The following is a 576716-nucleotide window of genomic DNA, read 5'->3' as shown; positions in this document are numbered from 1 at the left end:
TAAAGCACTTTAAGAGCTTCTGGTAAACTGATTTATATGCAGCAGCTGTGGGGTAAACTGCAACAGTAATTGACCCCATTGCCCTTTTCTGGTGCTTCAAGGTGGAGTAATCTCAGGGGAACCTGTTCATCTCTGCCCCACAGTGCCAGATGACTGCAGTCATTGCGAAGAATTCGGGTTTAGGCTTATAAAGATTTGTCACTAGCCACTGGATATCATTGGGCTCAATAAAATCAACAAGCTTATCATTCCTCTGAGCCATCTGACAGTAACCTAATTTAAAAATGCAAATAATAAAAACATCTACCATAACATTAAAAATGTCTTAAAATATTACAGATTCAAGTCACAGGAAAGAGTGCTGATCTTGGAAAGCTTGATGCCAATTATGTGCTTCACTGAATTAAAATGAACTCATATTATTAATAAAGACTCAAATGATCTAGTCTGCTAGTCCAACCTTTCATCACCTCATATTTTCATTAGAAACGAACTTTTCAATTATGAACTGTCTTCCAAAACTTAGCACTGAGTTCCAAAATTAAGTTTTCCAGACTATGATTCAGTCACGTGAACTTAAGTAATACAGAACAATCTTGCAGAATTTGACACTGTTACATGTCCTGCTCTCTTGCTGCTTCAAGGGTCTTTTCACATTAAGTGATCATCTTGTTCAGGCCACTGACAGTGAAAACTAAATCCAACTGCGTGGGGACTTTTAGAAGAATTAGGCTCAAAAATAATCCAGATATATTCAAAGAATAATGTCTATCAAAAGCAATACTGAAATCTGAAAATTGAAATGCAGCTGTCAGCTCTTCTGATGACTGCCAGAAGCAATGAATGGAATGAAAAATATTTGAGAAAGCTTTGTGCCTTTTATTTTTTTTTTTTAATATTTTGAAGAACATTTCCTTATTGGAATATTTTATTCTAATAATCCTAAAGGGAATCCTGTTGATTAAATTGAGAACATTTGACATGTGAGCCATTCTTGGACTTAGAGATATTCTTTTGCTGGGAATTGGTAGATGAGGGTTCTACAGCTAATTTTGCACTGGAATTTTTGTTCAGTTTGAACAAAGTCTCAGAAAATTTATAATGATATTCAAACTACTTGCAACACTCCTCATTATTTTAATGTCTTTTTTTTATCAGAGTACTTTAATACTCCACACCAAACCTGGTGGAATTTGTCTTAGGTGGGTCAGATACTATTAATCTGGAAATTGTTTTAGTTATAACCAAACTATAGAAAAAAAATTTCAGTCAACTAGTTATCACATGCATTACTCCATACCTGCTATGATGCTTAAGGAATCATAAAAGAGGAATGGAAATGTTGGAGTGTTTTGCAAAGAACTACTCTGTAACAAATGGCTCTGTAGAAGCAGTTGAGTTTTCTCTCCCAAAGCAGTTCAAACACTTCATTTGAGCTAAATAGATTTACTGTTAAATTAATGGTGGTCTATAAAGGAGAAAACAAAAAAAGCTTAATTTGATGTGTTCCTGGAAGTTCCTTTGAGCTGAGTTCATGTACACTCATGGAAGTCAAAATTTTTATTGAAAGCCTATTTTTTAATTTCAATGTTGTATTTGCATTTTAAAAAATAGTAAAAAAAAATTGTAAGAAAACTGTAAAAGACTTTGGAAAATATTCAAATACCTATATCCTTAAAAGGCAAGCCAAAAATACAAATGCAGTTTGCCTCAGAGGAAAGTAGTAGGACTATATAAATAATAAATATGATCAGAAGTTGGAGAAAAGAAGAAAAAAACCACCTTAGAACAAAAGCTTTAGCTTTACATAGTGATATTAAGTTGCTGGATGTTTAGGTGGGAGGTGGAGGGGGTACTGTAGGAGACTCAGCTTCTGTCTCTTACTCCTCCAGCCTCATTCCTAGAGATCTCTTCTAGCTGGGAGTTGTTCTTCATCAGAATTTTGTCTTCCTTCTCCTGGATTTTACTCAAGCCTCTCTGCCCAGCAGCCTACTTGCTCACCATTTGTTCTCCGTCTTTCTTCTGGTCCAAGATTTTTTGGGTCTCAATCTGTCTTTTCCCTACATTTACCCAGTTCTTTTTCATTCCTCCAGCTTCTCTTCTGCCCAGTCTGTTCCCTGAAGGATTGGTGCTCTCCCTGCATATTTGAGTTTGAGAGCTGCCTCTTGCATGTTGCTTGGACTTAGTAAGGAAAGTATTGAAATACAGCAAAGACCTCTTGCCTTAGTTCAGATTGTTCAACTCAGATTTGGCACTGAGCTGTAATTCTCAGTGCCTTCTCAGGCCCCTGGAGCACGTCCAGTACAGACAGAAAGGTTGGGAAACAGAAGTCCAGGAAGTACTGGCTGTGCACAGACCACAGGGCTTGAAGTTGGACTTTTTTGAGTGGCTTTTCATTGAGAGAGCAAAAGGCACAAGATCTCTGCCAACTTGGCAAGTTCTTATTCTAAAGCATGGGACTTTTTAAAGAAAGGTCTTTGGACTCTTTTAACTTTCTAAGCAAATGCTATTTCCCATTGCCTTTTTCTCAGGAATGGCTGCAGTATTCTGACTGAAATTTTCCAGGAAATTCAGGCTAGGGGAGACACATCACCCAGGTGATTACAGCTTTCTCAATGGTAAAAGTGATTAAGAACAGGGTCCTTACTTGGGACACTGTGTCAGCCTTAACTGAATTCTCTTCTGCCAGGAAATTTTTTTTTTTGTCTTTGTCTGCAGGTGTTTATTTCTTAATTCTTCTACTTTTAGTACCTGTTCCTTAAATCTTGTTTTTCTTTTCATCTTTCAGTAAGCAATCAGTGACATGAAAACACTTGACTGTGTCTGACTTTCAAAGTTCCATTTGAAACTCAGCAGAGGAAACTTTGTTATCAGAGTCTTTTCAAGTAAAAATCATTATTATCTGGGAGGAGCTCAGCTTGATTATTAGGTTGCCAAGCTTTGTGCAAAACTGTTTACATTTGCAAGCCAGCAAAATTGATGTGGAATGCTGTCTATATAACCAAGAACTGTATTTTTCCCAGTCTCTTTCAAGATAGAATTTTTCCAGTTGTCTGTATTTCATTAAAAGCCAAATGACTGCCATTATTTATCAGTTACTTGAGAAAATTTTCAAGGTTATATTGGTGAAGATTTTTTAATCTGAATTTTAGGTTCATTTATAGCATCTTTGTTCAGAATTTCTGCTTTCATGCTGGGAACACTTGAAATCACTCCTAGATAGAGTTGCATTGAAGATATGTATGTATACATGTTTAAATGAGCATGTTTATTTCTACTGTAATGAACACAATTGAGTACAGCAAGCTGGTGTGGCAGGTGCTGTTCCATGTGTGGCTGTGCAAAACAGTCAGTGCTCCACTACCTGTCTGAAATATCTGAAACACTTTTTGGAAAGATATTAAATACAATAAGTTTCTAATTCCCAATTATAAAATTTTGATTTTTTTTCTGTATAACCTTATTTGTCTTTACCTGGACTTGAATTAGCAAGAAAGCCAGAGTAAGCACAAAGAATTTGGAGGCACAAGAAGGACTGAAAAATCCTTCATGCAAAAAGTACAGATTGAAGATTTGGCAATGGGGGTACATGGGCATCTGTTGCTAGACACAGCCTTGTGTTTAGGCATGGCTGACAGTGAGTGAGTTTGGTTTATACTCCTGGTCTGCAGTTTGGGTGGAGCCACCTAATGGGCACCAGATCACCTGGCACTGAGTGACACAAAGTTTCACTGAGACAGAGGAGTGAGAGGATGTGGAGGCTGGCTCACTTCCCCACAAGGTCCATATCCTTGAGCTTTTTGGTGGGTTTATATATTGAAGACAATGCACAAACTTTGTCTGTTCTATACTCCCTGTGTACCTAAATGAAGTGCTCTGTCCTCCAGAATTATTACTAAAAGTTTGTTCCTCTTCTTATTATTTGTTACCACATGAGAGTATCTGCTTTGTTCTGTCTGCCTACTGGGTTTTCCTATTATCAAAATGTACCCTAACACCATGATAAATGGAAGAAAGAGACTGAAAATGTAGTTTTTTCTGTTATATTTTTTTTCAACTTTATAGTGTGGTTTTCTAAAAGGATGAAGGTATTTGGTGACATTTACTGTAAGTGGAAGAAATTGGAACTGGTAAAAGATGTTAACAGAGGATGGGGAGTTTATGCATCATAAACTTTTTCATAATTTAAAGCTTGTCATTTTGGGGCAGTCCATCATATAATTTAATGTCATGATGGCACCAACAGTTAAAGTGCGTCAGCTCTCATTATGAAATTGTTTGTGCTTTAATAGCAAGTGGCTGTGATGAAAATTTCCGGATCTGCTGGGGAAATGTGGTATGATTCAGGAATGTCTGTCACCCAGTGCTGTCTTACTTATGCTGTGGAAATTTTTTTCTGAGTAGTAACACTTGTCTGGGATGGCTATGTGAATTACCCCTTAAGAAAAGACATAAAATATTTCTATCATTTATTTGCGATTACTCGTACTAAAACATTTATTGCAGCCTTTGCTATTTCAAAGGTACTAAATGAAAATATCTGGGAAAAAGTCCATTATTCACAAAAACTATTTTTGGAGATGTTTATGGTCAATCAATATTTTTTTCTATATCATTTACATTAGAAATGAATACATGCCTGGAAGCTCAAATGTTTTGTAACTTCACGAATTCCCATAGGTGGCAGTGGAAAAAGGAGCATGTAAAGTTTGTAGCACCCCTCCTGCCTTCATTGAGAACTGCTTCTACACACTGAGATTTTCATTCTGGACTCATAACTCTGAACTTCCAGACTGATTCTTTGGCTTGGAACTGCCAGCTGACGGGCAGGGGGAAGGGAGTTTATCCATCCATATGCAATGTCAAATAACATCCCAAGATGTCACCTCCTAACATTTTGCTTAAATGCCATGATATTCTAAACAGAGGCCTGAAAAGCGAGCTGAAATGGAGCCATCTGCAAGTTTGCAGACATCTATTAATGGTTACTGCTAATAAATGACAGTGAAAAAATTACTTGATGAATTCCAACTTTTTCTTCGTGTAATATATTCTAAGAACTGCTACTTCCTCTGATAAAGGTTTCTTTTCTGTAAGTGTTTGTGTGCTCTGAGCTGAATACAGGCACTCCCTTACTGCTCTGAAGTGGGTGTTTGAGTTTACAAATTGCCACAGAGGTTTGAGCTGCTGGTTTGTGCAGGACAGGAAGGCCTTTTATCCTGGGGTATGAGCTCGTGGGCAAGGCCCTCTGAGGAAATTGTCAGTTTGTTTGTGACATGAGAAACTTTCCTGTGTGTGTATATTCCCTGGTATACCCAACAGGATAAATTGCCTTTTTTTTTTTTTTTTTCTGAGAGATAAGCACCCTCACCTGTTTATGAGCTGAAAACATGCACAATTACCATAGAATAAGTGATGCAAATTCGTTTTCTCTTTAGCAAAGTGTGTATGTGTCTATTGTCTCTCTGATAAAATTGCTTCAGAATGTAGTACTATCAGGCAATTATGGAACTAATATGGGAAAGAAAAGTTTCTCTTTAATCTCCATCAAATGCTATTCATAGAGCAAAGGGATATCAGTTCTAGATTTATTTTTGTAATGCTTTGAAGCATGAGGATGCATGCTTTTTATTCAGGTCTTACTAATAAACTTGTGTTTCTCCTCATTATGCGTAGATGTCTAACCTGTCTAGTGGCTGGTATGAATACCTGAAAGAAGAAAATTAAGAATTCCCTTTCTCTGTTCTTTCATGCTGATGAAACTCAATGAAATGAACACTCATTTAAGCAAAACACAAAATATCAAGTAAATTTTTGAAAGTTCAAATGTATTCAAAATTTAAAATCCTTTCTTCTGCTTTTTTTTCCTTTTGCAGTATTTGCCATCTCTCTTAGAAATCAAAAAAGAACATATTGGTTATCAGGGAATGGATGAATCAGTATCCTCCAGAGGCATAGTTCAGCTGGGGAAAAATTTCAAGATATGGAGAACAGATATCCATGAACATAAACAATACTGCTGTGAGAAGAGAGAGCTGGGACTACTCAAGGCTCACATGAATTCCTCCAGTAAGTACAGCTTGAAGGTTAAAGAGGCTCCTTTGGGCAGAAAAATTCTTTGAATAGTGTATTTTTAAACAAAGTCATTTTCATAAGTATTCAATCTGAATCTCAAAGCCAACTTGATCTGTGTAAAATTCAGCCAGAGGATATCCTAGAAAGTTCAAAGTGAGGCTTAATGGACTTGCACCTTGATGCAGAAACCGTTGGCATTTTTGTGGCTATCAGTATTTTAGGAGCAATATGGCATTTAAATGAAATCATTAGGGAGGAAATGAACAGTGTGAATTGTGAAATTCTTTGTTATTTGGCAATACTGAAAAGCAGATGTGAAACAGACAGGTATTATGCAGGGTTTTGGAGGGATTTTAAAATTTAAATAAAAACAAATTCAACTTCTTTGTGAAGATCAAATCTTTAAAAAAATACAAATATGATATGTTTTCTTTGGAACAAACAATACATTTAAAAATAAAATTTCTACTTAGAAATGTTAGAAATTAGTTCAGCATGTTCTGATATTTCCTTCTTTTTGGTTTGGCTAGGCCACACTTTTTAAGTCAAATCACTGTCCAGTGAGTGGGGCTTTTTTCCAAATTGGTTAAAGTCTGAATGAGACTAATTTTTACAGCTAGACCTATGAATCTTTAGCTGCTGGAACTTGAGCTCATATCATAAACATTATTTCAGTTTTTGTTGATTGGCATATGAGGCGCAGGTATACTGCTTATAATAAAAGTTACCAAAAAAATTTCCTGCTTTTCTAGGGCTATTATCCATCCTCATAGTACAGATCTCTGCATTTCAGTTTGATAAGCAGTGGCCTGTGACCTTTTACGCAGGAAGTGATTTAACCCAACTTTGTGGTGTATGTTCTTTTAAACTTCTATTTATTTTAAAACTCCAGAGGGACAAAACATCTGTTTTCAGCCACTTGAACACAGTGAATTCTGTGTTCACTTTAGCCATTTTTCATCAGGGCTGCTGTGATATCAAATCAGTGGGAGTTCAATAAGGTGTGATAATTTGTGAGAAAGTCACTGAGAGTAGAAAGTGCCAGATTAGTTGATTTATTGCAGTATTTTCTATCACAACTGTGATTTGAAGGTCTAAAGGAATATTGGTTTTCCATTAGGTGCTCGTGTTTTATTTGTTTCCTATGGGATATCTGTTTGGTTTTTTATAATCTATTTGCATCTGTTATGAAGTGATTATGTATTTAGGGCCTCAGGATAAACCAGTAATTATCCTAAAGGTGTCATTGACACTGCACTGTTACAGGTACCAAAAGACCTGTTCTGGTAGGCACAGTGAATAATCTGCTGCCCTTTTTATTAAAGAACCTCAGGCTTTTGTATTTGCTTTTAACAGTCATATATGTTTGGAAAGCCCTTTTTGCCTCATGGTTAGTATTATGTTCTGCGTTGTTATCTCTATCTTTTAATTATGTCTCCTATGTGTGCTCTCCCGTGCAACTGCAGCCCTGCTCCTGCTTTAGATCCCCCTAGTGTACAAACATAGGAAAACGCTTTTGGAAGGCAGTTACACCTTAGGATGTCCATTAGCATTTCCCAGAGCAATTTGTGTCCTTTCTTGTGTGACAGAGATATCGATCAAATGCCTGGTGAGTTAAATGGTCGCAGCTTAATCATGTAAACTTGTGGATTGAGGATTCTACTGCTGGGAGTCAGTGCTGTAATATTTCTCTACCCCTGACACAGAAATCAGAGTCCTGATTTCTGCCTATCTGCCAGCTGATTTTTCCAAGCTCTGTGCCATAGAACAATATACAATTATGGAATTAGAACAATATATAATTATGGAATTCTTAAGAGATTTTGTTGCTGTATTTTTTCTGGCTATTGTAGCCTGTGCAGACTTGCCTTTCCCATCTTTTCTGTTAGGTGTTCTGAGAAGGGTGAAAACCTTCCTGCTGCTAAGCATATTATCTGCAGAGATGATCTATCTGTAGTTCTGAGGAAAAGTCAAATGACAATATGTCAGCTTTGCAGTTCTGGAGAAATTATCCCACATTACCTTGGCAGTGGTAATAGTTTACAACGTTCATGGGCTGTAATGGGCTGTTTGCCTTAAAGGGCTTTGACAGTTTTGCTGAACTTAACATGTACTCAGCTAAGGGATGATCTTTCTTCACTACATCACTTGCAGTTTGAATAGGTCACATTTTGATAAGATGTGTTTGATTTACTGTGAAACTGCTGTATAAAACCTCCTTTTTGCTTACATATTTCTCAAAAGGTTCACTGTATTATTCTGAGAGCAAATACCTAATTATTTGCTGCTGAAAGCCATGTAAGAACAGCTCTCTATTTCTGAAATCCTTTGGTGATATCTGCCACAGTAAGTTTACATGCAAAATGAATAATGCAGTGGAAAGTGATTTTATTTTGTGGATTTGTTGAGCTGGAGTTTAGCTTCGTCATAAGACAAAAAAAAAAGTCAGAGCCTGGCGGGAGAGGTGTGTGTTGGGGGGCTGTTGTCAGAGGCTTGTTTGATTCCATTATATCCAGGTGTGGAACTGAGCATTTGCTGATGCTATTGATATCAGGCCAAGCTGTACAGTAACGTCTAAACTTTTCAAACACAGGCCTCCTGAGAGAGTGCTTCTGAAATAGTTCCTTCTTACAATGATATTTCTTCCAATTACCTATTGCAGAAGATAATATTTAAAAGAAAAAACGCTGCTGCCATGATGGATGGAGCTTGCCTGTGCTCTTCTAACCAGTATCACCAGAGATGATTTGTAGAACTGCCAGGAAGAGGTGGTTTTGGTTAAGAGTTGCACTGCAGAATGGTCTGGGCTTTTCTGCAGGATCTGGATGTCTCTTACAGTTGTGTTCAGGGAGGAAGTGTTGGTTATGACAGGGCAGGCCAGCAAAATGAGGTGATGAAACATCAGCACCATAATGTCTGTGATTTTAACACCTCTGCTGGGATCCTTGTATAGAATTTAAGGTCTATAAAAGTTTGTGTAAAGAGAAAAAAAGGCAGAATTAGGAAAATATGTTTAAGTACATCTACTGTCATGTAAAATTTCTCTGATGGTGGATATAAGGTTAATATAAGACTCTTCACAGATAAGCATTTATGAAGCAAAGTTGTCTGAAGCTGTCTGACAACCCTAAGCTCCAGAATGGCTCACTTTGCCATTTTGAAGATGATCTTAACTGGGTGCCACTGTACTGGGAACATGAATGACGAAAAATAATGCTGTGTGAACATGCTGCTCAAGAGAAGGTAATAGGTATTGCAATGCTTAAGGAAAGGTTAATGAAGAAGGTAATGAAAAAGATTTACAACAGAGAGTAAACTGTTTCCCTGAGTTGGTATCTAAAACCCACGCATAGCTCTTTGGCTGTGTCTTTGGCTATCCACCAGTTGGCAAAGCTACTTGTGAATCATAGTTCTATGTTTTTAAATGTATATAAAGTCCATATCCCAACTCCTTAGTCTGCAAGCAGAGCAGCTGAGCAGATCAGCCCCGTTGTCTGAGCATCTGACAATGCCCATAAAGTACTGTAAGAAAATTATGATAATTCTGTTCCACCTGTTGTTTGGCTCTAAAAGGGGAATTTCCTTCAATTGGGCCTTCAGCCATCCATGCTTATGTTTGAGAAATGGTAACAGACATTCTGTTTATCACTTGTGATAGTTGCCCATATGCCATGTGTGAGGTGTCAGGTGGAAGCATCCTTACTTCTCTGTATCATAGCAAGAAACACCGTGGATTTCAACCTGGCTGAATTCAGAACCCACAGGGTATGTTCATTTGGCCAGAGGGCATCCCATTAAGTGGCATAAGGAAAGTCTCTTTCAATCGTTAAAGACCTTTCTTGCTGTAATCCCTGCTGCTCCTGGGAATTGGATTTGGGAAGTTAAACCAAACCTTTTTCTGGCAGCTCTGTGACAATGCCTCCGGGGCTGCTAATGTATTAGGGAAAAATTCTGCCAAGCTTTCTACAATGTAACATTTTTGTTCATAAATATACCAGCTGGTTTTAATGACACTTGTGAGATATTGATGCAGAAAGCCAGGGTGGCAGAATCTTTATTCATGGGTGGCAGCTCATGAACCGCTTTAATTCCAGCTGCTTAGAAAGGAACAAGAAACATCTGAAGTTAGACACGAATCAGAAAGTTTTTGCAGTTAAATGAAACACCTGACTTTCCCTTTCACTTCCATGACATCCCTAGTGATCTGATATGTGCTATACCAGGCAGATCATCCCTGTGAACTGATGGGTGAATTCTTTATCTATGTCCATTCACAGTTCTGCACCTGTTTCAGTTTTGGACCTAACTAGTGTCGATATTTCCTCTTGATGGGCAGTTTTCCTCCATATTAGTTTAGCACTTCCATAGTCATCAGGAGTCTCTACCCTTGTAAGAGATGACTTAGCTGTCATGAATAACAAGCTGTCATGTTTATCAAGCTGTACTTGATAAACAATTAATAAAAAACACATCAGCTGCTGGCATCTTGCTTTATCCTCTTGAATCATATAGGGAAAATTTAAATGTAGCAAACATTAATTAATGCCTGTCTTTGCTGGTTTATTATCCATTTCAATTTTCATAATAGGGCTGCATCTGAGTGAACAGAATATTTCCATTCTGAAATTGACTAGTGAGATTCATGTGTTTGCTTTCATTCCCTCTGTGTGTGTGCTTCTGCTCACCGTTTTTTCATAACAAAGCTGTCCTCAGCTTGCTTTTTAGTGTTTCAGATCACATAAAGGTGCTGACATTCAACACAGAGATAGTAAATTTGTTTATTTTTCAGTTTACTGGGTGCATCTCCCAACATAAATTTCAGTAGGTGAAAAAGATAACAGAGAATACTGAGCATAAGAGAAACAGCGTTACAGCAAGTGAGTTCACACAATCACTTGTACCATAGCTAATGGGATGCCCTTGCAGATATGCTGACAAAAGGGCTGTTTTAAGTCCTGCCCTAGCTGTGCTACCACAAGCCATGCTGACTGCAGGGTGACAGCCTCCAAACTCTGCAGGCAAATGCTCAAAGGGCAAGGGCAAACCACAGTTACCTACTGCAGTGACTTGCAGCTGCAGCCATTGATTTCCTGGTGCAAATGAGAAATGACATCAGATGAGCTTTGTGCTAGAGACTTGATTAAATTGAATGCTGCACCAGACAGAAAGGTTTACAGTGATGTTAGTTTTCTAAGAAAATGTAGCACGAAAGTCTAGGCTGTACCTCTGTCAGTTGAATCTGACAGCACTGATCTGCCAGAAAAACTTCTGAAGGTAAAGACTCCAGTTTGATGTACTTTGTTTACATTGAGCTTATGGTTGTTTAAAATCTGGGTTTGGTGGTGCATATGTTTGGATGGAGCAATCTAACTGAGTTCTGGTATTTCAGATCTTAACACTGATTTAGCTTCTTATTACATATGCACAATCCACCAAGTGCACATTCCTGTCTAGGTGCTGTAAATTAGCTACAGTATATGAATCTCAGCATGTAATGTGATAGCATTTTACTCATGTTGGAAGTAATGAGTGCATTATGTATTTCATGCCCAAAGAGAAATAGCGTGACTTCAGGCAACAGAAATTAACAGTATGAAGCATTATTGTTTGTGATGTTGTTGATGTTTTAATTGCTGATCATTAATCTGTGTTCTTCAACTCCAGTGTTGGTGAAATTATAATTAGTCCAGTGTGTTTTGCTGAAATGTAGAAAACAATCAGTCTGCCACTAATGATAGGGCACGTGGGACTCTGAAACTGAGTATTAAGTCAGTACTTCTGTTCCACAGTGCATAATTTTTTTTTAATATTTATATTTCTGGAGCAAAATGCACTTATTGGGAGAATAACTTGCACTAAAGAAAACTTACAGAATTGAAGAAAATTCAAACAAAATCTTGGACATTTTATTTATTTCCATCTAATGACATAATGATGTAATTCCTGTGCTACAGTACAGTGGAAAAAACTTTGGACATACATTTTTCTGGAAATGTAAATAATGTCTTAGTTGATCCTAAATGTGGCCTTTACTCTCTCATATGCATGCTTGCCTACTCAATTAGGAGCACATATGCTCCACTTATTGTACTACTTTTTTATTCAGGCAAAGATGAATTTAATCACAAGTTGACTCTCATCATGATGCATGTGCACATGAGCATTCCTGAATTTTAAAACTGTGCACATGTTCCAGGATTATTTATACTGTCAATCCAAATGTAGCTCTGCTCTAACACCATATCACATTCACTTACATCAATGGAAAAGGAGTTAAAAACCAGCAAATTCGTTGTATGCCTGTACAACTTGGTCAATATGAAAGATGTTCTCAGAGGAATATCTAAGGGCTATAAAGCAGCATTTATGATTTTGCATTGTCTGTAGTGGCTGGGCTTACCCTCTGTGGGAAAGATGCTCCAGCAAACCAAGGTATGGCTGTAAACTTCCAAAACTGAGCTGATAGAAATCCAAGTATGGAAGATCCTTATTTTATTCAGCTCACCTGAAATCAACTGGAAACAGGTTTTAATTCAAGAAAACAAAAGAGCCCTTCAGAGGTGACTGATGAGTGTTCAGCTGAGGGCTTTTCACACTGTAAATACAATACTTCAAGTGCACTGAGCTCACACTGCTAAATTTTACCTTTAAAGCATCTAAAACCTGGTCTGGGTTGAGATGAGGTCAGTGAGATATTGCCACCTGCTACAAGAGGCTTGAATAATTCTTTTAATGAAGCAGGGGCCAGCTCTCATTTGACATAAATCTGGTTCTAAATAATTTATCCTGACTAGGAATCAATCCCCTTTTGTTTAAAGAATAAACTTATTTCTTATTTAATACTAACTCTAAAATTCCACTAAGCTACTTTCTCCAGGGGAAAAAAAAAATCATGTTCTGGTTTAGCACAGAAGCAAACAAGTGTTTATTGAGAAACTATTTTGTATAATTCTAAATCCAGAGATTTCCACACTAATCTCTATAATCAGTGATGACATCCCTATTGCCACAAGACACATGAGTGTCAAGCCCTTAATGACTGATGTATTCCAATTACAAGTGTGAAGAGAGGGGGAAAAAATAGCCTTGGCTATTGTGTGACTTAGGAATTGTTGAAAGGTGCCCACTGTTGGTGTTAATCCATGCCAGCTGCAAAAAAGATTGAGATTAGGTACCTCTTCAAATGAAAATTGTTGTTGTAGCAAACCTTGACAGACATATGTCTTTTGCTGGTGTTATTAAGACAACACTCATTTCATTGATTCATTCAGTATTATCATGCTGCTATAGGTCCTGCAGAACATCTACATAACCTAATCAGTTCTTTCCTTCCTTGGCAAGTCCATTTTTTGTGTTTCTGTGAGATTACCCAGCTCCCTGAGTGCTGAACGTTGCCATTTCTCGGCAGGATGTGACATTGCTTTTAATAAGATACACTTCAAAGCATTGTGCCACACCACACCAAATATCACTTGAAAACAGCATAAAACCTTTCACTTTCATTTCTTTGCTTTTCATTTTTTTACACCTTATCTTGGAAGCATTAAAGGCAACCAGCTTTTTGGCTTTCATGCCTGTCTGAAGATGTAAGTGCAACAATGCTAATGCCAAAATGACTAAAGAATCAGAATGAAAAGGTCCCTGAATGGAGAAAGGGTGGGAGGGAAGCAGGAAAATGAGCAAAGAAGAAGATGAAAAGGGAGCACTGAGGAGAAAAACTATTTCTTAATTACACTATGAACTTTCTCTTGTGAATCTTGGATCTCACCCTAATTAAAGTAATTGGCATGTAGCAGTGTGATACAGGTGGAATTCAGACACATTCTGTACTGGGCAAAGAGGCTTTACATTTGCATTTACTAGCTAGCTTGCAAAAAAGCTCTTTTTTTCCTCTTCCGTTATGTGCAAAAGGAAGACAGGGATTACATGGCTGTTAAGAAAGAGAAGGCACGTGAATGCAAATATCTGGATTTTTCTTTAGGCTCAGTATGTTCACCTTGCATTCAGAAGGAGTTAGAACTCCTGCAGGGAAGTTCCTTTGGTAAATCCTCAAAATATCTTAGAGTATTTCATTGTCGAGGGGAGCCTATTCTGGAAGTGTTGAAATAAAGTACCATGAAAAGGTTAAAAATTGACTGAAGTAATGTGCAGAGAACTTATTAATAACTAAACCTGCAGGAAACAAGAGCCATGACCCAAGAAGTAAGAATAGGAAAACATAATAAATCAAACTACAAATCCAAAGAACAACTTTGCTTGAAATTTGTGCTCGTTAACATAAGATCCCTTCATACTCAGCTTGTTCTGTGATTCTGTGAAAATATTCACCCACAGGTTGCCCTTACTCACATAAACCTCTTCCTCATTGAGTGAGAGTGGCAAAATAAGTGTGCATTGTATTTTTAAACAGATGAGGCTGCAAAGGCAATGACCAAAGCTTTAGGTTGTTACACACATGGGAAACACCAAATTTGTATTGCTCCAAGTGTGTAAAAATGAGCACCCGGAATAATGGAGGTGTGCTAGCTTTGTGGATCCTCCACTTAACACCCATCTCTGCAGATGTGAAATGAAGTCAAGTACCTCAGCTTGGTGTGGGGACCAGCTTATTGCACAGGGTGAAAGAACCCTTATTTGGGGTCAACAGAAGTAGACAGGAATAGCTGGGGACTAACGTACTTAGGTCACCTCTGTCCATGAGTTAAACACAGAAACTGTGACCAAAACCACAGGACAGTTTCTTGGTGAAAGAGGATCATTCTCACAAGTGACAGTACCCTTTTTCTTCCCCTTTTAACAACATTTAGGAGAACATGGTGAATCCTTTGAAAGGTAAGGAATTTGAATATGGGTTTGCTCCTTTAATTTCATCTTGTCACCTGTGCAGGGCAGAAATGCCAGAAAGTGCACTCTTGTCTCCTGTCCTTGTCAGCTCTTCTGTCTTTGCAAGCAAAGAAAACCTTAGTTTTTTCTTCTTCCACTGAGCCATTGTCAGTTTTTAATTTCCCTGAACCTGTTGTGAGATCAAAGGAAGGGGTCACTGGATGGGAGATCTGCTGCAGTGCAAGCTCAGCAATGGCAAACCAGCAGAGTAGCACAGGTTCCCTGTGCTCAGTGACCCTTCTTCTTTGAGGTGAGGTCAACCACTTGACCCTGCCATAGATGTACAAAGCTGAAAGGAGAGCTTGCACCGGAGTGCCTTGAAGGAGGCTCAGCTCTCCACCTTTCTCACTAGGAGCTCTGCTGAAGCCTAGTGCAGCTAACCCCTAACCAGGGGTTTAATTAAGATTACACTCATCTAACTACAAATTCTGATTAAGAGGTAAAAAACTGTGTGTAAGTCATTATTAAAATTATTCTCTCAGACACTATTCCTTATTAAATGTTTCTAGATTTTGTTTTTGATGAAGCAGAGCCCATGGTGATTAGTGGTAGAGATCACACAAGCTCTGTGTAAGTTTAGAGTATTTCCTAGGTCTAACTATTTGTTAGAGCTGCAGATAGATTTAAACTCAGTTGGAGCCAGGGAGAGACAGACTCAGGTTACTTTTATTTGTGTTTTTCTGACTTGAAACTGTATATACAGGTGAGATTTTGCTTGTGGCTGGGCTGCACAGATTCCACGGTTGGCACCAAAAGTTGTTTTATTTAAAGAAGTTTGAAGTGAGTTGAATAGTTGCTACTAGGATGCTCCATGCTACTTTCAGGAATTAGTTACTGATTGATTTGTGATCTGTTGTTGCAGTTGCCTTGGCTTGGGCATCTACATGGGTAAGCAAATCATGCTTGTTATGTGCAAAGTGAGTGTGTAACATTTCATAGGCTGGGTCAGGTAGGTGTTGGAACATTTGGATTTTTTGTTTTGTTGCTTTTTAAAGATTCTGTTTTTATGGCACTCAGAGTTCTGAATCGAAGCACAAAGCTGTGAGGTGAACAGATGGTGCTCTTGGTGCTTAGAGCACCATTTCCTGTTGTCCTTTTGTGTGTCTGACAGGTCTGGTATTTTATGAGGGGAAAAGTTATAATTTTTTTTTTAAGTTAGGAAAATAAGTCCAATGAATCCTGCCAAAAGGCAGCCTCATACTGTTGTCATTAATGGCTTCCCCTGAGAAACTGGCAAATTGATAAATTAAGCTTTCCCTCTGTGACAGCCTTTCACACACTCAAGATGTAGCCCTACTTTAGTCTTCAGCAGCAGTAAATCAATCTACTATAGAAATACTTTGCTTTTCCTACCCAGGTACAAAATATATCAAGAGACTTGGTGCGTCAGTTCTCTGTGTTTAGCTCTAAGTCATTTTGGCAATCACAGGAGGCATAAATTTTGTATTTATGTTGAAATGCATCCCTAATTGAGATGTCTATATTGCTTCAAGCCTCTCTTGAAAACCAATTAATAAATTTCACACTAGAACACAGTCTTTTTATTAAGACTCAATTAAGGAAGATATAATGAGGCCAAACTAGGTGAAACTTTTAGTGTGTATTATACACAGCAGATCTTGAAAGATAGATACAAAGTCAAATCTCACTTTGAACCTGCTTTCATCTAGCAGCAGTAAAAAGTCCTATTTGGTGCCTGTACCAACAAGAAGTTCATAAATAAAAAACTAAGCAAACTCAAATTACCATCCACAAGTAAGAGATGAATTTTAGTTATTTCCCCTGTGAACATGGGAAACTGATCCTTTTGTTTCAAACTTTTTTAATAAAAATGGATGTCTTATTTCATTAACTATTACCAGTTGCTACTAGATAATTATAATTTGCCTGCCTGCTTTGCCTTTTTGGGGTTTTTTAATCTCCTCCATTTGCAAAGTCTGTTTTAACCGAGTTGTTTAGCCAAATTATCTTGATATAAATATCAAGATGTAGTATAGTTTCTCAACCTTGCTCTTGCTCTAAAGGGATTAATTCCTCCCTAAAATGTGGTCTTTTGAAGACATGACATTAAACATTAGCCTAAACACAAAAAAGGGGTGACATTGTCAGAAGCATCAAGAACCTGAGCCTACAGGACACTAGGTGCCAGAATAACTTGAAATTTTCAAAGGACTCATGGCTATGTGTTAGTTTATTGATCTTAGCATCATGGATGCAGTGATAATTATCATTGATTATAGTTCTTTGATAATTAATGGGAGACTTGAGGTGCAAAAGTTTGTCTTGTGTATATCAGTGGAGGTGTTGCCTTACAAGTATCTGAAGACATGGTTCTTAATTTCTCTTATTTGAGGAAAAAGTAAAATCACATGCATTAAAAAAATTCTTTTGAAAATATGTAATGTATATGGACATTGCTAATGAGGATCACTGGAGTGAAACTAGGATGGGTGTAAGTCCATTTTCAAGTATATAACTTAAGAGAATTTACTTTTAGGATACTATTAAAAGCAATTAAAAATAAATAAAAATATTAAGGAAATTTCCAGAAAGTCTCAGTCAGTATAGCTAAATGAGTTTTGGTGATAAATACTTAAAGGGCTGTAGAAGGGGTAGAAAAAAAATTCATCACAGCTTTCTGACAATATCTAATCATCTATTTAGGAAGATTTGAAAGAAAGCACTTTGGCCGGATTCCTGAGGTACAGTTGTTTTGTCCTGTTTCATTATACATTTTAGAAAGTTTAATTATTTTACCCAAGCCCTAATTTGATATTGACTTATTGTTAGAACTCTTGATGTCGTATACTGGGAACAGTATCACAACATTTTGGGCCATTTTTCGATAAGTGAACCCAGACTGAAGCAGTTCTTTCAAATACCATTATGGAAGAAGGACACTTTCCAAGACAATGTGTGTGGCTGCAAAGAAAGAGGAAACCAGGATTTTGGAGTTTATCATTAAATAAACTTTGAATTTTCAAGTGCATGTTCATTTAATTGTTGGATTTAGCTAGAGTTTAGTCCAAAAAACCAGGTCATTAGTCCTTCACCCAGTGAGGCACTTGCACACATTCATAACTTCAAATACATGAGTAACTGGATTCAAATCATGGTCTTAAGTGTTTTGTTTGAGTGGGAATCCATTGATTGCTTTTTGGCACCAATCTCATTCTTTCTTTAAATGAAGTTAGCCAAGAAATTAGAAGCCTTAGTTCACTTCCTTGTTCAGAGAACAATGCCACATGTAGAGCTTTGCTGACAGAGCTTTGGGAGGCTGAGCAAGACCTTTTTTTTTGAAGAAAACAGTATTGTGCATGACTTCTATTAATTAGTGCTTGGGCTGAAAATCCTTATGGCTTGCTCAGCTTGAACTGGTCCCAAACATCACCCCCTCACAAGAAAAGTACAGCCATTAGAGATTCTGATTTCCAAATTCAGTAGAGCAGTTACTCCTTATCTTTTGAGATTTCTTAAGGCTGTGGATGGCAAACAGTCCTTATAAGTGTTCCTGGCTGCAAGTTTCAATAGTTTGTTTCATAACTGGGGCCAGGAAATCATTTTGAGGCAGTAAGTGGCTTTTTACAGTGGAAAAAATAATAGAAAAAATGGACTGCTGTGGACAAGGGTTCATCCCGCCTTATCCAACTTCCAGATTGTCTGGAGGGGGGCTGTGGTGACAAGCTACCTCAGCTCCTCTACAGCAGAGGCAAGGAGAAATGTGTCTCGTTCCAGGGAAGGTCATGCAGCCCTTCCTCTGTTCCAGAGATTTCCATCCTGGTGAGACAGCCAGATTCCTTCAGCCCCTGAGCTCCTCCCAGCTTCTACCCTGATCATCATTACCATAATGTCTCCTTTGGTGATTGCAGGATGTAGCTGCTATATCTGTGAGCTGCTTGTGATATTCCCTCTTCACCTTTCTTTAAACAGCTTAAGTTAATTACCTAAATAGCCCATGTGAATCAGATTAGAGAATTTGAGAATCTTTCCATATGGCAGAATGTCTGGGTTTGTTTTCTGGTATGATTAGGCAGTTTTTCTCTAAATACTTCATTTTCTGCAAACAGTATTAAAAACAATATTCCTGGCCCACCTCATGATACTCATTTTCAAGAATCCAGCTGCATACAGGAAATCAACCTGAGTTTACACTATTATTTTGCTTCACTTTCCTTCCTTTTAGGACAGTGTTAGGGTTCCCCAGGTGCTGTGAGCATGGATTGGTTGTGTTCCTCAGCAGCCCAGCAGTGCCTCCTGCACATGTGCACAGGGAGCTGCTGGTAGTGACAGCTAAACCACACAGGATTCAAGACCCTTGGGAGACAGGCAAAGCCAAGGAGCCATTTTTCATTGTAGTACACATTGTGGAAGAAGAAAGTAGAAGAGTTTTTCAATCTTTTTTCTATTATGAGGTAGATATAGAAAAAGCAATATTGGACAAGTGAAAAGAATGTTTTGTATTGGAAGAACATTAGATTTCTTTGTGTGTGACTTAAAATGTCTTTGCTGGTTTTACCACTTCTGTTTCTGAAGCTGAGAATCCAAAAGGCAGTTTTCTCAAGTTTCATTACAGGAAACTGTTTTAATGATTGTATATATTGTCTGTGATTATTCTCCTTTTTTCCCTTAGTAGTGCATCACTTGACAGAATCTGCTCCTGTCTGTCTTGAGAATAAGCAGAAAATGGAGTGAAGATACAGTCTTTGATCTGAAACACTAAGTTATCAGTTAAAAGACAGAAGCCATTGTGGGTAAAATTTCCTCTGGGATCCATTTCTCACAAGGTTTCTTGCCCTTGTTGTAAAAATATCCCAGAGGACACTTGGAAATGCTTTAATAGCCAATTTCTGCTGCAGATTTCCTGATGAGGATCATTTCTATTTAGATAGATGGTTTCACTAGATCACTGAAGAATGATTGTAAAGAAAGTTTCCCATGAGAAGGTCACATTTATGTCTTTAAACACATCATTAAAAGGTCTTGGCTGAATCAAGGCTAGGGAAACATAGGTGAGTGACTTTACATTCACACCTGAATACTTATGAAGCAGAATGTGGGAGGCTTCTGAAGCCTTATTCCTAATTTTTCCATTCAGTGGACTGGTTGGCAGATAACTAACTCCTCTTTCAAGATCATTGTCTTTTTTAAACGTGGCAGCAACCTAGCTAAACAAACTCCCCATGCTTACTAAGCTATTTCTCTTTTTTTTGTGTGTTTTATTTATTTTTTTATAGATACAGAAGTTTTTGCCAAAAATGTGTTCTTGAGCAGACAAATGAGAATACTGGGGCTAAAAAAGCTGTGCTCACTGAATGTATTTGCCAAATGAGTCAGAATAACATATTTGGAAGATAGGGATCAGTGCATTGTTGGCCTGACTGGGGACTTATGCAGACATAATTACAGACTGTAAAGAATGGGAGCTAGTGGGCATTGGAGCTCTATAAGAGTTCAGTAATTGTGTAAAATCATGGCTATAACCCTTTATATTTCAGTCAGTGGCTCAGTCACTCTGGACGAGCCGGACACTTACCTGCCTTCTCTGGCTGTTTTTGGGTGAACTATATACATCTGCCTAAGCTGGAAGTTGAAACAGGTTGATTTTGACTGGATAGAAAAAAACGCTTCTCATTTTGAGGGCAGTCAAACTTTGGGACAGGCTTCCCGGAAAATTGTGTAGTCCCAGATTGTGTGGATTCCTTGTGGTTTTCAAAACCTGGCTGGGAAAAAGCCTGGTTTTAGCTTTTAGTTAACCCTACTTTCAGCAGGAGATTGGATTTGGGCCCTTCAGTGAGCTCCGTGCCAGTTAGAAAAAACCTGTGATCTCTATATTTTGCATGTGCTCATGGTGAAGCAGATTCTTAGCCATGAGTACTTGGCATGAAAACAATTAGGGTCAAAGAAGAAACTCCAAAATCTTGACAGGTAAGATGCCATCATTTATCTCCCTCTGTAAAAAGCTTAACAAGGGCTTTTTCTTGAATTGTTGTGCTCTGCCACACCATTTGATTTGTTGCAATGTTGTCTATGAAATATTTGCTGAAACTACCCCAGTACTAAGTCAGAGGACACAAGTTTGGTTCTGATACTTGTTCAAAGATGGAAAACATTAAGACTGAAGAGATTACTGGAGCTAAGATAATTATCTTTGGGTAATGAGATCTTAAGATACTCACAGAGGACTCTGCTAAGTTAAATTTGTCTGCAATTTCTTTCTTCCTTTTGAACATAGACAGAATCCCTGCTCAGTATGTAAAACTGACTTGGGGGAAAGAAAAAGAAATAAAAAAAGAAAAAAAATCTAAAAAAATATCTTTGTCTAAGTTTGATAGTTATGAAAGATTTACTTTCATTTATTTTCTGATTGGTTGTGGGGGTGGAAAGTAATTGCAGGTATTTCAACAATAACTTGCCATTTAGATTCTGGACACTAGACCAGCTGTTCAGTCCCACATCAAAATTGTGTTGGAAGGGGACAGTCAATGTTATAAGTCACTTAGGGCTCTTATGTAGAAGAAACAACAAAAGAAAATATTTTTCCTTTTACCCCCTACTTCTCTTCCTTTCATGCTGCCTGCTGAGAGGTTTTTAAAAGCCTATCTCCATCATAGGCACATGGTTGGGTTTTACCTTTATCAGGCACAGAGGAGGCAGGCCAGCCTTTTGAAATTTCTCAGCAGTCAGCAAGAATAAAGTGGGCATCCTAGTGGTAGGAGTAATTTTCAGCTTCCTGACAACAATTGGCAGAATGCTGGGAAAAGCTATTAAAAATGAGGTTCGATCACCAAAGTCTATTTTGGCCTATATTTAATGAGATGTGTCAGCTAGAATTTACAGTAAGTGGCTAATTGTTAATAATGTGCCTGTCTAAGACCCTCTTTGACTTCAGCAGATCTGCACAATACGACCACATGTGCTTGCTATGTTTGTCTTTATTGGGCATCACAGGTCAACTTATCACTATAGTGAAGGAACAGGATGTGACAGGGAAAAAAGCATTGTTAACTGTCTAAAAGTTTATTTATTATATATTACTGAAGGTACTATGTGGGTAAATTACAGCAAATAAGTTAAAAATAAAGATGTGACCTCAATAAAGCAGTGGCATTTCATTTTCCTTCTTAATTATGCTCAGGATCAAGAGGATATTTGTATTTAAGGCATGTTTGCATGAATGGCTTGGTTGCAAAGGTTTCTTACTGCTCTGGGCAAGTTACCACATATTTTTGTGCTTTGTTTTCTTATCAGTATAAAACTTCTTTCCCTAGCAAAAGTGAAATGTATATGCACACTGAAATGGCTGAGGGATGGTCATAGAAGCCTATAAAAAGCATTTATGACAAAATGATTCCATATGAACAAACCTAAGCCTCGCTTTCTTAATCTTTTGAAAAATATGGTTTGGAAGACGGTTACATCTCTTAAATTAAATAATGCCCAAACTCCCCAAAAAGAAAACCATTTTGTGCCACCATGGCAGTCTGGGTGCCTTAGGCCAGCACTCAGTGGCTCCCACTGGAATGTGTGTGTGTAGAGCCAGTCAGGGCTGCTGTGCTAAGGCTGCCTCCTGACTGTGCTGTGTTCACAGGGAACGTGCTGCCTGAGATATTCCATGCTTCCAGTTTGCTTCTAGAAGGATTCCAGAGCTTTCCTTTCCTTTCCTTTTGCTCTTGTTTGGTTCATGAAGGTTTTCAGTCATGATATCTTTCATTAAAATAACTGATGTAGTTGAAGAAAGCAGAAAAACTTGTAAGTTATAAAAGTCTTTTTCTTTGGATTTGAAAAAAGTCAAGCCTTGTTTAAATCCCTTCACCATCATATATAAATTGGCTACTGTTTCGGCTGTGCTTCTTGACAAACATCTTCCTCTGGTGAAAACAGAAACTGGATGTAAAGATTATTTATTTCCCAATTTTCTTTATCAGGGTTTTGCAGTTTCTGATAATGAACACAACCTGGAAGACTATTTTCCTCATGTTTCCAAAATGAATTCTGAGGGTCTAGTGTAGCTTTTATAATCCCATATATTGTAGGTAATGTCAGAATACAGAGTGTAAATGGTCTAACACAAGTAATAGGAATTGAGACGATAAATACACTATTTTTCATCTTTTAAAGAAATCAAAACTGTGTGTTTAAGGGGTTGGAAATAGGAACTTTTGTAATGGTACCTCATGGAAACACTGGTGGGCACTGGTCTAGCACTGCATTTGTCCAATAGGTACCCAGGCATTAAGGATGCTGGAAAATCACCAACTGTGTGAAAGGGTTTATGGGGGCTCTGCAGGCCAAATAAAGTGCTTGGATTAAACATTGAGCTTGGCAGATAAATGGCACATCTTTATAGAGAGCTGCACATGGAAATGGATCTTGTTAGTAGAACATGAGGTCCAGCACTTCAGTAATTTTTTTTGGATATATGAGATTTTTCTTGCTAGATTAGGTAATTTCTGAACAATAAGCTTTTACCCCTCTTTCCACCTTCTCCAGCTACCAGCTTCCTCTTGAATATGATGAGTTTATAAACCTAAGAAAGGAAAAGAGTAAAATATAAAAATAGAAACTGAAGGAAGGTGGCCAGTCTTGGAGCCTTTCTCCTGAGTGTCACTTGGCAGCTGCTCTCATGGTCTGTCCCTTTCTGTTGATTTCTCAGCCCATAACATGAGAGGGCACAGGGGCCTTACAGTGCTCTGTAGAATAAGCAAGAGACACAATGGCATGGCTGCTTCTCTACCTGTTACTCTTCTTGCAAGTGATACATTCTGAGCACTTTTAGTACTTTATTTATTTCATTAATTTTATTCATTTTCTTTTGGAGACATCCATTTGATTTTTTTTAAACAGCTGACTAAAATAATCAACCATCCTCCAGATTTAAAACCATAAAATTAAATTTGATTTCTTGGACTATCATATTGGGCTTGTGTATTGAGTATTTAATTTCCTATTGCAGAAACAGATGTTCAGTTGTTTATTCAGTCAGCACCTGTCTTTACAAAATATTTTGTTAGTTTATGAATGTCATTAGAGGGAATATCTAGGAATACTTTACCATCCTTCTAAAGCATCTTTCTCAGCTTCACAAATAATACATTTTTGTAAAGCAGTCTAATAGCATCCAAGAGATCTCCTTTCTTTTGAGCTAAAAAATGTCTTTGTATGTTTATTGTGTGAGAGAGGTCCCCATGAAGGTTCTGGTCAATTTAATGCCTTCTCATCATAAATGTCTTCCTGGGAATATAATGAACCTGTCAGCTCCAAGAGTAGTCAAATGAAAGAATTCTAGCAAAGATACTGGTAGCCTAAAGTGTTTTGATTTTGTAACCTAGCAGCTGCTGCAGATAGGTGGATGTTCCACAGGGATTGCAAGAGTTTTAGACCCCAATAAATAGATCTATTTTTCAGAAGATCTTCTGTTGTAGTAGGCAAGGTTGTTTGCTGTCTTAGCAGTCAGTACATCACATCTCATGGTGGTCAACTAAGCAATTGCATTTGAAATGCAATTTAATGATATTGCTGGGACAAAAATCACATTGCCAGTATTTTCATATGTTGACATTTCTGTGGTGAATTTTTTTTCAAGTTTCTTTCCAGATAGCTAGTGTTGCAGCATGCTCCTGTGATGGTGGCTAAACTCAGACTGTTTTTTAATTAATTGGAAAAATTTCTAATGATGCATATTGAAGCAGTAACCATGGTGTCAGTATGTCAGAGGGATGTCAGGAACAATTAGTGGAAGCTGATGATAGTCTTTCAGTTTTCCTTGTCAATTTCTTTCTTGAAGAAATCAATAACAGGTATTACTCATATATAAAAATATTAAATAGAGAGTATAGATGAGCTTTCTTTTGAGCCAAGACCATTTTAGTGTGAAGGATAACGTAAATGTCATCTGCTTAAAGGAGAAGACAGTGATTCTCCTTAATAGTGATTTCAAAATGTCTAATCCCTGTATTGCTGTCCTGTCATGTGAAACTGGGGCACACTTTTATTCTAAACTCCTCTGAATTTGTGGTGAATATCTGGCTAATTTCCAAGTCAAGCATGATTACAATACTGTGCCTTCAATAAATTTCACAGAACTAATTTAGTCTTCAAAGGTATGAGAGGTTAAAGCTAGGTCAACTGACATCCTTCTTGCACAACAGCGTGTCTTCAGTTAATTATGTTGCATCTATATGTGTGTTCTGTCTTGTCATACTGACTAAACTAAGCCCAAAAATACTATCAAAGAAAAAATGTAATTGATGAAGATGAATGCCCAGACTGCCAGCATGGCTTATTTAATAGCTTCTTGAAATGTATTAGTCAGGAGTTTCAGCTCAGAGCCCATTGCCCAGTGCTGCAGCAGATCTGTCCTGCACACAAAATCTTACCAAGTGTTAATAAAGATAATGATGTTTTTTTCAGGCTAAGCTGTACTGACACATGCATGAAACCATTAGAATGTATCAATTCAGCTGAGTTAGACTTCTAACAGTAACAAGTGTCTACAGAATTACATATTCATTATTTTACCACATCAAATAGATTATAGCAGGAATCACAGAGCTTTTTGTTAGCAATTAATCCAGTACGTAGACAGTTCTAAAATGCAACAATGCTGCATCATTTAAACGACACTGTTGAGGCCTCTAGAAGTAGAAGGTAGTGTAATAAATTGTCTTGGTGATGATGTAGGAATGTAACAATATAGGTAATACTATATAGATGTATACATAGTAAAAATAAAGGCTTGCACTCCAGGCAAACCTGTGACACTGTTGGTTTCTTGTTCATGCTCATACTGGTTTGAATGTGTACAAACACAGCAGTGTCTGCTCAAGAGCATCAGATTAACTGATCTGTCTACCCCTGTTTGTACCTTAGATAATATGCTCACAGCAATCATTAAGTGCTTGTTCAGGTATGAACAGGATCTCCTTTCACACCAGTGAACTCAGTTGTAGCCCTGAACATGTTCTATTTATGTATTCATGTCACTTATCATCTGCTTTTCTGCCTGATCAGTTCACAACCTCATTTCAGCATAGCTGCACATTGTGGGACAGGACTTCAGAACTTCTGCACAGCTAATCCCATCATTTCACCTCTCTGTGTTTGCCATCCTGGCTGTGGCTCTGTCCTGTGCACTTCATTGCCAGTAGTGGTCCTGCTGACATTGTTATCCATCTTTGCTTTTCAGTCCTGCAGGATCATCCCAATGACAGCCAGGTGAGCACAGCCCTGGAGCAAGGACTGCAGGGCAAATGATTCAGCAGTTGCAGTTTCCTCACCTGCAGAAAAGCTGGACTATATTGCAGTGTTAAGATGAGAGTAATATGATCCAAAAAATTTTAGCTGTATTTTTCTTCTGTGATGACCTGGACATTTCTTGTCAGGGCTTCAGATATTCCTGATTAGAGCCCCAAAGACAGAGCTGCCTGCCTGCCACAACTCTATTTACAAAGAATGTGAATTTTAAACACAAGAAATGGAAAAAAATACTGCACTAGGGACGTCCAAGAATATTAAAATAAATAAGACAAATAATAAAACCTGTGTTGTCAGATGATGCTGCATGGGATATTGTTTCTCTTAGTATTCTGGGAATTAAATTCAAAAGGCCTGTTTTCCAGTGGATCCAGGGTTGCCCTCACAACAGAGGACTTTGAATAGCTACAACATCAGTCCAGTAAATACTGCTTGATATTTCTAGTTTTGGGGGACATTTCTGTGTTAAGAACTCTTCTGGTGTAATGCAATGAGAAATTCTGGCCTTTTGGGGAAGGATTAGCTGATTCAGGGCAAAAGCCATATGAGGGGCTTGTCCAGGGGCTGTGCCCCTACTCTGTGCTTGTCAGGCTGGATTGCAGCCATGGGGCTTGGGGCAAAGCACTGCATTTGGCAGCACTGTATTTCTGGTTCTGATTGTATTGCATGGCCTAAAGGATCCATCTAAAGCACTGAGTAGTGTCTCAGTATATTAGTACTAAGTTTCTTATGCTAATTTAATTATTTACTTGTAAGTAGATATTGTTTGAAATTCCATAGATCCAATTCATTAGCAGCCACAAACAGATTATCACAGTGCATTAGCACATAATGAGCTATTTATTATTTAACAAAAATTCAGAACTATAAAATAGCCTATTAAAATATTTGTGCACATCTCTGTTTAGATATTGATTAATGAAAAATTCTCATAGACTAATAGAAATGAAAGACTACTTGCTCATCCAGAGGTGCTTCCAGCACTCAGTAGCACTAATAGGAATGATCTGTAGACAGAGATCTGGATGAGCCCATGTCCATGACATGAGCAGAGAGTACAGCAGTGCTCCTGTTCCTTCTCTCCAGAAATGGAGTCTGTGCCTAAATTTTGTTTTGAGATTGCACTCAGAAGAACAGAAGGAGGTGCTTGTTGAAACCAAGTTAATGTTTAACATTATTTCAATATTATAGATGATGTGTGAAGCCAGTCAGTCTATTTTTATGTTATGAGATAAATGCTCTGCATCACAGAAATGAATATGCATGTATTTTTGGTGTATCTTTTTACTGCAAATTCAGATTAATGCTTTTGGTGCTTCAGTCCAAAATAATAAAAAAAAAATCCTAATAGCGTAACTTTTTTTGACATTTTCTTAACAAAGCTCTCATTTTGTTCATTCATTGGTTTTTATCCTCAAAATTTATTTTAAAATTTATTACGTTATTTATTTCCTGTCCGTTGATATTCTTCCTGAATAATTGGCTTGAGCCAACAACGGAATGAGTGAGAAAGTTAAAATCCTGGATAATTTGGAACAGGAACTTGCTTTGCTGTTATAAGAGGAGCTGTGTCAATAAGCTACAGATGCTGAGTTAATGAGGATGTTTTTGCTAAGCAGGTGGGTGGTGGGAGTGGTTCTGTATATGAAACAGAGAGGACTAGGAAAGGCAGGGAGTAGGAGGGCTGTGGTTGGTGCTGATTGTGATGTTGGTACTTGCTATTACTTTGGATTGAGTAATTTACCATTATGGGAGGTGTTTTTGATTGTTTCATTAAGAATCCTATTCTTCTTTGGTTTTCATGTTGTAATGAGTGTGCTTTGGGGATGTATTTAGGAGACTATGATAAAGTAATTTGAAAATTCCAAAATGACTCTCAGTGGAAAGACTGGGGATTGAATGGAGCCTTGAGACTGAGTGATCCTTAAAATTGAAACAAACATTGAATCTTAATTGAACTTTGTTATCCAGAGAGCTTTGGTAGACCAGATTTTAGGAGGAAATCCTCCTGAAGAGAATAGGGATGGTGAAGTTTCATTTGCTGCTTCAAGAAAGATGGTGACAAAGTTCTTGGTGCGATACCTTATAAAAACTCTCCTGCTAATCTCCAGGAGGTTTTTAGTTGATGATGAGCCTGAGGATGACTACCTGCCTGAGCCCAAAATGTAGGATTTGGTAACTGTAAGAAAGTAAAATGCAATCTCTGCAATTAGTGTAATTATTTAAACTAAGAAGGAAGAAATAAATTACCTTAAGAGACAGGGAATTTCTAACAAAGCATTCATATTTTGTAAGCTCTTTGGATTTATGTCATTTTGTAATTTATTTGGCTACCACAAGTGATGAGTGAGGCATGTAATATTTAGTCTGTATTTCCTGATAAAAGTAATTCCAAGCAGGGAAAGGGCTTTCATCCATCCAAGAGAAGGGATGCAATTTTAAAAACCAACAAAAATGTAAATGTTGGAACTCCAAGTGTTGGCTTCGATTTGTACATTGTAGTTCCAAATAAAAGACAAAGATGGGCTTTTTTTTTTTTTTTTTAATACTGCTGCCTTGTCTCTTCATAAAGCAAATAGATTTGTAGAAGAGGAATATTTGTACTAACAGCATACATTAAATAACCTTAAAACAAGAATGTATTTTGTGCTTTGAGCAAGGAAACAGGTTGGATTCCTTGACTGTGCTTTTAACTCTGCTATTGAAGGGGAAAAATGTGCAGTTAGTTACCTCTTTGCCAGTTTCTTCTTAATCTATAATTAGACAATACTGTTACTAAATTTATGCTGTTGCAAAGATCAAATATTTTTGGATGCTACTTGTTAGATTCATGAGGTTTACTTGGCTAAATCAAAGGTAGTAGAACAGTATGTGGCTCTGATGGACTGCAACTAGCTGAGCCTCCCATAGAGTGTCATCTACTCTGAGAATATGACTTTTAAAGGAAAATAGTTCTCTTTTTTTCTTCAAGAATTACAGACTATATAAAAGCAGTTTTGCAAAATTCATGCTCTGCTGTAGGGGACAAGTCACATGAATGGATGCTTAGAAAGAAGCACAGATTAAAACATTCAGGATACCATTTCTGTAAACTATAATTTGGAAAGCTGCAAGCTGTGTTCTGTAATCAGTGAAATTATAAGCATGCAATTACTGTTTTCTTTATTAAGCTTATATTTCAAAATAGTGTTGCAAATCATCTTGTCTCCAAATAATATCAACAACTCCTCCAACTCATCAGGACGGTGTTCAAATTCATTTCTGCCAAGGTCCTCTGGCAGGTTTGTCTAGGGGAGTAGTCTCAGAAAAAGTGGGACAGTGCAGAAATTGTATTTCAATGTCCAGTGGTTATGAATTTGACCCATCATGGCAGATGTGCAGATAAAATTATTCTTCAATTAGACTGAAGTTATGCACCTTACCCTGGGTCTGCCTGCAGTGGTTGAATATATTTATTTTCAGAGCACAGACTGGGAAAGTGCCTGAATCTGCCATAATCAGTGCCAGTTGCTGTAGCTCAGATCATCTTCAGTGGTGCACTTGGCTGATCATCACTGCTTTCTGCTGCCTCTTCAAACCTGCCTGCAAATCTTTGTGCTTGTGCTCCATAACGAGTTTCCACAAAAGTGATTTAGCAGATGCAGGGACTTTAATCTATTTGATAAATTGGTTGACCTAACCTGAAGTAAATTAGAAAGTTGTTCTGCTTGCAAATTGAAAGCAAGTTTGAAATAACACTTCTGTTCACAACCTGAGGAGTTGCATTCCTAAGACAGATTTTTGTCCTCCGAGTTACGTAGATCAAATCCTAATACCCAGCACAAAATCTTCTTCAGATTCCCAGAAAAGGTGGCAATGAATAGTACCTTTGTGGGAATTCAGAGCAGATCAGAGGTTTTGTAATCACTGTCATGAGCAATTCTTTATTATCAGTCAAGAGATAAGGTTGAAGGCACTTCTGGAGATTAGTTATAAGATGTCCTGGGTTGAGCAACTAATAAATGAGACTCTTTAGGTTAATGAATGCTTTTAAATACTCAGGGGTTTGTATCCTCCGGAAAGACTGCAAGGCCTGCCAAGGCTGAGGCTGCTCCAGGATGCCTGGCATACACAGCACATGTAGTATTTCCTAATTATGCACACCAGAACTTGGACTAATGCTGCTTTTACCAAATGCCTATGTGGTTCGATTTTGTTAGCTGAAGTCTTTTAAGAATGCTATTGAAATCCTGATCTACAGGAGTCAGTGCTTTCAATTTCCTCCGCATACATTAGTCACTAGACTGTTGCTGCAAATTTCCAAAGGACGACTCTTATTCATATGCAAACTAAGTTAGGGGTTGAGGCATGAGAACATACCACTTCTTTTTGCATTGAACTTTCAGGCCTGAGAAATCCTAATGTGCACAAGAATATCTCGGAAGTGTTCCGAGCTGCACCCGCTGGGAGAATTGGTACTCGGAGATTCATCTGCAATAAACCCTTCTGACATCACCATTTGCTTTAGAAGACTCATTTTAACAGAATAGTGGCAGAGTTCCAAGTGTAGTTAAAATCTAAAGTAAAGTCCCATATGTGTAATAGTACAGGATTAAGGAAACCTAGAAAAGATTCCAATAGGTTTACTAATTTTATTGTCATTCTGCCCTTCCACCCCAAATTATCATTTTCTCTTTAGATAAATGTGCTGCTGTTGTGAAGCAAATGAATATAGGTGTTTGCAGCCCTCGATAAGATTTATCAGTTGGTGTACAGTAGGGAGCTTCTGGCTTTGAATGGCAGCAGTAACAATACTTGGTATTGCATCAAACTATTCACTGAAGAACTGTGATGATATAAATGCAGACTTTGAAATAAAGGGAACAAGGAAATGCTGATGTGAATTTAAAAAGTGGATAGCTTTGCTGTCCTTCCAAGGTTTGTATTGCTGAGTAGGAATGACTTGTTTTAGTGTAATATTCACTAGAAAATATGTGTTTAGGCAAGTTTTGAAATTTTGAATGTACTGAGCAAGTACTAGGCTCTGTTATCTTGTTCTCAGTTTTGTAAGGATATTTTTATTTCTTTGGAAGCTCTGCTTATGTTTAGATGTTGCATTGTCGTGTTCTATCTAGCACCTGCTGTTACTCTTTTTTACTTAACTTCCCTTGCAGTTTCTGGGTTGGTGGTCATGATTCTAAATGGGTGGGAGGATGGTCAAAATAGGGCTCCCACAATCATTTAATTCAAATTGTTGGCTGTAGCTGTGACAACAACCCAATCCCAGCAGTCCTGTATCCTAGAATTTAGATATATTTTCAAGAATGCTACATGGCTTTCTAAGACTTTCTAAGCTGTTGTTGATGTTTCATTTCATAAGAACATGTTTCAAAGTTCTGATTCTCTCCTTTGAAATAAGCTTCCATTGTTTATCATCTTTCATGAAAAAATTCAGATTATAATATTTGCAAATTTTACAAACTGGACTCAATAAATTATATCTTTGATAGGTGTCAGAGACATTTCAAAATATTAGTATGTCACTCAGGGTTGTTGCTTTGTGGTCAAGGCAAACATCTGTGCTTTGATTGTGTGCCTGCAAAATCCTGCTTGTTCTTGAGTCTTGAGGACATTCACAAGAGCGACCAGAAGTTTTGAATGCTAATGAGATTGTGGCCTTAATTTAATGTCCTTCTCCAGCTCTGTCCTTAAAAATGGTTCTCTGACTTTTTTCCTTTTGTTCCTTGGTTTGGTTGTTTCTCTCTTGTGTGTGTGTAATCTTTGTCTGCTTTTTTTAGAATGGAAATAATTCAAGATTGTTTCATTGTGACCAGTTTTAGGTAGGAGGCAAAAAGAAGAATTTTTTTTTTCTAAACAGGATTAGAAAATGTGCTCAGGTTTGCTGGTAACCAATTGTTATTTTAATATGTCTTTTTTTAAACTTAGTTAAAATCCTTTGAGGAATGGAGAAAACACTCTCCCATAACAGATTTAGTCCTGAGATACCTTAGTTATATTACACAATTTCTTTGTGAGTAAAAGTTTATTTTAATTCAGCAGAAAATGGTGACACCACGAGTGCTTGAAAGCTGAAACTGGACAGGTTGAGGTTGGATGTTAAATATGAATTATATATGGGAGAGGGGGCTACTGGAACATACAACTGAAGCTCTGGGGTGTGGTGGATTCTCCACTGGTGCTTGCCAAGTTAAGATTGAAAATAATGCTTTAATCACATACAAGTTATTTGGCCCAGTGCAGGAATAACTGGGTGAGATGTAATGGTCTGTGAAACACACAAGGTCAATATGATCTTATGGATTTTTCTGGCTTTATATCCTGGAAATGAGAGTTGTAAAAATGTATTACTCCAAGTTCCCCTGTATCAAAATAAGGTAGCATTTATTCTATGTTTGGTTCAAAGTTGGAGTGGCTTTGCTTTTTTTCATCCCTCCCCTTCAGGGCCAGTACTGCTCTTAGATTCATATATCTGTAAGATGTGTATTGAACACAAAAGTAGCCCCAGGCCAGTAGCTTTTGTAATTTCTTCTGGGCCCTAGTGGTCCATACAGGAGGCAACTGAGACCTTAATAGACTTAACAGGCTTGACCCAAGCATGAAATGTAACTTCTGGCACCAAAGGCTTTATTAACCAGTGGATCATATAGTTAGAAACCTATACAAGCTACCATAAAATACCTGCTGGGATTTATTTCTGTGATTATGTTAGGTGTTGGTTTGAACCAGCAACCTGGAGAGAAAATTCTTCCTCCATGCTTATTAAATCTTTGAGCAATGAAGTGACCCCTAGTAAAATAGTCTTCAGCCACTTCAAGGTTTTATATATTGTTTACTGCTGCTAACTTTCTCACTTTGAATGGAATAGACACTGACAAAATAATTGGTAGTAATTGTTGTACTGGTGTCACTTTTAATAAACCATTCAAGTAGAAAATATTTTACAAATCCAGCCATTTCCTATGTGTCACCAGATAAAAGTTTCATATCCTTCAGCACCTGGATCTTAGAGCTAGTACTTCTATTTTTCTTTCATGCTGTATTTTTTTCTTGTTAATAATGGAGCTGTCATTTCTAATAAAATATGAAACAGCCATCCAGGGAAATAACCCTGGTGAGAGATAGAGCAGGCTGAAACACTAGACTGAATGAACACAAATGCTCAATAGCTTGGAATATAATTCTGTCATTAAATGGAACCTGTAGAAGGAGTAGGACTGAATGCACTGGGGTGAAAATGCTTTGCACTTGGGAGGCTCATTCAGCTCCTTTTGGAACTGTTCTGGTCACTGGCATCAAAACAGCCTTCTGAGATTTGAAGGAAGAAGTGCTGTCAAAAACTAGACACTGTTTGACTGACCAAAGGGAGAGCCATAGAAATATGCACCAAAAATGGAGCTTCTTTGTCAGCCTCTCTGCCAAAAGATTCACTTTGTCACCCACCTTTTTGAAGAGAAGGATCTCAAGTCCAATTGGAATGTTTGCACACAAAGGGATCGCAGGGAGGTCCATAGATTCTGTGTATTCTTTGGAGTTTGTCATTGGGATGCAAGGCAGAGGGAACAGTGCATTGGAGAGACCCCCATCTCCCTGTTCTGCTTTAAATGAATGTGATCTATGTAGGAAAAATCTTTTCCATGTGGATCCGAGAACTGTGTTCTCTATTTCAGCTCTGTGCTGTAAGGTTTGCTCACTAACTCAAGATATACTCTGTCAGCCACATGGTGAATTGTTTCTCCTCTGTGTGTTTGTTTTCTCCTTTCCAAAAATGGAAATGAATATATTTCTTTTTTATCTTTGCAAAACACTGTGATGGTTCTGGATGGACAGAGCATTAGCAGATTTCAGTATCACTGTTATTGTAAACAATGCTGTTTCTTTGTCCCCAAATATTGAACACAACTATTTTTTGGGGGGGGTTGAGTAGAAAAGAAAAGTAAAACTGCCTATTTAAATGATAATTATGCTCTTCTCATCCTCCAAATAACAGCTAAAATGTCCATGTTTTTCTCATTGAGCAGTCTGGTTGGCTAATGGACAATGTCTATTTGCAGTTAAAGCTATTTCAATGTTGACAATTAAGCATATATGTGGAGCAGGGTAATCAGTAGAATGCAGTTTTATCACCAATGTTAATTATCTAATATTTTCCAGCTTACAATTATGTGAAAATTCCTTAGGCATAAATGGAAATGAACCCATCAGTTACAATTTTTCTCAAGATAATGGCTGATAGAACATTTGCTGCCCCACAAAAAATGGAAGCAAGAGCAAAATTAACAAACCAGTTGTTCAGGGTCTATAATATATAAATGTAGTCATATGTTACATGATGTGCATTCTTATCTTCATGGCAGGAAACTTCCAAGTTGGTGACTGGAATTGCTCATAGATATTTTTCTTTTCAAGAGGTTTCTATATGCATCTATTTCTAAAATTTCTAAAGAAAGTGCTTTTAAAAGGAGCAGAACAAACCCTGATCTTGAATGTAGATCATGAATGAGAACAAAATTGATCTAAAAGCTATTGTTTGCTGTAATAATTATTAGATATTCACTACATCAGTGCCTAGGAGAGTTTGTGCTGCCTTATACAGAAACAAGGCAAGTACTCTCTGGCACGTCTCCTTTATATTCCTAAATAACTTGGCCTTTTCATTTTATTTCTCATCAGCTGAAGACTAATCTCAGTTACAATCATTCCAATCAGACACTCTCAAGTGACCTTTAAATACTTAGGAGAGCCAATGAAGATTATTTGTTAACCTCCATCTTCCAAACTTGAATAAGCATCCTAAGTTAACAGGGAGTGAGACAAAATAGGAATAAGCAACATTTTTCAAGAAAATGTATTTTGGCAGTTTTACAAGCCCTGCTATCAATTTTTGTTTGGAAGTTTATCTTCAAATGAAAATGGAAGAAACTAAATTACTCTCTTAAAAAAAATAAATGAGCTAGGATTAGCAAAGACTTTTAAAAAGCATTTGAGAAACTGAGGGACAAAAAGCTGAGCTCCAAAGGGAGGTGTAGGAATATAGACACTATATTGCATGATATAAATATTTGGATTTTAATTTGACCCTAGCTAAGCTAATTTGACCCTCCCTATGTATTTAGGTTTCTTGAGCAAACTGCAGGAAATGGGCTTACTCTCAACACAAGTCCCAGCCAGTGAGGTCTTTCTGCTCCTGAAACTGATTTTAGGTACCACAAGTACAGGTCTTGTCCTCACTGTGCAATGATGCAAGTTGAAATATAAATATCTGAACTATGTTCCTCCAGTTTCAGAAGAGGAGATTGAGATTACACAAAACTTGTGGCAGAAGAAATTAAGGCTGCATTCTCTGATACTCCACAGGTCAGGCTTAGCTCCATTTATGACTGATGTAGAAATTCCAGGACTTTTCTGTCTATGGAACAGAGATATTACATTTGATAGCAGTAACAAAGCAGGTTAAAGCTGCTACCAGCTATTCACTGGCAATGCCAACTCTTGATGGAGGTCATTGTGCCTCTCTGCCTGTGATCAAGGCAAGGAATTATATTTGCTCTGTTCACTAGAGGCACTTAATGATTCTGACCAATCCTAGCTGACAGAGCAGGCTGAACAGACAGTGGTTCTCCAGTAGCTATCAGGTATTGTTTTGTTTTTCTGGCAACTGTGAGAATCTGTTTATTATGTGGAAACTCTGAACAAGAGTTGGACAGAAGCAAAATACCCATTCAGAGATGGTTTGGTTTTTTACCCTCTCCATCCTCACAGAAAGCACATTAGCAATCCTGGTCTCTGGAAGATAATGTATTATCTTCACTAGAGGAATACTCATGTGCAAAGCTCACCAAAGAAATCTCTCTGCCTTAACATGGAAATGGAGCTGATTCTTGCAGAGTTTGAAGATCCTAATTTTGGTGGAGTTGCTGTCAGTGTGATACAGAACAGCAGGGCCTTGACAGAGCTCTGGTGCAAAGTAAGGTTGCTGACATATGAAATGGAGCTTTGATGGAAGCATTCCTTGCACTATCTCAGTGTAAAATTTGATTGTTTTAATTCCTTTAATCAAACTTTTAATCAAGTTAACATGTGGCCACACTGTGACTGTAATTGCATATATGGATTTATATGCAACACATTAAAAGCCTTGCAACAAAACCAAGAATTTAAAATCTTTCTTTTCGTAGAGCAGTAGTCTTCCAGCTCTTTGCTATCACACAATTGGATGTAATTGCTTGTCAGTAGGTGACTGCTTAGGAGATGTTTTGCTCTAATTCTAAGGAAAGAAAAAGGAAAAAATTACAGCTTGCATTAAGCATAGAAAATGAGCAAGCCAGGCAGAACTCTGCCTTAAAAATATTACCAGCTTCCAAGTAAGTGTGCTGGCTGATGGCTACATGGGGCATGTTGAAGATTTAATTATATTGTGTAGTAAAAATATATTGTATTTATGTTTTGCTTATCCTCACAACAAACAGGAATTCTTTCACATAAGTTCTAGATCTTATTAGGCAGGTATTTCTGTAATGTGTCATCATTATGCCTGTGTGTTTCACAAGATCCTGTTCCATTCTCTCTCCTGTTGAATGAAGTTGTATTTTATATATGTGCTAAATAGATTTGTTAGATGCTTTTCAGTGTCTGCCAAAACTTAATTGACTTCCAAGAAGGGGATCTTTGGCCTTTCTTTTACTGCATCCCATGTAATAGAAAAAAAATTTGGTGTAATTTTTCCAATTTTTTCCCCATTTTTGCATTTAAAAAACAAAATCCCTCATAATCTTATTTCTGCTGTAAAGAAGTATTAATAGTTCAGCAGAAACTGAAAACACTTTGAGTAACTTCTCACTTTTAACTTTAATGTAAATTAACTCATCTTCTGGACATTAAACAGCCCTAATAGATAATGTAGTTGATGTTCCTGTAAGCATAGGCTTATCCCCATGGAATATTTTCTTGTGTTTTATGCATCTTCCCTTTAAATAAATCAAACGGTGGACACATTTCCTTCAGAGACTAATTTGCAGGCCTAAATATTTAGTAAACAAATCAGTTGTGGCTTATTAATGACTCTGAGTACTATTTGCACTGTGATGGTTGATAGGGCTTGTTGTGCTAGCCAGTCTGAAGCCATGTGACAGAGCTGTCCTTTGTTTCCCTGAGCCAGGTGAAGCATCAGCTCTGTCCCTGCTGTGAGTGCTGCCCCGGGGGACGAGGCTGGTGGCCACAGGTCTGTCCTGCCATGGTGCAGAGGGAGTTCTGCCTCCTCTGAACTGCCATGGTCTGTCCTGCCATGGTGCAGAGGGAGTTCTGCCATGGTGCAGAGGGAGTTCTGCCTCCTCTGAACTGCCATGGTCTGTCCTGCCTTGGTGCAGAGGGAGCTCTGCCTCCTCTGAACTGCCATGGTCTGTCCTGCCATGGTGCAGAGGGAGCTCTGCCTCCTCTGAACTGCCATGGTCTGTCCTGCCATGGTGCAGAGGGAGCTCTGCCTCCTCTGAACTGCCATGGTCTGTCCTGCCATGGTTTGTCCTGCCATGGTGCAGAGGGAGCTCTGCCATGGTGCAGAGGGAGCTCTGCCTCCTCTGAACTGGTGCTTTCTGCAGGGATGGCTCTGCTGGCCACACCACCTTGGCAAACAATGGAATAATGCTCGGGTAGCTCTGCCAATACTGAGCAGCATTTCCAGTCTCAGCCACTCTTTTGGATTGTTTCCCCTTCCAGTATATTGAATTATCTTTTTCTAGTCTCTCAGGTTTTTTTCTGAAATATTGCTAGGTAACATGCCCATGACTACTAAGTAAAAAAATCTTCAAACTTTTAAATAATTCAGAGATATATTTCCAGCTAATTTATTGCCTCTTTTGCTTTGGAACCTACTTGAGTAATGCAACAGAAAGTAGCAATCAAAAAGACTTAAGGAATCTTTTAAAACCAAAAATAAAAAGAGCCATATATTTCACTGCATTTGAGCAGCAGCAGATACCTTATAGCACCATTTCTAGTATCATATTATATAAATTTAATTATCTTAATACTGAAAGAAACTTATTAAGCTTGGAGAGGCTCTGATTTCCATCAGTGTCAGTTATAGGACATGGTGGTCAAATGAAGGTAAATAAATAGGATTTTTACTAATAGGTTAGTGTGATTTTTATGAAGAAAAATACTAAACCATTAGTGCTATAAAGCGAACCACAAATTTCAATACAAATATCAAAGTTCAAAGGAATTTAATGCATATTGACTTGTTTGTAGACAGGTTGATGTTTCTTCTACACAGAGATCTGTCCCTTGAAGTACAAAATTTTTCAATACATCAGAATAAAAAGGCAGTGAACAAAAGTAGTTTGGGCTGTCTTCTTTGAAAAACAGTTCCTTAATCCCTTTTTGAGTTTTCAGCTCATGTTTTAGTCCGCAAAACAAACACACTGCTCAATGTTGTAGGCAATGATAACACCAGGGTAAACAGAGGAAATGCTTTTATTAATGTGATCTAAGCATTTAATTGCCTTCCTTGTAGTTTAATCTTATCTTTACACATTGAAGCAGTGCATATTGTACATTTCTGATCCTCAAAGGACAGCTATTCATATGGCATTGTAGAATAAGACATTATCACCAGAAACCTGACAGGCCTGTAATGTTGCTTGTCAGCTGAGGGGTTAGGAAGTTTGTTATAATTATGAAGGAGATGTACAAAAGATCATGGTTTGCAAAAGGCAATGCTGAATAGCATTTTATAATTAAAGAGAAGGGGTAAAGTCAAGATGTGCCATGAGTGCTGGGTTCTGATGAGAAATGTGTCAGAATTCAGTAAGCCCCAAAGCAGACAGTTCAGCCTCCAAATGATACATTTACAATTAGCTTAAAATGAAAGAAACAGAGCTTTAAATTATGAGTTATAAAAGGACTCTAAGCTTAATCCATAACTTAGAAGCCATGTTTATGATAAGCCAATTATCAAAAGCAATGGTTCTCATGTTCAATTTAAATTTTTTCAGATTACAGTTTTCAGTCTCTGTACTTGCATATGTTGAAGAACATCCATCAAACTAAGAAAAGAAGCTTCTTTGTTTTTTTAACCAGCTATTTTAGTTTCCTGTCTTAAGGCAAGCAATATAACACCAGGATTCCCATCTCTGTTCCAGACCTAGATTATATTTTGCTTGCTTAAATGTGGGTAGGTAGAATCCAGTAGGCAGGCTGAATTACAGATCTCATTTTTCTGGTGTTTAGTATATTAATATTTTTCTCTTTATAGAGGCTTATATCTCCTACTATGTTTTAGATTTGTTTGTTTGTTTGGGTTTTGTTATGTTTTGGGGTTTTTTTCCTTTTTGTTGGTATCACCATAGTAGTGCCTGAATTTAAAGGTCTCTCACAGCCTGGAGTTGAGAGTCTGCCATAATTACAGAATCCATTCCCTTACCAGAATCTGTTAGGACTTCCTGTCACTCATATGGTCTCTTTCCATAAATGTGGCCAGCATTTTATTCCATTTTTCCTTTATTTATTTTTACTATTCCCATTTCTTGTTTTAAAATGTGCAATAAAGCACTGGATGTTGTACAGAATTCAGGAAAAAAAGACACAGAAATGTGTAGGCTTAAATTTTCACTCTGCCATTAGGCTGTACAGCTTCCCTTGGGATGTGCTGCAATTTAGGGCTGCTAAAGCCAAGGAGCTGCTGCACTGCTGCACCCCAAAACTCTCCCAAAATGTCCTGTCTCAATATGCATGGCACTTGCTAATGTATTAGGTAACATGAATGCAGTTATATGCATAGGTCCTAAATTCATATGCCAATATGCAGAAAAATAGTTACATAACTAAATAAAATTTCTCTCTCCTCTTCAAAATTTGAAATAAACTATAAGTATTCATTTCAAATATTGTAAGCATATTTGTTTCAGAGCACAATATCTTTGCCAATCCTCTAAGCACCATTTTTCAGTCTGTCTTAGAAATACTATTCTCGGCAGCTAAAAAAAAAATCTAAGGGAATTTGAATTATGTATGTCCTGGCCTCTTTATCCCTAATTTTCATTCAGAGGCAAAATTGTGTAGCACATTTATTTTAACTTAAATCTGCTACAGGCCAATATCCTAAATTTAGACCACTGACAAAGCCTGTTTTAACTGAGTGTAACTAATTCATTTGACGTAACAGTAAACTTATATTGTCTAAGAACAGGAGCATGTCAGAGAAATTTCTGCAAAGCTTCTGATGTGTGACACTAAAGTTCAGAGGGAATCTTGTTTTATCCTTTTGCTATTTTTAACAAATAATTAAGAACTGGGATCTCCTTCTCCATCTTGAATTTTCCAGGGTTTATTGCCTTTAAAAATAAATGTAATCAAGTACAGAAATATCCTTAAATATTACTCTGTTTCCTCACGGCTGCTGAAGCTGACAATCAGTTTGCTTGTGCCATTTGTAACACCAACAATTTATCATTGTATTTTGGACTGTTGCCTAAATTGTGTTCTGCATGATTTTTTTCCAGCAGATCTGCAGCTGAACTCTCATTAGCTTTGATAAAAGCAAATAATATAAAAGAACGTGACTTTAGAACCATTAGGCAGGTACCTCTTGAACTTTCTCAAGGCCAGGAACCTGCCCTGCTTTTTACTTTTTCAGATTTATGTGAGCATGGCACCCATTGCTTTTAGTGGAATCACTTGTGATTTACAGTAGTTGAAACCAGGCTTTAGGGTAGAATAATTGACTTGGTAACAATGTAAAACAATAAGCATCTGCTCTGATCCCTTCTGTGTAGATTTCTATATGATAAGAGTGAGCGCTTGGGAAAGGTGAAGATGGTATTAATATTATTGTGTGTGTTTTTCTGTATGCTTTCTGCTTGGTTTTTGAACTTGAGGGGTCTATTGGGAAATTTAAGAACTCTTATCATTTACTCTAATAATAAATTCGTCAAGACACAGCTCTTGTAATACTTCCTTCTTGGTTTTGATTCAATTATTTTGACATTACTGAAATGAACCTAGAAATGTCTCTCCACTGGGGAATAGAAAGGCAAAAAGAACAATGTAATAAAGACACCATGAAGAAAGCTGTGTGAAGAGCCAAGTGATTCAAGAAACAGACAGGTAGAATGTTTCTCATTTCCTGCTGGCCCATCTCAATATACTCCAGCAAGTGAACCGTATTTTACCATCAGTGTCTTTCACACAGCTACAGCAGTTTTGCTCTGATCGGTGATCCTTTGCCTTTTACTGAGCTGAGAATAAAGGATTTTGAAAACAGGTTGGGGGAAAGGAAAGCTGTGTATTTCTTCAGGGAAAAATCATCTTAAGAACCACTCTATCTTAGAGGATTACTCAAAAGGCCTGTCTGCTTTGCCATTCGATGCAATGTAAAGAAATTATAGTGGAATGAGATAGGGATAACAGAAGAGTTGAGAGGAGGTGAGGATGTTTGGTCCCTTCTGAATGTGGGACTGAAAAGCTTTGTATAACCTTTCACATAATTAATAGAATTAAGTTGTAATAATGCCATTATTAAGTACCAGATCCTTGTAGTCTGTCTTCTATTTTACATCACAGCCTTAGTTCAAATCCTAAAAAGTTAATTTAACAGACAGATGACACTTTGGGGAGTTAGTTTGCATAACAAAATAATTATCAGTGCTTGTTGCATCTTAGCAGAGAACTTGGAAGCTTTTGCTAATGATCTGAACAACTGACTCCATATTTAGATATTTAGATTGTGCTCTAATTTTATTGTGCATGGTCCATTGCAGCTTGGCTTCTTGGAGGAAGGAAAGTTTGCTCTAGCTCATCTGCATTTCCTATCTTTAGATTGTTGCATGATAATGAAAAGCTGATAGTCAGTTATGATATGGCACTGTAAATACATCATGGGCTTTTCTTATGTTAGTGGCAGAATTGCTTGCAGCAGGTTTGGTTTAGATTATTTGTCCTATGTTTTCAATTGTCTTGTATTGGCTTTATTAGTTAGTTGTGCCAACAGGCCTGTACTGCCAGCATTCCTGGGCATGTTGTCTCTCTTGATGAGAAATTCTGCTGCCATGGGATTTTCCATTTGACAGTATTAGACCAGCATTTCTGAGACTCTTGCAGCGTGGTCCATGTACCTGTGGCCATAGTTTAGGTGCAATCTGGAAGTCTTGGAGTTGTCTAGTTTGTGCTCAGGTGCCTTCTGCTGTCTGTGGAGCACAGCTTGAGCAGGGCTGTGAGTGCACAGAGCAGCTGCTGGGCTGTGCTGGGGGCTTGTCCCAGCTGTACCTACCTGAGCTCGGTGTGCAGGGCAGCTCTGCCACAGCCCAGACTCTGCCTTCACTGAAATGTAGCCCACAGGGCATGAGAATGGATTTCCCATGGGCATCTTGAATTATTTTATAAACCACAGTTTTAGGTTCTAATGTGTTTTGAAGTGCACATCTCACTTATGAAAGCTAGTGACTTCCTGGATCCTATGAATTGTTAATCTCTATGGGAGAAAATACACCTCTTCTCAGGTTTGCTGTAACACTTAAATTAGGGTATCTAATATAATTATTTTTGCCTACAGATAAATGATTGTTTTTAAAAAATCAGCATACTTATAATTTTTCAAATGAATTAAGAATATGTTAACAAAAACTTAAGATTTCCTACTAGCCTGGCTGTACTTCTGCAGGTAGGTTGGCCAGGGAAAAGAATGTGTTTGAAAAACAACTGTAATTGAAAAGGCAGTGCTGTCAGGAGTCTATATCATGGTGAAAATTACAAAATTAGGAAAAAAAATCTATGTCCATGGAGAAAAATTCTTCCAATTGCAAACCTGTTATGTATAACTCAGTATATCTTGGCACTGTTGTCAAGCTGTTTAGTGGTGGTTTTATGGTTGCATTTTTTTTAGCAGTGTTCAAGCTCTGAGCTCTCAAATAGATAAAATTCTTTCTCTCTTCTATTCATGTCATCTTTGTGTCAGGTTGAGGTCACTTCAAAGACAGCCCCAGGGACCTTGCATTGTGGCTCTGTGCTCACAGAGCTGACCTGTTGATAAACAGGGGAGTTTGGTGCTTGGATGTGCCAGTCTGTAGTTCCATAAATATTTACTCAGAACTGAGAATCAAAACAATACATGAAAACTGAGCTTTCATTTCTTTTGGGATTTGCTTCTTGTCCTATTTTGGAAAACTCCATTAAAAGCTTTTCTTCCACAGGATATACTGATGATACAGTTGGATAAGTCAGAACTGAGTGCATCTAAAAACTGGAAAAAATTATTCTGGCTGGCAGCTGAGAATTGTAAGAGTGATAGTGAGAGATGGTTGGTGTCTCAGCAAACCTACAGATGATGTACAGCAAATGTAAATGAACCCATGGAGGGAGCTGCTGTTTCATCACATGCCTGTGGTGAGAGGTGCCCTTCCCTGTGCAGCACTGTGTGGGGTGTGGAGACAACAGGAATCCCTGTCTGGAGAGGAGTGATCTCAGATGATTCCAGATGGGACAAGACCTTTGCATTTCTTACCCATTAATGGGTAGGTCCCCATGGCCCTGCAGCTGGGAACATGAACACTGCTAGGAATGTCCTGTGCTACATCAGTGTCTGACTGAGTGCAGTTATGTATTTTAGGCTTGGCCAGTTTCTGGCAATGCAGCTTAATTCCATATAACTTTCTATTCCTATTACTAATTTAACAATGGTTCTTATTATTTTTCAAATTAAATACAAATAAAGAAGTTTAACTTGGTGAAGCTGGTTTGTGTGAACCATCTATCAAGGTGGTTCTATCAATTCTGTGTAATTTCATAGATAATGTCTGACCCAAAGATGTGCAAATATAACAAAACTAGAGCCCTTTTTTGTATTCTTCTTTGCACTCTCAATCACTTTCTTCCTCCCTATTATACTTGAAAAAAATAGGATGTATAGAATCAGAAAGATTAAGTGTATTCCCTGACAGGTGCACAATTATTTTATCTGGGGTAGTTGTGTGTCTGTGCATGTGTGGTGTAACTTTTTTCTCACTGGAGTAATTGCAGACAACACTGAAGTCTATAAATTATTCCAAAGCCAAATCCTGTTGTAAACAAGCTCATAAGAAGTCAGGAGCTTCTTAGAGTATTTCTATCCTTAGATGTTTAGCATAATGACTTGTTTCCAATGAACCATTACTTGTGCCTCTGGAGTTCCCATAGAGGAAATTAAGCATTAAATTTTAAGTGTTATTTTTTTTATATTTTCCACCTGCCATCCTAATTGCAATTTTCAAGGTTTGCTTCCAGTGACAATGGAAATGTAGATTAAAATAGAAAAATAGTTACATTAGTAAAACTAAGGGTCATAACAGCAAGCAGGAGTGGTTGGAACTGAAGCAGTTATGACTGGAAACCAGTGCCTGTGGCAGGGCAGGGCTGTGGTTTGAGCCAGTTGCTTGAGTGTGCTTTATGTTTTCCCTGCTATATAGGTCAGTTAGGATTTGACTTATCTTTTTCACTTACCTGGTTTTTCTTCAGGTAACACAATTCTGTATAAATTATTTGAGTTTTTCTTTGTTAATTGTAACACTTTGGAGCCCTAACTGGTATATCAATAGCATGTTTTACTTTCCAAGCCCTGTGTACTATTGCAGAGCTATAATTGGTAATGGTTGAGTTTGTCAGTTCTCATGATCTTTTACAAAAAGAATCCCTTTGTTCCTTGAAATGAAGGATAAATCTGTTCCTGCTTCACCATAGTGTGGTGTCATGGTGAAACGTTGTGCTGGATATTTTAAGTAAGACACAGATTTATTAGTGTATTTTGGGTCTAGAGGATGGGCAAGATGAAGCAGAGATTAGCAGTTCCAAGTTCTGCTGTCTGCTGTTGGATTCTGTCCTGTAATAATGTATTTTGGTGGAAGGAACACTCCTTATCAGTCATTCCATGTGCAACAGTGAGCAGAACACCAGCAATCCTCCTGCTCATCTCACTTCAGATCCATGGGGTTCTTTTATATGATGGGTGATCCTCAGAACAGCTCTGTAAAAGAGGAAATCACAGCTACCATTGGTCAGGTGGAAACTGGGGCCCTGAGGCATCTGGTGCTGCAGTAGGGAGTTCCATTTAAAGCAGGTTGTGCCTGTGGAGTTTTCCTTTCTATGAAGTTAGGTGGGCCTTTTCCTCTTTAAGGAACTAGTGGTTTTCCATGGATTTTGATTGGTCTCTTGAGACCTGGAGACACTGGAAAAAAGAAAAACCTGAAAAGTTCAATAAAATAATGGGAAACAAATAATCAAAATTATCTCCTGTAAATTCTGAGGATGGAATATGTTTGAGGCCACTCAGGGGTGTATAGAAAAGACGTGTCCTTTAAAATCCAATTCTAAATTAATCACTTTTCCCCCCCTTTTTAATAAGTCAGCATTATTCCAGCAATCTCTGTGCTCCAGGCAGTGGGATGTAATCTGCCTTTCCAGATACATCTCTCAGTTCCCATCCAAGCTTGCTCTGGTGGGGCTGCAGGCCCTGCTGGAGGCTGGGCCATGTGGCTTTAGTGACTGGAGAAATGCTCCAGGGAAAGGCACAGGGACCCACCCTGTGTGCCCTTGAGATGCTCTTAAACCTTAAAAGAGCCTGGGCTCTCTTCTGAGGCTTTCTTTGTTTGTTCCTCTATTAGGTACTGCAGAGGTAATTGAATAGCAGTAAATTCATCTGAATATATTCTGGAATCAGTTGGCCTGTTTATAAAATGATTTTGCCCATTCTGTGTTCTGTTGCCCAAATTTCTGGGGGATTTGGCAAACTTGCAATTGAAGTGAACTATGTTCACACTGTAGGTGTTAATTTTAATATGCATGTCATGTTTGAAAGTGTCAGCAGAAAAGCCTGAATGATACTTGTTGCATTTAAATCTGAAGTACATAATTGCTCCAGCTGACATGTATGAATGCACTTTCATTATCGTGTCAAGAGGACACTTTGTGCTTGCAAATGAACAATGTTTGGGGTTGGCAATAAAATGGGAAGCACTTGCTTAAATAAAGTTTATTACAGCTTTTAAGAAAAATGTAATTATGAAGTGTTCATACTGAATTAGAAAACTGGTTTTGAAGTGTTAACTTTAATATGAAATGGAGTTACGGTTTAAAGGGGAAGAGTGCACAGTGCTGAGGGTTTACTAAAGTGAGCCCAATATAAATGTGAAATGATGCTATTTGATTTGCATGGCCACACAGTATTCAGTGGATATGTGAGCTGGTTTCACAAAATAGTGAGTGACTGAAAACCTCCTGCACTTTCTTAAATCAGTTTGCTTAATTTAGTGACCACAGGTGGAAAATATGTGTGTAAATGTAGAGATTGAATCTGAGAATTCAAGGTAAAGGGTCTAGTGTTTCATTAAAACTAACCAGTACCACTGACCTTTACCTGCAGAAAAGATTCTCTGTTTAGGAACTAAAACAACCCAACAACAAGCACAGAACCAGCCAAAAAAAAAAATCACAAATCACCAAAACCATGTTTATTGGATAAGGATTACAATCAGTAAGTTTAAAAGTTTCATTCAGTATCCAACCACCACCTTATCTTGCAGGGACAGTGAGGCAAGGACTGTTGTTATGCTGGGATGCTCATTAGAAGTTATTTGGAAACTTCTTATGTTCACTAGTACTGTTGGACCTCTGGCCTGTTGTGTGGCTCTGTAGATATGATACATTGCTAAATACAGATTTCTACATCTAGTATAATGAAAAAAATAGAATTATTTGGCTTCTAAGCACAGTCTTCCAACTTGCATACAGAAAACTCATCCAAAACTGCTGTAAATTGCAAGGCAGCAGAGGTGGTACTCAAATTTATGAGCTGCTGGCTACTAGCCACATGCCTGGTGTGTTTATTATGCAGAACATGTGAGTTAGGTATGATTCTGACCTGTGTGTTGCTCTGGCTTTAAATCAAGGACTGTTGAATTATGGGTTGTAATCTCTGGAGAGGCACTGGATGAGTCCCCTGTGCAATCTGAAATGTCGCCCTGCTGTGATCTGGGCAGTGCAGGGAAATGTAGGATATGCAGCAAGCAGGAGGGTGTAGTCTCAGATGATGGTGAACATGAGCAGCAGCAGCTGGCAGGAGTTGGAGATGCATCCACCCAGGGGCTGCAGGCTGTTTAGCCTGAGAAGCTGCAAAATTTATTGATTCCTCACCTGCACAAGACAGTGTCTGCCAGCAAGGTTGTGATGGAGCCTCTGCTGTCCACTGAAAGCTGAAGCCCTGAGGAGTGTGATGGAAGTGGTGTTGTTCACTGTGGTAATTCCTCCTTGTGTGTACTTTTACACACCCCTGTGCTGCAGGAGTGAATCTGACTCACATGGTATTCAGGAGTTCATTGGAACTTGTTAATGCCTTTTCTGATTATTTAGTATTTCTAGTGGTCTGTAAAGATAAGCTATTACTCTTAAGAGAATGTTTTCTACATCAGTTTCCCAATTCCATGTTTTCCTTTGAGATCTTTCAGAAACTCCATCTGTGCTGCTGTATTTAACAGAACATTGATTGTCCCAGCAGTGAGGGAGATTTTGTAGAAAGGAAGTAATAATTGAAGTAATATGAAAGCTTTGTTGTCCATCAACAGAGAGTCCAGATGTGTTTCCCTGCAGCTCCTGTTTTGTTTGCATTTAAAAATAGTGTGACTTTAGATGCATTTCTGCTGTTTATTTTTTCTCTCTCTCTTTATCTCTTAGGAAATAAAAATAAAGCCACTTTAAGTCTTTCCTCCTTTTGGACAGGAACTTCTCAATGAAATCTTGTGTGCTCCCCAGCCTCCCTCTAATGTTCTTTCTCTAAAGGTTTTAATAACCTCTCGGAGGGCTAGAGATGCTCATATAAGTCTGTTCTGGCAAACCTTATGCCTGCAAAGTGGCACTTGTAGCATAAGTGCTGCCATTCAGTGAGGATTCTCATAAGAGAAGATTACTTGTGATGTCTCTGAAACTGCATATCTTCCAATAGCTTCCAACTTGTTGGGCTCTGAGGGGTTGTAGAAAGGTGAGACACTGCTTGTAGCTGTCTGGGATCACCCTCCAGTTTTCAAAATGTTAGACTAACAATGAAAAATTCTGATTCCTGTCTATTTGTCTGCTGTTTATTTCTGGAATGCCAAAGCATTATTCTCTAGTGAGAACAGATTGTTGGATATCAGGAAAAAATTGTCGAAAATGACTTAAAAATTATTATGCTTTTTTTTTCTTTTGTATTTAATTATGTGTGCAACCAAAGAAAGGCAATCCTCTCATACAGCTAGTTTTATTTCCCTGGCTGAATCAAGCAGTAGCTGCAGAGATGGAAAATACAATAATCCCCTTAATGGAATTTGGTGTTTATTGCTAAACATGTAATATTTTCCAAGATTGTGTACTAGATATTTAACTTAGACTAGTTGAAGCACAGTTGTGTAGCACTGGAGCTCTTTCTCCATCCTTAACTTGCAGGGTTTATGGGCAGTGTCTTGTCCCTGACATCTGAGATGCTATTTAAACTCTGGGGTTCAAGCATAGTAATGAGAAGTAAAGATGGAGCTGCACTTAGTTCTCAGTACTATTGGTATTCTTAGATTAGATAGCACTTCTGTAAACTACTGGGATTTGTGTGCATTGCCAACTATTCTATGTTAATTTAAATCAAAATAAGAGACAGTAGAATGGGCCTCTATTGATGCAACCATGCCAGGTGTGCTATTGTAAGACCAAGGAACTGGTGAAAAAAAATCTATTGACCTTCTAATGTTCCTCCAGTCTGAAAGAAAAGCTGTCCCCACCAAGATATTGCACTGCTGTTTACAGGGGAGATTGAAGACTACTTGGAAATATAATAGTCATGGAGAAGGAGTGGCTGCAACACTAGGTATTAGCTTAATGCTTGTTTGTGTGCTTAATTATTTCATTATTAGCCCCTACTGTGCACTTGAAAGAGTGAGAAGGTTCATGGATAGAAGCTTTCACTTCCCTCTAATGAGGAAAGATTATTTGTTCACAAAATTTAGTCAGTTTTCTGCACATAGATTTGTACAGAAAAGGAAAGATCTCACATTGGCAGAAAAGGGAGAGGGGAAATGAGTATTTTGCTTTGGGAGAAGAAACTGGGAGGACAAAATCTCTACAGATGCGTAAAGAATCTGTTTTAGTTGCAAGAACACAATAGGAAAGCCTGACTAAATTGTGAGTACAACTAAATTTTAGCTGGTATGCTGCATAGATTTATTTACAAATTGATCCAGAGTGGCTCAATTCTTTATTATTATAAAGGGTTATTTAGCTTTTTAAAATAAGTTCTGTCCTGGCAAAAGCAGATCTGAAAATATCAGTCATAACACAGCTTTTTGCAAAATCACATATGTATTGAGGTCTTTTAAGCACATCCCTATGGAAAAGATGATTTAAAATGATTAAAATTAAAATGGAACAAGTGATCTCCAAACAAGATTGTTTTGAGCAGGGAACCAGGTAGTTGCTACAGTTTCTTCCAAATTCCAGACAGGATGAGAGCACCTTCATTTCATAGCTGTAGTGTCAGTCCTGGTCATTTTATCCTCAGTAGCATGTGTCCAGTACCAATGCACAGTTTGTGCAAAAGAGGATCTCTTGCTTTCTAAAATGGGTAGCAGGTATGGAATCATTATTTGAATATAAAACCATATAGATATCAGTTTAGCTTTTCACTACCACCTCCTCCCTCTTCCCCATTCAGGAAGCTTCTGATTTTAAAAGTGTCAAATATTAAGAGATGATGATGATGAGAAATTCTGAACTCACCAAACAAACTGAAGAAATAATTTTCATTCCATATATTGGTTCTAATGTTCTTCTGTTCAGCTTTTTCATAGTTTATCCATAACCCCAGTTAGCCTTGACCATCAATTCTGATATTGCACCACTGGAGGATGTCAGCATCAATGAAACATGATAATAGTGGTCAGTGAAATTGATCTTGTGAATCTGGACAGAGCAAATGAACAATGTGGGATGTACTATGGTTATTGAGGTGGTTAGAGAAAAAGAAGTTAAGAGGCATTAGAGTGTGCTTCAGTAACTGAGCCAAAGGAGAAAAAAAAAAAAAAAAAAGAGAAAAAGAGGAAAGGAATAGTTTCCAGATGTCAGCACTGCAGGAAAAGGGAAGCCAAAAGAAAGCAGCTCTGCATGTTTGGGGGATGGAGGTAAACAGGGAATTTTCAATATTGATTTTGGTGTATAAGAAGTTACCATCCATGAGGCTGATGTGGCAAGCAGATGCTATTAGAGACTGATAGAAAAAAGTGTGTTATTAACTTAAAACTGAAGGATATTGAATTACTCAGGTTGACTCCCGGAGTGTATTCCTGCATTTCTGCATAATGATTTTGGCCATTATAATGAAATAGTATATTAAGGGAATAAAGCTTCCACTAGTGAATATAAAATACTTACATTTTACCATTTAATACCAACTAGGATGCTTCACTTTATCAAACTGCAATAGGTTAGGAGAAAAACCCTTCCTTCAGTGTTGCATATCAGCCCTAGGGTGAAGGTAGGGTTAAATTTCACTGTCTAATGCACATTTGTTCTCATCGTAAAGCTAATCTTGTAATTTCTCACAAGACTGGCAATCTTGGGAGAAATGAGCTAGTACTGAGGTTAAATTACCTCTTACCCTAAAGGAGGCAAAGGATATTCTTGGATGAATGGCTCAGCATGATACACATTATAGATAACTAAGGTGTTGCATAATGCAAGTCTTGGATTTTGGCTGTGGAAAGAGCTTTAGGCCTGTTTCTAGTAGCATATCTGTCTGGGAAATAATTCAAGGCTTTTTGGAATAATTCAGTTTTACTGAAAGTCTTTAAAATTGTACTATCTCATTTTGTATTGTCTGTTGACTACTGATCTCAGAGTTTTCAGAGTATTGGCTGGAGCTATTAATGGCTAGCAGAAAAATGTACAGTGCTGACTTTTTTGATGAAGTGTGCAGGATACTGGAATTTAAGTAGTGTGGGTTTTTTAAATGTACATGACTATAAGCAGTAAAACACCTTTTTCTCAGCATAGCTGTGGAGCTAAAATTTTAAAAGATTTTATGTCAAAGCTTACAGATTTAAAGACAAGAAAATGTAATGCTTTCAGCACTTTAATATTAATTATTGAAATGAATGAATCTAAGAAGAGGTAGATAGAACTCACATTTGATCAAAACAGATTTTGCAATCTGTTTTTGATTGTTTTCTGGCAGCACTGATTCTTCTTTTCTGAAACAGACTAAATTATAATAAAATATACAGCCATAGAAGGAGTTGAAAAATAATCCTGGAATAAATTATTTAATGCTGGTTACACAATTAGTTTTATCTCATAATAAATTATTTTTCATAGTTTTCACCCATTCCACGTGAGAGTAACAAGAAATGGCAAGCTCAGCAGAAAGTAGGGACATTATAATTAATGAATGGGTATTAAAAGCATCAAGAAAGGGAAGTATTTAGAGGAAAAATCTGGATTGAAAGAAATTAAAGTGCCTATAAAGATTATTAATATAACATAACTGTGGCTCATAGTTCAAATAGTCAAGTGTTTCTTGAGTATGCAATATCCCTTCATTTGCCAGTAGTGCAGAGTTAAGGGAGAGATTCACTTTACCCAGTGCTCTTTGATATATCTGTGAAAAAGATGAAGAAATTTAGAACATTTTTTGGGCATGTTTTGATTGAAGCTTGAAGACATGGCACTCAAAATGGCAGAGAAGTTAATAGAGAGGCAAGACAAATGGCATAGGTAACCAGTGAAATTATAACTTTATAAAGTGGGCTGTAACTGATAACAAGGTCTTACATTGTTGGTGGTCACAGATATGAAAAACTTCTGTAGAAATGTGTAGAAGTTTGTGGGATCAGGTAAATAAAGGAGATGGGATATATTAATAAAATATTATTAATTGGAAGGGACCCACAAGGTTCATCAAAGCTCAACTCTTTAAAACTCAGTTGAGTTTGATTTTAATCTCTTGGTTATTAATCTATTGGTTATCTCTGAATCTCTTTTGGATTATCCCTAAATGCAGATATATATTAACATTGATGCTGATCTATGGTTTTATGTTGATGTGAGACTTTGATTCTTCCTGAGAAGTCATAGAAAAAACAAATCCGTTTCAGTATGTAGTATTGAGATGAATTTTGGGACTAGTAACAGCCCATATAAAATTCAGGACTGAATTTTTTTTTTTGTTAAGAAAAAAATAATTATAATATTTCTGGAATGGCAGCAAATTCAGTGAAGAATATAAATAGGTATTTGTGTGTGTACAGTTACTCAGAAAAGAAGACAGAATAACTTATTTTAGACAAGAGAAAAGCTGTCAGTATGCATCTTCAGCAGTAGGAAAAAATGCCTTTAACAGAAGAGTAGCCATTAAGCATATGAGGAAAGTGGCAAAATCCAAAGAGAGAGGAAGGGGAAGAAAGCAGAAGGTTTCTGCCCTAAATCCCTCAGTGATCCCCATTCCCACTCAAGAGGAGGGAAGGAGGGGGTGAAAGGAAGGTGAGGTTCAACCCCAAGAGCATGATTTCCTTCTTTGTACCTAGTGAATGAAAGTGAAAGGCTTTCCTCTGTGATTTATTTTGTAATCATCTGCTTCTTAAGAGTAACTACTAACAACAGTAAATATTAGCACAAAATATCATTTACATTCTGAGATGGAATCATTAGCATCTGATTTTGTACTAGTGTTCTGAGGCTGGAATAGACTGAGATTTGGGCTTACACTCCTTCTTGATTGTATTTTTTTAATATTTTATTTTAATCAGTGCTCTTTCTTCCTGTATAGGGAGAGGTTGGCTTGTGTCATCTGTTACATGAATGAAACTATGAATTTCAAACAACACTTCCAGCATCTGGGCTTCGTGCAGATGTGTGACATCTGAGCTAGGTAAAGAATACATTGAAATTACTTTCTTAATTGCTTTATTTAGTTGCTCAAAGCTATTAAGAAAAATGGCTGAAGGATGAATTTTTTATAATATTTGGACAAAGAAAAATAGATATGGTTGGATGTTGATAAAAGGTAATAATAACAATGATCAATGATAAATCTGGAAAGTTCAAGAAATTATTGTCCTCAAGAAGAATAGGTTTTATGGCGATGCCGGCATCATTATTCTTATTCTGAGAGTTGTTTGTGTCATTATGTGCTGTTAATATGAGTAAGTGAAAACTGCTTCAGTAGCCTCTCCCCCTGTGCTGTGTCTGTTACATGGAGGAATGGTATGTGAACAAACCACATTATCAAACTAGGAGTCAATTTCCTACTCTTCCCACTTTTTCTCGTGCAGTTTTTGATAACTTGAGGGATGTTTCTGATTTCTACCACCTGCAGCAGCAGCACTGGCAGCACAGGGAAATGCCAGAGAGCCCTCAGCACAATGTTCACGTCTTCAGACATGAGAAGGACCATTAAAGTTAAAACTCCTCCACACCCGCTTTAGATGTGTCACCTCCTGAACTGCCTGATATGGTGATTGCATGGGCAATTCAAAAACAGCTGCCCTACCCTGCAACCTCTTTTCCAGAGGAGCCATGTTTTCAGAACAGTTTCTCTCACTCTCTGCAAATCTCTGCCTTGCTCTCTAATTTAAAAAGATATTCTTTGTGTCTGCCACCTCCCTGCTAAATGTAGATTGTGTGTCAGGGGGCTGACACACAAAAGGCCTCAATCTCTTAAGAAGCTGCCACCAGAACACCTAATAGACTGTCAGTTTGAATGTTTAAATGAGACACAGCAAGGGAAGGAATAATGCTTTTAACAAAAGAGTGGTGGGTAGACTAGGAAAAAAAGCTCAACTCCACTGACAAGGTGACTGGAAATGTAGTACTTGCAGTGGAAGGGAGATATTGATGAAAGCATCAGTAACAGGTGAAAAATGGTGCTCAGACTTGGGCTGCTAATGGGAAATAGAGCAAGCATTTATGGCTGTAGAGGGAAGCAGGTAAGGAGTCAGGTTGGGACTAGAAGATTGGCTCCTTTGTAGGATGCAGTGCTGTCACCTCCCTCTGTGATGAGCAGTACTTTTAAGCTACATCTCTGGATGTAATACAGATTTGGGCATGACTGAGCCCTGAAAATTAGTGTTTGTACATCCTGTTTATGTTTTAAACCATTGCAGGCTGCTACATCTTTGAAACTATCCGTGACATTATTTGGGTTAGGGATTCAGCACTGAATTCCTGCATGGCAGCAGCATCTCAAATTGCCTTGCTCACAAATGGAATGTAGAAGGATAGAAATTGCAGGAGTTTTGCTCTGTGTTATGCAAGTGATTCATTTGAACACTGCCACTATGAAAACACATTTATTTTGGCACACACTCTAACCAAAGGCTCTTCTGCTTTCTTCAAGAAAGGTGGAAAGAAAAGCTCTGTTCTTTCCTGTGGCAGTAAAAAACTTCCTGGTGTTTGGATTTGTTCTTTGATTGGTGGTCTTCCATAAAAATGTGTATGTCTTTGTAAAATTGAATGATACAAAAAAGAAGCCATTACAAGTCAGGCACAGTCTCTTTCTTTCTCTCTAGTCCTGACTAGGATCCACTCATGCCTTTGGCTACCTGTTTTGCCAATAATTTTCCAGTTAACAGGTGGCAAGCCCCACATTCCTGGATGTTATTAAATAAATGTTTTTCCAGATGGCTATAATATTGTATCTTTAAATAAAAATACACAAGCTTAGTGTCAGCACCTTATTTATGGAATGCTTTTGGCTCCTGAACTGCTTGTTAAAACTGTTGTGAGCCATTTGGTCACTGAGAAGTAATTGTGTATTACTGTAGACAACAAGCTGTTTGCATTAATTAGCAATCCAAGCATATTGCCAAATGTGGAATAACATGTCTTTGACATCTCTGCAGATCCTGGTAACTGAAGCAATGCAAACTCATGGATTGTCCTTTGCTGCATGTTTATTGTGTGAACTTCCAGTCTGCCCATCTGCAAAACCACCAGGAACACAGCTGGGAGGAATAAGAGCTAAGGTAGGAGAATCAGCATGTGAAGGTACAAGGAGTTTGTAAAATGTCATTGGTTTTTGCAGCAAAAGTAACTTCTGTGATCATTTCATGTGGCTTCCAAACATAATAGTAAATGGGAAATAGTAAATGTCTTGCTCATGTGTGCTATTTTCACCAGCTAAAGAAGAGCTGTAGTAAATTGATCAGAGGTACCCTGAACCTCAGGGAAGCACAGTACAGCATGATAGAGACACAACCTCCTGAACACAGCACAGTAATCCACCTTGGATGAGGCCATGGACAGGCCAGATCTCGTGGAGTTAACCTCAGAAAGGATTCCAGCCATTCTCTGTCTCTGCCATTGCACTTTTGAAGGCATACAACTTAGACAGCAGTGCCTCCACACTACATTTGGATGTAGAAGGTGCCCTTGGCTGAACAGCTAGATAGGATATGCTTTTATCCTGTTTTGTTGGGTTTTGGGAGGTTTTTGTTAAAGCTACTTGAAAGATCATGAAAAGGTGGGAAAAACTGCAAGAGAGCAGAAACTTTGTTCCATGTGGAAAAAGAAGGGTGAAGATAAAAAAGATATCTCTATTGAATTGACACTAAAAGTAATGCTGGGGGAGGGGGGGTTGTTTCCCCTTTGGCCAGTTAACTTGCACCTTCTTTCGAAAAATAATGTTATACAACATCAACTGCATCCTAAACAGCAACTGTTGTGATAGGCACTATGAAAACTTTGAGATTCATAGTATTTCCTGTGTAGCACTGTTTTTCTTCCTTAAGGCTTTTTGAAAATGTTCTCCTCAGTGGGAAAGTTTCATGTGAAAAATTAGGAGTAAAGAACCCAGAGTAGTCTGGACCCAGGGGCAGAAACATTCATAGGGAGAGTGGGAACTGTGGGTTTAAAATTTTAGAACTCTAGCTCCTCACATTCCTCCTTGCTTGGGAATCCCAGCTTGGTTTTTGATGACCTCTGAAGTCTTTGTTGACAAAGGTGGTCAGGAAAAATTAATTTTTGAGGAAAAAAAGAAATTTTTTTTTTGCCAAAAAAAATAACTGCCTCCTACATTCATTTGTCTTTTAAAATGAAATTAATTGTGTAGGCATAAGGTGGTTTTAAGAATTACCTTTCTGGACCTAAGCTAATAAGCGCAGGTGTCTCTGAAAACTCTTGTGCTGCTGTGGTGGATTGGGATAATTTTCTCTGTGTGCTTGTAGTGCAAGTGATAAAACCAGTTTTGACTCCAGTGTGCAGATTTTTACCCCCTGAGCTAGGAAATGTGAGTGTTTGAAATCCAGCAGTGGCTTCTGCCTCTTTTGTGTTGTAGAGAGCAAAGGCACAATGGGAGAGAGGAAGGAAAAATACATTCAGGTGCAGGTCAGTGCTTTGCATTTTGACTTTTTGCAGGAATGCTTGTACTGGTAAATGCATTTTTTTCATTTATCCTGTGCTTAAGAATTAGAGATGTTTGCTACTAAAATGCCAGGTCCTCCGAGTTATTAAGCACAGCATAATGAACCCTTTGCAGAAAATAACTAGAATGTGATCTATGTCTGCAGAGGAAGGAAAGGAGCAAAACACATTAAAAAATAAATTAATGTAATGCAAAATAACCTTAGTTCCAGTGCACAGAAATTTAGAATTGCACTGATCTTGTTAAGCTGCTCTTCCAGAAGGTGCTGCACATTCTGTGCAGAAGTACAGTATGGTGATGAGTGTCATTCAAAATTAGGATCTTCTTTATTCAGAGTGTTTCACACACACATTTGGCATGTACAGGTAGAGACATTTCAATGAAGCAAGATATCATCTAGACAGGAACTCTTAACAAACAATTCCCACCAGGGGCTTGGGGATGTAGTTTTCTAGTGCTTCTGGGTTTTGGCTTTTTTGTTTCATTTTTTCTTCTCTAAGATGTATTGCTTTTTTGTTTACTTTCAAAAGGCAGTGTGCTAACATAATCTTCTAGGATCTCCTTCATACCTCCAGGGTTACACTGGAGGTCAGGGCTGCATTCTCAGCTCCTGGTGGCTTGATATGAATAAATTGATTTTGAAATAACTAAATAGAGTTCTATGGTAGGATAAGCAAAGATAAAGCATTTTCACCAAAGGGTTCAAAGCCAGCATAATTGTCCAATAAATAAATGAGAAAAATCTCTTTGCTGTCTTTCAGAATAGCATCTCTCACACAATGTTTTTCACAACTGCAGGGCTCACTGTTCTTAGCCTCATGTTACTTTAGTTACCCAGGTGAGACTTGTGACTCCTTAGAGTTTCCAGGGGAAACTGATGTCCTGTGTGCTCCCTAAGGAAATGTAACTGTGAGCAGAGCAGTGTATGGTGAGGGAGGCCATTTAACAGGGAATTGTCCGAGGGGACTTTGTGCCAGCAGTGCATGCACTTGAAAGGAGACCATGGATTCAGGCAGCTCCTTTGCCTGTGCAGGGAGATGTCCAAAGCCCTGTGTAAGCCTTGGAGTTAAAGGTTGGATTGTGATTGTGATCCAATCCACAGACTGGATAAGTGTGTGAGAGGCAGCTGAGCAGCTGCTGACTGCAGGGGCTGCAGAATGAGAGCAGGAGCTGCAGGGGAGGGCACAAAGGGAGGGCACTGCAGTGGCAACGGGGCTGCCCTGCCTCTCTGCCCTGGCTGGGGCTGCTGTGCTTGGAGGGGTGGAGCAGGGGCAGCCTGGCCTTGGGTGTGAGGCAGCCCTGGAACATTTGTGAGCAGCTCAGGATCAGCCTGTGTGCGGTGCTGCTGTGCTACTGCACACGCTGCTCATGGGAACAGGCTGGATGGACAGGGCCATGCTGCCTGGGCAGGAGAGCCTCCGTCTGGGTCTTGACAAGAAAAGGGGTTTGGAGAGGTTTTTTTGTTGTGTTAAAATTTTTTTGCCTTCTGTTATTTTGCAAAACTCATTGGACATTTTCAGAATGGCTTGATTTGGTCTATTTCTTCTGTATTATGACCTGAATTAAAGGAGGCAGGGACTGAAAAAAATGGATTTTAAAAAGCTCCCATAGTAAGTAAACTGGACTTTTAATTTTTAGTCAAAGCAAAATTTTTAGCTTGTCTTTCACTTAATTTGACTGCACTCCTTTTTCTAAAGCCATATTTATTTGTGTGGAGGCTGAGTTGTGAAAAGGGAAGGTGTGCCTGAGAATGAAATTGAGCAAGATGCTTTCAGCTTGTCTGGCTTTGATTACTTGTCAGGAGCAAGTGTTGCTCTGTTACTGAACCTGTTAGTGTTATGCAGTTCTGCTTTTCTTCAAAAAACTCCATCAGATGTATTTACATGTCCCCTTGGTTGAAAGCCCCAGAGCTAGGCAGGAATGTCCCTGCTACCTCTTGTACTGTGAAGTGGTTGCAATTTTACTTTTGAACATGGAATGATATTTTAATCTTGTATCAGTGTAGGGTATTAATCCCATATAAATCTTGGTATCTCTTCAGAGATAAAGACTTAGCCTTAAAAAATTCCTTTAATAGTTATTTCATAAAACCAATGCCTGCATACTTTTGTTCCCCTTTGTGTTTTTCTTGTCACACTTCATTGAGGTGAAAACAATTTATTTGCTTCTCTTGCCAGGATCTGTCGATCTGACAGTGAAAATAAGATGTCATTTTCAGTGTCTCATCTGATCAACAACATAGACAGCCATCAACAAAATATTTACATTTTTCAGTGATGATTATGGATGAGAATGCATAAATCAAGGTTGTTTTACATTTTATAATCTAAATTGACACATATGAATTGATTCGGAAGTTTCATTAGGACTAGAAAGTGCCGAAATTATTCAGTGAACTCTAAGCATGGCAATAACCATTGAAAACAGTCAAAATCAGGGCTATTCCTCCTTATATTAATTTTTTAAACTAGTTTTCAGCTTATTCTTGCCAGTGGCTCCTATTGATACTTAGTGTGAAACAAAGTAGATGTTCTGATTATTGCTTCAAACTTTTTGGTTATAATCTAAGTTTCTGCATTAGGCATATTACCAGAGAGTTGCTAATAGGCAAAGTTAAATCTGCTTTTAGTTTTCTATATTTTTTAATGTCTAGCCAATTTACATATTATCTATAGTTTTGCATTTATCTGTAATTTCCAGTAAGCTAGGTCATGCTCTTAATTCTTTAACTGGTATCTTCTTGCCTCCTAAATACTCTGAAAACTTTGGTTTGGGACTGTGTCTCTTAGATGTAACCTCTGCCAGATACTGAGTCACTAAACACTTGTGAGAGCTTTGGTGATTGCAATGCTGTCCACTGCCTTTAAACTTTTTGTATGCTTTTATAATTCTCATGTGTTCTCACAGGTGCTCTAATAGCCTTGGGTCCTTATTTAATGACCCATACAGACATAATTGTAGAATAGTCAAAAAGAACATAAAAAAGACAGTTAAATACCATATATATGTCTTAAAAATTCTTTAGGGATCATTCAGTCACTGCAACCCCTTAGGTATAGAAGCAAACAAGCTGCCTCCTAAGCCAGCTCAGTTTTTCAGTTGGGGGATGGAAGTTCTTTCCCACAATAGAAAAAAACAGTTTTCAAGTGCAGCTGGTGTGATGGGGATGTGGTGTAGCAAACACAGACAGGAAGGAGTGGCCATCCATCATTTGACACACTACTCTGATGGTCTTGCAGGGGTTATAGAAAACAAACCAAGGTGGGGAAAAGCAATTATTTTCTACATTAAAAGTGCCAGTTCAAGTTTTACTTCTGTTATTTGTATTTTTACTCTCCATTTTGATGCTGGAGTGGAAAGTGGTGTGCAAAACATAGCTAAGGCTGAACAGCAGTTCCTTGTTTCTGCTGCTGGGAAAGTCCAAATCATGCAGTTCTTGTGCTGAATCCATGAGCAATCCATGACATAGATGTGAGGTCTCACTCCAGGGTGACTTTGGTAATTCAGCTCAGGTGCTGTCATCTCTACTGCATTCCCAATGCAGTGGGCAGCAGCTTCATGGATGACAATGTCCATCTGCATAATGGATCCATAAACGGATCCCAGCTTGGTTTCCTTAAATGTTTCTGGTGTTTCTCAGAAAGGGCATAATCTCCATGCTCCCAGATGCTCTAAAATGCTTTGACTGTTGTTTTAACACCTCTTCTGAACAGAGAACCTTTCCTACACTGGAAACTTAGAAAGCAAGTACATGGGATCTGAATCTGGCATTCCCAGTATCCAAATAAATGGTAACACACAGTGACCAGAAAAGTACTAATTTCTGAAGGCAACAGGCTTGTATACAGAATGAAATTATGTATTAAACATTTTTTCAAGCTGGTGACTGGGGAGGGAGGATTTAAAACCTGACATTTTTTCACTGATCACCTTTCACAAGAATAAAAAAAATACCACCTTTAATCAGTGAGTGATAAATGCTCTTTTAATGAGTGATAAATGCTCTTTTTTGGTTTTGAAATGCTCTTTTTTGGTTTTGAAATGTTCTACAATATATTGCACATACGAACTTAGAAGAATTGCTACAGACTCATAATGACAGGATTTATCTGAAATTATGTAAAATTGGTTTCAGTATTTTTTTTTTTTTAAATAAGAGGTTTCATTGTCTTTAGGTAGGAGTGAGTTACTCCTCAGTGTGGGTAATTATACCTGGTAGTTGTTGTTAAGGAAAGAAAAAATGTGTGTTTTGGTCTCAGTTCTCCCTTCCAGTATGCACCCTCACTGCTTCCTTTTTCAGCCAGAGCTGTGTTTAGCACGGAAACACAGCCACAGTACCAGGATGCCCAACATGTGTCAGTTTTAAAAAGTGTAATTCATGAGCAATGCTGAAACCCAAGTTGTTGAAGGGCATAAACACAGGGAGCTAATATTCTTCAGGCAAATCCGAAGTTATTTTGATATAAGACAGCTTCTGGCAGGTTACCTTCTGTCCTTCCTGCAGTAAAATAATGGCTTTTGTCACTTGTTTTTAATTTCAAACTGATGTGCTGGAAGTATCTATTTCAAAGATGAAGGAAAAGTAAGACAAAAAGAGATTGTTACTTTCCCCAAATCAGTTTGATTTCTGTCATTACAAAACAATACCTTTCCAGCAGATGTCTTTGAACACCAGCCAGCACTATGACAGATAACTTATAGCTGTTCTGATTATTCATGCAGATATCAGCAGGTTATTCCAAAAGGGCTTTATTTCATATTGTTAAAGCTATTCTCTAAAAGAAACAGTAATCTTTCTGATGAGCATGGGGAACAATTTCTTCCATACCAGTCCAATTTATTTGGACCCTCTGATTGGTGCTTTCAGCTAGATCTCTAAGCACAATATTAATTATTCATTAAGGTACTTGAAGGGAGAATATTTGCATAGCCATACTGCAAAATTGATGAGGCTTTGCCTATGCACTGTAGGAATAGCTTTCAACTTAGTGCTAAAACTAGAGATGATACTAATAAAATTATTTTAAAAAATTATCTAAAAAGCCAACAATAATTTGAACTTTCTCATAACCACTGAACATTTATTTTTATAGCACCCACATGTCCTATTGAGAGATCATGAAAATATTCTTTCTACAGCTGGTCATGTGGGTATAGAATAAAAAAAAGTCTTCAAGAACCTTTGTATAATAAAAGGTCATAATGGGGATAATAGATAGTAAAAAGGGAGAAAGAGCTTTTCTGTGAGTGGGAGGAAAGAGTAAGCCTGACATTTAATGTACTTATCTCCACTTGGAAACACACAGACTGGCTTTATGGAAAATTGTAGTGTCTGTCCTTAAATGGGCAGAGGGTCATCTGCTTACTAAAAGGTTGGGATACTCCTCTTTGTGTGTGCATGTTAAGGTGCAGTTACTTCTAAAATGGTAAATTAAAAATAAATCAAAACCTTTAAATTCAAACTTTTTAAAAACCGGTAAAAATTGAAAAAGATCTTGGTAACTGGGAAAACTGCAAAGTGGCTGCCCTGCAGCCTGCCTGCAGTTCCCACAGCTCTTCTGCAGATGAGGGAATCCAGCTGGAACATCTTTGAGCTTTTAATCATCCCTTACTCCTTTCTCCCAGACCTTGAGCTGTGCAGGGATGAAGCCCTTGCTTCACATCCCATAGAAAAAATGGAGTGACTTCAGGAGCTTGTGCCTGAGTTTCAGTATTTCCATTCACTTCTCAGTAATGCTCACTTGGTGTGAAACACAGATATTCTTACTCTCTAACCTGGCACCCTTGGGGGAGGAAGGAACGTTCCCAGTTTGTGAACTTAGGGCAGCAGTGCCATCAGTTTTAGTAAACATTGAACTAGAATTGGTTGGTTTGTCAAAAAGCACTTACAGCCTGTGATTTAGATAGCTAAAACTCTGATAGGAAAGGTGAGTTTCCATTCACAAGGATGGAATAATATTCGTGGGATTATCTTTCAGAAGGTACTGAGAGAATATAGGAAAAAAGTGACCACTTGCTGGAAATGTCAGCAGGGAATCAAGAGCAATATAGTTCATTTTTTGTTCATTGCAAATTTTTTAAAATTCTATTTCTAATTTTATTTCAACACCTTTGGAAAAATAGGATATTTGCAATATTAAAACCATTTGAAAACTAGAATATGGATCAGTTTCAGTACAATTCTGCTGAATCTAAAAGTGCTTGAATATACTGGAAATCTAATTTTAGTGTGGATTTATTGAGAAACCATTACAATGTGAACTGAAATATTGCCAAATCAAATGCCTTTTAATCGTAAAAATTAAATAAATTAAACAGGAAATAATATGCTTAGGTAATTTTATAATTCAGCAAACACAGAAATCCAAGTGATTCCTATTTGAGTGTGAAAGGGCTTTTTAACTGACATTTGTTGTGTTTTTAGGAGGTGCAGAGAAAATGCATTTGTTGATGCACTGATGATTCAAGGTTTGGAAATGTCTTAGAATGCCAAGATACAAAAGATACTGTAGATAATGAAGCAAGTCATCTTTAATTTTGAGTATTTTTTTTTTGTGCATGAGTAAAATGTTTTTGGTTTCACAGAAGGAATTTGGATGTTCAATTTGCATTGTAACTAAGGGTAATTCAGCATCCCAGTCTCCTGAGACTCTTTGAAAATATGATAATCTTGCCTAAAATCTCATTTGCTTTGTTTTACCTTTAACGGTTCTATACACAACCTGGGCATTATTAAAATGCCCTTTAAAATGAGCCTGAAAATATTGGGATTCCATTTTGAAACAGGCTGAATATAATTGAAGGTGTTAGGAGAGGGAAAGACTGTAATGAATGGCAGAAAAGGCATATGTGCTAGTCCTGTGCTGGAATCGAGGCACTAACAATGGGATTGGAAAAATGCAGTCTACATTATAAGAGAATATGAATTTCATCAGTATTCATAACATATGTTGATATTCCATCAGAGTGAAATGCTGCTGTAAGCATCAGCCCATCTGCATGCAGAGCAGTGCTCTCTTAAATAGGAAAATAAATGAGGAGTTAGTCCTGATATGGGGAGCGTTTCAGACTATTTCCTTACATTGAAAATTCAGCAGCCTTGCCATGATTGCTGATTTCTAAATTTTTTAAGAGATAACCACGAGTTATAAGAAGAAACCACAACTGAAATCAAAATAAATATTTCAAAGCAGTTTTGATAAGCATTTGGGACTTCATCTGAATGTAGTGCTAGACCTCAAAGTTGTTACACTTCCCATCCTCTTTTGCTTTCCCCACTCATTTCTCTCAATGCAGTCTTTGCAAAACATGCCCCACAAGATATAGCACAGTTCACAATATCCAAAATGTTTTGGATTGCCTCTGCTTGGGTTAGACAACTTAAGCTGAATTTTTCCTCTCTGATTTGCATGAATTAAAATGTACAAACCAGCCATTTTTTTGCTGCTTGTACAGATACTACAGCCTACACATCTGTGCTTTTCCCAAAAGAAACTAGTTTTTTGCACATTTATTCATATTTATTTTGGCTTTATGTGATTTTTTTGTTGTTGTTATTTTGGTTTTTTGGGGTTTTTTTTTTTTGGTGGCTAAACCATACAGATATCTCAGACTGGGTGCAGACAGGGCAGAGTCATCCTTAGCTTGTCCTCAGTCACCACTTTAAGATTGATGACCAATAGCTGAAGGCTGTGGTTGCTACACCTTCTAATAGTGTAGTTTAAAATTCAGGCTGAGCTTAGCCTGCAGAGCTGTTTTCACCTATTGAATGAGCTCGAACCACTTCAACTGAAATTGAATCTGACATCAAGAGTCACCCAGATGTCCATTAGGTAACAGGAAAGTGTGAGCTGAGTTTGCCAGCAAGGAAAAGACACATGCCTACACACAGGTCTGTCCTTAAGGTTTAATAAGATGGGGTATCAGGACAAAATTCACCAGAGGTATCTAAAGACATGCCTGTAATAGTAGTGAGCAGCAATTTCAGTGCTCCCTTTTGACTGTGTAATAGAAAAAGCCATAAAACTGGTGTAATTTAACTGAGAAATCTGTGCACTTTTGCACATTGTTGTTCATTCCACTTAATAGAGTGCACCTAATGGGCAGCAGATGAGCTGAGGACATGAATATTACCCTTTAGTGAGACATTTGGTTGAAAGTAATTCAGCTTCTGCTAAAATAGTGTCTATTTGCTTTAATATGTTTTTCCCTTGGGAAGATTAAGTACATAACTTTTTTAAACTGGTGAAGTTAATGATTGTGTGTATGGAATGAAAGAGTTCTAAATTCTGTTATCAGTCCATGATATTTGACATGAGATCAATTGGATATTTCTGTACAATTCTGTACAAAGACTACACTCAGAAGTGGAGCTGCAGAGGAGGAAATTACATTTATGGAAATAATGTGAATTTTGGAAGATCCCCATATTTTGTAGTCATGATTTGGTGAAATGTCAGTGTCCACAAGGGTAAGCATTCTGGATCATAGAATCATTAACACTGGACAAACTCTCCAAGACTGTCAAGTTCAACTTTTAACTGAAAACTACCATTTGCACTGAACTGTGGTGGTTTAGTGAGTATGGTGAAAGTGGGCATGAAGAAGCCACAGAGACTTGTCCCACCTGCCTGAGCAGGTTTGTCCTTCCATGTTTCTTCTTTTCAAAGAGATCACTTCCCACACTCCCTCCAATGACCTCCAGATGAGGGTTCATAGAACCAAACTTTAGAATATTGCTGCTGCTTTAATTTATAAAAAATTTGCATAATTAACTGTAGCCCCAGGTATGCTTCAAATCTAAATTCTCATTTAAATCTAACTTTCTCTGGATCTCTGCTGCCTTCTTGATATCACCATCAAGAGTAGCTCAAATGTTTCATGTTAAAAGTACTTTGATTTGAGGGAAAAACATGTGAAACTTTAGGAGGAAATACCTGCACTGAGCAGATTTCCTTTTTAAAACAAAAGATTTTCATTTAAATAAATCTGGAAGAAAATATGTCTGGGTAGACTGTACTCTGCTGTTTCCTCTAAGGATATAGTGGTCATTATAATTAACAAATACTTAGTAACCAGACAGAGGAGTTAACCTCTGGAAATAGTGTGGTGTGTTTTCAGACAGATGCTTGGGAGTTGCTGGAAAAAATGAGAGGTTAAAATAGTTGGGTCTGCAGCTCCAACAGTCTGTGTTTGTCTCCAGATGACCTACACTTTCAAAACGACCCTATTTCCCCTTCTTCTTAGCAGAAGCAGAAGAAAAGCACACATAATTTAACTGAACGTTCAAGAGAGCTTGGTTGTGATCTTTTAAATTAGTTTTTTCATCAAAAGAATCTGAGTTACATCCTGAAAGCATGTTCCCTTAATAACTGAGTAATGCTGCTGCTGTGATAGTCTCTGCTGATGGCTGAATCGATCTTGATGCTGTTCCCAAAGCCAGTGCTGCTTTGGAACATTCAGATAACATTTCCATGGCCAATTTACTTTATGCCATGATGCAGTATCAAGTTAAATAGGTTAATTATTTTCTTCTTTTATTGTTATTGCTTTACAACAAGTACTTATCAGTATTTGAACAGGAGGGTATTAAAAGTCACAAATGCAGCTAGGAGTCGAAATATAGGTGGGAAAATAATGATCTTCGGGAAGGGTTCTCTTGTTTTTAGTACTGACTGATACTCCCAAATAGAGTTTATCTAAAAGTCATCTTTAATGCTGCTGACTCAAAGCCTGTCTATGTAGTTTGGTAGACATGCAGCAGCAGGATGAGGGTATTTCAAGGGACTTTTTCACTGGTTCTCAAAAACGGTTAAGCAGTGTCAGCTCTTTTGTGTTCTTCAATCCACACTCTCTTTGTAAGTTATCTACCGAGTAATAATGGAGCCTTCCTCTATCAAGGTCATTGTAACCTCCACAACATTAGACTTGTGTACTGTCCAAGGTTACAGGACTCAGATTTTACATAGATCTCACAAGCCACTAATGCTGAAGCAGATTAATATTTTAGCTGCCATGGAGATTATTCCCTGTCCCTTAAATCTCTTTTATTCAAGTAAAATGACCATGCTTATGATCTTACTCAGCTGCTGGAAATTAGAAGGCATTATGAAAAAATAAACAGGAATTAGGAACAGTTTATGAATTTTACAATATCAGTTTGCTGTTAAAATAGTAAACCTCAAATGGGAATTATGCATGCTATGCCTTTTGCAATAGATATGTATTTTCAAAATTATATGTGAGTTGAAATAAATGAATACTTGAAAAAAGAGGTTTTTTAAAGTAAAAATAGCAATTTTTCATTAATATCTCACTATAAAACATATTGAGGTTTATCTATTCCAGTCTTTTCTGTTGAAGTTGTTTGATGTTCTATGAATAATAATCTCTGGAGTCATGTCTCTACTCACCTGCAGCGCAGCTGAACTCCCAAAAGTCTTCACTTTTCTCTGTGGTCCAGTAAATATCTTATTAATTTCATTCTCTCAGAGATGATGGGTCTGGGTTTGCTTTCTGTCTTGAGCATCAGAAGAAAGGAGCCTTTGTTATGAAGAGTTTGGAAATAGGGAGAATACAGAAAGGGAGTTACAAAAGGCCTGCCAGCCCAATGGATTTGGCCCTGCAGGGAAGGTGGATGGTGGATGACCAAACCTATGAATAGTGTTCTCATCCTTGGCATGGGAGAAGCAATAGCCAGGTTAGTTTTGAGCAGCCTCAGGCTCTGTGTGCTTGTTCAGTGGCTGAAATGTAAAGGACTTTATTGGCAGGCACTAAAGTGAAGCAAGTGTGTCCCCAGGATGTGAGCAGAGTGCTGGGGGGCTGAGTTCTGCTCTTGCACCTGAGCACTGGAGATGAGAGCTCACAGTGTCTCTCCTGTGAAATAATGTGATTAGCTCAAGGGGAAAATGTGTCCAGGTTTGTAGTGCTTTGTCGGGGCTTGGTGGGTTTGACACTGTCTGGGGTTATTTTCTGCAACTTGACCTACTGCATCACATCTGAATGTGGTCTCTGAAAACACTGTTGTGATGCAAGGAAGCTTTTTTTTCCCAGATTCTGTGTGAACTTTTCTGGAAATATGTTCTGCCAAACAGTAATTAACACACACACTAGTGAGTGTACCAGCTGCTGTGTTCATCTCCTTGATTTCATGGATCTGGCCCCAACCCCTGCTGGGGGCTGAAGTAGCTGCCTTTTGAGCCTGCCTCTTTGTATCAGTCCTTAGTGGACTGACTTTGTGTTCAGTGTGGCCTTCTCCTGGATAAATTCAATCTGTGGTAGAAGAAAGGCACATGGACAGAAAAAGAGACCTTGGGAGAAGCCAAGGCATGACTGTCTGTGTTAAGCCATCAGCTGATTTGTCATGAATCACCTCCTCCCTTTTCAGACAAAAAATTATGTAAGGGGTAAGCCCATTCTCTCTGTTTTAATTTTTTTTAATTTTAAAATATTTTTGTAGCAAGAAAGCTTGTTCAAAAGTCTGAAGTAATAAATGGGGTTTACATCCATTATCAGCTTAATCTAGAGTTTCTTGTTCATATGTCCACACCAGCAAGTGCATATTGATTACTGATGGTTTAAAAATTACTCAAGCAAAAGAAATCACATGGCATTTATAAATAGAACCATTTCTAGAAACTGTTTACTCTCCCCTTGTTCAGAATACATCTTGCATTTAAAATTCTGAGAAAAGTATATGTGATCTGAACTGGATACTGGAAACTTGGACACAAATGCTAACCAAGAAGCAAAATAGTTAAAGAGTAACACAAAGGTCCCAGCTTGCTTCCATTTAAAAGGAAAATCTTCCATCTTCATTTTGGGGTAATTTGTAGCTTTACTAACAGTCCTTTTCTGTCTATAACTTAGTATCTTTTCCTTGCCTAGAAAAATGTTATGGCAGAATCTCTGATTGTTCATGATTTAGTGAAAAATACAGAGGCACAATGACACATTTTGCCATTAGCCACTTGCCTTAAAGGTCCCCTCTGTACTCCTGCATTAGTCAGTTTAGGACTCTGTTGCCAGTCAGACAGGACATCCTGTGCTGTCTCTCCACCACCCATGTCTGGCTGCAGATTCTTGTCCACTTCCCTTGCCCTAGCTCAGTCAGTCAAACTGACACTCTGGGCAGTCCAAAAGTCAAATAAATAGAGCAAAACAATCTGTCAGTCAGCTATGATGCTGCATCCTAAATGATTTGTATATTGTCTTCTTCCCATCTGCAGGAAATGTGCAGTTGCTCACACCTCATTCTTAATCTAAAAGGCAGAGAAACCTCGAGGTTCTGGGTATCTGCCTTAGTCAGCATCTTTCTCCTTGCCTTGAAATCCTCTAGATGCAAAGTAGCCTCAGCATCATAACCTCAGGTGTGATTGGAGCTGACAGAAAGTTTTGGTCTGATAGTTCTGAAACAGCATTCTGAACACAATAAATATATTTGACAGAATATGAGCCCTGAAATGCAACTGACAGTTGAGTTTGTATCTTAAATCTATATATTGCTGAAATTTCTAATGGCACATCACTGTCTTGTGAACGGTGATGCAGCAGCTGAGACATGGCTGGATCTGTCTGTAAGTTGCTATGCAGAGTGTGCCAAAAGCCTGTTTGGAATTGAGAGCTGGAACTATGGCTTTCTATGACTTTGTAAGTCTCCATGTGGTAGGAAAATGTGGTCCAACTGGTGGACTGCTCACATTTTTGGCCATCTGGATGTGGGCAACAAACAGAAACACAAACACTTTCTTAGCAAAGTGATCATTACTTTGAAGAACATTCTTTGCTATTAAGATTCACAAACCTCATGTTTCTAAGTGAAAAGCAAAGAAATAATTTTATACATATTTCTGTATAACCTTTCGTGGCAATATTTGCATACAATGTTTTATGATTAACATGCAGTTAGGAGATATGGTATCTGCATGAAATCTATATTTACAATAAATTTAAGATGTGCATCTCTGAATATTTCTTTCAGCATCAATTGATATATTTTCTTCATGTATGTTAGGGAGATTTTCACTTGTGTGATCAGAATTTGCTGAACTGTGTTTTATAGCAGACAATTAACAGCTGTTAAATAGGATTATTGCAGGCTGTTATCTTCACGTAGCATCGATTCAAATGCTAATTTCGCTCAATTTACTTCTCATAAGGCCACCCTACTGCCAGGTATGCTCCTCTTGTGATGAATGACAAAATATACCTGGAAATAGTGTAACCTTCAGCACATTTCATGTCCTGGTTTTCGGCTCCTTGACACAGGTCAGAATTCACGAGTGGAATGTGGAGCCTGAAGAAATGGCACAGTCAGGCCTAGACCAAAAGAATCATTACAAAACTACATTTTCTAGGGGGCTTTTGTGATTATAAATACAATTTTGGTAATGAAAATTAATAATACTTTTCACCTTTTGATTGTTTCACCTCTTGAAGAATATCATTCATGCTGGGGGATGTGGTAGCAGGAGTCACCTTTGGGTGATGTGTTGTCTCTAAATGGTGCACATCTGTCTGACTGTAGGTCAAAATTCAAAGTACATCTTTTTTCATGCAAAGTTAATTATCATTTCCCCCCATTTTCCTCCTTTCCCAACATTTTCCTCCTTTCATTTTTCTCATTTGGCTTCACCTTAGATGCTTTGCTCTTTCCAGGTTAACTTCAGGATGCAATAATTTTCTGAGCTTTGCTGTTGGGATGATGTTGTCATGGGAAGACAATATTCTCCTTCCTGCCCTTCACCATCTATCTCCCCTGTCAGCCTTTGGCTGGCCGTAGCAATTATGCACGTTGATCCAAGCAGACAGGAAAATGATGCCTTGGAAAGGCATTTCTGGTGAATTAGGTCCCTGCCTTGGGTCTCTGGGTAGCCACAACTCAATCAATAGGAATGTGTGGTGCTTGGACCCTGGGATTGCTGTTTGGAGCTGTAGGGGCTTAGACAGGCCCCTCAGACTCAGCTGGGAGGCTTCATCCTCAAGCTCTGATGTGTCATTAAATCCTGTTTCACCTTTTCAGCCAGTATGAGATCCCCTGGTACCCACAGTGCAGCTTGGCCTTGAGTCTGTGGATGCTTCTGCACAGGAGAGTCCTGGGTGCTTTAAAGGAGACTTTGCTAGTTCTGCATAGAAATACCCTACATAAACACTTCTTCCTATCTCTAATGCTTATGAAAACAGCAAGAGATTTTTAAAGGTATTTCTGTTAGGTTTGAATTCTGTGCTGCTGTCCCTGTTGTTTGGCAAATTTTTCCATTTATGGGTTAATGCTTTCAGATGTTGCATGAGGAGAATTTAAATTACTGTCTGATTAGGAATGAAAGAAAGAAAAAGATTATCTTATGCTTTCAGTTTTACTGTTGTCTCACCATGTCATTCATAGTTAAACGAAAAAATTGTATGAAGTAATAAGTTTATTGGTCCTGCAGTGAAAGGACATGCAATAAAATAGCATATATATTCCATTCAGTTCAATTATTTATCTCATCAGCCACTTGCAAGGTATATTCTATATATCTTGCATATTCTGTAGTTAAATTTTGGACTTGGCTTTCCAACTAAATCCTTGACAATTGTGTTATATTAAGTGAAAATATTAAAAATAATTTAATTTTTCATAGTCCTGTGTAGCCCAGAGATTCACAAACATAGAGCAATAGTCTTTCATGTAATACTTCTGAGATTCTTCCTAAATTTTATTTAAGTGAGTTACAACTGGGGCAATTAAGAGCCTATCCTGATAAAATGATACAATTGGAATTTAGTATCACTGGAAAGCATCAGCCATCTCTAGTTTAAATAAACATAATCAATCACATCTGTATGAAATTTTCTTCATCAAATAGGCAGCAATGTGTTGTTCTTAATTACATCCAGACTTGTAACTTAGGAAAACTAATGACTAAGGCTTTAGAATTGCTATTAATGCTTAGAAGGACTTATTAGGATAAAGGGTTTAAAATCTTCTTGTTTTCAGGTGGGTCGATATTTATTGTGGTCTTCTGCCAGCATGTCTTACACTTGCATTACAGATGTTACAGTGTTCATCCATTTTCAGGACAATGACAGAGTAGAACATCCATTTTTTGTGGGCTTTCAACAGTTAAGAACACAAACATAACACAGGATGATGAATGGATGGCTGTCTGACAATTAACTACTGTAAAAGGAATATACTCAATGAAGAATTTTGCATTAAGAAATTTTATTTCTCACTTGCTCTGCAGAGTAGCAAACAATTATGTTAAGTAAAAATTATTCTTAAGTAATCTCTATTTTGGAATACATAAATAATAATATGTTTCAGGATTGTGCCACTTGTTGGCCATAAGAGGTAGGTAAATCATTATTAAACTATCAATTTTCTGATAAATTAAGCCTGTTTTCTATTCATGAAATATCCAAGCAGTCTTAGAGTGTTCATAAGGATTTGAAAACCACTTCCTTTCCTCTGTATTGATTGCAAGTATTTGCTTTTTTTAGAAACTATGTTTTGCTCATAACATGTTACGATAAGAATTATGGTAAAGCTCACTTATTTTCCTCTACTGGCAGAAGACAGAAACCTTTTACACTAATGAGGAGCAAAATTATTACTACTGACAGATAACCATATTCCTCTCAAAGTACCCCATTCCTATATGAAATACAAAATGAAAAATAGCTACTCCCCAATATTTTTGGAACCAAAACTGACGTTGTACTCCTGGCAAAAGAAATACTTCAAACTTCTGGTACAGCTGAAATAAAAAGTTTCAGAACTGACCAGAAGAATTGCAGATAATTATTCAGTCTTGCTGTTAGCTCCATTGGGCTTATTAATGTTCCCATTGAAGTAATCTGAACTTTGGTTTCAGAGAAATCTTTGCAAACAGAGCCCCTGGAGTGGCTCATGGCCAGATCAAGTATGGCTTGGAGATGACCAAAGTGCTGCAGAGATGTTTGGCAAAGGCTGTGTTTGGAGCAGTAGCATGTGGCACTGAGCCCATCTTGACACATGCAAAAGTAGCTAGTTTGGAATAGTTTTTTCTCGTGCCTTTTTGAGTGAAATCTTGCCCACAGTGGCTTTTGGAGCTCAGTACAAAATTCTATAAAAATTGATAGTCTGGAGCCTGCCTTCAAATATTTGTCCATCGGTCACCTTGACTTAATAGCCTTTGAAACTCTATCCTTTCTAAAAATGCAAGTCAGACTTTTTTACTGGCATAAGCAGATAATTTCTAGCAGCAAAAACTTATATAGAAAATACTGTGTGTTTTAGCATTACCAAAAGCTCTAAAATCTTTCTGAACCAATGGAGAAATTAATAAATCCAGCTCCACAAAGTAATAGCTGTCTCTTAAATCTGACACCTTTCACTCAGACAGGTAATGGAGATGCAGAGCAAATAAGCTTATGCTCAGACCTGTATTCCGTGGTGGCTGAGAGCTGGAGCTGCGCCACAGGCAAAACAGGTGGGGGGTGAGGGAGTCATCTTTTGATCTGCACTAATCAGAAGAGCAGCAATAGGACTCTGTCAGCATTAATTGTAAGTGTAATTAGGAATGTTACATTCTGTGTCAGCATTAGGTGGGGTATGGCTCAGTGCAGAAATAGCAACTGGAAATGTGGTGAGAGTGCTGAGACACAGGGGAGGAACAATACTGGCAGTGAAGGCATCAGAAAAAGCTACTTGAAATCTGGATTCATCTTATTTTCTTTCCCACACAATTAAAAAAAAAAAGAAAAAAAGAAGTAAAATCCAGGGTTTTAAATTATTAGTGTTTTCAGAACAGTGATTGTTTCCATTACATGTTCATACAGATCTGGAAAAAGTCAGGGTGGTGTTACTGTGATATCAGAATGAGAAGTCATTCTTTGTTAGAGACACTAAACAGAATCCTTGAAAGGATGAATATTGCATGTTATAGTGATAGCTGGCAGAGCAGAGATTAAGGATGAAATTCCAACTTGGCTGACTTTATTGTCAAAGCTCTCGGTGATTTCAAGGTGGCCAAGACTTCAGCCTGCATATTTCAAAGCACCCTGAAGAACACCTCAGACTGTTCTCACTAAATTGACAGTGGTGGTCATATGTCCTGTTGGGCAAGGAAGGCCACAGACACAATTGCTTTTACTTGTGTTTATGTGATGAAAATGTGGATTGTATAGATGATTAATTACAAGATTAATCAATTTATCTTTGTTTCTCATACAAATGTTTCTTTTCCTGTGCATGAGAGGGAGTGCAGAATTCAAAACAGAAGTGAAATTAAATAAAAAAGGGTAAAATTTGACGCAATCATAGTAAAAACACATTGCAATTTATGAGCAAATCATCCCTGTGCCAAGTTCTGGGCCATTTGTATTGATATTCGTTAATAAAGTGGGGTTGATATGGTAATATAACAATCATGTAATATATACATTCAGGCTCATGCTTATTTTGAAAACAGCCAATAAAAAATAATGGAGCAGTAAAGAAGTATTTTTTTTTGGTTAAAGCATTTTATAATAACAGTATTTGCAAGTGGGTTTATCTGGTTTTATGGTGTTTGGGAATGTTGGATAATGTGGGGACATTTTTTTAGGAAAACCTCTCTCTTTACCCAAAATTATTCTAAAAGCTAAACAACAGACACCTTCCCCCAATATATCCAGAAAATCTTATCAATATTCTTTATTTATTGTACTATAGCTATTGTTATCTGTGTGTTTTGCATCAGTTTAGGGTCAGAAATGCAGCATTCCTCCCAGGACTCTGGGTTTGCCTGCAAGACTGGAGGGTGCTGAAGCCAGGCAGTGCCTGCTGCAGTCTGCTGGGGCTGGGCTCACTCGAGGGGTTTTGCTTGTCAGCACAGGAAGATAATAGAACACAGACCTCCAAAATTCTCTTTCCTCAGGTATTTTTTGGAAGCTACTTAATGTAAGCCAACAAGGCTTTAAATCAGTAAGACTTTTAAAAGTTACTCTCAGAGGTGTCTGACCTCTGGACAGCCCTTTGACTGGTTTTTGACAGATAATGCAGAAACCAGGTTGGAATTTGAACTCTGAGCTATCATCTCATCAGAGTTTAGTATTGCTATGATAGCACAGAGAAAGGAAATAATGTAAGAAAAACAGGAATTGGAAACAAGAATGCACTGAAACATGTTAAGCAGAATTTGTAAGTAGTATTGTGGGCTTTTCTCTTCCTTCTGGCTGTATTCACAGCCGATAAAGCAAATGGCATATGGGAGGATCAGCAGTGACTCACATGGCATTGTGCAGAGCTGGTTTGCGAGTGCCAGATGATGTATTTGCTATTTATGTAGTCAACAGACAGTTCTAGGAAGCTTCTAAAGTGGTTCAGAGACAAAGAATGATTTGTCACTGACAATCAGTGTCTTATGTAGCAGCTTCAGAGCTGGGGCAAATGGACTAATCTCATTCATTCCTTTCTGAGTCTTAATAGTTTGTCTGGGAAGTATAGACTATTCTTACACATGAAGACCCTAGAAAAATAAACCAAATGCTAGAATTACTCTCTTAGTACTAAAAGAGTAAGGCAAAAAAAAGATCATTAGGACAGGCTAGCAGTTCAGATGTCAGCACAAAAATTCAAGCTTCAATTGAATTTTTTCAAAATTTAAAAAAATTTGTATTCAAATATTATGATTTGAATCATAATATTCCCCCACCTGTATAATTGCTCAAATAACCAAGAACAGTCTAGAACTTAATGCCTTTTAAAAGCATCTACAGAACCACAAAAATAAATCAAGAAAAAGCCCAAAACAAACCAAGCAAAGCCAAAAGATTTATTTATATTGTTTCAGTGAAGTAGAGATACTTTATGATGTCTATAGATTTTTAAAACTTAAACTTTCAATGGTTTTATGAATTTAAAATGTTTAGATTTTCAGTGTATAAAATTCTTCTAGAGATGGTAATTTTTTTCTATTTTGTCTAATTTACATCTTTAATGTTTGAAAGATAATTCACTGCTTTTAAAGAAAGTTTATAATTTCTTTGCCTGTCATTCTTACTTTTCAGAGATAATGTTTTCAAAAATTGCACAGTAAGGAAGAAAAAGGAAAAAAGCTAATTTAATTTTTGGTGTGTTCATAGAAATCTTTTGAACAGATCTGGTCAGATCATTAATCTTCACTGATTATTGCTTTTAAATACTAGAAAAATGAAACTTGTTCTTGTGTCTTGAAGAAAAATCACCCTCAAATTTTTTGGCTGTCGCTCTTGTTCTGGTAGGTGAAACAGCTTTTTGTACTTTCACATGCTTGTATTTCAGTCTTCTCAGAGGGGTTTATGAGAAGCAGAATGTGTGATGAGGAGTTGGCTGCTAAAAGAGAAGATAGAAAGCCCTAAGCCTTGTTTTAAATCTTGAAAACTTAGAAGTTTTCTGTCTCAGAATAGTCCATGCCAAAGCACCAACACTTTACTTTGCAAGTAATATTGTGCTACAGACCTCTTCTGAAATGAAGAAGTTTATCTAAGGAAGATGAGTGTACTAACTGGGGAAAAAAGAAGGTACTGAAATCTAAAGATTCAGGTTTAAACTGATAGCTGATTAAAAATAAATTAGTAGAGGATGGAATGTCCTCTTTTCTGAATGTTATGGTTGATTTTTGGAAAACTTGAAAGCATTACAGCTTTTGTGAAAGACCTTACAAATCTTGTAGTATGGGACTGACCTAAGTTTCTTCCTAAGTGACAACTCTGGTAGAGAAAAAAGAGAACAAGGGTTTTTATTGTCTTATGCCTCTTCAGAAGTTCCCCCCAAAATAAATTAATAACAACCCCTAACAACTGAATGGTCAACCTGAAATTGTTTTTCTTATAAAAGCCTGTAAGTTTCTTGGCTTCTTTAGGGTGATCTGATTTTTCTAAATGTATGTGTTGAAGATGAGGATTCACCCTGAAACTGAAACTTCATAACTGTAAAGTTCTCCCCTCTGTGTGCTCTTGCCCTTTGTTAGGAACTTGTTTATCTCTCTAAGGGTCACAGGTGAGTTCCTCAAGAACAACTGAAAACTTTCAGTGATGTTTTTTTTCCTTTGAGAAATCAATTATCCTCAAAGCTTCTTGGGATGCTGCCCTGTTCAGTCCAACTGGGAAAACTAATTTCCACAGCAAATTATGTGTCTGCTGATCTGCATTACATATTGGAAGGAGACTGCATGAGATTCTGCCCTTTAGGTGGATTGAATTTGTCTTTAATTTCTTGGGTTTTCTTCTTTTTCTGCAGTGTAATGATAGACCTTGCCTAAACTGATGAAATGTTGGTTCCTGGCCAAAAATTTAAAGCGACGAGTGTATTTTCTGCTAGGAAAGTTGATATTAGCTCATTAGCATCTTTCACAGCTGAAATAACACAGGGAGCCAATGTGAATCAAAGGTTCCCAGGGGGCTAATTTCATCCCACTGATTGGAGAGTGATGAAAACAAAGAATAAGAGGTCAGACTGCATCTAATTTCAAAAAGTGCCCTATTGGTGGGGAGAACATCTGAGATCAAAAGACCATCATCCAAGTGTAATCCATACAGACCTGGCCTGTGATAAACAGTGAAATCAGCCTTTATAACAATATTACCATTCATTATTTTAATGCATCTAATGATTTTCCTCCCTATGGCCTTTTTTTTGCCCTCTACACAAAATCCATACTTGTATTGTTATTTCTAGTGATATTGGAATTGATGAGCGCCCTCCTTGGCAGTGGCTTTGCAGCTGAGCTGACAACATGCACTGTCACCAGAGTCACCAGCACTGGGGTGGCTGGCTGATAAACACAGGCAGTGTCTTCATGTTTCAGGTTCCTGAGTAAAGCTCTTCCTCCTAAAGCCCAGACCCTCTCTATCATACAGCATTTTTGGTACATTTCCTCAGCTGCTCAAATGCCTCTGATATCAGAGGAAAAGAAATAATTAAAGACTAAAATCCAGCACAACAGATGCACAAATGAATGTTGGGATGAATATAGCCCAGGCTCAGAAGTTAACTGTCATCACTCCCCATTGCATTTTGTCTGTTCCATGTGCTGTGCACCTGTGGCTTGCAGACAATGGCTTTGATTGCACTATGGAAAACTGGCAGTCAAGTTAAAGCTGAGGCTGCCTGTTGCTGTGTCTTTGTTCTCTCCTGTGAGCTCCTTGTAAGTTTCTGTCCTTCTTTTTTTATTACTATTATTTTTGCATTACCTCTGTGTGGTCATTTAATTATTATATTCATGCCCTTTGCTGCCACTTTTGAGATACTCTAAATGTAGTGAAGAGTAAAACCAAGGTTAAGTGAAGGCAATGTGGATTTCAGACAGAAGAAAACATACATTCAGCAATCTGTGAAGTACACAAATACAGACAGAGCCAGTGTTGTACTAACTTGAGTCCACCAGACAGCAGAAATAAATTAACAGCCGACTATCCCCTCCTCCAGATCCTGTCATCAAAATTAAGTGAACACCTGCACTAAATAAAATTGAGCTGAACCAGTGTGAATATCCAATTCTGGGCTTGATTTACTGCTCCAATACTCCAGTTTTATGCTGGCATAAATCCCCTTTAATAGAGTTACATGGTTATGAATTGGTAGTAATGTGGTTGTGAATTAAGTAGTTCAGGTTCTTTCCTCTGATGTCAGGTCTTGTTTGCTTTGGAGTATCAACACAGATGCCACTTTATGTCCTTTCTGATGGAGCATAGAGTTGGAGAAGTACAGTGGCAAACTAGATAATTTATGAGAGAAGTTTTTTGTGACATTTTCCATTGCTTTGTCTCTGTAGATTCTCACACCCATAGAAGATTTGGGTTAGAAGGGGCTTTAAAGATCCTCTCATACCAACCCCCCCGCCATGGACAGGGACACAATGCTGTGTTTCACAAGAATTTTCAGGGTTTAAGCTCTATGGGAAGCTCAGTTTCTCTCTTCACCAATGGGTTCAGTGGATCCCCTGCAGCAGGGAACACCACAGAGGTGATGGTTCCTGTGGAAGGGCAGCCTTGGACCATGCAGCCATTTGTACACAGCCCTTTAATGCACCGTGATCCAAGGTTACAAAGGAATTTGCACAGAATTCAGTGCAAAACTAAACCATAGACCATGGAGGGTATATCTAGCACTGCACCTATGGCTCCCAAGCTCTTCCTCAGCTTGCCTGGATTTGGTGTACTGCAGACCCCAGGATACCCTGTGGGAGAGAAAAGCCCATCTTGGACTCATTGGCTTGGAGATGTTAGAGGAGCTTGGGCTAATTATTTAATAAGAATTCTTATGTCCATCCTAATGATGAATTGTGTCATTTTCCATGTTGTCATATCCAGCCTAGCCACCTGATCTATAGTACTCATCCCATTTTCCTATATTTTCTTTCCTATGATAGAGCTAAGTGTTTTTAAGGAGACAAATCTTAAAAATAGGGCAGTGGGAAAGATGTAAGGTAATATAGAAAGAGGCATGCAGCTGCAAGTAAAAATGCTACCAGATAAATAAGCTGAGACCCTCCCCCCAGTTCCTTGTCTCCTAGGGCTTAGTCTCAGCCCTTTTGAGAACTTCCATGGACTTCAGCAGGCATTGGGTTAAGCCCTTAATCCTTTTTTTAAACTTGTATTGACCCAGAGGGTTATTTAGTTTTTTCAGGAAATCTCTGTGGTTTTTTATTTTCCTTATTCATTCCAGGTGCTGGGTAAATAATTTCTTCTTTTCTGGATTATCAAGACTACCTTATCCTCTCATTGAATCATATGTTTATTGGTGATTTCTATACTTATTATGAGTTGCACACTATCCTGGGAAATTTGTAGAAAGAAAATACTTAGTTCTGAAAAAAACAAACCCTCATTTTATTTTCTAGTTCACTTTTCTGTTATGATTTGCATTCCAATTTTTTTTTTTAGATAGCTGCTCTATTATTAATTTAAAAGTTCTCCAGCAAATTCTTACTGTACTACTCTAGGGAAAATTTTACTAAACCCTTCTGTCAGTAGCATTGAGCTGTTATTGATATTTCAGATGCTGGTTGACAGAATGCTGCAATAATCAATCTGCCATGTCTCAGTAATCTTCTATTCAGAATTCCTCTTTTTCACACACACTACTGACTCTATGTTCAGGTTTCTGTCAGTGCCTGTTGAATCAGACACAATGAATTTGTAGGGTGAAAGATACCTTTCCTATAGATGTTATCTTTGTTCCTATGTACTCAAATGTGTCCCATATTTGAAAGGCCTTGGAGTTCTTCCTTTGAAAAAAGTTTCTTGGTAAGATACATAAAAAAGGGCTTGAAGTTTTTAATGTGGGAAATTAAGTGTGAGATTGGCAAATGTCAATTGAAAATTCAAACTTGTAGTAGAAATAGCATCAGCTGAATAGAATATATAAGAAAGTAACAAAAATTATTTGACTTTTAGTTTTTAATACTTTGAAACAAATATTTTGCTTAAAACAGATTTAGATTCAAATCTGGGCTTCAAAAGATAAAAGTATATGAGAATAAAGAGTTACTTTCGTACTTTTTACTTTATTGTGTGCACACACAAATTTAAAGTATTCCAAAACTTTTAATAATTATTTGACTTGATTTTGAGCTTTTCAAAGAGATTCTCTAAAATTAGTAGATTGCCCTTAGCTATTCCTGGTATTGATTAAGCTGGTGTTAAAGGAATAAGGAGTACAAGTATTGCAGCCAGATTTGTGCAAAGCAGTGATCAGAAGTGTGGCAGAGTCATTGACCATAGTGTTAAGTCGGAAGATTTTCTAAATACCAGCACGTTGCCAAAGTGATAAATGTGAGCAGCAAATGATATGAAGGCAATCTGACCTCTGATGAGTGAGATTAATGGGGTAAATAAATAACTGCACAAGGTTTTGCTAGTCAGGCAGAGATGCTAGGAGCTGTAGAGACTGCACACTTTCAAAGACAGCTTTCATTTCTTCTGGACATCCACCAGTTGTTCATTCCAGTTGCTGTGTGTATTTTTTCTTTATTTGAAGCTGGCTCTTCCATTTATTTTTGCATTTGCTTTGCATCCTCCAGCTGTTACAGTCCCTGCTTTAGTCTTCTTAAAGGAGTCTTAAGTTAGGCAGTGGCACCTGCTCACTCCTCATTGGGGTTGTTTTGGGATGAGGGGGAGGCTCCTTATGCTGTCTATAGAGCACTGGCTTTCCTGGCAGGCACCTTGGCCTCTGTTTTTCAGCCCCTTTGACCCTTATGGCTGTACTAGGGAGGAGCAAAGGGAAAATGATTTCCAGAACCAAGCTGGGCTCTGTAGCAGGAAAGTGTGTGCCTGTGTGCCCAGACATGCCAGTACAAAATGGTTCTGACTTTGCGTCCAAACATTTTGTTTGTCTGTGAGACTTAGTTTTAAAAGCAGTATCGGGCTGTGTTAGCTTTATAATTTTAATAGCCAAGCAAAGCATACAGAGTATAAAGCTCATAATCAAACTTCTGTTCTTGCCAACATAGTGTTTGTCTGAGTGCCGGATAGTAGGAAGTAGTTATGGAGTTCCTTTATTCATTAACAGAAATAATTGGGGTCATCCTTGTATCAGCAGTATTCTTTCATCTAGTGAATGATTATGTACCAGTGAATTTGAAATGACCTAATTCTTTCACGCACACTTCTCACATAGATGGTTATGTGTGCTGGCTCTGGGACTCAGGTGGCTGCTGATGGGAACTGCAGCAATCTGCAATAGAGATGGGCATTTGGGCTTGAAATGTGACCCAAAATTGAGGTGTGATCTGTGAGCAGGGGCTGAAAGCTGGAAGGGCATCCCATGTGGGATTGTAGTTGACAAGTTGTAATGGAACAGCTTTTGTTGCTACCCTTCATCTGCTCTTGTCCATAACTGGAGGACCTTACTGCTGGGAGCTGTCAGTCCTGAACACTTATTTACACATAAACATTTTTTTTTCTCCTAAAGAAAGAGAAGTAGGGAATGAAATGGCAATTTGGTCATTGTATAGCAAGTATTTAGACTTTTAATTTCAACAATGCTGATTTAATGAAAATTGGCTCCTGCTGCTGGGAACTTGTTAAGAGGCCCTCCTTCTTGACTGCAGGTGGGTTTTAACTTGCTGGTTTCAAAGCAGGCACTAATACAGACTGTCAATTTCTACTTAAAAGAAGATTGTTATCAGTCCCCTTGATACTTTCTGCCTGACAGCTAAACTTCTTCCTCAAAGAGGTTAGATATACATAACTAAGCAGTAAATACCCCAATGACATATAACAGTGCTTTACAAAAAATGGCAAAGAAAAGGAAAGGCTTAATCTACAATACACTGAAAATTATTTCCTTGAGCTACATATTTTTGTTCCAGACAGAATGTCCAGGGAAGTGAACTGAGGAAATGACACATAACTTGCAATCTGCAGAAGGCAATGCCTTGGTTCAACATAGCTGAAAAAAATGCAGCTCTCAGCCTTGAAAATGTTGCTTTTGCCTGACTAACACATCAGCAAATTTGGGAGATGGGCTTTGAGGTTGTGATTTAACCTCAGCTAAGCCTCACAGTCCTTTCCTCTCACCTATGGGATGTGGTGGAGAATTGGAAGGGTAAGAATTGAAAACCAGTTGAGCTAAAACCAGTTTTAATAAGTAAAGGAATAGCCACTCCCAGATGCAAAGGAAAACAAGAAATTCCCTCACCACTTCCCATGGGTAGTCAAGTGTTGAGCCATCCCCAGGAGAGCAGGGCCCCACACACCTAATGGTGACACAGAAAGACAAACAGCATCACAGCCACCCTTCCTCCTCCTCCTCCCCCAGCTTTAAACACCGAGCCTGGCACCACCTGGGCTGGGACATCCCCTGGGGCAGTTGGGATCAGCTGTTCTGCCTGGGTCCCCTCCCAGCTTCTTGTGCACCCTCAGCCTCCTCAGGGATGGGGTGAGGAGCAGGAAAGGCCTTGGCTCTGTGCAAGCTCTGCTCAGCAGGAGCTAAAATATCCCTGTGTCCTCAGCACTGTTCCCAGCACAAATGCAAAGCACAGCCCTTTATTGGCTGCTGGGGAGAAAAAAACACTGCCCCAGACAAAAGCAGCCTCCATGAACAAAACTGTTTTCTTTATTCTTATTAAAAAATGTAAACACGTTTATGTGAAAATATGAGACTATTAAAAGATCAATTAAACAGGAAAAAATTAGATTCTTTTATAGGGAACTCCAGCTTTGAAAACGTAGGTGGATGACTTGAGGCAGTGTGCTAATCCAGTCAGTGCAGATGGGAGAGATATCCTGTGCTGCTTTAGACCTTGAAGTTATCTGATTCAGACTCCCTCTGTTGTCAGTGGAAAGGCATATGCTTCTGACATAGTTCTTCTCTTCTAGTAGGATGATAATATTGGTAGGAATTTTTCACTCATTCTTTGCTAATAATAAACTTTATGTTAAATGTTGCTTCCTTACCCTATGGAACATCAATATTTGCTATTATTTTTAGATTATACCATACTACCAGAAATGAAAATGGTCTTTGGCTGTAGGGGGATACAATATAAGAAAATAAAGATAATGTAGAAAGTAATCTCACCCCTAAGGAGTTGCAGCTGGGCCAATTATCAAAGATTAGGAGCAGGCCTGACTCTAACAGGCCACAGCTGTAAGCAATGAGGAGAAGATGCTATAAAAGAGTGGGGTGGCTGGGTGAGAGGGGAACTGGAGTCAGTTGAGTGCTTTGTGGGGAAGAAAGAGTCAGTGCTCTGAGGACCTGCTCACAAGAAACACCAGGAAGGTATGGAACTTTTCTGATAAGGAGACAACAGTATGGAATCCCTGCAATAAGATGACATTTAGCTGATAGTTTTTACAGTATTTTAATAGCTCTGTAGTGTCAGTGATGCCGGACCAGGGATGTCTCTCCAGGTTCACTTGTTGGCACATTTTCAGCTGGGGATGTTGGTCATGCCCAGGTCTGTTCTTGTCTGTGCTGTATGCACCATGATCTGCAGAGGCACAGCAAAAACATGAGCTGGATACTAACATGAGCTGAATCTTGCTGTTCACATGATAAGCCTTCTGCCCTCCTCCCCCCTCAGTTTCAATTTATAGTAAATTCATGTAATGTAAGACCATATAGAGCCTTTGAAGAATGACTTTTAACCTGCCTATTAAGTTAGAATCTAATTTTGTCTAAAATGCCATCTCACAATTTCATAGTATTCCTGAGAGACTCACATCTCAATCTAATGTTTTACATTAATACTGATGTTTTCCATAATTGTAGAACACCATTCTGTGCACTTCTGGTGAAAGATCATAATTATATGGACATTCTCAATGAACATAATTTTTTTCAAAGCCATGTAAGCCATCCTCATTGTTATCTACATGGGATGGTTCCCTATGAGGTGCACGTGCCCTCCTCACTTGTCAGTTTTGAAATAATGCAGCAAAGATTCATTTGTTGCTCACACACTGTCTAATCCTTTCCAAGCTGGCAAGAAAAAGAATGATTCTTTATTGCTTTTGAACCTTTTCTAATTCTGTAAGCTTTAACTTAATTTCAAAATGTGTAGATGGCTTTAAAATATTGCAAACTCATGTTCATCTAATCCCAGAACAAACAGTTTTTAAAAATTCATCTGCCTGCACTAATAGAATATAATCCCTACAATATAAGTGTTGCTCTGCTTAGAAAATAGAGTGGGCACATAACATCTCTAAACTAAGTTAGCTATGCAGTAAAAAGCAACCTTTGCAATCTTGTAAGCTGTATGAAAATGAGAAATGCTGAACCAAGAGGCAATCTATGTTCACACATCATGTTGCTCTTAATATTTTTCTCAAATATGCATTGATGGCTTTTGTATTTAAAGCTGCTACTGTTGTTTATTTTTCAATTTCTTCATTAATGCCAGATTCATATGACATTAGGCAATAATTTGCTGAAGCACTGGCATATATTTTATTGTAAAATTGCAATCATGCTTGTCAATTATAAAACTGATTGCATTATATGTCCAAGTTACTTTTGCTTCATATAATTTGAAAGGAAAAGAGGGTCCCTAAATCTTCCTGCAGCAGAATAGCTGAAAAAATATTTCAATTATTCATTAGTCACACTAAGATTAATAGCACCCAGTCATTGACAAAACTCTGTCCTGTAACAACGTGCAATTGTTCATTACTGAAAAGGATGTAATTCTGAGAAACCCATCATTTGATTAATAAAGCCTTATTTGTGTGTCTTGAATCCAAGTTAGCAAATTTCTGCTCTGTTCCTTAAGGCCCTCAGACGATGTTAAAAATATTTTACTATGTATGCTGGGAATGATGCAATCACTCCAAAGAGAGGATCATTGTCCAGGTCATTCCAAATGACTAATGTATATGGTACATCATTGTGAATTATGCTGTGTTAGACAGACAATCCAGTTTATTTATTTTAGGATATTTTCAGTTAATTTATTTGAGAAGATTTACCCATTGTTCTTATTCTTTCAGTCTTACTGTACAAGGCTCACAGCAGTGAACATTGAAACGCTGAGCTTTGTAACATGAGTTCTCCAGAGCAGCATGAAAATTCCCAGTAACAAAAAACTGGGTGTCTTTACTCTGTGAGACTGAGTTCCCCAGAAAGCACTGTCAAGGTGCAAGCCACAACGCTTCAGAGTGCTGGGCTCAGGTTTGATTGCTGAGTCAGGTCTTAGGCTATGGCTTTTTGGTAGCTGGTGAGTGGAATGAGGCAGATCCTGCTAATGGAGGCAGCAGATAGAAGGGGAGAAGGAAATGCTCCTGGGGGAAGCCAGCAGCAAAAATAGTCCCTGCTGAAATTTGCTGTACTTATGCAGTGGATTAATGGGCAAAGTTCAGAGTACAACGCAGAGGAAAGGTTTGCAATGCAGAGCATCCAGGTAACATATGTCAGAAGTGTCCCTAAAGTTGTATGGCTCTAGGATAGTCCTGTGAAAAACTGCAGCTTCAATTACAAGGCAGACCCTTCATTGTGAGAGGTCTTGTTCCATTCTGATACATACCAGACCTAGAAAAGCAGCTGGAAGTGAATCGGGTGTCACCTTCTTGGGCTCACCTATAGGTAACTTAGAACTTACAAACTATATTTTAAATTGCAGTTCTGCCTCTCAGAGAAGAGGCAGAGGATAATGGGAAGGATAACTCAAACTTTCTTAAAGGCTTACTGAGAAAATATTTGAAGAGATGGATGTGAATGTGTTAAACACAAAACCTGTGTCATTAATTCCTCTGTTGAGTTTAACATTACCCAATGTAGAAAGGGAAAACAGGCATTCTGGTAGGGATTTTGAACTGGAATTGGGGTAGATCCTACTGGTTTGAGAAAGTATAATTGTTTATGGCTGTGGTTTCTGTATTGTAACTAGATGTTCCTTCCCAGCCTCACCTGGGTTTTTTTTAGAAATGATAGTTTTGTATTTACCAGCGGGAGAACACCTGAGATGGGCTTGTACTGAATGTGTTCCTTTTCTCAGGAGATCGATCCACAAGATAAAGAATAAAAAGGGAAACAAAAAACTTGCAGCTGTACATTTTTTGATGTCAAAGTTTTACAGAGAAACATGACAGGACTTTTGCTCTGTGTCTTGGGTCAGCTGCAGACAAGTATTTGGTTCTGTCTTCCTAAAGTCTGAGAAAGGAAGAGACAGTTCTAAGTGAGTGGTTATTATACACATGTTTACATCAAGTGTGGAAAACTATCCTTGCAGTCTCATCTTTCCTACTGCTAACTTGCTGTTGGCAAAGCAGATGTTTCTCACAGGGTTGTTTGCAAACAGCTTCTCCCAGAGACATTCCCAAGAGCGTGCAGGTTGCTTGTACATCGGCGTCTTTCTCCAAAAGTCCTTGGCTCCTTTTGTGACCCCAACTCTTGCACGACCTATTTGAAAGTTTCATTTCTCCTGAGTGCCTGTCTGGTTTAATTACGATAATTAGCTCTGCAACATGAGTTTCTCTATTTAAAATTATTTCTTGAGATATCTATAGCTGTAATGTCTAGTAACTGGCAACATTAGTTTTGCACTACAACAACAACACAAAAAATATTCACTGTATATTAGGAGGAGGCTACTTTTGTGGACCTAAAGTGATAGAAAACTGAGGGCATCTCATATCATTATACCAAGACAGTACTATTAAAAGAGGGAAGTTAAAATTTAAATACAATTTCATGAAATATACTACAATTCTTAGGCTTTGGGGAAGTAGAGTAGGACAGGATTTATCATTATTATCTAAATGAATAAAAAGTTGAAGTTTCTCTGTGTACTGGGAATTGAAGATTTTAGCTAGCCTTTTAACAGGAGATCTGGATTCTTTTCAAGTTTCATTACTTTTACAGCATCCTGTTTAATGTTCTGCTTTCCCTCTGTCCAAGATCAGGACAATATCTCACTGTCTTGCTGGCACAGTGAGACATTTACTAGGATGGTGAGATATTTTACTAGAATAGTGAGCAATTAGGTGTGACAAATTAAGCTCTGCAAGTACTTTGAACTTCTCATGTGCAAGCTCCCATTGAAATATGGGCATTGTTTTTTTCTGAACAGGTGGGATAGAAGACTGCTTGAATTTTGAAGCTCTTTAGCAAGGAAAAGCAGTTCTTAACAGCACCTTTTCTATCAGCTACTTGTTAGAAAGCTTGGAACAATGGCCATATTATGGATTTTCTGTAGGACCCCTGATTTTAAGGGTGTATCATGCGATTTTAGCCTTCTGCTCTTGCTGTGTTCAGTCTCAGAAATAATGGCCTCTGTACTGTTTCCCTAAAGTCTGTATTAGAACAAAGTGTAATAACATCAGTGCTCAATTCAGAAGGTTGTAAGGCATGAGTGCCTGCAGCATTATTCACAGTATGAGCACTATATCTGGTGCTGACTGGCTCCTACTATATCACAAAGTGACAGCAAACTTGCTCGACTGTGGTTGATCTAAAAAAGCTCTCTTGAGCAGTCCTACAGGAAAGCACAGAAAATTGTGGTTTGTGATTTATATTCACCCAGTTTTGCTTGATGATCTGTGTAACTAAATACTCTATCAGTTACTTTTAGGAGATGAAATATTTGTTGTTAAAATTATCTCACCTATTTTGAAGAAGTATCAGGAGATGTGGTTACAGAATCTTTTCAAGACATCTTAGATCCCCAAATAGCTTATGGGGGTAGGACTCCACTTACAAACTTCTCTTTTTGCATGTATACTGGTATAATGCAAAGGACAGACATGAAATCAAGGCTGCACTGAGATCCTTAGCCAGATACAAAGATGAGACCTACTACAGTTGACATAAATGCATATTATGACAAGCCCATTCTTGATCTTTCACAGTTTGTCCTTTTAAAGTATCACAAGGCTTCCCCAATTATCTCCCGTGAAATCAGTAGAGTCTGACATTGATTTTCACGGGATCAGAGCAGGCACACATTATAAAGGCTGTTTCATTCTGGTCCTGAAAGGAGTTGTTCTAAAGAAAGAGTCCATTTGTCTTCCCCTGTGTGTATGTCCCTGCAGCCCCAAAGCCTCTCCATTTTTTAGACTTGTGTGGAAGAGGAATTGGAGAATGGGTTTAGCAGACCCCAGGAAAGTTGCTGGTGATTACTGTAAATTTCTGGCTTTTTTCAGAATGATACATTCTCACCATTACTGTGAGAACTGTCTCTGTCCTTTAGAGCAATGCAGTCTGCTTAAAATTGTGTCTGGTTCCTTGACATTGTTCCAGCATCCATCAAAACTTCTTTTGATTCTATATATTTACATTGGGTTTTGCCATGAACAATTCTACTATTTTCTAAACCATATTTAAGGGTTTATGTTCCAAGGTGGCAAGGAGATAAGCCCTGATTCCTGATCTAGCTCCTTAGCTGAATGCTGCCTTCAGCTAAACTGATGAACAAATATCAGACCATGTAGAACCTTTTCTGCCTTGTTTGTTTGTTGGGACTGTGGTAGAATCAAATCTGAATGATCCAGGGCAAAACAATTCATGACTGAAGCCCATCAAAATTACTTGAAACATTGGACCTGCAGTCCAAGACCTGGGATGCAGTTTGGCTTGGCTGAGGAATGAGGAAGAGAACTACAAGAAGCAGCTGGAGGAGCTATAGGAATGTTTTCTCTCTTACACAAGTTAATTGAACAAGTTTATAGAAACCTTTTTCTTCTGTAGGAAAAAAAACAACTCTCAAATACTCTAAAAAATGACATTTCTAATTTTCTTCAGTAAGAAACAATTGCTTCTGTGTGTTCGTGTCCCAGTAGTCCCAAATTCTCTATAGACAGCCAGAAGATTTATATTTGAGTGAAAGCCAGTGCATCACACACAGGAGCTTGCAAAAGTACAGTAAACATCCTTCAAACAAATTCTCATGTGCCCTGACTACAAAGTAAATGAAAAGCAATACACAGGGTTGGAAAGAAACCACATTTCTAGGTTGGTTTCAATGGACTCTTAGTTTTCCCAGTGTATTAGTACTCACTCCGAGTCTGCTGCATCCTGCTTTCTCCCCCACAACACAGCTGAGCTGCACTTTGTCTACCACTGTGACATTTTATGGAAAACCAGCATATCAAGGTTTATCTTTAAAACATAAAAATAATGACTGTTGGTACTTGTGTGAGGTCTGGTTAATTTAATATCTTAAAATGTAGTCAATAGAGACATAAAAAGAACAGTTTTCTTGCCATGGTGAAGAAGCAGGAAAGAAAGTAGACTAAAGCAGAGTCCAGGGTGAGTTTAAATATGCTGAGCTATATCACAGCATTGATTTTTGAACAGAAATCCCCATTGAGTTCAGTGGGAATTTCTGCTTAAAAATCAATGGTGAAAAAACAACCTCCTCAGATTAAGATAAAAAGATGGAGGATGATGCTTAATTGGTGCCTCCTTGTTGGGATGGGTTTCCCCTATAGATGGAGTTGCTGCTCTTTCCATTAAACAATAGTAAAATCTGTGGGAAGTTCTGTGCAAGATGATTGTTATTCTACCCTTATTCTGCAAGTCTTGACATGTATCAGTTTAATTAAAACAAACACAGAGACATATTAAAGTTGTTTGGTTTTTTTTTAGATTTGAAGTAATGTCATGAATCTTTTTGGGAACTAGAGTGTCCCACCTGGGCAGAGGGGGGCATAAGAGCATAGCCCTTACACTCTAAACACCTGATAGACTGAGGGAAAAGCTCAGACTTTTTCTGTGGTGTTTTCTGCAATTAGAGTCACTTCATACCCTTTAGTGAAAATATGTTGGGATCTGTAGGAAGGCAGCACAGATGGGGAAATAAAGCACAGCATCACTGACTGACTTGTCTGTGTCCTTTCAGGAAAGAGATGGCAGTGGCTGAAAACTCTGTCCCCTTCTCCTGAGACAAGGTCTGCTGCCTTCTCCTTGCAGGAAGGCAAGGCTGCTTCTTAGGGGGCACATTTCATGTAGAGAAGAAAGATGGCCACAGCATACATTTTAAGAAAGCTAATTGCAACTATTGCTGTTAAAAGGTGTATTAGATGATGAAAGGTCTTTCTAAAAATTCTACAATCATAGAGGGAAAAATAGGTCGTGTTTGAAGAAAAAAGGTCCTGTAAATGACTGACAAGAAATGAGATAAAAGCCAACAGTAGAGTTTCAGACAGAATTCTTATGACTTTTTGCCTATTCTCATCTGCTTGTGATTAAGGAAGCAATGGTGTTTTGAATTAGAGATGTTATTCATCTTATTGGTCCACAGGCCAAACAAAAAGTTTGGTGACTTATTGCCATTACAAGAAGCAGTTCTGGGCATTGCTCAGAAACAAATATATTGTAGTAATGTAAATAAAAGAGGACTTACAGATATTGAGAAAAATGGAGGCTAGTTCTGCTGAAACAGATTGTGTAATCTTATTACTCTTGACTTCAAAAAAACCAGCAAACTGGGAGTCAGGCAGTTCTTATAATCCAGTGATGGACACTTAGAGAAAAATTCACTGATTTTTGCATAGCATAGTCAGATCTACTCAAGGTTTATTTCCATAAGAAATGTCTTTTTTTTTTCCTTAAAAGAAAACATCTCACATAAAAAGGTGCCTTTCTTTCTCTGATTTCTGTTACTTGAATGTAAAAAACTCAAAATTTTTGATTCCTGAAAAGGCTTGGGGAAAGAAATCAGTGTTTATGTAAAACTTAACAAGAAATGGGTATAGGTGAAAATAAAAGTTTATTTTCTCTTTCAGTCTTACCCATATTCTCATGCTTGAAAGCTCCTGTAGGGTGCATATATTGTTTAATGTATTAATACTAAGAAATGCATGTGTAAGATACTTTTTTGCTCTGAGGGCATCTTGTCTTTCCTATTAGCTTTGCCTGAGGTGTGACTATTCTAAAGGGAGAAGTTGTTCTAGTCTTTGGCTGTGTGGCTTAGTTTACATTGTGTGCCATGTTTTGTATGATTTGTTTTTAACTGGTAATTGAAAAGGAACTCATTCGATGGGAAAAAAAGACTTCTTAACTGTGCTTTTGACATTGGCTCTGATGCCTCCCAGCTCAGCCTAAGTGAGGTGACTATTATTTGGCAGGTTTGCATATAGCTCAGCAGTGGCTGATGCAGCTGTGCCCATTTGGCACACAGGTTTTTAATTTTGTAATTGGTAGCTGGCCAATAACCACCCATTCTGTAGGTTTTTCTAGCAAATTGGTGGGGAAGGAGTGACCCACAGCTTCTGTGTATGCAAAGAACACGCAAGGGCACTGGGGCTGTGCTCATCCCACTGGTGGCATTCAGGATTGCAGTGGGGGAGCAGATGTGCAGTCAGGGAATAGGCAGGTGGAAGGGTTGGAATACTGGCCCGAGTTCTCTGTTTGCTCCTGTAAAGGGTTGCAGTGTTTGGTTTCTAGCAGCTGACTGCAGTTTCTTCCAGTTGAAGAAACTGCAAGGTATGTTAGCACATATGTGGGGTTTTAGATTTTTGCAAGGTCCTTTGACAAACCAGATGTTTTCCAGACAGTTTGCTTATGAAATTGCACAAAATGTCAAGAACAGAGGATTTGTGTACTTTAGGAAGTAGTAGAAGAAACTGGAGAGTGCCAAGGCTATATCATATTATCCAAACAATGTGTTCTAGATCTGGTGTTTAGGACTTTGCCAGTCAGTGCTGGAGGCTGATTCTGTCCAGAACAAGTCCCTAGAATGTGGTATAGGCTTACTGAGTTTTTTCTGTGCTTTTGTAGACAAAAAAATTCTCACATCCTTATAGAGACATCTTTTTATCTTGCTGAATACCTCAGCAGGGCATCATTACTGACAGGAGCACGCACTGGACATCAGGAGGCATTTTATTCATGGAAAGGGTTGTTAAACATGGGAATGTGGTGGAGGCACAGTCTCTGCAGGTGCTCAGGAAGAGACTGGATGTGGCACTCAGTGCTGTGGTCCAATTGACAAACCAGTGGTGATCAGTCAGTCAGAGGGTGGATTTGATCTCAGAGATGTTTTCCAACCTAAATGATTCTGCGAGCATGAAAAGGAGAAAAAGGTTATTTATGCGAGGCAGTTTGTTCCTCTCAGTTGAGATGTGATGACTTGAAGTATGTCTGTGACTGCCTCACTCCAAAAGTGAGGGTAGGCAGTCCCTGTGTGCCAGAAGAAGGGGCACAACTATGTTCTGGCACAAAATATTCATCAAAAGATTTGATGAATTGTCAGTAAGAGGCAAAGAGTCAAAATCTAGAAATCTGGATACCCCATCTGTCTGCTGCAGTTTGTGTGTTAGAGAAAGATGTAAATCCTTTATGTTTTTAAGGTTAAGACTGATTATCTTGTGATTGTTGTTTATTGCTATTGTCAGGTTGGATTAATGTCTGAGGGTGCAGCATGTTTTCTAAACCTTTGTTTTATTGGAAAGAAAAGTTCCTCTAGTGACTTTGCTCCGTTCATGTTCTTTTCTTAGATTGCTGGTGCTTATAAAAAGACCTGAAGCTGTGAAAATGCTCTTTTTAAAGTTAATTCCATTCTGAGCCATCATGTCTTTTCAAGGCTCCTCAGCACTTAAGCCCCAGGTCACAGTGCAGTGATAAAAAAATATGTATGTTCATAATTAGCTTATAAATAATGCAGTTTTCTCATTCAGACTTCATCCTTTCAACATGCCCATGGATTATTGTTCTCTCTGCAGTTTAAATGTCTGAGCACTCTGTGGCCCAATTTTTTTCTACCATTTGGTGGGTTAATTCTCTGTTACAGGATGATGAAAGCCCAGAGCAGTGGTGGAGTCTGGGCAGGATGGTGTCTGGTCTTCATTTGTTTTTGTGTCATGAATGTAACAGATAAATTATATGGTTCTTCTCTTCAGGTATGAGTTTGTGTAGCTGAAGTCTGAAGTGCTGATGCAGTTAGACTCATGCTTCACTTCTCTAATCTCAAAGGTTTTATATTATAGATAGAACTAGACTGAGCTTGTTTGAGGCTGAAATGCTCTAATAGGTAGTTTAATAGTATAAAGAATAGAAAGGAGTCCAGAGTTCACATGAAATATTTGGACATAAAAATGAAAGCACCCTTTGGTTTCTTGGTAAAAAACCTCCAGTGCCTCTTAAAAACCTTGAAAGGTTAGCTCATCTGAGAGAAAAATAAAAAACCCAACCAAAACTTAACAACATTTATTAAAGAAATACCTTTCCTTTGACAGAAGTTTGCTGGCCAGCTTTAACAAAGCAGAATTCTCAATGGCTGCTGGTTACTTGCACAGGAAAGAGAGAATACATGGCAAAAATTCACCCTAATTAACAATCTGCATATATGTTTCGTTGAATGGGTGCTGTTGCTCACTGATCATGGACCATGCTGTCATTTTCAATAGAGATTTCTGTGGCAAAAGGAGGGAGGGACAGAAAAACTCCTTGATGAAGTACCTGCAGTTTATTATGCATCCTTCCAAAGGCAAAGCAATCTGAGGGAGGAGGAAAAAGGAAGAAATTGCTCTCAAAAGCAAAAACTTGTATTGTCTCTCTGCCTCCACTCCTCAATACCTCCCACATAACCCTGCAGTGCCCTGTTCCCCCTGGAGCTCAGTATCATGGGATCCACAAACCATTCTATAAATACAGCCCTCCTCATGCTCTGGTGTGTTTACAGAACTGGTGAATATCATTGCTAGTTTTCAGTCTCCTTTCAACTCTTAAATTCCTTTCTTTTCCTTTTGTGGAGCTAGAAAGGTGTGAGCTCTAGGCTAGAGCAGGAATGCTACTGCAGACTCAGGCCATTACTTGACTTTGAAGGGTTACAGAGCATGAGTTTGGAACCAGAAGACTGGAAAAGATGAAATGTAAAACCTCTCATGAAAATAAAAGGGGCAGACAGGGAAAAGAGCCCATAAGCAATGTTCTATTCCTGTTATATAAGTATCTGAAGTAAAAAAAACATTGTTGTAAGACTGTTTGGATAAGATAACCACAGTGTAGTTAACAAAGAAAAGTTTCTGGTCAAAATCCCATCTCATGCTGCCTTGATTTCATGCAGTAAATATAATGAATAATGATGAAAGACCCAAGTGATGGACCAAGGATTAAGATTGAGATTTTCTGGAAAGAAACATTGGAGTGGGAGGAATAGCCAACAGCTTGCAGGATAAAATTAAAGTTCAAAATTATCTTAGTTGAATAAAGGCTGGTCTGAAAAGGTAGGATGAAATTCAACAGGAACAAATAGTGCTGTGTCATCTAATTTATACAGAATTAACCAACACAAGTATGAGAGGAGCAGCTGCTGATTTGGGTGGATTTGTTGGTTTGGGTTGGTTTTTTTTTGTTTCTTCTAGAAAAAAAGGGATGGGATTATGGTGGTTTATAAATTTTCAAGAATCAAAGGTCTTGCACTTTTGCAAAAAGATGGGACACAATTCTGGAATGAAAAGAACATTTCTAAACCACACATTTCACGAGCCATGGAAGAAGAGACTATAGATATACTACACACTATAACCCTTTGGCAGCTGTCCAATTTGGAGGCAAATTTTTTTTTTAAATATTGAGATGTCATCTGAGGAAGACATGACAATACTTATGTACATAAGGATTAGGGCAGAATGAAAAAGTTTATGTAGAACTTTGTGGTGACCATAATAAGGAATAGACTTAAATGAGAGCAAGATTCTTTAGGGAATGCTTCCTAAAGCAAAGATCATGCACTCCTTGGGAAGTTTTAAAGTTTCAGTTGTTGGAGTTCTCTAGGGAAAGGGATGGGAAAATGTTTTAGAAAGGACAGAGGTGTAATGTATCCTGCCTTGGGCAGCACAGGCATCAGTGCTGTGCAGTGACCTCCCCTCCCTGGAGATCTCTGCTGTTATGGTTTTATGTGCAGGTGTGGTGAAAATGTTTTGGTCAGAGCAGCACATCCATTTCTCTAGGACCATCTGCATTGTTCAGAAAGCATGCAAATGTCCCTTATTCCAGCACTGGAATTACTAGCCATTGCATTGTTCAGCATAATCATCACTGGTTTTGATAAAACATTTCATCTCAGAGTTCCTTTGAATTTATTATTATATGATGAAAGACCAGTTTGTGGCTTAATTCACAGATTAGACAGCACTCTGTAATGGAGTTCCATCAATGTGTGAGTGACACTAATGTGTTTGCTGTGCTGGTGTAAATATTCATGGGGAGATTTTTTGCATTATCTAGTCTGTGCACAGAGTATATTGTGGTCTTGCAGAGATTTCATAGGGATAAACAGAGACTGAATGCTCCAGCAGTAGAAAGTGATGGTGAATAAGAAATGAAAGCATTTCATTTTATTTGGTTTGATAAAAAATACTTTAAAATTTTTTCTCCATTGTTTTGGATGATTTGAGAGTCTTTTTTAAAGTTTATTTAATCTTTAATTAAGTGACCAACTGCAAACATAAGACAAAAGCTTTCCTTTTTTTTACGGGGAGAATTCATTCAATTCCATTCATAAAATGGACAAAATAGATTAAAGTTAATGCCGATATTAAGTTGTTGAATTGTACAGGGAGGCAGAGTGAGATGAAGTTCCTCAAGTATGGCCACTATATACTGTAAGAAATTGTTTCAGATTACAGTGTGGGTGGTTCAGACCTTTCAGTGATTTCCTGTTTCTGTGCAGGAGAAACACAGAATAACATTTGAACTGAGGTTAAGGATTTGTATGTTCCCAGGAAGTCCTGATTTTGGTTAAACAAAATCTGAAGCAGTGAAAATCAAAATTTCTCATCTCTGTAATCTCTGATTTAAACCTTTCATGTTTAGATGCGTCAGGTGATCAGGGCATTTTGGCTGACATTATGCAGTTAGCTTTTGGGGATTTCTTTCCTTTTGTTTTTCTTGCTGCTTATTTGGGGGAAAAACCACTATTGTGCTTCTAATGTGCTCCACAGAACAACAAATGTCACACGCTGAAGTCCTCCTGGCTGCAGGGCTCCTTCCCCTGGCTGAGACTGACAGGTCATTCCACAGGATGCTTCCTTTAGGTAGAGCTAAGAACAGAGATAGTGGGGGGGAACCCAGGAACAAAGCCATGCTGGCTAGCCTTTGTGAGCAGCAAATGTGCAGTTATCCTGTCTACAAGATGATATCTTACTGTTGAGTTCTTTGATCTGTTTTGGTTTTTTAATTGCACTTTTTTACTTCCAAAACGGCTTTCACAGGCGGAAACCTCCATAGGAAGTTTATTTTTTTTGGCCATCCTCAAAGCTTCTTTTGTCAATTTATTATCACAATAGCAAGATATGCACGTGGAGTAATTCAATGAGGTTAACTTTTTAATGGGAAAGGCATTCTACGTTTTTTGGCATCAGTCTGTATCTTTTTTTCAATTATAAAGTCTCTCACTGGGCTAAGCATTTGTCTGGTAGGTGTGTGTATCAGTGACAACTTAATATTCAGAGGTCAGACTGCAAAGAGCTGGTCAGTGTGATGGCATCTTTGCTCTTTAATAATCAGATGGGATGTCTGTGATCTCTTGAAGTGCTTCTTCTAGGTGGCAGTGTACCACTGCAGCAGTTAATTGCCTGTTAGCTTCTTGGATCAATGTAAAAGAGAGAGATGTGAAGATTTTTCCAAAGTCTCTCTTCTTTTTTTTCCTCCTAACACAGCTCTGTTTGAACACTTTCCTCTGATTTATCCAAGAATAACCTGACTATGTGAAAGGAAACTTCAATACTCAATTTAGGTAGCTACCTAGGAATTTTTTTCCTAGAAGCTGGTAAAGGAAAAGGGGAAATTTTGCCTGCTCTGCACTGGAGGTTGATGGCTATTCATTACATAGGGTCACTGAGAAGAGGTTTGGTTTCTCAGCTTCCCCCATGTGCCTTGGTGTTGTGCCTCCAGTGGGGTCAGTGGTTCTACATAATTTTTAAGCTTTTTCCCAGGGGGAGCTGGATTAACTCCTAATGTATTCTGCAAGTATTTTTGATTTATTTGAACCCTATAGATGTGTTTCCCTGTCCACTCCTTACTCTTCTATATTGATTTCTCTCTTTTCCCTCACACGTGGAATGATTCCATGTGCAGCTGCACTTGTTACCAGCTGAAATGAGCAAGCTTGTTTACTGGACTTTTAGAACAGGCTTTACTAAACCACCTAATGGCCATTAAGGAAGTTATGTTTTAATGCTCAGACTTACCCTGTCTGAGAAATAATTCATATGGATGCAAATTTCTGCCACTGTGGGTACAGCATGAGCTGCCCACAATTTGTATCTGGGGCATTGCACCTATTTTAGGTAGGTATTGGAGAATCATAGAATAGCTTGGGTTGGAAGAGACCTTTAAAGGTCAACTTGTCCAGTGCCTCTGCTAGAGGCAGGGTTGTCTTCAACTAGACCAGATTAGTCAGATCCCCATCCAACCTGACTGAATGTTTCCAGGGAAGGGGTCAAATCAAATCCACATCACATCCAGAGAGAAAACACCTCAATCTCTTCCCTTGTCCCCTGCTGCAGTCACTCTATCATAGAAGGCCACTGGGTTGGTCAGGCAGGACTTGCCCTTGGTGAAGCTGTGCTGGCAGTCACAAATCACCTCCCTGTCCTCCTTGTGCCTTAGCACAGCTCCAAGAGGATCTGTTCCAAGATGTTCCTGGGCACAGTGGCCAGGCTGACAGGTCAGAGGTTCCCAGTCCTCCTTTCTACCTTTTTTAAAAACAGGTGCAATGCTTCCCTTTTTCCAGTTATCACGGACTTCACTAGACAGCTGTGACTTTTCAGATATGGAGAGTGGCTTGGCAACTACATGAGCAATTCCCTCAGAGCCCTGGGATGCATTTCAGCTCCCACAGAGTTATGTATGTTCAGAATTCCCCAGGTGTCAGAAATCTGGACTAGTGGATATAGCTTATCTAGCTGAGTTAGAGCTCCGTGAAAAATCTAAAAACTGTGAGATCCCAACATTTCAGCAGCTCCCATCTCTTTAAGTTCTTTCCTTGATATGAACTTGAATCTTAAAAAAAAGAAATTTAAAAATTAGTAAGAGCAGTAAAAAATGTATCCTGCCCTTCACCTCTTTAAAGATTTTCTTTTGTCATGGTCACAATTCCCAGGAGGCAGAAAACAACAATATTTCAGACATCAGCTTTCACCCTGTTGGGTTTTTTGGCCACAATCATGTCCTAACATCCAGTGTAAATGTTGATGTTGGTTTGGGAGAGTCCCAGTAGCCCACAGCTGTTCTACCCCCTGCAGAAGGAGAAGCTCTGAAACACAAGAAGTGAAACACTGCAATTTGCTAATTTGGAGATCTATTTTACCACTTCAACATTATGAGAAAAAAGTAATCTTGTGCTTGCAATTTTTCCTTTTGCCCTCTTCACCAGCTGCCAGAAATCTGTGAGGCACATAATAGTGGTCAGTATTGTAACAGAAGTTTTACCAGGAGGCCTTTGAATGCTTTTCCATCCTAGGTGATCATATATTTCTAAATAAGTATGACTCAAGGGAGAAGGAAGAATTTAAAAGGAACCCAGTGTATGTGTAAGGATATGCTATGCTTATAAAAATAAAGTAACTTTTGGTTATCTTATCATTGTGAAACTGATCAAGTACTTTCAGCAAAAGACTCCAGACACATCACTGTACCTATGTGAAAGCTTTTGAAAAATTAAGGCTGATGTGTTGACAGCTGTAATACCACTAGCTTTTAATCCTTGGTTTCTTTTTCATTATTAGGGATTCCAGAACATGGGTAGGGGAAGATTAGGTTTATCCACTAACAATATAAAATCCTGTAATCCCTTGAAAGTTTAAAATCTTCCTTGGGCTGTAGAAGGAACACTTTATCAATATGTACAGCTATGGCCTCTTTAAAGGATAAAAACCACATCTCCTAGCTTAAGGGAAGAAGAATAATTTTATATTGGCCTGAGGAATTTCAGTTTTGAACCTGTGCTTCAATTCATGAGAAAGCCTTGAGTGAAGCTGCTATTATTATAGTGTTATTTTGATCCAGGGAAATACCTGTTTTTTGACTCATATATTGCTTCTCACCTGTTGCTTCCTGAGAGCTTTACAAGGATCAGTAAATACCATGGAGCCAGGTGTTGACTAGCTGTCTTGGGAACCTCTAGAGTCCTTACCAAATAACAGCCCACAAAGGCACAAGTACCATCCAGAAATCTGGGAAGATGAATTTAATTGTCTCAGTGTTGTCTAAGTGATTGTTTCTCCCTTGTAAGAGTTGATCCAATGCACTTAAGCAAAAGGAACTTCTCATGGAATGCCATGAGAACATACCGTGAAGACCAACACCAATGCCCAGCACGGCACCTCAGCCCCTGTGCCCAAAGCTGGCTGAGCCCTCTTAGCTGCCTGCTGCCCTTGAACCAACCTTTATTCTTTACAGAAACCTGTTTGTCAGGTCAACGTTCTGAAAACGCCCTGATAATCTAATTTGCATATATTTTACTATCTGTTAGCTTTATTAAAGTTATCCCTCATGCTTTATAGAGCTGACCCTATTTAAGCAATGTAGAATGCTAACTGGAGACTAATGGGGAATCCATGTTTAAAGCAGTTTTCCAGTGAGGAAGGAAAGGTGAACACAGTGTGATTAGGGAAGAAATGAACTTCACAATTATTTAAATGTGGTTTCATTATTAAAATGCGGCTTTATATACCAATTTCCAAAATGAGTTTTTATGTTTAAATGATCAAGCCCAAAACATGGGCTTCTTAGTTTCTTATTAGTAAAACAGTCCTTGGGGCAGGAGAGCCAAGGACATGTAATTCCCTCCATGGAACAATTCCCCTCTTGATTACTTATGAAGTTTAAACTGAGAATTTTCAGGAAAGCAAGTCAGTCTTAATGCCTAGAATAGGCTTCTAGAACAGGGGGATTAAAGTATTTACCTCAAACCTAGACTCACTGCAGCAATAAATTTATGTGCACATCAAAACTTAATTCTCTTATTCTCATGGATAAACATATGGTTATTTTGCTAAAATATTGCCATGCCATGAAATTGTTACTGCTTTGTGTGAGCTTAAATGTTTTTTTCCTGTAACTTTCTGAGAAATTCAGGCTTTGTAGGGAAAAAAATCTTCTACAATTCTTTATAACTGGGCTCCTACAAATAGAGGTGGCATTTCTATACCTCTCTGCCTAAGGAGACTCTACAAACCTCATAGAATTCCATTGTACTTTTTGTGTTTGCATTTATCATCAAAGGAGCAATAGCTACAGACTGAGATGTCAGAGAAAATATGTCAGCTTAAAAAGAAGTGTTAGAATTTGTTTTGGAATCTGGGCATTTTAATTTGTGTCAATATTCATTATATTCATAAACAAAACAATAGGGGGCTTTTCATGTTAGAGAAAACAATTATTTTATGGGCTATAATTTAAATAGAAAAGTTTTCTTGTGCCCAAACACAAATTGTTGAATCTGTCTTTAGAAGTCAGTAATTTATTTTTTATTTTCGAACCCGTATCATTTTTGAGACACTTGGACGTATGATCCCAATAAATATCTCTTGGACTCTGTGGGAGCATTTCCAATCACTGCAGCGGGCAGTGAAACAATTTCATTTTAATCTCTCTGCTTTTCAGCCCATTGTTTCTTTTTTCAATACAGTGAATGAACTGTTCTCAGTTTCTCAGTAATAATGAGCCAAGGCTGCAAATGCTTATTTGCAAATGCACCTTATCCATGGGAGCAGCTCTGCACTGACATCAGTGTCTGCACTGTCATTCCTGAGGGATTGGGACCATAACTGTGCAAGTGGATCAGGAGAAAGCTATTTAGCAATTGCATTACTTAGTGTTTTTCTCTGAAATACAGTCCTAATGGCCAGGTCAGAAGAAAATTTCTGAGATAGTAACTAGAGAGAAAGGGAAATCACACTGCACAGCTAAATAAATTTGAGCAGTAGAACTGTTCTAAGAATCCTCTTAATGTGTTTGGATCAAACTTGAAGTTTCAGTATGAATGTCCTGAATTGTGTTCTTTGTAAGGCTCTGCAATTTATATTTTTAAAGCTTTGTAAATTTTCTCTGGTTCTACCCTGTTTGGAAAAAAATAAACCATTTAGGTACATTATAATTGTTTCAAAATAGCACTCTGTGATTCAAAAAAATAGAAGGGTATCTATAGCTATTCCTTCAGCTTTTTAGAATCTTCAGACATTAGGAATCTGGATGAGACTGCCTGTCCTTTGTCTTTGCTTTCCTGGGTATGGATACAAGAAAAATTATTCTTATGTAGTGCCCTTCAGAGAGAAAATCATCACCAGAAGAATGGCTTCAGGCTTAGCAGGTCTGTGCTACTGCAGATATTTCTAAATATATTGTCCTCTGAAAATCAGTATTTTCTCCAGTTCCACCTTTTCCAGTCTGGAAATAATTGGGTTATGCCACTGATTCTGTCTCTAGAATAAAAACCCGAATAAAAAAATATTGCAATTTCTATGGAATAATGATGTCTTTTTCTCTCTTTGTTGTTTTAAGTGATACTATAAACTATATTACCAAAAATGCTGGGCCTTGTGTACTGTTTAAAGTTCTGGCAAACAGATATTTCCTTGTTTTCAGCTGCAGAGGAAACCCTCACTTATTTTCATTTCTTAATTTCTAGTTGCTCAACTTGGCAGGCACGATATTATTTTGATATGGATAGGATGTGATATATGTGTGTATGTATATAAATACACACATGTAAATGCTTATGTGTGCATAAGCCTTCTATATCCAATTGTCTCTGAAAGTATCACTCCTCCTTTTAAATTCCCTGTGGTTTAAAACTTAGTTTTCCTGTGGCACTTTTGTGCAGGGAAACACCCTTGTTATTTCTTTGTCCACTGGTGTGCTGGGTGGGTACTGCCAGCAATAGTCCCTTAGGGCTGTAACACACACACTCCTGTGCCAACTGCCAACTTCACCACATTCAGAGACCATCAGTCAAGTCCCAGAAAAAAAAAAATTAGAATGGCATAAATATTATTGCCCTTCAGAGAAATCATGCATTTGTGGATCAATAGCATTGCCTGTCTCTTGTTTTATTCAGTGCCATGTTCTTGTAGCTTCTTCTTGCAGCCAAGAGAGCGAGCAGCACCCTTCCCTCAGTCCTTACCAGTGGTGGTTGGTCTGTGCTGCTGGTTCCCAGCAGTGGAGCTGGGGTGCAGGCACTGCTTGCCTTCCCCTCCTGTGCCCTGCCCTGTCATGTCCAGCTGAGCACACAAACTTGTGCTTCTCGTTTTTGTAACTCAGTTTAAGCATTCACTCCTTCAAGCAGTTCCTGCTGCCCCTGAAAGCCTTGGTGGTAGTTTGGTAGCATGCACAGTTTGTGGGCATTTCCAAATACAGGTGGAAAGGCCCTGGATGACCTTCCAGCACTTAAGTCATAAGGTCAAGATTCACAGTTCTCATGTCAAGAAATATTCTTGTCTTAGCTTGGGAAAAAGGCAGAGAGATATTTTTTAATTATCTTGCTTTTTTTGTAGTTTATCCTAAGCAAATGTTTGAGCATCTGAGACATTTCTAATTTTGGTGAGTAATAATGTCAGTCTTTTTTGCTTCATTTGCGTTTCATGTGAGATTCTTGCCAGGAAAAAGTAAAATATTCAGGTTTCATTTACATTGGAAATTACTCTCTCATGGTTTAGGGGAAAAGATAGAGTTATTTTTTTTCTGACAGGTGTTCTTTTGTTGATGATGGTACATGCAGCCATAAAGTGGTGTTCTATGAGGCTTTAATGCTTGTCATAAGTGCACTGCTAGTCTTTAAAGACTGTAAATGTTAAAGACCTCTTCTCCAGAAGAGGAAATAAATGAGTGTCTGTCTTTGGGGAGAAAATGACCTATGATAGCAGAGTGCTTTGATTGTGCAAGTTCAAATCCTTGACAGATTCAATCATATGAGAACTATAAGAAGCAGCTATAGGTGAATTTTGTAATCTTTTCAGCATCGAAAAGTTCAGATGATTATCTGCTACTTCTTGACCTGTGAGTTTCCTAAGAGAGAACTTCACTGGTATCACTTCAGGTAGTAATACAAGAGAATTAGGGTTTCAAGAATTTTTGAAGATATTTCAATGACTGACTGGCTAAAATAATTAAATGTTTTGTATTAGTATTTTAAATTTTGGGCTGTTTCAGATCTTGATGATGTTTGGTTTGACTGGCTCGAATTTTGAGTTTGCCACATTTATCTGTTCTTTCAGAATGACAGATGTTTTTATACATTTTTTTTATTTTTAAAACACCCACCTGCCACAAAGAATTTTTTTCCTTCAACAAAATTTCCAAAAGTGAAAACTTTACAGAGCAAACATAGGGAAATCCTCAGTGATAGGAATGAATTCAAGTATGTTTTAGGTGATTTTCCAGACAATCATTACAGCATGTTTCACAGCTTCTGGGCTCCTCAAGTGTGTAGTTTTCTGGCTGTTAGATCTCAATACCAAGAACCAGCAAATGGGAGAACAGAAATGTAAAATAAGCTAAAGAAGAGTTTCAATGCACAGAGCTCTTCAGGAAGTTCACAAGCTCTGGAGAACCTTGATAGGCATGTGGATTGATTTTATGGGTAGGAAAGGTTTGATACTGCGTAACAGAGAAAATGCCAAGAAGATCTTTGACAAATGCAAATCCTTTAGGACTGGAACTCAGGAGAGGAGATAGATCATGAAGTACTATCTGTATTTGTACTTTAAAACTGTGAAATTTAGTCACTACCTATTGATTGCAGTGTTTTCAGCTCCCCTGTTGTGCTGCCATCAGCTGCTCACATCTTCCTGTATTATCCTGCTTGTCACATGAATTGTTTGATCTCTTCTTGTACTTTTGTCACAAAAGCTACTCTGAGCTGGACTGAACATGTGCAGTGATCTTGCCAAACTGTGTGTGTATGACAAGGCTGATGAGTGACAAGCTCACTTGATTTGGTCCCTGTGCAACGCTGCAGGGGTTGGTCTGGAGAAATTTATTGGATCTTAAAATGCTTGAACAGAGATGATAAGCAGACAGTTGTATCTGGATCCATAAGCTATAAGCAAACAAGTTTTATTGGATTCATAAAACTATTACCATTTTCTGTTGAAGAAGTGATGCTGGCTTGTGGGACTGAAATTAGGAATGGATAATGATGATGATGAAATAATTACAGACCCACCCAAAGCCTGAAGCTTTGTTGTGATGTGAGCTGCTTTGTCCTTTCACATGAAGGAAAGTCTTACACCCCAAATTACAGCCTTTTTTATGACCTTGTGTAAAACATACGATTTTTAAAAGAGAAATTGTGTTCAAATGGGTCTTATCAGCTACCACCAGGCTCTACTAATTTCCTTCATCTCTGTTCAAAAAACAAAACAGTAAAAGCTGAATTGACTTAGAAGCAAAACAGGCTTTTCACCTCTAAATCAACCAAAGGGTGGGAGATGGGCACTTCCAGTGACTTGTAACACAATTCCTATTTCAGCTGTAAATGTCATGTCCTGCAGGTGTTTTGTGCTGTCAGTACCCTTCAGTGCAGAACAAAGGACTAATATGGGGTGTGAAATCAGATTGCCCACACGTGCTGTGGAACCACAGGATTTGTCTTACTTAACCAATACCTACGGTTTCACTCAGGGTCTGTAATGCCTCAACTCACTGACTGGGTCTGTGGCTCTATTCCTGACCACAGTTCAGGTCACTGCATGTTTGTATTCTCATGTTTTCTCTGTGTATTGTTTGAAACATTGCCATGATCTGTTGCTACCTAGTGTGGCTAGAATTAGTTATTAATGATCAGCTAGTTGTAGTAAACTGCTGGGTTTTAGGCATTTTACTCCACCTTATCAATGAGTTTTATGATTGTGTTCTATGATGTTCCATCTCCTACTCTTGGGGAAAGGGATGCACCCACTGACAAGGCTTCAGTAGCTACAGAATGGAGTGGCACCCATGATGCTCAGGCAGTTTTTCTATATGTGGGTGATTTGTCAGGCATTTCACAGATAAAGGGTCTTTGGAGAAAATCCTAGAAGGTGCCCTAGTAGCTAGCACAGGCAGTGCTCAGGCAATAAAAAGGACCTAAGTGAATCTCACTGCTGGTTTCCAGTATTTTTGTAACCGACCACGAAACCAAAGTTGCCTCTGAGGGCATTTTACCCTCCCAGGTGTAAAAACCTTTTTCCACAATTTCTTTCCATTTAGTGTCCTGTTTAAAAGGATGAAGTGGCATCTCTTAAGGATCTGATTTCAGGATGAACCAGGCTTTAACACTGATACTTTTGTGTCTTCCTGCCTGTGCTTGACTGTTATTCTGAGACCTAACTGTTGGCCCTTGAGACACTGATATATTTAATTGGATTGTGAAACATGACAGAAGCTCATTTTTCAGACTTTAATCTTGGGAAGTTTCCAATATGTACGCAGAGTTGTAATTCTCAGTAGTTCCAGAGGCCTAACAGATTCTAAGATCATTAACATTATGTTCTTTATGGCAGAGGGTGTGACCATAAATTATGTTGGTATGAGCTTGAATAGAACTTTATGAGCTGAATTCTGCTGAGGCCCTCAAACCTTGTGCTGTTACAGTTGTAAGCAAGGGTGCAAGAACTAATAAAAAGGAGAAATTTCAACACTGGTGCAATTTGTCAATAGGATCTGGTAGTTCAGTGGAATTAAAGCTCCTCAAAATTACTTTTCATTTTAATTTTTTTCAGTGGTAGTTTAACCTTTTTTTTTAATGTTGTGGTTTTATTTATGCTAATTTTTGTTTTGCCTGTGAAATGTTTCTAAGTCATATGACTTTCTGGTGGTACTATGTACAAGTAGAAATATTTGTGCTCCTAATTGCTCTTTGAAAAATAGATCTTTCCTAGTGATGTGTAGTATAAATATAATTTCCCTCTTCAGGTTAGAGTCTGATTTCAGATTGTGTTTTCATAGAAGATAAAGATTAGTGCCTCCTTATTGGTGTTGCTCTTATCCTTGCTCTGTATTCTTTATTGTAACTGCTAGAAGATGCTTCTCAAAGCATGAGAGTTTTGTAGTTGTAAAATAAGATGAGGAATCAAAATGCCACTTCTGCATGGAGGCTTAGGAGTTCGACTGTGCATTTGCATTTGCCTTGACCCAGACCACTCATTCTGATGCCTAGTTTACAAAATCAGTTTACAATCTTTTATTTATAGGCTTCATATCCGTAATCTCTTTTTTAAAATTATTTTCACTGAATTGCCATGACGAGAGAAACCTTTGTGAAAGACATCTCTTTGTTAGCTGCCCTGCTGGCTGTTCTTCCTTGCTGTGCTGTACCAGCACCAAGTGGGCTGCAGAAATACAGGTTTTGCCAGGTGCATTAGGCTGTTGTTGTCAGACAGCTCCTCAGATGCACTGAACTCACACCACTCTGCAGGGCCAAATTAGATTTGTGTGAAATGGTAGCTGAGCCAGCAGCACTGTGCAGCTCCAAGTGACTGCGTTAATTAGGAACCAAACCATAAAGAGTAGCATCTCTGCAAGGAGAATGCTGGCATGCTAACTACATCTGTGGCAAATTGAATTAAAAGAAATCCCATTATCTTGCTTGGGATTCTGCTTTCTACTGACAACATGTGTCAGTGTTACTGCAGGTCACTTACTGCAGAGATATTTCATTACTGTAAAAGGTTCTCTTAGAACAATGCATAGAGACATAAAACTAAACACAACTGCTGTGAATGGTAGTAAGAATATTATTTGGAGTTAAACTGAAGAAGTGGTTTACCTCTTTTCCTCTCTGTATTGCTGAGGTGAGGTGACAGAGTCATCAAAGCACATGGCATGTTCATAATTTTGATGCTGTATCTAAACACCTTTGCTGACATGCTGTTGTCAAGCTAATACCAGAGATCTCTTTCAGAGACAAGTATTTGTCATAGTACTTATAACTTTGTCTTGCTATGGGGCTTGTTTTTAGCAGTTTGTAAAAATGTTCATATGAACCAAGTATGTTCAAGCATATATGTATCTCTTCTTTTATAAACTTTCACGATTTCCTGCAAAATCATGATTTTCTACAAAGAATACAGAAACCATTAAATTTTCAGTTGCATAAGTGAGCTAAAATATTGAGAGTGAAGGACAGGCATACAAATAGAAGCACATGTAAAATTTCCTTATGTACAAGAATCCTAGGGTTAGGGGTAAATAGAAGCGAACAGAAACATGGAGTATCCCATACATATCCCTTTGTACCTCTGCTAAATTGGAATAATTGTTTCCGTTTGGTGGCAAGATTGGACAATAGAGTTGCATATTTAGCTCGGATTTGGCACTGGAAAAACTATAGGGAATAGGAGATGATTAGATTTTAAGTATGTAGTGTTGCTTTGATAAAAAATAGCCCAGCAATGCACTTTTGTGTCCCAGCATGTGGAACCCACCTTTTGCAGCACCAGGAAGACAGGTTTTGGTTGTGGGCAGTAACTGTAGGCTGCAGAGAGTCACTCTCAGTTGCTTTCTGGCTTTTAAGTGAGTATCCTCTGATCCTGGAAACTTTTAGATTTAAGCTCCCAGAATTTAGGCTCTTTTTTTTCCATATGCATAAGACATAAGATTTTTAATTTCTTGGATCAACTTTCTTTTACTGCTAATAATGCCCCTTATTCAGCTATTAAAATCTGTTAGCTTAGTCTGGTAGTCCTTTTTACCAGCAGATATAAATTTACTCTGAGACTGTAATACCATGTCTTTAAACAATGTGTTTATGCTGTTTGCAAGAATTTTGCTTTCAGCTATTCTCCTTAATAAGCCTTCTCTCCATTAAAAACTTTTGAAGACATGATTTTTCATTGACAAAGATGTTTTTTTCTTTCTTCTTTTGGCTTTTCCAGCTGCAGTGATGCTGAGTATGATGCCATTTAGATGTCATTATAGAGCTAATTTTCATATTTAGCTTGTGAACCATGTTTTTTTCCCTGACTGGGACTAAACAAAAATATTTCTTCAAGACCTTCCCCTAATGGATCAGATTCTTTTTGTCATCAGTATCCCAGGTCCTCTAGACAGATGATGTCTTCTCTGAACCTTGTATGCTCTATATAGAATATTTAAAAAAAATAAAAACTTGTAAAACCCATCTCCTTTCAAATATTTGGATGGAATATTTCAAGAGAACATTCTCAGTCTGTGTGTACTAAAGGTTGACTAAGATCTATCTTAATCTAAAAAGCCCTAAACACATCTAAAAATACATCTAAGCACAACATTCTTGTATCAGTTGCCAGACTATTATTAATGTCCCAAGAGATCTTGCACTAACTGAGATTCCAGCTCCATGGACACCTGGAGCAGTGGCTGGGCCTCAGTCACTCAAGGGCAGCAGGTTCCTGCACCCAGGGCTGGGAAGAGCAGCTCCAGCAGAGCCTGGGGGATAATCCCGTGTTTGCACACCCAGGGCTCTGCCTGCCCCACAAGCTCTTGGTGCAGGAGTGTTCATGGACCACACAGACCCCTGGACTGAGCATCCTCCTCGAAGCACCAAGGGAAGAAGGAGAGGGGAGCCCAAAAGGGAATGCATTTAGAACAGCTCTGTAATGCTTGCTTATATCAGCTAATGTTCAGTCTCATGAAGCACTGCTCTAAGTACTAGAAATTATATTGGACATGATGTATGTGTGTGTATATGCAGGTTCAGAAAAATCACCCTGGAACCTACAGGAAACCCAATTTCCCAAGACCATCCAAGGAGTACTTTGTAAGTGGCAGGTGTCATGACCTTTGCACATCTGAACTATGTAAAGGTTAATTATATTCCACTCCACTGCAGCTATGGTTACATCCATGGGACTTCATGCTTAATGCTGCTTTCTAAATGCTGTGTTACTGCAGAGATGAATTATATGAATGCAGAGCTAAAATTATTCACATCAATTACAATAAGTTATTATACTTAAAAAGTAGAGATAGGAAACATATTTGTTATAAATTATTCTGCTTAGAGTAATTTCTGGTTTGCAAATATTTCAACAAATGATCTTATTTTCTGATAATGCATGTTTTATTTTTTAGTATTTCCTTGCTTGTCTCGACAGCTAATTTTTAGCATATGGATTGTGATCAGTAAACTTTGACTGTTTCTTACAGTCCAAACAGGTCCATGTCCTTCTTATGCTGGGACACCAGATCTGGATGCAGCATTGCAGGTGGGGTCTCAGCAGAGCAGAGGGGCAGAATCCCCTCCCTCACCTCACAGTGCTCTGAATGCAGCCCAGGCTCTCTGGGCTCCAAGTCATATTGAGCTTCTGGTCAGCCAACACCCCCAAGTCCTTCTCCTCAGGGCTGCCCTTCATCCATTCCCTTCCCAGCATGTATTTGTGCTTTTGTTTATGCTTTCTTTTATTGTAGCAACTGTCTCCCTGTTTGAGCATGTATTTTAGTGGTACAGTATGGAAAATCATGAAGGCAAAAGAGCAGCTACCTGTGGAGATAATAACCATGATAAAAAGGAACTGTACTTAGAGCCAAGACAGGTGCTATTGTTAGGTGTACACGTGGCTCTGCCTTCCAGAATCTCTGTATGTGCTTCTCCCTAAGGAAAGGCTGTCTTTTGTCTTAGTCACTGCATTGATAATTACCAGTCATCCAGTTATGTGATGTGAATATCAGAGCTCACTCCTGAGATCATGCTGCTACTACATGTTCACTTGGACAGTTAAATTACCACCGACTGGGTCATGACTACTGTAAGTTTTTGTGTATTAGGGAGAATAAATACATGGACATGGAATAAGGAGAACTGGCTGGCAGCAATGAGAGGCCCTGGAGCATCTGTACAGGGAGCAGCTGTTTGTGGCTTTGTTCATTTACAGTTCTGCTACCAAAATTCCCCTCTCTCTTTCTGTGGCTGATTGGAAAGAGTTATTGTTGCTAAGGTCATTACAGAATCATTGTGAGTGAGAATGGGAGCCAGGTCCAAGCCATCTAATTGTGTGTTAGTGCTGGAGAGATGAGCCCTGAGGTCCTGCTGAATCTGTACTTAGTTACCAAACAGCTGCTGGTATTCCCACTAGCTCCATGTGAAACCCTGCACGAGCCATGAGTTTTGGGGAGTAATAGCTCTCAGGATGCAGGGTGCACCCTGGTACTTCTGCTGCAGGATTTCTGTTACTGACACTGCACTGGGATCTAAACTGAAACCTAAACTAAAAAAGGAAATCAGACTTTTTTCCTATCAAAGAATAGACTTATTTCATATCTTAGGGACCAGCTTAAGCTCAGAAGTTTCCCTTATTCTGTGGTTGAATTGGTTACATTTCTTGAAGTATCACGGTGACTGATCTACTGCATGCCTTCAAACTTTATGGAGTTTGCCCCTCAGCTTTCTTTATAGGTTTGTGTACCCCTTATGAACACAGAATTTGTTAAAAGAGCAATGTTCCCTTGTCAGAAAGCTACAATGTCAACAAATATTAAATCTTTCAAGTGTTGCTTTTCAAAGACACACCAGAGAGAATGAGGAGTGTGTAACAAAACCAAACAAGTTGTCAAACTGATATAAATCTTGAGAATTAAAGTTCCTGCCTTGAAATGGTGCATAGACTTTGCCAGGTGTTCTCTGCCCTGGTTTTGTTACCTACTCAGTCTAATTATGGAGGAATCTGAACTCAGTGGTAACACCACAGCATGAGCCTCAGAGTCATCGCTCATCCTGGAACACCGAGGGAACAACTTTGACGTCAGCTTGCTTAGTGCTACATCCCAGATTCAGGAATATGTTCTTGCAGGAGACCTTATGGCAGAAGAGTGTGGAGTTTGCCATTGTGCTGCAAACACACATTCCTCCTGTTCTTCCAGAAGCATTATAAATTATGCAGTCACTATGATGCAGTATCATCATCTGCCATGTCCTGTGTGGGATGCAGCTTGGATACAATGAAACATTGCACGTTTGCAATGGAGTAAGCAAGAGTAGAGCCATAATGTGTTTAATTAGGTCATCTAAATCCCCAGTTCCCCTAAGTTTAAGTTCTCATAAATGAATTCACATCCTTTCCTTACTAGATCAAAACTCATTCCCTTTGTTTTGATTACACCTCTCTTAGTCTAGGAGCAATGAAACAGATTTTTGCAGAGATGAGAAAAGGCTTGAATGCAGTGAGTTGCTTCTGATTTCAGAAAAATGTTACTGTCAAATCTTCAAAGGATCAAATTCTGACCTTGGCTGCTGTGGATTGCAACTCATGCAGCACCATTGGCTCCCCTGGATTTACTCCTGCCTTCCTCTGGTGTGCATGGAAACAGCTAGAGCCTCTCTGTGTTCAGTGTGGCTCTGTTGGGGTGGTTTGTGCAGTTTAAAATGGCTGATGGCTGCTGGCTCACCATTCATTTTCTGTATCAGGCAATCCAGGATTCTGTGGCATTCTAGTCACGACATGTAACAGAACCCCAAAGACAGATTATGCAGTCACACCGATGAAAATTGATTACTAAGCACTCAATGAGTCATCTGCCTCAGGAAGTAACTACTTCAATCTATTACTGTCGATGTCCTGATGGGTCAACCAGGACGTGAAAAGGAATTTGCATTAAATTGATTTGAGTGTTTTTTCTAGAAATAACATCACTCAATCAAAGGAAACATTCGGACAGAGCTAGGGAGGACTGACTGAATTTGATTTGGGAAGGCAAAGCAGAAAGGGATGAGCAGGCTGATTCAGATAAAAATATAAATGGGATTTAGAGCACCATAAATCTCACATTTCAGAATGAAGAGTTGGAACAATTCTTAACAATTTCTGCAATGCAGATTGTGCTGCACATTTTGGAAATCCTTTATTTGCTTATTGATCTGTGTGTGTACATATCTATATACACACATCACCCAGTTATGTGAACAGTGTGTTTATGCAAATAGTGTGCTTAAATATGCACTCACCATAACCAGTTGCCAGCAGGTAACAGAACAACATGGCCAGTTTCCAGCTCCCCCAGGTGACTTTGGTGTTCTGAGCTCACATGAAGACTGGAGAGTGGAATATTTCTCTTCAAATATTTTTTTCCTTCTCAGAGCTGAAGACTTTCCGAGTGAGCAGCACACCACTCAATAGAATTCAATGAGGGATGAATCATAGTGAAATGTTACTTCCTTCTCATCAGTCTTAGTCTTAAAGTGATTCATCCTCTCTCCCTCATGCTTGTAATATGGGGTGAGTGTTCTGGCTCCTGAAATGGTATGAGTTTCTGCTATTATGTTATTCCAAATAGCTTTGTATCTTCCAAGACTACTACTCATCGTTTGAGGGTCCAATTAAAACTTCACACTTTAAAGAACTTGGTCCTTACTGGATACATGATTTGTGAATTCTTCTCTTATTGATTTTTATACAGTCAGTCTTTATATCAATTCCAATAAGTTCTATCTGAATAATGATTTTGTGATTTCACCTAAGAAATTACAGGAAGATCTTTTAAAAAAATTACAATTGACTTGATTTGTTTCAGCTTTTGGCTTTCTACTCTGAGGCATTTATAAGGTTGTGATAGCTGAGGACATACATAATTATTATTGTTTCAGAGAGCTGGGGCTCTTGGAAATGTCTCAGTCTGGAGCCCCCAAACTGTGGAATTCACAATCACTGTCATACTTGAAACTGCCTTTAATAAATGAGGCTTAACCCTGAAGCAAGGAGGAAAAGGACAGGGAAGGATGTTGGAAAGGCATATGCTAATCCACTATTGAAACTGCACAAGAACCAGCTCAGTGGGCTGGATACAGGATGAGCAAAATCTCTCAGAGAATAGAGGAAGGACCACAATCACACTTCCCTCTAAATAATCTAGAAATGTCATCTCCTTCTTCAGTGGATTTATGCTTATCCTTCCTCAGTCAGACAGGCCCAAAAAAGCAGAGAAACTGCCCCATAAGAGAGGGGATTAGAGAGCTGCCCACTATTTCAATTCACTATTATTTGCACAAAAGACCAAATTATATACAAAGCTGAAGAGCTTTTGAAAAGGCTTTTACCATCTGTATATGTTACATAACTAAATAGCAAGGTATTCCTATGTGAGTTATGATGTACATATATTGAATATACAGAAATATGCACTTTATCGAACAACACTCATATTACTTAGCAGTCAGGAGCCTAGGAGGTAGCACAAAGTGATCGTGCTGTTGTCAGATAAACCCTCCAGCTGTAATATTCACATTTTTCTGACAAAACCAAAACATACCAATTGGAAAAATTGATGCCTTAATGGCCTATACTGCTATTCAGTAAGGAAGGAAAAGAAGAAGTGTAAATTTAAATGTGTTTCTTCTATTCTTGCTTTATTTCACTCATCATTTGTTCTGGTAATAGAATAAATATTCTCTCCCCCTTTCTGACTGCAGGTGCTTATGTTTCTCCTTCAGGCAGTTAATTGGTTGATATTGATGAAGATGCAACAGTAATAGAATCTTTATATTTTCTTCTAAATTTACACATCTGTGAGATTAAGATTCAGTCCCGGGCATGTGCATGGGGAATTGGAGTTATGTGTTTTGACAACACTGCAAACATATCCAACAGTAATTAAGTATTTGGGGATAAATGGAAAGTCAGTGTCAAGCTGCTCAGAATGTATGGTGGGCCAGAGATTACTGGGTAATTCTGCAAAGATTTTTTTTTTCCTGCTATTAACTGCCATATCTGCATGACTTTGACTTCATTTCCCCTGAACTATGACATGTTACATGAGCTGCAGTTCCTCTCTCTAATGGTGCAGCCAAATAGCCAATTCTGCAGTGTCTATTAGTTATAAATAGCAGTCATTGGAGGAAGATCCTAGAGAAAGCCTTGTAATTCCATTTTGTGCTAAGTATTTTACCAATTTGTAACTGGAGACAGTGTCTCTCTGGCATTGCCTTACATATCTTAAAAACAGCCCATGAGCCTAAGAGCCCAATCACTGTATGGAGTTAACAGGATAATAATCACTTCTGAAACCTTCACCTGCATGGAGTAAATTTTGGAAACCAGGAAAAGAAATAATAATGGTTCTTTCCTACACTGGGGAGCTCAAAAGTGCATCAGCATTAATGTTTCAGTTTGGCTCAGAGGAGGAATCTCTTGAGTGTCCCTGTTTATCGTGCTTAGGTTTGCCTTGGAGGATGGCCTTGGAGTGAACTCTGATTTCAATCCAATGAAACTGGACAGAAAAAGTGAAATGTACCTAGAAATGAACCTTATTCACTCCAAATGCTGATGAGCATTCAATCCATGGGACCAGCATAATTTATCCAAAATAAATCTCTGAAGCCTGTAGTGCAATGTTGAATCCTGGGAGCTGTTCCACTCCACAGGAGCACTTCTGCTGGCCTGCAGTTCCTGCCTTTTGAGGGATCTCATGGGCTTGCACGGACACTCGTGTCCCTGTGCAGCTAAAGAATTAAGTACATGTCTACTGTTAAGATTTTTTGATGTATGGTGGTTGCTGGTTTAGGTTCCTGGCAAGAATTAGAGCTTACAAGAGGCAAAATGAAAAATGCTTAAATTTTACCAGAGAATGATAAGGGATCAAGGCAGACAGTAATCTAAGACTGAGCACAGGCTCCAAGACTGAACATAGGCATTGATCTGTTCCTATAAATAACATGGATGAGAGGCCTAAAGTACCTTGAACATAACAGTAAAACTTTTAAATTATATCCCTGATGTCAAAAAAGAAAAGAGAAAAAAAAAAAAGACACCAAGAAAAAGGTCGATGAAGCTTCTTAATCCAAGAGGTAACATGATCAAAATGAATTTCAGGACAGCTAAGTCAGGCCAGAACATTACAAACAGCTTGAGTCTGGCAGACTGAAATGCAAGTAGGTCAAGCAGGAGAACAGAGGTACAGGGAAGGAGAGTCCTCACTGAGATTTGAACTTGGAATTTTAATTTTCCTGTATTTCCTGAGTTTAAAAAGCTGATAAAGTTTGGTTTGTGGGAGAATTTACAGCTAGTCAAATATCTCTGTAAAAGCATAATCCTGCCACCTTTACACAGGAGTTCTGAAACTCCACAGAATCCTGTAAGAACTGTGAGTAAGTGCACAGGGAAGGGTGAGCAGCTCTCTGCCCTCCTCAGCCAGAGATGGAAAAGGAGATAACTTCCCAAAGTCAAGGAGGTTCACTTCTGCCACTGCAGGCTGTGTGAGAAGCAAAGTGCCCTAAGTGCACGTGCTGAAATCCAGTCATCATCTGAAAAGTCTGCTCTGGAGTAAGGCCAGAGTCCAGGGACAGCACGAAGGCAGCCAGAGCCTCTTTCTCTCCAAAACAGTATTTTTTTAAAAATCAGACTCTTTTACCCTGAAATTCCTCTAAGATTCTGTCCAGCTTGTGCTTGTGGGAGCATAACTTCAATCACAGCCCTCTGCCTGCACACTGTTATTGTGGCTGGCACATCCCTTAATGCAATAGACTTCCCTAATGAAAAGGGCATGAAACTTGCACAACAACAAATCTATCATGCAAGAATTGATACTTCAATATTATGCTCACTTGTATTTAAAAGAATAAAGTTGCCCATAGATAAGTGAAGATTGCTAGCTGGAGACTGGCTGATAAATCACAAGAATTATTATTTTTATTATGATTATTTTAAAAATAAGTAAGAGGTTGGGAAAGTGTCTGGCTCCAAGAAGGCAATTCTTCATTAAAAAAATGGGCTACAAGGGTTTTTGTGGCATATTCTTTGTGAAAAATTTTATTTCCCAGTTATCTAGACTGAAACACAACTGAACCCAACCTGAATAATCTCATGCACCACCTCTGCAGATCCTGTCCCACTGAAGGGTCATAATTCTATTAGCAGATCTATTAGCATCAGAGTCAAAGAAATTGAAAAAAGAGAAATTTGGTCAGAATCTAAAATTTTAGGACTCAATGTACACAAATCATTGCAGTTAGTTTTGATATGAAGAGTTTGATAATGGTGGAACAGTAAATTACTCAAAAAAGAAAAAGGAATTTATTGTTCCCTGACATAAGCAATGTAATTAGAAGAGCATAACCATGACTTTGTAATGGCTAGAGTATGAGCTGGGATAGGAATGCTGATGAATTTTAAATTATGTGATTTGAAGCCAGCAAGCAGGGGTATGACTTTACATGGTTCCTGAAACAAAACATGATTTAGATTGTGTCATTAGGTGTGCACAGGTTCTGTCCAGTCAAGTTAATAAAATCATCAGCTACCTGATGTCAGTAAGTGCATTGCATTTGTAAGCAGAAATAAAAGAAAGAGGACAGGAGATATAAAATAGGATGATACTATTCTAAATTTGCTGGTCCTCTGGCCTCTATAAAAGTATGGTCAACCTTCAGGGAGCCCCATATACAGTTACTGGACCCCCTGGGAAACTGCCAGCAGGGACAGGGGAGCAGAGCAGAGCTGGCAGATCCTTAAGGAGATTTTCCAGAGTGTCAGAGCCCTCAATGCACAGGATAAGGAATTGGGCAAGGAAGGGAAGTGGCCAGCATGGCTGGGCTGAGACCTGCTGGGCAAAGGGAAGGAGGAGGAGGAGGAGCACAGGCAGTGGGAGCAAGGACACAGATCCTGGGAGGAGCATGGGATGGACATGAACTACCCAAGGGAAGTGAAGAGTAACAGGAAGGGAATGTCAGGCAAAGCACATCCCCAGCCCCTGCTCCATGAGCAACACTGCCAACAGCAAGGGAGAAAGTGAAGTCTGAGCTACTGAAATTCTGTGCCCTCGCTGACAGCTCCTCCCTGAGCTCCTTGGGTGGGCAGGAGTCCCTCCCACTGCCAGTGAAAATCAGGTTCATGACCTCCTGAGGAACATGAGCATACAGAAATCTGTGATACCTGGGGAGAAACACCTCAAAGTCCTGTGGGAATTGACCAATGGAATTGTCGACCAACCCTCCAGGATATTTGAAAAGTCATGGTGGTCAGGTGAAGTCTCTGGTGACTGGAAAAAAGGGAAACATTGCACCTCTTTGAAAGAGGTAGAAAGAGCTACTGAGCTCTGTGCCTGGGAAATCCTGGAGCAGATCTTCCCAGAAGCTGTGCTAAGGTATAGATCCCTTTTCTTGGCAGGAGGATCTAGAATCCTAAGAAATAATACAAATTAAATACAAATAAAGCAAATACCTCATACCAAATTCTCATTACTATTTATTTTTCATTATGACACTATCAGCTCAAAAACTAATGCAAGTTATTATGAACTTGTTCACATATTACCTCAGTTCAAAATAACTGAAGTTTTTCTTATCAATTTATATAATACCTTTTCACAAATTAAAGTTTTCTGAGATTTTTTGCTATTATGGACCAAGTGGCTGTCATATTGTGCTTTTGGGTTTGTTTTTTTTTCTCACCTCCACGTTAATGCTGAATTATCAGGTTCAATATTGTCTTATATGTTCAGTATTCTGTTTCAGTAGCTCACAATTTTATATATTTTTTCAGTCCTCTTTCTCAAGGAGAGGAAATTCTGAAGTTCTAGGCAAGCTAGTTTTGCAGTTTTGTTCCCTAAATTATGAAGAGCTTTATCCAATACCTCACTGTTATCTTACAGAATTTTTTTTTAAACGACTGACCTGAGGCTGATAACAGGTAACAATTGCCGAGTTACATGAAAGGAGACAATCTATTGGGGAGACCATTCCAAATTCAACAGGTCACTGTAATTTGCTGTTTGTAGTTTCACAGAAAAACTATGGAAAAATATCTTGCTACTACAGAATAGGTCTTCAAGGTCAATTTGTACTTTAGCAAGGAGGATAAAAAATGATAAATTATGTCTTATTAGAGGCAACACAGCAGTGCTTGGTACTGTCTTGATTTTAGCAGATGTTTTTCCCATTAAAATCTAGAATATATGGCTCCAGTAAACATATGGAAGTAGTTAATTCACTCTCTTCATACAGAAAGAAATCTGTGAATAAGTCTCTAATGCATTCACTGCATTGTTTTAGAACAATCCCACAACTTTTGGGGAATACAGCTATTCTAGTAAATATTCTAGTAAGTAAATATTTAGAGTAAATAAACATCTAATATATTCCAGTAAATAAACAAATAACACAGGAATGATGGCCTTAATAGTGCCACGATAATGGAAGAAAAGGGAATATTCATTTAACCTTTCCTAAGAATTATCTTAAATTGTATATAAACCTTTCTTACATTAAGTTTTCCCTAAAAATAGTTGTTTTGTTTTTTTGGTTTTTTTTTTTTTTTTTTTGCATTAAGTGTCCTCTGAAATGGCTGATTTTTACAGGCCCCTTCAGCAATATTCTGTCTTGGCAATCATAGTTTGAAAATAATACTTTGCTAACAGAGTTACTGAGGCAAGGAGCAGAAAGTGACTGGAGGGCTTGACCATGCCAATCTGCCCAAATGGCAAATACATTCAGTCATTTTTAAATTAAATTATTAGAATCTTCCTGTGATTGTCTATAAAAAGAAAAAGTGGCACAAAGTTCCTTAACTGAAATGTTTCTGTGGAATATTCATTCCACTGCAGTTATAAATAGATTGCCCTGTGGGTTTCTGAGGATACTGTGTAGAAGAGAGATGTCACTGTGTAGAAGAGAGCTGCAAGAGCTCTGAAACATAGGAAGAAATGAGATGTTTGTAGCACTCCTGAGACTTGTGGATACAAAAAAGAAGACACATATAGGTTAAAAAAAGAAGAGATGAAGCCAAGCTTTTTTAACAGTATAGGCATCTGCTTGAAATACTAAATTTTCCTTAATGTGAAATAATGGGCATTTCTCTGTGGTCTTATAATTTAAGTCTTTTCTATATAGTGCCTGTCTGCCTTGCAATATCTTCATGAGAAAAGCTCAAAGGAAGCAAGGAAAAACACAACATTGTCAAGGGAAGGGCAAACTGGAGGAGGGGTGGTGATACTGTCACCATCCCCAGAATACTGGAAGAGATGAAAGCAGAGCTAAGGTCCCTGGTCCCATACTATCATCCTAACCATATCAGTAAAAACGGTTTACCTGCTATTTATGAGCTTGCAGGGCTACTTCTTGCAATGATTAATGGTAAGCAGCTGATTCCCTTTCCCTTCCAACCACTCATTAAGCATCTGAGGCAGATGAGAGTAAGTTTCTGCAAAGACATGGCTGTTAATAACCTCACAGCTTTTAGCCCTTCAGGCTTAGAAATATTGTCTCCAATGTTATGAGGTAATCTTAAAAGTTAAGTACTGGTATATGTGGTTTTGTTTTTATGAGGTCTCTGGCTGTACACCTAGCTTCCTTCCTCTGATTGTGCAGGTTCAGAATTGTCAGAATTTTGTTCAGAGTTTTGTGGGGAGTTACTCATGTTTTACTTTACTTGCAGCATTCTCTAGGTAGTTAATGAAAAGTAATTAATACATATGGATATCAAGAGTTCAGCAGCTTGTTGCCAACATCTGTGTGGGGGTAACTGATATTGAGAATAAAACATGGATATTATTTTCTACTGTGATGTTGCTCTTAAATAAATTATTTTGCTGTTTACTGGAAAGGTCTGAAATTGCCCAAATTTGGAAGGGATTGGTTTGTGCTGGCAAAATATCAGGATGAAGTTAATTTTGATGGGTAAAATTAAATCCTTTGAAGGCTTTACTTCTGCTAAATGATCTTGTATTAATAAGGTGCTATGGCAGGTAATGCAACTTAATTAATTAAGCTGGGAAGCAAATTGTTCTTTCCTGGCTGGTTTCTTAAATATGCTTTCATCTCCTTCATGCTTCAGGTGAGGTAGTTTATATCTATATAGAATTCAGAGGGATGCTTTCCATTCTGCTGAAAAAGGTGCTTTGTTGCAGTCAGAAGAGGCAGTGGGAAATGGAAATGTACCATTGTAGTTAATCTGTCCCAGCAGATTTGTTCAGGTAACATATGAGATTGTCAAATCCCCTGTCATCCTTTGGGCTAAAACACTTAATAGTTGAGTCTAGACCTATTAAGGTGATGGGGGAACTCTGGATTTCACAGTGTGGTGGTACAAATCCTGAGAGGAGGGAATGTTTCCAGAGATGCCCAGAGGATATGTGGAACAAAGGAGATGAATAAAGATATCAATGTGTTGTTATCAAGCCCAAGTCCCTTTTTTTCCCCGCTTTTGTGTTCATTGAAACTTCACAGCAAAATCTCTTTTAGAGAAGCTCATGGTAATGTTGTGTCCCTTGATAAAGGTAGGGCATCTCCATAACCTGCAGCCTGCTGAGGCTGAGAGAGAGAAGGGTGCAGCAATGCTTTGCTCCCCTCTTGGTGGCTGTGCAGGTAAAGGGTTTTTATCCAGCTTTGTGAGAGTCCATTGAGCACCTCTAGCTACAAGGCAATTTTGCTAGAACAAAATTCAGAGACAAACACTGCAAATCAGTTGATTTTACTGTTTGTGGTATGGCTCTGATGAAACAAGAATGACTCACACTTCATCTGCACCCTTGAATTTTAATACAGCATTTTATTGTAGATCTTACTGACTGGGTTTTCAGTAGCCAGTTGAAATGGAGAGAGAATATTTTTAACTCTAGTGTGAGTGAAGAAGAAGAAATAGATGAGGACAAAAAACTTGAAAGTGGGTGAGTTATCACATGTTTCTGAGGTTTTCTCTTCTCTTTTAGCAGCAACAAATATTTTATCAAGAGATATAATGCCTCTTTAGCAAGTCTTGTCAAAAACTTCATAGTTTAATTTCTCTGTGGAATGAGACTAAAGATTATATGCAGTGGCAGTATTAATGCATATGCCACAGGTAAAAATAGACTCCAGGTTATGTTGGTGTATTTATGCATAGAGTGGACTGGGAAAATTGTTAGTCTTCTTCATTTATTTATTGAATATGTATTGTAAGCACAGAAAAGATAGATACTTTGATTGAAAATCAGTTACTAACTTGCTGAAGCTGAATATTCCTGGCAAACCTTTAAAAATCTATGGCTTCAAGGTTGTTGTTGCATTAATTTAAAAATATACTTAAAAAAAAAAAGTTGAAGAGAGATTCTCTTATTCAATTTTTCTTGTCTAGAAGGTCTTTGAAACACATTGCAAAATTAACTAAGTACATTGTGATTTAAGTCCTATGCTGTGGTATTCCTTCTGCAACAAAAGCTTGAACAAATGAAATGTTAGAAGAGCATTGTTGAAAAAAGAATGCTGGAGCTATCTCTGTACTCTGGAATTCACAGAATGTGATCTATTTCTTCTGATTATTTGGCAATCTCTGTGAAAGAGGATAGTGGCATCTTTCATAGCTCTGTATTTTTGTCTTTACTTTTAAATTACTCTTGTTCTTCCAGAGCCTTTCAATATCCTTATTTTCTTGTGGGCTATGAGATAACCCTGCACTAGGGTGGGATTCATGTGGCCAGAAGTAGCTGTCCAGATTCCATTTATAGTCAATAGGGTCATTAGGGGCAGGAGTTTGCCTCAATTGGGAGAGGACATGCAAAATATGTGAGATGAATTGATCCTTTAAGAAGTACAGCTGAGTCCACATTGAGCTGCAAAGAGCCCTCTCTGATGAGCTGAGCTGTCCCTGCCTGCCCAAGGCCTGTCTCAAGCCCAGGGAAACAAATCTTCCCCCTGCTCAAGTGAGAGTTCTGTTATCTCACTCTGGCAAGCTCTCTGAAAATGAACTTCAGCCTAGTGTGGGTGGCCAGAAGAGGCTTTCTAGGCTGTACTGAAGGGCAAGGATTTATTTCTGCCCTTTTCCTAGAATATGAATTTCTCTCCATCTTCTGGCTGGTGATTGCTACATGTGGAAAAGGTTAATCCATATACTTCAAGATTATGTTGACTTTAAGAGTTTATTTTCAAACTTTGCAAAGAAATGAGAAATATGGTGCTATATTCATTTAGCAATGCATTCTTGTTATCGAAAAAGGATGAGGTACTCTTCTATTCTGTTTTGTGTTCTGTCTTTCATAGATCCACAATTCTAATTCTCTCCATGAAAAATCAGATCTCTTAGGAAAAGTGATTATTTAATTTGTGCTTTTCCTTCATTGTGCTGCCATCCCCTTTAAAATGCTGTAGATTTTTAATGGCATGAATTACTTAACTGGTATTGTATAAGAAGAATAGGAAAAATATCAATTTGCCATGGGATTTGGAGTTTTTCTTTTTCAAGAACTGATTATCAATAATCCAAAAGTATGGTTGAACAGTCTTCATTAGAGTCTCTCAGCAATCTGAACCTAGGCAACAGACTGATTCTTAAATTGTTTTCATCAGTTTAGGACTGTTAGTTGTTTTTAGCTCTTTTCTTTTAGCATCCATCTGTCAGTAACATTCTCCTTCTGGCTAGCCACAGCAAAGCACCATTAAAATTTCATTATATGCTGGACAGGGGGGAAAATAGAGTCTGTGGTATGTATTTTTAAGATATCTTTCAAATCCTTGGTGCTTCTGATAGCCTTTATGTCATATGTCAAACATATTTGTGTTTTGGGTACTGTAATGCAAGGATTATGGAAGTGAAGGGGAGGAATTGAAGTCTTAACATACAATAATAACATAAATAAACATTCACTGATTGTTTAGGAGGAAAGATGAAGTTTTATCATGTATATCAAATAGGATATATTAGAAAATGAGGCAAGGAAATGAACTATTGGGAGAAATGGAAATGTTGGTTGTGTATGGATATTTAGAGCACCCTGCTCTGATGAGCAGAATGTAGCAAGAGATGGATACAGACACTTCCATTAGGTGTCTTAGTGTCTTACAGTTCTCATGATCAAAAGCAGAGTAGCCAAAGGTGCTGGCCATGCTGTTGTGCAGCCATGTGGCTCATGAGCTCCCCACTTACCTGCTGGAAAGGAATGCAGATGGCCCAATATCTGCTTGAAACATTTTGCAGTCAGTTCTCAGAATTTCAGGAATAAAGAGTTAAAGGGAGGCTTGCGGATTGCATTTTGGTGCCTTTGCATAAAGGTGAACAGGTGAAATTGCAAAAGGAAAAGGTGCAGTTCGTGAGAAAGTTTATGAAATATTGACATTTCTGATACAGAAAAGGTGGAGAGAGATAAGAACAAATTTAAAATACTGGGCTTAATAAAGGGATACTTAATAGCCTTGGGTTAGTGATATGGATACTGTGCGAGAGGGAGAGAAAAGACTTTCAAGAACTGGGAGAGAAAAGACTTTGAAGAACTGGCAGTTCCCAGGAGACTTTCCAGCAAGGCCACGGACACTGGCTATCCTCAGGAGAAGGTCAGCTAAATCATGAACTCTTCAAGGATTTAAGCCACAAGTAGGAATTGCATAGAAAGTGGAAAGTAAGTCAAATGGCTAAGAATGACTGTCAAAGGGTAAAAAAACTAAGTAAGGAAAAGATGAGAAAAGTTAAGAAGGACCAATGACCCAGGAGCATTAAGTAGTAGAAGAAAACATTCTGCATGTCAATAGCAAGGAATCAGTTATTTTTCTCTTGCAGGGAAGGTAGCAGACACTGCCCAGAAGGTTGAAATCTACTTTTTGCCTTGGTTTTCAGCAAAATGTGTTTTAAACTTGTGATCAAAGCAAATACAAAACAATTCATGGTCCTAACCTGATTTGCATGGCTTCTATCTAGTGGCTATTTTAAAGATCCTTAAGCTGGCAGGTATCTTCTCTAGGGCATTTAGAGCACTGGCTAGAAAATCTTGGAACCACTTGTACTTGTGTGTAGAAACTTGTAGAGAGTGACTGAGATTCCAGCAGCTACATGTAAAGCTCTGGAGCAGCTTTATGGAAAGCAGAATGAAGGATCTTTTTCACATTATTGAAGAGGATCTGCTTGGCTGCAGGTTTGGATGTTTATGCCACCTGCAGAAATTAGTGGTTTTGTTCCCCTTCCCCCTGCTCCATCCTTTCTGTGTTGGGCAGGATGATACAGAGCAATGATCTTTGGAGAAACTTCTTGTGATGTACCCTGTTTTAAAAGCTCATGTAATTACAGATCAACATCAGCCACAATGGGGCACGTGCAGACAGTGTTTGGTATTTCTGGTGTTGGTAATCTACTGTCTCAAGTTGTTCTTCCTAACACGTCCTGTCACAGCCTTTTAAGACAGTAACAAAAGTAATTTCATTTTTAGATTAAATTGTGCTTTTAAGGAGAGAATGTGGAGGGAAGAAGGATAAACATGTAGGGGAAATGATGAATTCTAGCCTGATAATGAAAATAGAGAGAACTGGAGATTTTCAGATCTTTCAGCACCTTGAGACTCACCTACCTCTGACTGCTTGTTGGATTTTTTGCAAGGAGGCTTTTAGCAGGTGAATGCTGCCAATTTACACCAGCAGGCAGGCCATCCTTTTGTTCATGTGAATGCAAAGGCTGTTGTATGGATATAGGAGTTGATGTGTGAAAGCTTCTATTCCTTTCAAAAACAAAACCCAGACTCATCCCTGAAACTGTCACATTTCATGTATGTTTGGTTCTTTAGAATATTTTCATTATAAAATTCCCCCAAAGTATTCTGTTTTCAAAATTAAATTGCATTTGATTGTCATCAGGTTAAGTCCTGAGGGAGAAACACCAATTCAAAAGTACCCTGTTAAAGCACTGTAATGGGTCTCTAACGTAGATCCTGCTGATTTTACCTACAATAACTCAAATTACTTCTTTTATTGTTCTATCTAGCAAATGTTTTATGTAAAAATGTTGCCTTTATATTGCTTTTTTAATTTAATTTGTTTTCCTCTCTTAACCCTTAAGAGCTCCTGCCCAAGGAAGCATACCTTGCTCACAATCCCTTGACTGGCAAATGTTTTTCCATTGAAGCCAGACCAATTTATGTTTGTTTATATCTATTGTCCATCTTTTTTCAGTGGTGTAGCTGAAATAAAAACAAATAGTGAATAAAACTTTCTTTTTTTTTTTCTGTAAGAATGTTAGTGAAGACTTCAGAATTAAAATAGCATTCTTGGCAACTGTCTTTTCCAGAAAACTACTTTGAGAATGAGTTACCGAGTGATAATTAGATATTGAAATGCGCCCAGTTTCACATTTCAGTGCTCCTTTCCAATTAGAATGGCATTAGAGTGAACGTGTAGCTATATAATTGTATGAAGAATAGATCCAATTTTCTCAATGTCACTGCAATATCACCTTTCAGTAGTAATGGTACTGAATGATTACACATATCATTTAGTAATAGTATTTTACTCATTTCACAGAGGGATCTCTTTTATTAATTTTTTTTTAAAGTGGACAGGCAATCAGATTGTAAATGAGCACATAGAGAGGAGGCCATGCTATGTACAAATGTGTCAGTGCAAATGGTGCTGCATTCTGAGCTGCTGGCAGTGGGATGACACTGTGTCTGCTAACATGCAGCATCTGCAGACAGGCTGCACCTTAACTGGCTTTTTAAATGGTCAAAAAAAGCAATCGCAACAACAATCTTTGCAATGTCTTTTTGGTCTGCTGTTGTGTGTTACTACAAAATGAATTCTGATACAGGTTTAGGAATAAATAGTGCCATTAGCCTTGCTGGTTAGCAGGCATTTTGTATTCATCCTTTCCTCCTGGTCTCTATCGTTCCATCTTCCTGTGGAGCAAAGCAGGCTGCAAAATGGATAATCCCTGTGAGAAGGCAGTGCTACAGAACTCAAATCAATCATGCCAAATGCTGCTAGAAATATTTCTTATAGGTCATGATTGGAAATTTATCCAGCAATTTCCATTTAAATGGCAGCTGCTAGAAGCAGACTGTATAGAAATACCATGTTTAGGCTTTAAGGCATGTCCCTTTGGACTTTGGGAAAACATAGGCTCTTTAGTTAACTCCATAAATATTAGTCCAGCAGTGAATTGCACAGTTGAAATACATTATCAGCTTAATCAGAGGCATCCGAGTGGGTTAAATTTGATGCAATGTTTGTTTGGTGGCATTTCCAAGATCTGGACAGCTAGAGATCCTTTGCTTTAACAACTGCTGCAGAAGCATATTGAGATTTAGCTTTGTGCCTAAGATTTTAGCTAAGAGTTTTTCACATTTCTGTGGTATATATTTCTCTCTCTGGTCTCATCTTCTTCTCAAGCCTTCTTTTTAAATTCACAGATTTGCTTGAAGCAGAGACAGTCTCTAATTACATGCTTGTTTCTGGAACTGCCATGACCCTTCTGCATATGTTCTATCTCAGTGTTAATTCTTATTCTTCTATTGGATCTCAAATGCCACTGAAATAAGCCAGGTGTGAAGGTTGCCCTGGCTATACCCCAAATTTCTAAAATAATCCTTTGGCTAGTCCTGCATATGCTTTATTCACTTAAAAGTTCCCTGAAGTCATAGCCTGTGTTATCAGTACAAAACAAATGGACCGTTTCTGGTAGCATTTTGATAAACCAAATTTTAAATTAAAAAAAGGTCATGTTACAGTTTTAAGTTAGGCCTTCAAAAAGTGGCTTTTGCCTGTGTCTGGTGGATTGTTTGAAAGGCCTAAGCGTGCCTAATGGATCTTCTGGTGGTTCAATTCTAAAGATATCTGTAAACGGTATGTCATTATTTTCTCTAATTGTGAATGTAATAAACTAAGAGGATTCTGAAGGATGTTTTCAGAAAATAATGGTCCTTAGTTTTTGAGAAGCTGAAATAATTAAAAGGAGATAATTCTTAGCTCTAGGGTGTAATGAGACAACAAAATTAGGCAGAAAAAAAAGGAATGCTAATTTTTTCTTAAAATTACGTTTTAAAAATCCAAGGTATTAAAATAAAATTAGCACTACATGCAGCTGCTGTTTATACTTTACACAGTAGCAGACTGAGAGCAAAAGATGTATTGTCTAAACTGCATGAATTTTCTACCTTTTCTATTGTGACTAGTGAACTTGCTTTATCTATCTTTTTGCTTTGGGTTTTCTTTGTTTTAATTGTGATCATTACAAAGAAGAACATAATCTATCCAGTTGGAAATATCAGCAGGGTTCTGACATCATTAATGTTTTATTTGTTTATGATATTGCAAAACAAAACATTTTCAAAGAAGAGTGTACTCAGACTGTTGTAAATTAAAAAAGAAAATATTTTGATCATGGAAGTCTTCCACCTTGGTGTCTAACTGAAACCTGGTGTATGATTGTGCCAAATTCATATTAAATACTGCAGATAAAAATATCAATTTTTGTTCTTCTAGTACTGAAAAATTCTAATGGAGACCTTCTAGAGATTTCTTTTATTTGTGGAAATAAATTTGCCATTTGTTTCAGTCAGGGCAAACTTGGTACTTCTGTGCCTCTTTGGAAATGCTTTGTGAGGAGCAAGGACTTCAAAATGTGTCATTGTGCTGCTGCCAGAAGTAAATCTTGTACTTCTCATTGTAGACATCCTTGAACTCAGCAGCAAAAAGGACAGATGGCCAGTGAAGGGGACTGACAGACTTGAACAAACTGAAACCTCTCAAGACTCCCTGTGTTGATTTTTTTCTATTTTTATGGTTTTGTTTTCTGTCATTTGTGATGGAAATGAGGAATGCAAACGAGCCAGAATATAGTGATGTGTCACAGGCCACCAGAGTGATGGACTTTACAGTACATAAATTGTCCTTGGTGTAACAAGGGATTTTCCCAGATAAAGAATAGGTGTGGGTGTGTTATCGGGCTCTGCACACTGCTTTTGTTGTTTGCCAGAGTTAATACAGCCTTGGAAATTCTATTCATCAGCATTTCCCCCCAGTGGAGCCTGTCCAATATGCTTTACCTTAATGTATTCCAAACATCTGCATTCAAATAATTTATTCATAGGCTGAAATCTCTAATCCCAGTCTGAGGTGCAGAAATGTTTCCTTGGTCAGCCTCACTCCGTTAATCTGGGATGGTGACGGGCAGGTCACACAGCGCCGTCCTTTCGCGTGAACTTTGGGAACAATGGCTTGTTAGTCATTTTCTCCAAGAGCAGGTAGAGGCAGCAGTCTGTGTGGATGTATTGAGAATCAGCTAATGGACAGAAAGTACCTGCTCCGACACATTAATTCCCTTCCCTGTCAGGCTGCATCATTGTGGAGTGTGCATGATGGGAAGCAAGGTCCCATCGCACTATGGCACCTGCTGCTTTTCCATCTGCCGAGCGCAATAGCTCCTTTGATTGCCCATTTTTCAGCCTAATGACTTTATTCCTTTTCTTTTTGCTAAGTTTTTACATTTTTATTGTTATTTTGATAGGCATGGTTTGTAGGTTTTTTTTTAAATTTCCTCTTCTCCAGTGGGCACTTGGAGCGTTGTTAAAAGAGTAATTAACAAAACAATATTCCAAACCTGTGCCCGCATTCTGCGTGCCCCAAGTGTTGTGTTTCATAATTTATTCTGATAAAGTTGTCATGGTGATAATGTCTCTTGAGAATGAAAGTGCCATGTGCCTGGCTGATTACAGGAAACAGCTCAGATGGTACATAAACTGGTAAATATTGAACCCATGGGCAATAACAATAGCTGTATTTTGTCCATTTATTTATTTATTCAATGTAGCTCTGGTCAGCTTGATTTGGAAAGAGTGTGACAATTCATATTTTACTTTCTATACACTTAGATTTATGAGGATGTGAGACAGGCTTCTGCTGTGGATTTGGTTTTCTTTTTTTAAAATTTAGTGACATAAATGTTGGCTGAGATCCCCGAAATAGCCTTTGAATTCCATCTAAAGCTGTTGATTTGGCTGGATTAGTCAAAGCACCAGATCATTAATACATATCGAACATCTGTCAAAAATAGAACTTCCAATTAACAGATGTATCATCTGTAAATTGTGACTTCAGATTTTGTGAGAGAAGTGCCTTTAGGATTCCTGATAAATGCTGGTTTTATGAATTTCAAATATGAAGATAAAAGACACACTTTTAAGTATGATTCTCTTCCTTCAAGAAGAAAACAGAATAATGTGTTTTTCATTAAAAACATTGATTATGATAATATCAAAGCATATTAGAGTACTCCTTGGAGTTCTTCTAGGAAAAATCTTTCAGTGGTGAATTTTGAAATGACACACTCCAACAGGCAAAGTTTAGATTAAGATATGCTTTTTTTTGTTGTGCTTTTGTTGTGCGGTGTAGTCTTCAATCTGCATTTGAGAAATTCCAGTGTGAAATCGTTATACAAATGTGAACTATAAATTACTGAAATATTGCAGTTCTTTGTGGTTTTTTTCCATGATACTTTTGTTTGTTTCTGTTAAGTGATTTAGTAAGGCATCATTAAGTGCACATTTAAGTGTACAGACTTTGTGGGTGGGAGTCTGCTGCACCTGACTTCTACCGGAGTTTTAAAACTATTTCTCACTTCTAATTGTAGAGAATTTTTGAAATAGTCCTAAAGCACATAGTGACTGAGGTTTACATAGTGCCCTTTAGACACCTTGGGAAGAACCTCTCCCTACAGACAGGAATTTAAGGCCTCACAGATACATTTGAATGATGTATGTAAATGTTCTGGTGAGCAGTTTCAAACAAGGTCCATAATTTACCCACATCAAAATGGGATTATGCAGGGACATGGAACTGGTTGGAGATTCCCCTGAGCAGATGGGAAGTGGTATTAGAGTAGTGTTTTAACCCATGCTGTGTGCAGGAGCCAGGAAGAGAACTGCTGGCCAAATGCAGAGGAGCTGGTGGCTTTGGAGAGATCTGGCCAAATGCAGAGGAGCTGGTGGCTTTGGAGAGATCTGGCCAAATGCAGAGGAGCTGGTGGCTTTGGAGAGACCTTCTGGCCAAATGCAGAGGAGCTGGTGGCCTTGCAGGCAGTGGGGAGCAGCTCCTGGGCAGCCTGGTCACCACAGAGCCCCTGGACGTGGAGGGGATGTGCAGGGAACATGGGTCACTCAGGGACATGGCTGTGTGGGACCAGGCCTAGGCCTACGCTTGCTTTTTGTGTGTGTTCAACAAAACAGAGCAAGACAACAGATTTTCCAGGTAATTCCTGTCTGGCAGGGCAGCACAGGGATGCCACAGATGTGGCACAGGAATCTCTCAAGGTCATGTCCCTATGAGCACAAACTGCAGCATTGTGTGAAGCACATCCCAGAGGCTGCAACTCCCTGTTTCTGGTAGATCCTGAATTTCTAGGAAGGGTCTAGATTGAGAACTTTCTGCAGCTTCCATTGATAATGACCTCTATCCTAGTAAGCAATAACTTATTTGTTAATATAAGATTTGTACCAGGGTTCCTGGTACAAATGGTTGGAGCATGTATCAGTTTAGTGTGGCTTCTTGCCTGCAGGGCCTGCTGACAGGAGAGGGGTCTGGAATGCACCAAGCCAGCTAAACACTGAGATTTGCATCTCTGTGCACAGTTTTGGTTACATAGACTGCATGTCCTGGGCTCTACCCACCTGTTTCTGTGTGGCTGAGTGACTGAGATGTCACAGCAATGCCAGTGCTAAGGCATTCAGGGTGCCTGCAGGATCACGGCACCGATGCGGAGCAGGAGGTGTCTGCCCTTGAGCAGAAACACCCCCACTGTGCTCAGGGCTTGGAGCAACTCAGAGCTTGAGGAGCCACATTTGCTGTGACACCACAGGTGCTGCCAGGCAGGCACATGCTCCTCATCCAGCGCCGTAACCTCGAGTGCTCTCACTCAGCTGCTGCACCATTCCTATCAATGCTGAGAGGAGCCAGCTCCCTACTACTGTTACCATCACTCTGAAACCCTGCTCTAGGGAGGGCTGCTGCTACACAGCACAGATGTATCACACAACTAGCACAGAGTGCCTTATGTATGACTACACAGTTCAAATGCAAATTCTTTGGAACACTGTGGCAGGATTATATTGCAGAATTATGTGCCAAGATAATGAAGAACAGAGGAGGAGCAAGGAACTGAATTTAGGAAGTAGAAGGCTTCTGTAGTAAATGTGAAATGTGTAACTTCATAATAGGAATGTGAGGCTTAACCTTAAAATCTCTCTCTGCTACCCTTTGTTTTCCTTTGTTTTGAACATAGATCCCTCATATCCTCCAATGTTGTCTCTTTCCCACATCTCCTTCCCTGCTGAGCCAGGGAACTCACCTGACTGTATGTTTGAAATGCAAGTTTCTAATCCCTACTCTAAAGAAAAAAAATCTTTGGTTTGTTGCATCATCATGGGAGGACCTGGGTATCATGATTGCAAGCTACATGTCTGCCATGGAATGCAGAGCTTCCCACCTCTGCTGTGAGGGACTGAAGGGCTGACAGACCCTCAGGCATCTTGTTATTTCTCAGACTTCCTACTATACAGGCATGGAGCCTGGGAGGCTCAGTTTAACAGTCACTTAATTCTTCTTGCAAAAATTTACCATCATTCTGCCAGGACTGAGGGTGAAAGGCAGATGTTCAGGATCCTGATTACAACTTTGTTTGTGTTTTGTTTAAATTAGTAGATTTCCCTTTTTAAAACCAAAATGTTGGCTTCTAATGGATAATTCCCTTCTTGATCTACAAATATCTATGACTTTCTCCCTAGAAATCTGGAATTTCTATTTCGAAGATACTCATTTTTCAACAGTCCTTTCCTATCATTGGTCAGGTCAGTAAACCTTGCATGAATGGCAAGGTTTTTCATGCATTTGGACCTTAAACAAATCCTCTCATATTTTAATGTTCAAGGGAGTCACATCTTCTGCCCTCCCAAGATGTCAGTCACAAACTCCCAGTGCAGTAGCATTATTCAGCAGGAATATTATTTCACCTATGTCTGTGCAAGAACAAATTGATTCACAACCTAAGGTACTGTATAAGAGGGGAAAATTAACTGCTTCTGCAAGTCATGAAATTGTTATAAAAAGCCCCCCAAAACCGGAAACTTATTATAAGTCAGTGTGAAAAGATTCAGTCCCTGACACTTCTCTGTTTCTTGTGAGAACTGGCAGTATATTTAGCTCTTTGACAAGGTTATACATTACACCTAAAAAGAAAGGGGAAGGAAACACTCCACACTGCAGACAAAGCCTGGAATTATCTTTAATAGGTGAAAGATGGCTGTGACCCCAGCTCAGTGCTGTGATGGAGAGCTGCTGGTGTGACAGCTCCTTTCTGCACTCTCAGATACAATGAGACAGATGGAAGCAGCATGTAATTCTCCTACTTCCCATTCTGCAGGAATCACAGACAGATTCAAACTTGGTAAAAGCAGAGTGAGATGCTTTCAACCTACTTTCAGCTTGCAGCATTTGAAAGGCTGGAGTTTCTATGTTATCTGAACACCATTGACAGGAAAACGAGAAAAGGGGGAAAAACTGATACATTTCTTCCTACAAATGACTCAAAATGCTGGAGTTCACATATTTTTATTTTTTGTGCTCAGTCTGTGAAAGGTTGAAGGTAGCTCTGTACACAGTTTTTCCAGAGAGAAAATGAGGAAGGGGAACAGTCACTGAAGATCCAGAAGTATGAAGTAAAAAAATACCAAATCCATCATTCTCCTTCAGCCTTTTTTTTTTTTTTTTGGAAGGGTCTGTCCTCCATTGCAACCCCTTCCCGCATCTCCCAACTTTTAAATACATTCTGCTGGAAGTCCTAACCAAGAACTATGATAAATAGAACAGAAATGCAAGCAGGCTGGTCAAGCAAACAGCCCAGCTGCCAAAACACACCATCTGGATTTTTAAAACCTGTGGCAATGTTAACAACAGTTATAAGAGCTCTGGTAACATACTAATTAAAAAGCCATGAAATCAGTTTGGAACCAGTTGTTATTAAAGGATCAGTAGGTGTTAAAATCAGTGAAAGTTTGATCCATTTGAAAGTAGACAGTTTTGAGGGCTTAAATTTATTTCTAAGCAGAAATTAAAGTAAATGGCCCTGAACTGATGTGTATGTGACAACAGAATCAAAGAATCATAGACAGTGTTTAGTTACACACCACGTATTTAGTTCAAATGGCACCTCTCCCATGGGCAGGTTTATGAGCTGAGTTTTCAGCCCTCTGTAGTTTAAACCTTTTGGTCTTGAATCTCTTACTTGGTGTTTGAATCAATTCAGTTGGTGTTGTAGACTTGCACACAGTGTTCCCAGCAAGTTTCTAGGAGATTTTGAAACCCAGAGCAGATGTCCCCGTCCTCTAATAAGACATTTTGATTTTAAGTGGTCATAGCAACAAAATGCCCTCCTTGGCCTTTTAGAAGAATACCTCGATAGGAAAAGCATTTTAATTAAGAAAATATACTAATTAGCTACCACCTGAAGTGAAGATAGGAGTTTCACTTCATTAGCAAGGCTGGGTGTGTTGGAGAAACTCACCTGGCAACAAGGGGACTAATTTTTCAGGCTATTTTCAGTATTTCTCTTCCTGCAGGGAGAAGGCAATCTTAATTAAAACCTGTGAAAAACAGGGCATTTTTAGCTGTTAATTTACAGAAGTTTGAATAAGTCAAAAGAGGAAAAAGAACCTTTTGGCAAATAGTTCATACAGATGGCTGCCAGCAAGCCTGCACTTAGCAACAGGAGCTTTTTTATAAGCCTGAGAGAGGCTGTTGTACTGCTGGAACTGCAGGGTCCTCCTGAGCTGAAGCCTGGGGTCAGTGGTGTTCATGAGTGAGTGTCCTCTGACCCAGGCATGGCCTTTAAACCCTTCCATCCCATACAATTTACACTACAGACTGTTTGCATGCCTGTCAGAAAGAATCTGTGCAGCTTAACTCAGAATTTCATGGTCCCATGTGCAGTCTGTGCATACATCTCAGGACTTTTCTGCCTGATTCCAACATCCTTCTGCCTTTGCCCCCAGCTTTTTTTTGTTGTTGTTGGTTATTTCCAGCTATTTTCAGACATTCATGAAAGATGGAGGAAGAAAAGAAGTTTGTTTTCAGTGTTTGAAGCTTGATTTGTGGCCTTTGCTCTCTTGGTCTCTTGTGGTGACATGCACACCCAGCCTGGGGCACGGCTCAAGCATGCCCTGCTCAGCCAGCCTGCCTCGAGGAGATCCAGTGCACTGGGAGCTCATTCAGGGCCATTCTTTCATCTCAATAGCTCCATTTGGTGCCTGCTCCCACAGCTACTTGAATTTTTTCACTTGTGTGGGTCTCAATAATTTGTGTTTGTGGGGTTTCTCAGCCTCTCCCTTTTTGTAGGAGAAGTACTTGGTTGCCCTTGCCAGCCAAATGAGCCTGTTCTGCTCTGTGATGGGGGTTTTTTGGTCCAAAGTCACCATGTTTTGACAGGACTTGCTGCTGGATTAGAAGGCCTGGCAGTATTTCAGCTTGTTAAGAAGCCTACTTTAAAATTTGCACTCTGTTAATGCTGAATTGAGGGATGGTCTTTAAACAGGGACTTCCTGTTGCAGGTTATGAGGGTTATACAGACTGGAGCTTTCTGGAGGAGCTCAGGAACAGCCTTGAGCCACCAGCTCAAGGTGTTTGATTTGAGTCCACTGCAAGCTTGATGAACCTCAAGATCTGACTGTGGGAGAACCAGAATTCCCCTGTGTTCTACCCTACTTAAATTAATTGCAAATCTTCCAAATTAATAATTTTCTAATAGGATATAGTGATGTTGTCATTGATGTACATCTAAGACAATCCTTTCCTTTTCCTCTTTTCATCAGTATTACTTTCACAATTGGCAGCAATTTAGATGTCTGGAAAAAATATAAATAAGCACATCCTTATTATGTGGGTGACAACTGAATCAGATGTTTTTGGCAATGCTATTTATAGTAAAGCTCTTAAAATTGTTCAATTAACATAAATACTTCAAACTGCTGGTCTGATATATTCTCTCTATTTAAAGAAGAAAAAATAGGATTGTTTTTTGAAACATCAGTCAAATGAAGACAGATGCATAGGCACTACACAAAAAACAGTGATGACATTTCTTTGTGCATTGTGGATTCTGTCTTCAACAAATATCTGCAACAGCCAAGTAGTGTGGCACTTTGGCCCCTAGCCAGCCAACCCTCAATAATTTAAAATCAAGCACAAAATACAGTTAGTAGTGACATACAGAAACTTCTTCATGGTTTCTATTGAAGGTTTTTAAATTATGTTTCTTGTAAATGCCCTATCTAACTAGGTTGTAGAGCTCTTTTTGCTTCCAGAGCTGTGTTGGTGCTTTAACTTCACCATTGTTCTGTATTTTAGGCTGATGTCAAAATATTTTGCTGTACATTCATCTCCACTTGTGGCACAGTCATTGTGAGGAATGCTCTGAGGGATCTGATATTTAATGTTGGTAACATCCAAGTTGTCCTTCTCTTTAAGGTACCTCAGAGTAGCTGTAAGCAAGCAGGTTTTCCCACTCTCCTCCATTCCTGAGAGGTGATTCCATACACACATTTTTGCTTGTTCACAGGGACAGGACTGCCTGCTGCTGCCTGCTCCCTCTCAGCTGGGATCAGCCCTGCAGTTGAGGGGGGATCCTGAGGAGTTTGTTGGCTGCTGGCATGTGCCCAACCCAGGAGCACACACGTGTCATGGTGGCTCAGCAGCCCCATCCTGAGCTGCTCCATCAGCACCAGCACTTCAGATGTCCTGGCAAGATCAGGATGAGCTTCCCTGGGATATCCTTGGGACCCCCAGACATTCGCAGGAGCACAAACCCTTGGGAATGATACACGTTGATGATTCCTGGGAGAGCAGAGTCTGTGCTTGGTAAGAGTTGGTACAGCAAGGCAAGTGCTGTGCTGCTTTCCTCCTTCAGAGGAAGTTATGTACATCCACATTCACAGGGATAAATAACAATTTTGAATAATTACCTAAGTATTAGAGGAAGGGCTGGCTGGGTGATACACTGTGCCCTTAAATCAGCTGTTTTTACTTACCAGGCAATTGAAATCTTTTACAGTCATAAAATACAAAGCCTGTTTGAAATAAGCAAGTCACTGAATTTGCTTAGGCTCCACATGAGTAATTTTGTTTCACTGAAAATAATACAGCTTTGCTGGAAGCTCATGTTGGAATTTAGGAGAATATTAGCATAACTTGTGTGAAAAATATCCCTGCTCTTAACCTTATTTCTTCTCTCTGTTCTTGCCATTTCCATATCTTAGCATAAACACATGTGAGCACAATTTTTCAGTATTTTGAGTGAAGCAAGGTTTATGAAGCAGGTTAATATCTTTTATTTGCCTAACTGATATAGTTAGGGAAGATCAGGTGGAATTTTTTGCCATACAATTCCTCAGATCATTGGGGATCATCTTGAGCTTCTGAAATCTTGTTTGTTTTCTTCTAAATATGTCAGTCTAATAAAAAGATATTAAATATATCCACATACTTTGTTTAGATCCTTAGACTCTAACAACATTATCATTTTAATACATCGTAATTGTATATGAATAATACATTCTAGACAAATTATCCTCAGTTTTCTGGTAGAACATATTGTCTGGAAGGCAGAGAAAGTGCAAACTAACCTAATTTATTCTCCCTCAGTGGAAAAACAGTGCTATGTGCTAGGTAGATTCTTACCCATTTTTTTTTTTTTCTATAGCTAATAACCAGCCTATTTTCCCTATATGTGAGAGTCTTCATAACATAAATAAAATTTAAGTATCCATTCCAAAATACCCTGGCTGGGGGTGCCTCATGACTCGCCAGATGGCCCCAACTGTAAAATATTTCTCTCATAAAATGTCATATTGTATTGTGTCATGAACCAAACCCCTGTCCACAGCCAGCAAAGGAGGGTTAAAGCTCCTTTGGATGTGAACCACAGCCAAAGAGAGTGTGCAGCAAGATCCCAACAGTGTCCTGGGCTTCTCAGGCAAAATGTGGCCAGAGGCAAAATCCACAGACACAGAGCTGTGGCTTAGGATCTGAGAACTATGACTTGGGGTAAAGCAGGAGCTGCTGCATGTTTCCACTGCTAATAGCAAATTCCAAGACATGAATTAGTAAGTAGTGTTGAAAAACTCAATACTGGACTGTCATTACAAAGTCATTATATATTTAAAAAAAAAAAAACCAAACCAGGTGCATATACATCTATAAAGTAAACTTTTCCTCTTGGTGCACATCCATGCTGGAAGTGGAATTGATTTTATAGGAAGCTGAGAACAGCTTCATCTGGGAGGGGTAGCACCTCATTTACCACCTGAAACTGGTCACTGCTGGTGGCATCTCTTTGAGGGGGAGGGAGCTCCAGATCCTCTCTCAGATCCAAACTGCCAGGGACAGGAGTGCCCATCCAGCTGGGTGCCAGGGTTATCAGCAGAGGTGGCTGAAGTCTCTCTGTCTTATCTGGATGTGCCAGCCATGCCCTTCCCCTCCAGCAGTAGTGCTGTGGTGCTTCACCTGTGTCAGACAAGGTTTGTAGGGACAAGGGGTGTAATTTATTGATCAGGACTGCCTTGGCAGCTACTCCCTTGTACTTTACATTGCCTTCCTTCCTACAGCATCCTAGCTTGGAAGCTCCTAATGGGAAAAAAGAAAATGGAATGGAGTGTGACAGCACACTAGAAAACAGGAAAGAAAGTAATTTTTGCCATAATACCTGCAGTTATTGGAAGATTAAATGAAAATCATCTTCCCTACTTTCAGGGAAACCCTACTTCCCTGGCTTCAGAGGATTTCTCATTATTTCCAATGGCTCTTCTGCCCCAGAAAGAAAAATAAAGTAGCCAGAAAGTAGAAGTCTTGTTCTGAACAGGAAAGTGAAAGAAAAACAGTGTAGGGCAAAAACTGAAATTTTGTTTGGGGATAATTTGAAATGATACTTTCATTCAGGCATAGCAAAAAGTCTAAACAGAATCAAACAATACTGTCTGATTCCACTTCTAAAACTGCATTCAGTTACAAGAAGTTGTAATCATAGCATTTCAGTCCTGTATTACTAATCATAACCCACAAATATTTTAATGTTCTTTAAATATCAGATGAGTGAACTTCTCTTAATGAAAAATTTAAGTGATTTGCCAATATGATTCATGACAAAATCTTCTACAATTCCAAAATTCTTTAATTTACTCTCTTGTAAAAGATCTTTCTAGAATTTCATCTATCTCTATCTTCAATTTGATGTACATCTGGCTCCAAATATTTTTACAGTGAAGTGCTTTGAGAGATACTTGGTTGGTGTTTTTTGTATCTCTGAGGTCTGGGTAGATCCAGTTTAAAGCCTGGATGATACTGAAAACTTCTGGGCTGATTTTCAAAGCATTTTTCATTCTCTGGATTATGCTGGTGAGATGTTAGTTTGGCTTGGTTTTGGTTTTGACTCAGTCTGGTTTTAGATTTGATCTGTATTTAAGGTGCCCACTGCATGCTTGGTGGTTAGGATACATGTGAGCATCTAGAAATATCTAACTTTAATCCAGCAAGATGTGTAAGGATTTTTGTAATTCTAATATCAGGAATTCAGTTAAATTTTCAGTGTTGTTCCTATGATCAATGACATGGGGACATTTCAAATTATACCCAAGGCCTTCAAGGAATAGAAAAAATGCACTGATAATGTTGGACTTTGAAACAAGGCAGAGGTTTTATCCAATTTTATCTATTTCATTCTGCCATTTTTCCTGTTTGCAAGATGTTTGCTAAGGTTTTTCTTGAAGTATGCACCATGGGCTGTTAGTTTTATCATCACTGTTCATGTCAGTGCAATAATTTCTATGCTGATGTCACCACACTGACCATTCCTCTGGTCACAGAAATGCTCTAATCACAAGGTTAAGTGTGATGTTAATAAAGAGACTTGGTAGCTTTTGTCTAAACAATGCTTAGATTATTGACTGTTGTAAAATAGAACCATTTGAAAAGACACTTCTCTTTTAGGGTGACTACTAAATTAAAACTCTTAGAGAGAGATGCATAAATACATTTTTCTGTATTTTTGTGATGGCAGAGTGAGAACCTGTCTCAGTGAGATGGATTTGGTGTGTGATGGGTGACCCCAGTGTGCACTTTCCTCTCATTGCCTCAAATTTGCCATGATCATTTTGAGGCAGAAATCTGGCTTTTTTTTAAATTCAAAAAAGTTCAACTGATTGGACTGATTGCTGTAAGTAGAGTGATGTCATTGGGAAAGTTTTAAATGGACACTGCTTCCTTAAATTCCATAGGAGAGTATTCACAGGTTTGTAAGATCTGATGGTGCTGTAGAATCATTTTATTTGGTGACTGGCTGTATTAATTTGGAGACTCAGCTAGATGGTGATTCAGTTCAGGATCACTGTTAATCTAATGATTTTTATTGACTCCATTTCAATTTTGACCTTTACTTGTATCATCTAATTTAATTTTAGTAAAAGTTTGCAGTAGAGACTCTAGCAATGTATTAGATATTAAGTTCTCTCCTTTTTCAACTTTTAAAAAAGCCCATGAAAAACAGATAGAACCAGTTATTCTTCCAACACAGCAGCTTGAATGAAAACTTCAAGGATCTAAACAAATGAGGCAAGGAATCTGAGGGCCACTTGGATTACTGTCACAGGATATATGACTTGGTACACCTGGGTTATCAGATTAGAGACTTTCTGTCCAAATCCAGTGTGGTAGAAAATGCCTTCTGTGGCCACAGAGCTAAATCAGAGCTGCCTGGGCTGTTATGGATTTATGGCAATTTTAGGAGGATGTAAATCAGGTTTACAAAACTTATTTCCAGCTGTAATTACTTCATAAAACTGAGTGATACAGTACTGCACCTAGGCAACAATGCCAAACTAACAGGGCAGAATAAACACACAGGAGAGAATGACACATAGGAGATAAGTAGGAATAATTTGTTTGCAGACTTTGTTACATGATCCTGTACCATATTTATCGTGGAAAAAGCAGAGGGATTTCAAAGCAGCAATTCTGGGCACTCCTCCAGAATTAAGTGCAGCTGTTTATGCCTTAAAGTGAATTATTTTTCTTGTTTGTGCTCTAATCATTCATTATTTGTAGATGCCACAAAACAATCCATGAAGCACTGACAGAACAAACATTATTCCCTGTAGAGTTTTTAGAAAATATTTATTATATGTTTAAAGTTTGTATGAGGTAGTTCTATGAATTCAGCAGTACTGAAGGTGGAGAGGGCAGTAAAGTGTGAATTTAAAGCCTTTTAGCACTATTAAAACTCAAAGCCTTATTTATTATTAAAATCACTTGGTTAAGTTTTCCCTTTTCTTCTGGCACATGTTGCTGTTGGGACAAATCTATGAACTGTGGGCTGAGTCAGTGTGAATCTGCTGCATTGTGAGCCATGTCAAGTTAATATTTCAAAGAAAGATTTATTTCTGTCAGTATAATGGTACAAATACCTTCATCCATTTGATGCTTACTTGCCTGCCACTGGATCTTCACCTTGAGAATTTCAGGAGTGGGTTAATTATTAATCAAGGGCAGTATGATCCTTGACTACAATGAAATAATGCTCACAACAATCACTATGATTTTCAATTTAGTATTGTGACTTTGAGTAGCTTGAGTAAAAGCCCAAGACATCCACATTTTCACAGGCATTAATCCCAGAAAGTTGTATTTGACTTCTTGCCTGAAATATGTAAAAAAATGTCTCAGGTAGGTCCTTGTGGGTCCACCCACTTCAATAGAATGTACCAAACAAAAAAAAGGGGTGCCACTTGATGAGGAGTCTGTATTACAGCAGCACCTCTGTATCTGGTAATTAGAGTCGTGTGTCTGTCCAGGGATACGAAACTCTCCTTGTAGGATCTTGTGGGACTGGCTGGCTCAATGATGCAAAGGATGAAAGCCCTCTGTTTTGTTTCCTGCTGCCTCTAGTTCTGTAAAAGCAGAGAGCAACAGAGGGAATAAACAGTCTGGTTATGTTGTGCCTGTTCAAATTTAGAGCTCTTTGTACTAGAAGAGAGAAGAAATTCACAGGCAAAAGGGCCAAAGCCTCTAGTGGGACAGGAACAGCTTTGCATTGTACAAGAAATGAAAAGAGGAGGATGGTGCAGGAATAAAACAGAAAAAATCATAGGGAGAAGGAGGAAATATGTCCAGTAATAGAGAAATGTGTAAGAGAATAAGGGGACAGCAGGATAAGTCCTGCCTTCCACTTGACTGCCTGTGTTCTGGGTGCAGACTGCTTTCATGCAGTAAGGCCCTGGCACTTAGAATTAGAGTTCCATAGGACTTAAAGGCAGCTCATTTGAAAAGCTTTATTATGAACCCATTCCTTCTTTCCTATTCCAATTTTGATTATTCCAAAAGAGAGACTGATCTTGCTTTTCATTTGGGTATGAGACAAGCAGAATTTTTTCACTGGAGTAATCACTTCATCAGTAGAACTGAAGGAACCTAATTCAGCTTCTACTTTTCAATGTAAATCAGGGAAGATGCAGATGAATCAAAATGAGTGTGAGAGAGGAATAAGAGCCTGAACTCTCTGCCCTTGAAGAGGCAAAGAGTGAGAGTGGCCTTACCCTCACATCTCTGTCAGTGCCTAAACACAGGTGGCTTCTCTGTGAGGTGTAAGGGAATGACAGCCACTGGCCACATGAGTTTTTGGGTTGGCTCTTTTGGTATTTTAGTCTCCTGAATCTGTTTTTAAGGGAAGGCTGGTGTTTGCTTTTGAAAGGGGTAGCAAAAGGCTGAATTCCTTGCAAAGAACAGGGTGTGTGCTGAGGCACAGCATGATGATGCAGGAGAGGTAGCTCTGCAAACTGTGCCACATCGTGGTCCTTTAGGCTCTGCTGTGCAATGTGACATCCAGAACACATGTCCAAGGTGCTTTAATTTGTACCTCTTACCATTCAAGTAGATAATGGACCAAAAGAGAAACATACCAAAATGATAAAGGCAGACTGCATGTTTTCTGGAGAATTAACAACCAGCATATTCAGCTTTGAAAATAAGCTTTGCACAGGGATTGCTATTGCCCCTGGGAATTTTCTTGCAGTTCAAACCAGCTTACTTTAGTATTGATTAAAATGTTGTTTAAGGCATTTTGGAAAGATGGGTATTCAGAGGACAGTTTAATAATTTAACCACCCAGCTTAGTCCTCTCTATCCCTCACAAATTCCAAAAAAGAAATACCCATAAAATATAAGTCTGAGAAATGTCATTACAGCATTGGCTTCTATAAATTGCTTGATGCAGCAATGTCAGTCTAAGGATGAGTGATTGCTCTGTAGACAAGTGTTTTCATGACTGAAATAAAGAGATGCTGGGGGCTGAAGCATCTGCAAAGTGATGGGTGGATTGAGAACTTAGATGCCAGCCTGGGTCTGGGACATGCCCAGGGATCATAAATGATGCTGCCATGTAAAGTGAAGGATTACAGTAGCACTCAACCTTTGCAGACCATGGACAGAATACCATTTATTGTAATAATTCTCATTAAAAATGTGTTTCTACTTTTCACCCACTATGAACATTAATGTGGGTGAAAAAATACAGCAAATTAACACACAAAGAAATGTAATTCAGAGCAGAGTGTGTGGGAAGGGTGGTGCTGCTCCTTTCTCTCTACCCATAGCATAGAGCTAAATTTGAATCCTGTTTTGAACCTATAACTATGAACCTATCACCTTTCTTAAGTGCTAGTTTCCTTTAGAGGTAACTGCTTTTGAGGAAAAAGAAGAAGAAAATGAGCCCACAAAAGAAAGCCACTATCAATTCATTCAACTGATTTCATCAAGCACAAATACTGATTTTGTCTTCTGACAAGTTAAACACACATAGACTGTGAATATCTGTTTATGCTTTAGTTTCAAATAAAGTACAAGCCAAATAACCTCTATGAATCAAATTCTGGCCTCAGTCCACTCAAACTGGAGATATTAGCAATCTAAGGAGAGAAATTACAGGCATACGCTGGTGTGAGGAGAGATTTTGGCCAGGTACATCTGTAGAACTATTTATAAAAGTATCAAAGTGATTTAAATCATGTTCAGCGTGCAATGCAGTGTTTAGGTAAGCTCATCCCATAGTTTCTCTACCTACTCTTAAGGTTCCAAGCACAAAAGATAAAGCACAGAATACCAGTTTTACTTCTGAATTCTCTGATTTGGCTGCCAGGTGTCATAATGACCTGAACATCATTTAGGCTGAAAAGAGAGGAGTTTTGTGTATGTTAGTCTCTTGTGGCATTATATCCTGCATTAGATACAACATTCTAGATGTGAAGCAATTTATCTATTTTTATAGAGGTGGTAACATTAATTTTAGTGTTAGCCTTTGGTATGACATAGACTTTGTCTTCATTATTCTGAAATATAGTTGGAACTCTCCCCCTCCCCCCAAATCCATTTATGCTTTCAATTTGCTTTGAAATATTTTTCAACAACTCAGGTCAAGACCTAATTTCTACAGCAATCTTCAATGTATTTTATTGTTCACCAGTGACTTGTACGTGATTAGGGAATCCACCAGGAAATTTCTCTTTTTATTCTTTCTATAACATCTCTTTCCAAAGTCTAACTTGCGGTATTTTTATTTTTATTTCTTTAGTATTGGACCTGAAATAAAATTTGAGGATGAAAAATGAATGCTTTACTTCACAAATCGGTAAGATCATTTCAAATACCTCCTTGGTAATCTGGCATTTTGTTACAAAACACTATATTTCAGTCTTATGCATGTGCAAAAACTCATTCAAGTGTTTGCAATACAGTGTCTGCTGGAGTTCTAATAAGGCACTACTGTTTGTTTTCAAGCCTAAGAATCCTGCCAAAACTATTCAAGCTGGCAAACATCCAAGTGACCTGATTCACAAATTCATCTGTTCACAAATACACTTATTTTAAGAAATACTTTTATATATATACGCATGTATTTATGTCTGCATATGCACATGTGCATGTCTCAAACACAGAAGATAATCAGTTTATTGAGGCTTCAAATGGTATCCCATGGTATCCCCTTGTATCTCTGATACAAGGAATGGACTGTGTGCTAATTTCAACTCTCTGGACACCATCATACCCATTCAGTCCAAAGAAATCTCACTGCAAGGTAATTCCACAGGAATCAGCCTTTACAGACCAACTGCTGACTTGTTTGATGATGTGAGCAAGCAGGAGTGTCTTTAGACTGATGCCCCAGTTGGGGTAATTATGATGGCAAAAGTTTTTTCATGGGCTAAGACCCAGCACAAAGAGCTCAGGAAATTTATTTATGGGTTAGTTACTTTTGGTAGTAGCAGTGGCACAGGAACTCAGGAACTGTAATTACTTGTTAAAGCAATTCATATATTTTGGACCCCACTTAGGAGGTTGTTGAATCCCTTGTGCCAGTTTTGGGGAAGGTGGTAGGCAAAGCAAGGAGGAAGCTGTGCCACACACAGCCAGAAACAAGGCCCAGGATTGCCTTCGGCATGATGGCACTGGCTGAGACACCAGAGACATTCACCAGCACCCTCTCTGCTCCAGGGATTGTATATGTTTATGACTTCATGGTATCAGAATCAGTTTTAGCAGTCTTCTTCCTTTCCTTCTCATTTGGAGCTCTTGTTACCCAGGCACTCTCCAGCTGACTTCCAGCACTTGCATATCTCAGAGGGCCTGTGTTTCACTCCCTGCTCCCAGGCTGATTCCTTCTCAAAATTGCGTGTAATGCAGAGAGTTGGTACCAGCACAGCACTTATCAAGGTTAAGATGAAAAATCCCTTCTTGGGATTTCTCTGAGAATACACCAGGTGGTGCCACGGATGTTTGCTGAGACAGTGTGTAATTACTTTTCTTGTTCTGCCAGAAAAGCTTAAAAAGGCCACATGAATTCTACTTTATCACTTGCCCCCCTCTTTTCACTCATGCTGCCTGTGACTCACTTGGATGCTGTTCTGGAAATGCCTCGGTGCTCAGTGGATGTGACCCCAATTACTCCTTTTTGTTTTTTCTCCTTTTCTTTCCCTCCCCAAATGCTACTGGATTATCTTTACATTTACATTATGACTAAGAGAAAAAAAACCCTGCCTTCCCCAATAACTCAATCCATGGATCTGCAATTTGCATCTGATATTGAACATTTTGAGCCAGATGGAACTGCTTTGTATCCTGTTGTCTGTTAATAGAACTGAGTGGACAAGATTAAAAATAGATCTGCCTTTTATAGCAACAATAGTTTAATTTTAAATGAAAAAGTAGTTTCCATTGATTCTGCCCTTAGCGTGCTGGAGCCTCCTGATTCTGTACATGTCTAAATTAATGCAAGCAAAAGGCTCTTGTGAATAGTAATGTGTTTTCCACAGCTGCTCCTTGTCTTGGGATCTTGTAGGTCCCTGTCCAGCCTGCCATTGTCCCTCTCCTCTGCAGTGAAATGTGAAATTGCAGTCTTCTGCACCAGGGATTTGAGTGGCTTGTGCTAAAGCAAGCATTGGAGTGTGTAATGGCAATGGCCATGGAAAGGGAGCCTCAGCAAACCTCCCCATGCAGGAGCCATGGGAGAAGGTCCTTGTAGGGCTGATACTGGGAGTGAAGGTACAATTTATGTCTAAGAAATATTTTGTCAGACTCCATACTGCAGATGACAGTTGTTGCCTTTTCAAAGTTCTTCACCAGGTGGGATGAAGGTCATGTTCCTAACACTGATCCCTCCTTGACTGATGATATAAATATCAATTAGATATACTTCACAGTATACTTGCATGCATCTGGCCAAGAGCTATGACTTCCACTAACAAAATGTCATCCATAACAGACTTGCCATATGCAGATTTCTTTTTAAGCTGGAATTACACCTAATTGCAGAGGTATTCAGTAAGCACTGGTTTGGATTAGCTTACATAAATGGTGTTAAGTTTCCAAACTGTTTTTTATGAGAAAAGATCAGTGAAAGTACTCTAATAGCAAGAAAGATCTGAAAAGACAATTGGGCAAAGGGCCATTCTCTCAGCACTTGGTCACAAATGTTTAAGGACATTCCTCTATTTCTGTCTCTTTCTGGAACTTTCTATCTTTTCAAAATGTTTCAGTTTGGAGAAAAAAATATTAAACAACAGCATAAACAATGGTGCTCAGCAAGTTGAGTTCCCTGTAAAACTTTTCAGAAAGTCTTTTTGTGTGTTGTGGTTTTTCCTCAAGTCTTTTCTCTCTAACTCAGCTTTAAAAGCTGTTTTCCTTGTGTTATTTACCCTTTCACTGATTCTTTCCCTGCATTCTCTTCCACGTGGAGCTCTAACCAAGGATATTTACTTAGAAATCAAACTTTGAAATTCACATACTCACAGAGGCTTTTAGCTTTAATTTAAACGAGCTCACACATCTCTAACAAGAAATATTTTGTACTGGCATGTAAGCCTCATGAACTATTCAGCCTGGTGATGAGGACTAAAATAAAGCTTTAAAGTTTTATAAAACCAGCCCTGTAACCAGGACAGGATTCAGCAACACTCAGGATAGGGAGTGGCTGGAGCCACCGTCTGCTGCAGTAAACAGTGTAAAAGAATGGGTCTTAGCCTGTCAGTGAATCCATCCATAGTGGTAAAAATATAAGCACATTGGCAGAAGAGAAGGAAAGGAGGTATTTATGTGCTCAGAATGACATGTCTGTACTGTGTGAGGCACAGAGGAGGTGTCTGTGCTGCACTGGTGGCACTGTGTATTTTCCCAGGTATATCTGCTTACTTGGCTGACAGCACAGAGTTAAATACTCGAGTGGTATTGGAAAAGGAGAGCTGACAACCCATGGACAATGAAAAAGACAGAACTCTGAGGGTGATACCAGCATCCTTGGAATAAACTGTCAGTGAGATGATAGTGTTTGCTTGTTGTGCTTGATGAAAAGAGATATGATATTCATTGCATACTTCAATGTGAAATACAGAAGCTTGTTTAAAGAATAGGAACTGAATTTTTGTGTCCTATGCTGGAAGTATCTTTCTCAGATCACACAACAAGCTATTTCTTCAAGGAGCATTCCTTTTTTGGCACAAGTCTTGAAGCTCACCTGTCTCCTGGCAGTCTTGGTCAGTTCACACCAAGAAATGGCAGTCCCTGATCTCTGGGACAGACCTGTTCATGTGGAGCAGAAGACTTGAGTTCAAACGAGAGCCATGGCATGAAACTCACCTTGGTCCTTTGCCAAGGTGAGCTGTGCTGCTGCAGGTGGTGCTGCATGGAGTGGGTCTGACATTGCCTACCCTGCCCCAGGGACACAGTGCAGTGTCAGCCAGGGCTGAGTGCTCAGCAGGGCTGGGGAGCCAAGGCAGCAGCTCCTGCACAGGGTGTGACACAGACGCTCTTTCCTCAATTTGGGCAGAAAGGGCCAAGACCAGGCCACTCAGAGGAATGTAGCAAGTACTTGTTCCCAGATTCTGTGTTTATTTGTACGATGATGTGCCTGTTTTAAGAGGGTTTATTTTTTAATTTCTGAATGAGTTTCTAGTCCCAGGCAGTCAATGTCCCTCTGTTAGCAGGGTATAGCAAAGTGAGGTACAACAGCTTCATCCAGAGAGAGATCAAATTAATGGAACATGCCACCTGGGATTGCATAAGGGAAAATGGGAAGCTAGAGAGGCTTTAACTACAGGAGGCTGCTAAAAAACCCAGACAGAGGCCTCTGTGTGAAAGAAGCACAACATGAAGGACCTCAGGTGCAGCATCTCCTCAGTCCTTGCACACAGACATTGTGTGCACTCCCAGGAGCACAGACACGTTGCCTGTACACAAGAAGGGATTCTGGAACTGGGACCTTTTATGGCTCATCACAGGAAATGTGACTCAGAGATGCTGCTGCAGTATCAGACACATAGTTCCTTCTTTTGTGAGTTTTCTTATAAGCTGATATGATCTCATTTAGGTATTTTTAGTGGATTCTCTGCTCACAGGGCCAAGGGAGGAAAGAAGGAAACCTTCCTGTTGCACATACATTGGCATATAGATAAAGCCCCACATTCTTCAATCAGATTTTTAAAATTGGAATTTAGCTGCTGCTGTAGTTTAGCCTCAGGCTGGTAATTTGGTGCTTGATTTCTGTCACTGGGGTTCCTAATTGGAAAACGTACAGACGAGAAAAGAGTCAGGAGGGAAGGGGTAGGGGTGGAAATGGATCACATTTATACCAAATAACCAAGTCCCCCAGCACAAAAATTCAACCAAACTTTAAATATCCATTTATTCCCCTGAAGAGTGTAGAAGAGAAACAAAGTTATTAGGCTCAGATGACAACATCTCTAGAAAAGCATAAAATCTAATAACACTGCCTTTCCATCCAACCTCTCGCACACATATCAGAGGAAAATGTCCCTTGCTAAATACAAAGGAAGTTCAGTTGGGCAGGGTTATTTATTTTCTTTTTAACACTGCCATTGCCACACATATGAGTGTACTTGTTCCATCCATACACATATCTACGTAGATGATACATCACTGATATGATTCACATAATTCACAGAGGCTCAGTACAAAAACTAAAGATTTTTTTCAATTTTGGCCCAGTTCTCAAAACTGAAAATGAGCCACACCAGGTCTACAAACTTTTCCTCTTGATGTGCATGGATGTCAGTAGGCTCTAAACACCTTTGGATGTTGTTAGAAGGCTGAAAGGTTTCCTTTCAGTCTGTGAAAGTTGTTTTGTGGAATAACATGCCCTTAGGAGCCCAGCATTATGTGAACAGGACTTCTGGGATGCAAGGAGTGAGGGCAATCCTGCCTGAGTGGTCTCTCACATTGTGCCCTTCAGGTGAGAGGCTTCTATGTGGGCTACTTAACAGGCTGCAGCAGCTTCTCTGGAGACTTGCTTTGTTGTTTGTGTTATTCTGGCCCTGAATTCCTCATCTCTCCAATGGGATGAAGCTGTTGCTGTGGCCCAGGAGCAGCATCTCTGTGGGTGCACATCTATGGATGATATTCTGCATGTGCTGTAGCAAAGGGGGAATTGGTCCCGAGTATTCACCAGTATAGGTTTAATAGAGTATGTTAGTATTCTGTTAATAGTGTTGTAAATCAGATTTTCATAATACACTGCTGTAAGCAGGTGCCTTTAAAATCCAAGTCTGTTGTGGTTTTTGTTGTATGTGTAAGCTTACTTAGAAACTTGTATTCTTTGAAAGGAATGCTTTTACTTAACCAGAAGTTATTGACCGCTTTGCAAAAATGTGTACTCTACAAAGCTGAAATTACATAATTGTTCAAGAAGGACTAGTACCTCCTGTGGCATCTTCAGTTAGAGCAAAGAGATTGTTGCATTAATCATGACTTCTGAGGATGCTGATAAAGATAATTCTTTTCTAATGTATTGATATAACTCTCAATTGTTTCATATTAAACTGAGAAAACGGGAAGAGTTAGAAGATGGTACATGTTTTAATAGAAGCAATAATTCTACTTGAAGGCTTTTCTGGATGCTGTGCTGGGGAAATGAAACCAATAGATCTCATTTTACAGAATGTAGCTGTATAGGAAGAAAAGGTCATAATCCTGGGCCTAATACTGTTAGTGATTTAAAGCTGATGTTAGTATTTTTCAATTTATTTTATGAATTTAAAATGGGGTCAAACATATAAATGTAATAATTATGGCAAACTACAAGTGATTTGTTTATATCATAATCCATAAGCTTATTAGCCAGCATGACTCAGCTGCCTTCTGCTGTCCTCTGGTCTCTCAGTTTGCACCAGGTGCAGGTCCCTCCCAATATTTCTTCCTGCTGCTGATTATTTGGTGCTGATGGGCCTTTAGCTATTATGGGTACTCAGCTGTCTAACACACACTGCATTCTGACCCAGGACCCTTGCTAAGTGAGTAGTAACAAGGTGCTGCCTTTGAATGTTCATGAGCTGAACATTGTGGGTCAGCTTCTCCTTTAGAGCAAGGCACCTTTAGGTCTGTGGCATTGTAGAGCAGCCTTATTGTGGATATAAAACATCCTGAGCCTTTTGAGGAACAGCGCCACATGATTTCTACAGTGCTTCCATTTGTCATAAACACTTTGCAGCCCAAGCCCATTTTCCTTTATGCTGTGTCCTTTGGGGAAGTGTGAGTGGGGAAATCTCAGTGCAGGCCTGTGGCTGGAGCCTCTGAGCCTGGAGCAGAGTGATCCCTGCCAAAGCTCATTAGCACTGCCTGTCAGGAGGAACTGTGTCATCAGCTTGTCATTGCTGCTGCACGGTCTGCACCCCTTGAGCACTGTGCCAGCTAGCCAGGGCGTTCAGTAAATAATACATTAGTGCTTAAACTGCTGGTTGAGGAGATGCTTACAGCTTTTAATTAGTGTCTTCCATTACTCTTCTAATTAAATAGGAGTCCAGAGATTGATTACCATTTATAGAATACAAGAACTAAAAATACTGTAAACCCCTCGAATTATCATAATTTTCATGCAACTAAAATTCTGTATAGCTTATAGAATTTGAAGTCATATGTAAGTAAAATCATCACAACCAGTAACTGGAATGTTTTTGAATGACACTACCCTACACTCTGATTTTCAAATTTTTCTCTATTTTCATTGTTAGAGCAAGACAGTGCAGAGAGCAATCTGAAAGGTGTGTTAATATACCTGGTGTGGTGGATGTAATTCCTTAAAGAAATCCTCTCCACGCACTGTGGAGCAGTGCTGTTGCATACCTTTCTCCATTTATAAGGCCATGTTGTCTAATTGTTTTCCATGAGAACAGAACTGAAGAACTCTCAACTTCAGATCCCTTGTGTATTCCTAGCCCATTTTGTGTCCTAGGAAAAACCCTGTCACTTCAGCTTTACCTCAGAAAAATTAATAACTAATTAGCTCAATTCAAGAGACTTTGCAGAAACTGCTGTGCTCTTTCAAAAAAATGCTAGAAAATAGAAGTACTAAATGTTCTTTAGTAGTATCTGCCACAGTGCTATAAGCTTAGGTAGGAAAAAAAAAAAAAGAATAACCAGACCTTGTTATTCCTAATAGCTGAGAAAGTGATTTCTTTTTAATTTTTTTTTTATATTCCTACATTTTTCTTTTGGACCACCTTCTCCCCCCGTGCCATTTATGCTCTACAGACATTTACATTATTTGATAAGTATACCATGTTCTTTCCGAAGGATTCTGTGAATTCTGTGATTCTAGGAACCTCTTGTTGAAAAACACATTGCGCTGCCACTACATTTTCTGTATCTATTTCTGTGACTGAACAGAGGACTTAATTCTTCTGGAATATTAGTCTACTTCATTTCACAGGCATCAAAATGAAATGAATATTTGCAAAGGTCAAGTTACAGTATATGGCAGGAAAAACATGCCAAAAACAATTGAAATTACTAGGGCTGCATAAGAAAGTCACACACAGCACATATTGCTCACAGGTGCTCCATGTGAAGCCCAATCCAATAAATGTCAGTCCAGTCATTTACACTAGGAGAGTGCCAGTCATGTAAAAAGAAACAGAAGAACAGATGCTTTATGAGAAACAAACCCAATACAAATAAACTCAAAACTGATTATGAAAAAACCCCCACACTAAACAAGTATTAAAACGCATGTGAACTACATTTGGGATTCTGTGAATGTTTTGTCTACGATTGGGATTCAGTGAATGGTTTGTAAAGCAAGAGGCAAATAACTCTTAGTGCTTTCTAAGTCTTTTGTAGTCTCTCCTTTGCAGTTCTGGTAATGTTTTTAATTTTATTTTAATTGCACTGGCTTTCTCTCCATGTTGTTTAAACTTTGGTTTTCAAAAGGCCAAAACGTCCACAAAAGTGAGGTAAAGCTTAAGAATTTCATCTGGGGAGGGGGAGGTGGTTTTTTTTTGCCTAAGTGCCGAGGAGTGAAAGTTTGACTTTATCATGTGTTCTGAAAAGCTTACACACCCACGATTGTTTGGGAACTAGGGCTGGCTTTGAGTTCTGTGGGCTTGGTGTTTATTGTAAACATTGTAGCAGTTAAAGATTGCTGCTGACAAGAGAGAGCCGGGTTCATCTCTGCTCCCCTCTGCCCTGGGCCGGTGCTGCCGTGTGTGCTGCTGTCAGAGCTGCAGAACCCAGCACAGGATGGAAACGGCCCGAGTTACAGCCTGCTCCAGTGCAGGAGTTGGTAACTGTTAGATAAATGTTGTTGGAGTCACTGCTTTTCCTTCCTTCCCTGCTTCCTATAAACCAAAGATCTCAAAGAAGGCAATGGATTCTGCTCTGGGGGTTTTTTTTGGTTTTTTTTTTTTTTTTTTAACTGATATTTTCAGTAGTGCAATTTAATGCAAGGAACGTGGATATAGGCACCTCTGAGTCCAGTCTACAGTGCTGCTGCCACTTGTGGCCTGCTGAGATTTCTGAAAAACTTAGAATCAAATGTAGCTGAGCTGAACAAATTTTTAAAGGGAAGTCAAATGTGGATTCTATTTTTTTATTCTATCCAAAATAAATGTAGGAGCTCTAAAGACTCTGAAATATGTAGACCTCAAGATTGAAATTTGATATTCATAAAGACTACTGCAGAGCAGGCAGCAATAAGAACTCACCAGAAAAATTGTCTCAACTCTGACCAAAGAGACCACCCTTCTGGACAAAAAACTAACTTGTGTTCCTAACTCTTTTAATCCCCTGCTTTTCTGCTGAAAGGGTCGACAAGGGACTCATTCTCACTAGCAACTGGGCTGAAGCCACACATTCATTTCAGGTATGCCATGAACAGGTCTCTGATACTAATGATTTTCTGACTCTATGAACTTGAGGTGGATCTGACCCTGTGGCCTGGAGGTTAAAGGCTCCAAATCCAATTACTGAACCCCAGAAATACCAAGTCACTTTTGCTTAACCATTACACCAGCACTGATGAAAGGTGTAGTGAGCTATTGTACTCAGCAAGGTAGCCCAGCACCATGAGGGCGAGTTGCTAGGATATGCCCTTTTCAGACAGCACATTTCATTTTTTCTCCTTTTCCAGACAGAGGATTCATCTTTCTTCAGAAAATGTTGAGCACTTGAGAAGGTTCCTGTGAACATAGAATCTACAATCCCATTCTTGGCACTTTGCTTATGTTAGGTATTTGAAAATACTGGGTGATTCCCAAGAGAGAGAGTGTGACGACTGCACATTGTTTATTCATGGCCTCTCTACAGCTGACATTTGATATTCAGGATTCAGCCTTAGCAGCTGGCTCATGCCACCTCTTGCCAGTCATCTTTTTGCCAGTGCTGCTGTGCTGTCCCCACTGAGAGTGACACACAGGCAAAGGTGGCTGACAAAATTTAAATGCACAGGGCAAGAATAGGAACAGTTCTGCTTCTGACTCACCTCTGGTGCCCTTTGTCCCTGTTCATGTGGCTCTGTGATGGCAAAGCCCCACTTTATGGGCAAGGAAGACTTCAGTTGTAGGCAAGTTCTGTAACAGTACTGGGCAAGAAGATGTTTTGCTGGAAGTAGACTTTAACTCACAATTTGGAAAAAGCAGAGAGACTTAAAGGGGAAAATTAAGAAAAACAAAGCAATTCAGGAAAAAGTAGAAGCATAACAATAGCAGAACCAGTGAGCTGAAATATCAATTTAATCTGTCTGAGGTGTTGAAAAATCTGTGGTTCAGTCACTTTGTACATAGTTAGGGCTTTTCTTGAGCTTCTCCTATAGACCTGCCATGTTGCTATAATGTTTGAGTGCTTTGGAGATAGGCTAAAGTCCCATCAAATTCACTAAGAATGTTTGCTGTTATCACTGAGAGGCAATATTGTGCAAAATAAGGCTGAAGAGCCCAGTACTGGCCTCCTTCAAAGGAGGCCTCACCAGTGCCAAGCAGAGAGAAAGGAACTCCTTCCTTGGCTTCCCTCTGTGCTTTTCCAAAGGCAGCCAGGATTTGTGGCAAGCTTGCTGAGGGTGTGCTCTGCAGGTCACTGCTGAAGTTGTTAGGCAATACTGTGTATTTTACGCTGGGATAGATTTCAAATGAAGAAATGAAAAAAAACCCAATATATTTGCTTAATAGAGCTACATGAGGATGGAGACTGGAACAGGAGGTGAACATATCTGGTTTTGGTTTCTTGTTTTGGGAGTTTAATGTTAGATACATCCTAGAGATTGCTGCGAATTAAAAAAAAATTGAATTTCTGTGATGAAGGATTTTATGGTATTTCTGAATTATGAAATGTTCTCAGCCATTGCTGCAAGCTCAGGCAAGCTTAACATCACCTCCTCAGCATGATTGGCTATTTCATTATGCAATAGAAAAGCAGTGGAATTTACTTAAGATTTAAAAAGAAAGCTTCATATGCAAGTGGCAATTTATGAGGATTTAAATGTCTCTAAAGGAAAGATTTGAACATGTATAGGAAAATACAGGCACATTTTCTCTTTTACCATTTGTAACTCTTCACATATACACTGTAAATCTCCAGAGGAATATGTGCAGAATTTCATTCCAGAGAGGTGTACACTGTAAGTTAGCATTTTAACTTTTGCCCATGAGAAAAAGTGGAAAGAAAACTATTGCCTTCAAAAGGAATTGTGCTGCATTAATGACTTTAGTGTTCTTTCAAATACTGGTGCAAACAGTGGAAAGAAAAATTGTATTTATTTCTTTGATATGTTCTTTCTGTACACTGTAATAGTGTAGACTATTCTCTCTCTTCTCTTTAGACTGTAATATTAAAAAAAAAAATCTGTGGTACTAATGTTTAAATTTTCATCACCAGGTGCCAGGTCATGTGTCTATCTCCATTGTAATTTGCATGTTGAGGGGCAGTGTCAGTACCCAAGGCAGGTTTTCATGAGCAAACTATTCCTGGGATCCAGTGGATCTTCAGGGTAGCACTGTGTCTGCCCAGGCCACATCCAATGCCCCCTGTTGGACTTAGCAGCACCAAGCACAATGAAAACAGGTGGAGAGGGCAGAGGGCTCTCAGCTGAGACCAGAGCATCAAGGTTTCTCTAATTTATACCAGATGGACAGGCAAATACACAACCTGTGTGGATCAGGGAAGTACAGGGTTAGCCTGAGGTTGTCCTTGTGCTGTTTATCCTTTCTCTTGCTTCCATTTCTGCACTGGAAGATGCTCGACTCTCTTATGAGCAACCTCTATACTTTGCTTTTACAACATGGAGACAAATCCACATTTGAATACCAAATTTCATACAGTTGGACTGAAAAGTCAAACCTTTCTCCTCTGGCATGTAGAGTGCAGACTGAAACGTGCAAATGCAACCCAGCCTTTCTCTCTTCTCCTCCCCGTGTTGGGATACTGAGACAGAGTGTCTGAGCCCTGCTGGTGATAAGCTCTAAAATCCTGAGCTTGAGTCAGGGGGTCACTGCTATGCTTTGCGATAGAGTCACACTGATGAACAATTAACAAATTTTCTTTCATGCCCAGAAATTTAAACACAAGCTTACACATAACAAGATCACAGAAAAATCTCCACTCCCTCGGGTGTGAAATATCACCACTGTGAAATCCTAAACACAGGTATTAGAGAGTCTAGACCAGGAGAGACTGTTGGGTTTGATTAGATGCACACAGAGAAAGGGATGACCTGAGCTGGAAACCAGGATGATTCAAATGTCTGCCAATGTGGGATCCTTCTGCAGGTGCTCAGTGATGCCAGAGCCCTGGGGAGGGCAGGTGGCTCCTGCAGGTGCAGCCTTTAGAATCTCTGTGAAAATACGGTGGAGCTGTGGGATTAAGATCTGGAGCCAAGACTGAGATTGTCATTTTTTTGGTATAAATTACTTTAGGGGAAAAAAAGAGAGTTTTTTAGTATGAAATTGTACTGAATGGTGGAAATGGCTACATGATTAGCATAGAATGCTCACAGAGAAATTAATCTATACCTTTTTTTTTTCTCCTTCCTCTTCACTTTTGTACATCTAACTGATGAAAAAGGCTCCTTTAACTCTGCATGAACTAGGGGGTTTAAGGTGGTTAATTAAAACCAGTGTTTTGATGCTGTAGCACAGGCTACTTAATCAATTAGCTGTGTTTGCAAAGCACTTTTAAGGACTAATTACAACCAAATAATAAGTGGATTTCATTTATTAATCTTCAGAAATGGAGGATGCCAAGAGGAGAGGAGCCTTGTGTCAGAGCTCAGCAGACAGTTTCTGATCCTCACTGATCCAAGAGCAGCCAGGGCAGAGCTCTGACACAGGGGCAAGTTTAGTGCAGAGCAGGGCAGCTACACACAGAGCAGCTGTTAGTCAGGCTTTGTGTTTGGGGGGTTTCTTCTGAGGGGACTTGGTTTGGTGTGGGTGGGATGGGACACCTGGCTCACACTCCTGGGAGCTGGTTCAGGCACTTGGGCTGTGCTCAGTGTGTGGGATGTGCTGGGGGATCAGCTCTGCCCTCGAGTGATGCTCACACATCGATACTGTGGCCTCAGTGAGCAAACAGAGCATCCCTGAGGGGCTCCAAGTACCATTCCCTGCTCCTTCCACTCAACACTCCAGCTGCAGTGGTGACAGACCATGGCAAGCAGATCTGACAGGCTCCACTCTATCTTCTCCTTTAGGGGAAGAAACAGTAAAATTTTGTGGTGCATTAAATGCCACCTGATGGACACTGAAGAAGATACTCTTCATTTAGGTGCTAATATCAACACTGCATGATGTTCTCACACTGTGGAGAACATATACCAAAGGAGTTCTGTTCTTAAAAACATCCCTGAATTAGATATTAAATCACTAAATTAAGGCCTAAAGATCGAATTCTATCTTTGATTGATGAAACAGCAGAAAGCTGAATGGTGCTTCTAGTCCTAAATACTTGTATTCTTTTCAATGGGACTCCTTGGGAATTCAAGGACTCAGGTTTTTAACATTAATATGCAGGTTTTTTGCTTTTGTGAAAGTTAGTAGGAGGTTTAATATCTCTCATATGCATCTACTGTGGTTGTTTATTACCTCTTTTAAAGCATAGAGAAATAAAAACATAAAATAATATGAAAAGGACAATATCCATTGTGGTGGAAATGAAGGTCTTGTGTTTCCATGTTGATACAATAAGGTTCCTGAAGAACTATTCTAGTTAATAGTGAAAAGCTTCTGCAGACAGGTGGATTGGTTGCTGTGATCTGTTACATCCCTTTGCACTATTCCAGCTGCACCAAAGAGGAAGCACCTTTAGAGAGACACCTTGGAATATTATCTGAATGCTTTGTTTTCTTATTCTCTAGACCTTTAGAGTCTTCAGCACAGTAAATATGTAGTTATTCCCAGTACCTGAACAGCATGCTAGGGTTTTAATCAGCAGTAATTTTGAGCAACTGTGCCCCTTCTCTAGCATACCTCATGGTTTTATTTCAGCAAGCCATATTCTGATATTGACAATTTACTTTTGAAACATTTTTATTTCAGTAATTCTACTGTTTCATGGGTAGAAGTGCTACTTAGTCCAAGCCTAGAGGCCCTTGTTCTTCTGTTCATTAATAGTGTGCCTGGGGCTATTGCCTTCCACATGAATATGAACTCAGTTTCTAATAATGGATATTGTACATGCTAGACAGTAATCATTTAGCAAAAAAACATTAACTTGCAAAGCTGGTGTTTCTGTCTGGGTAAGCAGACACCCACTACTTGTTTCATCTAATTGTCCTCTTAAAGAACCACAGATTTCCATTCTTGTGAAATCCACACATGCCAGATTTCAGCCTGAAACACAGTTTTACACACTGGTTGCAAAGCCTTAGAGGAATATTCCCATTGAGTACAGCCCTGTGAATTGTGCTTATCTTGGATTTAAGTGCTGCTATTTATAAAAGTCTTGGTGTTAGATGCTTTCTTCCATTAAGACAGATGTAAAGCAAAAGTAGATGAATGGCTCTGTCCCACAGGCTTTGAGAGGCTGGAAATGCACAAAAAGTCCTTGCATTGAAATTCAGCTGATTTGTTCCTATCTTATATATAAACTTTGAGAGTCCATAAAAGCACAGCTGATATTTGATCTCCTTATGGATCAGTTTGCTTTGTCATGGTCTCCTGCAATAACTTTGCTGAGGAGAATTTTAAAATCCTCATTCAGTATCTTGGATTGGACTTGTGCTAATCAAGATTTTATACTGCCCTTGGAAAATGAGTATTTAGAACTCCCTGTCTTTCTTTGGAGGGAAAATGTGATTTATACTTTTTTAGGTGCTGGTGATCCTTTTCCTCTCTTTTAGTTTCCTTTTGGTGAAAAAATGGTGACTTCTGACACATAAGTTCACAGTAGTTTTTCTTTTCCCTTTCTAAATAGAAAAATGAAGCTATTGCCTTTCTTAGAGTAGAAAAGGGATCTTCCCCTGAATCCTCTTGTCTAGAGGTCAAACAACAAAATGTTTTAAAGCCATGACTGCTTTTAATGAACCCAACCAAAAAGGAAATGTTGACTTCACCATTATGCTTGTTACAGACACTGTTGTGGAAGATGTCTCAACTGAGCATCATCCAGCGGAAAAATATTTGTCAAATTTTGCAACTTTCTTTTATGCCTTTGACCCTCCTCATAGATGCTCTACAATATCTAACATTTGAATTCTCTCACATTTGTTTGAACAAGTGACCCTCATTGGAATTCATTCAGTTAGCTTTTTAATGTGGCAATAGTGAAGAGAAAAAGCTTTTTAAAATGTCAGGGGATAATGTGAGAGGAGCAGTACCTGAAATTGCTCTTTAACATATTGACTTTAAAAGCCATGTCATCTTGGCTAACAATTAAATAAAGAGCAGATGAGGTAAATAAATCAAATACTTTGAATATTCACTATAGCTTCCTCTGCAGTCCATATGATCAGCATTCACCCTTCCCTCTCTGCAAAGGAATTTGTAGGGAAGCCCTACAATGGCAAAAGACCCATCCTGAGATCAAATTAATAAGGAGGGGATAGCTGGTCACAACTTGGTTATGTCTCATCATGAGGAAAGACAGGGGGAAAAATCCAGACACAAATTGGCACAATTGAAGGATGCATGTTTCTGAAAGATACCAAACTTCATACTCTGCTTTCATAGTATAGCAGTCAAACTTTATTTGTGCTTGGGGAGAATTGTCTCTCTCATCAACCATAGTGGCCAGTGCCTACCCTTAGACAGCACAGAATAACCAGGGCTATCTCCTAATACAAAGGCATTAAAGGTAAACCCACTCTTCTTTGGCAGAAAAAAAAAAATATTATAATGCAGTACTTCTGAGGATAGTGCATTGTTGGTTGGCTTTGTCTCCAAACAGAAGGATATTTATTTGGAATTGCAGTTCTCTACTTTTTTTCATTCACAAAGTAGCTTGGTAAGAAACATGAAACTTCTGATTTTCTCTTTGTAGAAAGCCAAATACCTACCTTGGGAAGGAATTAATTAATTGTTTGCATCATTGACTCACTGCAAAAAATATTGTTTCTGCTAGGCTTTTCTTTAGCAAAAACAGATACTCAGTTATTGTAGGTAGGACAACTGGCAGTGTCCTGCATTTAAAGACCAGATGATTTCACTTCTTCTTCTACTAAGGTTTTATTAAAAACATAAAGTTGCAAACTGCTGTTATTTTTGTTCCAACCTAACTAGCAGCATTAATAACAGAGCCTCATTTACATGATCACTTGGTTACTGGCAATCTGTGCCTTGGAAAACTTGGACTCTGAACAGCACTAATTAACAGCAAAATGGAGCTGGAAATTAATTGGCATCAGACTAGGTGGAGAATAGAACTGTCTTGCAGTCCAGTTCCTGACTCACAAATCTGTATGCACAGCAAATATTTCTCTCTTACCTAGGTTAGAATAAGATTTCCACCAGCAGTGTGGATTTTCCCTATTTTTAAATTCTTATGAACTTTTTACTAACTTTTTGATATTTAGTAACCTTTAAGCATAGCCAATAGTCTTTTCTATATTTGATTTTAAAGTATATTACAGTAATAAGAAGAAAAATGGCTGGGGTCTATTTGTTCTTTTTAATTTCTCAAAACTTCTGTTTGGTGTTTATTTCTTTCCTGAATGTATGTTAGCATTAGGTTCAAGGCAAGGAAAGAGGCTGGAAATGCTGTGGTACAATGCTTAGAGTGGAAGTTATATCTTTGAGATTCAATTCAACCCAAAAAACTGTGCTGATAACTGTTGATTATTTAGCTAAAGGCAGTAAGGACTGATCTTTATTGTTTATTGAGGCCAAAGATTTATCACAGAATTAATTGGTTCAAATTACTTTCTTGGGACACCTGGGAACTTATTTTCTAACCAACACTTCAGAGTCCTAGAAATGTGTGGCTTGGCACCTTTTGAAGTATGATCTCCATAGGGGGGATTTGTATCATTTGGAATGGGATGTGGTCCAACATCTGCACTGAGGGACTGCTGGTGGTAGAAAGATCAGGGCACTGAATTTAGGTGTTGCTTTCAGCCAGTGATCATCAGATCTAAATGGTTTTGGTTTTGCTGGTTTGGGCATTTTTCAGACTTGTCTGGATCCTTGTCTGCCATTTTGGTTGCTTCCAGTCACATCTATTGAAGCCCCTTGACTCTGTTCTCTCCACTGCAAAAATGTACAGCTGGGAGACTGCTGTAATTTCATATAAAAGCAGTTTAAATAAAATTCCTAAAGTACAGCATTACTTTTCTGCTTCTTATAAAACCCCAATACTTTCGAGTTTCTTCATGTAAGCACAATTTGAAAATTAGTAGGACATGGAATTATTGGGAAATTAGTTATAAATCTGGCAGCCTAATACAATCTTGTTTTAAAATTTATGGTATTTCCAGTGATCAAAAGGACTTTTAGCATTGCCTGGAGTGCTTAATTTATGGGGAGTGATTGAGGAAGTAATTACAGGGAGCTCCCTCTGACACCATCTGAAAAGACTAGATTAAAATTCAATTTACAGACCAGAAATTGTTATCATTTTAGAAGAAAAACAAAAGCTAGAGATTATGGGGAGAAAATACTAAAATTCAATCCACATGTTAAGTATAACTTTCTGTGTTGTTTTGGGTTTTTGGTGGGGTTTTTTTTTTGGTTTTTTTTTTTTGTCTTGTTTTGTATAGCCATTTATGTCTAAAGTTGTAAGAAATAGCAATGCATTTTCTCAATATATCAGTATCTCAATATTATTCAACAGAAATATTAGCTGCAGCACAATCCTGCTTGTTGTAAGGAAGGAGCTGCCAGTCTGAAGATTATTTAAAAACTTTCTTTGGGTTTTTTTGATCCATGCCTCCTCTATTAGAAAGCAGCCATATCTTGAGGAGGGTGCTTTTGGGCAGCAGAAGGGAGAAACAGAATCAAGGTTATTGGAAACTAAAACAATGCACAAAAATTCTGTAACTTTATCCTCCTCAGCTCCCCGAGCACTGTGAGATACTCGCTTTTCTCTCTTATCAGAGGCAGAGCTGGTACTGATGCCAGTAAGACTCAGCAGTAATCACCATTTATTTGAAAATAGGGATTATTCAAGACCTGAGAGCAGAGGGGCTTAGCAGGGAAATCAGTATTCCTGTGCCAGGTTGGCTTGGTGCAGACACACATTTGCTGAAGAAACAGATATTATTTTATCCATTTAAACATAAAGCAAGCAGTTTTGAATGTCAGTCTTGCTTTTACATCAGAAATACCCAATCTTATCTGTATGGGGGTAAAATGGATATTTAAAAGAAAGAAAAGACCTTCTGGGATGTTGAGTCATCCGGATTTGCTGGGACTGATGAAATCACTCCTTTCCTGAGTACAAGAACTCTTTACTGCATCAATGTTAGATGCAGCCAGGCACCTTAATGCAGCAATGGGCTGTTAAAAAAGGTACTTCTAGATTGGTAATTTTTTTCCAAAACACTATGCAGGAAAATTAATTATAATAAATACAGTGGCCATAAATTTGTTTTTATAACCCTTTGTCTTCAATCCAGAATAAATTAGTCAGCATCATAACAGGCTGGGATATTGAGATTTATGGTCTGACTTTATCCCTCGTGTTCAGCATCACACCAGGAGTGACTCAGATCAAACTCACATCCTGTGAGTTAAGGAAGGTGGGGAGCCCCCTTCTCCCTTTCCATTATTAATCCCACCGTGTTGCCTCTACCTGGAGAAAATCAGTCTTTTTACTGTGGTTGCTCTTATTCTTTCAGCATTCTTTCCACTGTACTTCTGAACTTTTCCACTGTGCTGTGTCATTTTGTCTTTAAGGTGAAGGTCCTGTGATAAAAAATTGATACCCCTCATCTTTCTGTACAAAGTAGCTCAGTAGTAGAAGTTTGAGGAGCGCTGCTGGACTATACATAGTTGAATTCTTCCTACCTGTCAGCTGAAAGAATGTCAGTAGACCCAGTCCTTCAGTGCTTGTTTGACAGAAATCTTTGTCCCCTTTTGTTGTATCTGACAAGTTTTTCACTGATCTTCAAGAGCAGAAGACAGCAGAAAAATGACCTCCTAACCTGCCTGAAAGCAGATTGTTTTGGAGCAGCCAGGATTGCTGGTGTTTCATTCTCTGTGTTGAACCCTTTCTGTGACTCAGCACCTGGCAGAAATCTGAACCTACACACAGGTTCAAGTGAGCAGAGAGTGATTCATACAGTGGCATGAAAGATTCAACCCATTTTAAAATTCAAATTTATCATCCTGGCTTGTAGAATCTGCTGTCTTGTTATTGAGGAAGAGGACTTCTTTTATATTTCTGCTAGTTCCTTTTAAGTGCATCTGGTTAGGAATGAGTATTTCCTATGGACATTTTGAAGGACACTTCTCTTTTCTCTCTTCTCTTCTCTTCTCTTCTCTTCTCTTCTCTTCTCTTCTCTTCTCTTCTCTTCTCTTCTCTTCTCTTCTCTTCTCTTCTCTTCTCTTCTCTCTCTCCTTCCCTCTCTTCCTTCCTTCTCTTAAATCAAGTTTTAGGGTTTGTTTTTGCTTTTAAATTGCAAAATTCCTTATAAAAGAGTTGTTATGAAGGTTTCCTTGTCCATAAATAGGTTTGAAGAGAAACTTTCTGTTACCTGTGTATCAGAAGTATCTGCTATAATCTGAGTTAGTAGAGCTCTGAAGAGCAAAAGAGTTGATAAAGCTAAATTGCATTTATGTTATTGTTATCAATTATATAATGCTAGCTGTCAGTTCTGAACAATGTAAAGGAACTTATGGCAGTCTAACAGCCCTAAAAAAGAGAAATTTGATGGTTAAGAATCCTGGATGAATCTCTGCTCTGTTACAATATCATACCCAATTTAGAGTCACTACAGTGAACTGCAGGAAAACTATTCCTTTTTAGATTTTCTAATCCAGGTATTATAGTAAATGTGGATATAACAGAGCCATCTTAAATTCCTATTTTCTGCTAATATTTAGGTTTTTGTAATAAATCTGTCTTCTTGGCAAAGAATCAATAGTGCTAAACATACTTTTAATAATTAATGCATGCTTGCACCAAAGCAAAAATATATAGATTTATAGGGTTCTCTAATGTGGTGGAAACGCTGAGGTAATTTATTTATTTCTTCCTTTGAAAACCTGTGAAGTAGTAGGAGGAGTATTTTGGTTTCATAATCTGTTTAGCTCAGCCTACTCTACATGGCCAAATCAATTCTGGGTGTGCTCTTGCTTAGCATTTTCATTCCTTTCATGCTTTTTTGGGGGACCTTTGCAACCATATTGATTAATCCATCAAAACAAGTGTTGTGAGTGAATCTTTTGCTTACTACCTGGAGTATGAGACATACTGGCACAAAATGAGCAGTAGATTCATATTTTATTTTATTTTATTTTATTTTATTTTATTTTATTTTATTTTATTTTATTTTATTTTATTTTATTTTATTTTATTTTATTTTAATTGTGGTGAAAGTGAAGTAGCAAGATGAGTTGATGACAAAGAGACTCATTTGATCAAATTATCTTTCAACCAATGCTGGGCAAGAAGCTGCCCCACAGATGAGAGTCACTGCTAATGTGAATGTTAAGCCTATCACTGTAAGTCACACAGAAGAAAATCCAATGGGAAATAGACCTTAATGTACAGGACTGGAGTTAAGGTCTTTTAATTAAATTTAAAGATTTTCATCCTCATGGGGAAGGATATAATTAGCTAATTTCTGACAACTATTTGACCTGCAGATGCTCAGATCAGCAGTCAGAGGAGTGCACTGAGAAGTACCACTAGATTATAATTATGAGATTTTTGGGAACTATTAATTATTCATGTGGCATCTTGTTTACTAACTGCTGGGATAATAAGTTAGTAAACAAGTATCAGCATCTTGTGTTATAATAAATATGTGTCTTAAATTGATGGTCAGACTCCTGGGCTGGCTTGAACTGAGTGGCTGTCAAGTGTTGGGATCACTGTTACTGTCCTTGTGACTGGTACCAACTGAACTAAAATAACAAAGCAGCTAAAATTAGTACAATGAAGTAATGCAGTGAAGAAATGTCTGCAATGCCCTTAAAGAGACCCTAAATATAAGAATATGGACAATAGATCACTGGTTTTGCTTCTAACTTGAATGAAGTTAAATCAGAAGTGATTTTGGTCCCTGAGCTGTGTGCACCTGAGGCACATTCTAATTCAGTCTAGTTTAGAAAAAGCCTTGCATTTAATTTCAAATTGTGTTCAGTGCACTCCATGATAATGTCTGAGTCCTTTCATGCTGTAGACATCACAGCTATGATGTAGGCAGGTGCCAAGAGCTACATCCCCAATTGCTGAATGGTTCTGAGAGACAGGATATTGATAAATAGGTAGAGAAACCAGATACATGTCCCTCAGCACAGCAGGACAGGGTGTTCTCCTGTTTATAGATTAGGGATTTGCTATCAAACTCATTAATTTGTACATACTTTCATCATGTCTTAGTAGGTGTCAGCTGCCATTTGGCCATCAGCATAACTACAGGGCTGACAAATTCATCCAGTGTGAAGGGGAAAGACCCCAAAACCATTCTGAATTATTCTTGCAGGAAGTGCTCTATGGGAGTGGGACCCATTATAAAGGTTGTGCTCTATAGAAATTAAAACTGTGCTTCTCCATCTCTGCACTACCCACTTGAGAGACACAGAAAAGTACAGTGCACTCTGAGAATGCCAAAGGAAGTGCAGGAGATCTTCCAAGAAATCAAATGATTAATGTACTTGCTGTTGCTCTTGACTCCTTTGTGTGTTAGAAATGAGGTACATTTAAGCAAGCATACTGAGGATTTTATTCTAACTGCTCCCAAAAAAAAAAAAAAAAGAAAAGGAGGTAGTTTGTTTATTGAATAAATTTGCAGCTACTGTCATTTTAATCCTGAAAAATTGGTTTGGAAAAAACACCTGGTGCTTCCAATGTGCAGATATAAAATGTGAAGAAGCAATTACAGATACCTTCTTTCAGCAGGGGTAATCTAAAAGTGAAGCCTCTTTTTGGAAGGCTTCTGAAGACAGAAACTTTACAAGACAAATTTGTTATCCTGTTTTGTTCTAAAATGCTTTGGTAAGGGTATTAGAGGTCACCTCATCTGGATTCCTAATCTAGTGAGAGTTTTCAAGCTTTCATAATTAAGTTTCTTTCTATCAAAAAATAATTTCTTTTTTCCAAAAGTAGCTACCATTCAACCTCGAGGAGAAAACTGCAGCAGAGGTGCAGCTGTGAAGTGGCCCAGGCAGGCAGTGGCTGAGGTGTCAGACTCTGCTCCCTGACAGAAGTGAGGGGTCTGTGCCCCCTTTGTCTGCTCCATGCCCTGATGGGGTTGGTGGGGTCAGTCACCAGCTGTGCTTTTATAGCCTCTCTCTCTTGCCTGTCTGTAACTTTGGATGGTGAAGAGAAACCATCCTGTGGCTGTGCTGGTGAGGATGCTACAGGCACCCAAAATAGGAGCATTCAAATCAGCCAGCATGAACAAATCAATGTTTTTTCTAAGCAAACAAATCACTCAAGTTACGCTTTTTTGCCCAAAGTAAGAGATTAGTGTAAAACACATATACACATATACATGTATGCAGTTAAAGGATTGTTTTCAGTCTCTGCCTCAGGGCCCACATCAGCACATATTATCTGTGCATGAACATAATTTCCATTTAATTTGAGCAAGAACTGTGAAACAGATAACTTTTCGGTTAGTTGGCTTCGTTTTCATGCATTTGTACTGCAGCAATTTCAGTGTCTGTAAACTTAGGGTAAAGCAATAGGAAGACTGGTGGGAGCAATTAACTCAGTACTATTGGCTTTTCTATGGCTAGACAGAGAACAAATCCAAACATTCATGTCTTTTCTGGGGGCTGAGAATAATGTATGTTGCTGGCCAAAGTGCTAAAGGTTGTAATACAAACAAGACCCCAGTCTAAGGTCTGCATTAGAATTTTAAAACATTAATGTTACCTGTACGTAATGTTCAAATGGTTTATGACACTTCCAAGTCAGCTGGTGATGTTCAAATGCATAGTTTTCTCTTGCACAAATGCAACCACAAGCAAATTCTGAACTGAAGGTCCTGAATAGTTTGCAAAAATGCATTTTAAATTAAGATTATCTCTTTTCAAATACTCAGAGCATGCATTTTTTCCTAGTTTTGTGACTACTTCACTCTTCCTGATACAGCATCCACCCACAGTGTTTTTCTTCTGAAGGGAACAAACAGCTGGAAAACACATTAATGCTATTCTGTTTAAAATTCTAGTTAAATTTAACCAGTTGCCTGTGCTCTCAGACAACTTCAGATGGAGAAACATAATGCTACCATACAGAGCTGATGCTGATTTTGAGGAGAAATTTCAAAAAGAAGAGGTGATTATTTTTTAAGTATTTGTAGTAGCTTTCTAATTTTCCCACTAAAATAATGCCTGGAAGCTGCTGGCACTGTGCTAATAAACATACACATCAGTCATTTGAAATGCTTTCCAAACAGTAAACCACTGCTATGCAGAAAGCAGAGCCACAAAACAGCTTAGTGATTTATCATAGAATCCTGGAATGGTTTCTGTTGGAAGGGACCTTAAAGATCATCTAGTTCCAGCCTCCCTGCCATGGGCAGGGACACCTTCCATTAGACCAGGTGAAACTTTATCTAAAGTCTCATTTCATATCTTAAATATCACTGACCTCTTCACTGCCGTGCCCTCACTGGCCATGATGACTTCTGGTCAAACACTACAATTTCGGTTTAATTAAAAAACACACTGCAGCACCCCTGGCTCTGATGTCTGGGGTCAAGAAAGGCTCTCTGTCCCCTGGAACTCCACCAGGACAGCAAGACCATGGGGGATGCAAGAAAGGCCAAGTGCAGTGCATGTCTTGCCCCTGATGCTCACTGCAGGAGGTGTTTGTGTGGCAGTGTGGTTTTAGGGCAATGTCTCCTTTTTATCTCCAGAGCTAGGGTGCAATGTGTGTACTAAACACTGGGCAGTTTCTGGGTAGGTGATTTTCTCCAACACACACTCCTCCTATCAATCAGGACATTTGCTAGAGAATTCACTTTGATTTACAGAAAATTGAATATGTCTGAGCAATTCTTCAGTTGCTCTGAAGAGGAGGCTACTCCTGGTCTTTCTTAGAAGCCCTGTGAGTTAGTAGCTGTATGTATTATATTTTCTCAGGCCAGAAAACTCAAATAGGCAATGTAGTTACTCATAGTACTAGAGAATCAGAATGAAGAGAGAGAGACCTACCTTCATTAATTCAGGGGAAAAAAAAGAAAAAAACAAATTGATGCAGTATTTAAACCAGAAAATTGCTATAATGACAAATGACAACCCTGTAGCCTTCAAAATCTGCTAATAAAGTGTCTGCTGTGGCTGTTATTAAAACTAAACTTATGATCCATGATTATCTAACCATTAAACAGAAGTGGGGGCTGGATATAAAATGGATATCTGTGTCAGATGAAATTTCAGTGCTGTGTGGACTGAGAAAATTATTCATCAAATTTGATTTCTGATGCCTCCCTTCTCTGAAGATTAGCCCCCTAAGGAGTTTACAGGCATTTAGAAAGATCCCTTCCTCCCTCCCTTTGTGTCCTTGTTCTCTTCAGTAATTACACTGTAAGCTTTCTTCAAGTTTAATTTGTAGACTTTTAAAAATGGCTTCTGTAGAACAGCTGTGCTATGATGAGGTGTCTGACTGCAGAGCAGCTCTGCATTGCCAGGTGAGCATCCCTCCTGTCTGTATGGAATTATTCTTGTCCAGGTGAAATTTGCTGGACCTGTAATAGCAATAGCCTAGGTGTCTCCATCAGTCAGGTTGTGTGGATATTTACATAATTTTGCCAGAGTTAGATCAGCTGAAATAAAGTTAAGCAAAAGGCACATTCAACTGAGGTAGTAGTTGGCACATTAGACTTTTTTTTGATTGATGTGTGATACATTTTTTGTTGTCAAGGAAATTGTTTACACCGTTTGGCTAATGGGATGGATGGTCTGTTTGGGAGGGAAAATAGACACATATGGCAATGGAAAAAGCTCTTGTTTTGCTGGATTACTGCCCACATGCCAACAAAATGCTGCTTCAGTTCCAACCTCCACTGGCTCCACTGTAGCCAACAGGAACCGAAATGGTGAAAGTGCTTATGGCAAGAAGAGGGGAGCCTTAGACCAGCAAGCCACATGACTGCTGTGCATTCTGCTTTTATTCCTGCTCCTGGAATGGGGTGAAGATCAATATATGTTCTGTTAATTCATGCATGCTCCTCACCAGCTGATTTCTTTTTAGAGGCTGATGCTTTTCTCTCTGTTAGTAAATATCCCACTAGCAAAGGAGTCCAGCACTGAACCTCAGAGGATGAGGTTGCTAACATAAAATCAAATCCCTCTTCCACCAATGTCTGAAAAAGTGTCATGTGGAGTACTAACTGCACACTATGAAAGTACTTGCAAGTGATAGGATGGGTAGATTTTCTGCATAGCTCCAGGGTTTGCTGGTATGCTTAATATTAAAAAAAAGTTGGAGAATGATTTTTTTCCCCCCTCCCTGAATCAGGAAAAAACTTCTGTTGTCTATGTCAGTGGCAGTGCCAGCTATTTGCTGCTTTCAGCTTTCTTTTAGTAGGGCAAATAGGAGGTGGAGAGGGTTCTTACCAAACCCTGTTTGTTTTGTTCTGCTGCAGACTTTTGTCTGCTGAGACTTGAAGTGGGTTGATGGTGGATTGACAGCTGACCTGAGTAGTTCTGAGCATGTAGCTTGGAGAAGAAGGTATCTGCATGTATTATACATCCTTAAACCATTTAGATTTATTCTCCAATTTCTGTATAGCAATCATCCAAATTACAGAGCAAAAGGTTTTGTGAATGATGTGCAAAGTACAACCAGGATTCTTTTAAAAATCTAACAGTGAATAAAGTATTCATGCTTTCTGGAATGAAGCTGGGCCTTTATATATCATTGATCCTTTATTAATTTCATTTTAAATGCCACTATCCTGATTCACTACGGAAGCATTTTCCATTTTCCATTGCTCTTCCATTAAATATCCAAAGGGAGAATTTTCTGCTTACGGAAAAAGTAATTTCACAGATGACCACAATTGCTGAGGGCCAGATTCAAAAAATTATCATCTTCTCCTCCCTTTCTCCAAAATTTCCTGTCTTTTTTCATTAGCCATACACAGCAAGAGATGAAGCAAGCTGTATGAAACTTTGTAATTGGGTATCTCCCACTGAGGCCACATTAATATGTCATTAGACTAATATCTTTTACTGACACGCTGATAACAGTTTTCAGAACAGATCTGGAAATTTGACAATCTGGGTATTGTATTTTAAAAGAATAAAATTGCTTATAAATGTTTTATTTAAAAATTTCCTGATTTGCAGGGTGCCTTAAAATCTGGCTGAGAGCCTCCCATGTTATCAGATCACTGCAGAGAGCAGGTTGCCAAAACTACATGTGGAGCTGTGGGGCTCTCAGAAGCCCAAGAAAAACAGTGCAAAGGTCTCACACTCCAAGCCCTAGAAGGGAGTGCTCTGCATTCCCTGCAAGTGGGGTGTCTGCAGCATGACTGCAGCACACACTGCATGGGGCAGACCCTGCTTTCCTTGCATGGGGGCTTGCAGCCAGAAATATTTCACTTTCTGCTTCAAGTCATCAGGCAGCACACACTCCTGTATGCGGACATAACCCAAAATTCAGTTACCTTGTGTTAGTCCATTTGCAGCCCTTCTACCAGAAAGTGGACCAGAGCTGTAGGGTAGGAGCTGTGACTGTGTTGGATTTCTTTCTAGCAGAGGAATACTTGCTTTAAGTCCTGTATTAGTCAGAAAGGGTCTCAGAGCAGGAACTTCAAGGTTTATGTGTGATGCTCCTTTTTCACCAACAAATCCGAATGGGAAAACTAGGGTAGATTTCTGTCTTTTGTTTTTGAGTTTGATTTTGGTTTTTTTTTTGGTTTTAGACAAAGGGCAGATGAAGAGCCTCTCTTGCAGTGAACTCAGAGCAGGGACATTGTCTTGAAAAAAGAAAAAAACAGAGAGCAGTACAAAGAGAGTTTGAAGAGCCCTGTGGTCCCAAAGGGCTGCCTGCCCCTTCTTTTAGCAGCTTTCAAGATGAGTCCTGTTTGATTTATTTTGGCATATCTTTATGCTGAAGAGCTGTGTCACTGAGCTGCATTTAGCAGAGTGTGAGCACATGGAAGTTGCCTTTGGTACTTTACATATCTGTGTCTCTTTTCATCCCAGGTTCTGTTGGTAAGATAAAAGGTGCTTGTAGGAGTTGATGCAGGATTAGGGCGTACAGTGGGAATGGCACAGAGATCAGAAGCAGAGCTCTTTCAAAGCCAAATGGGCCCCAGCAAAGAGTACAAGCTAAACAAAACCCAGGACTCGATGGAAAACATGTTCGTGTTGTCTCTCCTTTAAACCATGTCGATCTTCCCTGCTGCAACTGTGGCACTGTTTTGTTTTTTCCACTGAGAATCAGAATAAAAAAATCTGTTTAAAGTGTTTAAGGAAGTGAGTCTTACACCTGAAATAAATATGTTTTCATGAAGATTAACATAGGCTTGTTCTGAGAAGTGAACTGGGGGAAGAGAAAACAGATTGAGAATGCAGATAACACTCTATGCCACTCATGGAATTTTATCCAGAGAGCTGCAGCCTGAAAATATTCACATAACTTTAAATTTCTGTTCCAGATTGTCATGAAGTATAGAGGGACTATGAGGGGAATGTTAAAATATTTGATTCCAGAAAGAAAATTGGGCATTTCAGAGATTAAAATTTACTGTATGTAATATCTTTCAGATAATTATCAAATCATTAGTTACAAAGTTATTTGACCTGAATTTAGTTCTACAGCATGCATTAGGATTCATTCATTATAAATTAATTGAGGAACAATTAGTTAGTATTTGACGGTATTAATTTTTTGCTGTTGTTTAAATTCAGCTATTTTCTTCTATAACATAATACATAAGAGGCAAAGATTATTGTTTTTAAATGTTTTCTACAAATAAATTACAAAATTAATTGCTGGCTGCACTGTAAATAAGAAGATGTCAATTACAAACCTTTATTTTTGGAGGGTTATTAATCAGTTATACAAGTTCTCCCCAAACACAATAAATAAATTAATTAGCAGACATTGTCTTAGCAGACAAGCATGTTTATTTGCATCTTTAATGATCTCAGGAGTCTTAATCATTTAGCATTTTCTATGTGCCTTGAGATTCTTGAAGGATGGACTTGGAAAAGTGCAAAGTTTTATTAATATTATCTTCCATTCATTCATTTTAACTGTATATGCCACAAGGCTGTTTCAGCCAGCTGTGTGTGCTAGATCCCACAGTGTATCTATTAGCAAATGTCCCATGGAAATTATTACAGAATCATTTGAGAGCAGGTGATCAATTAATCTAAGCAGAAAAGGTGAAAGCATCCCTTTAAGGAGAAAGATGAGCCACTGATTCTTAGAGAACATAAAAACTGAAAGAAAGGTTTTCTGTTATACACACCATAAACTTGAAAAGCCTGGTTAAAAACATATTCACATAAAGATAAGTATCTGTCTTTATAGATACCTAAGAGATAAATATAAACACACCCAGATGGAAACAACACCATTTAGTGCTCATTTTGAGTCATTGGATTAAACCACTTTAGAATATGCCAGTCCATGTCATAACTGAGCTGCTAAATGGGGCTGTGAGTCCCTTCTTCCTCTCCTCTGCCTCCATCTGTGTTCCTAGGCTTACTGTTAGCCTTGGCCTGAGCTTGGCATGCTCATTCCTGAGGTTCTGAGGGCTGGTTCAGGGAGATAATGACAGGAAGCAGTTTGCATTTGGAGGGGAAGATTCATTTTCTGCAGGTTTAGATACCTGAACCATCCCACAGTGGGTCCAAGCAAGTACTGGAGCAGTCAGATGAACAGGAGAGGTGTGAAAGGACCTCAGCTTAGTTCTAAAATCAGATTTTACTGTGGATTGGGACTTGTCCCTCTGCATTTGGTGGTGGGAGCCAGACCTTTCCAAAAAGTAGGGTGGTCTCAGACTGTGTGCAAGTCCCCTTCTTCACTGACTACAGAGGAAGAATAAGGTGAAAGCACTTATTTAAAACTTAATGCCTAAAGTTAGATCATACTAATTTAGTATAAACAAAATCTTGATTAGGTGAAGAACACGTATTTTCATGGGGCTTTAGGATTCAAGTTAAAGAGGAATATGGCCATTTCTCTTGGGCTTTAAAGCGAAAAAAAAATTAAAATGTTCATCAGTTTTCTTTGAAAGCTATTTAAACATCTGAATAAAAGGAAGATGTATTGTTATTTAGAGCTTCTTGGAAAATCTCCAAGCTTTAATTGCACTTCACTTTCATTTCAGCAAGAATGAATCTGAATGAAAGTGTCTCTGTCCTGTGGTGCTCTTTCATTCCCAATCTTAGTTCCTGCAAAAATAATGCTCTGCTGAAGCCAAGCTCAGCCAGGGCTGTAGATTTAGACATCTCTTTTGGCTCCTGGCTGGTTTTCTCTTGTTTTGAGACTAAATTAAAAGCACATTTGAAAGTAGCAATGTCAATTTTCCTAATTATCTGAAACTTGGTGACTATAAATACTACATTACCTATTAAACTAATACATTCAAGAACATTCAGTAGATGATATGCAGCCAAATTGACTTTTTACAGTGAATCCACTGGTTTTCTATAAAATTTTTGGGCCAGATGATGTGTGCACACTGGGTGCAACATGAGGTTCCTGGGTATGGTGGACTTATGTTTGTGAACATTCACAGCAAACTGACTTTGTTTCCTGAGAACTTGCTGCACATGTTCTCTGGAGTGTCTGTGCAAACACCACAAGAGTCAAAGAAAAAAATGAGCTGAAAGATGAGACAGCTCTGGAGAAGCCCAGGTCTGGTTATCTTTTATGAGGGTAATGAGAGGAGAACTCTTTCTCTGCCCTGTGTCTAAGCACACGTGCTGAGATCTGTGGCAGTGCACTTTAAACTCAGCCATCAGCTTTCCCTTGGACACTTCTTAACTATGTACACCTCTGTGCTGAGCTATACACGTATTTTCATGCAGTATCGGGAATTCCTCATCAGCTGAGTGAGGATATCATGAGCCAGGTTGTTTAGTACCTGTAGGCCACTCAAACTTTGGCTTACATTTAAACAGACATTAGGAACTGTGGGAACAGTCTCTGGAGTCAGAGTCCATGTGCTTTGTTATACTGGATCCTAAATGTAGGTTACAATTGCAAAGCAGGAGAAATTTGGGCATATCTGTGGCTGTAATTTTAACTCATATAAAGAAACCAAAGAGGGGTTGAGAGAGAGAATGAGATTCTATTTTCTGAAATTACAGTTACACTGCATTTGAATTTCACACAATTAAAGTATTTTAAAAGTTTTAAACTCAAATAAAGACACTTATAAAAAAATCCATAATGGAAACTTTGGAATTTTTCAAAAGCATAATCTATTGTATCAGTGATAAAATCATGATGCATTCTATATGCCTGCTTTTAAAAAGGAACAGTAAAATAAGTTATTGTTTAAGTTATAGGTAGTGCACATTTGTACTGACAGTAGCCAGTCAACCAAATAGGAATGGGTCAATTCTTGTACTTATTTTCTTCTGTTCTGTCAATGTCCAGTGACAAATCTTGCATATTTTTGCATGTTAGTATGAGGTTGTCCAGGTTCATATTTCATATGTGTGGAAAAGGAATCTAGGGAATATTTCCCATTCCTTTTCAGGGAATGTTAATGCATGGAGAGTTAGCAAGAAAAGTGGGCATTTCCTTAGGACTTACCTTCAGAGAGGAAGAGCAATCTCTGCTCACTGACCTCTCATGATCTGATTCTGTCCAGTGCTGGCTGGCTCAACTGTTGGTGGTTACGTTTTTGAACATCTGGACTTAATTTTCTCAGAGAAGTTTTTGTGTGTTTTCATTGTGAGGAGGATGGAGTCTGCACCATTGACAAGCTGTGGAACTTGAGATTATCATTTTGGCAATTTTTAGCTTCTATTTTTAGTAGTATTGTTCAAAGTATTCTCACACATGTGAGGAAGTGTTGATGCTATTGGACCTTAAATACTGTGTACAGTTCTCTGCTAACCTTCTCAGGAAAATGATATCTGGAATAAAGAATGGCTGCAGGGATTTGGAAGCATGGCCTATGAAAAAAAGCTGAAAGCTTCTTTGCATTGGCAAAACAAAAGCTGAAGGGACTTAGACTGCTCTCCCTGACAGCCATGAGGGTTCAACCTGAGGCTTCTCATGAAATTCAATATACACCTTGCAATCCTTGCACTGAGATGCTGTGAGCCTACAGACCAGATTTGTTCTACGAAACTTAATTTTGCGATTTGCTCATTACAGATTGAAAAAAAGTCTTTAAGATGCATTTATACTGCCAGATATTTCACAGAGATATTAGAGTATTCTTGAATTAAGAAATGTCTTCCATACGCCTCACAAAGTTTAAATCTAAATACATAAACTGTCAATGTATATAGATTAAACAGATATGTTTTGATTTTCATTATGCAGTTGTTTTTCTAGGATTTATTTTCTAATTCTGCTTGCTTCAAAACTAGTACTCGCATTCTTGATTTAGCATTCCTAAACTTGATCAATGTTAAAACTTACTTGTAAATGAGATGGATTTGCTGAAGTTTTACATAAAAGATACTTTTTTAACCCATGTAATACCTAATGTTTTCATCATCTGTAAATGAAGTAAATTCATCTTTTTGCAAAACCTAAATGCAAGGCTACAAAGCTGTATATAACAGTTCTTTCATAAGCTATGAATGCATTGTTCAGTTCATCTACATGCAGAACTGGTAGTGGTAGTGGTATTCAAGAAGCATATGCGTGGGCTAATTGGATTTTCCATTTTACATTACTTCTTTGTTGAATATGTGCAGGCTTAAAAGATTCAGGGTAATAAAACCAGCATAATGCTACATGTATATGATTACCTCTGTCTTGTCAATGACTTAATCTCAGAGTTAATGTCATTTATTTTTCAGATGTGAGAATGAGTCATCATCTATCAAAATATTAAACTGATTCTCACGCTACAGTATTGATTGGCAGAACTGAAAGTGTCCTTAAAGTTGGTTTTTTGAGTTTAAAAATTAATGCAACAAGAACTAGTTGTGGGTAGTATATGGCTTTTTTTCCTGTGACATATTGTTGGAACAGGATGGATGATGATAGCTAGGGAGTGTTTGTAAAAGTTGGGGTTTTTTTGCTAAAACCCTTAGTAGGAGAACATTAACAGTAGTTTGATTTTGGGATTCTCTTGTGAGACCACTGATTCGCCTTATTTCTCTCTCTTAATGATGACACGTTGTTAAGATGCACAACGTATGGAGAAAAAAGCCCACTAAATATCAAAAGAAAAACTGAATATGAGGATTAAGGTAGACTGGGACATTTAGGCACTTATTTTTACTGAAATTCAGTAAGCAGGTCTTGGACATCAGAATTTAGTGGAAACCTTTGCAACTGTGTCCCTCCTTTTCATGACTCCCCATTTTGAAGGTAGCAGAAGGATAAGAACTAGATACCAGCATAATAAAGAATCTTAATCCAGCAGGGAAAAAAAATGGATGGAAAAGTGTTGGTATGGGAGTAGAGGCATTTACTCTGGGTAGAAACAACCATAGGCCAAAGAAGCTGGATTTGCCCCTAACATCATCTGGAGGCTGGGAACAGGCTTGCAGGATGTTCTGCATTTCTTCTGTACCTTGTCTCCCTATTTTCTTTTCATTTTTGGAGGGGAGTTGTTTACTCGTGGTATAATAATAGCTGTGTTTTATTGTGATAAGGATGTCAAGTAACACACCAGCAAAAGTCCAGAAAAATCCCCAAATGCCACCCCAAGCATTTGTGCAAGTAATCGACAGTGATAAATTTAGCATGGAACATTTGGTGATGTAAGCTGCAGATTGAGAACAATGGATTCCTCCAGCTATGATAGTAGGGACTAGCTGCCCCCATCCACTAATTATCTATGGAAATGAGGGTTGGGACTTGCTAGCAGGATTAATTTCTTGGCAACTGCTGAAAATTATAGTGATTTTGAGAAAGTAGCAATCAAAGAAGATGTCTGTACATGTTTGTTTGCCAAAAATAGCACAGCTAATACTTGGCTGTGTTTTGAAGTCCTGAGCAAAACGTGTCCTCCCATTTCAGTACTGCCTGAATGCTGAACAAGCAATGTGAACACTATGGCATCCTGAGGTAGTAAAAGCATTCAGGAGACATTTGAAGGTGTCAAAGCATCTGTTTTCCCCACTAATTTTGTGCACTTGTGTTAGACAGAGGCCATGTCACGGAGGTGGGCTTCTGTCTCTGCAGCTGTGATATCCTTCCACTGTTCCCTGGAGATGGTCTGGAAAGGGGAACAGAGCCAAGGGGAGCTGAACAGTAGCAATATTGCAGAGATTTGCTTCCCAGGACAGGTTTGCTATAACAGATGATAAGGCAGGCCCATATTCTGTTTTTACATGTGATAGAATTTTGTTAAAATTATGGAAAGGTTGGTGATTGTATTAATGGTCTCATTGATTCTATATTTCACTGTATCAGTTTAAGCAAAGGCTAAGTCATCCCACTCACTGTCTAGAACATGCAATTTCTCCAGAAGATATCCAGCTTTACTAATTCAGGACAAGGGGAATATTGGAAACAGAGTGAGAGTTGTTCAGCTCTTTATGAGCCTGCTCCTCTGCAGAGGCTGCAGACTACAGGTCACTTCTCTGAGCTGGCAATTCCCAGGTTTTTCTCCTGCTGGTTTATCATTGCACAATTAGTCTAACTGCTTTTAGGGAAGATTTGTGCAAAGCATACTCAGTCCTTTGTTTTATAGATAGTTGTTATTACAAACTGAAATAGCCTTAGGTTCTTAGTAAAAGTATATTTTAAAAAACAATGAAACCTGAAAAGACACAACTACAAATATTCATAGCTCCCTTAGCGATGGTCTTGAAAAGATTTCAACAATATATCTTTATATTACACTGTGCATCCTTTGAGTCAGACATCTCCATCACATGCAGACCACAGTATATTAGACAGCACACTGAATTCTGCATTAATGACTTTAAAATAGTCCTCGCAACCCATGATATTGCTTGAGCTGTGGGAACAGTTTTCTGTGAGGCTTACTGCCAAATCTTTCACTTTTGTTATTCTGGTATGAAACTGTGGCAATTTAGTACAAGCCTGTACTAAAAGCTCACATTTTATATACTCACAAAGTGCAAAAATCAATTCATGAGCAGGCAGAGAAATACTGAAATGCCTGTAATCTGAAAGCAGGGCTACCTGCAATCCTATTTCATCAGTCTGCCTAAGTACCCAAAGTCAAGAAGCTTATCTGATCCATCCAGACTTCTTGATGATGAAAATCTCACAAAAACAAAGGATTTCTGAGACTTTGTCATTTCAGTCATTCAGAAAATATGAGACACATTTGTGCGTCTTTCATATTTCATCCTTTGCTGTCTGCAGACAAATCAGAAAATGAGAACACTGAGCAACTCCTAAAAAAAATAAAAGTAACCTTTTAAAAATCCTTAACATTTTGGCTCCTGTCTAATGACAAAAATGAGGTAATTCTGTTCTTGCTTTTGACACAGCTGATTGATCCCTGCTGGGAGTGCATGTTCACACTTGCTTGATTTAGTCAGACATGAAAAGGATTCAGGGACCAAATTCCAGACAGGTATAATTCTACTCAGATTGAGACAATTTTTTACCCCAGAGATTTTTAAAGCTTTTCACTGTTCAAAATTAAGTGACCTTTTTGATTCCACTTTACAAATGTTTTGTAATGAAAACAGAATTGGTATGAAATTTCATTATTATAGCAAAGCATTTCATACTGTGACAACCCAGCTTCTTCAGAATAAATGCAAAACATTGTCCAAATTGAATGGCAAAAATGCCTTTTCCTGGAGGGCCTTCTGCCCTGAAATTCTCAGCTGTAGGGTGTTTCCTGACCTGCCTACCTCCCAATAGGTCCTTTTGAACACTTGTCAATACAAGTGTTTTGTCAGCCTGCCATTTTATCAAGAGATATTCAGTCTTTCACATTCCAACATATATATACTGCAGTGTTTAAAGAAATATTTTTCAAAATATGCCCACCACTGAATCAACAAATATAACAATGACCACACTCAAAATGTACTGCACTTGCCGGGGAATTACTGGTTCTGACTGCTGTCCATGGTGTATGGATCTTTGAAATGTTTTCTCTCTCACGAAATGTCCTGGATTGCAGCAGCAGAGTGAAGCATGAGCACATGGTATGCTCCTCAGCTCTCCTCCTATCTCCCATCATGAGAACAAGTCCTTCTAACTAACTTCTTGCTCCTTTTCATGAGCATCTCAGACTATGAAAGATTGCTGAAAGTGATCCACGACTCAGTTAACATATTGTTAGCTAGAACAGTCTCCTCAATCTGAAACTCAGCTTCAAACAGAGAAAAAAGTTCCCAGATTTAATTTGCTCTTTATTGACATTTGTGTGTCCCTGCATGGTTGTAATAGTAAAAACTTAAAAATATTAACAGCTTAATTATATTAAAATGTAAGAATAGCTTCTTAAAAAAGTGCTAGCCTTAATCATGTTAAAATGAAAGAATAGCTTGTTAAAAATAAGCTAAAACAGTAAGTCTTGTTACTATTTTTACTTTTCAGAGAAAGGTCCAAGCCAGATCGCAAAGATAAAGTGCCAGAACACTTACAAAAAATGACTCATCACATTGTGTCCTAAAATAAAGCAGCATGCACTTCATGCCTCCTGACAGAAGTGTGTCCTGCAAATTTCCCAGGCTAGATTTACAGGCGTACCTTTAAGCCAAAGAAGCACTTGAGCTTCTATTTGCTGATCAAAACCAGGACAGAGCTCTGTTTTCAGTTCAGCCACCTCTAATCAGTGGAAGTTTAAAGGGCTTTTGAAAGACTGAACAAAGCACATGTAGCTAAGACAAAGCCCTTGTCAGACGCAGGGAGTCACCCAGCGTGTCCAGCCTGAGTCAGTCTGTTCCTTGCACGATGGCACAGCCACCAAAAAGGGCTGCTCAGTTCACTGAGAAGCTTGGAGTCAGCTGTGGCCAGAGACAGGGAAACCTCATCCTTCCTGTCTGTGGTACCTGCTAGGAAGGACCTGTGCCATGGCCACGTTCAGTGCTCCAGATGGCAGAGTTTCCCATGGCATGGTGAGCTGCAAGCCCTTCACATTCATCCTGTCACCTGTTGCTGAGTTATACATCTCCTGCAGTCAGGTTTGCTTCAGCCAGGACTAGGGACTTTCTAAGCAATACTGCAACTATTAACAAAGAAAGCATGGATGATTACTTCCTATGCTCAATTACATTCAAATATTCTACTACCAAGAACAGATTGCAGACACAGAAACTCCAGTGGTCAGACTTTCCAGAGCCTGTGTTGCTGTCCAGTTTAAATCTGTATCCTTCCTGCTGAGGCATATACATTTTTATTTACTGCTATACTTTTAGCACTGGACCCCAACCACTCTCAGTGCAGTGATTGTGATTAGATGTTCAGGGTTTTCTTCTCTCCTTGTGGCTGACTATGTCTTCAGAACCTGCTCTGGAGATAAAAGTAAGAATTCTTCTATGGGCTTTTCTATGATGCAGAAAAACTGCCAAATAAAATTTCAGACCAAATGATTAAAGTTTGGCAGAATAAAATGGTACTTGAAAATGTGGTGTTAAAATGTGAAACACCAGCCCATAATAATAGAAGACACTACCATTCCCCCTGTGCTAAAATTCTGACTTTGAAATCTATTTAAAGTGAGCTCAGCTCTAGCCCAATCCATTTTACCTGTTCCAGGATAGGTCAGCAGGGGTAACAGAACAGCAGCAGTGTTGAGGATTGCTGGATTTTTCAAGTCTAAGGATAACTCTGAATCAAACTGACAACTCACATACACATGAAGACATCTACCAACTAATTCCTAGAGCACCTGATAGATAAAATGCACGTTTTCAAATGAGTTATGACTGGGAAAGTGGATGTAGAACAGAAGCAGTTGCCGCACCTTTAAGGAGAGTTAGGCAGATATGTCCTTTGCTGTGAATGCTTGTGCAGTGCCATCAAAATACAAAACTATCTGCTGTGACTGTGGTGTGATGGAAGATGTTCTAAACATTGTCAGTTGAATGTAGAGATGTGTAAAACGCCAGCTATGAAAAAATGCATGTTTCATGCAACAGTACATAAATGAATGGGGAGCTTTAGTGCCTATCTGTGCCTATACAGATGAGGAAGTTAATCCCCCCTGTCCAGGGAGGCTGCAGTTTAAAATTGAGCCTTCTTGCTGTTAAATAGTGCAGCTTAGACAGAGTACTTTGTTCTCCTGCCTTTTTGTCTGTGGTAATTCACCTCCAAAACAATATTATAGATCAGTCACTCTGAATCAATAATATTTGCATGCATTTATGTGTAGTTCATGCTAAGGAGAGTAACCCAGAGCTAATTAAGCTAAAACATCATTTGTACACTTGGCAGCTCTGTTAACTTTGAACAGTCCAGTACATAAAAGCAGAAGGATCAAAAGATCTAGAACTGGAATAGTGAGGACAGCTGATTTTTAAATGGAAAGACTGTAAAAGTCAAGTGCCTCATGAGAGCATCTGGGCTTCTACAAAGCTAAATGACAGGTATTGCTAATACCCAAAGGCAGGCAATAAATTATACACAATCAGATGATAGTTCTCAGATTTCTTTAACAATATCTGAACACCTCCCATGTATTTAAAAATCAAAATGATTCTTTTTCAGAACTGTAGGAAGAACAGCTTGATGGATATCTATTATTTATTTGATCACAAGTGAGAGCAAAGATCAGCCTCTATGCTAATCAGAATTTCATAGTCTGGAACAAGATAATTTTTCAGATCAGCTTGATTTATTTTATTTAAGGTACTCACACCAGGATACCAGCTACCCACACCAAGCTGCAGCTTTATTTTATTTCCCTGCATAAAAAGTGGCAGAATCAACAGGGCTTTGAACAAGGACATCTCATCAACAAAGTAAAATGCATCTACAATCATATAGGTTCTAGATTTGGGGGAAGTGGATGTACATTGTGCCTGCATTTATACATGGTACTTTCCTGTAAAGAGCCTCTCCTTATCCCTTGCAGATATTTAGAACCTATTTGTATGTGAACTATTTAACCCTTCTGAACCTCATTTAAATTTGCTGTCACTCTGTAGAGGACTCACAGCTTTATCTCTGTATTTCACACCTGTCTCGTGCTGCTCAAAGTTGGTCTGTCTTCCAAGCCTCACTGCTGTCTGGCCACTAGCTTGAACTGAACAGGGCTAAAACAGGGCTAAACCAGAGCTTTTAATCTTTCTCTCTGAGCTACCTCCCTGACATGTCCTTCAACTCTGCAATCCTGCTGCCTACTTAGGCCAGTGACTGCACCTTCATGCTTGTCCTGTAATGTTTTCTGGTCCTCACAGTCACATTATACCTGAATCCTGCAAGCTTGGTTTGGGTCTTTTTAAAAAAATCTTGGATCCTGCCCACAAAGCTGAAATGCTCATCCAGAAACCGTTCATCTCCCATCTTGATTACTGCACCATCCTTTTTACTGGCATTGCAAATGCATTTTGCTCTGTCCACATTCATCTAGAACATTGCTGCCAAGACTATTTTACTAGCTGCTTGTTTTAACCATATCCTTGCAGGACAAATGGAGTTTAATTTGGGCAACATAGAATTCTCTTATATCTCATTTACACCAAATAAATGAAGGTAACTGTTTTATTTGGCTCTACTTGACTTGCTTCCTTCTTCTGAAACAACCAGGACAGTTTGGATTCCCTTCTTGCACCTCTTTCTGCTTTTTAGAGGCTGCCTTGTGGTGGTTGAGCCCTTGTACCCCTTAAAGGAGAAACCAATGTGTTTTTCTATGTTCTCCTTATACATGAGCAGCACTGTCAGAGGGATTTCACTGCTGCTTCTTTGTTCTGCTTGGATACCTAAATCACCATCATCTGAACAAAAATAGATGTTGTTCATGTATGGTGCTGCCACTGATCAAACTGACAAATGTTACTTCCTGAGCTTCCCTGCTCTGCCTGAGAGCATCTTGGCTCTTCCCTTAAACACAGATTGTGTGCTCCCTGGGGCAAGGGCTGTGTCTGAGACATGATTAATGGCACAGAGCACCCACTGGTGTCTACTGACTGTAACCAAAAAAAATTCATTGTGCTTGTATATTTGTTCCTATTTGGTGTTCTGTGACCTTCACTAGTGTTTTTAGAATAACACTTCAGCAGCTACACACAGGAAAAATTGATCCTTTTCAACATACATGCTTAGAGGAATGTGCTTACAATTCATGGATACAGTAGCCATCAATAATAAGGTGTGTGTATGGACAGGTGGAAACAATATTTGGAAAGAGAAGAAAACTGATTTCTATTAGTATGTATAAGACTTCTCTAAATACTTTTATGATTCTCAGTATCAAATACAGTGACAGCAATTATTATGAATCTCAAGAAAACATTTTTTCATTATGAAGAAGAGAGAAGAGAGACAGAAAACTTAGATCTCTTGCCAGCATTCACTACAATCTTCGACTAATCGGATCTGGGGAAAAATCCAAAATTAATACTGTCAAACTGAGCAACAGATGTTGAAAGAGAATCAGGCACTGCAAGAAAATTGATGTGCCAATGAAAATTAGACAGACAGGAAATTCTCACTAAATAAAACCCAGCAGGTTACAGGGACTCAAAAAAAAAAGTAAATTTAGATCATCTAGCCAGTTCATCTTTGTGTAACCATATTATTAGTGTTTTTCTTTTTTTTTCCCCACTTGTTATACACATATTTCTGTAGTAAAAATAAATGTATATACTGTTTTGCATTTCTGCAAAACACCTTTTCTCTGTTCACTCAAGACAGATTGGCTTCATCTTCCTTGCAAGACTTTCTAGGTTGTGTTCCAGCTTGTCAGCTCTTCTCTTCAGCAGCCATTGTTTGCCTTTGTATCTGGGCTCAGACAAAAAGGCTTCAGTTGATTGTTTGCAAGAATATGAAATAAATTTACATTCATCAGAGTAATGGGTTTCCATTTCCAGAGGCTAAGCCAAGGAACAGCTGAATTTAGAAGCAGACTTGTTTGCAGGGTGGCTACAGCAGCATCTGTCTGTAAGTGGTTTTGCACAGCACAGGCACTTTTAGGGTATAGACTTTGTTATCCCTACATTTCTCAGACAAGAGCCCAAATATTGGAAGGTTGTCTGCAGATTTGGAGATTCTTTTGCCAGCTACAGCTGCCAGGCCTCTCATTTAAGTCAGTAAAACAGATGTGATTAGGTCAAATATTTTTGAGCCAAAAGCTCGACAAATATAATAATTTGAAAAGCAAAAAAAAGACTAATCTTCTGTGTCTTCTAACTCATCTCATGTTTTCTCTCAGATAGCAGCTGCTGCTTTAAGTTGCACACAGCATTATTATTTTTGTTTCCCTGGTTTGACTCATTTCTTTTGGAAAGAGATCTCTTAGCTTTTTTTTTTGGCAAGCAGAATTCTGGCCTGACTGTGGATTTTTCTCCCACTCTCACTCACTCACACATGCTTTCCTTCCTTTGCTGCTTTTCCAGCTCTTTAGCTGTTCCTCCCTCTGCTGTACTTGCAACAAGCACAGGGGGTTCATGCATTAACATTGGGGGATACCTACAGACTGACTGTGTCCTGGTACCTATGTGCTCCCTCTGTTAACACTTCAACAAATAAGAGAGATTATTAAGAGATTATTTTGTTTTCAGGGATGTGAAAACTAACTAAAAAATGATAAAATTCACTGTTTTGGTGTGTGTGTGCGTGCATGTGTGTTAGAACTGGAAAACTGGAACTGTGATGAACTGGAACTGTTACTGGCTTTGGACTGGAGAAATTCTTTTGCTGTGTGTAAGCCAAGCCCCTTACCAGATGGCAACACTTCAGCTGGCATGGGTTAGGATAGGTAAGCAACATTGTGCAGACTGTTGAGTATCTGAGCTTTCCAGTCCCTGTTTAACTGATCCCTTGTTTTCTTGGGATCTCTATGAGTATTTGTTGTGGTGGTGCAGACTGTGGCATGCCTTGCCAGAGATGGAGACAGGAGTCCACACAGAGCTGGGAACAGTTTTCCCTTGGAGGCAGAACAATGGAAGATCTCCATTGGTGAGACAGGAGAAGGGACTGTGCTTCTGCACCAAAAATTGCTTATCAGGGCAAGGGAACAGGATGCTTTTCCTGTCTTACATCTTTTACATTGATATTGTGCCAATAGCATCCTGCTGTCTCCATTATCTGATAATTATCTGCAAGTTTCCCTTCAATGCCAATCAATCTCCTGGAGATTTAGCTACATGCTATTCTCTTCTTCCGAGGTCCATCACTTCATTCCATGACATTCAGAACACTTAGGGCAAGCTTAACATGAAAAGATAGTAAAAATCACTAAAGAGAAGTTTAATGCTGGGTTTGGAGTAAAGGACATCATGGTGGTAAGGAGCAAGTAAGAACCAAGTCCACTGGGGTTCCAGGAAATGTTCACCAGAGGTTTTCTCACTTCTTGTCCATCCCTCTCACTCTGGGTTGCAGCAAAAGCAAACATAGTGGGTTTTATTAAAAAGGTGATATAACTCAATGGGTCTCATAAAAATAAGGCAAACAAAAAAATACCCAAGGGATTGTAATTTGATTTTCATTTTGTAGTTCCTTTAAGTTCTAGTAATGGCTAAGTGTTGTGAAATTTTAGATCTGAGTTTTCCATTTTTATGGGCCTGAAATAGCAAGGGTAAGACGTGGGTGTAAAAACAAAGAATCCCAGAGCAGCTGTAGGTGCCCAAAAAGTAATGCAGACCAAAGTGACTCATCCTGAAGACCTTTGCTACAGAATTGGACTCTGAAGTTGCTGTAAGGCTTGTAGAGTGGCAGGTTGAGTGGGTGGTATTAATACTTTTTCTCTTCTTCATTACAGGATGTTTTCTTGAATTGATTATAACCTGGTGGAGCTGCTGGGTAAGTTAATGAATTTAGTGGGATAGGGGGAGGCACAATTTTTTTGTATCCAACTTCAGATATGAAAACATATTTGATTTTCCTAGTCTGAGATTCAGGCCACTGAATGCACAACAGAGCTGGCTGGAAAAGCATATATTTTGCTTCAAGTGTTGCTTTGTGTTAAGGATGTACTTAACTCTCTTCCCAAACTGGTACTTCTCAGGTTTTATTAGCACTCTTAGCACCCTAAATAAGATTGGAGTAAAGAAAGGAAGGGAAATTTCTTTGACGAATATGTCAGCTAAATGTCTTTTTTTTTCCCTGAAGAAGGTTGTAATGTGGATTTTTATCTGATCTGCAGAGGAACAGAAGTGATACATGAGCACTTAGCAATAAACATTTTTAATGGAGACCCCTATCCCCAGCTTAATTTCTGCCCTCAGTCATATTCCATTAATCAATACTAGTGATGTTCCTAGTGGTTCCACTGCACCCTGTGAACAATTTTGCTGCTTGGAATTAAAGAAATGTGCCTTGGGTGCATTTTGATACTCAGATTTCATAACAGGGGATCCAATATTGATTTTAATGGGAAATGGTTTGTCTATGAGTGTGCACATCTGTGTTTTTCTGTGCACCAGTTTCCCATGCACACAATAGTCCTGCTCCAGTCCAGCACTTCTGGCTGTTATAGTACTGAAAGATCATCAGAAATGGTACAACCATGGCAATAGTGATTAGAGGAAAGTGATTAACTGCCTAATATGATCTTGCTTCCCAGCAAAAGATGTACAAGTTCCCCATATGTCACATTCAGAGTTACTCACACACAAGCAGGTTCTACCAAGCATTCTTGGCAGTGTGAATATTCACAAAATTTAGTCTGCAACACTATCTGTCAAATGATAGTGCTACTTTTTGTTTGGTTGAGTTCAGGTCTTAAATCTGGACTTCTGAGGCTGATTTTTTTAAGTTACTTGCAATTCCTTTTTTGAGTCAAATGCACCCATGGGCAAATGGGGGAGAGGAACTTTAAATGTGCAAATAAATCTGTGGGCTTAGAATGGGCTTTCTGCTGGTAATATTTACAATTATTCAAAATTGTATCATTAAATTTGATTTCCAGTGAATCCTGCTATTTCACCAGCAGCCAGAAAGAGACATTTCAAGCCTTTTTTAGTGGGTCTACATAAACCATTAGGAACTGAAGGGCTGTTCAGTTCTGGAGAACAGCCTTTACATGGTGTCTTGCTTGCACCTAAACAGAACAAAGGGCTGTACATGGGTCCTAAGTTTTAACTAAGCTTCATCAAAACACAAGTAAAAAGTAATTTCGAAAAATTTCTTGAAGCTATATTTCAGCAATGTACTTAAACATGTATTTTAAGAGTTTTTCTCAGACCATGCTAAATACTGCCACAAGCCACAGTCACACAAATATTTATGAGTATGTGTACTTAGTCAATGCTGTGGTTCATGTGAGAATATGCATTTGACATTCACAGAAAGTTCAGCCTGGATATTTCACAGGCTGATGAGTATTTAAGGAAACATTAGGGGTTCTTGGGGTTGGAAGAAGCCAAATTCAGGAGGAAAATTAAAATGGTTGGTCAACTTTAATTTTTTGTTTGTAGGTTTCCATATAATAAACACACTTTTTTTTTGAGAATGAGAGCAGTTCCTTCCTTGGTGTGTGGGATCTGAAGGTTTCCACATGTTCTTAAGGTAACTTTCCATTGAACAATGTAGTTTTATTGGGACACTTTCACACAGTCCTCAAAAGCCCTGCTCACCAAAACGTACCAGGTCAACACACCTTTTGAGTGGGTCAGGAAAATACCACTGCCTTTCTCTTCCCACATGAGGGCATGAAAGCAGTCAAGGACCACTGTACTGAAGCTGGGGATCTGTCACAGGAATTTGGCCTTAGACCCTCTGCTTTCTTTGTAGGTTAATAGCAACCTCTTCCTGCAGGTAACAGCCTTTTTATGTAAGGGCATTTTTTGTTATTAGTAACAAAACCAGACATTCAACAGCTCTATCTGTATGAATTACTTCATACTGCTCCTATAAAAAGTACTTAAATTTAAATATAGCATGAATAACTGTTTGCTTTAATACCAATACCTTATATTTATTAAACATGTCTCCAGTTACCAAACTTCCCTGTGACTTTTCTCACCCATAAGCTTTCAGCAAAAAGAACTGTAGCCATAATTTTTGTAACCCCATCATACAGATAAAGTGTTTGTGTTCAATTTAAAAACTATTTAAAAAATGATTGCACAATGAGGGTCATAAATTGTTGGAATTTGCAGTATCACAGTACACATAAGATTTGTAAAGGGGCTATTCTCAATATTAATAAAATTAAAGAAAGTCTTATTAAATCACAGAATCTCTAATACTATGGGTATAGAGTGCTGTCTTAAGCAGTATTTACAGATTTTACAGATGCACTTTTGTATATAGACTGAGAGAAGGAAATTAATCCATAGATTTTTGGATAGTAAATAGCACAGACTGACTTCCATGGAATCAAATTTTGCCATTTTGTGTGACACCTTTGGAGCAAGTCATATGCATCCTGGGGCTCCCAGGTAACACTTGCTCTGTACTTGTTGCTGCTGTATTTTGGCAGCAGCAGGAGCTGCCACTGAGAGGGATCTGAGCATGCTTGTCCACGATGGAGAGACCAGGGGCTGCCACCCAGTCAGGACACAGCCAGCCTGTGCCTGTGGCCATGGGGCTGGGTACCCAGGGCACTCTGGTGGCTGATCACACTGACACAAGTATTTTACTGTAACCTGTAAAAGAAACTAAACGCTTCTCCACAACTCCTGTGAGTTGCACAAGGTCTAATGTGTCATTCTGGCAAGTGAATTTAGACAAAGAGAAACATTTTGCACAATATAGACAATTCAGCACTACAGCTGCTTGCCTGGGGATGCTGCAGGGAATGAACCAACAGAGGCTTTCAAGATTATGATGGACAAACGACTTTCAGGCATGGCAGAAGAAGAGGTGGTCTTTAGATTTGGCCCAGGGACAAGATTAGATCATTCTCAGAGACTTTTGTTGGTTCTGTTCTGTGAGTTCTGGCCCAAGAAAGACAAGCACTCAGTTCACACTGAGTCCACTTCCCTTTCTTTTTCTTCTTCTTCTTCATTCTCAGCTCTGCTAAATCATCTGTCTAGTTGGACAGATGTGTATTTACATATACACACACAAAAGGGCACAAAAGGATTTGGGCCCTCATGTTGTAACCACATCTCACATTAAGAGAGCAGTGTACGAATGAGACTGATCGTCAGGAGACAAGGCACATTGGAGCTGCCGAGCTTGAGACTCGAGTCGGCAGCGCACATCCAGAGAACAGTCTCTGGTCTGCTGCCAGCAGCAAAACAGGCCCAGTCGGAGTCACCTTTTGTCCCCAGACCCAGAGGCACGTAGGAGAGGTGACCCTGTCCGGGAGGGCCCGGGATCACAGAGCATCTGCCGTCCCTCACGCCACCCGGGCGGGCAGCGCTCCGGAGCTGGAGCCGCACCGCAGCTGCTGCCGGCCCTGCCGGCCCTTCCTTCAGCCGGCAGAGCATCCCTGCCCCTCCCTGCCCTGCCCGCGGCTGCAGCGGGCCCGTGGGCACTGGGGCACTCGAGGCACAGTCTCGGAAGTGCTGCTGAGCTGTTGCTGCGCGGGGATCAGAGAGGCCATGAGCCGCTCCCTCCCGCCGGGAAAGGACGCGGCCCCCTGCTCCCGCACAGCCCCGTGAGGCCCAGCTGCCGCAGGGGAGGGCTCCAGACCCTCTTACCCTTGGCCAGAGCAGGGGAAAAAAGCGACAAGGTGAATTCTCAGGAGGTGGAATGGCCCTGGCAGGTGACACAGGCTCTGTGACAGACTCGGACAGCCCGCAGAGCCCCCCTTTACCTGCCCATGATGTGAGGTTGGTCAGTGCCTCCCGGCTCTGGGTTTGAAGGGTGGCTTTGCCCCATGTGAAGGACAGGCTTTGCCCCGTGTGAAGGACAGGCTTTGCCCCGTGTGAAGGGTGGCTTTGCCCTGTGTGAAGGACAGGCTTTGCCCCATGTGAAGGACAGGCTTTGCCCCTTGTGAAGGGTGGCTTTGCCCCGTGTGAAGGGTGGCTTTGCCCCGTGTGAAGGACAGGCTTTGCCCCTTGTGAAGGACAGGCTTTGCCCCGTGTGAAGGACAGGCTTTGCCCCTTCTGAAGGACAGGCTTTGCCCCGTGTGAAGGACAGGCTTTGCCCCTTGTGAAGGACAGGCTTTGCCCACCACACCATGCTGGAGGCAGGAAGGGCACTGCCCGCAGCTCCAGGCGGCTCCTGGCCTTTTCTCCCCCTCTTTTGGAAGGCTCTCGGAGGCCCTTGGCCCCAGCAGGGTAAACTGGTGAGCCCCACAGTGTCAGGAAGGTGGTGACTCTCCTGTCAGATGAGAAGGGGTCACTGCCAGAGGAGTGGGTCACTGGGGAGGAAGACTTGGGCCAAGGACACAGTGTTAAAGTCCAGGATTTTGGGGGCAGAGTTTTGGTGAAACAGGAACCACCCAAACCTTCAGCAAAATAATTCTTTGCTGCTGGTGGTCATCATTTTGCTTGCCATCATTGACAAAATACTTTGGAATAGGATGTGTTTACAGCCTTTCTACCTGCACACTGAGCATCCTCAGCATTTCATAAGCTCCAACAACCTCTAAATATTTAGGTACTTACACAAAGTATTCGACTTCTAGAAATGAGCTTCTGCTACTATTGGCACTGTCTACTGAAGCAGAACAGCAAAACCCGAAGTCTGCAAAGGTAAAACTCAAGTTATTAATCCGCTGGTTATGTTTCTCAGAATGAAGAGGAAGTATGAATTACAATTATTTCAATTTTTTACGTCTGTACCCTTGGCAGTTGCTGACGCATCTCTCCCAGTGAGGTCAGGCTGGGATCTTTCAGGATTTCATGCAAATTAAATGACTGTAATTCTCAGATTGTTGCTATTATCTATAATCTATTATTTGTGTTGCATACCTTTTGATTTTCCTCGCAAGTCCTTCTGTTATTTAGTGTGAACTATTTTTTCTTGCTGTAATTGGCAGTGATGACTACCTTGTGCCTACTCTATATGTGGGTTTTATCTCCCCTCTCTCATTTCTTGATGCCAGGGGGACTAACATGTGCCATGTTGGTTAATATTTTTTTTATAAATCTCTTTTTCTTTTCAGTTTTATTCCATGCAATTCCTATGACTGTCATGCTTCCCCTGTAGGTTTCTTGGTAACAAAATCGAAGTAATCATTTCTCTTGATGAATAGTAAATTCACAGATAGTTGAATATTGAGATCAAATTCTTACCAGTTCTGGATTGAATTCAGAAAATAGTTTAAACTGATTAGCATATGGAAAAGTTGAAATGTTCTGAAAGAAGTATTTGGGCATTTAAAAGTTGGATTTTATTTGAAAAAATGAGTTTAAACTCAAAGCTTAAAGGAAAATGTTTAAACTCAAGTTTAAACAAAGCCTTTAATCACTGCAAAATATTAGAGTGAATGGAACACTTCATAAGGACTGCAAACAATTCTTCTGCCCACCCCAAAATGAGGGATCAGCTGGACTGGACACCATTCTGAGGGGGGAAGGTGCCATACATCACAGCAAACCAGAAAATCTGCAGTGCTTGTCTTTGCTGTTTACCAAGGGGTGTGGCTGGACAGAAACTCCCCCCTCACCCCTCTCCAGTGTCTCATAGATTGTGTAAGTATGTTAATGCTGTGTTGCAAAAGATACCCTACTTCTTGTTAGTGGTTTTGGATGTTGAATGCATTTACACAGGAACAAAATCAGGATAAAATGAAACTAAGTCTGTTAAATTGGTTGGTGTTTTAGTCTTTTTCTCCAGGTAAAGATCCTTAGTGGTGTAATGTGGCTGCAACTCATTAGAGCCCAGCTACACAACTATTATGTTAAAGTATATTGAAGTCAGTGGAGTGATGCAGCTATGCTCTGGCAGAGGATCTGCTCTGCTTTTTGCCATCATTTGCTCTGCTGAACTGAGTAAATATGGCAATTTCTTGGATTGTCAGTAAGAAGGTCACTTTTACTCCTCAGTTCCTCTTCATCCACTCTACTTCAATCATTCAGTTCCAACTTTGAAACTTTTTCTCTTTAGATTTGACTCTATGGCCAGTGAAGGGGAAAAAAAGGTCACCAGTACATGTAAAACATACATATGCCCATGGCAAACAAAGGACCTTCTGGTTCTGTTGCAAATAGCAAATAAGGCATGCTGCTGCCTTTGACTTCCTACTTCAGACACCTGTGGTCCATGTACAGTCCAATAAAGAACCTCCTTCAGATCAAGACACAGCTTGCAGACAAGACCAAACCTCATTCTCTGCATGGAGAGCCACACTGTCCCTCCAAGGCTCCTTGTATGAGATTCAGTTGCCTGAATATAAGATTGCAGTGGTGTTTTCTGAGCCTAAGTGGAGGTGCTGGGCCTCCAGGTTCATCCCAGCATTTGTGGATTTCCCCTGGGTCTTGTGCCATATCTGCTAGCTACATCCAGATGATTTGGATACTCTAGGACATTTAAATAACACTGTTGGTTCGAGGGCCTTTAGTCCTTCAATATTGTCTCATGGTTCTGCAGGTTTTGGTGCAATATCCCCTCAGCTCTCTGTAATAGTCCTGTGATTTTCACAAGTGCTTGCAATCATTTGTGATTTGTGCTCCTGACTTCAAAGCCCATGTGCTCAGCAGCCATCCCACTGCCTTTCACTCACTCCCTTTGCATTCTGTATGGGGTAGAGGCTGCACACAGCTGCCTGGCAATCTCCATCTGCCCAGCACAGAGGAGGAGCAGGCAGATTAATCCCTTTCCTCCACTCCTTATTGAGCAATTAGGCCACTAAATAAGATCTTGTTTACTGATACCCGAAGAGGCTGTGATTTACTGGGTCTTGGAATAAATTTACGTTCATAAGGAGATAGCCAGAGGCAAGTCTGGAGTTTTAGTAGTGGCTAATTTGTAGCTTCACTTTTGGGATGGGAACAGAATTTTAAAAGTTCCTGATAATAAAGCAATGTGTTTAAAATCCCTAGTCCAAAATAAAATATGAATGTTTGCTTCAAAAAACTGTACAAAAAAAAAAAAAAATCCTCACTATAGGGCCCATCCTTGATGTAATTGGAATCATTACCAGCATGGCTACAGCTTACCCAGGGTGCCTCTGTGTGGGCTGTGCCTTTTGGTGGGGTAGAGGCAAGGCAGCTGGAGTGGTCCAAGGGCTGAACAATGCTGGTTTCTGCACTGCTGCTCCTTTTCATTAAGAATTTTGCTTTTTGCTGTGAAATGTTCTATGTTCAGGGCCAGACTGATTCCTTCTCATGTGGTATCCATAAAGACCAGCTATACCAGGTAGAAACTAACAAATGAGTTGTAGCTATCTCTGTATTTTTTACAGGTCATAAATAGCAGTATTTTGTCATTCTGTTTTTATTTCATCTTGTCAAGCAGTGTTCTCTAGAATTATCTTGCATGTCTTCTAACAAATGCTGAGTATGTCTGCTCTGTTTTAATCCTGTGCACTTTGAGTAGAGAACCTCAAATTGATCTGTTGACTAGAAAGTGGATTTAGTGTCCGATTTGAAGTAGCTGCTTATTCAACTCTGGGACAAGAACAGTAATGACTGAAGGTTGTTATCGGTTGATTGTTGCTGAGTGGTTTAAGTGAAATGAGGTTTTGGAGGATCAGTCAATTTTCCTGTGGACTGCTTTCCATGTAGCATTTGGCACCTTTGCTGGCCCCTGCTAGTGCAGTGTTCAATGTACCATGGAAAATCACCCTCCTGGGTCAGGTGTGAGGAATATTGGCAAGATGGGGGTGGAGAGGGGAGCTGCGTTGTTGTTGTTTGTGTTTCATCTGTTGTTTCTATGCCTGAAGTCCTTTAGCAAAAACCTCAAAGCATCACTCAGAAAGACTACGTTAACATAAGGTATTTACAAACCAAAGGAACTCTCCTTCCGGGGTTGTTTTAGAAGTGTTATCAATGGTGATATGTAAATAAGGAAGCAACCAGAAGAACAAGTAGCCCAGCTGACTCAGTTTAATTGGAAGTATTACAAAATGGGGATGGAGCATAGTTATTGAAAGGAAAAGGACAAAATGGGTAAAAAAATAATGGCAGTGGTAAGCAGCTGCAGCAATACAGGCTAAGGAAAATTGCTTTTATTTTTTCTTTTTTGTTTGGCTAGTTTATTGGTTTTATAATTAATTACACAGAGATACAAGAGAAAAAACAACAGCAAAGGCCTGCAGTGAAATACTGTGGATATTTATAATGCTGTGGAAATGCACAAATGCTCAAATACATTGTCCCATTCTGACTGGAGGTTCACGGCTATAACCTGGCTTATCTCTTCACATCTCACACCAATGAATTTAAGTCTGCAGAGGATAAAAATGACTGTGCATTTTGCTCAAGCACATTTGCAATCCATCTTGTAAAATAAGAAAAAACCCCTCTCAGCTATGGGAATACTCAACAGTCTCGTTAATTTTCAGAAGTCTCCAGTGGGACATTATTTTCTTTTATCTTCTCACAAATGGCCTATAGAATCATATGCATCTTGTGCTGCTTTGGTATTGAGTGTGCTATAGTTATATATTATTTAACATTTTGGCCAAGTTTTGGTTTCATGAACAATTTATCTTCTACTATGCATTTCTGCCCTTATGATTAATGAAGGTTACCAGCCTGTGATTGCAAAGTGCCCTAGGTTCTCTCTCCTACCTAATCCTCTTTAAGTGGATTTTGGTCTAATTTTTTTCTATTCCTTCCTTTGAGCTAATAAATCTCCTCACAGGTGCTGAATAATGTCTTCATGCTGCATATTGCTCTGCTAGTGTCCATAGGGAAGCTACAAAGCTCACTGATGCTGTCATGCCCTGTATTTATTGTCAGGAATTCTGGTAATGCAAAGTGCCTGGGGTCAAAGGGGCTGCGGCTCTTAGTTTATATTTACAGAGATTCTACAGCTTTTCTGATTTATTGACTTCTGTGATCAGTTTGACAAATGAAGACATACTGAATCCATAAAAGAAATAATAATTTTCAGTCTCACAGTGAACCTTTGCTAGTGTAGGGTGTTGTATAATAGCCTGTTATTCAGCTATTCCCCAGTTTCCACAGGAAAAAATAATTAGTGTTTTAAGACTAACCTCCTTAGGCTCTTTTTTAATGGACTATGAAAAGTATATTTGCCTTACTTTCACAGCTCAGATATTTCAAAGGAGTAGTCAGAACAAAATAGCATGTACAGTAAGTATTTTATAACCTGTGAAGAATGATCCTGATGTGAGGCTCTTTGTTTTTCCAAGTGCAGATGTGGTTTTTAGCACTTTCTTGGTTGTGATGTAGGTGGATTTTTCTCTGCTTTTGGTAGAGTTCCCCTGTTACCTCTGTCCCAGTATGTTTGCAGCTGTGTGGGGGATTTCCATGAGGTTCTTGTGTAAGTTTCTCCCAGAATGAAATATCAAGCTGAGGCTAAACTGTAAAATTAGTGTGTAAGCCAATTCAGCTGGGGCTTATTGGCTAAATGGTCAGAGAGAAAACTCCAGCTTGTATTTCTCTAGAGTGAGGTTCTGCATCTCACTTAGAACAAATGAAACCACACTGATCTGTGCAGACTAAGAGGGCTGTGCTTTACCTTGGGAGGTTTCCAGGCCTTGGTGAGTGGCACTGCCTTCTCTGTATGAGTCAGCTGCAGGGATCCATCCCGTGAGTCCTCGCTGGAGTGCCAGGGTGATGGGGGTCCTTGGGTCAGCAGCCACTGCCTCCAGCACCCACCATGGGCAGTGCAGCACTTTGCATCTGTGTGGTTTTGCTTTGCACTCCTTGTTTTTCTATCAGCACACGCACGTGACACACGCCCAGGCCCTCATGTGCACATGCAGTGTGTGCCTGTTTCGTGAGCCTGTAGGAAAATGACTCAGTTGTGGTGTAAAAGTAGGTGGAAATCCATGCATCCACACAAACATCTGTCAGGCAGGTGTGGGAGTTGCAGCCTTTTCATAAGTAAGTTATTACTATCTCACTTTTTTGAACAGCTTAATAAAAAAAAAAAAAATCCCATTCCACCGTGTGAGATGATGTTCAGAGCAGCACAGAGTTCTAATGGCTGATTTCAATAATAAAGACAACAGGGGACTAAAAGGTGCAGTGCAGGAGGCTGGGAAACACATTCCTTTCCCCAGAGGGTGTACTTAGCTCTGTGCCTTTGATCACTTGAGAAGTATCATTAGAGCACAAAATGGCAGGCACTAGGGAACATTATGGCAATTATAATGTGAGAGTTTAAAAAAAAAAATCAAAAGAAGTTTGAACTTATTTTGGAGTTTACTCCCATGAAGCTCTGATCACAGCTGAAGGATAAAATGCTCTAATAGATAAAATATAGAAGCTCCAGTGGGACTATTCTTTGGATATTGACTCCCAACTTAGCTCTGGTACAGAACAGGTTATATTTACAGGTTCAAGGAATCTAATCTGTGTACACACTTCACCATTACTTGCTATTTGTACTGCAGTAGCACCTGCAAGCCCTTGCTACTCAACGAGATCCCATTGTGCTAAGGACTGTAGAAATATGGAAGAAAAAAAAAAAACACAGGCCATGGGACAAAAAAGGCTCAGAAAGCCTTTAGACCATGAGGCTCCAACTTAGTAGCTTGCACTTGGAAAATCAAAGTATTTGTCGTAATACCTTGCAAATCACTGTAGAAATATTGCTGTATCTTATTATCACATACTGTTATGGAGTGGGTTTGTGTTCTGATTTCTTAGTTCTAGAGAACAGAGGAATTCAAACAACAGTGCTTGTTCTGAGGGTTTTTTAGTAGTGCCTTGGCAACACAAAACCAGATTTTGCTCCACTGTGACCTCGAAAAAACCACGTTTTCAGACAGAGGAGCTGCTCTAGGTTGGGGCAGCAGGCCACAGGAGGTAATATTTGTATACATTCCTGCAGTGTCCCAGGACTTAAGCTGACAGAAAAGGCCATACCCACTTTCTCTTTCCTGTGGTGCAACATGCCTGTTCTAGCAATCAGGGGTCTGTGTGTTTGTAGGTGTGAATAGGAACAGGAGCTGGGGATTTTCACACAACTTCAAGCTTTCCCTTCAGCGTTCTGAAAACATACTGTATGGTGTTAAGTAAAAAGTCTAGGTCACTAATAGAGCAAAATGCAAGACTAATATAAAACAAGACAACTGCAGACTCAGAGGGGCCTTGTGCTTTTACCTATAAGATGTCCAGAGAAACCTGGCACAAGCACCAAGCTAATGCAGCACTCTTGTGTCACCTGCATGCTCCTTGTCTGTACTGCACAAAATAAGCACAGCTTCTAAATATGCCTTTTACTGCCTCGGCACAAGCTGCATCAATTGCGCTCACATGCAACATCCTTAACATAAACTACAGCAGAGTTAAAATGAGAGAAATAACCCAGTTTGCTTCTGCAGACGGTGAGTGGGGGGTGTTAAAGTTCCAATTGGGCACATATGGAACAAATCTTGTTGTAACATAGCAAAAGAAAGCATTTCAAAGAAACCATCTTATCATCATCATCAACCAAAACAGGCAGCCCACACAGCTTTGGCATCTCAATTTTCTGCTCATTTTCTTTTGTCTGTATCAGATGTGTTGCCTACTTTCAGTAGTTCATAGATGTCTCACTGTGATAGGAGCTTGGAGAGCAGCAAGCACAGCCCATTTTCAGAGTTAGAATTGTTTCTCCTTTTACTGGTCCCTCTACCCTTTCTTTCTGCAGCCACTCAAACATTGTGGAGCTGGTGGCATATAAAGCTACATAATGCTTATCTTCTGGCTTACTCACTTGACTGAGAACACTTCCTGCTGGAAAAGCTGTTAGCATTTCATAGGGAATGGCTGGAATGAGTTTCAATACTGGTACTCCAGTTTCAGAACTGGTTCAGTTCAGAACTGGTTTCATCTCTTTTTCTTGCCACTTCTAAATGGCAGATATATGCAGTTGGTTGGTACATAAGAAATGTCATAGAAGAGGTCATTAGTTATGGAGGTACCACACACATCAGCACCTGATAAAGGAGCAGGAGACTACTGTGTTTTTCCAAAAGTCTCTCCAAACCTTTACTGTAATGACAAATCACTTGATTCTGTTTGCATTGCTTCTGCCTTTTATGAATGGGATACTATTTCTTTCTTTGCTTTTGTGCCCTAGTGTCTCTTACTTATTGATGCATCTGTTCCCATTACCCACAGCTTTTGGATTTTTGCCTTTTACGCATGAGTGGTCTGAGATCTGCAGCCTCACTTCACACTGAGCTCCTGTTTTGGTGTCTAACTTACCATATGTTCCAGTGGGGAATTAATTGCTTCTGTATCTTTTTGGGCCTGCTACTGAATGATTTGCCAAAGAGACACTGGAAAGTACAGCGAGCTATTTCTCCAAGCCCTTATCTCCTAACTGAAGGACTGGATCACACTTCACCACTCACAGTATTATAATAAGTTTTAATTCATTAATGTTTTTGAAAGATCTTGTAAACCTCTTAGGAGCAGAGCTTTGAGAGTACAAAATGCTATTTTATTCATGAACTTCTAAAACCTTTTGTACTTCGAATTCATTTTAAAAAAAAGCACAAGTAAGACAGAGAATGTAATAGATGACAAAGTTGGACATTTGCAATCTCAATATTTCAATGTAATTAGGGAAAGAAAATACTGGGAACACAAAGTCATTCATGTGACAGTGTAAGAGTGAAAACAGACTAAGCAAAAACAATAAGGATACCGCAGTGCTGCCCTTACACAAATCCAGGTTATTTCCATCTGAAGTATTTTCATGTTAATTCTTTTTCCCTCACCAGATTTTAGGGCCTTGAGAGCAAAGGCCAAAGCAGTCAGGTAGTTTCCTTCAATCCAGAAAACATAACCTTTGCCATTAGCACCTTCTGCATTGGAATAATTGAAAGGAAATTGTATTGGAGCTCAGGACTGCTTGTTTTAGTGGACCAGAAGAGGGCAAATAAAGATCATGCAAAACCAGAGGTTTTAGGAAAACAGGAGCCAAGAGTAAATACGTCCAACATCTTTGGAAGCTGGAGAGGGCAAAATCATAAATCTTGGGAAATGTTCTTCGTCAGCATTTCCTACTTGAATATAGATCACTATAACCTGCACTTTGAAAAGAGTTTCTGTCTCTCAAAAAACCCCAAACTTCAGGATGCTCTCTGCAGCACAGAAGGTAACCACAACAGGCCAGGATATAGTGAGCTGGTGCCCTTCTTGAACCATGGCAGGCTACAAGTTTAAGAATACTCTTCAGTGTATGGAACCATGTGAAGCAGGCTGCTGCAGATTCTCATTTGAAGTACATCAGCCTGATTTCATGCTGGAATGCTCATTTACAGTAATTTCAGATAGGAACTTCACTGTGCTGAAATAAAATTATAGCGTTAAATTCAACTCTGGAGTAATATTTTCCAATATTTTACATTTTGGGAGCCATCAAAAAAGAGTGAACAATAGTGAAGTGAAAAGCCAATTTAAAAAAGCATTTTTCAGGTATGAACATCCCCACCTCACATCCTGGCATTGGCTCACTCCTAGCTGAGGAAAATACTGACTTCAAGGTCACTTCAGCACATATAGGCTCCAGAAAATAATGCTAGATTACAGTTTCAGGCAGATTGGTACATTCTGCAATCTGCCAATTGTGCCTTGTCCTTTTCCAAGGGTGGTATCATTGAGAAGTGTTTAGTTTCATTTATTAAAGGCTTTGCAATAGATCGCTTTGCATTTCACTTTCTAAGTACTAGCACCTGCCTGGAGTGATCTTCATGTCCATACTTGCCTCTTGGCTTCATTTATGTCAGCAGAGTTGAACCTAATGTTGTTAGCATCATCAGAAAATGAGAAGTAATGACAACACTCATTCGTTATACTTTGTAACTTTAACTTTGATGTCTAGAACTTCCTGCATCACTCGTCATAGAACAAAAGTATGCTCCTGGTATCATATTGAGCAATGGCTTCTTTGACTAATAGCCATAATGGCAGAATGCATTTTCACTGTGAAATGAGATGCATGTGGTGGGAGCTCTGCCAACACACCAAATCGAGCGGGAGGGTTGAGTGCAGTGTAAACGGGTGTTCCATATGCTCGAGAGACTTTTGGAATCAGCCCAGCCTACATATGCTTCTGTTGGCAAGCTCTTGAATAGAAAGGAAGATATTGTCCTCACCCTACCTAACATACCTCCCACTCATTTGAAATGCTCATTTGCAAATGGAGAGCATGCAGATCTGAGAATGATAATGGCACAATCCAGTCTTGCTACAGCTGGATAGGAGGAAAATAACGTAAAAATCATTGAGTAGATTTTTAAGCAGAAAATGTATTGATGTAAAACATGGTTAAAAAGCATCTGAGATGTTCTCCTATCCATGATCCATGGAGTAGAAGAATAAACTTTGGCATTGCAATAAAGTTCACTAGCCAGTCCAGGCAACTGCAGTTGGCTGGAAGATTCTTTGATGAGCAAAACACTTGAAACAATAACATCTTCCCCTGCTTTTCTGTGATTGCAGATTGCAGATATATTTCTACTATAGCCTTTTAGCTATAGTAGAAAATGGTCCAAGTTAAGGTGAGGAAGAGGATAAAAAATAGAGAGAGAGGATTTTAAGCATATTGCAGAGAGGAAATGGAAGAGGCAGAATCCCTTGGTAGAGGGATTTGAGAGATTAAGAAGCAGAGTGGTGGGTAGAGGAAGATGGAGCAAGCTTATTAAGTAGACAGCTTTTCCAACAGGATGCCCCAGTGTCATGAACCAAGTGTAACTGTTCTGTCTTCCTCCCTTTTGAAGTTGTCTCATAGCTCCCAACATCATTTTTCTTTCTTCCCTTTTTTCCTTCAGTATACATGTCCTCATCTTTTTGAGTTCTGTGAATGCCAGGCATGCATAGGTGTGTGCTCTGACCTCGCTCTGAAAGTCCCCACTTTCCCCTTCACATGGAGAAAGTGATTTTGTGAAGGAGCTGTGGGGACAGTGGTAGGTAGAGCTTCAGTGAACAAAGCTATCTTGACCAAGACCTTGGTCATTCCTCCTTCTCCTCTGCTGCCCTGCTGCCTTGCCCATCGTGTGCTGTGGATGGCAGGAAGCTTTTCCAGTACCTGATTTGGAGCACAAGCCTTTCTGCTCTTACAGGTGTGTTCTCTGAAGCTTTTCAATGCTGACCTAAAGACATAGAATACAGTTGTTTTTCCCAGGTTCAGCAGTGCTGTTCCCTGCCACTGAAAACTTCCATTATGTGTTCTTGCTCCCTGCTTTATTCTTGTGCCTTGTACCCATAACAAAGCCCCTTTCCCCTGCTCTTTACAGGAGTGTAATTGCCATTTACTAGGAGTTTGACAGAGTCCTGGGTTCTCTCTGGTAATCCTTCTCAAACCTGTTATTTATCCACCTCTTCTTTCCTACATGTCTTTGTATCTGCTTGGTAGTTAAATAGCAGGAGTGGGAAGAATATTACCACAAAGCCTATGCTGCAATTTCACATCCTTCAGTCTTTTGATGGTAATTCTGGGTAAATTTAAAAGAACCCCTCAATTTCTGTGAAAAGAACATCAAAATATGTAATTTACTAAAAATATAATAATCTGGTGTCTTAATGGATATTTTGAGAAAATCTTTTAGTACAAAATTTGATTAACATATGAGGAGAGATCCTAGAGGGCAATTCCAATTATGAAAAGGCTTCAAAAATTGTTGTTATTGAAGGTTTGGGGAAACTTGAATCTTTGATATATCTTCAAAACTGTGTAATATTTATAGCATAAGTGACAATGTAAGGTACAAAAAGATCAAGGGAAAGGTCTGTAAATCAGATGAGTTTGCTTTAGATTTTCTTAGTGTGGGGAACAAAGTGATCTTCCAGTCACCCTGTGAACCCTTGCAGATATAAATAGTTGTGCTGGAAGAGTGATTTAGAGTAATACCATTAAATGTGTATGTATGTGTTTATGCCACTGGGCCTTGTGCCAGAAGTGCTCTGGGGGGGTTGTGCATTGTGTAAACCACCTTCAGTAACACTTACATTTTCCTTTAACAACTGTAATGAAAGGACCAAAGGTGCATTTATTTGAAACAACTCAAAAATAGTTGTTTCACTGTTTTCATGGAAAAAAATTGCTGTTGATTTTTCTATGAGACTTTTTTTTCCCCTTACAATCCATTGGATTGTAGTAGAAAAAATAAAATTTGGTGCAACTAAAACAGCTCTGAGAAAACAAAGAGCTTCTTCTGTGAGTTTATTGCAACCAGCAGTGATTCTGGCTTTGAACCATTTCTAGTCAAATTGCTTTTGCTTTGTTTGGGTTTTTTATTTTTCTTTTATTCATACCTCTGTAACATTTAGGAGGTGGGGAAATCTTGGGTTCCTGAGACTGGCCTGCTGTTCATGGCTGGGAGTGTGTGTATATATATATATATATGTATATGCATGCATATGTGTGCCCTCATGCAGGCACGTACACGTAAAGCCCTCCTACTCACCACTGCCTCTTCCCTCTATTCTTTGCCCTTGTTTATCCTTTTCTTCAGAAACACAGAAATGAAAGCATTTGGAGCTTTGTAACTCTTCCACTCAGAAGCAGAAGGCTCTGGCCTGCTGTTCCTCCTCCTCCCCACTGCCTGAGACTCCCCATCCTGGGAGTGAGACGTCCAAGCATATGTCACAAACACCGTGCGCAAACAGATTCTGCTGTGTGGGTGGCAACTACAAAACCCAGCTCTGGCAGCAAACCCCACTGCCTTAACCCTCTGGAAAATGCTAAGGAAGAAAAACTGCACCAGGTGAGGGTAGCACCCAATAAAATGCAGCTCTGTCAGTTTTGCCTCCAGAGCAGGACCGAGGGATTCTTGTTGACTTTGGGTGTTTTCAAACCTCCTGAACCATTAACAAATCTCATAGGATCTGCAAAACCAGTTCCAATCCATGCTGTATTTTTCTTCTTCTTTCCCTGAACTTAAAAACTCTTGTGGTTTCCAAGGACAATTCAATATAAAAGGAAAAGAAAACTAGCTAATGGAGGAGTTTTGTTGAATTGGGATGGAAGGCAAAACCAAAGAAAAAAAAAAGGCTGGCATGAGTTTATGGCCTATGTATACATGGGATTTATACTGACAAGCAGACTTATCCCTGCTGGCATGAGTCCCAGAAACTACAGTGGCTGGCAGGTCTGCCCAGAAATGGATTGCACCAACAGTGTGAAATGCCTGTTCCCCCTTCTCCTGGGGAGAGCTCCAAACATGATAACTGCAGAGTAATGGGATTTGATGGAAGAAATTAAAAATTACGCTCTCTCAAGGGAGAGGGTGGGAGATATTTGCAGGAGAAGATGGGAGATATTTGCAGGAGAAGATTCAAGCTGTCAAATCCTTTTCTTAATTTGAAAGTTTTCTTCACTCTTCCTTACAGCCTTTCTATTCTCTCTATCTGAAATTTTTATCCTATATGCTCATTGTTAATCTGTTTTCACACTTTACATCTGGTTTTTTTTTCCAGGTCCTTTCCAGGCACTCAAAGTCTCCTAACCCCTAGACAAGCCCTGCTAGGAATTAGCTTTGTAGGCTATTACATCAGAAGGTTTAAAGTGGATTAATGTTGTTAGGAATGGAAGACTTTTATCATAGGAAATTTCAGAGGGGTTTTTTTGTTTGTTTGGTTGGTTGGTTTTCTTTTCCTGCATGTCCAAAACTATCATCTGGATTTATAACTTCAAATTGCATGTGGATTTCTCAGGTGTCATGTTAAAAAAACAAGAAAATCTCACTACTGTAGAGGCTGCTAACTATTTTTTTTAATCTTCTTTTCAGTTAAATTAGGAGAAAATTCTCTTTAGAGGAAAAAATCTGAAAAATCATGATTTTAATAATAAAGTTAGAATAAAGTTGTGCCTTCAATACATATAGTGTCAGTACTCATACAGAGAGGCAGCATCAGGCAGCCCCCTGCAGTACCCCAGTGCTAGGTTTGCTCAGGTGAAATGCAGGGACCTTGTGCTGCTCCTCTGTGACTCTGGAATCACTGGCTGTAGGGGCTCAGTGCTGTCACCCTGCCCCAGGGCTTGGCTGTCCCTTCCAGTGCTCCCTGAAACTCAGCAGCACCTGCTGAAAGGTCTGGTGGGCTGGCGAGGAGGCAGCACTGGCATCCTTGCCCTGAGCACCTGGGTAGGAGTTTGCTCAAGCTCTCATTTTGTCACCATCTTTCTGTAAAAGTGAGGTGACTACAGCAGCTCCTTTTCAGAGGGGAATTCTGCAGCTGGTCCTCATCTGCATGAAGTGAGGCTCAAGCTGCTTAGGTGTGTGACTATGGGCTTTGAGGATTCCAGCAAAGGAGGAGAACCTTCAATTGTAAGCTCTAACATTTTTCTTTCTGCTTCCCACACGCTCTTCCCATCACCACAGGTGTAACATTTCAAGTAGTTTTTCAATAAATGACATGTTGGTCTTTCTTTTGTTTAGACTGAAGAAAAATAGTGTGGTTTTGATAGATTTTCAGTACTCAGTGATATTTCCAAAGTTCAGCAGGTAACAAGAAGGTAGAATTAATTCTTCCAGGACCTGAACAACTTTGAAATCTCTTACTGCCCTCTGTCAAGCTTGGCATGGTGTGTTCTGTCTTTCCTGCTGCCTCCTGTTTCAGACCTACCACAGCTGCTTCTGCAACCGTGTGTGGCAGCTAAGAGTTGAAAGTTGAACAGGTGACAGTCATCTTTATTTACAGGTTTCAAATCAGAGCACAGATGATGTTTCTTTGTAGGATGTTAAAAAAAGATCTCAGAATTGGAGTAGGACATGAAGAGTAAGTCAGTCTCATTTCAAAGTCATAAAGGCACCTTGCTAATCAAGAGGTGGTCCATGGGTTGAAATATGTTATACAAGAAAAAAAAACCAACCTGACCTGTTACATTATCCAAGCTGAGCCAGGTTCTGTTCCTTTCACAAGGTTGATACTCACAGGTCTTTAAATCTTAAATACGTGGTCTAGTCCTGTGTACTTGGAAAATTCCAGGGTTTTATTTATTATCACCTGTCTGCTCTCTTGGTACTTGTTGAACTTGCCTGTTGCTACAAGAAAATAAATTATTTATTTGTAAGCTTTGTATATGCTGCAGTGAAAGGAATCTACATGCAGAAACTGTCTGAGAACAAATATTTTCTGAAGAGGTAAAGCATTTGTATCTGTCAGTTGAGGCCATTCTTGATCTCATTTTAGGTGATAAAGAAGCCCTTTAGCCATGGTGAGAAATGTCTGCTTCCTAGAAGTATTCATTTTACTCACAAGCTTTTACAGTGAGGAGTGAGTAAAAGGAATTGGAGAGCTCTGTCATTCCTCTGTTATTTTTATCCTATTTTTTTATCCATATATCATTGCAAGTTTTGATTGTTTTTAATTTCCAAACTGATCTGTGTTTTATATTTATTTTTACCTTTTTACTTTTTTTCCTGAATGATACATATTTGATAACTGCCTTAGTCATTTGTGTGTTCTTTTGCCTGAATTGAATTACTTTGGCTCTTCAAATTTCTATCATGATTGAAAATACAATTTCATTCCAAGGACCTCTGTTCCTAAAGTGCTTGTTACGGTGAATTTTTAAGCAAGCAAAGTTGCTCAACTCAAGAAAAGAACAATCAGTCAATTTATCTGTTTAATAATTTCTCATATGAGAGATTATTCCTGGCTGTATGAAAATAAATTGCAAGATCCATTAAACTACATTCCTCTGAAATTAGGGTAACTTCTCCAAAAGCAATGATTAGATGATTATTTTCTTGGAATTACTCTTTCCTCTTTAGTAATACTGTCAGGATATATCTGGAAGAATTTGGTGTGCTAGCTGGATTTTCCAAAGCTGCCATTTCACTTAGAGCTGTGAAAATACTGGAGGGAAGAACTTTCTTCTTCTATTAGATTTTCATCAAGCTTTCAGATGCTCTTATGCTCTTTTTGCTTATGTCTTATAAATAAATCATAATTTTCTAGATTTTCATCTCCCTAGTTCCAAAGTTGTTCCATCACAGACCATGATGGAATGAGGTCCAAGTCATATTTGCTGATTGTCAGGAATGAGTGATTTAGGTCACTCAGTCACTGTCAAAGGTATTAGCAAAAGTGGTTTTAATGGGAATTTGTAGAAGTGTGACTAAGTTGCATGACAAGGTTCACTCTGTTTTTTGCTTCTCTATTGCTTCAAAGGATTCCCAAACTAAACTCAAGGCAATCTGTGGTCAGATTTCTACATGTTACCTTTTGTGATGAGTCAGACACACTTTTCCAACAGATCTTACCTTTTTTCAGCTATGTTTGCTTTTCAACAATGCTTTTGTCTTTCTTTCCTTCCCTCTTGTTCTTCTATATTTGTCTCTACATCCATGTTTGTTTCAACTGCTGGGTTTTTTCCTTTCAAAAAAGTTTTGTTCGATTTTTTCCCCCTGGAATTATTATTTAGCCCTTTGTGTACCTGAAAGGAAGCAAATTGTGAATCTATTCTTACTCACATCCAAAAGCAATTTATGTGAATATGTACAATGTTTGAAAACTTCTGAAATTTAGAAACTAATAATTGGAGTTTGAATACACTATACACATTTGAGAAAAGGCAGATTTGGTGCCTTCTCTTGCTTTCTTGAATTCATTGGTAGATTTACGATTGATCTAGAGGACATGAGCAAGAATTTTAATGCAATAAGATGGAATATAAAACAGAGAACAGGACTGACATGCATTCATTGCTCAGCCTAATTTTCCAATGGGGAAATATCTCAGACAAGCTTTCATAATTCTGAAATAATTATGGTTTTTGTTGTTGTTTGGAAAAATTTTATGGTTTGGTTTTTTGTTGTTGTTTTGGGTTTTGTGAAGTTTAATTTTTGGGGGGGTTTTGCCTTTCTTTTTTTTTTTTTATAGAGATCCTTGTGATTAAACCTGGTCTATCAGCTCATTATTGCACCTCCTGGCACCACTGAGCAAATGGGCTGACGCAGCACAGCTCCCTGCTGACCTCCCAGCAACGGCTGATTGACTTTGCAAGGATTTTTCATTTCAGAAACATTTGCAATTTCCTGAAATGACTCCAAAGAATCACATCATTTTATTTCATTCCTGTTTGCTTGCATCAGTTGTTTTGGGGGTAGGAAAGAAGGGAATGAAATTGTTTTATATAAATAAGCTGAATGTATTTCATAGCAAGCAATGTTTTGACCCTGGCACTGTTGCCTTTCTACCCTTCTATATTGAAATAGGATTTCATTGTGCTTGGATAGCTCAGGTTTCCCAGAATTCCACCTGTTCCATTTGTTTTGTTATGAAAAAGTATCATTATAGCTCACTTTATGCCTTTTGTTAAGAATTAGCACTCTTGAGAATCAAAAATGAAGATGTGATTGTTCACACAATTAAATAATTGCAGGTATTAACAATGAGTTGTCCACCCACAGGCTCAGCAGGTGCTGGAGCAATTGGCTGGAAAATGGAGTATTTCTGGTACACAACCTGCAGATACTTTGGCTGCTGATTTTCTTTAGAATCTTGTTCACAAAAGAGATATAGTAAAAGGACTTTGAGCCCAGCTGGTTGAAATGTGTGAAAGGCCTTAGAATTTCCCAAATAATGACTAATTTGATGTACATTCTTCCTCTTTTTCAGGGAAAAATGTTGTACTGTACAGAACCATGAAAAACATGTTATAATCGGCAGTGGACTTGGGCACAGAAGTGTCCATTTCGTGTCATAGCTGTTTATTCCTAAGTGACATCTTTCAGAGGGAGATCTGAAGTACATGTAAATGCATGTGGGATTTTTTTCCTTCCCAGGGCAAGCTCTGCTCTGTTCAACTTGTCTTCTCTTTATTGATTCCAAATATTTTCCAAGTTGTGGTTCTGTCCCATAAATATGGCTATAATCTCAAAAATTGGTCAGTTGGATTAAGGTACACTGAAAGAAAACCCAAGATCAGTGGTTTAGGGAGTATGAGACTGAAATAGGAGTTGGTTGCTGCTTCTGCCTCAGATAGTGATCTCTGTTCTCCCTTTCCTCAGTAGTGCCACAAACACAATCCTGGAAACGTGTAATGAGTTTACATACATGAGAGGAAAATAACATGAGAAAACATGATTAAGAAAGGAATTTTTCTCTTCTCCCTTGTGGCTAAAAATTGAGATATCCTTCGGCATGTTCTTTCTAGTTCATCACTACAGGCAGTGAATCTTTTTTTTTTTGATCTGATTATCCTTCTTTGGGTGACAAGTGATCTGTCAATTTGAAGGTGCATTTTCTAGCTAGATGGACCTGTCATCAGACTAGAATTTCTTGTGTTGGATATGGCCTTTCAACCTGAATTTCTGAGCTGAAATAATAGATATGTTGTAGTAATGAAATATGGTTGGAACTGCTTGGTTTCTGTAGATATAAGTGCTGCTGATAGCTTGGATTTAAGTGTTTCCTGTTGCAGAATTCTAGAGAGATAAAAAGAAGTGTTCACTCCTTCATTTGTGGATCTGACAATTCCTTGATGCCATATCCCATAAAATTGCATGTAAAGCACTTGCCCTTTGCAAACCTGACAGAAAGCTGGGCCCTGGCAATAAGGGCATCAGAATGTCCACGTTGATGGGCTTGGCCAAGAGTGATAAAGGTCACACAGCAGACCAGAAGCAGAAAAGAGAATCCCATGTCAATCTGAGATGAGAATGGGATGAGAATTACTGCCTAGAGAGAAAATGAATGTGGACTTCAGCTGAACTGAGTTCAGGCAAAGGAATGTGAATGTTTATTAGCATAGACCCCAGCACAACAGAATCTGGCTGTGTACTGTCCTTGCATCTGGACTATGACACATTTTAATCCAGGCATTATGAAAACCCAGCTGACAGTAGAACTTTGTCTTGCAGTATTCAAACAAAGAGGTTATGGCCATTATATCTGTACTGTATATTATACATATTGCCAGAAGTTATAGATGGTATTTTAATATTCTGGAGTCAGCAAGAGCACAAGAAAAAGAGGCATTTTCATTTGTGATATTAAATCTTTGTGTATTCAGAGTCTATTAAATTGCATGAAGCAAGTGAAGAGGAATCCTGCTGCTCTTTATGACAAAACTCAGATCATTTGGTAGCACCAGGATTTCAGAAAACATCCTCCATGTATTCCACTGTTTGCTAGCAGTAGGGCTGAAGTAACTTTGTCCAGGTTGGTTTGATTTTGTTTTGTTTTTAACTCATAACCTCTTTACTGATCTTGTCCTTCTTGGGACAAATACAAAAACCACCAGTAAGCACAGCAAAAAACTCATACTGACAAGGGAATGCTTATGTCTTCAATCTGAACAGACATTCAGAAGAGCTTTGCTGGGTAACCCTAATAGAAAGCCAATATTTTCACGTTACAGCACACTAATCAGTGCAGCATGTTTTAAGATATGTTTTAAAATAATATTGTGTTCAAAATCAATGTTTCATAGTGCAAATAAATGTGTTGGTTTTGTTTGGGGTTTTTTGTGGGTTTTTTTAATGTGCTATATTGAGGGTTTCAAAAACAGCAGAATGATCTAAAGCAGGAGAGTTGACTCCATTTTACTGAAATGCAGGAACTGGATAAAATATTGAAAACTTAATGGTAATGGCAAAAGCACTGAATTAACAGCTAGAACATGAGAGCTGCCTGCCAGGATACATTAGAAATTTGGGGTCAGAGGATGAGTAAGAAGAGAGTGAGGGAGAAAAACACTGAAATGTTAGCAATAAAACAGCTTTTATGGGCAGGAGTAGAAATGCAGAGTATGTTGGAAGCAGCTCAATCCTGTGTGTTCCAACTGCTTAAGTTCCAAATGTGTAATAATTTCTGTGACTAATTCTAAATACTTTATCAGCCTTGCACACATACTCACAGTGAAGATCCAAGCAAGCAGAAGCACCATCTGAGCAACAGGCCAGATGAGCTTGGCCTCTTTTAGTGCTTCAGGAAGGGGTTTGGGGGTTTTACATGACTGGCAAAAGGACTGGCGTATACGGGAAGGAATTTTACACAGAAGGAGAATACACTCCGCTGATTATTCAGATTTATGATGTTTGGCCAGGATGGAGTGTGAAGAACTGAGGAGGGTCCCTGAGACCACTGAGAAGCAAAAGCTAGAGTGTGTCCTATCCACTTTAATAGACATGGTCTGGAGTTGAAATCAGGTCCTGGCAAGGGCTCTAACCACAGTGCCAGTGAATGGAGAAGGAAATCCTTCCCTGACTCATTCTCAGTCTTCTTCAAGGCTGGTTTATGTGCTGGTGTGGCAAGAGGATTCAGGGCTTAGAATGCCAGTTTGACACCAGTACCTTTCCCAGGCCTGCCTCTCTTTGTGCAGACAGGGAAGGATTTAAAGAAGCTCCTCCCCTCAAAGCTCATTTTCTGCCCTGTAGCTGTGCTCAGCCCGAGTTGTGCCTCAGGAATTCTGGTCTGGATTCACTGCCCAGAGGGGCTGCACTCCTCACTTGGCTCAGACCTCTGTGTCACACCATGGTGTGGGCCCATAAAGCTCTGAGGTGTTGCCTCGGCTGAAGTCTAACCCAGCTTTGGGATGCAGGTGCTCCTGTGCTTAAAAAGCTCTCTCAGAACCACACATAATGGTCACAGCAAGAAGGTCTGACCTGAAAGAAATAAATTGGCCAGCAATTATTTATAGAGAAAGGCCAGCTGAATATTAATTGGAATCAATGGCAATTACTGTGCTAGGAAGAAACAACTTAAGATTAAATCAATTAAAGGTAGTGCCTTGAAGGAAGGACAGTGATATTTAATTTAAATTGTTTTAAAGGGTATTTCACAATCCTAAGTCGTTATTTCCATTAGGTTGTTTTAAACATTTTACATTGAAAATTGAATTGAATTTTCTCTTCAAAGGCAGAGCATAAAAGGCATTTTGGTTGCTTGTTAGTCCACAATATAGAAATTACAGAACCCACACTTTATTTTACAGTTCTTTGCAAGTTAAAAAAAATATTTGTGGGGATGTCTAAATGGTGAAAAACCATCAAAGACCTGTTTGTTTTTTGGTGGTGGGGTAATGTTGGTTTTTTTTCCATTCATGAATGACCTCTTTAGATTCAGTATCTACCAAAGTCTATATGGTCCCTTTATTTGTATTTTTTTTTTCATATTTAGAGCCAGAGTTTATAAAGTTACATATTTTTGTTGTTGTTTAGCTTCTGGAAACCTTGAATACTTGCACACAAAAATAGTTCTTTGCTTCCATTTTTTTTTGGTTTTTTCTAATGAGGGAAGTGGTGGATGGAGCAATGTCCTGAAAGAGAACCATGTTCTATAATTGGCCTTGGTTCTGACTAGCTCCAGACTGGTTTTCAGCTTGTGGAAAAAAAAGGAGGGGATATTTTCAAAATGTGTTAACTACTGCCATCCCATGGTCCCTTTGCAGAGAATTTAACAGCATTTGCATGAGCAATATAGCATAATATCATCTTTCTTGATCTTCCTGTTTGTACTGATGGAAGGAATGGCCTTGTAGTAATAATTTCAAGGGAAATGTTTCCTGAATGGTGTGGTGTGCATGATGCTTAATATCTTGTGTTCCTTCTCTTTTAATGGCAAACCTCTGCCCTCATTCTCTCCTTCATGGTTTAAAACATCTTGGCACACGTGTGCACAGAGCAGTGCTTCCTCCAGCCCTGTGCTGAGACTGAGCACATTGCTTGGAACAATCTAATAGTGGCTGCCTTAGCAGAAACTGTACTGGAGTGGTTTGGCATTGCCTGAAATTGTGATGTGGGAGGAGGGGAAGGAAGCTCCATGCAGATCTTGGTTCAGGATTTGCAGCAGCTCAGCCTCCTCTGTGGGTTAATGTGCATGCAGCTGGTTGGAGGCCATCACATGTTGTCCAGGGCTTTGTCAGGTACAGCATCATATGGAGAAGGCTGGAAAACATCATCCCAAGGCATACCAAGTGCATCTTTTTCAGACTTGTTCTGCACAACACATCAATCTTCAGTAAAGTAGTCACAGCAATCATTACACAGCAAAGATATAATTGCAGGTTCTCTTTTTCTGAAGCTTGGCCCCTTCCCTGGATGATGCTCATTTTGAACATGTCAGCCCACCTGCCTGGGGGATCCCAGCAGCTCAAGCTGCTTCATGGCTTGAATTATTTGTAGTTATTTATTTAGACTTTTGGTACTCTCTTGGTATCAGTGCCGCACTCCAGAGGTTTAAAGTTTGTTTTGGAGCAGGTGCTGTGTTTCTGACATTTCCTGCCTTTGCTAGCAAGGTGAGGCAGGGAGGTAAGGAACCTCTCTTCAAACCCAGAGAGCCTTCAGCCAAATATCACTGCAGGGCCACAGGAGCTCTGTGCACCATTAACCAGCAGCTGCTTTGCCTAATGCAGACAAACTGGTGTTTGGGCTCTGATCATCTGCAGGACATGGACTGTGCAGACCAGTGTCTGTAATTAGTTATTTATAGCAGTGCAGCAACACTGTATTGCTTTTGGCTAAATTCAGGGAAACAGTTTTCTTTTTTATTTGAAAAGGAGGAAAAAAGGCTTTTCAGCTGTTTTTTACCTTCCTCCTTTTAGATAAGCTTTAAAAAGATACTACTTTGGATTTACTCTCCATACAAAGTTTCCGTTATGTTTGTCAATATGGGGGGACAGAATGTAAGAAAATAAAGATAGTGCAGAAGGTAATCTCACCCCTGAGGGGTTGCAGCTGTACTAATCACCAGAGATTAGGAACAGGCCTGCCCTTAACAGGCCACAGCTGTGTCCAATGAGGATGAGTGCTAAAAAAGAGTGGGTTAGCTGGGTGAGGAGAGAGCTGGAGCTTGTTGGCTGTGCTGTGAGGAAGAAGGAGTCAGTGCAAGGAGATGCCCATGAGAAATCATTGAGAAGGTATGGGAGCTTTGCAATAAGGTGGCAGCGTGTTAACACGTGAAGAAATTAGTTTAAACTGTTTAAAGGCTTCTTAATTTATTAAATAGAAATGTCATTAATACATTTGGGAAAGTGCCTCCTTAGTTCTGCTTTGAGGTAAAATCTGTATAGTACCCAAATAAACAATTTAGACTTCAAGAAAAACTGAAGGCTACTTCTGGAGTTCAGAGCAGATTTTGCACGGGTGAAACCTCTAAGAATTGAGTTCCTCTGTGGTAGTTCAAGATCTGGTCTTTTTGTAACATCACATACTTGAAATTTTCCATTTCACTTAAAATAGTTTTTCAGAGATGGTGGGTGCCTTAATTTCATTGTTATTGCTGATTTAAACATTGCTTAAATCCAAGCATAGTGTGGTGTAGAGTGTATGTGAAAATTGCAATGACCTTTCTTTTAATAGGTTTAGCAAGGTGTTTATCAAACTTTCTCAGTAAACAGCAATTAGGAAACAAACCATTTCACAGAATAATATGTCATAAAACTCTTATTGCTATAAGTTTGGAAGATTTCCCCACACATTTGGTGCAACATTTGTAATAGGTCTGCATGGGGTTTGCATTTACTGTGTGTAAGAAAAGTGATGTTTACTGCCTGCACAAGCCTCCAGAGAAACATTCTGTATAGCTCTAATTCAAACTACACCAGCTGGGCAGATAAATCATAATGTAAAAATACATCATTTCTATTAGGAGCTTTTGAAGAAATGAACAGAAGTAGGTATGCTTCCTTTCATGAATTTCTCCTAAAAATGCTGAATTTACAATAATTAGTTTTGTTCTCTACAGAAACCATCATTTAGTAGCAACACTATTAAACAAGTGAAACACAAATTATAAGTGACATTTATATGATCATAATCCCTCCTTTCTGGCTGTCAGGAGTATTTTTTTTCAGAGAGGAACCTGCATTTTTGCAGATGGCATGAAAAAAAAAAAATGAAGCTTGCAGAACACACCATTATTCCTGCGAGGCCGTCAGTTCGTTAGTTGAAGCAGCCAAGACTTGACGAGCTGCAACAGATCAGCAAATGGGAAATGAGCAGGAGTATAAATTCCTAGCAAGCTGAATCATTAACATTTGCTGCCTGCATCCTGGAAACACAGTAAATCACAAGTGTCATGATATATCAAGACAAAATATCATTACTAATTGGGATTAATTTCCTGCTCTGGGATTGCTGACCTTTTACTGAAAGAAAAAAACACCTGCTCATTAACTCCTGTTACTTAATTTCTTTTTTCTTTTTCTTTGAGGATATAGTACAATTTTAGGATACAGGCTCTTCTAAAAAGTACCCTTCTTGTTGCATTCTTCCTTTTTGATCGACAAATATGGTGTTTTCATTTAAGAAATAACCTTTTTATGGATGTGAGGGTGCAGAGGAAGTATTGGATTACAAAGATGAGATTTTTGTATTACCTTAAGCAATGTTAGATGGACTTTATTTATTTCACTCGTGAAATGGAGGAAGATCCACTGTAAGCTTCATTGGGCAATTGCTACTGTTTCCCAAAATGCTCATTGATATTTCCAAAAGTTTCTGAATTGCTCTCATATGAAAGCGTGCTGCAGCTGCAAGCCAGCTCCTGTCTCTCCCCTGACTGGAGCAGGAGTGCCATGGAGGTGCTGGAAGGGCAGCTGGAGCCCACTGGAGTCCTCACCTGGCTGCCACAGAGTGTCCTGGGACGCAGCCCACAGCCTGTGCCTGCCTGAGGGAAGCATCAGTGTAGAACAGGCTCCCAAAAATGTCAGTCCTCTATCCCCCCTCTACCCCTACAGATGCACTGGTGTAAGGTATCATGATTTGGGGTTGATTTTAACTCCTTTGGACTTAAACAAGACAGAGGACATAAGAGACAAGCTGGACCTTGAAGGGGAAAGATGGGACTAAGCGAGGCTGATTGAGCACCTTACTGTTCCGAAATGATGGATCATGTGGCTGAGGAGGGTAAATGTGTGTGGGCAAGGGGTTAGGCTGCCCAGTATGTCCCAGTTGCATAAGAATATAGTTTGGGTCAAAAATTGGCCGAACCCAATTGACCTGGGTTTTTTTGTGTACTCCATCCCTATTTATGAGAAGACACCAGGGGTAGGGGAGGGAGGAAAGTGTGGTGAGAAACAGAACAGCATACCTGAGAATGGAGATTTCCTACCCCACCTACTACACCCCTGCACTCCAGATCCCATTTCCTCTGTCTGCCCACCTTCAGAAGAGAACTATGGCTTGACTATTCAGCTTTCCCACATCCCATTTTCCATCCTTGTGCTCATTCTGTACTGCTCTGGTGTTGTCCCTAAAGCTGTTCTTGTGCTGGTTCTTTCTGAGGAGATAGTGCATAGTCAGTTAAACTGACAAAACAATCCTCTTGCTCTTGCCACCATTAGGTATTTTGGTGCTTGTTTCAGTGCAGAGTCACCATATGCTTGAATCCTTTCCTGCTGATGAGTTGCTCCCAAGTCTCCCTTAATATGTCCCCAAGCTCTCACCAAATTGTAGTTAAGCATCTATTTATTCTGTCAGGGTTATGCATGATCTTCATTAATTTCTGATGCTTGCTCCTTTGTGGTGATTTCTTGACTCTCCAACACAGACTAAATCATGATGTCTCTGTAAATACAGGACAATATGAAGTTATTATAGAGCTCCATTACTGTAATGGAAGTAGAGAGCTATAATGTATTTCTCATGTGATTTAGGTTTCTAATATTGTAATCCTCTTCTTTGACTGTCTCCTAAACAATAGTAACACAAAAGGCTTTTGCCACTTTCTTCCATTTCTTTTGTTCTGGGGTGATTACTCTGTGTTCATGTCCAAAAAAAGAGGCCTTGTTTTCCTGGTACAAGTGAACCTCCTCCCCTTCCCCCCAGCCCCTTTTTTTATTTTTTCTTTATAATGGTGGGAGAAGCTGCACTGTATGCAGAGATCAAACTAGCACACAATAAACTGATATCCCCAGGTTCTTGCATTGCTCTGAGACAACATTGCTAGAACTTTTATATCGACTACAATAATCCAAACATCCCCACTGACACTAGAAAGGGAGAAAGGACAATGATTTATAAATAATTAAGAGAAAAAAATCATTTGTTCTCTGTTAAATGCCCAGAGATAAGCTCCTATTTCAGCTGTTACATGTTACTGCCAAAATTGATAGGCCAAGGTTAGTGGGAGTTTTGCACAGAGGTCTCCTTGAAATAATAACCTCCTGGTCAGAGAAAAGGGCTAAGACCAGCTTTAGGATAAAGGTAAGACCTTATTTTAGCTGATGCCTCTGTGAGCTCTGATGTGAATTTCTATGGGTCTGTCTCATATTCTCACTTAGATGAGTCCACAGTGGTGAATGCAGGAAATAGGAGTTCTTCCATGGCAGAAGTCAGATTGGGCCACTGCGCATGCAGTTTTCCCACAGTTTCTTGGAAGCCCTGTGGAATGGGCGAGGTTGGCCAAAAATGGATAGCCATATCAGAAATATGAGAGGGTACTATGACAGTCTGAGGTCGCTTACAGAATGGGCCTGTTTGGCTTTGCCTTCAAAGGATGCAGAAGTGTTCAATATGGGGTCTTTTTCAAGACTTCTCAAGGTGAGGAAGGCTGTGTAAGTGGTACATTCAAATGGGGGAAATAAGTTTATGAGGAACATAGAAGTCCTCAAATTAAGTAGCGTGCCGGGAAAACTACAGCCTTTGCTAACATTCACATCACAGAGATTAGTGAGCTTATCAAAATAGAAGACAAATACTAAGAAATCCTGTGCTTCTATCAATGACTAAATGAAGAAAAAAACAAAACGAAAAAACTCCTCTCATTATGAAGTGCTGCATTATACTTATGTGACTCATTTGTTTGATGTGCATATAGGATGGCTTCACATGCATGATAAACGACCAGTTTGCCTCTTGAGCTCAAGCTGACTTCATTAACATCACCAGTACAAGTACACTAGCAGTACTACATGAATTTAAAACAACAAAGCTGCTTTAGTTTCTGTATCAGAATAAAGTCCCCACTGCTTAGCTCCAGGTTCAGTCACCTGCAGTGTCACCATGTATTGAGAACTGCACAGTGGCTCACTCCAGACACACAGGCAAACCCCCAGTGAGCTCTTGGGCTCAGACATGTGTAAATAGACAATAGCAATTGAAAGACTTTCTCAAGTCCCCTCAGTAACACTCTAACTGAGCTGGTAGTACTCCATTGTATGTAACACAGATTGCTGCGGTGGGTGGCTTACGACTTCTGGTTCTTCCAGTGGCTCACTTCAAATCTATGTTCATACATGCATATGAATACATTCACATTATTGTAATGCAGCAGGCTATTTAAAATCCTTGTCTGTTATGGACTTTTTCCTTTCACTCAAGCATAACTGTTGACACAAATAATTGCTTTTTCAACTGATTTCTGCTGTATCAAACAATGACAGATAACAGTAGGTGGTGAACACTCCTCTTGGCTGGGGAGGGTTCTGGTTTAGCAAAGCCTTATCTATCTGCTCTCATTTTGTCATATTTCAACTTTCAAAAGCTCCTGCTGTAAAATAAATCTGTCCATTTTGAATGGAGTCACCTGTCTGCTTGTCCTATTGCACCTGATGTGTTAAGATGAACCTTGTTTGCAGAGTAGTTCTACTTGGACCCCTTCAGTCCATGTAATACCTGGATAATCTGGTCTTCAGATTCTGCCTTTACATCTTCTTTCCTGTTGACCTCACTGCCCTCTTGCAACTACTGTGTTATTGTCAGGCCAGGGTTGGTTTAGGTCAGTCAGGAATTAATAACTTATGGAAAAATCATCTTTCATGTGTTGATTTAATGCATCTTCCTTTTCTAAGTTGACACAGTGCAGAGTTGCACATGGGCATTGATCTTGAAAGCTTCATCTCTTGAGATGAACTGTTTGGTTCATTGTTTTTCAGAAATGGATCAGGATGCAATAAATCCATAAACAGGTCTGAAAGTACAGATGACTCATAATGTTCCACACAAAAAAATGGCCTGTTTTAATCAGGAATAGAAACCACTGAGAGGTGCCATGTGAAAGTGCTGGAGAGTCACAGAGATGAACTTGGGCTTTTAACCAGCTAGGAAATATGTGTCTTTATGTTTTCCATAAATGAAAAGAAACTTTACTTTTTTATTGTGACCTCTGTTATTAAGGAAAAAAACCCTATGAAAAACATGTGAATTCAGCTAAGTGATTTGAAAAGTAGCAACGAAAATGCAAGTATTGATGATTGTAAAAATGAAACAGAAAGACAGAAACTCTGATTTTTTTTTTTGTTTTCCCTACTCCTTTGTTAATAAACTTCCATACTTTTACCTGAGGGTGGTGAGGCCCTGGCACAGGTTGCTCAGAAAAGCTGTAGCTGCCCCCGGATCCCAGGAAGTGTTCAAAGACAGGTTGGATGGGGCTTGAAGCAGCCTGGTCTGGTGGAAGGTGTCCCTGCCCACAGCAGGGGTTTGGGACTGGATGGTTTTTAAGGCTCATTCCAACCCAAACAATTCCATGATTCTATAAGAAGCCTTGATAAACAGTTTTACCAACAAAATGTAAAGATTTTTTTAGTCGTTGCTCTTTTAACAAAATGGCCAATCTAAGAAAGTACAAATGGATTTTTTTCTGGGATGACTGAGTGTGTGCTGCAGTGCAGTGTGCAGGCAGCAGCCTCCTACAAATGGAATGAATTCACATTTAGGACTCAAGATAGAACTATGGATGATTATGTGGTTCTCTGCAGTAAAAATTAGCTGGTGCCACATGCAGCATGCGTCTTGTCTCCTTGCAGAAAGGGAAAACTTTTTTTTCCCAGAGACATGTTGCAGAAAAAAACATGTAAAATTTCAGATTTTCATGAGCACTGAGTTCTCCAGCTTGCTTAAAAGGTGATGAAATAATTAGCTAAATACAGAAAAATACTTCACCAATAATTACATTCACTGAACAGTCAGCATAAATTAATCTTGATTTTCTTGGAATTTTTTTCTGAAAAATCTCTGAAAAAAAAAAATAAATCCTGTGCCTAAGATTCTTTCAATTTTTGGATGTTTTTCTGTGTTTGTTTTTTTGCTGTAGGTTTTCTATTTGGTTTTGGGGGACTTTTTGTGCAGATGAAGAAATGTCTGCTTTCTTTAGAAGACTGGGGTTTGCCTTGCCCTCTCTTACAGGGTTGCATATGGCTCCCTTTGTAAATTGTATTCAAAGGAAGAATTCTCCTGGCAAGCATTTTGCACCTCCAGCTGTCACCACAAATACTGTGGAGTCATTCATAAAACAGTTCATGAATGAATATAGGGGAATATCTTCTAGCCTCACATTCACAGCAGATGAGCACCAGGAAATGGAATCAGGTTCATCTACTGAAACTTCCCAAAGGTTCCCCATGGTGGCACATTCTCTCTATTAGAAAATAAGTTTTTTTTTTTTCCCTGATTCTATTTATGTGTATAAAATTAAGTCAATCCATAGAGAATATGAATTCAGGGGCCAAGTCTGTGTCTAAGGCTCAGAGTTGATCAGTCTGTAAATAAATAATTTTTAATATATTCCAATAACTTTAAAGAATACTTCTGAACACAAGATTGTACAGATATGCATTTATCCACAGCATCTATCCGTATCCAAGTCAGTTGTTACATTATTTTATTTGCAGTGTATCCTCACAATCTTAAGAGATGCTCCATTGAACTCACTGAAATTCACACCAAACCTTGATTTCTTCCTTTGAAAATGCAAAGTTGTCACTCATTTTTCAATTGCTTGAAGTCAAAGCTATAACAAAGAGAAAGGGCAGGTGTTAACAATAGGGAATGTGCTACAGAACAAGTTTTTCTTTTTGCAGTATCTTACTCCAATGGCTTTAACAGTGCTTTTGTTTCAAGCACAAAGCTTTGCCAGGAAGATGCAAGAGATCTGATGATATGTTTGTGGCAGATCTTTTGTTTCTGCAGCTGAATCCCAGTTAGAGCATCTAATCATTATGACCTGAAGTAAAAATATTCATTTTATCCCAAGTAATAAGAAGTAATTTTTATATCATTATCTACTTTGGGAGTGAGCTAACTTGAAATGTGTTAGTAATCCCTGGCCTTTAAAGGAAACTTCTAGATTTTTGTCTATAGATTGATACTGCAAAGATTTTCACAAGTAGCCAATCAATTTCATCAAAGCAGTTTATGTACCTGCAGACAATGCTTTCTGTTCAGTGAAATTAAGTACATACTGAAGTGGCCAGAAATATATTCTTCTTCATTGGTTATAGGAAAACATGGTGGGGAAAAATGATGAGGAGGTAGGGTGAAGAGAATTTGAGTTGATGTTTTGTTTTGGAGATTTCTTGGGGGTTTTTTGGGTGTGTGTGTTTATTTAGAATAACCAAGGTAGTTCCAAATCTTTGAAAAAATGAAATTGTGATTCAGCCTAAACATAAAAAGCATTTCAGGTCCACATCTTCCTGATTTTGAGTAGCAGTTGGTCGAGGGGCTGAATTACTTTGCCGATATTTTGTCTATAACATATTAGATTTTTCTGCAACTTGAAAGTTTTGCCTGGAACTGATATTCACAAATCCTACTGCACAAGGAGTTTGACAGCAATTTTTCATTACATTCTGTGGTAACCATATGGCAAAGCTTTACACAACTGTGTGCAAGTTTATACATTTTTCAATACTGATATATGAAGACCTGACTTTTCTAATGAATTGTTTCTTGCAATCAGGAGTGGTAATTCTGGTCTGTAGAAAATACTCTGTTTCCAGAGGGAAAAGCTCAGGTATGGCATGTTGTTAATGGAGCTCCACCACATCTCAGGGCTGTGGCCTTCACTGGTAATGCCATTGCTTGTTTAGGACCTGCTGCTGCTTTTGCTCTGGGGCCTCCATTTGGTTTTAAAGTTTCTCTGTCACGCCACATACAGTGCTGAATGGCAGGCTTCAGTAACTTCTGATGCCCTGGAAACTGAAGAGACACTCCTGACTTAGTTAATTTGTGAAAGTTTTACCATTATTTTAGCTGAATTGGAAGCACCAAAGAGTGTCCTTTTTGTTTTTACAAAGGAAAATGAACAAAAAAGTAAGAAAGGAAGATTGGATAATGTCCCTGCTGCTGGTGAACATGAAAATCTTTATGGTGAAAGTGCATTTTGAAATAGTAGACATTACCAGTGCAGAGGACTCTCCTCTTCAGGAAGTGCAGTGTTGATCCATCCTCTTGTCTTTTGTTCTGTATTGTCCTTATATCAGGTAATGAGCTCTAATTCTTGTTTTTGCCTTCAAATGGGGCTTAATTTCATACACTCTAGAAAACAGTAAATTACAGTTCTCTCCAGGTTTTGGGATATTCATAATGCATTTTTACCAGTCGTAGCTTTTTTGAGGGACATGTTATTTTTGCAAATGTATTTAACACTGGAATATTTAATAAGAATTTACCTTTGTTACTCTCATGGATATATTTATTCATTCTGTCAAATATACAAACATGCATTTTAAAGAGGGCAGGGTCCATAAATAATTGCCTGCTTTTGCCACAATAGTTAATGGACTTTTGTTAAAGTTTGGCTCATGGTAGTAACCATGAAATTAATTAAGAGGATTATCCAAGTTTTGAAGTTGAATTTCATAGCTCAACTGCTTGAGTATCTTCACAGGAGTAGAATATTTTGAGTTATTGGTCCTAAACAAAAAACTGTTTGGAGAAGTTTTAGGTAAGGCAACAATACCAAGAGCGGAACAAATATGCCCAGACCCACCACTGGCTTCTGTCTGTGCAGAATGTGGCTCCCATGGTTAATGCAAGGTGCCCAGAAAAAGGGAAGGGCATCCAGGAGGGGAGAACTAGAGAATTATCACCGATTTCTGCAGAAACAAGACATAAAAGGAAAAAACAAAGTTATTTTACACTTCCTAGAGTGCTGTTAATGCAGAAGAGGTCTGTTCTTCAGGCTCTAGAGCAGATAAATGGTGTATTATTGATAAAAGGAATGTATTTTTAATTTGTTGGAAGAGGGTTTTGTGCCCTGGTGTGCTTTTCGTTGAACATGTAATTTTTCATTATCACTATATGTGTAGCTCTTGTGGTACCAAGGGGGAGTATTTTCTACTTTGATTTCTGAGCAAATGAGAATGGAGGATGATGCTGCAAATAGTCAATGAGATGTGAAGTATCTGGGTTCCCCAAAGGCAACCTCATTAATAGTGAATCCAAAATGGAGAGAAAAGTGACTTGAAAACCACCCCCTCAAGAGGTGACCACCTGTAGTCACTGCTGCTGCTGCACTGGTTGTGCTGTGGTTCCAGACACTCCTGTCTGATGTGAATAAATCCCCCACTACTCTCACAGCCCCAGCAGTGTAGGCTGTTTGATATTTATAAGTGTTTTACATTTTCCTAGTTAAATACTCATAATCCAGTATCTTAAAATAGTGTTCCTTTCTAAAATCTTAAAAAGTTTCATTTTAATATCTGCCTCCTCACAGGGAAGCCAGTATCCTGTTGTACTCAATTTATCATATTTGTAAGGTGGTTCCTTTATCTCCCCTGTTCTCTGAGGTAAGAGAAGGTCAACATTTTAAAATACTTACCATTCTGGTCATTGGCTTGACTCAAGGCATGAAAAATTTCTGATTTCCTGAGAGTCAGATTAAATTCTTAGAACTTTATGCAAACTCACAGATGAGCTTAAACATTTGAGTGCATTTTTAAGGTTTTGGGGGAAATATATTTAGAAGATTGCCATTTTCTGAAGCCTACCAAGAAATGCAGCTGATGCTAAGCCACCTGTCTGTGTTATGACCAACTCTCTAGGAACATTTTTCACCATATACTTAGTTGTCTTTTGTGTGTGAGTGTGTAGAAAATGTACCAGGGATCCAAATGGAACCCACACTGAGCAGTTATAATCAGTGGCCTTGCAGTTAAAACTGATAATTGCTGTGGAGAACTCTAAATGTTTTTAATGGAACTATCTTGCTATGAATTTAAAATTTGTATCTAGCTCGTGTAATTCCCTGTGCTCAGATTCTCTAATGAACTAACACTTAATGTAAAGATAAATTCTCATCACAAAACACAGCTCATAACTGTTTAAGTTCAGTTTATGGTGTGTTGATTGGCTAAAGCCAAGTTAATTGAAAGTAATTATAAATAGATAATTTGCAAACTGCAAAAAAGAAAATCACAGTGAAAAATTAAGCCTCTGTGGTACAATTCAGTGAGTCTTATGGCTGGAAAAAAAGAAACTGTAATGCAAACGTAAATCCTCAACTGAAGTGTTTTTCCCACTCTTATTATTTGAAAAATAGATCTAAACAGATACAATACTTTCTACTGAACAGCTGGTCCTATTGCCACTAAATCTCTCTTTCTTCCTTTCTAAACTTGTCCTAAATGTGATTCCACACTCTGCACCCAAAACTCCTGCTGAAAAAACACAAATCTATTTTAAAAAGTGTCTTTCGATGTGATTGCATTAATATCACCTTGGGCTCATGGTTTTGTTTATCTAAGGAAGGTTTTTGGTACTGCTGATTCAGAGAGTGTTTGGATTAGGAAAGGTGATGAGCATTTATCTCACAGTGCGAACAGGCTCAGGGCTGTTTATCCATTATAGGATTGGGCTGTTCGGAGGGAGCCAAGCAGGATGAGAAACGTGTCTTGGCATTGTTTGTGTGCACAGCCTGGGACACAGCAGGGTCTGCTGGTTATGGAGTGACACTGGAAATCAGGGAATGTGTGGTCTGACATGAACCCAGGATGAGAACTTTGGCAGATTGCATCATTTCCCACCTTAGCTTAACTTCAGAGGTTTAAATTTTAGGTTCTTCATTAATAGGATTTCCTCTGTCTGTTGCTATGCTGGTCAGACACTCATGACTTGGATTAGGCTGGAGTCTCTGGGAATTTTGTGAAGTAAATAATGCTACTGAAGAAGTATAAAAAAAGACTCTTGTCATCTTCTAGAAGTTCATAAAACTCCAGACATGGCATCATGAGATTAAAAAAATATGGTAAGGGGCAAGTAATCCAATGGCATAAGGGCCTATATAGACTCCAATAGTTTCATTCTGTATATACTTACTCTACAAGTGGTTTCAAATGAGCTTTCTACCCACTCACCTTTTATGCTGACTATCAAAGCCTTAATGTGAACTTTAACTGTGTAAGAATTACCTGAAATCTCATGAGCACTTGCCTTATCTTACTCGTTTCACCAGAAGTCATCATCACTAAAGAGAAACTTCATTAATAGGGACCAACCACTTGTATGTCTACAGCACTGCACAGTGTCATCCTTTTCCTATGAGAAGGACACCTTCCAATTTCATCTCTTGGCTTTGCTATCACCGAGGTCCTGAAGCGTTGGCTTCCTTCCATGCTGTTCCCAGGAACATTCCTGCTTCTAAAAGAGGCAATATTATTCTACAAGAATAATATAAAATCTAGGAGCAGCTCTTTAACTGCTAACCTATCATTCTGACATTAAAGAAAACAACTTTTCATTTGGAAGAGCTCCCTCAGTGGGCTCTGCATGTCTGAAATTGATAGAGAGAGAAAGAAAACCGATGGATTTTGCAGGCTATAAAACAGTGGTTTTTACAGATGCATTTGGCTTATATCAGCAGTGAGCCCAGAGCCACAGATATTCTGTAGGTGAGATCAGACCTCTAATTGCAACTGCAGAGTGCTAATGGAGAGCTTTGGGAAGATTTGCAACCCATCCTGAGTTCATCTGAAAGTCTTATTTATAGATTTCCACAACTGAGGCCCTGCATCACCCTGCCCTTTGCCAGCTGTATCACTCTGTTGCTGCCACACTACCTTCCCCTGCTGTCCTCATATGCAAACAAAATTGGACTCCCAAGAAAAAGAATTTTGGACTTCATAGACTCTAATTCAAACTACACTGTATAAATCAGTAAGTTATATGTATAGCTTTAGAATTTAATTTCTTTTCATTTTTCTTCCTTCTTGCAGCCACTGGAGGGTTTGTATAGCCCCTCTGTCAACCAGTCATTTCAAGGCAAAAATCCAAATACTGCACTTCTGAATATTTCAAAAGCTTTATATTGCAGACTTTCTAAAAAATGAGTCTTACATGAAAATTGCACAGTATGAGGAAATCATGTAATTTCTAGAGTGTACGAAAACTGATTTTCAAAAACGTAGATAAAATAGAGAACAGGATCTGCCTAGCTGTGCTTGACCCCATTAACCTGGGAGCTACTGCTGGCAAACCAAGTGTGTCCAAGAACACACAGCTTTTTCCTAATTTAAAATCAGATGCTCACCAAACTCGGTGAGGATACCTGTGTAAGTAAAAAGAGCTGAAGGAATCTCTCATAGGTGATCATTTCTTCAATATATTTACCATCTTTCTCCCTTTATGTGATAACTGTTTTATGTTGTTTCAATCATGCTGGTAGAACTTAGTCTTCTGTTTCATCAAATCTGTGCTGGTTTTAGTTTGTTGGGAAATATTGCAGCAATTTTCTCTTTAACACTCTTCCCTTGAGCAGCTGAAGTTCATGATAAATGGAGGGCTTAAAACTACTGATGTTTGTTAATGCATAGCATAGACAATCATTAATGTAGAGCTGGTCAAGTTCACTTTTGGATTGAAGATAAATTTCCTGCAAAATGTAAAATTTGCAGATTGGGGCTTTTTGGTTAGGGTGGGGAATACTAATAATTTTTTGTGAAAATGATATTTCACTAAGAGCGCATTGCTGTTTCCTCTCCTACTTTAGGATACATTGGCACTGAAATTCATGTGCATGTGACACCTGAAGGCAGATGTGGTTTGTGTAGCTCATTCTGGGTTCCTTGCTAGTTTAGTTCTTCCAGCCCATCCCAGGTGACCATGCAGCCAGGTCAGGTGCCACTGAGCTCTTGTTTGAGGTTTGCTGTGCTGGACTTTCACAGAACGGACACTCTTGAGCACAAATGACCCAGGACCCAAGCATGGAAGAAATGAATTTAAATTAAAAAACAAAATCTGAAGCTGGCTCAGCTCTTTAGTATTCTGGGGCTAAGGATTACCTGAATCATAGTCATTATTGCAGCATGCTAGAAAATACAATTTAACTGGAGTCTAATTTGAATGGAAATACCATACAGTTGTAGCCTAAACAAGAGCAATCAGAATCTTGCCATAGTTTTTTCATTTTTCTACTTGTTCCTCAGAATCATCTACTTTCCCCCAACCCTTCCCCCCCCCCCAAAAAAAAAGAGTAGATAACATGAGCATTCTACGCATTTCAAAAGAAAAAAATAGTACTAGAATGGTATATTGAAATATACCATAATGCAAAATTTTATAGTTTCATCAAGCTCTGCGACAAGCATGTTGAAAATAAGTATTGTTGGGCAAGATATCTGGCTACCTTTGGTATCAGCTTGCATCACCAAAACAACACAAGTTTCACAAAAGAGCCATTGTTATTGTGAGAACTTTGACAATGGCTCACTTTCAGGAAAGTTGAGTGATGTACATTAAGGGATGGTAAGAGGCATTTTACACATCTAGAGATTAAAAGTGTGAGTTTAAAGCATCAATCTGCAAATAAAGCCATCTAATAGCAAGTAAAATGAGAGAGGTGATAAGAGTGTCATGATTCATGGCATGAGCCAACTGCATTATGAATGATCAATGAACATTATCATCAGAACAATGTCATAGTCTTACAATTATGGTGCATCGTAAATGCAAATATAATTGCTTTGTATGTAATGAAATACAAAAGCCACATTTAAATAATAATGTTAAGGTTGTGATCCAAACTGGCAAAACCTTGAATAGTCAGCTAAGCTGACATGATCTCATCTTAACCTTTTCACTGCTGTCAGAGCAGAAATGGGGTTAGAGAAAGTGTGTTTATGAAACATCAGAATTTGCTGATGATATTGGAAAAGCCTGTTTTTTCTTAGTAGATGGGAGGCTAAAGCAAATAGATACAATTTCTTCTTCTCTATTTTGAGGTCATCTTATTGATTTTGCAGTTTGCTTCTGTGTGACTAAGAGGTGAGCCAAGTTATAGTCTGGTTGATTATGGTGGTGGTGGGGAGGAGGCTGCAAGAATTACAGTAACAGAACCAAGTAAAAGAAATGGTAGCAGATGCCAAGAATCACTGTGTACATCCACTAAGTTTTTGTTTAATTCATCATTCCAGTGCAGATATCATACTGCTAGAAACTGATAAAGTGATATTTTAATCTGTCTCTCATTTACTCCAAGGGTGCCCTCCTGTAGAGGAGTGTGCACACTCTGCAATCCATGTGCTCTGCCATGGTACTTCATTGGGGAAGGAGGAGGGCAGCACTTTCATACCACTGCTTTAAAAAGCCATTTACATGTTTCTTATTTCAGCTTGTGTAAATAGTCCCAGCTTGGAGAGGGACACACAATCAGCTGAGCAGTCCAGCTGTATTCCATTCCTTTTGCTTAAGGAGCAAAAAGGAGTAAGGAGCACAGCACAGATGAAATCTTGACGTGTATTTACAGAATATTATTATTTCCTTATATTTCTAATTTTCTAGGGTCTCTTTAAGACTCTGTAGACTTACCTGAGGCAGCTGGAGAACCAGGAACAGAATAATTCCAGGAGTGTGAAGCCCCAGTTATTACAGCTCTGTTGCTTTCAGTGTCCACCTTAGCGCAGTGCTGTGCCCTCATAGGTGATGTGTATGACAGGATGACCTCATGTATATGAGTGCATCTTTGGGAAACTTCATTGATGTCATGTTCACATTATAATGCACCTCAGATGTGGGGAAGTTTCAGGCATTCAGGAGCAGACACTGTTTTCCAGGACACTCACAGTCAACTGTCCTGATCCTGAGTAAAATGAAATCATTTCTCTCCTAGTGCTGGCTGATTCCTGCAGGAAGCCAGGAGGACACAGATTTTCACCCTGGCAATATCCTCTGAAGGGCAGCTGCATAGAAAGTCTGGGACATTAGCAATAGAAGCAAAAATAGCCAAGGAAATTTTGCACAAATGAACTCAATTTTCTTTAGGTTTCTGAAAGAGACTTTTGAGAGGGCAACTGTATAAAAAATAATTTCAGATAAGAGGAAGAGGAAATGTAGCAGAAAGAATGATTGTGGTAGAATTATATTCAGTTTTTCATAAGTTATATGACTAAATGAAAACAAAAGTTCTTCATTCATGCATCATATACACCACCTGCATCTCTCACTCCTAATTGGTAGCAGATAGATGTGTGTACACATACTGGTTTTGATTACTTCTGATGTTCAGTGGCTGAATTGCAGACCCCAGTCAAGCAATATCTGTTCATTTTTTTTTCTGTCAACACCTATTTCTTTCTACCATTTCTTGCCTTCAGAGATGAAAACTTACATGAAAAATAGAAGTTAGGGAAGATAGAATTCAATCAACACAGTAATTCCCAGTAGCAATAAAGCATTTTGTGGTTGTTCTCTCTCTGATATATAACTCTCATTTAACAAAGATTTTTTTTTTTTTGCATGGAAACTTGCTTATCTCTAATAAAGGAGAAGAAAATGCAGACTCGGTTTTCAGTGGCCCCCAGGGATGAGCTTTGTGCAGCTCCCTGGACTCACAAGAAAAGGCCAAGTTCCTCTGAAACCACAAGACTCACAGAGTCTGGGGTTACAGCTGTGCTGTCCCAGTGCAAGTTCTAGGAGGTGCATTTCTCTTACTCCTGTGAGTCTGTAGCTTGTGACCAAAAGCCCCATATTTCTGTATGGTTTAGAAACACATCTGAAACCATTTGGAAGATCTCTAAGCATTTCACTGTACCAAATTCCTCCAAACACTGGGGGCTTACCTACAGCGTGCCTCAACTTTCATGCCATGTTATTTGTATAATGTGGAACTGATCCTTGCTGCATTTATCTGGGAAGAGTTTCAGGGATAGCACTTTTTTTTTCCTTTAACAACACCACAAAGGAAGTATGAGTCGGTCGTCTTTTTCCTAGAAAATCCATGGCTAGGGTGGAAACATGTCAGCTGAGTTTAGCATGTACATCTTGGGAACACAAAGCAATTTGCAAAGGCTAGAAATGAGCTTGTATTTTGGATGTAGTTTCTGGGGATGCATCCAAGTGCAAGCTTAGATCAACTATTCAATATCCCTTTTCCCTGCTTCAGACTGAGCTGTGCACCAAGCCTGTCTGTCTGCCACCTTCTCACCCACCACAGAGAAACAGATACTGCTGATAGACTTGTGGTCAGGTTTTTTCTTGTTTTGGGCACATATTTTGTGTATCATATGATTTACAGTCTGTCCTATGAACTATGGAAGCATCACTGCAGGAAGCTTTTAAATTACATATGAACTGAAAAATTGGTCTGTTTAGGATAAAAGTGTATGTAAGTGCACAAAGGCAGATATTCACCATTGACTTCACAAAGCTTAAGCTTTTTTGGTGGGGTTGGTTTCTTTCAGGTTGTGTGGGCTTTGATTTTTTGGTTTTTGGGGTTCTTTTCGGGTTTTTTTGTTTTTTTTTGTCTGGGGAGGTTTTTGGATTTGAGCAGATTTCAGCGAGGTGAGCCCAAAATACCCCTGAAAACCCTTTGCCCCCCAGAAAACCCTTTTCAAGCGGTTTACCTTGGAGGAACAGCCTGTTGATGCTTTTTCAGGAAAATGCACATTTCTCCTATCATAGGCTATCCCCATTCTTTCTTGCTTTTTCAACTTCATTAGGATGACTTGCCCAGAATCAAAATAAGTTAGCTATGTTTGGGGCTGGAGAATCCCAGACAATAAAGTTCTGTAATTTGGGGGTTTGTTTACATACTTCTTGCTGCTTAAATCCTGGTCTGTACCTTTCAAGAGGCATTGGGATGTTCTTATTCAACAGTTGTTCCAGAACTGGAAATGTCCTTTCTCCCCAGGGGTAGAGAGAGGAAGGTTTTGGTGCTCACAGTGCTGGTGTGTGGAGGTACCTGGGAGAAGTAAAAGGGCTGTTCCTCAGTGTCAAATGCTGGGAGGTAAAATGGATTTAACCATTTCAAGTTCCCTATAACAGAAGCACTGCTGCACTTCCCCAAGGACCTGTGATTGAGATCATAAACCTGTAGTAGCACTTTATAAATCATTCACAAAATATGCACCGTGATTCATTCCTTTCCTTATGGAGAGCATTATGAGAGGATATGAAATAAATGCATTTTTAATAGGGTCTGAAAGCAGAGCATTGTCTCTTTGGGAGAGGCCAGAGTACCAAAGTAAAACTGCTTGCCTGAGTGTTAATTAAACTGGCCCACCTCCTTTGTCTCTACTTCCCTTTTACCTGTTCATGGATAATTGGCTTCTGGGAGTAGAAAATTAAATTGGAAACTAGTGAATATTGTAAGGGATAGGAAAAAAAAAAATGTGTCCACACACATGGTAGTGGGGAGAGAGAGAGAGAGAGAGATGCCATCTTCATAGGTATTTGTATAGTTTCTTTGATTTTTTTTCTTCCTTTACTTTCCTTTTCTTTGTTACTGTTCCATGGACTATGACACAGGCTATTCTCCTGATATTCTGGTTCTGTTGTAGTCAAGGATTTTCACAAAGAAGCCAGATTTTCAGCCAAGAGAGATTTAGGTGACTTAAAGTAAATCTGACCTGAAAGTATTTAAAAGATTTTTATCTAACCTCAGCCTATAAATCTCTCCAGCTTTCACCTATTGCCTCTCACACTGTGTTGTGAGCTTCTACACAGCCTATCTCCTGTTTCACTTGCCTTTGGGATTCAGTATCCTAAAGGCCATAGTTTTGTAGATATGCTTTGGTCATCTAAATGCAATAACTTGTACCCACAGCTATATATGCCCAAAGTTTCCCTGGTTTCAGAAATTTAGGCCCCAAACCTGAGTCAGAGTCTAAATTACTCTGTTTATGATCCTGCATCCTTTGAGTATGATTGTTCTTTAAACTGAGATAAATTTCAGGTCATGGCTCTGTACAGCTGTTCCATGACAGAGCGAGGGATTCTTCTTCCTTGGCATTGCAGATACAGCAGTTGTATCTAAAAAGCCATTATTTTGTATGCTAGACCTACAGTCACTAAAGTAGTGAATTTCAGAGCCTCTGGAAACCAGCTGGTTGTGGCAGGTATCTACACACACAGAATTTTTATCTACCTATGATTTCTATCTCTTTATTATTTAAACTAGCATCTATAGTACTCTGTCAGATTGCTGTATGCCTTCCTCTGACACTGGATGCTTTTATTATTATTTTCTTTCAAGGTGATTTCCATGAAAAGAAATATTAAGTTCTACAATCATGATATGTTATTTGTGACTTCCATTCTGCATTATATTCTGCATTTTCTATCCTAACACTGTCCCAAGTCTGTATATTTAGTGCCTGATCTAAAGCCAGTTCAAACCTGTGAGTCTCAGTGGAGCTGGGATTCACATAAGGCCTTTAATGCTGCTAACAGATACTGCCTGATTGAAATGCCTGTGAGCAGTAATTACTGAGGAGGAATTGTGGCTGAGGGCTGGGCAGAAACACCTGGGCTTCATCTGGAGCTAGGGAACACTTGCCACCTATTGAGGAGAAGGTCTGTCTTTCCCAAGATACAGGTAGACAGACTTCAGTGTTTGACACAGTTTTTGAACTTGGGTAGCAGTTCTTTGTAAATGCACAAAGTTCTGAACTAAATGAGCAAGAGTTTACTGCACTTGGCACGGTGACTGCTGGGCTCTTTTGTAAGCTGCTAAATGGCTGGTTTTGTCTGTCCCCATTTTTGATGCCAATGTGTTTTGGGCATTTGCAAAGAATTTTTCTGTTATAAAAGCTGCTGAGGAGAGATCAGGGAGGGGGAAGGTGGTATCTGAGGGGATGCTGAATTGTCTGTAGCAAGCACACAGGCCACAGGTGTTCCTAATATCATCATCACTGAAACAGTTAACAGTGTGCAGGTGGGGGACTTCAAGGTTTCAGTTAACAAATATTTAGAAAAACAGGCTATTTTCTGCTTCCCAGGGCTATTATTTCAAGCAGGCTATGAAGAAGAAACCTGAGTGCGTTTACATGTATTTCATGGTTTTGAGATTGCTCTTGGAGCTGCAGGATCTGGAATATGCCTAAAATAAATAAGTAGCTTTATAGATAGATTTGTAGCAAGGAATGAACTTTGCCCACAAGTTCCAGTGAATAGAATGAAGCAATACAACTTTTTTAATCCTTCTTTCACTCACAGTGTCCCTTCCATGGGCCCTAGGATTGTGCCACAGTGACTACAAAAGATGCTCCTCTTCCATGGCGCCAGTTTTTCCTCGTAACTGAAAGGTATCTGCTTTTATTGTCCTGTACTCTGTGGCTTATGAAATAACTCAAGAGAACAGCTACATAAACATTACAGTCAGAGACTGGGAATGAAGGAATGGCCTTTCAACCCTCTGTGAAGGATTTACAGGGTGAGGCAACCTTTAGGAACTTAGGCTGGAAGGGAGCTTGGCTTGTCCAGTCACCTTGCACTGCGACGAGGGCAAGTGCTGCTAGACCTTCCCTCAAGAGGCTTTGGGAGCAAACATTCACTCCTGTCACACTGCAAGGGTGAGCCAAGCACTGGAATAATAAAACCCTGCCTTTAGGATACTATCCACGTCCCTCATTTCTTAGTATAAAGTCAGTATTTTACAAGGGTATATTGAATTTCTGTCTTTGCAAAATCTGAATCATCTGAGTTTTTCCTAATTCTGAGTAGATTGATTGGTAAAGGCAAAGTTTAAGTAGTACGTAATGCAAGTGAAATAAATAAGTAAAAAAAATAATAAATCTTAAAATGTATGGAAAATCCATCAGAATTCTCTGACTGCTACAGCCATTTCCCCCTGTCTTTCCAGTGCAAGAGTTTCTTTACCTGACCGTAAAACCTCTTTGGTTTGATCCTAATGAATGGTAAAACAAATTATAAGAAGCAGGCAAAAGACTTGTAAAACTAGCTTTACTTCCAAAATAGGGCAAGTGCTATTCATTAAACTCTATTAGCAAACTGATGAAGCTGCTACTTTGCACAATAGCAGGAATGAGTAAGTTGAGAAGATAGATGGTATAGGAGAAAATAGTTATTTTATTTCTGAAGTTTATTTACCAAAAGCATTTAGGATAACTAGTTTTAACAAACTAAAAAACACTAGGAAGTAGCAGTGATTCTATTTTACAGAAATTATGTCAAGAAGGAGCTAAGGAATGGGACTGTTCTGACAGTAAATAAAATCAGCTGGCAATTGAATTTAAGAGGATCTGTTCTACAGATACTGATTTAATTCTAATCAAAGTCATTCCTTACTGATAAATATATATATAGATAGATAGACAGATAGATGTAGAAGTGCTTGGGGGAGTCTAGTTTGGTTTTTCTGTTATAGCTGACTATTTTTTTTGAGAAAGGAAGTAATTTCTTTTTTTTTGGGGGGGGGGGGGGGGGGGGGTGGTGGATTTTTTTTGTGTAGGTGGTCTTTTTTTTTCCATAGATGGTCTTATACTTTTTTAAAAAAGAGGTTTTGTGTATTCATATACACATTCTTTCTGTATCACTGAGATGTAAATAAAAAGGGTTTTTTTCCTTTTTAAGCACTTCCGTTTTGCATCTGTGCATAAGAGCAAAGATAATAAAATCAGAATAGAGGCATGTTCTACTCAGCCTACCCTGATGCAATGAATAATTAAGAACAAATGCCTTGTAAAATACCTACCAGTATGGTTAAAATGCTAGGAAAAGGTTGCTGTAAGAATAATTGCTTTTTGTTTAATGTAACCAAAACCCAAACCCGTGGTTCGATATCTTTTGTGTTGTATGTTTTCTGTTTTTAAAATTAATGTGACATAAGGCATTCTTTATGCTAATGTTATAGCTCCTTGGACGAGTTTAACACCATTATCTTCTTTAATGAATAATTCATTCCCCGTTGAAAACTTAACTATATCATTTTTACAGTGTGTAAATGAAACTTTGAAGTGCAATTTAACTTTAAAGAACTTCAGATTGTAGAAAATTCTCGTAAATCAGCAAAAAGTGCTGTGCAAGGAATTCTGTCCTGTACTGAAGTGTAAGCATGTTGTGATGAGCATGTTTGCAATTTTTAATTTTGCTACTTGTTTTAAAATGTTTTGGAAAGGGTTCCTGCTTGGTTTTATTGGCATTTTATATGCTTTTAGTTATGTCTTCTTTTTAAAAAATAAATACTATCTGTAAACACAGCAGAGCTCAAATCTTCACTGCTCCTAATAATTCAGGAAGAACCTCTGGGGCAAGGTAATAAAATGGGAGCAATACTCTTATTTTCCACACCAGATTTTTACCTTCTTGTAAGAAAACCTCTGACAGTCTCAGTTCTTGGTGCAAGTGAGAGCAAAGATGGATCCTAAGAACTTTTCATGGTTTTTTTTGTTTCCAGTATTCTCCCCTGCCTAAGAAGGCAGGGGCTGAAATTTCATGTGGGATTGTTTGTCTGTAGTGCTCTCTACATTTTAGGTGAAACATTAGATATGAGATCATTGTTTTTTAGTTAATTTGAGTATGGGATAAGCAAAATGGGGCATGATAATGCTGAAGAATTGTGGGCCAATTAATCAAAATGTTATGTTGATCCTGAAACTTGGTCAAAGTACTTGATAATCAATTTCAAGTTTCATGAGAAATATTCAATTAAGGAGTCCCCCACTGTCTTCTTAATGCTGGAATGTGTGTGTTCATGTATGTGCATTGCTCTTGAATTTAATTACAGATTATGAGGATTTTATTCCATATAAGTACATTCATAAAGATTTCAAAATTCTGGTATCTGATGGAGAATTTTACTGGGTCATTGAGGTTATTAGATTACTGTATCCAAGGAAAGACTAACTGGAATATGGATTTATATCCATGTAACAGGGCCTTGTTTCCTGATGCTCATTGACTGTCACCTGTAGTGAGACAGGATTGATTGCTGTGCTCTGTTAATAACGTGGCTGAATGGGGCGCTGCAGGGCCCAGGGATCAGACAGGAGTCCTCCTGGGTGAGAAGGTAAATGATATAACAGGGAACTGTTTCAAGAGAGCCATTTTCCATGCACTAATTTCATCCAAAGCCAGGTCTATTTTGAAAGTTTTCTGATATCTCTAAATCAAATCTGGGGATGCATCTTACTGTGTAGGTTGTTTTTATTCTCAGTGGAGTACTGCCTTCTGGGTACTGGGGAGCAGCATGTGCTCCTTCTTCCTAGGGGAGAACATTATCAGCTTTATTTTTATGTCCTTGCAGCAGATTTTCATTTTAGACATTTTAAGACTGAGAGCTGCAATATTTTATAAAACCCTACTTAGCAAGAACGTTTCTGGTTTTCAGTTTGTTGGGGTTTTTTCCCCTCTCTCTACCTTCCCCTTCCTTTTTCCAAGATGTCAGAGCTTGTGGGTCAAAGGAATGTAAGGAGAGTTTATTATATGTCAGAGAGCAGAAAGGAAACAGGGACCTAATTTATTTAGTTGTTGTATTTCTTTTCCCTATGTTAACATAAGTGGTGATGTCCTGAAGCAGGAACCTGTCCAGATTTGTGTTATTTTACTGCCTTGCATGCTCTCCTCAGGCAGAAAGTTCCTCAGACACTCCTTGTGGCACTGCTGTTGCTGGCTAAAGATAAATCATTTGTCAGGGACATTATCCACAGAGAAGAGCGAGGCTGGGGTGGGAGGAGGTATGAATCACAGCACTTTGGATAATTTGCTATCCCTCTGAACATATCTGGCTGTGGACACAAAAACAGTATTTCTTCAAATGAAAAATAAATCCTGTAGTATTATAGGTGCCTAACAATGGCAATTCAGCAGGCTTGGCTTGACATCAGGATTTGTGGTATTTTTGTTTTATTTCCATGAGCTATCATTGCTGAAAGCTTTGCACTTGTCCATCTGCACATTAGGAAACATGTGAGCATTTTCATTGTCCTCTCAAGTCAATCGTTTAATATAAGAAACGCTTCATGTTTTTCTAACAACTTTGCGTTGTACAAAACATTGAAATAATCAGAGTTTATCCTCCTTTTCTATCCAGAGTTCATGCTCCTGTCTCCTCCTTTATGTTACTTTCTCTTTCTTTTAGTCAAATGAAATCCTTTGAAGTTGAGCACATAGAAAAATTCATTTTTACCTTGAATAGCATAAGCACTCATCATCATCAACTGTTACATTGAAGATTAGATTTGTCATTAAGAGGAATAATCCCCATAATACTCCTATTCATCAGGTAACAGTTAAATGTAGAAAATGTGTACAATTTATTCCATGGTCCTGGCAATTGTTATTAGAATGTTATATAGAACTCGGGTAGGTCGAGTGAAAAAATAATTAGCACACCTTTTTTCTCTTTGACATTATGCAGCTGAAGATGCTCAAATGTAATATACAATGTCTCTTCAATAGCTGCATTTTCCATACCATTATTGGGCATTTGCTGGTCTCTAAGTTGTATTTGGCTCTCTTTATTTAGAGGATTTACTGATCTGTGAGATCTCACTGTTTTCTTCAAATATAAGCTAAGGCAGTTCAAATTTGTGATTATAGAAGGTAATTATTTTTCATCTGTCATTGTTTTGATACCAAAAATATGCATTCCCTTGAAAATAGAGGTGTCACTTTGTTTGTGCCAAAGAACTCTGCTTTAATAAGACAGACTGTATAACCTCTTCCTGCAAACTACAGGAGAATGGTGGCATTCAGTGAGTTGAGGTAAATGCATGTTGATGCAGCACCAGCACAGGTTAATGTGAGCTGCAGCAGCCAAACACCAAGACTAACTGTGCATAAATTGTTAGAACAAGATCTGGCTTGAGGCTCCGTGTAGTCTGGAGGGGAATGAGATTTTTGTGTGCAAACCACTCATCTGTGCCTGATAACTTCTGAATTTGTTGGCCAGTTTTGACCAATGCTGGAGGAAGAGCCAAAGTCTGAGGCCATTAGGTTCTTACACAGGTCCTGGAAAGCAGCAGCAGAATAGAAGAGGGAATGCCAGTGGAAGTTCCCTCCAAAGGTGGCTGGCAGGTGTCGGACACTGCAGCGGTGCAGCCGCCACCGCCCGACGTCCGGCACTGCCAGGACAAGCCCAAGGACCCTTGGCAGGGCAGATGCACAGCACAGTGGAGACTGCAGGGGAAGAGGAGTGTGAGATACAAATCTGCAGGGAAAGTGGGAATGCCAGTACTTATAAAGGAATGCTTATTTGTTTTATTGCACAGGCTGCACATTAAGTGTGGGCAAAAATCTCGGCCAAGCTTGAACCCAGAGCTGAACAGCAAAGCTGTGAGTGTAGGGCTGCACATTGCACATGAGCAAACCTGGGAGTGTCATGAGTTTCACACAGGGTAAATCCTCCTGGAGTTCCAGTTAAACATGAAAGAATTACATGTAAGGAGTAGTGCAACAATAGCAGCCCTTGTAACTGGAAAGGGAGCTGGCTGAATCAAAACTCAGCCCTGCTGACTGAGGAATAAGAGTGTTCTTTATAAGGTATTCATTTGAGACGAATCTAAAAGGCAGAAGGGAGAGATCATGTAATTTCACAAACACAGCTAAATTAAGTTGAAGAGAGACATGTATTTCAACCCCCTGTAGAGCAGTGATCATTGTGAAGTAGGAAGGGCAGGGAGGAGGAGCCATTACTATAGTCTTGGGACTTGAAGAGTAGAAATTTCATATCTGGTGAGCAGTAAGGAAAAAAAAAGTGTTAGTTTTCTCATTTTCCTTATGGTTTTGCCTCACAGCTGCTGATGGTATATTGCTGTTTGACTGAATACCTTCTAGCTGAAAAGTAATCTTTCACTGTTGATTTATAAGAAGAATTTAATTGAAAAAAAGTTGGCAAGGTGACTCAGTGGATGGAGACAGATTCATCTGTTATGCTCTGATGCAAGTCCTGGCAGAACTAGTTACATTATCATTATCTTTCTGGTGTCAAACAGCCAGTGTTCAGATTTTCTGACCTTACTGATATTTTTTTTTATTTTTAGAGAGTTATGTATGGCTTGTTGATTGAGTTCAACAGCAGGGAAGGCAGCAGTGATCAGTTTTGCCCTAACTGAGAATCATTGCAGGCAATGGGAATTTCTGTAAGAGGTTTCCAGGGACAATCTGCCAGCCAAAAGGCAAAGGCAGAACTAAATTATCATAGAAAATTGCAGCGAACCTAATTAAGCTAGGTTTGTGGCGAGAAATATCGGTTTGAACCACATGAATATCTATTATCTGCAGTCACTGAAGATGCTTACAGCACAGCTGACTCCAGCAAATCATGCAGGACAGAGCTAAAATCTGCAAGGACTCTGTCTCATGTGCCTCCGTATGGTAAAAGATGTTTAATATTACTCCTTAAAACGATGAGGTTTTGTGGCATTTGAAAAATGCTCCCATATGCTCATGGTGAGGACCAATATGGCTACAAAAGGCCTGTGCAGTGGGGATGACACAGCAATCTGCTCCCTCCAACGGGTGCTTTGCAGCACAGAAAGAGAAGGATCAGGGAAGTATTTCCTGAGCAAGTGCAGAATGCAAAATATTGTTCCTTCAGGAGCTGGTATGTAACACACTGAGAATCCCATACACCATTTATCACTGGCTCTCTCTGCTAGAAAGAGAAGACAATAAAATCCCATTGTAATATTTTCATGGAGGTGGATGCCATAAGAGACAATGTGACCTTATGCTAATCAGAGAAGACTCTATCAGTGTTGCACAGTCTCAACCAGACTCTTCACCGAGTGAAGAATTGATTCTCTTTTGCCCCTTTTCCCTGTGGCTAGGATTAGCATCACTATTGATTAATGATCATTATAAAAACACTGTCCAGAGACCCCTGTGAAGATCAGAACTCCGTTGCTAAGGGCTTTTTTGTCCTGAGGATTTTACAGATGGTGTAAAATTGTCTTCATTCTTATTACAAGCTGCTCTGTTGTGCAGTCATGACTCCTCCAAAGGCTGGTTGTCAGCTATTTGTGTTTTTCCCAATATATTTATCCTGATCTAGAGAATTGCAATCTTATAGCATCTGCCAAGACTCTAATGTACTGATAGAGGAATATAGATAAAGGTGATCAGTTGGGAAACTGCTACAGCCTAAAAAACATCAAAGATGGAAGACTACCTGAGTAATCTATTATTGTATGAAACCTAAACACCTGCTATTTATTCATTTCTAACTTGCTTAGAACATTTGGAAAGGGGGAGAAAGGAGAGCTGGAAAAGATCAATGGACATCCCTCTGACTTGCTGATATATTGTTTTTCACATGCCTGTGTATTAATGGCTCTGAAAGCCATTGCCCCATCTGGTACTCACTAGAGGACAGCACAGTCTGGTCCAGTTCTAGGTTTGTTAGGCTGAGAGCTGGGAAGGAGGGGCACTAAACTTAGTACTGAAGTGCTGATATGACTTTCACAGGTTTTACAGGAGGATGTCTTAGGCTGTTCACATTAAGAGTTTCTAGAGTGATTATTTTCTTCTTTTTTTTTATGTTACACACATATTTTGGAGATGAGACTGTCATTCCCAGAGCTATTACTCTTGGCCAAAAAAAAGCTACAAAATTTTGTGGACCTAGACTCAATGAAAATGTTTACAAAATGGTAATTGCAGCCACATGTTGAAGGAGTTGAAGTTACCCATTGTGTCCCACAATTAAGATCTTTTCTGTCCCTTATATCAGTGCAAAGCAGAGTTAATAAGTCAGCATAGCCCTGTCAAAGCTTCTAGTGTCTTGAACAGTCACAGTTTGGGTCAAAATAAAATACACACAATGTGCTGACCAAATATCTACATTGTCTACCCCTTCCCACATTCATTCTTGTTTCATTGTAAGGATTGCAACCATAACTTCATTCTTCTTTGAATTCAGACATAAATTGCTATTAAAGATTCATGTAATTTTAACAAGCCTACATTTTTGCAGCATAGCCTTGAATTTACAGTGGATTTTAGAAAAGTGTATGACAATTTAGAGGTTTGAGGGTTTGGGTTGTTTTATTTTTTTGTAAAAAGTATGGTCATATGAAAATATTTTATAAAATCAACATATGCACATGTGAATGTAGCCACCTAAATACTAGATGTATCTGCAGAGAAATTTATTTGTACAGAAGCAGAAGAACTAGAGGCCTTTTCATGGTCTGACTCGTGAAAATATTTTAATACAGGATTGTACTTAAAACAATTCAAATGACCTAGAGCAGTCATTTAGTCCAACTGCCTGAGCACTCCATGACTGACCCAAAGTTAAAGTGTATTATTTAGTGCGTTGTTCAAATGCCTCTTGAACACTGACAGGCTTGGGAATGGATAACCTCCCTAGGAAGCCTGTTGCTGAGTTTGAGCACCCTCTTGGTAAAGTAATGTTTCCTAATGTCCAGTCTAAACCTCGCCTGATGCAGCTTTGAACCATTCCTTTGTCACACCAGGGAGGAGAGCTCAGCACCTCTTTCTCCCTTCTGCTCCTCAGAAAGCTGCAGAGAACAGTGAGGTCACTCTGCAGCTTCCTCTTCTCCAAATGACACAAAACAAAAGACAAAGCTTGCAGGGAATTCCAGTAAAAATTTTCTATATGGCAGCTTATGTTTAATAAATACAATTAGTTCTTTAAACATAGGTGGGGGGGAAAGACAGCTCACGAGATCCCACAGGGAGAGGCCCATGGCAAGAATAACCAAAGGTCTGTTACATTTGCTGCTGAGGGCAAATCTGCCCTGTAGTGCTCAAGCTGACTGATGAGATAAGGTGATTTTAGCTTCCTGAAGGGCTTTATCTCTGCTGAAATCCACCATCTCTATCAGGACTTTGTCTTAAATACAAGGCCGGTGTAAACACTCTGTCACATTGAACACAATAGCTGTTAAAAAGGAATCAAACTCTTTTTTTAAAGGAACTCAAGTTATTATATCTGTATGTGCTGAGTAGGAGACTTGACAGTACAATGAACTTAAGAGGAAACATGTAGAAGGCAGTAATTATAGGTCAGTTTGCTGAAGGCTACCAGGAAAATATACGAAGTGGATGGCAGTCATAATCTTACTAAATATTTGGGGCTTTTTTAATAATAAGGCTTCTCTACCAAGGGGAAAAAAAAAACAACCAAGCAACAACAAAAGAACCCCACCAACCTCTCAAACTTTAGGGCTAAAATGCAAGAGTAGAGAGAAAGTGATGACCTTTGAGAAATATATAGAACTCCAAAGGGATTTGAAAGAATAGATGCTACAAGATGATTTGAATTTATGTCAAACATAAGAACAAGAGGCATGAACTAAAGTCAAGAAAGGGTCAAATCCTAAAGGAATGCTAGTACAAAGTGTCTGTGCATAGTGCAGCCATGCTGCATTAAAAATAAGGCAATCATATGAATAGTCATTGCAAGAAATAGGCAAATGACTAGGTAAGCAACATAATTGTGGGATGTAGCAATAAGCTCCAGACAATGCAGTGATGCTAAGAGGAGCTGATGGCTGCTTCTGATTTCATAATTGTCTTGTAGTTTGTATATTTAGATTACCTGTATTTCTGTAAAGCAAGAACTGCTTTTCCTGCTAGGAGACATTGCCATATGTGCAGTACTGGAAGCAGCAATAATGTGTATTTGTGCTCTTGAATAAAACCCCAGCCTTCATCCATGTGCTACTGTTGGGTAGAACCTGTGCAGATGTAAAATTCTCTTTGCAGAATGTACTCACAATTGCTGCTCCTCCAATGCATTCATTGCTGCACTAGACTTCTTTGTTGCAGCTTATTTAACTGAGGTTAAAAGCCCCCTGCAAATTCTCTGCCCCACCCATGTTATGCTGAATGCAAGAGAGAAAATTGAGTGACTCCCCAGGTGACCTGGGAGCTTTTTAGGAAGAACTCATTTCCAGCAGACTTGCAATGACCCCAGAGTTCCCCTCAGTTACAATACAATGTCTGTCTCCAGTGTCTCTCCCACTTCCTTCCTCAGGATCACAGGGCACCCCCGAGTTCAGTGGAGCTTTGTGCCATTTTCATGACACTACAGATCCCTTCTCTGCGTGTCCTTGGGATGTGCAAGGGCAGGTTGACAGACTGCAGTCCCATGGGGGACTTTTTGGATTACTACCTTTCTAACAAATTAAAATCAAAGTAATGATGAAGATCTTTCAAGAAACATGTTAATTTCCAAAGACTGACTGTGCTAGTAAAAACACCCTGCAAAACAAATCACTTTTCAGGGCATAGACCGTCCAGTTTAATGATTAATTTGCACTAAACATCTCATTAATAGCACAGATTGTTTTGCCAATGCTTCTGAACAAATATAATTGGAAAATTTATCAAAAATTCCTTAATGTATTTAGTTCTGCAAAAGACAAAATAGAGAAATTAATAGCAATATCTAATGATTTATTTGCATATTATGGTGTATTCTTTTGTGGCTGGGATCAGATCTATATGATCTCTAGATCTATATAGCTTGCCAGTTCCAGCAGTGGGTTTTCTCCCAGCAGTGTTTTGTTCTGCCCACTGTCCTGTGTGAAACAAATCTATTACTCAGTCTTAGAACTGAAAGAAGTTGGTAAAACTGCCATTATCTCAAGGAATGCATAAAGAAGCTGAGTAAGGGTGCAAGCTAGTGCCCAAAGCAGAGCCCTGCTCCTCTCATGATGTAGCTCAGGACAGCTCTACTTGGGCAGCTGTCTGAGCCACACTTCTTGCCTTGAAGTATGACTTGAGGAGCATCACACCCACTGGAGTGCCACGGAGCTGGGCACCAGGGTGTGATTGGTGTGCATCAGAAGTGCTCCTGCATCTCTCCATTTGGAGCTGGAGGTACCTGTGTTCTGTGTTGAGTTATCACAGATGAGTCCCCAGAAGATGTTGTTTCAAATCTTACTATTCCTGCAGAAAAGCCTGTGACCTTCAGAAGTGTCTCATTTCTGTTTGCCTTGGTTTCATATCAGCAAATAGGGCTAAATATCTTTATTTGATGGCTTTCCTGGTTTCTGTGGTTTAAGTTCTGTGGAATAGGGATGGTCTCTGGCTACATAATGTACAGAACTCTGCAGGAAGACATCCAATTTGAGGTCACTGGCTGCTATAGTCGGATGCATCATTTTACTCAATAATATACTTAATGGAAGAAAAGTAGTATTAAGACTTTTGTAGATTGTAGTTTTTGGGAATTGTTCTAAAAATAACACAACAATGACTGCACCAGTTAATCAAGTTGACCTGATATTTGATAGAGCTGAAGATACACTTCATTATGCCAGAGAACTAATATAAACAGCCTATCTGTTAGGGCAGCCAGCTGAAAGTTCACAGAGATTCCAATTCTGAAGTGACAGCAGTGGGATTCAAGCACATCCAGAAGTGCTGTGTAAATAGAGGTGGATGCTTTGAGCTTACATTTTTACCTGTGGTTATTAGCTCAGAGGTAGATAATGAGATGACTATGTATTCATGCACCTTTCTTCTGGAGATCTCTAGGATCAGATATTAATCTTCAGATGATATAAGATAGTCAAAATAGCATTTTCTCTTTTTGATCAGTATTAGAAATTTAGGAGATACCTGAGTGGCTATGAAATCTCTACATCTGTAACTGGACAGAGAATAGTATCTCAGCTGGTTTATGAGGTTAACTATTGCAGATAGTTTTACCAGTTACAAACATGTTATTCTATATTCCCATTTGGCAACTAGTGCATCTATGCAATTTTCATATCTTATTCTCCTTGCTGAAGAGCATTTTACACTGTAGTTTACCTGCTAGCCAGAGACAGCATGGGAGTCTCTTACATGTTCAACACCATAGCTTAGATATAGGAAAGGAGGATTCTAAATTGATAAAAATCTCTGCAGCTGCTTTAAAATCAATGGCCTGTCTAAGCCAATGCACATCAGTTCAAGTTCTAGCCTCAATGCATTTTCTGACATAGTTTTGACATGTTGTCATTGGAAAAATTTTCCCAGTAATTATATTTTACAGCAGTTATGCCACAAAGGTGCTGATGATTTTATAAAGTAACTTTGGAAGCTCAGGCATCATCAGAGCAATACTTAAATGGTTTTGGCAAATTTATGGTGGTTTATGAACAACCCAGCCCATGGTGTTCCTCTTTGTCTAGAGTCTATGAGACCTTATATTTTGTACTGTAGAAAGATATTTTATTATTAAATCTGGTTCTCACAAGAGCAGATGATTCCATATTTATGGATGGTGTATAACTTACTAGCATCCCTGTGTCAGGTTAGGAGCCAGAGGCCATCTTATTGGAATGCCACAGCAGAAAACCACAACTTGGGTAGAATCCTCGATACTGTACATCAATAGCGAACTTGGGAACAGAAGTCACAGGGCTGCCTACAGGTAGAAGAATATCTCTTGAGAGCAGCCACCAATAAAACACCAGTCCAGGCTGGAGATAGTATGAGGTCAGTAAGGCATCCCTTTTTCCTCAGCAAAGTCAGACAAAAGAACAGAGAGGCCTCTATTTGCATGAAAATTCATTAAATGCTGGACATCATTTAGCAAGGACTTGTCCACAAAGTATGTTTGTCACTCAGTGTGCTGAACAAATAATAGTTAATAACAATTAGCTCTTCCCATTGCTATTTCTATGTAGCAGTATCAGAATTAAAAAACAAACCCTTGTCTCTTGAAAATCATAAGTACACAAAAGAAAACCATTTCCTCTAAACTGGAGAGAGATTTCAGCCTTATCTTTGCTGGACTTTCTCCAAGTCCTTCAAATGATTGGTCCCTCTTTGCAAAAACAATAACCAAAAGGGTTTTGCATAAAAGCTGGAAGGACACTTTTACTTAATTAGAAAAGAGGGAATAATTTTTCCCCAAAAAGGACCAGGAATCTTGGTTTTCTTTAATTTCATTGTGCCTCCCTCCATGCCTTGGTTCTGCTCATTATACAAATAAGGCTGGAAGAGGAATTCAGTGCTGACATTTTGCAGTCGGACTTTGGTTCTGCTTTTGCAGTCAAGCTGTCTTTGCAAGGGTGAAATTCAATTTGCCATGCATTTTCTAACACTATAGGAAAAGTAGCATGAATTCTATATTTTTTAAAATAGGGGATCTTGAACTTAATTGAAATGGAGTGCTACAGGGATTGGCTAGATTTTCCTCCTGCTTTTGATGCTGTGACTGCAGATTTTGCACATGGTTAAATTGTCACACATGAATTGCGAGGTGGGTGGTGCTTCCAGGGAGAGTGGATGGCACTGTAGACCCCATTAATGGTGTCCAGTGAAGTGCAAGTTTTGCCACATTTCTCTGGAGAATTGTGCTGATGCCCTCCTTCATTATAGCAGCTGCAGTGACCCCAGCTGTCTGTGGTTGTTTCCAGACGTTGATCTCAGAATATAGGAAATAAAACAAACATACTTAATGTTATACCTTTGTTTAAACATGGCAGTGCAACAGAATTTTCTCATCAATGGCTTTATTGGAGGGGAAAAAAGAAAGATGGTGTACATCATTTAGACCTAACAGTTAGAATTTAGGCCTTACAGAGACTCTGCTTAATTATTCCTTTAGTTACATTTATCTGTCTGTACCTGTCTTTTTTCCGGTTGACCAATATGCCCCTTTCATATCCATCCCTCTTCCTTCTTCTTTTAATGAAATGTGTTTATTAAACCTTGCTCCAGGTGATTCTTTAAACTTATAGCATGAAGGGAAAGAGAGAATATTTCACAGTGATATTTTATTGCACTTGTTCCTTAAAATGTTCAAGCCTGTTATATTGCTCAACCCCCCGGGTGTAGAACATGAACTCCTGAGGTTGAATAGAATGATTCACTTGTTTCACTATGAATTCAAAGTGGATATGAAGCATAAATCCCCTTTTTCCCTCTGTAATATAGTAGCCATGAATCACAATGTCACGCTGAGTCGATCATAATCTTAACACTTCACGCCTCAGACAACAACTTGATTTGTCAAGAGAACAGGCCTGCAAGCTGCCAATAGCATTGATTCCCATTGGAAGAGAAAGGATAATTAAGTCCTCAGTGAGCTATTTTCTTTTATAAAAATAACATTTAATTCTATTTTTTAAATAAATAGAAATGGTAAAAACTACATATGTATAGAATCAGTTAGGTGTTTGCTTTCCCTAAATAATGAAATATGAGTTTTAGTTCCATTTCTATCTGATAAAAAGTTATTGTGATCATACAATAGCACCTTCTGCTACATCTCAATTAGGGAAGTTAAAATTAATTACATGCAATCTGCGTGATAACTGGCCTGCAACTGGATGCCACCATTGCTGGGATGCCAGTGTGAGGGTGTCTACCTCTGAGCTTGGTGATGGGCATGAATAATCCCTGTGTTCTGTTGGAATTCTAGTCTTTTGCAGTGAGGTAATGAACAAAATGTGCTTTGAGCCTTAAATATGGCTCATGAGTCCTAAACATTCATGAAGGTCACCACACATATTTTTAATGTACTGTGATATGTTTCCCATATGGAGATGTGGTACATGAATAGATTGGTCTGTTACAAGAAAATATCCAGTTGTTTCTTGAGGAGGAAAGATGTTTTGATGCTTTTATTTCCACTGCTTGTGAATTTAGCCAACAAGTGGAGCCTCTTTTTGGTGCAGGGAAAAAACTTATACAAATAAATATCATACTGGCATGCAGATATTATTTGACTATGCTTATGAATATTTACATTAAAATTAGATTTGATTCTAGCATTTGTATCCCCAAGGTGCTTGGGAATTTATGAAACACATATTATTTCATGCACAAAGCCTGGATAAACCCATTGATCAGACTGTAATAGATCCTTCAAATATTTTTCCTTTTCATTGTAGAAGAGAACAGCCAGTATTCATCCATCAGGGCCAAATCACTCCATCCTTCTTACTTGCTGAGTTTCCTGTTTGGCAGCACAACAGAAAAAGAAAAGCACAGACTTCCCAGACATGAGGTTGGAGGGTTCAAGGTAGTCATCAAGTCTAATTTCCTATAATCATAAGTAATATTGCAGAAGACTCCTAGATTACCAGAGTCCCTGCTTGCTGTATAAAGGACTCCCCAGCATCCTGCTACAAACTGCTCTCACAATGAATGCTCAGGATGGTTGTCAAACTGGAAAACATTCTCTGAGCTTCAGTAACACAGAGCAATCTGCATCTCCTTCTTCCATGGCTCACACGTGTTGTAGCTGGAATACTCTCTGCTACACCCTTTCATGATCTTTCTAGGGGTAGGCATTTCCTCCTCTGTGGCAGAGGCAAGGAACAGTTTGTATCTTTTTCATCTCTGGGCATCATACAGTCCCAAGAGAAGTGATGTGTTCTTTGTATTTCTCCCAGCTCCTCTCCTAGCAGCAGAAAGTACAAACCAAGAAAGCACCTCATTTGCAGCCTGACAGCAGAGCCCAACTTACTTGGTTCAGCATGGTTATTAAAAAAATTCTGGTGATTTAGGGCTTAATCCTTTCCTTCCTACTGCACTGAAATTGGATATAAGTTAAGGTATCACGTAAATGAATAAGCTTTTGTCCTCCTAGTCATTTCACTTTCTTCCTACAGCACTATCTCTTAACAACCACTACCTGGTTTTCCTATTACACATTCTGTAGTTGCTGGGATACATGCCATTCATAAGTCTCCTGAAACAAACTGGAGTTTTTTGGCGTTGATCAAGCCTAATGTGGTCCAATTGTACTTGCCTTTTTTTCAAGTATTTGCTTGGGTTGCATTGCTAAGATACCATGTCTTTGTGCTCTCTTTTCTGCTCCTCTGGAACAGAATGCAAACAGATTCTTTGAATATGGCTGGTTTTCCACTAATATATTATCTGTATTTGTTTTGGTTTTTTCCCTTAAAAGCTAAAAATTTCCTCAGCAACCCAGGTGCTATTCAAATTAAGCTGTATACAAATCATGCTTGGATAGGGAATTTAGGTGGAAATTTATTTTGACATCTGTTTAAATTTTCTCAGATTTTGTTTGTAGCTGAAAGCATTTTAAAAATCTGTCCCAGGGAAAAAAAAAAAAAAAAAAAAAAAAAAAAAAACAAAAAAAAACCCACAAAAAAAAAAAAAAAAACAACAACAACAAAAAAAACCACCCCAAACTTATCATTCTCTATGCATCTGCAGCTTTGTAGAAAAGCAACCTAAGTTAAACAGAATTGATGAACTATGACCACCATAGGAAGCTATAAAGTGTATTTGTAAATGCTGTCTACCTGTTACCAAGTCAGGATCGCTTTATTCTTACACAGCAAATTATTTCTAGCAATGTGTCCTTACTCTTCCTACCCCTCTGTTGGATGAGTGTGCTCTTTTGGGGAGGGTACCTTCTTAAGTGCATTCTTATAAAGCACCTAAGGCAGTTTGGCATTGGTTTCTGGGTGGTCCTCAAAGCATAAGTGCATGTATTATGCATGGATTGTCCAGCACAGGAGTTTACTTCCTTGATAGAAGTGGTTTGATGATTTTATATTTAATATGGGATTGAATATCTTCTCTTGATTATTTACATAGAACATGCAGTACCTGGATCACTCATAAACATCTGCCCTTAGTAGAGGGGTGTATAACATCAGCTACAGGTGATATATGTCAGAGAATGGGAGGAGAAACAAGTTAAAATCCAAGCATCTTAATTATTATTAAGTTCTATTCAGTTCTATTAAATCCCCCTGTTAACCTCAGATTTACTCCTGTCTTCTAATAATCCTTGTAAGATCTTTGCAGTTCCTTCAGCAACTACAGACATTAACTTTACTGTAACATTTGCAATTTTCTCCAAATTGTTTCATTACTGCTGTGACTGAATAAAAGCTTATGTAAAAATTCCATTTGCTTTAGTGATGCCACCCTGAGTGAGCTGGGGGAGGAGTAGCCCAAAATACATTAGAAAAACTGTACCTGAGAACTGCTTTCCCTTTTGGGTCACTTTACAAAGGATATGAACATCATGGTGGACTATCTGACCCTTAGCAACTTTGGGAAGATATTTTCAAGCAATATGTACAAAGTCTTTTACAAAAAAGACATCTTTTATTTATAAGTTGACGACTGCAAATGTTGTTTTTTGTTTTTCATTTAGTGTCTCTGAATTTTAACTAAGCCAGAGATCAAAACATGAGTACTCCATAACTCTAGCTTAAAAGCACTTAATAATAATCAAGTTCACATCTTGTATAAAGATATTTTTTCCCATAGGTCATCATCTCTCTATGGAAAATAACAAGACCTTGAAGAGAGATGTGTTTGAATTGGGGACACAGAATTCTCATCTGATGTTTTGACTTGTTTGTGTAATATCACAGACATTTTTAGGTTTTGTCTTCTGGGAAAAAGCTATATAAGTTTATTCAGTGCAAAAGTTCAATGAACATTAGTATGCAAGAGCACATCTGAATTACATGGAAGTTACCCTTCAGTATCTCTGCTTGTCTAATGTGGTTTTGGACTATGAAAATACCCACATTTGCTCAAAGTATAATTTTAGCTAAAATTATATTTCTTCTTTTTCCCCTCAACAAAACAACCAGCATTTTGTCACTTAGGCAAAGGTCATGGAATTCTACCGCACAATGTAACTGTATAGTTCACATCAATGACACTATATTGACTCCCTTCTCATATATTTATAGTATTATTTTTACTTATTTTAGTATTATATTTACTTATTTTCATCTTGGAAAACTGCTTTTTGCTGATAGAAGGAACTCCCAATGGATGACATGACAGTAAAACCTAAATATTCTAGAAACCCATATTGTAAATGACAACTTCTTTGCAGCTTACATCAGCTAGAAGTGTGTGGAGTCACCAAGGAATGCAAAAGGGCATGGAGTACTGCACATCCCTCCAGTTCAACTCTTTCTGAGTTTTCCCCTGGTCAGGCAAAAAACTTTAGCAAGTAACTAAATGGATTTGTCTGAAAAGTCTGAAAGATTGTGGAAATGCAGTACCCACAACTGTCTTGCTAACCAGGATAAAGATATTCTTGGCTATGAGTATCATGTCGTTGGGTGGGCTCCAGAGAGGAAAGAATAACAGGCTAGGGAAGATACTACATGAAAATGCAGGAAAGAACATTTAAGACTGAGCATTCATAATGGGATACACAATTTCCAGGATTTTCACCATTTTGATTGCATTTGACTCTTGGTTTATGGAACCTTGTGTAGATACTGGAATATCAGCTAAAAGAACTTCACAGGAAGCCCAAAAGCTGGGGAAATGAGGTTTTGGTTGAAGGAGTTGATTTCCATATCAGACTCATTCAACAGCTTTCTATTATCAGAGTACAGTATGTGCACAGAATACCCAGGTAACCCTTTAGAAGGGTCCATTTGCACTGTCTTCATTGTGTTTAGCTTTATTTATCCAGAGTAAGCTGCTTTTGCCCTTTTGCATGCCACTGTTCTTTCTCTGAGGGTCAGTCTGACTTCAGAGGGAGCTTTGGCTCAATGAAATATGCAAATGCCATTTCTGAAATCCCTGCAGTTTTCCCCAATCTTCTCATGCAGAACAAATGAAGTTGCTTTGTCTGAACAACCATGTGTCAATAATAATAAATATGTAGCAGAGGAGAAGATGATGCCACAGCAAGCCACCCCTAGATGTGAAAATCAGAATTCCACCTTTGAGAGCAGGGACTGATCTTTAATGAGATGTCCTTACAGAGCTTATTCATGCCAGGATTATGGCCCTCACAGAGTGATGTATGGGCATTAAAATTCCACCAGCCATTTACACTCCTGAGCACTACTGAGACTCTATAGAATACAATTTCCTGGCATGTTTCCAAGCCATTAATACCATAGAGTCAGCATCTCTGACAATAAGCATTGTGGTCCCCTTTTCCCATAAAAATAGTCAAGATGATTTAATGATGTTCAAAGTTCTGCTGAGGACAAGGAAGATATAAAAGTCATACATGGCCCATTTCCTAAACTTTGGAGTAGAACATAAATTCAGACAGATAAAAATGGTCCCAGTTCCTCTTTTAAAACTCAGGTTATTCTGTACATTCTGCTCAGTGAATTTGGATTTACATTGGTGCGACTGACAACGGAGTATAAAATGCAGGTGAAAGGAGACAGAGGTGTATGAAAAGTGTTTTTTAAGCTTCTTTTAAAAGGTTTCTAATGGAGGTGACTTTGACTGAATCCTTACAAACACATTTTGTCACAGGAGTAAACCTCTAGTATGGTAAAGACTTTGATTCTGGAAGTTAAAAATCACTTTAGTCTATCAGTTCCTGTTCTTCTGACTAGTCCTTACTTATGCAACATGTGGGCATTTTCAGCTGTTTGGATTGCTCAAACAGAGTACATCAGGCACCAGATGTAGATTCTTATATTTGTGAGAGCATCTTTACAGCTAGAAAAGTCAATTGCAGGTTTTTTCTCTGTAACAAGATAGATAAGCATTGGTAGTAAGTAGGGGTTTAGTTCAGTATCAAAACATGAAGAGACTCTTCATTTTGAGCAAGGTGAATTACAGTAGTAATTCAATTAAAAGAACATTATGAACAACATTTTACAACTTTCCCTCTATCTCTATTAAATATGCTTGAATGATAAGCCAGATCGTGCTCTCAATCCAGATTTCTACCTGAGTAACTCCATTGACATCCATGAAATTGCTCCTTATTTGAATAAGAGCCAACAAGATCAAACCAAGATTAAAAGCTTTCTTACTAGCAGTTCTATCCTGTGTTGGGTGAGCTTATTGTTCTACTATGGCTCTGTTAGAGTGAGCTTGTTACCAATTTCAGTTTTAGTTTGTGCACTCCAGAGCCAGGGCTGCCTTGTGCTTCTCTCTCTCAGGGTAACACCAGCACTGTCTGCATCACCCACTCCTGGAAGCAAATTTGCCAGGTGAAGTATTGCCCTCAGAGTCAGAACAAACAGTGCAGGTGATTGTTCTGCAAAGTAGATGTGGCAAGAAATTGCCTCGTGGCCTGTGTTTGTACAGAACCTGCTCCAGCAGCTCTCTGTGCACAAATGGGGACCCAAAGTTTCTCATAGTCTGCATAATAACTGCTAATTGCCTAAGGAGAAATGACTCAAAGGAAAAAAGAACATATTTTCTAGGCTGCGTTGAGGCTGTTGGATCCTCCAAACATGCTGAATTTTCAATCAGCCAAAAGCCAGGTTTCCCTTGAAACAAATATTGAAAGAAATCCATTTCATGTCTGTGTTAAGCAAAATGTTTCTCCCTTTTTCTACAAGAACAGTCACCAGCCTTTGTTTTCCCCTCAGAATGTTTTATCAAGATGTACATGAATCTGGAAGAGAGCAAGTGTGGCAAGAGTAGGTTTGCCCAATAAAAACTTTTCAGGTGGTTCAAAAGCTCAGTCAGTTTAAATTATATATATGCAGAACAACCTGAGTGAGGATGTTTAAATATTCCTGGTGATGGACAAGAGTCTGAAATTGAATGATATTATTTATTTCATAGTGAATGACTGCAAGTTTTCATGAGTTTAACTAAAAGGGCAGCTTATATTTTGATAGCTTGATAGAACTCACTGACTCATGAGTTCTTATAGTGCCATTATTTCTGTTGGACTATTTTCTGCTTTGATGAAATTAATGATTACTTTTTCAAGTTCATTCATGGAAATACTGTGCTTTTCACAGTTAAATATATTAGTCTATTTTCTTCAGTCCAGATACTTCCTTTAATCACATTTTAGAGGCAACTGTATTTAAACCAGACCATCCATATTGGTGTTATGCCAACAAATATGTAAAGAAGCTCATCCGATTATCCTACTTTAATTATAACAGTGAGGTATTAGAGGCTAAATATTGTCCTTCTGTTTTTCTAGGCAGCATAAAGAATGGAGCCAAAATATAAAACTTTTGTGGGGAGTGAAAAAAACCAGAGATTTTTAATTTGTTGTCATTTGCTAATTACATATAGTCAGGCTGGAAAGTGTTTGAGAAGGAGACAGCTTGAAGAGGAAAGAAAATGCAGCCAGGCTTCTCTGAGGGAAGAAGTTATTCTGGGTTCCTGTCTGAGGAACTCAGAGAGTTATAAGGGGTAGCCTGGGCAAAACCTTGGGCAGAAGGAGACAAGGATCTGAGTTACACAAATGAGAGAAGAAGAATGACATTGTAGAAATAATTACACATTTTTTCCTAGATGGAAAAAGAGAAAAGTTACAGTTTTCATTGGAACACAGACCTCTGTTGAGTTGGATGTGATGTGCTTGTATCAGCTTACCCAAATCTTTCAAAAATACAATGCAGTTTTGTTTAGCATTTGTGTAGCAGCCAAAATTATTTTTGTAATTTTTTCTTTCCTAGCACACATAACACTTCAGTGAATAGAGTAATCCTAAGAGCTAGCACTGAAATAAATCAAGCCTTTTGATTTAATGCTAAAGTTCAAAATCATCCAGTTCCAGTCTCTACTTCCAGACACCATTGCCATCCATTCAAGTGAAGCAATATGATTTAGAGATGATGCTGCCACCTTCTCAGTACATCATCTCATTTGGAGCAGGTCCTTGAGGTTACACTGCTGTTGATGTGGCATTTTCACTGATGTCTAATCTAATAGAAGGATCCATCCTACCATGTGTTTTTTATTGAAGCTGCAGCTGGTGCATGCACAGAGTGTCATATTCATGGTAGAGACTCATGGATGTGAAAGACTACTTGAAATTAAAATTCACTTGTACATCTCTCCGGGACTGTGAGGAAAAAACAACAACAAAAAAACCTATGTAAAATGGGATGATTAAGAAAAAAAATAAAAGCTGGTCCACTCAGCAGCAAAAGTTTTTGTTGACCTTAAGTCTGTGAAATGTGGCATCAATTTTACATTGGTGTAAGAGGGGTCAGAACCAGGTCCCAGTACATAAGAGTGACAGACTCATTTATGCAAGTTGATGTTGGCTCTTTGCTAAAATTGTCACAGGATCAAACTGAATAAGGAAAACCCTGGGGATGTATTTTTGGATAGGATGTCAAAGTCTAAATTCTTCATCCTTGACTCTGATACCAGAATTGGAGAGGAACAAGAAATTCCTTTTTTTGTCTGCCATCCACCCCGAGGCAGGAGCGTTCTAGTCCATTGTCTGCTATAAGGAGAAATCAGGCTCTGCACATAGTTAACTTGATGATGTTTTGATTGTCTAAAGGAAATAGCTTGTTTTGGAAACAGCCTCCAAGAGGCTATTAGCATTTTTAATTACACAGATTCTGTTTAATGCCACCCTATTTCCATTTCCCATTCTTCTCATCCTCTTTATTCCCTTGTGTGGAAATAGCATCTTCTTCCGCTCGGATGCTTTGTTGTGCATTGTTAACTCTACTACTACTGCCCAGAATTATTCTCTGTCCTTGGTCTTTCTGCCAGTTTTGGTACAAAAATACAAGTCTGTGCTGTGCTTTCATCAAAATGATCTCAAAATGAAGCCATGGACATATAGGTGCACTTCTTTTCTCTTTCCTCACCACTGTCATCTGCTGTCCAACTCATGTGGTCTGTCAGGAATGAAAATAAAACTCGTGGTTCTCTTATTTCATTCCAAATGTTTGGGTGTGCAGTTGGTGATGGTTCTCCACTTTGTAACTCAGTGTAGGCTGCCATTAATGTCCTGTCATTGTGACAACTCATTAGAATTCATTTTTTCAAGCATTGCAATGATGTTGGAAACTACAGAACTAGAGTCATTCAGCTGATATGAGTGATAAACCTGCATTATTGTGTCACGGACAAATTACTGAATCAATCTAAGAAAAAGGGTAAAAAGATTAGGGGAAAAAGTGGTGTGGGCTTCATCTGCTCAGCTTTCTTCCTGTCAGAGGGGATCTCTCAGATGTTTGCTCTAGTGCAGATATGTTGTAAATAGGGGCATACCGAATGCTGCTGTAACTGGTAGGAAGGGAGTCAGAATCCCACAGGACACATGTAGCAGTTCTGGGAATGGAGCAGGCAGCTCTGTGCTTGTGAACATGTCCCATAAGAACAGAACTTCCCTTCTCCATTTTCTCATTGGTCATATTCCCTTCCAACAGATCAGTGGTGCATTATTTGCAGCACATCTGAAAGAAGCACAGGATTCCAGGGTGCTGAGTAGAACTTCTTCTTCTCTGCTGTTGTTATCCTGTCTCTTCTGGGATAAATCTTTAGTTGCATTAGTCATTATTGGACATGAAAGGAGTTGGCTCTTGCCCCAGTGTTTAAGATCCCAGAATCATGACAGGCATTTTAGGAAAGTGGATAATGAAAAAAGTTAAAACAGATCTGAGTGGTTAGAAATCAAGAGAAAGACAAGCTGTGACCAGTGATGTTAAGACTGTGCTGGGACACAGGTTTTTAGATGCCTCTAGGCATTTGGAAACTATAGACATCCTTGGGAATCAGCAGTTTCAATACCCAAACTCTTAATTCTACAGTGAATTCTTTCGACGTTGGGGAGGGAGTATAGGGGGTTCTCAGGATAATATTTTTTTTTCTTTTTGTGGGATATTTCTGTTCTCAAAGTTTTCTGCAAAAGTTTTCTGCCTGTGCTTTCAGTTCATCAGACTGAAGCTGTAAGAAGGTAAATTCAACTGGGTAAATAGGCAGATGGAACTTAAACTGCCTTTCCTGTGACAACCCTTTCAGCCATCCCTTTCCAGCTATTGCACAGAAGCACACCCCAGTGCACCATGAGCCTGTGTGTTTATAACAGTCAGAGGAGAGCCTTTGGTAGTGCCATAACTGGAAACAGATGTTAACTGCAGACAGACACTGAAGAAAATGAACAAGAAGTGCTCTGCAAGCTGATAATTTGAAGGCTTAGTTTGCTCTGGGCATTCATCTGTGCATCAGTGGTGATCATCGATTCTGGTCCAATGTTTTACTCAATTCCTGATAATGCAAGGAGAGCACATCAGCATCTGAAAGTGCTTCCAAGCAGTCCTCCAGATGTGGGAATAAATTACTATTAAAATGGCCTGTTTTCATGCTGCACAAAGCACCTCAAGCTATCTTACATTTCATGAAGATTATTCATCCCAAGTTTGGTTAGTGGAGGCAGTGAGTAAAGGAAAAAAAAAGGCAATACTGAAATTGAAATACTGAGGATAATGGAATTAGATTAGATACCTGTAGCCACATCTAAAAGAAAACATGTAAATGAGTGCCAGCCTTCAGGAGTCTATTGTTTACAGTGTGTACCTTATATTTAAAAGGTTCATTTAGATGCAGTAATGGGCCTGTTTTCTGGGTCTGTCTCAAGATGGCAGAGGAAGAGTAATTATTCACTGCAAGAAAAAAAATGCTATGCAAAAGATTTCTAGAATAATAGAAACAGCATTTTGCCAGGATAAAAACAAATTTGTTCATCTGTATCTAATAAGATTCGTTGAAAATGATACTGTTTCAAATTATAAAGAACTCAAGTGAATATGTGCATACATCTGTTTTCTTTAAGGGGAAGTTTGTGATTTAAAATATTCAAAATGCATTCCAAATCTGGTTCCCAGGAGTCACTGGTACAACTCACAAAGCATTAGGAAATGGGCAAAACTTGGAAGGCTTTCAGTTGGGTTTCACTTCAGATAAGCCTGCAAAAGTCTGGAGGCCTGCAGTTGATGCTGTTAAAAGGTTTGCATTTCTGAAAGCTCTGATTCAGCAAAACACTGTATTCAGCAAAATATTTCAAATTAAGCAGAATTTTATTTGTTTTGCCAAAAAGAGAGAGGCTTAATCAGGTGCTTATGAGGTTTTTCCACAAATGCCCAGGTTGCTATGTAATGCAATCTGAATATGCAGTCACAATTTCCCCTCATCTGTATCAGGAAAGAAATGTAGTTACATAAAATACATTAATTTTGTTTGGGGTTTTGTGGGTTTTTAATGAAAAAATAAATTGCATTCTGGATTGAATTTTGAAAGCAACTTGTACAATGATGATGCCCTGTGTTGTTGTGAGGAACCTCTCAAATATCTTTGGATTGAAGAATCTGGGCCAGTGTTTTCTTTCAGTATGGGTCTTATTTTATTGAAGTATTTGTCAATCTCCTCTCAAATCTGCCTTCTTCATGGTGCAGTTTTAGTGCAATGAGTCAGGGTGCTACTGAGATATGCTCTGTTCTTTGTTCTCAGTCTTTTTGAAGAAATCCAATGGTAACAGTGGACCTAATATACTTGACAAGGTGATAAAGTTGTGCCCCTAGGTATCCTGCATTTATAAACTCAGGAATAAAACTGCCAGTCACATCACTGGGATGTTTTTTGGCTGTAACTAAGAGTTGAATTTTTCCTGTTTTTAATGTTGGATATCTTTATTTAACCTTAAGACTTAAACTTGCTCTTTCAGATCTTGCTCTCTTTCCTTTTTCCCTTCTGATTAATGTTTTTGAAATGAAGTCAGCCAACATTTGTGTCACAACAATTATGTCTTCTTACTTGTCATCTCTGTTCAAAAATGTTGTTGCATCTGATTGAAATTTAGCTCAATAAGCAAATAATTTTTTAAGCCTTCAAAGGGACTTAGTGACTTAGAGAGCACAAAGTATTTCCAGCATTTGTGCCACCATAGTTTTTAAACAACTTGATGATCAGGAGATATTTCTCTTTTGAGGAATCAATGCATTTTTGTTTTAAAATAAATATGTATTCATTGTCCCTTCTTTAATAGTTAATCTTTTTAAAAATTTGTTCATTGAGTATCTTTTCCTATGGTTTTCTTTGAGACTAAAGCATGGCTATTACTGTAATGTATTTATTAAAATGTTTAAATATTTAATACATTCTTCATCAGCATAAAAACTACTATTTTAATTCATGTGCATCATTAGCAGAAAAAATGCTTCATTCTGCTGGAAAATGCTATACACCCACAGGAGCTAGATTTACTTAATTACCAAAGAATAAGTTCCACCTGGAAGATCTGTCTTCCCAGTTCATTTTAAAATAAGTCTCCAGATAATCTCTGAAACAGTCTCCTTAAACACACTAAGGTTTCTATGGTTATTAGTAGTAATTGTGTTGCAAAACCAGGGGAATTTTATTTAGCATGGTGGAGGAAGCGATGTCATTATTAGTTGATTAGTGTGAATAGTCTTTGACAATATGTAGTACTAGCTCTGGTTTCAACCACTGACACCTCATTATTCTGATTGCAGTTTGATTTGCAATGTTAAGAGGCAACAGGAAAAAAGCAATCATCCAAATCTACCTCTATCAGCTGAGAACAATGGAGGGAGTGTGTGTGCTTCACGGTATTCTAGAAATTTCCTTCCCACAAGAAAATAAAACCCGTTAATTGACAAATGACTGACACTGTTTACTAATTAGCAGGCACGCTGCCACGTTTCTAACACACCCCATTGTGTGCGTGCTCTGCTGTGTCAGGATTTGGTAACGAGATTACAAGTGTGCTATTGTACATGTTGTATTCTCCTGAGGCAGATGATTTTTAGAGCAAAGGTGGCGGGTCTCAAGGGGTTACAGATCACTCATTCTTTGATTTGGATATGGCATTAAATGAAATATGAAATCCTTTAGGCAGACTCCTCAGTCCACATGGGAATGTGGGTGGCATGACCCTGTTAGCACCACTCTTTGTGGGGTGGTCTCGGAGAGCTGTGCCTGAGTCCTAGGGCACAGCAGTGGCAGTGATCATCTGTGGGCCCTTTGCAAACAGGAGGCATTTTACTTCACTGCTATTCCCACTGGTGCATTGTCAGGAGAGAGTGAGTCACAGGTTATCATCTCTATTAGCAGGACAAGATAATAAGCTGCCTGTGCTGCTCTGTGGAGGGAGCTGTCTCACAGAGGGAAAGTAGGGCAGGCACATGGGGCAGGTCATGCAAACGCTGTGCTTCTGGTGTCTGGGCTGTTTGGGACAAGGCTTTAATCCTGTGACTTTGATATGTTTGATGTACTCATGCTCTATGGCACCCATGTGTTCCACGGTGGCATTTGAAAAAAAGCAAACCGGTTTACATTGGATGCTTCTATGTGTGCTTATGTGTCAGCCCACGGGGCAGGAAGATCTACGCTTTTCTTGGGTCATTACAGTCAATGCTTCTCACATTAGCTTTCCCCTTAAAAGTCCCCTGGGCTCTAGGGGATGTAAACAGACCTGTTTAGAGCTCAGTGCTCTAAAAGCTCTTCTGAGGTTTTATTGTAACCCAGGAGGACATTTTTGCAAAATGAAAATTCTCTAAAGTCATGCTAATTTGGATACTAATTTAGTGATTAATAAATGCCTCCATTGCTTGTCTTTCCCTCTTCAAAGAGCACTGATTTAAATGCTGTTTAATACTTGTTTAATGTGTTTGCCATCATTGAAACAAGTAATTAGAGCACGTGGTACAATCAGTAGCCAAGCAATAGACTCTTTATTAGTAATCTTGGGGGAAAAGGGGAATGAGGACATGGTGCTTGTGTTACTGTCTGTACTAATTTGGACTTAGGAAAATCAGCATCTGTTCAACCTATATGTATTGGCAGGAACTAAAACTGGGCTCAGAAATAGAGTGGTAGCTTAGTATTAGAGATTCTGCCTCTGACTTTCAGTGAGGACAAGGAGACTGTTAAAAGGTGTGATGTTAAAATGACAAACAATGCCTCTCAGCTTAGAAAACTGTTTACTGGGGTAAAGTCCCCTCTCTGTTGTGTAGCAGCATTGCCAAGGTACTCCATTAAATTAAACAGACTCCCTCTGCCCTGAGCTGCCAAAAAAAGCAAGAGCATCTTTTGGACACTGCTCTAAATCAGATTGACCTAAGGCCCTGTTTTCACAAGTGCCTCCTGGATTGAAAGGATACTTTTAGGCTGGGGCTGCATTTTCAATTACATCTCAAATGCAAATTTTCCAATGCATCTGGTTCTCACACTGAAATTGGACTGTTGGTAGTAATAGCTCCAAATACAAGGATTTAGATAATCAACTAAGTTAGTTATTCTTTCTCTGAATTCTATTGATTAGAAGGTACTTGAGATAATGAAAGATATTGAAGTATATACAGTGTAATTCACAGTGCTAGCCTGTTTCACAGTCTTAGCCAACACTGGAAAATGAATGCTTATTATTTTGACCATTGATAAAAGAAGTTGCACAAAGAATTATCTTTAGAATTTCAAGACAAAATGGGAAGAACTGTATTGTTTAATTTGCTACATGTGATGCAGAAGGCCACCAAAGCAGCTGCCTGCCAAAGGGCCTGTGCTGAGGGGCTGGGGTTCCTCTGACAGCAGCACCAGTCTGTCACATTTGATGTCAAGCCAAGCTGGGTCCTGGCTGAAAACTCCTGGTGTCTTTGCATATCTATTGTTCTTATAGGACTGTAATGGGCAAAGGAGGGCAGGAGCTTCACTGTCTGTTCCTGGTGGTTAATAATTTAATGCAGAAGCATGGGAGTCTTCTCTCCCACGAGCCCCTACCACCACTCTGGTTTTCTCCAGCTTTATGGTGCTTAAATGATCTCTCTGCCAATGCTACACTGTGTGGCTGCTTTATTATTAAACTAGTTTGAGCTCCACTGACAAAATTTGCACAATAATCTCATAATTATTTGGACCTACTTCTATGTTGTGAGAAGTACTTAAAAGTAGCAATTCTGGCTGGCTGACAGTGACATTCTACCCATATCAAATGTTCTCTACTTCTTTTATCTATGACCATAAATTCTGTTTTAGAAGAAGATTTCCCACTCTGTGCATTTCTACTTGATTACTGCAGATCTCAGGTGGTAGAGTGCTGTGGTTTCCAAATTCCCATGGCATAATGACACCTGAAGAGTATAGTAATCACTCACTTAATACTGCCTGATGTAGCTCATTGCTTAAATATAGTGTATGGATTTAAAAGAATGTAGAAAAGAAAACCTGAGTGTGGCTGGGTCCAAACACAGAGTGCAGTTTGCTGGTTGAAATTGATTCAGTGCACTCAGATGATGGCCCTTGAAAGGCAGCAGAGAGAGGCTCACATCAGTCTGAAGGCAGAAAGCAAGGAAATGTGGCCGTGTCTGCACTCATGCTCTGCTGAGGGGAGTACAGACACACAGTGAGGTCTGGGTCACTCCCCTGCGACACCCAGGAGCCCATAGGGTGCTACAGAGCCCCAGGAACTCAACTCTGGAGGGTGAGAGTCTCGTAATAATTCTGGTTCTTTTAATTACATCTAAAAAATAGAAGTAGAGATTTCTTTTCTTTTTTTTTTTTTTTTTTTAAATGACATTGGATCTACCTGGGGTCCCACATCCTTTTTTAAAAAATATTTTTTTTTTGTCTGTGTAGCTTTGCTAACATTTCTGGTGTTTTACAATATCATGTGCTTTAGGGGCTCTGGGATTTTGCCAGTGCATACTGGTAGCTGCTGCAAGACAAGAGGGGTTTTCAGCAAGGGTTTGCTTTGGCAGCTCAGGCCAGTAGAGTAACTTGAAGTGATTAAGCTCATTGCAACTGGGGACTCTAACACCTGGAGTAGTACAGTGACTACATTTAAAGAGAAAGAAAAAAACCCAAACACTGCCACACAGCCCTCCCCCAAAAGAGGAAAAAAAAAAGAAAATAAACCACCAAAACCCAAAGTGCTCAGTCAAATTTCAGGTGAATCTGAATTAATTTATTGGTTTGGTGGACCTGGCAGCTTGGCAAGGTCTTTGGTTTGAGTTGAAACTAAGCCAAACTTCAGGTTTTACTGTGCAATAACCCTGGCCATCAGAAGATGCACACAGAGAGACAAACCTCCCATTGTGAGGCCACCAAGACCTGTCCCTAAATAGCTGTCTTTGGCTAAAGGCAAGAGCATGGCTTGCTATAATTCCTCCTTTTCCCCTGTCCATTTCTGTGGCTGAAGCATTTGGGCCTGTAGGAGTTTTGCTCTCTGCCTGGTGCTGGCAGCCAGATTCCTTTCTGGGCAATGGCCACATTAGCCCTGCCCAAGCTATCCCACCTGGGAAGTGCCTCCTGTGCTTCTGCTACTGTCAGCACCAGTGGGGAGCTTTTTTTTTTTTTAATCAGCTACTTTTTTTTGTTGATCTATATAGTACTTAATCAAATTCAGGCCAACAGGTGAAGCACTGATCACACATTACTGATCATGTCATCTGCTGATGTTTCCTGAGATTTCACTTCTGCATACTAATAAAACCCACTTGGAATTAGCATGCTCAAGAGGATGTGAAATAGGTTCAGCACACTCATGTTGGGAAAAAATAACAAAATGTCTTATTGTCAGGAAAGCCCACGCAGTGGAGCAGGAGTCAGAGGTTGCCACATTTGCTATTCTGTATGTGTAATAAGTAGCTGGTTAGGTATGTTACAACTGAAATGTGAAATGCCAGTTTTTATTACTGAAAGAGAGAGTTCAGGAGCAGTGATGAAGACTGGCTGGGTGGGTGTCCAGAGTGGCTGCTGTGGGTGCTGCTCCTCAGAATAGGAATCCAACTGAGGGATGTGCACTGGCTGCAGAATTTGTAATTTGGAGGGGGAGGGGGAAATGCAGAATTAAAACTTGTAATAAAGAGAGGGAAGAACATTAAAGGAGTTCTTAAGTCAGAAATAAAGGATATAATTCACAGCCCATTGAAATCAGTGGGCATTATCTCATCTCAGTGGGCACTGGATTAGGCCTCAAAAGGGTTGAAGCAACACAGTGTTAGTCAAGCAAATTTCCATTAGTAGCAGGGTATGAGAGCTGCAGTGTTCAAAATGAGTGTTTTGGAGTGAGCCAAAGCACAGCCACAGCCACGTGATCTTAGTCAGAGTCTCCTTCAGTTCATCTCAGCTTGCTCAGAGCTCAGAACAAACCATGCCAGTTCTGACAGGACCCAGCATGGAAAGAGCACGGGGGTGGTCCTACCCAACTGTTTCTTGGAGCTGAGAATGTCCAAAAGGATTCTTAGGCTTTAAAGCTGAAAATTATTAGAAAACCAAAGTGATACATGGCAACGGGGAAACACTTTCAGCAGAGAAAACTGAGATTTGCCTGGTGAGAGAGTCAATGAAAAGCTTTCAGGCAAAGGTTACCCTGAGTCTGCTCTGACTTTGCTGAGGACAAAAAAGTGAGCCTTCTCCTCCATCTTTGTTTTTTTGTCTCTGAACTTCCATTTTTTTTCTGGATTGCAAAAATTCTGACATCTCTTTGGAGAGACCTTTGTAGACCTTTGGATGCCTCAGGAAGTTTCTGTCTATCAGTGACTTTTCCAGCCACTTCTGGGACTGTGTCTAGCACTCCTGTCTGAGTTTCCTAGGAGCAGTCTTAGTCTTTCTTGTGCTCAAAGTTTCTTGTATATTGGATCTTTTCCTTTCACAGCCTAGCCTGCCCTGTACTCCAGAAGGATCTCCAAAGACATGTACTCCTACCTTCTCTTTGGTAAAGTTTTCTGTCATCCCTTCCTCCAGGCAGCTTCTCCTTCTCAGAGGTAAGCCTCATACCAGGCTGTCCCACTGATACACATGTGAAGCCTGTGTTGGATGGCACACAGGATGTGTGACAGGCAGTGGAGAAGTGGAATTCTGTGTTCCTGTGTGCTCCTTGACAGGACACACTTTGTCAGCACAGGCATGTGTGTGTAGGGACCTTTGTCAGGAGAACCCAGGGATGTGCTTTTCCTGTATTACAAATGACCTTGGTATCATGATTGGAAGCATAGAGCCATTCCCAGGTGGTGGTTTTGTTTCTGCATGCAAGTGCCAATAGATGTCACACCCAGCTGTGTCATTACTGGCTGTCATCTGCATACAAGTGTCTTGCCACAGGTGACAGACATTGTTGATCCTAACGTCTTTCAAATGTTGATGTTAGAGAAATGGGATATCTATGAGAAATGATCTGTGGTGAAATTTCATTTGTTACAAGCAAGACTGTTTCCTTTTCTGCTCTGGGCAAGTTTCTGACGGTTGCCATGTGTCTTTAATGCATACTGTGTGTACAAGCATCTCTACAGCACTCATGCTGACCAGCAGAGCAGTGCCACAAGCAATGAAAAAATGCAATTTCTCTTAGCTCTGTTAAGTAGTGTCTATGCCAGATCTGTCTGCAAGTGTTGCCTGCAGCCAGCTGCCATCTCAGAGTAATGTGTGCACCACCATGTGCCATTGCCCTTGGATCTTGCAGAGCAGTCTTACATTTACCTCTCACTGTTCTCATTTCAAAGGCAGTGTTTTTGCAATTGGTACAGAGATAACAAAATACAATTGCTTGCTGATCTCAAAGCAGCGTTCTTGGAAGAACTGCTGTGCTGAGTCAGCAGTCTGAGGGCAGACAGCATCCTTGGATCAGACAGCAGGCCAGGCCATGGAGTAATACAGTGATCCTAATTGCAATATGTGCCCCTGTCTGATGAGTTACAAAGTTGTCTGTTCTTGAATATGTCCTCATATAGAGCATGTAGGACTCTCAGCTCAGATATTAAACATGGTGTGCATGTACAGCTGGTGCTGAAAGTGCAATTTGCTTATGTGAACCTGTAGATTTGCTTCCAGATCAGATAAAAACAAATGAGCAATGACCTTTTGAGGATGTAGAGAGGGAGGAAGGAGTCTCACTAGGCTGCATCACTTTCTAAGAGAAAGGAAATAATGAGTTTGAGCTGAAATAAATTATTTTTACAACTGTCCTGGAGTAAGTATGCAGAGGGAGTGCACAGAGTTGGAGCTCCACCACTGCCAGTGTTCTGACAACTAATATGACTAAATGAGATCAGCTCCCACCTAACAGAACATTGGAAAGGGTTCAGGGATTGCTTAAGATAAGATGAATGGCAAAGACATGAAGTATAGGATCTTCCTTATTCTGAGGGATGGTAGGCACAGAAACCCCATTATTTTCTAATAGCATTTTAAACCTCTCCCTCACCATTTTGAAACTCATTTGAACTGTTCATATAGTTCAAAAAATGCCCTTTTTGGTTGTCTTGGCTGGGACATCCATCTGATTTTGCTGCATGCAAGTTAGTCAAAAGAACCAGGACAGATGGCTCGTGGTATTTTCAGCAAATATTTTGTTTCTTTTTGCTGCTATATTGCTTTTGAAGGAGATAGTTAAAAAAGAAAAAAAATGTTTCCAGTCTACAGGTCTGAGAAGAGAATCCACAGGTACCCCTGTCTTTTATCATGCTCATACATATTTCACTGAAAAGTAGGGAGAAATTAATTGTTTCAGAGATGGGTTCAAGCATGTGTTAAGTATTCAAGAGCTTTCAGATGAGATCTAACACATCTAAATGCAATCTCATCCATGTCTTTCTGGTCTGCACTGAACAGCACATTGCCCTGTTCTTTATTTGGCCTTGTAGTTGAATTAGCAACCATAGGACAAATCCATATAAAAAGATGAAATTATTAGATCCTATTCAAGTAGCATGAGTTGCATTTCAGTAAGTTTCACAGGTTGCCTCATATATAGAAACTTTCAGCTGTGTTTCTTCATGTATTTTTAGTCCTTGAAAATCCTTTGGTAACAGCTCATATTTCTCTTTAAGTAGCAAAATGAGTGCAGTCATTCTGGTTGCCTGAGTAGTCTCCTTTCTTGGAGGACATGTCCTTGTCCTGTAACTCTTCTCTGCTTGCCAGGCCTAGACAGGGTGGCTCTGCTGAAAAGCTGTCACTACAGATCGTCATTGGCTTCAGCAGAGGGATGATTTCCCCCACCTTTGTCATTTCCATAATGGGATTACAAAGATGCACAGAGTTGCAGTGTTCCAGGAGACCAGATAGCTGGACTAGAGTCAGGGCCCTCTATGGGTATGCTGTGAGCTTTGGTTTAATAATTGCCATAGTATTTTTAATTAGGATAGAGCACCATATCCCTGTGAAACCACAGAAAACATCTTGAGGGTGTAATGGGTTTCAGCTGATGTTTGGTGGTTATTCTTACTCAAATCCTTCCAGACTGGGAAAGAAAATTTGTAGAGGATTGTGGAATCTCTAGTTTTATTTAGCTAGAACATCTCTGTGCAAGAAATTAATTATTCAAGTTATTTAACTGGGGTTACTTAACACCATTTCTTTTATTTTTTCTTTTGGTAAGGAAAAGTCTAAGCAGTCCACAGACCAAACTATAGGGGTTGCTAATGTTGCTGAACTATTTTGACCTCACTTAACTGGGTGTGGGTGAGAACAGAAATGTGTGGAGACAGCACATCCAGTGTTTGGCTTGTTCTGCTGCTTCTTTTAGGGTCCTTTAACTGTTTTGCAGAGAAAAGGTCCTTTATGACAAAAAGTCTTTAGCTGTCAAACAAAAACACATGGCATAGGAACTGATGCACTGAATGCTTGTCTGAGGTGGCCAGATCCCCCCAGGAATGAAGGTGTAAGTCAGCCTTCTTCCCCCAGAGTCACAGCAGCTGAGAGCAGCATGTCAGTCACTTCAGTGCTCGGTGTGGGACAAACCCTTTCTTTCCCCTTTGCTCCCTCACTGCAGCACAGCTCAAGGCCCACACATCCCTAGGGACATGGCCCTTTTACTCCCAGTAATGCTGCTTTGAACCTCTTTTCAAGGCTTTCCTAAACTCTGAGGGCTATAGTACTGCCTGTTTTGGGGACACAGTGCAGAAATGATGTGTTTTGAATTGCATGAATACCATCACAGAGACAAGGGACATGGCTGATTCAGTGAAGTGACATATTTGTTCAGCTGAGCTTTTGAGGGAAAAGCAGGCACTATGGTGCATGTCTGACATATTTGGACTGTCTAGGTCTACCCTGTATTAGAGAGGTCAGCATCAACTACAGGATAAAATGGTGTGCTTAGGACAGATAACCTACAGCCATAGGACACTTACAGGACATAACAGGGCCCCATGGCCAAGCTCATTACAACTCTTACCCACATTTAGAAGAACAGGCACTGTTTCCTGTCTGTCTGAAAGCAATGGAAAGACAGCCCTTGTCCCACAACACACTCACACACACTCACACACGTGTGCTACATTTCACACCAGGGGATGAGTTATTTCTGCAGAAATGAAACACCTAAGCATTGCTAGTTCCATGCCAGCAGCCTTTCAGAAGTGCCTCTTTGCTATCTGTAGTCATTGCACTTGGTCTGAACATGGCAGAGCTGTTTAAAGCCTCAGAAGAACTTTATCAGCATCCTATTGGAGTTGTCTCAGGATTTCAGTGTGATCAGATTTTATTAAAGCAGCACCTCCTGCATTGGTTTCCCTAAATGCTTTACTACCCAAAGTAATAAACATAGATGGATGTTCTGGACTCTCTTGTAAAGAACAACAACCAAAAAACCCCTGTACAATAAAAGTGCACATTTTAAATAGAGAAACTGTAAAAGGGCTCTACTTCCCAAGTATTATTTAATGGAAATGAAGAGAGCGTAAGATGAGCTATATTGGAAAAGCAATAACAGCTGAGTTGCTGTACATGACATCTAATTCTGTATCAATTGATTTACCTGTTATTGATATACTATGGTATTTATATACCATGTCCCCAAAAATGAAACATTAGGAGTGGCAGGCTGCTCCTCCTTGCTGAACATCAGTGTGATTAGAGTCTCTGCTCTTGTTTGATTACCTTGCTGATAGAATAGTCTAAGCTGAATTTTTTACCCTTAATTTGGGAGTATCTGTAAAAATTAGGGTCATCTGCATAACTGGCTAATGAGCCAGGTAGCACATGGCAGTAGCTTTGTGGAGAAGCTGTGATAAATCTTGTATTGCTTGAGGGGACTGTGTTTCAATCTGTGTGTGCATTTCAAGTAGGGGCCTCAAAAGCACTTGGCCTTTCTCTCCCTGAAGTTGCTGAAAGCTATTAGGTGACCACTGAAAACAACTGCTAAACATCTCTCACCCTTCTCCTGGAAATGGCAGATGAGGAACTGTGTGGCTGAGGGGCGTTTTGGTACCAGGTCACTGGTGAAAACATGATTCAGGTCCTTTAGAACAGACAAGTCATTGCTGTGCAACAGCTTTCCAGCAGCTTTTGGTCTCATTCTGGTATCTAATGGACAAAGGAATCCTGCTAAGTGCTATCAGGCTGGTTCTTCTCTAGAAGTCAGTGCAAAGAAGCAGAGATTGAAAAGGAGTAAACGAGCATGAAGCTTAAATTTCTCTCTGTGCTGGGTTATCATGAAGGTGAAGCTAAGGCACGTTACTAGGCAGCAGGAGGGCAGCCTGGCTTACTGCAGATTCTGCTTTGCAAATAAACAGTGACATCTACTCCTCACAGTGTCCCACTGCTACCCCTCACACATACCAGGGTCACTTGCTGTTTAAGTGTAAGAAATTCTGTTGGTTTCATTGCTCTCTCACATATTCCCACCTGTGCTACAAGAGTACTCAAAGTCATTTCTCCTACAAGTTGAAGTTGCCTGCCCACAGCAGAGCAGATGCAGCTCTGGTTTAAGTGCACAGCATGTGCAGTCAGGGAACTTTGACCATATCACTACACACATCACATTCCCTTCACATGACTAGACATTTCAGAAACTTTTTGCTGTTCCAAACTTGAGGCTGCAGTACCATGGGCTTCATTACAAAAGCACAGGTAGATTTTAGCACTGCCTACATTGCTCAGCAGCCAGCACTCACTGGGAAATTACTGTTGTGTTTAGCTGTGTAGATGCTGTGCAATGTTTCAGAGCTTACTAAGGATTTTTTTTTTTTTTCAGTTCAGGAGAGCAAATAACTTACATTGGTTTGTTCTATCAAATTCAAGCTGACACAGTCACTCTGTAAGAAACATCCATATTTCCTATGTATTTATGACTAAATGTTTCAGCTACCACAACCAGAAAATGTAAAATAATTCACTTAAAAGACAACAAATCTGGAAGGTGTTCCAGCTCTGTGCTGGCAGAAGTTACTGGAGATTATGTATGGACATGCACAGCTAGCAGTGCTGCTGTTCTAACAAAGAGAAAAGAAAGGGCCTTAAAATAGCCTGCAATACTTGGATGAGCTGAAAAGCAGCAAACAAACAAACCCAAACAATTAAAAAAAAAAAAAAAATAAACCAAATGGATTGAAAATATCAGAGTGAAACACGTCACTGGTCCTGTGGAGAAGCCAAGATTTGATGCAAGGAGCACAAAGCAGCTTTCAGGGTGGCACTCAAATTTTCTTGTGCAGATTTTTTTTCCTTATCTGGTGTAAAAATTACAAATGCTGTCTGCTGTGCCCCCACATCTGTACATCCTTCATTTCCTTACAGGCACCAGGCACACCTCCCCATGCCTTTACATACACCTTTCCCACTCAGTGCTGCACTGAATTTCCATCTCTGTGTCTTCATTAGGTATGTTGACAAATATCAATAATGTGTATGTATATTTTCTTAAAAAACAGGACCTACCCAAAGTTGATCTGAACAATTTTAAACCATTCTAATTGTCTCCTAATTAGGGCCGTGTTTCCTAACAGAATAACTATTTTAATACACTACTTAGTGGGGGTTCAGTTGTATTAGCATGAATTTAATCTTTACCCTACAGGAATAAGCAACACTTCTCCCTTTTTTCCTTTTTTTTTTTTTAATATACCAATAGAGGGAGATACATAGCTCTGATTGTGTGGATGTATTGAGGCAGCCCAGGAGGTGTGTTTGTGTGGGGCTGAGATCCATAAAGGCAACTAAATATCAAAGATTTCAATGGAAGCCCAGTGCCTAAAAGCTGTGGTAGCATCAAAATCAGCTGTAAATGCTTGTGATCTTGTGCAGCACCTGAAAAGTTGTGAAAATCGCCACAAGCAAGAAACAATTGAGGATGTGATGGTTTCAGAAAATTGTTACAAAGACACTTTATGTATCCTTTTGCTATCAACAGCACACATGCTTTGTGCTCTGCAGCATGTCATCAAATGCTTCAGTTAATTACTCACTAATTATAACACTGTTGAATGGCTACACTGTGGCAACCATATAATTATGGAGCATAAAGTACTGAGCAGTTGCAAGGCTGAGCATATTGACTGATTACAATAAATCTCCTGCTTATTGTTGATATTTTTCACCTGCTTAACGGTTGTAACGTTTGCCTATCATACCCTCAAACTCAGAGCAGTATATGAAGTGTTAGTAGCAGAAGTTAATTAAAGTGGAAAGCGGGAAAGCTGTATCGAAATGGTAGTGTATGATGACAAATATGTGCTGAAACACAAAACCTGGAAATGGCCTTTCACAGCTGCCAGGGCACAGCATTCCTCTCGCACCCATTATGCAACTCCCTCACGGAAGGAGGGAAAAGGAGAAAAGAGGTCACTGATGTTTTAAAAATACAGTAAGGTGAGTCAGAATCTCAGGGCAGCTCACAGAGATGGAGAGGGAGTTTCAGCTTGCATGTACTTCCAGGCTTCCAACATCACCAGGGGGAGAAGGCATTGAAAGAGCTGCTGGAAATGTTGCCAGCTAATGAGCCCTGCAGGGACTCCCCTGGCACGCTGGGGCTGGCTGGAGCACCACGCGCCCCCGCAGTACCATGGGCTCCCCAGCTCGGGCTGGTAGGGAGCAGATGATGCACAGCTGGCTCAGGTTATACTCCCCAAGCAGACTCTTACACCACAGGAAACGTCAGCTAACCATCTTAGGGCAGTTGCCTGGACTGCTTTGTACTTGCTGGTACTTGCTTCATCTACCCTTTTTATGTTTAAGGAAAGACACAAACTCCGGTGAAAATCCAGCCCTGGGATCTTGTGTGTTCCACAAATCATTTTTTCTGTCCCCTCAAAATAGGCTGATGTTCAGGATCTGGGGAAGTGTATACTAAGCTGTCCCTGCCATTCATATCTTGCACTAGAGCCAGGAACAAGATAGAAAGCTGTTCAGCAAAAGACATTATTTCATTAAAACTCAATGAAAGCCTTGCTTGCTCATGCTGCTATGAGTAGTTATTGCTGTGTTCTCAGAATGGAATGGCAAAGCAGGAAATGCCTGATCAAAGAGTTTTCCGCTTCATATTTGGGAAAGTGAGTCACTCCCCACTGCTGTGGTTCTCGTTCCCTCCCAGTGCCACCTGCCATACAAATGTGCACTCGGAGGAAGGCTCAGTGATTGTCATCTGCAGAGCATTGAAGTGCTACAGAGCCAACTTTTCACTTGCAAGTGAACAGGAAGTTCTTTCCACAAAGACAAACCTTTCTTAAAACATGCTGCTGGTTCCTTCCCTGTGAATAGAGGCTAACTCTTGGAGCAGCCTTGCCTTTCTCTAGATTTAAGGCTCTTAAAGTTGAAAAGAAGCCTAAAGGATCTGTGTGAGCTATTAGCATAAAGGACTGGCAGTGCACTTTGGAACTTCTGTATTTATGGTTGATGTTCACTATCAAAAAGAATAAAATGTTTTAGCAAAATGTGATAAATTAATGCTATAGAGAAAACTGCAACAATTGCTGAGTCGGGATTTGGACTACATTAGGAAGAAGATAATTGCTGGTGTAATTACACACAGCTCCAGACAGTGGTGTGTCTGACCCATGGTCATTTTTGATGCCCATACAAAATGTCAATAATATCCTGCAATAGAATGTCACCCTGTTCTCCTCCCCAGATCCTCTCAGCATTGTTAGAACTGATAATGCATCTGCAGTCTGCACATTTTTCTCAGTGTTTGTTTTGGAAATGTTCCATTCTTTAACCATCATATAAACTTTGGCTTAAGTGATAGCCTGGACCTGGAAGAGTTTCAGGACACAACAATGGGGGGCGTTTACTGATTTTCGATGCCTGTTGAGAATGACAGACTGGTAAGCTCTTCTGTGGATGATATATGTAAAGTGTGTGGCTTTTTGCCAGTATATCCAGTATATATAAAAAAGCAAGTTACTTAAAAGAGGACTCCAGAGAGACAGAAAGACTGTTCTTACTTTTTCCTGACATAGTCCTGCTCTCTCCTTTATCTTTTTATTGTTTCTGAATTCAGTTAAGTCTACTGTGTTGTTGTAAATGGACCTAATTGTGGCCAATCTGTCTTGAATTCTGTGAGATATTTGTGCATCTTTGAGCTTTTTTACTCATTCAAGGAAGTATTTCCTTTGAAATTTCAAAATAATTTGTCCTTAGGATAATTTTATTGCATTCATTTCTTTGACATCCACAGGGTCTCACCAGAGAAAGGGTTGGCTCTGTTCTCTTTAGTGTGTCTCTTAGGGAAATATGAGTCATGGCTTTTAAAACTCCTTTTGTTTTATGAAGATGTTACTTTTAGAATATTGTCAAGATGAGCCCAGGTTACCAGCTGGGAACAAGAAAGGATGAACAGGTCTCCCTTTACCATTCTTGTGCTTTCAGATTTTGAGGATTTTAGAAAGGCTGGTATGAATCTTGCTTCTCCTCCCTCCCAACTCTTTTTGGTCCTTAGAAGCTGTTGCACACACAAGTTCTCAGATAATTTCTCTAGTTTTGGGAGCAGGGATTTGTGGGCAAAAAACATTCGAGCTTTGATTTTGCTGAATGAGGTGCAGGGAGAGGTGTTTCAGATCACGGGCCACAGTGGAAATTGCAGCATTGCAGCCCTGCACGTGCAGAGTGCTGGAAATAGTGACTCCACTGAGTATGAGGTCAAGTCACACTTGGAAAACACCAAAAAATTGCAGGGGATCAGTCCAGCACTGCTGCAGCAAATAGGAGCTTTGTGGTTTATTCCTATAATGTGCAGAAGAAAAAGAACCCTGGACCAAAACACTGTTTCTGGTTCCTCTTCCATGAAATGTGAGTATCACTCAAGTGTTGTTATGAGCTGTGAAAAGCTCAGTAGTCTGAACTTTTGCTAGTTGTAGAACTCAGAGAAGACAACTCTTTTTGTCAAGGAGCCAGAGGCGTATGTGATGTAAATCTGCTTTTCCACTGATTTCAGGAGAACCCAACAGGCTTGTGCTGCATCAACAAATCCGATGGGAAATAATCAACAAAAGATATGAATCAATTTAACCCCTAAAAAGCCATAGCAGCATGCAAAACTCACGGTGAAACCTATGAAAACCATAAGCACATAGCTTTGGGGGAATGACTGAGGCTAACTGTGAAAATTAAACTTAAAGCATTAGAAAGGTGGTGGGTGGGGCTGTTGTGGGTGCTGAAAGTTCACCAGGGCCCTGCTCTTCACTCAGGCCCCTTTTGCACTGAAGATGCAGCTCTGGGGAGCAAGAGCAGCTAGAGTAGAGGAAAGAGGTTCTTTTCAGCTCAGGAGAGGACTGATTTTCTTTGTAAAGACCTTTTCCTTTTGCCATGCCAAGCATCAGTAGCTAATTTAGAAGAACATTTCCCATTTTGAAAGGGAGCAAACAGCAGCTCTGTTTCATCTCTGTAGGTGTAGTATGTGCAGGGGCAGCCAGGTGACAAACAGGCAGCGTGTGCCTGAGCACTCCTGTTGATAAAGGCACATGTGGAGCTGAGCTCATGTCGGAGCTGCAGAGAGCAAATGTTTGCTGCACGTGCTCCATTAGTGCCGTTATTGGCTTGGGATGAGCAGGAGAATGGGAGCTGCTTTGTGGCACAGCTACTAACGCTAACTCACTGTGTCGTTCAGGAAGGAAATTTAATCTCACGTTTGCAATTTGATTCAGACTTCTCCATTAATGATTTTTTCCTGCACAGATATTGCTGTGCAGCGAGTGCAGCTGCAGGCACTGGGCCGGGCCTGTGGGCAGATCGAGTGCTGGCAGTGGCTGTGCAGGCCCTGAGGCAGCCATTCCCTCAGCCGGGCTGAGCTCTGTCCAGCAGGCTGATAAAAACAGCAAAGTACCTCTCTCTGAGCCTGTGCCAAATAGGATTTATCTTACAGCCTTTGCCCAGCCACTGCTCCCTGCGAGAGGCACCAGCACCAGGCAGGGGCCTCCCCATCCAGGTGAAGGCCCACAGGTGGTTCTGTCAGGGCAGGACAGGTAAATCGGTCATGAAAAAAAGCAGAGTTTGGGTCTCCATGACTGCAGGCAGCAACCACAGGGGGCTGATCAGGGGACTGATTTATCCCTGACCTCACATGCACAGCAGCACTGGCACAGGACATATTTCTGTCCATGCACAGCAGCACTGGCACAGGACACATTTCTGTCCATGCACAGCAGCACAACACATTTCTGTCCATGCACAGCAGCACTGGCACAGGACACATTTCTGTCCATGCACAGCAGCACTGGCACAGGACGCATTTCTGTCCATGCACAGCAGCACAACACATTTCTGTCCATGCACAGCAGCACTGGCACAGGACACATTTCTGTCCATGCACAGTAGCAGGACACATTTCTGTCCATGCCAGCAGCACTGGCACAGGACACATTTCTCTCCACTGGTGACTGGGGCTGCCAGGGAACTTGCCAGGGTGAAACAAGTCTGGTGTGGAAATCCAAGCCAGCTTCACCTGCTGGGAGCTGTGAGCAGCAAAACCTCTAGCCTGGAGGGCTCTACCGGCTTTTGCCCTCTTTAAGGGGCTGAGTGAGGGGGTATAATGCTACAGCAGTGTAGATTGTCTTTTATTTTAGCAATAAACAGAATTTCTGATGTCTAAAAGTAAAACTAGGGACAAGATTAGTAATTTTTTTCAAAGGTCACTTTTTCTTTTCCCCCAAGAACACCTTTTCACCTTTCTTTATTGGTGAAACACTTTTTACAATCACACAAACCTCTGTTAACAAAAGAATAAGTAAACTCGCTGGGTTAACTGAAATATTATTGTTCTACCTCAAACAAAATGGTGGTTTTTTTTTTTAATTTACGTGGAATCTGACATTTTTTCATAGAAAAAATGGCCTAAGATGAAATCTGAAATTGTTTTAACTGATCACATTTTCTCAGCTTTTCCTTTCTCTTATCTTTGTTTTTTTGTTCACATGCTTTCCTCTTTAGTGACTCTTTCCTTAAATGCTCTCCATGTTTGTATTAGGTTTTTGCCCAGAGTTGGCACAGAGCAAGCAGAGCTGGTTCTCTGACCTGCACAAAGACTTTTGATGCCATGGGTATTCTTTAATGAGACTTTTGTCTGCCCGGTGATCCATCTGTGCTCTGACTGAGCTGCTACAGCAGGGCCTTAGGGCAACAATGAAATAGGCATAGGATGCTAATCCACATCCTCTGCCACCTTTCACCATGTGCATTGCAGATAAAATCCAAACACAGTTTTTTTCCTACCCTGAAATTCAATCAAATAGCTATGCTGCTATTGTAGGGTTCTGGTTTTGTGTTTTCCTTCCTAACAAAGCAAGAATGGGAGATAAATTTCCCTTAAACTTGTTCTCAGTTTGACATTTAAAATGCTGTTTACTAACTTATGATAAAAGCTGTGGATTTGATTCTTTCAGGAAGATCTAAATTACCAATGACCAAAGATACACTAGAAAAATTGCTGTCATCATCCTTTTGTTCTTTAAATTTGAAAAATTATTTTTCAAATTTCTGCCAATGAAAACAATATCAAACCAGTTGAGACACAACTGTGTGGAGAGCAAAGCCTCTTACAATAGGAAAGGGGGAAAAAACATAATAGATGACTGGGCTGCCTTCTTTCATTTTTTGACCTTTAATTGAAAGATTGAAGATAAGTAGTTCCTGGGAGAAAGCAAAAGGCTGATTCACTTACCCTGTAGCTTTGAGTGGAAAAGCTTCCTGGAAGCCTTACTATATATTATGAATCATCCTCTTGTCATTCCAAGAAGTTCATAGACAAGGAAAATGTTAGAAATGGATTGGAAGTGGAGTGATGGGCAGTAAGGCCTAAGTGAGAGGTTAAAGGTTTCAAGATAATACATTCAGGCGTCCCTCAGGACATTTTTGTAAAACTGATGTTTCTGACCTCAGGAATCCTTGTCTCCATGTATTAGGATTCACTGCTCTCTTAGAATAATGTCATTTTGAAAAGTTCACATGCTTTATATAAAGTTTTAAAAATGAGGACTGAGTTTTCTTTCAAGGAAATCAGATGGAGTCATCACTGCTCCATGCTTATGGGACTGTAGAGCATGTGGGGTTGACTGACAGCCATTTCAAACCCTGTAACATAAATGAAATCAGGTATAAAACAGATTTGATCACAGTAAGCACAAAGGAATCAATTATTAAATCCTCGAGGGTGTCACAGTATACTACAGGTGGAAGAGAATAAGCTTTGGAATTTCAGGAGGCAGAATGGGGTAGGAAAAGTGGCAAATCCTCTGCTTGGGATGGGAATCAAGTGTTTCACAGTATGGCAAGAATTCAATTGACCTTGAAAGTACATGAGCCCCTTAATCTTTTTCAGAACCATATCCTCTCAGGATGCTTATTAGGACACCTAATCCTCACTGTTGACATAAGAGTTCATTACATATTCTTTCTAAAATGTAACTTTAAAGATATGGTTTTAATCAAGGTAGTAACTCACTGACCATTTCTTAAGTAACTACCAAAAAATTGTATGACAGAGTACCAATGTTCCTATGTTCAATCCTTTTTTGCCTTCATATGATTGGGAATAAATGGGGGAATTCTGTGTATTCTATAGCTGTTCACTTTTAACCAGAGGTGACAGGATGAACACACCTTTTGCTCTGCTGTAATCTCTTCCATCATATGCATGTCACCAATGTGCAGTGCTTCCAACTCTCTACATGGATAGTGCCACAAGCCCTAGTGATCTGCAGTGAGGGATGAGGAAGAGCTGCTCCACTGGCAAAAGTACCCAGATGTTTTAATGCCTTTCTGAAAGGCTGGATATTTAGAATTGGCATAGTGGTACAGCTTCATTGACGTGTTCCCAATTTACATGGGAGCTGGTACAGACTGTGAGACGTTTCTGAGTTTGACTGAGTGTCCTGGTTTCAGCTGGCACAGAGTTCATTCTGTTCTCAGTAGCTGGTACAGGGCTGTGTTTGGGATGCAGTTTGGGGATGATGTCGATGTTTTGCTGGGCAGAGTTTGCTCTGAGCCCTGGATGTTCTGGTGTCTCATGCTCCGCCCATGTGGGGCTGTGCACTAAATGGGGAGGGAGCACAGCCAGGACAGCTGCCCCAAACTGGCCAAGGGGACTTTCCATGCTGGGAATGTAAACTGGGAGGAGCTGGCCAGTAGCAGCTGATGGCTGCTTGGCAATGGGATGGGCATTGGTCAAGGGGTGGATGTCCATCACTTGTTTTTCTTGGGGCTTGTTTTCTCTCTCTCTGTCATGTTCATTAAAGTTATTGTTATTTTAGGATTATTTATTAGTATTGTTAGGATTATTGTATTCTTTGTTTCAATTATTAAACTATTCTTACCTCAACCCTTGAATTCTTTTTTTAGCTCCTCTGATTCTCTCCCCCACTCCACTGTAGGGGGGAGCAAGACAGTGGCTGTGGTACTTCATTGCCATGTGGGGCTAAACCACAGCCCTGAGCAGCAGCATTTAAAATATAAAATTATTGCAGCTTGGATTTGAAGTAAACACTTCACTGGGGTGAATACAGTGGGGAAGAGTGAATGCTTCTGTGCCTTTTTCTGCTGATATTGTTTAGCTGGAGACAGCTTTCTGCAAGACTGAATTACCAGGGCAAGAGTGCATTGATTTACATCCTGAAGGTTATCTTTCTAGTGAGAAAAGGCACAACAGAGTGTGTGTCTGTTTTTATAACTGTAGATTTTGAAGAGAAATATATGCTAAAATAAAACAAGGGTTGAGGAGGAATAGTACTGTGTGGATTTCTAAATAGTGAACTTTAATACTGGAGAAGAGAGCGTTTTATATTCTGGTTGACTTTTCAGTGCTCCTGCTCACATGCTGGCATGCATCACAATAATGTATTTTCACCCTTACATTTTGCTTTAGCTATTGACTCATTGACTTGTTTGTTGATAGAAGACAGGCAGCTGAACAAATCCCAGAAGGGGGTGACCAGATTTTTGATCACTAATGGTGCAGTACCTCAGACCCCTCTATAAGGGATGCCATTTGATTTGTATAGTGAAGAGTTAATTTTATATTATCTAAAGTGCTTTTTAGGATTGATTTATATACTCCTACTTTCACATTAATTAGGAAGTATCTATTGTTATCTCTCTAAAGGTCAGCTTCTCCTCTGCTTACTCACATGAGTAATGTAATTGATGGCACTGCATCTGCTCAGGAGAATAAGGAGATCCTGGTTTGATGCCATGTTGAATGGAAACAGCTCCACTAAGTCTGAATGTAGGTGCTGAAGAATACTATAACTTCAGAGAAATACACCTTCTCTCTTGCATATCTCAGCATAGTTTTCTTTCTTATTTTGTCTGACTAGAATACCATTAAGAGTAAATTTGAGCTCTTTTACAAATAGTTTTCAAATTTACTTGTAAGGAGATAATCCTGGACAGGCTAAAATCCTTTACCAAATGTTCTATCCTGGTTATCATCTGCTTAGAGCAGGGCTGGGCAAGCAGTTACTTGGGAGTTATTCCAGCTCTGGATTCTTCCTTTGCTGTGCCAGTTGTACCATCACAGCAAAGTAACTCGGAAATGGCATTTCTACATCAGCATTATTCATGTTTTGTTGTTCAATAGAGAAGGAAAATTAAGCTGGGAGTTTTAAAAGTGCATATATAAAGAAGGATGTAAAAGGATTGCCTACTGGAACTTATATTAGGTCTTTCCCTGTACCCACATTTCCAAAAATCATCCTATAATTCTGCCTCCCTGTCGTTCTTCTGAAGTGAGTGATGACCATATGCTTCTTTTTGTTCAATTATTTTTGACGGTGTTTGTTTCTGACATATTAACCAATGCTTTTAGTCACAATTATCTCAAAGGACTTGGAATTAACAATTTAATAAGATATAATCTGCTTCCATTCGTAACTTTTGGCTTTTAAATTCTAACACATGCAATACTTTAGTGCTGAATCATTTGAGGGATTCTACAAAATGTAGAGATAATTGAAATGAGGATTTAAACTTGGATTATTGAAAGGAGGATTAAATTCAATCTGTGAACAGCTTGAAATGTTTTATGTTAATACAATCACAAAAATTCTGTCAGATTTCAATTGTAGAGACCACAGCTCATTCAGAAGGAAAAAATAGATACTTTTTCCTCTAGATTTGAAATAAATGTAAGCTATAAAGGGGGAAAATGAGGCAATTCACAAATGTGGAACTACAGGAAAACAACTTTATAGGTTTAGGAACACATGTACCCATCAACAGAGTTTCTTCAATTACAGAAAAAAAAGGCTAAAGACTACCTCAATATATCTCTTAGTTCATCTTTGTGGTTCTAAGCAGGATGTGCAGGATACTTCTGCCAGTCCTGGCAGACATTTATCTAGCTAACTTAATGCTCTGGATTTCCAAAAGTAAGGCCCTTGTGATCCCCCCAGACAGCTATTTCCAAGCTTTATTATCTTTCATACCAAGGAAAAAAACTCCTCCTTCCTATAATTACCCACAATTATATGCCCTGTTTATCTGGACCCAAACTTTGTTTTGTGTTCTTCCTGGCAGCTGTCATTTATGTTCTTCAAGACTGTTCTCAGTGTCAAACACCCCCTCCCCTCATCATTTCTGGCTGTGGGTTTGCTCTCCCAAACTCCCTGCTCTCCCAAACTCCCTGTAGGTTATGTTCCCTGTGTGGATTTCTGGTGTAATCCAGATAGCAGCTGCTTTTTGCTTTTTTGCTGCATGATACAGTTCACTCATGCTCACTTTGTAATCTGTTATCTCATTTTTTTGCTCTCCTCAGACCTGCATTTCTCCCTCTATTTCTCCATAAGCAAGAACAAGTCCTTATCTTTGCCTTAATTAGTTTTATCTTTTTTTTTTCCACACCAGTGCTTCAGTTAGGCAAAATAATTTTGATTTCCATTCCTGTTCTCTAGCATACCTGCAGGCCTTTCTGCTTGGGAGTCATCTGCATCAGAAAGCATTTCTCCCTGAAAAATCCTTGAATCGAGCCAGAACCCATGATAGAGCTCAGCTTCTTCCCTTCTTCCTGTCATTGAAGGAAATAAACAAATTTTTGAAACAATTTATTCTTGCAAAATCCATGTCATCTGTTACCTACCTTATTGTTGTCTTTCAGGTGCTTGCAAATAATTTTATTCATTCCTATTTTTTTTATTCCCCCAGGAGCTGGAGTTAAGCTATCTATCTATCTATCCAATAAAATTTTCAAGCTACTCTTTTTATCCATTTCTGTATTAGGATTGGATTTATCATTCTAGTAAACCTTTCTCTCTCCAAGTTCCCATAATCACTTCTGAGATTTTTTCAGCTTGTTCTCTGAATATTTTATGATGAAAATCATCAAGTCTAGACTGTTTGAATCATCTTAGTTATCTAAATATTCTCTAACCTTTTAAGTCCTCCTTTTTCTCTGAGATCTTATCCTTTTTTTGGCCTTTATGACACCTGACTTCTACTCGTGGTTGACTCACCCTGTCAGTTCAGGAGGTGCAGACCCCTCTGCCAGGTCCCTGAATGTTTCCCTCACACAGTTTTGCTGCAGCAGAGCTGGGGAGGTTCTAAGGATTCTGCAGCAGAAGTTTCCTGTGCCCCACCCCAGTGCTCTGAGGACTCTGAGAGCTGCAGGGCAGGAGGTGTCAGTGCTCCAGGGCAGCTCTGTGGATCTGCCAGGCCTGGGGTGGCAGGCTCAGCCCACACACTGGTGCCACCACAGCTCGGGGACAGCTCTGGGGACAGTGCTTCCCTGAAGGGTAGCTCTATCTCTACAGGCAATGCAGTCCTGGCAGTTCTGTTTGCTTTGAGGGATTTCCACATACCTTAGTATGAAAGCAGAATTTTTAACTGAGTTATATTGCATTATTGCAGTTTCTTCCTGTAACACACCTTGTTAGCTTGTGATCTGTGTATTGGTCATAGAATCATGGCTAGTGGGGACATGGAGAGGCATCCTAACCAAACCCCTGTGCAGGGACAGAAGTAAAAATTGAAGTGCTTCTGACTGATTTTTGCCTTAGCTGTTCTTAAAAACTCTGTAACCCTCCTAAGTAGTTCTTTCAGTGTCCTGGTAGCTGGGAAGGGTTTGCTTGTGTGCTCTAAATAATTCTTTTTGCATTGTAAGCTGTTTATTTTCTGTCCTGTCCTGTCCTAGTGGCAAAGCTGAGAAGTTTATTATCTTTCTCTCTGTGGAAATTGTGAATGTAGTGGCAGATTTCTGTCTCATGTCCAGGCAAGGTGTTCTTCAATATTTACACCATTTCCCTTGACATGTGTTTTAAACATGTTGGGGACAGAGAATAGCTTGTCCAATTTTGGAGCTGACAGAATGTGAAATTATCTATTGATTCTGTTATTAACCTAAAACATGTTTGATCAGCTTTTCTCACTTTTCACTGCACAATCCTCCATAATGCTACACTTTATTTTTTATTACGTTTTGATATTGTCACAGGTACAAGTTTAAACAGGATAAAAATAGAACCTATAGAAGAATCAAATATCAAAGCAAATATTTGATTTTTGTGTAGTTTTCAGAATGCAAAATTATTCCCCAGTGTGAGCAGATAAAATTCTTTGGAATTAGTGGGGATATGCAGAGTTATCATGAGTCTGAGCAGGCTTTTCACTGCAGTATTGGTTCTGTGCAGCAGTCACAAATCTCCTCCTAATATTCAGGGGAAATATAGAGCATATTTAAGGACACATATATGTGGTTCCATGTTAATGTCATAATAGAACATAAACTGAGGCTGTTAGATTAACAAGAGGTACCAGATTTCTGTTTGCAAGATTAATCAAGCAAACATATAGGCACAAACCAATTTGTGACATCAGCATTTCAGGATTCTCCAGAATGTGGGGTAGATAAAGAGTTTCATGTTTAACAAGACACATGTGCAAGTTTCAAGCTGTGACTGCAACCAACAAAGTCAACCAAAAGAAGGAAATATTGGGATAAACAGAATTACATCTCAAAATTTATAGATTGATGGGGTGACAGGAAGAATAATAGCAAAGAACATAATTCAGCAGAAACCAGGATCAACATTTTTTTAATCAAAGATCAGATACTGATCCTTCATCCAGCAAAGGGCAAAACCTGAGGCTAGGGGGCTCAGCCAGGGGAGCTGATATTTGCATATGGTTTCATCTTCCCACAGTTATAAATCTGAGCACTCTCAGTGGCATCAATGCCTTGCAGAAAACTGTGCCTCTGAGAAGGAAAGAGTAGGGACAGATAACAAATGAGATGATGGTGGAACAGGATCCATCAGCATCAGATTTGCAAAGTTGTTGCATTTCACCTGCACAAATTCTGTGTTGAGGCTAAATTCACTCTGAGACTAAGTTCCTTCTCTCCCAAAAGGCAGAGTGGACACATATTTTGTGTTTGCATAATATCTATGAAAGTTTAGATTTTATTATATTTGACTTCTCCTAACTGCATAACAAGCTGGATGTAGCACTGCACACCTGTGCAGAGCACCTTGTCAGGTCCTGCCTAGGCACAGCCCCTGAGGTGGCTTCCAATAGAAATCCATAACTCTCTGCATCAAGTGCTGTGTGAAGTCACACACATTCCAGCATGTTAAGGCTTAGCAGTAATGTTGGAATTAAAAATGAAAGGTATAAAAAATGTAGTTCTTGATATAATTAGAGTGAAATTGGAGCTTACTTAAATACTTTTGTCAAGTGTCAGTGTTTGACTTTTTGCAAGATTTATGTCTTTATGGAGTGAATAGATCTAGATTTCTCAGTATACTAAAATAGTGAGTTTTCTTTCCTGTTGTTTCTTTTTCTCTGAGTAATATCAATCAGACTACAAGATGTGATCAGAGGTTGCTCTTAATACAAAGCATCTCAAGCAGATGCAAAATGTGGCACAAAAGATCTCAGCAGTAACTATCACATGTAAACTCTGCTGGGCCTCCATAGCAGGAGAAACTTGTAAGATCCTTTTTGTAATACTGTGCATATAAGAGCATCCCCAAAAACTTGCACATGGAAGAAGATCTTTGTGGGGAAAAGGACATAGCCATTGGCATATTTGAGATAATTGAATTCAATGACCAAATGCTTGTTAAAAGTTAGTTATTAATATTTATGCTAAGAGTTTCAAAGGAGCCTAAGGGAAATGTATGCTCCTGACTCATTGAAATTCACCAGGAGCTGAGTGCCTAACTCCCTTAGGTCTTGCTGAAAATCCCAGCCTTAATCTCTGTGTGACAATCTGATTTTGATGTTTTACAAACCATACTACCAATAATAAGGATATGCTGAGGAAGCTGGGAAAACGTTGTGAGTGCTTATATTTAGTGCCTTTATTTTGACATAATTGTTTAAAATGGCTTTAGATGAAAATTTGTGAAGTAAAGCAATTTCCAGCTGAAAGCCTCATGGCATAGGCTTCAGTCTGTGTTAGTGATGTAAACACATGCATTAAACTTTGTAATGGATTTTATGAAACTTAATGAGCAGATTTTTATTGTGCTGTAATACCATGTTGAAACTATCCTTGTTTCTTTGTTTTTCTTTGCCTACAGCTAGAAATAAATTTGACATGCCTTATTATTACATTGTCCTAGTTCACTGTAAGTTTATAACATTACCTAAAACTAGAGCCTTTATTTGAAGTTTTTGGCAAAAGTGATATTCTCTCATGACTTCTGCTCAGAATGATATACAAAATTTTTAAAACTATTTGGTATAGTTTTAGAAATAAGTTGATGGCATTTTTTTAATAATTTTTATTTCTAATGTGGTTGCAACTGTGAATCTCCAACTAGGACAGGCCAGTCAGCTCCGTTCTTCAAAGACTCACACTAACACTGTGAGCAAATACAAAGAGGTGTTGGTAAGTATCAATGGCTGCTTTTGTTCAAACACTCTAAGATCTGTGTGACTATGAAAATTCACATTATACTCCTGCACTTCTACTGGCATTGAGCTGATTGCAGAAGTATAACCAAAGAAAAAAGCTTCACTCATACTGGTATTTCTGTCAGCCTGACTTCACAATCCCAAACTACTTTATTTCTAAGATATCCAAGGATAGAAATAATTGAATGTTTCAGCATGTGTTTCAGTTAACTGCCTTCCCAAAAATGAACAAACCCACAAAGCCCAGTTCTTTCTACATAACTGGAAATTTTACCAGTCTTTACTGTTGAAAGAGCTGAAGGATTCCTCATGGCACCAAAAACCTCCCCACCTTTAGTAACTTGGCTTCTTCCACATCATTGTTCCTGTAAACTATCAGCTTAAACCATGGGTCAAGAGTGCTTATAGACTCATAAAAATGTCCTGTAAAAAAGAAACTGATTGCTAATCAGTGAACTATTGTAGTTAAGCTACACTGTGTTATAATACTGGAGTACAATCATTTCCATCTTTCAAATAGTATTTTCACTGTGATATTTCTTTCAGATGAAAGACAAATTTTGAACCTCAAGAGCTGTGGAAAAGCCAAGACAAAATATGTACAATTCACATTAGCAACCTATTAATTTTTAGAAGCATAAATGGTAAAGTAACTGGATAGATGTAAACACCACACCAGTAAGGGATGAACCATTTTATCTCTCTTGTAGAACAACAGGGCCATTTTATCTCTCCTGCTGAACAACAGGGCTGCACTCAGGCCAACAGACTCATGGACATTTTGGCTGCAGTGCCATGTATGTGGTAAATAATATTGGGAATACTCAGCAATATCACACTTCAGTGTCCTGCTGAAACCAGCGAGTTCCTTGCTGCCTTAAAGAAATATGTACAATAATGTTCTTCTTCCTGTATTACTGAGGGGCTCAGTGCTTTTCCCCTGCTGTTCTTTGAGATGGTATTCACTGAAGGCAAGTTGTTACTGACATAGCTTAAGGTCCACTTGACTCAATTAGTTGCAGGATTTTAATATTCTTATGTCAGGTAACAAGCAGTGATGGTTGAACTTCTTTCCATGAATGTAGGAAAATATAGGAAAAAATAATCAAATTGAAGAAAATTGTCAACTTTTTTTGTCAGTGCTTCTCCCCTACCCTCTTTGATTAATTATGATGCTCTTGTTTTCCAAATTTGAAAGTTTAAAGGGAAAAAAAATCCTAAATTTCATTTTCTTCCATTCTATTGTGGTTTCAGTTGCTCTGCCCAAGGCATGAGAACACAAGATTTAATAGAGGCCACAAATGATAGCCTTGGTTATCTGGGCTTCAGGAGCTTCCTTCAGCTTCTCCTGCTAAGAGAAAATCTCTGGCAATGACTGATCCCACTGTGAAGTCCTAGCCCCAGTGAAGGCTCCAGGAAACTCAGTCACCCTCACTGGTAGCAGAGTTTACCAATCTGTTTTTATAATAAGTATCCCCAAAGCTGTACACATGCAGGTTTTCTTTACAAACTTTTAAAAGCTGACTGTTCAACAATTCATTATCCAAGGTGTGGAGAGCCTGGTGAGCATTGCCAATCCTGTTAACACCATTGTGAGGAACACTTGTGCAGCAGGAGTCATCTGACAACAGGCAACAGGGCAAACCCTCCTCAGCAATTCACCCGAGTGTCATCTTTGGTTTGCAAGTGGAATGGCACCTTTGTCTCCAGGAACGTGTCAAGTGTCACTGCCTGAAGCATCAAGCTGAGCCTTGCCGCGCTGTTTACACGAGCCTGATTGTGCAGTACTAATCTACAGGCTTTGGAACTGCTTCCCTTGCTAAATCCAGCTGAAAGCTGAAAAGTGCTTGATAAATCCTTAGGGTGCTTTAACTTTGAAGAATTCTTTTGCAACCGAGACAAACAGGATTAGCACATGGGGCCTTCCATGAGGAAGCTCTGGGTCTCCCTTTCACTGACAGAGTATCCCTGGCTATTTTTTTCTCCCATTGATACCTCTTGATTAGAAAGGTAAAAAGATCAATAGGTTTGTAACAGCATCTTTTTAGCTATAAAAAAATATCTTTTGAACTCTGTATTACAAGACCGTGATTCAGAGCTTTCTAATTTAGCTATAAAGCATGTTCTGGGCAACAGCTTCTGATAGGAAAGTGTGCTGAAGTCAGTGGAATGCTTTCCAATAATTTCCAGAGGCTCTGGATCAGGTTTTAAAATTTTATCCTGTTTTTATTTTTTTTTCTTCTGGTGGTGTGGCTCCAGCTGCCTCACTAAATATGTTCTACTATGTTAAAAAAATTGCCAATAAACCAAAGCTTACATGATCACTGTAATTAAGGGTTTAGAGATTGTTTGGCTCTCACAAGTGTTTTAAATTACTATTTTCAAAATGAAATCTTGCAAGGCAGACTGCTTGAAGGCTAAGAAGTCTCTGGTCCTTTGGCAGGTATTTTCACCTCTGTGCATAAGTGGCTTTTACTCTCCATTTACTGAGAGTACTGGCAACCACCTGCCCTTATATTCAGAGGAGAAGCAGACTCTGCTCTAATATCTGAGAGGTGTAAGCAGGATGAAAAATCAAGGCCTTTTACTCACCACACCTTCTAAATGTAAATGTGTTGTGACCCAGTTTGCAAAAGCAATGGAGAACCATCCTGGATGCTGCACATTGTCTGCAAAGCTGAGAGGGATTGTGCTGCCAGGGAAAATGCCTGGCAGGTTACCTGGAAAGTTAGCTCATTCCTTTTGGAAGTGTTTTAAGTCCATCAAAAAGAATTCTATACTAGGACATGGAAACACAAGTGACTGAATCACCAAAAAAAATCCCTGTTCAGCCTCTTCAGTGGCTGGGGAGCCCTGGCCCCTTTTGAAAGGCAATCTGCCCATTTGGGTTGAGCTGAGCGCTTGCTTCCCCTTGCAGACAGCCTGGAAAGACACACAAGGTGTCCAAAATGAAGCTGTGAGCAGAACACACACTGACAACACCAAACTCAGGTGTGATCAGTCCACTGGTGTGCTCTGATATTGGTCTGGCTGTTCCCAATCCTTGTGTCAGGCATTGCTCTAGAAAGTGTGAGACTGTTTCCTCTGCTCTTTCCAAGCTGAGGGAGATCAAAGCCACATTGCTAAGGGAAACTGTCAGCACCCACACCTGGGCTCTGCCCAAAGCTGAAGTGCCCTTCACCCCTTAGGTAAGATCTTAGGGCCATTCATAAGATCAGGCCCAGGGAAACCAGAGGTAAATAACGTGGTGTATGTGAGCAGAACACTCACCCTGCTGAGAGCAGCTCAGGTACCAAAAGCAGCATGGCAATGAGGCTTCTCAGCTGAGCAGATTATTGCAGGTGGGCTCGGGTGGCCCTTTCTCCTACCATGGATATTCATAGAGAAAAGCAAGGCTTCAGAAACAATTCTCTATTTAGCAAACCCTATTCCCTCCCTTAGGTGTCTTGCACCTCACTTTTCTGTCTCCAGGGAATTCCCTTTGTAGCCATGATGAGGGAATTCTGCTGCCAGGGTTGGCTGCCTCTGGGCCTCACTCGCCTGTGTGGTCCCTGGCAAACAGTGCTTTGTGAGTAACAGCAAATGCTCTGGCTTGCAACGTTTTTCAAATCATGTTTAGCTCAGAGGAAAAGCATCTTTGACAGCTCTGCAAACTCAGTCTTGAGATACAATAGACTTTTACATCCCTGCAGTTTAAAAGTTAATAGCATACAGTTTAAAACCTGCCTACCTAGATAGGAACATGACAGATTTTAAGCAGCTTTAAGCCTCTAAAGTAAACAATACAAATACTAAAAACTTGTTATTTCAAGTTCTTTCCTTCCTTTTTTTTTTTTCCTTCTTTTTTGTAAGGGGAAACCCTGTAAACATGGCAAATGTGTATCTTTTCTGTCACTTCACAGAAAAGCAGCAAAACATAGAGAAGAAAAGCCTTTCTCTCTGGCTGATTTCCCAAATGTACTTTGAGTTACCAACTACATTTAAGAGACTGCTGGAGCTTCTTTGTACAGTGAGAAAGTGCTGAAACAGAAAAAGCATTGAGCAGAATATGCAAAGACTTTGTCACAATTATGGGCATCAAACACAGGGTTTTCAGACACAATCCTTTATCCTGCAGATGTTTCAGCTCAGTGTGTTGATCAGCACATTGCCCTGGGAAATTGCCTTGCTGATCAAAAAGTGTCTGTGTGTGCCTCCCTTGCACATATGTAGCTTAGTCTCTTCAGGACAACCACTAGTTTCAATATTCAGGAGATAGCAAAATTGTAGACAAATAGTTGAAACGCTCCACTTGACTCATTAGAAATGCTGCATCTGTAGTAAGCAAAAATATTCTCCATCACAACTAAGATTCAGCACTTAGGATGTGTGCAGGAACATAACCTTTGCCTCTTTGTTTAATGCTCTCCTTTGGGAAACAAATGCCTTTTGAGATATCAGGAAATGCAAGCTCAGTCATGGTAACATTTAGTTTTCCTTTCAACCTGCTGTGTATAAAATCTGCCAGTGAGTGAAAATTTTCTTGGTACTGTAGACATGAGGTCAAATCCTTTCCTGTTATTATGTTTTTTGCATAGTTGAAGTCATATCAGAAGAAAATTTAATTTCATCTCTCTCTTGGTTTTTTTGTGGTGCTTTTTTTTTTGGTTTGTTTTGGTTTTTTTTTTTGCTAGAACTGTAGCCACTACATGAAGTTGCCTAAGAGTTATTTGTTCCTGTTCCAGAAATAACTTTCCTTCTTCACAAAGCTGACCAGTGGATCTGTGCCTTTCCTTTGGCAGATGCTCACCTTGTGCCACTTTGCAACTGAATTTTGAAGGACACTCCCACTCCTGTGAACTTTACTGACAGCTGGATGGACTTGGCAGAGAGAATCCATCTGACAGGTAGGCACTCAGAAATGGAGCTTCCATTGTGTTCTGATAATGCCAAGACTCCAAACCACAGGCAGTTCCCCCATTAGTTTAATGATTAAGGGTCGAACATTTGGATCTGGGCTCACACAACACTCTGGGCACTTACTCGAGCTATCAAGTTGATTGTTCAGCAAGTCACAGCTGTAGGGAAGGTGAGTTTGGCAGGCAGGATTGTCAGTCACAAGGACCTCTCTCCCCCATTCCCTGTCCTCCTCCATGCTGGCAGCTCAAGCTAGGGCCTCACACTAATAAGAAGACTCCACACTCACAGTGTGTCAGGGGAACCAGATTTGTGGCAAAGAAACACAGGGAGGAACATAGGTAGGACTGCCTCTTGTGGACAGGACAACAGTAGTCTGTACTTGCCTTGTCAGCAAAGAAGAACAAGAAAGGATTGTATCCTTCTCCTCAGTGTCCTCACCTAATGTCCTTCCAACCCAGCTGAGCCAAACCAGAGGGAAAATTAAAGAATAAAATATTCTGCGCTTGCAAAAGGGAAGAGGAAAGTGTAATTCTTCAACCTGCTCTTTCATAGAGAAGCAACATGTGTCCATAATTCAATCTAGTTCTCCCTCATTAGCTCTACAAAGCATTTGAGCTTTCATTCAGAAATAGGATTTGGTAGATCTGATGAGTTCTACTGTGGACCAGAAGGGAAGTTCAGCAGAAAAATTGCAACTCTGAGTCCTTTTAACCTCAGAACAAGCTTTTGGATTTTGCTAATCAGGTACATTCGTCATTTATATCGACAACAAACATTTAACAAATAATCTGCTCTGGGAGGAGTATGATTTACTGCTGCAGTCTGGGTTTGTGCTATTAATAACAATAATCATGTTTGGCACCAGTATAACCAGTTTAAGCAAAGGATAGAACAGATTTCCCAAGCTCCAGCTGGCTCAGTGGGATTTTCCATGTCCTGATGAGAAGAATTTGCTAGAAACAGGCTTGTTGGGATCAAAAGGATGTGGAAAAGCAAGAGCAGAGTCTTGTGCAATTTTGTCATTTTGTTTAAGAATGAATGGAAGGGTTTGACATTATTTCTTCCATTTCATTTCTCTCAGATGGATTTAATTTAAGACAGAGCTTTTCAGAGTAGTGCTATGAAAATATTTCATTTTTGAAGTTAAATTTGGGTAGGATTCTCAATAAATTGTGTTGAACGTTTTCTATTCAACGTTTTCTTAAAGTAAATTAAGCATTTGTTAATGTTATGGTTGTTTTGGCGTTGGTTTTTTTTTTAGAAGTTGTTTGTTTTTCTTCAAAAGCAAAGATTTGTTTTCATTACAAAAATGAAAATCTGTAAGCTTAAAATATTTTGTTTGGCTGTAAAATTCCTGCCCCCCCCCCCCCCCCCCCCCCCCCCAATAATCAAAATTTTGTTGTATCTTTGTATCTGCACTTCTGGGTCACTCTTCACTTTTTCAGTTGGGACACAAAGACTCAGTAACTTCCTTTCTAACTCAGTTATTACACAGAGTCTGGACAAGATTAGGAGCTGTTTGACTGACAGCAGAGCAACTTTGCCATTAAACAAATGTGAATCCTTCATGTACATGAGCACCCTTCTCCCACTGAGGAGGAGCAGCCACTCAGAGCCTTGTGCACTGGTGCAGTTTCCTTTTTATGGCTGATTGCTTAAACAGTGTAGCTGAAACCTGCTTGGCCCTGCTGGTGCAACGTGACAGGTCTCAAAGGGCAGCAAAGGTTATGTGCCATTTTGATGGTTTTATTCCATTTAATTCCCAGCTTTTCAAAGCTGCAGCCTGGCCCTTTGCTGAAATCTTTCTGGGAGCTGTGTCATCTCAAGGAACTGTCACCAACATTTTAATTCATATATTTACTTCTTTATTGAAGAATTGTTTTTCTTTCAGGTGTTCCTGTTTAGAATGAAAATACTTTTTTTGTAATTACTTGAGTGTTTTTCATTTTGGGCAAATACAAAGTTTGGACTCTCTTTTCATCCTTTCTATTGCAATCTCTGTAATATATTTGATTGATAGATTTTATTACTATGGTTACTCCAATTTTACATAGCAGATTTCATTTGTGAGAGTAGCATCCTGCTCTGCCCTCATTCAGCCTACTTTGTTTGTTATTGTTTACTGGGGAGAGGGAGGGGAAGATGTTCCACTGCTTTCCTTGAAGACAAGCTTGGCACAAATAAGGAGCTTCTCACGTTTGCAAATCCACTGTGTTTTGTACTGCTACGTTACAGAGTGAAGAATCTTACATACTGAAGCACAAAGAAATTTCAGTGTCCACAAGAGTTCAGAAATCACAATCACACAGAAAGCTTCCATCTTATTACATGGAGCTTTTTCTTTCTTTCTTTCTTTCTTTTCCCTTAATTTTTATTTTAAAAAAAGATTTTGCAGTACAAGTCGCAGTGATTTACTTGCAGGCTGCAGGCTGATTTAGGATGCTTATTCAATCAGTCTGCTTCTAATGATACTAGAAATACCATAATGGATGGAACATTCCTGTCTGCTCTAAATTGGATTAGAAGGTTTACTAATGTAATACTGGCGAGCCAAATCAGTCTCTGATGCCATGGGGATTAATCTATAGGGAATACTTGATCTCTCATGCCCATGTGCTAGTTGAAGTGCAGTCATATCTTTTGATTTAATAAACCATTTTTATATTTCCCAACAGTGTATTTGAACAGGATGAGCTAATTGGTAGAATTAGCCTTTTTAAATGAAACTTCATAACTTGCTGCTAAATGGAAGAATACTAAGTACTTCAGCCTTAAAAGATTTGGCTGCTGTTTATGCAATTTCTTCTGAATAGCTTAAATGCTAAGGACTACAAGGATATGACAAGGATATAGTGTGCTCTGTTAAGAGACAAAACTAAAAATGCTGACATACCTTGGAAAGCACTCTTTTATTATTGAGCTGAGCAGTCACAAGATGTACATATCCCTGTAAGTCCAATATATTAGATCTGATTTTACTCTCATCATCACATGATTTGTTTAAAAGTTAAACCTTGATATGCAAACATTTATAGATTGACAATCAAATCAATTATGGCAAAATAGGTTGAGGAACAAAGAAAAATTACACAGTGCCATGTTCTTGGTGTCACTTGCTGGTCCTGTAGTGTTTGCTGAGGTGTTCACTCAGATCTGTCTAAGCTTTGGCTGGCAGATAGCTTGTGCAGGGAGCAGAGAGGCACAGGGGAAGGACTGAGAGAATTGCAGAATTACAAAGCAAAAACTTCCTCTCTGTTTTGGTGTGTACAACTTCGTGCACCTGTACAAACTGATGGCTTTTACCAAAGTGAATGTAAAGTGTCTGCATTATGCCCAAGTGACTTTGCTGTTAAATAGTCATCCTACACCAAATGAATTCCACCGTAAAGTTGTGATTGATTTTGAAGGCAGACAGGAAGTCTTTTGGTTAAATTAATAAATAAATGCATATATATGATACACATATATTTCCCAGGTATAATTGCCTAATTCAAATAGCCATGACATAATTATAGAGACCTGGAACAAAATCTTTCCCCTTAAGCCCTATGACTTAGCTGCTTCCATGGCTAATATTTCAGACTTCCAAACAAATGATATAATCGTGAAACAGTACCTACCATGACATGAAAATACATCATTTTCCCACCAAATTATGCATGCCACACATCTAAGACAGACACATCTTTTTCACTTTTCCAGAACTGTGACAGATCCTAAATTGAATAAGCTGACTAACACCTGGGTTTGACACACTTCCTATATTCCATAACACAGCTGAAATTACAGGATTTCCAGTTACATGTTTTGTAGTATGCACCATGTAGAAGCATGTGTTTCCAATCTTGAATATTCACAAAATATCAGACCCTAAAATAATTGCATGCTAATAAACAGGAAAAATATTTCAGATATTGTTTATGGTTTAAAAAAATTGTTATTGCTGACATTTTTGCATAGTAAATAAGCAAATCTATTTGAAAAGTGCTGTGACAAACAGTACTATGACAGCAATAAAGTTTCTACAATATTGTCTGAAAACATTTTTCAAGAACCAGCATAAACAGAAATCATAAGACTATTTGCTATTCTGTATCAGATGTTTTGGACAACTTATGCAGTCTCTGTGTAGCTAGATATCAAAATATCAGTTGGTACAATCACCAGTGCATCATTCTGCATTAGAGATTGTCTGTTCATTCACTGGATCACTGGTAATTAGAGTGGGCTTTCAGGCCTATTGCTTCACATGATGATTTACCAGATATATCAGACATCAGAGCATATGTTTAGCTTCCCAGCTGTTTTTGGTGGATGTTTGATCCTCTGACTTCCACTGAAACTTGTCCTTCTAAAGACATCTGCAAACATTACTGTATCAGCTGAAGTATTTCTTCAGGCTAGAGTTGCCTTATCCTTCTTTAAACCAGTTGTCTTCAGCTGACCTCTTTAAAATAGAATATTTCTCACTGGTACTGAGTCATCCTGAGTCATGTACCCCATCTCTTTAGGTGAAAGTCTGGTCCCACTATAAAATTCTGTATCCCTCTTTCTCACTTTGTCTTGGTTTGTAAGCCAGAATCCCACTATGTGCTAGTCTGTGTGTATGAGGAAACATAACAATAATTAAATACTTATAGAAGTTATTTCCCATGGCTCAGTTGATCAGTCATTATTTTTTTCCAGCAGGGAGCTTTCTGATGGATGTGGACAGCTGGGTTTTGACTTAGGCTACCAGCCATAAAGCATTTCTAGCAAAGGGGAGACACTTGTGGTGATAAATCAAGTTTAGGAGAATGGATATGCATGATTTGGGGTGTTTGCTGCTACTGACATGAAGGGACACCTTTTCAAATGGCTGGAATTGTGCAAAAGTATTTCTGTGCAGGAACAAAGACTGGGCTTCATGTTTAAGCAGAGCTTTACTTTGTTTGTGCGTGAACACTTGCTGACTGCTCTGTGTTGAGGAGGTGCATCTGAGATGTTGCTACACTGGAAATCTGACACTGAAGGATATCCATGACTGTGACATGTGAGTGTTGCTCTTACACTGTAAATTTTAGCAGAGTCAGTCAGTTTAGAAGAGGAGTGGAATTAGAAAAAAGTTATTAGTTAAAATTTACTAAGTTTGCCAGAGGCAATAATGAAATTAATATGTTTGACTTAACTTTCGAATAATGAAAAATAGTCTAAATAATAGAAACAGAGTGATGTTATGTATTGGAGTATCTGAGCATGTTTTGCCTATTGGCATAATCACTGCATTGTGCAAGCATTCCTGGGCACACAATCTTTGTAGCATAACTATATCTAGCCCCAGGAGTCTGACTGATTCTCAGTACTTAAAAACTGCTGAAGAAAATTTCAAAACCTACCCATATAATTATCTGTCCCATGTACAGTGATTACATACATTAAATGAATGCAATTATTCAGGATGTCATGTACTGATTTGCAAGTAATAATGACTTTGAAAGGAACTGAAAATAACAGGGAAAAGAGCTAGAGTAGGTCCAATTGCCCAACAACATTAAGACCTCATTGGTTCAGTGACTGGAATACTTTGGTCTGTATCTAATAACTCCAAAAAGCTATTATTCTAAGGGGCATTTTTTTACAATTTAAACTTCTGATCATCCAGCTTGTGTCAAGCTCAAAATGAAAGATCAGCAGGTTTTGAACATTGATAGAAACTTCTTACATTTCTGATTTGAAACAACACTAACAGCAGTAGAGATAAAGAGACAGTCATTACACAGCAATATATATATATAAAACATTTCTTTTGAATACAGGATTCATTTCCCTGTGTGTTGTCCTAGACAGTTTAAGCATTTTAAAGACCATACCATAAATCTATCCCTGATATTTTCCACAACAGTTTAAAGTTATGAGAAAACAGGCTTTGAAACCTTTGCTCACCCATGTATGCACATAAATCTCTCCTGGTTTCCCTCACTGTCAGGCAATTATAACTTGTAACTGCTTCCAGAGACACCTGACTTTCCTGATGAAGAGCTATAATAATAAATTGTTCCAATAAACATGATGACACTCAGAGCCACATAAAGGTAGAGTCAATTAAGAGCAACAAACAAGCAGTGCTTCACCATCACTATAACCCAGCCTGTGCCACCTCTGAGAATGTTCTGTTGGGTGCTCAGCACACCCTGCCTTGTGCAAGAGGAGGAAAACTGTAGGATGATGGTGATGGCTTGGAACAGCACAGCAATAATCTTCTGGGTTTGTATTCCCCCACTTTGCACTCCTTGACTTTCAGAAGCGACCATTTCATAAAAGTCGTATTTGCTTTCCTTTGATTTACAATTATTGAAATTTTAATAAGGATTGTGCAGCGACTCCAGACATCACATATTGTCAGTGAGAAATTATAACTTTATTGCAGCACACACTGACAGCCAACTCATAAAAATGAATGACATTCTATATCATAACATCTCGTAGGCTGTTCAGAATGTTAATAGCTCACTTCATCTTTCTTTAGCATAATGAGGCAGACAGTGTACCAATATTCAACATGAAAATGAAGATTAAGAAAATTTGAATTGAAGCAAGAAAGTAGTATTTAGCTAAGGTTCAGGCAACATTCTGATAAAAAGTTTCAATTAAAGTACTCTTAGGGAACCTTTTATCACTTGGAGCAAGGCTTTGTTACCAAATACCTACACTTACTACAAAAATATAATTTTAAAATGGCTTTTAAAATGCTACTTTGAAACAGATCTATAGTCTTTCTCTTCTCCCATACAGTACTCTATTTTTCTATAGACTCAATTGTATAGGGTTGGATTATTTTAGAATAATCTATTTTTCTACAGCAGATCAAGCTAAAAATGGAAACAATGTTTAACAGAGATATTTTTACTACTTTTATTAGCAGTTCCAAGTGTATCTACTCAAATATGGGCAAAACTGTCCAATTACTTATCTAAATCTGCCAGTACTGTTAATCAAAAACTCTGGAGACACTGAGAGCCCTGGTTAAGATACCTGCAGCCTCACTACATCAACTATGACCACATTTCTCCATAGTATGAACTTGAATCAGCCAACTATTTATTAATAAAATTATCCAGTAAAGTAATGCACCTGAAGTTGCTGCTATAGGCTTTAATTTTGGTGATGATCAAAGAAAAACTCTTACTTTTTACTTTAGCTTTTTAACATTTTTTTTAACTTTAGGTTTTTAAGGGCTCCTTCTTTATCTCTAAGTATATCAAAATTAAAGAAATTTGATGTTTTGGAGAATTCCCTAACCAAAATATTTACCTTTTCTTTTTCAAAATACATGCACTTTTGAAACAGTCTTATGGCTGTACTTTCTTAGTGCAGTGCCTGAGGCAAATGTAACTGCCTGGATGTGGAAATATAATTGTATCTGTTGGAAGGGGATTCATCCCATGGTGTGGATAGAGCACAGGAGATTGATATTCCTTCTAGGAAGAAGATGGCAGATTTGGTCCTTAATCGCTCAGGAGGGCATTTTCTGTGGAGTGTGAAAAATGTCAGATCTGTAGAACCCTTTGGGTTTTCTGTCACAACCAGCTCTTCGTTTTGGTTTGTTACTGAATGATGTAAGCCGATTCCTGATTTGATTCTTCACTCATTAATACTTTTCATTATGGGTGATTTTGAAATTTATTCTGATACCTTGGAACATCCACTCTTACAAAGGTTTAACGATTTGTTGAATCTCCTCAGTTTATCACATTATGTTAATTTTCCTTCTTGCAGAATGGGCCATACATTAGAATTGAGTATGTTACTTAATCTTCATCACAGCAATATACTATTCTTTTTTCCTTTATATTTGTTTCCTCAGTGTGAACTGAAGATTTCTCTCCCTTTCTTTACTTGACCTCTGGTATTTACCAGCTGCCCAGGGCTCCGTGGTACATTTAAATCAATGACCCTGCATGAAGACAGCTTTCAGAGCCAGGCAAAGCCCTCTCTCAGGCCCTTCTTTCTCCCCTCTGGTTGTCTCCTCTGTGTCTCCTCCTTCCCTCAGCAGAATGGGATTCCTGCTCAAATTTCCTTTCCCTTAATTCATTTGGTTCAATATACTGCCAAGCACACAGTGCTTGTATTGATATTTATTGCTTTTCTTCCCCTCCCCATGCAAAATTAAGATTTACTTCTTAGTGTTTCTGTAAATAAAAAAGCTTAGACTACTTTGCTGTCTTTTGGTGATTTGCCTTGTTCTCAGTGCACTGTATCCATTCCTGAGGGTATCAGCCTCTGCTGAATATTTCTTTGCACTCAAGGTCAGTTCCCAGCTTGCTAGAACATACGTGCAATTACTTTTGGAATTAAGAGAGCTTGGCTAGTCTGGTTAAATGCAGTGATTCTTAATCCAATCTATACCATTCCTTTTATTTCACTGGCAGTTGAGAAGGTGGTAGTGAAATAGCTTTTGCAGCAACTTCATATATTTGATTTTATCAGTAAGTCTTAGTTCCCACATCTGATTGCTCATTGGAAAAGCTCAGAAGTAATTCTCTAAATCTAGTGAGTTTAATTTATCCCTGTGTCATAAGTAAGTTCAGCTTGGCACTGGGGGTCTGGTGCAGATAATGCTACTTTAAAGGTTATCTGGCTTTCTGCAGGGTGTCAGAAGCTCAGCTGCAGTGGAAAATAACCAGAATGCAGCCATTGTCTGGCAATGTCATGGGCACCAAGAGATTTACTGGAGGAAGTACAGAGGGAGCCATATACATCAGCTGATGACAGGTGGGAATTGTCTCCCCACTTGATGGAATCACATCTCACACCTGCAGCATGGATGTGCTGTTTATTTCACCTGCTGCCAGGCAGGGACTGTGTCCTGGCTTGATGGAATCAGCTCTCACTCTTGCAGTACAAATATACTGTAAAGCAGAGTTGTTTGGGCAAAAAACTTATACACATGGGAGGGCTTCATGTGTCTGGTTATTTCATTTGATTGCCTTGAATTCATGAGAGTTCAATTGTGTAAATCTGGTGCAGGCTGGGTAAAATTTTGTCTAATTTTGCACCAAATCATAGAGTAGCTGGTAGTGGGCAGGCAAACAGTTGCTCTACCTGATGTCTCTGTTTTCCATTTATCAAACTTCTTCTTCATGATTCGGGTATCTGTGGCCTTTTCCGCCTCACTTGGGATTTGGACTGGTTTCTCAAATTTTGATTTTCTGTCTTCAGTTAATATTTAGCTCATGCCATTTCTCTGAGAAATTATTACTGCAACTGCTGAATGCCATTTGTGGTCAAAATAGCATAGTAACATTAATCATATACATCATCTGTGGTGCCACTGGCATGCAGAAAAGACATAAATACACTTTCCAGGCTTCACAATCTTGAAAAATAATTGATGCTTTGTATAATTATCTGATAGATACTTACAGATAGATGGCTTCATATTCTTTTACACCCTCTAATTTCTGTAGTCTGTTCATGATCACTTGGATTTAGTGCATACCGAAGCCCTGCTTCCTGGGAAGTGGCTGGACATTGCCTGCTGATGAGAAGTAGAGAATAAATCTTTTGTTTTCATTTGCTTCCACACATGACCTTTGCTTTTGCTTTATTAAACTGCCTTTATCTTGACTCACAAGGGTTTTTTTTCCATATTATTTTCTCCCCCCAGTCCTGCTGAGGAGGGGAGTGATAGAGTGGCTTGGTGGACACCTGGCATCCAGCCAAGGTCAGGCCACCAAACAAGATATATTTCTAACTCTTATTTTACACACATGGTATTGTACTGTTACCCTCAAAAGCATTGACTAAAACTTCAGTTGTGTGCCTTACCACTGCCTTGTTTCTTTTCTCCCCTGTTCAATGAGGTCAAAGCTCTCCATGTTTCTATTAAAAAGAACATTTGAGTACAGAGGAAAAAGGATCTTCTAGTAATTTTAAAGATGAAATTTTATTTAGAAAAAAAATCAGATAAACATTTGGCATGGTATATGCTGATCAAATATGTCTGTGCTTTAATACAGCATATCAACAAACAAAATGGGAGTTGTAGGATAATTGCATAAAATCAGTAATAAATTTCCATACTGAATATGTTGTCTGGAAGAACTTAATGATAACTTTTTTGATTTTTAAACAGCTTGAACAGAACTGAGACCAACTCAAGGGAGTTCTTTGTCTGTCCACGTCTGTTTGCTCATGTGTAAACAGGAATAAGAATATTTTCTTCCTCAATATGGTGTTACAGAACTCAATTAACATGCTTTCATTGTCTCAGCAATAAAATATTTTGTCCTGTTGATCTAAATCCACTGTAAAAGCTACACATGGGCAACAGCAGAATTAGACTCTATGGTATTATTAGAGGCCTAATAATCATAGCTCAAATCATAGTTAATTTCAATTAGGGTGTTAAATTTACAAAATAAAAATATGGAGCCACTGTTGTCCATAATTTGGAAGGGACAATGGGAGAAACGTGAGATTAAACAGTTGCTAAATTATTATCAACTTACAAATGCAAACTTTGTCATACTGACAAAGCATTAAGTAGCCTGGAACTATTAAATTGCAGTCTTCAAAATATTTGTGAAATAGGAGAACAAAAGTTTTTCTGGGTTATTGCAAAGGAACTTATGTCACTCTTTTTAAGATAGACCCAGTGAGAAAAATACACTGCTCTGACATCTGTAGACATGAGTGTTGTTATAACACTAGTGTTGTAAAATATGGGCTTTTGATTCATGACACATACTCAGTGTTTCTTCCATATAGTTCTGGGGCTAATTTGATTTAAAACACTGGTATCAGAATGGAGCATGTCCTAAAGAGCAGAACATAATGGATGTTAAATATTGACTTTTCAATTGGAAGGGTATATTCATTATACAGCTGGAGTTAGCCTATCTTAAATGTTCATAAAAGAAAGAGAATCAAAAAGCTATAGAATCAGTCTTGAAAAGTACCCTTCTTTATATCAGTAATGATCTTCTGACTCTGCTTTTTATTACTTCTACTGCTGTCAACTATCTGATGTTAGAAGCTCTCTTTCCTTTATGGCTTAAATAATGTTAGAGACTCATTTAAAATTGTTGTGCACAATAAACTGTTCTGATAACTGCTCTTATAGGTTTTCTGTAGGCGGCCTCGCATTTTCTAATTTTCTGATAACCAAAAAATGGCCTTGAAATATTTTTCCTCACTCTTTATTTAAAACTTCCTAGATTATATGGAAATTGCTTTACTCAGTAATCAAATCCCTTTCCTTTCTTCTTTTTAAAATCCAGTTTTCACATAGGACACTTTAAAAACTTGTTGGGCTAGTTATTTATATTTATTAAACTCCGCTTGGTTTAGCAGGTAGGGTAGCAAAGGAGAGTCTAGTCCAGTGTAACAACTCACATCCCAGGTTCTCTGCAGGCCAGAGCACTCAGCAGCCTGCTCAGGACAGAGCAGTGGCCAGTGTGGAGGCCTCTCAGGCCCTGCCCCTGCTGACCTCTGTCATTCCCAGCGCACATCTGTTTGCAGATGGGGAATCCAGCTATCCTGGCTTTGTCTCTACTGCATTTTCTGGCTGTCTCTGTGGTGCAGTGCATATGGGACTCAACCAAGACCAGGTGTTATGTCCATTCTATATGTTTCCTGCATTGTCAAACCTCTACAGGTTTTAATTTTTGCTCCAGTTCAGGTCATTGTTTGGCTGGGGTGATCACAGTTTGCATTTAGTTCTGATTGGAGAAAAAAATTACTGTCTGAGAGCAGGGGTTTTATTTGATTCCCAGACTTACTTCTGCACTAACCACCACCTATTGTGTCCATCCTTCTCTCTCTGAACTAATAAATATTTATAGAGTAAAAGATTGGCAACTGTCCCATGTGGCTGGTTAGGGTACTTACCTGGAATATTATCCCTGCTCTACATAATCCAAAGCAGAGGAATGTTCTGGGTCTCATCTAGGTGCCTCAGCTACACAGCTATTTACTACTTGGGGTTTTCCTGCTATTTTTTCCAGGGCACACATTCTACATCAAACTTCAGAAACTGTTCTAGTGGAAGTATAACCTAGCAAATATCCTTGACCAGGTTTAACCTTCAGCCACAACAGTGCCGGAATATTCAGGAACCTTTCTACCCTTGCAAACAGGCATGTCTCGCATGATGAGAGTAATTGCAACCCTTGATAAATCCCTACAGAAGTGCTTTTCCTACAGTCATTATTTCTATCCTACCTTCAATAGGCCTGAGGCTGTGACCTTCTGTTCGGAGTCTTTTCTGGAAGAAATTAGAAATTGAAAAAATCAAGGTTTGATTAAAAGATGTAGAGCTGAGTCACTTCAGAGGACTGATAACACACATCCCTAACAGTCACTTCCCTTGGCGTCATATCAGCTTTAGTCAAGTCAGGGTGGGGAGAGGTGGAGGAGCCCTTTGGGAGGGTGAGTTTTTTTTAGTTATGTGAACCAGCAGCTATATTCTGATATCTTAGATACCAGTTTTCAGCTTAGTGGAGCTGAAAGTTTTTATTTTTACAGCTTTCCACTCTACTTCTCTTCTTGCCAAGTCATAAAATCTAAGGCACTGCAATATTTAGTCTATTCATGCCCATATAGAGAGCTTATATTTGCAATACCCAAAATAAAGGTGGCTTTGCATGAGTCCCATTTAAGCAGATGCTTGAGGATCCCTGCAATAAGTACAAGAAGGATCATCCATCGTGTCACTGCTTCAGAAGGTGCAATGCATTTCTTTCCTACATCCAGGCATCTTTAAATGCTGATTATTCCTGACTGTCAGTGTGGCCAGTTATAGCCACAGGTATTGGATATAATTGAGAACATCCATCAGATATCTCTCAATTCTAGCACAGTATACTACCCTTGATCAAGATTAAAACCAGGTGAAAAAAGGAAAATTGTGATGCAGCCTTTTATCACTGCAACATTTTTTGGATTTAAGTTTGTTGGATCACTTCAGAGTAATCTATTTGCTTTATCAGTAATTGCAATCATAATAGAAATAATTAGCTTTAAAAGCAACATCAATTTAATTTTTTCTGTTTCTACAAAATAATTTGACGTTTCTCTAAAATATTCTTGTAAATTTCTTTAATTCATGGGAAGTTCAAAAATTGTTACCTTTTCATATTCAGGAAGAAAGGAAATTTCATAATATTGACATATCCTTTTTAGGAATTGCACAGTTGAAATTCTCTGGTGAAGAACTTTGTTACACATTTTGGATGGCAGTGAAAATTGTGGCAGAGATATCACAGAAAGAATTAAGCTCTTCAGCACAGTTTGTGATTTGTGTGAGAGGGCCTGCTTGGGGACCTGGCACTTTCTGTAGAGATTTAACAGCTCTAAGGATTGATATAATGTTGGACACAGGAATCACAGGACTGAGCCAGAGGCAAAAGCGGGAACCAGGAGGCGTAGGCTGAACAGACAGGAGTGGCAACACCTTTGATGTCCTTATCCAATAGGAATGGAAATACATTTAAATAGAAAATAGCAAATAGAAATTGTTAAAAAATAAATGTCCTATAAGGTATGAGCACAAAAACCCCCACTCTCATTTTAAACCCCATACATCTGTGTGTAGTGAATCTGCTAGAAGTTTTGCTTTCCTTTTTAGAAAAAAGCAAGCAACAACAAAATTAATAGCTCAATATAACTGCATCTTTACATTTACTTGCAAAACAGTAAAGAATAACCTCAAGAATATTAACTTTGATGGGTTTTGCCTCTTGGGTAGGCTCAGGTGGTTTAAACAAGCCCAGGAAAAGGCAGCCATTGTTATAAACTCCTTGAGTTTGTATGGTATTTCTCCCTAAGTGCTTGTGTACTATTGCTAAATAAACTGTGCTTTAAGAATGTTACTGATCTCTTCTCCACACTGCTCACAGAGCTCCAGAGAGAAGGATTACAGCACATTTTAAATGTAACTTTGTGACCCAGGATATATCTGTATTACCTGGGATATTCATATTGGTTTTATTTTACTGTTTTTACTGACTAAAATAGACACTTCCAGCAACATAGCCAAGAGACCAGAAGTTTAATATAATTTGGGGGAAAATAAAGCTAAACAGTTTGAAAAGGGAGACAGAACCCCATCCTGAGAGAGACTGTGGGATAAGAACTGATTCTTCAGGGACAGTGGGGAGAGGATTACACTTATACAGTGGCTGTGGATTTTTTTTTTTTTTGAACTGTATTGCTGTATTTCAGTTTTTGAAAAGCAGACGACTTTTTTTCAAAGTAGTTGCTGAAACTTTTATCTTGATTTGATTGTGTCTGGGTTTCTTTTATTTGTGAATATTCCAACATTCAGCCTTTGATGTTACCTTTGAGCAGAGCCTTATCAGGTCCTGAAAATAGCTTCATAGATGAAATTTTTTTCTATTGTATTAGCCTGGTTTGAAAAGAACCTAATTGACCTGCTATAATAAAAGATTTGACTTTAAAGTTTGATCCCAGCTTACAAGGGTTTGCATCTCTTGGTTCTGCCTTTTGAACACTTAAACAAGAGACATTTTTCAGTTTCTAAAAGCCTTTTAGCTCATGCACATGTATGGACAGTACCTAATGGACTCTAACCATTTATTCATTTCACAGCTGTGAAACGTTATTCTTTTTACATTTTCTATTTTTAGGTCAAAATGAAAAATCCATTTGTCTTATTTAGCTTTTTAAATATTTATTTTATGGTATTTTACATTCTTTCTGCTTTTGCCCTGGGGTATTTCTTCAAAACTCATTTTAAAATGTGCACATGATTGATTTAGTTTTTGAGGCAGGCTACAGGAACCAGGTTTCACTTCCTCTGAAACTGCAGAAAAGTGATGGGGCCTTATTGGAGAAAGGGACTATTGCATTTGCCTTGTAAGGAAGAAGAAAAGCTGTACTGAAAAGAATTATCATGATGAAACATGAAAAAGAGTAGGCTGAATTCTTTTTTGGATGTGCTGGCTCTGCAAGGTGAGAATCTGGCCTAAGAATTTTTCTGTAGTCTGTAACTTGAGAGAGGCATGAAAAGTAAAGCCAACAACATTTTATTGTCCATAGATCTTACCACCCCAGTGGAGAAATATGATGATTTCTTATTGAGAAGCAGAAATAGATTCTGTATTTGCAGTGTCTCCTATTTCCACTCCACAGGTCTGCATAATTGAACATGTCAGGTCAAAGGATGGAAAATTTTCTTTCTGGAGGAAGGCAGTGATTGAGCTGCTGAAGGCTGATTCTGCAGGCAGTGCTCAGGTGCAGGGGCTCCTGCTCTCTTACACAGGCCTGTTGATGAGAACTGGAGCTCTGCACTTTACAGATGCTGGGCTGGGGCTGAACAACCCAGCTCCATGTTCATGCGGTCAAAATGCTCACATCAGTTAATGGGAATTGTGTGAGAACAAGAATTTAGTAAAAAGAAAGAATGGCAGGATTTGGACCTGTACCAAATGCTTAGGAAAAGGCTGTGATTCCTGCCCTCTCAGTTAGAAGTTGGGTGTTGTGAAGCAGTCAGTAATGCCAAGACAGTTGGCAAGTGAGCAAAACCAAAATAATAGAATTAAAGGAGAGAAGGACTTCTTGCAATTAAAATTGCATGTACTGGCATTTCTAGTATGTGGCAGAGATCCTGCACATTTTACTCCTGAGTAACAAAGAACAGAGCTGTGTATGTCACCATGGAAATGTAAATGGAGTTCCTTTGACAAACAGAGAAATGTATGCCATTCCTTTATGCTCAGATGAACTGCTCATAGTGGGATGCAAGAGAAGAATGGGATGTCTGTTACAGAAAAGATATGAACATGCAATTGTAGCACCTTGTTCTACCTTCTGTTAGATTTTCATTAGGAGCTTAAAACATGCAAGGAGAAAAAAAGAGTGATTTTTTTTTTCTAGCTAATTATTTAATACTGTATTTATAGCAGGCAGTAAAAAAAATAATAGTGATCAACCACGTGGCAAAGAGCACAGAGGTAAAAGTGTAGATTTGTACACTATGCTGCTTCTGCCTGGGATGTCTGTCTGCTTATTTTTCCTTAAAAAAAGGATGGATATTTATGAATGAAAGGAACTTTCAAAAGGGGCAGGAAGCTGTGTTACAATATTATGAATCTGATTGAAGAGATTTTTTTTGTTTAGTTTTTATGATCAACAGATGTTTGGGAATTTTTGTTCTAATTCTGACTGCGTCATTCTTTCCTTGCCTGAGGAATGAGAATATATGGAGTGCAATTTAAACAATTAACAACAACCTATACTGGGAGCTCAAGAATTCAACACTTTTCTCATATTCTGAAGGTATCAGCTTATAATTTTGCTCTGTGCCCTTTGGAACAGAGAGCTAGGTAAATCTGAGTTTTATGTTGTTGCTTTAACATGTTTGTGCTTGATTTCACCAAATACTTCTGAGTTCAACTCCCACAATGAGTCTGAGAACTCAGTGTCTGGCTCATGTGTTTGGATATTTGAACTAGAAATGTTTTCAGAGATCAGCAAAGGGAGATGGAGTTGCCAAGCCAGGGGCTCTAAAGTCAGACCATAAAGGCAAAGAAAACAGAGAAGGATTTAAATCCAAACGCTCTATTTACCTTTTTTACCCCATTTGGAGTTATGTTTTGTGACTATCATAAGATGAAATAACTTTAAAATCTTCAGGAAGCCAATAAACTTTGCAGTATCCTGTTTTCCCCTTAGGAATAAGGTTGGGGTTTCTGCAACTCAGAAAGGAAAATTTTTAATGCCATCTGTTGTTCCTTTAAATGTGCTTATTTTAATTTATTTCTAACAGAAACCACCCTGTCACTTCTTTAACCCATCTTCCTGATTTAAAATATTTCATTCAGAGCAGCAATGATGCTTCACCCAGCCTGTTTTGGATATGGAATCTTAAATATTCTCGAGGAAATTTGTCATATAGACATAGAGTGCTCTTTGTAAGTTGCAGAAGGTATTTTTTGAGTAAAGATAATGGAAAAAATTAATGGAAATCATGAGCAATCTGAAGATTTTCTAATAACAGAAAATAACAGAAAAGGTCAGTAAATTAGTAATTGCCTCTGAAATATAATCATAATACTGCCTAGTTACTAAATTGGCTTATTAAAATATGCTCAGGAGGGACGATTAAAAGATTCTTTATGCATTATGAATTAAGTATCTTTTTTTTAATTTGGAAGAAATTCACATTTAGGAAAATTATGAAAATGCACGATATTCAAAGTTAATAATAACCATATCATTTCTGTAGATATCGGGGGGGGAAAAGTAAGCTAAGGTGATGCTCTTTGTTTCCTTGGTACTAAAATGCAACTGATTTTGAAATTAAAGTGATGCCAGACAGCGACACTTCACATTCACTTGGGACAAAAAATACCCAACTGACCATTCAGGATTGCTGTAGGGAGGCAGAATAGTGGGGAGTCAGAATGAAAACAGTGCTGGAGAAAGGACCATAGTAGAATATGTCTTCATTTCTCACAAGGTATCTATTTTTCCCTCAAAAGTTAATGTTTCTTTAAAAGTTGGTATTCCCCATCCAGGCTAATAATCCTTCAGGATAACTTTAAGGTACTTGTTTCCCAAATACCTTCTGGAGGATCTGGTAGCACTTTCTGCTTTCTGACTACCATTCTCATAGCCTGGATCTCATCTTGATTCCTGCTGAATAACAGAATTTTGATGACTGCAGCTTCCTTCTCCCCCACCACATCTATGTACACTGATAAATATTGTACTCACTGCTTTTATCCTTTGGGCTTGTTTTAAGGGAGAAGTTACCTGGGACTGGTTTGTTACATCTTCTTGCAATGTTTAACTATGAAGGAAGCACCGTGCTCTCTTCTTACATTGCCTCCAGTGACTTGTTTGCCAATCAGTGCAAAGCTCTGCACTGAGCCTGGTGTTCTGGGAAATTTCTCATTGTACAACTTTTTCTGACGTGCTCCATTTTCTGTTTGCAGAGATGTGGATGCCGGGGGGTGGTTACAGCAGGAGGAGGAAGAACAAGTAAGTAAATTTGAGGGGATACATTTGCAGGCCTTTGTATGGAGCAGTTGCAGTCAGTTGTTTCAAAGTGCACCCCAGTTATGCTGGCATCCCAGGGGAGCTGCTTTGCCTTGCATTGTGCACCCCAAAAAAGAGAAAGCTCTTGTATCTCAAGTTCTTTTGTAATGACATCTACATTCAGCACAAAGCACACTACAAAATTAATAGCACTCTGCTGTGATTGTTCTCAGCCCAAGGGTTTCAAACAACCCTGCCTGTCCATAGCACCTTAAAGTCTCCAAGCTGTTTGAATTGTCTCAGGAGCCTAATTTGAGCTACTCAGTTCATAAACCCCATCTTGCACCAAAACTGAATGAATAAATGAAACTGATAGTTTTAACATTGCTTTTCCTCTCTCTGTGGCTACAGTAGACATATTTGCTTTGTAATATAGTTGAATTATGCAGCCATCTGCCCTACCTTGTGCTGAGTTTAACAGTGGGAAGATGAAGAGAGCTGGTATGCATTTAGGAATAGGGGAACAGGCTTGCAAAAAAGCTTAAGGGGGGTGTGTGAGCAACAAGTGTGCCTCCTGCTTTTAGGATTTGTTACTGCAAGGACATAAAACAGCATTAGGTTTATGGTACTTTGATGCTATAGTGAGTGACTTGGGAATAAGAGGATTAAAAGACAACAGGCAGTAGGAGACTGGTAGCTTTTAATTCTTCCCAAAATGGTGATGAAGAGCTGGATACAGAAAAATTAGATTTAAATTCTTTCTTGTGCAGTTTATGAGATAATGCCATTCATTATATTTAATAATAGATCTACTTCTGTTGTATAGATTTTTACTTAAGGATTTGGTAAATCTGTAAATTGACCATGACAGCATACAATTTTTTACTGTCTGCAGACAGAGGCTGTGATCCAGGCCACAGGTACCACAGGAGCTGGCCAGGAGCTCATGGATCCTGGCCATCCCTTCCAGCAGGGAGACTGCAGTTAGGAAGTAGTCACATATTTAGTTCATTGCTAACAGGACACAATAAAAGTTCATAATGCCTCTTCCTGTGTGACCTGGTGAAAAGAAGTTTTAGCACAGTTCCTCTTGTTTTCAACTCCTCTCTTTTTTTTTTTTTTTTTTTTTTTTTTTTGGCAACGCTTTTCTGCTTTGCCTCACTGCTGAGGTCAGATTTGGATGTCTGCTTTTTATTTATTTTTACTAAATCTCACAGGTGCTTTCACTTTTTGTGAAAGAAAGGTACCTGTCAGGTAAGGACTGGTTGTGTAGGTCTCCAAAGAGATTAATTAAACCTGGGGCACACAGAGGCACCTGAAAACCACCAGTGTTAAAGGAGATGTGACACTTGGTTAGATGAACTCTGTTCTACCAAGGGTCTAAAATGAGCTTCTGGCTGTAAACAGCCTTTGAGGAGGGACAAGAAAATGAGTCCATATGAGCCCAGAATTGCTGCAGGTGCATAAATGCCCTAATTTGAGATACAATTCTGTATCATAATCATCAAAATAGAGTAAAAATGTATTTTTTGGTTGCCTAGAACAGAGATGGTAAATGGTGTTTCTTGTGTTCCAGGGGGATTACTCACATAGAAATAATATGCCAAAGATTGGGCCTAGATTAAAAGGATTTTAAGCATAATAGAGAAGCCATCCCCATCTCTCTGTGAATAAACTGGTAGTTTCAACATAGTTCCTGGGATACTCTTGTCATATCATAAAAATTAATGGAGTTTATACTAGCTGCATTTCAGCTGTCAGATTCACCAGGGAAACAGTGATTTGCAAACTGAACCAGTGCTTGCTCCAGACTGGAGAGTGCTCCTGACCCAGTGTGGGCTCAGATCATGGGTCCCTAAGGGAAATCTCACACTGCAAACTTTGACTGCAAGTTTGGTGTCAATGTACAGGAAAATGGAGTTTTGGGGCTGTCAGTCAGGCACCATTCACAAGGAAAGACTTCATTTCAGAAAGGGAGAGAGGAACCTGCCCAGAACAGTCTGGTTTGGAAGGAAAAGAGAGGAGCCAGTTTTGTGCATTGTCTGCTAGGCAAGGATACCCTGAATGAATCGATGGCTTGGCTTTCTGTGAATTCTGAGGAAGGTGGCATTATCACATGAATCTTAGCAAGTTTGGCATGGGATCTTTTTTTCAAATATGATTCCCAGTAGTATTGTATTCAAAAGAAAGAGCAAGACAGCCAGTATTTCAAAACATCATTTTCAGCTAAAATCTCACTCTAGGCAGAGTAAAAGAAAGGATTCAGTAATGAAGAGGAAAATGCAGAGATGGAAGAACTCAAGTTTTCTCAAAAAACTTTCTCTAAAAAGACTCAAATTATGAAAGCTGTCTGTATCAGTTTTGATAACATGGCTCTTGAGGACATCTAAAATCTCATTAAATACATGAGGATCCGGAACAGAAATGTTCAAGAGAAAAACTAGACCAGATTTTTCTAGGATTCTAACATAATCTTTTTAATTTTCTAAAGAAGAGTTTTAGCTATCTTGATAAAATGGACAGCCATGCTTGTAGGAGGCCTGCTGAAATGTTACTGTTATTATTAATATTGGTAATAATATTATTACTATGGAAAATAATAATTACCAGAAAATCAGGTAGTGATCTGAATTAATATTGATGAAGCTAGACATAAAAGTTATACTACTAAGAATAACTTTTTACCCAACATTTTCTAGCACATCAGAAAAATTTCATTAATCAAATGAAGACTTTAAATTTCAAAACATGATATTACTGCAAAAACAGACCAGAGGCAATTCTCTCTTTGCTGTGTTCTCTGAATGGGAGCTCCCTACCTTTGTAGGCTGCCCATCAGCAGGGTAAGATGCAGCACAAGCACACAGCTCATTTCCCAGCCTGTTCCTACCCAGTATCATGTTCAGCACTGGCTTTGCTGCTGTAGACAGGTCTGTGAATGACAATTCAGGAATTGTCAAAATCCTCAGTGAAGTAGACAGCTGGAGAGCTTGTCACAGAAAAATCACATTAAAAGATTTCAATTCACCAAGTCTTTTTTCCCATGTGCTCAAACATCTGGAATACAGAAGAGCTTTCTGTATGTATGTATGTAGCCAGACAAAATGTTGTACAGACTTCTGCCTACTAGAAATTGGTATATCATTGGCTGTCCTTGGATGCCCAAGGGACACACTACAGTCAGGAGCTGACAGGTACCAAGGATCTACACAGATTTATAAAGAAGAGCTTGAAAAATGCTTGAAAATTATGTAACAAAGAAGGAATAATATATAATAAACTGATTCTGTTCTAATTTACATCTGTATACATCTGAGGTAATTTATGGCAATCATAGCAAAATTCTAGATTTGTATTTTGACTAAGTTTGATTAATGCAGCAGACACCGATCTTGCTATAAAGTTCTAACCTTCCTTTTACAAGTTATTAAAAACCCAAAAATTCTATATGTTATTCACCAAGAGATGCTAATGTTATTACTTTTCAAGGGTTTTTTAACTAATTTTCCAGTTTAAAGTACTGATTCACTGAGAATCAGTAATAAAATTGAAAATACAGCACAGTATTCTTTTATGGTGCCTGCACTACCTAGGAGTGCTCTTCACAAAAAAGTATTCTTGTCTGATAAAAGATTCCACAACTAAATTAATTTATAAAATTAAGATTGAACAATTTTCTTGAATCTCTTCTACTTTCTGGAGGGGTCATGACTGCACTAATGAAGGTTAAATAGACTGAGGAATGATTGGTAGAATATCTGTGGGAGACCTCAGAAATGTGTAGCTTATAGAAAAAGCATTATAGCACCTACCACATCATCTGTCATATCAGGTGAAAAAAATCTTCCTTCAATTCCCCAGGCATTTCAAAGATAATTACTCTAAATACAATGGGTGAAGAATCCTATTAGTTACGAGTCAAGTATTCAAGCTCTTTTTTTTTCTTCCTTCTGTTTTATAATATTTGGCTGGTTTTTCACCATCACTTTTTAAAATGTACAACTGTGTCAAGTCCTATATTGAAATTACAGCTGAAAGTGAAGCCGCAGGAACATGTAGGACATGCAGTGCCCCAGGTCAGTTTGCTATGCATGAGCAGGACAGCAGGCAAGGAGCCTCCTTCTGCCAGAGGCTGGTCCAGGCCCCATCTGCATCCTCTGGTGTAAAGATCGGTGCTAGGACTCCCTGAGCAGACAATGGAAAGTAAAAAACTTTGATGTGTCCTTATATTTGTAAAGGACAGATATAAGGACACATTAAGACTTGTCCAGACATGAGCTGAGGAAGGACATGTTGTGTATTGTGAAAATATTTCAGCAAATGTGGAGTCATCCTGTGAGAATTTGAGACTGGGCATGTTGACTGTGTGCAGAGTACAGTTAGCTTAGTAGTGAGATGTCTGCATCTGAAGGAAAAGAACAATTCATGATTGCCATTTCTTTGCAAAGCTGAGTTAAAGGTTAATACCAAAGCTATAAATTTTGCTATTTTTGCTGTGGCTGTGAACCTACAAAAATTGCTTTGTGTTAATGGAAAATCCCATGACAGACTAACAAAAGACTTGACTGTGGCTGGAGGAGATTGACTTCTTGCAGAAAAAATGCCTATCAGGGAACCAAACTAAAACATGAGGTTTGCTCATGAAGAAGGGACCCTTGCCTCTGTTGGCATGAAGCTGGTGAAGTGTGAGTACATGGGATGAGCACAAGAAATGCTCATCAGTCCTTGGAACCTGGGATTTTATACACTGTATTTCCACTCTAATGGATATGGTCATTTGTTGTTTAAATGGTTTTTCTGGCCAGGATACCTATCTCCCAAATGGGAGAATGCCAAAAAGTGCTTGAATTCAGGTGGACAGAGTCCATGGTTATATGCAGGGTTCAACAGTTTCTCAGCAGTTTTGACATTTCTTCCCAGAAGAGACAGCTGGCTAGGAGTTAGGTCTGAAAGCTCAGAAAGGAAGCAGGTCCAGCTAACTGCATGTCCTTAACAGTCTCTTCAGGGACTCTCTGCAGTGTGTGCTCAGCCTGAGTGCAGATCTTCAAGTCCTAAATTCTGTTACACCTGAGATTTTCATCAGATTAAAGAAAACCCAATGTTTCTCTTGCCTGGAGCAATTGTAGACCCAGACTTTTATAAGAGACTGACTGATGATGGTTCTTTTCTCTGTTGGTAGGGAAGTCATAGACATTAAACCCCATCAACCTTTAGGTCAATTTGTTAGGGGAGACACACAAAATCAGTGTGTGCCAAATCAAAATCTTCAAACTCAGATGTTGAGCAAAATAGTCACATTGGAAGGCAACATGCCTTAGCAGTCATATGAGTAACAAAGTATTCAAGAGGAATCCTATTAAAAATAGGGGATATATTTGTAGCAGAAAATAGAAAGGTAGCAAAATATGAAAAAGTGAAAGTCATACAGCAGTACAAGAGTGAGAGTTTTAAACTCCAGTGCAGTCTTGCTGCTAACATATGGCTGGAGAGCTGGAGCTACTCAAAATGTAAAATCAGACACTCTAGAGACTAAATGTCTAGAAGAGATTCTGATTCTGGATAAATACACCTTTAATCAACTAGAAGAGTTGAGAAATCAAAATCACCAGGCAGTAGTCTGTCTCCATCAGTATGAAGAGCACACTTGGTAGGTGCAGTACATCAGATGCCAGGACACAAACACTCACCCAGAGCTGTCAGAGATGACTGGTGTCAGGAAGAGAGGCTGTGCAAGAAAGCCCTTGGAAAAGCCATTAGCAAGCAGGAGGCATTAGCAAGGCAGTCACAGCTCTGTAAGGGCACTTGGACACAGCAGCAAATGGCAGGAGGAGAAAAGACTGTTTTCTGCCCCATTCACTTACATTGGCAAGGAGTTACTGAGGCAAAGGGAACAATCATTAGAAGGGACCACATCCTTAGGTCAAAATAGCTGATTCCTTGATGAAATCAAGTGAGCAGAATCTTCTGCTAAAACTTTGAAGTCTCTGGCACTTGCAGCTGATCAAATCTACCTGATAACATCTGCATCATTTATAATACTATTTTCAACAGAGAACAGAATTTGTCAGAAACGTTGAATGCTTTAATTGTACACAGGAGGCTGGTAGGGAAGGGCTGAGGGCTCAGTGTGTCCCAGTTTAATTGCTGCAAATATTTTGAAGCGCATTTCTCCTCATGGCTTTGAGACACCAAATGTGATCTGTATGAAAAATGCAAACTATTACCTTCCCCTTTCACTGTTCTGAAAGTTGGAGGAATGAGAGGAGCTGTAGGGGAAGATGTGGCAAGAGGGTGGTGTAGAGGAAGATCATTGGCTTCAGCAGGATGGAAGTTAGACACTTGCTAACGGCTTGGACCCCTAGTCCCAGGTTACAGAGAGCACAGAGGCTGTAATCACAAAAGAGAGCACTTCCTTTGAATTTGAGTGCCTTTCATCTCTGTCATCCAAAATATTTTCAGTTTCTTCATTAGATGTATATAAAGCTAGTAGTGTAAGGCTCAGTTGCTCTTAAAAGCTTTGCTAAGCAATTCCGCTTGGGAAAAAATAACCTGTGAAGTAAATAAATAAATAAACCTGACAAATGTGTTTTTCCATAACTCTGCAGAACTGCACATCACCTGCTGGCACTTCTGAATTCAGTGTGCTGCATATCTAATTGTTTTTGCTCTCCTGTATTTTGCTTCCCTTTCAAAAGCTTTTTCTACTTCAATTGGTAAAACATCTTGTGGGCAATTCCTCTGCTTGCAGCCTTGCCTGGCACATTGTTTTTCCTTCACAAATATTATTAGGAAATAGAGAATGACTGTCTGGGATGATATAGGTTCTTTTGTTGCTATTACATGTGGAGAGACTTGTGTTGTAAACCAGCTACCACCTGTTTTCTTCTGAAAATGAAAAAGCAGTTTCTTGGTTTTTATAAAATGCATGAAACATCTAATTAATTTTGCTTGTATACACTCATTTACATAATAAATCCTTATAGAACCACATACTGAAATCTTAACCAAAATCCTCAGTAACCCATTAAGACTTTGTGTGTGTTTAATAGTATTTTCATGATTGGAAAGGGAGGGGGTGTACAGTGACCCACTGTGATACTAAAGTCAAGAAATCCTGCAAATCATTGACACTCAGTTTTGGAGTGACACCTCCTTTGTTGCACTGTGCACACCCTCTCAGGTCAACTCTTCTCAAATCTTACAACTTTAGTGTTGGCACCATGGAGTTGTTCTCTTGCAGATGGGTTTGGCACTATTGCTTCCAGCATTTATGCATGTATTTCTCCCAGAGGATTTGGAGTTTGACACACATTGGCCTGTAGAGACTTAAGAGGGTGTACTCCACCTCCAGCTCTGCAAAATCAGTGGGATCTGTTGTAGAAGGTTTAAAGGCTTGTTGACAAATTTTGAAATCTGGAGTTTTCACTCTTCACTCTTTCACTCTGTATCTATCTCAATGGACAAATCATGTTTAAAAATGTTGCTACTTTCTGCTCCATCAAAATATTGCAAACTCTTTCTATACTGTTTCAGCAAAGAATTTGTCATATTTAAAGCTGTAAGACATTTGTGCCTCAAACACCATTCTGCCTTGATCGAGTAGGTATCAACAATTGAGTTAACAATCAGTCACAAACACAGAAAAAAAAAATGGGAGGAAGGCAGTGTGGCACTCAAGGCCGAGCACAGATAGATGGAGTTTAATCATCTCTGGAGCCTCTCTGGGGACTGTGAAGGATTTTAGAGAAGGCCATATGTGACTGTTAAATTGGCTTCAACAAATCAAAATTATCTGTAGCAAAATTTGATTTTTAAATCTATTTTTTAATCCAAAGCACTCAAATTTCAAATAAAACAGGTGGAAAGTAACTGTCATTTTTAGGACAGAAAGCTGGGTTTTTTTTGTAAAAAGTAACTGCTTCCTACGTGTTTTTTTCTGAAACTGTTAATCTCCAATTAAAAAGATTGTCAATAATGAAACATAATCCAAATTAAGCCAAATTCTCTTGTTCATTTAAATTCTAAGGTGGTGCAGCATTGTGCTGACCAGGTCTGAGCCTCAAACCTCTTCAAAAAACCATTTTACAAAGAAAGATAAGTTTGGTTCATGTCAAGTGACTAGATTTCATCAGTTCTTTCTCCTTCTTGGGGATAAAAGGACCTGTGGCTTTTTAGCTTTTTTAGCTCCAGTGGCTAATTCTAGTTCATCCCCTACTCACTCCCGCTCTGTGAGCTCCCATGTCTCAATATTCCCTGCAGTGAATGAGGAGTGGCTGAGGGAGCTGGGGGGGCTCAGGGGAGACCTTTTCACTCTCTACACCACCTGAGAGGCGGGGGTTGGTCTCCTTTCCCAAGTTACAAGTGATAGGATGAGAGAAAATGACCTAAAGTTGCACCAGGAGAAGTTCAGATGGGACATTAGGGAAAAGATTCTTCACTGAAAGGGTTGTCAAGCATTTGAACAGGCTGTCCAGGCAAGTGGTGGAGTCACCATCCCTGAAGGTATAAAAATGTCACGTACATGTGGCACTTGGGGACATGGTTCAGTTGTGGACTTGGCAGTGCTGAGTTAATGGATGAACTCAATGATCTCAGAGGTCTTTTCCAACATAAACAACTCTATGATTCTGTGATTCCACCCTAAATTATTTCCAACGAGGTAACTGGTTAATTATGTATTTCTAACCAAACAATTGTACAATTTTAGAGGAGTATTTTTCCCAAAGTGGTCATAAGTTGCAAAGATAGGCAATCACCATTTTGAAGAATAGATGTTGTCACCATTTAAAGTGGGTACTTAGAGCACATAGTAGCAGTGTCACATTCATCACAGCATCTAAGAGACAGGATGCTTAAATGCAGTGAGAAGGCTGTTAATGCAGAAATGTTTTAAAACTGCCATCAGATGTCTTGTAGTCAATACTGGTACTTTACATAAAAATTGCCTGCACTGATGATAAGGTAACTTGTCTGAGCTCGAATCATTGGAGAACAATCAAATATGATAAATGATTGCCAGCTGCTGCCATTTTCAAAGTAGAGACAAAGAGCTGAGATAATACAACTAAGACAATTCACAGGAACTTCAGAGGAGCAACCCCTTCAAGTATTGTGTCATCCCTGACACTCAGTCAATGTAAATGATACCTGATGTTTATAGGCAGTAACAGGCTTATTTCAATACACCCAAAACCATCTCTCTGTATTTAGTAGACACCATCTATATTAAAAAAACAGCATTATATATCTAACTTGTCCATAATTATTATTTAGAATGCTTATTATTGAGACTGCCAAAAAATGTTATCATCAGACCATCTGTAGTGAGCAATTGCAGTTGTTGGTGACTGTATTCATGGTCAAGGGGGCAGAGCACTGTTACAAAATAATGTCTGACTGAACTTCAAGTTCAGTGCATTAGCAGAGTGGGTGCATAAACCAAAGGATAATTTTTATTTTATAATAAAAAGTTGCTATAAATATTGTATGCTTTTATATTCAGGAAATTTCCATGAGCTTACATGCAGCAGGGCAAAAATATACCTAATTTTTTTCGATAAGAAAGGAAACACCTGTTTGGGGACCAATTAAGAACTTCATAAAACTATCAGTCCTAATTACTAAATAGCTACAGGATTCTCATTTAAGCAAAATCAACCATACTTGAAAACTAAACTTAGAATGTAAATGATGCAATCATTCATAATTCATTCTGCCAAGTGCACAAAAGCAGAGCCTGCAGTAGGCTGTTTTTAAATCTTTTGTGCAGATTAATACAGCCAATACTAGATTTAAAAAAAGCTGTTAAGGAGAAACAGATCTTCGAAGGGCACTATTTTTTTATCCAGCATTTTATTACTAATCTTGAGCTTGAAAACATCTGCTTTAGAAGAAATACTTAGCAGAAAAGGTAAAGTTACAAACAGTCTCTGTTTGAGAAGAGTAATCTACATTTTCTGCTCAACAGAAATATTAGCTGCTCATTAAAGAATGTTGTATGGCCATTTGCAAGATTCAGACGTGCTTGTAACTGTTCAGTTAAATCTTAAATCTGGCAGTAGATAATGTCTACTGTCCATACATTAGTGGAATCAATGACCCAAGGTAATCCAAGGATAATTTCTCAGGCAAGCTAACTGAGGGCAAGACCTCAAGATCTCAGGTGCAGCTACAGCTCTCCTGGGGACAAAGAGAACACTTTAAATATCCATCCTTGATTTGCAGGTCTCAGCCCTTTTGCAGGCTAGAACAACCACACAAATTAGTTGTCCAAGTTCAGGTTACTGCTGCTGTTACCCTTATCAATGGAAACTCACTAGAGCAGGTGAATATCAGCTCATATTACATGGCATTTTTATGTGAAATCACTTTCTGCATGTAAATAAATACTACCCTATGCACACATAGATATTATCCCCACAGAAAGTTGGTTACTTACTACAACATATTCCAAAGCAATAAATTATAGTTGTTTAGACAATAACAACAATAACAATAAAAAATATATGTTTATAGTGTTATTCACTTACCAAAGTGCAGATTTTAGCTGAAGCTGAGCAGTCCTGTCTATGGTATTTCTTTTTACCTGTACTAAAATCTTTCTAAGCTACTATTAATCCTATGAGTAGCTTGGGAAAGAAATTGCACAATAAATTATATTTATGAAATTTAGTTTGTAATTGCTTGAACTAATTGTGAGATCCTCTTTGCCATCACATTCTTTATCAATTATTGTGGAGAGAAAAAACTGAGCCTACTCATTAGTCACAAATTCTTTGCTGATGTTGTAAATATATATAAATATAATGTATTCCTGTACCTATAATAATTTTATAGTCCACCTCTGTGATCTATCACTTCAGAAAATATTATTAAATTCCCTGTGCCTTAACCTTTGTTTGACAAAAAATATAACACCCCTTCAAAATCACTTTCCACAGCCATTCCTAGCAATCGAACACTATTCAATATAACCTCTCCCTAATTTCTGTCTTAGTCTACAGGACGTACAGTTTCATGAAACCAATAAAATTCCTGTGGATTTGCACTATCTCACCACTGGGACTCTGTTTCTCCTGTGGGACAGTGTCCAAGCAGGAGTCAATGGGATCCATGTGAGTATAGCACTCACAGGGATGGCTGGGTACACACTATCCTGAACAACCTCTGCACCATTAAAGCTGATTTAGGAGCTTCTGTTAACTCTTGTTTACTCCTGATTGTTCAGCTTCAGTCTGTAATATCATATATTGCTTCCCTCTTTTTTATTCACTCTGGTAAATCACATTAAATTGGGCTTTAGTTGAAGATAGGTGGTAAGAAAGGAAGTTTGAAATTGCAGCAAACCATGGATTCTTGTCCCTCTTGTCATACTGAATACCTGTGTATTCACTCAAGCTTTTACTTGAGTTGAGGTTTGTGGAGAGTTGAATTCCCTAGAGGGTGAGCTGAGATTTTTAATTTAATGCTCATTACTTCAAGAAACACGATGCATTTGCATTTACAGGACAGGAAAATAAATGTTCAAATTGAACTTAATCCTATATTTTGAAAATCTGCAATTTATTTGAACTTTCTTATTGGTCACTTTGGATTTCATTAAAGAATGATGGCATGAAAAAATAGGAAGCCACAGTATTCTTTCATAATTTGAAAATATAACATTACAGGTAATCGAATATAATTGTCTGGAGATTTAAGGAAGTGTTTCTACTGACAATAATTTATCTAACAAGTAAGAAAACCCCATTGTACACCCAGAAGGGTTAAAGGTGAGGATGTGGGAATATAAATTATGCTATGCAATCAAATTCTTGACATAATTGCATTTGTCTTTGTGTTCTGTGTGCAAAAACCACATTAAAACATGTTCTAAGAGTAGTATTTACTTTAAAGAAATCTTTCTGCACGTGCATTAGGAAACATGAAAGAAACTATGTAAAAGTTCAAGCCTTCAGCATGTTTAACCATTTATGAGTAGTTTATGAATATTTTATTAACTGTTACTTGAAAGAACAACAGAAGTGCTGCTTGCCAATTCAGAGAAAATAAGTGATCTTTAGTTTAATGATTTAACACATATAAGCTTTATGAAATGTGCTTGTTGCTATGGTACACATGCATTTCTCTGACAGAATAGATGCACATGTAACAGGATGCACATAGCATTCTTTTGCGTGAAGAATTTCATTCCTTTTGGATCATTTTGACTCTGTCTGACTTTTTTCTTCTACAGGCTTCATTTCCTCCCTTCACTCTTTTTTACTGAATAGTATTCTTTGCTCTAGGAAAAATGCATCCAGCAATTGAATCATCCCCTTTCTGAAAGTGAACAACCTTGTGATGCACTTTTTGAAAGTATCTGTTGCCTTTACCATAGTTGAACTGTGACATATTTTGAAAGATTCTGAAAAAATATTACTATTTCTGCCAGTGGAAAGTGTTTCATGTGTGCAAGAGCTGTACTGAAAATTGAGCTCAAATTCCTACTATACAGGGTATTTTTACTCTTTGTATATCAAACACTATAAAATATAACCTCTTCCTAATTTATATCTTATTCTACAGGATATACACTTTCATGAACCATTCATAATAATAATAATTAACTGTGAAATAGTGGTTGTTATTTTGACTATGATTGTTTCAAAATGTCAGGTCAGTATAACAGAATGTGCTGTTTGTGTAGATTCTGAAACAAATTCTCAGTAAAGGAGGCACAACTGAAACATCAAATAATTTGTATGATTAAAATCTGATTGGAATCAAAGAGATATAATGTTGATAGGAAACTATCATAGAGAATGACATGTAATAGGATATTTAAATGTAGAGACAACTCAGAAGAGAAGAAGCTGGGGATATAATAGATGAATATGTTAGCTAGGACATGGAATTATGAATAATGATATTTGAGACACTGAAATGGCAAGTGTAGATAGAAAGTTCAAGTGAATGTGTCTATTTCCTGATGCCAATAAGAAGAAGTAATGAGGGAAGGCATATTTAAATTATAGGCCTAAGGAATCTGCCATTCCCACTTAAAAGTATGGAGATCCTAAGAGTTTCTGCTTAGAGATGAGATTGTCTGTGGGACAATCTGTTTCCTGGTTAAAGCAGAGGTTTTGTTTGGTTTGTACTACTATAAAGACAACAATATAGGCAGTGCAAAAACAAGGTCAGCTAAGGTTTGCAGGAAAAAGATCATGTCAAAAAACCCACACAGTGTAAAATAGGTAAAGTACCACCAAAAGAAGTCCAGGTAGGAGGACAAAGACTAATTCAGTGCATCTCCACTAAAGAGAAAGAAAACAGAAATGCATATCGGTGATGAGTCATGAGGCAAAACTAAGGACTTCATATACCACTGTAATAACCATCCAAAAAAAAAAAAAAGTGAGAATTCCAAGGAATAAGAGGATATCTGCCATATGACTTGAATTGCTTCACAAGCTCTTGATTTAAATGCTCTGCAGGAAAAAAAAAAGGCTTCTATATTTGCAATTGAGTTATTAGATCACAAACCAATTCAATTTCAGCTGAATCATGGGACCAGATGCAATATGAGCTTCAGAAATATTGATAATATTACAAATATTACACTAGAGAAATGTAGCTGAGAGCTGGTGATACACAGTATATGTACTGTGAGTCCTGTAAGCAAAAATAAGCTGTTAATAAGAAATCTGTGAAACAAACAACATTATCTCTCAGCATCTGTAACAGCTGACAGGCAGAAATACCTTACTGAGCAACAGTGTAGCATAAAGAGCAATTCGCCCAACAAGGGCCATCAAAAGTACTTCAAACTGAAATATCGAGGACAGCAGCACTGATAGAGATCCTCCTATTCCAGCAGCCCTAGGAAAACAATTGAAGAAGAAACAGGCGTATCTCCAAAGGGGGTGTTACATGTCAGAGCAGCACAGCATGGATCTGCCTCCAAACAGGACCGACAAAGTCTTTTGGTAAACTAGACATGGGCATTGGCTCAGGAACTCTTCATGGCGAAGAACAACATTTCTCACAAACAACCTCTGAGGGTTCTTGCCAGCTTTGCCAACATTCAGGAGTGACTATATTGTGGTAAATTTTACAAGCTCTCCTGTTATCTGACAAAGTCTTCTTCACCTTGTGGTAAGCACCTCCAAAGCCAAGTAACTATGGATGCTTCCAGGAAGCATTCTAGTTTACACCAAACTTGGTATAAACTGAACGAGGCATTAAGATCAGAGCAGGTAGTAGCATTTATTTTAGGAAATTGAAAGGGCAAGGATAAAGTAATGCAGTGCTATGACATCAAATTAGAGTGACTGTTGACTAAGAAAAGGGAGAACACAAGGCTGAGTGGAGAAAAGCTGATAATAAGCTTCCTTACTTTGGACAATTTCTTTGTGCATCCAAACCTTAAGAAAGCTACCAGGAGAAGTTATCACCATTAGAGTCAAAACCACCTTAACCCTCTGGGCTTAGTTCCCTTTCTGGTTAGTGATTCACACCCACATTACCATATCTGGGACCAGTGTTCTCACCAGGCTGCAAAGCAGGGTTCCTCCTGCCTCGCTGGCTGGAGCACTGTTGAGGTCCATGTGGAAATAAATATTGGCTGAGAAGTATAAGCAGGACTTTATTCTCCTGGCTCTTACCTGAGAGGAGATATGATCTAATTCCTCCTTTAGTTAATGTTATTTGTACATATTGAAAAATTATTGGGAGAAAAATAATCTTCTTTTCTCTTTCCTTGCACCCCCAAATAACTTAACAACTTAGTAGATGACAATGAGAGTTGAAATTCACTCAGGCAGAGAACGAGATCTGAATCTCCTTCATACTTCAAAATTTACCTAGCCTTTAAGGTACTAGAAAAGGGAAGATTGATGAAAATTACCCATTTGTGAATCTTTTCCTGAAAAGACACCAAAAAACTATTCAGCAAAGATAATCCAAATCTGTTAAGTATTTGAGGGGACTAAGTGAAACTACATCTTTGTTGAATTTAGTGCATGGGAAAAAAAATCACCCACCATTTACCTACAATTTTGTTTAAAGGGAACTAAGCATAAATTCCAGGCAATTTAGTATCTGATTTTATAAGACAGACAAATGCTCGCAACTTGAAGCAGACATTGCCAAGAAGAAGCAAGAGACGGAGAACATTCTCTTTTCCAGTAACGAATGTTGAACTGAGATCATGCGTGGGACAGCAAGGGAAGTGCAAAGAGTGCAGTGATTGACAGTGAATAGATTTCTGCCCCATGTGGTTACAGTGTAATTGTACAAAGGAGACTGCACGATACAAATACACAGGCTGACCTGGCTCCAGGACATCCACACAAGTATTGTAACCAGAAAACGGGAAGGTGCTACTGTCTGCCAAAGTGCCCTGTTCAGGCAGTGTTGCACTGCAGTGAAATGGGATGATTTCCTGCCAAACGGGCATTTCAGTGTAGGAAATCTGACCGCGGTACCCTCAATGCCTTCTGCAGAGTCAGTGGGAAAGGCAGCCAAGAGCTGGGTGGTGATGGCAGGATGGACAGAAAAGGATCCCTGTGGCAGTGCTGGACCGTCACAGCACACAGAGGTCTGTAAGAGCCTGAGCCGGCGCTGCTGTGCTCCGAACAGGATTGTCTGTCTGTCTGTCTGTTCTTCAGCGCCTGACGGCCCCGCCAGCCCACCCGGCCATTCCAGCACTGCCCTCCTCCACAGGGCAGGGCACGCAGTGAGGGGGAAACGTCATGGATCGAGATAAAACCAAGATGATCACTGACCAGTTACTGCTATAGGCAAAACTTGATTTGGGATAAATTTATTTAATTCGACGCCAATTTAAAATAGAGCGGAACGAAGTTAAAAACACGCCGTCTCCCGCCACCACCACCTTTCCCCTCGGCGGAGCCTTCACTGCCTCGCCCTGATCCTTCTACCTCCTGTGCCCCGAGCTTCCGTGAGGGGCTCAGCCCTGCCCTGGAGGGCCGCTGGGCTCCAGCCGGGGCTGGCCGAGTGCAGCCGGGACAGCCCCGCTCGCCTCACGGCCGCCCCGCACCTGGAGAGGGACACCCGGGACGGAGCAGGGTGCGCAGGACAGCCGGACAAGGTGAGCACAGCCGGGGCAGGGCCGAGAGGTGCCAGGGTTCGTGGGGGAGCCGGGCTCCTTCCCACTCGGCAGCCACCGGAGCACTGCCACCAGCTCAGTCCTCCTGGCTGGGTCTGGTTCATGGTCACAGTGACAATGAAATTAGGTGCAGTTGCAAAATAATGGCCGACAGTGAGTCCACTCCCAAAAGCAAAGACAGAACAGGCACCCTGAGTGCTTCAGCTCCCTCGGAAAAGTAGGAAGAAATGGGGTTTGGAAACGTGAAAAACGCCACCAAGAATCAAAGCAGTAAAAAAGCTGAGGGCAAACCCCCCGCACAAGTAACCCGCCAGTGTCAGACCGACCCAGCACACGGGTTTTCATGCTGAGAAGTGCAGTGGGATGGGCTGTCCCTCAGGTGGGCTCTGGGCAGGCAGGGCTCAAGAGAAGAACAAGTGACAAAGGCTGTGGCACTGGACCTGCACCTGCCACTGATAGAAAAGGAAGGAAAGAGGGTTTCAGAGAAGATATCTAAGTCAGATATCTAAGTCAGCTCCCTTGCTTATGGCTGTAAGCCAAGCTGCTGTTGCAGAATCTGAAAAACAAAATTTGCACTACAGGACTGTGAGCAATAAAAACCCCAAAAACCAAAACCACACCAGTATATAATAGTGTCCTCATCCTCACACAAGTATCATTTTCCCCTGTAGCAAACCTACTACTTATTTGTAGAGGAACCTGTACCTGGAGAAGGGTATGATGTTTTCCTTAATAGATTATGCATGAAGATAAACTGCAAAATAGTTTCTCATCTATATGCTTTAGTTTCCACTATTTCCAAAGAGAATATGTGTTTTCTGAACTCTGGACTAACCAAATGATTTTTATTTTTCAGTAAAAAATGAGAGTGAAGCATTCAGATTAGACATTCACTTGCAACTCCACGAATGTTGGTCTTTAATAAACAATAGCAAAAACCCCAAGCCAAACCAAAACAAAAACTAAAACTCAGAGGCTGCAAAGAAATGAGCTTATTTTTTATTTTTTAAATTCAAAGCTAGCTATCTCTGGTGTTGGCTGATGGAGTGTTCTGAGAAGTTAGCGATGCAAAATCTGCAACGACACAAACCCAAACTGAAAAGAAAGGTTTCCGTTTCATATTAAAGTCAAAAACTGGGGCTTTTGTTGGAGGACTTGGAGCCCGTCGGGAGTGACCCTGAGCTGTCTGCTCTAACTGTGCTGCAGGTGTTAACGAGGAGCGGAGGCGCTCTCCGAGCGGCGGTGCTTCGGTCGGACGGGACCCGGCAGTCCCCGGGAGCCGGGTGAGCCCAGGGAGTCAGCCCGTGTGCCAGGGGAAAGTTCTCCGGGGTAGAGCAGGAAAAGTGGAAGAGTTACTGTGCTGAGGACGGTCTCTGCCTGCCACCTTTCCCCGCAGCTGAGTCAAGTGCCTTCTGCATTGATCGCTGAGGAGCGCTCGCAGCGCGGCTGGGGCCGGCCGGGAGGTGGCTGGGGCAGCCGCAGGGTGGCTCAGACGCGCACCCTCCAGGGATACGGGAGAGCATCCCGGGGCAGCGGGGCCGCCTCACGGCTGCGGGGACAGCGCGGGGAGGCGCGGCAGGGCCGCGGGCAGGTGCGCGGGGCGGGCGGGGCCGCGGACAATGGGCGGGGGCGGGCGCAGGTGCGGGGCGGGGCGGCGGGGCGGGCCGGGGCGCGGAGCGGGGCGGGGCGGGCCGGGCTCCAGCCGCGCCGCCGAGTCCGCCGCGCCGCCAGCCGCGCCCGGAGCCGCGCAGTGCCCGCCGGCCGCCGCCGCACCCGCGTAAGTCCGTCCCTCCCTCCCTCCCTCCGTGCCCCAGCGCCGCGGCTCCGGCCGTGCCCGCCCGCGGTGCCGCTGCCCGGCGCGGAGCGGCGGTGCCGGGGGATGCCGGGCGCTGCGCGGGGCTGCGCCGGGCGGGTCTCGCCGCCCGCCCATTGTCTGCGGCGCCCCGAGCCTGGGGGCGAGGTGGGGCCGAGCTGGGCCGGGGCTGAGGGGGGGCGGCTCGGAGCCTCTGCCGGGGTGATTCCCGGGTGCTTTCGCGAACCCCGAGCCGAGGCACTGCCGCCGGGGTACGTGGGTCTGTCCGCCCGGCACTTGGGGCGATTGCAAGCTCGGCACTGCCGAGACTGCCGTTCCCGTTAATTCTTCTCAGGTGTTTCTTCTTTCCAGTTTTGCTCCCAGCTGGAGCCTCAGACCTTTTTACTCGTTGAGTGAGGAAAGGTTTATTTGTTTTAAATGATGTTACCTCTTCTCGGTTGTCTTGGAGCAGAAGCGGCCGTACTGGAACAGGTCTCTCCGCAGCATTCATGAATCCCCTTTGCCATCATAAGACATGTGCATCTCGAGTAATCAGTGAGATGTATGAGGAGAATGAATTTTCTCTGACAGGGACGCCGAGCAGCGGCACCTGCGAGCATCCTCTCCTCTTACAAGTCTGTGTCCTGATCACTTTGTTTGCTGCACCCACAAAGGTGTATTTCTTTAGCTGTGCAAGGTAGATTCAAAATATCTCATGTAAGAAGTGGTACAACTCGTGACACCCAACTGCTTGTGTGCATCAGGTGGTGCTGGGTGCTAATCTCAGTGGACCGACCAAATGTATGTGCCTGCCTTGAACGCTTTTTGTTTGATGATCCTTGGTGGACTTGCTAAGTGCATTAGTCTGCTGAGGCTTAGAGTTTTCTTGCCCTCGGGAGCAACATATCCTGTGAACGCCTCTGTCTAATGTAGAGTTTGATTTCAAAGGGAAGCCCATGATGTGGAACCGGCATTGTGATTATGGAAACTTACGATAGATTTTCCTTAAAGAAACAGGAGACCTTATAGTGGTTTTAAAAATGAAATACAAGGTTTTTACAGGAATAAAATGCTTGCATTATCCCTCAATACAGCCATTTAGTCCCTCCCTACAACAGTAGCAATTTGTTTTAATTTTTTTTTTTTATTTCTCTTTCTGTAATGATTTTCTCTTTATTCAATTCCTTTTCTTTCCTGGCGCTGTGGATGTTGGTCTCTGATCCAATTCTTTACAGCATTTGTAACTACAGTTCAGTTTATGCCCTCATCTCAAGGAAAAGAAAAAACCCAATCTTATAGGCAGCACCCCTATTAATTTCACAACTTTGAATCTGTAAGATTTTCTTTTCCTTTTATTGTTTGTTTGTGTTCTCTTTCAAATGTTAATATAACTTGGCCCATTTCAGGCAGGTCTTGATTGAGAAGGTGATATAAAAACACACTGGCTCCCTTTAATGATCATTTTGATTACTGCCATTGTGTGTTCTCCAGTTACAGTGTGAGTTGTAAGTCTCTAGATCTCTTCTCCCCTTGTATTTTTCCTTTTCACCAAAATATTTAGCCACTGGCAAACCCATTTTTCACATAAGTCAAATTTAGTTAATATGATGCTAAAATACACAGAATTGGCGTGGTATTTTTCTTTACCTAAGAAAAACAAGAAAGAAATTAGGATGTGTATAAGGAAAGGTTTAATAGGCAGTGGAGAACCACAGATTTCTTATGGAAAAGAGCCTTTACCAATCTTTATTGAGTTTGCTCGTCTGCATGAAGAAAAGAACTGTTGTTTTGTTATCTAGCAGCTGTAGGAAGATTGACAGCTACAAATTGCAAATCTATGAAGGATCTGCCCATGACACAATTTTTAGTTCATTTAGATCGTTATCCTACACATCTTGTCATTTGCAAAATTATATAAACAAGACCAGTAAGTTTGTGGAGAAGATGTAAATGCAGTGAATATACTGTAAAGATTTTGAAGCTCTTTGGGATAATTAGCAGAAGCTTGCCTGAAATATGACATTGCTACAGTAAATTTAATTCAAATAGGAGCACACCATTGAAAACATTCTATTGTAGAGAAGAATTACATATTTTAAAACATGCTAGCTCTGTCAGAAGAACATTAAGTGTAGTAGTCTTTTTGTTAAGATAAAGAGAGCATCACTGATGTTGTGGTGTGCTTTGCATTTCTAAATAGAATCTAATGAATTACAAACATTCATTATGCTACAAGCAATTGCTGAAACTTCTCAGCACCCCAAAATAGAGATTTATTTATATGCTCATATTTGCATGTTTTCTGATTATGGTGTCATTGTAAAAATAGAAATAAATAAAAAAAACCCAACTGTTGTTCTGAAATGAGTTCTCTCCTAGCTGCAGATCTTTAGTTGGTCTTCCTCTGTCTTGGAAATTTATGTTTAAATACCTCACTGTATTCAGGTTATGGAACTTTCTGTTGGGAAGTGTGGGAAAGCTACAGGAGGGTCTGAGAACATTCTTTGTTGGATCCTGGAAGAGTTAAGGGCATGTAATCTGCAGCAGAAGGTCAGGTTTGCCAAATGTCTGAGAAAGAAGATAGCTGAAATTTTCAAAGGTCAAAAAGAGCAATGTGCTAATTTTAAAGGACATCTTGCATAAATATTACTTTTCTTAACATGTTGAAATGTGAAAAAAAAATTCTTGGTCTGTGTTTTTATCTAAATGTTTAAGACCTTAGTCTTTCTTAAGCATGGTGTTTGTAACACAGTTACTGTTTTTCTAATGCTGCTTCCTTCTGTGTGGACTCAAGAATGAGCCTCTGGAAAGGGTCTGTATTTATAGGCCCAAAGCAATTTACAGCTTTTGAATGCTTCAGTTCATGGCTGTACTTGGCACTGTACATGTGGACTGTCACTTACCAAAAATGGATTCCTTTAAAATATGTGGGTCTTTGGAGTTCAGTTTATCCCACATCCTCCTGGGTACCATGAGAGCCCAGCAGAGGTGGTGGTCACAGCCAGGGACAGAGGGAGTGGAGCCCCTCTTGTGTCCCCTTGTGCTCCAGCACTGGGGCTGATGAGCTGAGGGTTGAGACAAAACTGGGTGGTTCCTTTGGGGATGTGAATGGAGTGGGAGGATCACATCCTCTGCTGTTCACAACGAGAGGTACTGAAAATTTATTATTGAATTCTGCTGCTCTTTACAACTGGTTTTAATTTATTTTTAAATACTCTCTCTTAAACCTTTATCTTGGGAATTAATTCCTGCCTTGGCACTGTATTTTTAAATTAACTGAAACCCAGGTGGATTCAAAATGCAGGAGACCCTTTTATAGACGACAGTGTTAATGACAGATGATGAAACACAGGCTGGAGAATACATACCAATTTATCTGTTGGTTTTCTGTGCCATACTACAGCTACATTGATTATTCCTGATACTCCAGGTGATTCTCCTTGAATGGATTGTGGTGAAACAGAAAATTGCAAAAGTGCACATCTGCAGGAACTCTTGGTCATAAAGCCAGTCCTGGGTTTGATCTGAAGCAATCAAGTATTGTTGGTCCCTCAAGGAAGTGCTTAATGCTCGTATCTTTTCCAGACAAGGAATCAGTCAGTAAGCATGGCAGGTACAGGAAGTTTTAAGGGAGAAAAGTCTGTGTCTCAAATTATGGTGATATTGTGGACACGTTAATTGTGAATTAATGTAAATGGTATCCAGAAAATCAGACAAATCTTCAACATAATTATTAATCAAAGTAAGAGAAGGGAGAAGAAAGATGAAGTATTTTTGAAGGCTGATACTGGGCACTGTCTCACAACTAGAAATGAATGTTATTCAGTGAGAGAATGAGGGAGGGGTTTTGGGGGAGGTTTTTTTGATAGTATAAAACAACTATTTCTTCCCTTGTAAGCTGAAGATCACTTGACTTTCCCATACAATTCAGATGTTTGAGACCAGCCTCCTTTGGCACGCAAGAGTCATTGTGTTTCTCAGTGTGCTCTGCTCCTGTGGCAGGCCTGCAAACGCAGTAAGTGCTTACGCTGCTGTTAGCCAAAGGTCTGCTTCTTTAGCTTAAGTAGGGAAGATCTCCACTTGGAAGAGAAGCTTTTGAGTCCTTTCTTCCAGAGCAGGAGGAGTTCCTGTCAGTTTTGCAGTAGTACTTTTAAGCAGCTTCAATTACATATTCTTAACTTTGTTTCGCTAGCGGGAGCTCCCCTTTCAGTAACTCTGACCTTTTTCAGTGAGGTTAGCTTAGCTTCTGCTGAATCCACCCTGCCTGTTCTGCTAGGTTGTAATTCCCTTTACAAAGTCCACTTTTACCTTTGTTTTGTGACTTCTGGTTTTGATCATATTCCTTCAGTTCTCAGAAATATTTCGTATTCCTTAATCCTTACGTTTCCTGCTGATACACCACTTCTATCTCTTTTAGTCTACCCAAAGAACCCAATTCCTTGTACTCCAACTGTTTGGTTTGCTCACTAGCTCTAAGATCTCTTTACACCTACAACTTTTTCTCCCACTTCAAAGCTAGTCATGACAATGTGACATATTTTCTGTATCCAGCTGTAGCATGTATCTGTAACTGGTATTATGTTTCTGAACTTGAATTTTCATGCCACTAACACCACACATGAAGTTTTCTCTGTCAAGAGGGTTCACCCTGACAAGTATTGTTACTGTGAAAGCAGATGATACATCCATGTTCTTGAAATCAGCAGAATTGCATCCCGAGGGCGAGAGCAGAACCATTGCACAGAATGGCTGAGACATGTGATCCTAATTTTCTTTGTTAAAAGGTAACTGACAAACTGCTGATGAATTCTGTTTGCTTCTAAACCAAAAAGAGCCATCTTCTTGAGTCAACAGCATTGCTCCTTTTCCTTGCTACTCTTCCAAGGCTTAAAACTTTGTAACTATTCCTTTCTACAGAGCTTAGTTTTGGTCTACAATGTGTTACAAGTCTCTTTGGGAGAGGTCAAAGCCTCCCCAAAGCCAAGATTTTGGCTTTTTTGGTAGTTGCTCTAAAAAGAGTAGTCCTGCATTTCTTCCTGACTAGTAGTGTCTTGCTTGTTCATAATTGGAAATACTATTGCAATTCCAATACTGACCAAAGTTTTAAAATCTGCTTTAAAAAAGCTTTAACCTCAGTTGTTTGTTGGTGTGTGCTAAGGAAAAGAGTGAGTTCTTCACATATAATGAAAATGCACAGTAGAGAATCAGACATAGCCAACCTGAAAATGTCAGATCAATGTTCAGCAAATGAAATGTTCAGCATCTTTGAATTAGGGTTGAGGTGAGGGAGGCCCACTTTGTCATTTCAAGTAAGTATTACTGTTTTCCCTTTCCCATAGTCAAAGAGCAGGTGAATGAACCTGTCTGAGGCTGTAAAATTAAAAAGAAAAATTGCCTTCAGGAGGATTAGAAATCAACCATTTATTTCATAAAGCAAAAGATCAAGATGAGACTTTTCAGCTATAAATGAGAAATTACATAAACATTATTAGCATGAAAGTGTCTGTTTATAGTGCAAATTCTAATGCAGTAATAAGCGTCTTTTTGTTTCATAAAATAACATTAAAAGTGAAAAATCGCAGCATGTAAATGGTAGTCAAAAAGTCAAGTATCCAAATCAAAATTTTTTCTAAATTGAAACTTAATGTTTTCTAGACAGTCTCCTTAGATTTCTCACCCCTGTCCTGGCAGTGAGTCAAATCTTTTTCCTATTTGAAAATAGACAAAACTCTACTCTTTCTCCAAATTGCTTGAGAAGAGAGGCTTTTCCTGCTCATTGCCTGGATAGCTCCACCTAATTTTAAAAAACCCAAACAACTAAATAAATCTGGGGAGGGTTTTTCCATGTCCCTGAATATGTAAGATAAAATGTGTTGAACACATGCTGAATTTCCAGAGAAAACAGCTGTTTAACTCTAAACTCAATGGAGAATTTCCCACACTTAAAAAGTAGCGAGTTTTTCTTCTTCCATGTGAATCATTCACCTCTGTCATGAAGACACATTAAAAATTGTTTTGTTTTGATGAAATATCAAATCCTTCAGATTTTCCCAGGAAAACATTACTTGTCCCTGTTAAAGCATTCCCATTTTGTCTTAACAAATCACATACAGCAAAGTAATGCCCTGGCTTTATCATATATCACTGATGAATAATTTATTTTAAAAGGAAAAAAAAGGGAAGGAAAAAGCCTTTATGTAAAATGTCCATGTAATGACATTTGTAACAGGAAATGTTGGGCAACTTTGGGCAGGCACACAGCTCCTGTCCTGTCTTGGGCACACCATGGGTAGTCTGGAATATTCTGTGTGCAGATCCCCAGGCCTGCAGGGATGTGTCTGTGCTTGAAAGCCAGTTCAGTAAGAACAGCAGTGTGAATTAACACAACTGGAGCCCTCCACTGCTGCGAGGACTCCTGCATAGTTTGAGATTTCCCACGTTATATTCTGTACACAGTGTCCCTGTGAGTGACTTTGTCTGGGGGATGGAGCTGTACACTGAAAAGCCATTACACTGTGGGCATAGAGCTGGCATGGCTAAAAGTGCATGGGTGAGGGGGAGAAATTACCTGATGATGATGATGTCAGCAGAGATTTCCATAGCAGCCCAGCCTAGGGCCACTGCATTACTCACAATGGTGATGGATGGGTGCAGAGTGGAAAGGATTGGTACGTGTGTAGGTATTTACTGGCTTGAAAATAACCTGGAGTACAGATCAAATGCAGTTGAACCTGAGAGCACTGCAGTCTGAGAAGTGACACTGCTCTGCAACCACACCACCTGGTAAAAATGTTCACACACATGGTTCATACTCATAATCTGCGAGTACGGAATTTCTGAAGATGGAAATTATTTGCAAAAGGGAATTTACCTTGTTAGGTGTTCAGTTGTTTAAAAGAGTTTTTGTAGTTAAAAGTTTAACTTTGGATGTTATGAGAGGAAATACATCATTTTCATGGGGCTTTTTGCTTTATTGAAACTGTAAATGTAGAACTCCCCTTCCTTGTGCATTATTTCAGTGTGGTCTGAGCATCTACCAGACATAGTCATTGAGAAATTGTTGGAAATGTTTTCACCACTTTGTTTTCTGGCAGACAGTTGTAATCCAGTTTTGTCAAATGAATTTTCTTGATTGCCTTGCAGCATATGCAAAGTACTTAAAATTGTTGTAATTGCCTCTGAAGAGCTAGGGTGGGGGAAGAGAACAACACAAAAGAAAAGCAAAAATCCAGATTTCTATTATATGTAAGTATAAAGAAAATTGTGCTGTATAAAAACAGCACAAAAAATACAACAGGGGTAATATAATGACAGTAATCAAATCCTTCAGAATTCTTTACAGTGATTGGTCAGGGCTGAGGGGAACACAGATTGCTGTGTAAAACATTGAACAAACTAAACTTAGACTATCAAAGGCATTTACTGTCTGACTTTCACTTGAATGTAAATATTTGAGTTGTCAGTTCTGCAGGACTCTTCCATGTGGGGGATCTTGCTAAGGTTCAGGGGTATCCCTCTGCCTCCAAGTCCGCTGTTCAAAACTGCTATAATCAATTTCACTTCCAGTACTATGATATTTAATGTATTTTAGAATGCTTGTCAGCAATTACTGTCTCTGTCTTTCTGCAGAATTTATAACTTACACTGAGTTTGTTGCCCACACCAAAGAAGGGAGAAATGTTTTTTCTGCATATTATGATGTTTAGGTTATAGGTAGTCTTAAGATATTTTTTTCTTCTATGTTAACTTACATTTTTTCTTACCAAAATCATGCTTGCAATATTTGTCAGGAGTCCGTGGAAGGCAGAGGTATAAACTCTTAGCAAACAGACAGGGCTTCATAGTGAAGTGAGAAAACACTCTGCAAGATTCATGGTATGAATTAAGCTGCTAGTTGATTAGCTTTTGCAGCAATTTTTCCAGCCACTCTAGAAAGGCCAATGTGTGGTACAATAAATCCAGAGATCTTAGAGCTGATTCCTGTATCTTAGCCTCTCTCTTTCTAAAATGTCAGCAGTCCCTGTAAATCAGGAGGTTCTGCTTGGTATTCTGGGCAGTGTGCCTTAGGAGCCAGGCTGGAGGGAGCACCATGATTGTTGCATTTTGGCTGAAACTCCTGAGTTTTCTGGAGAAAGCACACTGTGTGGGAAAAGACCTTCTCGATTTGTTGCCAGGAGGTGTCACTGCAGCTCAGGAGTAACTATTTCATCCCTTGAGACCCGTTTTTGTGGAGTTGGGGTCTCCTCTGAGTGCTGGTGTCGTGGGGTGTGGCAAGGCCTGGCCCTTTATTGTGCGGCTGGAGGAGCAGCACTGAAACTGTGCAGATTATTAATTGACATATACACAAGCAAAGAGAAGATGCCAATGTGTACTAAGTGTGTTGCTCCCCAAAAAGGCCCTTTCTGCATCCCTAGTGAATATGCAGTGCAGTGGTACTGGGGCCTCCTGCCTTTGGGAATTTGGGCTACCTGGGGCAGTGCAGTGGTACTGGGGCCTCCTGCCTTTGGGAATTTGGGCTACCTGGGGCAGCTGTTTGTGCTGCCCTGGTCCTGTGCACCTCTCAGGGCTGAAGCAGAACCTCAGCAGTCACTGACCAAATGTGTCGTGCTGGAATGATCATGGCAAGATATCTGGTGAAAATGCCAGGCTGAAGAAGCTGGAGCCATGAGTAGTTTTGGGAATCATATCCTTGAATGCTACTGATAGCAATCTTTCAAAACAATTTAAATAATTTATTTTAATGCATGAGGAGCTTTTTATTCACAATCAGTTTTGCACAGCATATTATATGTATTTTATATAGCCTGCTAATGAGCTGAAGACTTGTTAATTATATGTGTGTGGAATGGCATAGCTGCTGAATTATGCACATTATTTTTCTTTACAACGAAGCCTTCCTCTTAACTGTATCTGTACTGCTTGAAATGTGCACCTCTGGCTTCTGATACAAACTCCTCTACTGTCACTTCATTATTGTAAATCTTCTGGTTTTGATGATGTGAAGGATTAATCTGAAAGGTGGAAGAGTTGGTTAGGCAACAAAATATCCTGTTTGAAAACAGCTTCCTGTGCTGCATAAAACAGCTGTTGGGAATTTTATATCCCCTGAAAGAAAAGAAAAAAAGTTTGATAAAGGAGCATAAAATCTGTAATGGTTCACTTAACTTTCTTCATCTGTCTGGTCTGTAATTCATTACAGTTTTCCTATTTAATATTGTCTTCTTGATGTAGAAAACCAAAAAAAACTCCAGGAAAAACTCAACAACAAAAACTAAAGTGATAGGTGTTTGTTACAGCAACCTATTTTAAAAGATCAGATTATCGTTGTGAGAATTGTAATAGACATAGAGATAGGTTTCCTGTTTCCTGAGTTTATGCTTACAAAATTTATAAAATGTAGTGGCAAAGCTGATCAGCTGTTTCTTACCTTGGTAAAATCCAGAAAGCCACAAAAATATGCAATGCTGGTGATACCAATAACTTACTAAACAACACATTTTTATGTAAACTTGGTGTCTAGTATAGAATTTAAATCATTACATGGAAATAAGATTTTCAAAATCCCTGTGTCTTTTACGATGAATTATTCATATTAATGAATACTCAGATCTAGCTCAGTCTGTTGAATGAGAATGATGTTTCATTTACATGTGTTGGAGGTCATGCTGGTAGATCTTGGGGAAACATGGAACCTTTGCTTTTGCCAAGAGCTTTAACCTCACTCATATTTACTGTGGGGCTGCTGCTAAAGTCTGGCCATGGAGTGCTCTTCAGTGGGGTTGTTCTGGAAGCTTCCACCCATGAGAGATGAGCAAAGAAAGTGAGACTCTGGATGGAAAACTTGGAAAATGTTGTGAGCTGGGTGTTAGGCACCTCTGTCACTTGTCAATCTTCTCGTGGTGCTTCCAGGTTTCATTCTGACACTCAGTGTGGTGGTCTGGATTTGGCAGCTTGAGTTGGTGGAGATCAGGATGTGTTGGCAGCTTTTTCAGGTCATTGTTGGACCACCCAAATTACTGGACTGTGTCCCCTTCCTGAGGGATGGGCTCTGTGGGCTGCTGAGGAAACACTCCTGTGTTTGTGCAGGGGCTATTGGGAGCCAGGGGAGTCTGAATCAGGATTTCTGTCATGTTGAAAATCCTGAACTTTAACAGTGTCATGATTGCAGCAGGGCTGGTGGGCTGAAGGTCTGAATTGCTTTTCAGTAGCAAACAGTGATTGGCATTTTTGTGTTTGTTTTTGAAAGAAACACCCAACAAAACAAACCAAAAAAACTCCAAAAACAACCCAGACTAAAAATGCCCCAACAAAAACCTCTCTGTTTTCAGTTTAGAAAATGTTGGGGTCCTTCATTTTTTTTTCTTTATGATGATAATTGTGTTGCAAAAACCCAAATTTGTGCAAGTGGGTAGGAAAAAGTCATTTTGCTGAAAACAAATATTCCTAAAACTTTTTCGGGAATAGAGAAGGGAAGAAAATCAAAGCTATTAATAGCAATATTATATGTTTAATGAAAGGAAATACAGCTTAATTTATTGTGCTACATTTTTGAGTTTTTAGATGAGGGAGTTGTATATGGCTAAAATAAGCTGAAGAAGGTTAGTGGTCCATCTTGATTAGAGGCCCAGGCTACATGAAAATCAGTACTGCCTTCAACAAACAAAATATTTGTAAAACTTTCACCTGAAGAAGTTGTTTGTGAGAGCAGCATTAGAGAACTTCAGACTGAGCATCTTCTACGTTTTCCTGTAGATATGGGGATATTTTTGAGATTCACAATCTTCATTCTGGGTATGTCCATCTTGGACATTTGCTCTTGGGGAGAGGAACAGGTGCAAGGAAAAAAATCCTAAATTAGCCTGCAGGTTTTTCAGTCTTTGCTGTTGTTTATACGGGGTTTTCAGGGGATTTCATTTGTTGTGCTAATGTCAGCTTGTTTCAAACAAGCCGTGAAATGACTGTTAGATTAGGAGCCTTAAAGGATTATATACATCCTTCAGCTAGGTGCTGCTGCAATATAAGCACAGTAACAATAATCAGCTTAGTTAAGTTCAGACAGGTGGTCTAAAGGGAAAAGTTCATTTTCCCTCCATCCTCAACAGTGGAACATGTGATTACGTAGAAAACTAGAGAAATTGCTTCGGGCCATCTTCAAGTCTTATGTTCTAGGAAGCCAGGGTTGTTTTGGTTTTCTGGGAATTCTTTTAACACTGATTTTGTGACATCATAACATGGCATGGAGATGAAGAGCTTCAATTTCCTTTTCTGCTTTTTAAAGTGGTATATCATGGCAAGATGGTGAGTGGATTTCCCTTCCTAGCCAGCTGATGACCTTGTACTCATTCAACTTTTGGTAATGAAAACAAATTCCTAGTTTTGTTTTGTGGGATTTTTCACTTTGCTGTACACAATATTGATTTTTCTCTTCCTGCTTTGGAAATGCAATACCTCTGCAAGTGAAGAGACCCTTTCTGTGTGTGCTGTGGAGAGCCCTGGGAGCAGCTTTCAGGAGAGCTGAGCTGTGACTCTGAGCAGCTCTTGGCTTCCTCCCTTGGGCCAGCTGCCTGCCCCACACCCCCGGGATGCTCAGGGTTATCTCATGTGGAACATCTTTGTACTTAAGGCTGAGGGGTAGCTCCAAAATAACTCCTAACCACTGCACCTTTCCCAGCAGCTTGGGATTTCTGCTTCCACAACACACACATTCTGTTCTCCTCAAGTTCCTAATGTCTAAATTAGCTAATCTTGGAAATAAACTCCTTGCTTTGTATATGTAAATGTAAATGCCAAGTTAAAGGGATATACCAAATATTTTTATACCTAGAAATAACTGTAAAACCGGGAAAAGGATATGGAGCTGTGCAATTATTTGTGAGGATTCTGAGACTGAATGAGTTATTTTTAAGCATTTCATTACAGGACTTAATTAACTGCTTGCCAAACTTGGTAGGTTGATGTCAATTGTTCACAACCAGTTTGGAGTACAATTTATTGTACTGTCTTGGAGAAAATTCATATGACCAAGAAAGTGTCTGAGGTAATTGTTTCTGTTGTGATTTAGAAATATTTTCTTTCCTACAACATTCCTTTGGGTGCTTTCTGTGTTTGGTATGAAACCATGATAGCTTTAATTTTGGCAAAAAATATTTCTATTAAGAACATTTATGTCAAAATATAGTAAAATAAGCACACAAAAGAGGCACAGTTTTAAGACTCTGAAATAAAGCCATAGAAATTTTGGTTTATTGGAGGAATTCAGAATGCCTTTTTTTTGTTTTATTTGGAGTTATTTGCAGGGGGGGTGTTTCCTTTGGGTTTTGGGGTTTTTTTGGTGTTTGTTTGTTTGGGATTTTTTTGTTGTTATTGTTTGGCATTTTGGTTTTTGTTTTTGTTTGTTTTTTATAATGATTCAAAACTAGCTTAAAAAATGACACGGAAATCCCTTGTCCTACAGCTCAAAAGAAATTGAGGCAAGAGGTGCTGTAAAATAGCTGCATTTTGTGGCTTTGTTTGGGACAACCTTTAGAAGACTATTCAAGTCTGAATATTAAACTCCACATAAGTAAATTTCAAAGTAGAAGCCCAGGAAGAATTTGTATTATGTTATAAGAAACCGTTTTGTATGCCTGAAGACTCTAGATATGGCAAAAAGATTATTTGCTATAGTATTCTGAGCTCATTTTTTCATTTCACCTGGATGAGATGAAAGTACATTTGGGATGGTAGATTTTCAGATTCTTTGTCATTATCTTGTTTTTGATTCTTTATGTATTGTCCAGATAGAGGTGTCAACATAGTGCTTTATTGCAGAGAGCATCAATATGTAAAAAATGCAGGGAGAAAAAAAATCTTTATTTTTCCCTGTGCTGTGCCACAAATAAATTGTGAGAGGAATGAGCAAGAAACTGATTCCACTTGAATTGTGGTTGAAGAAGGGCATTTCATCCTTCTCTGTCATGCAAATCCAGTTTGATTTTTTTGGAAATTCTATTACCATCCAAAATCTGTTCTAGCTTTCCTCATTGCAATAGATTTTGCTTATAATAATGCACAACATACTGTATCCTTTTGGCACAGATTGATCTGGGGGAGCCGAGTGGAAACATACATTAGTGAGACAATGTAAAGATTTCACACTCCTGCTGCTTCTGCACTGCTCGCGTTTGAGATAAATGACAGACTCCGGGACACCAATTCTCCCCCTCGTTTACACTTTCTCTAGACACGAAGGAAAAGATTCAGAAGCCTAAACATAGATATCTAATGCCATTTTAAATGCTTTGGGTACCTGAGACATCTGTCAGGGCTAACAGGTGTGACAGATGACTTAATGCCTTTTTTAGCAGTGGTTGAGAGCCAGGGTGGGATGCCCTCAGGCATCTAAAATAGCACCAAATGTCTTTCATTAGGTACCTGCATGGCTCCTGAATGCCCTGCTGTAAAATGAAGTAGATCAGGTAAAAATGCTTTAAACAATTCTGTAGGCATATTTATATGTGTTTAACCTGGGTTACCCCAGGTAACCCAGTGAAAGTTAATTTGGAAGTAAATGTTAGTGATAAAAGTGAGATTTTTCTAAATTTTCTTCTGTATCAATTTAAATTCCTTTAAAACTCGCTTGTAGTACAACCTCTATGCAAATTTGCAGTTGTACAACAAGTGAGGCAGGGGCTTTGGTTTTTAAATGATCAGTTACAAAGCTCTAGATAATCCCTCCTATTAAGCTTGTTGTGTTTTGAACTACAGAGATTGCCGCTTGTAAGCTAACGAGTGTCAAACTCCCATCACTGGATCAGGCAGGTTTCCAGCAGTTTGGACAGAAGATGACTGTTCCCATCCAGCTGGGGCCATTGTGGAGGTGAGGCTGTGGACTGTGCAGGGCTGTGAGCAGGCAGAGCCTTTGGCCTGAGGTGAAGCTGTGCCACAGCAGTGGCCTTTGTGCAGTGCCCTCACACACCTGGGCTGTACCTGCCCTGCTGGGCCCTCCCCTTGTCACAGGCAGGGACAGGGAGAGCTCAGACTGAAGTTCTCTCTGCAGCAGAGCTGCTCTGAGGAACCCTCACCTCGCAGCCCATGCCCCGGATGTGCTGTTACTTCAGAAGTTTATGCAGCATCTCTTATTTTGAGGAGTTTGGTAGCTGGGTAATGCAGATAGTTAAATAAATTCAATAAACTCTAAATGGCATGTTCTGGAAGCAGTAGTTACCCATCGAGCTCTGTGATCAAAAGGCAATGTTTTGGTATTATATTGTGTGTTAATGTTCTCTGTAGTCAATGTGTAGTTAAACAATAAGGCACAACAGGCATTAATCCCTTTTAAATATATTCCTGTCATGATGTCAGAGGTGTCCCTGGGAATGTGCTGAAGAGTGTGGTAGTGTAACTGCCTCAGTGGTACAATAATCTTTCATGAATTCATTTCTGAGGGCATCACATGGCTGCTACAAAATGGAAATTTAAATAAATAAATGAAATCCTTAAGGAGTTGCTCTGCAGTTTACAGGGGATTTTGACTGAAGTTTGGCCTCCCTGCTGCTGCATTCTGTTTCCATGTGAGTTTTTGCTTCGTTCGTGTCCAGACCAGTGTGCCATGGTGCCAGCTACCAGAGCTATCAACGCTGCAAAGCACACACACAACTGCACTCAGTGCTCCAAGTAACTTCTCCAATATGTGCTATCCATAATTTTATTCAAAGCAAAGCCAGAAATAATTTGTGCTTTAAAAACAGCTTGAGTGGTGAAAACCATAATGCAGTGCAAGTCATTTTCTTCTTTTTAATAGTGCTTGACACTTTCCAGTACAGAACATCTACCTAACAGTGCATTATTGCAAAGTACAGGAGGAGCAAACAAAAATAGGAGCAGACGTGTTTCTTGAGGTTTTTTTGGGTTTTTTTTGTACAAACACAGTTAGTACAAGATGTTTTTATTTTAAAATATGGAAGTGTATATATTCATAGGTTTTAACATCTGTTCATTTCTAATTGTTTTATTACCAGCTATTCTTAAATATTTCAGAGAAAACCCAAAGGCTTATTAAAATTTTTAGTGAGAAAGCTTTTTTTTTCAGGGCATACAGAATGTTACCTCTAAAGAAATATTAGTGAATTACTCCTTTCCCTTGACTTTAATGACTTTAATTATACATTGTCTTAAAGGAAATCTACACAGGTTCACTGTTTTTCATCTTCACTGGATAAAAGCTAATCTTGCCCTGGAATGTGGACAGATGGGGAAAACCATTGTAACCATTAGTTATGACTGTTTCTGTGCAGAAATTGTTTTTAACTTGATTTTACTTTGAGAAGGAAAACAAACAAATTCATCCACATCCCACTATATTTTGGTTGCTGTCTGTGTGGTGATCAGCTGGAGGACAGTGACATAGAGCATTTCATAGGCTGGAAGCCATGACTGCAAAATCAACATGGAAAGATAATGTTGTGTTAAGAGATGGCACAATTAACGAGCGGGCAAGAATGTATTGATTTTGTTTCCTTGTGAAATTATGTCTTGCCAGGTATGGAGTTGAGAAGGGTCTTTTCTGTTAGGGCCACTGGAAATTATTTTTGTTGTCTTTATTGTGGAGTATGATCTGTTTCCTAGAGCTATTTAAAATATTGATTTTAATTGGCTATTTGCATATGAATATGAAATTCAGAAAAAGCCTTTGGTTTACTTTATATAGTGGGGTTTTTTTCTGACATTTGGGATTTTAATGCTAAAAATCTTATTTTTCTCTTATCTCTGTATTTTGTGGCCTCAAAGGAAGCTGGGGAAGGGGATCCCCTTGTGGAACTGGCTTGATAGTGTCTCGTACAAGTTGCATGTAATCCTGTGAACCCACAGTCATTTCTCTTCCTGCTTTTGTGCTCCAGTGCTGCAGCATCTAATAAATGCATTAAAAAGTAAAAGCAAAGCAGCCAGCAGCACTGTGACAATCATAAGGGTGAAGAAAGAAAGATAGGAATTTTCATGTTAAATCTAACAACAAACAGAAGTGTTTGTCGAAAAATTTGCAATATCTCATAATGAAGGGCTAATCTAAAATAGAACAAAATTTATTCCTTATTCTTTCCTGATATATATCCTGATAAATAATTTATATATCTGAAGTTTAGGTATTTATATATCATCTGTAAATTTCTGATGTTCAGCTAAACAGACAATGCTGTCTTACTATTTATTTATTTAGTTATCTGATTCTTAGTCCATAGCTTTAGTATACCAGGCCTTGCATGTTCATCCCCTATGGAAACTCAGTATTCCTGGCCTTTTAAGCCTTCTTCCTTGCCTCTAATAATTTCATTGCCCATCCCTGGACCTCCTCAATGTTTTCTGGTGTTGACTCATGTAATTGCATTATTGTATTTTCAATGTTTATTCTGCTTCTCCATGTGCTGATACTTTTCCCCTGTGTGTTTGCAGTTCAGATTGAAGCTAATGTGTAAGCAGGACTGTGCAGGGGATAGTTCTAGCAAATGGCTCTGAACCTCCTTTAAAACATGGGGTAAAAACCATCTGCAGCAACCTGTGCTGCCTTTCACACCTTCCTTGTTCCATCTTCCTTCTGACTTCAGCCAGGACCCAAAACCACCTCCAGTGCAGAAGGAGGGAGCTAATTCTTGATTCCTGGCTGCTGGACTCTGAGGGTGTCGCTGGCAATTCCAAGTCCACCTCAGTGCAGTTTGGCAGCTCCAGCTGGTGTGCTGCCTAGGAGCTCTTGAGGAATTTTCCTGGCCTGGATTCTCTGCTTCCTCCTGCTCATAAACCCATTGTGAGCTACATCAAGGACTTTAAAGTGTGGAAAACTGGCATGTGCAAAATATTTTCTTTTTCCTTGTTCGTATCTCTGAACTGGCTTAACTGCAGAGGTCATGCTAGGGGAGGGCTGAATAAGCTCCCTGATAGCAGGCAGTTGTTAAAGCTGGCTGGTTTTGTCCAGCTGCAGCCAGAGAGCAGTCCACATTGTTCCCTCTGAAGTGCCCTGCCTTGTGCTTGAGCTTATTAATTTGCTATACAAGTTTGTTTTACAATTTACCATGTCTTCCACAGAGACAGGGCAATTCATTATGTCACTCTGCCTTCATCTCTTTGTGCCTTGGTAACCACACTGGGATACTTAGGAAGGGAAAGACCTCATGGCACATTTGCTGAGGGTCTGGATAGTAAACCAGAAAACTAGTTAGGTTAAGAACTGCATGTTCCATTTGCTAATTCAATTCACTGGTGGGTTTTTCAAGTTTTGTTTTGTTTTTCCTTCACTCTTTCCAGAACAAGAAAATTCAGTTGGTTCTGCTTCTTCAGTGAAGTTTAAAGCTTTCAAATCCTCTCCGAGCTGCACAAGTAGCAGAATTCATGCTTATAAAACTTAAAATACTTTGTCTTTCAGGATGAGAGAAACAAGATAGGTGGCAGAATTTTATTGTAGACTCGACCAGAGACCCGATTAAAGCCTGCCAAATCTTTGTCTGCAGAAACCCATTGCAAGGCTAAGCAGTCAAATCAGTTTTATAGGGACCTTATACCCCATATTTCAGTAAATGCTTTTTTGTAACTCTTGTGTGTAAAGTGAAATCAAAATAATTACCAAAATAAAGAGGCCACTGTAGCATATATACTGATGCATGTCAAATTAATCCTTTAAACTGTTTGAGGGCTATTAAAACTGTTCTTTACTTTCCAAATTGGATATTTCTCTCAGGGAGAAAAAACCAAGGCCTGAAATTTATCGAGTGTAATTAGCTGCAGCTTGCAGTGCCAGCTCTTTGCTGTTCTTCAGCAAGCTCTAATTCATTTCCCCCACACCTGATGATGCTGCAGGTGCTGAAGGAACTTAGGAGGGGCTTATGCATCACCAAGTGCTTGAGTGGTGAGAGGTTTTGAAACATTTAAAAGAGGAAATGTAAGAGGAGAAAGAAACTCCTGATCTTTACAAATATAGATACAGGCATCCTACACAATCCATCCTGTAGTATTCTGACGTAAAGCTGTCGAATGAATAACTTGGCATGCTTCTCAAGACATATGAGTGTAGATGAAATAATTCTTCTCATGGCATATTCTATAAATGATTTTAGGGTACAAGAGACTATGCATTATTCCTGCTGTAAATATAAAATTCTTTTTAACTGTTGGATTTTCCTATTTTGACAGACATAGTGCTATTCAACAGTTTCATTTATTATGCGTGTAAATGTGTATACAAACAAGAAAAATCTGAAACAAAATTGTGAATCCATATGCTAGAGACCTTCTTCTGAGTTTGTCATTGCAATATTTATTGAAATAGAAGACAAAAAAGCTCTTTCAGCCTTTGAGTATGAATCTTATGTACGGTGAGCAAGTCTGTCTGAACTGTGTTTTATTTTGTACATGCATGTACACACAGCACCCATCTCAGAGAAAAGGGTAGGGTCATACTGTGAGCACAGTAGAAACTCCTATTTCTTCCATGTGGCAGGAATGGATTTTGGCGGGGGGGAAGCCATATTTGAAGCAGAGGAATAACCATTCTATTCTTCTAACTTAGTGCACAGAGCTGACCTTTCTCATAACTACTTGACTCACTGCAGAAATTGCCTATGTGGTCCACAGGTCCCCTGTAACACATACACTGCTAAATGAGGGGGAAAATTCAATGGTCAATGGGTAACTAGTCAATGGACTGGCTAGAAAGGTAGTAATTTTTGCATGTGCAGGTGTTGAATTTTTCTCAGACTTCCATAGTACTTATTGGTCTGCCAAAGAATTAATAAAAAGAGTTTAGATCCTAGACTAAAATATGGAAATTGTAGTTGTACACTTTGCATGCAATCAGTAAGTGCCTTTCAGCCCTTGCTCTGTTGCTGAAAGCCAAGTGTGCAGTTCTAACTGCTGCTTAGAGATTACATTCAGTAAAGTGAGGAAGCACATTCCCAGGGGAAGGGAGCTGAATACAGAGGTGTACACAGGTGTATTTTAAGGTCGGTGGTTATCTGTGCAGAGCACTGCATGGCATCCAGACAATGGCACACTTCAGGTCCTCCTTTAGGAAGGAATTACGCAGTAAACTTTAAGGCAATGTGTAAAGATGGCAGATCAAAGTTGTTATTGACATAGGCAGATACAGCCCCACAGACACATCCATTGTGAGCTGTAGTTTTGAGGCTTGGTGTTAACTCTGAAAGGAGCTAACAAAGCCAGATGAGCAGAAAGCAGGGCGGCACATGAAATTGATTTTTGACAAGTGAAAAACTGCTCATACTGGAAGAGCTCCATGTACACATTGCTTCTTTCTTCCCAGCCTCACGTACTGCAGTGCTCCACCATCAGCTCTCTTTCAGGTGATAAATCATTTTGAGGTCTCATCTACTTACTGACTTCTGGTGTATGTGGAATAAGGTATCAGAATCTATCCCTGGTAAACCTAATTATATCTCTGTGACTGTGAGAAATCAGCTCTTTGTCTCAGAAAAGATTGCCTGCATCTAACACAACCTTACGAAGTCACAGAAAACCTGGGGAGAGGGGGAAGAAAGGAGCATGCCAATGCTGCCATTTTAAGGAATTTGCCCATCCACTTAAGAAGAAAGGAGAGGCACTGGCTGATTTCAATGTTTGTGTCTCCTTTGTGTTCTCACAGTAACTCGGAAACATTCAAATATTGTAAGAAATTTATCATTAAATGAGTTCTATTCTAAGGAAATGTTCACTAAATATGAATTTCAGGAAATTTGGTCTTCATTGAAAAAAGGCTTCACATGTCATAAATCACTTTGACTGTGTTTGCTAAATAATTGTATGCTATAGAAATAGCATACAATTCAAAAATCTGAGTTGAGAGCTTACCTTCAAGGAGAATGACAGACTGACCTCAACTGGGTCATTTTTCACATGGAATCTCTAGGGTGCTAGAAAGGGGGAAAAAATAGTTTCTAGGGAAAAAAGCCCCTATCTGAAGGAAGTACTGAATTGGAAGCTGATGGTGACCCAGTCTTAGTGTTCTAACAGTTTTTAGAATTCTTTGATACATTTTCTTGTGTTTTTAGAAGACTTTTTTCCTCTTTATTATTTGCCTTTGGCTGTGTCAGTGCATTGAGTGTAATCTGATGGTATCATGTAACTGTACAGTGGTTTATTAATAAAAATTAGAGTTAAAATACAACTGCTCAGATCTTAAGTTATCAGAATGGATTTTTTTTTTTTCTTTTATCAAGAGGTAGATTTATCTTTTGCATGCCCCTTATCTGGCAGTTGTCCTTGTGCTCCCACTGTCAGTCACCACAGGTGGGATCTTTGCTCTGCTCTTGTGGAAGCGAATTCCTACATTCAAGAGACAAAATGAACTGGTTAATATCGTCAAAACATTTGTCAATTTCTCAAATTAGGTGCAAATTAAAAGAGGTATTTTGCTAAGCAGAGCTACTAATAGGAGCTATATTAATAATGAAAGGTAATTTGAAAGCATGACTGCACAAGCAGAACAAGGCTTTGAAAAGGTCCGAACATATGCCTGTGACTGAATAAACCCATTAATTCCTTACACATTTCCATTCTTATTCCAGGCAATCAAAATGAAAATATGCAACTCTTTAATAGCAGCGCTTTAGTGTAGCAAAGGAAGATGTGTTATATGCAGGATATCACAGTGCATATGTGGTTGCCTATAAAAAATCATGCAGACTGGCAACACACTATTTTCCCCATCAGAAAAAAAAGCATGGATTCTTGTGGAGGATGCTTTGCTTACAGAACTTCCCTTGCTGATCACGTTTCAGTTGCTTCATGCTCAACGTTTAGCAAATCAAAGTTAAAAATTTATGAATTATGGTAAACACACCAGCTTGCTGATTTATGATGTGCAACAGGGAAAGAGAAATAAACTACTGAAACATTGTAGCTTTTGTCCTACTGTGGGACCAGCTAGTCTTGCATGCTTTTAAATGTCCCTGTATAACGGAGGAGTCATTCAAATATATAAATATTTACTTGAGTGGTGCTGCTGTGATATGTTGATTTGCAACATTTTTTTATTTTTTAAAAATCTTTGTGCAGAAGTTCTGTCATTAGTCAGTAGACCTGAAACAATGGATCTTGCTTTGGAAAAGAACTGATGAAGTGTTCTGGCTGGATTTGCAAAGAAAGAGTAGGGTTAGATAACAGGTCCTGTAACTGTTCCCTAACCTTTCACTGTCCATCTCTGACCTGCTTTAACCAAACCAAGAATTTATGACTATCACTAAATGACTCAGCATGATTGGGGTTTGTGTTGCTGTTCTATTTCCCAGCTATTCTCCCTGTGTAAGAAAGGGCAAAAGTCTAGTACAGGTCTTATTGATGGTCACAGCAGTTTTACAAATGAATGAGAATTCTTCCCTTGAGATCCTCTGCCACCAATGCTGAAATATTTGATAGAGGAACTTGCCTGAATATTTGGTGGACATGAATATCCTTGGTATGATGAGGAGACATGGTGGCAGAAAGTAGAGAACAGGGACTATTTCAAGGGCAGAAATGAGGAATAGGAGGGCAAAGAAGACATAAGGAAAAGAATAAAAAGGTTACAATTGAAGAGGGAAAGAGAAGGTGATAATGGGAAGAGATACGATTTTTAAAAAGTAGTATGAAGAGTTCTACACTGAAACCTGTAAAATGAAGGAAGGCAAGAAAAAAGAGAAATGGAAAGAGAATGGTTATTTGAGTCTCTTGAACTAATAACTTCTGAACCTCTGCATTTAAAAGAATTGCTTTTTAAATTCAAGGAAATTAGAGAATACATCAAAAAGACATGCTGTGAAAATGGCTGACAGCAATCAGGAAATTCAGAGTTAATGCTAACGCTATCTCTACTGGCTGTTGTACTGCTTTGTTACTGGGGTGGCTCACACTTGTTGTCCTAATCTTTAATACAAGATGTATTGTGCTTCCTATCAGAAAAAGGACACACTACCCAAATTGGTACACCCATTACTTGTCTTATCATCCCCTGCTTAGACTTTGCTTCAGGTAATTTTAAATGAGAATTTCTGAAATCTTGAAATTAAACTTTAGTTATTAGACATGATCCTTCAGACCTTGTGTAGGGAGCAACTCCTCCTCATTCTGAGTTTGATAAATGCTTCCCTGCATATATAATAGAGCAGCCCTGAATGAATTCATATTTGCTTTTGCCTCAGGAAGAACAGCAAGGTTAGGTAGGTGACTCTTAAGTAAGATCCTTTGTCTATTGACATTATTTTTGAACACTTCTTCCCCAGGCTGTGGCAATGTGTACTAAATAAACAAACATCACACCTAGCAAAGCACATGCAGCCACAGAGGTGAGTCCCAGGTGGCTGAGAGCTGTGCATGTGAATTATTTATTTGGGGAAGGGTGTTGATAGTGTTATCCTGTCACCAGTTTTCTCAAACTACTAGTGTTTGGGTATTCAGTGGTGGAAATAGTTAGTATCTAGCTTATTTTTCTTTTAATTACAATTAAAATCAGTAAAGTTCACTGTAACACTATGTCTGAACCATCAGAAAAACTCCCAAGAAGGGAATAAACTGCTGCTTTTCCCGGTGGCTGTATTGCTAGTCCTTAAGACATGTCCCAGAAATTTTTGCCTGGCAAAGCCTAATGTTTGTAGTGGTAAAAGTGCTAATTTCTTGTCTGATCAAACAGATATGCTAACTGGTGGAATATTCAGCCTCTTCTAGGCCAGTTTCATTGTTTACTTGCAATAAACAGAATACAATTAATTGTGGTGCATAACCACATATAGCAAACAACTTTTGTTAAAGTGAAGTACCTTGATTCCAGCTTCAGCCGCAAAGAGTATTATCTCTGTCTATCAAATTATCAGCAGGATGTGTGTCTTGATTTTTCTATAGATGCCAAAGCAGTTAATATCATTTACCCACTGCTTTTACAGCAAAAGAGAAGTTCCATATGATAGCTGAGATACCCTTTCATTCTGAAGCCAGTCCATTAAAGTGTGGGAGAAAGCCTGTCAGGAAGGTCACTTGGAGAAAGGGACCCATGTTACTAAGAGACTCAGATATGAAGATGGAGCAGAAATTACTTCTGAGTCTAAGGGGATTGATTATTCCACTGACTGTGCCTTTCATGTTTTATGTTTTGTGCTGTAAATATTTATGGCTCTCGTATTTTGTTTGTTGTTTTGAAACATAATGAGTTTTTGTAGCATAAGCAACCTCCCTGCTCTGCCAGCCCAGAAAGAGACAGTGAGTGCAATGGAAGTGTCAGGAGAAGCCTGGCATGGCTATGATGTGACACTTTGTCTAGTACATTGCCATGTTATTCCTGCAGAAGTTTGCTAATTAGTCATTAAACTAAAGTTACCCCTACAATCTTGTCCAAAATGTCACATGGATAGCATTGATTCAGAGCCAACAGACAAAAATGATATTTTTTTTCAAGCTGTCTGCATAATGTTGCATTATTTTATGTGGTGCCTTTCAGTCCCTGCATGATATGTACCCATTTTAGCAAGTGCCACGAGCTGGATTTGGAGAGGGGAAACAGCCCTGGGGCTTGCATGCTGGAATGACAGAGGTTTGTGCAGCCAGGGCTGCTGTGCAGCTCAGTATTCACCCATGCTGATGATGTGTTTTACACTCCTTGCTAGATTGGGTGCAAGGTTTGCATGTGGAAGTGACTGGGGCAATGCTCTGGGTCAAAAATTCTACCCTGGCTGTGCTTATATTAGAAGGAGATGGTGGATATGTCCCACTGTCTTCTGTGCCTTAATGTTATTAAACCCCTCGAAGGGAGTAAAGAAGTAGAGTTTAGGAGGCAGGAGGAGCCAGGTACCAGCCCTGTGAACGACCTGCAGAGACCTGGGCTGGGTGAAGCCATTGAAATGGGGTTTCAGTAGCAGATGCATGCTGTCCACTCTTAGTGGAATTTCTCTCTGGTTTTAGTGTTGTTTTTAACCGAATTAAAAGCCTGGCAACTTGCTGCAAGCTACAGATGTTTTTAGTTTGCCCTAGGGGACAGAGCTGTGAAGAGTGGCCAGTGTAGCCCTTAGAGAGATGTTAACTATTCTTTATTATTTGGCTGTCACTTAAAAACCTAAGACAAGATCACTGAGACCCCTCTGTGTGACAGGGCATGCAGGGGGCTCATGTGGACAGCCTGGAGGTTCCTCTGTTCCAGAGCTCTGACCCATCCCCTTCCAGTGTGAGCCAGCCTCAAATTCAGGGCCACAGTGGAACAGCACTGAACTTCCCCAGTCACCTCAGCAAGGTGAAACATTTGGCACAGTTTTGTGTACTGTTTTTTCTGGGAGAAATCACATTTGAAGATCCTGTCTCCCAGTGTAAAGTTCAGCTGCTCCATCAGTTGTGCCTTTACAGTGCTTGGCTGGGTGGCTGCATTCATGGATTGTGTTGGGTTGCTTTTTTTTTAAGAAAAGTGAAACACCACCGAAAAAATACTCCAACAAACCCAAAACAACACAAACAACCCCCCCTCAACTGTCACCAGTTTTTAATATGTCATAATTTTTAAATGGAGGTTCTTTACCCTAAACTAGCAAGCAGTTATTGTGTGTTTATCCATGTTCGGGTTTTTTTTCAAAAATGAATGTTGTAAAAAGTTAAGTGGTGCATAGAACTATTTGAGGAGTGGGGAAAATACTTGCAGTGTACATTTGATAAGCCAAGCCAGCACATTTAATCACAAGGTTATTAGAAGATAGTTTAAGATATCTAAAGTTTTTGTAGGCAGATAAAACCAATATATAGAAAGGGTACCTTAATTCAGTGAAAAGGGGCAAAAAAGTTCACATCTGAAAGGGGGCTTTTTGGTTATTGTGGTGGGTTTCTTGTTTTTATATAGTAGGTCTGATTAACAATTAAAATGATAGCTTGGTAGATGCAGTGAATTCTATCGGTTGTGGTGTGATGTTGGTTTGGAAGCCTGTGCTTGAGAAAGTAATTGAAAATGCTGAAAAGAGATTGTAATTGAAAAGAAAGTCCTAGGCTTTGTACGCTACCTAAGGATCACTTTTTCATGGCCTCGTAGATCACAGCAGAGGAACCATTGTGTTACTCAATATGAGGCTCAATATAGTTTAATTGGAAAGCAGATACTTTGGTTATTAGACTCGTAATTGAATTAAATGAAGGTCAGATTTAAATAGCTAATGGCCTTTCTGACTTAAAACTCTTCTAAGATGAGTAAATGGTAGTGGCAATAAACTCTTCTAAGTGATGATGGTAGTAGCAGTACCTCTCTTAAACAAAAAAAAAAAAAACAAACTATGAGATTGGAAAAATCCTAAAATCTAGGAAGATCTAGGTGGAATTTTAAACTATTTAATGTTCTCTTGTCTTATTGAGCGATTGAGAAACAAGTTTGTAGCAGCCAAGAACTCTTACAGCAACTAGAAGTGACTGGGAAGTTGAAACAGGTCATCCCAGAGGCAAAGAGGGAAAAAAATCAGCCCCTGCGGAGAAGAAATGGAAGTTATCAGGGTTGTGTGGGAAATGCATTTCTCTAAGAAAACCAAGATTTACATTTCAAACCTAGTTTTTTCTTTCCTTTTTGTTTTTATCCAGGTGAGATACTGCCTCTTCATTGATTTGACCTATGGGGAGAAGTTGAGAGCAGCTGTAAGTGACATTTTGAGAAAAGTTAGATCCTAAAAACTGCTCGTGTGAGTGACTGGCTGTGGTGGTGGGCAGGGTCTTTACAGCGATGTTGAGATCTGCTGTTGTGGAAAAACTGTGCAGTAATGTTTGCTGCAGTGCATTTCTCAGTGCTGTGTGTGTGCCTGTGTGGTGCCTGGGAGATGGACATTGGGCTCTGGGGGAGCTTCAGCATCACCTTCAGGGAGAGCAGGGTATCAGGATTTGTGCAGAATCATTTCATTTCACATTTTATCCAAAGGCTCAGGCAGCCAGTTGGGCACCTGATTTTGGGCACGTGGCTCTGGAATGGGAACCTTGCAATGCATGTCTGATATTCCTTTCAAAGCCTTGTTAAGTAATGTGCTATGCTTTTTACATTATTATTTTGGGCCTCAACCAACAGACATTAATATGTGGAAAAGCTCCCATTGACTTTAAATATGGCTGCCTTAGTCACAGGTAAACTGATATTATTAGAATGATTTTATTTATAAGTAAGTAGGAAGTACAATTGTCTGTAGCATTCTTACTATTTTGCCCTGTTATTTACTAATAAATAAAATAAATTTTCATTTAAACTGTTGAGTAGGTACACCGTGGCTGTACTTTCATATAACATGAGAACGATGTTGCCTGATTTGAATTTTTAGAGGTGGAGACCCAAGGCATTTTTTTGGGTTTTTTTGACTGTCTTTATATTAGATTTATGAAAAATAGAGTATGTGTAGCTCTGGGTGGTTCTAAACATGAACTTTTCATTACTTGCATTATTGGTCTTATTGATGCTTCTTTTTTTGTCTTAAAATGTTAAAGAATTATACTAACTTGTAGCGAGATGGAAGAGAATGCTAATTTAGAGGACTTCCCTTAGTACTCTGAGCTAAGTCTGGGACATGCCTTTTGGACACTGTAATGCCTTCCTCAATTACATTTTGCAAGGAAAAAGTGACTTGTCCCAGAGCATATGACAGTTGAACAGACTGTGGGGTTGTATACATGTTAAATTCCTGTTAACATTAATCAGAATTACATGAGCACACTGAAATGAATAAACCAGCTGACGTTGCCTCAGATACCTCACAGAAATGCCTCTAACTCCTGCAAACTGTGCCCATTCCTCCAAAGGGTGTTGGATGTGACCATGAAAGAAAATGTGAGTACTGAATGCAAAGAATAGAGTAACATGACCAAGGCAAAAAGCAAGAAAAGTTATTTTTGCTGCAGAGTTATTAATGAATAAGCCCATAAAGGGCATAAACCCACCAGGAAGAGAAATGATGTAACATGGAGGTCCTAGCCCAAATTTTTAATTTGTGAATGAGAAACAGCACGTGGTAGATGTTGCATTAAGCTGGAATATTGACTGTTGCTAAGCTTTTTGCTAGGAATTAGTTTATCCTTCCAGGAAGAGCTGCATGTGTTAGAAGGCAAAAGAGCAGGACAGATGTGACATGGTGGGGCAAATGGCATGGGGATGGCAGTGACATTGAGGAGGAAGAGTTACTGGAGCAAACAGGGGATAAAGTATGAAAAGTGATGAAAAACTTATATTTTGATGTAAGTTGATGCTGAAGAGATGCAAGGCAACAAAGAATGACATAAGGAAAGTCAGCTTCTAGGCATATATTGTCTGAAGAAATCATTAGATACACAGGAAAAAAATGAGAAAATGTTACCAAAAAAAAGGAGGAAATGGTTAAAACCAAAAAGAACTAGCATAAAGAAGTCTAGGATTACAAACATACAATTCTGCCAGGGCAGAAAACAAGAGTATTTTAACTAGAAAGATGTCAGAGCTGAAGGATAAAAACATTTATAGTAAAAGATGTCAAGTTGGTCAGTTCTTTCCTGCCAGGAATGCCCACAGCAGGACATAATAGTAGAGAAAGCAAATGTTGTGGAGGAACTGTGCCTGTAGGTTGGCAAACCAGGCCTTCCTTCCTTCTGTAGGGAATTAAGAGAGGGCTGTGGTTAGGAGCAGAGCCTGGAGAAAACCAGAAGTTCACAGAAATAGACCTGAAGAAAAATAGGAAAGGGAATATTTGGAACAGAAGAGAAGTCAGCATTGTGCATAAGCTGGAAGTAGTTACACAGATAAGCATGAAAGAAGGGCAACTGGGAAACATTTTGAATATTAAGAAAATTGTGGGTATTTTGTCAGAGTCCTTCCAATTTGGGGACAAGTTATGTGTTAACACACACCAAAAAAATGAAATGTAAAATTGGAGCTGCTTTTATGGGACCAAAAAAAAAGGAGTTGTGTATTATAGTGAAAGTATATTTATTTAGTACCTTTTGGCTATATAAAATTGGTTTTGGACTGGTTTTAGGGTTCTTCATAAAACAAAGACTTATTAAATTTACTTGGCAGCTGTGCAGTAAGGTAAAAATGAAATAAGCTCTGCTTGTTTGAGTTTATCTTTTTTTTCTTTCCCTTCAGCCTTTGGCAGTTTTCCAGTTTTTATTTTAAGCAGATTAGACCCAAAACCAGTGATTACATATAACATCTTTGGAAACTTTTGATCACATTTAGCTATCATGAATTGTAGGGGGAAGTGTCCTGGAGTCCAGTTTGTGACCTAATTCAGGGTAGGTTTAGTGAAGGAGCTCTGCTGGCCGGGTTAGCTGGGGTAATTAGGGCCCTGAGAGGTGGCTCAGTTTCCCTTTCATCCTGTGACATGGGCACTGTGCTGTACTGAGGAGTGTTAATGAGAAAGGGACTGTGCTGACTGAATTACTGCTGTTCAGCCTCACAAACTAAATAATAGAAAATAATAGTTTTTTTGAAATGTCACTCTACAGGGGTTTTAAATATGAATGGCTGTATTGACAGGTCAAAAATTTTTCCCCTGAACTATTTTTTTTAGGACTAATTAGTCATTTCCACCCATTACTTTAATGAAGAAATTTAGATTTAAACAGGTTTCGTTCATTTGCAAGGACTGGCAAAACAATTTTCTAGATATAGTATTCAAAATATTATGCTACTCTCTCCAGCAGGTATAGGATTAAGTCAATAAAAGGATTTGTATGCTGACCTGCCATTCTTCATGGTAACATTGGAAAAATGAAGTAAATATATATAGACCTTACAATTATAGACCAGTGTTTTCGGAGGAACAAAGGTAGTAGGCTTAAGAGAAATTACCTAATAAAAGGTGGTTGGTAGGCACTTTTCTGTATTGCTATCTTTATGTAAAGCCATCTTTTTTTGTACAGTTTTGGATTCCTTATTGAATTTTGAATGTTGAAGTATTTTCCATACTCAGTAAATTTTATTCTAGAGCTTGACTTCTTTTTTCTTTCTAACTTGGACTATTTGAGCATAGTTTAATTTTGTATACCTATGAGATTCTAAAGAAGATTTCCATTTCTTTCCTTTTACTGGAGTCTTAGCTTAAACCTCACATAAGTTACGTGTTCTGCTTTATTTGCCATCTTTACCTTCTGACTGAAAAGAAATATTTCATCTGGGTTTTTTGTTGTTTCGTGGTGGCTTTTTGCCCCTCTTTTATGAAAGACTCAGATTTTAGTACCAGTGCTGCCTGTGTTGGCTGAAGGCTGTAGACTGCAGTAGTGGACTGCACTTCAGATCTGACTTGTTAAGGGAATGCTTTCTTTAAATGCAGCCTTGTAACTTCTTTGATGCTAAAAAGTGAAACTTCTGGAGAAGTGCTTCAAGTGGAGAGGTCATTGTTCAGCTGGAGCTAAGCTAATTCCTTGTGATCATAAAGATGATGTGTGGAGTTCTGACTTTCCCTGGGTTGTTCCTGAGTCTTTTCCCAAATGCACCAAGGGGGGGCTATTTTACTTTGCTGCTAATTTTATCATTATTTTCATGTTCTCTTTTGAAAAGTTTCTGTTATTGCTGTAAATTACTTTACTCATAATAAGTATGTCGTTATGTTGAACTTTTCAAGGGAAATCTATTCATCTTCAAATTGAAATACAGTTTTCAATTTGTTTACAAAAGAGAGGAAAGTACCCTGTACACTTGAGACATAAATACTGGTGGTGACTCAAGGAGATTTTTGTGAAAGTTGATTAGGTCTGTGCTTAAAAACAACTGGTTTTTGCTTATGTATTAGAAATTCTAAAACACGGTACTTGGGCAAATTGAAAAGCTGCCTGCAAGATGAAAAGAGATAAAATTGAAGCTAACAGAGGCTTACATTGCTACAACATTTAAATAAAATTGTGTTGATTCTGTGATGTTCTATTCATTATGGCCTGAACCTTTAAATATTTGTGCCTATGAATAACTGTTTATTTGAGCAAGTGTTCCCATTTGTATATATATTATCAAGAAAAGATTCTTGGATCTTAAAAAATAAGCTTTACAGAATCATTGTGCAGATCTTATCTTTATCTAAGACTTTTATTTCTCTATTCATTACATATAATGTAGTATGTGACCTATCTTAACAAGTACTAGTTGCTTTAGATTCTTGAATTTTTAAGGGTTAATGTTTTCCAGCTATGTGTGAGCATCCCTCACCCTGGGAGAGATTTATCACAGGACAAGTTCAAAACTTTGTAACTTGATTTTTTTTGTACGCTTGGCTATTTTGTTCTAGATGCTTAAAAAGCAAGGGGCAAATACAAAGGCAGCCTCACTGAATAATTGCCTCCCACACCTGAAGGAAGCAATTCTGAAGACTAAAACAAGCAAGGGATTTTAGGACTGAGTGAACACTTCAAATAGCCTATAATTCAGAAAGGCTACCTACAAGGAAGGAAGAGATGTCATGAAAGGGAGGCAGAAAAAAAAACCCTGAGTGTGCCACTGAGCAGCTGGGAGAGTGATGAAGTACTAAATTCTACCAAAACATTTGAAGATAGAGCTGTAGTATACCTTAGTGCCATAATGCAACCATATGTATGCAGCTGTCATAGGAGAAATTATGGATGACCTATTAAAAGTGAGAGAGTTTAGAGAATGCCCAGCAGAAATCCATCTAGAAATTCAGGCAGTGAAGAAACCATCATGTGGAAATTGCCTGATCTAAGGGAGATTAAAAGACGTTTGCTTGGGGTTGGTTTTCTTTTTTTTCAAAGTAATCAAGATTTGTTTTTCTCTCTATGTAGGTGCCTTATGTAGGGAAAGAGATGAACTTTAGTTCCAACAAAGATACACAGTCCAGAATGCTCACAACTGGGCTCTCTCTCCTCACCCATTTATCAGCTGGCTGTGTCCAACTGAGCAGCAAGGACACAATCAACAAAAAATGATATGGGCCTGGCACTATAGTGTTCAGAAAAACTGACACATTTATCTAAAACTGTAGAAAAGCACTGTCCTTGCAAACATGCCAGTCACTTCTGGCCTCTGGAGTTTTAAAGTTTTAAAGGATGAAATTAACTCAGGGCAATATTGTTGGTTTGCTCTCGTGGTACTCTAAATGCAAAAGCCTCAAAATTGTGTTCACAGCGTTGGCTGGTACAGTAATGCCGATGCAGAGTAAAAAGGTTTTACACTGAGGAAGGAATGTGTGCAAATAAGTTCCTGTTCAACAAGTCTCCCCTCCCAGATGTGCTTTTCACTCCTCTGTTTGTGAGGTGGCAGAGGGAGGCTGTTACAGCTGCCGTTATGCCAGGTGGTCCTGGGTTTGTACCACAGACTCAGGCCTGGTCTCTCTCTGAGCAGCTGTTGGCAGCTGCTTTGCCTCTCAGAATCACCTGTAAAGCTCTTTCATCTCAGTTCATGCCTCTATTGGCATTGAAGACAACGGGGGTCCATTTGCATCACTGGGGGTGAAGCAGCAGCTCCAATAACTGAGGGCCCTGTGGGTCTGCAAGATCTGATGAGACTGGATGAGACTAATTTGATTTCCCTGGTTTAGTTTCATTTCCAGATCTAGCAATGCGTGGATCAGGGAAGGAGGTTGGGGTGTAGTTATGGGCAGGGGGGAGATCACCTTGTTACCTGGTTGTATTGTATATATAATATATATATTTCCAAGGGACAGGACACATGAAACCAGGCAAGGCTGGTTTTATAACACAGAAAGCCCAGTAGCTGCATAGCCATGTAATACTTAAGTGTAATTAATTGGAACTTGAGATAGTGAATAAAAAATAATCTGAGAAAAAAAAATTTAAGTATAAAACCATTTATGTGTCTCTATAGTTTACAGCAACATATGAAATCCACAGCTGTATGCAATATTTTAGTGATAATGTTCTTTTAGAACAGAATAATATATTGCTGTGGTATTATATTAAATGCAAGACTTCTGAAAGGAAACAGTCCCTTTTTTTTAAAAGATGAGTAAATACTGACACAAACTGTCACGATGTACAACCTATAAATGTGGAATAGACAATTATCCTTACAGGGATTTTTTAGCACCTTCATTTTTCTATTAACAGACATGAACATAGTATATGATAAAGAGGATGAATGATGAGCAAAGGAGAGGAAACTGAAAATACTAAAACATGGGGGTTTTTTTCCCCCTAGGTAGTAATAAGAAATCTAGTAAATAGTAAGAAATGGAAGACACTGTATTTGCATAATCAAGGTTCACAAGTCATGAGCAAACATCTCAAACACATTGATAGAAACCTTTTTTTAAATTCTGAGTTCTCCAAGGTCTCATTCTACACCATTTTTAGGGTGGTTTTTAACATTCTGGGGCACTGCTGCTTGTCACCCTGCACATCTCTGTGGGAGCAGGAGGGGATGGGGACACTGGACCCTCTAGGATTGTGGCAGCTGCTCTCACCAACACAGGTGAGCATGCAAGGGGTCAGGTGGGACCAGTGAGGAGTCTGCACAACGGGAGCTCCCTCCCAAGGTGACAAAACCCTTTCAGAGCTCAGAGTGACCTGCAGGGGACACTTGGGGACATGCTGCCCATCCAGGTGCTCTGTGGTGGCAGTGTGACAGGGCTCAGGCTGGCATCCACATGGGGACACTGTGTGGTTCAGGCTCCAGACTCTCCAGACCACCTCTGTGGTGTGTAACCATGCAATCAAACTCAGCTGCAGTTGGAAACTTGTGTTAGTTCGTGCCCTCATATTTGTCCTGAGAGATTCACTACAATGTATCCTGCATTAAGATTTTCAGCTAAATAATGTTGATAAATACTGTTGGAATTGGTTCAGGGGCAGAATTGGTTGAGCAGTGAACAGTGAAAAGAGAGTCCTGTGCCTTGAACCATGAGGGATAAAACTAAATCAGAGCAATCCCTCAGGTTCCCAGCATGTGAATGGAATTACAGAAGTAACAAAACAATATTTTTCAATGTAATTATTTTATTTACTTCCAGAGCACAGATTTCTAAGCAGAAATGAATTTAGAACAAAAAAAATAATTCTTGCTGTGGAAGCAGAGCTGTATTTTAACTTCCAAGAAAGGCAGACATATACTGGTGTTGTGGAAACATAAAAGCTACTTCTATAAAACTAACTACCACATGAGTGTGTAATCTTTGAAGGCTGCATTTACTTTGATTAAAGAACAAATTATGCACATCCATAATTTTATTTAATGCAGTTTGGATTGCTTTGGGTCATTTATCTTTGGCAATAAGAGTAAATTTGATCAGCGAAGCCAAGAAACTACAGGTTTTTCAGTTTGATCACCATGAAAGCTTTGTTATGGGCAACAGATTTAAAAATAATTCCAGGAGGTGGGACTAATCTGGAGTAATGGTACAAGTTAAACTGTGATTTCATAAGGTTCAGGTAAACCAAAAAGGCAAAAGTATTTTATTGTCACAGATTATGTTGCAGTTTTGTTCTTGTGATAAAGAACTGGAATGAAGCAAGTCTCCTCATCTGAATAACTGTGTATTCTCTGAAAAAGTTCTGCTTTTATATTGCAATGTATTAGTTAACAAAAGCAATCATGCAAAAACAGAGCACATTAATGCAGCCAGATAAATTCTTATTGTGTACAGCTGTACAGGAAACAAATACAAAGTTAATGCTTAAATTTATCAGATATTTTCCATTAACTCTGTATTTAACAAATTATCAGCTACTGTGTGTAATATCCAATCTCGAGAAGTCTTAATGATCATGGATGTGCACAGTAAGAGATTAGCATAAAATTAGCACTGATGCAGCTATTAAAGAATCTCGAAAGATTGTGATATCCTGGAACATAAATTGGGCTGCAGAATATATCTGAGCTTTGTCAAAACCCCCAGGCTAGCTGAGTTCAAAAATACTTCTTTTCCCCTGGGGTGCAGTCCCTATGCTCCTTCCCCCTGTTTATTACTTTGTACTAATCTTCAAATTCACAGAATAATTTATAAAGCTGTAGGGGACCTGCTTCCAGCTGATGCATCTGTTAGGATCAAACCTGAGAAAGGAGGCAAGTTGCTGAGTGAGTCTTGGGCTTCTAAGTGTTTTCATTTCCATATTTGCTTTTTTAGCACAATGCTTGGGGTGGGAGTTGGGGAGAGTGTTCTTGGTTTTTTGGGGTTTTGTAGTTGTTGTCGTGGTTGGGTTTTTTTAAAGTTTCTGAAGTTTGCACTTTCTGGAAGGGTGCAGCAATCTCACTGTATATCATTTCATGTCTATATTATGGCTTCACATTATCTGGTACTTACTGTAAATCAGTCTTTTTAATTATATTGTGATAATGTCCCATTTCCAGTCATTTTCTTCAACCCTGCTCGTCTCAGAGGGTCACACTGAATTGCAGCTTTTTACCCCATTTCATCTCTGTACTGAATGCTTCAATTTTTAAGATATCTAACAGGACTCTCAGGGAGCCAAGCATATTTTTAAAAGGATCTCTTAGCCCTGTAGGGAATATTGTCACTAAAATGAAATATTTCCAACATGAAGCAAACTCTTTAAATAGTCTGAAATTAATTCTGAATCTTTTCAACACCAGAATTTGGGATGATGTGTTTTCTTTCATATTCCTCCTCCATCTCTTCAAACTGGCTCGTTTGTCCCTTTTGGATACAACTTCCTTCTACTTGCAAAGCAGTAATTATCCTAATTACGCTTCAGCATTTAAAGCCATCTTCTGGAAGATGATTTACAAGAATTACATAAGAGATCTATATACAATGACACACTTGCTTGTTTGGCCTGAAGCATTTTATGTTTTCCAGCTTAATCAGAATTCTTATGATGAGTAGAGAAGTTCTAATGAGTTTCTGCATGAGTTTGTGCCTGAAGATGCTTTCAAAATTGTACTTTCTTCTCTCTGAACAGCTGAGGTAGTAAAGCAATGCTGTATTACTGTGACTTGCTCTAAGGTGTTGTGACTATTTGAGATCACAGTTTCCACTAGCTGAAAAGGTAAAAATGAGCAAAGAGTGAGTGGAAGCTAAAAACAGTATCAAGAACAACAGGCAGATTGATACACTCGTGTGAACCAACACGTGATTCTTGTTCAAAGTGGAGAATTTAAAGAAAATATGAACACAAGATAATCTGCAAAAACACTGAAGCTTTTCTGCCTCTGCTTTTGAGATCTCACAGCTGAAGCTTGGGACATAAATTTGATCCTCTGGGTGGTGGTAAGGTAAACAAAAGTGGATTTTTATTTTTTTTTTATGAGGACCCTATGGCAGCATTTGGTTCTTCTGTCTATTTATTTATCAGATCAGCTGAAAATGAGAGGTAGGGCAGGATGTGGCAGTAACTTGATTATGTCCATTTAGAGTTTTGCATTCCTACCCAAGATTAATCTCAACTTTGTTCTGCATTGTAATTTTGGAAAGTTGGCCATTGACACACAGATAACATGCACAGTGAACTGATATTGCAAGATAACACAGCAATGAGAGTCATGACTCAGTGAGCTTGAATCCATCCTGAAAAGCCCACAGGAACATGACAATATGGCTCATGGTTTAAATTAGCAGCCTGATTCAAAAGACTTCCATCACAGAATGCTTTCAGTGGAAAATGTGTTCTAAGTAATTTTCTAAGCTTCCAAATCATAATCCCTAGAACATTTCTGAGGTGCAGTGCTTGCTTGCAGTGCAGTCTAAAAACACAATCTTCAAAAGCTGGTTTTTCTTCACTCTTCAGAAAAATTGAGAATTTATTCCAATCCCATTTGGCTTACTACATCTCTATATACACTACTAAAAGTATGAAGTATCAACATAGAGGAGTTTAATATACATTTAAAATTGATTATAGAATCATCCAGGAGCTTTGCTTCTTGTAGCTTTTGCATCTGCCTCTAAAGGAGTAATGGGAATGTGGTTCAGTACAGAAAATCTGGTGGCTTCTTGGGGTAAAACTGTTATAGCAGAAGTGCTTGTAATGAAAAGTAATTGAGTCATCTACCATAACATATTCTACTTTCAAAATGTTGAGGTTATGATGATGCAGTCTTGTCCTCGACAACATTTAATTTTTTTCTTGGGATGAGACAGGCTATGCCAAGCTGCTTATTGGGTGAGATTCCCCGCTCAAAGTATGTGTTACTGCTAGCACAGGGAATGACTTATAGAAAGAAATAAATTATTGACTGATGTTTTCTTAAAATATAACATCAAATATTAAAACTTTCTTGCAGGGCAGGTTTTTTTAACAGACATTTCAAGTGAATTTTTGAAACTACAAAAATGCTTCAGCAGCTGACCAAGCAGCTGGAAAGGTTCACCTATGCTTCCATGTTGGTTCAGATCCCATTATTCCTATGACCTTAAGTTATAGGATAGGGACACTTCAGAAATCTCAGTGAGGTAAAATTGAGGTATTGAGTGAATTCTACTGCTGGATATTCCTACACCAGGCAAGGATTATATTAGTACTTCTCTAATTAGATTACTGCCTTTTAATAAAAGTCTGCAAAGTAATTGTGATGTAAATGACCGTACAGATTTCATGGATCTGGGCCTCATTTGGACTCACATCTCATGTTCTGAGAGGCAAAATGTAAAAGGAGGACTTCTGTCTATATGCATACTAATGAACACTAAATTGTTTTGGGAAACAATTAGGTCTTCCGATTATTGTGCAATGTTGTTCAAGTCAAATATGACCTCAGAAGCTTAGCAACCAAATTATTCTCCTATTCCTTGTCCTTTAGCCTGCTTTGATATTCATGCATAATATTTTCCTAGGTGGGTCAAGGTTTCTTGTATTGTGGGAAAAATGGGCAAAAAGTAATTAAATTTCAGATTATGCTTATTTGGGAATGTGAAGACCGAAGGAGATTGCCTGGCTTAGAGCTCAGCTAGTGGTCAGCATAATAGGAAGTGAAATGTGATATTGACCAAGGCAAAGTTCTGCACATTATAGTTTCAACTGCTCACAGAGATTACAGGCATGTAATTACCTGTAATCCCTCAGGGGGGAAAAAAGCCTTGTGGAAAGGTTAAATAGATGTATCTTTGAAGCAGAACTTGGTGGTCAGGAAAGTTCGTAACATTGGATAAACCTAGAGAATGGGGGTTTGGAAAATAAATCTGAAAACACTGCAGTTCTGTATTTGGAATCAATTGTCTACCACAGTTTTAAATCTTGTATTCAGTTCTGATGAGCTATTCTACAAATGATATTGCAAAGAAGATAAGGATTGGTGGATTGGTATTCACTGCTGCAGCATATCATTGTATCAAAAGGCTTAGCAGGATTCAAGAAAGGATTAAATATTTCCTCTAAAAATGAGAACACCCATGTTTATGAAAAATAGGGTAAAAATTTGTTGGAAATATGCCCTGAAGCTGAAGGGCTGAGAAGTCAGACGGTGACTGGAAGTAAACAGAAAGCAATTTCTGTTAGGACAGTTTCCCTTGCATTTGCTGGAGCTGCAGTGCTGGGAAGTAGCATTGTACACAAAATATAATAAATAAATGGTGTTTAGCATAGCACAGGGGCTCTCTGGCTCTCTCTATGTATGAGAGATGTACATGTGTGACAGAATTCATTGTGACAAAAAATACACTACACTGACTGCTGGTGTTATATGTTTACGTTTGAAAACAGCCAAATGGAAGGTTGAATTCTTCCTGGAAGAGATTATCAACGCACTCCAAGGAATTCGTGAAGGAACTCAGATTTCCTAGTGGGTTTTGAGGTCTCTTGCTGAGGGTATCAGTGTTACTAGCACTATAGCTGGACATAAACTTTAGCAAACAAAATTCAACCAAAAATAGTGTCAACATGAAATCACACAGCCTAGATCCTAGTGAATTTTTTTTTAATTATATCTTTCATTTCTGTAAAGTTTTCCAGAAAATCTTTCCCCTTGTTCTGTATTTTGCCTCTATTTTTATTTTTGTTAGATTTAAGTGTTTATATTTATACAATATGTGGGATTTTTAGTTCAGCAGCAAAACTTTAGTTGCATATGGCTACTAAAGGTAGGAAAAAAATGGTACCAGTGAACAGACTATTTCTGCTCAAGACTGTGTGCACTCATTAACAACCAAGTCTCCAAGAGACAGTGAAGATACTTTATTTGCTTGCACTTTTCCTGTTTTCTTTCTATGACAAACTACCTGTATTAAAGATTTTATCACTTAGCATTGCATAGGAAGGGAGTGTGATTGCCTAAATCATATTTTATAATGGTTTTGTTCATCACACTCATTCAAATTCAGTGAAACCCTGGTTTTGCTGAATTAGCTTTCCTGGAAACAATAAGTAATACTCCCTGTCAATCACCTGGCAGGAGGTGTTTCCAAGAGTGCTGATTAAGCAACACATGGAACTAGAGCCTGTAGGAATCACTTAAAAAAAAAAAAGCAAAGGCAAAAAAACAACAAAAAAACCTCAATAAGAACATTTTATGAAAATTCTTTTGCTGGGTTTGGGAACCTGAAGTGTAAACACCAAGGATGGTAATGCTTGAAAGCATAAGAGAAATAAGATTGGAATGGAAAGAGTAAATTTAATTTTTTTCACTTCAATTTACTCTTACCTTTACAAGTCTTTTTGAGTCAAAAGCTGAAGTTTCCCATTTCCTGTAGAAACTGTTATGGATTTATGTTGCTGCTTTTTTCTATTAACAATATTGTCATTTTTCTGGAAGTCTGTCAGCATCCTGATAACATCACAGGTTGATGCCCTACCAGAAATCAATGATGCAGAATTTTTGTAACTTACTTTATTACGTGCAAATATACAAGCTGTGGAAAAAGAGGCAGTTTCAACTGCTACACAGACACTCCTGTATTTGCAATATCCAGTTCCCAGGAATCGCTTCTAAATATAGAGCATAACACAGAGAAAACTTCTCTATCTAATCCCAATTTTACATTAATAATAATAGTAATTAACAAAAAACCAAGCAAGTAAATAAAACCAGCCATTTGTCCTTGTACAATCTAAAAACTCACACTGTTGGAGAACTCATTGACCTGTGCATAATTGCACATTTTTAATCCCTTAAGACCAAGATTATGCTCAATGTGATATTAAATAAGGACAGCCGTATGGAGCCCTGCTAGAAAATTGCATCTAAATTATTCAGTATTGTAGCCATGCTTATCTTCTTTCAAAGAGACAGGTAAGATCCTGATTGTACAAATTTCTTAGTGCTTTGTGCCAACTACCTTTACCTCTTTACCTTTAAAACCCCATCCATGTGTTTTTGTGTTGCCCTCAAATTACTCTCAGACATAAACCCACACTAAAGTATTTCATCTTATATTTTGTCTCTGTGCCATTGCTGCTCAGAGTTTGAAGTGCTGCTCAGTGTTGGCAAGGGTCTCCAATCAAGAAAGCAGCTGAAGGGAGCCCAAACCAAGAATTCCCAGGGTGGAAGGGAGAAATGTCTGTGCCAGGAGCAGGGACAGGGCCCTCCTTGTGGCAAACTCAGGTTGGTGCTGAAGCCTCTCAGAGGAAGGCAGAAGTGTAGTTATCACAGTTTGCAGCAGGCAAAGGCCACTGACACAGTAAGAGACCAAGCCTTTTCCACAATTTCTCTGTTGTCAGAAACCAGAAGGGTTTGGTTTCATGAGCTGGGCAGCTGGAGCTGACAAGACTGAATTTCTTGAGAATAAGTAAGCTAAGAACTTACTTAAGAGTTTGGGTTGGAAGAGACCTTACAGAGTGCCTAGTTCAACCCCCTGCCATGGGCAGAGATACCTTTCACTGGAACAGGTTCCTCAAAACCCCATCCCTCCAGGTCTTCAATGTTTCCAGGGCTGGGACAGCCACAATTCCTCTGGGCAATTTGTTCCAGTGCCTTACCACCCTCACAGTCAATTGGGATCCCTAATATCTAATCTAAAGCTGCCCTCTGTCAGTTTGAAGTCCCTCCCCAGCTTGCTGGCCACACTCCTTGGGATGCAGTCCAGGACACGTTTGGTCTCTGGCCTGTGGGTGCACCTGGCCAGGTCGTGTTGAGCTCCTCATCCCCTGCCACCCCCATGTCCTTCTCCTGAGCACTGCCCTCAATCCATTCTCCCCCAGACTGTCTCTGGGCTTGGGACTGCCCCAGCCCAGCTGCATATATAATGTGTATTAATTACATTGATGTCTCTTCAGCAGTTTAATGCAGTGTGTTTTCTCTCAGCATCATAGTGAAGTGGCATATTTTAGAAGTAAAGATGCTGGGCTCTTTGAGGCTTGTGAAATTGTATGGTGAGGGCTTTTTTGAATCCCAGAAGTTTGGAAAATACCAAATTTTTGAAGGTTTTATTTGGACATCTGAAACTTCTACTAAGTAGAGCCATTGATAGCCAGGAGGGTCAGTGCTGTGGAACATACCTGTGCTCAGCACACCTGTACCTGACTGAGGAGGGGCTTGGTGGCTGTGGTGCTGGGAATCCCTGGGGTTTAAAATGCTCATTTTTAAAAACACAGTGTAGCAGAGCTCCAGACAATTCAAATCCACAGGCCACAACCACACCTGCTATTCATTCAAGGTGTAATTAATGAGAGTTTGGAAAATTAGCAGTGTATTAGATTTCAGAATTAAATTAATAATGGTGTATTACCTGTCTATGAAATCAGAGGGAACAAGGAGCATCTCTTGATGAATAAACATCTGAGGCTTTCATTTTCTGCCCTTCTTACAAAGCTAATGCCTTTTCCAGGTTCAAATTTACAATATCAGATAAGTTGCAATTGCTAGAATTCCAGGCTATTTAAAAAGTATTCAATTAAATCCTGAAAAATTGTTAGAGTGAACAAGATTTATTTTTTTAAAAAGTTTACATATAATGACTGCATTGCTTACTCTTGCACAGAGAGACTTACTCTTTCCTTGGAGGAGAAGAATAATGGGTGCTTTGGGTTTTTTGTGGAAAAATCGGAATGGTTTCTCACTCCTTGGGTAAAGAAGAGCTGCTGCCAGCTTTGTGATAGATTTGGCCTTAAATGGATAAGGACCCTTGGCTTTTTATTGGGAACTGAGGGAGCCCAGAATTAGCCTCCAAACCAGGTCCTGATACTGAGTGATAGATGATTCTGTCTGAAGTGCCTGCAGCCTCTCCTATCCTTTCCCTGCAGTGACAGAGAGAACATTAATTTTCTGTAAGTGTGTTGCTGCAAATATGACTTTAATATAATTCTCAGATGTTTGACTAAAACCCTAATGTCTTCCAATAATTCTCCCCTATAATCCTGTGTCACTGATGACTGTAGACAGTGACAAATGCCAGACCATGCCTGACGGTTGTCTCCTGCCTCCAGTTACCTTACTGGTTTGAATAATGTAATATTCTTTGTTAGGCTGCTCTAAGTTCATTATCCTTCATAGAACAGCAGTACAGGGGTTTGATGGATGGGTGAGTGCACCAGCAGATCCAGAGAGCTGCAAACCACCAGGGAAGGAGGGACAGGAGCTGGAGGCACACTGCAGCTGAAGGTAAAAATGAACATGTGCTTGTGGCTTAAATGGCCGCAGTTTTCCCCCAAACCATTATTTTGCACAAGCCAATAATGGGTTTTTTCTGATTTCTTTCCTCTTTGCTTGCTTATTCCTTAGGTATCTCGGTGTTGCCCTTCTGCTGCAACATAGGCTCCATTTCCTTTACTTCCACTTCCCATCCCTGAAATCCAAGTCATGAGCCCTGGGCCTTTGTAGAGTCCAGATGTCCCCTTGGTACCAAAGTTGCCCTAATATTTCTTCTCCTTTCTGTGTTTCAGCCTGTGCTTTGTCTGCCTTTTACTCAGTGTCTGTAGCTGGCAAAGTAAATGTAGAGGAGAGCAGAATTACAGAGAGGAAGTTTATCTGCTGTGATTCTTCTACTTTGTTTAGCATCCCTGCTGAAGAAAAAGACTCAGAAGTGCTACATTTGTAGCATTAAATGGTGTCCCAGATACCAAGAGAGTACTCACATATTCTCTGATTAGTCTCTACCAGTATAATTGAATTGGATTTGCAGGAAATTTTGAAGGTTTTCAGAAATTGTAGCTGGCATTAAATTACTTTGAACATTAGGGGTACAAGCAAGTGCAGCTGACCATTTGCCATTACAAAAAGCCTCTATAAGCAGTATAGCATCAGAGAGGCGCTGCATCGTGAAAAACATTAAAGGGAACAGACTTTCAAATGCAATTGCTACTAATTTCTTAGCTAGTGGGCAGAAAAATCACTGGAACTAAATTTCTATGCAATCATACTTAAATTTTGAAGTCAGCAGCCACTGTGATCTTATTCCTTCAGAGAATTTAATCATAAATTCTGTTTTGATTTTTGACCGAAGAAAATGTACTTGAATTAATAAGGAATGCTGTGCATTTCACAGCATTCTGTGAAGAGGAAAGAAATGCTGTTTAGTTACTGGCTTATGAAGGTTTGCTGTGTTTCTCTAATTATTGAAATAGTTTTTGCTGTTGACCTGTAGGGGGATAGACTATAAGAAAATAAAGACAGTGTAGAAAGGAGTCTTACCCCTAAGCAATTGCAGCTGGGCCAATTATCAAAGATCAGGAACAGGCCTGACTTTAACAGGCCACAGCTGTAACCAGTGAGAAGAAGATGCTATAAAAGAGTGGGGTGGCTGGGTGAGAAGGGAGCTGGGGTCTGTTGGGTGCTTTGTGAAGAAGAAGGCGTCAGTGCTCTGAGGAGCTGCTCAGGAGAAACACCAAGAAGGTGTGGAACTTTTGTGATAAGGAGACAACAGCATGGAACCCCTGCAATGCGATGACAACATTGACCTCTATAAATCTCTGACTCCTCTGTATGTAAACTGAGATATCTAAACCAAACTCTTAATGTTGGTTGGGTTTTGGGGTGTTTTCTGGTGGGTTTTTTGTTTGGTTGCCTGATTGGTTGGTTAGTTTGGTATATTGGTTTATCGGTTGTTGTGTTTTGGTTTCTTTTCAATTTTAAAGTGTATGCCCTGACTCTGCCAGAGTCCATTCAACCTGATTTTAAATGGATTTTGTTGGAACACCCTTGTTCTTGGCTGGGTAGGCTTTTCACTTTGCATCCTCTCATAGCTGTGTGATAAGAGAGACCAGAGGGGAAGTGTCTTGTCCAATGGGCCAAAAGACTTGTGTGGAAGATAGCAGGAAGATTTGAGAAGTGCTGTTGCTGAAGTCAGGAGTGGCTTCCTATGGAAATTGCTTTTAGTCTTTGCTGCATCCTCTTCCAGGGTTGGTTTTTATTCACCTCTCTTTAGATAGCATTAGCTGTGAGAGAGGGGGTTCAGGGCAACACCGCCGCCAAGGGCATGGCTGTGGTGCAAGAACAGGGGATAACAGAATGCACAGAGGGCTAGATTCACTCTAAAGTTATTTAAAGCTGAGAATAGCATTCATGTTGTTTGCAGACATCTTTTCTGTCAATGGAAATCTCTCTCTCTCTGTCTTTGTCTTTCCCCTCCTTTCACCCCCAAACCTAGGGAGTCAAAAGGGGATTTACTGGCCCTGGCCAGCAGAAGTCAGAGCAACTCTGGGGATTGACAGGTGTCACAGTGCTTTGCACAGAATGCAGTAAAGATTGCAGTTCATTAACAAAATGAGTGATTAGAAAGAAGGAAATGGGTAATCAATTTTCTAGTAAGGAAGGATTGTTTTCTTACTATAGCTAAGCACTGACAAAAGAGAACGATGGCATTATTTCCAAGAATTCCTATAATTATTTCAAGCTTTATGGCTTTGTACTTCAGTGATAGGTGAGGGCTCTTTTCTAGCTAGCATTGGCCTTTTTCATTGGGAATAGCAGAATTGAAACTGGGTTTGTATTTATCTGAAAGGACAATGTCTTTTTGTTTTGGTTTTGTGACATTTCTCTTGCCACTGCATTTGTTGTACCATGGTGTCATGAGATTAAAGAAGTTCATCATCTTGATCTTTACTGTTATTCTAACACTGGTCTTGAGATCTCTGCTTTATAGACATTGTTTTCTTGGCATAGGGCTGCTCCCAGAAAAATGGAACAATATGCCATGGTTGAATACAGGTTTCAATCCCATAATTTCCATGAGCTGGCAAATAATAGCCCTTTGTAGACTGAGATGCATAATTTAAATCAAAACACATCTTCTGTAGAATTGGCACATACTGTGTTAAGGACTGCAGCTGATAATCTTCCACAAGACAATCCTGGTGACTGTATGAATGCGTGTGCTAATGCTGGCACTATTCTTCTGCTGAACACTGGCATTTTATGCATGGACTCCTATTGCTTTTGTTTGAATAGTGTGATGAACAAGGGAGGGAAAGAGCTTTCTTCAGAAGGACTAAGATGGCAGCATCAAGAACAAGGATTAAGCAATGCTGCTTCAGGGAGGAGCATTAGACCTTAATATTTGTGTTATTGTCACCGAGATAAGTATCTTAGGCTAAATTCTCGAAAGTTTGCCAAGGGTTTAACCACACATGCCATTCAAATCAAGGGAGCCAGGGAGCTAAAGCCCCATGTAATGTTTCATGAATGTATCTCCTGGGTGTTAATTTCATCATCTAAAATATATAGCATAATGGATAGTTGCTGCATGAATACAAAGTTTTAAGTCCCTCTAGGGGCTCTGCTAACAGCACAAACCATGAGAGTGTATCTGAGTTGTTTATGAACAGAAGCAGAGTCCCAAGAGTGAGACACAGCTATAAATTCACTGCAGTCTGTGCCTATCTATTGTTATTTGTAATAACTGAGAGAGCAGTTTTGCTCTAAAACTACTTCCTTTAAGAGCTTTAACTGAGAAGCTCTGCTTGAAAATCACTCCTGATAGCTGCAGAGCTTTGCTGGAGAAAAGACTCCATTTTCTCTATCAGTGTTCGTGTATTGTATCACACTTTCATTTTGTACTTAACATGGTTATTTAGGCAATTCATGTGAGTGTGTCATTGCAAATGAGTTTAAGAATGCATTTTATTTACTGGACCTTATTTGGTAATAGATAGTCTGTTAAGACAATTATATGTTTCATTAAAATGTGATATTAACACACAAGGTATACGGACGTGCTTAAGAGACTTGACACAGCTCAAATGTTGTGTTGGGTGGTTTTTTGCTAAGAAAGAAGAGATGAAAAGTCTGATGCATTGTTGGAGTGTTCAATTCCTCCCTTTTTCTAACACCAAACCCAGTTTATGCCCAGTCAAAGCAAAGGTACAGCATCATGGGGAAGAGAAATTTCATTTTCATCCTTGGAATTTACCACAGCATATTTCTGACTAGTGTTTTTATGAACACAGACTTATAATAAGGCTTGATTTTTATTAAAATGTTCAAATGGTGCTGTAGCTGTCATTAGAGTGACTTAAATAGTAGCATATTGTTACTTTTGGTTGTTATATGTTTAGAAAATGTCTTTATTCAAACAGTATGCTTGTTTAAATTCTCATAATGCTGGCTGACAGGCATACCTGTGCAGGTATGGTTTGCTGTGGGCAGGGAGTGGGCAACACTGACTGCCTCTGTGAATCATCAGATTGAAAAGTTAGGAAAAAAAGGACTCTTAGTAGCAAAGAAAGCTGATAATACTTGTGGCAACACGAGTATCTTGAGTCCCTCAGAGAAAAAAACAGTAAATTTCACACATTGCTTCTATACTTGATAAGGAAAAGCTCAGATCATTATTGTTGTCCTGTAACTTTTGGCTGCAACCTTGAAGAATTTGCCACTTCTTGCATTTGGCAGTATTTTGGGGAGTTAAAGTACTGGTGGAAGGTTTTACTTGGTGCATACAGGACACTGTGGACACAGGCTTGTCCAGCATAATTCTTCTGATAAACCATTTGAACACCAGGGATTGCTCTCTTGCTCATTCCAGACCTGTTTTATTTGGGTTTGTTTTGTTGTTTCCTTTGCTGACAGAGGTCTGGCAGCACCTACCTGCTCACTGCCCCTGCTCTTGGGGCTGTTTCACCTGAGGAACCTGCAAAAGAAAATGGGCAGAGTAAATTCCCATAGTGTACTTAGTGAAACTAAAGGAAAACAAACAAAAAACCCTGGAAAATGTAAACAAGAAATCCAAACCTACCGAACTTGCAGAATTGTTTGAGTTTAAGTGGGATCATACTGGGGTTTTTTTACAAAGAAATGTAGTCATCATGGCCCTGTCATCAAAAGAGAGGAGGCTTTAAATTCATTCTAGGTCAGCAGCAATGGGAAATTTTTGTGGTTTAGGATAGATATGATTATATCTGGACTTGAATTTCATCAAATTTCAGGTTTTGGTAAAATGTATTTCTGCAGTAACTCTAGAAATTAAGTTACAACTCCATGAATTCACTGGCTATCAAAACAAACTTTCTGTTCCTCAGAAGCAGCATTGTAGGAAAAAAGTCATAAATGCTTCTGTTCTTGTTTCCTGGCAGTAGGTTTTGAAAACAATGGAACCCATTCCAGTTCGTCTCCCTGTTGTTTCTTAAATAAACATTATTCTACTGAAATAAGCAAGTGCCCCTAAAACAGTATCGTTAAAAAACTTAGTTTGGACTGCTATGTTTAGTTTGAGGGACAGAGGTTTTCTTAAAGAGGCTTCTGTGACAGCACCACAGTTGAGGAGATGATGTTGGTAGCAGCTCTTCTGAGTGATTTACTTGAGTGCACACACAGTGGCTTCTTTTTTGTCCTGTGAAGAACAGGGGATAAAAAAAGTATAAAAACAGTAATTGATAAGGACATACATACACATTGCAGTCAAAAATACATGCAGCAAAGTATGAAACTCAAACAGAGGGGTTTAGACCATATAGAAAATCAGTAAAGTGAAAAATGTGGCAGGTTTTTCCTTCAGTTTTTCAGGCCAGAATCCTCCTTAGCAAATCCAAGTGCCCAAGCAGCCAGGACAGGAGCCGTTCTTTATATCTTGCCTAGGATCTTACTTTTAGAAAATTTAGTTATGCAAAGGAAGCAGCTCAAGCCATTCTAAAACTCAAGATGCAGTCAGAAAAAAACATTTTTGTGATGCTGAAAGCAGTAGCAGCAGTGGCTGCCAGGGCCCTCCCTGGCTGCGAGTGCCCACCCTGCAGCCACCACAGGATGAGTGACCCAGGGCTGTTGCGTTTCTATTCACAAAAAAAAAATCCTAAAATATCTCTAGGATGTGAGGGAGAAAGTGTCTGCTCAGTTCTATGAACTTCTGCAACATTTGGAAACTGGGCAAAGCAAACAGATTGGATCCTTGGGTTGGTGACTGTAAGACCTGTGAAACCAAACACACACAGGTGATGTGTGACACTAATTTCATCTCTAAACCATTGTACTCAGATTTACTTGTTTTAATTTAGGCTGTTAGCAAAGTGAGAAAGGTTAAGCTGACTACTATGTATAGCAGGTCTCAAGGACATGTGTTCCAAAGGCTATTTGAAAGTCCACAAAATGTGCCTTAAAGGAGCCAATTCATAAAATATTATTTGGTCTGTTTCCATGGGATTCTTGAAGTATTTCCCACTGATAACCATTCTTTGTTTACAGTTTCTAAGACAGTCTTCACTCTCTTGGAGTTCTTCCACAGTCTTCTGTGCTTGTATTTTTAAATAAGTCCTGTTCCGTTTCCCCTGCAGTTCCCTGCAGGGAAATTTGTATCTCTCAGCATACAGTGATTTCTGACCTTAAAAAAAATCAATCCTGATAATTTTCAATTGCTTAAAAAAAGAATGATGGCTGTTGCATAACCTTTGTTTTGCACAAACAATTTTGCACAAATTGTTAAGTAGATTATTGAAAGCTTGAAATAGTACTCAGTACAATGACAGTACAGTGATTGGTGTGAAGCAGGAAATGAGATTGTACAGCAGAACTAAATAGTGGTGGAACATTTGCCAATATTCACTCTTTTGGTTCATCACACTTGTAAAAAAATATTATCTGCTCTACTGCTCATCTTTCACATGACACTGAAATCTTAAAGGAGGTAAATAACTGTGGGGTTTGTTTTGTCTAAAACAGACATCAGTGCACATCACTAATAATATTAGCAAAGCTAGAACCTAAATGGATATAAAGACAAATGACAGAAAGGGGATTTTTTGGGGACCACATCTAAGCCTGGGAGCTCATTTCTGCAAGAGGAACTTGTTCTGGATGTCTGAGGAATTTCTGTAGTTTTGTAACCAACTGAATAGGAAAGTTACATTTGAGGAAAATTATAGGTTTAGTCCAACAGTATGTAAAAAATGATTCATAGCGTTCTATGATCTCTCTGAAGTAATTTTTTTATCATCTCTTATACAATCTTTTTAATGTAAGGAACATATCTAATATGCAATTATACCTTGAACATAAAATATGCAAAAGAACGCACATTTAAAAATTATGCTTTCTAAAGATGTCCCCTGCATTTTTTCCTTAACTTTTACCAAAAGGGCACAGAAAGATTTACCTCAAATATGGGGTTTTTTTGCCTAAGTGTTTACTGTTAGCGTAATGTTATTTACCCAGGAGATATCTTGTATGGTTGTCGTCTGATATAAAGGCAGATAGCAGTTATAGTTAGAAATGGCTGCCTGCCATTCTGCTTTAAAGAAGAACTTGTGTTATTTTTCTAAAGGGCTTAAAATCCACATTGAACAAACCTCTAAGGCTGGCAGCAACAGTGTAGGAAAGAGAAACCAAGAAGGTTTGTTTAAGAGTTTAATCTGCCTGAAATGTGTGTGTCCAATTGTCCATCCCCTTGGAATGAAAAGGCTCAGAAAGCAGGTTCTGAATTCATTCCCAGTTTATCATCAAGATTTTGCACATCCCTGAAAACCTATTTAAGCTAAGAAAAAACAGGAATGAAAGCATAGTTTGATCTGATTAAAGATGGCAAAGGTTTAGATTTTCCCATGTTGAGTACCTGAGTACTCTTCTTTCATGCAGAAATAATCTCAAATATGTGTAAGATGTGATAAAGAGTGAGTTTGTGATAAGGCAGACATTTGGAGAGAACAAAATCTCAAGATTTCTAGTATTAATATGAGTAAAGAATTAAGTCTCCTTCGCAATATCTATTAATTTTAAGATTTACTGCACTCTCTTTTTCCTTCCCTAGTTATTCTGGAGCAAAAGGAAAATAATGTTTTTTGTCAGCAATTGTTTCCCCACATTGAACAGTATCTCAGTCTGTGAAATTGTCATATTGAAATTAGAATCTAGGCTGAAAAATATGCAGTGTGAGCAAGCCTGGGGAAAAAAATCTATTTTTATACTTATTCTAATCAGTTAAAGAAGTATAACTTAATCACTGGTCCATTGATCATAGACAGTCCAGTGCATGAGCAACAAATTCACTGTATGACTGTGCTTGCAAAAATTAATCCCATTTCTGCAAGCAGGGAAACTGTGGAAATGGAAGTAATCAATGGGAAGTCAAAGCTTAGGCTGATCATTGCTTGGCTATAAATGCAGGCCACTGTAAGAAATGATCCAAAGTTTTTTGTTGCATAGACTAAAAAAACAATGACCTGAAGTATGCCTGCTGTTGAAATGCCTAGACATTGCAATATTATTTGAGAATGAAGAATAAAAGTCATAAGCTTAAAAAATTGCTCATATCAGAGGGCACTATTTGACTAAATGCTGACATTTATTTCTGGTAAATTATTTTTGACCCGTACATTCTGGTGATGTATTTGTGTAGCAGTTTGGTATCTCAGGATGCCCTACATTAGCATTCAGCCCAGAGCACAGTTTGGAAGTGGCTCTGGCAGCTCTTCTCCATGTGCTTTGATTGCTGACAGAGCAGCTGTCAAGTGGAAGCTGAGCACCTTTTGCCTGCAGCCACTCAGAGGATGCACTGCAGGTGGAGACCTTGTGCCTTCCAGCTGCTGATTGCTCTGTGGTCCAGGGCACCAGGCTAGGACAGCTCAAGTGGAGCAACACAAAATAGATTATTTGTAGGTATTTGGTTCTTATCCCAGACTTCAGTGCCTACAGCTCCAGTTTCCATGGTTAGACTGTACTTTCTCTGATTGCCCTTCCATGACTCTGGGTGCGCTCTAGGTTTGTTCCAGGCTTGTCTCCTCCTTGGAGCATGCAGCCTCCCAGGAAGGCCATAATGGAAGAACAACAGGAAAAAATCCCCATGGTCCTGTCTGTCAACTGAATACTTGAAGTTTTGTGTTTCTCTACAGCTCTCTCTACAGAAATTAAAAACAGAAAGAAAGCTTTTATCAGAACAAATTTGGTTTGGATGAAAATTCAGTTTAGTCGTAATAAACAGTTTTGCTGGACCTTTCATAGCAATCCATCCAGTTACCTGCCAAGGTAAATGATACTCAGATACTGTAGCTTCATACTGATTGCTCTCACAATTAACAGAAGACTGGGACTTGTGTAGTGTTTCCTTTAACTATCTGAGTCTTACTAGGAAGACCGTGATTTGAATGAATTGCCCTGATTTAGGCAGGTCCCTGGCTCTCATAATGGGGGCATATTTGGTTGCTTGGTTACCCATTTGAGATGACTGTATTTTAAATAATCACTGATGGAAATGTAACCCAGAAGGTGAGTGAGCAGCATGATGCAGATTTTCAACAGGCCACAAATGTAAAAATAGATCTGTGCAAGCAGAAGGGAGATTGCAATAGATAGATGTAATTTACCTATTTGCCCACACTTGCTGAACACGTTTGCACACCATTTGTATGTGCCACTTTGTTGTTGCTCTTGCATCTTTAGGCTGAAAGTGGAAATTACCGAACTGTGTGCTTTAGATCAGTGGGAATGGTGATAATGGATATCCCATGTAATGTTGAGAGAAGAACTTGAGGAAGGGCATAGAGAAATGGGGCTCTTGTAGCTGATTAGATATCCATTTATTCTGAAGTCTGCAGCGGCTCAACCAATCTTTATTTTGTAAGGAAAAGTTAATTTGTTTATAAAACATGAGAAGTGCATTCTTGAGTATGTGAAATAAGATTCATTAAAATGTTGTTTCCGATGAGAGGTGCCAGCTGTTGACTTGACATGGGGCACCAATTTAAGATTAAGCCTGCCTAGAAGTGAAGTCATGCTGTACAAGAGTGTGACATGGAGGGTTTAAATGTGTCACTTCTGTTTAATTATTTTGATTATATATTAAAAAAAAATCCAAGCTTACAAAAACAAGTGCTAATTTTGCTGTTCAAAGGTAGTTTCCACGGAGATGAATGAAAAGAGTTGAGAAAATGGCACAGATAGTGCAGGTGACAGTTTTCAACTGCTTCTACTCTGTTAAACCTCAGAACACACCAGTGTGGTCAACACTTGTGACAGTGGCTTTTTTTTTCCCCTGAGTCTCATAGGTCTGAGTGGGTCTTCAGCCAGCAAAAGAAACTTGCCTTTGATGGCTGAAAAGAAGTGCACAAAAAGGCAGAGGAAGAACAATTTAAAACAAACTTGGAAAAAATGAGATTGTCTTAGATACCTCTAAAATTTTTAGTTTATCTTCAGATATCTATACCCTCTCTATCTGTCCCCATTAAAAGTCCCTTGATATTTAAATAGTTTAAACTGGTGTTATTTTAATCTGAAACTGATTTAATTAATTTTAATTTTAAGATGAGATGCAGATATCATTGCTTTCTGCCCAGAAATACTGATCTTGAATAATTGGAGAGTCATAAGAGCAATTTCCAATGCTTTCATGGGGGCTGGCTGGTTATAGGAGCAGCTCTTAGGTTCTCCATACAGCTCCAAGTCTTACTGTGTCAGGCACCGTGACAACTGTGACATAAGATATCTGCATTGGAAAGGTTTTACCATGTGATGAAGACTAAGAGCAATTTAGAGGTAGACAAAAATGGATATAAAAGGGAAAATAGGATAAGAATATTTGTATTTGTTAGCATTTTAAATTTTTGCAAGGGAGGGTCACCAGGGTGTGTGGGATAACCCAGCCATGACTAGAGGTTAGTGTTCTGCAGTATTTCCAGAGAGAAGGTTGGAAAAGGCTTATTTTCTTGCAATTCTAATATATAATATTCCCCAATTTATCAGAATTTTTCTGTTCTTTACCTCAAGATATGAATTGTTTGCATTCCAGCATTTAAGCTTTTAGGGTATACTCTGTTTTAAGCTTTTGCATCAAAACTACAAGAGCTCATAATTCCATGCTTGGATTTTTTCTTGAGCAGTTTAGGATTTTATTTTTAAGAAAGCAGTTCTCATTTAGTCAGTTGCTGCCAGGATATTGCTTTTTCAGGAAAGAACTAAGTACTCAGATTAGGCAGTCAGAAACTAGAATTTAACAATTTGAGGACCAGTTATCCCAAAATCCATGAAGTATTCTGGAACAGGATGAAGCATCATCATTCTGGGGGTGGCCTAATGTAATGTGATATATGAGGCAGTAGTACTAGATCAAAAGTGGGGTGTATATTCCTGTGAACATGAAGTTCTTGAACTGTAGCTGATTCGGGTGTGTACAGTTGGACTGTGTCACCCACTGGGACTGAGTGGCTGCTCATTGGCAATGTTTGGATAATTGATGTCCACATTCATTTCAGGAAGGGGTGAAAATTGAAGGTGGTAAAAGCTGGAGCTGAACAGAGCCAGCACAGTTCGGGTGCCTGAATCTTTGTGATCTACTTCTCTTATGTTCATCTCTTTTTCTTTCTTGTTTGAAAGCGTGTAATTATCCACTCTCTTCACTGACTTGTGATACCTAGTTTTCCTTTCAGTCTGTACCGTGGTAGGAAGATATTTCCACTAAAAACACATCTCTCTAGTCATTAGAAACCCTACTGCCATATAGCAGCTCTTTAGTGTTTTAACTGCAATAGTACTTCTGCCTTATGGGTCTTTATATTGATTTTCCTTGTGGGAAATTTAACCCCATCATTCAAGAGTAAATAGTGGAATCAGCTGTTTACAGAGTGAAACAACAACTTTTTCAACACTAGAAAGGGCAGCATGTGTTATGGCTGGCCTCCTGCTAGTTTTATTGATGGAGTTTTGGGGAGCTGTTATGTGCAGACATCAGGGCCACCAAACCCAATGGCTTTGCAATTGGGTGTGCATCAGTGTGCTCTGCATTCACTGTGTGACCTGCAGAACGGGCAGGCACTGGGTGGAGCTGCCTCTAGGGCAGATGGCACCCTGCTCCTGGCAAACAGGCTTTGGTTACAGCCCTGTGTGTCTGGACAAAGGCACATGTTCATCTTTACTCTTATTTAGGATGCAAACTTCTGATGTGTAGTGTTGAACCTATTCTTTGTGTGTTAGTATCATTATGTGACTAATTTGGCCCCACGAGTCAGATTCAGGACAAGGAGGTCCTGAAATTCTTAGGCTGGTGAATTCCCTGATTATGGTACAGCTGCTCTTTTCTGGCCTTCCACAGAATTAGGTTGCTCTTGGTTTCGTTCTTATCTATTGGAAGTTACCTATATCAAAATTTCAACTTTTAAATATTTTGCCTTTTTGTATTGTGGCAGAACATCTAACAGATGTCATTTCTTCTTCATAGCAGTGTGGTAACAAACATATGCCATCATTTCCTAGCAAAGGAATATTAGTATATTTATAAATGTGTGGTATTAGATGGAGTGGTTTTGTTTTAGCAAAAGCACACTTCAGTTTTGCCTTAAACTCTTATCTGACTTTAAAGCCTGAATTTACCCATCATTCAAGTCATCATGGAAGAGACTTTACCTGGGATTTGAGTCCTTTGGGCTTTATAAAAAGAGGATTATAGAACATCTGGCTGCACAGTAGGAATATTTCACCCTGAAGTACAAAAAAAAAAACAACTACGAAAGATAAAGAGAAAAACATTCCTGGCAAGAAATTAACCTTTTCTTTATGTTTCTTGTATCCATCAAACACTAGCCTCTTACAGATGGAAGGCAAGGAGACAACAAAAGAAAAATGGAGAGAATTAAAGAGCCACATCATATCATTAATACTTTGGCAGTTTTGACAGCCATGAGTAGCAATGAAAAACACTGCTCTTTCAAAGCCTGAAATAAATTGGGAGCTTGGTAGCTTCTCTGAGTCAGGCCCTCAGTTCAAATTCACAGAAAGTAAACATTCCACACCCTTACTTGATGATGATATAGTTAAGAGCAGTAAATCAAAAAGATAAAAGGTGTTATGAAATAATACATGGAGAATGGATTTTTTAAATCTATGACTTTTATGAACCGAGAGGTTTTAAATTAAAATGTTATATATATCTATATTTTTTTTTTATTTCTTTTTAACAAAAAGCCTGACTTTCAGGGAGCATTTGTTCACATCTTAAGTAATTTTTTGTATCTCAGTTAAAAACCCAAAGGGAGCATATCCTGGGGCTGAACAAATGTTTATACTCTTTTATTTCTGTCTTTTGGTAATCATAAAGATATCTCAAAAAATCTGAGATTTGCTGTATTTTCATTAACATCATGTCAGTACAAGAGCAACTTGTTGTGACAGTCATTGCTTGCATAAAATAATAGCTATTGTTTGAGATATTAATTAAATATTAATTATGTGGCAATGGGGCCATCAAAGTAATTTAAAAAATTTCTTAATCCCAAGATAAAAAGCAATAGCTAGGTATATTAGTTATACAAAAATTTGTCTAGATAATGTATTTTGTATCTAAAAAAATATTTGTACCTCAGAGTTGCTTTGCCTTGTATCTAATCAAGAAAAATAAACTTGCAAATGAGATATAGTTGAATAATATAGCCAAAGAATATGATATAACAAATCCATTAAGTGTGCCATGATTTAAATAATTTTTTTTTTAAGGGCCAATTCAGTTTAGGAAAATAAAATCCAAACAAACTAACTTAAAACAAACCAACCAAACACCCAAACCTTCAAGTACCCTTTGTACTTGTATCTCTACAAAGCTGAACTTCACAGCCCAGGCTAAAAAGGTGTTGGCTTGAGAGCAATGCAGTCATTGGCTCCTTGGTACATTTTCCTTGCCTTTTGGGATGACATTCACCAGGTTTAACCGGTACATGTATTTAAATTCCCATTCTTTGCTTGGCTTGCATGCAGGCCACTGGTTGTGCTATTTCCACTGTTGATTTTCAAGGCACTTCTGCTGCTTGTGTAGCAAATAGAGTGGAATGCTGTAACTCACTCTGATGACACAAGGCAGCTCCTCTTCTTGTAGAAGTCAGCATTTTCCATGTTAAGGCATGGCAAAAGTGCAGTATTAGATAAGCATTTGCTTTGAGTTTGCTGGAGCTCCAGAGTCTGTGATCAATTATTACTTCTGTTTTTAAAGCAGATTCCTCTGGAATCAGGTCCTCTCTGCATTTGTGCCTGTGCAGTGCTGGCTGCTTCAGTGATTGTCTGCTTGGGATGAAAGGAGATTAGAAGCTCTCAGCAGGCATTTGCATGGTGTTCTCCAGTGCCTTCCCTTTTGTAAGCAGGATCTGAAGCTGGGATCTATCACTTTTCCATGTTAGTGTTTCACTGTCTTCAGGGGAGGAGGAATGTGTTTCCCAGTTTTGTGTTGACAGCACTAATATACATCAAACAGTTCAATTAAATAAATGAAAGCAGTCCTGTGCCTTTGTCTTATGGCCAGTGACAAGTGTTTGGCTCATTACCACTTCTATTTAACAAAACAAGAACTATTACTTCCAGGAACAGGGATCTTGGGAAGCTTGATATCCAGCTTTCCTGCACTTCTGTGTTTGCTGCCCACCAGCAACTGCTTGGGCATCATTCAGTGGAATAGGAAGATGGCAGAGAATCTCAGCAGAGCCTCTGTTCCTCTTTGCAGAGTGATGCTACAGTGGTACAAAGTGACACATAAGCAAAATGCCTTGATTGTTTTAAGCAAGCCACCATTATTCCTAGAATAGATAGGATCTTTTGAAATTATAAAGAATTTTATATAATTTCTTTTAAATTATTTTATATCTTTCCAATATATTAAAGATTTGCTAAGGAAAGACTGAATAATTTGCAAAGGTGTAATACCTTCTTAGCAAATTTCTTTGCCTTATGTTTTAATTTTCCATGATGGTTCACCCACACTACTTAAAGAGCAAATCAAAAACTGCTGTTGTGATTTTAAATTCTTTTCAATTGCAGTTGGAAAGGTAGATTTTTCTTTAATACTAAAAGATGGCAATTATCTTGAAATGAGGTTCAGACTGCATCTTGCTGATGATTACAAGAGATCACACTGCATTTTAATGTGAGCATAAAGTAAGCATATTAGAACATTTTTTTCACTTATGTCTTAAACATATTAAATCTTTGGGGTATTTTTAAGATGGACAGTTTACATTTTAAAGTTTTTCTTCTTGTTAGAGGCAGTAGAACTCTTAAATATTTGTTGTACACATTGACCTGGATATGTGTGAGATGCATATCACACCAGAAGGGTTTGTGATGCATCACTACAGTGGTGAAACAAAAATACTGGAGTATTTATTTTCTACATTGAATATCATTATAGTCTTACCTGTTCTAATACCAAGGACTTGTCTGCCAGGGAGGGCTCTGTGGAATAGGTGAGGGCACAGCCATTTCCCAGCTGAATGTACCTGCTGAGCTGCTGTGTGTGAAGGGGATTTACTGCACACAGATATTGTCGTCCAGGTTGGTAATTTACAGTGCATGAAAAAATTATTCATTACCATTAGCTACTTAATAAAGCCATGCTTAGGATTGTTTTTAACTATTTATATTATAGCAGCTCACAGAAGTATCCAATTACCCAGATAACTGTGTAAGATTGTAATACAATACAACCCTTACTCATAATCCTATAGAAGGTAAATGATTTGTAAATATAGGCAGGACACAAAGACACCATATGAGTTGTTCACAGGTATATTGGAAGCATATGAAGTGTTCAGTAAAAGAACTTTGGGTTCCTGTAATCCAGGAATGCAGTGCTGTGGGCAGGCTGCTCTTTGCACTCAATACAGAAAACACAGCCTTGGCTTGTGTTGTGTACCCACAGTTCTTTCCAGAGCCTTGTGAAAGCATCTGCATTTCTCTGTCTCTCCTTCTACCCTCATGACCTATGAACCAATGGGCCAGTTGTGGGGGCAGGAAGGAAAAGTGGAGCACTTTGGGATAAGTTAGTTCTTCAGATTGGGTAAAAGAAATAATCTGTGACACAAAGTGAAAAGCTACGGAAGGAATTCCTACTCAAAGGACAGGTCTCTGTTTCATGAGATTTGTGCCCTGACTTGCAGGAGGGATCAATCAGGAGTTGCACCTTACCAGTCAGCTAAAAGCTGAAGACACAAATCTGCAAAAAACCAGATTGTCCTAGCTGAAATGCCCAAAATTTCTCTTCATTTTAAAGCAAACTGGATGTGTGTATTATGGACTTCTTATTGCAGCCTGATCCTTATGTGGTAGCTGAAAGGAAGCCTGGGCAAAGATGTATTTCAGATGATGTAGGTCCAACTCTCCCTTTTCCTGGAAAAGTGACCAGGGCACAAGTTGTACCATAGTGTTCCATGTAAGGAGAAGTGGAAGTTTCATCCTGTGGAGTTCGTGAGAATTCCAAGAAGAGAAATATGGAACCATGTAGCATGCAACAAAGAGGAAAAGGACATACAGACTTACCTTAAAAAATTACTCGAAATCCAGGTAATCCACCCAAAGTGACCTGTTCTGCAGCCTCTGTTTTAAAGAATATATAGCCTTCTAGAACAGAGCCACTGTTTCATGTTCCTACAGAGGGGAAAGATTCCAGTGATGAGGATATATTAAACATTGCTTAGTTCTGTGCTGGGGCAAACTCTCACTACCATGCTGAAGTGCACTGGAGTCAAATGAACATTTTCCAGGAAAGTATCTGTCACATAATTTAGAGACCTATAAATTGGAACTGTTCTGTAAAATAACTAAGGAGTCTCTTAATGCCCAACTTGTGTGCCTGCATTCATTTTTTCCAGTTTCTGTATTAATCTAGTTAAGTGAATATCCCAAAGAACTATTTTGCTCACTAACAGAATATTAATAGGGAAAATGTATGTGACTAAGCAGGTAATAAAAGCATAGACTCTAGAGAAGCTTCTTCCAGACAACAATCTAAATTATCATTAATACCTCCACCATTTCTGTTTTAAGTATTTTTCAGGAAAGGCTTCATCATCGTATAATTGTGTTCAAATTATTTATTTTTATCCTCTGCTGTTATTTGCAATTAAATTCTAAAGAGAACAGACGTTACTGTTCAAGGGCTGAGTGCTAATCCTATACTTAAAAGGACTTTTTTCCTTGGCAATTGAGTAAGCTCAGCCAGACATAGGATGCTGTAAAATTTCCAGAGCATCCACTCTGTGCCATAGTTTTTATATAACTCTGATTTTATGGGTTTTAAACTTATGTGGTTTACATCAAAGAAATTGCACAATTCAGGGGCATACAGAATGCTAGAAAGAACCTGCTGGAAAAAAATACATGTTGCAGTACTGATACCACAAGTTTGCTAAATACTGGGGAAAGATCTGTTTATATATCAGGTAGATATGTCAGTCCCTTACTCCCTATGTAGTGCTCTTTCTAATCTCTTAATCCAAACTTTTTGTAGTCATAGCAGTGCAACATTTCCAGCCTGGCTGGAATAGGCATCACATCATGGTGTATGTGTCTTCCACAGTCAGGTCAGAATCAATTTATGAATATATTACTTCAGCCTTCTCTTTTGTCTCCTGTAGAGGCACTCTGCTTTTGTATCTGTGGCCATCCATAATTACTTAGGCTGTTGTTTCTAGTTCAGTTAAGTATCATTAACAGGTATTCAGGAAGTGCCTAAAAAGAAGATCCAATCTTTCCTGCAGCTTCTTTTTGGTTACAGATTTTCATCTAACATGGAACCTGAGTAAAAATTTTTGAGCGTAAATAAGTTGCTGCTAAGAAAGAATTTTTGTGATCCCTCTGTTTCTACCCAACTTAGATCTGCTATATTTAGAAGCATTCTGTGGTATTTGTGTCTGTCTGTTTCTTGAGGCTTTGGCTCTGCAGGGAGTTACTCAATAACAACAATTTCTGAGTGCTGATTGCAATCTAAACATTTTGGTTAACTTAGGACATCTCTGAAAGAGTAGTATTAGGCTATAGGTATCACTTAGGGAAGAGGAGGAGACAGTGGTACCATCTTTTATTCTCTGCGGAAGAAAAAGGGTAGCCTTGTAGTTTAGAAGACAGACATTTTTCAGAACATCAGGACTCCAGCAGCTAATTCTATGACTGTTTAAGTGTTTTGTACAAAAAACAAGTGCCTTTCAGAGGACAGCTGGAGGGGGAAAAGTTCATTCCTCTGTATTTTCCTAACATGATGTTTCAGCTTGTCTCCAGATCTGTCCCAAGTTAGGAAAGAAGGGATTTTTCAGATGGGTTTTCTCCATCAAGCATGATTGACGTGAGCACCAGCTTAGAAAAATAATGGATCCAGTACTATGAAAGGCACCTCAGCTGTCATGGGAGGCTAAAAAAGCTGGCTTGAGAACTCCCACTCTGCCCCATAAGCAGTGCAAAGCCATTTTGCACCATTGCCAGAGCTGTGTGTTCAGTTCTCTGGACTGACCCGTAATGGGACAATCCCAGTACCAATGGAACACTCTGCAGGCTGCATTGTTGCTCCAAGCTTGCTTTTGCTCCTCAAAGTGCAGGCAGTCAGGCCTGCTGGCTGGCTGTGGGACCCTGAGAACTGATGGCATGATCACAGCTCGGGGCTGTGCTGACCTTCTGCTGTGCCTGCCCAGCTGCAGGGCAGCGCTCTGTTTAGAAGGTGAACATAAGTATTCATGTTGAAAGTCAGCTGGTGTCACTCCTTGTTGCAAATATTTATTTTTAGTAGTGTTGCCAATATTTATTATGGATATTTTAATTTAATTCAGGAACATAACTGTATGTTGCTAATGTAGAAATGTAAGCTGATAAAGCCTTCAGATGAACGTGTTTAGGTTGCAAGCAAACTTTTTTCATTCTGAGGAGGTGAGAGATGCACAAATCCTGTTGTTTCAGAACTGATGCCAGATCCCCAGATAATGTCTGCCCGCAAGAAATGTGAGATACATCTGAGCAGGATAACAACAAAGTGCAGCAGAGATAAAGATTTGACGTTGTTTGAAAGGGATATCCAGTAACATTTTCTAAAAGACTAGATAACATTAGCTTCAAGCCAAACACAAATGATAGCAATCTTTTTTAAAAGAGGTGACCATATGTTTAACAGCTGATCAATTTGCTACAATACAAAGAATTAGTAGGAGGAAATTAGGAAAAGAAGAGGAGCTTTTTCGGCTGATCTGTGTTCTTTTTGTGCGCCTTTCTAATTCAGATCTCCATTTTATATTAGTCTTTATTTCCAATTTTTTGCTCCTCACTGCACTGTTACCTTTATTTCAATATCATTAATTCATTTTGATCTTGAGCACAGTTGGTTGCAAACTGCTGTCTCTCTGTTACAAATTGATTTGTCCTTTAAAAAAGGGAGACAGACAGAAACGTCAGACTTGTTTCACAACGGGAATGTTGAATGTAAGACTTGGCTCCAATACAGCGTCCACCCAGTGGTTCTATGAATAAGTGTTTATAGATTGTACTGAGCCTTCTAGCCAACTCCTAGTGTCTCCTATAATTGCTACTGTAGGAAACAAAAATGTTCATCTGAAAAACCAAACTCTTCATTTAAGCTGTGCAGAACTATTATTCTGTTTTATGCGTAGTTTTCTAAAGGACTATAAAACTTACATGTTTAAAGAATACAGAAATACAAGATTGACTCACCACAGATTTTTTTTTTCCAACTTCAGTGATGGTTGACAATATGGCTCTGGTTTACTTGACTTCTTTTAGGACCTTTCTGATTTTTAGCATTTTAATGGGTTTGAAAGAAGTAGTCCATGTACTGATCTTGGTATTTTGTGAGTGTCTTCTCTTAACTGTTGGTCCTACTCAAAAACCTTCTATCATTGTGTCTACGTGCATTTTTTTTCTATTGTATTTCCTGTTGTTTAAAAATATGGACAAGATTAGTTCAGAAGAAATGGAAAAAAATAATCTGAGAAAAATCCTCACTATATTAACAAAAGTAATTATTTGCAGCAGGCAAAGTAGACAGGAACAGCTACAAAAGGTCTCTCTAGCGGGCAGTGGAAGAAAGTGCAGAAATACTTACTTGTGTCTGGCATATGGGATCATGCAAGTGATGAATTATGGGGTTTTTTGTTGTTATTTGCATTAAGCAAATTCACATGAATTAGTCCATATAGCCTTAGCTTGATTGATATTGGTAATTGCTCTTTGAATGTATTAATATGGGCCATATGCTAAATCTACCACTAGCAGAAAGGCATAATCTCTAAGTAAAACAATTACTAAATGGTACAGTGACAGGAGTAATTAAAAACTCTGAGATGTTGTAGAAACTGTCATTGTTCTACAGTGCCACTCTGCTTTTTAAATAAGATGGGTTCTATCTAAACACACAAAAAGCTATACAGTAAAAAAAAGAGGAAAAATAAAGAAAAATTGTATACCACCTGCTGATGTGTGAATTGGATAGCATTGCAGGAAACGACATGTGTTAAATCACTCTGATGATACAAGGAAGAAAAGTTAGAAAGTAAAAGATTTATTTCAAAACACTGAATTAGAACATAGCATGTGTTCAATGTGAAACACAAAAGCTGAATTCAATATAGTATTGGCCACTATCACTTAAAGTTTGAACAAATGCAATGGCTCTACAATTTAGGCATGAAGTAATAGAACATATTGCTATAATGTGTGCAAAGAATTAAAGATCATACTTTATTATATTTATATCCCTTGTCTGAAAGCCTTTCAGCCTCAAAGCCCATTTGTATAGGAGCATGTGTGCAATAATGTGTGTGCTTGTGCATGGAAGTGCAATCAGAGTTTTCAAAAGCTCCATGGACAATGCAATTGTGGCTTTATATACAAGTGTCAGATACACATTTTTGTACTGCTTATACACAGGAAGGTAATTCTTTAACTTTACACAGGAAGGTAATTTTTTAACTTTACCCTTTGTATGTGCTATTCAGCAAAAAATGGCAGGAGAATTCCAGAAGCAAATGTACTCATTCGTGTAATGCGATTGCCTCTATATTTATGATCCTTTAATTGAGACATATTGCTGTGTATCCAAAATGTCAGACTGCTATTTTATATTAGAAATATTAATCTCAAATCTTGGCAGTTTGTGATATCACATCACTAAAGGAGGCAGCCTTGGTCATAGGAAAATGTCTTTCCAAAAGTCTGTTTTGCTAAGAATTTGTCAATGTGAAATTTTAGAGGGTGTGGGGGTGGTGGGATGACACAGGACAAAAACAGAAGTTTAAATCTGGATTTGCTCAGGAAGAATGCATTTAGTGTCCAAAAAGTTCCAAGTGTTCTTTCAAGAATGAGCAAAGATTTGGCTTAAAGGCTGCTCTAACTCAGGTCTGAACTGACAGCTGGAACTGATAAGAAATTAATAGCAAACCTTGTAATAATGGAAAAAATTATAGCAATCCATATAAAGAATTCATGAAAGAGAAAATTGAAATGGAAAGGTAGAGTTATCAGGAGAAAAGATATAGTTGACATGACTACAGAAATGGGTCAATTAGGAAAAGGTTACATCCTAGCTGTAGTTTTGCCTGTTAGTCAACAAGAGTTGCAAGATCACCAATAAAGCATTAAGAATGCAGTGTATTTTTGCTATTTATTTTATGTCTTTGGAAGCATGCAGGACAATGTGGTCATTACATTAAGAAAGCAAATAGTTTGAAGTCATTTAGTAACCAATGAAAATATTAACCATAATTTAGGTCTAAATAATTTATATAACATCCACGGTTCTGCTATTTGAATCCTCTGTCTAGTTCAGAAGCCCAAATTTATGTGCTGTGACAAATCAAGAAAGGTGCTGAAAAGAGAGATAAGATGGTTGTAGTGTTTCCTCTCCACAAGAAAGACTCTTTATTCCATGTAGTTATCTCATCCAGGAAGTAAAATCATAACAAGAATCATCAGTTGGAAACGGAAACAATAAATTCAAATGAGAAATCAAATGGAAGGTGAACAGTGGTGCTGATTGACCTTGAACAAACCTAAGGGAGTGCAGAGGTTTGCCAGTTCTTGGCAAGCTGTGGTCAGGACTAGGTGCCTTTTTGCAAAGTCACACACAAGATTTTAAGCTCAATACTGGAGCAAATAATGACCTGTGGTATACAAGGTCTTATAAATGCCTCTGACTTAAAACATTGCAATTTATTTGTCTTGGAGAGGGGGAAAGGAAGTTGAAAATCTGTTTGGGTCCCTGAAAGACAGTGGGCAAAAGCCAAGATGTTTCTCTGCTGAAGGGAGGCAGCAGGTGAGGCTGGCACAGGGGCCAGGGGATGGCAGCCAGGGGGACATGCCCAGCTGGCACTGCAAGGACAGTAAGCAGCTGGCTTTTCCAGGGGTGTTCTTCAGAAGCTCTTCCCACTGGCTGTTCCTCAGGGCTGTCCTGCTCTACTCTGGCTGCAGCTCCGAGCACACTGAGAGCGCTGCTGCTCTTGTGCACAGTCAGAATTGTGGAAAACTTTAAAACAAACATCTGCCAGCAACACATCGTTTCCTGTGGTTGTCCTAGCCATGAATTTTTTACATTGCTCTGCCTTCCCTCATGCACATTGCTCTGATCATGCTGCTTCCCTCCCCTCTTATTCACTGGTCCAGGTTAGCTTTAATGTAGAGACCAGCTTGCACTGCTGATCACTGAGTCTCTTTTTATCCTGTAAACTGTATGGAGAGATTAGGTCAAGTTACTCCTCTTGTGCTGACTAGTTGTGCTCAGTATGTGACATTCCTCTGCAGTTGTTCTGATTATGCCACGTCCTACTTCATTCCTTAGACTCTGCAGAGCCAGATTTGCAATAGTCTCCTCTTCCTCTGCTTTGTTTTATTCAGACAAGCAGTTCCACCCATCTTCCAGAGGGTAAGTATTGACATATCTAGAGCAGTAGTAATCGGGCTTTTTACTGCTGTCAGCAGCTCGGATCATCCAACACTCTTGTGCTGTGCACCCAGCAATGAGAAAATGGGGAAACCACACAAATACAGCTGTGTTCCAAGTAACTCTTGTTTACCACTGTGTATAAACATGCATGGCTTTTCTATTTAGCTATGTTGTCTCTCTCTCTGTCTCTCCAGTATTCTGGTGGTTGCTACAGCAGATCACAGAAAAGGACTTTATATTGTGCAACTAAAACTAATTTTTTTGTTCAAACACATTAAATTATCCAAAGTGATGATTATTTCTTACAAATCAATATTTACAAATATATTTTTGCAGGGTTTTGTTTTGGTTGTTTTGTTTTTTTTAACTACAAATTAAATTTTTCAAGGCATTTGCACTAAAAGGTTTGGAAACAAAAAGGAATCTCTGACTGCATTCTAGTTTTTCTGGCAAAGTGGCAGAGATACTCTCCATCCCATTGAGCTCAATGATTTCATGCTTAACCCACAAAATAAAATGAAAATATGGGCTAAGAGCCTGGGAAATTGTATTTACAGAGGCACTGGGAAAAAGTCTGGGATGGGTAGGGCAGGAGGGTTTGGTTTAGTTTGTTTTTTTCCTTCTCCTTGGGAGCTTGTATTTTGGAAGGAAAGATGGATGGAGAGAATGGTGTCATGAGGAATGCATAGCCCTCTGCAGTGTTGTACCTCAGAGCATGAGGGAGTGTAAAGGCTGCTCAACAGGAAAATTTGGGAAATACCTAAAGAAATAAACAACTGAGCAGCAGGTACACCAAAACAATAACAGTGCTGTCCCTGGGAGATGGAAAAGCAAATTGTAATTTTGATACCACAAAAAAAAAAAATTAAATACTAACTCCAGAAACAGGTGGGGCTTTGTGGCTGGTTGGGGTTTTGTGGGGTGAGGAGAGGAGGAGATGGAGTGGTGGTGCAGAAAATATTGGACATTTGTGAATCATTCACAGGTTAATGTGAACTCACCCATTTTTCTGATGACTTGAAAAAGCTGTTGCATGTGGAGGCTTTTATTGAGAAGATCACCAAGTTCTTGCATCCAACAAAATGTCCATATTTCCTTTTGTAACTGGCAGAACACATAGGGTCCTGCATGACAATGCTAAGCTCAGGAGAGGGCCTCTGCATCTTAATATTCTTTAGTACAGTAATGATCCAGTCTGAGATAAGAACTCGTGTTTAGCAATTCTGATTTAATTTACAACTCAGCTAGAATATAATTATTTTCTGATTATACTTAGAATTTTGTGATAAAAGATTGGTTTTGAAGTTTGTAGGAAGAGGAAATACTCAAAACCTTTTGTAGTCCACATTTATTTCTAGAAAACTGATTTTTCTGCTAATACAGAGCAGATGATGATTTTTATTTACATTAATGTCAGAATTTATTTCAAGCTGAAGCTAGGTAAGAACTAATTACAAATTTCAAACCCTAATGCCCACACAAGAGTTTTGTTAATTTGTACTGATGACTGAAAGGTTTTCAAATTAGCTAGTAAATATTATTAGAAACAACGCAAAATTATCATAAAAGGTCAATGCTTTCATTGGCAAAGACTGCATAGGATTTGGATATTTATTATGAAGCTAATGTATTAGCAAACATAGAAAATCAAGACTTATTAGACATCAGTTTAGCACCATGTTGCTGCTTCAAGCAGTTTTTATATTCCTGTACCTCTACTAGGTCATATTTCAGATGGTTTTTTCTCTTGTGTAGTTGCCAGCAATATCTCTGAGGGGAATCATGCAGGAAATGTGGGAAACCAAAGATGCCTCCTGTGTGTTGGCAGCTCTCACCTTTCTCCTTGTCCAGGCTTTTTACTGCCTGTGTCAGGACTCCAAAAGGTTCACTGCTCTACCATGGAACTTCTCTCTCTTAATCACCATTAATTTCATATATTTAATATAAAGCATCATTTTTCCCTTCGTAAATCTCATTAGATCTGTGAAAGTATTATCAAGGCCACAAGCCTTGTCCTTTCAAAACATCTGTACAAATTCAAAGCAGATGCTATATATATCTGGTTCTTGGGAGAAACCCTCATGTATCCCTGACAAGCACATCTCTCTGCTACCTAGGAGGCATCAGACAAACTATTACAACTCCACCACTGGTTTCTCAGGAGTCAAAGGTATCAGCACAGGCTTCTAATAAAAAACCTGCATCTGGTCTAGCATACTGTGCATCAGTACAGCTCAGAAATCTCCATTAGAGGAGGGAAGAACAGATGATTTTCAGAGGCAGACCCTTCTGTTCATTGTCCAAGGCATGATTCCTTTTCTCATCCTCTGATTGTACTCCCATGTCTCCATCCTAAATAATTCCTGGGAATGTGTGCTGCAGTATTAGGAACTGTTGCTGTAGCTCCTGCTCTGAAGCAGTAAGCAGTGCTGGCACAAATTCTAGATAGCAAAGACTCTTACAAAGTTAATTTATCACCATAATCATATTCCTCATGTTATCCTGCAGAAATCAGATAAATATAAATATATTTCCTCCTCAAAAACCTGATTTCAGGCTGCTCTTCTGGCTTAGCTGTGCCTCTGGTGCCAGGGGTACAAGTCCTGTGCCAACAAGTTCATATACTGACCCAGGAACTTGTGATGCTTCCACAGAATTGTGCATCCTCCCTGTCTCATGACTGTCACAGCTCTTTTGGGGACATCCAGTACACCAAGAGCAGCAAGCTTCCTGTTGTACTTACAAGTGAACTGGTTTTGACAGCTATCATTGACCAAAAATAAAAAAAGATGGAGAGTACTATAATGTAGCTCTACATTTTTTTTCCTTCTTTAAATGGGTGCAGTTTCTGTATTTGCTGACAGAACCATAGTGTGCAGAACAAGAGGCAGCTGCATCACTCACGAGGAGCTTGTTCACCTCAGTGCTTCCAGCATGGCAAGGCTGTCTCACCTGCAAGGGCTTGAGAGATGGTGAAACTCTAAAGCTGTTGTAGGTTTGGTGGAGAGGTGCTCCTTTTTACCTTTATACTTTTCAAAATAACAGCACTAGAATATGTGTGTGAACACTTACTCCAGAATTAGGGCCCGGTTTATGTATAATAACTTGTAATTTCTGCAGGAGGTATTGACTGCATGGATGTAGCTTGAGGGCTTGTCATGGTAAAGCCTTTTTTTCAGCAGGGAAAAGAATACAGTGGTCTGAGGAGGTGGTTCTTGTGCAGCAGGATCTGTGTTAGCTGAGGCACAGGTCTGCCTTGGTTTGGGTCACTGCAGGAATTGTAATTTTGCCCCTGCGGGGGCTGAGGGGCAGAGTGGGGTGCAGGGACCCCGTGAGGGGAGTGCGGGGCTGCCCCGGTTCCCGCCGCGGGGCACAACCCAGCCCCTCAGAGAAGCTGCTGCAGCCTCTGAGCAATGTTTGGAAGAGGAAACAGAGCCCCACAGGCAATGGGTGTGAGGGAAAAAGTGTGAGGAACAGCCCTGTCAGCACCCAACAGAGAGAAACAGGTGTGAGAATGGTGTTTTAATCTCTGTTTCTCACCGTCAAACCCTTCTAATTAGCAATAAAGTAATTTTCCCTGTGTCAACTCTGCTGTGCCTTTGATGGCAGTTGGTGAGTGATCTCCCTGGCTTTACCTCACACCAGGAGCTTATCAGTCTCATTTCCCCCCTGCCCTGCTGAGGGAGGAGTGAGGGGGTGGCATTGGGTGACTGGTGGCCAGCTGGGTCACTCACCACAGCTACGTTGACACAGGGCTCTAAAACATTTTGATGTTGCGTCAAAACACATCCGTGGTTTCTGCTCACAGCACAAAGAGTGTTTGGGGTTTATGACTTCATTCAAAGCAGCAGAAATGAAGAATGAGTGCAGCTGAGAAGGCCTTGTGCTGCAGAGCAGCCTGGGCTGAGGGGGCACACAGGGGCTGTCCCCAGGCTGGAGCAGTGAGCACAGAGCAGGGGTCTGTCACAGGTGTGGGGGAATTGCTGTGTTTGGGGCTGGGGCTGCTCTGAGAGCTCGAAGCACGCAGGGTGTGGGAACAGAACCATCACACAAGTGTTAAAGGCAGAGCTCGCCTTTGTCTGGTGGTTTGAAATGGAGTCAGGGACTCCCAGAGATAAAAGCAAAAGCTTTTACATCTGACAAGCCACACTTAGGTGCACTAACAAAATATCTTTGTGCATTGGTGCTGAGGGAGGCTTGTGAGATGTCATAATGGTTTCCTCCAAACCTTTTCCCTTCTTGGTCCAGCTGAGTGCATTGGTCACCCTCCAGTCAATACCTTGTTGCAGAAACTCAGAGGTGACTTTAATCACAAGGATGAAATTCACCCTTGTGCGACACCAAGTGGAATTTGAGACCTTTCTTCACAAAGCTGAGCTTAACCCTGGAGGAATAACAAATTCACAGATGATGCCAAACTTCTTTGATTTTTTTCAGACCACACAGTTTTTCTAGGGAAGTGACATGGTTAGAGATGGAGGAATGAAAGCAGCAACCTATGGGCATGGCTATTGCATCAGAAAATAGTTAATAGTGTTGCTGTTGTTGTTAATATTTACATGAAGTACAGCTTCCTGATGACTCAATAATGTATCCCCATAGCTAATTAATAAATATTTTGAAGATTATTACAATGTTGTCACTTACAGGCTTCTAACAACTCCCTAGGGATAGGACAGCTAGTTAGATCAGCAGATCTTCCTCAATTAGGCCCCAATTTCACATCAGTATTAGAGCTTCTGTGTTGTAGATATTAAATATTAATTTTGATCTATGTAAGGGGTGAATGCCTAGTCTGCCTGTGCTTCCTGTTGATTTGCATGGAAAAATTGTAAGGGTTAGAGAGAAATCTTGCAGAAATACTCACATGTGCCATTCAGACAAGCATGTCAAATGTCCTAATTTGTTTTCAAGTATAGAACTTTGAGTAATATAAAAAAATTTGATTTATTATGTCTTTACATATTTTAGTGAAATTAATTTCAGAAAATATTATCACCTACCTTTGAATATGTTACTCTTTTAAAATAATGTTAATTTTCAAAAAAGAAGTGAGTAGTAAGATACGTGGTGTTAGAAGTTGTTAGATGCTAGAAGTACCTTTTATTTTGGTAATGCAAGCCTTTTCCTGTTCCTCCATTTGAAATGGTTGAATTAGATTACTAATGTCTCTTAAAGGATACTTAATCTAATCAGGCAAGAGTTTCTGTCCTCCCAAAAGGACTTGATAGGGTTGTCCCCTCTGCCATGTATTATTTGCATTAGCAGAGAGAGCTTCTAGTACTACTTAATGAGAAAGGATAATGGAATCATATATATTAATGGTCAAAGCCTGAGTAAGAGCTGATGCCCCCTGAAACAGGTTCTGAGTGTGTCCTTTGGGAAGCATTTCCTGCACAGATGTTTTATTAAATGTATGTGGAAAATGTACCAGGCAATACCACTTCCAGCATTAACAGCTTCATGTGCACTTGTCATGTAGAAAAGGCAAAATCCTCAGACCCATGGCATCCATAGCCTACAGCTTATACCAGTTTCATTAAAAGCTGGATCAGATCTCCTTGTATATCATAAATCATAGCCTTCCACTTGGTTACAGCAACATGAGTTTTAATAGGTTTCTCTAACTAGAACAAGTTGCTAAGCTATAGCCAATCCAATTTATTACTGAATGCACCGCTCCTCCTTAGAGTTTCTAATGGTGAATTTAAGAAAAAGGGAGTTGTATTTGTAACTCTCAATTTGCTTTGTTTCAGCTTCTAGCAACTAGATCTTATTATCCTTTTCTTCTTGGTATTAAAGCACCTCTTTGTAACAAGTATTTTCTCAGTTTTGGTCACCAATCTTCTTTTGCATATAGTTAACAGATAAAGCTCTTGGAATAGTGGAGACCTAAAAACCTCTCCAGTCCTCAAAACATTTCTCTTGTTTTCTTTTGTGATTCTTGATAAGTTAGGGTTTCTTAACAACTCATTGATTTCTTGTCTTAAAGGGAAAAAAAATCTAATTCTTTACTATATGTGAGAGTGCCCCTGTGCAGAAAGTACTCTGATGACAAATATAGTTGTGAGGTTTGTCCAAAACCATACTGCTGCTCTCACTTTATGATTTGCAGTAGTTGCCAAGATTTCCTTTTCAGTTCATCCTTCAGCCCTTCAGAGATGAAGGCTGGGTGAAATAGGGCACACCTTTTTTTTTCCCCCCTAGCTTTGTTTCCTAATCCAATATGTGACACTTCATTTTCACTGCCTTGCAAATGTCACATGCATCTGTTTCTTTGTGTAGCAAATCTCAAGATTTACATAAGTAAATAGCTTTCAGCACTCTTGAAGCCACAACAATGTACAAACATGTTTGAAATTGTTGAACTAAAAATTATATTTGACTGCCTGCTGTGAATAAAGATTTAAGAGACTGAAAATTTTATTAATGATTTCAGTGTAACATCTTCATACTGAGGTGATTAGGCTGACAGGTTAACTCTGTGTGTTGAAGTTTTGGGGCCTTGTTTTTGGTATGAGCTTCTCCTGAAAGAGTTTGAACCAGAATGCTGTGCCTTCATTCATGTGCAAAAATGCTGAAGAGCCAAGGTGTGCTATGAGCAGGAAATTGTGAGATATTCCAGACTCCTCCAAGGGTTTATTTTCATAAAGGGATTATTAAGGACACTTGATTCTTACTCAAAACCTGTTGTGGTTTTATTTGGCAGTGTAAATACATCTTCATATTTGTACACGGGGAAAAATATTCTAGAAACTCTACATGTAAATATACAATATCACTACCATTAAAGTTTTCTTACTGGGGGAAATATCCACTGCTATCTGATGATGGCACGTGTCCATTTTCCTCCTGCCTTTCCAGTATCTATCTGCTGTTATTTTTGTCTGACACAGTTAATTTAAGAGATGAACCCTTTAATGGTGCTCAGAAGGCACCTGTCACATGTGGGGCACTACAAGGTGTAACATAATGATGATAATCAGTCCCAGAACTGAACTGATGTGATAGTAAATGTGAAGCCTCTAGATTCCCACTTCCTCTGAAACCTGTCAGTTATCTTTAAATAGAAGAGCTGGGCTGTAAAAAGAACATAAAAAGAGCTTTGTGTGATAGCTGCAAAATGGAAATAAATGCCTGGCTATTTAAAAGAATAGGTGCTTATCTTCCAAATTATTTCAAAGATATGAAAAAAAAAGAATAAAACCCGTTTACAAGTCACAAGTCCACTTTAGCTAGACTCTAATTTAGACTCATGGTTCTTTATCAGTGGCATATGTATGTAAACACATGCAAATATGACCTATATTATGATTTTGCTGGTAATTTTTTTCAGTTATTATTTAATTATACATAGTCCTTTACTTAAGCACTTTGTAAAAATTAGATCTTTGAAAAAAAATAGAATGGTTTTAAAAGGAATTAATATTGTTCTGTGAGTTCAGCCTTTAACATAATGTGCAAACCATTGGATTAAAAGCAGTGGATATCACAGGTCAACTGCACTCACTAATCACTGCCTCAGCAAAAGAGATTGACTTTGTTGCTAGCTGGTCGCAGTAAGAATAGTAAATCACTTCATAGTCTTTCTATTTATTCAGTTCACAGCTTGATCACCGCTGTTTCACCTTTTCTCTGAAAAGCAGTAATGATCTCTGCTTTGTCCAGGAAATAGAAATTGTTCATGGAGTCTCCTCACTATTTGTTTTAAGTGAATGAGCAATACAGCTTATGCCCACTGGTTCCTGAAATGAAGCACTGTCATAGCATGAATATTTCTGTTGAAAATTAGGAGGGGGGATTGTTGCTTGGGTTTTTCTAGACAGCCTCTGACAGACAATTGTGCTGCTTTATGCATTACAGTTTCTGTATTTTGTTATCTGTGAAGACTGCCATAATATAACTTTGCAGGTAGAGCTGCAGGCAGGCATCTTCTGAAGGATGAGCCTCCTGGGATACTGATTGCATTACCATGCTAAACAAAATTGCTGTAACAAAAATGTTTAGCCAAATCTATGTAGGAAAGAGTAATGTTCATTCAAATGCATTTTCAAAGGGAATCCTCTGAAATGGACAAAGTACCTAAATATGCCTTTGAAGTAACTATATATGCAGATGTAAGATGAAAAATAAGTGTTTGTTGACATACTGTTTCAAGCTGTACAGTTTTAATTTCATTAAGAATGAAAGTGATGTGTTAAATACTTACACCAGTGTGTCTTTGTGCCCAAAGCACAAGTCTTTATGTCTAGAGCCAGGTTTGGAAAGATAGATTTGGAGAAATAATTGGTTCTATTGAGAAGAACTGCTGTGCTGAGGGTGTGGGACTGAGTGTTGCTGTGGAAGGTACATGGAGACGTGGCCATATCCTTCTTGGAGCAAATACCCCTCTCCATTGGCTTCACTGCTTTGGGCAAAGGTCTTAAAAAAGCAAAAGGCTGCATCAAATATGAGCTACAGGCAGGTCTGCAACAGCTAGCGGTGTAGCAGGCAGTGTGTCCTTCTGTAGCAAATCACTAGATAAAAATAAGTTTAAATTTGCTGCTTTGATGGTGGGTGTTTCTTCTCTAACTGTTAACCTAATAAGTTCTAGTTATAATTCAATGTGATTATCAACAGGTGGTTATATGATCTGACTGCCTTGTAAAGAGGGAGAAATAGTTTTGGTTTAGAAATATTCTAGTTCACAAAATGGGGTTTGGGAGATGCTGAATCTTTGCCTGAGTACCTATTTCAGATCCTGTTAACAGCAAAACATGCTGCTATTAAACTATGAAATCAAAGGGCAAGATTGCCCTTTGTAAATTGGCAAATCAAGTGGCAAGACTTGCTACTAATTTGTAATTCAGTGGCAAGAAAAATGAAAGTACAAAAAATTATTATTTATTTGAGCCAGAGTTTCCAAAGCTATGTCACACATGCAATTGCATTTAAATGAGTATGTTCTATACATGCAGTTAAGTTGGTTGGGGTGCAGCTAATGAAATACAAGCATTGCTTTTCACATATCCTCATGAGCATTCAGACTTTAATACATTATTGTGCTTAAGGCATGGTCTTCAAATATGGGAGTGATATTATTGTCTGTTAGTCTCAGACATTTGAGAGTATGATATTACCATAAGGTAAAGACATCTTAAACCAGATGTAATAAAAGAAAAGCTTTTTGATTAGCTATTATTTTAAATGATAAATTGTAGCATATCACTGTTACAAAATAAGTAATAGTCATTCATTAATCTGTCATGTCATTATTTTGGAGGGTTTGTGCTTTTTGATAAAATGTACCTTCTCAGGAATTTTTCTTTGTAAAGAGGTTTCTCTGCCTTGATATTTTAGTATATTTCCATCATTCTTAGTGATTGGCCTGGGAGTCACATAAAATTCATACATTTGGTGGTGAGAAGGTGTGAAGTTTGCATCCTTTTGGAACAGAGACTAGGTAGCAATAGCAGTGAAACGAGCTATGTTATGGTAGAAAGGGACAATTTTTGTAGAACTGGGGACAGTTACATTTTGGAAAAGATTACTAATATTTGACTGGAAGAGAATACAGCTTCCAGGAGGTCCAGGTGTGCCCGACCTGGGGTATCAGCTGTTTGGTGCTGACTGAGACAATATAACAGAGAACATGGGCGTTTACCATATGCATCAGTAGTTGATGAACCAAATGCAGGAATCAATTCATGTGGCAATGAATAAACATTTAGTATATAAGAATAAAGACTTATGTTTAGAATAAACACAAGTCTTTATGGAGATGAGATAGATATGCTTATAATTAAATGGTTTTTAAGAATTCTGTGGGGCACATTGTGCTATAATACATATTCAGACCAGGATTCCTACACTTTGTTGGGGATCATGAATAACTCCAGCCTAATAAAAGCATGCCCAAGGAGAAAGAACTGTCCTTGCAGGACCGAGGCAGACCTGCACATTCCTCTGTTCTGTGGTCCTGAGCTTCCCTCCTGCAGGGTGTAGGAGTGCTGAGGCAGAAAAGAGCTGTTGTGTGAAACCCCTCACCCATGTTCTGTCTTTATGGGGGAGTCCAGATATTCTTGCTTAAAGTCTGTCTCTGAAAGCCACTCCCTTTTCCTTGGGGAATGATAACCACAGCCAGCAACTACAGGGAAATGAGGCACTCAGTACTCTTTGGGTGGGAGGGAAAACTAATCTATAAAATGTTTCCATGACAGTGGTTTTCTATCTCTCTTCCAGACCCTCAGAATACTAGTTCAGTAATACTTATTATCTGCTTCTACTTTTTCGTTTCTCCAACTAATGTGCATTAAAAATGTTCACTTATCCACCTGGGCTCAGTGGAGCTTTATATACCATATGTACTTCTGTTAAAGTCTGAACCTATTTTTATATTACTTCAGGTTTTCAATTAACCTTGCTTCCACATATTTCACAGCATTAAAGCAGTTTAGTGTTAAACAGAACTCACATTGCCTCACACCTCCTCTCCTTCCCTCATAAAACATTAAAATGCAGCTTTTCTATACTGTATGAAACCTTGTGACAGCTGAGTTACGTAACCAATTTTATATTGCATTGACATTATTTTGAGGCAATAACACCAGTAGTGATTTTCCAGTGTTTCACTCTACTGTTAGATGCACTAGGAGATGTTGCTACACTGAGCTACATTTCTTCTTAGTGAAGCATGAACATCATTTCAAGGTGGACAGATGCAGCTTTTTGATGTATGCATATACACCTAAAGAATTAAAAAATTATTATTACCATTTTGGAAAATTATGTTCAATTCAATGTGTTTACATGGAAATAGATAAAAAGAGTAGGTTCACAAAGGAGAGGAAAAATGGTGAAAAATCTCATTCTAAATTGTTATATTTGGTGCTACTGGATTTCTTCTGTTGTGTCATGAAAATAGTTTGCGCAGACTAATGATGTGTAAATTAATGAGTATTTTATGATAATCTATTCAGTCAAGTTAAAGGGTAAAATTAAGCATTGGGTTCCTACAGAATTTTTAGGGCATTACCAGTTCAAGCATTAGTTTCTCTTTCTTGTCTCTAAAGTTCTGAAAGTGTCAATGTTTGCTTGAGAATAATGTTCCTCTTGCTAAGGTCTTTCTCTTTGTTGTACTGGACACCATCTGTGACACATGGTCAGCAAGCTGGAGTCATGACTACCATCACAGATCCTTCTGATTTACAATATGAATTTCATTTTTAGGGAATCATCAGTTATGTCCTCTCAGCTGATTGTTTCCCTCTAAACATGCATTTGGGTGTCACTTGAGGATGTCTTTCTTAAAGCTTTTTTACTTAATTTTTTTGACCTATTTTTTCTCATTGTCACTCCCTTAGTGTCAACTCCTGACTTTGCCAAAACAGTGTGAAATTTCATCTGAATCCTTAATATGAAAATATTTTCATTTAAAAAAAATCTATTCTCAATGTAGTTTACTTTCACTAAGCTTTCTGGACCATTAGTACCACTATTATCCCCAGGTTCTCTTTGCTTCCCAGGACTATAAATTTGCCTCATAGAAATCATAGCTTTAGCTTTCTCAGACATTGTACCAGCCATTTGTCTGACAATATTTTGAGGGGCTCACTGCTGCCTCTGCTCAAAACTGTGCTGAAAACCATCTGCATTGCCAGAATATGCATCTTTCTAGCTTAGAATGGGTTTGACCATGAAAAGAATGGAAATTTGAACCCAAATCACCAACTCTTCATGTCCTCACACTGAAATATGTCCCATGAATATGAAATATTTCATTTTTTCCTCCAAGTACAAATCATGGTATTTTTCTGAGATAAAAAGCATACTGGAACAAATATGCCTGTATCTTTCAGCCAGTTTAGGTGTCATGTCTGAATATAAACCAGGTGTTCAGAGACCTTTTTGAAGTCATTTTTGAAGTGCTGGATCTTCATGGTATATTAAATTCATCCACTTGTCAAGTTCTTATCAAGTTCTATTCACCTGTGACAGACACATGAGTGTTTTAAATAAAGACCCACTTACTACTTGGTCTAGCTAGGGTGGAACATGACCAGCAACTTATTCTCTCCTCCCTTAGTCTCCTTGCCCAAATGCAAGTGATGTTCTTGAACTGATTGAGTTCAACTTCTGCCTTTTCTCTGAATCTCTGAAAGCCACCAAAACCACTGTTCTTATAGATATTTCCTATAGATATTTCCCTCAGAGAAACTTTGTGACCAAGCCAGCTCCCTCCATGGCAGAGATACTCTTTTTTCTCAGTTCTTTCAGTTGCCTACCCACTGTAATTGAAATATTCACCACAGCCCTAATCTCCTCTTCAGCACCTTTGAGTCATTCTTCAAAGCCTCTTCTCCCACTACAATTTCTTATTCTGAGAAGGATCTTGACAATTTTTTCCCTGTGAGAACTGATAAACAAATGATCTTCATAACTGCTCCCTTCACTGGCTGCTCTGTTTCTGAAACAGTCCTCTGGCCTGTCACAAGTTATAGAGTTTTCTGACTGCTGTCCTCTGCTCACCCTCTTTATGCTTTTCCCCGTCTGATCCCTTTTATCCTTCAATCTGTCACTCTCTTCTTTCCCTTTTGTTACAAATGTTCAAGTTTGCCTTAGCCTTTCCCTTATTCAAAATATCCCAGTGTTTACCCAACCTGTTCTTCTGAGAGGCCCTCATCCCTGAATGCATGGAGGATGCTTCAGTCATTTCCATCTAATTCCCACTCTTTGTAGTCAAAGGGAAGTGCTCAAAGGAGTCTGTAGTAACTTTCTCCAGTCTAATCAGAGTGGGTACTCCACCTCTGACCCTGTGAATCAATCAGCTGTTTTAACTTCAATAACCATCCTGCAATGCTCTCCTCTTTTGGCTTCCATAGCACTCCTCTCTCCTCCATGTGCTCCTTGGTGAATTTGCCTTCTCACATCTCCAGTTGTGGAGGTTACAAGGAAGCCAAAGATTACCTTACACAACTCAAATAATGATGTTAGAAAAGTAATTTTCTTAGTTTCTTCTCTTTTTTTGGCTGTATTGTTTACTGACCATTATTCTCAGGTGACTCTCCCTTTTTTTCAGCAGCTCATTTGTCCTTTCTCTACTCGGTGTCAATTTCCTCCTCAACTCTTGTTTTCAAGGCAGCACCTTTGTGCTTTCTCTGGAACACTTCAGATGCTTCTGCAAAGCTGGTTCTTCAAATTTCTCCTCAAAATGTGCCTTTACCAGGTTCCCTGAAGAAAGTCCTGCCTGTCATAATGGCTATTGTTTTCTTTTTTTTACCCTCTTACTTCATACTGACCTATTGCCTTTTGTCCTCAGTTCACTGTACAAATTCTGAGGAGTGTTTCCACTGTGCATTTAGCAAGGGCTGATGCTGTGGAGTCCTGCTCCATGGGTTGGAGTCCTGCTCCATGGGTAGAACTCAGAGGTGCTGTGGAGGGAGCAGTAAAGGCCAGGAGCAGTTGAAGTCATGGCTACATCCCTGCAGAAGGGCCTGGCACACTATTCTAACAGTTAATATTTTTGGCAAAAATACAGATATGGAAACTATGTCCATGTCCAGATGTGCATACAGAGAGCTGCCAAAACAGAGTAATATGCATGTAACGTGTGCAGTTTTCATACGTATGAAGAGATGCAAGTCCTTACCTTGAAAGAAGTGAAATGCTGAATAAACTCTGGGATCAGCAGCTATGGTTCTGGGGTGCTTAACCAGTTAAGTCATTCCCTCCAGCACCCTTTTGTTGTAATCTCCCTCCAAAGATATTAAAAATACAGAAACCTTGGCCAGGTTGTGGTCGATCTAATTTATAAAACATTTTCTGGATATTAAAAGTTAGGGCAATGCACTTGTAGCTTTTAAATTGTGTTAAATATTCTGTAAACTCCCTGAAAGAATCTTTCATTGAAGATTATTATATGAAGATTTGAAGATTAAAGTGTCTAGATTAAAGATTAATGTGAAGTGCACTGGGATATTGTTTGATGTATAAGGAGCTATATAGTATATTTATACACTTTTCAAAACTGCCTGGGGGAATTAGGCACCCAGTTCCCTACATGTCTTTGAAAAGCTCACTCTAAGGAATTTGTTGTTACATAGTGAAAATGGTAATGTTTTCATTGGGAGCTTGAGTCAAAGTGGAAAGGAGAGATGTGGAGATCCTCTGTATTCATCTAGGGCGTGATGTCGGCTCCTTACAGTTTTTTTATTGTTTTGAATTTGCTCTGTCATTGTAGAGACAACTTGGATTTCAGTGTTACAAGATCATAAAACTGGTCTGACCCAAGAACATTGCACCACCTGCCTATTTCTTGTTATCAATCCCATGTCTTCTTTGCTCTCACTTCAGGATAGTTTTCATGTTCTCCTAAACAGAAGTCATTAAAAACCATACAAACATTAATGAAACAAATGTATACATGTACATATCTGTATTTACAGTAACATATGCAAATTTATGCAAAAATAATTATGTTACACATGTATTTTTTTAAATAATCCTTTTGCTGGAATTTTTTGACAAAAAAATAGACGGGGAGAAACAGAAATACTTTAATTAAAGAAACCTTCCACATATGGTAGAAATTACAAGTTTTCTTGTTCCTGAAGTGCTGCAATACAAATAAGCTGTTAAATGCCAACTCTGAATGTTATTTTTCAGATGTTAAGAGAGATAGTCCTGTACTAAAACTATTAGGAGGCAAATCTATTTGAACTTCAAAACCCCTTTGATCTGAAAGGAAAATGAACTGCATATGAGTTGTATGCTTCTTTAATTTAGGGTTGGCCAATTTTGTGCATTTTTGTTTGTTTGCTTTTTTCCAGGAGGCGTCCTTCTATTGAGGTTTATTAAAACTAATACTGCAATACAGTGTTATTTTTTTTCTGGTAAAATATGTTGGATTGCTTTCATGAAAGGACAGTTTTTCTACAGAAAGTACCCTCTGAGAATCAGTATTCAGGTTCACATTGAAAAGCCAATGTGCAGGTGTGTTGCATTCAGAGCTATTGTAGTGGTCTTATCATTAAACCTGCAGTAGGCATTTATAAAATAAGGCTTTCATGGGTACTGGCTAAGTGTGATTAAAAATAATCATCTGTCTGATGAATATTTTCCTCTGACTTTTGGCAGGATAACCCATCTGAAATTGTGCCAGAGTTTACAGGAACACTGATGCCAGCAATTTAAGAATCTTCACATTTGGTCTCAGTGGTAAGTTCTAAAGATGCCATAGAATTTCATGTTAGAATTTTATTCGTATGGAATATTCTATTCCATGTTAGAATATTACTGGTGTCTGTCAGGTTATATTACAATTGAATCTGTGTGAAAAATGAAGCACTTCCCCTTGACCAATACAACAATAGAGAGATAATAAGAACATATATTGATCTGTGAGAGATTGAGCTCAGGAGCTCAGAACACAAGTTCTGAGCAATTTTCCTCAGACTAAAATCAAAAGGGCTTTTTTATTGTCCTCTCTACTAATGTAACTGCTCTCAGAAGGTTTGACATTGTATTTCGGAGAATGTAACCATTGGGCAGATTCCAAAGAGAAAGTAAAATGCACAAAAAGGAAATCCAGTAGCTTCTTCTTGCAGAAAACAAAGCAATAAGTTGTAAAGTACAAATTATTTTTCTCTTCTAATGCACACTCTGTTGTAATTAGTCTGATTCATCAAACCTTGAGTCAGATTTTCAAATACTGCTATGGAGAAATTTGTTGGGAGACATAATCTATCTGCATCTTGAAGCACAGAAATCCTGCTGCAGAGATGGTTTGCCAGGTTTTGTAAGAGAAAGGGAAGAGGGGGTAGCTGCATCCTGCTGTACTTTTGTGTCATTTGGAATAGACCTTCTACAGTAGCTGGGTAGAGTGGAATAACTCTTTAACTGGAACTCCTGTTGGTGCCTAAGTGCTCAGCTTTTTCAGGAAGAAATGCCTAATTTTAGATGATATTTTTTGTGATTATATCGTTGGTCAAAATGATTCTCCCTGTTATGCCATATACCTCGTGGAGTGTTTTGGGCCCTGGCAAGGTAGGAGGCGTGGGAAGTCACCCCACTCCATGTGACACTCCTGCACACAGCAGCCACTCAGGGCCACTGCTGGAGGCAGGGCCTGGCCAGGCCTTGGCCTCAGCTTGGCCAGTTGTGCTTGTGCTGCTTTCAGGTCACTGTAATACAGATGTCAAGTACCAGCAACCTCCAAGTCCTTACAGTTACAGGCTATTGGAGTATATATATTTTTTTAATTAGATTACACTGCAAAAGCAAGAATTTTTCTGACATGCAAACATTCCTCTAGCATTATCATTAACCAAATACTTCAATAAAATCACTGCTTCAGTTTAAGGATGAATTCAGCAACAATAGTATTCCTATTCAGTCATGCTCTATTCATATAAAAAATGAGCATAATGCTGTGTTATCATGAATCCTCAAGACAGATTACATTTCATTATTGCTGGGTGACTTTTATAATGTGGGAATGTGATTCTAATAAAGGACAATATCTCCCTCAGTGCATACTGTTCTAGCAATGTTCTTTATTAGAAATAAAAGAATACAGCATTCATATCATGTTTCTTGATCACGTAACCAGTGTGCAGAACAACAAATTACCAAGGCAGTTTTCTAAGGAAACAATATGATCCTAAGAACACTATTCTTAACTTTTCAAATTGTTATTTGCCATTACTAAAATCTGTAAGTGCTGTGACTCAGTTGAAAGTCAATGCTGTTCTGACAGACTGAATTCATGAAAGCCAGAAGTGACTGGACTAAACTACTAGATCTTTTTCCCCTGAAAAAAGCAAGACCGTAATGACCTAGCAAAGGAAAATAAAAGAGCTGCATTTGTTGTCTCTTGGCTGAGGCAAATGAAAATCCATTAGAAGTCATCTGAATCCCAGCCCTGTGACAAAACTCCCATTCACTTCAGCAAGAGCCACTCGAGTAATGGGCATTTAAGGACTATAACTGGGTTAGATAAAGTCCTTTAGGATCTAGGAGAAAAAATTTGCCGGACTAGAAAGACACAGAGGGAGAGAGAAAGAGGAACTCGCATATTCATGTTATCAGTAGATACATAGCATATGCCTCAGAAGGAGGAATGACCTTCAGGGCATACAGATGACCAGCTCGCTTGTTGAACTCTTATGGAGTTTAAAAATAGTTCAATATTCTGTGCAATTAAAGGAAAGTGTGTATATGGATGTCTGTTAAATGAGAAAAAAATAGTGTTCCTTCTTCCTGCCTTTCTTTATTTGACCATCCATTCACACTTCATTTCAGCCTTTATATGGGTTTTGTGTTCATAGTTTATTATATTTTCTTGAGGCAAGAAAGATTTTCAATCAGAAGTTGATGAATGTCCATATTAAATTGGATCCCTTTTTTTAATTAAGTTCATCTAAATTTAATTTTGCAATTTTAATTCAGTAAACTCATCTGACTCCAGATGTTGAATGTGATTTTTCTATTCCTTCTCTCACATAATTTTACCTGTAAAAGATTTATGACTTAGAGAGGCATTTCTGAACACTTTTGAGTGTTTTTAGCATGTGTTTCATGATTGGCTGGTACACATGACCAATTAGCATCCAAAAATACCACTCTGCACCTAGGCCTTCTTTCAATAGAATATTACTTTTATTATTTGAATTTTAATCAAACAATCAGCTTTTTAAAAAGCATTACCAATGCATTTTAAATTCTAAATGGATATTGAATTCTACAAATATTTCAAAAGTGAATGAGTAGTCTTCAAAAGCTACAGAATTCCATAAGAAAAAAATGTAAGAATGACTCACTTTGATTAAAAGAAATTCCAAATAATCTAGGAAGGTGGGTTTGGACCCTTTTCTCTCATTACAACTGTAGTGGTAAATTATTTGGAGCATGTTATTTGGACTTTGTAAGCATGGGAAACATATACTGAAGTGCCTATTGGTCTTAAATATTTAAGATTTACTAATTTTTTAAGATTTACTCATTTCACTAACAAGAGCAAAGGCATTGCAGATTTAACTGTCACTGCATACTTTTCATATTCTGTCATGGCTTCTGGATCAGTGTGAATGGCTCTAATTTTAAGAATTCCCCAGAATCTGCTCCTTAAATGTGGACATATCTAATAACTTTGTGTGTGACACATACGAGGCATTGTATCATGAAGGCTCTGCTTCTCATCAAAGAAACAAATACCCCAATTAAACTTTCAGATAATACTAAAAAGAGAATAGTCCAATTGTAAACAAAAGGGTGGTTGTATTTTTTTCCTTCAAAATGAAATTGTTTTCCTTGAGATTTTTTTTGATATATTAATTTGAACTATTTATCCATGCAGTCAATAAATCCAGTTCTGAACATCTGTGTCAGTTCAAGGCTCAGGGGATGCAAACTGCTGGGGGTGTGATTGGCAATGTGCTGCTCCAGGTTTGTTTGGAGACTTCTTCAGAACCAGTGGAGTTCCCAGAACCAAGCAGCAGCAATGCTAATATGAATCAACTTCTCTAGTTTCTCCTTTCATATTCCTCCAAGCTCCATAACAGTACTTGGCACTCACTACAGGATTTGAGGAGGTGTTGTTATTGCTGTGTTAGGGAAGGGAAGGGGTGAGTGACCAGCTGGGAGATGTCAGTGGCAAGTCTGTAGAGCCATGTCTCTAATGATTTTCCACAGGAGTGGGGGAAGTCAGTTGCAGGGAGCTTCTCAGTCAGAGCAAGACCATAAACCCTGGAAATTTGGCTCTTCTTTTGTACTTAGATCATGTCTTTCTGGTGAAAAAATGACTTTCTAGTGAAAATCTTACTTCTGTGAGTGTTAGATTTCAGCATCTTTCTCATAATGCTTTACTACCTTTATATTAATTCATCTGTGTTTTCTAAAAGGACTTTTCTCCATTCATCAATAGCAGGTGTGATTTGCTCGTTTTTCTAGCAAAAGAAAGAAACATCACAATCCTCCATTGGGTGAAATGCTTCTGAGCTTGAAAGGCTTCGTATGTGAGTCTGGATGGGACCCAAAGAAGGAACCACTTAGAAATTACCAAATGACACATTTTATGTTATTGTTAAATTGTCGAGATTTTCTGTAGATTTGCAGAGATTGTAACCATACAGTGTGTTTGCAAAGACTCTACAGAAGGGGATGTTAAACCTCCATGGTCTTAAGAATTCCTAATGACTGCCTGCCAATACGGCTGAATCCCGCAGGGTAATGGGGGGAATGCCTACCATGTAAATATAAAGGGGGTTATTTAGGAGACCCAGTGAGCTGTGAATTATTGCCTAGGTTGTCACAAAAAAAAAAAAGGAAAATGAGTTGTGAAGAGGAAAGAACCTGTACTGAGTTCTGAATAGCTTTGTAAGACTTTTTCTGAGATAGATGGAGGAACTTAAATACACTGCAAAAAGAGATATCTGTTCTGTCAGATTGCAGATGCATCAGCCACCCAGATTACTGTGAAAAACCCATTAAAGAAACAAAACTGGGTTATTTTTATGCCTGAAAAATGCATGAATCAGAAGAAAATAATTTTAGTTCAATAGTTGAATTTAAGGTCTTTGTGGATCTGGTTTCTGGGGAAGTCAGGGAGAATGTTTCCACTGCATTTAGTAGGACCTGGCCTGGGCCCTTGGAGATTAAAGAGTTAAGAGCTGGATTGATAGCAGAGGTAGTAGAGACCTTCCAAGCCTGGTTGTGTTGTGCATCATTAGCACAAAGTAATTGAAATTATGAATATAAAAATACTTCTAAAAAATTTCACTTAATGCGCTGAAGCTCATAATCTGTATCACAAATGGATAGTCTGAAAATCTACGCTGTGCACTTGTATAATATTACATATATGCAAATATTTAATTTTTTTAGTGGGAAAAATTTCATCTGAATTTTGAAACTCATCGTTCTGTTCACTTCAGGCACTTTGTCAGAACTGAGGCAAAAACCCCCTAGGGTAGTGAGCTCTAAACAGGACACTGTATTTACTATATGAAACTCATGAAATATCTGTATTTTTTGTTCCATTATATTGCAACAGGAAGTTAATTGCTCTCAGCATTGTATCTGTTTAAATGGAGCCTGTGGGTTTATAAGTATGGTGACAGAGCATATGAAATGAAGGAGATTTATGTCAGCTGTGTTAATTTTTTGCAGCTACTTCCTTTAAGCAGGTCTGGCTAGGAATAATGTCTTGGTTTTCAAAATTCAAGCATTTTTTGGTTTTTTTTATCCCACTTTCAGTAGAATAAATAAAATTTTATGCAAAAAAAGACTGAATAAAAGGAGAAGTTTAAGACCACAGAATGCTAAGGAAAGGATATTTCTCAAGGAGTTGATCTTTTTCGAGAGAAAGAGGTTTGATATTTTATTGCTGAAAATGAACAGCTGAAATTAACAGAAAAAGTAAATGTTTTTTTCATCTTCATTTGAAGGCGGAGTAAAATTCTTCAGATCTCTCAGTAATTGTTGTTATGAGCTTTCCCTTCTGAGCTGAGTAGTTCTAAATTAAATTATTTGTTTTTCAATATAAATAAGATTTTCTTACTAGTTAGCTTACATACAATCACCTTAAACACAGTTTTAGAATGAGATGAACCATGTCAGTGTATTTCCCAGGATGAGGAATGAATACCTGATGAACTTCATTCTTCCAAGATAAAATACAATGCATTACTTTAACATTTATTCCTGGTGATTCTGTTAAGTAGTCGTTAGGATGTGGGTTCTTGTTACACGTTCACCAAATTATATATAAACATACTGACATTCTTGTAAGTCCATTAGTAGTGAAATATCCCTAAATATCTTCAAGATTTTTCTAACAGAGATTTTATCAACAGAACTGTTTGAGAACATCAAAATATAATTCAAGGCAACAAATTAGACCAGCCAGAAAAGAAGATTTGGTTTTGAACAAATCAGTTGTTTTGGAACATATATTTGAACCGTTCCCTTATTTTTCCTAGGTTTCACCTGGCAAAGGTGAATGTAAAACTGTAGTCTGAAAGTAAACCCAGGCCTCAGGGAGGAGGGAGACATTTATGGCAGTAAGACAAAGTGAGGTAGTGCAGAGGATTTGGCATTAAGTGGAGTTCCATTTCCTCCAAACAGACTGTGAGATGACAGCCCAAACTCTGTGAGAGATCTTGGAAGGGTCTGTAGGCAACTGCTTGGGTGCCTTCCATGAAGTGAGGGTTTGTCCTTTCCTGTTAAAAGAAATATAAAATAGGGTGTTTGGAAAAGAGTACAATATAAAGGCAGATCACTAAGAATCTCACATGACCCTGGTGTTTTGTGACTGTATGTTACATGTGCAGGTAGGATCACTTCAGAAACAATTCCCCTTTCTTACCAAGGTCTGAGCTAAGGGCTCATTGGATTTCCACGTTATGGCATGATGGGATGATACTGTATTCCATAAAACTGGAATCATTCTTTAGTCATGAGAATAGTACACAGTACAATCAAATCGTTAATAAGTTCCTTTATTTTCTTACTAAATGTTCATAGTCAAAGTGCAAACAATAAGTAGTAATTTAAAACAAACAAAAAACCCCAAAGAAACAAAAAAAAAAGCCCCCACAAAAACCCTGCTGGTCCTTCAATTGTATCTGTTACATGCTAGTGCAGAATTACTAATGAGAACATGTTTAGGTATAAATAAATCTTTTATCCTCATTATAACTCCACTGTGTTCGTACAGTGAAGTCATCCACACAGAGCTGATTATGGGTTGAAAGCCTCAATAGCCTCTTTTATTTATAATAAATATTGCATACTAATGTTAACAATGTCATTGTGCAGTGTCTCAATAGAGGATTATGACTTCATGTAATGTTAGCTTGATGTCTCTCCTCTCCGTAATGGAGTCAATTTTCCTTACAGAGGAGATGAGAATCACTTATTCACAAATCTTGTAACAAATATTCTATGTACGTACTGTGTTAACCCAATATTAAGGTGGCACAATGAAGCTCAAAGACAGGAAACACAGAGTTGAAATTCAGTGCTTAATCCTAATTTACCCCTGTTGTGTGCACTGATATGCACTTTAAAGTTAGAAGTCTCTATTTGAGAGATATTTGAAATGTGAATTACTAAATTTTTAGGTGTAATTCCATAAATAGGTGTGTGGAATATTCCTAAGCTGTGTGTGACTGAAAATAACAGAGCCAGAAGCCTGATTTTTGTGGCACACAGCTCATGCAAAGAGGGGATGAGATCTATTTATATTAATGAGCAAAGAGTAAGGCAATGTTCCATCAGCTACCAGAGACAAACAGCACGTTGGGGAATAGGGACCCATCTCAGGCAGCACTTAGGCACATGCCCAACCTCAATTATGGCATCAACAGGACTTGAGAAAAATCTTAAACACTGTGGAGAAAAAGGAACTTGTGCATTGGCATTAAGACTCATATTTATATAATAAAGCAAAATATTGAGTAAACAATGGCACAGTCCTTTGATGCATGTGTAGAGATATTGTGTAATATTAACATAATACAATTGGATGCTTAGCTCCTGAATGCCTTCAGAATAATTTATCTGAATGCTCGTGAGGGAAGTTCAGGCTAAGATGAAAAGCATAAATCCACCTAACAGCTAACAAATAATTCACATTAACTGAGGACATGTGCAGAATGCAGGATTTCATGATAACTAGAGGTCAGAATATTACAGCTCTTGTGAAAATAACAGCTGATATTAGTGCAAGTCTGCAACTTAACATAAACAATAAAATTAAACAACAATTAGCCTAAAACAGAATTCAAGTAGAAACAGAATCCTTTTTAGTGGAATAGGATACCTCTGGTAGGAAACAATTTCAAAATCAATTCTATCATCCCAGTTTTTCACATCTGTACAAAAGTAGATGTCACATTGCATAGACCAGTGCAAGTACTGAAAATACAGAGGTATTTTATGCAGAGAAAAGAATGTTTGATATTTGAGAGACTTATTTCTCACTTAAACTAAACTCATGTCTATATTTTCATTAGACTATCACCTCTAACTGCAGTATAATCCTGCCTGGTTTGTCTGGAGTTCTTGCAACATGTTCATATTTTTATCTATGTTACAAATAATGTTTTTCAAGAGCCATTATTTCAGTTATTTATTTTAGGAACTGCTGGCTAGATTGTCTTCTTTCTGCCAGTATAAATTTGGAGGTATTCCACCCATGTCAGAAGTCAACTTCACATTTACACCACTGTGTCTATAAAGGATTAAGCATTTACCCTCTGGCCTGTTTTTTAAGTTTAATTGCATGCTCATAATTTTCTTTTAATTTATTTTTTATTTTCATATTAGTGTGTACTAATTAGGAATAATTTTAAACTAGAGAATTGTGTGAATTGTGGTGGAATGAAGAAAAGAGGCAGTAGGTACATGATACCCTGTGGCTGGAAGAGATGATGGGCTCATGTGTGCGCAAAGGAAATTGGTTAGGAATTACCTGATATTTTTGCCTGTAGTCAGTGGAGTGACAGGAGCACAGGACTGAAATGAGTGTGAAAGGAGGGGGGTTGATCAGATGTAGTTCCAGCTCATTGACAAGGGAACGTTTCAGGGGAGGCATGCAATGCTTTTGGTGCTCTGCTAGCACAGATGTGTTTACTGGTGGAATTCATTACCTCTGTGGTGTTAGCTCAGCTAAAAAATGGACTTTTTAAAATTAGCTCCAAAAAGACAGGCCTTTGGCTTCGAGCAGGGCTCTCTGTAGGACCCATGGAGTCCTAAACATTTCTATTACCTCTGATTCAATTTTTCTTGAGTGAGGACTGTTCAGCTGGTCAGTCAGTCCCAGTGTGTGATCACAGCCCTTTGGGACTCTGCCCTCACTGCAGGAGGGCTCAGGCACAACAGTCTTGGAGTTTTGGCATGGGGTAAATAACCAGGCAAATGAGAGGCTCAGCCATTTTCACAACATAAAGAAATTCCAGAGTGATTTTCCTTCAAACTTTAGAAATACCGGCTGAATCATGTAACAGCCCAGCACAAAAGCCACCGGTTCTGAGAATTTAAAAATGAGTGGAAATGGGGATTTTTGCTGAGATCATATTTCCGGTTTATGGGATGCATTTCTAACTGGACTTCCACCTCTCATAACAAACAGGGAAAAGCTTCCTCTGAGTGAGAGAATTCCCCATTTCTGCAGGTTCCCTCTGGCCATGTTGGTAGACATGCATGGAGGAGCCTTCATGAAAAGGCCCCGAGCTCTGCCCACTGCCAGGATGAAGGATGGCCACTGAAGGATGGTCATTCTCCCCCCTCTCCCACCCAGGAGTGATGCTGGGCACACATGACAGCCTCTGCAGTGGGAGCCACACATCAAAGGAGTCCTTGTAAACCGATAATTGACTTCATGTTCAATTATATGCCCAAAAATTGCCTGAAAATCGATGTTCCAAAAATAAAAACAAAACAAAAAACCACTCCAAAAAATCTAGTTCAAATTTTTCTCTCACTATACTCATTACAAAAATCCCCCCAAAACTGTTTCTTGAATAAATAAGCCTCTACCTACATGAATAAAGGAGCAATATTTAGATTCAAGTTCAACATGTAGGAGAAATTTGGCAAATCTAATGTTTTCAAATCAATTTGGTATGTGTTATGAGAATAATGCCAGTGGAAAGGTTGCTTTTTAATTTTTTCTTCTTTAAAAATGTAAAGGAGAAAGAAGAAAGTTGGCTTTGATAAACAGAAAAACAGTGCTTTAAATAGCTAGAGCAGTGATAAGGCAAAGAGCTTCTAAATAAATGAGGCGTGAAAGGGGTTTTTTTTAAACTCCAAATGAAAGTTGTGTATTCATCAGAACAGCTTTAAATTTTGTGAAACAGGACAGCAATATATTTTACAGTTTTGAACAAGGAAGCAGAGTCTTGCCATATTAGAATATGTACAACATCTCTGCAGAGAAGACAAATATCAATATCTAAAGCACTTTCACCTTGATTATAGAAATTCTATAAGATAGAAGTAATTTTGATTTTGCCAGAATAAAAGGACAACACTGGAATCTGGAGTTTCATAGAACTGTTCTGTTGGCTGGGAGGTTTGCCTTTCAATTGTGTTTGATGTGATATTTGATTCATTTTGCCAAAATATTTTATGCCAAGTGCTGCTATTAAATCTTTTATATTGCAGAGATTTTTGTCAACAGACACACGAGGATTGGGTTTTAAGTGGAGTTAATCATTGAACTCAGAGAAGAGAAACACTGGGGGGGTTCTCTTGTACAAACAAACCACCATGCATGCTTTAGCCATTTCTATAATTATTACCCCATTTTCAGAATAGTGTAGGTAAAATATCAAATCTGTTTCTCCCTCTGAATCTCTATTTATATATGTCTTGTAAAACTATTAGAAGAAACAGATAATTAAAATAGAAAAAGCCATGTATTTGCTGCAGCTGCTGGTGTATTGAGTCTTTTGAAGTTTGCTTTAAGCAATTATATCTGAGCACTTCTTTCAGAAGCCTAAGAAATAACGTAGAAATTTATAAAATATTTTTGTTTTCTGACTCTTTCAATTATTTGTAAATACTATATAACATTATAATGAGAGATTAAATGTTAATTCATGTAGCCTTTGAAAAACAAATTTTAAAAGGAAAAAGGATTACCATGGAAAAAGTAGTGTCCTGCCTTTTTCCCTGTAGCCTCCAGCATGTCCAAAACAGTGACTTTTTAAAATACTATTTTTAATTGGGTTTTATGGCTTCATTTTACGATTTGATTTGCATTGTAAATGTGGGTATCTCTTAAATGGTAAATATATATTGGATCTCTTCAAAGGTAAATATATATTGCAGAGGTGTGGTTCAGTGTTTTTGTTATTACTGTGCACTCAGGTGTGTGTAATCCCTGAGCATAGATTAGCCTTGTAATGGGAGCTCCTGATAGTTGCAGCCATTTGGCAAGTGATCCCATACTAGAGAGGAGAAGTAAGGGCAAAGCTGCACATGGGTTGTACTGAGTAATGTTTAGCAAATTTTCCTGTGGTATTACTGAAACTCTAGCTTATAATTCTTAAAGCAAGATCTACGCTCCATCGCCAAAAGCAGTGAGGTGTGGTAGTGAATTGTGGTTGGGATGTGGGAGAGAAAATCTGTGGCCCAATCCAAGATAAGAAATAGATCATAGCCTGACAGGAGGGCAGCTCTTGCTACCTAATGAAGCTGCAGTTCCTAATGAGCTTGTCCTCCTGAACCATTGAGGATAATGGATCTATGCAATTCTGGAGTCCTTTCCCCATTTCACAGAGCCCAGGCCCAACTGGGAGGCACTGTGACATTTAAGGATGACTGCCATTTTCCATTGCTGACACTTCAGTTAAAATGATTTGTCCTTGTGTTTCTTATTTTCCATAGTAATCACTGTCATAAGTCTGTGTCCAGTGGCATTTAACTGTGAAAGTGACACCCACACCAGGGAATATGTCTGGGAAAGGAGCAGACAACATGGCAACTGTTGCTAAAGTAGCATCATCCGTGGTGGGTCTCTAGTACTCTACCACAAACATGCAGCATGGGCCAAAAATTCAGCCTGCTTAGGGCCTGCAGCTCACCAGGCCACTGCTGGTGTGGATTTGGAATAAGGTGGTGGGTAGTGGTCCTGTCTTCCTTACCACCTGTCTGATCAGGAGTGCCAGGCGGGATCTCAGGTACCCTGGTAGGACCTGGTGGTAGGGTACAACAGCACTTGCTGCTGTTCATTGCCTTTCTTTGGGTAGGCTGATGGCTCCTTGATACAATTGGCCTCGCAGCACAGCACAAAAATTACAGCATGGATGCCACAGGTCTTACAGGAACTGCTCTTTGGATGCTATGTAAGAGTTTTACAGGAACTCTAATCTGGCAGCACCCAAAAATATTCATTTTCCCCAGTACTCACTTTGGCTGCTGTTGTTCCTGCTGTGACAATAACCAGCACCAAAACCTGACAGAGCCTGCACCTGCCAGCTCAGCATGCAGCGCAGAGAAAGGAGTAATCCCAGTAAAACGTTGTTTAAGAAATTTCTGTGTCACTTGTGCAGCTCCCTGGATGTGACAGAAAAGACCTAACAGTGACTCTTGCATAAAAAGATATACAATTCAATTTCATGTTATTTTAAGGAAGATAGATGATGAGACTACCTTAAACTTTTGGAGTGTCTATAAAAGAGTATAAATAACAGCTCTCTGGTCTGTTTTAAGCCTTTTAAAATTTGTATCAACCACAAAGATTTCTGTAACAAACAAAAAAAAAAATCCTTCCAGCAGAGAAACTTCTGTTGCAAGTACTCAAAAATAGATCCGTGCACTGAAATTTCCAAATTTGAAATTTTATTTCCATCACAAGGTTTTGTTGTTTTTTTATTTTTTTTTTCTCTCAGAGGAAGCTTAATAATTAGACACTGTGCTAACCTGTAAGGGCAGGCGTGGTGTGGGAAGGTGGCTCTTCCAATGCCGTGGGTGACTCCAGGAGATGGAGCTGAAGAGCAGCAGGATGAAGGAAAACACCGTGACTCGTCAGCCCACCCACAGACAGGAGCGGTGCCTTGCGTGAGCCCTGGGGCTTTAGTTTAAATTCAAAGTGTTTCTTCTGAGGGAGCTACCCGTGGAACCCCGCATCCTCGACCCCTTTGTTGTGCACAGAACCACTGCTTGTGTGGCCCATTGTAAAGGGCAGGACCTGTGTATTTTTAAAATAAAGGAGAAACGTCGTCCAGTTTATTACCCAGTCCAACTAGCAGCTGTTTTGGGGACAGTACAAGGACAAATATAAGGAGGATGATGTTGAAAATATGGTCAGTTTTACCTAGGGACACGGAACATGATGTGGTCTTCAAACATTTCCTTTCGTCCAGCTGCAGAGAATCCTGGGGTACAAAGACTTCATGTAGCCAAGGCTTCCTCACTTGTGACTCATGGGGAAAGAGACACTTGTGAATGTAAATCCCTGGATTCAAGTCTTGAGAAGCCTAAACCATCCAGGAGTGACTGGGTCTTGCAGCCTTATAAGTTCCCAGAAATCAAAGCTTGAGTTTATCACCAGGAGCTCTTACTCTTATTTTCATTTTTGCCTGTATCATAACATCCAGATGTCCAGCAGATACACTAGTGCCGTGCTGGCATTGATAGGTAAGGAATCTTTTTCTGAACAGAAGTGGAAACAGCTGCTCTGTAATGGTTCTGAGTTACCTTGAAACATGAGCAGAGAAAATGCAATGTGTCTCTTGCCTACAAAGTCCCTCTGAGGCTTTAAGTTTCAATCAAAAGGTTTTACTCTCCAAAAATTACTCCTCACTTAAAAAGAGGAAGGATGCCCTTTGCTGCTTTTGCCTAGAGCCCAATATCTTCTGACATTCCATGGCAGCTGTAGTGATGCTCTTCTTAATGCAAAGAACATCTGGGCTGCCTGCAATTCTGGGAGAGAAGTGTCAAAAGTGTCATAGACATCCTTGAGCAAAGAAGGATCTTCACTTTTATTACACAGAAGTGTCAAAAACAGCATTATTGAACATCAAGTTGCAATTTGGCAAGCAGAATGTAAGTCTGAATAGATGTGACAAAACCCCTTCTAGGAAATTGCTACTTAGTGTTATTTTTTCATCGTTTAAAATTAGCATTTAAAGGAAAAGCACAAATGGGGAGCCTCTAGGTAACCCTGACAATGACAGATCCCAGCATTCTTTTTTTTGTGCTTACTTCACAACCTCATTGCTGTCCATTGAGTGACTGAGATTGATTAGATCATTGTCATCATCAGTGAGATGCACTGCATTGATCCAGCCTCACTCACAAAGCCAGCTCATGTGACACAGCTAATTTGACATAATTGAAAGTTCCAGCTCCAGAAGGTCACCAAGCTGGACTCAGGACACTACTTATCATTTTATCCTTGGAACAGGGTCAACTCTCCTGAGAAACACGATGGCTTTTTGTCACACTCTTAATTGTTTCTCTATGGTTTGTATAGGATAAACTCAGGCTTTCATACTTTGATTGAATTTTTATGGTGGACAGAAGATAATTATCACCTGTTAACGCTAAATATTTTTTTTTAAGTCAGATTGAGCTCTTTGTTTCTTAGTAAAGTACAATTCTACTAAGAACAGCTTTACATAAGGACAGAAAAATGTCTTTAGATAGGGATGGCAGTGTGAGACACATCATGAAGTACTTAGCTTCCAAAGGAAAATATGGCACTAGTTAAAAGTTTGTTGGAACAGTGTTGAGCTGTGTTCCTCTCTTTGTTACTACATCCCTCTTTCCCACCTTTCCCTCTTTTCCCATTTTCTGCTGTTCTGTTCTGAAGTTTGATTGCTGCAGTTGAGATGTCGGGCTGAACAAGTTTGAGATTGTGGAGTTGAGTAAACCCAAAGGTCAGGCACAGTCAGAGAACAGAGGAGTTGCAGAAGGACCTGCAGACAGGCATCAAGCCTGGCTTGTCAGCTTCTGAGCACTGCCAAGGGGTGCAGCAAAACTCCTTTGAACAGGGTCCTGGTGAAAGGTTGTGCCTTCAGGAAAATGGCCATCAGGCCATTTGCCTCATGCTTTAGGATGCAACCAAAATCCCATACCACTTTCAAAGATTTATTGTTTATTGTAAGCAGTGCAGTATGAAAGTGCTTGTGTAAAAATTCTTTCTCTTAGAGAAACACTGAATGTTTGGAAAAAATTGGTTCTTTTTACTCAACAGAATTCAGTGGGCAAAGCTAGGAATTTAAGTAGGTCTTACAGTCTGTGTCATTGCTTTGTTGGCCCTCTGCTCAGAATCAAATTAGCAGCTTACCCTTTATTTCTTTTCTCGTATTTGCTGTTAAAAAGTCTGCCTATCCCAATAGCTCCCATTGCTTCCTATTCCTAATGCAGGTCAAAATGCCAGCTTTCTAACAGTGAATGTCATGTATAATTTCTCAGAGAAAAGAAAGTGCTTGATAAAATCTCTACAATTGTTTCTTCTTGTTTTTTCTTATTCATATTAGGGTTTTATGTGTTCTCAGGCTTTGTTGGTTCCTCGGGTTTTTGGTAGTGTTTGTTTGGTGGATTGGGTTTTTGTAATGGAAGCTTGCCTTTGGTCATCTGTAAAGCAAGCAGAAAAGGAGAGGCACCAAGGTGCTAAAGTATGAATTAATAAAGGCAAAGACAGCTGTGGAACTATTGTGCGACAGGGGCTTGACAGAACTTTTTGTGATGAATTATTGTATCATAATTTCCGAGTTGGTCAAAGTTGATTTGTGGGGAAGGATTTTCACAAACCTAGTAACAAAGAATTAATACAAGTTTGGCAATACATTTTTAATTATGATTAACAAAATAGTGAGTTAAGGTACCTGGTTTATAGAAAGACCTATAGAAGGTAAATATAGAATTTTTCTTTTAAAAATTTTGTATTTTGACATATGCATAGAAACAGGTCGTACATCCACATTAAATGCATAACTCTCCAAAAACAGAGGTCTAATGCAGGCCAAAGGTAAATGACAAGCAATAATTGTTTAATCTTTTGTAAGTCTTTCAAAAGTTTCATCCTAGCAGCTTTTAAAACATAACTTGCAATCGACAAATCCCACTGGGCTGCTATTTATAGTATCCTAATTTTCAAAGAAAGCAAATCAGGCAACTGTTTTTAACATGAATAATATTGCTCCCAGCACTCTGTCTCCAGCCCACACATTGTGTTTTTTGGCATGATCATGGCAATTAAAAAAAATAAACAGCTCCTTTAATTTTTTTTTATACAGCCAATGCTGACACAGCTGGCAGAGAAACTCAGTGAAAGGTAAACATTCTGCTCAAAATGTAATCTAACATATTGTTGTGTTTAGTTGTTAAAATGTAATTTTCCTGAAAGAATATTTTAAAGTAAGTTTTGGTGGGTTTTTTTTTTAATAGAATTTCTAGTATATTGAAATCTGATTACAAGAGAGATTATTAGTCTTTTAAAGCAATAGCACTTGTGACACTGGATATTCAGTCAATGGCTTATTTAATTTTTAAAAATATTCTTAACAAAAATCAGGAACAAAAATTAGGTATGATGCTTTGTCCTTCAGCAGAATATAATAGTCTGAGCTAGTAAAATCAATTTCTTTTAATAAAATTCTGTCAAAGCAGGAAGTTGAATAATAAATGTCTTCAACTATTTAAAGGGAAGAAAAAATCTAACAGAATTAAGAATAGTTTCTGATTTGCTTCAACAACAAAAAAAGATTGTCTAGTTCCTTATAGTCTCATGCTCATAGTCTGACCTAATTACTACGAGTACTTATGAAATGAGATTATGGAATGATAAATATTTCACTAGAGAAAACACAAGAACATATTTCTTTTAGGCAGGGGACGTAGGTAAGTAATTATCTGTCACACATGCCCAGAAGTTCTCAAAGTACTTTTATTTTTAAAAATCACGACTTTGTATCACTGCTTATGCTTAGGATGCTGTAGTTCAACATTTTACTCCCTGTTGGAGCCGATGCAGAGGCAGCCCAGCAGGGCTGGGTGCACGTGGGACTCGTGTGCTCTGCACGGCTCAGGAGGATTCTGAGCAGCAGCTGGGTGGTGTCTGTGTTGCAGAAGCCACCTCTGCCCCAAAGCGTGACCTGCTGCTCTTGGGACAGCCCTGTGGGAGGGTGCATCAACACACAAGTGCAGGAAGCACTCAGGGTAAGTGCTGGGGAAACTCGGGGGTTTGTTGTGGCTGCATTCACAGCAGCTCAGCACTTACTGAGACTCCTGGTTTGCTCACCTGGTGAGTAAGAGCAGGAGATGTGCTGCTCTGTGCTACCTGGGCAGTGGGGCTGTGTCTGTCCCAAGCCATCAGAGTGGCCCCCATGATCTGGTGTTCCTGTCAGCTGGCCTTCAATTGTTCTTAAAAGGAAATTTTTTAAAGATCCACCTTTTCCTCTCACTGATTACCAGTATATCCCTGGTATCAGGATCTTCTAACTCCCAGTTGTTTCTCCTTCTCTCAGACTGAATGGTAAAATGGGCAGGTGTGCAGCAAAAGAGGTATCTGCCTTTTATAATCTGTAAATTGCCTTCTGGGTACAAAGTTGGAGTGTATGGATTTAAGCTTATAAGAGCAACTGAACAGTCATTTGTAATGTGTATAACATGAGGTGAAGAGAAGCATTTAAAGTTTAGAGCAACCTTCAGTAGAGAAGAAAATTGTCTGGTGACTGCTATTGTTGATCCTGGAATGTGTTTCAGATGTTAGGTGTGGACTTTATATCACCCTCGGGGCACTTAATAACAACTAAACGAGCATTAACTGCTGAAGTCAGTGGAGTTTTATCAGTGTGAATCCAGGGGCATTGTTGTCGTTGTCTTGTCACAAAATAAGTTCAAAATAATGGTGCAGAAAAAAGAGTGGAAGAGAAATATTCTGAGGTGTGTTTTTCCAGTTATTCCATCCTGTTACACCAGCACATTTGTGAACTAAACTTGTCCTGTCTGATTAGGAAAGATGTAATGCAAATTATTTCAATTGAATAGAAAACCCTTTCTAGTGAAAATACAATTAAAAGAGGAAGAGAACTTTTACAGGATGGTGCTAGTCCTGGTATTTTTGTCTAACGAGGCTTTCAGCAACCTGTGCATTCTCTATTCATGGAGATCATCATACCTTATTATCATAAAAATAACAAAAGCCCAGGAACATGATACATTTGTTCCATAGGAAGGCTCAGTTGCCCTGATCTGATTCTCATATAAGAAAAGCTGTTTCAATACAACCTAACCTGTTGGAGTATGGGTATCTGGGGGTGTCCCCTATCAGGTTTTCTGTTGATTCCTATTCTGAGTAGATATGCCCCACACAGTGTTGATGCTGGTGCATTTGAGAAGAGTCACACCCTTGCTGTCCTTACTGAGATTCAGAGCAAGCTCTTTGCCAAATGCAAAACCCAAACAAGATGACTAATAAAGTGAACTGTGTTGTTTGAATACAATATGCCACAGACCCTCCAGAAGCAGAACAACTGGAAGTTTGATGTGCCCCTGTCTGCTGGTGACAGCACCTTTGGCCAGGCTTTCAGAACCATTGATACCTGTTTGTCTTCTCTCTGCTGATGTTCTTAGCAGCACAACAGGCCTGCACACAGGGAAAGGTCATCTGTGCAGGGCAGAGTCCTGTGAGCAGATCAGCAGCTCTGCCTCCTCCCTGATAGTTCCCAGTGAGCAGGGCTGCCCATGATGGACAGCAGGCTGTGCTTTTCAAGTGTAGCCCAAAACCAATAGGAAAGGAAGCTTTATGCAATGAAAAAAATCAGTCTTTTGTAGTATACAGCAGTGTGATGATTATGGACTCCAAATCAGACCCATGTGAAATGAAGTTGTTGATGTTAAGCACAAAAATATCTGAGATAATTTTACATCCATTTGAAACAAAAGCAGAGGGGGGAACGAAAACGGGAAAAAGCAAGAGATCGATACTTGTTTAAAAGAAAAAGCATCTGTGGAGAGAAAATTATAATTCTAGAGTTTTTTTAAGACTATTAAAAAGAATAAAGAATAAAAATATAGTGAGCTGGAAAAAGCAATAAAATCTATAAACATTAATTCATGGCCAGTTTTTTTGAAGTATATGACATTTTTTTCCACAAATCCACTAACAAGGTTCTAAATATGAGTGAGAATAGCAAATTGCTTTTTCCATCTCTTGGATCTATAGCTTCACCTCTACACTTGAATGAAAACTTTAACCATCAGGCAGATACTTATTTCTTTTCTTTATGCTCAGCCTCAAGAATTTCTCAGCTAAAATCAATAATTAAAATGTTTAATAGCCATGATAAGTGTTATAAATGGAACTTTGTTAAACATAGATTATACATACCTACACACACACACATATATATATATATTCGGGGTTTATATATATATATATATATATATATATATGTATATATATGTATATCTTGGATAACTAAGATATTTATGGCTAGATTTTTTTAGCCAAGTAATAGAATTTCAGAGGAGAGTCAATGTTTAACTTCATATTTGCTCAGTATATGCTGTATTCACTGTGGGTATTATTCAAACAGTGGTATCTTTTTATTTTCTTTCCATAATAGAAAGCAATCTTTTTTTTTTTGAGAAAAACAGATTCACACAGGTTTTATTTCAGGTGCTACAGAAAGCATGGGCTTTAGTGTACAAGTTTATAAAAGATCATAGGAAAAATTATTGCAGGAAGTAGAACTCCTGATGCAATGAGAGTTTTGAATATCCATCTCTGATTAGTAAAATATAACTCAATACCTATCCAAGATTACCTATGTAGTTTTAGATATGCATATGGAGCAAGATTTGGGTGTATATTTGAAAAGAGAGAATGAGAGTTTGAGTCCATGTTTTGGGTAGAAGAGGGACCCTGGGCCCCTACACAGTCCTCTGCCATAGAGGGGCAAAGGTTCAATAGACCCCCACCTCTGTTCCTGTTCTTCCCATGGCTCTCTGCCCAGGAGCAGTTCTGTTGGAAAGGAATGAAAAGATGGTTCTTAATTGTCAGGCCCTTGGCATTGCAACACTGAATTGAGTGAAGTAGGCTTAAAGCTTTTGGAAGCTGCAGCACCTGTATTTTTAGACATCCACAGAAATATTGATCTGATGGGATTTGATTTTTTCAGCTTTCCCTTAACAATTCCATGATACCAATTACTTTTTCCTGATGAAACAAAAAACAGTTTCCTCTTTTTGCTTTCTCTGAGTGTGTCTATCTCTGAAGCGGAGCTGCACATCCAGTTCTGAGGTGCTGGCCCAGGGTGCCACTGCTCCAGCTTCCTGCTGCTTTCCTTTGTGTCCAGCAGCAGTCTCTTAGTGAGAGTCAGTGACCTCTGCTGGGTTCTCCCTCCCAGCCACAGGACCTAATTCACAAAGCAAAATAGTTCAAAATGCTGTGTTGCCCCCTTGCTCTTCTCCTTACACCAGTTGTTCTAGCACAGGGTTCTTTATCCTCACATGATCACTCTTTTCACTCTATAGCTTTTCAAATAAAGTGCCTCAGTTTAATGAACATATGAAAAGCTCTTCTTCTCTGAATATCTCCTTCAAGAAATGTCTGCTGTGATACATGAGTAGTCACACAGAGGGACAGCAGGGGTTCTGTGATAGCTAAAATCAAAGATGGAGATTTTTGTTAAAACCTTTCAAATTATTTTAGAATCATTAAACTGTGAAACAGCTATTTTGTTAGCTTGCAATTTTTTCTATATATAACATTTATTCCTCTTCATCATTCCTTGTATTTGCTCCTCATAGCTATTTTTTGCATGTTGCTTCCAATAAAAGTGCAAACTCTGAATAAGCCTCAAATCTTCTTGCTCACTGACCTAGCACAGTAAAGCCAGCACAACATCCCATCCCTGCAAACAGTAATCAGCTCTCCCAAAGAAAGCATCAGCAAGGTAAGCAATGCCCTTCTCAGTGTGAACAGTCACCAGGCACTGGTGTGGTTTGTGCTGTCATCCAACATTCCTTAGGAATTACATTCTGTGAACTAGACTTTATTCTGCATTTCTTAGAAAAAAAGAAATTAGTCTGTAAGCCAAATTCATGTATCCACATTTTAAAAGGGAACTATTTATTTGAGTTTAAACACTCTGGGTTTTGTTTCAAAAGTGGAGAAAATCAAGTCAAATAGGAAAGCCATCATTATCTATCTGGTATAATAAACACTAACAACAAATTTCTAAAGGCTCTCCAGAACTAACAGCTATGTGCCCCCCATTTTGTTCTCATTTATGGCACTGATAGTACCCAAAAAATCCTTACAGTTCTTTGAGTCTGCTTCCTCAGAGTTGTGATCAGAGCTGGCCTTTTTGTTTTTATTGATACTAACCTGACCCTACCAGCTAAAGTTTCTGGCTGTCAAGGAGTTCTTCCAAGTTTTGCAAAGGACTGAAGGACTGGAAGTCCATTGTACTTCTGCAGTCCAAGGCACTCTGTAGTTGTGAAGTAACAAGGTTAGGATTTTGTGTGTTTTCTCACTTAATTGCTAAAACATTTATCCAGAATGCAGGAAAAATATTCATACTGTATGGAAACTGAGATGAGTGCAACTTTAGATACTTATTCCCTCTTTTTTATGTCAGCTATGTCAGGGTTAGTGTAGCAAAGGGAAGTGCAAGGCTGGTAGACTCAGTTGTATTTCCAGAATACTGTGTACATTGTATGCAGCCTGGCATACAAGCAAAAACATTTCAAAAACAAACAAAAGCAAAATTCTAACAATAATTAATAATTCTATGCTAAAGGACAAAGACTGGTGTCTGGTGAAACTACAAGATAAGAAGGATACTGAGCTTCTGCTCTGCCAGATGGAGAGAAGATGGGTTTTGAATATGTCGTGGCTTTCCACACTTGGCTTGGAAAGTGCAATTCTGTGTTTGAAACAGCCAGCTTGCCTGTGCCTTCCTATGCCAGAGTCTCTTTTGACCCTGCTCAAAAAGGGAAACATTTATTAAATGGGAAATACAAGATAGGACCTCAAAAATATGGCCAAATATATGATAGTCTAAGTATATAATGACTGCGACAGGAACTCATCAGCATAAAAAAGATCCTGGTTTTGTTTTCTTGGTACAGACCCTGGAAATGGGATGGTTAATCCTTAACATGGGTGCCTAGTTTTGAGATGCTGTGGTAGGAAGCAGCTCCTTCCAGCCTAGTTTCATTTAGGTTAGCCTACAGGGACCTCTGTGCCCATAGAGCTGGACTATTTCTCATCTAGAAAAACTCAGTAAAGGGGAAGGTGTTCCATACAGGGCACTGGGACTTTTCATTATTACAGTAATACAAATAATCCATTATATGGAGTCTTTGAAAAAAAATGTTTGACTGTATGGAGCAAGTAATGGTGTTTGAGGTACCTCCAAGGGGTAGTCAGCGGGTGAGCCTTGAAAAACTCAGCTGCTTTTCTCAGCAAGTTTCTGCCTTGTAAACTGTGCCTTTGTTTTTTGTCTATGTGGGCTCTGATGCCTTCAATTTCCCCTTGCTGTATGAATGAATCCCGTGCTTCACAACAAAACTCAAACTGGACCTGGAAAAGCACAGAGGGACAGAAGAAAGAAGGGAAATGGAAAAAGTAGTTTTAAATATCCACACCACTAAAGCTGGTGAAATGATCTGTGTGCAGACAGGATGATTGTGTATTTGCTCTTTGTGGCCATTTGGGGAAGCTGAAGCTTGAGGGTGCACTTGAGGTTGGATGGGTGGGGTTTTTTTTGTTTACTAGCACCTATGTGTATGAGCAGTGGCAACACAAAACAGTAAAAATTATGACCAGTGACTCACTGACCAGAAATGGTCTGATTTGTACTGTCTGAAGCTGTGCAGACGCAGAGCATGAGTGACAACAGAGAACTGTCTGTAAAAGTTCAGAGGCAGAATTTATGTGCTTGCATCTGTCAAGTCACTCAATGCAGCAGCTAATTCAGGTGATTACAGTAACCTAATCTTGGACAAACTGCAAGAAAAATGGGCAGAAGACCAGGCTGCCATGGCCTGTGTATGACAGGAGCAATCTGTCCTCTCCTCATGGGGGAAGAAGGATGCTACTTGCCTTGCATCTGTGCATTTCCTGGCTCCTAATCTCTGAGGGTCTTTTAACTGTCTGGTTATCCCATAAGGAAATGGAAAAGAGGGGCTATGTCCTGTCTTGCCATTGCATGTCTGAATGAGGGAGGTGGGGCTGTTCCTTGGGCTCAGTCTGGCAAGGCCACACAGGACAGTGTGCAGGACAAGCTGCCCTTCTCCCGTAGGTTTCCAAATTGTGAAACAGAACCCAGCTGTACTGGCCCTCAGTTTGTCTAACAAAGTTGTGTACTATAAATGGATTGGCCAGTTGTGACTGGAACCACAATCCTCAGAGAACCTTTCAACAAATCTGGTTTGAGTTTCAAGTTGCAGTGAAATATGAAACGAGGTGGGTTTCATGGGGTTTCAGGTTTTGTTGAAAACATTTCAACCAGCTCTAGTCAGTAGCTGTTGCTTTTTCAGTTTCCTCCCTCTAACATGTCTCTGGTATTTCTAGTTGAATATGCCTCAGATTAAGTGTTAACAGGAAAAGGGTTGGAAATACAGCCCCTAAATATGGCTCAACTCACAGGGAACTCAGGGTGCAGAGGATGCCCTTTCCTTATTAAATTCTGCTTTTGGTCCCCCTTCTTGTGAAACCGTACCAAAATTTCATTTTTGTGTGGAGATTTCTGGCCTGCTTCGCTCGCTGTGATAATAGCACTATAGATCACCTCCTAACTGGCTGGGGCAAGTGGAAAAGGAGCCCTGCAGATTCCGTTTGGCAAGTGCACAGCAGACCTGGAGAAGCAGTCAGATTCCCAGCTGGCGGCAGCCGGGAGAGCGCTCTGCGTGCTGCCGGCCGCGGAGCCGCGAGCAGGGAGGGAGCTGCTCGCTGCCCAGCTGGCAAGGGGAGCGCGGGGCCTGCAGAAGTGCCTGCTCTCCGTTTGGCTGCCCAGGTTGAGCCAGAGGCCAAGAAATGAGGTTCAGTTCCCATTAGCCTGTCTGGTTCTTGATTTGCTTCCTTTAGTTAAAAGAGGCAGAGAATACTGATGATGTTTTGCCAGGCACAGGATTGAAGCTGAGTGGCATGGAAGAATAGAGACTTAAATAAGCACAGCTCGCTGTCTCCACTTGCTTTTGTCAGTTCGTGTAACAGCCTTGCTGCCAGCAACCTTCCTTGAAAAAGAGAGGAAAAATCCAGGGTCACTGGGAGGTGATTGTGCAGTTCTACGTTTGGTACTTAAGCTTGTTTTAAATTATTACAGAACCATTTAAATTGGTAGAAATACATTGTTAGCCTAAGCAGTGATGTTTTAAATATTTAGGAAAAGATCACTAATTTAGTGATTCCTTCCCAGGTATATTGGAAAATATATTTAGTAGTTCATGTGTTAAAAGGTTATTTAAATACATCACAGACAATTGAAGTTTCATCTCCTCTGAAGTCATATTTGTATTATATGAATTCTTTTTAATACACAGCAATTATGAGAGGGACAACAAGAGATCTTCTGTTAATGTGTGGCTAGCGCCATTGTAAAACCTGATTCTTAATTTTTTCCCCTCATTGCCTTTAGTTATTCCTTTGGAATTTGTGATCTGTTTTTTAAAAATCATTCCTGATTTCTGTGCCAGCCTTCACTGGAGTTTGTAATAACATACTGTAATTTAGGCAGCTCTGAGAAGGTCCCATGTGTAAAGTTATCTGTGTAGCGCCTGCATGATCAGAATCCAAGACAGCCCCAATTTCACTGAGTGCAAGATATTAACATTTTAAAATGACTTCAGATCCATGATTCAGTAAAAGCCAGCAGAACCTGGACTTCAGGGCTCCCTGCACCGCAGGCAGTAGCACATCTGTTGCCTCACTTGTAACAGTGCTAATAGCCAAGACTCTGGCAGCACATACTTCATCTGAGAAGCTCCCAAAGCCTTTGGAAGGTATGAGCAGCCTGGGCTGAAGTTTGTGCTGGTGCAATTCCCTCTTGGTATCTGAATTGGCCACTGTGTTTCATCCAGGACATTCACAGGTGCAGCTTTACATTTACATCTGGTCCCAGTGTAGAGACACCATGAGATGCTTTAGAGTTTTACTGTCGATTTTTTTGCAGATAACACCCATCCACATACATATAGCCAGTGCTCTTTTTTTATTTGAATCCCCTTTATAGTCAGCATACTTTGAAACCAGTCTCCCAGCCTCATCACACCCCAGCCAAGTCCAGGGCCATGAATGGACTCACAGATGTAGGGACTCTGTGGGCACTCCTAGTCTATCACTAAGTCTGTCTAGGGAAATGTGTGTATCTAAGGATGTCTCCAAGGTGCAACACAGAATTCCAGAAAGATGGAATCCAAGCTGGTTCAACCACTGCAAGCAGTATGACCAGCTTTCTCTGGCAGTCCCTCTGGACTCTTTATTCCATGTTATTCTAGGCCTGTGGGTCCTGAGTTGGCTACTAGGACCTCATTCTGGGGATGAGGTGAGAAGCTGAGGCTGTTCATCAAACCCCAGTGTCCTGAAGCAGCTGATCAAGGAAAGCTGCTCAACCAGGTAGCATCTTCTGAGCTATGGAGGGGTATTTCAGGGAGCCTCAAAAAAATAGTGCTGGATGTGACTAAGCAGAACCAACAGATAGGTAATGTTCTCACTACTAAGTTATGTGTAAGAAGGGCAAGTAATACAGTCCAAAACACGCACTCTTGTACCTTCATTGACCCTCATGAGTATGATTTTATTGAAACACACGACATCCATGAGGAGCATGAGCAAACTGCCCTTTGAAAGCATTTGAAAACCTTTTTTCAGGAAGCCAGCTCCAATGACATTTGAGGAGAGAAGAATACATTACCCTGTGCTCTCTCGCTGGGAGCCAGTGTCCTCGCAACACAAACACAGCACAAGAAATTCCAGGGGAATTCGTTCCAGGTTCACACTTTGCATCCCAAGCTGGACTCCCCCACTGCCTTGGGGAAAGTGGGTTTGTAAAGCTCAGCACATTCTCAGTGTACAGCTCACTCACAGAAGTAAACATATATTTGCCTTTACTGTTGCAAAGTTCCACTTTTTCCATAATCAGTTTTAATCATAGCACTTATAAGTTGTTTCATTTTACTTTTTTTTAATAACAGTTGATTGCCACGTTATATAGGCAATAACCTATAAACTGGAATTGCTTTACACTCATAAAGGCTTAAAATAGCAAGTCTAATTTGTTTATTAAAAAGTGATAAAAAAAGACAATGTCCCATGCTGAGACTTTGTACACCACCTTTCAATTCTATAGTACATCTTTATAGCTGTGTTATAAACCCCTCATAAATGGGTTTTGTAGTAAAAGTGCTGACACAACTTTAACTATAGAATCTTGAACAGCAGCAATGTAATAAAAGATCAAACTGTGATGCTAGGTTATAAAGAAAGATTCATGATATGCAAAACAGAGCAAAAGGTTTACAGTAGTAATGGATCCTAATACAAAGATACTAAATATTGATGAAAGAAATAATCTGGAAAAGTTTCAAACCAGCCTTTGGAACATTTCTCATTTGACTTTGGGGCTGTTGGTGTGCATTGTTTGGGTCCAGAGAACAGCTGGTGCTCAACTCAGTCTGGTGGGTTTGTGTTGCCCCATTTTGGCATGAACAGCTGACTGTGCATGAAGGACACTCAGTTTGCACTGCAGAAGAATCAGTGAACTGGTGACCTGAGAGAAATGTGCTTTTTTGCGGGGTCTTTAGTGGGACAAATCAGGTGTAAGACATTCCTGGAGCAATACAAGCTGGTTGCTGTCTATCCATGCTCTTGACAGCAGCTAAAACAGCACCCAAGTCAATAGCAGTTGTTTGTGTTTCAAGAGAATCCTTCTGGGGTAGCATATGCCAAACAAATTTTTACTATTGCCTCTTATTTTTCAGATTAAAGGTCTGTGAATTAGTGGGATTCGTGAGAAAAATTACAACTTTAGCCAAAGGAAGATACCTAGCAATTGTGTGTTGTAATGGAAATGGTTGGGGGGCACTTGTGGAAATGTTCAGACTATGTCAAGTCACTCTGTTGTTGTTCAGCTTGGATGTACCTGTAACATAGTTTACCTCATGCAACTGAAAATCAATTTGTTCTCTTCAATTCTAAGCTACCTCTCAAATTAAGCTCTATAAAACATTTCAAATAGAACAAAGAAAGCTGGCTGAAATAGTATTTCATCTTCTGAAATAAGGGTTTGTCAAAGCCAGTCGCTTTACACGTGGCCAAGGAGAACAGTGCTCATTTGAAAGGCTATTGAGAATCTGAGAGCTCATAAGTTCAAGTCCATCTGCTGCAGACTTCATGCACTGCTAGCTATTACAGTAGCTTGACAATAATCTCAGCATCATCTTTTATTCCGGTCACAAAGGGCTGTCAAAAACCAAATAGTAAGAATTACTATAAACAGCAATGATTCAGTCTCAATGGCAATGGCTCTCTGTATTCTAGCAGTGTAATCTACTGCTCTACCCTTAAATTGGATATAGCATATGAAGTCCGTCAGCCATGCAGAAAGTGAAAATGTATATTGTCAAGGCCTTTGCTGTCTCTGAAACTGCTGATGAAGAGTCACAAAAGGAGTTTTAAATGCCCTAGAAGAAATTTCAAGTAACATTAAAGTCACAAATAGCAAATTTGACAACTCCCTCTGGACTAAGAAATCGCCTTCAAAAGTTTTATATTAGCTTCATGCATCATTGTTATAATTTATTAATGTACAGTTTTTAGTTTTTCAGAGTGCATGGCTGGGGAATGGTAACTGTAACTTCTTTTTCATGATAAACAGCTGTTGAAAGATTTGCCAATATTCCCTCCTCTTATAATTCAAAAATGCATGCATTGCTTTTCATATTTCTGCTTCCCCAAAAGCATAATAAGATACTATATTTATGATTTAATCAATGAAACCTGTTCTCTGTGGATATTACTACATTGTTTAGTTTGCTAATGTGCATAGTTGCACCTGATCTATTAAAAATCAGATATCATGGCTGCATTAGGGCATTCGCTGTGTGAATGCCATCTTTAAGGCTTTGGCTTTTTCAGTATTCAGTAATTCTCTGGCAATTCCTATTCATCTTTGATTACAATCTCAGGAGCCTGGAAGAAAGAAACAAAATTGATAGGCAGTAAAAATACAGAATTTTGAAAAGGTCACCTGCTAGCAGGATTAAAACTTTGAATCCACCTGCTCATTATAAAGAATGTACCAAACACAAAATGGCATAACTTGAAACTCTTCTTGCAGCAGCAATTGGTTTATGTGACTACCAAATGTCATTTACCATTTTTATGGCAGTCTGTGTGCAGAGAAATTTCTGCCCTGGCTGGCTATTGATTATGCCAACAGCTGATGCATGTGCTGTTCTAAGGAAGGACATTTTAGATTGTCCAGACCCTGTGGCTGCTGAAATTCTAAATTCAGGTCTGTTCCTGCTCCCTCCAAGTACAGCGTCTGTCTTGCTGGTTTGCATCTGAGTTTCTCCATGACCCATACATCTCTTATTTCCAGAGCCCAGAGTCTGTCCTTGATCTTTTGTTCATCCCTGAGTATCATGACAACTAAAAGGCCATGGTGTTGTTTCTATGAAATATGTTAGAATTATGGGATCCTTAATTTAACTGTACAGCAAAACTCAGCTCTGGTAATATTTGCCATATTCCTTCAAAAGGAAAGTGTTGTTCAGTTAGAGGCCTGACTGAAGTACTTTAGAAGTTAATTAAATGTAATGATCTTCTAAATATTTATTATAGTCAAATTTTTCATTTGACCTTAAGCAACTCTCAGGGTAGATTCAGGTAAATGGCAAGGGGGAGATCTACAATTTTCTATTAAATTCCACCCAAAGTATTGCAAAGGCAAGATAGCTCATGTGCTAGATTATTCCTTCTAAACTCAATGACAAATTCTTGATTTTATTTCATCTTTTGTGTCCCAGTTATTATGAACAATCTGGTTTTTGGTAATAGTTATTTGAAATCCTTATCTGTGTTGCTGAAATAGAGTGCTATAAGTGGCAACAGTTGATCCATGGTACAGTGTGATTTAGTTACTGATACAGAAATGTAACACTTTTCTGCTTCCTTGCATCACTGCACATAACACTTTCTGCTTCCTCTTGTGCCTCCCTCAAGGATGGATTCTTGTACTCTTGCAACCCTTTACTAGTGAAAGGAAGTTCAGGAGGTAGCCCTGAGGATTCTGCAAAAACCCTGGTTTTTGTCAAAAAGCTCACATTGCCCTAAAGATGGACTGAAATTTATCTGTATCAGAGAAGGGTTAGAGAAGAAGGCTTCAAAAGATAATTGAAGGAGAAGTGGAGTCACTGTGCAATGAAAGGTGAAGTGGGAATGTGTGTGAAATACAAAGAGTGACAAATATTTTTCATTCTTTATGGTCTTGTTTTAAATACCTTTCATTTTGTGATACCATTGCGAAAAAAGGGAGGTGGAACAGCCCCCACTTTTGGGCATTGACGCTAAGTCATTGTTCTATTAGAGCTGTTATCTAATATTCTGGCCCCAGGCTGTTCCAGCACATATCATTACACCGATAGTGGAGAACAAGGAAAGAAGTCATTTTGGCTTCCCTTCTGCCATAAATGAAGCCATTCTAAATGTTTCAAAATGTTTGCCCAGTACCTTAGATCAGCACAGTAACCACAGCTATCTTAATAATTACCCAGGGACAGATAAACTAAGGACACAAGCAAATGTTTGCTGTGTAGGCATTTAGGCAATGGTAAGTTATGATAAAATAAAGTAATATTTTGTTTTAATGGCACTGGCCTCAGGAATTGCTGTGCACCCTGCAAGTCCATCCTCTACCTTTTCCCTCAACATAGTGGGTCAGGTCTACTCATTAGGAACATACAGTCAAGACATTCTGGCATTTCTAGCCAGAGTTCATGTTCTGTTTACACTGGCTCAGTTTTGACATAATCCCCTTGATTTCACTGGACCAACAATGATTTAAACTGAACAGATCTTCCAGGAGCTTTTTCTTCACATCAGGGATTGGAAATGTGGCAAAATGTCCTTTAGATCTGCCTGGATGTTGCATCCATTAACACTCTCTGATGCAGCAAGTTTTGACTTTACTGAGAGATTAAAGTGAGGCAGTGGGAGAAAGATACCACTTGAACTTTATCATGACTTCTTTGGGACTGTGTCTTGGGTGGTGCCTACCCAATCTGAACATAGCATAAAGATCATAAAGGCTTTTAATTACATTTCTGTAAAGCATCCTGCTCCAAAGTGGTTTTCTCCTGACACTCCAGCTATGTAAGAAATTAGTACTCTTTGTTTTCTTGAGGATATGGGTAGATCACAGAGAAGCCAGTAGAGCTACACAGCTGAATTAGGACTGTTTGGTATTTTGCTTTCCACATGTTCTGTCTGTTCATTTTCTTGGACCTCATCACTTTCTTTCTAGCATATGTCACTATTTCAGAGGGACAGGAAGCACAGTCTGCTTTGATATGAGCTCCGTTCTGCCTTTATTTTAGAAATTGCTACATAACAATGGATACAATAGAAATGAAGGCCATAATCTGTTCACAGTTGCAAATTAAGTAAAATCACTGAAATTTTTCATATAAAAGAAAAGTGGCTTTGACCCTATTGTGAAGTAGTAAAAAAATTACAGGAAGTGCTGAGGAGGTTCACACACTTAGATGGCTGCCTTTTAACTGTAAGAGTCAAGAAAACAAAAAAGTTGCATAAAATCTATTTTATTTGAAACAGAATGACAATCTGAGCTCAAGTGACATGAATTCTGTGATGTATAAACTGAATTATTCCTTTACTGCTGAAGGAGCACCTGACACTGCCTCCTTATTTCACCTCCACCACGCCCATCCCACTTGCCAAGGCAGACAATGCATAGCTCACACCTCCACCTGAATGGAGATACAGAAGATGCAAGGAATACTCTTAGTGAATTTCTGGAATCATTTTGTATCTGCTACTTTTTAATCTGTCTATCCTTGTCTTATGATTGCAGAACCAATAATTTAGTGCACTACTTGGTATTGTGATAGTGCTTTGAATTTAAGTATTTTAAAAAATAATAAGTAGTGCTCTGAAGTTCTCCTTTGGTTCACTCCATGTTTTGCTTTGCCCTCCCGTTAAATTCCCCTTTGCTGCTTATTTGTCATTAATTTTCTCCTCATCTGCAGTGCTCTCTCTGCCTTCTTGCTGCTGTTCTCAGTGTTTGTCACTGCAGTGACTCCTCGTGGGGCTGCCTCAGGTGGCCAGAGCTGCTGTGTTCTGGCAGTGTGAGTGTGCAGATGGACAGGAGCTCCTTGGGAGGGCTGGGATGTCACAGGCAGATCTGGGCACCTTTTGATCCAAGGTTTCCTGGTGTCCAGACTCAGGGCATTGGAAAGCAGAGTAAAGATTTACATAATACTGTAAATAATGATAGTTCTAGGGGAGATGAGCTTTCTCAGAGAATTCCTTTTTCCATTCAGCTTCTCAGTCCTGCCTGGTTGAAGTCCAACCACTCATATGGTATGAAGATGTCTGGCCAGGAATAGTTGCACACAGATGGAAATTGGTTCATTTTTTTCTCACCTACTTTCCAAAAGTTTCATGCTGATACAGAATAACCTAGGGAGAATCCTGGGCCAGGTGAGGGCTTTGAAGGTCAAGAAGCAGATGCTCGGGAAGAGCCCTCATTAAATACAAACAGAGCAAAACTTTTCAGTGAATTAAATCAAAAGCCCATAGAAGCATCAGGGACAAATTAATGGTGCAACATATACAATAACTGCCTCTTTACACATGTGACACACAGTTCAGAGCACAACAGCCAACTTCCTGTTCAATGAACCCAGTGTTCAGTAAGAAGCCTTAGAATAGCCCTGCTGTTAGCTTTCCACATTAAGAATTTTGTTTGGAGTGGGCAGCTGGATCCATATGCATATTTATGCCCTTTTTTTAGCTTAGTATCAACATTACAGACAAGATAGAGACTGACCATGCCACTTGAAGGAGGTTTGCAGAGTGACTCACTTTTATTTCTAATTTGGTAGTGTATCATTTTCCCCCCCACCTGCACTAGAGTGCCATTGTAAGCAGCTAAAATCATTGCTTGAATAAGCAGGATAATGTCAGATTTCCCAGGCTAATTCATTGAAATCTGCAGTGCAGTCTTAATTCTGGAGCACGAATCATGCAAGAGAAAATATGATGTCTCTTAACTAAATGATTCTAAGAACTAAGAAATTATTTTTCTAAGTGATCCAGAAGAGAGCATTAGCCAGTTACCCAACCATGGGCCTTCTGTGGTTACATCTCATGGTCTCACCTCCATGTAGGCAAAAAGCTGAGCCAGTAAGTGTGGTTTCAAAAGCTGTGTGATTTTAGAGTGCTTTGTTCCTTTCCTGTGGTTTCATTCTAGGTGAATGCACATGAGCAATTACAATTCTTTCAGTAGATAATTGGCTTTAATGGTATTCTTAGTTGTAATTATGAAGCAGCACTTTGACTGCTTGTACAATGGCTGTAGGTGCAGTAGTGTCAAGAATCCCCTAATCTGGCTGTAAAGCAATTCTTTCAAGATAAGCTTTAATGCTCACCATGCCTGTACATCATTTTCCTGTCTTCTACCATGTGAAAGAAAATCAAAACTATTTGTTCATCTTAAATGAATGTAGTTCTCATGTTGGTTTACAGTATACAGTATTCTGGCTGTAACTGATTTACTACATTTCAAATGCCTGTTTTGGTAGGTGTGAATCACAGGAAGTACTGACAGCTCGTTAGAACTGGGCCTATAAACAATGCTTTGGGTTTACCAGGCCTTTGCAGGAGAAGATACAAATAATACAAAGTGAAAACACTTTATACTTCTTTCTCATCTTACCCTGAATAATGCCCAAGCTAATATCCCTTCTTATTATTTCCAGTTGTTTTACACAAAGGCTGTTATATATAAGGCCAGAATATGTGCAACATATGTTAAGCTATTTATAGATTTACAATTACCTCATCAGACAGAATCAGGCAGATGGTAAACATTACTACCAGGCATAAGTACATTTAGAATCAGACATTTAAATAAATTCAGATCTGTCTCAAGCTTATTTAAAGGGTTTTATCTCTTAAGCCATTTGAGGTGTCTGGTTTTGCTGAGTATATTTGTATCACATTCAGATATCAGGCTGTATGACAAACAGCCTATAGATAGCCATAGCAATCAGATTACATTAATTCTTGTTTTTTCAATCTGACATGGCCAATTGAACTAGTAAGCCAAATTAATTTGAAAATAAAGAGAATAAAATTTTTAGATGGAAAGTGATAATGGCTGACTTCTTTTATGGTGTTGAAAGAATATACATGCTTCAGGGAACATCAATGGGTCTCTCTCTAAAGCTGAAAGACGGCATATAGAGATTAAAAAACTGACAAAGATACATGCCAGAAGGCCAAATTATAATCTTTCGACTTCAAAACCCCAGGCTATAGCTGCTTTTCACATAAATCTTGCAGAAGAACAAAAATAAGAGTTCAAACTAGATCTGAGAATTGAGTGAACATTTTACTTGAATGTGATTAAAGTTCCCCCAGATTGCTTAAAAATGTTTGCATACTTCAAGGTTGTTATTTTTAAAATATATGTACAGTTAAATTTTGTTGACAGATGAAACCAGGAAAAGTCAGAAAAGCAGATTTTGTCATTTGAATTGAGCTACCTGTCTTTGGGCATTCTTTTTTTATCTGTCAGGGCTCTGTGTTTCTTCAGAATTCCTCATCTGATGCACTGTGATGCAGATCTGTTAACCTGCTTTTTCTTTGGATGGCAGGGAAAGAATGCAATGATCCAAATTCTACCCTTTATTACTACAGTGTTAATCCAGAACACTGCAGTGAAAGTCAGAGCAATTCCTGCAGAACAGCTGCATTGTAGCTGAAAACAGAATTTGGCCTGAGGTCTCTTCAAGACACAGTCTGGGCCAGGGGCCCAAAAATACAATACAAACCAGAGGAAATACAAAATGATGTATCCAGACATCAGCTCTCTTAAGGCAGAGCATCCCCCAGATGCTGGCTGCAGGAGGGGGATGCGTGGCTTCCACGTCAGCACTGGGGTAACATCCTCATGTCTGTGCAGCAGCTCGTGAGACAGCAGGAGGAACATCCTGCCAGTGGGAAATGGCTGTGCTGTGGGGCACACTGTCACAGGCTGCAGGGAGGGAGCCCTTCCAGCAGGGACAAGCTCCCAAAGCTTGTCCAAGATGCCTGTACGAGCCCTAGCCTTGGCCAGACCAGTGAGCTGCTGACAGCTACTGGCATTTTTTTAAAGCACCCACTGGATTAATCTACAAAGTGCCCTGAGCCACTGTCCCTGGGCACCCAGTAAGGGAGCAGGGCTATGGGAGCCTGCACAGAGCCCACAGTGCTCCTGCAGGCTGCCAGTGCTGGAGCAGGGAAAAAGGTGAGCACAACCTTCACCTCCATGGAAGAGTTCATGCAGTTAATTCTGTCTGTGCTATCACACACAGCCCCCTTCATCAGCCTTAGGTAAGTATTTCTTACTGGTAGCTGATCTGTAAAATGAATATCCACTAGGACATGGCCACAGGCTGGAGCTATACCTCAGTGATCAGTCAAATCATCCAGCCTTTTGAGATACCCTCTGGATTTTTTCAGTTCTCAACTTCACTGTTAAGTTCAGGATGCACTCCACTCTCTACTCGGAGGGTAATTGAACATGTCTGTCTTCAAGTCTTTTCTGAGGCTCTAGTTACTCTTTGAAAGGTTTCATCAGTATCCCAGAATTATAAGGCTCAGAGTAGTTTTGCACACCTAGAAGAAAAGAAGCAGTGATGTATTTGCAAGCATTTCTAAGATGATTATGGTAATTTGCTATACCAACTACCACCTAACTGCTAGGGTGTTGGATTTTTTTTCCAATTTCCTGTAACTTTGTTCCAGAGCCTAAGGTTTTTCTGTAACTCTAAACCTTCAGCTTTTACAATGTAAAAAGAAATCTTTGAAACACTAGATTTATCTGTATGTGTAAGGGGATAGTGAGCAGTGTTGTGATAGCACAGGGGTTCAGAAGGGTAATGAGGAAGACAAGCATGAGTGGGGACACTGCCCTGTGACAGCAGCCTCTGTGGATACCTGCAGAACAACGTTATCATTATCACTGAGAGCCACAGAACAGCTCACATTGCAGGGGACCTTGAGAGATCATCTGGTCCAACCTTTTGTGGCAAAGGGAACCTAAATAAGATTTTCTGGCACTCTGTCCAATCACATCTTAAAATTCTCCAGTGACAGGAACACTGCCTGTCCTGAGGAGGTTGCTGCCATGAATGATTGCTCTCACTGTAAAAAAATTCATTTCTTATATCAAGATTAAAGAGCTTGGTATTATATATTGATAGAGACTGCACAGGACCCACAGCCATCCTAGACAGCCTGTGGACATTCAACAGCAGATACATATTACCATCCCTCTTCCTGCATATTATGAGATAACTCAGAAGATATCTTTATTTGGTCCATGAGTGTGTTAAATCCTAGACAGAATTGAGTCTGAATACAAATAATCTTCATACTGCAGCAAGTGATAAGTATGAATTGTTTGTTCAGCACTGTCATATCTATCAAACTCTATTGTTAAAAATACAGAGTAGAGCTAGTGTGGGGCTCACTAATGTGTTTAAATGTTATACTTGGTTTCATTAAATATACTTGCAGGTCTGTCTTTGGATATATAGAATTGTCTGGAGGCTTTAGACCTTTTTATTCCCTATAACATTAACATGCTAACGCTAATCTCTCCTGCCAAAAATGAAGAATGAACATTCTTTTGGAGAAACTGTCTGCTTGTGGCTTGGATGATGTACTGTTCACTGTGTACAAAAGACCTGTAGATGTGGCACTTGGGGACATGGTTTAGTGGTGGATTTGGCAATGCTAGGTTAACAGTTGGACTCTGTGATCTTAAAGGTCTTTTCCAACCTGTATAATTCCATGATTCCTTAACTCTCTTACTGCGTCTCAATCCTAATTTCTTGTTGTTTGAAATTCATTCTGGTCTTGTATTGCTGTACTTTCAAACTTTCCCTTCATCTTCCATTGCCTTTTTAATAACTGAAACCATATCAGGAGGGGAAAAAAAGCAAAAAAATTATTAAACTTGCAGATAAAAGAAGCTTACCTCTAAAATCATCCTGATAGTAGAGATAAATCATGGTGAAATAAAAAGCTTAGTGTAGTCTTGCTAATTTTAAATGAATTAATACTGCATGTAGTCAAACCTTAAATATTTGAGTTTGTGATCACACTGCAGTGTGATCAATAGTATCACCATACTGATATGCAGAAAACATAATTTAGAGAGTCATGTTTTTTCATGGTCAATTTATTTCTGATAAGAATTCTCCTTTTTCTTTGCTGCTAAGGAGGATCTTGCTAAATAACCAAACCATTATTTCTTCCTTCATGTAAACATAATAAGCTTTAATTTAGAAAAAGCTGGTCAGTATTATTCAGTCCTGCTTTTAGTAAGTTGTCAAAATAATTGCTAAATGTAAGTTAATAATTTTGGTCCTTGATGTATTTAGCCTGTTTCTCATTAGTTGCTCTAATTTGTTTTTATGTAGTTAAGAGCAGGCTACTTTGATCTGAGATTGCTCTATTTCATTCAGTATCTTTAACTTCTAATGAGTGTAATTTTAGTGATAAAAATGGTTCCTAGCAGAAGTGTTGTTTCAAAGTCTTTGTAAGGGAATTAAGGAATTTACTGTTTGTGAAGAGAGCTAATTGTGGGGTCGTTATGAATCTGGAAGAGAAAGGGTGGAAGTTACTGAGTTATCAGTAAACCAGAAAGGGCCCTTTTATCTGAGCTTTTGAATAAGAGCTCTGAAGAGAAAGGAAACTTTCTGCTTGTAGATCTATAAGTTTTCTGAGAAATGCAGAAAAACTGTGTATGGAGAAATTGAAGGAAACATTTGTGTTTTATCAAGTAATTATGAATACTTCAAGCAGTGTAGCCTCTGGATTGCATTCAATACAATATAGTTTTGAAATGTCCAAAACCAATAACTGTTTTCAAAGGAGTTCAGCTCATTTCTAGGTCCTTAAGTGAGTGGAAAGTTTGGAAATCTGGCCAGTGGTGTCACACTGAGAACTTCAAGTGGTTAAATGCTTTGAAAGTCTGTCCTTAATCTTGTGCCAAATGGGAGGTGAGCTCTTTTGATAATTTGGACCAGAGTTTTGTAGTTAAAAGGCTGGTTGCAAATCCATTTGGAAAAGTGGCCTTTAATGAATTTCCTAACCTTAATTCCCATTTTTCTCTGTTACCAAATGCAATGGTAGGAACAGGAAGCCTTCTCTAATGCTTAAATTCATAACTAGGTCTGTTGAAAAAAGTTCTGGGGTTTTTTTCAGGTTTTTTTACAAGATATACAGGAGAAAGGAAGTGTTCTAGTGAGGGTAGCAGTAAGAAGCTATGGATTCTTTTTCAAACAGTGTACATTACTTTCTGAAATTCAAGGAAAACTACTTTTTGGTCTTTTTTTTTTCCACAATTATACAGGCTCCGTGCAGAGCATAAAGCATAAATCAGGAGAGGAGTTTGCATATTTTGTGTGTCAGCTGCAGACATGTGCAAGAACAATTTACAGTAATTCTAGAACATGAAGCCAGAAAATATACCTTTTGTCTCCAGCAAAAGTGTTTGATTTTAAATGAAAATTGGTGAGAAGAGACGAAAGAACAAAAGAACTGTGAGCAATCTCTTTGCACTCTGTCTGCCACAGAATCTAGGGAAAGTCCCTGGGGATACAAAAAGATATGAAATACCTTCTGCACTATGCACAGTTGCTGCTGAAATTCTTGGTGCTATCTTTTTGCCAAAAAGGTCTTTTATGATAAAAGTGACTTATTTGCTCTGTTCACCAAAAGTAAGGTTGCTTGACACTGGCAGAAGGATGGTGCTGTGCCACAGAGGAGCCTCACAGATTAATTCCATTGTACCTATGTGATACAACACGGATGTCTCAACTGTGTGCTGACAAATGGAACATGGCATGCACATCAGTTTGGAGTGAAAAAAGCCTGTTGCCATTTTATTTTCAGATGCAATAACTCATTGTGCTGGTACAAACCAAATGTCTTCAGTGATAAGCCACCCTGCCCTAGTTTTGAAGGCTGAATGGTAACTTCAGGATTAACAGCAGGGCTATCTCCTGAATATATTCCTGTTTATCTAGATATCACTGATGATATTAGAGTCATCAAAAAAGGGAAATATTCAGCCTGCCATAAGGAAAAGTATGTGACAGGAACATATCTTGCAACAGAGAGATTTCACAGCTGGGAAAAGCTGAGCACTGTTCCCAGAGGCAGGGCTCCTTGCAGAGGCCTGGAGACTGCAAGGCTGCTGCTCCATGTCCCAGTAAGCTGCACATGCAGCAATAAATTGTGCCCTAGGATGGCTGATTGTGTTAATTGGGATTGGCAGGCACAATGGGGCTATGATCACAGTCACATTAAAATGATGCATACTGACTGGGCTGAAAAAACACCCACATCAGGACATGCCCCTAGTGACATTCCTCATTTTTAAGGATATCTGAGAGGACACCACTAAATGTTTCCTGTGTTTCCTTCATGATTACTAAATAAGCTAATTAGAAATGTTAGATGTAGGCTATTTCATTGCTAGGGATTTAACAGCACCTGCAAATAATTGTGTGAAGAGAGGCACGTGTTGGCCTGCCATATGTGTACAGTAAACAGTAACCAGAACCTTTGCAGAAATATACAGTTGCTGAATTTTAAATCAATAAGGAATTAATGGCTATATTTAAAATGGTCATCAAGGAAAACAGATTGGTTTTGGGACCCAGTGTTTATGTACTTTATTCTGGGGGAAAGCTGAAATGTCATGATGGTTGGAAGAGGTCTCCACATGAGAGGTTTTCCAGTGCATTTTTTATTTAAAGCTTGAGCTAGTGGGTGACAGTATCAGTAGAATTTCAGAAGGTGTGGAAATTACAGTACCAAGGTCATGACTGCATGGTGGTTCAGGGGGAGGGGGAGTTGGAAATCTCTGAAGCTAGCCTTGCCTGTGGAAACACTGTCACATAGGGCCCACTCTGAGGCTCAAGCAAAATGCAGTTTGACATTTGAAAAATGCACATTCCACTAAACAGAAATCCAAACTCTCTACTAACACATCTTGCTCAAAAGAATACAATTCACATAGGTAAAACCAGTAACATTACAGATCATTTATTTGGACTGTAAGGTAAAAACAGCTGATACATCTTGATATTTAGGCAAGTATCATCCAGCTAGCTAGCTGTGGGTCTACACTGTGTTCCAGGCTTTGAACTAATCTCACACCTAATTTCAAGCACATGAGTAATGCTGGTGAAGGTATCAGTGCTTTGCAGAATGGGAGGCTTGAAAAAGTTTGGCTTTCTGGGCAAGTTTCTGCTGTTTTTTCTGTGAAGTTGCTCACTGAGGCAAGAGCAATGCAGCAAGGGTAACTGATCCCAGGTAAGGGCAGCAGTGTATAGTGCACAGTCACAATGTGAACTTTAAACACCAGAGCAATTAAGTCGGGGCTAAAAATCAAGATGTTCCCATCTCTCCCCCTTCCAAAGTAGATAATTCAAAAGAAGGCAAATGGTTTTTGCTTCTGCCTTTCTCCAGGCTATGGCCAAGCATAAAAAATTTTAGCATAAAAGGACTTTTGAAGGTCTTTTAGAATGTGTGAAGTGACAAGGTAGAATGAAAGTGTTGCCTCAGCCGTAACTTTCAAGTCTTTATTAAGTTACATCTTGAATTTCTTTTTAATTTCTGTTAACTGTAAAGTGTCAACGTTGGAGTTTTAAATTATAAATAAAATGTTTGGTTTGACATATTTAATACGATCTCATATCAACAGCCTGTCTGAATTGTTAATAGTTACCATAGCAACTTCACAATTTTTTTCTCAGCCATTATTTTCAGCCTTTGGTCACATCATTTTAAGTTTGGTTTCTGTGATAGCATAGCTTAGTTGCAAATTTATTCATACCATTCTTTTTTTTTAAAGGGCTACTCATTTCCTGCAGAACTGTCAGAGTTTCTAGCAGTTGAAAGCAAACTTGCTGTTGCTTTTACAGCACTACACAGGCAGTGGCTACAATAATGGTTTGAGTCTAAGCAAGAAGTGAGCTGAGTCTGTGGTTGATAAACTGGCTGTGGTTAACTCTGATAACCTTGAAAATGTTCCAAGTCTGAACTGTGGGATTATCAGGTTTAGCCTTTAATGTCTGTAGATACCAATTTTCCATCTATAAATGCTTAAAGAAACATAATTCCTGGTATGTATAACTGCTTCCCCCCTCCCTGCTCGCTGCTTTGTATATTAAACTGAATATTTCAGAGAAAGTATCACACACCCACTTCATGTGGTCCTTACTTCAACCACCCCTCTGCATCCCTATTTATGTTTTCCATCAATCCAAGCTTCAGCTACCCAAGATACATTTCCTTTTCTCTCCTTGACATTTCAAGACAGTTAAGATAATTTTTGAAATTCAGAAGTAGTTGTCACAGTTCAACAGAGGAGATTTTGCAGTAGTAAAAAACCATATTTGAAATGGTTTTGCTAAACTCCATTTGTCTCAGAGTATTTGCTTCATGCCATTTGAGAAACATCCAATTAGTAGGCCTGTAAGGGATGTGTCATAGACAAGATTTCTTTTTCTGAGCGTTGGGATATTTTTGAAGGGTTGGAGTTGGGTTTTTGTTTAGATTTTTTTTTTTTTTATGTAGTAGGTGAAGGCAGCGGTTCTTTTGATATTTTTTGGTGGAATATTATTGGCAATTATGCTGCACTGATTGAATAAGAAAAGGTTTAATTATTAATCTGTGAGATCCACAAATTTTTCTTTGGACACATGCCAACTATGAATGGATGTCTGTAACTAGAAGTGAGTATGTGAAGCAAATAAATGGCACAGTCAGTGAGCTTTACTTGCTGTTTCACCTCAGATGATCCTTTCTTTGGCTCTGTTCCAGTCCTTGGGGTGACAGCACACTTCATCCCTTTTGTCCTGATATTTTTCAAACCTCACACACCCCCAGATGTCTTAGTACTTACATCTAACTAAGACATTCTTTATGCATACTGCTTCTGGCATGTCCCACTAATTGCCTTTGTATTAATTTTACTTTTGTCTCTGATTTGGTGTCCTTGCCTCTGTGCCTGTTGTCTTCCAAGAATGACCAACATCCATTCACCACTCATCTACCCCACCCACTTTCCCAAATATTTTTTGCTTATATACGAAATTATTACAATGTGGATATGTAAAATCTTCAACTCAGCCACATGGACAGTCTTATTCTAATGATCCCAGGTTCTTTAAAGCTTTGACTTAGCAGTGTTTCACTATTTTTATGTCATAATATATGGAGTCCACAAATAGCTAGAAATACATCATATTTTCTTTGTATATTTTCTCTACATATTTTTCTACACAGTGGTATCTTTGTGAGTCTTAAGGCAGGATTAAATCTCCTAATAAGCAGCAATTGCCTGCACATTATATCTTCCCTAAGACACAGAAATAGTAAGAAATATAAATGCTTTCAAGGCACCTTCTCTGCTCTCTACAATAGCAAACATTTTCATTCTTTTTTAAGTGCTCCTAGAAGCATGTGAAGGCAACTCAGATGTTGGGCATTGAGTGCTGTACCTGTTAGCACATGTTGCAGTAAACTTTGATTGGGTAGCTGGATTTTACTGGCATCCCACTGACACAATAGATAAAACAAAAAGCAGAATGGGCCCCACTTCACCCAGATTATCAGGCCTGAAAGAACAGTCAGGTACTGCTTCTTAGAAGGGTTGGGTGCTGGAGGGGAAAAGCCCAGAATGACCTTGAACTGCATTGCTTGTTGCTCACTGATCCTGTTCCTTCCCTGGCACAAATCCATCTCGGCATCATTGCAGTCCTCCAGAGGGTGCTGCAATGAACACAGGCAGAAAAGAGCCAAGTGTGAGATACAGAAAAGGCAAAGATAGAAAAAGGGAAACCCTTGACCAAAACAAAGAGCAAAAATGTGATGGTGCTGTGAGTACTACTGGAACAGCTCTACAATTTCAGTTTAAGTCCTGCCACAAACATGAGTTTCTACTGCTCTTCCAAAAGTGCTGGAAAAAAACCCCTAGTCTTTAAATAGCTAAATGTTACATCTGCAAATCATCTGTGGAAATAATCTGTCTGTATTTTAAAATGGAGAAGTATTACCCATGTCGGTTTCAAGAGCTCAGGCTTTAAAGTGTTTTACTCTGCAGCTGTATTCTCCTAGTCCCCCAGAAGAGGAGCCAAGTGTGAAATGAGACAAATGAATGGAGTTAGGTTTGCATGTATTCTGCAAAGTGCTGCTTTGAGGATAGACATGGAAGGGCATCTGAGTATTTTAACAGATCTGATCTTCTTCCTGAATATCTTCACTCTTACAGCTGCTTTCCCTTTAAAATCCTCACATAAGAAATACTTTCCATGTCTGTTGAAATCTCTTTCTTTCTGCACCCTCACAGGCCCTTTAAGGGCTTTGTTGGTTAAAAGACTATGCAGTAATTACTTTTGTTGCTACAATACTGTGATAGGTGTAGCTCCCATACAGATTCACCACAGAAAGGTACTGTTCATATACAAGGACATTTCCAAGATTGTTTTCCAAGTGTAAAATCCCACAGAGCTCTATGTAACAAGTCTTGTAATTTTGTGTCCTAAAATAGCTTTGACCAAAAAAAATAATTGACATAGATCAGCTGGCCTGCACCACACAGGAAAGGACTGTCCACAGCCTGCTCTCCCCTGCCCCTTGTTAAAATAAAAACACAGGGTAGGGTGGCAAGAACAGCCTCAGCTGCAGAGCCAGCCATAGAAATGGCTGAGCAAAGTCAGAGTGCTGGGGAGCCAGATAGTTCCCTCTGGCTGTCCTGGCCCAGGAGGGGTGCGACAGCCCTGGCCTACTGCCCTTTGCCAAGAGCTTGTGTGCCACACGAGCCCTGCTGCTCTGAACAGTGTCACTGGCCAGACGTGACATTCTGCACACGAGGTCACCACAAAGAGCTGTGGGAACCTAAAGGCAGAGGGATGGTTTGTGTGCTTGGGTGGGAGGGGTGAGGGCAGCCTGAGGGCTGGCTCCTGTTCAGATCTGCCTGCATTGCAGTCATTTCTTTGAGTGATAAAGAGAAGTTCGCATGTTGCAATTCCAGCTCATCCATAAATACTCTCAGCCAGTGCCAGTCAGCATCCATGGCTCCCCAAAGGTGAATTTGCACACAGCAGACATTTAAGCACCAACACATTGCTGACATGGCTGGTGCCATGCTCCTTTGGGCTTCTCTCCCTTCTCCCCAGGGACAAACCCAGTGTGCAGCTGGTGCTGGGTCTCAGGAGCTCAGGCATGGGATGAAGCTGTGTGTGCAGGGATGCACATCCCACTTGCAGGCTGCATGGAGTGACACAGCATGGCACAACTCCAGGGCCCTCCTGGCTGTGCCCAGGACAGCTCCCACAGAACTGTAAGCTTCTGGCAGTTCCCCCTGTGCATCAGCCTGCTTTGATCTGAAATTGATTAGTGGGATTTAAAGGAAAAAAAAATGTGTAGGAAATTGATTTGCAAATTAAGGTAAATCAACCTGGCTTGCTACATTATCCATCATTTTTGTGAATAAAGGGGACATATATTGATTTACATTGTATCTTATGTAAGTTCTTCACCACTCTAAACTCTGTATGTGACTGAGTAGTCAGTGTCCCGTTTTTGAGAACATAAGTTCTTCTTTAGGCTTTTCATATCTTGTTGTGTTGTTGATTGCCTTCTGTCATACCCCTTCATGTTACATCAATTCCTGTGCAAGTGTGGTTGAAGGTCAACAAAATAGTATTACATAGTGGTAAAACCAGAAGGCAAACAGGCCTGTCTTTGGATGAAATATTGTACCTTCTATCAGCTCAGATAGCGCACAGTCAATCCCAGTTTAAGGCAGATAGTTAGGATTCTGTTATCTGCTAAAAGTGGGTAATTTTCTCTAACCTTGAGCCATCCATGGGGACTGAATACCTGTCCTCTCTATCTCTAATTGGTGCACTGCAGATGTGCCCTGTAGTTTTGTACTTTTCTCCCCCCACCACGAAAAATAAAGGAAAAATAGTTATTGTGTGACAATCATCATTCCATCTCCTCAGCTGCCCAGGGAGGGACTGAGCACGTGTGCAGTACAGCCCAGGCAGCATGAGGAAACCTTGGTGTAAGGGCGAGGGACTCTGTCCCTTTGTGCCAGCAAAAGAACAGGAAATTGGACAAAATGGTTCTCATAAATGCATGCTGACAATGGAAAACAGTTTGCAATGATGCTTCCACCATTAGGCCTCATTCAAGAGCAGTCTACAACACAAAAGTCATTTTGGATGATTGCTTACTTATTTTTCTGCTCTGTGTACATTAGCCAGAATTTTTAATATGTATGTGGTGTGTTCTTTGGAGTTGAGTGGTTGCTTTTGCTTAGTTTGAGGTGGGTTTTTGGGGGAGAAAAGGGAGTTTTGCTATTTTTCTACTGAGGAGGGTCCTTGTAGGTCCCTTCCAACTCAGCATATTCTGTGATTTTGTAAAATAATGCAAACAAGTCTAACGGACTTGTTGAAGGTACACATAGGACCCTGTAGTTAAGAGCCCCCAGCCCAACAACATTGAACACCACACCTTCAGGAGTCAGATTATTTTCAAACTTAGTAAAATATAATTTCTTTTCCCCTCAGCCAAAACAGACTTCACAGAAACCTCCCACTCCACATGCAGTCCCTCAGCCTTTGTAGGAACCACCTGATCTCTTCCCACCTGGGCCTGATAATTGAAAAGAGCTTGCTGGCCCCAAGCCCTGTGGCTCTTTATGAGGGAGACCACCCTCAACATCCATACTTTTTTTCAAAACAACTTACATTTTTTGGAAAAGGAAGAAACTTTTAAATGAAAGATGGCAAACACTGTAAAAATACCAAGTTCCAAAAACATGTCTGTATTTTTAGGAGCTGTGAGATATTCACAGATGGTTTTTTGGAAAGTAGACATGCACAGCACCTGTGCATGTTCATGTAGATGCAGGCACAACTGCTTGATGGTATTGGTGAGATTCCCGTGAGGAGACATCAGGTGAAAACCACAGGACTTGTATAATCCTCCTGGTGTTTCAGAAATATAAATGCAGACCTGCTCACCTCTTCCCATTTTGTACTGCTCTAATTCAGTGTCATGAAAGGGTTCAGAGAGATGGAGTCCAAATTAAGAAAATTTGATGGCCTGTCCCACTCTCTTTCTGACTCTTCCTAGCACTATCTTTCATGGCACCAAACTGAATTGGGAATGCTGGTTTTAGCTACTAAGAGCACAATATCACCTTCCTTTTTCTAACCTAGTGATTTTCCCATTTCCCTTGGTGCTCTCCTTCTTATATGGAAATTCATCCCTATGAAGGAAAGAGGCACCAAACTATTCTACAAGTTATATACAGAAATTATAGAAACAATTATAGTTAAAGAACTCTCAGAGGGGTTCTGATCCTGGTAATACTCTGTTAAAACACCCAGGAATCCAAGAAAAGGACAGGTTTAACAAGGCCACTTGTTAAGTCTAAGAGGAAAAGAGAAGGCAGCTAAAAGAGAGCATCCAAAAGTCAGTTGAAATCACTTTCAAAGTTCAAAGAAGGCAGGAGGTCAGTAGTCAACAAAATGACATTTTGGCTGTAAAAAGCCTTTATTGCACCTTGCTCCTGTATCACATGAGGAATGATAAAGGCTCCTTTCAGTGAGAATGTCAGGTTTGCTTCTCTCTCTCCTTTTTTCACCTTGCTTTAAGTGTATCTCTGCTGATTCTTCCATGGAAGGGCCTTGAGTTGTCTCTGATTACTGAGAGATATAACTTTGCCTCACATCATTTCTTTTCTGGACTGTGAATCCAGAAAACCTTGAGGGTATGTGTGAAGATTAAAAGCTTTATCCCATCCTTGATCCTCCTTTCCATAAAGCCTTAGGAAGGTGTCAGAGAGCACACTTCATTGGGGTGTCTGCAACAGCAGCATTTGCTAGCAACAAACCAGAGACAGAGATCCCCAGATAACCCACACTGGAATATCTTGGTTCTTTTTACTGGCAAAGTCAACAACAGCCAGTTATTCCTTTACCTTATTTTTTTTTCTTTCTTTCCTAAAGGAAATTAAATGTAAAAGATACATTAGCATGGCCTTAAAGCTGAGATTTAGACATGTTTTCCAGTGTTATGATTCCCAGAGCAATTGTAATTCAACTTCACTGCACATTCTACTGCAAGGCATAAAAATTAACATCACACTGTATACAGCAGAATATATTACCACAGCACTCAGAAATACTGTAGCAATTTGAGAACAGCATTAGGTTCTGTCTACTCCAAGCTCTTGAATGAGTGTGTTACTTTCAGCATTAATATGGAAGTTACTTGGTTTTGGCTTATGCTTACAGTCCCAGGTTAGCAAGATTTTGTACTTACATGTAACTTGCAGCACATGATTTTCAATTTTTTTTTGTGTTTCTTAGGGATTACTCAAGTGCTTAAAATCACATGCCAGTTTAAATACCAACCTTCTGAGACCAAGACCATTTCCACTCAGGGGTTATTTGAGCAGCTGTTTATATCTTTTGGATCTCTTGCTTTTGCTTTTCAAGCAAAAATTTCCTATCTTTGGTCACTGTTTTTTAGTTACATTTAAAAATTAATTATAATAAAGGTTCAGGGAAGAAGTTTATTGTTTTTGAGAATGAGATGAAGCATAAAGGACACTTTCTCCATTATAAAAATTGCATGGGACTGTTAATGAACAACACAAAAGCCACAGCAGTAGGGCTAGGAAGCTTAAATTTGGCAGGTATTAGGGGGGAGAGGTACCTTCAACTGCTCTGATAAAAGTTGATTTTGCTTTGCTGAGCACTTGGAAACCATTGCTCACTCACACTTGGAAGTCCTTTAGCAGAAGCCTTCTCTCTCTGCTGACGTTCCCAAAGCAAATGGGCTTTGTGGCCACTGAAAAACAAATCCATTAATGGCTTAGGGAAAGTATGATAAATGTACGTACCAGAAGAAGTAGGTATGCATGTCATTGCACCCACTTTTACTGCTTATTCAGCTCTCCCCCTCTGAATCTATTGTGGAGTCAGACCTTGTGCTAAGTATGATTTTATACTACCCAGCCATGCCTGGTATGTTTCTCTTACTAATATTGCATAAAATATTGTCAAGTCAAAGCTTCTTGAAATTTGAGCCACTACTGTACTGCTCTAGCAGACAGAACTTAAAAGTTTTGTTTTATTCTGTATCAATTGTGTGGTAACTCAGAAGCACAACTCTAGTTGTAGGCAGTTTGTAGACCATTACTGATTTTGTATTTTACACACAGAATATGGAAGGCCAGGTTTTTAGAGCAGAGCTTATTATTGCAGCATGTGGAGACAGCTGGTGCTCTGCTGAGAGGACTGCTGGTTCCTGGATCTTTTATTAGCACAGAATACATACTGTAGCCAGAAACACCTCTGCCTGGACTAACTTCATTTATTTTTCTGGCCCCTTCCTCCTTGAAGTGCATGAATATCCTGGGGAATGTGCACACATGGCAGCGAGGACAGCTGTACGTGTGAGGAACACTTGGTTGTTAGTCCTGCTGTCTGTCCCAGCTGGTGATGGAGGCGTGCCAGAGCCTCACTGATCCTCAGGGGGGTTTCCCTCTGCCTGGGACATGGAGCAGCCTCCTGGGGCAGCACCTCGAGCCTGGCTGGGACAGGGACCCTGAGCACACCCCAGAAACCTCCTCCACACCAAACCAGGAAGGAGCACAAGCAGCTCCACAGAGAATCTTACTACAGTAGATCCAGGACCCTGGAAACACAAAGTGTGGGAATTGTTAGATCTTAGTACAATCTGACATGAACCCTTTCCCATTTGGAATAGTGGCTTCCTCTGTCATAATCATCTGCAGGCAAATAATTAAAATATTTCTTCATGCATTGTTAGCAATTAGAGCATTTAATAATAAAATAGTGAAGTGAAAAAATTGCAGTTTTCCATGATATTTCTCTGCAAAAATGAGGAGGAAAAGGCAAAGGATTTCAGCAGTATTTTAGTCTCCCAGTGAACCTACAGATTTTAGAGTTCATGAACAGATGAACAAATAATGCTTTTCCACAGTGGAATACAATGGTTTTGGAATTACAATAGCATATGAATTTAATATCTCTAAGAATAACACATTTTCATTACTGTTTGGATACAGAGAATCAGAATTTTTCAGAAAGGGCTGAGAATGTGACAGTATAAAAAGAACAGGCTCACAAGGAGGTTTGTAGAGCTACAGTTAGTTTCCTCTGGAGACTCCTCAGAGCTTGCTCCTGACAATAGTAAATATTATATGATTAAATAGATGCCAGTTTGAACCCTGTTGAGGCTAATAAAGGTAAATAATTATTGTGATTTGGGTTTTTCAGGCTTATCTGCAGCAGGCAACCCCCAGCCTCCTGTGCCAAACATCTGTTTCAAGAGCCAGGTGCTCAGAGACCTCTGAGTGCTCATTGCTGGGGAAGAGCCGAGTGCGAAGGAAAAGCTTCCCAAGGAAGCTCTCACTGAGGCATTCACATTGCAAAGACAGGAAGGGTCTGGGTTTCATTCAGCTTTCCAGGGGACAAAATCAGAATGGATAATTACAGTCAGGCAAAATATTTATGGGTCCAGCTCAGAATAGTTTACATCTTAAAACTAACTTTTTCTACTTCTTCTGCTATCTCTCATACCTGCCTTGATTGAAAGAAAAATGTTTAATCACTGCATCTCAGATTTGGGATTAGTAAGAAATCCAATTCTGGAGGTGTTTGAGCAAGGAGTTGCCAAATATCTAAGTGATATTTATACTTTTGTCATGGATTTTTTTTACATTTTTGATGTTCAAATTATTGTTTCTATTATTGTTCCCCTCTCCAAACTAGTATCAGGACATAACATTGTCCAAAAAGTCACATGGAGTTAAAATTGCATCTCCACAGTGTCTCAAGGAAAGCTGAGGAACCAGTCTTTCATGTGTTTTGGTGCTGTTACAAGTCAGGTACTCACAGGCATCTACTTTTAATATACTTCTGTAGGTTAGGCATTGAATTCTACTTGCACCTCTGTGTTGTGGATTTGAGTCTTTTACTTAGAAGCTTTTTTGACATCACTTGCAGCTTGAAGGGATTCCATCTGAAAGATTTCTTCTAGCAGCATCTATACTGTAAGTCAGTGTTTATTCTGTGGTGCTCAAAAATGCATTGGTATATACAGATTTTTCAAATTTGTATTTCTTATTACTGTTGAAAGTGAAGTAAGTGGGGCAGACTCAGAATCATTAGATTTAGGGAGTCTTCAATATTCAGACCTCTGAAAAAACAGCTGAATTCTTTAGCAGATTATTATAATAATAAATACAGTTTTATGGAACATCTGTGCCCAAAGGCCTCTTCAAAAGCACATCTAAAATGTTAGCATATTGCAATCTCTTCTGCTTCTCATCACATTGCTTTGAATTGGGAAAGAACTGCCCACAAAATACTCCTGAAAAAATGTCACAACAGTCAGAGTTTACTGGAAAAAAATAATAAGGTAAGATACTAATGGATGAAATATATATGATTACAGAAGATTCTTGGTTTCCATATAAACAGCACACTATCAATGTAAACTGCCCAAAAATATTGCTAATATAGGCTCAAGGTTGTGATGTAACGCTCTTGCCCTGTGAGAGAAGGACATCTGGCTGGAGAGCAAGTAGGACAAGAGAACTGATCTTTCCCTTCTGTTTGGCATTTCTGAGACTGCATCTGGAACATTGCAGCTGGTTTGGGTGCCTGAGGACAGCAAGAGTCCAGTGGGGAGCCAGGATAGGACAGTCAGGGGCTGGAGCATACAGTGTATGGGGGAGCTTGGTTTGTTTGACCTGGAGAAGGCTGAGGAGAGGCTGTAATCAGTGTTACACTGCCTAAAGAAAGGGCTACAGAACAGATGGAGCCAGATCCCACTCAAAGTGCACAGTAGAAAGACAAGAAGCTGTAAACACAAGTTGCAGCAAGAGGAATTTTAGTTTGGCATAAGGAAATAATTGTCACTGTGAGAGCAGGGAGCAGGCTGCCCAAAGAGGCTGCAGGATCTCTTGTTTGGAGGTTTTTAAAACACAGCTGGGCAAATCCTTGAGAAACACGATATAACTTTGAAGTTAGACTTGCTTTGAACAAGAGTTTGGACTTGATTCTGGTCTTCAGTTTCCCCTTCTAACCTCATTTTTTCTTTTCTGTGGTTCAATTCAGCTAAGGTTCAAAGTGACCCCATAGCTGTATACCTATAGATGTAAACCCAAAAGAGGCTCCAAACTCAGCCAGGAATTTGTTTCACTGCTAAATACCCACCTAAGCTGCCACAGCACTACTGTTGGAGATGCCTGTACCCTAAGTCATCTTATACATGCTTTGTTACATTTAAGACAAGTTTTTACAGTTTCTGACAGGAAAAAATCAAGATAAATATACTTTGATTGTGCCTCTACATTGCCAATATTTCTAATTGAGTGGGTGATGTTGGCTTTAATCAAAATAGGATTTGTGGAGTCTTTGGGATAAAAAGGGTAATTAAGGCTTGACGGGCCTCATAGATTGACTTACAGATCCCAATTCATCTTACCAGTATATCTTGTCATCCTGCAGAAATAAACATGAAGTGCTCTCATTCTGATCTGGCAGCATTTGACACTGGCCTTGCAATAGGGTAAATAGCTGTAGTGGCAGGGGGTTATGAGTTAAACTCCGAGTATTTTTTGATGGACTGGAGTTGTATAGAGCCATTAAATAAATTAGCTCAAGAGATTCTAATTCATTGAAACATCCTTTCTGTTAGAATATAGCTAGGTGAAACTATTGCTTCAAATTTTTTAGTGTTCACTTAGCTACTTCATCCAGTAAATCCCTAATAAAGTAATCACAATGTGATATGCACAAGGAGATAAAACACTGCAATCATAAACACAGCAAAGAACCAAGGTGTCTGAAACTATTACTCTAAAACTATTATTCAGTGCAAGGCAGGAGGGGAGTGGGGATTTGTGTTGCTGTGGGTTTTTTTAAAACATAGCACGTGTGGCAGCCTTTTATGAAGCAATATTTTACCTTCCACTGCAGGACACAATGTTTTCAAACATCCAGATGAAAGCAAACAGGGCCTGAGGATCTGTTGCCTCACTTACAAAATCAGTTATAGGCATGTAGATAAGCTCTTTCTTGCAAAGAAAGACACGCCTGCTGCCTCATTAAATATAGCTGGGATAAGCTCTGCATTCACTGACTAATGCACAGCAGAATGCCAAATGGAGCCTAATCACAGTGCATTCCAATTTATAGAAGAGATGAGCCAGAGACTTGAGGTTGCCCTTATCAAAGAGTGCTGATATTGTTGTTAAATAGTATTTACTCATCTCTGACATTAAATTATAATCTGAACAATGTTTTTTTCTGTTTTTTGTGAAGGGAATCAGATATGGTTTGAACATCCTTACCAGTTTTAATTGTGCTTCCTTGCTGAAAATTGAGCCCATGAGCCTCTGATCATAAACCAAAAGCAGTAGCTCTGGTAACTAGGAAAGGTTTCTGCTTTAACTGCACAGTTATTCACTATGTTTAGCTAACACAAGGCATGTGTATGTGTGCACACCATGTACATACATTGAAGAGTATGAATGAGAGGGAAATGTCTATAAGCAAAGTGCTGGTAAAGACCAGAAATGTGGCACCCATCTCTGACTTTTCTTATTGTCCTGGTGTGGTATTGCCAGTCACCCAAATTAGTCAGTTCATAGATGGTCCCTGTGGCCACAGATATTGAGAGCACAGAATACTTCCTGATGGGTCATGACAGGCTGTCAGTTTTCCTGTAGGAAAACTTGATTAATCTCTTTTTACATGGCACATTATGTTTGCATTAGCATGAGCTGCTAGGCAGGCTATGTTGTTACTGCCCTCTTGAGCTATTGCTCAACCATATATTTAGTGCATTTTACATGCAAACTTTTACAACTTGAGCTTTACCTTTCGTTGAAAAGGTCATGAGTTCATTTCCCAGTGAGAATGACTTTTCAACCCGCTTACCTGAAATACAGTGTTGCCATTTTTAGCAGAACAGCAATGTTCATTCCACCCGAGAGAAAATCATCTTGGAAAAGCACTTAGAAGTAAAACAAAGAGCTGACCTTACCATATTCAGCTTTGTAGGGGTTTACCTGGTATCTGTGTAAATGGTCCCTATAGCCACAGCTATTGAGAGCACCGAATACCTCCTAATGGGTCACGACAGGCTGTCAGGCTTCCAGTAGGATGCTAATTGATTATCCAGCTTTCAGACTCACAATATGTTCATCCAAAGCCCAGCATTCTACCTTTTTGCGTGGAACACTTTTCAGTCACACCGTGCTGGGTTTTATGGCTTCAGAGCCAGTAAACAGACCAAGGTGCATTTCAGGGTTTTTAAAAAGTATATATTATTTGAACCTAAATTACGTGTTTTTGCAGTCAGCTGCTGTGAAACTAATTATAAGGAGTCTATATGCATTCAGTTCTGCTTCTTTAAACATGCAAATAGCTCTCTTGTCATTATTATGGTTCAGTGAATAGGAACAGGGGCAAGGAGGGAGTTTAGCTATTGATTTTTGTGGGGCAGGAACTTCACTACAGAGCTCTCACTTTTCTGACTTGGGTGGAAATTGTTTAAGACCATGATAGTAATTATCCTCATCTCTCCTATTTCAGCAACGTTTAAACCTGGGCTTCAGGTTCCCTAATTGCAAAATGGGGATGGTGATCTGTGCCTTGTGCTGAAGAGGCTTTAGGAGCAATGGGTGATTTTTGAATCTGAGCCAGTGGTTACTGCTCAGGTGAACGAGGTGAGCAGGATCTTAATTACTCAGTGTGAAATGCCAGATTGACAACAGTTGAATTGACAAATTCTCTGACTTGCTAATTCTAAGGCTATCCCTCACCATATACAATCAAAAGAAGCTGCAAATTACAGTCATCATAGTAACCACAATTAACTGAAATCAATTTGCATGTTTTTCTGAGAATTTCTTCTGGGGATTTTTATTTTCAGCAGCACCCAGCTTTATCATTAATTTCACAAACCTAGCATGGACCAGAGTGCACACAGAATTATTACTGGTCTCGAAATAGAGAAGCAGCCAGTGGGAACTAAAACCTATCCCTGGCTGAGATCCTGCACCGTGGGTCTGCTTCCTCAGCTGACCCCTTGCATTTTTCAAGTGTTGGGTTTTCCAGTGTGAATTTACTCAAACCAGAATGAGAATTACTGGTCCAGTAATACCCATTATTGGAAGTGAATTGAGAACCTTCAGTCATGCTAGAGAGCGAACTGGCATACTAAAATGTCCTTGTTTGTCTGCCTGGAAAAAGTATTTCATAAAAAAGGCATATATTTTAAAACATGTCTTGTAAACTATGTATTTGTAGTGTTGACTGTCACTTTCCTTGTAGTACAAAGGATGTAGCTCTCATTTCTCCATCAGGGGGTAAAGAGCCTTCCCTGCCCCTTTGTGCAGGCAGGCAGAGAGCAGTGCAGCCCTCCCTGGTTCCAGGACTGGCTGCTGGAGCACAGGGAACTGTCAGGAGTATCTGCCTGCAGGCCCAGGGCAGAGCAGGCCATGCTAGAAATTAGGGGTTTGTAACTGGCTGAGTACCAAAGTGCACGAGCACAGGACGAGTGCTGATCCAAAACAGGGTGGAAATGTTAAATTACACACTCCCTTAAGGACTGAGAGTTCTGAGGGACCATTTTTTCCTGTATATCAGGCTAAAGGAAGGTGGAAGCCTTGTGATAAATATATGATAAAGAACAGTAGTTAAACCTGAATGATAAGGTCACATGGCCATTCTTTGAATCCATATTACTAAATGTTCTCATCTTAGTCTTTTGCATCTGTTTATGTCAGCTTTGAGCTATTGCCTAAAGAAAGCCTGATGTGACATGACACCTGTTCATGTCACCTGGTAATGCACTCTGAAAGGGACCCTGAATTTTTTAATGTGTTAAACTTGGAGATTATTAATTGCAAAGCTTTGCTGGTGTATTATTTTGCTGCTGGTTGCAGCTGTAACAAAAGCATCCAAGATTTTATGGCTAGTACAGTTCAGCTTTAAATTTATATATCCTATAAATGCCATAATATTGTTATTTTAATCTGTAAATCAGGTTTGTCATGGACTACATATTAAAAATGGCTCCTGTGTCCAATATAACTCCTAGCAGCCCCAGTTTTGGTGGATAAGTGTTGATTTTAAAAGGACTCTTATGCCCTGAGCTCATCATACTCCTGACTGCCACAGAGCAGCCATGTTATGGAAGATCAAGAGGGAAAAATATTTCTGTTAGTGAAACATTTATTCTTGGCAGGCATTGAAAGTTTGCTGGATTTTCAGTTCTATCATTCCCCAGAACCGAGACATCAGTCTTCTTTTTTAAAGCTGAAACAAGTGAGAGTGATGGGACCAGCCCAGGCAGTGCTGTGCTATTTGATAAAACTCCTCCACAAGGAGCTGTGAGCCTGGGGGTATGCCACAAGCACTGCCCATGCTGGCCAGTTGCAGCCCAGCTCCACTCTGAAAGGTCAAAGCAGAGCTCTAAGCCCAGAGAAATTAGCTTTATTCTGAGGCTGGCACTGGTACCTCAACATTGTACTAGCATTGGTGTGAAGCCTCAAGAGCAGAGCTGGCCTGAGTGCAGCCAGCCTGCAGTGTGGAGAGTGCTAGGCTGAGCAGAGTGGTGTTCCACAGAAAAATGGAAAAAACAGCCTTGGTAATTTCATATGGACATGGTCAGTGAAGGGTCAAAAATTGCAGAGCAGGAGCCACACAACACAGGGACCTCCTGTGGCAGAGCTCATAGACAGAGTGTGAAAATTCACCCTCTCCTTGCAGGAGCAAGGCCCAGGTGAAGACATCTGGATACCAAAAGCTGGGAATGATCCAGGGAACAGAGGCTAGCTCAGATATTGCAAGCTGCCTTTAAGCCTTGGCTCCCACAGTGGGTGAATATGTTGGCCATGTGTTGGGAGATGGCACCCAACAAAGTCTGAGACTGGAGACCTGAAAGAGGGGAGGCTGCAGGAAAGAGGAAAGGGGCAGGTGCAGAGTGAGGATGTGTGTTTGCTGCTATTTCATTTGGCTTGCCTGTCCTGGAGAGTGTGACATCCAGGGGCTGCTGGATAAGATGTCATCTTATCTAACAAAAGCAATGGGAAACATCACAGCCAGTGATGCCTGCACCAAGGGGTCAGTACTGCTGGAGCTGAGCAATTGTGTTTGTTTTTGCCAGCAGATCTAGGTGAATTTATCAGCAGTTGTTAAGTGTCTTTTAGTTGCTCCCATGAGTATCGAAGATTCTCCTGAATTAATTTTGCATAGTGTCTGTTCAGAAGAGAAGGGTACTTAGAGAAACAGGCTGGTTCCTGGTGAGTTGGAGTGCATTAAAAGAAATATTGCTGCTCACAGACATGGGCTGATCATGTGCTTTCAAAACTTTCAGGGAGTCATGAATTTTGGAAAACTTTAGGCTGTCTTTTCATGTTATTGATGCTGCCCCTATTCCATTCTCTACTGAACACCAATCCCATCCAGTCAGACAAGGAGCTTTACATTATTGGGGTTTTGTAAAGGAAAAGAAAAAATTACTTTCCAGCTGATATTTTTTTGGATAAGATTTATGGAAATGGAAATGCTCTCATTCCCCTGCAAAAGGGGATACTGGAGAACAAAAAGTAGTGTAACTTTCCTTTGATTTCCCAAGTTGTGCATGGCCTTAGTTACCAAGGAAAAGTTCCACTAAGTCTGACCGTTTCCTTCCCTAGAAGGACAAAGAAGGTGTTTTGCAGTTGCTGATGAATGTTGCTGTGGTCACAGCTGAATAGAGCACACACCATTCATTTGAGTAGCGAAGCTAATCCTCTTATTCAGGACGAGGCTCCTTCATCACTTGGGCTGAAGGAAGATTCCCCAGACCTTGGTTCCTCTCCCACACATACCCACAGAACTGGGGCAGCAGCAGCAGCCCTGGCACCTGACCTGAGCCAGGTGCTGCTGCCTTTGCCCGTAAGTGATTCAGTGAGAAGCAGCAGGCATGAGACCACCTTCCCTTCTGCAGGTCTTATTAGTTATCTTCCATTCAGGCATTAAAGAAAAAAAAAAAGTATTTCTTCTGATATAATTTCATTGACTTTCCAGTTCAGATACAATTTCAGCAGCATTGAATGCAAAATAGTAGCACCTTTGGACTAGCCTGTTAGTGGGAAGGAAACAAAACCCCTGTTGCTAATGTAGGACAGGTTTTAGATGTTTCGAACTAGAAAAGAACTTGAGTTACCTCTTTGTAACACATTGAAGAATAAAAATCTGTGTATTTCCAGTAGCCTGCTTTTGCAAAGGTTCTGATCACATGGTGTGGTGGCAATAAAACAGATTGTGCCCTGCCTGTGCACCCAAATCTCAAATGCTTGATGATTGTTTTTCAATCTGATGCCAGCATTCCTTAATGCAGAAATTCTTCTCCTCCATCCAGATTTCAGGATTTCAGAGCAGGATGTAAGATATGATAGATATGCTATTAACTATTTATACAGTAATTTCCCCTTGAACATCTGAGTAAGAAACATGCAGATCTATCATGTGGTAGTTAGTGAAAATTTTGAATGGGGACATGTGGTGCTTGGCCAGAGAAGAGAGCAAGAGGGAGCGTGAGTGCCAAACCCCAAATGTGTGCCTGCTGGCTCTCAGTGTGAGGAGCATGTAACCTGCCCTGCTCTGCTCTGCAGGCAGCACCATCACATCCTGCTCCCTTTGACTTAAGTGTGATTAACAAGGGCAAGGTTTGCCCTCTGAAGTGCAGAAACCCATGTGCAGTAGTCTTTTAAAAGTCTTCTTGTATCTGTATTTGTGGATAATTTTGGTATTTTAACACTGTAAATTTCTGTGCTCCGTTACTGGAAGATGTGCCTGACCTTAGCCCTCTAATTGTGCACTAATTAGCATCTAAATACCATGCAGAACTCCCTGCAAATCAACCAATTGGAATATTAATTCTTTATCTAAATATATCCTTTAAAAAAAAAGGAATTGGAGAAGTGCAAACTCAGTCAGTAGAAAACTGTTTTCTCTGCATCTGGCATTTCTGTGCAATGAGGGTGTTGGTATTTCAAGTGTATCCATAGACACAGGAAGGTGTCTCTGAAAGTGAGTGGATCTCATGCCTCCCTCCAGTGCCATGGGTTTAGGCCTAGAGCCCCAAATGTTTTTATTCTGTATGTACCAACTCCAAGCAAGAAAATCGAAATGTGAATTGAGTCAGATCTTAGATTCCATTATTATTGGCCATAACCACGTGGCACATCACAAGTCTTCTGAACATGTGTGTTGGCACCACACTTTGTGACAGGTCACACTCACAAGTACTAATCTCCCAGGACATATCCAGGTGATGAATAATGAAACCAGGACCTCCTCATCTCACAGCTCATGGAAAGGTAGCCATGTCCTTCCCGCTACCTACCCATGAGCTACCTACCCTTCACATGGTCCAGATTCAAAGAACACCATGGCTGTGATGTTTTAGTACTGAAATGATTTTATGAGCAGAGAATTTAATTTTTTTCCTTTTAGTTTTTTATTTTCAAAAAGAAAAACTTCTCAACTGTTCACTAAAACTATCAAAGATGTTCAAAAGACATGAGCATGGGGGAAAAAAAATTAACCCCACAAATTAATTCCCACAAAGGGGAGTCAACCTCAGAACAGATAATGCCTAAGGGAATTTTCCTCACTGAGTGCAAGGTTAGTTCTAAAAATCTAGACATGGAAATTGAGAGAAAAACCCACAGATGTCAACCTGTAAATAAGAATATTCTTTCCTATTTTGGGCTATTTTATCAGGAGGCATGCCTAATATTCATTACTACTTATGTAACATGCAAACACACACATACCCCACTCCAAAGCTGTGCAAATTGATCTGTATGTACATTGTAATAATCAGTAAGGTTTGGGAACTCTGGTCACTTTAATAATGTGATTTTATTTAATATATGCAAGAATGAAAGCTTTATGGTGTCAGTAGCAAAACATGAAATACTATATGAATTAGGAAAAATCCAATAACAAACAGCAGGATGCTCCATGCATACATATCACTGTTGTGGTTATGAGCAAATACAAGAATGTACATGATTAACCACAATTTATTCTTACTGTAAACTCAGCAGACAGATGTAGAAGACATACTATAATTGCATACACATTTCCTCCCAGAGCTTAAAACCAATAAAAATATGGTAATTTTGTATAACTTAAGACACATTCTTTACCACTTTTAAATAAATAATAGGGTTTTAACATGCTTCCATTGTTTTGCTTTTGCAGTTCTTGAAATAGACTGTGTTTTGAATGCTGGTATGTGATGAATTAGAAACAATATTATCTACAGGAGACTTATATTGCTGTAGAGAAAGATTTTCTCAGTTAAACTTAGGAACATATAGGGGGTTTATTCTACATAGTCCCAGCTATTTTAACACTTTATAGTTTCTCTAGTATTCAGAGTTTTGACTGAGATGGGTTTTTTGCATATTTTACCATCTCTGGAAAGGATATTTTCAATTGCACAGAGTGTCTTTGAATAAGGACAAAACAAATGTCCAAGCCAAAATCAGCCTCCAGATCTCAGAAAGTGGATACAAATTTTGACAGTAATTAAAACTATGGAAATATCAATTGTTTCAGTGTTATTTTAAACTAAACATTTCTATACGGACTCCAGAAGTGTAATGCAAGTATATCTAAATATACTGTTAATTGCATCAAAATAGTGCATCCATCTGTGAGTTTTGTTCTAAGCTTGCTGAGCGAGTTGAAAATACAGAATGTGATCTGCAAACCAAGCAAGATACTAAGTAGCTGTGGAAAACTTATCTAAAGATAAAGCTGGTTTGCTGAAGTTTCCCGTTGCAGCTCTGACTGTAGCCAAATGAAACTATTCCAGGGCAGTCTCAACAAATTCACTGTTTACAAGACAAGTGATTATATGAACTTGACCCTCTTGCCTCTCCTTTCCCGCTTCCAATTTCCCTGAAGATTTCTTTCCCTGGGTAAGGTAAGCACCTCTTGAATATTCATTGCCTCGGGCCTGTGCAGATAAAAAACTTTCCTCAGCCATCCATGTCTTTCTGCTGTGCCAGAAAGGATCTCTTCACAGGGCCTTAGTGGGAGGATTCTGGAGTGCACAAAGTTACTCCGTTTGTTTGTGTTTGTGAACTGGGGGATCCAAACAAATAAAACGGAATGTGGTTGCTGAATACTCAGACCTTTAGCTGGAGAAAACCAGTTTTTGTCTTTAGTTTTCCAGTCTGATTAATCCTTTTATAAAACTGAAAGCTGCTAACCTCTGTAGCTGGATCACATGGCAGCGCTCTTTTGTCTCCCCCTCTGGTGCCGCAGTGCACCTTCAGGAAAGCCAGTTCTTCCAGAAGGGTTCAGGCAGGTTGGCTCCACAGATCACTGTGATGGTGTGTTTTAATTATGGTTTGCCATGGCTTCAGACACTCCAGCAGGGCTGCCTAATTAACAAGGTTGTTCAGCTTTCACATAGTATCAATCAACTAGTTGCTGAAAATGTCTTGATCTCATTTTCTGAGATTAAAGTAAAAACGAAGGACACTTTGCTCCATTGTTGCTAAACTAAGGCACTACCATCTGGTTTGCAAATGTGATATTAAAATCTCTGGAAATGTCTGAGGCCCCAACTCAACAAAGCAGTAAGCACATGTTTACCTTTGAAAACACAACTAGAGCCATTTATTTCAATGGAATTACATGCTTAAGGTTGAATGTATGTTTAAGTATTTTCTTTTAATCTGGATTTCATAGATTCATTTTGAAATAACAAACTTTTCAAAATAGACAGCAGTGAATTAACCTATTTGTATTCGGGAAGTCATAGCTTAAATAAACTAAATATCCCCAATAGCTTGTATCATATAAGGCTCAGTAACAGTGCCTGATAAGATAATGTAAGTTTAATTCAAAAATCTTCCAAAACTACAAAACACTGTGTAGTTTCAGTCAAAGTGTTAAAACTGTGCAAGTCATACAAAAACTGAGAGTGAAAGAAAATGGTCATGATTAGAAATAATTTTTATCCAGAATATATGATATCCAAACATTTACTTTTCATATCTATTTTGGAACAGTAAAATGCTGCTGAGGATTATTATTATACTAGCAATCTAGTGATGGTTTGAGTAGATTCAAACTAGGTTTTAGCTGAACTATAAAATTTACCTCTCCCTTTTCCCCTCCCAGTTTGCTACATTATTTGGAAAATTCTGACTTGTGAAATAATCACAGATGACTTCCCCCAAAATCTGGGCACAGTGTATGCATTTGCCACCAGCCCCAAGAGGCAGCACACTGGATGTGTGTGGGGTGTGTGATGATGCAGGCAACCAGGTCAGCTCTCACACTCGGCTGAGGTGCTGTGATGTGCCCCCACCTTTTCCTGGCACAGCTCCCCCTCCGCAGTGCTCCTTACTGGAGCCCTCCTGCGATCCCGAGCGCTGCTCCGGGCCAGCACAGGGGCAGCAGCCTCCTGCAAGGACCAGCCTCCCTCCCAGTGCAGAGCATCCCATAGAGAGCACGGGCAGTGAGACAGATGGTGCCCTCTTCCTGCAGTGCCAGCCCTTGGCACTTGCACAGGAGTGTGATGGAAACCTGGATTTCAGTGCTAGGAGCTCCAGCCCACCTCTCTGCAAAGAGCAGGACCTCTCCCCCTACTTCAGAACAAGCCACTTCAGTTCTGTTGTAGTGGCCTGTGTGTGAGCTTAAGTGGTGCTGAGGGACAGATTTTACTCATAAAATCATAAATGGATTTCATTAAACCTACATGGTCTTTAATATATCAGAAATAGTTGAGCCTCAGGAGTTTAAAAAAAAAAAAAGGAAAGAAAATGAGAGAAAAAGTTATATTAGTTCATTCCCCTCAGTCCCCTCTCCCCCAGACATGAATCATAGATGTTTCTGTGCACTGAAAAATAAACAAGATTAGAATAAGGGCTGCATTAAAACAAGGTAAAGTGGCCTTCCTGGGAGAGAGAAGTTGTTAATATGTGTATGTAGATGTGGTTTGAAATCAGCAATAACATTTTTAAACCTAATTAAAGAAATATATAATCCTTCCTCAAGGAAAGCAAAAACATGAGTCCACAACCAGAGAAGGCTGAGTATTCAGAGAAGCAGAACAGAATATTGTCTTTAATAGTTTCACTGGCTCTGAAAATAAGTGTTTCAACATCCTCTTACCTTCAGACACCCTTTTTTCCTTAAGTTACATTCATTGTTGATGTATTCAAACCTAAATCAAAGGCCAAATGCATACAATTTCCTTATTCTTAGTCCTTGCTCTTTGACCAAGTTTTTACAGACACAGCATGTGTTTCCATATTACATTGGATTTTGAAAAATTAAAGAATTATTCCTACATTTAATGCATGGTTTTGAAAGGAGGACCTTTTTGTAGTAAACACTGATGTTACTACTTTTCTGCACATGAATATTGGAGCAAGTACCGGCAGATGTAATGTGCTGTATAGTTAGTAAGTACTTAGGTTAAAAAAACCCCGTGTTTCTATAGTGTGGCTATCTTGAAAACCCACGTAGCTGTAAAGATTTGTGGATTAATGCCTTTGAATCAGCAAAACTGCTTCAGATTAACAATTCTTTTAGCTGGTGCCATATTTTTTTTTATTCTATATAATAGAAAACATGATTAGCACAGAAGTGCCATGCTCTCCATAACCTGTTTGTAATTGGGAGAATCTGCAGTGTGTGTCCTACAGTCCATCTCACACTGAAGATTGAGGTGTAATTACAGTGCAGGCAATCTCATCTCTACTAATTACAGCTGTCACCATTGATCCAGTTAACCAGGATAACAAACTGCTGAGCCAGAGCTGACAGAGCTCTCTGCCTAAACCCAGATTGCTGTTTAAGAGGGGGTTTTGTGGTTTTTGAGAATTTCTGATTGTCAAAACACCGGTGCTTGAAAAGTAGATAAAAATATTGTGGATTATGGATTAGAAAAGAGAAACCACAATCCTGTTTCACATCATCCTCAGGACGATGTGCAAGGCAAACAATGGAAATGAAGGCAATGCCTTACAGAAATGAGCTGGGTGAAGCAAGGGGCAGGACTGCTTCCTGCTGTACAGCTCAGGGACGTGCCTGCTCCCCACAAGGGCAGTGCAGTGCAGAGAAGGAGGCACTGCCTGCCAGAGGGCACATCTGGGGTGTGTGGAGAGGGGGTGCAGGGAGCCCCAAGCCTGTCAGACCTGCACCCTGGGGTCCCTTGCAGCTAAGGTCTTTCCCAGTGCAGCTGCAGCACAGATATTACCTCTCTTTTACCTCTCTGCAGACTGATTTCTTAAGGTTGATTTTAAGTACTCATCAGTACACCGCAGTCTAAATTGTTTAAAGAGGAAGACAAATCTCAGTCTCTAAGTCAGAGTCCTAAAGTGTAAGTTTTAAGCTTGGTGGAAAATAAAACCCAGAAGGCTTTCCAGTTATGACCAGGAAAGGAAATAGATGCCTCTTCAAAAGGATATTAATATTTTTCAGAAGTTTAATAACAAGAGTACAACTTCCTCCACTATACTGCAGTACAATTGTTTCCTTTCTGTGCTATAACTCAAAGGCAGCTGAAAACTTCCCTATAGGCAGTTACAGCTCCCACTGTATTGCAAACTGTTGCCTTGCCACCATGTTGGCTCTTGTGCTCCAGATTTAGGATGACAAGTTTTATGTAACTGGGTAACAGTTCCATCACAGGGGCCCATAGTGATTTCACTTGAGGGATAAAGCACTCTTCAGTGGGTTTAGACTAAATTTTTCATAACAGAGAAGAATTTTGCATTCTTTGTATCAGGCACTTTTCCAATCCCAACTTGGACCGTTAGAATATAATGTACTTAGGCTGTCTGACTTAGTGTAAAAACAAGTCAGGAAGATGTAAGTGAGCAAAAATATTTGATTCTTGCTTCTTTCAGAAGACTCCAAAGCATTGGTATGGTAGGCTAAAGGCTGCAGTTTTGTGTTTCTGTCTCTCTGGCTTTTTAGGAAAAAATTGAGGGTTTGAGGAGTTTTTCTCTTCTCAGAATTTTTCCTAGTTTCCAAAACTACATCTTGAGAGAGGTTTGGAACAATTTAATCTTTTCCTCACACAGTTTTATCTAGATCTTACTAAACCACTCTAAGATATGCAGAATGGGCGTTATACCAGTGCTAGCAATGAGAGTGACAGCTGTAAACTCTGAAGCCAGGAAGTTACAAAATAGTTCATCATCAGGCTTAACACATACCAGGAAACTTCTTTCCAAAATGTCACCAGAAGAAAACAGAAAAAAGTGGCAGATCCAAAATTTGTCTTAACTACATCCCCAATTGTAAAGATGGCAAGACAAAAAATACTGTAAGTAGATGTCTGCCTTAGAGAATGCCTTAGAAAAAAAACTTTGGAACACATTGGCCATGGAGAAATTTACCTTTCCATGAACAAAGATATCAATTTATTGGGTATGCTGTAGGACAGAACGAATCCACACAACCAAAATCCCCAGCATCTTTCACTCCTCACTAAAGCAATATATAGGCACCTTATGTGCAGTGCTTTGCCTTTACTTGTATTTATAGCCCCATTGAAGAAAAAAGTCTATTGGATGTACTCACCGTGGGACCATATATACTCCAGCATCTGAGCAGGATATAAAATTATCCACCAGATGCAGTGACTGGCTGTGCACTATGCAGTCATCTCTGTGTAACACAAAAAACCAAATGTATAAAAAAAGAATTGTGAAGCCATGTCCCATCAATAATACAAGGTATTGTAAAAGGGCTGTAAATTGAGAGAACAGCTTGTTGGTTTGGGCTTTGGTTTTGTTTTGTTTCTTCAGTGAATGTGTTTGTCCAAGAAAAGCCTTGCAGTGAATCAGTGTTGTGGTGGTAGCTGTATTTTAAGAAATGTTTCCTAGCTTTTCAATGAGCACAATGAGCAGCTGGGTTTAATAAAGAGATGTTTTGACATCCGTTCAGATCTTTTTGGTTTTCTACATTTGTATACAGAAGACTTGTAATAAGGACACCTTAGAGGTGTGATTGCTGTAAACTGTGCAGCCTTTCCTTGCCAGGTTTGACCCTTTGCTGTGCTGCTGCAGCATCAATCAGAGGGTCTTGAAGCCCTTGGGGAACACTGATTAATTTTGCCAGAAGAGAAGTATGGCAGCTGCTAGGAGCTAGTTCTGCTTCTATGCATGTCAACATAGGACTCCCATTGACTACAGTAGGAATGGAGGAATGCTTATCAGGAGAAAATATCTTCTTCCAAAGAGAAGAAAACAGATGCATGAACTTGCCCCCTTTCTCAAATATCTGTACACAGCACAGTGTGGGTCAAAAAATCATATGTGAAGGATGTGACAACCCAGGGTTGAGCCTGTGCTAGTGTTGTATTTAACCACCATCTCTTGGAGGTTCCCAGCACAGGACAGTTCTAGCTGGCTTTATTTCCTCTACTTTAGAGTCTTTTAACTGTCCTAACTCTGTTAAGTGATACATTTGTCTTGTGCTTGAGTGTTTAAAATGCACCTGTGTCTTGGACTTTTTCAGGTACATTCAGTGTTCTGCATAATGTTAGTGGAGCACAGCTACCACATTAAACTGCCTCTGCAATGCCATGCTCTGCTGTGCATGTTTTCTGGCTGTACAGCTCAGTGTGCATGTTTTATTGATATTCAGAATGAGATCTGTAAACATCTTAACAAATTCTGGAAGGGAGGGGGGAAAGTGTGGCCCAGTATCTCTTAGATGAGGTTTTCATTTGAGAAAAATTCTGTGACTTTCCTTTCTCCCAAAATGCAGATCCATATCCTCTGTAAAAAAAATACTGTCTTTCCCTGTTCTGCACAGCTCATTAGCACTTCCCTCCATACACTTATTTCTGGTGCCATTTATTTCTTCTGATACCATATTATGCAAATGTAATACACAGCCTTGGTGTATAAATAAGAAGCCTTCCTTAGCACTTATTTCTTTTTTCAAGCTCTACAAAGTGCATTTCACAAGCACAGTTGCTCTAAAACAATTGCACGAATTGGATAACAGATTAAAAATGTGTGAGAAGAAAATCCCCAAACAGTTAATCTTAAAGGTCACAGACTAAAGTAGTTTAACTTCATAAAATGGGATCCTGAGTCCTGAAGGCTGGCCAGGAGAGCCTTGGAATGTCTTATATGAGGAGAGGTGAAAATCTTTGCATGTCTAATGGCATATTTATGACTAGACAACCTCTAAGGAAGTCTGTGGTTGGTTTTTTGTAATCCTAAACACATCTGTTTTGTTAATTGGAAAGAGGTTTTAATGAAACTGAATGGTGGGTGCTTTTTAAGTAACCCAATTCCATGACAACACCCTTGCTTGAAAGCTGAAGCAAAAACTGCTGCTTTTCCCAATAGTGTACGTATTTGGAAACAATTGTTCAGTTTTATACATTTATCAGGACGTGTCAGAATTAGAGCTGGATTTTTTTGCTTGTGTCTAGCCCGGAAAGAATATATTTAAATGTCAGTCTCAGCTGACACAAAACATTTTGCCTGACCTAAGAGAAAGAACTTGATTTTCTAAGAGAGTTGTTTATGGTTTTTTCATCCCAAGAACCAAATGGGTCTGTCAGTTTCAAAATGCAATGTTATTTTGGAACAAAAAGTCAAAATATTTCACCTAGAAAATGTCAATGAATAACATTTATACTTCTACGAATTTACTCTTTTGGCCGAACATTTTACAACATGATGTGACTTTCTGAATAGTTTCATTCCCTCTGAGACTGCATATCTGTAAATTTTATGTACCCTGAAAATATTTTCAACCCCCTCTACTTAACATGCAGGTATTGCTAAGATCTGTATCAGCTTCAAGGCACATCTTTAGGGGGTGAGGGCTGCCCCAGGCTGTCCATGGGGCTATGACCAAGGGCAGTCCCTGGGACAGTTTGTCTGCAGCCAGGCAGGATCAGGCCAGGGTAGGGTCTCTTGCTCTCAGAGTTCATGTGCCAGCTTGCTGTGCAACTCTGATCCTCTTATCTCCCCACAAGGTTTTGCTTTCCCTCATATCTACACATATCTAGGGCCTTATCCTGGAAGTTCTTACTCATGCCAGTAAATTTCATTGCCAGGAGATTCCTCTGAAGGCAAAGCAACTGTTCCCAGTGTGACCAGGAGTGGGTGTGGGCAGGAGCAGGCCTACAACCCATGCACAAACACCTGTGCACTGCATTTGTGTATGTTCATCTCTTACAGTGCTAGGAAGCTGTGCTGGTAAAGCCCATTTTCCTTGAAGATTGTCAGTCGTAATAAGAACTAAGCAACTAGAACAAAGCCATCATGAATTCTAATGTATTTGAACATATGGCCCTAGGACCTGCTATTACCATATCAGTCAGATAAAGGAGTGGGAGAGTGGTTGCAACAGCACAGAAGGAAAAATGTTAACACAGCAAAAGGACTCTTTTAATTTTAAGGAAATATTCAGTCTGTGAATTTAGTTTCCAACTTTAAAAAGTCTTGTGGACAGTATCAATTTCTTTCAATTCATTACTCAAATGCTATTTTTTCATTATTGTTGTAGTATTTATTTTCTGTTTAAAATTGAGATTTTTCTGTAAATCTGCCTTTAGAGGGAAGGGTGTTTGAAATACTGTATTTACTCATTGTTCATGGTAGGCTAGGGAGATAAGTAAAATAATCTCAAGCAAAAAGTGAATTCAGGTCAGAGTCCATTTCCAAGGCACATCTAAAAAGCTAATCAGTTCATTTAGTCTCTGTCCTCCAGCTCTGAAATGTATATCAGCAGCAAATGTTCAGTTCCCAGGTCTCCAAACAGCAATCAGCTGATTCTGCCAGTTGCATATGTGTGTGAGAGAGAGAGGGAAATGTATGAAACCATTTAATTATATGTATCTGGAGCAAGAACTGGACCTGGGGTTGCCACGAGCTTAATGAGAGCTTTAATCAAGTTTGGCTGTAACTCAAGATCCTCTAGAATTCCCAACTATCTCAGACATGGAGAGTGTGACATTTTCCTCTTAATCCATTGTAGGCATAATAGTATTTGCAGAATTTTTTGAGAAGCAAAAACTGCATTTAATAGATTTATACATCTTGCTGTAGGCATGGATGCCTGGCAGCAGGTTAGGGAGTCAGGATGAGAGGTCTGCTGGAATTTCCTGAATGCAGATGGTACAGAGCCAGGATGGATGGTAGTGTCTTGTGATGGACTACTACCACCATGTTCCAAAGCATTGCACCATCTGGATTGTGATCATTTGAAAATTTCATGGTTTATATGTCATTAAAACATTTCTAAAGCTTTACTTGGGTTTTATACCAATCTTTCTGCTAAGTTTACAGCTGAGCAAATACAGAAACATTTGGATAATTGCTTTTAATACTTGCATTAGCCTGCATCAGCTTTTTTAAAAAAGGATTTCTCTTTGAAAATGTTCCAGTGTCTTCTGTCTTTCTTTACACAGATACCCACATAAATCACTTTGCTCAAGATATAGCAAATTATCTAAGATAGATTTATCCTGTATAGAGGACCATGACAAAGTCTGCATCATTTAAGTATTGTGTTTGTCTTCGAAATAGATCTGAAGTGACACCTAAATGCAGCTTCAGAGATGTGCAGGCTTTGAGATGAACATCCTCACAAGGGGAAGTGGAAGGGCAGGTACTGATCTCTTCTCTCTGGTGAGCAGTGACAGGACCTGAGGAAACAACACAAAGCTGAGTCAGGAGAGGTTTAGGTTAGATCAGGAGAAGGTTTTTCACCCTGAGGGTGGCTGAGCACTGGAACAGCCTCCCCAGGGAACAGGTCACAGCACCAAGCCTGAGAGAGTTTGAAAAGCATTTGGACAACACTCTTGGGCATATGATGTGACTTTTGGGGCTGCCCTACATTGTTAGCAGGAGTTGATGATTCCCTTGCAACTCAGTATTTTCTGTGATTCTACACTGACCTGTATTTTATCCAGTTTGATGTTAAAGAATTCACATAGAGCAGAGCAGAAAGTAGATTATTCCCTGATTCACTGGTAAAATTGAGAAACTTGGGGTAGTCATTTTGACCAATGAGAGACTCTTTACATGAAGGATACAGTAGCAATCCAGGAACATTCAAGGGTCTGTGCCTATTTGGAAGGATGCATTTAGGGTATTAATATTAATAAAATCAAGTGATAAGAAAATTTCTGCGTTGTACAACCAAGAGCAAGCAGCAAGCTGTGTGGTTTTAGTTGTTTTTCTGTTATTTCTAAGTGTTCATGTTTTAGCCTCTGCCAAAGGAGAGGATGAGAAAGGAGCCTGGGAAGAGCTGAAGTAGTTCTTGCATTAGATCTGATTTCCAACAGCTCCAGCATGAAGGAGAGTCAGTGGTGGATTCTGGTTCTGGGTTTGCCATGCTCACTGGGGACTGGCATCACCGTGCCTTGTGCAGCAAAGCCACATCTGTCATTAGAGAATGTAACTTTTACACTGAAATGCACTCACTCAGTCCAAGCTGTTGTCAATAGGATTTTTGGTCCTACCTTTTGTCTGGTAGGACTTAGGGATTTAGGTTTACACAGTAAGGAATATGATTTTAGCTTGGAAAGGAAAAAATAAGAGAGTTTTTTCTACTTATACTCAGGGTTACACTGAATATCTAAGCACTTTCTTCCATTAAGGTTTAGTCAGATAGCTTTCACAACAGGCTAAACCTCACTCTAGAAAAGACCTTAAGGCTACAAGCCTGATTTTTTGCTTCTGACTCAATTTTGCAGTTAAATCTTACTACAATGGCCGCTGGTTTTGTTGGGCTTTTTTTTTTTCCTTTGACGTCTCCTTCTCTAATATTTGTTTGTGTCTTCATGATGTTTTAAGGAAACATTTCTCATTACCCACAAAAAAGGCAGGCAGAAAGTACTGTGTAATGCTGAATATGAGCAAGCTTAATACTAACTGACACCTAGTGAAAAGAAAGGGATGAAAGCCTTCATGAAAATTTGTCAACACCTTGAGACTGGAATATCCCAAAGACTTGCTAAAAACTCACCACATACAAGTATAGAATTACTTGCTAAAAGCTTCTGAATGAAGCAAAACAAGCTGTAAAATATTCACTGACAGATCACAAACAGAATGAGAGGCTAAATTTGTGCACTATAAATTCACGATAATTTGTTTACTCAGCTTCAGCCAGTTTATAGGTTATGCTGGAAATCTGACAGGTCCTGATACAGCTGAGGCTCAGTAATGCAAGAAGAACTCTTGTTACTGCTTATGGTAAGAGGTTCTCAGTGCTCCTCATGATGGACAGTCAAATGAAATGAAAGTAGATGTTGATATGCTCCCCACTGAATTTCAGTACTGCTTGTGGGCGGTCAGGTCAGAACATGTCACTGGATGTGTGCCACCAGTAGGGCCTGGGCGCCAGGGGAGGTACCCTGTGCCAAACACCAATGTCCAGTACAGAACAGTGATACCCACACAGAAAACAGAAACAAGGAATGGCCTAGGATGTTTCCAAGAGGATTATCACAGGGCCTCATGGCCTGAGAAAGCTATGGCCACCAGCTGTTGAGAAATTTCTCTTTATGCCCTTGAATCATGCCCAGCTTCTGCAGATGCTGGAGAACAGATTGCTGCTAATGCAGCAGAGGGCAGCAATGGAAAGTGACCCTTGGAGATTCCATGCTCTGTGTGTTTTGCAAATAATAAACAGGAACAGGGTAAATAAAACATAAAAAGACCAGAGCAGAACAAACCCTAAACAGATCCTCTAGGAGTAATCCTCCAAAAACAGAACATTCAGGCAATGGTACAACTTAGAAATTACCAGTGCAAAAATTCTTTTCTTCTTATCCTCAGCCTTAAGCAAATCTTCTGCTAAAAGAGTGGGGGCCACAAATCAAATTGCCTCTGAGGCACTTGCAAGCCCAGTGGTTCAGTATCATGCTACTGCTTGAAAAATACTGTGTGGAAAAGGTTGTTCACTTTCCATTGTCTATGCAAGAGACATGAAGAGAGCACATTCATATCAGTGAGAAACAGAAATTCAGTATTTAACATCTGTGCACAGTAATAATTGAAAAGGGTGTGAACACAGATTACCAGCTGATGCAGCCTCAGTCCTTCTGGTGGGTTTAGTTGCCACTTGCTGAGGAGCAACCTCAGTGTTGTTGCCATGCCCTTAAAAATCCAATCTTTTCAATGAGACAATGTCCCTTGGTTATTGAAAATAAATTAAGTTTATTCTACCAATCTGATACATTTTAATCTGATAACATTTTAGAAACACTTCTGTGACTAAACCCCAGGTTTTTAGGGTTAAACAATTTTCAGTGAGTCAGCTAAGAGTAATCTGCTACAATCAGAGCTCGGGATAATGGCTATATTTCAGACATACATTATGTGCACTTTAGGCAGATAAGTGTTAAAAACCGAAGTTGAAATAGCCTTCTTGTGAACTGTGCTAATACAGAATGGGAAGGATAGCCTAACTGTGAAACTTGAACAAAGGAGGAAAAGAGATCATTGCAAAAACTGAATTCTGAAATGGTGAGTGTGCATGAGGAACACAGGAAGACAGAATTATTACTGTGTCCGAGCTCTTCATGCCCCGCAGAAGCAGAGAGGGTAATTTGGATCCATTTTCATTTCAATCATGCCTTTTGAAGTGATGGAGTTTGGCAAGGGTGTTTATGACTTGTTTAACAATTACTAAATGAGCCTTTCTGTTAAAAAATCAAGCTGACTGTGACTCAGTAACATCTCAGATGCTACTACTGGTTGATTGTATTAGATTAAATGATGTCTTGAGACTTGCATGGCCCTCAGAGAACTGTCATTTACAGTATTTAACATTTATTCAATGAACAAAGATTATGCTGAGCTAGAAAACAGTAAGCAAAACCAAAAAAATCCTGGGTGATTATAAAGATAAGTGTGCTGGTAGTTGATTTGGAGAGCTCTGATGTGTCTGCTCAGACATGCAGTGGAGATTTACTCTGCCTCCCCAAGTGTTCTTTTGGAGATATTTACTGTACCTACAGCAGACTTTGCTGAACTCGCATTCTGGAGGATCCATGTAATGTGATTTGAAATCAATAAGATCACTCCAGTGCTTAATTTTAAAGATGAAACTTTGAGAATTTTAAACAAATTCTAAGTAAAACACACTCACACTGCAAATATTGCATAAATCATTCCCCAATTTTATCTTGGCTGAATGGCAACTTGTTAGCACCAATATTTCTCAACATATTTGTTTCATAACCATATGAATGACAGAGGCAAGTGATGCTTGTTAAATATACACATTGATATTTTTTACCTTCTTTTGCTACTTGGTAATCTTAAAATACATGCTTTCAAATGTGACAGCTGTTTCGTTTTGTTTTTCTTTGAGAGCTTCAACCCATATTAGATTAGTCAGTCTTTGGTGTTCTGCAGAAGCTGTCTGTATTCCAGGCTGCTAAAACAAAGAATATTTTGTATCATCTGGCATATTAAAGCCAGCATGTTATAAAATCAAGCACAGTATCATCTTTACAATATAAAACGTGTGAATCATTTATACATTTTTTTGCTGTCAAATGTTGTTTGACAATCATCGCATGATAATGAAATGTATAATTAATAATAAAAATGCCAACATCTGTTCAATTGCTATTACAGACTGATTCTAAGTGTACTACTTGGAATATGTCATCATTAACTTAATTAATATTAAAATCCTTTAAATACAATTTGTTTTCATTAGTTGCTAATTTAGGAAGATACAAGGCATACAGAGTAGGTTCTGTTTTTTCACTTTGTCAATAACCAAACTTCACAAATGATTTTCAAACTGTTTAATTAATGTAAATGTCCTATTAGCAGATGAATCCAGTTAGATGAATGTTGTGTGATTGACTCAGCCTTTGCCTTAGCCAGGTTTGTCCTTTTAAGGGGACCCTCTCTCTGGGGCATGTTGTTTTTCCTGATGTGTCCTGCCCAGTAACCTCTCTAATTGCTCTTTTTGCTGCCAAAAGCAGACACGTTTAGGTGCTCGTTCAACTCCTACTGCAATATGCAGGCCCTTGAGCTAATATTATGCAGTTATACAATACATGTTTATAGCCCTGAGACATTCTCCTGCTCATTGAAGAGAAAAGGTTCTGAGGTCAGGCTCCCCTGGAGGTCTGATCAGCAACTGAATGAAAAAAAACTCCCCATGAATGTATTTATGTGTGTGTGTGTGTGTGTGTATATATATAGAGATATATATATATGTATGTACATATATATGCACTTACCTGTGTATGTAGGTGTCTATCTACTTACCAAGAGAATTACTGGGCACTTGGAAGATAGTGTGGTGAACAAACAGAGGCTGTTGCAAAGAAGAAATTCCCATTTCTTCTATCTTGCCATCTGCAGGGAAGATCTTATCTCTGGGACAAACTGTGAGGGACTGCAGAAAAACAACCTATAAAGCAAGCCTGCCTATCTTTTAACATGCAAATTAAAGTCATCCTCCAGTAGTCTGAGGGCGACCTAGGGATTTGCTGAGGCCATCTGAAAGCTGCAAAGCTGCTCAGTAATGGGGGTGAAAACATCTGGCCTTGGATGAAGATCTCCTAGAAACATCCCATTCTTCTGGTCACAGCTGAGTTGGGAGGCATTTTGTAATTTTTGTGCTTGGAGTCGTTTTACAGTCATGTGTGTCCCTATCATCTTTCTCTGAAAAGCTGCTAAGGCTATTGAAAGCAGTAGATCCACATAGACACATTTCATTTTGATTTATGAAACTGATATCTAAATATTTGTGATGATTCATAATTATGTTTACATAATCCCTACATTTTTGCAACAGTGGATGTTGCAATTTTTCATAGGAACAATGCATCAGTCTCAGCAGAGACTGACCACATTGTTCTTGACATGCAATTAAAGCTGTCCACAGAAAGTGCTCAGGTCTCCATTTCCTGCCTGGGAAGGGATCAAGCTGGAATAAGTGAGAAACTTTTTTTTTCACATCCTTTTCCTTTTCATCAAATTCTCCATCCACCATTTTGTAGTGATTGCAATAGAAAGCAACTATTGCTGGTTTTGTGGAGTTAAATAATTCATGAGTTGGAATTAACAGATTGTGAAAATACACTAGTTAGGAAAATGAAAAAAGAAAAAAAGGAAAACCAGCATTTATGCTGACCACAAAGATAAGACTGCTTTCTTCAGTTCACAGTGATGTTAAGGAAATTAAAATCATCAGTGAGGCTTTGTTCATAATTTAGCAAGAGTGATGCCATATTTCAATATTAGCTGTAATACTTCAGTCTCCTGTAGCACCTTTACTTTTGTAGCACTCCTCCATCTGCAGGAGAAAGAGGCACCTTCTCAAATGAACCTTTCCCAGCTAAGCTGGTTTTCCCTTTGATTGGCATAAATCTGGGGAGCTCCCAGGCACAGCTGAGCTGGCTGACCTGGAGGAGCCTCCAGGAGGGGGAGAGGAGTGACCTTTGTGATTTGTGCTGAGGGCACCCATCTCTGCCACCAGGACTGAGCTCTGTGTTTCTGTGAGATGCCTTCAGCTGCGTGTACCAGTCCACTGCCTGTGGCTGCAGTTAGGTACCTGAGTCACACCTTTTGTCTTCATCACTCATGGGAAGAGTGACTAATTTCTCCTAACCATATTCGGTTCGGGAGCGAGAGAAGTTTAAGATGCAAGTAATTTGTCACAGCTTTAGTGAACAATAGAGCAAACAAAATAAGCAAACAATAGAAAGGGATGCAAGCAGGAGGTTGCTCTGAGGCTCTGTTTTCACGTGAACAGCTTCCCTGTTGTATGATCTGTGTGGAGCAGTAGGATGGAATAATATTTTCAGGCAGGCTATTAGCAGTGGGTCAGAGATTTGGGGTTGGTTCCACTCCAGAAATTTTTAATAGTGAATTGTAATTCAGCTCTGGATATAAAGACTGTCTGAGTCAATGATTATTGAAGCTATTTACTTTAATGAACTTCGGACTGGATTTTTATGTGAAAATCTGGAGAAGCAAAAAAGATTTTTGCATTTAGTTTGTTTTTCCATCCTGATTTTTAGAAAGTCACAGTTCTGGGCTCACATTCTCCATAGACTGGAGCCTTCTGTTCCAACCCGACTGCAAGTGCTCCAGTGTGCCAGTGGAGCTGCTGTGACAGTGCCTCCCTCCTTCCTCTCAGGCCAAGCAAATCCTTGCTGTGCAGAATGTGCAGACTTGGGGGGTTAGAGGTGTGAGCTGACTGTTGAAGAAGCTTAGCTGGTTGATCAGGGTAAGCCATTACCTCTGGAAGCAGGAGTGGAAGCTTATCCATGTCTAAGTGACCAGACCAGAACCATGCTGAGGATGTGTGATTCCCCCTGTGCCTAACCCTGTTAGTCCCTTTTCCCTCAGTCTCCCCTTCCATCAGTTTATTCAACAGGAGCAGCTTGGAATGCAGCAGTTGATGTTGGCATTGCTGCTGTTACAGGATATGTGTGCTTTCATTTTAAAAAATGAGAAACTAAGAAATTTGTAAAATCTCTGATGCTGCTAAATACATTTTTGACATATTTGAATATATTACCCTTTAAATAGCTCAACCAATAAGTATGCTCATTTCTAAATAAAAATGAGCACCCTTTAGCTGGCCACATGTTTTATGCAGAGGAGATCAATAGTATTTACTAGTCTGCAAAAATTGGATAAATACAGTATTCTGCAAGCAGAGTGTGCTGGGTCTGCACACTGATACCACTGAAACCAAAATTAAAATGTACTGATTTTAGTGGGAACAAGTTTCAACTTTGAAAAACAGAAATAAGGACAAAGCCAAATCAGTTAGGTATTCTTCAAAGAATGTTATAACACTTAATGTAAAGGAAAAAAATAATATTCCTGCCACAACTGGTCTGTAGTAAGTGTAATATACTAATGAAAATATAATATTTGCATTGGCTCATGTATCCACTTTGTTTCACACATACAAGAATTGCATATGCCTAATAATCTGTGCTTTTAGCATGAGAGAAGCTGGGTGTGGTCTGGCTTCTTTCTTGCAGAAGTAAATCTCTCCACTGCACTTCTGCCACTATCATTATTATTTGTCTATCTAATTCCCATCATAAAGAATGCAAGCAAAAGGGCCTCTGATTTCTGCATTCTGTGTACAGAACCGTGTGCCCTCTACCCTTTCCCTATCTTAGATAGTATTGTTTAATCAGTGATTGAAATGTAAACAAATCCCATTTTCCCTTTGTGCTGGTAATGGTTATAGTGCATCCCTGCAGCCTGCCTGGGCTTTAGAAGACAATGAATAGTTTCTGTGCAGAGGGTGAAGTCTTGCACTTTGTGCATGTACCATTAGCCATTTGAGGGTATTTTATAAAGCATCCACAAGGTCTGAAGGAGAGAGCCCATCACATGAGGGACTGTAACCAATCAGGTTTCATTTCTGGCTGTTTTGCAAACCTTCTCAAACCCTCAGATTTCAGTTTCATGGCAGGTCCAGAGTACTTGTATTATCATTTTATTAAAAATAAAATAAAACAGTAACATAATCACTTATACAGTTCTATGATTTGATATTCTCTTCATACATTCTCAAATAACAGAAAAAGTTCAGTGTTCAGATGTAATCAAATGAAAGCATGCATTTACTAAGAATTCTCCAGTTGTCAGAAGTTTTGCTAAGGAAATAAACATTCAGGTGAGAAGGGCAAAGTGGACAACCATGCTATTTAGATATCTGAATTGCTTATTGAGACCAGATTTGACCGGTGCTTGTGAAATACCAACCATTGTAGCTCTATAGCTCTTCCCTGATCATAGTGATTCCCAATCAGTGCTGTAGAACAAAACATACCAATGGGCTGGCAGCTAAAATTAGTAATTTTGAGAGTTGCTTCACCCTGCAGATTGTTTCTGTATTTCAGATCTGTCTCCCTTGGAGGCAGCTTTGTAACATGACTTTGGTTCTCCAGTTAAAAGTTATACAATATTAAAATAAAAGGACTCTAAGAGACCCATTCCACTCTGGGAATGCCCCATCACCCTATTCCCTTCTTTCCCTCCCAAAGTAGATGTAGTTCATATATTTCTAATGCTGAATATATTCAAAATTATGGCAGCAGTTTTCTAGGGCTTTTAGGATTACCTCTGCTCTGAAAGGAGTCAGATCACTTGCTTAAGTGGCAAAGGTTCAGCTGTTTTGGGAGATGACATGAAGTCCTACAGAGAAGTGGATATGAACACAATCAAGCAAAGAATAGGTACCTCAGTGAGATACACCAGTGCCAAAGTTTCTGTCTGGCATCAGCAACATGTTTTGCCCCTCAGTATCTGGACTCAATGAATGAATCTTAATTCATCTGGTAACTGAAAGAACCCTCTGATCAAATTTTGAAAACCACAAGCCAGTAACAGCTGTGTGGGTAGATGAGAGGTCGGATGTGCATCAGTGTAAGACTTCTGGGTGTTTTGATACTTCATAACAAAAGCAGCAAGTGTAGCAAACCACATCAAACTCGTACTGTTGAACCAATTAAAAACATCAGCAAGTCATCTGTGCACTGAAGTCCATAAAGGTTAGTGAGATGAATTATTTCCTCCTTAAGGACCACCACGAAGCAGGGGAAACTGGTCAATCTTCCTAAACAGGACACATAATATTTTCTGTACGTCTGACTTGGCAGGATGGAGCTGAAAGCAGAGGCAGGAAAAAAGGAGTAAAGAGTGTCAGTGTTCATCACTGTGGATTTATTTATATCTTTGCTAGGCCAGTGCACACCTTGCACTTGAAGGTGGTATTAACTGAGGCATGTATTCATCATCTCCTTTCTTTGACATAAGATATAAAATCTGATCTAAAGATGCTTAAAGGAAATTATTTTTGAGGATTGTGTAAAAAAACATATTGGTTTGGTTTTCATCAAGGCTGCAGTTCTGGCCACAAATAGCTTAGCAGAAGACCCTTTAATTGGGCTGTAGCTGGCAGCATGTTACACTCCCCTTGCTCCAAAGCTGTCTCAGGCCACTCACTCCCGATTCCGTCACACACGTTTAGCTCATGATGGCTGCTCAAAGAGCACATTAAGCAGTTAGCATCACTGCACTTTTTGAGTCTAAATTTTGTGCTTACAGTTTTCCTTGAGAGAGTAATATTTTCTATGAAAAGTATACTTTACAATGTATTGGAATTTAACTACAAAGATATACACCTTCATAAGTAGAGGCTATTAAAACAATTTACTAGTATGTCAACAAGTAGCGATATGTACATAAAACCAGAATAATTTGGTTTGTTTTAATGCACTGAGCCAATCCAGCAGTGTGCTGTCAAGTGCTATTGAGAATCACTTTGCACTAACAGGATGACATGACTGGAATCACATTCACTGCACATCTTAGTTCTATTGAATGATGCCGAGCTGAAATGAATGACTGACACTTTGTGAATAAAAGAATAAAGCAATTGTGCCATTCACACTGCATTAAGGGTGAAAATTTACTTTCATTATATTGGGTGTTAAGATTCACTATGTTAGAGTACATTAAAGTAAATGGGAGAATGGGACTCAGTGAATAATTAACAATAAGTAATTTATCAAGGAAATCTAGTTTTTCCTTCTGTTTGTAGAAAATCCATAAATAAATCACAGCTGCTTAAGAAGTGTTTGCTATGCAAACTTATTTCTTTAAAAAAGATTTTTTTCCCCCAATTCTTAGCTGTTTGGATTGATTGTAATTTTTTTGGAGGCTATAAGGTACTTGCTAGTCATATAGCATTGATTAGCTAGTTTGTCAGAAAGGTACATGATTAGCTGTCTCCCTCCTACTCGGATGTGTTTGCCTACTTCTCTAGAGCAAATACCAGCGTGTGCACATGCAAATGTAAATTTTTTCTTCATCATAATCTCAACAATGAAACTTTGAAGGCTATTTGCCATGAATGCTGGTGCCAAAAAAGTGACATTTCTTGAATTTCTTTAAAATTTAAACAAAAAATCTGATGTACAAGTAAATCAATTGGACATAATGTCAATATTTGCAAAGTACTTCTACAATGTTTCACTTTCTTTACAAAGTTGTATCTCTGTATATTCAAATTTGAAAGAAACTAGACAAATAAGCCAAATAGTCAAAAATAATTAGTCTGACATACAAAATAAGCATCAAATAGCAAACATCTGCATTACAGTGTGCAGTGCCTTGTTACAAAAGGCATATTTTGAATACAGAGACCATGACAATATTTTTGCCAAAGCTTTTTTGTGTTTATGGCTCCACTGAAGTAATTTTGCCATTAAGTGCAGTGAGATCAGCATGTTACCCAAAACAATTGACCATTGTCCTTTCTAACAGCCCAGTGCACGTTGTTCTGCAGGCTTCCTCCTTCAAATGATAGGATCCCTCATGTCACAATTTTAACTTTCCTCTAGTAGTAAGTGCCAGTATCTGGTTGAGATCAGTGGATTAAAAGCTTTACAGGAGTGCTGAGAATTATTATTATCTTAGTTATCACTATTTTTCAGAAGTATTCCCCAGGACTGGAGACACTCTGGGCCTCTAGATTGCAGGGTCAGACAATGCTGAGTGCCTGACACTATAATAACAAGAGAATTCATTCAAATAGAAATGGTGCTTTTCTCCTACTAGCTCTGATAGCTGTCAGGTAAAGGAAAGATGTCAAAGGATGCGTGTGGGAGGAGATCTATCTACAACCCAAAGCCACCCATAAAGTCAATAAAATTAATTTCTCATTCATAGCTTAGAGAGAAAAAGGTGCATTTACAGTAAAATATAGGTACTGAATCCCATTAGCAAAATAGCACATCTCTTACACTTAAGTATATATAAAGCCCTCTTTGAATCCCTTTTCAGAGCTCATGTTGCCAGCAGTTATGCCTCAAGTCTTTCATGTGACAAACTTGCCTGCACACCTGGCAGGCAGCGGGCTGTGCTCCCTGATGGGGGAGGATTGGGTTACAGGGGGGCAGTGCCAGGAAAGTCTCAGGAGGGGTGGCTGAATTATTTTTTAAGAAGAAAAGCTTCAAATGGAAAGTGTAACCCAATGCTTTCTAAATGTGGAGACATGCCTAAAGAGCAGTGCTATTTAGTTTCTCTCTACTTTGGAGAAATTTAAATCCTCAGTAAATAAATCCTGCTCTTCAAGTACTGAACAAATGAAATTGCCCGATTAAAATTTAGAGAAGCTCCTGCTGCATGTTCCAAAAGCAGGAGGGATGACAAGAGAGTCAGACTTGCTAAAAGAGAGCAAAAACTCAGCCTCTAGCTCACAGAGCTAAATTCTGTCCTTGGGTCAACTTAGTGGAGCTGGGATAGCCTGGGTGTAAGCTGAGAGCAGAGCCTCACCTTCCTGGAGGATGATCACAGCCAAAGTGAAGGCACTCCTGTAGTAGAAACAGCTGCTTTCAGAATAAAAGTCTTCCTCAGTTTGAAGCCTGCAGGCATGACAAGCACAGGCTTAGCAAAAATAGACAAGGGGAGAAAGACTGGAAAACAGAAGATTATAGGAATTTCTTTAAAGCACCTAATGTACGTGGAAAAATTCTTTCATGTTGGTGTGCAGTTGTGATCTCCAGGCACAGGTGTGAGCACAAACACATTCCCCCACAGTGGAGGCTGCCAGCACGGGAGAGCAGCTAAAGCTGCTCCTGCTGCTGAAATGCTCTTTGAAAACACGTGTCTGGGACGTGTTCTCATAATGTTTGTGCATGAGTATGATCAGGTCTGTGGCCAGAGAGGCAGTGGGGATGTGGTGGGGCTCATTCAGAGCTCATCTACCCTCTTTCAACAAACAGTTTGGTTTAGGGTTTCTTTTTTTTCATAGAAAAACGTCAATCAAGCAAAAGCAATCCCCATCCAGCAATTCAGCTGTGTTCACTCTGATGAGTCACTGGAGCAGAGACTCAAAACTGCATCATCGACTCCAAAGGTAAATGCTCAAACTTGCTGGATTGTAGAATCCATCTCTCATTAAATTGAATAATATTTAATTATTCCTACAAATTGGAACAGCTCAAGAGTGACAGAAAAATCTCCTTTCAAGTGACCAGTTCTTAATAGTTAGAACAAGTATGTGGGATGTAAAAGTTCATTTTGAGTCCTTGCTTTGACCCATCCTGAGCAGATTTGAGGTCATGAGGTGTAAGATCCTAACCATGAACTTACTGGGTAACTCATTGTCAGGCCTTCTCTCTACTCTTCTAAAATTGAGAGAAGATGTAGTTCCTCTTCATACAGTAGAGAATAATTGGGAATCTCCCTCCCAATTATAGAAAACCTTTTATGCTCCCCTTGTTCTAGGTAGGAGCACGAGTACATATTTATATGAGGTTCAAGGAGGTCCTTCAGGGGCAGGGTAGCTTGGACAAACACAAGGTCCCATCTTGCAGAAACCACATTTGCACATCTGTGAGGAACTCAGCCTTGTGTGGAAAGCTCAGAAAATGGCTTCTATAGTATTTGTTTCATCTTTTAAGCCAAGTAGGGCATTACCTTTTCACAGTAAGAACTCTTCACCCTATTCCATGTCCCATTGTACCTTCAGTAGCAATTTTCTTCACAATTTTCTTCATTATTTTATCTGTTGTCATTGTTCAAGATGAGAGTAGTTGGTATTAAAGCCAGGGAAGAAGATGCAGATGTAGGTAACAGTGGTACAAGACACATGCAAACTAAACCTATTCTGCATCCTCTTATGGCCCTTAAAGACTGTTGAAAAAGGGCCAAGAGAGATCCCACAAGACTGAGGGGCCTTCAGTGTATTGTTCCTGTTTTTCTCACAGATAATTTGGAAGAAATACAATGCATTTTGCATGCCCCCAAAGTAAAATTACAACCAGCTGATAGAACTATCTCAGCAGCAATGAGAGTCAACTCAGAAAGGCAGGTTTTGTTGCCAAATAACACAGATTGTTTATAATGAATATAAACAATTACACTGCTGACCAGATTCCCAGTACACTTCCATCTACAGAATATACAAAATACTGCTCTGGCACTGGTCTCTCAAATATTTGCCATATATTGAGCACTTTCAATGAATGAAATTCAGTGAAAATGACAAAGAGGGAATTCCACACCACACTATTCTCATTCCCCAGCATTTTTCATTCCACATACTTATTTTGGCCTTTCATATTGTAATCCTCCAAAACAAAATGCTTCTTGATACACCATGATCTCCCCCCTAATTCTTTGATCCCACATTGATTTTCCTTGTCTTCTCATGTAACAGGTTTAACATTTGGCACAGACTAGAAGGCAAGGGGAATTGTTGTGGTAACTCTTGCAGGTTTTTTTCTTACCTCTTTCTGTGTCACATCTTGGTGCAGATCTTGACAACATGATCTGTCTTTCCAGAGCAGAGACCAAGTGTAAATTGGTGATAGTACAGAAAAAAGGCTTTCCACTGTGGCATCATTACAAGTGGACTGAGCATGGACACTGTCAAGCTTTTATCTGAAAGCAGGAACTTCAGAGGTCTCTAGTGCACTGTAGAATTTTAAACCCTCCTATGGGACAGTATTGAGAGAACTAAAGTATTCCCAACAAACAAGAAGAATCTTGCAAAAGAAAACTCTTTACAAAGGTCTAGTGATAGGAATGCATTACATATGATGTTAACACAGGTAATTTGCAAGAAGGTTCCATAAATCATAATTTCAATGGGTCATGAACTTCAAACTGAGCTCAGCAATTTCATTAGAGCAGAATAACCTTATTTCCATACAAAGAGCAGTCATGGTGCTAATTCTAAAGTAACAAATTTTCCTTTTATTTTAAAACTTATTAGTACTGTCAGTGACAGATACAGGGAAGAAAAAGGAACCAAAACAACTGAGAAAAGCTGGCCTTTTCAATGTTGTCCACAGAGGGGAAGTTGGAGAATGATGAAGACCACAGTGCACTCATTGCAGTTTTCTGTTGGAAAGAAATGTGTTTTTCTGGCAGGAGATAAGTTGTTTTAGTTATTACTGGAGTCAAAAGCAAACTCTGTGTATACCAATTTGGAAAACAACTTCTAGCAACTGCTTACAGATCTCAGTACTGTAGTGCCACATCTTTGGGTTTGTTGTTTTTTTTCCTGTAGAAAGCCACTAGTCTCCACAATGTTTTTCTTGTTGGAAACAAGAATTACTGTTACACACTTATGCAAGGGATTAAATAAAAAAGGCGTTTTCCTCAAACCACTCCCACCAACTTTATCATGAGTGTTAGGAAGACATCTGGATTGAAGCTGCAACTGTCTTTCCAGCAAGCTGTACCAGTGATGCTGCCCCATTGCCTTATTGCGACCCCTCTCCTTGCCCGTTCCCACCTGCCACCCCACTGGGCTCAGGCAGTCAGCAGCAGGCTTTGAATTTCTGACTCTCATCTCAGCTAAGCTCACTCTTCATACTGAACTCACTCTTAATATTCTCAGTTTTGTTGAGTTCAGTTGTGAACTTACTAAAGCTCATGACACCATGACACTGACATTGACTATCAAAAACAGGGCTGGGTCTGTGATGCTGTGATTAAAGTTTCAGGGGAAAATACAAGCTCTCTTGAAAACAATGAACTGCCATACAATATTAAGTGCCAAACAACCAGACAAGTTATTTTCTTGGCTTCCTATAAAACTGCAGGGCCTTGAGTATAGCAAATATGAGAAAAATAATGATAAAGTAGGATACATTTCAGTCTGGCCTTGAAAATCTGCAGTTACTGCAGCTGTGGGTGCCTTACGCTAACTACATCCTGTTTATAAACAGCCAGCACAAAAATGTCACTTTTCTGATTTGAAGCCATTTGCTGTAGCCAAATATGCATTTCATGAAAACAAAAGTGTCTTAGCCAGTTAGAACTCATTTCTCTCCCCTCAAATAAACAGCAATCAGCTTGCCCATTGGTGGTGGTAGCTCAGTTTGTGTGTGCTGCTCCTGCTCTGAATATGCAGATCTCCCCACTCTCATTAGTTCCTGAACTGCCTCTGTTCACCCTTCCTGCTGTAGCTGGTGTTCCTGAGCTGTTTGGATGACAATACCACAGCTAAAGACAAGGATCACTTTAACATGTATATAAAAGCATAAAAACATACTGTCACAAATCAAACTGACTGGTGAATAATACTGAGAAATACTAAGAAAGAGTGGTAGGAAAACAGCTCTTGCAGATGGAAGGACCTTATCTGTAAGGACTGGATTAGGCAGGATCTTTGTCCCATGCCAGTAAAACTGGTGGGAGTGTGTTTGCAGGTCTGAGTATGGCACATCTCAGAAATGAAGTTTATTCAATGTATATGCTCTTGCTCTCAATATAATAGTCTGCCTTCTCAGCACTGGCTGGTGCTATGCTTTCAATGTTGTTCTAGTTTCTTTTTTAATAAAGGAGAGTTTAGAAGGCTGCATCGTGTTCCAAAACTTAAATTCCAAAAAATATGGTTTTGTTATTAAGAAAACCCTGAATCAGCAACTCCTTGTAGGCTTATACACAAGCTGCATGAGCAGGTTTGTGAAGGGTGTGTACATGCTGATCTTGCAGAGATTTACATCTGAGTGTAACCCATCTCTCTCTTCCCCCCTTGCCCAGTAGTCTCAGAAAAGTGGTTGTGAACCCACAATATCAGTTAACAAACCCTTCCTGTGGTTAAGGCATCACTGCTTTACTTTTCCCAGCTACCAATCGAGTGTCAGAAATTCCCCCGCATTTTTTCAGCAGAATGGTCTCCAAGACCATCCCTGTTTTTTCTGCTAGGCTGTTATGGTTTTGAAACTACATGAGGTTTAAATAGTTTAGCAGGTGGTTAAGCTGCCTGCCTGATTTTGCCCAGAGAGCACAGGGAAGAGGCACGTGCTGTGTTCTGCCAGCAGTTATGGGGAGCAATTGCTTGGCAGAGGGGCAGTAAAAAGCAGCTGGGCCTGGAAATGAGCATCAGCACGTGGGAGGGAATGTGTGTGCTCAGCCTGAGCACCTGGGCCTGCCCTGGTTCTGGCAGACTCCTCTGCCCCAGCAGAACCTCAGTGCTGCCCAGCACACTTTGGGAAGTCTGGCTCATCTCGTCACAGATGCTCTGGTCTCAGTCAGGAACGCTGCTCAGTCTGTGTCAGTGGTCCTTGAGTGCATGTTCATGGCTCAGCCACCTGCAGATGGAAGGGAACATCCAGGGAATTCAGCTAAGCCACTGGACATCACCCTGAAGCAGCTACCAAGGGCTCACACACCCTGCTCCATCCACCCCTTGGTGGGACACAGTGTCTGACAAGCAGGTGGTGACAAACAGCTTGAGGAAAGCTGCATCTGCTTTGTTAAGTGAGCATGTGTCTGAGCCCTGAATCCATCTTTCAATCAAGTCTTTAATAAGCAAATGTAATCCTGAAAATTATATTTCTGAATAGGACCCAGTAAGGAATAGATGGACATTTAGGTATGGTTTAGAGTGAAATCAAACCAAAATATTCAAAGTGCTGTTAACAGATCCCATGGTGCTGAAAGCAATCACAGTTACACCATTCAATTATGAAGTTTGAAACTGGCCAATCTCCTTGGCTAGTTTAACTTGCAAGGTTGAGTCCATCCTCAACAAAGAAAATCAACAGTACACCAAAGAAAAATCTTGGGGAATCATGTATCCAGTGTTTACATTTCCATCCCTTGCACTGGGCTATGATAAGGGAGAGACTAGAAAAATACAGATTGTAAAATACAATCTTATCTTGCTACTCCCCTTTTAAGATTGATGAGTTATAAAAGCAATTATCCAGAAATGTTTTTTAAAACTTGTCAAATACATTATTTGACAAATATATTAATAAATCATGTATCTAGTAACAAACTGCATGAGCTCTGAAAACTACCTCATCATTTTAAAACAACTTGAAAATCTCATTTCATCCATTGATGAATCACCTGCCCACATTAGCAATAAACTGGCACGAGTAGGACAGGGACATTTTTATCTTTCAAATCATATTAAGTGCATTTCAGGACACTTTACTAAATTTAAGCAAAGGCAGAAGAAGGCACGTGTGTATGCGTTTTGAGATAGTGGAGGCACACACATAGATTTGGGGCAATTCTCTACACCTGTGCAAACTGCCACTCTGGTTTCTCTGCAGGGACTCTCATCTGCACAGGGAGTGGTGCAGGTCCACAGCTGAATCTCTCTCAAATGATCCCCAGCCCACCTGCAACTTCTGAACTGGGAAAAAAACCCAGTCCATTAGACACCCAGAAAAAGAAGTTACTGTAGGTCAGACTTTACATTCTTATCAGCAACTTCAGTCTCAAGCAGTCAGGTAACTCCATGCAGACAGCTCATGCAAAGAACCTGTGTCACCTCCCATATAAACCAAGGATGCCCCCTTCTTCCCTCTGGCTGAGGTCTTGTCAACAGCTGAATTTGATAAAAAATGACAAATTTAAAATCCATATTTATTTAACTGTTTGTGTAATTGCAAAAGTTATTGTCCTGCATGTTTAACTGGCTGTGGCTTTCAGACCTGGTGGATGCTTCATCTGGCAACTCTTTTTTGCCTTGTACACTGCTCAGGATGCATTGTCCCTAAATTGGGTTGAAATCAAAAGAGCAGAACCAATCCAATTTTCCAAGGTTATGGACTCCTAGCTGTGTCCTGGACTGTAGCACCAGGTTGCTTTGCACTGCCAGGGGATGTGCATTGTGTGCTCAGTTTGCTGCCTGAGCAGCGTGTGCTGAGCTTCTGCTGGCTTCTCAGGGAGTTCCTAAGCTGTGGCCAAACCCAGCTTCACCAGGTACCTCTCCAAAAGAAAAGATAAATTCTCATTCCCTGCTAAAATATAGCCATTCATGGTACATCTCCAGATCATGGTCAGTTCATGCTGCTCCTGTTTTCCACTCTGAGTAAGCTCATCATACTGTTGTGCTCTTTTTCTGCTATGTACTCACTGACACTTGCAGATGAGATGGCTGCAAGTATGATGTCTTGGTGAGGGAGAAACAGTTCAGAGGGCCACAGTGGTTATCACAAAAGTTTCATCTGGAAAAGATTTGGACCAGTAAGAAGGGCAAGAGAAAAAGAAAAAAAGAAAAAGTCCTTTATTCAAAAAGCATGGCTTTTGATGAAGAGATGAGTGGGAACCCACTACTTAGTTTCTCAGAAGTTCTTGCAAAATAGAAGTATTGCCTGCTGGATCATTTTCTCCATTTCACAGTCAGAATGTCAAGTCTTCACTGAAAAAGGAGGACAAATCTTGGAGTCAAGGTGCACATTCTCTTGTTTTTTCCTGAGCATTTTTCCAGCTCATCTCTAGTCGTTCACAAGAAGCCATATTATATATTAATAGAAAACTTGGCCTTGGGTTTATTTTGCAGGTTGTGTTATTGCCTCATAAACACAGAGATTCTTTAAATTGTATTCTAATTGTAATTGTATTCTGCTTTAAAATATATTCATCAAAATACATTGCTGTAAAATTACTGAAGCAATAGGAGAAAAAACCTACAGTACTGCTACCCCAAATTCTACTTTAAGTATTGTGCCGCTCTTCTGTGAAATTCAGAGTTCTTGCAGGGATCTAACAGCTTTTCCATATTCTTTCACTGATGTAGGTAGTCCAAAAGAAGCAATCACACCTTTAGCAAAAGTTGATTTAATTTCCATGGGACCATGGGCTCCAATCTGATAGGACCATCTTAACTCTTTTTAGTGCAGCCAGCACTAACTGCTGTTCTTTGCTACTTTTCACCTTAGACAGACATTTCTGGCTGAGTAAAGTGGCTGTAATTTATATCTGAGCAAAGCAGGCCACTTGATTTGGAGCACTTTCCATGGGTGTAAATGACAAGCCCAAGGCAGCAGCAAATCCAGCCCAGGAGATACAGTTAGTCCTTTCCAATGAGCTGGGAAAATGAAACCTTGATTATTGGGATGTGTGCTGGGTAGATGTTGCAGGCTGTGTGACACTTTGCAGGAGAGGAGAAGTTTGGTTTTGCTGAGCCATTCAGTGCCTCATTTCCCACACCTGGTGTGTGACAGGGGACACCAGGCAGGGATCCCTGTGCTGCCCCAGGTGGGAGCCTTTCCACACGACTTCCTGCACCTCACTTTGGGGAGGGCTTTGGGAACCTCCCAGATGTGCAGAAACAGATGATGTTAGGATACAATCACTGTGGTTCTTGGTAAATAAACTCCTGGGAAATGGCAGTACCCAATTAGATAGCAGTAAAGATTTTGTTGTTTCAGTTTTATGCATGTTTTAAGACAAAATCTGTGATGAACTGCACTGTGTATGCTTGCACCAAAATAAGGAGGATAGCATGGCATATAAATAAGTTTAGCATTAGACCGGTATCTTTTTCAAATTATGACTCACTAACAGAATTTTACAGCAATTTGATTACAATTTTACTGCATGGAGGACTCTTTTGAATCTGTTTCACTGATATTCACCTTTTAAATTTTATTTAATTTGTATTGATTTTTCCTGCACTTTCATAAGCAGGCATCACACATCTGAGCACACATAAAAATGATTACTTAAGTGATGATTTTTAAAAAATGGATGTACATTAGCACATGAATGATTAATTCCTTTTTGTGAGTACAAGCATCCAGGCTATGGCTGAGTAAAATATTGATGGTACAAAGGAAATGAGCTGTTTCTTAATTTAGTTTTGTTCTGGTAATGTGTAACTAATGTTGTTCCCTTCTAGCAGTATGTATTTAGTGACCCTTTTAAATTTTAATACCTAGTGATAGCTAAACTAATAGTTTCATGGGACATATAAGACGAGATTTTGAAAATATGCAGATACAGTTTACATGCTTTAATTTGAGACTCTGTAAGACATATAACACAAACAGGTACCACAGAAGAACCTAGATAAAGTCTCCACACACAGGCTGGCATTTCACTAGAGAGAAGAGGCTTTTTTTTTGTACAAGACACATTGAAACGTAGAGACTTCATTGTCATATCAGTCTCACGAGGCTGTGGCATATGAATCCCAGTTCATCGAGGCCAGATGCTCTTGTGAGGCACTTGAGAGTGTGGGGATTTCTGAGGCTGGAACAGAATGAGACTGCAGGACTGCTCTCTCCACCTGGCACGTGGGCACCTGTTTACTCTAAATGGAGGGGGACTGGAGCACTGTGATTAACCTCTGCTGGACTCCTGCAGCTCCACTCAGAGGTACCTACATTGTGGGTTTTCACTATTCCACAGCTGTTGAGGTCTTTCTGGAAGTTCTTGCCTTGACTACAGCACCCTGAGGTGTTCTCCCACATATTTGCTACTAAATGCCACATTGGGGAGAAAGGCACTGAAAGCCAAGCACTGCTCACATGGTCCTGCCCACACCTTCATTGCAGAGCATGGCAGGCCAGGCTCACCCATCCCAAACCTAAACCTGGTGGAACAGAGCAGGATGGGCTGCAAATCAAACAGAAACCTTACAAATACTGTGTAGATGTGTGTGAGCAGCAAGGTGTGTAAGGACACAGGTGAAGGTAGAGCACAGCTCCAGGCTTTGACATCCTCAGATGGGAATACAACCTTGTTACTCAAGGTTGATATCCAGACTGGATTGCTGGCACTGCCTACCCCTGCCCATCTGCTGGAATGGCACTTTGCCCACAGCGTGGTGACATGCCAGGTTTCATCTGAAGTAGGTGTCTTCTAACAATGGGTTTAGAAAGCAGCCTGTTGAAGACAGCAACTGACACTTCTTTCTTCAGCAGGCTATTTTTGGAGTAGGAACACTTGCTAGCAGCAAGTGCAAAGGGCCTAAATCAGTTTCTGCTAGTCAGCTGCAAAAAAGAAAAATCTCATTTGCTACAGTAACAGAAGGTTTGGGCTAAAAAATAAAGCGATTGCTTCCATTTGCTCTTGCTGGCCTCACATGGGAGTGTTTATTGTGGATACCTAATCCCACTTTATCAAACTGCATGGCAATTGCAGGTGAGAAAGGAAAAAGAGGAAGAGGCATAGTATTGCTTTTGAGACAAGAAAGGGTGCTGCTTTGTTTAATTTTAAGTCATGATCCTTTGATATTTTCCACTGCTGCAATGGATATGATATGGTAATCCTGCCAGGACATTTTATATGTGAGGAAGAGTTTGAGGGTTGGCTCCCCAGGATGACATTTGAAAAGTACAGTTCATATTTTTTTTCTTTTGGCATCTGAGAGAACAGAGGGATCTTCACTCAGTCCCAACAAAAAATCAAGAGGCTTTCTGTCATCAGGTCTGTTTGAAAGGTTTTTGAAGATCCTAGGGAAAACACAGACTTAGTCACTGTCAAAAGTTCATGAAGGGGTGTAGATCAGAGAGCAAGTTAACACATGCAGCTCTCCCGAGTGCCATTCTGGATACAGGACGCCTGAAACGTGGGCAGGGTGTAAAACCACATGGCTTTAAGAGCAGCCCAGATGGCCAGCAACCCCAGGAACACATGCACATGTGCTATCCTGATCCTTCTAGGAAGGATTTGGAATCTAAATTGTCAGCCTGACATCAGTGCCATGACATTACTGATGGGCAGGACTGATAGATGATTCACCTTGCAGAGAGCTCCTTGCTTGGGTCTGTAGTAAGAAGTCATATGGCCTCTTCTGACATGTCCAAAGCTCATCTGAGCCTGAGTCCTGGCAGTGTGATGTGATGGGAGTCCAGGGCTGGCCATGCCCTGATCTGCTCTCCAAATCCCCAGTCAGCTGGCTGAGCATGGACACCCTGCTTTCTCCCCCTTTACTGTCTCCCCCACTCTGCACTCCCTTCCTGCCCTGGCAGTGCCTGGCCTGGGGCAGAGCAGGGGCTGGCCAGGTGGCAGGGAGCCTGCTAAGCCTGTGCCTCATGCAGCTGGTCTCACATATGGAGAGTGTTTCTGCATGGTCTGGCTACACCTCGGGGGGAGACCTTTCCATCCCTCTCTGGTGTGGTGCTGAGCTCTTGGCCTGGTGCACATACACGGGTAATAATGGCAGGGAGAGAAATTACCAGCTAGGCATTCTCTGCCAGCATGCAAAGTACATATGCACAAAATAAACAATCACTGAGATTCTTCTGAACGTGGGAAGCTGTTCAGGCAGCATCTGAAGTACTCAGATAAAATATCCAAGTCTGAAACAGCTTTTGATAAGAAAGCCGAGAATAACCTGTAGTTATCTTTGGCTGTTGGACAGTAGAGACTTTATTATAAAATTATTTATTTGCTGTAACATGGCTGCTAAAATCCTGGCACCCTGTTATGCAACTAATTTAAAAAAAAGTCAAATCTATAAAAGGAGCTGGAAAACTTTGACTGGAACCACGAATACTCTTTTGTCCATTGCTTCCCCAGTAGTGAACTACTTTTCATGCCCTCCTCTTCCCCACAAAAACACAGAAGAGAGGAGATCTGTAGCTAAAAGCGACAGCAGCTACAACTGCATCACTCCAAGCAGCAGAGGGAACAGAGTGCCTGCAGCAGTCTCTGTGATTTGCCAAGAATGGAGATGTCACAGCTTACTCTTTTTTCCAGCTATGTCAGATAATAGTGTTGGCATTCCTACCTGAGCCTGTTTTTCCAAGTCAAGCACCATCCAGAGTATTTAGTTATAACTTGATTATTACTGGCTGTTGCTTTGTTGTATGTTTTTGCAATGTTAATTCTTCCAGCATGTGATGCAAATAGGATATTTTGTAGGATAGAATAGGTGCCATGGCTAATTTATATTGCCTTGGATCCAAAGTGCTTTCTACACTTTTGACCCCACGCACCCCCCTCTCCTAGAGCAAGCCTCCTCCCTTGACAGCTCCTTTGCATGACTGTTTCCTGCATGAGTTGTCACAGACAATGGTATTTCCCCAGACTCTGTGGAGCTTTGCATCACTCAAGATTAGTGGGCTGACATGCACACTCATACAAGCAGCTGGCATACTGTGATCAGTGAGACAATGTGGGGCTGAAATGGGCCACCTATCTCATTGTCACCTGCTGTCACCTCAAAGGTGAAAATGTGTCATCTTGCATTCTCCAAAGGAAAGCAGTAGGATATGTCCCTGGATCAGTGACTTTAGACACCGTGCACATTTCAAATGTTGATGGGGGGAAGGAGCAACAGTAACTCCAAAGGATCAAACAATCTGCACTCACTTCTGCCTCTTACTATAGAGAATAGCAGCACAGAGAACATATAGAGAGAAGATATAATATACAGAGAACAGTATGAGAATATATACAGAGAATAGTGTGTGTGCTCACCTTCCGTAAGTGGAAATTTTTCTTCTGCACTAACGTGCAAAGCACAGAAAGAAGAGAGGAAAGGTTTCATGGATGGCTCTGTTACAGCTACTCAACAGAAAGGATTTTGCAGCCCACAGCCAGCACACAAGAAGGAACACTGAGGTACATCAAAGCTAGGAGTCATTTTTTTCAAACAAACAGTAATGTTAGACAAGGCTGTAAGTGTTGAAAGACTAATTAAAGGTAATCACCTATGTCTCAAGAACAAAATATCCTAGGCTGAAGTCAGATACTGAGATGTCAAGGGGCACACACTAAGCAGAAACTCAGAATAATGTGCCAAAGGCAGCAGCTCCTGTCATTACTGAATGTGTGTGGGCCATGGACTTTATTGTGTGTCACAGAAGTAACAGTAAAGAGTTTGATCATCTTTTTTCTAACCTAGGATAAGAGTCTACCCTCTTGCTGGATAGGAATGCCATGTGGTAAGGCTTTATTTCAGAATTCATTCAGATACCAATTTGCAAGCAGTTTGTTTACCTTTCTATTCTTAGTAATTTTCTAAGCACCCTCCCTACCTCATCCAAGGATAATGTCTGTCTGATCCTTTACAACTGTTTCACTGTCACCCAAATGAGGCAGGGTTTTGGCTCCTGAGTCAGTGTTAGGCTGGACAGCTGCTGAGCTGTGACAGCCCAAGGAGCTCCCTCAGGCTTGCCCAAGGGGGATTCAGACTGTACTAAATTACATTCTTAGAGACTTATTTAAGCCCTTAATCCGTGGAGTTATATTTGGTGGGACAGTGAAGGAGCAAAGTTTATGTGTGTCTGTGTGTGTCTGTCTGCACATGCACACATGTCCAATTACTTGTTTTCTGTAATACTAAAACCTCCATGGCTATAATATGTCATGAGCTGCTACCTATGGGCTCACCTTTGTGTAGGATGTGATTGTTTGTGTACGAAGTCAAGCTGATTCATGCTGGATTTTATGGACTCTGGGATGAGTAACATGATACAGATCCATAGATAAACTAATCTGCTGGTATTTATAACCAGTGAGCAATTGCTTCATCCTTTTGCAAGTTTTGAGATGTGACAGTTACAGTAGACAGTCACTGTAGCTCTGAGTTGTTTGAGAATGTGTATGATTGGCTACATTTCTATAGGAATATTTGATTCACCTTAAAGAAAACATCAATCATGTCTTTGGTCATTCTTACTGATAGGGAGTAATTCTTCTTCTTCTTGGTCAAGTCATAAAACACTTAGAATTCTAAGCCCAGTGAAGTAAATAAATAGATAAAATCATCTGCTCTCAGCCTATATTATCTTGTAATTTACACATTTAAAAAAAAACAGTGAAATAATGGAATGTTTTCAGGCCTGTTCCTGTTCTGAAGGTCAATGGGTCTCCACAGGACAACAGGGACTCATCACACAGAATCAATTACAGGATTAGGTAATCCCCTAAAATGGGACTGAAGAGTGATTTTGTGTAACAGAAGTTGCTATACTTAATATATAAATAGATAACATTAAGTGTCTTGTCATCTTGTGATTATATGCCACGAACACAGATTTGTTACTAATACATCTTTTCATCTGTCTATGCCTGGAAAAGGCAGCACATTTTACTACTAGTGAGGAAAAGTGTAGGTAAACACTGTGATGGTGAATATGTACTGAGTAGCAGTATGACAAATGAAATTTTGGAAATTAAAATTGTAGGCTGTGAGGAAGATCACCTATTAATCTTGGAAGTGTGCCATTAAATCTAATTACAGTATTTTGATGATATTACCTTAGATGTTTTGAATTAATTCCCCATCAAGAGATGGGTGCTGTAATACACCAAACTGAAAAGCTAATAATTGTACAGAAAACGGAGTTTGGTTTGCTTTCAGTCATTCCTGCAGACATTTAAAGTGCTGAGGGGAGTGAGCAATACCACAGCTCAGTACCTGGACCCACAGGGCACCATGGCAATGCCTTCAGCTCGGCTTTGGTGTTGGCAGCTCTCTGCCCTGTACAGCTGCCCCTCACTAGGATTATTTTACAAAATTATTCTTTTGCAAGGACCAGGAATTAATCATGTTTTACTATTGCAGTGATCCTTGCAAGAACCACTGGCCTTGCAAGAACCACTGGAAAGAGTTGGTTTTTCAAAGTTAAGCCTGATGGGGAGCGTACAGGCAGGAAAGACCAGTTTTACAGGACTGTGCCCAGTTATGTTTATTGCTTGAATCCCTTTTATTGGCTTTGACATACAGTCATCCAGATTTCACTCCAAGCACATTTCATCCAGATTTCACTCTAGGCACATTTCAAGCTGTAAAATGCACAGGACAATACTTTGCAAACATTGAGTCTGTGTTTCTTCTGTCTTTGCTGACATGGGGTTCTCTCCACAGCCTCAGCAGAGGAGGAATTTCTGGCTTTCCACTGTCTCAGGTTCATCTGCACAGGATCCTGCAGGATCCCTGCTGGCTGACCCATGCAGCATACTGACAAAGCTTTAAAAAAATTATTTGTTTTCTAATTATTTTTATTCATTACTGGCACATTTCCCCTGCCTCCCCAGAGTACAGATGGGGAATTGGAGAGCCTACACATTGAATTTTGGCCAGACCTTTGCCTGAGAGCAGCTATTAGATTTATCACTTAAATATTCAATATAGAGGTAGTTCTGTGGACTTCTTAAGGCAAACTGATGTCAGATCATGGTGGGTGGCCATGAATAACAGTGTGAATCCATTTCTTCCACCAGCCAGGAAGCTAAATCACAGGAATGAAAGCACATGCACATGCTGGTCCTTTACCTGTCCAGAGACAGAACAAAGTTGCCAAGTTGGGGTGCACAGCCCAGCATCTGTGTCGGCAAAAAATTATCACTACACCTTCAAGCGACAGGCATACAGCCTGAGATTTCTGCACATCCCTATAAATGAGGAGGAAGATTAGAAAAATATTAAAAAGGGAACAATGATGTTGCTAATGGTTGGACTCAATGATCTTAAAGGTCTTTTCTAACCTAAATGATTCTATGCTAAAGTGAATTCTTGACAGTCAGAAATGCTTTAAACACAACTCTCAATACAGCACCCAAGAAGATGCTATAAAAAAGTGCTGGAATTGTTTTCTCTCCTCCCTATATTTTACAAAATGGTAATTGCTTAAAAGCACCTCCTATAATTTTCTGACAGCTGTCAAGGGTGAAAAGAGGGGTCTCCCATCATTTGGAAAATATGAGAAAATTATCTTCTCTCTTTTAAGCATTATAAAGAACTACCCTCATGTGATACCTTGGATACTATTTACACAGATAAATTTATTACATCTTTTCTTAAACTTACCCCTCTTTAAATAATACTTGACTTATGAACAATTATTTGTCTGTATCAACACAGCACAGGCTTGTTATATTAGCAATTTGCTATTTTTAGTCACTTGGTGTAAATCATGAGCAACAATGTTCTGAAATGTCTCACTTCTGAATTGCATTGATACTGCTACAAGCTAGGATTCAAAGAAGGAAAATGGTTGGCTCAGCTTTATTGCTTTGCCAGCCAAACACTGGGATTTTAACCAATATCCCCCCCTGGCAACAAGGTTTAGGGTGATTGAACAGGGATATGATTTAAATGCACTCGAGGCAGATTAAAGACCCATCTTCTCAGGATCTAAACCATGGGGAATGAGTGGCTAAAGAAGGGCAACACCTACAGAAAGGGCTCATGGAGATGGGGTGCTAAAGCCAGGAATGGTCGGCATCCCTCTCGCAGAGGTGAGCAATAGGAAACATGGAATTCTGCATTGTGCAGGCTGACACCATTATGAGTTATCAGTTTCAGCTTATGTGGCTTTAGCCCTGTTCTGGTCATGAGCTGTGAGGCATTACAGCTTGATCTTCCTATTTTCTACATTTATGTTCTTAAAAGTCCAAAGGAGAGAATTCTCCACCAATCAATAGAGATAAAAAGCCTGTTTTTCTTGGAAATGGTCCTACATTTATTCACGTATTATACATGCCTGCCCTGCCCTGTGCAATGGCTCCCAGGATATTGAGAAGACAAGAAGACACATAAAACCAGAGTTGCATGAAAATAACTTTTCTAGGCTGTTAATACGAACAACTATTATCAGGCAGACAAATGTTTACCCTTTCTATGGGAGCATTACTCATTGAATAGCACCTTAAATTGTCCAACTAATTTTATTCACTCATAATAAATAAATGCTATTCTCTTTTACTATCAAACTTAATTACAGTAAAGGTAAGTCATAACATCGCACTTTGCAATTTAGATTTAAGGATAGTGAATATAAAAACTGCATGTCTACTTCATCAGGAATTATGTATCGATCCATATTAAATTACCTACCAGTTCCTCTATGCAATGCCTTGCAGTGGGCAGATGCCTGTATGCACTGGCAAAAAGAAGGGAGGAAGAAAATATTTAGCTAAAACAAAATGACTCTTAGGGTACAACATCATCACTTCTTGGCACTGCTGTGATTTGACCATCCCCCTGTAAATGACATTTGCCGTTTTTATTGGAAATGACACAGCTTAAATGAACGTGTCCTCAAAATATAAGTTTGATATTTCATTCAGAACCATTGTGTCCGTGCGTTTGCATGCTGAGTCACTGATGGAGCTCTGGCTCAGCCAGGGGTAAATTGTCAATTCCATTTCCCTCAGTACTTGGCATTTCCTAGGGATGTGCCATTTGAGCTTACTCTTCCTGAGCTACCATGATCTGAAGGTGGTTTCCCAAACTTGCAAACTGCCCTGCTTTGTGCACCGGCACTTCTTCACTAAATCACCGCGTGGCTGAAGTGGTGATGTCAATCAACACACCTACTTGCTGAAATCAGTTCAGCTTTGGTTATAAACCCAGTGGAGGAATTCAAACAGAATGAAATGTCTGATTTAAAACCAGTTTAATATTATCCATATTTTAATGAAAAAAAAAATCAGTATGTTGTTCTAACAGAGGGTGCTTCTGTTACCAGTAGGTAAATTTTTAACACTTCGCTTATATTTTCAAATTCATGAACAAGAGTTGCTCAAGTCTGTAAAGCACTTAAAGGGTGAAAAGTCCTTTGGACAGTAGGAATCACCTGCACACCGTACCCATGAGACCGGGTGGGTAAGTGCTCTGTTGCCACCTGGGACACAGGGACAGTCTCATTGGAGCCAAAGCTGGTCCCCGGGCTCTTGGGCTGACACTCAGTCCATTTTATTCTGCCTCTGTACTTTCAGATTCTGCTGATGTGTTTCTTTTGCAAATCAATCATTCTGGGGGTAATTAACATTTAAAAGCCAGGTTTCTTTTAATTCCATTAGTATATTTGTGACAAGAAATGTGTTGGCAGAATCCAAAGGTTAAGAGTTACAATGAAGAACAAGTTTTAGGATAAATGAAAGTTAAGGCCTAAAATAGCCTGACAATACCCCATTAATCTGCACACTATTGACACAATAGTGGTCTGTTGTGTCAATGAGGATTTAAGAAGCTTTGCAGCACATGTTACTGATAGTTTATCATATCAATAGGAGCCTGCATACATTTGTGTTTAAAAACCTGTGGCTGTGTAATTCCCTGACTGTACACATATTGTAAATGCACATACTTTAAATCCTTACATAAAGTGGTTCCTAGCCATGCAGCAAATTTTGAAATGATAATAAACTACCATATTTAAGTGTAGACACAAGGTATTAGTCTTGGCTGTACCAAAATCCTCTAAAATGCTGTACTTCTAGCTGAAACCCTTTGCCCTACAGGAATGGGATCTCATTCTCAACATTGTGTCACCTGCCTAATTGAAGCAGAAGGAGATTTAAACCATATTAATCTTTCATCCTAATATATGGAAACCTTGAGTGAGCTTGTGGCTCAGAGGTATGGCAGGGAAGAAAGGTCCCTTCCCACAGGCTGCCCTTCTCAGAGCAGAGGCGAGCACACAGCCACAGCCCCAGCAGTGCCAAGGGCTGGGCATCCAACACCCCCCCAGCAGGGACAGCAGAACAACATAGAGGAGTAATTTCTACATGGCAGTCATAAAAGGGGTGTATTGAATGAAAGTATGAGTGGCTCTTCCAGTACTGCAGTTTTTCTGGCTGACACTACCATCAGGAGTTTCAAAAGGCAAGGAGCAAATCCCACATTTTTAATGCCCTGGTGTGGGTAGCCTGCACCTGCACCCATCCATACCCACCACAAATCCCCACCACAGTGGGTCTGCTCTGGGTGTCTCACTTGCAGTGCAAAGGCCACAGAGCTATTCTGTGAAACAAATCCTTCTTTTGGAAGCACTTTCAGCTTTGTTCTCCTGAGGTTGTGATTCAATTCTTAACCAAGCGAGTAGTCTCTATTGTGGCATTTTCATGCACTGTGCAAATTTTGATGCTTTTCAGATTAGGGCTGTTCATCAGAAAGAGAAAATAATGTCCTTATACCTTTAACCAGGCAGCAGCTCCTGGGGTGCCACATAGCTGTGCTGTGTTCACTGTGAGGAAGCCCATAATGATCTTGCCTTTAGCCTGTCACCACTAGGAAACATCAGAGAGAGACAGCCAAGGGGGACTGAGTTGCCAAAAACGTCCTATTCCCATGGCTGGGAGATTTTGTTGGCACCATCTCTAAAGAGAATTTACTATGGGCCAAATCCTGGCGCCCTTACTTAGATGAATCAGTTCTCAGGAGGCAACGCTCCCGCTGTGAGTGGTGCGTGTGTAAAAACCTGCCAGATCAGCCCAAAATGCTGCTTGGGAGTATCAGTGCTTGTCTTCCAGAGGGGTAGGAGAGCTGTGGGAAGCAACCAGCCCAAGGCTTTGCTGTGGAGACAGTGCTCAGCTAAGGGACAGGAATTTGGGAACTGCGCATGAATGAAGGATATATTCCCCAGCAAAAATCTCAGAATTACTTTTACTTGGATTTTTTCTTATTTTCCATAAAAAAAAAAAAAAACACAGATGAAACAGTTTGGCAAGTAATCGTTTTTTTTTTTTTTCCCTTGCAGGGGCATCCAAAATACTCCATGGTACTTTAAGCCTTAATTAATTTATCTTTCATGTGAAGAAAAATGAATTAGTGACAGCTATTTCCTGGACTTCATTTCTGGGATTAAACCCTTTGTTTCTGGAATATCTGAGGGAATTTTGGACAGGCATTTAAAAAGATGTCATTTCAAGGACATCCCCCCAGCACCACACGCAAAGTACTCGTCTGCAAAATAGAGTCTCATTAGCCCGCAAAATTGTATTGCTCGCAATGACTTTTTCTTCCCAAATAGAAATGAAAATTTCTGTCTTAAGAAGCGAAGGTGGCGTCGACGATGAACAAAACAAATTCTCGATGGCTTCGCTCCAGCTGTTTACCTCGGCGGCCTCGGGGCGGGGGCAGGTTTGCCGAGGTGGGCTGGGAGGGGTGAAACTACGGCCGAAGTTTGCCGGAGCCCCGCGCAGCCGGCGGGGCCGGTGTTGGTGTTGGTGTCGGGCGGCGCCCGGCGCTGCCCGCGGCGGGGGAGGCGGAGGCGGGGGGGCAGCGGCCGGGGCGGTGCCGGTCCGCCCCCGCCCCGCCATGGCGCGACTCGCCGAGCTCCGCCGGCGGCCGCGGGCCGCGCTCCCGCTGCGGTGAGACCGAAAAGTTGTGCGCGGTGCTGCCGGGGCGCGGGCCGGGGGCCCCCGCGGCGAGACACGGGCGAGAATAAATCCATAGGCGGGAGGTGGAGGTGGAGGCGGGGGTGGGCTCTGCCGGGCGCGCCTCCCCCGAGCCGCCCCGGCTCCCAGCGCAGCGGCCGGGATGGGGCGCCCGGCGGGGGGCAGCGAGCGGAGCGGGCCCCGCCGGCGGGCGGCGGCCGCGGGCAGCGGAGCGGCGGCTGCAGGTACCGGGGAGAGCGGCGGGAGCGCGGCGGCGCTGCCGAGCGCAGCGGGCGGGAGCCGGCGCCGGCCGCAGACGGGGCAGCCGAAGCGGAGCTGTCGGGTTTATCCCCGGCGAAGTCGCCCCGGGGCGCTTGGGGTGAGTCGGGGCTGGCGCCGCGTCGGGGGCTGAGCCGGGCCGGGCCGGGGCTCGGCGCTGCCGGCGGGGCGGGGAGCCTGGCGAGCTGTGATTTACCGGCTCCCCGGCAGCAGCCGGGCGCTGGGAGGCAGAGGGAGCCGCGTTTCCAGCTCCCCATCAATAATGGATGGAAACAAATACTGGAGTCAGTTCTGAATTATCTCCGTGCCGCGGCAGGGGCAGCTCCGCGCCCGCCCTCCTGTCGAAAACAATGCTCAGGTGCAGAGCGGGGAAACTTTTTTTTTTCTTCTGGGGGGTGGGGGCGTTTCATCACTGCAGAAACCGATACAGCTGCTTTCAAGGAGTAATTAGAAAGGGTTTAAAGCCTTCTTTATTATTTATAAGGATGAATGGAAATGAAAGGTCACGCAGATATATCTAGGTGGCTCTTACGCCTGTATTTTAAAGGGCTGTGGGGTGGTTGGGGAGGGTTTTTTACATGGTTGTTGTGTTTTATCTTGTGAGTTGAAAAATGGGATTAACTGCTCTAGGTTGATGTGTTGAAAAAATTGTAGTTCCGGTGGAAATCCCACTTGTTAGCATGAATATAGCTGGTCTTAAATTAGTGGGCTTCTGCCAATCTCTCGGTTGTTTCTTACTTCTGGTCAAGATTATGTCTGTAGCACAGGCGTTAGCCTGTGAGTAATTTGAGCAAAATTTAGCCCTCCGTGTGTAAAGTCATTTGTTTTTGTGTTTGTGTGTGGCTTAGAATACATTTACTTTTGAGCATAGCAGCAGCAATGATGGTTCATAATGCTCACATATGTGGCACTTGCTGTACAGATGGTATTGTAGCTTATCCATGTACACACACACACACGCTTCACACATAATGTGCAGGAATTACAGCAAACTTCCTCCAGAATACTGTTCAGTGCTCTGTAAATGCGTGGCATTTTTTTTTCCCCTGGTTATTTCCTTTGGGGAAAAAAAAGCATGCATCCTTACTGGGGTACCTTTGTGCTTCAAGTTGTTGGTCTTACTAATGTTCCCTAAATATTATTTGAAGAAACAGCTTCCTACTGTCTTAGAGGCGTTTACTGCTGGTCTGTTGCTCTCACATACAAATACTTTCACAGAGAATTTTCTGAGGTTCTCTCCTTTTCCCAAGTCCAACAGGAAGCTCATTGTAAAGCTTTGCAATTACTTTTGTGGCAAAAGAGAATAGACGTTTTTCCTGCTTTATTCACACTATAAAATTCTGTGCACCTCTGAAGTCTACTTGAGTTCCTTTCAGTAAATTAAGCTGTATAGAATCATGTTTAATGTTGTAAGTGACGGGCATATTTTGTTATGTTGGCAGATATTGTATAAACATTTACTCTGGCTTAGATAAAAACAAATTGCCAGCTTAGTGCTTTGATTTCTTTTCTATATAATTATGAACTTCAGCAGTTTTTGTGTTAAGTAATATAAAGCTCAGGGTTTTTTTAAATTCGGAAGGAAAATTTTGTAGTAAGAATTTATTAGGATTCTTAATTATGTAGCTCAGATTTGTTTTCAGAAAGGCAGCCAAAAAAGTATAACCCAGAGGCTCTACATTGGTTTATTTAACCAGCTTCTTACTTTCATCTGCACCTTTAGTTACAGTGAACCTTCCTCCCCCATATCCTGCAGTCTGTCACTACCTGCTCTCCTTTATGGTGAGATGTAACAGAGATAACATCATTTTCTAAATGTGCTTTGTGTGATGCAGGAGTGTGTGCCAGGAATACAGTGCTGGCCCTGTCAGAGCTCCACAAACCAGCTGTGTGGCTGCGGGTTTTCCCCCCAGCCTCCCGCGCCCTTTGAGCTGGACCATCTGAATGTTCCTGGGAATGGCTGAGCTGAGCTGACTGTTAGAGCAGATATTTCAGCCCCTGAAGCTGCCATAACTTTGCTGTCTATTTATGAAGAGCACATTCAGATGGAATGCTTAATTATAGATGCAATTCACTGGAGAATTGATCTTTGATCCAGTTGGTCCTGTCATGAGAGGTGTGTGAAGGAAAAGTCCAGGTTGGAAGTTCAGTTCAAAGTGTATTTTAGGCACTTGTAATAGTGTATCTTCTGGTCTTACTACAGTTGATCGCATTCAGATTTCAGTTCTGAATTTTTATGGGTTTTTAATTCTTTCAGAACATTAGTGCACTTAACACAGGACTCAGTATCCCCTGAAGTCAGGTGTAGCCAGTTAGATGGACAGAACCTGCATGGAAATGTTGAAATGCTATGCTTGTTTGTCCTTCTGAAAAATAAAAAGCAGTTTGAAATCTGAAGTCAAGTGAAGGTTAGGGGTGAATATGGTCAGTTTTCATCAGGTGTGGAAAAGTGGTATGATTGAGACTGTTTCAGTTCTAGTCTTTTTTGGTAACACAAAGGAAACAGGTACTTCAACAGCTTCTGTGCCTGCATAAGCTTATGTGGAGCCTACTTATGTTGCAGTCTCTGATATTTTTCAAGGCTTAGACTGTGTGTTTGCTAACTGAACAGAGGAGATGATGGTTGATTACATACTCATATGTTAAACATACCTCTAATTCCAGATTGATAAAATCAGGTACCTTTCCACTTGATAAAGTAACAATTTGCTCCACAAGTAATTAAGAAAAGATGGAATAAGGCATATTACTGGCATTGGGTAGCACAAGTTATTTTCAGTCTTAGCAACTCTGTATGCAATTAAAACAGTTCAAATGTTGCTTTCGTCAAAACTGCTGCTCGAACAGATGATCCCTTCTTATGCATCCGATAAGCTACTGCAGTTACTGTTAAAATCCATCTAAGCCATTTTATTAAGCTGTTATTTGTTCTGTGAATAGCTGCCAGCCTTGAGTTCAAAAGAAAGTGGGTTCTGATTTGTTCCTGTGTCACATGGAAGAGGTGTGCAGTGAGAACAGTGTTACTGCCCTTTCCATGCTGTTTGTGGAGCTCTGTGTGTTGTGTGCCATAGCCTGCTTTCCCTCGTCGTGGCTTGACAGTAATTACAGTACAGCTAATATCAGAAGTTGGTTCAGTTTATTCAGACAGGATGACTGTTGAATTGTCCCACTTCCAAAGTCAAATGTTTTTGTCAACCACAGAGATCAAATCTGCAGTGCATATATACAACATATGAGTAGTATTGATTTCCCTAACTTTTCTTTTCCATTCGGCTTTTGTTAAGTAACCCAGATTAGCATTTTAACAACCCTGAAGTGAACTTCTGCTATTCTCCCTGCTTGGACAGTGTGTGTAGACCATCCATCATCCTGTCCTTGGCCACAACAGGCTACTGGCTCCATAACCATTTGGAGCTACACAGAAACCACCCGACTGTGAACAGCACAGCTGGCTACAGCAATTTTTTCTTCCACGCCACTGGCAGCATTGTCTGGCTATGGTAACTAAAGTTAACATCCAGAACGTGAAGTTTCTTTCATTCTGGTGCCCCTGCCCAGCCCCACTGCAGCTCGGTGTGCACACCTGCAGAAGGAAGGGCTGCAAAATAGCTGGGAGGAGTGAGGCAACCGCTGGACTCTTGCTTTTCAAGGCTCCAGTTTGGAGACAGCAACCTGTTGTTTGGAGTGGGATGACATTAACTCTGTCCATACTCGAGAGGGAGCTTGCTGGCTGCATCCTGTGTGTGCTCAGTGTGCAGACTGGGGTGAGCTTGGGAAGTGCCAGCTACAGAAACAGAACTTGCCACTTTAACTTAGCCACACAAACTGCCAAGGAGCACAGAAAGAAATGGAGAATTTCGGCTGTGTATTTCACACATTCTTGTAGAAGCCTTTTTAGTTCCACAACGGAAACCATGTGATTTCACAGGATCTGTGCCCAGACTCTAATACTTGCTACAGATGCTTTCCTTGGTTTGTTTTGCAGATCTATGAATGCAATGGGAAAGAAGTTGTTACGGCATTTGTTGTTTTAATTCTGACGTGTGCTTTGAATGGCACATAACCAGCAGGTGAATGTACTTGTGACTCTATGCTAATTTTACTTGTTGAGATTTTTGCATAATTTAAATAAATTGGCCTAGCATGGCTCTCTGTCATGTGTGAGCCACTGCTTTCTTGCTAGAAGAGAACTTTTGCTTTCAAGAGCAAAGGAGGTCGAGAGGTATTAGTGGGAAGGGAGGGGCTTGGTGGGAGTGGAGGAGCAAAGTGGCGGTGGAAGAGGAGCAAGGAGCTCAGGCAAGCAAGTAACATTTGTTCTGTCCAGAATGGTTACAAACCTTGTAAACGAAATCAGTCCCTGGACAGCTTTGATTTATATTCTCACACAGCAGATTGGCCTTGGTCTGCCTGACCTTGGTAACATAACAGAGGTCGTATTTGCACATAGAGACTCTCCCTGCAAAAAGGTTTGTTGTTGCCGTTACTTTTTTTTTAACCGTTACATCTAAGAGCCAAATCGCAGCCCAGTTTCTAATTGGATAGGCACTGGGAAAGCTCAGAATGAAAGGGATGGATCCTGTTCCCACAGTGGATGGTTTAAAAGAAGAGATGGCAGATGGGTACAGTCGGGCAGTGGCCTCTAGAAGCAGGAGAGCCGTGCTGACCTGCATAATCAGCGGCTGTGCTGGGGCAGAGCCACCTAAACACAGCCGAGCTGTGTGTGTCGGGGACAGGGGCACACAGGCTCTGGCATCAGAGGCAAAGGGGAGCTTTGAAGAGGGCCTGGGATGAGAACGAGGAGTTAATTGGCAGATGCCTGCTAGGGGGCTCTTCAAGTGTGCGAGGGACAGCAGGGGGGCAAACACAGAGTTGCTCATCTAGAAGGGTAACGAGTGAGTGGTGGGGAGCAGCATCACAGACTGGCTGCCCACCAGCGGTGGGAGTGAAGCCTCAGAAGAGATGAGAGCTGATCAGCCGGTCACTCGGCTCAGCTGTTACTGCAACAATAGGCTTTTCCTAATGTGAGCTACATAGTTCATCTTTATTTTACCAAATGGTCATGGCAGCTGGGACTCTGCTTTCTCAAGCAGTGGTAAAGAACCAGCTCACACCTATGTTGGGTAGGGCCTTTCTCAGAGCTTTATTGTGGTGTGAAACAAAAGGTATTTCCCTCAAGTGCTGCTGCCTCGCTTCCCGGGCACTGGGGGTGGGCAGGGACTGCAGCACCAGCACAAAGTGTTGCTGCTATTTCTGTGTCTGTCTATCATGACAGATGCACTTTGGGGTTGAAAAAAAATCTTCATGCTTGTATGTCAAGCCCTTGTTTATGCTGTGCCTCCATTTAGGTACCCCCCTTCCAATGTTGTGTGAACCCCTTCGTGTCCCATTGGGCTGTGTAACCATTGTGTTTTGGGAGACCACAGAGAAGAAAAATGTGTATTTAATTTTTAAAAACCTCCATGTATAGTTAAGACTAAGTATTGAAATTTTAGATGGCACTTGAATGTAGCCCGTGTGAGGGAGCGCGGCTCTGCCTGTTGCTGTGATGGCAGCCAGGCCAAGAGGGGGCTGTGCAGGCAGAGTGTGTGTGTTCCTGGGCAGTGCAGGAGTAAAATACCAGAGCACTGCCTGGTGGGTCAGGGCCCTGTGGAAACAACTTGAAGCAGCCAACCTGGAAGGCAGGAGAGGGCCCTCTGGCTCTTCAATAGTTGTCCAAGAGCCAGCTTTGGCACCCCTTGCAAATATAGCTCTTTTGTGTATTGCCACCTGGGGACGAGTGCTGGAGAGAAGGGAGCAGATAACAGAGGAAAAGCAGTAGTGGGAAAGCTGTCAACAGTGTGTGAACAATGTCCCCAGGTGTCTCATGAAAGGAGTAATAAGGGAGGGGGGAAATAATCTTGCAGAGTTCAATGGTTTCCTTCAATTTGCAAACTTCTCTCTGTGACAGTTGCTTTAACCCAGCACGTGTTTATCAAAGATTAACACCGAAAAGCCAGTAATTTGTTTTTGCTCAGTAAATCATATTTTCTTCATAAAGTAAAAGCTGTGTGGATATTTTTAGCATTATGTCGTTTTTTTCCTTGATGATAACCTCAGACAAAAATAATCAAATCTCATGCTTTGGGGATTAATCTGATTTCCTGCAAGGGTATGGATAGAATTTTTTTTGTCTTGCATACCACTATACAGACAGGTTTTACTGTGAGAGTGGATTATGGCTTTTCCTCCCCCTAAAGCATCAGTTTTTCATCCTCACCAAAAACATAACAAACACTGCTCATGGCTGAACAGTGGTCTTCAGCAGCAAGCTGTGCCAGCACAAACCTAAATATTTGGTGCAGAGGGGTAAGAAAAATAGACCTGCAGACGTAAATAGTGTGGGAGATAGGTATGATTATCTTGTCATGTTGTTACACTGGCTAATATTCCTTGTGACAACCCAAGGATTTAAGGAAACATTGTAATTGTATTGGGGATCTGGGGAGGCCAATGTGGAAGAGAGAATGGAACAGGCTGTAATAGAAAGCTTTAAAGCCCTAAGTCTCATTCCCTGATTTGGCAGAGATTTCCTTCTGACCTTGATTCAAGCACTTGCAGTCCATGTGTTACTGATTTGAATATATTTTTTTAAAAATTTTACTGTGAAAGGTCTGATCTGTGACTTCTCTGTGGCTCACAAGTCAAAATGCCAAAGTATTGTGATGCAAATATTTCCCTGTCTTGCAGAGTGAATGTTATCCTGAGGTGATGGAGCCCAAGTAAAGCAGAGAGGAGGGAGAGCTGAGCCCAGCATGGCTGCATCCAGCTGCAAACACTGCCATGGATGGGCTCTGCAGGTTGTGATTGCTCTGTGCAAAGTGGGCAATTCTGTGGTGCAGAGTTCCCCAATTCAACACAGGGATGTGCCCAAGCTTGGGGCCCAGAGCAGGGAGAGCCATGGCTACACATTTCTCCAGTCCTGTCTCCAGCCCCAAACTGGCAACAAATAGGTGTAGTTTACCTTACTGCATTTATATCAGTTTAATAACTTCAGCAGGATGCAGCGCCAGGAATCCGCCAGATCAAATGCTGCACTCATACATCTGATTTCTAAATACATAAAAATAAATTTTTCACCACTACTCTGTGTTTCTGGTGAGCCAGAAATACCCTCAGCACAAGGTGTGTGTCCCTGTCCCTCTGACCATCCCCAGGGTCTCACAGCACGAGCACGGTGTTCCCCCTCCCATGTGAATATGTGTATACATACACATACAAATACACACTTGGAGACTACAAAGGCAGCAAATGTGATAATGTGATCCAACTGTTCAGTGCTAGGCTAGAAAGAAGTATTTTTCTGCCATTATGTGAAAATTTAGCGTGACTGGAACAGAGTCTGCATTTGATTAGGCAATTTAAGAAATGGAAGAGACTTCATACTGTAGGGCAGTGCTGCAAAACAATTGCTCGGAACATGTTCTAAAATTGGTTTGCCTTCACCAGATTTCCATGTGTTTCTGCACGACATCTCAAATGAAAGTATGAGCAGTCACGTGGCAAGTGACAACATTTTGGTATTATGGTAAATAAAAGCAGCAGTTTAAACAATTACTCCAAATCCTGAGAAGACTTTGAGATAAAGGAAAAAAAAAACTAAAACCAAAAAACAAAACTCTCTATTTACTGTAAGCCTGGGAAGGACATTTCATAACACATCCTTTTACTGGCATAGTTAATCTTTAATCCTAACAAGATAATAGTAATTGTTAACTTTGAGCTCAAGGTTCCTCCAGGTTTTCATGCCTGTGTTTTGTGCATGTAATTGATGGTGCCCAGGAAAGGGGCAGAGCACATGCTTTGCATATACAAATAGGTAACTGGGTGGCCAGCTACCAGATTTCTCCGTGCAGAAAAGGCAAGGCTAGTTAAAAGCATGTTGTTCCCCAGTCTCTGTAGGCAGTATTCCTGCAGGCAAGGCTGGCTGACTGTTCCAGCCCTGAGAATGGCATTCAGAGAATACCAGCACAGTGTTTAAGATCTCTCACGTGCCTCTTGCCAGTGGAGTCCTCTCCTGTCTCTCCCTTTGCGTTTTCCGCAGCCATTTACCTTCTCTCTGAAGTGAGAGCAGTGACATGCAGCAGCCTTTCCCCAGCAGCAGCAACTCAAGCCAGCAATGCTCCAGCGAGGCACAGTGCTGAGATGCTGCAGGGATGTTTGTAGCAGGGGAGAAGGGTGGGTGGAAAGAAGTGCTGCTTTCTGGAGTGAGGTTGACAGCAACATTGTCTGAGGCACAGCCTGTTGAACAGCAGATGTGCCCTTTCCACAGTGCAAATCCCTTTTTTCTCCATCTGCCCTGCTTGTTGGTGCATATTCCTTCCCTCAAACCTCCCTTCCATTTCAAAACATCCCATTCCCTTCATGCAGTAGGCAGACCCTGACCTCCTGGGCTCCAGCCAGGACTCAGATGGGCAGCACTTATCCCAGGATCGGGCTGCAGCCCTGCTCAGGGGGAAGCTGCTTTCACTGCTTTCTGCAGGGCTGGGACACAGCAGGGCTGGGACACAGCAGGCCCGGGGTGCTGCCAGCAGCTCCCTTGGCTGTGGCATCAGCTGGACTTGTGCACATTGTACCTGAGACCTTTGTATGTCCTCACCTGCAAGTACTGGTTCATTCCTGTCCCAGAGGTACCTTATCAGATGATGCCTAATCATGCTGAAATGAGTGGCAGTTCTGCTATGTAAATCGTGTTCTACAGGCTTCCAGGAAGAACACTGACTTCCTTCACTTACAGCACTGACCCTCCTTCACTTGTAGCCAACCCTCCTAAAGTGAGGAAAAGTGATACTTTGGTCAGGTTTTAGGCTTTTGTTTCAGGCCAAGGAGGGGGGGTAGTTTGGGCATTACTGAACCTACATCCAAGCCTGTGTGTACTTCAGGAGATAATTAGGTCTTTGCCATTATGGTTTAAGGGTTCTCCCTAGTTTTCAGGATAAAAGTATTTTGGTCTAAAACACATTAATCAAAAGCATCAGACACCTCTGACACAACTGGGACCTGGAGGTGCTCAGGACTTCACCCTGATGAGCCACAGCTGCTCTCCCCAGCAGGGTGGCTTTGCTTTTCTGGGGTTGGGGTCAGGGCAGGAGTAGGAGTTCCTGCTGCCCATGGCCAGGAATTAATGGAGGATCAGTGCCCAGAGTATGGAACAAAGGGCACTGCACTGACATTCCCTGCACCAGTCTGTGGACACCTCCACAAATAAATTTAGTATATCCTAGGGCAGTCCCAGCTGGGCATGAACAGTTTGAATTAATGAAATGCAGGTCTGCTAAAATGGTGGATCCAGAGCACTGCTGAAGTTAAAGCACCTTGCACTCCATCACTGGTAGCCCAGCCCTGGCAAGCTTGCAAGGAAAGCGTGTCCTGCAGCAGCTTTGCAAAACAGAACAGATGTGACCATAGATGTGAGCTGAAATCCAAGTTTGGTTTCAGGTGCAGGACTTCCATGTCATCCTTATAAGAGAAGGTAGTTAAGATTCAGTCTCAAAAATTAACTTAAAATAACCATAATTGAGGCAATCACAGTTTGCTTAGCATTTTATTTCCTTTCCTGCTGAAACTATCTGGTGTTCAAGTAAATTTCTGATCACAGGAGAATTTAGCCCTCAAAGTGCTTCTAATCAACCACTAAACACTTGCATCATTAAAAGTCACCCCAGCCATTTTGCAAGTTCTGTCAACTCGTTCTAGAGCAGGAGGGGTGCGCTTGCTGCAACGTTCAAAGCCTGCAAACAACTGAAGTGTAGCTGGCAGTGCCATAAGCCAATTAAGATGAAAGCTGTGATACTCACTGGTAGGGTTTCATCACTTTAATATTAAACTATCTTTTTTTACTTAGGCATAGATCAAGAGGTGTTAATGCAGAATCCTTAAAAGAAGTCAAGTATTATCTTAAAATAACAGACCTGTTATTTGCACTTTCATGCTCAATTAATATCTCAGCTCTAAATATCCTATTTTTTTTTCCTCAGAGCTGCAGACTTTAAAGTTGTTATAAAAAGTAAGGATGGCTGCATACTGCAAGTTTACATTTGAGTGTATGTTTATAGGACAGAAAGAGTTGTTATTTCTGATTCATTCATACAAAATCATCAGGAACTCATGTTCCTGAAAGGGACTGCAAGAATTAAGTACCTTTCTTTCATTATAGCCACAAATATTTTCCTGGGTTATTTGATAATTAGCTGAAATAATCTGTCACCAAATTCCACAACATGGATTTATCACATCATAGAGAATCTCTGAGATTTAAATGTTCTGTAAACCTCTGTGTCAGGCATTGCCTTCAGGAACTTTATTGAAGTCAGCCTTCATTAGAAGAAACATATACTGGAATGACATTAAAAAGAATTATAAAGAAAATCACGCTTGCATTGATGCTGGCTGTTGTATCCCTGTTTTGGGAGGACTTACCACGCTATAATGCAATTGCATCATTGGAAAACCTATGTATAGATATGACCTAAAATGGGAATCTAATCCCATGCCTTTCCTATCAGAAACACTGATACAGATTTTTAAGGTAAATGTTGCATTCTATGTGGAATACTTTCTGGCTTGTAAGCAAATGACTCATCATACACATTTCACACAGTAAGACATTGAAAAAAAAAGACCAAGACCAAAAAATAGAGATGGGAAAAAGAATTGTTGGCTCCCCCTTTAGAGTTTGAAACACCAGACCCTGGGCCATGCTTGTCTTATATTTTGACTCAGATGGTACAAAAAGGCTCAATTTTCCTCTTTTGATTACTAAAACACACTTTGGCCTGGCCCCGCCAGTGCATGGCTCTGCTCTGGAGTTATTTTATTCCAGTCACAGCAGGGATGAGGTGCTATTCTGGGTGGATGTTCTGGTGCATCTGTGGTTGCCAATGTGTACATTTCTACAAGTCTAGGGTGCCCCTGAAGGCAGCCTGTACCACCTCCATGTAATTTCTTCTGAACATTTTGTCTTCTGAAAGGATTGACCTGGTTGGCAAACTGAAATTGAGCAGCACTCCCTTTCTGTACCCTGCACTCGCTGGTGAGCTGTGTTCTCTCTGCAGCTGGCTCAAGTTGAACTTCTCCCACCTGGCAGCAGTTACCATCAGCAAGTAAACTCAGGTGCAAATCCTTAGCCCCCTAAGCAGAGTCACTGCCAGCAAGCTTTTACCTTCATGAAGCCCAGAACTTGAACCATACCCTTTTCAGGTAGTGTTTTTTACCTGCTGTAGACCATAAGTGATTTGTACATCAAAAGATAATCCCTGATAATCCCTGAGGCTGCAGTAAACAAGATTTTTATCCTTTCTGCACTGGTCCTTTGCATCCAAAATAAAGGGGAGAGGTGCTAAACACAAGTGAGTTCCCATTCAGCCTTCATTTGGGTGCAGGTGGAATCTGTGACTTGCTCTAGCCTGGCCAACAGATCTGTGTTGCTTGAGTAGTGTTCTGATTGAGAGCTTCAAGGCACTGCTTTGGCCAAGGGCTCAGTGCCTGAAGCCACTGTCCAAGGGTGCCCTGAGCCCCTCAGCAGGGCTTGTCTCAGGGGCTCAGTGGAAGTTGCTGGGTTTTGCACAAGATCAGCTTCTCTCTGCATCAGGGACTGAAGTCTCAGCTGTAGGCCCTGAGAAACTTGCTGAAAATCTGTAAACAAGCAGCAGTAAAAAAATTGTTGTTTGGGCTTAACTTTTATTATTAGAGTGGTTTCATGCTCAAAATTTCAGAAGGTACCATCTGAGAAAGACACTAGTCAGTGCTTTTGCACTAATTAGTGCCCTCAGGGAGCCATTTGCATGCAGGAAGAAACAGAGGACAGCAGGGATTTCCTGGTTTGTCCGAGTCCAGTCAGCTGGGATTGTGGGAAACCACATCAACATAAATTGACTAGGCTCAGCATATTACTAATCAATTCTGCCTGTCCCCCCTCAACATTATGGCCAACTTGTACTTCCAAGCACAGAGGGGATCCTTGGTCTCACCGAACAGCCTGGGTCTGGTGGAGCAGGAAGGTGATGTAGTCATTTAGTCAGCTTTTATTATTGCAACCCTTTCCTCCATTCCTTGCCAAACTCTTCACACTTTTAGGATGTATCTTTTGTTCTGACCTGTCTTGAACTTTGCTGTACTGCACTCCTGTCTGTGCTTAGCATTTTGGGAAGCATTTATCGTGTTAAGAAGATTTTTAAGATTTTTTTTTCCAGTAAGTAGAAAATATTGCATCAGTCTGGTTTGGAGCCATTTTATATTTTGCTTCTCCCCAGCTGGCTGAATGCCCTTTCCCTTCCCCCTTCTCTTTTACGTGGCAGTGCACGGAAAGATGATTGATGGAGCGTCACCAGCACGTTGTCAAAGGCTGGAATAGATTAATGGGCAAGAAACACCAGCCTGTTCCCCTCCGTGTGTGATTGTTTGAAGGCAGGCTCATATTTTAACGGGAATTATATCCTGCTTCTCTGGATTCCCCCAATCAGGAATTGAAGGATGGGATTTCTATCTGAGATTGAAAGGTGGCAGCCACAAAGAGCCAGTTTATTACTTGGGACAACTGCCTGCCTCCCATCTGACCAACAGCATCTCCCTGAGGCCTGTCTCAGGCAGGTTGCTCTCCTCCTTAACAAGGTGGATTTTTGCCACCAGTTAACATTTACACCTCTAGTTCTTTCTCCTTGCAGACACAACTCATTATGGCACAGGCCACGTGGCCAGAGGAGCTCTGATCTGTAACCCCATTTTCACCTGAGGGACACTGCTCAGTGTGCCCCTGCTGCAGGGAAGGAGCACATCTGACCCCAAGCAGCTCAGAACCTTTGAAAAAGCTTTTTTGGTGCTTGGCCTGGGCCACAAAGTCAGCCTTGATCTGTACCTCAATTCCCCAGCTGCAAAACAAGGATAGCAATATGGTAATTTCCAAACATTGCACTTACCATGGATTGTTTTCTAGCAGAAATGCTAGGAATGCAATTTATAAGAGAAATTAATCAAAGACTGGGCTGATCCTGGCAGGGGAAAATAATCAAACCCAGAGTATGAATGTTTTCTGCATTTTCTTGAAGGTAGACATTGCCAGCATTTCGTAATCAGCTATTTCAGGCCTAACAGATATTTCAGCATTGTTATTTGTAGTCCCCAGTAGTGGCCTCCACTAAAAGGTTTGAATGTGGCAGGAATTACGTCTTTCACACCAGTCTATCTCTGTCTACCAGAAGGCTACACCTGGCTGTCATAAACCCCTGCTCCAAGGGCTAGAGCCCATTTTTCTGATTATCCAGGAAACAGCTGTTCTTCCCAGTTTATTCTCTCTGCAGTGGTTCTGATCTCGAGCCTGTGTCCAACCAGATAAAGGCTGCATTTAAGAGCCTCTTGAAGCAGGTGAATTTTCTTTTCATATGTAGCTGGAAAGCAGAGCTACTGTTAATATTCTTTTAGTAATTTTCCAAGCAAAATAATAAAGAAATCTGTACTTGTTGCCTGGCTGGTGAGAAGTGATTACCTGTGGTTTGCTGATCCAGTGCAGCTCTCTGTCTGCCTTTCTGTCTTGTTGTGACCAAGGTCTGTGCTTCATGTCAGTATTTTCTTTGATAGAGATTTGCAGCAGATTATGTTTAGTTAGAAAAGATTGCTGAACACAACTAACTATTCCTGCCCTGTGTGTTCTCAGGGTTCATCTCTGGAGTATCCTGAGATGTTTGAGGGTTTTTGGGGGAATGTGAGTTTGTCTCTGCTCTGGATGCATCCTCTGGGGAAACACGTCCTCTGGATTTACATTTACAAAACTTTGCATTCTTTTAGTGTGTTTGATACCCTGCCTGAAATTTGAATCTGTTTGAGAGAACTGATACTTTGTTTACCTGGCATTTCAGTTGTTTCCTGTTTGCCTTTGTGACAGTTTGCTGCATATTGGCCATGATAATCATGACCTAAAAACAAGTTGCCCTTTGACAATTGTGACCTAAAAACAAATATAAATTGCCCTTTTTTTCTGCAGCCATTTCCTGGAGCCCAAAAGTTAGTATCTGCCTCTGTAAGGCGGGTTGCATGGAAGATTTGTAATTGTCACCCCAGTCTATTCTTCCCAGATGGAACACTGGAAGGGAAAAGAAACTTCCTGTTACATGCCCCTGCTTGGCACAGGTGGAACTTGTACAGTTTGCAAGTTGTGTGCAGTTTGAAGCTGGGCCAGGGTCTCTTTGAGTCATGATGTGGACCACAAGCAGCCTCATCTTCTATGCTGACTGCAACCTACATGTCTGGGAGAGCTTCTCACTCTTTGGCAATTTGTATTCATTTGTTCTCCAAGAAAACAAGGCTTCAGGGAAGACTTTTACTAAGCACCTTATAGATGTTACTGTGCACCAACTCAACATGCAGTTTATGTGTCTCCCCCTTTCTCTTTCACTGGAAAAGGAGTGGGCTGGATCTTTGGAGCCTGCTTTTCCTTACAAAAAGCCCCAAAAAAAAAGATTGTGTAAGCATTAATGATTTGTTATTGTGTCTGGGAGCCACAGTACTGCAGGACTTCGCTCTAATGGTGCTTTCACAAGAAAGAACTAATTTGACTAACTTTATTAATTCCAGTTTGTTTTAAGTTTGCTCATTAGTAATTTAACGCAAGATGCTTCAGCTGAAGAGGCCATATCAGGACAAGGAAGAGCAGAGGGAAAGTGCCAGGAATCATTAGTGTTTATTAACCACTGCACTCATCAATCTTGACTAAGAGCACAGCCCATTCGTTCTGGACTGGTGGACTGAGATACAGAAATATCATTAACAGTGAAAATGCTTCTTTCCAGGTCAGTCTGTAATGGGCAGGCATCCAGACAACACCCCCACCCCATCCCCAAATGTTCCCAGCCGTTCAGCTGGTCTCAGTGCAGCCCAAACTGACAGCTCAGCAGCCTCTGGAAGGAGGAAGCCCTGCCCCTAGCCAGCCATAGTCTCAATTAACAAATACAGCATTTTCATCCCCCATAAGCATTACTGGAAGGTTAAGTGTTGTTATGAAGGGGTTTTTTAATTGCTTTTCAAATTATTAAATGATTAATACTTTTGTGCTTTGCTGGATCAGGTCTGGCACTTTGTGTTGGCAACATATTCTTCTCACTGAAAGTCTTGAAACATTAAAATGGAAAGGTTTCTTTTTTTTTTCTGTTTAGACAAAGCGTTTAATAACCAATTTCAGCAACTGCAAGGCACTGAGCTGATGACTCAGAGCTCTGACCTGTGAGTCGGGGCTGAATGAATGCCTCCAAAAGGTTGGAAGAGGGAATAATACTGCATTTGCCAGGTTTCTAATGAGAAATATGACCCCTGCCCAGTCCACTTGCAGTCATTAAGGATCACATTTCACTTTGAGATGTGTTTTCTTGCATCCTACCCAAATTGCAACTTGAGTAGTTACATTCTGCTCACTAAAATATCCCTGTGGTTTAATTGAAGAAGTTATGTTTCCCTTCCTCTCTTAAAAGCTTTGTTGTCTAATGTTGTGGTGCTGTCATGATCTGTGCTGTCTGATCTGCAGAGCACACACACACAACCCCCAGGTGAAAGCCTCTGAAGCCTTTGACAGTAGGAGATAGAATGAGGGGGAAAGTGGCATCTTGGGAAGGTGGTTCAGCATTGCATCCCCATTTGAGTCTCTTGCCCCCCGGTGAAGTGTGTGACAACAAGTGTGTCACACTACAGGAGCAGCATTTTGCATTTACTTTGCACATGTGTAAGTCACTGCACAAGGCAGAGCATCAGGTCCCTGCTCCTGGGTATCAGGTCTGTGACAATTGGCACGTTGGACTGAGCACTGAGATGGCACAGCCTGGAAACAAGCAATGGCATTAAAACACAGCATGGATGTTCAGACACATTGTGTATGTCATGACACTTTGTGGATGAGATTTAGGTACTTTATGGGAAAAGGGTGTGTTGGATGACATTTGGTGATTGAGGGGATGGAAAGAGATTGCAGTTTAATTAAACTTCTAATCCCAAGTTTGACAATATTTCTTGCCAGGTCAGCACCCTGTATGTTCTATTTCCGATTCTGTGAATTAAAGGGCTGACAGTCGTCATTTCTTTGGAAGTGCCTGTAAATCCAGCTAAGAATTAGCAACCATCAGTGGTTCAGAGCAGCTTCCAGCAGGGCTGTGTCACGCAGCAGTTTCCCAGCAGTGTCCCCATGGCTGTCCCATGCTGCCACAGCCTCACCGCTGCGTCCCTGTCCTGTCTGCAGGTAGTTGAGCAGTGCTGTCACCTGTCCCCAGCCATGAGGCTCCCCGTGCTCTGTGCCTTGGTGACACTGCTGAGCCTGTCCCCCTGCCGGGCCGTCAGCTTCCCCGAAGACGAGGACCCCATCAATGTTGTGGACTACCACTGTAAGTAATCTGCATAAAGAGCTGATAAACCCCAGGGAAAAAGTTCTAGTGTTGGTTTTATTTTTTTTCCTTGCCCACCACCACGGAAATTAAAAAAAAAATCTGATTCCTTTCAAATTGAACTGTGTTTACTGGCTTTGTATCTTTAATAGAACACTTAATCATTTTCTTAAAAAAGCAATCAGAAATACAGCAATAATTTCAGGAAAAAGAACATTTGCTGACATTAGCCATCTTTTCTTCATTTATATTCAAGACATTACTCAAGGAATTTAGTTTAAACCCTTCTACACCTAGTATATACAGCTAATCAATGCCATATATTGATTCTTTAGCTCTATAATCCTGAGTGATGGTGTAGCCCATTTTTACTTGCAGATTCAAGGCAATATCCAGTATTTAGAGGACGCCCTTCAGGCAATGAATCTCAGCACAGACTGGACTTCCAACTAATGTTGAAAATTCGAGACACACTTTATATCACTGGCAGGTAATTTTCCTTCACTCAGTTCATTAGATTAAAATTCTTTTCTCTTCTGGTTTTGCATTTATGTGTAAAATTCATTTAGAAAAATGTGCAGAATATGATAAAAATTAGAATTGGGGCAGAATTTCCCAGAGAAATATACCATATCTATGGCCAGTGCATGAAAATTGGATTTGAAGGCTGCAGTTACTGTAGTTAAGCTTAAACCAATGATCAAATGCTCTTTTCCCTCTTTTATATTACTGCCCTGCCTGATAAAAACCTCTCCTGATCATTTTAAACTTGGACTGACAAGTCAGGGCTGTAGGAAGTGAGGATAACACACTTACATATTTACAGCCCAGGTTAGTCCTCAGCAGAATGGGCAGACAGGGATGGACAGCTGAAAACTGCAGGTGCTATCTCAGGACCACGGCAATAAAAATCAAAGCCACCCCATGTTACACATGAACAACGTTCTTCCATTTACATTAAACACAGAATTCTATTTCCTAGAAGTTGCTGGTCTAACATAACATTCTGAATATAGATTTAGCTTATCAAATAAAGAGGCACAGAATTAATGAATTTACTGCTGTCTTTTTACTCTGCAAACAGGGACCAGGTTTACACTGTAAACTTAAATGAAGTTCCGAAATCAGAAGTTATCCCAAGCAAGGTGAGTAGATGCCTGCCGGAAAGGGAGAGGTGTTTTCTTTCCTTTTAATGAGTTGTTTTAAGAATTTGCTGTGGCAACGAATTCAAATGTTCCTTTCTGGTCTCCTTTAACAGAAATTAACATGGAGATCAAAGCAGCAGGACAGAGAGAACTGTGCTATGAAAGGCAAACACAAAGTAAGTTTAGCACATTAATGAAAAATGACACTAGTATTTATTATATACATGGAGTTTGTGATTAATACATCTTACTCTCTTTTCAGGATGAATGTCATAACTTCATTAAAGTCTTTGTTCCAAGAAATGATGAGATGGTGTTTGTCTGTGGAACAAATGCATTTAACCCTATGTGCAGATACTATCGGGTAAGAGTACTGAAGATGTCATTAATCTGTTACTGGTTTTGCTTGCACTGGTTATACCATAGCCAATACATCCAGTGTGCCTGGAGACTGCTTCAAGGTGAAATAAAAACAGACAGAAGCCAATGTGCTGAATTAAGTTTTGTGGAAAGACAATGTTTTGCTTTTGTGCCAGTGCACAAAATAGAAATGACACTATCACCCATTTATTTTTCTTCTCTAGTTGAATACATTAGAGTATGATGGGGAGGAAATTAGTGGTTTGGCAAGATGCCCATTTGATGCCAGACAAACCAATGTCGCCCTCTTTGCTGGTAAGAACTTTTACTTGTAATGAGTCTAAATGATTAATGACACCAAAGGAGACAGAGAGCTTTTAAAGCAAGCACAGGAAAGCTAAAGGTGTCATGGTGCCCCTGCTCTTAAATTTTTTAAAGGGCCTCCAAAGGATTAGAAGCTGACCTGTTAATAAATAGGTTACAGCAGTCTGGGGAAGTGTGACAGTAAAGAAATGGGGAAAAATACAGGCTAGTCAGAATTCTCTAGATTATTAAAGGCCTCTTAATACCATGTTTTCAACTTCCATTTTAGATGGAAAATTGTATTCGGCAACAGTAGCAGATTTCCTGGCAAGTGATGCTGTTATTTATCGCAGCATGGGGGATGGATCTGCCTTAAGAACAATAAAGTATGACTCCAAATGGATAAAAGGTAATTTGGGGAGTGTTTTCCCATACACATGGCAAATGTAATTTTAGTGGCACAGAAGGTCAGGCTATTCACAGTCAGCCTGGTTTACACATATGCTACAACGTCAGCATGTATGAGGCTTTCAGAATATTAAAAAGGCGCATAATGAAAAAAAAAACAGACAAAATTTTTGTTAAATCCTTCAACAAAGGAATTTGTAGTAACAAAGTACCTTAGTTGTAATACAATTTCTGTGGGGCCTTGTTACAGTCCATTAGCCAATGCTAGAGACTTCAAGTTCATTTAAACTCCAGTGCACCTGTATTTGGACATCCTGAAGTACCTGGAAGACTGGAGCTCACCTTGGCTAGTGTGGACCTGGGCAGGAGCTGCCAAGTCTCCCAGTGTCACTGTCGTGTGCCCATTGAGCAGTTCTTTGAAGTAACTTCTCCTTGCTCTTTCTTACAGAGCCACATTTCCTCCATGCCATAGAATATGGGAACTATGTTTATTTCTTCTTCCGAGAAATTGCTGTAGAGCACAACACTTTAGGCAAGGTCAGTATCAGCACCGTGAGCGTTGAGTCACAGCAGAAGGAGCTCATCCTAAAACAGCATCAGGAACCAGCACAGCTCATAATATGAAGAAGGAACTAGGACAAAGCTTGCACTGTTTTATCACAGTTATAATTTACAGGGAGGGGAGAAAAAAAGAACTAGAGCAGTGCATTCTTCAACGAAAAAGCTGTTTCTGTTCTCGCTGTTTCTGTTCTCGCGTTAGTGAGCTCGCTACAGGTGTCTTTCAATGTGCTGTTGCCTCAGTGCTGCTGTTCCTTAACTCTTGTGCCAAGTACTGGAAAAGCTGAGGGTGTTTTCATGCTTATTAAAGAAACAAAAGAAAACAACACAAAAGGAGAGCTTCAAAGAAGTTTCTCTAATGTCCCTGAATATTGAACAATTCAGTCATGCCAGTACAGAGTATAATACTCATGCCTCACCATGGAAGGATATTCTACAGTAAATTATTAAATCCCTTACACATGGTTAATTAAAGTCTTTAAATCTCACTAACAATATGATTTTGAAGGTGAAAAGGGTGGGAGATGCACTTGCTTGGTGATACATTAAGATGCCTGTGCACTACGAGCTGAACACCATTTGCTTTCATCTTCTCTGTGCAGATAAATGGCAGCTTCCTGTTAACAACATTATCTTGGTGCTTTATTAAGAGCTCAGAAACAAGCACTGTTTCCCTTGCATCTCTCAAGCCTCTCTCCCTTCTTCCTTCTTTTTTCCTTTCACAGGCTGTGTATTCCCGTGTGGCACGCATCTGCAAAAATGACATGGGGGGCTCCCAAAGGGTCCTGGAGAAGCACTGGACATCCTTCCTGAAAGCTCGGCTCAACTGCTCAGTTCCTGGGGATTCATTCTTCTACTTTGATGTTCTGCAGTCTATCACAGACATCATAGAAATCAATGGAGTGCCCACTGTTGTGGGTGTATTCACCACACAGCTCAACAGGTAAGAGATGAGCAACCTTTCATCAAAGGCAGATCTCAGGTTCTCTCTTACACTGAGATTGGTGCCATCGTCATCTGAGTTCTTGAAACTATTTTTCGAATTTTACAGCATCCCTGGTTCAGCAGTGTGTGCTTTCAGCATGGATGACATTGAGAAAGTCTTCAAAGGGAGATTTAAAGAACAAAAGACTCCTGACTCTGTGTGGACAGCTGTACCTGAAGACAAAGTACCAAAGCCAAGGTAAAAGGTTCTTACTCACGATGTCTTAACATTGTCCCTGTAAAGAGCTACCTTGAATCAGCTGCACTCTTGAGTGCCTTGCTGGGTAAAACCCAAAGCAGAGCTTGATGCTTCAGCCATAAGGATGCTCATTAACCGGCTGCCTTCTCTCATTAACTAAAATATCAAGAGGAAAACAATATTGTTCTCATTTCAGACCTGGCTGCTGTGCAAAACATGGCCTAGCAGAGGCTTACAAAACCTCCATTGATTTCCCAGACGAAACGCTCTCCTTCATCAAATCTCATCCATTGATGGACTCAGCTGTTCCCTCAGTCACTGAGGAGCCCTGGTTTACCAAAACACGTGTCAGGTATGACAGTTCAAAAGTAACACCTGTGAAAAGGAAAACAAGACAACTTGCTGTTAATGATGTGCCTTCTGGTCTTGCTAGATACAGATTGACAGCAATTGCTGTAGACCATGCTGCTGGACCCTACCAGAACTACACAGTCATATTTGTTGGCTCCGAAGCAGGAGTAGTACTTAAAATCTTGGCAAAGACCAGGCCTTTTTCTTTGAATGACAGCATATTACTGGAAGAGATTGAAGCATATAATCATGCAAAGTAAGTATTACCAGAACATCTAAGTTCTTCATCTAGTCCTTGGAACCTAGCTAAAAAAGATTATGGTAAACTAGCTCATTATCACCAACATCACCACTTGTTTGTCATTTCATCATGTTCCTCATGTTGAATAACCTGAAAGTATTTGGTCACTTGCCATTTTGTATGGGTTGAATGAACAATCTAATTCGACTCCAGTGACATCAGTGACATGGTCTAATTCTCCTGCAAATACTTCTAGAAACGTCAGAAGTCTTTGGTGATGTTAAATGATCTGTGCTTATCTTGAGGGTTGCTCAAGAGTGGCTGATAGTGTATAACCTATATCTGATCATTTTAAAGTTGTTTATTTTTTGGCACAAAGAATTTGGGAGTGGAAGCATTCCAGTTGAACTCTACAGCCGTCCAATACAGGACTCCTCTTCTGCTCTCTCATGATACTTATGCTGACTGAGAGAACAAAGAAAATGGATTTGGATTTTTTTTTCCTACATAGTTCTGCAAACTTCTCACCTAGCTTGTTAGCAGGAGCCAGAATCCAGCATTTGATAACTCAGAGGCTTGTTTAGCAATGTCTCAGCAAAGAGTCACAGGTTACGTTTATGTATGTGAGAAGTTTCTGTTCAGTAGCTACACAGACAATAAATAAAATGTTTAGTGCACAAAGTACTACAGTCACTAAAGCAGTGGCCTGCCCTTGTTTTTGCTGACCAGGTGCAATCCAGAAAGCGAGGAGGACAGAAGAGTCATTTCCCTCCAGCTGGACAGAGACCACCATGCTCTGTTCGTGGCATTCTCCAGCTGCGTTGTTAGAATTCCCCTGAGTCGGTGTGAGCGTCACGGGTCATGTAAAAAGTATGGCTCCCTTCCTGACCCCCCCCTAAAGCAAGGGCACCAACATTTCTTTGGAAGGAAGTAAAACATGCATGATTTTTTGGGGTTTTTCTCTTGCAAGGGCATGTATTGCTTCACGGGACCCGTACTGTGGCTGGTTAGACCATGAGGCATGTGGAAGAGTGACACCAGGCATGCTGTAAGTACTCCTTTGTAAGTTAGCCCAGCATCTCTAAAAATGCTTTACACGAGCTCATGCCCTGTGCTCTTCCCTTGCACACAGTTACTAAATCTCTGGTTTTGTAAAGATTTTTTTCCAATGGACTGTATCTGTAAGAGAACAGAATGCTAAGTCTGGCCTAATTCTGGAACCTCTGGGTGAAGACTTGCATTCAGTGGGAGTTTTAAATGTGTAGGAGGACAGGCAGACCTCTAGGAAAAGCAGCTGGAAGCAGGAAGGCAAGAAATTGCAGCATGCAAACCTGAGCAGCTTCAAGAGGACAGGACACAGTATCCCCTCCCAGGCATGCTCATGGTTAGGGCACAGGCAATTGCAGATATGAAAGCACAGGATTCACAGTGGGAAGAGCAAGGTTGTGCCTCCACAGTGGAGCTGGGGTGTTACATATGCATACCAAAGGCATTTTGCACAAATCAAGTCTGTAATATATGGTGCACTAGCAGCTGTATCTTAAAAAGAGGCCTTTGTAGCAGGCCAGTGCAAACTTTAACTGGTATAATTGGATGGTTGTATCTAAACCCAAGAGCATGCCCAATGGAGAAGACATGATATAGTTGTTAAAAAATGGGATTGTTTTTCTTCTATTTCCTGGCATAAGCACACAGAGATAGTTAAAGCCGGACTATCCTGTCCGTTTTGTACAATCCTTTGGGCCATACACTGGCTCTTGTGTATGTTTCCATCTGCTGCTTCCAGGAAAAAAAAGTCTCCATTTGTATCCTTACTAATACTGTTAATTGCAGGTTCGCTTTGTTTGTTTCATACAACCACAGCACTGGAGGATACGTCCAAGATGTCGAATACGGCAACACGGCGCAGCTTGGGGACTGCCATGGTAAGGCACAGTCACTGCTGCTCCTTTGGAATGTCTCACCATAGTCTGTGGCCACACCTCACTGTGGATGTTAAATTTCTGATGAGCTTTTCAGTAACATGATGAACACATCACCTGGTGTTACTGTGAATGTTCACAAAGCTGAGCTTTTTAGTCCTGGGTGGCAGAGTTTTTCTCTTTCCTTCACCAGTTTACAGCTATTTGGGGTCTACAGCAAAGTATTGAAGAATTTATTTTTTGTAACCAGTGATATTTTAGTTTTTATTTTCCATTACTCAGGTTTGAGATCTTTTGCTTTCTTTTTTGTTACTTTTTACTGATTACTTGTTCCTTTAATTCTTTTAGAAATTTTGCCTACTACAGCTACACCAGATTACAAAATATTTGGCGACCCAACATCTGGTTAGTTTTTTTTAATTTTTTTGAATTAATGACCTTTACTTTCCTTCAGTTCAGCATTTTCAGCCCTTTTTTCCTTCCTTTTGCACAGTTGGCAATCCTCCATTTTTGTGCTTTTACTCATGTTCCCACTGATGGTAAAGATAGTCAGACTCTTCTCACTCAGCACTTCACCCTGTGTAGCCGCATGTTAACAGCTCATTATTTATTGAGACATCTTTTATTAAAGAGCCTGATTAACATAGATGACATCTTCACTGCACGAAGTCCACTAAGCTTTACTCTTGATCCCCAGCCATGCGTCTGTGAATGCCCCTCTTGGTCATCTCTAGTAGATGAATGGCAGAACTTCATCATCTTCCTCCTTACCTCTCCTTTTCTCTTTTCCTTCTTTCCCAGCAAGCTTTTTGCACAAATACACATTTTCTAAAATGTGTATTTCTTTATTTTTGAAATGCTTTAAGTAGTTTATGCTAATGGAAAAAAATTTAACATCACAAACTGTGTAGCTGAATGAGAAATTGTGTAGACAAAAGTGGCTTCAAAAAAATGTTGTGCATTGTTGTCAGATGGACTTTTGCATCCTTTTCTCCTCCAGTGATTTTTCTAATAAGGTGTTCACCACCAGCCCCTGGTGTTCAGGGACACCCAGTGCTCCTCTGTTGAACTCAAGAGCAGAACCTGTGTTGACTTCAACAGGAGCAAGATTCAGGCCTTACTTTCCAGTCTTTGCTTTTGGAACTTGGGTCTTCGCTTTCAAACCAAGGGCACATTTCTCACTGACAAACAGGACAATAATCTATCTGTATGTTAAATTTGTAAGAGTGCCACAAGAACATTATTGGTGGTTTGATTTCTGACATTTTCACTTCTGTAACTTGACAAGAAGTAACGTTTGAGACAAATATTTTCCAGATCTATTTACCCACAATGCAAGTTAGAGACTCACTTAAGGAAACAAAGCAAAACGAAACTGTCACACAGAAATGTTGCCTGGATTTATGAGTGCTTATCAACTGAATTTTCAAAGTGGTATTTTATGACACAGATACAATTGAACCTTATTTTTAAGTCCTGAATGAGTGTGCTTTTGAAGTACATTTCTCAAGTCTGATCTCAAGCCATAGACTTTCCTGCCTAAACCTACTGGGACAGTGAACACAAAATACTCAAGGGTGCAAATGAGACTGGACTGTAAACCCAATTTTATGAGTTTCCTCTTCTGTGCATTTTCACCGTAGGCTGTGGTGGGTCTGTTCAGCAAACATATTACAGAGGAGCCAGAATCTCTGCAGGATTGTTCCTTAGGAACCATTACAAAATAGGGGTTAAAAACATTCCTTTTATCCCCACCTGCAGAAATGGCTCATTCAGCAGTTCGTGGTATACCATAATAGCAGTAATGGAGCTGATCTGGTTTCTCAGGCATAACCTGTCACGAGTGTGCATCGTTCCAAGTAACTTCTTTTTTTTTTTTGATGTTTAAAAGGCAGCCAAGTATGTTGTCTCCAGTGAAGAATATAGCAATTAAGTAGACTAAGTTGTGCTTTTCACCCCCACAGTTGCTTGCTTTAACTTTTGCACTGCTTTCACAGTTGACTTCTCTGGCTTTTTGGCTAGCAGCTGTTGAAGTGTAAATGTACTATTTTCATATTTCCAGTTTTGAAGTAATTGATTTTAATCAGCCATCTGTACTTCTGCAGAGTGTAGGGGGGGGTCACATTTTGCTCTGACATGTAACTCCCATAAAATACTGTGTCCAGCTATAGCTTAGATGTGCCATGAAACACATTAATAAAAATCTGTTTGCCACCACAGACATGGAGTTCTCCTCAGCTTCCATTACCACAATGGCAAGTATCCCAGTTATATCACCTAAAGTGATTGGTTCCTGGAAACCTAAAGTGACTGGCTCTCGGAAATTTGTAGTTCAAGATGACCCAAACACTTCTGATTATTCTGATCCATTATCAGGTGTCCCAAAGGGTAAGGCCTTACCAGGGAATACATTGCAGCTGAATGGAAACCTGATAGTCTCAACCTTGTCTAAGGCTTAAGTTAAATGTAAGAGCTATGATTGTTGGGCTCTATTTTACACCCATTTCCTGTGAATATGCAGACAGTGCAATCATGTTTTTCATACCTACTTATCCCATGGACAAAGTGCTGCTTAGAGCTTATAATGGGAAACACAGATTCTAAGCTCAGCTTTTTAATCCTAGAGTGGTCCAAAACTCCCCTTGAAATCAATGGCAGTTCTGGATACATTAAAAAATTACCTTTTGCACCTCCATTTATTGTTTTCAATCTTAAACTGTTTAAGCAGTAACTTAAACACTGGTTTAGACTGTTAGTCCTCATGAATGGTTGCTTATGTTTTGGGTTTTTTTCATTTGGGTTGGGGGTGGTGGCAAAACAGAACACAAAGCAGAGCTCCATGAGACATCTGTGTGTTAAATGGGGCATATCCCAACCTCTGCTTGCTGGAACATGATCCTGAACAAGAGTCAGAGTAGGAAACTGCTGAATTTTTATCCTCTGGATATGAGCATCAGTTTAGAGATGATCTCAGTACATACTGAGACATCCAGAGGTTTTAAGCTGAACACAAGGAACCTAATCTGCCTGTAGTTCATCTTTCTCTAGCCATTCTTTCAGCTAAGTGAGCCTTTGATTAGGTTCTTATGGCAACTGAGACTTTATTCAATAGGACTACTGCAGTCAACCACTTCCAGTCCCCTAACCAAAATTTAACACAAGTCTCTCTCAGTGCATAGCACAACAAGGTGACAGACATGTTTGCACAATTCTGTACTTACTGAAAAAATCTCACCAGCCAAAAACCATTTCTGTTTTATTACCATTCACAAAACATATCAGGTTTCCTATCAGCCATTATGGCCGTGCATTTGTCATTTTAATTTGTTGCAGTTATTTTCTGTTTTGCTTTAAATTTTTATTATCATCTGCTCTTGGTTCTGAATCACATTTTGTGTCATAGCTATTAGTGAACTTTACTCATGTTTTCCTTCTGCTTCTGCACAGTGCCATTAAAACCTGTAACCCTGAACATTAACAATATTCAAAGGCCTTGCCTCTAACAAAAAATGACTCTGTTCCTTCCCTCTTGCTCTTTCATTTTAACATCTCATGGGATAGCAACAGATTTACTTTCATTAAAAACTAACATTGTCTTAGCTGCAAGATGTCTGTGGTTGCTTTAAAAAATCTAAAAAAAATCAAAGGGAGCTTGTTAATACCCAAATAAAAAAAATTAATCAAATATTCAATTTCTTGGTCTAAGCTAAAAGTTTTAACATTCTCTAATAATTTAACCTAAGTTGTTTTTATAATGTTATGCAAGTATTATGTTCATTATTGGTAAAAAATAAAAATCAGTGCTCTAAAACAGAATCACATTATCTATCTTCAAACTTGGACATGCATAATGAGTGCAGGTTGCCACTCCAGGACCAGCAGCCTGGGAGTGGAGTAGTTTACAAGTTTTCTACTGTATTCCTTTAGTGTGGCTGTAACAATGCAGTATATATGTTATACATTTTTACACAACATTTGCATAATCCTGTCTCTCCTTTGATACTGATTTATGAGCTGGGCAGGAAAGTGAGAGAGAAATCCATCCATGAGTTATTAATTGCTGTCTGGCCCAGTAGGACCTTCTAACCTCAATTTTCCAGCAGAAATCATTAATGTTAATAACATAAGGCCCCTATTTGTGAGCCTTAAAGGAAATTTGGGACAGGCTAAACAAAACATAATATAAGGAGAGAATTTGCGACAAGCATTCCTCATTATCAGAGAAAACGGACAGTCTTCATTTAGCCTTGTCAGTGCACACACAGTAATTTTACTATTTTTATAAAATTACTTGCATTCACCAGTGGAGTAGATTGCAGGATCCTACTGAGTTACACCAACACCACATCCAGAGCACTTAAAAACACTTAATAGACACTTCCATGAGGAAGGGTGCCTACTTCTGACATGTGTCAGTATGAAATACCTGTGGATTTATGATATCCTGTCTGTCTTTTGCAGGTGTGAGGTGGGAAGTACAATCAGGAGAGTCCAACCAAATGGTGCATATGAATGTCCTAATCACTTGTGTCTTTGCTGCGTTTGTCCTGGGAGCCTTTATTGCAGGAGTGGCCGTTTACTGTTACCGGGATATATTTGTGCGGAAATCCAGGAAAATACACAAAGATGCGGAATCGGCTCAGTCCTGCACTGACTCCAGCGGGAGCTTTGCCAAACTGAATGGGCTGTTTGACAGCCCTGTCAAGGAGTATCAGCAGAACATTGATTCACCCAAACTGTACACAAACCTGCTGACCAGCAGGAAGGAGTTGCCTCCAAACGGCGATACCAAGTCCATGATGATGGACCACAGGGGACAGCCTCCAGAATTAGCTGCACTTCCAACTCCTGAATCTACTCCAGTTCTCCAGCAAAAGACTCTGCAGGCTATGAAGAGTCAGTCGGACAAAGCGCACGGTAACCTCAACGCTTCACGAAAAGAAACCCCCCTAAAAAGCCCTCAGTTTTTTCCTTCTAGTCCTCCACCCCACTCTCCTCTAAGTCATGGACATATTCCCAGTGCTATTGTTCTTCCCAATGCTACCCATGACTACAACACATCTTTCTCAAATTCTAATGCGCACAAGGCAGACAAAAAGATGCAACATATTGATCATCCACTTACAAAATCATCCAGCAAAAGAGACCACAGGAGATCTGTTGATTCCAGGAACACCCTGAATGATTTTCTGAAACACTTAAATGAAACTACTAATAATCCCAAAGCAATTATGGGAGATATTCAAGTGGCCCACCAGACTTTAATGCTGGATCCAATGGGCAATATGTCTGAGATCCCACCTAAGGTTCCCAACAGGGAGGCGTCTTTATACTCTCCTCCATCGACTCTGCCGAGAAACAGTCCCACAAAACGAGTGGATGTTCCCACCACTCCTGGAGTACCAATGACCTCTTTGGAAAGGCAGAGGGGTTATCACAAAAATTCTTCACAGAGGCACTCAATATCTGCCCTTCCTAAAAACTTGAACTCACCAAATGGTGTTTTGTTATCCAGACAGCCAAGTATTAATCGTGGGGGGTACATGGCTCCCACGGCAGGCACTAAGATGGACTACATGCAAGGGACGCCTGTCAGCGTTCACCTCCAGCCTTCCTTGTCCAGGCAAAGCAGCTACACGAGCAATGGCACCCTGCCTCGCACAGGAATAAAGAGGACACCCTCCCTAAAACCTGACGTGCCACCAAAACCCTCATTCGTCCCTCAGACGACACCAGTCAGACCACTGAACAAATACAGCTACTAGGACATGTCTGTGCTAAAATGAGTGTGGCACTGACCTGTACAGGTTCTGAAATGATGTTGTGGTAGACACATAAGGCAGAGACTTGCTTGTTACTAAGGAGAACAAAGTGGCCAAAGAAACTGTCTTTACTTGAGCAACATCTGTGTCTTGCCACAGGTAGCTGTAGCAAGATTTGGTGTACTTGCTACAAGCAAACACAAAAAAACAAAGGAAAGTGCTGGTCATTACATTTCTTTTGTTTGGAGCTAAGGAGACATGTAGCACAATGGGGTGGGGGCTACGTTACTGTTCTAAATAGCTAAACAACAGTTGTTGGGAAAAAATCAGTAAGCAAATACTTGAAAAATGGGTTCCATTTTAGACTGCCATTAAGTGTGGTCATTCCCATTAAATGTGAACATTTTACTATGTATGCATTCACCTTGCCTCTTGCACAAATGTCAGAAAATGGTAATGTCTCAATGAATAGCTGGGTTAATAATCAATTTGCTGGAATTAAGTCTCTGGCCCAACTGTAGCATTATTTTTTTCTCTCCATGTGTGTGGCATTTTGTTTTTGCCACAGATAAAGCTGTGTGTGTGTGTGGATGTGTGTGTGTACTGTACACACTAGGATGTACTTAGGTTCCCATTGCATCTTTTATGCTATGGAATTGTTTACATTGAGCATGACTGAACAAACAGATGACTCTGCCTTCTGCAGCCCGCTGGGCTCAGCTGGAGCCAGCTACGGATGAACTGCGCATCTCTGACAGCCTTCCGAGGGGAACGCCTGGGATGAAAGAGCCACCCAGTCAAAGAGTGCAGATGTGGTTAATTCTTCATAACTCTGTTATGCTGCTATTGATTCAGAGCTGTGCATTTCAAATCTAGTGTTTTGGGCTGGAACGGGGGAGTTTTGCTGTGTTTCCACAGTGCCTCCATCCAATACCTGGCCACTGTGAACTCGAGCCCCTGTACTTCTCACTGAGGGCAGCTAATTGTCAGTTCACTTGGCAAACGCCGGTGTAACTGGAGAAGGTCACGTTTTTGTTGCATTTAATAACGCCCTACACGCTGATAGACTCTTGTCAATAAAAAAGGAGAAACATTAATTGGCCTGGCAGAAGCAGTCTGTGAAAACTCAACAGTAGTGCAATCAATTTGTTTTTGTTGTGTAAAGTAAGGTTTGTTTTTTTTCCAAAGTCATGCAGGTAATGACAATATTCTGTAAATATTATGTGTGAGTTTACCTGAATCTGTGCATTTTGTGCCTTATTCATGCAAATGATAAAAGTACTAAAAAAAATTTAAATCTGTCAAGTGTTCTCACTATAGCACATATCTCCCGAGTGCCAGTTGTAAAACCTCTCAACAGCACCCAAAAAAAAAAAAAGATAAAACGCAAGAATAATTAATGGTAACTAAAGGCAGCCTACAATCCATGAAGACAGCAGCATTAAATCACCTTACCATGATAAACATTCCACTCCAGCTCTCTGAAGGATCAAACAGTTATAATGTGAAATCAAATGAGGTTTCTAGGGTAATGGAACACCTGCTAAAGTTGTGTAAGCTATTTAGTAGGGTTTACAGTATCCACTTGCAGCTGATGTTCAACACAGATGGCTATTTTAGCTTGCAAACTACACACTACCACATTGTTTATTGAACATAACTATAGAAATAACCATGGCAGAGGAATATTCATGAATTAGTGGGACAAATAACTGCAACGGGTTTCAGAGACGGTGGAGATTTATATTATGTGTTCAAAGGGGAGAAAAGGTTAGTCACTAAAAACTGGATCTCTGTTACAGAACAAAGAATAAAGGATAGAAGTAGTCATTTTTTTCTTGTAAGGCTGTAAGGGACATTTATTTCCTGAGACCTCTGGATCCAAAAATCAATGATCTTTCTTCCTAAGCACTTCTGTCTTGCAACTAAAACACTACAGATTAATAACTATTAAAATGTACTCAGTTGTCAGAAGACACAAACTGATCCGAATTCACTTTACAAATATTAATACAGACTTGTGTGACCCGGAAGATAAATGTATGTGAACCCTGATAACCTCCTGTAACATTGTGCTGCCTTGTAGATGGTAATGTGAGTTCTCTCAGTATTTATGTTGAAATTTCTAACATTCAACCTAGTCCTTATTCTGTTAATTTAATAATAAAAGATGCTTTATCCATTTGTGCAAAGGTAAACGCAGATTGTATCTTTTTTAATGGTACGGCATAAAAAAGTAACCCTTAAATGAAGCTGCTCTATTACTATAGAGTACTTTAACATGTATAGATATCTTGTAAACTTGTATTGTGGATGTGTAAATAATACGTTCTTTGGGTTTTTAACACCGCATGTAAAGTCAAAATAAAATATTCCCATGTACTGAGTGTGTAATTTCATTATTGGTGCGGATGTGCTGTGGGATTACTGTTGGGATATCTCTGCCTGCCTGCAGCAGCTCTGCGAGGAGGGCGCGGAGCCCTCGGCTGCTCCCTGGCCTGCAGGACTTGCAAAGGCTGGGGTGACACACCAGGGTCCTGTGTGTCCTCTTCAGCCACTCTGAGCTCTGTGTCCCTGGGCAGAGTCAGGGTCTGTCAGTGACTTTTGGCCTCCTGAGGTAAATACAAAAATCAGAGTAACCAGCATGTGGTGGCAGAGCTCAGTACAGAGTCAGGGCTGCCCACACAACACCAACACCATGCACTGAAGTTGATCCCTGGGGCTCCATCCAGGTTCCAGCTGGGCTCTAGTTCCTGCAAACCTTTTTTATTAAGGTCAAAAAAATACCAATTTTGTGCAAATACAGTACAGTTCTTAAAGGAGGTAGTGTGTTCCTTCTACAATCTAGATTACAAAAGACAGAGCTAATTCCTGGCCAAATTAATTGCTAACTCACGTAGGACATTCCTAAATACTTATTAATGCTTAATAATTGAACCTCACATTTCAAGCAGACAGTTAAAGCCCAACAAAAAAAAAAAGATGCTGTAGATTCAGTATGTGCCAGCATCCCACACAATTTTAAAATAATCAAGGTAATTTAGTATCAGAAAACAAATATAACATTCTTTTAATTAAAAGTTAATTTTAGATAGTGGATAAAAACGATTTTTTACAAGATTATGCTGTCAAGGTATTAATCATTTGAAATTGCTGTGCATGTTTTAACACTATAACAGCACCTAGTTGTATCTTACAAAAAAAAATCAGAAGGAAAAAGAAATACAGTGCTTAAAAATTTCCAAAGCTATAATGGCTCAATATATATTTTCTAGTGCCAAAGAAAATGTCTATTTTTTTTATTAGCATGGGGTTTTCTTCATTGGATGTCTTCGTATATGAAATGAAGCATCAAACAGATACAGCTCTCACAACATGCTGCTTTCCCACTTTAAAATTAGCTATGCCTTTGGCACCAGTGTCAGCCAAGGCTTTCCCTCTAGAGGGGCTGTACCTGCCTGAGTCATCTTCAGCCAGGCATTAAAGGTCATCATGAGAAAATTACAAATAGCTGTTTTAGTGCCTCTGCAGCACAAATCCTGGGATAATTTTTGTTCAGAAAATGTCTCTATTTTATCTAAAATATATCAAGTGACCATTTTCTGGGGTTCCATGGTTTGGTCTGTATTGAACCAGCCTTCCCTTAACCAGTGCTGTGCTGGCTGGATGGGTGTAGCCAGACCATCATCTCCCAGCATGCTCTGTTGGGCCACATGGTGCATGCAAATACCACGTTTTATTTATTTATTTTTATTTTTAAATACCTGAAAATAAATATTTAGAATTTGTTAGAAAAATAAGTACAAGAAAACTCTCCCTTTACTAACCGAGATGGTTTGTATCCCATGACAGTGCCAAAGCAGCCACTTACAGCAGCCCTATCCTGAAAAGGGACTTCAGCAATAAGAAAAAGCAAGAGTTTTTCTCCTCCAATGCCTTTCTGGGTCAGCCAGTTGGTTTTAAGCATCCTAAGGTCTCTTTGAAGAACAATCCAAAGCCACAGGTGATAAAGGAGCACATGAAGGGTGCTTGATGTGCCTGGGGTCACGCCAGCTGGGGGAGGTCCCAGCACTGTGGGATGTGGGACAGGGCAGCTGTGGACATGGGAGGGAAGAGGAGAGGCTCCTGCTCAGCTCTGGCTTGCTTTGGGTTTTGTAGAAAAAAATAGTTTTGAACAGAACACAGACAAAACACCAAAGGGCTGCAGGCCTGTGCTAGTGAGATGATTGCAAGGAAACCAATTTGTAAATCTGTGAGCAGTTATCTCTATTACTGCACTGCCAGAACAAACCTATGGCCTTTTAAATTGGGGTCTTAAAGTAATCACAGTAGTTAGGAAAATCAGGATGCCTCTGTCTTAGTGCTGTCTTGCTAATGACTCACTCTGTGACCCTGGGAAGATTATGCAGGGTTTATGCAGTAAATGGCTCCTCAGAATGCAGTGGGTTTAGTGCAGTTGGTGTGTTCTGTACTGTTTTCTTCTTAATGCTTCCTTCTCTCTCTGTGATTCTGAGCACTAGCAAGGACATCTTGCAGGTATATAAAGGGAAAGAGAAATACCTTCCCATCTGGGAAAGGTTAGTATTTGCAGGAGTAGGGAAGAGTTGGTTGGTATTTCCCCAGGTGCCTATTAATTTCATAGCATGGAAAAATATTTTTTAAAAATTGATCACGACAAAATCCCACATAAATGCAGCATCTGGACTTCAGCTGGGATGTGCAAGCTTTTCATATAAAAAGTACTACCAGGAGACCAACATACCAAGACCGCATTTGTTGTTCAAATGTCATCACATCACAGTATGAAAGAGCAAGAAAGCAAAGGATTTGGGAGGGAAAAAACCCCACATTAAATATTTAATTAGATTCAGCTTTGCTTAGAGAAGTAGAGATTCTCACCTTTTTATTCAACCCTGCTGAAATTCAGCTGGTGTAAGGGCCTGACTCTAGTCCAGCCATTGCTGCCTGCTTGCAAACATTTTCACTGGCATATTGCATTGGCCTGACACACATCTGAAATTATAATCTGTCCCAAACTCTCAACTGAGAAACTGTTGCTACTCTGCCTGAAACAAAATTTATTGCAAGTTCTGATTTTATTAGTGCATTCTGAATTCATCTGAGGGCCTGATTTATGGTCTCCTCACTTGCCTTTCTCCTACAGTCAGTAATAACTTTTTGAGCTCTTCTCATTAGAATTGTAACTAGATCCCAGCCTGTGTCCTACAGAGAAGGCTGCTGACCAGAGCAGAGGTGCTAGAGGGTCCCCATGTTTAGGTAAGGATTGAGAATTCCTCGGCCTGCAAAGGTGGCACTGCATCCTCCCTACCAGACTGGTGCCTTTGCCCTTCATGTCAGCCAGAAAGAGTGCTGCTCAAGCTCCTGTACTGCTTTAAGGGTAGGGGAGGAGAAGAAAATCTAGCACGTGGACAAGCTGTCCTGACCATTTTCAGGAATAATCCCCATTTGTCAACATAAAAGGAATTTTATGACAGAAAAACTTAATGGCCAAAAAAATAATCCCAACCCCCAAATTGACCTGCACACATCTTGCCATCCTTGTTTTGAGAATGAGAAGATGTTTTCCAGGGCAGAGACTCACTGAACTGCACAAAAATGAGCAAAGAATACCAGTTCTCAGTGGAGGCCCTTCTGCAGGATCATACCTGGCTGTAATAGCTGGTTTGTAACTTTTTCCAGTAGCTGACCTTAGCCATTGGCAGAGGCAGTCCATGAGCTCAGTGGTTTGCTTCTGCAGCAGTACTGACAGCTTCTAACATATGTCTGGTCCTGCACAGAAATGGACAGCTGCCTAGTAAGAGAAGAAAGGTGGCAATTGGCTTTTAATTTGGGTCACTTCAAGCACAGGGTTATTTCTAAAATCTTTGATTTACAATACTGGCCTCATATGAGGAAAAAATAATCAGAAGCAGATCAGAGAAGATGAATCATAAAAGCAATGCATAAGCTAGCTGCACCTTCCTTTCTGTGCACTGAATATCCATGTGATTACTCTGATTTCCTCAGGAATACATGCTGGTCAATTAACAGCCTGAGATGTTTTTTTTGTTAGAGACTAATGGCAAATTTTTATGATCAGGCCGTGCTGTATTACTATGAATGGCCATTAGTCACAGGTTATCGTGCCTGGCCAACAATTAGGTGAGAGAGAAGCACTTCCAATATTAATGTGGTGTGCGAGAATTGATTTCTGTGAAAGCTTGTGCATGCAGCTCTGACATTCAGTCTCTGTCACTGCTGCTGGGCTGAAATACTGCCTCCATCCAGGGAGATGGCAGAGCTGCATGGGCCAGGCCTTTGCCCTCACTCACTCAGCTGTCCCCAGCAAATGTTAAGGAGGTGTGAGCAAAGCCAAAGGAAAATGGGATGCACATCTGCAGGAGAGCATTTGCAGCCCCCAACATTATCTCTGGCCACAAGTGTTTGATAGGGATCAAGGCTTCAGGGTAAGAAAAAGGCCTCTATAGGAATCACCTGCTTTTTCTGGTCATTGGACAGTTTTCCAGCAGGTGCTGTCATGGGAACTGAACGGGCTTGCTTGGGCCAGCTGACATTTTGTGTGTGGAGTCCTCTTGCCATCCCTGGACCTCAGTGTGTGTGGCTGCAAGTCTGCTTTTAAATTCACTAGCAAATCCCATCAAATACTGGACTCAACTGGGGCATAAGGTGCCAAATGCTGAGCTCCCAGGCACAAGAGAAAAGCCAGGTGAAGGTACCCAGAGAGCTCATTGAGACTGCTGGGAGGGCACTCCTGCTGCTAACAGAAGCAGAAGAAGGTGTCTTGAGTTTGTTTCACCTCTACTGGTAAGTCAGGCACATCTAAATATCAAAATCACAAAATCACAGAATGATTGAGGTTGGATTGGACCTAAGATCATCTGTTTCAAGCCCCCCTGCTTAAGCAGGGCCACCTGGAACCACTCAAGCATTCAGGAAATCACTGACCCGAGCTAGGACCCTGGACTGAGTGACAGTAAAAATGATTAATCATCCTTAAAACCCTTCCTTAAAAGAACTTTCAGATTAGACGGGTCTTTAGAAGACAGGTGAAGTCTTCCTTCTACCCAGACTGAGGGGAGTTTAGATATCCAACTACTCTTTTTATTGCAGCACTTACTTCTCTTTGACAAGCATAGAGTGCACATCTCAAACAGTCCTTCTCTGTTCAGATCCCAGAGGATCTCTGCTGTTCCTAATGCACAGCGTACGGTTCTCCGTGCGAGCCTTTCATCTGAAATGACATCACAATCAAAGGCAAGGTTATACAGAGTGCAACACACTGAGAAAGTCATGTGATATTTCAGAGCTGCTTCATTACTGGGACGACAGTTCAGAAAGTGCTTGAAAATGACATTTTACTATACATGATATCTTCCATATTACAAGCATTCCTTGCCAGTCCCTGCTGCTTCAGTTAAACTGTAGTACTGGGTAAAAGACTGGATTTGCTCTTCCACAGGAACCAAACTCCAGGTAGAATTGCTCCCCATACTCTGAGGGAGGGGATACGTCTCAAAAGGCTCCAACTACAAAAGGTATTCTAGAACGGGAGGAACAAAATACCACATAGGACACAAAGCAAGATCAGTTGTCAAAAATATACTTTTTTGTCACATTTCAGATGGAAACCATTTAGAAACCTGTCATCTCAATTTGATGGCAGGAGAGAGGAGAAAATGTTTGCCCTGAAACTGGTTGACAGAATGGACAGCTTTATGATCTTGGCTTCTAATACAATCTTGCACAAATGCCACCCAGCTAACAATGTCAGCAGTTTCTATCTAAACCCAGTACTGGAGCTTTACTCTCCTCCTTGTGTTCTCTGAAACAGTCTAACTTGTTTTGCACAGAACAGTAACTAAGCTGTCATGAAGCTGCACTTTACTATTTTAGTAGTTGTTTGTTTTTTCACAAAGTCCTTCCAACAAAGGCTTCTCTCCTGAACTGCTGCTATGTAGGATACTCCAGCCCCACTCCCCCTGTGCTTCAGATGCAAAGTAAAGTCAGGATCACAGAAGCTCAGCTTCAAAATGGCAGACTGCACCTTGGTTATGCCCCAGTCTCATCCCCAAGCTTGTCAGCATGAATGACAAGGCAGAACCTTCTCCAGGATGGCTCCCTATTAAGTCCTTCCTATCAAGTATTGGCTCCTCTATCTCATCAGTGTAACTCAGGTATTGGTATTTATCTCTCTGAAAATTTCCCCAGATCTACATCAAACACCCATAAGTAGCTTGTCCATAACAGGGTCAGGGTGAGCAATGGGGCAACAAACCCAAACCAGGGGTCTGAAAGCAAGTTTGGAAAACTGACAGAAACCAGCAGAGGATCCATGTCTAAATGCCACTCGTGCCTTTGAAAATCCTCTCAGCTGTTAGGCCTATTTAATCCTTGCTCTCTGCTCAGACGTTACCAAAGACGCCAGCTCTGATGTGTAACATTCACCCTGTAGGCATGGGGAAGACTCATGGCATCACTGGACAACACACCAAATCCCCTAATCCCAGCCCTACAGACACTGACCAGCTAATGCCTCCTGATGACAACAGAATTTCAACCAATAACCACAGACTTCCAAAGTCCCTAATACCTTTTTTAAGAATTTCTCTACTATCCAAGGTTACAGAATCTGTTTCCATTTTGGGGGCTACTTTCTTCACTGGGTTTTTCTTCTGTTATGGCTGTTGTTTTAAAATAAAACAATTCTGGAATACTAATAAGTCTATGTGAATTCTTTTCCCCCTAAGATTATTACAAACGTTGACATTAAATGTACTAGCCTGAACTCAGTTTCTGTCTGATTTAATAAATTTATGCCAGCCAACCAGCAATTTTTTTTTTTTAATTAACCCTGGAGGTTAAATGGAAGTTTACTAAAATGAGAATATGTTAAATGAATAATTTCTCTTGCCTTCTTTCACGAAGTCTCTCTCTTACCCCAATAATCAGTTCAGCTGCAAAGAGATCAATAAGGTCTTTCAATTCAATGAGTAGAAGGCATACATTAAAAGGTTGGTAACAGACCTGATATACTGGAGAAGATATTTCAGCTTTTATGGGTTTTTTTGACACTAAATCTATCTGCTAAAAATTCTTGAGAAAAGGTTACTGCCCATACACTAATATTGCCAAATGGCATAATTTGTTAGCAGTGCTTGGGAAGATATCCTGGCATTTATCTGCAAACACAAGTCTTGTCTGTTAAATCCTCATTACAGAAGAAAGCACACTTTTAATCTTAAAGCAAAAAACAGCTTCAGAAGCCAACCATTGTTGGCTCTTCCCATGCCATAAATGAGCACAGCAGGTTATTCTTTCCTAGACTGTAAAATCCCAGTTGAATTCTGCCCTTCCCATGAAGGAGACTCCCACCTAACAGCTCACCAGGCACGGTGTGTGCAGCCCAACACCTTGCACACACCCCCTTGTCACTGCTGTTAGGGACCTGTCTCTACACAGGAGCTGGGTATTGCTCACCCCAGGAGTGGTCACTCACAACGGTTCAGTGCAGGTCATGCTTGTGAACTAAGATTAAATTCACCATGATTTAGTGTCAGTCTCACTGAAGGACATGGAACAGTATAAAGCCCTTCAGTTGTATCCCCTTTTGGGCTGTGATTATACCAATAGCTTTAGATCATTAAATGTACCCATCATCATACTTCTATCGATCTCAAGCCAAACGTGCAGGCTCCCAGGGAGAAGGAGTGAGTTTTTAAGAGAGTTGAACTGGAACAAGGACTCAATGACAGCATCCATGCAGAGCAGCAGAGCTGAGCTGTGCAGCTCCCAGCAGAGCAGGCAGCGTGTTTACATCCACTGCAGGAGGATGCGTTCCCAGAATTTCATGCCGCAGAATCCTCTACGTGGATTGAAATCCTCAGAGACACAGAAGTCTTGGTTTATTCCTGAGCTACTTCAGTAAAACAGAAATCACCTGGCAGATGCTTCTAGTCATGTTTGGCAGGAATTTACTAACACTGGTTCAGTTCTCATCACAGTCTTCAGTTCTCCTCAGTGGCCCCATTTAGTTCTTGTTAAGTAAACACAACTAGCACTCAGGAAAGTGTTCAAAGTAAAGCTCTTTATATGAGGTGCCTGACTGAAATAAGCATTTCAATTAGATTCATTAAGTAAGTTATTACTTGCTAATTGAATAGCAACAGACTGCTAAGGATCACTTACTGAGGTCTAATAAGTATGTAAGAGTGAAATCTACTCTTCATGTAATTCCATCAGCAATAAACTAGTATAATTAGCTTCTTACTAACAAACTTAAATTGTGGGGAATGTTGAGGCAGATAATTGGCACTTAGGAAGATACCTATAGCAAGTTAGTGGGGTATCAATTAACATACTTATGAAATGTCAGTTTAAACTCTGAACAAATAATTTATACCAATGGGCTTGGGTACTTACTTAAAAGCTATTTAAATGCTTAAAGTTTCATATTCAGAAAAAAAAAATTAAAACAAGTCCTCGCACTGCTCTTAAAAAACAATATTCCATATACTTCATTTCCAGGCGCATAACCTATGAATTACCTTCAATAACCATCAGTAAGGACTCTGGGGGTGCTGGCTATAAATCCTGACATGTGAGTGGTTCAAGAACCTGTTTTCCCAGGCTGCTGTCTGCTCAGGAGCATGCTTGCCCTTTCACCCCTCACTCTCTCACACCATCTGAAGCCTATTTACCAACCTATTTTCACAAAATTGTGCTTCCAAAGGAGTATCAATCATCTGAGAAAGAGCTAATTCCTGCTCCCTGCACTTTCAGACTCAACCATCACAGGAGCTCACCCTAGTTTGATCAAATTAGGGTTCATACCCCATGACTGTGAAGTCTCGTTTTATTACATAGAGACTCTGAGGCACCAAAGCAGAAACTTTTGTCCAGAGATGACATGGAAAGACCTCATGGGATCAATTCCTTCCCCGGAGCTAGTAGATAAAACACCTTTCTATGTCATTTTGACCAACCAGCCTGAGGGAACAACATAAACATAGTAATTGTCTGGTCAGCAGAAGCAGCAACAGAACCAACATTCACGCCTCTAGTCCTGGGAGCTTACCACAGCTCCATCTTTTCCTGAAGATATTCTCCAGATGTTCTGGAAATTCTTTGTCTTCATGTTAGAAACTGAAATCTGTCTGCTCTCTGACTTAATATGCAACTTGGCTGAAGGAAATGAAGCATTTTGCAATGGCACAGTGTGGATGGAGCACTTCTGTTTGTATGCAAAGCCTGAGCCCTCAAACCCAACAGAAGCCTTGGGAGGAAGGCAAGAAACTCCCACTTCAGGGAGCAAGGGCAGCTGGTGTGGCAGAGGAGTTGGACTGGAGCCTCAGTGCAGGTGTTTGCCTGCAGTGAAGGTGGAGGCAGAGGCACCAGAGGAGGTGGGAGGATGCCAGGGCAGGAGAGCTGAGGACAGCACACAAGGGTCCCCAGCTGGGCACACCAGGGTGTGGAGCAGACAAGGTGCAAGGGAAGGGGAATACAGGGCTGGAGTCTGAGCTGGGTGAGGACAGGAGGGCCAGGAAGCAGGAAGTTATTGGCAAGGGTAGTAGTACCTGCCATTTAAAGGGTATCTCTGCAAACCAATTTTAGAAACTTCTATTTTAAATTGGGTTCACCCCTCCCTCTTCCCCACATACAGAAACACACACTGATCCATCATCTATTTAAAAAAAATTGTCAGCATATCCCTGTCAGCTAGCTGTGATTTTTTTTTCAGCTATGCCAGCAAAAGCCCTAATGTAGACACAGATTTAATATGAGCAAAAGGGGGAAAAAAACTTTATTTTTGCCAATACAACTTCTTTTGCTCAGGCAACGGATACAAGCTATATTTTTGCAGGTGGTTTTTTTTTTTTCCTAGTGTAAGCTTCTGCACTCTGAGTGATTGCACTGTCAGTGCAGCTGTGCACTAGGTTCAAAAAAGGTGTCCACAAGACCTTAAATTGTGTTGGGGAAAGGACAGGACCCAGCATTGTGAAATCCTGTCAGTATCTGGAGCTCATAGACATGGATGCAATAAAAATACAAAATAACACAGAATTTCAAGCCTTCCATTCCCAACCTCCAGAGTAATGGCAGCCAAATTTTCCTCATTTCCCAACCTTCCCAAGATGCAGCTTCAGCCCAGTGCAGCACTGCAGGTAATCAATGCCTGCTTAGAGTAAATTATATCCTAAAACTTAGAGCTGGTTCAGTGTCCAGAAGCTGAGAAGTATGAGAAGGACTTTTCTGTTCTGTATGAATGGAACAAAACTTGAGCATCTAGGGGGAAAGGCAATCTCAAATTATAAATAATGCAGAAACTCCAACATACCTTTTAAAGCCTCAGTCCCCTTATAATTTAATGTTTGAAATGCTATGCTATTCCTTTGGAAGCTTTTCTCTCTCCACTGCTGATGATGGTCCATCTTCTTAGACACTTGAATAATGTCTCTCTTCCTCTAGTAACACCTTTTTTGACTGCTGCTCATGCATAGTAATGCTAATAATCTTGCAGCTTTCAGCAACATTTTTCTTCCTTTAAATGAAAGCCTGGTTTTATGCAGGCTGTTTTGTTCAGTACCTTGTCTCCTGCATGCCCCTTTCACTGCACAGGGTACCTGTGTACATACAAATGTCTATTTACTGCTGCCCATTATGAGCTGTTCATGTTCCATTTAGCAGCACGCAGGAGAATGGGACTAATTGATTACCTATATTGTATCAATTTTAGCAAAGCATAAATGATACAGTCAAGATTAGCTTGCCATTATATTCACTATTTTACAAATCTATATGTAAGCATAATCCCTCCCAAAAGAACTTATACCATCATTAACCAGGGACCTTGTGCATGTGAAATGGACTTGATACCCAGCAAATTATACAGCAGATAATACCATGTGCAGTCAAGTAGAAGGATATATTTTATACTACCTGACAACCACAGAGTTTTACAGTTCTTTCCTTAGAGAAGATGAATTCAGATCCTATCGCCTCCTAAATGTAATAACGTAAATATAGACAATAGATAAGTATTAAGCTCATTTGTCAAGGAAAACCAGGCTATTCACCTCAGGTCATGAAGCAAGAAAGGACAAAAAAAGCCAACAGAATCCAAAATTTAACTGTTAGTCCGGTCCTATAACTGGTGGGACCACACTAATGTGCTTTGTGCTTCTAAGCTATTTTTAAGCACCTTCTCAGTCATCATTAAATGTTAAAAGGATCTTGTATCTTTTGGAAAGAGTGCAGTTGAAGATCCTGGCTATTTCCAAAGCTTCCTGAAATAGAAATCCTCACGTGTAAATGGCCAGTATAGAATTACAACTGCATTTTATATAAATAATTCTGGTAGGAAACCTGGACTAAAATCATTCTAATGACTTTGATGCAAGTGCACAGTTGGTCTGTGAACTTGCAGCCGCTGCAAAGAGTAATCACATTAATCTGAGCACTATTCCAATGGCAGCTGACAACGAAATGAACACCAAAGTAGTCAGCTCTGGCCTCTCCTGCTTATTTAACCAATGTTCTTGCTGCACTTAATATTATCACTGTAAAATCCAGAGAGAACCCTTCTCCTTAAATTTAGTCTGGAAACAAAGTCGTGGGCTGCATTCTCAGAAGCAGCCACACACTATTAAAACAGAAGAAGCAAATTATAAACAAGAGCTTAGAATAAAGGTGAAAAACACAGACACCTTCAGAACATTGAACATGATTACAGCAAGTGCCATCATTTTCTTTCCCTTTGAGCTGGTGTTAACAAGTAAAGCATTTTACTTGTCTTTGTTTACCAGGAGAACATAAATACTGCATAAACTACATCTTCTTGCCAACTAAGCTTTGTCTGCAGGATGGCAGTTTGTTCTAACTATGCTTACACTTTCAAAGAGCTGAAAGCTCAGTGGCTGAGCAGGAACAATGTGGAATGCTATATACATGTGAAATGCATTCTTCATTAATAAGTACTTGAGAAACCTTAAATATCTCAGCTGGAGATTGCCCAAAGGTCTGCACTGCTCATCAGGATCTATCTCCAACAAGTATTTCATGAAACACCTGAATTTGGAGCCTAGATCCTAGTCTTAATAGAGGCTTCCGAAAGGATTTAGAGCCACACTTCCTAAGAAGAAGATCATAAAAGCTCTCAGGTCTTTCTGAGGTGTTAGTGCACTACTAGACAACCCAGCAGTGCCCTGCCTAGGCCTTCTGTGTGTTCTGGCTTCCCTAATTTTTCCTAGAGAAGCCCCTCTTCCTCGTTACAGAGTGGCTGCCCAGAGCTCTGCAGGCTCCCTTCAAGGAGCCAGCTGCCCCATGCCTTGATGCACTAACACCAAAGCAGCTGGGATCCTGGTGAAGCCTTCCTGTCCTGGGTGCAGCATTGCCAGGCAAGGCTGTGTAAACACCTACAGGCCCTATGAGCTTCACAGGGCCACCCAGCTAGCATGGCATAATTTTATACACAAGAGCTTCAAGATGGCTCTGAATGGGGAGCCACAGTGGACTGAGTGGGCTCCTCATGGATATTCTTGCAGAGCAAACATCGAGTGATGACAGGGAAGGCTCTTGCATTATTGTGTGCTATTTCATGGGGACACGAAAAAAGCCCCTTTTGTCCTTAGCTTTCCACCTGGCAGGCACAGGGGCTTCAGCCAATTCAGCATGAGCTGATCTAAACTCAACTGTTTCAGTCTGCCTATGATGGGCTGGTTCTGCCTCCAGAGCTGCAAGCTGGCTGGAGATCTGTTGTTAGGATCTATGGATTGGGAGGAAGGAGGAACAGTTTCTACTGGGTTTGTGCAAAAATGGATCTGGGCTTATGAAAGAAATTTTATCAAAATTTGTCTTTCAATTAACCCAAGGATGAAATGCCCTGAGTGCAATTTGCCTTGCTTGTACAACCTAATTCTGATTTCCTATTTCCCATGGAAGCAAAACAAAAGAAATTATATGCCTAAGCCTGGCTCCTCTATCTAATACAAACTGGGCTGTACTCCACAGATTGCTGGATGAAAAATTAGCAAAAAGTACCAGCATGCAGTGTGTAACATCTGGAAAAAAAATTATAGAGCCATCTTCATTATATTTTAGAAGAGAAGAGAAACCTGTAAACTGCAGAAGGTATAAGAAGAAATTCTAACAGATTGTACATTGTCGGGGACTCTATTTCCAGCTGTGGAAAACCTGATAATAAAGCACACTATCACCTCAAAGTTCAGACATCAGCAGAAACAAGGCAGCCCCCATGGAGAGCTTCCATGCAATATGGGCTTTCAAAATGGCAGATCCCCACAGGTAAGAAGAAGTCTGGATGCTTTGGAGAAAGTCTGAAAATGTTTAAAGGATCAAGGTATAGCCTTGAGTAAAATATTCCCTTTTTTGTATCTTTGGGGGACGTTTTCCTTGTTTTGTGCATTACCTAAAAGAGAGTGAGGACACTTTACTTATAATAATATCCTCGATAAGCATATATTCTTAGGAGAATAAAACGAGGATGATTAGAAAGCAAAAACAAAGGAGACAGGAGGAATTCTAGGGACAAAATGTTCTTGACTGGCTGTGGAGAAAAAAAAAAATCAAGAGCTGCAAAACAGCAGCCCCTGTTATTTGCAAACACGTACCAAGGAGGCTGAGAATAGATCCAATGACAGCTGCAGCCTAATTGATAGGAGACTCGCCTAACAGGTTGTCAGACTGCTGCGTGGCTTCAGTCCAGGCCACGTTGCTGGAGGCACAATGTTAGAAATACTGACAAACGTTTACTAAAAATAAATAAAAAATATTCCAGGGCAAAGGGAAATATGGCTCCAAGTGACTACTTGCAAAATTGTGTTAGATCTCTAGGAAAGAGGAAAGTAAGCAGCAAAACGTGTGAGAGTCCCCCCAGGGCCTGCAGGACAGACACAGGCAGCCTGCCAAGGCACTCCAGGATTGTGCTGCCTGTCAGAAACGTTGGCTCTGGGTGTGCTGAGAGCAGCTCTCCACAGAGGCAACAAAAATAACCACCAGATCAGCAAAGAGCACAATCAGGAGAGTTGACTAGCTGCAAAAGAAAATTATATTAGATGTATAGAGATGGATCTGTTTAATGGTAGGAAGGAAACCACAGTGCAAGTCTTTGAGCTCTTTTCTTACTTACCAGGAAAAGGATGTATGGTTTCTTTGGCCAGTAGGGATGGGGAAAACTATGAGAGAGTTGAAAGTGGCTTAGGTACAGCCCTCAGCCCATCTCATGCAATACAGTCACAGCCAGTCACATTTGGGAGTCTTTGAATGCATTCAGCTACATGCTAGGACAGAAAGCTTGAAAGAATCCTTGGTCTTGAGCTCCCAAGGCAGCAAGTCATTCAAGCAAGCTGCAGAGCAGAGAGAAAGCTAAAGCAGAAGGAGGAGGGGGAGAGCGAGAAGCCACATGGATGAAAGCCTGTTAGGACTGTGAAGGCTGCTCTCTTTGAAGGAGATCCAACCTTGGTAAAGCTGAGACTATGTGGGAGGAAAACAATCTTCTGAAGGTAACACCTAACATTTTAAGAGGCACCTAGGGCAGGAATATTGCTGTGCATGTGTGCACAGAGGAACCGTGGGACATGAGTACACAGTCCCTCTGGATTTACTAGGACTACTGATCAGACAAGTAAAGTCAATGCCTGAAGAGAGCTGAGAAAAACAGCACTGGCTGAGTTCTCCACCTCTCTTTGTTGTCTTGGGATTACTGCACTTGACACTTCTCTGTTATTCTCTGGTGGTAATCAGCAAATTAACACATTCAGAATTCATTCCCCAAAAAATACTTCATTAATTTCTATAGAAAGGAACTTGGGAACGAGCACTTTCTTTACTTGGTCATACCCTGATACTAATTTCTGTCTCTGAGAATGTCCAAAAACGTTGTGAAATACCCATAAACAATGTTATGCAGAACGAGCCAAGTAATTTGAAATAACAATAAGCTTATAAACTTTCCCGTCTTCGTACACTGCAAAAGAAAGGCAAAATGCAGCCAGGAATCATTTGCTGCTCTCACCTTAATGGAACTTGACATTAGGTCTTTATGATCCCTGAATTAAAACTCAGAGGGCACTGAGTTTTTCCACAGCAACATACAGAGATCTAACAGAGGGCCACCCTGAAAATTAGTGGAGAAGCCATATGGTTAACAGGGTACATTCAATATATGCTCCTCAGCACTGAACAAATCCCTAGGTAGCTAAGGAGAACACAAAAATTATTCACAAGTCAGAGCAGTCTGGATGAGTGGAGCTCACTGCAGCCAAGGGTGCTGCCACATGACAGTGAGGCACTGTCAGAAATGGGTTTCAGAGGTGATTTCTGCAGAAATCTGAAATCCCAGCCTCCTCATCACAATCTCCCCCTGAAGAGCAACTGCTAGGAGACACTTCTCCTTTACTAGGTAAGTGTAGCAGCTGTTTCCAGTATGGAAAATAGGGAATAACGAACAAGAAACTCAGAGCAAGAATCATGAAACAAAAAGTTACTAATAAATGGAGCCAAAATTCTCAACAGTTGGTGGATGCCTGTGTACATACAAATATCCAGTTTATGCATGCTGACAGATCAGAAGACTGTCTGATAATTACAGGAGGTGGTGAGCCTATTTGCAAGCTTCACAACCAAATCACCTCTGGATTGTACACATTCTGAGAGTACCAAATTAAGAAAATTAAATCACACAAAACTTTGCTACACATTCATAGCCCCAGATCTGACTTAATCTATTAGTCACCCCCTCTGCTGTTAACTATAATGAAAACCCAGTCCCTCAGCCATGGGGAATGTAAAGTCCTGTGGAGGGTTCACCTTCTGCTTCATAAGGCCCAGTACTCAGCACATTCCAAGGTGCTGTGTGGGAGAGAAGGCTGTAGACAGAACCACCATTTCTGTATTTTTATGAAAAAGGCTCCCTGAAGAGTATTCTTGCATCACATTACTGCACAAATGGTATTACAGCTTTTGCTGGAAAACAAGCATCTCAATTTTTCACATTAAGTTTTTTTCCCCCCTTATAAAAGCCTCCAACTTGGACTGGGTGAAATTTAGAAGCACGATCCCCTTATTGACCTTAATAGAAACAAGATTGAGCTCTATAATAAGCTTTTATTTAAGGCAGACAGGCTCTTTTGTACTGTGTTTTTGTAACTTCACTAGACCTTAGAAAGCATTAACCTGTTTTGAATTCGCAACACTACTCCTTAAATAGTGGACTCTCACCCCAGAGAGTAAGGATGCTGGAACACTGACCTCCTGCATCCAGGGACTTTGATCATGAGTTTGCATCCCAGAACTGAAGGTCAGGTTTAGATCTCAGCTCAGCATATGAGCACATAGTGGGAGTGAGGAGTTATTTTCTAGGGCGCATGAGTCAAATGCTCCATGCTGATAGAGAAAATTGTATGGTTACTGAATGTAAAGGAGTTGCTGCTTCTTTACAGCCAGCCCACTTCAACAGAAACCTCTGCAGAAAATAATGTGGAACACTTTCTTACTGAGCAACCTACTGAAAGATCTTGTTTATTGACAGGGAGCAAGAGATGTGAGATAGCAGAGCACAGGAATATGCAAATACGGTTTGGGGTTTTACCATAAAAACATCTTTCTGTTTTTAAATGGAGCAAACTGTAGTTAGTCCATTTCCCCAGACAGCACAATCAGAATTTTTGAAATTCCATTAATTATTCATAAATTCCATCTGTGTCATCCCAAGAAGCCCATCTAGGCACAGTGCTCAAAATTCAAAAAAGGGCTCCACTTGTCAGAAGGGGATCCAAAGCCCCATACACCAAACTGCAAGAGCACAGACATGCACATTTGCAGCTCCATCCCTTCTTGGAGCATAAATCCTGGGCGAAGCTGCAGGAATCTTCAGCAGGGCTTCAACACTCAGAGTGACACAGCCATCTCCTGTATAGTTTTTTTGAGCTCTCAAGCACTCACCTGGGCTCCTGCTCTGCTGCAACCAACCAGCATTTGATTCACCTTTCACATAAAGAAAAGTGTTTCCTACTCTGCTTTCAGCAGTATAGTTTATAATTAATTTATAACTCAAGTGATTTGAGTTTCAGTTACCATTATTCAAGGCTGACATACAGCAGGCATTGGCACCACAGGTCAAGGCCATTTGTTGACCATTCCTGATGCTCTCCAACATAGCAACAGAACTGCTCAAGAGCATCCTAACTGCAATTTGAGAACTGAAATCTCCAACTTGTTCCTTCAGCAGGTTCACACTTTCCTTTGGCTATGACAGTAAAACTCATCTCTGTGGGATACTACCCAGGAAAAAACTGTGCAAAGAACTCCCCATAGGCACAGTGACTTACAGCCCCACTGTCTGTGCTAAACACATTTCTGGCATTAAATCCAAATCCCAGCTTAGATGACAAGAGCAACAAAAAACCCAGCTCCCTACTTTAAACACAGCTCCCTACTTTAAACCCAGCTCCCTACTTTAAGCACCCTGTAGCCCAAGTGACTGCTGTTGGGAGGCAATAGATGATACAATCAACTATTCAAAACAGACAAATATTTCAGGTTCTATTTGGAGGTACATGAAGGAAGGAAAAAAAATTATACAGCAAAGCCCTGCTGCCATATCGTACAAGATCATTAGCACAACATTCTACCTTTGTCCTTTAGCATTTTACGATCAATTCCTCAGGTTTTACTAAAGCATACAGACTGTAAAACTAAGCCCACATCAAGTCCTTACTATCATAAACATTTCCAGGTACACACATTTTCTTCCACCAGAAAGGAAGAAGCCCTGTACTACCAAGGACACCCCAACCAGCAAACCATCCTCTCTGCACACCACAGCAATAGCCTCAAAGAAGGCACTGGGCAATGCTGGATCAGAGCCTTCTTCATTCTTCCACAGTCCTGTATGCAGTGACTAAAAGTTGTATATTGCCCATCAATGTTTTGGCACTAACTGCAGGGCTGGAGTCAAACAGCTTTTGTTTGGCTGCTGTTCACCATCCCCCCAGTTAGTGGTTTTCTTAATCGTGTGAATAACAGTTTTTTTGTCAAGAAGCATTTTTTAATCACTATCAATTCAAAGATTTTGCTAATCCTTCAAGCCATGCAAAACAGGCAGGTCACAACAGTTTCAGGGCAACCTTTATATTATTGCTATTGGAAAGGATGCTTTACCTGAATTGTTGGTAATGGAACTCTTGCTGTTTAAAATGTTCAGCAAGAAACTGTCTTCCTCACAGGTGCTGCAACACCAGAGATTACATGTTGGTTAACAAACTTCAAGTGCCACATGGGAAGATTAGGCATATGTACTAAACATAATTTGTACAGCTTTGGTCTTATAAGGCACACCTAACAGCCCATTAATGATCAAGTTGTCACTATTATTATTTACTGAAAGCAAACACTGTGTCATGGTACAAAGGGAAATAAGATCTACTCCTTGCCCCAGTAAGTTAGAAAGATTCAATCACTTGGCCTCAATGAAGAAGTCAAAGGGGCCAATGAGCAGGTGAGTGACACTTGCTGTAGACCATGCATGAAAACATTCAGTGGCAGAGAGGTGCCTTGGAAAGCTGTAAGGCTAAAAAAACAGAGGTGTAACCTTCAATGCACATTAATCCTAACCAGTTCAACTTAACCTGACAGTAAGTACCAAGCACTAACAATACAAGAAGCCTAAAACTGTAAGAAGACATACAAGCCCTGACCAATCTGCCTGGTGGGGCTTCCTGGCTTTTAAATTCCACCCCTGTAAGCCTTTGTGATGGCCCAGGTTGACTGACTTTGAGAGGAGTGCTTGTGGCTTAGGCAGATATTAGATTGCAGGTGGAGAGTAGTAATGTCCCCAACCACCTAGGTCCCGACAGGATCACCAGCTACTGCTTTTGCTTGGCCCAGTTTCATCAGGATTATTGTGTAAAGGAACACCATAGAAGGTTAGCAAAGGAAAGATAACCAAGAAATTCAGGTCCTTTCTGCATGACCTCAGCAACATTGTCTGCCCTGGATGTGTTTCAGTCCCTTACTGGTAAACAAGGGCCAAGCTGAAGGACAAAGTGCTGTGTGATAACCCAGTGAGCAGTCTGTCATTTTGAAGGTGTCTCACAGATTTTATGTTACACATGGTAACATACCCATTTTAACATGCTAAGTTTAATTTTGTTTCACAGGTCTATGTTTTTTATTGTCTCACAAAACAGTACGATTACGGGTCACCCCTTCACCACATGGATATATTCCATCTTTCTATACTACAGTAGTAACCTACTGTGTATAGTATGACAATTATGACTATGTTTCCCAAAAATATTCCTGAAGAACAAAAACCTGTTAATTATTGAATTTATTTTCTCCATGTGTGTCAATTCACTTAATCCTGTGTACAACTCAGCAAGCTTTAATCCTTCTGCATATTTCCAATTCAGTTATATCACCCTTTTAGCTACTGCATTTGCTCTTAATAGAAATTTTCCCTTGTGGCTCATTTATATTCAAGAGACTATGCAGGTCACCCAGTGCAAATATTTTTGGATCATTGGCGATGTCATTGTCCAGAATCACATTCACTCTATTTCCTCCATTCCCAGAATGAATTTACTAGGTATGGGATGCTGGAAAAAAAGCTCTTGCTCTTATTTCATATTTAACTGAAGAAGCAAAAGAGAAAATAAATGAAGTCTGATTTGCATGAAATCATGCATTCTGTACCTTAGTGTTGAACTAGAACACAGACATTCTTTGAGTTCTTTCACGTCTGTTTTCTATATTTAATTCATCTCCTTGTCACCTTCTGTTGAATTAAGGGAATGATACATTAAGTTATCAATAACTTAACATCTTCCACTTCATCTGGCTACTAACCCCACCCTAACAACACCGCCTTCCTTTGAGCTGGAGATGCAGCATTTGTCTCTCAATACTCACAATCCTTAACAACGAAATGCAATTTAACCTGTTGAAAAATCCACAGAAAGAGGGACAACAGGGAAGCTCATCCTCCCTGTTGGCTTCCCAGCAGAGAGCAACAATGCATTTATATTCTGCAGCTCCTGCTTCAGAGAATATTGTGCTCCCTTGCTCTCTGGTGCACTTTGATCCCCCAGGCTGAGCAGTGCCTTCTCAGCCACCTCCAAACTCTGCTGCAGAGATAGCCCCAGACAAGCCTGTCTCCTGGAACTGCCAAGTGACAGATCAAAGCCAGAAAATTGCCCTTGTTTCCAGTACTGCTTCTGCAGTTAACACTTTACACTCTCCCCGCCAGGCACTCGAGAGGCCTCTCTGGCTCCTCCAAGTAAAACCTGGAGCCTGAAATCCTGTGGGTGGGAGAGACAGCCCCAAACATACCCCTAAAGGCCCAGCAATCAGATGATGTGCCAAGTTACATGAAATTAGCTCCCTTGTTTCTCTTAAAAGAGACAAAGGAAATGAAAGCTGAGCTGGAAGCAGGGCTGTGTGTACCCCCTATTCCTTATCCGGCCCCTTCTAGACATTATTTACAGAAGCACTGGAAGTGCTGGAGTCTGCCTTTTAGAGCTCACTGAAGAAGGCAGTGGGAACCTTTCCAACGACTCTGTGGCCTTGCTGAAAATTGCTGAGGTTTGGTCTGTGCTCCTTTAAGGCTGCAGTGAGAGTATGAGCGGTGGGACACAAGCTAAACTGAAACTGCTGTTGAAGGAAGGGGTAGGGGGAAGAGACACAACACCAAACTATTCTCAAAGTTGAGAAAATAATAATTAAAAAAAAATACAAAAAACAAACACCTTCCAAGATTTTTTTTTTCAACTTTAAAGAGCAGCTGCAGCTGGAGTGGTGCCCAAACTGTGCAGACTCACTCAGCAGACACAGGCTGAACATCACAATAACTTCGGGTATTGATGGTTTTAAGACCTGAGGAGCTGGAAGATAGTCAGTGTTGCCTTTTCCAGCCCCTTAACCCTCAAGCTGCTGCAGAGGCCAAGGAATACCTACTGCCAAAAGAGGCACAGGTTTAATCCTTGCACAGCCAGCTCAGCCCTTCATCTTTCACAGACAGATAACTTGAAAATTCCACAATTCATTGAGCATAGGCTGTCGTGACACAGCATTAAAAACAGACTGGAATGGCTTTACAGCATTTTTCTAAGTTTCAATTTGCCATAGCACTCCCTGTCTCTCCATTCTTCTGTAACATGCTGGATGAGATGGCTGCCATTACTGCCATGTGGCAAATTTCTGTGACCTATCAGAATTAAAACAGCTGCATGAACATAAAATGACAGATAATCACAAATGCCTGCAATCTTCAGATAAAAGCAACACAGAATAACAGAACATTTTTAAATTATATGATTTTGATTTAAAAATGCAGCTTCTTTTCCCCTGACACAGCTACTCAGATGGACAAACTTTACTCAAAGGCAATCTGTTTATTGTGGGTACATATTCGTCCATGCTTTTATTTAAAAAATACTTTTCTGTGCTTGAGTATCATGATTTCACAACTCCCATATTAAAAGAGGGGTTGCCTGGTACCACTCTCACCCTGGTGTGAGGGAGAATCCTCAAAAATGACCATGCAGGAGGAGCAGCACTGCAGGACTCCAGCTAGCACAACCTTCAGCAGCAGATGGATTTGAGGGGCATGTTAATTAAATCACTCCAAGCAAGGATAGAATGACATGATGCTGTGCTGTCACCCAAAGCCTCTTACACCCTAGTGAACCAGGTATCACTAGCACAAGTATTGCTTGTGTAGGCTTCAGTGAAGAGTTTGATATGTCTTCCTGCTGCAGACAGAAACACACAAATAGCATTTCCTGTATTACTTCCTCTGCTTGGAAGATGATGTGGAAACTTCATCTGCTTTTTCTGGATATATAGGGAGAGAAATAAGGAGGTGAATATCTAGAGAGCTGGCAGAAGTGCAGTAAGAGGATATAAAAGAAAGCCTAGAGAAAAGAAAGCAAGAGTAGACTGAATGCCCCAAACTTGCACAGACAGTGAGTGGTCAGTAAACTGAATCGGGTTCCGTGAGAGAAGGGGAGTTAAAACAGCTTTGTGTGGTAAGCACATGCAATGCAAGTCCCCAAAAGAAGAAAATCTTCTATGGGTGGCTTTATTTCCTGATTCCAAGGGAACCAGCAGAGCTCAGCAGGATAGGGCAGCAAGGAAGCAAAGAGATTAGTAGAAACTGAACAAAGCAAAAGGACAGGGAGTGAGGCGGTGGAAGAGAAAGATACAAATGAGGAAAGGAATATTATTTTGTAGAGCAATACAGTACTTTGCTGGGTCACAGCCAGTCTGAATGTACCTTAAACGCCTATTTCCCATTCTCTCCCAGCTGGAGAGATAATTGCCTGACTCTAGAAATATATTAATCATTTTTATGTCTATGATCTCCAATGCCAGCACAAGGAGTGCTGTTAGACAAAGCCATGTTTCACCATAGGCTACAAGTACAGAACAGGACCCCCTTCCCCTCCTGTATCTGAGATCAGTGTCTAAGAAAAGCACAGGAAACATCAGGAATTCCCAAGGATCAATGGGGTAAGATCTTCCAGTGGTTTCAGGCATATATATTGTATTCCTTCCCCAAGACTTTCATAGGCAGCCTGATTTATTAGCCTTAGTCAGCATTCTGTCTAGTACACCTGCCAGAAAAGCACAGTAGGATGAAACATCTGGTAAATTTGCTCAAATTCTATTATGAAATATCTTCAATTCAAGTTTCAGTGAAAAGTAAACAAGTCATTGTCTTTAAAAAGTGCTTTGCTTTGCTGTCAGAAAACCCTGGCAATCAGCAGTAGGCATTAGTCCTCTTTTCAGGGCTGTCAAGGGAGAATAGCTCCCATTGTGAACCACTCTGGACCAGGCAGAAGACCATGTGTATCGCTGCTAGTTCAGTGACATTTGACTTGTTCACCAGTGCTGCTGTGGTGCTGCCATGCAGTGACATTTGCTTACACTTCAGGAGCACCTGGGGATGCACAGAGCACATGGAACACAGCAGGCTTGTCCTCCCTGCAAGGCAGGATGCTGAGGAGCCTCCCAGCCCAGACAGCTCTGAACTGACTCCAGATCTGGGGCAGTTTGACAATGTGTAGGTTCAAGCCCCCCCAGAGCCAGCTTGGGGGTGTCTGACAGCACAGCACGGTGCCTTGCAGATGTCACCAAGTGCAGGCTGTGGTGATAAACAGGTACAGCTCTCGAGCTCCAGGCAAGAAAAGGAGGTACTTAACAAATGCTTCTCTATTCCTCCATGCTGGCTCCACGTGTACGCAAATCCATTGGTCCCACATTATCCTTCCATATAGGGCAGAGGCCAGAGACCATTTTTTCAGTGTCTAAATTGGAACAACACCTATAGAGAACCTGCTCTTCCTTTCTGCAGGTGAGTTCCAGCCCTCCTCAGTCACTTGGGCTGTTTGTGGAGAGAGGTGAATGTCCCCCACCAAAGGACTTTTTGGTGGTAGTTTAATTCCTAAAGAGAATCCTCCCACTCTTATGGTCAGCAACTTTAATAAGTGGCTGTGCTGCAGGAAATAAATGTATTGGTGGATCAAACTACAGAACTTGACTGTATTGATCCACGGGGGATATTTTTTAATTGGTGAGGAGCCCTTACAGAGCCATCTGACTTTCCCACATACCTATGGCGCATGGTATAGTTGAGACAGATTTAGCTACAAAAGACCAAATCAAAAAGACAGTGAACACATTAGAGATCATTACAGAAAACAGAACTGCATTAAGAACTAGTCCATCTGTATAGGAGCAGATACATACACTCATGGCAGGTTGTGCACTGAATGATGGTATAGCAGTGAATATGCTTATCTGTGCAATCCACACAACACACTGTCTGCAGTCAACACGTTCCTACATGCACTGGCATGAGCCATTTGAAACTGATTTTCCATTTATGCCAATTCTCATGTTACACCATGCCAGGGTACTGGAGCTTGGACACTGAACTGAATGAGGCAAATCCCTGCCACCCTCTTTGGCTCAGGGTAATTTCAGGACAACACAAAGTACTTGGAGTAAAACAAGATAAGACATACAGTGAAAAAACAAACCAATTAGAAGTGCCGTCAGAGCTGGAATTTCTCTGGGAATGTGTGATACAACTGGAGAAGGTTTAAAAGTGCTGCAGACAGTAATGTGGCTGCCAAAAAGAAAGCAGCTGTCAGAACAGGGAACTTTTTTGGGTCAGGGCTAGTCATAAAGAAGATGACATTTTTCACAGCTCTCATTTAATCTGGGCAAAGAAGGCTGAGTGGGGAGAGGTGACAGAGACAGGAGCAGAGCTGCAACCATGGAAGTTTAAAACATTTCAGAGTTGTGTTTAGAAACAGTCTGCAAAAGAGGCTTCTGGCAACAGAGAGAAATTTTGGACCAATCCAATAACTGCACCAGTAAGGGGTGCTTCTGAGAAATCCTCTTGAACCTGCCAAGAAGAGGAAGTCAGTCAGTCCAGACCAGAACTGATGGGGAGAGGACAGTCCTCTTCTGTTGCAGGCAGGAAAGAGAATGTAAACTACCATGAAGAATGAGACTGGAAGTGGAAAGGTGCAAGGAACCCATAGCTGGAGCTGAGTGAAAAAACAACACATGAAGCTACAGACAACGCCTATCATTTGGAGAAGAGGCACAAGAATGTGAAGGAGCTCATTTGAATGGGATCACAGCATGGATATCGCAGGAGTGCCAGAAACAGTGACTTCAGCAATGAAAGAACCACCACAGATACAAAGCAAATGGGTAAAAAACCCTCCCATTTACCAAGCAGGACCCTTCACTAATCCCCACTGTGGGAGGATGTGAATTGTATGCTTGAATAAATAATGAACTGGGAAAGAAAGAATATGTGATAAATAGTACCATGGAGAAAAGTACAGATCCCAGGGTAAACACATGCCAAGGTCCTGGTCTCAACAGAGTGAACCAAATGTGGACAGAGGGGAGCAGAGCAGCTGGGGATGCAGAGTGGGGCAGGCTAACTGCTGGGCTGGCAGAGCTCTGCCGGAAACCAGGGACAAAAGCGGGGAGGACGAGGAAGGATGAGACAGATAACAAAGCTAGTGCAGACTGTCTCCATGGGGAAGAGCCAGGACTGGAGGAACCTTGGTCAGTCAGTACACTAAATAGATGTGAAAAGTTTTACTTCTCCAGTGAAGTGGGTAACTAAAGTCACCACAATGATAACATAAGGTAGGATTAAAGTACTGTCTATTTCACGTTCTGGTGAATTGTGTTTTGAATGAACTTTTTCTCCCTATCACAAAAAAAAAATTCTATAAGAAAGTAATGTAGCATCTGCTATCCCACTGCACTCAAATAATGTGTGCTGATCATCATGTTTGGAGGAGGCAGACAGTAGCTCCCTGCAAATCTGCAACATGGATAGAGAGCACTTTCAAAATGTTAGAATTACACAAAGGGTCATTGCCTTGTTCAAGACAGCATAATTCCACACTGCCAAGCAGTGCTAACAGAACAGATCAGGCCTGTCACCTACTTGCCCATTCTGATATGGCAAGGGACAGCTGCAATCACACTGCCCCGGGCACGCTGCAGGAGCCTCCCTCTCCCTGTACCTCTTCCTCACCTTTCTGCCCTGCTAGGAAGAAAAGGCCATGAAGTAAACTAGAAGAATGTACAAGCTGTAAGAAGTCTTCCTGCCAGGACTGCCAGAATTCACCCTGATCCGATGGATCAGCAGGAATCCAACTTATTCCAGGCTCAGAGACTCTGGGAAAGAGCAGCAGGGGTAAGGATATGGACACAGAATGGGTAGTGAATAACTGTGAGAGGTTTGTGAACAGTGATGTGGAACAGCTTTTTTTCTGTGTGACCCATCAATGTGGGAGCCACCTCCACACTCCAGTTGTCAGACTGGGCTCTTGCAAGCCCCTTTTTTTGTTGCTTTCTCTAGCTGCTATCTTAACAGAACATTATTTTCATTACTTTCCCTATAATTACAGTTTATTCGAATCAATAAAGTTAATGATGAATGATCAAAAAAATACAGCAGAGAAAAGAAGAGAAAGCTGGTTTGTGCTCTGAGTGGGCTCTGATCATCATTGGCAAACTGTTTAGGAGCCCAGTCCCAGCTATCAGAAAGCAACCCCTCAGTCATCAGCCATCCCTCTCCACCCTCTAGCTCCCTTTGCCATCCTCAGCTTGGGCAAGCCTCTGGTGCTGGGCTGCAAGGGTAGTGACAAGGTAAGTGGGAGGCAGGGTAGAGAATGGAAGGGATGGACAAGCTCCATAGTTCATCTTCTCTGTTCCTTATAAAGCTGCCATTGCCTTGCTCTTCATCATTTTCCCCCTCTTCTCCATGGCTTAGAAAGAGCAAGATCTGAACAACACAGAAAAAAGATTATAATGCTTTAGGGATATAATCAATATAAATTAATGGATTTTGTTGTTGTTGTTTTGGGTTTTTTTGGTTTTTTGGGTTTTTTTGCCCCAGTGAAGTACAGGGTCCGTACTTCCTTCTGTCTTTTCTTGCAGACCCCAGGCCTTTTGTCCTCTGGCAAAAACTCCCTATTGAAGTGCATGGCATTTTCTGGGCACTATATCTTCAGTATATTCTTTTCAGCAGTGTAATTTTTTTGATAGTCACTTGAATAATCAGCAGTCAGTGTTAGAATACAGCATTGTACATTGACACCCCTAAGCCCCAGGAAGCACCAGAAGATGATGAGGGAAGCCTGCAGCTCTTCCTGGCCTTATTTTCTTTCCTTGAGAACTGGCTCATTCTTTCCTACATACAACTACCCCACACAGTTAAGGCCAGCCCTAGTTATCTATATCCAGCTCTTGTTCCCATCCCTAATATCATACAACTGGACCATGGGGGCTGCTTAGGCCAGTAAGGGAATAACACGAGCTTCTAAAATTGTCCCAAAATGAGCTGTTTGTACAACAGCACTCTGTATTCCAAACCTGAACCTTTTTTTAGATGTGGCAGTACTTAAAAAGGCCAGTAGAATTTTTTCTTTTGTAGGTCTATGTTGATTTTTTAAATGTTACCACAGAGCTAGTAAAGAATCTGGCTGCTTTAGGTCCTACCCTTTCAATACCAGGATACATTTTGTAAATAATTTGACATGACAGAAGAAATTAAGGAAGGAAACACAGAGCTAAGTCTGAAGGAAGGAAAGACTGTTCTTTTATCATAGCTGAAACAATTTACTTTTGTTACATGTACTTATATTATTTCTTAAGTACTCAGCTCTTTTAATGTTAATTCAAGCTTGCTGTTTCTTGCTGACAGCCAGCCATATGTGACCCCCTGTTCTTTGTAAACATTACACACCGTGCAAGATGATTATGTGGTTGCAGACAATGGGATTTTTCCTCTCCTGCAAGACTAAATTCTATCAGTCTGAACCACTGGCTTTCTGCCTCGTCTCCTCTCCAGCTCTGAATTTGCAGCATCAGAGGCTGAGATGTAAAAGATTTTTCAGTGAGGAGTGCATCTCACCGGAGGCTTCTTCTGCTTCCCTGTAGCTTCATTCCTGTCCTCTTCCAAGAGTACAGCTGTTTAACCAAAAGTTAAATTGAAAACCAGGAGAGGGGATAGTCCCACCTGAGACCATGTAATGACTGTCAGAGGGTTTGTGGAAGTACCATCATCCTCCTCACCCTATCTGGTAAGCAGGAGAACTTTCAAAGTCCTCAAAACCTGCTCAATTAGCTGCACTGTTGGAAAGTCTGCTTGTGGCCCACTGTGGCAGGGTTGAAGACAATAGAGTCACAAAAAGAAAAATAGAGGCACAAAAAGAAGCCGTATTGGCATTTTTAACTCAAGAATTTCTGGTTTTGTGATTGAGCTCTGTGAACACATACAGGGGCCTGATCAGGAGAGACACAAAAACTTCAGGCAAGACACTGCACACATACCAAGCAGAAGCTGACCCAGAAATCACAGGGATGGGGTTAAGGCTGAAACAGAGTGAAACAAGGCCAAGTGGAAGCTCTGTCTTACCATAGTCAATAGGGGCACTCAAGCAGAGCATCTCAGGAAAGAGAGGGAGAAGGAGAACAAGCAGGCTTTTTTGGGGGAAAAAAAAACATACAAGCAAACTGTGAGTTTGCCATGAAGGAATCTGGGGGAGTAACCCAGATACTTACATTGCTCCTGTTTCATAGGGAAGCCAACCTCTTGGAACATTTACCCCTAAAAGCAAGTGCTGGAACTTAGCTTTAAACATGATCACAGTTTCACTGAGAAAAAGAACCACCAAGGGTCTACAGCTTGCTGAAACCCTGCCAACCCTTCTGAAGTTGTTCCTTTTAGATACACGATGCACTCCAAGCCTTCACTATTTCCTTTCTCATAGGTTTTTTTCCTGGCCTTGGAAAAGCCAAAAATGGACTGAAGCATTGTGTGATTCAGCAGATTTAGAAGAATAAAGGCCATCCAGTGAAGTAAAATACAGGAAAAATAGACACAGAAAGAAAAATGAATGCATGTGTAACTAAAAGATATGAAAGGTGTATGAGACAAGGGATGTGATATCAATAAGTGAGCAAGTGCTGGAATAAAACTAAAAGAATAAAATTTGGCTAGGAAAGGCTGAAAGGAAGAGTAGAAAATATTTTCAAGGAATAAAGACAAATAAGAATTTTTCAAGTATATAAGGAGCAAAATGTCAGCAGGGCTCTAAGAGAGTGCTAGGGTTATTTAGTAAGAGATGAAAAAGATTGCAGAAAAATGAAATCTTTACCAAGTGTTCATAAGAAAGGATGTAGGACTGAAGTAGGAGAGAGAATTACTTTTTCCATGAGAGGGGGAAAATGCTTAAAGAACTCCAGGTCACAAATAGAAGGAATAAATAAATTACAGCTCTGCATAGAACAGACAGTCCCCCTGCCAATCATAGATGAGGCAAGAAGGTCTCCTAAGAGTGAATTTTAAATATCTTCTGTGAGAGCCAAGAACAGAAGAAAAATGGATCTCTATTATATTCATCCATTGCACTCATTTGTCCAACATGTAACAGAAATCTATACAACCTTCCAATCTTAGGTACTTTGAGAGCACAGATCACCCTCAAGAAACTATAGTTATGCTATTTTAGTCCCTCTGCTGCTGCAAGGGTCAGACAGGGAAAAACTGGTTTTGTGTGAGCACACAACAGCTCACATCTGGTCCTACTTCATACCCCAAATCTGCTGGGGGAACAACAACCCTCTGAATCCCTCTTCCATGTTCATAACTCAGGAAGGGATTTCTGGATATTGCAAGGTGGACCAAGCTTACCTATGAGTCCAGTCAATGGCTTGCACTGGAAGCATTGACCAGATGAATAATGAACAGGGTTAAGCTGCATACAGAAAACCACAAATACAAAGTGAAAACAGAGTAGCATCTCTGAGATAGGAAAGGCTTCAGGAAAAAAGTTGCTGGGACTTCATAGTCCAACTCTCTCCACTGTCCTGATTCCTTTAAAGAAAAAAAAAGTTGTTTGCTTGAGGGTTTTAATTATTATTTTTTAAATTTATTTAAGGGCATGATATTGACAAGGCACATAAGCACATGGCAAGAGAAGGACCTCCTCATGTGGCCTCTTCTTGAGAGTTACAAAGTGCCATGGCTGATGTGCTTTGAACAACCCACATCTGGATGTGTGTCCCAAAGGATAAACACTGCCAAATTGCTGTCACCAGTGTGCACTCTCTGAGCTGCCTAGCCCTTAACTTGTATTCAATTTCACACTTTATATTTAGCTTTTGAAAACTAAGTGTATAGGCATAGGGTTGCTGTATTATAGCATCTTAGGGAACACTAAAGAAGTAATAAATATTATCAGATGCTGATCCTTTCTCTTTAAAGTGTTTTTGCTCAAACTTGGCTTTTCTCTCTGCCATATCTCTGTGCTTTCTGTTAGAACACAAGGTGACCTTTCCATGCTTAATTATCTGAACAAAATACACAGAACAATAATGCCAAAAATGCCCCTTGTGCATTCTACTACATTTGCAGATCTTTGAAATAATCTAACCTAATCTCTTCATTTTCAGGTTAGGGTGAATGTAGTGTGAAATAACCAAATGAGTAGACAAGAGAAAGGAGGATGGACAAACATATGTTGACAAATACAGGCCAAGCGATAGAGTCTGTGTGTGCATGCACAGGAAACTGCTCCCCTGCAGAGTTTGATTCTCTTCTGAAACAGACACTTAACAGTGCTTTGCCTTTATATAGAAATGTTCATGCATCTCAAGGCATCTTTCAAACAGTCACATGCAGCACAGTGTGGCAATCAGAAACTACCAAGAATAATCATTTTACAGAAGACTGAATTGATTTACATGGTCTGGATGATTTATCCTCCTTCATCACAAAAAAAAAAAAAATCAGTGAAGAAGCTGGGAGTACAACATGGAAATCACTACTCATGAGGCTCTAATTATCATCCTTGCTCTGTGCTCTTCCGCCTTGCAGACTGACAACACTGCACAGTGTGAATCCCCCACTGTGCATTTGGCAAAGATGTGCTTCCGTCACAGGAGTACACCCCTACCTCAACATTGCTTGGAGCATACATTGATGTATTTTTGCTAGCAGGAACTGAAGCCCTACACACTCACCTTGCTACCTGTAATTTGTGGCACATTCAGCTGACCTCTGGTACTTGAACTTCTCACCTACTGTTAATGTGATGAGGCTATTTCACATATGCTGTGGCAGCATAGCTGTGCTGGCACAAGCAAAAATGGGGCTCCAAATTCATTCTTGCAGGAAGATGTGAAATTGCAGGTACCCTGAAGTCCAGTTGGGCACAGCCATGCCACACTGGAATAGGAGAAACAGGAGCTATTACCAGTCTTATGCATGGACTACTTCCAGAGCTCCCCCAAGATCAGGTTCTGAGGGAGGTGTGTGCCTTGGGGCTCTCAGCTAGATGAAGTGTCAGGTAACAGCTCAACATATCAGGCAGATCTCCAGGCAGAGGCCTTAGAAAACTCTTCAGTAGGCTGGAAGCACAGTAAAGCTCAGGCATACTTCGGAGGAGCTAAAGCATGACACAAAAATATTAAAACCTGGTTTATTTCTATATGAAGAGGCACTTAAGTAGTTCAGCCAATTAGACTACTTGATTGGCTGACATTCCAAACACTTCCACTTTGCACACAGGGTGCTTCATGCATGAATGAACTGAACATGACATTTGAAGGCTTTGCTTTTTGTCAGTGCTTGTATGTTTCTTTGTGTAATAAGCAAGTTCATATTAATTTCCCTAACATTTTTCTATAAATGCTCAGGGCATCTAATAAATTAAATTACTGTTTATTTAGTTACTGCTTGGTTATTTAAGAACTTAAACATATGTAGTGACCTGGACTTGAATTACAGAATTCCTCATTTGCAGTTCAGCTATCAAGATAGAACAGCTTCTCTACACTGTCCCCTAGTCTATCCAAGTGGACACAGAAGCAATTGAGATAATTCAAATGGAGACACCTCCAGGGTGTCACATGCTTTTAGAGAGAATTGTGAAATAAGAGGAACCTTTAATCCAGGAGAAAAATGTCCCTTAGGCAAAAATTTCACTAGGCACTAGAGACTTGTGGAATAATCCCTTTCCTCCACAAATGACACAGTTCAGTCTTCAGCTCCTCACTGTACAAGCAGCCCTAGAAGCTTTTGCAAACCTGCTCTCTTTCCTGCATGCTAGAATTAAGATGCTGTTATTATACAAATAATTTCTCTTGTCTTTTCACTAGAATACTGCGAAGCATTTATACAAAATCCTTCACTAAACTCACTCGTGGCACAGTCAGAGGTTGGCACTCACCATCGCTCTTTCCTGGATGACAAGAGGCATGGAAGGACAGACCTAGATTAGGAATTACTCCTCGAGTTTTCACACTGAATTCAAAATAAGAAAAGCTGTCTTCTTGCTTTTAAGGCAAGTGAAGGTGTCTGGATTCACACAAACCTTTGCCATCTCACAGGGGGAAGTAATTTAGCCTGAGGTACCCAAATTTCCAGGAGAATCCTTGGGTACATTTCTGCGCACACAGGTGTACACAGACCTCTATTTCTGCTCCACAGTGTCTGGGTAAGAACCTGACAAAATTTGAACACCAGTTCACAGCAGTTTGATCTAGTAGGGTGACACGTCACCCTACCTCAGCACTAGTTCTGTGAACTTCTGAGTAATATCCCAGCTAATGGCTTAGCAACCCATGTGAACTCTTGCATTCTTCTCTGATTGGAATAACAGTCTTGAAATAATTAATTATTTCAGGAGAACACAATCATACTCATTGATATATTTATAGGTCCTAAAGGTGATGATAAATCTCTTCAATCAACCAACTTCAGATTATCTACAGAGGCTTAAGAATAATTAGTCTGCTTCACCTTTAAGTTGCTTCATCTCTAAACTGATTTTTAAAAATGGCTTCAGTGCGACTACAGTCCCAGAGCTGGAACAAAGTTGCACTCTACTCTGCAATAAATCTGGAATAATACAGCATTTTGGGAGGACTGGCAAGGAAAAACATCCAGGCAGTGGGGCCAGGATTTAAGTGGTCCTTATTTGGGTCTCATGCTCTTTGAAGGGTCAGAATTGCAGAAGACCTCCAGAAACCACCTCCTGCCCTCCTGCATGGTGAGACCAGTGCACCTCTGACTCTCTAGACAGATGTTTGTCCAATCTGTTCAACAGTGCTCTAAGATAGCCAAGGACTTGGTCCTTGACTTTATCTCAATCCCCAAGATAAGTGAGAAATCAGGCAGATTTTCTGTATATGACAGAGAAATTAAAAACGCAATGGATTTTCATATCAGACTGCTGAGGACTAATTACAACAGTGTTTTCCAGCAAGCCAGTGATTGTAGGCTAATTTTCTGTTATGAAACAGAAACCAGGGTTAATGAGGCTAATTGTGTCTACCAGTGTTTCGAACAAAAAGGAAGCCAACTCAATTTTGAAGCGAGTTCTTTGTCAGGAACAAATTGAGGAAAATTGCTACAGTTGTACCAGCATTTCCTAAAATTGCTTAGTACCATGCTTGGGAAACCAACACTATAGAACACAAGCTAGTGGCACAGAAAATGAAGCTTATTAGACAGTCAGTATATTGAGTTTCAAATGCATGGCTATGTGAAGTACCGTGATGGTTGAACTGCTGAAAGCAATGCAACGGGGAGTCAATAATAGAGTGTGTGACCCTCATTCCAGCTCTACTGAGGTACTACAAAAAGAAATCAAGGTATGTAGTAATATATGTCAGAAAAACAAAATCTTCAAGTTCTATGTCTCATCTGTGACCAAGTAATTAATTACACAAGCTGGACTGGTAAAAATGAATACATTGCCCTGCAAAGCAAAATTCACCAGCAGAAATCCTTTTAAAAAATAATCAATTTAGCCTCTCTTGCTATGAACTGATAATTGTATTAACTACTCAGAAGAACTGACTGACTTCAGTGACAAAAGACATAAACAATATATATAGCATAGTACAAGCAGGTGCTGCTGGGGAAACCTCATCAAATGCACCTCAGCATTAGTGCCTCTGCTATTCCCTTCCTAGTCATTGTTGAATGCCCAGCCAGGCCAACCGGTGATGCTTTGGGTTTGTGATGTAACCAGCTGGAACTAAAATGCAGCCACATTCTTTTGCACTCCAGACTGGTGCCCAAATCAAGCCAGTGTGTGCTAGAAAGAATATTAAGGCTTTCAGCTACAAAACACGCAGGCACAATGCCTGCAATTTGACCTTACTGCAAAATTCAGGCTGTCTTGCTCCTCTGTGTGCTGAAGGCAGAAGCATCCTGGGATTTACAGGAAAGACTTACTCTGCAGCAGGGGAGCTTATGTGGGAGGGATCTAAAGAAAATCCACATCAATACATATGGCTGCACAAAGAGGAGCTCCTTAGGATGACAATGCATAATAAAAAATTACAGCATGCCAGACAGCAAGGACAAAAACCAGGAAAACAGGCAAGTGGAAGAGGTCCTGTGGGGAAAAATGTGGCACTAAGGAAGGAAAAGAATTAAGGCTACAATACATCAAGATAAGAGAGAATAAAAAACAGACGGAAGAATGGGAGAATCTTAAAGATTAAGTAAGTAAGGAGACATAGTAGTCATAAAAAGGAAACAAAAATGGGCATAACATTAAGGTCAGTAAAGGTCACCGGATCCTTGACCTACATTTCCTATCTGAAAATCAGTTCTGAGGAAAGGTGGCAAGAGGAAGCAAAGAAAGTTGCGACACAAGAGTGGGAAGCACCTGGCTGAGATCTCAACTTTTATAGTGCAAGGCCCATTTGATGTCATTCAGTTTAAAGTTACAGCCAGTGGCTATCCAGCTCCAGTGGCTTCCTGATCTGGGGCCTTTTGCAGTCTGTAAGGTGTTCCCCGGAACTGAAGCTTCCCTTTAGAAAAACGATGTCTGCAGCCCTTCTTCTTTGCCAAGATATAGCCTTCACTATGTAAATCAGTGCTGTGCTGTCTTGTTGAATCTGCAGCCTGAGGTATGAACATCTCCCATTCATCTTAGTGGGATATTAACCTCAAAGCTTCATTGTAGCTCTCCAAATGTTAATACTATGTTAAACGAGTTGTTTAATATACAAATGCTGGGTTTAAGTCATTCACATTTGTACAGCATTTGTGTAGGAGAACTGGATTTTACTTTGATTTTGCATCTGAAAAATAGAACAAAACAAATACCTGAATTCCCAGTCATTGGTCATTCTGCAATTCAGCTTTATTTTGGTTTAGAGATGCAGGGAGGCACTTAGGCTGAATGACTGCTGGTTTTCCTATTTGTCATCTCCAGGTGATGAGCGATTCTTCTGTTTGCTTCCAGAACTTCAATTCCTTCTCCTAAACTGGTGTTCATACCACTTGGGTTTACAAACCTTTCAATTCACTTTTCTGCCCCAGGTTCTACACTCTTTATTCAAGTTTTTGCCTCTTCAGATGACCTCAGCAAGGACATGGAAAGATGAGCTCAGTGATGATGAAGCACCATGGGACCATCAGGAGGTACCAGTTGCCTTTTTCTCACTGTGCAGCTGCATGGGCAGACAGATCCAGCACTGGAGCAAGGCAAATGCTCCATCTTGCAGAGCCCACAAGGGGTGAAAACCAGGTTTCTAGAAATGGCAAGCACCTGCTGTGTATTTGTGTGTCAAATGGAATCACTTCAAATTTTGGAAATTGCCAATATCCACCTTGAAAAACCTTTGAAAGCTTTGCAGTTAAGCAGCCAACACTTCTGGTCTCCAAGTTCCCCATTAGCTCTAGGAAATTGTAGGTAAGAGCCTTAACCAGAAACCACTATCAAGCCCCCACACTTTAGCCTTGAATAAAGACTTCAGTACTGGGCTTACTACCAGAAGTGAATGCACATCCATCAAAAAATAGATCAAAAGACAAATGAAACTGCCTGCTCAGATAAAGCCCTTTTCAAAAAGTTACAAAGGGGAGGGGAGGGCCATGTGAGAGGATGTAAAGAAATGTCTGTTGAAAGATAAAATAAGCAAGATACTGTGATGAAGAAAGTGAACAATGAAACAGAATCCAGTACAGAGAGATCAAGTGAAAGAAAACCACATTACTATTTACAGTAAAGATCACTCATCTAACATGTATAATTAGAAATTCACACACTAAGATAAAAGTGACCAGTGAATGCTGTTGTAATCAAAAATAATACAGCATTGTATATATCTTAAAAAAAACCTAACACTCTCCAAAAATAGGAATAATGGGTCTCATTAATAGAGTCTTCATCCGAACTAAACAAGTTCCCTTTATTCACATCACAATTTTTCCTAGCCTGCCAAAAGAAACCCTCACGAGAAGTCGTCCCAGTGCAGCCCCCCCGCCCCACACATCTGTGCCCCAATGAAGCTCAGTTGCAGACAGGACAATGATACCCAAAGAAACCCATTCACATTTCAAAGACTTTCATTTTCACACGAGTTTGCGTTGCTTGGGCTATATCTGAAAGTACAGCACAGCACTTGGATTTTTCTCTTTGTGCCAAATAATGGCTCACAACACTTCAGCACTCCACTCAGTGCACACACATATCTTTGGCTGAAACACAAATGTTCAGTAAATATATGGGACAACACACTACAGTGGAAAATCCTGAAGGGCAAGGAGTACTGAGAGAAGGTAATAATTTATCAGGACAATTTGGAAGGTTTAAAATATCTGCTTAGCAAAGTGTCTGTTTTTCTTTAAAAAAGAAAACGAAACAAAAATTAAAACCAACCAACCAAAACCACAAACAAAAACCCAAAAGAAAACAAAAAACATACACAAAAAGCACCACAAATACCCCAAAATAAACAGCAAATAAAACCCTAAACATCTTCTAGCAATGGAAGCAAGTGCGTTTCTCTTGGTTTCTTGGAATTTTAATGGTAGTCTGTTATTACCAGCATGCCAGTATCCCAAGTCAGAGACAGTTGGTATTTGGAACTTGCAATTGAGGAGAAAATCAGACTTCCATGCAGGTGACAAGCAAGAGGGTTTGTAACCAGAGTCCCGTGAGACTCACCAAAAATTCAGCCATGGAAGTGAGCAAATGTGTGAAAGGAGACATGATCAGGTTGCAGCTATATTATCATAACACTAGAAAATTACAAGTGCCTATGTTATTTACTATTCTTTCCAAATATGATAATATGCTAACAGTACCTCGTACTTAACAAGGTACTCCCAAGAGCATCCACGACTGCTGACATTGCACCATTCAATCTCTGCCTAGTGAAATTATGCTGCAAAGGCCATAACCTACTGAGCCAGGTTGCTTCTGGTCTCCCTGGGCTGTAAGTCTACCAGAAACAGTGTGATCTGGAAAGCTGTCACTGAGCAGCTGCCAACTCTTCCTGTTGTGTTACAAAGGACAATAAATATTGTTACATGGCCTAAGATTTATCCTCATTATGTCTCTTAGGTGCCATTTTATACTACACAGAAAAACACTTGTTGAGAAAAAGGATGGAAAAAGAAGGTGGCATAAAACACCTCATCTGTGGATTTTAATTTGACTTTACTCCCTATGCAGAGTTTGCATGTTTGGGGTTTTTTTAACATAAGCAGCCAAGTGTTCTGCAGATTCATCTGTGGGGCTAAGAGAGACCTCACTGGTCAGCGCCTCTAAAAAGCTAAGTTAAGAAGCAAGGTCGTGTCCTACTGGTTTAATACTTTAAGCTTATTAGCAAAGACAAGTGCCAATAAATATCTTCATTGTTGTCATCTACATCTTTATCTTTTTCTTAAGTCAGCAGTACTTTTAATCTAAACCTTTTTTTTTATTCTCCCGAAGTGGTAAGTAAAAATTAATAACTAGTGCAAATCAGAGGCAAACATAAGACAGAAACAGATGTCTAAAACTTTCAAAATATTATATTTTTATATTGTCTAATTAAATATATAGTATACCCCAGGCACTCTTATTATTATTATTCACCAGCAGCCAGCTCAGCAAATATTCACTGAATTCACACCTTTAAAAAAAAAAAAAAGAGAGAGAGAGAGAGGAGAGATGCAGACAGATGGAATACATCAGTAAGTCAGGAAAACAGCTATCTAACCTTGAGTCAAACTTTTTTTACAGGAAACAAAAAAGGGATTTCTTACTTTCTGAAACAGTTTACAACATACTAGCAATTATTAGAAACCTTCCTGTGCAATAAGCCTTTATAAACATTTTCTTCACCTCTGAAAGTCTGCAAGAAACCTGTGGTAAAGAAATGGCAAGGATGGAAAACGATAAACAATATATGAAGAAGGGCATGGCAGTTTTATGTGCTCTCCCAATGAAAGCGTGCAACAGAATTGAGTAGCAAACACCTGAAGTTGCATATATGCTCCAAGAAATATTACAAAATCCAGATAGCAACATCTGAAGACAATGGAACTTTCTTACTGAAGTCAACAATACTTTTACCATTGACATCACCAGGAAGACTGGGGCCAATAAATTACCATGGATGCTCCTGAGGGAAGCATCCCAAGCACTTGGCTGTAGTGGTCTGGATGAGCACTCTAAAAGAAGACCTTATTCTTCCAAATAATGTGCCCTAAAATTTCATGGGACAGGCAAGAAGTTATTAAAATATCTATCTTCAAAGGACAAAAATAAGATTCCCCTTATGTTCTTCAGAATAGAAAAAACCATACATTTTAACAGAAAAATACTGAAGTCACATTCACTAGTTTAAGTTTTTTTGCCATCCTGCTGAAACATCTCTCAATGTTGCTCTGAATTTGTGTATACAATATGACTTTAAATTACCATATGATCACTCACCAAAGACGTCAAGTGCATTATCAACACAAACCAAGTATGAAATACCGTGGAGGGAAAAAATATTTCAAAGAAGACACGAACTGACCCAGTTTCACAGCCCGGTGTTCCATATTATCAGGATTTCACTAACGATTGCATTTGTTTCATCTTGTCAGAATGACTTGCAGCTTATGAAGTGCATTGATCTACTGGTGAGAATTAATTGTAGAACCCGGTGACTTCTGTCAAAGTAATATACTTCGTTAAAACCTTTCTGTTGCATATCTTTGTTGGTGTCTCCAAAATTAAAATTCAAAGTTAGCAAAAGCAGAACTCCCTAGGAATCTCAAAGCATCAAATGAACGCAACAATTCTCTCTCATTTTGTATTCCACTCTAAACCCAAGGTCAGTTAACAAAATATATTCTGTGAATAAAAGCATAATTATTGGTGTAATTTGCAGCGCAAATGAAAGAAAATCATTACTGCCTGATTAACAGTACATATGTCAAGAAATCAGTAAGAAAAATATTTAGAAATAAAATAATAATATTTTTTAATTATAGAAGCTTTTTATCTTCTGCTCTGAACAGGAACCTCAAGCCCTGTTTGTTGCCTAATTTCTTTTATAAATCATTCACTCCAAATTGTGGACATTTTCCATAGCAGACATTTAAATCTCAAGAAGGATTAGTGCACTAAAGAAGAGCAGCTTCATTAATCATTCTCTATTCCTTGAAGCCAATTTTTAACTATGGCTTCTTGATAAAGAAAACATTTTTTACTTCCAAGTTTTGCATGAGAGCTTTCAATAAAACCTCCTCTAGGATGCCTGAGACACTTCTAGATTTATTTTTTTTTTAAGTAGTACTTTTTAACAGAACACATAAAAATTGAGATACTCCATGAGCATGACACTCTTGATGAAGGCAGAACTACACTCAGCTGTCAACAAACTACACAGTCATTGAAGGGGTCAGCTTCCCAAATTAAGGCAATTCCAATCACTGGCTTTTTCAAAACAAAAATAACAATAAACACAGCTGTAAAATTATGACAAAAAAAGGATTACAGGATGTGCCCTGTAGGCTCTCAGGTAGGGAAATATGGTCTGCTAATAATTTTATAGCAAAGATAGTATACTCAGGGTAAAACAAATTTTGGACCTATCCCAGAAGTGAGAAAATTCAAAGAGGTTTCAAGTAATGAAATATAAATATGCAGCTGATTTGAGAAATTTTTAAAAAATAGTATTCTCAGCAATTGTTTTAAGTATCAGAGAAGTAGCTTATATGTGACATATGTACATATGACTTTAAAATTATTTCCCAAACACAAACTTCTAGACTAAGCAGATCTAATAAAAGCCACAACTTAGAGAAAGACACCACAATGATTAAATTACAGTAGAATTGTATCAGCAAACAGGTGTTATTAAAGATAGTTTATCCCCATCAGTGTACAAGTCAGTAAAGGCTTGCTTTCCTATCTCATGTCCTAGGGAATCCACCAACACTGAGCACCATGGCGACCTCAAACACTATTTCCATTCCCCCATGTAGGCAAATGTTTGGGTTTGTTTTTTTTTTAAGGTTCCCCAAAATGAACAATATCAAAAGCTTATAGGCAGAGTGAAGAAAACAGAGACAATAGAAAGCATAATATAACAGTTCTGTAAGAAAACAAAGCCTGTTAAAAACCACCCACCCAACCTCACCATAATAGATGTGACATTGCACAAAGCAAGGGGAGAGGACAGACTGAGGGACAGCAGATTGCAAACTGGTCTGAAGAGGCAATATTCCCTGGGTGAAACCACAGGGTGGCTGTGGATCGTTAAAGCCTTGTCTAGAGATATTGAACTCTTCAGAGGACAGACACAGCATTAGGAATAATTAACTGCATTAACATTCACTACACTGCCAAGCATTGTTCATCCCATAGTAGAATGAACTTTGGGTTTTGCCTTGATTAGCCGCCACAATCAAGGAAAACATGTCTGAAATTTGCAGACAATTTTCATGCTTGAGGAGAGAGCACTGTCTTATTCTGCAGCACAAGTGCTGTATTATCCTTCACTTCTACAGAAGAAGATGTCAGTATGAGACACACTGTATGTGACAATTTAAATGCATGCCCTAGGGCTTAAATCAGCACAGTGCCAAAGTCTAGAGATACTCGCAATCACAGACTGACTGACCTCAACTGCAAGCTGCAGAAAATAGACTACATTTCCCAAATTCTGAGCTGGACAAGGCCTCTTTATAAAAGGTCCTGGGAAGAAGCTCATTTCTCTTTTTAAATTGCGTTGTCTGTCAACAACTACTCTCAAGCCTGAAAGTAAACAGAAAATTTCCTTGCCTAATTCCATTGGTTTTCTTTTAATAAAAACTATGTTTAAAATTTTTTTACTTGTTTCCATTCAAACAAGGTATAATATGTGATAATGTACATTATGGTTTCTGAATCAAGCAAGCACAAAAAAGGAATTCAAGCTTCTCCAAGAGACTTTGAGGAGTGGGGATGGATAGAGATGTGTATTTTTCCATAAAAATTGGAACTACAACATTGGAGTGAAGCAGGATGGAGCTCCCTGAGAAGCAGCAGCCCGCCCCCGTGATTGATGCTCACCCCTGCTGCAGTGCAGACCCACTTTTCATGCCAGCTGTTTGCCTGGACTGCAGACTGCTTCTCTACCAGCATTGCTATTGCAGTTAGGTATGCAGTCTGGAGCAGCACCACGATGTCTCCCAACACAGAAACAGCACTATACTGACAGAAAAAATGGCCTTAAAGCATCATCACAGCTTATTCTCTTCACATGAGCTCCTTAAGGGTGGGATCACTACACAAACACACAGTGTTATTAAGGGGTTACAAGCCTCTTCACACACTTACAGCTATGTAGTTACTGCAATATGCTCCAGCTATTCTTGATGAAGAACCAGGTGGTGTCTTTCCAAAGCAAAGCCTTCTGAACTCAGTCAGCCATCCATCCCACACTCTCAGATGGCTGTAATCAAACACTGCTCATTTTGCTTTGCATTTAAAAGGAGCTCACATAAACCCTTTACTGTGTTCTCTTCACATTTGCACTTGCCTGGACCTCAAAGAGCAGATCCATACCTCCCATGTTATTTCTGTCAGAGGCGTCACATCACTTCCAACGTGCCAGTGAATGTGTTGATATCTGAATACCATGGCTATTCCCACTGTGGGCTCTCCCTTTGCTGCCATTTAACATGTAGTTCCAGTGCCTGTTAAGGAACATAGTCTCAGCCAGCAGAAGAAAACTTCTCATCATTAATTTGCTATTGTCAGCTCTTCATGTATGAAATAAGCACCACATAGGGAACTACACAGGAGAAGAGCTCTTTGCCTTAGAAACAACAAACAGATCTGGATATAAAACACATAAACATGCACAAATCTGCGCATATTTTTCAACGTAGATGAAATCCATTTAGAACTAACCATCAACCATGGATGGGGGCAGGGGTCTGTAGATCAGAACTCATGGAGCCTTCTTGGCAGCATTCTGCTTTCACAAACCCTCAAAGCAGGTTCTCACATATGTGCCCATCTCACCCACCATGGCAGGGACTACATGAAATTCTGCATTCTGCATGTTCCTCCCAAAAAACTTCCACAATGGACCACGTTGTGATGCCACGAAGCCAAAGTGCTCAGCACCTTCCAGAAGGTGCATTACTATTCCATCATTTGATGGCAGTGCTGACAGACTTGGCCAGTTCCACGGGCAGGCACACCAGCTACTCTGAGACAAATGGGCTGCCTGCACTGCATTCCTCCTGTTCTCGCCAGCCTCTGTCTATCATCTGTTTTTCATTTCAGCCTTCTACCTCCCATTCTTTTAACATATCTGGAGGGTTGAAAAGTATCTGCTGGCTTCCTAGACTCTGCTGCTGGAAGCAGAGTCATTTTTGTTACTTGTTCCAGGGAGCAGGCCAGAAGCCGACAGCCAAGGAGAGCATCAAGCCAAGAGGTGGAGTTTTAAGGGGTTCATGGGTTGTTTTTTAACTTCTTGTAATCTCAGCCTTCTGCCTTGAGATTTTCCAAGCATACCCAGAGCCACTAGGCCTGGCCATGACATGCTCTCAAGGTCAGGCCACACGGTCCTGATCACAGGCTGCTGTGAATCACCGAGCTGGGAATGACTCCCTCCTTCCTTCACTCATTGCTGCCCTGATTCAGCTAAAAATTAATTTATTTTAATTAAAATAATGCAAATTCCTACATGATGCTCTCAATTTAGTCTAAGATGCTTACTTAAAGTTTACTTAGACTTACTCCACACCTAACCAATTAAATCAAAAATAAGCCATTTTTGTGCTAAAATCAGTGATTAGGTTTAGCTAACCCAGAGCTGGTTTGTCTTTCCAAAAGTATGGAATAACAAAGAGCATATGGAGGCATGCAGAGAGTATTAGCTTGGACTGTGAAACACAACATTAATTTTTCACCCCCCCCAACCCTGTGCTGCATTGCCAATATGTCAAACATTTTCACTCTGCTTAGCTCAAGCACATTTTTTGCACTGTGCTCTTTGTCAATACCATTCAAATAGTTCTCTGCCAGTAAAAGTCACAACATTTTCCTGCCCCAACCTTGCTCCCTCTGCACTTTTCTCCTTGGCACCAGCCATTAAGGAAAATTTAAATGAAAAATATCGACAAGATTTTGTTGTTTTCAAGCACACGCAAAAAGCAACTCCATCTGTTTTTTCCCTTCCTTGAGAGGGAATCTAGTGCCTGCAGATTTGTAATTCCAACATTGTCTTCAAGCTACACCTGAAAAACTGAAAACTTGCTTTTATGTGGGTTTTAAAAGAAGAACTTCAGAGCTTCTCAAGAACAGTTTAACTGAATTTCGGCAGTCCTCCATGTGAACAATTTTGTCAAGAGCTTTGGGATCCTTCAGCAGAGGAAATGCTCTGGAAATGGACAACATTTATCATTTGCACAATGCACACACAAACACAAAACTGACAGAAAATATCTCTTATCTCTAAGGCAGGGCAATATCCACTTCTGAAGCACAGCTTGTCACAGCTGCTCCTCAGCCCACTGTACTGCCTCCTACCACAGTAAAAGAGGTGGCCTGGGCAGTACGGGTGAGTTTAGGCTTCATCTTTTGGCTGGAAAGTACTTCTTTTAATATCAGTGAGCACAGGAGGCACAAGAAAAGGGAACTAGCATAGTTCTATACCTTTTCAGTGTGAGGAATTGCAGCAATGCCCTGGAGGGATCACGCCCTGCATATGAAAAACACCTCAGCAAGCTACGGGGTGAAGAGGCAAGAACTTCTGGGGCAGCCTATGAATATTAGACATTTTTAATGGCAAATAAAGGCAGGGAAGTATGAAAATATGATCAGTTATTTGGGAAGAGGTTTTTTAATTAGTCTGTTGAGAATTTGAAGTTTTGGAGAAAGGAGAAGGAACAAGTCCAACCCTATTTGGAAGAATGAAAATCCTCATTCTCTAAGCCTCTTCCATATGTAGTCCCATGTTATTCCTGGAACGTTTTTTCCAGAAATATTTGTGTTTATTCCTCTTCTAGACTCAGTTCTATGATACATGTCTGCAAAGTTGTGCTGCCTTCAGTGGGACGTTACAAAGGTGGAGGAGACGTGCTTTTAGAATTTGCTGTATCACAAAGGTTCTAGTGAATTATTTGCTCTACTGACACTCTATATAGTCATTTCTAAATCCATCATTCTGTTCCATAAAGAATTTACAATTGCAGAGACATTGATTCCTTTGGACCTTTAACACTCTGCTTTGTAGAGGGACAGTTTCTGGAACCCTCTCGATAAGTCCTGTCCTCAGCCTTAGGGTACATGGTATCAGTAACTTCAAAAAGGAGGGAATAAAGCAATGAAGGAAAAGCTGTGAGAAATATTTCCCCGTTCACGCCCCCCCAGGTTTTTATTTTGGCTCTCTTAACTGAAATATCTAAATTGTCTCAGGAAGTTTTTGCCTTTTTGTACCATTTTCCCCAAATGGAAAGTATCTCACAGCAGCTCAAGAGGCTCTGCCTTGCATGTTGCCCTAGAACTTCTTGCCTTGGAATAAATTCCAGCTAGCTATGATTTATCTGGCTAGTCAGAGGTTACTGTACACAGAAATGTAATTCCTTCCCTCATACTTGCTCTAGCCTTCTTTGGCAACTCCAGGTGTCATCAACAATCTGCTGTATGCCATTTTGTGGCCTTTCCTCCAGTATTTTATTCAACTGATAGCCCTTTTGCTGAGCTACACTGCCTAGAAAGAACTAGAGCCCTTTTCTCTGTATATATTTAATTAAACTGCTGATTTATGTGCTAAAGAATTGAAAATTAATTTATAATAGTTCTGTCCTTGCAATGCTGCCAGTGCCTTGCTTCATCTTGACATTTGAAAAAAATGTCTTTTTATTCCTGACTGCATTCAGGTCTGGGTTGATGCTGCTCTCCGGAAATTAGTGTTCAGAATTACCTAGCTACTCTATAGTTTCCACTTTTGAGCTACATT

General features: G+C 39.6%; 1 protein-coding gene and 1 long non-coding RNA gene across 17 annotated transcripts; one reads left to right on the top strand and one right to left on the bottom strand.

Annotated features, from left to right (window-relative positions):
- Window positions 1-120446: 120446 nt before the first annotated feature.
- On the top strand, window positions 120447-532265 carry SEMA6D (semaphorin 6D). Of its 16 annotated transcripts, XM_071441515.1 has the most exons (26): window positions 120447-120524; window positions 143240-143296; window positions 185015-185055; window positions 189779-189845; window positions 287494-287598; window positions 305554-305599; window positions 349048-349101; window positions 402423-402503; window positions 517509-517650; window positions 518029-518140; window positions 518735-518795; window positions 518909-518971; window positions 519058-519159; window positions 519380-519470; window positions 519748-519867; window positions 520315-520403; window positions 521150-521367; window positions 521476-521607; window positions 521804-521959; window positions 522041-522214; window positions 522929-523069; window positions 523170-523247; window positions 524033-524124; window positions 524470-524526; window positions 526342-526509; window positions 528583-532265. In XM_071441515.1, exons 9-26 carry the CDS (start codon window positions 517542-517544, stop codon window positions 529884-529886), a joined length of 3267 nt encoding a protein of 1088 aa, XP_071297616.1. In that variant the 5' UTR covers window positions 120447-120524; window positions 143240-143296; window positions 185015-185055; window positions 189779-189845; window positions 287494-287598; window positions 305554-305599; window positions 349048-349101; window positions 402423-402503; window positions 517509-517541; the 3' UTR covers window positions 529887-532265. The 16 variants fall into 16 exon arrangements, with proteins under 16 accessions (XP_071297616.1, XP_071297615.1, XP_071297619.1 ...); XM_071441514.1 differs by lacking the exons at window positions 120447-120524; window positions 143240-143296; window positions 185015-185055; window positions 189779-189845 and adding an exon at window positions 231291-231354; XM_071441518.1 differs by lacking the exons at window positions 120447-120524; window positions 143240-143296; window positions 185015-185055; window positions 189779-189845 and having other exon boundaries at window positions 287326-287598.
- LOC139596871 (uncharacterized) lies at window positions 517761-535530 on the bottom strand. The gene is made up of 2 exons (XR_011681477.1): window positions 535423-535530; window positions 517761-521982 (listed from the first exon to the last, which is right to left on the bottom strand). It is a non-coding gene; the product is annotated as an uncharacterized lncRNA (long non-coding RNA).
- Window positions 535531-576716: the final 41186 nt, after the last annotated feature.

The sequence above is a fragment of the Agelaius tricolor genome, unplaced genomic scaffold (genome assembly GCF_023055355.1).
Source record: "Agelaius tricolor isolate 1412-34295 unplaced genomic scaffold, bAgeTri1.0.p SCAF_16, whole genome shotgun sequence".
Lineage (NCBI taxonomy): Eukaryota > Metazoa > Chordata > Aves > Passeriformes > Icteridae > Agelaius > Agelaius tricolor.
Note: the sequence above shows the minus strand (reverse complement) of the source record. Positions and strands in the feature narration are given on the sequence as shown.

Bases quoted from the DNA above. Each gene is read 5' to 3' on its own strand.
- SEMA6D (XM_071441508.1), top strand. From the start codon at position 501,144: ATGGGGCGCCCGGCGGGGGGCAGCGAGCGGAGCGGGCCCCGCCGGCGG. The intron at 519,868-520,314 runs GTAATTTGGGGA...TCTTTCTTACAG, and splicing joins TGACTCCAAATGGATAAAAG to AGCCACATTTCCTCCATGCC. The intron at 521,960-522,040 runs GTATGACAGTTC...TGGTCTTGCTAG, and splicing joins TTTACCAAAACACGTGTCAG to ATACAGATTGACAGCAATTG.